Genomic DNA, 555,255 nt, shown 5'->3' on the forward strand with positions numbered 1-555,255 from the left:
GCAGGACCCCCATAGGGGAAGAGAAAATACAATAACATATATGTATCTTTTACAGAAAAAAAATAGTAAATAAAGAATTCAACACAGAAAAATATAATCATTCAACAGGTAAAAATTACTGGGGAAAGACTCTTTTCCATATTTCTTTATTTCTTTCGATGTGCTATTATGCATTAATCAAGAGAATTTATGTAGGACCCTTACAGCCAGCAGAGGTCAGAAACCTTCCTCTCAATCACTATGGCCTGGATTTACACCCAAGAGATGAAAGGACAATGGGCCCGAAATTGGTCAATGCAGAAGGTCCGCCCATTTCTCGGCAGTATGCCAGCAGTGCATCATTTCAAACCGCTGGCACACCCCCGAGATCGAAGAGGACAAAATTGGTCGATTTTTTCGGCGTTATGTCAGCAGTCTGCAGTGGGAGATATGTAACCTAATGGTCGATCCCCCGGTTTTTTCACAGAAAAGTTTTACCCGTGATTTCGGGGGTCGGGGTCACCTGCGCATGCACAGTGAGTTGTGGAGGAGGGAGAGAGAGTGAGAAGGAGCAGCAAGCTAGTCGACGGGCAGTTACTTTAAAAACACATTGCAGAGTTAAAGAATATTCATCACTACTAATAATTCGACAGTTTGAAGAGTAAGATGACATATTTTACAAAGCAAAAATCATAATATAAATATTATGGAAATGTTAAAAAAAATTTCGAAGCGCAGGAACATTGAAAAGGGCAGGTGGTTGAGAGCACCCGCCTTCGACGAGACGGAGTTACCTGCCCTTCTCGAGAATATTCCAGAGAGGTACACTGAGTTAATCAAGGGTGGTCATGGAAAGTCCCCCCCAAAGGAGTACAACAGGATATGGGACGAGATCGGGGAGGTGTGTCCTCCAAAAGTACCATGGTATGCACCAGGGAAAGATGCCATAAGAGTGGAATGACCTGGTGAGGATAGCAAGAATAAGTAATGATTTGATTTATGTACCTCCCATGTGCCATGTACCATTTAAATGTAGGTTCCGTGTCACACTGATGATGTTATTTATCTTAGGGTTACGGCGAAGTATTCGTGGTTTCAGGCAATGACAAGAGGATCAACGCAGTGTTTTTTAGTGTGTGTGTGTGTGTATGTGGTGTTAAATGAATTGAAGATTTTTACTTGCATTTACTTTCATTTCTGCAGAAGATGACATCTGCAATAGCATAAGAACATAAGAATTAGGAACAGGAGTAGGCCATCTAGCCCCTTGAGCCTGTTCCGCCATTCAAAAAGATCATGGCTGATCTGGCCGTGGACTCAGCTCCACTTACCCGCCCGCTCCCCATAACCCTTAATTCCCTTATTGGTTAAAAATCTGTCTATCTGTGATTTGAATACATTCAATGAGCTAGCCTCAACTGCTTCTTTGGGCAGAGAATTCCACAGATTCACAACCCTCTGGGAGAAGAAATTCCTTCTCAGCTCGGTTTTAAATTGTCTCCCCCGTATTTTGAGGCTGTGCCCCCTAGTTCTAGTCTCCCCGACCAGTGGAAACAACCTCTCTGCGTCTATCTAATGTTTCTATAAGATCACCCCTCATCCTTCTGAACTCCAATGAGTAAAGACCCAGTCTACTCAATCTATCATCATAAGGTAACCCCTAATCTCCAGAATCAGCCTAGTGAATCGTCTCTGTACCCCCTCCAAGGCTAGTATATCCTTCCTTAAGTAAGGTGACCAAAACTGCACGCAGTACTCCAGGTGCGGCCTCACCAATACCCTGTACAGTTGCAGCAGGACCTCCCTGCTTTTGTACTCCATCCCTCTCGCAATGAAGGCCAACATTCCATTCGTCTTCCTGATTACCTGCTGCACCTGCAAACTAACTTTTTGGGATTCATGCACCAGGACCCCCCAGGTCCCTCTGCACCGCAGCATGATGTAATTTCTCCCCATTCAAATAATATTCTCTTTTACTGTTTTTTTTTCCAAGGTGGATGACCTCACATTTTCCAACATTGTATTCCATCTGCCAAACCTTAGCCCATTCGCTTAACCTATCTAAATCCCTTTGCAGCCTCTCTGTGTCCTCTACACAACTCGCTTTCCCACTAATCTTTGTGTCATTTGCAAATTATGTTACACTACACTCTGTCCCCTCTTCCAGGTCATCTATGTCTATTGTAAACAGTTGTGGTCCCAGCACCGATCCCTGTGGCACACCACTAACCACCGATTTCCAACCCGAAAAGGACCCATTTATCCCGACTCTCTGCTTTCTGTTAGCCAGCCAATTATCGATCCATGCCAATACATTTCCTCTGACTCCGCATACTTCTGCAGTAACCTTTTGTGTGGCACCTTATCGAATGCCTTTTGGAAATCTAAATACACCACATGCATCGGTACATCTTTATCCACCATCCTCAAAGAATTCCAGTAAATTAGTTAAACATGATTTCCCCTTCATGAATCCATGTTGCGTCTGCTTGATTGCACTATTCCTATCTAGATGTCCCGCTATTTCTTCCTTAATGATAGCTTCAAGCATTTTCCCCACTACAGATGTTAAACTAACCAGCCTATAGTTACCTGCCTTTTGTCTGCCCCCTTTTTTAAACAGAGGTGTTACATTAGCTGCTTTCCAATCCGCTGGTACCTCCCCAGAGTCCACAGAATTTTGGTAGATTATAACGAATGCATCTGCTATAACTTCCGCCATCTCTTTTAATACCCTGGGATGCATTTCATCAGGACCAGGGGACTTGTCTACCTTGAGTCCCATTAGCCTGTCCAGCACTACCTCCCTAATGATAGTGATTGTCTCAAGGTCCTCCCTTCCCACATTCCCGTGACCAGCAATTTTTGGCATGGTTTTTGTGTCTTCCACTGTGAAGACCGAAGCAAAATAATTGTTTAAGGTCTCAGCCATTTCCACATTTCCCATTATTAAATCCCCCTTCTCATCTTCTAAGGGACCAACATTTACTTTAGTCACTCTTTTCCATTTTGTATATCGGTAAAAGCTTTTACTGTCTGTTTTAATGTTTTGCGCAAGTTTACTTTCATAATCTATCTTTCCTTTCTTTATTGCTTTCTTAGTCATTCTTTGCTGTCGTTTAAAATGTTCCCAATCTTCTAGTTTCCCACTAACCTTGGCCACCTTATACACATTGGTTTTTAATTTGATACTCTCCTTTATTTCCTTGGTTATCCACGGCTGGTTATCCCTTCTCTTACCGCCCTTCTTTTTCACTGGAATATATTTTTGTTGAGCACTATGAAAGAGCTCCTTAAAAGTCCTCCACTGTTCCTCAATTGTGCCACTGTTTAGTCTGTGTTCTGAGTCTACTTTAGCCAACTCTGCCCTCATCCCACTGTAGTCCCCTGTGTTTAAGCATAGTATGCTCGTTTGAGACACTACTTCCTCACCGTCAATCTGTATTACAAATTCAATCATACTGTGATCACTCATTCCGAGAGGATCTTTTACGAGGAGATCGTTTATTATTCCTGTCTCATTACACAGGACTAGATCTAAGATGGCTTGCTCCCTTGTAGGTTCTGTAACATACTGTTCTAAGAAACAATCTCGTATGCATTCTATGAATTCTTCCTCCAGGCTATCCCGTGCGATTTGATTTGACCAATCGATATGTAGGTTAAAATCCCCCATGATTAATGCCATTCCTTTTTCACATGCCTCCATTATTCCGTTGATTATTGTCCACCCCACCGTGAAGTTATTATTTCGGGGCCTATAAACTACGCCCACCAGTGACTTTTTCCCCTTATTATCTATAATCTCTGTCATGTATCTTACATTATTATATATAACTGAATCCTAACATGCTATACATGACTGTAATAAGATATGACCTGTAACCACCAGCATACCTTACCACCAGGGGTGCACTTGCAAGAGGCAGGTATATAAGGACAGGTCTCAGGCAAGTGCAGCATTCCAGAGCTGTGAAATAAAGGTGCAGGTCCAGAGTGACCTTGACTTCACTACATGCCTCGTGTGAATCTGTACTGAGGGGACAGGACTTTACAATCTCCACCCACATTTTGTTCATTAGAGCCAATATCATCTCACAACTGCCTTGATATCATCCTTTATTAACAGAGCTACCCTTTCCCTTCTTGTCTATCCTTCTGAATTGTCAGATACCCCTGTATGTTTACTTCCCAGTCTTGGCCACCCTGCAACCACGTTTCTGTAATGGCCACCAAATCATACCCATTTGTAATGATTTGTGCCGTCAACTCATTTACTTTATTTCGAATGCTGCGTGCGTTTAGATAGAGTGTTTTAATATAGTTTTTAAACCATGATTTTTAGTTTTGACCCCTCCTGCAGCACCTTTATATTCATACATATTGTCCCTTCCTATCACCTTGTGGTTTACACTTACCCCAGTGCTACTCTGCTCTGTTGCCTCCTGCCTTTTGCATTCTTTCTTGGGGTCCTGTTCATCTGCGCTCTCACCCACTCTAACTAGCTGAGAGCCCTCTCCTGGGTTCCGAATACTCCTCGCATTGAGGCACCGAGCTTTCAGACTTGCCTTTTTATTACACTTTGACCCTTTAGAATTTTGCTGTACAGTGGCCCTTTTTTTTTGCCTTGGCTTTCTCTGCCCTCCACTTTTACTCATCTCCTTTCTGTCTTTTGCTTCTGTCTCCATTTTGTTTCCTTCTGTCTCCCTGTATTGGTTCCCATCCCCCTGCCATATTAGTTTAACTCCTCCCCAACAGCACTAGCAAACACTCCCCCTAGGACATTGGTTCCGGTCCTGCCTAGGTGCAGACCATCCGGTTTGTACTGGTCCCACCTCCCCCAGAACCGGTTCAGCAGCCGGTCAGCAGCGTACAAGTGGAGGACCCACAACCCAAGAGCCTCTGACTGACATCGAGATCCGTGCCCTGTCTCTGATTGGGGATAGCAACCATGCCACCATCGACATTGAAGCTGACCCACTCACACAGAATGGTAAGTTGAATACAATCCAGTCTGTGTTGCGGCCCTCTCATATCATGTAATGTGACTGTAACTATAATGTTGACCTGATGTAATGTAATATAAGTTTATGGCACTGTAATGTTGGCCTCATGTGATGTACTGCAATGTTGGGGGCATGTAATGCAATGCATATATGTATTGTCTGTCTGCGATATGTAATGTAGTACTGCAGCAGTGGTGGACATTTAAGCGATACGTCACTGTACCGGGGTCAAGCAGTGCTGCGTCATCGCCCCAACCCTCTTCTCAATCTTCCTCACTGCCATGCTCCACCACACAGTTGATAAGCTCCCCGCTGGAGAGGAGCTAAACTACAGAACCAGTGGGAAGCTGTTCAACCATCGCCGTCTCCAGGCCAGGTCCAAGACCACTCCAACCTCTGTCGTCGAGCTATAGTACACAGACGCGCCAGCGTCTCTGCACTCACAGAGGCTGAACTCCAGGAAATAGTCGACGTATTTACCGAGGTGTATGAAAGCATGGGCCTTACGCTAAACATTAGTAAGACAAAGGTCCTCCACCAGCCTGTCCTCGCCGCACAGCACTGCCTCCGAAACATCAAGATCCACGGCGTGGCCCTGGACAATGTGGACCACTTCCCCTATCTTGGGAGCCTACTATCAACAAGAGCAGGCATTGATGATGAGATCCAACACTGTCTCCAGTGCGACAGTGCAGCCTTCGGCTGCCTGAGGAAAAGAGTGTTTGAAGATCAGTCCCTCAAAACTGTCACCAAGATCATGGTCTACAGGGCCGTAGTAATACCCGCCCTCCTGTATAGCTCAGAGACGTGGACCATGTACAGTAGACACCTCAAGTTGCTGGAAAAATACCACCAGCGATATCGCCGCAAGATCCTGCAAATCCCCTGGGAGGACAGACGCACAAACATTAGTGTCCTCATCCAGGCCAACATCCCCAGCATTGAAGCACTGACCACACTTGATCAGCTCCGCTGGGCAGGCCACATAGTTCGCATGCCAGACACGAGACTCCCAAAGCAAGCGCTCTACTCGGAACTCGTCCACGGCAAATGAGCCAAAGGCGGGCAGAGGAAACGTTACTAGGACACCCTCAAAGCCTCCCTGATAAAGTGCAACATCCCCACTGACACCTGGGAGTCCTTGGCCATAGACCGCCCTAAGTGGAGGAAGTGTATTCGAGAGGGCGCTGAGCTCCTCGAGTATCGTCACCGAGAGCATGCAGAAATCAAGCGCAGGCAGCGGAAAGAGCGTGCGGCAAATCAGGCTCCCTGCCCACCCTTTCCCTCAACGACTATCTGCCTCACCTGTGATAGAAACTGTGGTTCTCGTATTGGACTGTACAGCCACCTAAGAACTCATGCTAAGAGTGGAAGCAAGTCTTCCTCGATCCCGAGGGACTGCCTATGATGATGATGTGCTCATGTAACCCTGACCCCTCCCCTGGTGCCAAGTATTTTTAAATGTTATTTTGTACTTCCAGACTTGGACGATTCAGACCATACCGACACAGAGACCAGACGACAGACCCATTGCCTCCACTTCTGGTGTCACCCAGCCCTCTCCCGACTTCACCACTGCCAGAGATGATGAAGAGGAAGAGGAAGAGCCGCTGATCCTAGAGCCAGTGGAGGTGGGGTGGGGGTTGAGACGGAGGAGGATACACCAGCTCCATGTGGGACAGCTGGAACATCGTCCACCACTGAGTCTGTATTCAGGGGATTCCCCCATGGCTCCTCTGATTCTGTGGGATCAAGTGGTGCACAGTAATGCACCCCCAATGTTGCAGCTCCTTTGCCGCAGCGACGGAGGTTGGTGCAGCAAAGTTCGTTGCTGTAGGCGTGTACCAGGACATGATGCGTCTGTCACAGGCCAGTGTCGATATAGATCGAGAGCTGCTCAAGGCCATGACTATGATAGCCACAAACATCGCAGCTCTATCAGAGCGTCAGTTGGAGGATGTTGTGTATGATCACCGCAATGGAGCAAACCGCCGACGCCGTCAAAGCCATGCGGCAATCGACGGGATCGGGACATGGCGCAGATCCCCACCCCCCCCCCCCCCCCCCCATGCCATAATAGTCAGGCCAACAGCACCTGAGGGTGGGGAGATGACAACATCTTCCAGCCCTGAAGCCGTGCCTTCCACATCACGAACTTCTCCTGAGGCCCCATTTATTGCGCCTGCAATGTCTGAACCCCAACAACAGCAACAGCACTCAGGGTGCAGTGCTGCACACCAGCTTGATACCACCACGGGGAGATCCGGGCCGAGGGGCAGTGAGAAAGGGCAGGGCGGGGTTAAGAAAGGGGGGAATAGTCCCAACGGTGGTGGAGCACACGGTCGAGGTCGTGGTCGAGGAGAGTAAAGGGTCTTTTGTTGTACTTGTTCATTGAATAATTGAAGTTTGATTTGTAAAAGTTTATTAAAGTTTTGTTAAAGTTTTGTTGAAGTTATTATTAAAGTTATTATTAAAAAGTTGTTATTAAAGTTGTTATTAAAGTTGTTAGTTGTTTTATAAAGTTTTTAAATTGTTGTATATTTTTGAGATTTTTACATAAACGTTTGAATTGAATTTAAGCACTCTTGTACAGTGTCAAACTTTTGGGGTAACAGTCATCAGGGTCCCAAAACGCAGCTCTCCACATTCAAGCAAAGCATTCATTTATAAATCTTCTCACATCTGGTTCCTCCAATAGACAGGTAGTCAGCAATACAGGCTGAGATAGTACAGGCCCCATTCTTTTTAAATCTCCACAATATTTTTCAATGAAAAAAATATAACTAAAATGCCTTCTATCTTAATAAGTTACTCAATAACAATAAAAAATACCTTTTCCACTAAATTGCACTGTAAAATCACTGTTCACTTCAGAAATACAGAGGTGCTGCTTTAGCTGACAGTTCCCGATTTCCAAAATGACTGCTCCGAGCCCTCCGCCCATTCCCGCCCACTTAACATTGTGTAAAACCACCTTTTCCAGGACGGTATGCAGCTCCGGTGATATGTCGGCGGTATGCGATGAAAATCGGACTTTTTGGGCGGTATGCGGACAATCCTGCACGGCAGGTGGTATGCATACCGCTCAGCGGTATGTCAATGATGAATATTACACCGAGCGGTATGTTGGCGGTATGTAGGTGTTTTTCCACCAAAATCACATTTTTGGGCGGTACGCAGGTGGTATGTCGATGAATTTTGCCATTATGCCATTATGGTGTGATTTTTTTTTAAAAAGCTTTTTTTTGTATCTCACTTATAATAGATCTTCATCTCTATTTTGATAGGTTTGCAATAGAACTTTCATAAAATCTACCAGTTAATAATGATTCCTTCAAGGAAATTAGAATTGGAATGCATGGTCAACATACATCTGTTGTCATTTAGTTTTACTGCAGTTGGATTGAATCCTCAGTGAAACTTTTTCACATTGATTCCCTTTAATATTAGTTTACGCAAGCTGTAGCTTTTCAATGTTGTTTCTGTAACAAATTGACTTTAACAAACATTTTAAAAAATGATAACGCATTCCAAGAATGCTGGATTCTTACTTTGTTCTTTACTGATGAGTTGTGCCGGGCAATGCATATCAGCTTCTTTCCAAAGGCAACAACTGAAGCCATCTTGGTCATGCCGTTCTTTGAGGCTGGTGTTATTTGAACGCGATGTGTTTGCATTTCTCACATACTCATTAAGCCAAGAGTGGTGACTGCTTGAATTCCTACGTGCCTGGGGCTGCCAGCTTCTGTTTTCTTCACCCTCTGCCTGCTTGTGCAGTGGGCACAGCATTGTAAAATTCCATGGAGGAATCTCAAAGGTTGTTTCTGGATCCTGTGCAAAAACTGAAACAGAAATCCCTGCAAGTGAAGAAAAAGGGAAGTCAGAGTAAAGGACCGAAGTTTTAATTATTAATTGTGCATCATATACAGTCAATTACAAAACATAAAGCCAACCTCTCTCCGCACCCCACCCCATTACAACCTTTCTGGACTGACAATTTTATCGATACAATTATGCCCTTCTGAAGTTTCTTCTTTTACTCCTCCTAAGTTCTTTAATAAAATAACGGTTCTCTGGCCGCAGACATGACTCCAGGGTGGTATGTTGCTTCCCTGGTGCCAGGGTCAAGGATGTCACTGAACGGCTGCAGGGCATTCTGAGGGGGGAGGGTGAACAGCCAGAGGTCATGGTCCATATCGGTATCAACGACCTAGGTAGAAAGAGGTATGAGGTATTACAGGCAGATTTTAGGGAGCGAGGAAAGAGATTAAAAAGAGGACCTCAAAGGTAGTATTTTACGGATTAATCCCAGTGTCAAGAGCTAGTGAGTACAGAAATAGGATAGAGCTGATGAATGCGTGGCTGGAGAGATGGTGCAGGAGGGAGGGCTTCAGATTCCTGGGGCATTGGGACCGGTTCTGGGGAGGTGGGACCTGTACAGGCCGGATGGGTTGTACCTCAACAGAGCTGGGACCAATATCCTCATGGGGTCGGGGGGTGTGGGGGGGAGGGGGTACAGGAGTTGCCAGTGCTGTTGAGGAGTGTTTACACTAATTTGGCAGGGGAGTGGTTACCAGGATGTAGCATTAAAAAAGGAGAAACAAGATGCACAAAGGGTTTGGAGAGACAGATAGCACTAGAGTAAGAAATAGTGCATTATTAGGTAGCGTCAGACGAAGAAAGAATACAAATCTAAGATAGGTTTAAAGTGCATGTGTATAAATGACAAAGCATGGTAAATAAGGTTGGTGAACTGCAGGTGCAAATAGACACATGGGAATATGATGTGGCGTTTTCGGAGACCTGGCTCAAAAAGGGCAGGGTTGGGTATAAATATTCCTGGATACAAGGTGGGAGAAATTTAGGAGTTCCCCCTTTTGGGGTGCTAACTTTTAAAAGTTTCAAAAATTAGCGGCAGGCGCTAATATTTTCAAACTTTTAAAAAATAGGTATTTGCGCTCCAGGAAGGAAGTGGAGCGCTAAATCAGGCAGCAGGCGAGGCGTTGCGTGGAGCAGTGCTACACACTGGGCCATGCAGCACTGCTGCATTGAAAAGCTTCTCCCTCCTTTAAAGGGAAGGGCCATCGCTGCACACTCTGCAAAGAAAAATAAACTTACCTTCTCCATGCTGGCAGCCGCGATCCCGTCCGATCAGCCCGGCACTCAAGCAGAGTGCCGGGCTGATCGATTGCGGGCAGGAACCCGCAATAAACCCTCAAGAGTGAAGGCAATTTATTAAAAAACTTACCATGGCCACCTCGCCTTTCGGTATCGTCCTCCGATGTGCCCGGCCTCCCGATGGACCCTTCCTGCAGCTGCCGGTGTTTCGGTCCAGCAATGCTGCAGGGGTGCTTGCTAAGTTCAGGTCTGGGGCGTTACCGGGGCACTGCACACGGCGATGGCGTCACGTTCTCCAGGTGATGGAGATCGGGGCACAATGCTCTATTGCTGCCACAAAACTCCCGTCAAATATGGCGGGAGTCGATGTTATCGCCACGCCCAGTCGCAAGCCAGTTAGCACCCCATTATCGCCCCTCTGAGGCGATATTGTGAGGCACTAATGAGGCCAATTTCTAGGTCAAGATGCTCAGGGAAGCTAGGGAAAGAAGGAAAGGAGCTGGGGTGGCATTATTGATTATGGATAATATTATAGTGTTGGAGAGAGAGGATGGCCTGGAGGGGTCAAAAACAGAATCTATTTGGTTAGAGTTAAGATACAATAGAGGTGCCATTACACTACTAGGTGTATTCTATTGGCCACCAACTAGTGGGAAGGATATAGAGAAGCAAATTTGCAGCAAAATTACAGAGCGGTGCAAGAACTATGGAGTAGTGATAATGGGGGGGCTTCAATTATCCTAATATAGACTGGGATAGTAATAGTGTAAAGGGCAGAGATGAGGAAGAATTTCTGAAGTGTGCTCAGGAGAACTTTCTTGATCAGTACATTTCTGGCCCAGCGAGGATTTGGTTCTGATGAATGAGATGGGTCAAGTGGAGCAAGTGTCAGTAGGGGAACATTTCGGGAACAATGATCACAGTATTATAAGGTTTAGGTTAGCTATGGAAAAGGACAAAGAGCAATCTAGAGTAAAAATACTTAATTGGAGGAGGGCCAATTTCAGTGGGTTTAGAAGGACCTGGCCCGGGTAAACTGGAATTAAAGATTGGCTAACAAAACTGTAATCGAACAATGAGCTGGCTTTAAAGAGGAAATGGTTTGGGCACAGTTGAGGTACATTCCCATGAGGAAAGGAAGGTCAACCAAAGTCAGGGTTCCCTGGATGACAAAAGGGATAGAGTAAGATTGGGTATATGACAGATGTCAGGTTGAGAATACAAGTGAGAATCAGGCTGAATATAGAAAGTTCAGAGGGGAAGCGAAAAATGAAATAAGAGGGGCAAAAAGAGAGTATGAGAATAGACTGGCAGCTAACATAAAAGGGAATCCAAAAGTTTTCTATAGGCATATAAATAATAAATGGGTAGTAAGAAGAGGGGTGGGGCCAATTAGGGACCAGAATGGAGACCTACACATGGAGACAGAGGGCATGGCTGAGGTACTAAATGACTACTTTGCATCTGCCTTTACCAAGGAAGAAGATGCTGCCAAAGTCATAATGAAAGAGGAAGTAGTTGAGATACTGGATGGGATAATAATTGTTAAAGAGGTACTGGAAAAGCTGGCTGTCCTTAAAGTAGATACATCATCAGGACCAGATGGGATGCATCCTGGATGCTGAGGGAGGCAAGGGAGGAAATTGCGCAGGTACTGACCATAATCTTCCAATCCGCCTCAGATACAGGGGTGGTGCCAGAGGACTGGAGAAGTGCGATTTTTACACCCTTGTTCAAAAAAGGGTCTCAGGATAAACCCAGCAACTGCAGACCAGTCAGTTTAACCTTGGTAGTCGGGAAGCTTTTAGAAATGATAATCAGGGACAAAATTAACAGTCACTTGGACAAGAGTTGATTAATTAAGGAAAGCCAGCACGGATTTGTTAAAGGCAAATCATATTTAACTAATTTGACTGAGTTTTTTGATGAGGTAACAGAAAGGGTTGATGAGGGCAATCTAGTTGATGTGGTGTACATGGGCTTCCAAAAGATGTTCAACAAAGTGCCACATAATAGGCTTGCCAGCAGAGTTTAAGCCCATGGAATAAAAGGGACAGTGGCAGCATGGATACCAAATTGGCTAAGTGAGAGGAAACGGAGAGTAATGGTGAACGGTTGTTTTTAGGACAGGAGGAAGGTACACAGTGGTGTTCCCCAGGGGTCGGTACGAGGACTACTGCTTTTCTTGATATATATTAATGACTTAGACTTGCGTGTACAGGGCACAATTCCAAAATTTACTGATAACACAAAACTTGGAAGTATAGTGAACAGTGAGGAGGATAGTGCTAGACATCAAAAGAACATGGACAGGCTGGCAGAGTGGGAGGACATGTGGTAAATTAAATTTAATGCAGAAAAGTGTGAAGTGATACATTTTGGTAGGAAGAATGAGGAGAGGCAATACAAACTAAAGAACATAAGAACATAAGAATTAGGAACAGGAGAAGGCCATCTAGCCCCTCGAGCCTGCTCCGCCATTCAAAAAGATCATGGCTGATCTGGCCATGGACTCAGCTCCACTTACCTGCCCGCTCCCCATAACCCTTAATTCCCTTATTGGTTAAAAAATCTATCTATCTGTGATTTGAATACATTCAATGAGCTAGCCTCAACTGCTTCCTTGGGCAGAGAATTCCATAGATTCACAACCCTCTGGGAGAAGAAATTCCTTCTCAACTCGGTTTTAAATTGGCTCCCCTGCATTTTGAGGCTGTGCCCTCTAGTTCTAGTCTCCCCGACCAGTGGAAACAACCTCTCTGCCTCTATCTTGTCTATCCCTTTCATTATTTTAAATGTTTATATAAGATCACCCCTCATCCTTCTGAACTCCAAAGAGTAAAGACCCAGTCTACTCAATCTATCATCATAAGGTAACCCCCTCATCTCCGGAATCAGCCTAGTGAATCGTCTCTGTACCCCCTCCAAGGCTAGTATATCCTTCCTTAAGTAAGGTGACAAAACTGCACGCAGTACTCCAGGTGCGGCCTCACCAATACCCTGTACAGTTGCAGCAGGACCTCCCTGCTTTTGTACTCCATCCCTCTCGCAATGAAGGCCAACATTCCATTCGCCTTCCTGATTACCTGCTGCACCTGCAAACTAACTTTTTGGGATTCATGCACAAGGACCCCCAGGTCCCTCTGCACCGCAGCATGTTTTAATTTCTCCCCATTCAAATAATATTCCCTTTGACTGTTTTTTCTTCCAAGGTGGATGACCTCATATTTTTCGACATTGTATTCCATCTGCCAAACCTTAGCCCATTCGCTTAGCCTATCTAAATCTCTTTGCAGCCTCTCTGTGTCCTCTACACAACCCGCTTTCCCACTAATCTTTGTGTCATCTGCAAATTTTGTTACACTACCCTCTGTCCCCTCTTCCAGGTCATCTATGTATATTGTAAACAGTTGTGGTCCCAGCACCGATCCCTGTGGCACACCACTAACCACCGATTTCCAACCCGAAAAGGACCCATTTATCCCGACTCTCTGCTTTCTGTTAGCCAGCCAATTCTCTATCCATGCTAATACATTTCCTCTGACTCCACCTACCTTTATCTTCTGCAGTAACCTTTTGTGTGGCACCTTATCGAATGCCTTTTGGAAATCTAAATACACCACATCCATCGGTACACCTTTATCCACCATGCTCGTTATATCCTCAAAGAATTCCAGTAAATTAGTTAAACATGATTTCCCCTTCATGAATCCATGTTGCATCTGCTTGATTGCACTATTCCTATCTAGATGTCCCGCTATTTTTTCCTTAATGATAGCTTCAAGCATTTTCCCCACTACAGATGTTAAACTAACCGACCTATAGTTACCTGCCTTTTGTCTGCCCCCTTTTTTAAACAGAGGCGTTACATTAGTTGCTTTCCAATCCGATGGTACCTCCCCAGAGTCCAGAGAATTTTGGTAGATTATAACGAATGCATCTGCTATAACTTCCGCCATCTCTTTTAATACCCTGCGATGCATTTCACCAGGACCAGGGGACTTGTCTACCTTGAGATCCATTAGCCTGTCCAGCAGTACCCCCCTAGTGATAGTGATTGTCTCAAGGTCCTCCCTTCCCACATTCCCGTGACCAGCAATTTTTGGTTTGGTTTTTTGTGTCTTCCACTGCGAAGACTGAAGCAAAATAATTGTTTAAGGTCTCAGCCATTTCCACATTTCCCATTATTAAATCCCCCTTCTCATCTTCTAAGGGGTACAGTACAATTCTAAAGGGGGTGCAGGAATAAAGAGACTTAGGGGTATATGTGCACAAATCATTGAAGGTGCCAGGGCAGTTTGAGAAAATGTTTACAAAAGCAGATTGGATCCTAGGCTTCATAAATAACAACTTTTATTTATATTCGCCTTTAATGTAGTAAAACGTCCCAAGGTGCTTCACAGCAGTGTTATAAGACAAAACAGATTAATTTGACACAGAGGCATAGTACACAAAAGTAAGATAGTTATGATGCATCATTATAAAACACTGGCTCGGCCTCAACTGGAGCATCGTGTCCAATTTTGGGCACTTTAGGAAGGATGTGAAAGCTTTAGAGAGGGTACAGAAAAGATTTACAAGAGTGGTTTCAGGAATGAGGGATTTCAGTTATGTGGATAGACTGGAGAACCTGGGGTTCTTTTCCTCGTAGCCGAGAAGGTTGAGAGGAGATTTGATAGGGGTGTTCACAATCATGATGGTTCTAGACAGAGTAGAGATAGAGAGAAACTGTTCCCATTGGCAGAAGGGTCGAGAACCAGAGGACACAGATTTAAGGTGATTGGCAGAAGAACCAAAGATAACAAGAGGAAAAAAAATGTATGCAGCGAGTGGTTATGATCTGGAATGCACTGCCTGAAAGGGTGGTGGAGGCAGATTCAATCGTGGCTTTCAAAAGGGAATTGGATAAGTACCTGAAGGAAAAAAATGTGCAGGGCTATGGGGAAAGGGTGGGGGAGTGGGACTAGCTGAAGTGCTCTTGCAGAGAGCCAGCATGGGCTTGACAAATGATCTCCTTCTGTGCTGTAATCATTCTCATACAGTTGATGTTGTGTATACGGACTTTCAGAAGGCATTAGAGGCCCCTTCCTGCCAGCTTGCCTGATCCCTGGAGCAAGATCCCTGATTTATGCTGAACTAGCTGATCTGAAGCAAGGCAACAATAGGGGTGCTACAATTAAGCACAACAACCCAGGACAGAAAGGGGAAAAATCAGCTAGAACCTATACTTGATCACGGTCCATTCACTCCTGATTAAAAGTGTACATGTGTGGGTGAAGGCAGTATCAGGCTCAGCTGCAATGTCCTTTATTGCCAAACAACCTGTCAATTTACATATGAAGAATGCCACTTGGTTGAGCTATGTGAACGCTGCCAGTGTGGACCCATTCATCAGCATGAATCATTGCCTTCAGAAAAGGAGGAGGGAAAAGTGGATTAGAATTGCAAAGGGATAAAAGAAAATTAATGGGAGTTTGGCCTCTCAATTTCAACATGGTGGTAAGTATTCGTATACAACAAAATGATTTTGCTAAGGCACTATTGTGAACTAAAGTTGTAACTGTGCCATTGCACCAAACTAAATACATGGGTCGAATAAAACGTCATCAACTATTTAAGAAATAAAGCAGAAGGTTCCAATAAACTATTTAATCTTTACTGGGTCAAACACATAACTTCTGAATTTTTTCTCAGCGCTTTTATTTGTATAAAGTGAATTAAATTCACAGGTACTTGAAATCTGATGATTTTTATAATATAATTAATCATTAAGTAAGATTAATGAATAAGCTTCATTTAAATATCTTCAAATAAAGTTTTCTCCATTCGCAAGCGTTAGCAGAAGTCACATAAGTATAAAGTGAGAAACTCATTTCATGCTTGTGCCAAACTTTTACAGAGGAAGTTATATATTTTGTGCTCTACATCTTATATTACAGTGGTAATCATAGTCAAGCCCAGGTTCTATGGAAGCTCACTTCTCCATTATAACTGGCATTGAGAAGGTAAAAAATTTGACATCAAGCAAATAAGGAGAAATTAGGGCAGAGCTTGGTCAAAGAGGTAGGTTTTAAGGAGCGTCTTAAAGGAGGAAAGCGAGATAGAGTGGCAGAGAGGTTTAGGCAGGGAATTCCAGAGCTTAGGGCCTAGGCAACAGAAGGCACGGCCACCAATGGTTGAGCGATTATAATCAGGGATGCTCAAGAGGGTAGAATTAGAATAGGGAAATGTCTCAGAGGGGTTGTGGGGCAGGAGGAGATTACAGAAATAAGGAGGGGTGAGGCCATGGAGGGATTTGAAAACAAGGGTGAGAATTTTGAAATTGAGACGTTGCTCTGCCGGGAGCCAATATAGGTCAGCGAGTACAGGGTGATGGGTGAGCGGGACTTGGTGCAAGTTAGGACACAGGCAGCCAAGTTTTGGATAGCCTTAAGTTTACATAGGGTAGAACGTGGGAGGCTAGCCAGGAGTGTGTTGGTAAGTCAAGTCTAGAGGTAACAAAGGCATGGATGAGCAAAGAGTGATTAATACCTGGAATGGTAGTGGAGGCAAAAGATGTAGAATCACACAAGAGGTAGTTAGATGCTGTATTGGGGGATTGGTGGTGGTGGGGGGGGCTAAATTTCTATGGCAGGAAGAGCTGGAAGACTGAATGGTCTCCCTCATCTGTACTTAATTTTGCAATTATCTTATCTATATGTCCTGCACTGCAATGCTTTGTGCTACGTATGCAATTTAAAAGATTTGTGCTTGATGTGGAGAGTACGGTGTGTATTCAAACAACCTTCCAAGCAGGGTTTCAGTTCTGGGTCATTTATGCTACAGAGCTGCCTTTCAATAAGATTGCTTCTGACAGCAAGCACATTTAGGTAAAAGGGATATTAGTCTCATTTACTGCACTGGCTCATGTCAATGATATTAATAAATACAGCACTGAGCTGCATCATTAAGTCTGACACACAGAAGTGCCGCACTATGACACCATCAAACTAATCCAAGTGTTTATGAATTTTATTTTCCTAATTGGCATATTTACAGACAATGGGGTGAATTTTAACATGGGTGAGCGCATGGGATTGGGTGTGAGTGCGGGATTAAATGGGGTAAGAAAGTTCTGAGCGCATCGTAAAGCTGGCTCGAACCCGGCAACTTCCGGGTTTCCCTGCAACCCGCCCCAGTAAATATCTGCGCCAATATTTCTAAAAACATGAATTATTCATGTGCTTGGCCTTTACTGAAACACAGAATGATTGAAGTTATTGACACAATGCAGGTATGTTGTAACTGCTTGTCTGTATAACTCTTCACTATTTATCTATTGCCACATCAGCTTCTGGAGGAAAAAAAGCTCAACATTTTTGGCCAATCACTGCAGGCCATACAACAAATTTGGTAACTTTAAGTATTTTGGGCTCAATTTTCCCCAATGCTGTTTTTTGGCGTATTTGAAGAGTTACGCCTATTTTTTTGGGGCCCGACTACACCAAAAAAAAGTTGAAAGTTTCCCCGTTTTAATGTGAATGTGGCCAAGCGCACATTTTCCTTACGCTCTGTGGGTGGAGCCTAAGATGAACACCAAAAAGATCAGGTGCCAGGGTAACGAGGGACACACTGTGGGCTGAGGCAGCAAAGTGAAACGTACAAGTCATTCTGGCCAGCTCACAGCAACCTGCACAAGCACCTTGCATATTGCAGCTATTTAAAGCAGCAGCTTACCAACATGAAAATATTAAAGAGTCTTTGTGCCAACAGTCTATCCTGTAAACTGAATTGGGAAGACACCCCCCGCTACCCCCTGCTGGTGCCCAGAGCCGCTCCTAGCCCAGGCCAAAAGGCCTCTCTCCCCCAGGAGCCAGTGCCCGGTGCCGCTCCTAGCCCTGACCAAATGCCCCCCCACACCCCCCCTCTCCCTCTCTGCCACTGCTGTCCCGACCGTGGAACTGGATCCTCTGCGCGGATTCTCTTACCTGCGCTGATTTTGTTCACTGCCCAGAAGGTTTTTCAGAGCAGTCACATACGTCGCATTAAAAAAAATCGTAGTTGGCCAAACTTGCTTAAATGGCCAGAATTGCGGCAGTAGCAGGTTATGTCCCCAATGAGGTAAAAAAAAATCGTAGCCTAAAAAATCATACCCAAGTGAATTACACTGGTGCAGAAACTTTTGGGGAAACTTTACCCTCCCAAAAAAAAGTGCACGCCAGAAAAACAGCACGGATAATTGGGGAAATTTGAGCCCATAGTCAGGTACAAGATTTCTCTTTCTCTCTCCCCACCAGCCCACTGAAAGGAATGGACATTGGGATCTAGAAAACAAAAAATGGGCACAACAGAGAAAAATACTTCAAACTAGTTCAAATATAGAACCAATTCCAAAAACTGTTATAAATAAAATTGGAGTATTTATGTAGAATTCACAAAATTCTGAGACCCCCCTACTGTGTCTGGAATTTAAAAGGGAACTGTGGTAGGCTTTTGGAGGAGACATGTAGACAGAAATATCTTACTCTTAGGTGCCTTTGGACTAAACTAGGGCCTTTCAGATTGAGTTTGGACATTTTAAATTGTATGTTGGGTCTGCATAGGGCTGCTAACCCACCTGGGAGGCAGGAACCAGGGAGACATTAGCAGTCTAACAAAAGCCCACTTACCAGGGACCCAGATACAAACATATTTTAATAGTTCTTAAAACGGCTATACAGAAAAACCCTGGCATCAGCAAAACACACAATGGACAGTATCAACACCTGATTTTATTCCAACAGCACCATTCGAAATCCCCATCAATACCTATGGGAATCTTGTATCATGCTAATGCTCAATCAGCCCACCAAAATTCTCACAAAGGGAAAAGTTATGGAAAGTTGCTGATAGTTTAAACTTCTGAAGCTCTGGATCATTTATAAAGGAATTAGGTTTATTTTCTTTGGAAAATGAAACTTTGAGACAATTCAATTGAAGATTTCAAGATTATAGCAGTGAAGTTTAAATTGCTGGTTTCTTTTACATAAAGACAGATTAGGTCTTTGATCACAGACCAAAACGATTTGTTTCCTTGATTTAAATAGCAACACTGTTCCATTTGTCTGAAAAGAACCAAATTGTTCCAATGTGAAGTATGGAGGTTTGACAACATATACTTTATATTTCCCATAACAAGCCCTTAATATCCGTCATTTATTTGTGATATTGTTTACTTTGGTTAATCCATGTTTTGTGAGTGTTCCAGCAGAATAATCTACAGAAAAAGAAATGCAAACACCCCATTTTATACAGTAGTTCAAACAACTCGGGTAGATATTCCATGGGGTTTCTGCCAAGCTCCTGCCGTAACTTCGGCAGGAAATTTTCAGAAAGGCTGGAGAAACCGCATAAACGGCTATTTATGCCATTTCTCCAGGGCTTTCTGCGATTTTACGATGGAAGATGGGTCAGGAGATCGCACATGGAAATTTTACCCATGTCTTTAACATTGATGATTGACAGCTCTGACTTCAAATGCTTTTAGATCGTTTTTAAACTGGGTAGCTCTCTCGCCTCTGAGTCAGAAGGTTGTGGGTTCAAGTCCCACTCCAGAGACTTGAGCGCAAAAATCTAGGCTGACACACCAATGCAGTACTGAAGGAGTGCTGCGCTATCAGAGGTGCCGTCTTTTAGATGTGATGTTAAACTGAGGTCTCGTCTGCCCTCTCATGTAAAATATTCCATGGCATTATTTTGAAGAAGAGCAAGAGAGTTATTGGTGTCCTGGCCAATATTTATCCCTCAATCAACATAACAAAAACAGATTATCTGGTCATTATCACATTGCTGTTTGTGGGAGCTTGCTGTGCGCAAATTGGCTGCCGCGTTTCCTACATTTCAACAGTGACAACACTTCAAAAACGTCTTCATTGGCTGTAAAATGCTTTGGAACGTCCGGTGGTTGTGAAAGGCGCCATGCAACTGAAAGTACTTCTTTCTTTTACAGTACTGAGGACATTTCTCATTGATTTAGTGCTATCTGAAGTTTGGAATGCCGTGGATGAATCAAGATTTGCATCATCCATGTACAACCTCATTTTATAATGTAAGTCAAAGATTGCCTCAACCAAAACTTCTGTTGCTTATCCAATAACGTAAGAAATGGATTCTAAAGAAGTAATTTAACCACTGATAGACTGATTGCAACTTAATTATTCTTGAGAATGTAGGAGCAGGAATAGGCCATTCAGCCTCTCGATCCTGTTCCGCCATTCAATTAGATAATGGCTAATCTTTATCTTAACTCCATCTACCCACCTTAGCTACATAGGGCCCAAGTTTCCCCAGGAGTTGCTCCTTTTTTGTTGGAGCAACTTGAATTTTCTGGACTATCTTTTTAGTTGCAATTCTGGCCATTTAATTTGCGCCAGTGTAAATGAGTTAGTTAGGTTTTTTTTTAGTTCAGTTTGTTTTTCAAAAGGGGGCGTTCCCAGCCACTTACCCCTGTTTTAGGCATTTGGCAGCAAATAGTTGCTCCAAACTAACTTAGGCCAGCATATGTTGCCACTTCTGTCCTCACAGAAAAACCTTACCTAGAGTTAAGGAATCGGCGCAAGTAACTACATTTAAAGCACCACCAAGCACCAAACAAAGCACAAAAAGTAATAAGCAATTAATTAACAAATAAAATAGAAGGAACCCTGCACTTAAAGCACCAAGACCAAAGTAATAAGCAATCAATAAATAACAAATAAAAAAATAGAAGGAACCCTGCACCTAAAGCACCAAAATCAATCAGTAAATAACAAATAAAAAATAGAAGTCCTACCTTAGGGAACGCAACGGGCTGCCGTTGAGGGAGCCCATTTGGCCAGGGCTAGGGACGGCGTGCTTCGGGCTCCTCCCACACAACCTGCAGCGCGTACTCAAAGATTCGGCCTGCCAAGAGCTACTGCACATGTGCACAGACTCTAGTGTGCATGTGCAGAGGTCCAGGCACTGTTTTCAGCGCCGGGACCTGCCTCCACCCCCAATCCATTGGGCCACACTGCGCCTACGACCGAAGAGAGGCTGGGGAGCAGCCAGAATACCGATGTCTTTTTTCGGCGCGCTTGGAGGCGGACAAAAGCGGCGCATCTCGGGTGGGTGCACCAGAAAAACAGATTAGGGAAATTCTAGCCCATAATCCTTAATAGCCTTGCCTAACAAAAATCTATCAATCTCAGTTTTGAAATTTTCAATTGATCCAGCCTCAATAGCTTTTTAGGGAGAGTTCCAGATTTCCACTACCCTTTGTCTGAAGAAATGCTTTCTAACATTACCTCTAAACAGCTTAGCTCTAATTTTAATATATCCTTTTTGAGGTGTGGTGCCCACAACTGAATGCAGTTCTCCAGATGGGTTCTAAGCAGAGCTCTGCACAGCTGTAACAAAGCTTCCACCCCTTTGTGTTCCAGCCCTCCTGAGCTAAAGGCCAACATTCCTTTAATCGTTTAAATATTTTTTTGTACCTGCCCATTAGCTTTTACTGATTTCTGTATCTGGACACTTAAATATCTCTGTTCATCCACAGTTCCTAGCTTCTTCCCATTTAGAAAATACTCTGATCAATCTTCCTTAGGTCCAAAGTGAATGACCTCACACTTTCCCACATTGAACTCCATCTGCCACAGTTTTGCCCACTCATTCAATCTATAAATGTCCCTTTGCAACTTTCAACTCCCATCTACACTATTTAATGTGCCACCTAACGTAGTGTCATCAGCAAACTTACATATACGGTTCTTTATTCCTTCATCTAAGTCATTTATCAATAGAGTAAAAAGCTGAGGCCCCAGTATAGATCCCTGGGGAACACCACTAGTCACATCCTGTCAATTGGAATACATACCCATGATCCCTATTCTCTGTCTCCTACCTCCTAATGAATTCCCTATCCAAGCCTCCAATTTCATACGTTCTCATTTTTGTTCACAGTCTCTTATGTGGAAACTTGTCGAATGCCTTCTGGAATTCCATATAAATAACATCTATAGACAGTCCCTTATCTACCATGAGTATTGTTCTGATTCAGTATCTTGCTGTGTTATTAATCTTCTGTGCATTATTTACTCCATAAATGGATCTAATCAAGTAGTTTATTACCCTATATGCATTGGTCTCACATTGTGGATTTTTCACCTTTTGGGAAATTAGGGATAATTTTGGGCGGTATGCAATAATGCAATTAGGGGACAATGTTATTCCTAAGCATCCTATCCTACACATGGCACATCTAAGAGTGTCGAATTTGGATTCAGTCTTCGTTTTTACCATGAACACAAGACAAAAATGTTGGGGAGAACCCAAAACTCTAACAACAGCCTCCCACCAAAGCCTCTCACTTTCCTCACAGCAAGAGTCAGAGAATGCTGACTGATGAGATAGTAGGGCTATCACAATACTACTGTTTTTAGGGTATGGGACCCTCCACGGCTCAGCTTCACATGTGAAAGTCCATTTACTAACTGAGCCATGGGGGAAGTAGTGTATTACATCTTCCTGTCTTTGTTCCTATGTAACATTGGCTGTGCCGACGAATGGTCAAATTTTCATTTAGATAACTTTACATAAAATTAGAGAAGACCTGTTTGACCATGGGCTGTCACAATCTATAGGAAATGTTTGACTCAACATCATCACTGTAACTTTTTCCTAACAAACTTTTCTGAACAGTTCCTCTCTCCAGCATTTACATAAAACTTTGTGTCCCTTACAGCTTTACAAAGCTGCAGCAGGAATTGTGCTTTAGCACATTATTCAAAACACTTAGGGGAAGGAAACTTCCCCCTTCTTTAATGCCCGTTACCGCCTCAAATGGGGCAGTAGTCCTTTCCGCCTGGGGGCAGGCAGTGGGGCCAACCCATCCAGAATTGCCCCCGAGACGGGGACAGCAGGAACGGGCATGCACTGTGCCCAGTCATTCCGCCCTGACCAGCACGGCGACCCCTTATCACCCCGCGGGATAAATTTCCCCATAGGAACATGGCCACCACTGATTGGTGCCCCCAGCAACTTCACAAGGCAGGAAGCTGGCAGTGGCTGGGCGGTGTGGCCGCCCTTAAAGGGAAGGGCGCATTGCCATGGCCGCCATTTTGTTTTAATTGTCGGCCGACTCAGCGGTCGGCCCGACAATAGTGGCCGCTGGTTAGGCCAGGCCGCCAATAGGCAGCCCGGCACCTCGGCTGAACCCCTCCCTGGTGGCCCAGTGGGTTCCACGTCAGCCTTGTAGCATCCCTCCGCTTTAAGTGAAGGGGAGGTACATTGCAACGTGGCAGCTCTACGCAGTACGTCCGTGTCGCGCTGATGTCATCACCGCACGGCAGTGATAGACACCGCCCTGTTCCCTCACAAACCCGCCCCCTACATCTCCTCAAAGAGTGCTGCGAGGCAGTGCCAGAGTTAAAGAGCTGAATTTTCCAGCTCTTCCCTCTGACTCCTGCCGGGTGGTAAATTTCCAGTTAATTCAAAGTGTCCTCCCCAATTTCCCGCTGAGGGCAATTTTGGCCCCTTAATACTTCAATAGGTATGTGATTCCAACATAAGAACATAAGAAATAGGAGCAGGAGTAGGCCATACGGCCCCTCGAGCCTACTCCGCCTTTCAATAAGATTATGACTGATCTGATCTTGGCCTCAACTCCACTTTTCTGTCTACTCCCCATAACCCTTGACTCCTCTGAAGTAAAATAATTTTTCTATCTGAGTCTTGAATATATATATAGGGCCCAAATTTCCCCAAGAGTTGCCCCGTTTTTTTTGAAGTAAGTAGCTTTTTTTGGAGTAACTTAAAAATCACAAATTTCCCCTTGCTTCAATGTAAGTCAGTTCGTTAGGTTTTTTTCTAGTTTAGTTTGTTCTCTCCAAAAGGGGGCATGACAAGCCACTTATGCCTCTTCTGGCCATAGAAGCAAATTTGGCCAGCTGAAAGTTACTCCAAACTAAGTTAGGCCAGTGTATGTGGCCACTTTTGTCGGCACAGAAAAACCTTACCAAATTTAAGAAATCAGCGCAGGTAGCCAGAGATGGGGGGTGGGGGCGGGGGGAGGTGAGTTAGAGGATTCTAAAGCACTAAAGACCTTCACAACATCAGTGCAACATTACAACATTTTCAGCAAACAGCTGTACAACGTCATCAAAAATAAATGAAAGATAAATCAGCTACTGAAAATAGAGCAGTCCTACCTTGCCGACAGCAGAACGCACCGGCTAGCCCTCCCGCCAGGGCTCGGGGCGGCAGACACGCATGACTGAAGGGGTGAGGGATTTTTACTTTTTACAGTTGGCACTAAATGTTTCGTGGTCCTAATGGAGCATGATTCAGTTTTGATGCAACATATCTTTTATTGGAAATTTTACAGTGCACTTCAACAACAACAACAACAACAACAACAGCAAAGAAAGGCTGCACCCATCCCTCACCCACATCTCGGGGAAAGTGCACTTCCTCATAGGATTGGTGATGGTGGTGGGGGGGGGTGGTAGGGGGCCCGGCTTGGGTCAGACCGGTGGCTGTTGCGTGGATTGAAGTGGGAGTGGCATTTGAGTCTCCGGCCTTTGTGCCCTTATTGCAGAAGCCAGCTCCCTCATGGCATCTGCCATCGTCTGCACACCCTCTGAAATGCCCGCCCTCACTTCCCATCTTAGTGCAGAGATTTCACCTGACAGTGTCGCGACCTCATCACGCACCCCACTAACGGCTGCCACGAGTGATCTTGTAAGGGCATTGGTCTCCTCACCCAATGAAACAACCTGATTAACCTCTGCTGTGGGCTGCCTCTCAGGAGAGACTGGTCAGCTTCTCCTTCCCCTCGCCATGGGTCTGCCTAGTGGCACCCCTCCAGTGCGAGGCGCAGGCTGGGACGGTGGGGGACTGGGTGTCCCAAGATGCAGTTTCCGACCGCACTGGGACCCGTGATGTTGCCGAGGCGCTCATGGAGGTTTCTGGCAGTGTGATGCCCTGTGCTATGTCCTGATCCATATCGCGGTCAGCATTCTCCCGAGCACACATTTCCATAGACCCCTCCTCCCCCAACCCGCCTTGGTCTGGACCGCACGCATCTGGATCCTCTGGTGGATCTTCAGGATCTTGAGGAGTGTCGTCTTCTTCTGCAAAATACAACAGAACAGTCAAATGGTTAGCAGCACAGGAGGGTGGCATGAGTAATCTGATGCATAGCAGGCCAGTCAGCAGGTTGATTTGAAGGGCGACTGTGCATTTTAATGACTCACCCTCACTCTCGTGTGTGGGTCCAGCTTGTGCAGAGCTGATTCTTTTTCTGCCAGTGCGAGTCAGCAAGTCAGCAACCCTCTGTTCCAGGGGTGTCAGTTGGTGCAGATTTGGCGGACCACCTCCTGTTCTAGTTCTCTCCCTTTTGTTGTGGGCCAATTTCTTCTGCAAAGATGAAAATGTTAATTTTCAGACATACAGATGGTCACATTTTCCACTGCAATTCAATTTAAAGATGAAGATATTACTTACACTCACTACTTGACCAACGTCCTGCCATTTCTTCTTGCACTGGCTTCCAGATCTTGTGGTGTTGACCCCAGCGGAGAATTCTTCTGCAACGAGGTTCCATCTTTTTCTCATTTCCTTGGGTGAAATTTTTGACGGACCACTCTTGCTGATATCCAGCTCCAGCCATTTCTCTTCAATTACAGTCACTAATTTCTCCACTTCCTCATGGAGGAAATTCTTGGTTCGTCTTGCAAGCTCTTGTGCCATTCGTCTATTGGACTCACACGCAGGTAATGTTCAAAAATCACACTTCACACCTCTCTTACACCTATCCAGCACTCCTTTCCACTCCCTCAGCCACACAAAAATCAATATTCAAAGCTCACCTTTATATATGCCCCATTACCAATGATTCTGAGGACGCTCTCCCTTTAATTGGCCGATTGCCAAGCTTCCTGTTGCACTGCGCATGCGCGCAAGCTGAACTGCCCATTGCGCATGCACTCAAACGGTCATGCGTCCCCCTGCCGGCACTCCACAAACCGCTGGGTTGAAGCCCTGCCCCCATGCTGGCCGTGCTGAGGAAGCGTGGCCGATGCTCCGCCCCCCCCCGCCCCACCCAAGGCTCTTCAGCGCCACGCCGATGGATCCGGACAATGAGAGAGCTGCCAAATTGAGAGGTACATTTTTGGCACTTTTATTCCCCCACGAAGTCGGCACACCACATCTAACTACGCCGCTCTAAGCGACTGAGGAAATTTGGGGTCAATGTCTGGGGTAGAGAATTCCAAAAATTCACCACCCTCCTCATCTCTGTCTTAAATAAGTGACCCCTATTCTGAAACTATGCCCCCTAGTTCTAGACTCCCCCACAAGGTGAAACATCCACTCAGCATCTACCCTGTCCAGCCCCCTCAGAATCTTATATGATTCCATAAGATCACCTCTCATTCTTCTAAACTCCAATGAGTACAGGCCCAACCTGCTCAACCTTTCCTCATAAGACAATCCCTTAATCCCAGGAAACAACCTAGTGAACCTTCTCTGAACTGCCTCCAATGCAAATATATCCTTCCTTAAATAAGGAAACCAAAACTATACGCAGTACTCTAGGTGTGGTCTCACTAACCTAGCAAGACTTTCCTACTTTTATACTCTATTCCCCTTGTAACATTCCATTTGCCTTCCTAATTATTTGCTGTATCTGCATGCTAACTTTTTGTGTTTCATGTACGAGGACACCCAGATCCCTCTGTACCTCAGCATTCTGCAGTCTCTCTCCATTTAAATAATAATTTGCTTTTCTATTCTTCCTACCAAAATGAATAACCTCACATTTTCCCACATTATACTCCATCTGCCAAATTTTTGCCCACTCACTTAACCTATCTATATCCCTTTGCAGACTCTTTGTGTCCTCCTCACAACTTGCTTTCCCACCTATCTTTGTATCATCAGCATATTTGTCTACAATACACTCGGTCCCTTCATCCAAGTCATTAATATAGATTGTAAATAGTTGCGGCCCCAACACTGATCCCTGTGGCACCCCACTAGTTGCAGTTTGCCAACCTGAAAATGACACATTTATTCCCCCCGCCTCTGTTTTCTGTTAGTTAGCCAATCCTCTATCCATGCTAATAGATTACCCCCAACACCTTGAGCTCTTATCTTGTGTAGTAACATTTTATGTGGCACCTTATTGAATGCCTTTTGAAAATCCAAATATACGACATCTACTGGTTCCCCTTTATCCACCCTGCTCGTTACATTCTCAAAGACCTCTAATAAATTTGTCGAACATGATTTCCCTTTCATAAAACCATGTTGACTCTGCCTGATTGTATTATGATTTTCTAAGTGTCCTGTAATTCTGTCCAGCAGTTTCCCAATGACAGATATTGGGCTAACTGGCCTGTAGTTTCCTGCTTTCTGTCTCCCTCTTTTCTTGAATAGGGGCATTACATTTGTGGTTTTCCTGTCCACTGGGATCTTTCCAGAATCTAGGGAATTTTGGAAGATTACATCCATTGCATCCACTATCTCTGCAGTCATTTATTTTAAGACCCTAGGATGCAGGCCATCAGGTCCAGGGGACTGGTCATCCTTTAGTCCCATTAGTTTGCCACTTTTTCTCTAGTGATAATGATTGTTTTAATTTTCTCCCTCCCTTTTGCCCCTGATTTTCTACTATTATTGGGATGCTTTTAGTGTCTTCTACCGTGAAGACAGATACAATATATTTGTTCAAAATCTCTGCCATTTCCTTGTTTCCCATTATTAATTCCCCAGTCTCATCCTCTAAGGGACCAACATTTACTTTAGCTACTCTCTTCCTTGTTATATACTTGTAGAACCTCTTAGTGTCTGTTTTTATATTTCTTGCTAATTTACTCTCATAATCTATTTTTTCCCTCTTTATTATTTTTTTAGTCATCCTATGCTGGTTTCTAAAAATTTCCCAATCTTCTGGCCTACCACTAATCTTCGCAACATTGTATGCCTTTTCTTTCAATTTGATACCATTCTTAACTTCTTTAGTTAGCCACAGATGGTTCATCCTTCTCATAGGGTCTATCTTAATGAAATATATTTGTTGAGAATTATGAAATATCTCCTTAAATGTCTGCCACTGCTCATCTACCGCCTTACTTTTTAATCTATTTTCCCAGTCCAGTTTAGCCAACTCTGTCTTCATACTCTCTGATTTACAGACCCTATGCCTTATATAGGTTTAAGACACTAGTTTCAGACCTAACTTTCTCACCCTCAAACTGAATGTGAAATTCTATCATGTTATGATCACTCTTTCCCAGAGGATCCTTTATTATGAGATCATTAATTAATCCTGTCTCATAACACATTCCCAGATCTAAAATTGCCTATTCCCTGGTTGGTTCCACAATGTATTGTTCTAAGAAACTGTCCCAAATACACTCTATGAACTCATCCTCAAGGCTACTATTGCCAATTTGATTTGTCCAATCTATATGAAAATGATTATTTCAGTACCTCTCTTACAAGCCCCCATTATTTCTTGATTTATACTCTGTCCTACAGTGTAGCTACTATTAGGTGCCTATAAACTATTCCCACCAGTGACTTCTTTCCCTTGCTATTTCTTATCTCCACCCAAACTGATTCTACATCTTGATCTTCCGAGCCAAGATCATTTCTCACTACTATACTGATCTCATCCTTTATTAACAGAGCTACCTCACCTCCTTTTCCTTTCTGCCTATCCTCCAGAAATGCCAAGTCCCCATGAATATTCGGTTCCCAGCCTTGGTCACCTTGCAACCATGTCTCTTCAATGGCTCTCAGATCAGACCCATTTATTTCTATTTGTGCCATCAATTCATCTATCTTGTTATGAATGCTGTGTGTATTCAGATAACGAGCCTTTAATTTTGTCTTTTTGCCATTCTTCACTACTCAGACCCTATTTGCTGGTGCATTCTTATGTTTATATGCTCTGTCCCTTCCTATCACACCCTGGTTATCATTACCCATATCGCTACCCTGCACTATTGCCTTGTCCTTTCTCTTTAACTTTCTAAATTTCCTCTCACTTGAAACCACTCCACCCCGCTATTTAGTATAAAGCCTGTATCCACAGCCCTAGTTATTTGATTCGCCAAGACACTGGTCCCAGCATGGTTCAAGTGAAGCCTGTCCCAATGGAACAGCTCCCTCTTTCCCCAGTATTGGTGCCAGTGCCCCATGAATTGAAACCCATTTCTCCCACACCAATCTTTGAGCCACGCATTCAATTTTCTGATCTTATTGATCCTATGCAAATTTGCTCGTGGCTCAGGTCATAAACCTTTGTTGTTTTGCTTTTTAATTTAGCTCCTAGCTGCTCATACTCCCTCAGCAGAATTTCCTTCTTAGTCCTATCTATGTCGTTGGTACCTACGTGGACCATGACCGCTGGATCTTTCCCCTCCCACTCCAAGTTCGTCTCCAGCCCTGAGGAGATCTCCTGAGGAGAGCTGGCCATCCTAGACTGGGTGATGTGTAATGAGAAGGGACTAATTAGCAATCTTGTTGTGCGAGGCCACTTGGGGAAGAGTGACCATAATATGGTAGAATTCTTTATTAAGATGGAGAGTGACAAAGTTAATTCGAAAACTAGGGTCCTGAACTTAAGGAAAGGTAACTGCGACGGTATGAGGCATGAAGTGGCTAGAAAGGTGGCTCAACCATGGCTAACAAGAGAAATTAAGGATAGTAAAGCCAAGAAAGAGGCTTATAAATTGGCTAGGAAAAGCAACAAACCTGAGGACTGGGAGAAATTTAGAATTCAGCAGAGGAGGACTAAGGGTTTAATTAAGAGGGGGAAAATAGAGTACGATAAGAAGCTTGACGGGAACATAAAAACTGACTGCAAAAGCTTCTACAAATATGTGAAGAGAAAAAGATTAGTGAAGACAACTGTAGGAACCTTGCAGTCGGATTCAGGTGAATTTATAATGGGGAACAAAGAAATGGCAGACCAATTGAACCAATACTTCGGTTCTGTCTTCACGAAGGAAGACATAAATAATCTTCCGAATGTACTAGGGGACAGTGGGTCTAGTGAGAAGGAGGAACTGAAGGATATCCTTATTAGGCGGGAAATTGTGTTCGGGAAATTGATGGGATAGAAAGCAAATAAATCCCCGGGGCCTGATAATCTGCATCCCAGAGTACTTAAGGAAGTGGCCCTAGAAATTGTGGATGCATTGGTGATCATTTTTCTACAGTCTATCGACTCTGGATCAGTTCCTATGGACTGGAGGGTAGCTAATGTAACACCACTTTTTAAAAAAGGAGGGAGAGAGAAAACAGGTAATTATAGATCGGTTAGCCTGACATCAGTAGTGGGGAAAATGTTGGAATCAATCATTAAGGATGAAATAGCAGCGCATTTGGAAATCAGTGACAGGATCGGACCAAGTCAGCATGGATTTATGAAAGGGAAATCATGCTTGACGAACTTTCTGGAATTTTTTGAGGATGTAACTAGAGTGGACAAGGGAGAACCAGTGGATTTGGTGTACATGGGCTTTTAAAAGGCTTTTGAAAAGATCCTGCACAAGAGATTGGTGTGCAAAATCAAAGCGCATGGTATTGGGGGTAATGTCCTGACATGGATAGAGAACTGGTTGGCAGACAGGAAGCAGAGAGTCGGGATAAACGGGTCCTTTTCAGAATGGCAGGCAGTGACTAGTGGAGTGCCGCAGGGCTCAGTGCTGGGACCCCAGCTCTTTACAATATACATTAATGATTTAGATGAAGGAATTGAGTGTAATATCTCCAAGTTTGCGGATGACATTGAACTGGGTGGCGGTGTGAGCTGTGAGGAGGCGCTAAGAGGCTGCAGGGTGACTTGGACAGGTTAGGTGAGTGGGCAAATGTATGGCAGATGCAGTATAATGTGGATAAATGCAAGGTTATCCATTTTGGGGGCAAAAACACTAAGGCAGAATATTATCTGAATGGCGGCAGATTAGGAAAAGGGAAGGTGCAACGAGACCTGGGTGTCATGGTTCATCAGTCACTGAAAGTGGGCATGTAGGTACAGCAGGCGGTGAAGAAGACAAATGGTATGTTGGCCTTCATAGCTAGGGGATTTGAGTTTAGAAGCAGGGAGATGTTATTGCAGTTGTACAGGGCCTTGGTGAGGCCTCACCTGGAATATTGTGTTCAGTTTTGGTCTCCTAATCTGAGGAAGGACGTTCTTGCTATTGAGAGAGTGCAGCGAAGGTTCACCAGACTGATTCCAGGGATGGCTGGACTGTCATATGACGAGAGACTGGATCAACTGGGCCTTTATTCACTGGAGTTTAGAAGGATGAGAGGGGATCTCATAGAAACGTATAAGATTCTGACCGGACTGGACAGGTTAGATGCGGGGAGAATGTTCCCGATGTTGGGGAAGTCCAGAACCAAGGGACATAGTCTTAGGATAAGGGATAGGCCATTTAGGACTGAGATAAGGAGAAACTTCTTCACTCAGAGAGTTGTTAACCTATGGAATTCCCTGCCGCAGAGAGTTGTTAATGCCAGTTTATTGGATATATTCAAGAGGGAGTTAGATATGGCCCTTATGGCTAAGGGGATCAAGGGATATGGAGAGAAAGCAGGAAAGGGGTACTGAGTGAATGATTAGCCGTGATCTTATTGAATGGCGGTGCAGGCTCGAAGGGCCGAATGGCCTACTCCTGCATCTATTTTCTATGTTTCTATGTTTCTATGTTTAACCCTGGCAGGCAACACAGTCTTTGGGACTCATGCTCTAGGCTGCAGAGAACAGAATCTATCCCCTACCACTACATTCCTTTTTACTCCCCCAACTTGAATGGCTCTCTGTACAATTGTGCTGTGGTCAGTTTGCTCATTCTCCCTGCAGTCCCTGCTCTCATCTACACAGGCTGCAAGAACCTCATACCTATTGGACAAGTGCAAGGGCTGAGGCTCCTCCAATGCTACCTTCTGGATCCCCATACCTGCCTCACTCGTAGTCACACCCTCCTGTCCCTGACCACAGACCAAATCTGAAGTACTTAACCTAAGGGGTGTGACTGCCTCCTGGAACAAAGTGTCCAGGTAACAAACAAATGGGAGAAGTATTTGTGAATTAAAAGATACAATACGGAACACAGGTTCATTTTTTTTTAAACTTAAGAATGGCCAGAATCCCAGGGCAAGGCTTATACATGCAATCAAACGTTTTAAATTGAGAGAGAGAGAGAGAGAGAGAGAGAAAGAGAAAGGGAAGAAGAAAAAGAAAAAGAGAAAGAAAAGAATATATCAACTCCCAGAATCACTGAAGTCAAACTTCCAACTGTGTCAATAACATTCAGTCTACGAAAGTTACAACACAAGATAGTTTTTCATACCAGGCTTTGTAACAGGAAAGTGTTTTAAAGTCAACAACATATTTCTTGTCCTGCTTGGACAGAATGCAAGTTTGTGGTTTGCTATGGCACAGATGTCTAAATATGTCAATTGCTAAGTCAAAAGTGACAAACCACATGTCAAGAGCCTCATATAAAGAGACTTGAGAGACCAGAGATTACAGTAAACTACAGAAGCTAGCACTTCCCTGCCATTATTTTATCAAAGCACAATCATCTGATTATTTCCTTCTACACAACATACACAATATATTTTGCAAACCTACACTTTAATTAAGTTTGTTTCATATAATAACATTGAGGGTACATTTATAACAGCAATATTAAGCAAATATTTTACAACAACTTAAAGAAATATTTTTTTTCTTACTTGATCATTAAAATTCAATCTACTTTAAAGGAAAAATACTTTGAGTTCAATATATATTACTATATCCAAACCTAGTACATTTTTTCTTCTGGTTTTCTCCCTATTAAGGTACATTGATTAGTATCAACAAAGTGAATTTGGAGGAAAAAACTGGAAAAACTAGGGTTTTTTTTTCACCTCAAAACAGGGTGATTGAGGGGAAAATATAGTTATACCAGATATTAAATGCCATTGATAAGGTTAATCCAGACATGATTGACTCTTCCAGGAGATTACATAGCTGCTGGGGAAGTGGGAAGTGTTTAGTCATGATGCTCCAGTCACCATGAAGGAGTGGGGCAGGCTTCATGGACCAGCTGATCTTTCCCTGCCCTTTAATTTCATATGTTCATACAACTTTATAGTATGCCGAGATACGATTGCTGTAAATGTTTGACAGATGTCAGAAGAACTTGATTACTCTTGGAATGACCTTGCAGGTAAGGTACTGGAGGTAAAAACCTTAGCCTCATTGAAAAGTCAGTCAAATGACTTGATGGGGAATGCAAATCTTTTATCAGGACAGATGAGCTAAGAGATGCTGAAAAGACTCCCTGATCTGTGTATATCTTGCAACCCATACAGGATAGTTTCTGAATTCAACCGTGCAATCAGAGGGAGTCGCTATACAAATGTTTTCCTGCCGGATGAAAGAGAGAAAAAAAGCGAGTCATCTTGGGCCACACTCACATGCCTCATGACAGCTGGATCAAGAGTGTCATTAGCAGAGGCCTAGGGGCAGGTCAGCTGGGAAACTATCCACTGGCTCAGGAAGTCTCAAAAGTGGATGGGAGAAATAAATTAACAAAAACCTTTTTCTTTGAATGAAGGAACAACTGAACAATTTTAACAACCTGCTTATGAAAGATTACCAAGAAATAGATGCAATTCTAAATGTAGCAGTGAATCATTTAAACAACAGACTGGTGTGGATATCAACACAAGCAAACCTGTAGTTCCACGCTGTCATATTTGTTGATTTTGTTTTAGTAGGAGCCAAGGATAGAAATATTTGGAGAGTATGTAATCTCCCATATGTTCAAAGTTTCAGTGCAAGAAGCTTATTAACCTTTGACTTACCCAGACACAAGGTTGCAATGATTAGCCCCAGTAACATCATTTCTTAGATGGAGGGAACCTGAAAAGAAAAAAGGTAATCGAATGTGCTTATTGTTAATAATGTAAAATTTAATTTAAAAATGTAACATATTCTGCAAAAGTAAAGTATGTAATAATCTAACAGAGTAATAAACAATATACACAAATAGAAAGAAAAATGCTGGAAAGCTGAAAAAAAATGTTAAATGTAAAACACCGGCAATCACAACGTCTGAAACAGAAAAATTGGTTGCTTTGGATGGATTGATTCACCCAAAACATTAATCTATCTTTCTCTTTCAGTCACTGGCCAACCTGCTGCATAGTTTCAGTTTGAGCTTATGGAAAATATAAATCTGTATAATATTAAAATCCTCATGGTTTATGTTGAGTTTGTTTTAATCGTGACACATGATATATTGAAATCAATGGGCAAAGCTTTAACACTCCCATTGAAATGAATCAGTATAACTCCAACTCCAAATGCTATTCGTACTTGCTCCAGAGAGACCACTGTTACCTCTAAAATAAATAACAATGGGGCATTTTCCTTGTTATTACATATTATATTGTCTGGGCATAAAGTATAGAGGAAAATTAGGCCAGGGTATTGTCCAGAGATTTTCTGTCCATTGATTTAAAAAAGATTAAAAAATTGCAGAATATCCAGTATTAGCATACAATCCTTCCTGCCCTATTTTCATCGAGGTGAGGAGAATCTGCCCCAATATTACAAGAATGCCTGTTATTCCCACTTTCTCCAGAGGTGCAACTTCAGTCTGTGACAACAAGCATAACTAAATGATATACCATTTCCTCTGATTTACCGTGAGCAATTGTATAAGAGATTGTCATAAATCAATCATAGTTAATATATTTTTGTGTGTTTTGCAAGTGCAAATTAAAGCACAAAGTAATTAAGGACGAGGTCTGTTAGCTATTATAAAGAGATCATAAGCTTGGACTGGCTGCCTACACCAGCCCAGTAAGCTGCAATGCCAGATTGGAATCCAGACAAATTCAGTAGGCTGAGTTTCAATTAATGGGCCATCCAGGCAAAGAAGAATTCTTCCCAATAGGAGCGCTTTTCTGATTTTTGGCACTGTTTTCAAATTATGGCATAACCATCTATGTTACATTGCACTTGGGAGTAATGTGGCCCATGTTTTTAAGCAAAGGGAGGGCTGTCAAATGGTTTTCCATGAAGACCTTTAAAATGCTTTGAAGTTGGTATTACAGAAAGATTCATGCTATAAAATGTATTTATCATGGAGACATTTGCAAATGGTAATGCTTGAACAACAACTCAAAATGGCATTTGCCTGATTTTATAACCCATTTCTTGTTTTTTCTATATTACACTACATGCCCCATTAGTTTAAAGTAGGATTAGAGAGTGCTAATAATCTCAAAATATATTTAGACATGCAAACTCTAAAAAAAGAATGTCCCTATTCAACATATTCAAAATAAACAGTCCTGGTGTCAGTCTGTCAAACTAACTTTGGCCTGACAATTCCGAGACAAACATTCTAGTCTTGTATTACACTACTCAGAATGATCACCTAAAATAAACTACACAGTTGCTCCATTTGAGTCCCTGGTAAACTGGCTTCACATACAATATTTAATGCTGCAAACACATTATTTGAATCACACATTATTTAGCTATTAAATCAATCTTAAATCATCCAGTTGTCAAAGTGGTTGCTTTAAGGTAGTCTCTTGCCAGATACGTTCTAAATTCTGTGATCTTCCAAGTGTTCACCCAGCAGGCACTCAAGAGCAAAAAAAACTCCTGCTCTTAGATTAAATTTTTCAGAATAGTTATCTGAAAGAAGCTCCACGGTAAAGCTTTACATGAGAGTGCGGCAATATATCACTGAAGAATCTGTGGCATGTGTTTGCTTAACCTCTGGGGGGTCAGTGACTGATCCTAGTCTCTCGTTTACTGTCTTCCGACAGAGAAATACACACATAGATCACCCTGTAGCTCGCAAGTTGGAGAAGCAGTAGGGGGGTGGAACTATGGAACACTAAGCGCCTTGTCATATCTAAAGACCAGATAGAATCCATAATCTTCAGTACAATCAGCATGACTCACTGGCATTCTGTTACAATTCATTTTTATAAAAATCTTGTTAAAGCTGCCAATCTTCACTAAATACTATTTCTTAATTTATGTTCAAAGGTAATCAAGATTAAAACCAACAAGTATCTATTTCTCCTGCAATATAAAAGATACAATCATGGGCAGCATCATAGCAGAGTCCAATCCTGATCTACTTGGGTGGTGATTTACCTACTATATCATTGGGAAGTATTCATTCAAAGTTTGGCATTAAACAGTCCACATTATTCAATATTGTTAATGCTGAAATCATTGGAACTTCATTATTTGCTTTCATTTTTCAATAACTTGGATTTTGAAGCATATAAAATGCATGTCTCTGCACACTTCTTAAACCAATCCTGTTTTCAGGGTCTTGACCCTTGGTCACTAAATATATAGCAATGAATGATACTACGTTATTAGTTTTCAGGCTTTTTCAATAGTGGCTTCCAATTCATTCTAAATTCAACTAAAAAATATCCATTCATGAAATAGCCAAAGTTCCACTCACTATATCTCATTCTACAAGGTGACCCGACAATAGCAGCCCAATTGGTTTCAAAACAGTCAGGCATATTAATGAGGGAACACAGCAAGAGTGACTCTGTAAAACTTCAGTTGGAAAAAGTATACAGACCTTTTTTAAAATTGGGAAATATATGGCCCATAGTGCAGACTATCACCAAGGTTCAAAATGCAATAGAAAATTAGGCAAATCAAGAACTAATGGTTAGGTGATGCCAAACTCAGGTTTTTAAAGCCTGCAGATCGAAGGACGAAGAAAAGACTGGGAGAGGGAAGAAGTCCTGACTACAGTTAGCAATGGATGGAAACAAAAGCAAAATACTGCGGAAGCTGGAAATCAGAAATAAATACAGAAAATGCTGGAAATACTCAGCAGGTCAGGCAACATATGTGGAAAGAGCAACAGAGTTAACATTTCTGTAAACTCAGTTTCTCTCAAGTAATGAATGGAGTTGCTTACAACAGGAGCAGACTCGAGGGGCCATGTGGCCTGCTCCTGTTGCTATTTCTTATGTTCTTATGTTCTTATGTAGGACTGGCACAGGGCATGGGAGGGCAGAGGACATGGGAGGGCAGAGGTCATGGGAGGGCAGAGGGCAGAAAGCTGGGGTTGACTGAGGAGATAGGAAGAAGAGTGCCAGCTGAAACTGAGGACGGTGGAGGGGGAAAAGAGTCCCAATTTGATCGGGGAGGGGGGCAAAACATGTCTGCTTGAACACCTAGGGTGGCAGAAGAATGCAAAGTTGAATTCAGGAGAGGGGGTGGGCATGAAGGAGAGGAGTGCCAGTGTGAGAACTGGGCTGCAAGGGGAGGGCTGCTAGTTTCAACTGAGAGGTAGAGGGGGAAGAGAAGCAGCATAAACTGGGAGGGTTGTAAGAGGAAAGTGTACCTGCCAATTAGGTGGAGAAAGTAGGGTGTCTCTGGGAAGGAGAAAGTGTTGGAGGAAGGCCTGGGCCAACAGCAGCCACAGTATTTTTGTGGAGCCAGGTGGAGCACAGGAACAAAAGTAGAAAATTACTTACTTTTTTTGGGGCGGACTGCACTAGTCCCTTTAAGTATCGCTGGTCAGGTCTTTGTAGACCCGGAATAACTGAGCAAAGCAAGCGGTGCATGATCCACCCAGTCAATGTCGAATTTAGAGCAGGGTCACAAACAAGCATTAGGACCATGATTGCCATGATGCCCAGCACCTTTGTCAGGTGGGGCCCTGGGCATTTGCAAGCCATCAGCTTTCCAATTGGACATCCGATTTTGCTGATGCTAATACCAATCCCAAAGCTAACCTTTCTCCCCCAAAACTCAGCAGTGTTGAGGAGCAATGTCTCCACGTTGGATAGACCTAAAGCTCAAGTTACACGCCCCCTCCCCCCACCCCACCCCTATTAGACATTCAGTATAATTACTGCTTTATATTCAGAGATGTTCGAGTTGTCAGCATTATGGAAGCAGTTGGTCATCTTTGCCTAGTTTTCGAGATTGGCATGTACGTGCCATCTTCATGAACATTCCTAATCAAGTGTTTTCGTTCCCTTGGAGGATCCGATTTGCACTCAGTGATCAATTACTACTGATGAGAATCTGTTCCCTAAAACATGCAGCAAATGAAAACCACATGCCAGATGCCCTACACTTTGTGTTGATTCACAAGTTAATTTCGTTAAATGTTCCAATTTAAAGGGGGCGCAATCTTTCGGCAGCCCTTTTATTTGCAAACACACCGTGTCCCGGTAACGAGTGTGGAAAGAGCTCATTGACACAGTGCCGCTCACCGGCCAACAGTGGTGCGTAACTGCTTTGGCTCTTCATCCCGAAAACAAATTAATAAAAAAAGGTTTGCCACATCCATTCCATGAAAGCAGCGTTCCTTGAAACGTGAAATTTTCCACCAAAGCACGATACTTTCTGCAGTCTCTGTACAATTCTTTACTGTGTAATGCACCGATCGGACAGAAAGTAGAACAGATTTTTTGCAATAACAGACCGTACATTCTTCAAACTAAATGACCGCAACTTTAATCCACACTGGTTTTTAGAATAAATAAACTTTAAAACCCCACCGTTCCCTCAAACGCTGGGTGTCCCTGAAATAGTATTTGACACATTGGAGCACAGATTGCCCCCACTCTCTCCCTGCCAATAACTTACTCTCCCAAACTTAAACCACCAGTCCGAAACAATCAGTGAAACTCACATTTAGTGCCCGATGCCGAAGCCCAAATCCCAAATCCTGTCAAAGATTAAAAAGCTGTTTCCTTGCAAGAATCACTTTAGAAACATCTTGATGTCTGGGATCCCTCGTCTTCCAGCCCAGTAAGCAAAGCCCAGGACCCGGTAACAGACCTGGTATTGTGAGAAAGCACCGAGCTGACCGAGGGACCAAACTTGCTCTAACCTCACGCAGTAGATCGGCCACGCAGAGCCCGTGAGGAGCTGCCCGGAGCCCGGCTGCTTACTCTCTGACGTTTGTTCACACGTGGCTGCTGCTCCTTACGGAGAACCTCATTCCAGGCACTGGCAGGGACAGGAGAGCGGGCAGTAGCAGCCCCGCATTGACGAAGATCATCAGACGTGTGCTGAGTAATAGAGGGAGGCGGAGGGTGCTGACAGCGTCAGGCACATGGTCTGAAGGGGCAAAGATGGGCAGTTGCATGAGTCAAACATCTCTGGGAAGGAAGGTGGGCACAGACAGAAGCAGACATGTAGCTAGGATCGGGTGTGGGACATGGCCATTGACAGGGCAGGAATCGAAGCTGAGTCACCAACAGGCAGAAAGAAAAGGATGAGTAATTGAAGAAAGACGGTATTGACATGACCCAGGAGGTGGATCGGGGCAGATAGGCTCTCACAGGGGCAGGAATGAGATGAGAGAAGTAGACAGGAGGTGCACATCGGAAAGTTGGCATTGTCATGGCTCGGAGTTGACAAAGGAAGTGTTGCATAGCCATCAGTCGGGCATTAGAACCAAAGTTATACAAGTATGAATTCCACACAACAGTTTATTGGGCTTACAATTTGTAACAGACTTTTAAGGAGGTCTGAAATTATGCAAGAAAGTGAAATACAAAAAAGGAAGGTGTGTATGGAGAAAAAGTCAAACTGAACACTGTGAGCTCAAAGTAAAGTGTGACCATAGTCTTTTATTGCAGGTCTCCAGAGTGCCTCTCCAACTTGTGAAGCCTCCTTAAATACCTGTGCTCCCAAGGGATTATGGGATCCCTTGGGACTCTGGGGAATGAGCCCTCTGGTGACTGTACAGAGTAAATACAAGTCCACATATATAACAACATCCCCCCCCAAAGTCAATAGTGTAACTATTTACAATATGAGTCGATCTGGGGCCCTTCTTGCCCTGGTTGATTGTCTCAGTGTGAAAGCTGGTATTGTTGAATCATTTGTTGGGCCCTCACTGGGCTGCTGTGCAGCTGGCCTTGCTGGACTGCCTGGTGTGTTGGGCCCTGCAGGGCTACTGTGGATGATGGGTTCTGCTTCGTGGTCAACCGTGGTGTCGGTTGCCACTGGTGTGTGTGTTGGGGGATCAAAAAAGGTAAGGTCCAAGGTGGGTTGCTCAGAGTAGTCCGTGAATCTGACTTTGATTTGGTCCAAGTGTTTCCGGTGAATAAGTCCATTTGAAAGTTTGACCCGAAACACCCTGCTCCCCTCTTTGGCCATGACAGTGCCAGGAAGCCACTTGGGACCTTGTCCATAATTTAATACAAATACAGGATCATTGACTTCAATCTCACGTGACATATTTGCGCTATCAGCGTATGCATTTTGTTCAAGCCGCCTGCTAGCCGACATTATTTCACATTCAATCCACTTGGCGTACGCGTCTACAACCACAAGGAACATTTTACCCAAGAACGGACCTGCACAGTCGACGTGTACCCTAGACCACGGTTTGGAGGGCCAAGACCATAAACTTAGCAGCGCCTTCCTAGGTACGTTGCTTAAATGCGAGCATGTATTACATCTGTGAATGCAGGACTCTAAGTCCGCATCGATACCGGGCCACCACACGTGGGATCTGGCTATCACTTTCATCATTACGATGCCTGGGTGGATACTGCGGAGGTCATTGATGAAGGTGTCTCTGCCCTTCTTGGGGACCACTACTCAATTGCCCCACAGAAGGCAGTCTGCCTGTATAGACATTTCACCTTTGTGCTGCTAGAACGGCTTTATCTCTTCCTGCATTTCCACTGGGACACTGGACCAGCTACCATGAAGCACACAGCTTTTGACTCGAAATAACAAGGGGTCCTGGCTTGTCCAGGTTTTGATTTGCTGGGTAGTGACGGGTGATTGCTCACTCTCAAATGCTTCCATAACCATGGCTAGATCTGCGGGCTGCGCCATTTCCACCCCCGTGGTGGGCAATGGCAGCCTACTGAGAGCATCGGCGCAGTTTTCTGTGCCTGGCCTGTGGTGGATGGCATAGTTGTATGCGGACAGCGTGAGTGCCCATTTCTGAATGCGGGCCGATGCATTGGTATTTATCCCTTTACTCTCGGAAAACAGGGATATAAGTGACTTACGGTCAGTTTCCAATTCGAATTTTAGCCCAAACAGGTATTGATGCATTTGCTTTACCCCATAGACACACGCTAACGCTTCTTTTTCAAACATGCTATAGGCTCTCAGCCTTAGACAGACTCCTAAATGCATAAACAACCAGTTGCAGTTTCCCGAAATCATTAGCTTGTTGCAATAAGAAGTTACCAAAGTAGTTCAGGAGTCTCAGAAATGACCGCAGCTCCGTCACCTTCTGTGGCCTCGGTGCGTTCTCGATTGCCTGATGTCATGTATGTAACCTCTATGTAACACCACTGCAATACTGTATATACTTAAGCAATGCACACCTTGACCACAGGGGGTGAACTTGTGGGAGACACTCCTTACCTGGTCATCCAGGTATATAAAGGGAGATCCCACGCAGGGTCATCACTTCTTGGTTCTGTGAATAAAGGTTCAGGTCATAGAGTCACCTTCTCCATAGAATGTGCCTCGTGTGGGTTTTGTGCTATTGAGTAAGGACTTTACAGTGGCGACGGGAAACGGGAATCAACGACCCATGAGAATGGCCACCAGTCGCACAGAGGAATGGTACTGTGTTGGTGAGGACTGGGACGATTTCATTGAGAGGCTCCAGCAAAGCTTTGTCATGAAAGAATGGCTGGGAGATGCGGCAGTCAACAAGCGAAGGGCGCATCTGCTGACCAGCTGCGGACCTAAGACTTATGCGCTCATGAAGGACCTACTAGCACCTGAAAAGCCGGCGGACGAAACCTTTGAAGAGCTCAGCAAACTAATTGGTGAGCACCTCAAACCGGCAAGCAGCATACACATGGTCCGACACAGATTCTATACCCACCGACGTCGTGATGGACAGAGCATACTGGACCTCCGGCATTTGGCCAGCCTCTGTAAGTTCACAGATGCCTGCAGGGGGGAGATGTTAAGGGACTTCTTTATTGAGGGCATCGGTCATGCGGGGATTTTCTGAAAGTTAATTGAGACCAAGGACTTGACTTTGGAAGCGGCGGCGTTGATGGCTCAGACTTTCATGACAGGGGAGGAGGAAACCAAAATAATATACGCGCGCAATTCTTTCTCCAACGCGGTGGGGGATCAGGGAGTCAATATCATAAATGCAACTCAGAGCCCCGCAGGCAGGCAAGGGCAGTTCAACACACCCCAGGCAGCAATAGACCCCTGAGTGGGTTTTCAACAGAGACAATGACAGGCTGAACAGACATTTACGCCATCACAGTGGACAATACGGTCCGGGATGGGGCCATTGACACCCGCTAACAGGGTACTCAAGGGCAGTCAAAGGGACAATCAGCGAGGAATATCGGGTCATAGATCCTTTGTTCACAACAATGGGAATCTCAGCTCAGGCTGGAGGTGTGGGGGCAAACACTCTGCCAGGACTTGCAGGTCTCAACAATTTGTTTGCAGAAATTGCAACCTCAGTGGCCATTTAGCTCGAATGTACAGGAAGCCTGTAATCAGGCTAATTTACGAGGCGGATGGACCAGAAGAAGGGTCTGTGAGGCAGGATGACTCTTGGGGCAAATCAATGGACGCTTAAGTTCAACAGGTTCATGTGGCAAACATTCACAGCTCATATACCAAAATGCCACCCATGATGATAAAGGTTTTATTAAACAGCATCCCTGTACGCATGGAGCTGGACACAGGAGCCAGCCAGTCATCATGAGCGTTCAACAATTCGAAAAGCTATGGCCACTCAAAGCCAGTAGACCCAATCTAGAACGCATTGAGACACAACTACGGATGTATACCAAAGAAATCATTCCAGTACTAGGCAGTGCAATGTTGGCGGTCACACACAATGGATCAGTGAACCGGCTGCCGCTCTGGATTGTCCCGGGCAATGGTCCCGCACTGTTGGGGAGGAGCTGGTTAGCTGAGATGAACTGGAAGTGGGGGGATGTGCATGCAATGTCATCTGTGGAGCGAAGTTCGTGCTCACAAGTCCTACAACAATTTGAGTCACTATTCCAACCTGGCGTCGGGACGTTCAAAGGTACCAAAGTAGTGATACGCATCACCCCAGATGCCAGACCAGTACACCACAAAGCCAGAGCAGTGCCGTATGTGATGCAGGAGAAATATGAGAGCGAATTGGACCGTTTGCTGAGAGAGGGCATCATCTCATCCGTCGAATTCAGCAACTGGGCGAGCCCCATCATTCCCGTCCTAAAAGTGGATGGTTCTTTCAGAATCTGTGGCGACTACAAGACCAATACCCGCTCCCAAGAGTGGAGGATCTTTTCGCCACGCTGGCAGGCGGCAAGCTGTTTACCAAGTTGGATCTCACTTCAGCCTACATGACCCAAGAACTGGCCAACGAATCTAAACTACTGACCACCATCACTACGCACAAGGGACTGTTCGTTTACAACAGGTGCCCTTTTGGCATTCGATCAGCGGCCATAATTTTTCAAAGAAACATGGAAAGCCTGCTTAAATCCATTCCTGGAACAATCGTATTTCAGGACGACATCCTCAACATGGGTCGTGACACCGAGGAACACCTCCACAACCTGGAGGAGGTGCTACGCCAACTGGACTGGGTAGGCCTGCGACTCAAGAAGTCTAAATGTGTGTTTTTGCCTCTTGAGGTTGAGTTTCTGGGGAGGAGGGTTGCTACAGATGGGATTCGGTCCACCAAATCCAAAACAGGCAATTCGACGAGCGCCCAGGCCCGGCAACACATCGGAGTTGCATTCATTTCTGGGACTCTTGAACTATTTCGGGAACTTTCTGCCGAACTTAAGCACGTTGTTGGAGCTGCTTTACGTGCTTCTGCATAAGGGTTGCGATTGGTTTTGGGGGGACTGTCAAGAACGGGCTTTCAATCGGGCGAGGAACCTACTTTGTTCAAATAAGTTATTGACCCTGTACGACCCCTGTAAGAAATTGGCTCTGACATGTGATGCATCGTCCTATGGGGTTGGGTGCGTGTTGCAGCAGAGTAATGCTGAGGGCCAACTACAATCTGTGGCTTATGCTTCCAGGCCGCTCTCTCAAGCCAACGGAGATATGGGATGGTTGAGAAGGAGGCACTCGCATGTGTCTGTGGTGTAAAAAAAATGCATCAGTACCTTTTTGGCAGGAGGTTCGAATTAGAAACGGACCACAAGCTGTTAACATCCCTGTTGTCAGACAACAAGGCTGTCAATGCCAACGCGTCAGCCTGCATACAGCGATGGGCTCTCACACTGGCTGCTTATGACTACTCCATCCGGCACCGGCCTGGCACCGAAAATTGCGTTGACGCGCTCAGCAGGCTTCCACTGGCCACCACTGAGGGGGCAGCGGAACAAAGCGCTGAGATGGTCATGGCCATTGATGCCTTTGACAGCGCAGGCTCCCCATCACAGCTCGCCAGATCAAAATCTGGACAAACAGAGATCCCCTCCTATCTCTGATTAAGAAATGTGTCCTGACTAGGGATTGGGTGCCTGCACATGGAGCATGCCCTGAGGAAGTCAAACCGTTTCACAGGCAGATGGATGAGCTCTCCATCCAAGCTGACTGCCTACTATGGGGCAGCCAGGTAGTCATGCCCCAGAGGGGCAGGGAGGCATTCATCAGGGAACTCCACAGCGAGCATCCAGGCATCGTGCTGATGAAGGCCATTGCCCGATCACATGTTTGGTGGCCGGGAATTGATTCAGATCTGGAACACTGTGTTCGCAGGTGCACGACGTGTGTCCAGCTGGGTAATGCCCCCAGGGAGGCCCCGCTCAGCCTGTGGCCCTGGCCCACCAGGCCATGGTCATGTATTCATGTAGATTACATGGGCCCATTCATGGGAAAAATGTTTCTCATTGTGGTAGATGCGTAATCGGAATGGATCGAGTGCATCTTTTTGAATTCGTGCACGACATCCACCACCATGGAGAGTCTGCGCGCGGTCCTTGCAACCCACGGCTTGCCGGACATCCTTGTTAGCGATAATGGCCCATGTTTCACGAGCTACAAATTCCGGGAGTTCATGTCGGGCAATGGCATCAACCATGTCAGGACAGCACCGTTCAAGCCGACCTCCAATGGCCAGGCGGAACGTGCGGTCCAAATCATTAAACAAGGCATGCTCAGGATTCAAGGACTCTCCCTTCAATGCCGCCTATCGCGCCTCCTGCTGGCCTATAGGTCCCGACCGCACTCGCTCACGGGGGTCCCGCCCGCTGAGCTACGAATGAAACGAACACTCAAAACTCGGTTGTCCCTCATTCACCCAGTCCTGACCGACATAGTTGAGGGCAAGCGCCAATCCCAAAACGAGTACCATGACCGAAATTCAAGGGGGAGATGTATAGAAATAAATGACCCCGTATTTGTCCTCAATCACGCCGTGGGGCCCAAATGGCTTGAGGGTACTGTAATAGACAAAGAGGGGTACAGGGTCATCGTGGTTAAACTTAACAATGGGCAGATATGCCGCAAGCATCTGGACCAAGTAAAACAAAGGTTCAGCATGGACATTGAGGAACCTGAGGAAGATCATGAGATGGTGCTCACACCACCGCCAGTGAATGAGCAACAAGAACATTCAGCAGCATGCACAGTCCCGGCAGTCAGCCAGGACAGGCCAAAATCACCACAGGTGATAGACACTCGCGCCAAGGCTCAACAACCAGAGCCCCAACTGCGGCGCTCCACGTGGGAACGCAGACCACCCGAAAGACTTAACGTATGATCCCAATAAGACTTTGGAGGGGAGGTGATGTCATGTATGTAACCTCTATGTAACACCACTGCAATACTGTATATACTTAAGCAATGCACACCTTGACCACAGGGGGTGAACTTGTGGGGGACACTCCTTACCTAGTCATCCAGGTATATAAATGGAGGTCCCACGCAGGGTCATCACTTCATGGTCCTGTGAATAAAGGTTCAGGTCATAGAGTGACCTTGTCCATAGAATGTGCCTCGTGTGGGTTTTGTGCTATTGAGTAAGGACATTACACCTTCGTCTTCGCATTGGTGGGCCTGATGCCGTCTGCCTCAATCCTCCTTCCCAGGAACTCCACTTCAGGTGCCAGGAAAACGCACTTCGAGCATTTTAATCTGAGCCCCATGAGGTTGAGTCGACTAAGAACCTCCTCCAAGTTCTGCAGGTGCTCGACTGTGTTCCGACCTGTGACCAAGATGTCGTCCTGGAGACTACGGTGTGTCGGACCGACTTCAGTAAACTTTCCATGTTTCTCTGGAATATTGCCGCTGCTGATCGGATTCCAAACGGGCATCTGTTATAAACAAAAAGATCTTTGTGCATGTTGATGCAGGAGAGGGCCTTCAATGATTCCTCCAGTTCCTGCGTCATGTAGGCTGAAGTCAGATCCAGCTTCGTGAACGTCTTTCCTCCCTCCAGCTTTGCAAAGAGATCGTCGGCTTTTGGTAGTGGGTATTCATCCTGCAGGGAGAAGCGATTGATAGTTATTTTGTAATCGCCACGGATTCTGATGGTGCCATCTCCCTTGAGGACTGGGACAATAGGATTGGCCCACTTGCTGAACTCGATCGGTGAAATGATGCCCTCTCGTTGCAGCCGGTCTAGCTCGATCTCTACCCTTTCTCTCATCATGTACGGTACTGCTCTCGCCTTGTGATGGATGGGTCCCACCCCCGGAATTAGATGGATCTGCACTTTTGCTCCTTGGAATTTCCTGATGCCTGGTTCGAACAGCGCAGGAAATTTGTTTAACACCTGGGTACACGAAGTGTCATCAGCGGGCGATAGCGCTCAGACGTCGTCCCAGTTCCAGCGTATCTTTCCCAGCCAGCTCCTGCCGAGCAGCGTGGGACCATCACCTGGTACCACCCAGAGTGATAGCTTGTGCACCGCTCCATCGTAGGAGACCTTTATGGTAGCACTGCCGATTACAGGAATCAGTTCTTTAGTGTAAGTTCTTAGTCTCGTGCGAACTGGAGTTAAGACTGGCCTTGAGGCCTTGTTGCACCACAACCTTTTTGCCCATGATGGACTGGCTCGCGCCCGTGTCCAGCTCTATTGACACCGGGAGTCCATTTAGTTCAATACTCAGTATTATCAGGGGACAAGTTGAATGTGTGCACCCCATGTACCTCTGACTCCTCTATCTGAGGCTCTGGTTTATAGTAATCCTCTGTGGATCTGTCCTCCTCTGCAACGCGGTGGTTTCAGGTTTAACAGGCTTAGCAGCTCGCCTGCACACTCGTTGGAATTGTCCCATTGTTCCACAGCCCTTGCAAACGTATCTTTTGAATCAGCATGAATGGAAACGATGATCACCCCCGCAGCGCCAACAAGGTGTTAATGGCCTTGCATTCATCACCCTTGATGGTGGACTCTGAGATATTTGCGGACGTGTAGCTGCAGGTATGTGTGACCTGCCCTGTACATTACGATTCGAAAACAACATCATTTTGTTCACAGTACTTGTAGCAGCACTTGTGTGCTGAGAGATTTGCTTAGTATTGTCACTGGTAGCAATGAACACCTGAGCTATCGCTATGGCCTCACTCGAGGTTGGGGTCCCTCCAGTCAAAATCTTGCAAAGTATGGTTTCATGGCCAATGCTCCAAATGTGCTCCAAATGTCCTTCAAATTCGCAATGTCCTGTAGGCGTCTCAGCTCGGCGACATAACTCGCCACTTCCTGGCCTTCAGACTTTTGTAGGTGTAGAACCGGTACCTCGCCATCAGAACGCTTTCCTTCAGGTTCAAATGCTCTCGGACCAGTGTGCACAAATCGTCGTACAATTTCTCCGTGGGTTTCGCTGGAGTGAGCAGATTCTTCATGAGGCCATATGTTGGTGACCCACAGATGGTGAGGAGGATCGCTCTACGTTTGGCTGCGCTCTCTTCCCCATCTAGCTCGTTGACCACGAAGTATTGGTCGAGTCGCTCCGCAAAAGTTTCCCGGTCATCTCCCTCTGAAAAATTCTCCAGGGTGCCCACTGTTCTCTGCATCTTTGGGTTCGCTATCTGTATCTCAACGCCAGGTGTTGTGTATGGAGAAAGAGTCAGACTGAACACTGTGAGCTCAAAGTAAAGTGTGACCTTAGTCTTTTATTGCAGGTCTCCAGAGTGCCTCTCCAACCTGTGAAGCCTCCTTAAATACCTGTGCTCCCAAGGAATTATGGGATCCCTTGGGATTCTGGGGAATGAGTCCTCTGGTGGCTGTACAGAGTAAATACAAGTCCACATATATAACAGAAGGAGTGTGAAACAAACACACAGATTTAGAATCAAAACAAGTAACAGCGGGTGAATGAATTTGTTAATATACTAATAGAGGCAGTTCAATTGGTAGCGAGTAGAAAAGACAATATGAAAACATTTATAGCTTAGGTTGGGAACAATCCTCCTTAATTAAATATCTGTTCATAAGATTATCACATAAATCTTACATAGAAACTTTGAGAATTTTCTAAAAAAAAAGATAATTTTTGTGCAGATTTCAAACCATATTATTTTTGCATCAAAAAGCAGGCCATTTGGTCCAAGATGCCTGTGCCAGCTCTCTAAGTCCAATTAGTCCAATTCTCCTGCTCTTTCCCCAAAACATTTCAAATATTTGTCCACTTCCCTTTTAAAAGCTATTATGGAGTGCGTTTCCAGAACTGTTTCTGATAGGGCATTCCATGTTCTAATAACCTTGGGAATTTAAAAAAATTCTCCAATTGTTTTAAGTTTTGAATTTTTTTTACCCTATGCCCTTATTAATAATTAATGCAACATAGATTGGAGTTTGATAAATATAATTTATAGGGTACAAAAGGAGGTAGATTTGAGACTATCCATGTTATACAGAGACAGATCGGATTTCAATTCCTATCCACTTTCTTCCAATCTATTTTGTAACTTTTCACTTTTTCACATTGATAAGCTTTCCCAACAGATACGAACAATCAAGCAAGTTGTTGTAGATAGCAGTCATTCTGATAAAGCCATTCTTCACTGCCACAATTTTGAATCTATGTGATTCTGTTGTACACAGTTCCAATGGTCCCTGTATTCTTATTTGTATGCGGTCCCTTTAACTTGCAGTGTGGCCCATTCGCGGGATGGCTGGACTGACATATGAGGAGAGACTGGATGATCTGGGCCTTTATACACTGGAGTTTAGAAGGATGAGAGGGGATCTCATAGAAACATACAAGATTCTGACGGGACGGGACAGGTTAGATGCGGGTAGACTGTTCCCGATGTTGGGGAAGTCCAGAACCAGGGGACACAGTCTTAGGATAAGGGGTAGGCCATTTAGAACTGAGATGAGGAGAAACTTCTTCACTCAGAGAGTTGTTAACCTGTGGAATTCCCTGCCGCAGAGAGTTATTGATGCCAGTTCATTGGATATATTCAAGAGGGAGTTAGTTATGGCCCTTACGGCTAAGGGGATCAAAGGGTATGGAGAGAAAGCAGGAAAGGAGTACTGAGGGAATGATCAGCCACGATCTTATTGAATGGTGGTGCAGGTTTAAAGGGCCGAATGGCCTACTCCTGCACCTATTTTCTATGTTTCTATGTTTCTATTCATATTTTCATTTATACATAGTTTCTTACCTTGAAAAGCCAGTGAACGGCCTACATGGGACCTCCTGGCTACTGCACGGCTGCACAGCTTAGCGGGATCGTTGCACAGCACATTGCAAGGGCAGCAGCAATGGCATGCTTCAGAAATATAAACAAATACACACTTTCAATCGCCTTTAAAAGGGAAAGGGTTATAAGGGAATTTTAGTCGTTATAAAAAGGAAAAAAATGCCTTCCTCAGTTGGTACAGAATCATAGAATGATACAGCACAGAAGGAGACCATTGGACACATTGTGCCTGTGCCAGCTCTTTGGTAGAGCTATCCAATTAATCCCATTCCCCTGGCCTTTCCCCATAGCCCAGCAATTTTTTCCCTTCAAGTATTTATCCAATACTCTTTTGAATGTTACTATTGAATCTGCTTCCACCATCCTTTCAGGCAGTGCATTCCAGATCACAACCACTTGCTGTGTAAAACAAATGTTTCCTTATGTTGCCTCTGGTTCTTGTGCCAATCACCCTAAATCTGTGTCCTCTGGTTAATGACCCTTCTGCCAGTGGAAACAGTTTCTCCTTATTTACTCTATCAAAACCCTTCATGATTTTCAACACCTCTGTCAAATTACCTCTAAACCTTCTCTACTCTAAGGAGAACAACCGTAGTTTCTCCAGTCTCTGCACATAACTGAAGTTCCTAACCCTTGTACCAGTCTAGTAAATCTCTTCTGCACCCTTTCCAAGGACTTGACATCCTTCCTAAAGTGTGGTGCCTAGATTTGAACACAATACTGCAACTGAGGCCTAATGAGTGTTTTATAAAGGTTTGGCATAACTTCCTACCTTTCCCACTCTATTCTTCTATTAATAAAGCCAAGAATCACACATGCTTTTTAACAGCCTTCTCAACTGGTTCTGCCATCTTCAAAGATTTGTGTACATAAACTTCCAGCTCTCTGTTCCTGCATAGGATTGTACCATTTAGTTCACATTGTTTCTCCTCATTCTTCTTACCAAAATGTATCACTTCACATTTCTCTGCGTTAAATTTCATCCGTCACATGTCTGCTCATTCCACCAGTTAATCTATGTCCTCCTGAAGTCTGTCCTCGTCTGCAAGCTTTGAAATCATACCCATCTAGGTCATTAATATATCAAAAAGAGCAGTGGTCCTAATACCGACGCCTGGGGAACACCACTGTATGCCTCCCTCCAGTCTGAAAAACAACCGTTGACCACTCTGCTTTCTGTCCCTTAACCAATTTTGTATCCATGCTGCCATTGTCACTTTCATCCCTTGGGTTTTAATTTTTCTAACAAGCCTACTTTGTCAAACACCTTTTGAAAGTCCATATACACAACATCAACTGCAGTATCCTCATCATTCCTCTCCGTTACTTCATCGAAGAACTCGATCAAGTTAGTCAAACAAGATTAGCCTTCAACAAATCCATGCTGACTAATTTATTAGTCCATACTTTTCCAAATGCTAATTAATTTTGTCACAGATTATTGTCTCTAAAAGTTTTCCCACCACTGATGATAGGCTGACTGACCTGTAGCAGTTGGGTTTATCTCCCCTTTTTTGACAGGGGTGTAACATTTGCAAGCATCCAGTCTTCTAGTACTACCATATCCAAGGAGAATTAGAAGATTATGGCCACCCTTACTTCCCTCAGTAACCTAGGATGTATCCCATCCAGACCGGGGACTTTTCTACTTTTCTACTTTTAAGTACCTCCCCTTTATCTATTTTTATCCTATCTAATATTGCTACTGTATCCTCCTTTACTGATATATTGGCAGCATCCTCTTCTCTAGTGAAGGATAGTTGCAAAGTATTCATTTAGTACCTCAGCCATGCCCTCTGCCTCCATAGGAATATCTCCTATTTGGTCCTAAATTAGCCCCACCCTTGCTTTGACTACTGTTTTACTATTTATGTGTTTATAAAAGACTTTTGAGTTCCCTTTTATGTTAGCTGCTAATCTATTTTCATATTCTCTTTGGCCCTTTTATTCCTTTTTTTTAGATCTCCTCTGTACTTCCTAAATTCAGCTTGGTTCTCTACTGTATTATGAACCTTAAAATTATCATAAGCCTCCTTTTTCTGTCTTAGTTTAATCTCTATATATTTAGTCATCCAGGGAGCTCTAGCTTTGGATGCTGTTTCTTTCCCCCTCATGGGAATGTGTCTACTATGTACCTGAACCATCTCCCCTTTGAAGGCCTCTCATTGCTCAATTACTGTTTTGCCTACTAACTTTTGATTCCCGTCGACCTGTGCTCAATCCCCTTTCAATTCACTGAAGTTAGCCCTCCTCCAGTTAAGTACTTTTACACTTGATTGTACCTTGTCCTTTTCCATAACTATGCTAAGCCTGAAAATATTATGATCACTGTTCCCAAAATGCTCTCCAACTGAAACATGCTCTACTTGCCCCACTTCATTCCCCAGAACTAGAGCCAGCACTACTTAATTCCTCGTTGAGCTGGAAACATACTGATCAAGAAAGTTCTCTTGTATACATTTCAGGAATTCCTCTCCCTTTTTGCCATTTACACTGTTACTATCCCAGTCTGTATTAGGAGAATTGAAGTCCTCCATCAGCACAACTCTGTAATTCTCGTATCTTTCTGTAATTTGCTTGCAAATTTGTTCCTCTATCTCCTTCCCACTATTTGGTGGCCTATAGTATACATCCAGTAGCATAATAATGACTATTATCTGGAACATCCCTTCTATTGCAGCATGCAATAAAGATGCAGCAGTTATCATGGGTGACTTTAATATGCACATAGATTGGGCTAACCAAACTGGAAGCAATACGGTGGAGGAGGATTTCCTGGAGTGCATAAGGGATGGTTTTCGAGAATAATATGTCGAGGAACCAACTAGGAGGAGAGGCCATCTTAGACTGGGTGTTGTGTAATGAGAGAGGATTAATTAGCAATCTGATTGTGCGAGGCCCCTTGGGGAAGAGTGACCATAATATGGTGGAATTCTACATTAGGATGGAGAATGAAACAGTTAATTCAGAGACCATGGTCCAGAACTTAAAGAAGGGTAACTTTGAAGGTATGAGGCGTGAATTGGCTAGGATAGATTGGTGAATGATACTTAAGGGGTTGACTGTGGATGGACAATGGCAGACATTTAGAGACCGCATGGGTGAACTACAATAATTGTACATCCCTGTCTGGCGTAAAAATAAAAAAGGGAAGGTGGCTCAACCGTGGCTATCAAGGGAAATCAGGGATAGTATTAAAGCCAAGGAAGTGGCATACAAATTGGCCAGAAATAGCAGCGAACCCGGGGACTGGGAGAAATTTAGAACTCAGCAGAGGAGGACAAAGGGTTTGATTAGGTCAGGGAAAATAGAGTACGAGAGGAAGCTTGCAGGGAACATTAAGACGGACTGCAAAAGCTTCAATAGATATGTAAAGAGAAAAAGGTTAGTAAAGACAAACGTAAGTCCCCTGCAGTCAGAAGTCATAACGGGGAACAAAGAAATGGCAGACCAATTGAACAAGTACTTTGGTTCGGTATTCACTAAAGAGGACACAAACAAACTTCCAGATATAAAAGGGGTCAGAGTAAGAAGGAGGAACTGAGGGAAATCCTTATTAGTCGGAAAATTGTGTTGGGGAAATTGATGGGATTGAAGGCCAATAAATCCCCAGGGCCTGATGGACTGCATCCCAGAGTACTTAAGGAGATGGCCTTGTAAATAGTGGATGCATTGACAGTCATTTTCCAACATTCCATAGACTCTGGATCAGTTCCTATGGAGTGGAGGGTAGCCAATGTAACCCCACTTTTTAAAAAAGGAGGGAGAGAGAAAACAGGGAATTATAGACCGGTCAGCCTGACATCGATAGTGGGTAAAATGCTGGAATCAATTATTAAGGATGTCATAGCAGCGCATTTGGAAAGAGGTGACATGATAGGTCCAAGTCAGCATGGATTTGTGAAAGGGAAATCATGCTTGACAAATCTTCTGGAATTTTTTGAGGATGTTACCAGTGGAGTGGACAAGGGAGAACCAGTTGATGTGGTGTATTTGGACTTTCAGAAGGCTTTCGACAAGGTCCCACACAAGAGATTAATTTGCAAAGTTAAAGCACATGTGATTGGGGGTAGTGTGCTGACATGGATTGAGAACTGGTTGGCAGACAGGAAGAAAAGATTAGGAGTAAATGGGTACTTTTCAGAATGGCAGGCAGTGACTAGTGGGGTACCGCAAGGTTCTGTGCTGTGGCCCCAGCTGTTTACATTGTACATTTATGATTTAGACGAGGGGATTAAATGTAGTATCTCCAAATTTACGGATGACACTAAGTTGGGTGGCAGTGTGAGCTGCGAGGAGGATGCTATGAGGCTACAGAGTGACTTGGATAGATTAGGTGAGTGGGCAAATGCATGGCAGATGAAGTATAATGTGGCTAAATGTGAGGTTATCCACTTTGATGGTAAAAACAGAGAGACAGACTATTATCTGAATGGTGACAGATTAGGAAAAGGGCAGGTGCAACGAGACCTGGGTGTCATGGTACATCAGTCATTGAAGGTTGGCATGCAGGTACAGCAGGCGGTTAAGAAAGCAAATGGCATGTTGGCCTTCATAGCAAGGGAATTTGAGTACAGGGGCAGGGAGGTGTTACTACAGTTGTACAGGGCCTTGGTGAGGCCACACCTGGAGTATTGTGTACAGTTTTGGTCTCCTAACTTGAGGAAGGACATTCTTGCTATTGAGGGAGTGCAGCGAAGGTTCACCAGACTGATTCCCGGGATGGCGGGTCTGACATATCAAGAAAGATTGGATCAACTGGACTTGTATTCACTGGAGTTCAGAAAAATGAGAGGGGATCTCATAGAAACTTTTAAAATTCTGACGGGTTTAGACAGGTTAGATGCAGGAAGAATGTTCCCAATGTTGGGGAAGTCCAGAACCAGGGGTCACAGTCTAAGGATAAGGGGTAAGCCATTTAGGACCGAGATGAGGAGAAACTTCTTCACCCAGAGAGTGGTGAACCTGTGGAATTCTCTACCACAGAAAGTTGTTGAGGCCAATTCACTAAATATATTCAAAAAGGAGTCAGATATAGTCCTTACTACTAGGGGGATCAAGGGGCATGGCGAGAAAGCAGGAATGGGGTACTGAAGTTGCATGTTCAGCCATGAACTCATTGAATGGCGGTGCAGGCTCGAAGGGCCGAATGGCCTACTCCTGCACCTATTTTCTATGTTTCTATGTTTCCATTTCTGAACTATTCTTTATTCTAGTGCCATTTGTCTTTTCCAGTCCTCTGTGCACCTTGTTTCTTCTCTCTAAAATTTCATCTTGGTGCCTATCCCCCTGCCAAATTAATTTAAAGACTCCCCACAATATAGGTACCATTCAATATGAAATTGAACCATATGGACAATTCTAGGAAGATCAGAGTTTCAATTCCTGATCTGTGGTGATTTAGCTGATGTTACGTGGGGTGGCAGTAGTTGAGGTGCCTTTGCGATGTAATGGGAAGAAAAAATTGAATTTAGAAACTTAAAATCAACGACCCTATTTATAAAGAGCCTTTATTCAGACCTTTCCTTTGGGAAATTAAGTAAGTGGATGATAGAGTAAATAGTACAAAACCCGTAGAAGAAAAGAAAGAACTTGCATTTATTATTTCATCATTTATGACCTTAGAACGTCCCAAAGCACTTCACAACTGATGAATTATTTCTAAAGTGTAGTTACTGTTGTAATGTAGGAAAATATAGCAGCCAATTTGCACACAGCAAGATCCCACGGATAGCAATGAAATAAATGACCAGATTAAGATAATCTGTTTCAGTGATGTTGGTTGAGGGATAACTGTTGGCCAGGACACCAAAATGGCTTAAATGGCCAAATGGAATTATCTGCTTCCATGTTTTCTTACATTCTAATGTAAACTAAATGCAGTAGTAACTTATGGAGCCCAAGTACTGAAAATGCAAAAATAAATTAAAGAAACTTCAGAACAATGGTTTAATTTCATAATTTATTTATTTACTTATTTAGGTGCTAGCCGTAGCTCAGTGGTAGCACCCTCGCCTCTGAGTTAAAGGGTTTGGATCCAGTCCCACTCCAGAGACTTGAGTACAAGATCTAAACTGATACTTCAGTGCAGTACCGAGGAAATGTTGCACTTTCAGAGCTGTCAGGGCCGAAATTCAGGGTCCCGATAAGGCCGGTTACTGCGGGTTTGCGGCAGCCACACAGTGGAATTGAGTGGCCGCCGCGTTCCAGTCGATTGGCCCCAGCGACCCATTTTCAGTGCGGCAGTTTTCTGCGTGGTGTTTTCCGCCCCAAATTGCTGATGTCCGCTGCTATGGGGCTTGCAGCCATGATGACATCATTAGCATGCACACCGTTGCTACGCAGCCGTGCCACCTATATTCGGTATAAAAATGGCAGCGTTTTTCTTGACAGCGCCCCCGCCAGCTTTTTCGGTCGATGCACTTTGCCGGGCTGCTCTGAACCACCAGAGGAGGAGAACGAAGGTTTTGTGCGATCGGGTATTTTTTGTGCAAACTTTTTCAGATTTTGCAGTGGGGATTTGCTACACCTGCAGCGGACTTTTCAGAACTTTGTGAGTTCAGAAAACTTTTTCACTCTCACTTAGTAGTGGAGGCCTGTGGGCCTCATTCTCGGCTCAACAGAGGCCTGCTTGTGAGGTTCCAGCCTTCATACAGAATGGGTTCAGTGTTGGCAGGGGAACGCCTTGTGCACCTTCTGAGAGGCAGGGCGGCAAGCAGGAGAAGGCGGCGCCGTTAGCAACGAGTACAGAAGCAGCGAGCAAGGGAGGCAGCAGCCATGGCTGCCCAACAGGGAGAAGGACCTGCAGAAGATCGCAGACCTCAACATGGAGAGTGTGACCAGGAAGATGGCGTAAGGAGGAGGGTCAGGTACGCTGAGCCCCCCGCACCAGAAACCGGGCCAGGAGCCTTGCCAGCAGCAGCCTGCAGAGGCTCCAGAAAATCAGCAGGAACAGGGAGGTGGTGATCAGCCAGCTGCCATCGGAGGTGGCCAGCACAGACCTTGGGGGAAGGAGGTCCTACCATCAAAGGGTGTATCAACGCCAGTTTTCATTCCTGGAGCTCCGTGATGAGCAATATTTGCAAAGGCTGCAATTTAGAAAGAACAAACTGAGGGAGCTGTGTAATGTCCTGTGGCAAGATCTGCAGCCTCACACAAGGCTCAGGACAACTCTCACCATTGAGACCAAGGTCACCATAGCTCTGAACTTTTACACAACGGGTTCGTTCCAGTCTGCCACTGCAGACATGTCGAACATCTTCCAATTCTCTACCCATCGCTCCATCCAGCAGGTGAGCAGTGCAGTGTGTAGAAAAGTCGAATATATCTCCTTCTCCATGACCAGGGAGAAGCAGGTGGAGTGGCAGGCCGGATTTGTCAGGATTGCAGTGTTCCCCAGAGTGCAGGCTGCCATCGACTGCACACACGTTGGGCTGAGGGTGCTACTGAAGCATGCCGAACTCTTTATGAACAGAAAGGGATTTCACTCCCTGAATGTACAGCTGGTGTGCGACCACCAGCGTAGGATCCTGGCAGTTGGTGCCAGGTATCCAGGCAGCGGCCACGATTCCTTCATCCTGCGCCAAACCAGTGTGCCCACCATCTTCACCGGTCCAAATCAGGATTGGGGATGGCTGCTTAGCGACAAGGGATATCCCCTGTTTACTTGGCTGCTAACTACTACGGAACCCCAGGACAGCAGCTGAGCATGCCTACAACAACGCTCATTCTGGCACCAGGTGCATCATCGAGCATTGCATGGGATCCCCAAACATAGGTTCCGTTGCCTAGACCGGTCTGGTGGCGCCTTGCAGTACTCTCCTGAACGGGTCTCCATATTTGTGGTGGTCTGTTGCATGCTGCACAACCTGGCCCTCATGAGGGGCCAGCCGTTGGAGGTTGAGCCAGCAGTGCCACCTGATGAGGAGGAGGTGCAGGAGGAGGAGGCGTAGGAGGAGGAGGAGGATCCCTGTCGCCACCCAGCCAGGAGTCGTCATCGTCATCGCAACCCTGCAAGGGAGGTACAGACACGTCTGATTGCTGCTCGATTCTGTTATATATTAATGCTTGGGGGTCACCAGACACCAGAGGGTGCCGTGGTCGGAGGTCATGGGGCTGTACGCATGTGGCATGTGTTCTTGGTCACCTGTATATCAGCTGGGTGTCTTTGTCACGAAGGCACTCTCGGGCTGGAATAAAGATGGATCAGGTTGCACCTGAGTGAGTTTACAGTAACTAGACTCTTGAGTCATTACAATTGGCAACGAGGTAATTTAAGAACCTTCGCATGCACAATGGGCACGGTTGGAATCCTGGAGAGATTTGTGGAGGGCAAGGATTGGGTGGATTTTGTCGACCACTTGGATCAGTATTTTGTGGTCAATGGCATGGAGGCAGCAGCCTAAGCAGTTAAGCGCAGGGCAGTTCTCCTCAGCATTTGTGGTCCAAAAATTTACGGCCTCTTGAAGAATCTTTTCTCGCCTGTACGTCCGACGGAAAAATGTTACGAGGAATTGTGTACATTGGTGGATAACCATTTGAAGCCACAAGAGGCAATCATCATATCACGCTACCATTTCTACACGCATGTTCATCCTGAGGGCCAGGCCATGTCGGGATTTGTCACCGACCTGCGATGTCTTGCTGAGCCGTGTAAGTTCGGGAACATGCTGGAAGACATGCTGCGTGATGTCTTTGTGCTCGGCATCAGCCATGATGCGATCCTCAGGAAGCTGTTGGCTGCAGACGCTGGATTTGAAAAAGGCTATCGCGACTGCCCAGGCATGCATGACAACAGATGATAATTTGAGGCAGATATCATCGATGAGTCGGAGTTCCACGGCAAGTACTGTAAACAAGATGGCGTCGTTTTCGGGCAGAGCTGCTTACGCGAAACCTGCCGCTGCTCAGAGCCCGCCAACTGGTTCGAACCAGATTTCACCCTGTGGCATTGTGGGGGCAATCATCGGCCTCATCAGTGTTCGTTTAGACAATACTCATGCAATGGATGTTCGAAAGTGGGGCACCTTCACAGGATGTGTCCACAATGGAGCAAGCGTGGTGCGGCTCACCACATAGTTGATGAGGACCAGTTCAGTGATGGCCCGGATACGCAACCAGAGGAAGAAGTGCATGGACTACATTCGTTCCTGAGCAAGAGCCAGCCGATAGTCGTTAATGTCAAGCTGAATGGCATGCCTGTATCAATGGAGCGGGACACGGATGCGAGCCAGTCGATAATGAGCCAAAGGACATTTGACAAACTGTGGGACACTAAGGCTGCAAAACCGAAGCTGAGTCCAGTCAATGCCAGGTTGTGTATTTGCACTAAGGAACTCATACCGGTGCTCGGCAGTGCAGCAATCAAGGTATCATATGACGATGTGGTTCACGAGCTACCATTATGGATCGTCCCAGGTAATGGTCCAATGTTGCTCGGCAGGAATTGGCTCAAGAAAATCAAGCTGAACTGGAATGATGTCAAGATGTTGTCCTCGGTGGATGATAATTTGTGTGCTCAAGTATTGAAAAAGTTTCCTTCTTTTTTGAACCGAGCATTGGTAATTTTACGGGAGCCAAGGTGCAGATTCACCTGGACTCCAATGCAAGGCCTGTCCATCATAAAGCTCGGTCTGTTCCGTACATGATAAGGGAGAAGGTTGAAATTGAGCTTGACAGACTCCAACGTGAAGTGATCATATCACCGGGCGAGTTTATCAAGTGGGCCAGTCCAATTGTTCCTGTGTTGAAGAGTGATGGCACTGTCAGGATTTGTGGAGACTACAAGGTTACAATTAACCGATTTTTGAAACAGGATCAATATCCGTTACCGAGGGATGATGACCTGTTCACCATGCTAGCTGGTGGAAAGTCGTTTACGAAACTGGATCTTACATCTGCCTATATGACCCAGGAACTTGTTGATACTTCGAAGAAACTCACCTGCATCAACTACCAGAAAGGACAGTTCGTCTACAACAGGTGTCCTTTTGGGATTCGTTCGGCTGTAGCCATATTTCAGAGGAATATGGAGAGTTTACTGAAATCCGTTCCTAGAACTGTCGTGTTTCAAGATGACATTTTGGTCACAGGTCGCGACACTGCTGAACAATCTTGAAGAAGTCCTACAGCGTCTGGACAAAGTGGGACTCAGGCTGAAATGCTCGAAGTGTGTATTTATGGCACCTGAAGTCGAATTCCTCGGGAGGAAGATTGCTACTGATGGCATCAGGCCCACTGATTCGAAAACCCAGGCCATCAAAAATACACCCAGGCCTCAGAATGTGACGGAACTGCGTTCATTCCTTGGGCTACTCAATTACTTTGGTAATTTCTTACCCAGATTGAGCACTTTACTAGAGCCTCTGCATGTCTTACTAAGAAATGGTGACAACTGGGTCTGTGGTGCATCTCAAGATAGAGACTTTGAGAAAGCCAAGAATCTGCTATGTTCAAACAAGTTGCTTGTTCATTATGATCCGTGTAAGCGTCTTGTATTGGCCTGTGATGCTTCATCATATGGGGTTGGCTGCATACTCCAACAAGCAAATGAATTGGGCAAGCTACAACCTGTTGCATATGCTTCGAGAAGTCTGTTTAAAGCGGAAAGAGCTTACAGTATGATAGAGAAAGAAGCTTTGGCCTGTGTGTATGGGGTAAAAAAATGCACCGGTACCTGTTTGGTCTTCGTTTTGAACTAGAAATGGATCACAAGCCACTCATTTCATTATTTGCGGAAAACAAAGGTATTAATACCAATGCATCGTCCCGCATTCAAAGGTGAGCTCTGACATTGTCTGCCTATAATTACATCATCCGTCATAGACCTGGTACTGAGGATTGTGCCGATGCACTGAATTGTCTGACCTTACCCACAACTGAGATGGAGACGCCTCAACCTGCAGATCTACTGTTAGTAATGGATACTTTTGAGAGTGAAGGAACCCCTGTCACTGCTCAACAAGTTAGGATTTGGACCAGCCATGACTCTATTTTATCAGTTGTGAAATGGTGTGTACTCAGTGGTGATTGGTCTGCCATACCCACAGAGAGGCGGGAGGAGACCAAACCTTACAACCGTCACAAGGATGAGCTGTCCATTCAGTCAGACTGTTTACCATGGGGCAATCGTGTAATCATGCCTAAGAAAGGTCGAGAAAAATTTGTACGTGAACTTCATAGCACTCATCCTGGTATTGTCATGATGAAGTCTATTGCTAGGTCTCATGTATGGTGGCCTGTAATTGATTCTGATCTGGAATTATGCATACATTAGTGCAATACTTGCATGCAGCTAAGTAAAGTACCAGCGGAATCTCCACTGAGTCTTTGGTCGTGGCCATCCAAACCATGGTCGAGGATCCACATTGATTTTGCGGGCCCGTTCCTGGGAAAGATGTTTCTTGTTGTAGTAGATGCATATTCTAAGGATTATTATGTCATCTAGCACATCTACAGCTACCATTGAGAGCCTTCGTATCATGTTTGCTACTCATGGTTTGCCTGACATTGTTGTGAGCGACAACGGATCTTGCTTCACAAGTCTTGAGTTCCAGGAGATCAGCTCCATTCAAGCCTGCTTCTAATGGTCAAGCAGAGCATGCCATTCAAACAATCAAGCAAAGTATGAAAAGTGTAACTCAGGGCTCACTACAGAGACGGTTGTCATGTATATTTCTCAGTTACAGGTCAAGACCTCATATGCTTACTGGGGTTCCTCCTGCTGAACTACTGATGAAGAGAAATCGCAAGACCAGCTTTCTCTTGTTCATCCTGATTTGAATGATCGTGTTGAAAACAGACGTCAAAGTCAGCAATGGTGTCATGATCGTGTTGCCGTGTCACGTGACATCTCGGTCAACGATCCGGTTTATGTATTGAACTATGGTCAAGGTCCAAAGTGGATCACCGGCACTGTTACAGCCAAGGACGGTAACAGAGTGTTTATTGTCGTGCTCAAGAACGGGCAAACATGCATGAAACACCTTGACCAGGTTAAACTGCGGCACACGGATGAACTGGAACCGAGTGAGTGACCAACCAACCATTGTTCACTCATCAGAGGACTCTGCTGACAATACTGACTCTGAACCTTCAGTCTCTGATCTGGTCATGACCACTCCCATCAGATCGGCTACTCAGTCCTCAGTCTCAACGGACTCAGAACGCTCGCCCAGAGCCAAAGTTGAACTGAGACAATCAACTCGTGAGAGGAAAGTCCCAGACCGTCTTAATTTGTAAAAAGACTCTTGTTAAGATTTTAAAAGGGGGATGCAATTATGTATTACTGCTTGGGGGTCACCAGACACCAGAGGGCACCGCAGTCAGAGTTCATCGGGCTGTCGCATGTGGCATGTGTGCTTGGTCACCTGTATATAAGCTGGGTGTCTTTGTCACGCAGGCACTCTCGGGCAGGAATAAAGATGGATCAGTTTGCACTTGAGTGAGTTTACAGTAACCAGACTCTTGAGTCATGGCGAATGATACTTAAGGGGTTGACTGTGGATGGGCAATGGCAGACATTTAGAGACCACATGGATGAACTACAACAATTGTACATCCCTGTCTGGCGTAAAAATAAAAAAGGGAAGGTGGCTCAACCTTGGCTATCAAGGGAAATCAAGGATAGTATTAAAGCCAAGGAAGTGACATACAAATTGGCAAGAAATAGCAGCGAACCCGGGGACTGGGAGAAATTGAGAACTCAGCAGAGGAGGACAAAGGGTTTGATTAGGGCAGGGAAAATGGAGTACGAGAAGAAGCTTGCAGGGAACATTAAGACGGATTGCAAAAGTTTCATTCGATATGTAAAGAGAAAAAGGTTAGTAAAGACAAACGTAGGTCCCCTGCAGCCAGAATCAGGGGAAGTCATAACGGGGAACAAAGAAATGGCAGACCAATTGAACAAGTACTTTGGTTCGGTATTCACTAAGGAGGACACAAACAACCTTCCGGATATAAAAGGGGTCAGAGCGTCTAGTCAGGAGGAGGAACTGAGGGAAATCCTTATTAGTCGGGAAATTGTGTTGGGGAAATTGATGGGATTGAAGGCCAATAAATCCCCAGGGCCTGATGGACTGCATCCCAGAGTACTTAAGGAGGTGGCCTTGGAAATATTGGATGCATTGACAGTCATTTTCCAACATTCAATAGACTCTGGATCAGTTCCTATCAAGTGGAGGGTAGCCAATGTAACCCCACTTTTTAAAAAAGGAGGGTGAGAGAAAACAGGGAATTATAGACCGGACAGCTTGAGCTCAGTAGTGGGTAAAATGATGGAATCAATTATTAAGGATGTCATAGCAGCGCATTTGGAAAGAGGTGACATGATAGGTCTAAGTCAGCATGGATTTGTGAAAAGGAAATCATGCTTGACAAATCTTCTGGAATTCTTTGAGGATGTTTCCAGTAGAGTGGACAAGGGAGAACCAGTTGATGTGGTATATTTGGACTTTCATAAGGCTTTCGAAAGGTCCCACACAAGAGATTGATGTGCAAAGTTAGAGCACATGGGATTGGAGGTAGTGCGCTGACATGGATTGAGAACTGGTTGTCAGACAGGAAGAAAAGAGTAGGAATAAATGGGTACTTTTCAGAATGGCAGGCAGTGACTAGTGGGGTACCGCAAGGTTCTGTGCTGGGGCCCCAGCTGTTTACATTGTACATTAATGATTTAGACGAGGGGATTAAATGTAGTATCTCCAAATTTGCAGATGACACTAAGTTGGGTGGCAGTGTGAGCTGCGAGGAGGATGCTATGAGGCTGCAGGGTGACTTGGATAGATTAGGTGAGTGGGCAAATGCATGGCAGATGAAGTATAATGTGGATAAATGTGAGGTTATCCACTTTGGTGGTAAAAACAGAGAGACAGACTCTTATCTGAATGGTGACAGATTAGGAAAAGGGGAGGTGCAACGAGACCTGGGTGTCATGGTACATCAGTCATTGAAGGTTGGCATGCAGGTACAGCAGGCGGTTAAGAAAGCAAATGGCATGTTGGCCTTCATAGCAAGGGGATTTGAGTACAGGGGCAGGGAGGTGTTGCTACAGTTGTACAGGGCCTTGGTGAGTATTGTGTACAGTTTTGGTCTCCTAACTTGAGGAAGGACATTCTTGCTATTGAGGGAGTGCAGCGAAGGTTCACCAGACTGATTCCCGGGATGGCGAGACTGACCTATCAAGAAAGACTGGATGAAATGGACTTGTATTCACTGGAGTTCAAAAGAATGAGAGGGGACCTCATAGAAATGTTTAAAATTCTGATGGGTTCAGACAGGTTAGATGCAGGAAGAATGTTCCCAATGTTGGGGAAGTCCATAACCAGGGGTCACAGTCTAAGGATAAGGGGTAAGCTATTTAGGACCGAGATGAGGAGAAACTTCTTCACCCAGAGAGTGGTGAACCTGTGGAATTCTCTACCACAGAAAGTTGTTGAGGCCAATTCACTAAATATATTCAAAAAGGAGTTCGATGTAGTCCTTACTACTAGGGGAATCAAGGGGTATGGTGAGAAAGCAGGAATGGGGTACTGAAGTTGCATGTTCAGCCATGAACTCATTGAATGGCAGTGCAGGCTGGAAGGGCCGAATAGCCTACTCCTGCACCTATGTTTCTCTGTTTCTATGTTTCTACACGAATAACCTCCCCAAAATACTCGGGGACCGAGGGTCGAGCAAGAAGGTGGAACTGAAGGAAATCCTTATTCGTCAGGAAATTGAGTTCGGGAAATTGATGGGATTGAAGGCCGATAAATTCCCAGGGCCTGATAGTCTGCATCCCAGAGTACTTAAGGAAGTGGCCCTAGGAATAGTGGTTGCATTGGTGGTCATTTTCCAACATTCTATAGACTCTGGATCAGTTCCTATGGATTGGAGGGTAGCTCATGTAACCCCATTTTTTAAAAAAGGAGGGAGAGAAAACAAGGAATTATAGACCGGTTAGCCTGACATCAGTAGTGGAGAAAATGTTGGAACCAATTATTAAAGGTGTAATAGCAGCGCATTTGGAAAACAGTGACAGGATCGGTCCAACTCAGCATGGATTTATGAAAGGGAAATCATGCTTGACAAATCTTCTAGAATTTTTTGAGGATGTAACTCGTAGAGTGGACAAGAGAGAACCAGTGGATGAGGTGTATTTGGACTTTCAAAAAGCTTTTGACAAAGTCCCACACAAGAGATTGGTGTGAAAAATTAAAGCACATGGTATTGGGGGTAATGTATTGACGTGGATAGAGAACTGGTTGGCAGACAGGAAGCAAAGAGTAGGAATAAACGGGTCCTTTTCAGAATGGCAGGTAGTGACTCGCGGGGTACCACAAGGTTCAGTGCTGGGACCCCAGCTCTTTACAATATACATTAATGATTTAGACGAAGAAATTGAATGTAATATCTCCAAGTTTGCAGATGACACTAAGCTGGTGGCAGTGTGAGCTGTGAGGAGGATGATAAGTGGCTGCAGGGTGACTTGGACAGGTTAGGTGAGTGGGCAATTGCATGGCAGATGCAGTATAATGTAGATAACTTTGAGGTTATCCACTATGGTGGCAAATAATAGGAAGGCAGAATATTATCTGAATGGTGACAGATTAGGAAAAGGGGAGGTGCATCGAGACCTGGGCGTCATGGTACATCAGTCATTGAAAGTTGGCATGCAGGTACAGCAGGCGGTGAAGGCAGCAAATGGCATGTTGGCCTTCATAGCGAGAGGATTTGAGTATAGGAGCAGGGAGGTCTTACTGCAGTTGTACAGGGCTTTGGTGAGGCCACACCTTGAATATTGTGTACAGTTTTGGTCTCCTAATCTGAGGAAGGACATTCTTGCTATTGAGGGAGTGCAGCGAAGGTTCACCAGACTGATTCCCAGATTGGCAGGACTAACATATGAAGAAAGACTGGATCGACTAGGCTTATATTCACTGGAATTTAGAAGAATGAGAGAGGATCTCATAGAAACATATAAAATTCTGACGGGATTGGACAGGTTAGATACAGGAAGAATGTTCCCGATGTTGGGGAAGTCCAGAACCAGGGGTCACAGTCGAAGGATAAGGGATAAGCCATTTAGGACCAAGATGAGGAGAAACTTCTTCACTCAGAGAATTGTGAACCTGTGGAATTCTCTACCACAGAAAGTTGTTGGGGCCAGTTCATTAGATATGTTCAAAAGGGAGCTAGATGTGGCACTTACGGCTAAAGGGATCAAGGGGTTATGGAGAGAAAGCAGGAATGGGGTACGGAAATTGCATGATGAGCCATGATCATATTGAATGGTGGTGCAGGCTCAAAGGGCCGAATAGCCTACTCCTGCACCTATTTTCTATGTTTCTATTTCTATTGCGGCTGTCGCAGCATTTGTAAAAAGGCAGGTTAAGGTTTGGGATGTTGATTCTTCATCAGAACTGCAGTGCCCAGCCGACCCAGAGACGATCACGGCACACCACCGACGGAGGCAATGCAGCCGCCGATGGTCGAGCCCACGTGGGACGCGATCCCAACAGAGGAGAACCGCCAAGTTTGTCGCCACCGACCAAGCCGCCGAGTTGAATCCTCAGGGCAGACTGCATGGACCCCATCTGTTTACCTCTTAAGAGCCCTCAATGTAATGACAATGTGCTCTCTGCACTGTAAAAGAGGTGATTCATTTCAGACCCGATTGAATTACAGCACAACAGTGACGACACTTCAAAAAGTACTTAATTGGCTGAAAAGCGCTTGAGCACAACCTGTGGTTGTGAAAGGTGCTATATAAATGTAATATGTGCATCCCCATCCCCAGCATTGGAGCACTGACCACACTTGATCAGCTCCGCTGGGCAGGCCACATTGTCCGCATGCCTGACACGAGACTCCCAAAGCAAGCGCTCTACTCGGAACGAGCCAAAGGTGGGCAGAGGAAACGTTACAAGGACACCTCAAAGCCTCCCTAATAAAGTGTAACATCCCCACTGACACCTGGGAGTCCCTGGCCAAAGACCGCCCTAAGTGCAGGAAGTGCATCCGGGAGGGCGCTGAGTGCCTCAAGTCTCATCGCAGAGAACGTGCAGAAGACACGCGCAGGCAGCGGGAAGAACGTGCGACAAACCTGTCCCACCTTCTCTTACCCTCAACGACTGTCTATCCCACTTGTAGCAGGGACTGTGGCTCTCGTATTGGACTGTTTAGCCACCTAAGGACTCATTCTAAGAGTGGAAGCAAGTCTTCCTCAATTTCGAGGGACTGCCTATGATGATGATGATAAATGTAAGTCTTTCTTTATACAAGCTTTATGTTTATTTTTTTTATTTTTCTCCCTTCATCTCTTGAAGGCATAGACTCAAGGCAGTATTCCAAGGGCACATTGCCCCAGTTGTCATTTTTTATGTATAATCTAGATGGCAAGTGTAGGCACCTTTTTCAGTCATGGACCATCCTGTCCTCATCTAATATTTCTACATATGGATTTTCCAGCAAGAGTCACTGAATAGTAATCAGGAGGTGACTTCCCGCCCCCTCCTCCAGCCTAGAGATAATGAGGCCAATTATAGCACCCCACTGGCACCGCAGCTGAGAGCAAACAACTCAGCAACAAACAGGGATTGAACTAGAGCCTTCCTAGTCGATCTGGCTCAGTTTAACATCGTGGGATCCTATGAACTTAAATATCTGTAGAGCAGCTGACTCTTCGTCAGCCCAGAAATTCTAGCCTCCCTAGATCCGTATGGAGTGTCTACGGACCCGGGAAGGCATTGCAAAAGCCGGTTTTCAGCACACAATGCGCATGCGCTGAAAACCGGCTTTTCCGATCTGTCAAGCTCCAGCTTGACGGATCATTCGCATATCGGGAGCGAGGACATTTGCAAGGGCAAGATTGCGAGATTTACCCATATCTTGCCCAGCAAATGTCCTCAAAACTCCTAATCGCCTACTTTTACAGGCATAAGAGTCTTAAAACACACTTAAAACATAAAAAATAAAATAAAAATATGCATTTTATTTTTTAATACCCTGCCCACTACATTAAATTTATTTTAAACCATAATTTAATTTTTTTTTTTTAAACTCGGAAAAAATGTTTTCTCTAAGATATTTATTAACTTTAATTTCAATTAATTTTAATTATGTGAGGTGTGTTTTTTATTTTTTATTTGGTGTTATTTTTTTTTCAATTAATAGCAATGACAACTCATAGATACGGAGTTCTCATTGCTATTAATGAAAAAGCTGAGGAATACTGTATCTGATTGGCTGAGCAGTCACATGTGACTGCACCTTCTGCGTGGGAACCTCGAGGATGGGAGCGCGCTTCGCAGCGCGGGAAGAGACGGCCTCCCCACTGGGATCACAGGCTCCTCCCGGACCACCAGGTAAATTCGTAGAAATGTTTCAGGTCGGAATGCCCGTGGGAAGCTTCCAACCGGAATTTCAGCCCCATCATAACTAGGTTTACAAATCACAATATGGTTAAAAGAATCTTAAAGCACAAGATACTTCCTCCCAGTAAACTATCACAGGTTGAGCTGCCTTCCTCAAACAACTTTAATGCATCAATTCATAATTCTATATAAAAAAATGATGATCTTTCATAAATTTCAGTTACTAAATTCACTTTTGGAATATGTCTATCCCGACAATGGGACTCAGCTCCAACTTCTGAACTCGCACTTTCTGCTGTTATTATCTTTATTTTTGACATCAACCACCTGTAGCCATTCTCTCATTAAAATATCAATTCAGTGGCAGTTTTGTACTATGGGCCCATGCCCACTGGAGACTGTATTAGATGCTCCAAATTCAGCTTTACAAACAGAGGAATTTTTCATCCCATCAGTTTAGAATATATTGAAAACGGGGTCTCAAAAATGACTGTCGAAACCATTGAAGCACACAATGCAAGTTGCTTTTGAATTTCTAGAGGCAATGCGTATAATGCATTAGTTCAGTGACTCGACTACCCATTAAGATACAGAGAAATATTTTCCTTATTTGTATCTCCAGATACCTCTTTATATCTTCAGTCCCAATTAAATGGAACCATCCCTGCCTAACACAAAGCTAATTTAGTTGGCATTCTTTATACATGAAAAAACAAATTTGAATCATTCTTTGTCTTTTGAGGGCTTCAATTTGCTGCTGTCCCATCCTGTTGCATCCATTACACTATTTTAAAGCTTGCTGTGGGAGCTTTAAATATTTGAAATCATAATATGGCTTAGCATTTGTTTTGCCAGATGTATCCAATAGAAATGTAATTCATGAGAGTGCTCATTCCTCCCCAAACACTTGTGCAATTGATGCTGTGGTCAGACTGATACTATTTTCCACAGGGCAGGCATTAATGCTAACTTCAGTCGAATGCTATGAATTAAATATGCTTTGAAAATTGTGTGTAAGGGGGCGGGGTGGATGGGGTGGGGTGTATGGGATACAAGCCCGTTACACTGTGTGGAGGGACATGGTTTTGTATCTGTAACCCTTAACATGCCAAATTCACAATTTCAGCTGTGTTGTCATAGAGAGGTACCAACCATATGCCGGACATCCATCAGGAAAGAAACATAAAAAATATCAAAGGGAAAGTTACCATAGTCTCGCAAGAAAGAATGAAAGAAAAACAAAGTCATCTGAAATAGTAAATGGCACAGAGAAACCCAAAAAAGAGGGTCAGGGGAAACATCTTTATAACGTAGTCTCAGCTTTAGGAACTAAAAATAGTGCCTTACTCCATTGAATGTTTACTCCACTTAAATTATTCCACAAAGTTAATCATTCCCAACACAAACATTGGTTTAAATTGCAGTTTTTCCATTTTTCTGTCCTCCCCTAGTTAAGGCAGGGATTCACACTGAGGTAGAATTCCACAGGTGCTGTTCAAGAAAAAAATAGAGCTTGCATTTATATAACACCATTCACGACCCAAAGTGCTTTTTAGTCAATGAAATATCTTTGAAGTGTAGGCACTGTTGTAATGTAGGAAATAGAGACAGCCATCTAAATTTTCCATTCAGGCAAAATCCCAACCACACTGGCCACACTGCAGCATCTGCAATCAGCCTAATTTAAATAATGAGGGTTCAGAGTTATGGATGACAATCAATGGGAGCAGTGCTCTGCTGTGATATTTAAAGCAGAGTGGCTATTTGTACTAGTTTTCTGTGTGTCCCTCTGCGCATGCGCGCATTGGACCCCGCCCCCTTTTTGAGCATGGGCCCTCAATTCGTTCGCGCATGCTACATATGAGGAAGCTGGAAATCGGAAGTGGGGGGCCATACAACGAACTCCCATGGGGCTCATCGCAACTGAAACTGGGGGGATGGGGAAGAGAGAGCCGGGGGGGCAGGCAGGGAGGAGAGAGCTGAGGGGGGGGGGGGCCGTGAAGAGAGCCCAGGGGGCGTGGGGGAAGAGAGAGGGGGAGCGGCAGAGTTGCAGGCGGGGGGAGAGGGAAGAGAGAGATGGGGGGAGAGATGGGGGGGGGAAGAGAGAGAGAGAGCCAGGAGTGGGGAGGTGGGGGAAGAAAGAGCCGGAGGGCGGGGGGGAAAGAGAGAGAGAGCTGGGGAAGATGAAAAGATAGAGCACGGCAGGTTGGAGGAGGGGGGAGCAGAAAGAGAAAGCCGGGGGGTGGGGAAGAAGGAAAAAGAACCGGGTTATGGGGGGGGGAGAGAGAGATGGGGGGGAGGAGAGAGAGAGAGAGAGAGCCAGAAGGGGGAGATAAGGGGAAGCAGGAGAGGGGATTGGAGGGGAGACAGATCAAGTTATTCCAACCCCCCTTACACCCACATCCGATTTCTTAAAGCTCGGTGCGTGTGTGACAAGGGACATCATTGGAGTGGATGAAATCCAGAAGTCACGACACTGTCACTATTCACTTCATACCCAATAACCCTGTTAACAATCCGTGACCCACACAACTTGGGCTGAGGGTGTCAGGAATTTTGGGGAAGGCATGAATGTGGGCTGGGGGAGGTAAGGTCAGGAACTTGGTCTGGGATGGACTCAGGAACTTGGGCTGGGATGGGGTCAGGCACTCGGGCTGAGGGTGTCAGGAACTTGTGCAGATTTGAGGAGCTCTATCCTCTCTGGGGGCTGAAATCAGAATGGCTCAAATTACACTTTGCAAAATCACTCAGAACTTGGGCTGGGCGGTTCCAACTGCACATTCCAGAGAAACTTCTGGGTGTGGCTTATCCTCCAAATCAGCAATCAGGTCATGTGATAATGGAGAGCCAATCAGAGCATTTTACTCGTGCAAGCAGGTCTGTCCTATTTAAAGGCCTACAGCAGCTTAACGAGGTGATGGCAGGAAAAGCATTTTTGGAAACAAAACAAAAATATCAGGTCTGTAAAGGTTACAGGAGGTCTATAGTCTTCAGCTTCACTGATAACATGTAAAAGTCCTTCTCTGTAAAGTTAAGCAGAGGAAGGGGGCAGACCCACAACATGTCATATGGTGTCCAGGGCAGTCATTGCCCACCTCAACCATCCCCTGCACAGTAACTCTGCATTGGAAATAATTAAATGGCTTTACCAGAGCAGACAAGGTAAGAGGAGCCAACCACACTGTCCCATTCAGGAATTTTGATGTTTTTTCTTCACCAAAATGGTTGTGCCATTCAACTGTGTTTAAGGATTGTATTTTTAAAGCAAATTGAATTTGCATGAGTTTAAAAGCAAGGCTATAGACTGCAGGTATTAAATTATGTTTATTGAAGCAAAATGAGCCATTACTGGCAAATCACTACGTGGGGAAAGTCAATATCTTGTTCCTGGCTGGAATGGGACAAATGAGGAGTCAACCAACTAGGTTTGGGGAGGTATAAGAACATAAGAAATAGTAGCAGGAGTAGGCCATATGGGCCTTCGCGCCTGCTCCGCCATTTAATACGATCATGGCTGATCCGATCATGGACTCAGATCCACTTCCCTGTCCACTCCCCATAACCCCTTTTCCCCTTATCGTTTAAGAAACTGTCTATTTCTGTCTGAAATTTATTCAATGTCCCAGCTTCCACAGCTCTCCGAGGCAGCGAATTCCACAGATTTACAACCCTCAGAGAAGAAATTTCTCCTCATCTCAGTTTTAAATGGGTGGCCCCTTATTCTAAGATTATGCCCTCTAGTTCTAGCCTCCCCCATCAGTGGAAACATCCTCTCTGCATCCACCTTGTCAAGCCCCCTCATAATTTTACACGTTTCGATAAGATCACCTCTCATTCTTCTGAATTCCAATGAGTAGAGGCCCAACCTACTCAACCTTTCCTCATAAGTCAACCCTCTCATCTCGAGAATCAACCTAGTGAACCTTCTCTGAACTGCCTCCAAAGCAAGTATATCCTTTTGTAAATATGGAAACCAAAACTGCAAGCAGTATTCCAGGTGTGGCCTCACCAATACTCTGTATAACTGTAACAGGACTTTCCTGCTTTTATACTCCATCCCCTTTGCAATAAAGGCCAAGATTCCATTGGCCTTCCTGATCACTTGCTATACCTGCATACTATCCTTTTGTGTTGCATGCACAAGTACCTCCAGGTCCCGCTGCACTGCAGCACTTTGCAATCTTTCTCCATTTAAATAATAACTTGCTCTTTGATTTTTTTTTGCCAAAGTGCATGACCTCACACTATACAACATTATACTCCATCTGCCAAATTTTTGCCCAATCACTTAGCCTGTCTATGTCGTTTTGCAGATTTTGTGTGTCCTCACACATTGCTTTTCCTCCCATCTTTGTATCATCAGCAAACTTGGTTACATTATACTCGGTCCCTTCTTCCAAGTTGTTAATATAGATTGTAAATAGTTGGGTTCCCAGCACTGAACCTTGCAGCACCCCACTAGTTATTGATCGCCAACCAGAGAATGAACCATTTATCCCGACTCTCTGTTTTCTGTTAGTTAACCAATCCTCTATCCATGCTAATATATTACCCCCAACCCTATGAGGGAAATTTCATTTATTCACCCACCCCTTCCCTCAACGACTGTCTGTCACACCTGTGACAGAGTCTGTGGCTCTCGTATTGGACTATTCAGCCACCAAAGAACTCAACTCATTTCAGGAATGGAAGCAAGTCTTCCTCGATTCCGAGGGACTGCCTATGATGATGATCTCAAGCCCAGAGCCAGTCAAGTTCAGAAGGCTGACCAGGAAACAGTTATGTCAACCTGCTAGTAGAGATAACATGGCATTTAAAAAGTATATATATTTCTTAATTCTTGAGGAGGGTTCTATAGTTAGTAGAGTCAAGGTGAGATTTAATAACTACTTACTACTGTTACTCTGAACATTAACGTTCTGCAGGTGAAATAGAGCAACTTAATGATTCATACACGTTCTTGGTTCATCAAGGGTTTCAGTCTGCCTTTGAAAAGATTGATATCCAGTTTAGATCACAAAAGGCTTCATTGTTACCCCCGCCCAGGTTATGCTATTGCATAATTAGATATTGGGCAGCACCAGATCACTCTTAAGTGCAGTCGGCCAGACCTTTTACAAGAGTGACGAGCACCACTGTACCCAAGAACAAATCTTAAAGGCAGAACTGAAATTTGTAAGACATAAGTTCCAAGAATGCACCTTATGAAGCATGTCTTCCATTTACAATGGCCTTCCCCTCACATTGCTTTGAAGTGCGATGAATTTGTTACCATCAATTCCCCGGAGACTGTGCAAAGTCCTCTACAACCACAGCGTTCACCTGGAGGTGTTATTTCACTGAATGCCTTACAAGCAATGCTCCTACTCAAAGTATTACACCAATGTAATTACTTGCTGTGTACCTGTCAGCACTCCACTATGGTCTGCATCTGGGAACTTGAGTTTTACTGGGTCATTAGTACCATTTAGTCTGCTTTCTTGAAGATCGATAGCTAATGTCCAGTACTAGTCACATGGCATAAATGTGACACATAAAGCTACTCTCAGGATGATCCTCCCACCAGTCCCTTCCGATGCCTATACATGTGGCAGAAAGGACGCAGGGCCAGGTAACCTGTGTAGCAACACAGGTGTTGGAGCCTATCCCAGGTCTATTCCAGGTCTATCCCTAGCCACTGTGAGACAAGGTGCCAGTTGTCTACGGGAAAGCAGATGAAATTGTTAGCTCGACAGAATAATGCACCCTGGACTTGCTTGATGTATCTGTTTGGCTTATGTTTCAGATGTCCTCAGCTACAGCCTGGAATTACTCTATGGCATAGGTGAATGTAACAGTCACTGGCAGAACAGTGCAAATGATGGAGATGGACTGTAAATATGCTTGCAGCACATGGCATTATTCTACGATGACTTCACTTAAAGTAAAGTCTCCACAGACAGTGTTCAGTCAAATCCAGGTGGGAGCACCTTCAGCCTGTAAATTCTAATGTGTGGCTATTGATGATGGACAGAATGTGCTCTAAGAAGGAAAGATAGGGGAATTCCCAATGGGAAACTAATTGTAATCCATCTGAGAGAGGCAGGGCATGAGGAAGAGGGATGGCACCCCTCAGTAAATGATACAAAGGCAGATAGTAAAGTAGTTGGCAGATGCAAAAAAAGGGGAACAGAAATCAATGGAGAAGTAAGGATTTTGAAAATGTTTGAAATGTTTGTCTCTTTTTAAAATTACCTTCACCTTTTACTTGCAATTATTTTTCCAGCAAACCGTATAATAGCCATTTTATATGGTGAGTATAAATAAGTATGACAGAAAATGGCACTCCATCTTGGACGCCGAACTGCTGGGCCGGTCGCACACTGCCCTGGTGGCCCAGTGGAGGCCATCAGTGTAGAGTCCTGTCCCCTCAGTACAGATTCACACGAGGCATGTAGTGAAGTCAAGGTCACTCTGGACCTGCACCTTTATTTCACAGCTCTCGAATGCTGCACTTACATACATAGAAATATAGAAAATAGGTGCAGGAGTAGGCCATTCAGCCCTTCTAGCCTGCACCGCCATTCAATGAGTTCATGGCTGAACACGCAACTTCAGTACCCCATTCCTGCTTTCTCGCCATACCCCTTGATCCCCCTAGTTGCAAGGACTTCATCTAACTCCCTTTTGAATATATTTAGTGAATTGGCCTCAACAACTTTCTGTGGTAGAGAATTCCACAGGTTCACCACTCTCTGGCTGAAGAAGTTTCTCCTCATCTCGGTCCTAAATGGCTTACCCCTTATCCTTAGACTGTGACCCCTGGTTCTGGACTTCCCCAACATTGGGAACATTCTTCCTGCATCGAACCTGTCTTAACCCGTCAGAATTTTAAACGTTTCTATGAGGTCCCCTCTCATTCTTCTGAACTCCAGTGAATACAAGCCCAGTTGATCCAGTCTTTCTTGATAGGTCAGTCCCACCATCCCGGGAATCAGTCTGCTGAATCTTCGCTGCACTCTCTCAATAGCAAGAATGTCCTTCCTCAGGTTAGGAGACCAAAACTGTACACAATACTCCAGGTGTGGCCTCACCAAGGCCCTGTACAACTGTAGCAACACCTCCCTGCCCCTGTACTCAAATCCACTCGCTATGAAGGCCAACATGCCATTTGCTTTCTTAACCGCCTGCTGTACATGCATGCCAACCTTCAATGACTGATGTACCATGACACCCAGGTCTCGTTGCACCTCCCCTTTTCCTAATCGGTCACCATTCAGATAATAGTCTGTCTCTCTGTTTTTACCACCAAAGTGGATAACCTCACATTTATCCACATTATACTTTATCTGCCATGCATTTGCCCACTCACCTAACCTATCCAAGTCACTCTGCAGCCTCATAGCATCCTCCTTGCAGCTCACACTGCCACCCAACTTAGGGTCATCCGCAAATTTGGAGATACTACATTTAATCCCCTCGTCTAAATCATTAATGTACAATGTAAACAGCTGGGGCCCCAGCACAGAACCTTGCGGTACCCCACTAGTCACTGTCTGCCATTCTGAAAAGTACCCATTTACTCCTACTCTTTGCTTCCTGTCTGACAACCAGTTCTCAATCCACGTCAGCACACTACGCCCAATCCCATGTGCTTTAACTTTGCACATTAATCTCTTGTGTGGGACCTTGTCGAAAGCCTTCTGAAAGTCCAAATATACCACATCAACTGGTTCTCCCTTGTCCACTTTACTGGAAACATCCTCAAAAAATTCCAGAAGATTTGTCAAGCATGATTTCCATTTCACAAATCCATGCTGACTTGGACCTATCATGTCACCTTTTTCCAAATGCGCTGCTATGACATCCTTAATAATTGATTCCATCATTTTACCCACTACTGAGGTCAGGCTGACCGGTCTATAATTCCCTGTTTTCTCTCTCCCTCCTTTTTTAAAAAGTGGGGTTACATTGGCTACCCTCCACTCGATAGGAACTGATCCAGAGTCAATGGAATGTTGGAAAATGACTGTCAATGCATCCACTATTTCCAAGGCCACCTCCTTAAGTACTCTGGGATGCAGTCCATCAGGCCCTGGGGATTTATCGGCCTTCAATCCCATCAATTTCCCCAACACAATTTCCCGACTAATAAGGATTTCCCTCAGTTCCTCCTCCTTACTAGACCCTCTGACCCCTTTTATATCCGTAATGTTGTTTGTGTCCTCCTTAGTGAATACCGAACTAAAGTACTTGTTCAATTGGTCTGTCATTTCTTTGTTCCCCGTTATGACTTCCCCTGATTCTGACTGCAGGGGACCTACGTTTGCCTTTACTAACCTTTTTCTCTTTACATATCTATAAAAACTTTTGCAATCCGCCTTAATGTTCCCTGCAAACTTCTTCTCGTACTCCATTTTCCCTGCCCTAATCAAACCACTTGCCTGAGATCTGTCCTTATATACCTGTCTCTTGCAAGTGCACCCCTGGTGGTAAGATATGCTGGTGGTTACAGGTCATACCTTATTACAGTCATGTATAGCATGTTGGGATACAGTTACATATAATAATGTAAGATACATGACATCACCCTCCCCCAAGGTCTTATTGTCTTTATAAGTTCAGTCTCTCAGGTGGTCTACGGTCTCGCATGGAGCGTCTGAGTTGTGGTTCAGTTGTTTGCCTTGGTGTCTGTTTTTCTTTGGGTGTGGTTGCTGGTATCTCGCCTGGGCTGTCTGTTTCGATTGGTGTGATTGTTGTTGACTCGCCTGGGCTGTCTGTTGGGATTGCCCTTTCCTCAGGTTGTTCCCTCTGTCTGTCCACCAGGTGCGAATTCCACATTGTAGTCTGCCTCTGGTTCCACAGTGTTGTTGGTAAATCTGCTTTTGACTTGGTCTACATGCCTCCGGCAGGTTTTGCCATTGTCCATTTGTACTACCAGTAGTTGTTTCCTTCCTTGCCCGTTACTGTCCCTGCAAGCCATTTGGGACCCCTGCCATAGTTTAGTACAAACACTTTGTCCCCTAACTCATTCCATCTCCCCGTCGAATTTCTGTCATGGTACTCAGTCAGCTTACGGCGCTTTGCCTCAACGATTTCGTGCATGTCTGGGAGGATTAATGAGAGCCTTGTTTTTAAAGTCCTTTTCATAAACAGTTGCACGGGGGGGATCCCAGTCAGTGAGTGCGGACGAGATCTGTATGCCAACAGCAGTCGCGACAGGCGACCCTGCGGCGTGGGACCTTGGATTTTAAGCATGCCTTGTTTAATGATTTGCACTGCTCTCTCTGCCTGGCCATTGGAGGCCGGCTTGAACGGTGCCGTCTTGACGTGATTTATGCCGTGGTCAATTATAAAGTCTTGGAATTCTGCGCTGGTGAAGCACGGACCATTGTCACTGACCAACAAGTCAGCGATTCCGTGCATTGCAAACATGGTTGCGAGGCTCTCCACAGTGGTGGAGGCTGTGCTCAAGTTTAAAATGGTGCATTCGATCCACTTTGAAAATGCATCTACAACTACGAGGAACATTTTGCCCATGAATGGGCCCGCATAGTCTTCGTGCACCCGCGACCACGGTTTGGTAGGCCAGGGCCAGGGGCTATGGGGGGCCTCCCTGGGGGCATTGCTGAGTTGGGCACAAATGGTGCACCTTCGGACGCAGAGCTCCAAGTCCGCGTCAATACCAGGCCACCAGGATCTAGCTATGGCCTTCATGAGAATGATCCCTGGGTGCTCACAGTGGAGCTCCCGGACAAATGCCTCTCTGCATCGCAGAGGCATGACTACTCGGCTGCCCCACATCAGGAAGTCTGCTTGTAGTGATAGCTCATGCATGCACCTGTGAAAGGGTTTTAATTCCTCGGGGCAGGCATCGCGAGCCTCTGCCTAGTCACCGGTTAGGACACATCTTTTTACTAAGGATAACGTGGGGTCGCTGGCTGTCCAGACTCTGATTTGGCGAGCCATCGTGGGCGAACCTGTGGACTCAAAGGCATTGATTGCCATGACTATCTCACAGTCCTGTTCATCAAACCCTTCCGTGGTCGCCAGGGGTAGCCTGCTGAGCGTGTCGGCACAGTTGTCTGTGCCTGGTCTGTGCTTTATGGTATAGTCGTAGGACGCCAGCATGAGTGCCCACCGTTGAATCCGCGCCGAGGCGTTGGCGTTTATTGCCTTGCTCTCGGATAGGAGGGATGTGAGGGGCTTGTGGTCGGTTTCTAATGCGAACTTGGCCCCGAAAAGGTATTGATGCATCTTTTTGACACCATACACGCACGCGAGCGCCTCCTTCTCTACCATTCCGTATCCGCACTCCACCCGCGAAAGTGACCTGGAGGCATATAATTTGCCCTATTGACATGTTGCAAAACGCACCCGACCCCATACGCTGATGCATCGCATGTAAGAACTAGCTTTTTACCTGGGTCAAAGAAAGTCAAAACACTGTTGGAACACAGAAGGTTGCGTGCCTTATTGAAGGCGCGTTCCTGGGCGTCCCCCCAAAACCAATCACACCCCTTCCTGAGTAGCACGTGGAGAGGCTCCAGCAGCATGCTTAAGTTCTGCATAAAGTTCCCAAAGTAATTGAGTCGCCCGAGAAAGGCGCGCAGTTCTGAGACATTCCGGGGCCTGGGTGCCAGGCAAATTGCTTCTGTTTTGGACTGTTGGGCGGATTCCATCAGCGGCAATCCTTCTGCCCAAAAATTCAACCTTGGGTGCGAGAAACAGGCACTTGGATTTCTTGACTCGTGGCCTACCCGATCCAACCGCTTTAGTACTTCCTCCAAATTACGGAGATGGGAGTCGGTGTCCCTGCCTGTGATAAGTATGTCGTCTTGAAATACAACCGTCCCCGGGATGGACTTGAGCAGACTCTCCATGTTGCGCTGGAATATGGCAGCTGCCGACCTGATGCCGAATGGGCATCGATTGTACATGAAAAGGCCTCGATGTGTGTTGATGGTGGTGAGTAGCTTGGATTCCTCGGTCAATTCTTGCGTCATGGGCAGCAGGTATTGGTCCTGTAGGGAGACTCTGTTTATGGTAGATTTGTAGTCCCCACAGATTCATACGGATCCATCAGGCTTCATGACTGGGACGATGGGTCTTGCCCAGTCACTAAATTCCACAGGTGATATAATGCCTTCCCGCAGAAGCCTGTCTAGTTCATGTTCAATCTTTACCTCATCACATAGGGTACAGCTCTGGCCATGTGATGGACCGGTCTAGCATCCTATGTGATGTAGATTTTGACTTTGGCCCCTTTGAAAGTGCCCACACCTGGCTGAAAGAGATGTTCAAATCGTTTTATAACTGTTGAGCAGGAGGTCCGTTCCTCTAATGACATGGCATGGACATCATCCCATTTACAGTTTAGTTTTGCCAGCCAGCTTCTCCCCAGCAGTGCTGGGGGGTCTCCTGAGACAATCCACAGGGGAAGTCGGTTCACTGTCCCTTTGTGAGTGACAGATAGCATGGCGCTGCCGAGGACTGGTACGATTTCTTTGGTATAGGTCCTTAGTTTGGTGTCGACCCTTGTGAGTTTTGGTCTGTCTCTTTTATGCGGCCACAGTTGTTCAAATTGTTGAGCGCCCATGAGAGATTGACTCGCTCCTGTATCCAGCTCCATGTTGACAGATATCCCGTTGAGTAGGACCCTCATCATTATAGGAGGCATCCTGTCGTAGGAGCAGCGGCCATTGATCGTGTTGACCCGCTGTACATCGCTGTCCCGGGTACTGTCCCCACCGTCTTCTGGTCTGCTTTCCGACCCATCCGATTCGTATACCAGCCGAGCTGCCATTTTTTTGCACATGCGGGCCAAATGCCCTGTATATTCACAGTTCCTGCAAACAGCCTGCTGAAATCGGCTTTCCCTTGACGAGTGCCCACCCCCACACCTCCAGCACAGACTGCTTGCAAAGAATGAGCTGCGTCTGGCTGATCTCTCTTGAGCTTCTCTCAGTTTGTAGTTGATTGCTCGCATTGTGGGTTGATGAGGTGTGAACGGCCATTCCTGTGGCCCTTGATGGCTTCTGTTGCCACTGCTTGCTGTCGAAAGCCTGTTCTGCCAGTTTTGTCTGTGTGTGGGGGTAGCAGCTTTTCTAATGCTGTGAACTCCTTGATCGATTATTTCGTTAGTTGTCGTATCTGCATTGTAAATCAACCTCGTTTCTTCTTCCCCTACCAAGAATGTCTGTGCAACCAGTGCTGCTGCCTCTAAGGTCAGGTTCTTGGTCTCCATGAGCTTTCAGAATATGCCTGCGTGGCCTATTCCTTCAATGAAAAAGTCTCTCAGCATTTCTCTCCTCTGTTCATCGGAGAACTCACATAAACTAGCCAACCTCCGAAGTTCTGCCACGAAGTCGGGTATGCTCTGGCCCACGCACATCTGTAGTTGTAGAACCTGTGTCTGGCCATGTGTAGGCTGTTCGCTGGCTTCAGGTGGTCTCTTACCAGTGTGCTCAATTCTTCAAACGACTTGCTTGCTGGTTTCTCAGGTGCCAACAGATCCTTCATTAAAGCCTATGTTTTCGAGCTACAGCTGGTCAAGAGATAGGCTCTTCTCTTGTCTGCCGTATCGTCGCCTAACCAGTCTTTGGTTACAAAGCTTTGCTGGAGCCTTTCTATAAAGTCCTCCCAATTGTCTCCCGCATTGTACTTTTCATCTGATCCGTTGTTCGCCATTCTGTGGATTCTGTAATCCTGTAACTCGTCGCCACTGTAAAGTCCTGTCCCCTCAGTACAGATTCACACGAGGCATGTAGTGAAGTCAAGGTCACTCTGGACCTGCACCTTTATTTCACAGCTCTCGAATGCTGCACTTGCCTGAGACCTGTCCTTATATACCTGTCTCTTGCAAGTGCACCCCTGGTGGTAAGGTATGCTGGTGGTTACAGGTCATATCTTATTGCAGTCATGTATAGCATGTTGGGATACAGTTATATATAATAATGTAAGATACATGCCAATCAGAGGCCATGCAGAGTGTGCAGCTGCCCTCCCCTTTAAGTGAAGGGCAGGGGCGTTGAAGCGTGTCAGTGCTATGCAGAGCGGGAAGGGCAATTCCGTGGCGAAGGAGGGACTTCCACGCCAAACGCTAAAAGTCCCGACCCCAGGAAATTACTGCCCCCAATCAGGGCGCAGGGCAATTTGCGTCCCCAACCCCACCTCCCCTCACCCCCACCCCAGGCTCTTATCTCTATGGGCAGCTGAATCCTCTGCATGGCATTTGTCATGTATCTCACATTACTGTACATAACTGTATCTTAACATGCTATACATGACTGTAACCAGATATGACCTGTAACCACAAGCTTACCTTACCACCAGGGGTGCACTTGCAGGAGACACTGGATACCTGTCCCAGACAGGTATATAAAGACAGATCTCAGGCAAGTGTGCCATTCGAGAGCTGTGAAATAAAGGTGCAGGTCTTGAGTGACCTTGACTTCAGCATGTGCCTCATGTGAGTCTGTAATGCAGGGACAGGACTTTACAGTGGCAACGAGTTACGGGATTACAGAATTCATAGAATGGCGACCAATGGCTCAGATGAAAAATACAATGCGGGAGATAATTGGGAGGACTTTATAGAAAGGCTCCAGCAAAGCTTTGTAACCAAAGATTGGTTTGGCGACGACAAGGCAGACAAGAGAAGAGCCCATCTCTTGACCAGCTGCTGCTCGAAAACATACGCTTTAATGAAGGATCTTCTGACACCCGAGAAACCAGCAAGCAAGTCGTTTGAAGAGTTGAGCACACTGGCAAGAGACCATCTGAAGCCAGTGAGCAGCCTACACATGGTCAGACACAGATTCTACAACTACAGACGCTGTGTGGGCCAGAGCATATCCGACCGTGGCGGAACTTCGGAGGTTGGCTAGTTTATATGAGTTCTCCGATGAACTAAGGAGAGAAGTACTGAGAGACTTTTTTATTGAAGGAATAGGCCACGCAGGCATATTCCGAAAGCTTATAGAGACCAAGAACTTGACCCTAGAGGCAGCAGCACTGGTTGCACAGACATTCTTGGCAGGAGAAGAAGAAACGAGGTTGATCTATACTGCGGGTACGACAACTAACGAAACATCGGCACAAGGAGTTCACAGTGTGAAACAAGCTGCTACCCCCACACACAGACAAAGGCAGGAGAGCAGGCCCTCAACAGCAGGCAGTGGCGCCAGAAGCCATCAAGGGCCACATGAACGGCCGTTCACACTTCATCAACCCACAATGCGAGCAATCAACTACAGACTGAGAGAAGTTCAAGAGAGATCAGCCAGACGCAGCTCATCCTTTGGAAACAATGGGAACGGTCTGTGCTGGAGATGTGGGGGAAGGCACTCATCAAGGGGGTGTCGATTTCAGCATGCTGTTTGCAGAAACTGCAACTATACAGGACATCTGGCCCGCATGTGCAGAAAAACGGCAGCTCGGCTGGTATACGAATCGGAGGGGTCGGAAAGCGGACCAGAAGATGGTGGGGACAGTACCCGAGACACCGAGGTACAGCGGGTCAACACGATCAATGGCCACTGCTCTTACAACAAGATGCCTCCAATAATGATGAAGGTCCTACTCAATGGGATACCCGTCAACATGGAGCTGGATACGGGAGCGAGTCAATCTTTCATGAGCGCTCAACAATTTGAACAGCTGTGGCCGCACAAAAGAGACAGACCAAAACTCACAAGGGTCGACACTAAAGAAATCGTCCCAGTCCTTGGCAGCGCCATGCTCGCAGTCACACACAAAGGGACAGTGAACCGACTTGCCCTGTAGATTGTCCCCGGAGATCTCCCAGCATTGCTGGGGAGAAGCTGGCTGACAAAACTAAACTGGAAATGGGATGATGTTCACGCCATGTCGTCAGAGGAACGGACCTCCTGCTCATAAGTTCTAAGTCAATTTGAACATCTCTTTCAGCCAGGTGTGGGCACCTTCAAAGGGACAAAAGTCAAAATCTACATCACACAGGATGCTAGACCGGTCCATCACAATGCTAGAGCTGTGCCCTTTGTGATGAGGGAAAAGATTGAACATGAACTGGACAGGCTTCTGCGGGAAGGCATTATCTCACCCGTGGAATTTAGCGACTGGGCAAGTCCCATCGTCCCAGTCATGAAGCCTGATGGATCCGTACGAATCTGTGGGGATTACAAATCTACCATAAACAGAGTCTCCCTACAGGACCAATACCTGCTGCCCAGAGCGGAGGACCTATTTGTCACATTGGCTGGAGAAAAACTTTTCTCAAAACTAGATCTCACATCTGCGTATACGACGCAAGAACTGACCGAAGAGTCTAAGATACTCACCACCATCAACACACATCGAGGCCTTTTCATGTACAATCGATGCCCATTCGGCATCAGGTCGGCAGCTGCTATATTCCAGCGCAACATGGAGAGTCTGCTCAAGTCCATCCCGAGGATGGTTGTATTTCAAGACAACATACTTATCACGGGCAGGGACACTGACTCCCATCTCCGTAATTTGGAGGAAGTATTAAAGCGGTTGGATCGGGTCGGCCTCAGAGTTAAGAAATCCAAGTGCCTGTTTCTCGCACCCGAGATTGAATTTTTGGGCAGAAGGATTGCAGATGGAATCCGCCCAACAGAGTCCAAAACCGAAGCAATTCGCCTAGCACCCAGGCCCCAAAATGTCTCGGAACTGCGCGCCTTTCTCGGGCTACTCAATTACTTTGGGAACTTTATGCAGAACTTAAGCACACTGCTGGAGCTTCTCCATGTGCTACTCAGAAAGGGGTGCGATTGATTTGGGGGGACGCCCAGGAACGCGCCTTCAATAAGGTACGCAACCTTCTGTGTTCCAACAGTGTTTTGGCTTTCTTTGATCCAGGTATCAAGCTAGTTCTTACATGTGATGCGTCAGCGTACGGGGTCGGGTGCGTTTTACAAATGGTGCGGGTAAATTACAACCCATAGCTTATGCCTCCAGGTTTCGCGGGCGGAGCGCGGGTACGGAGTGGCGGAGAAGGAGGCGCTCGCGTGCATATATGGTGTCAAAAAGATGCACCAATACCTTTTCGGGGCCAAGTTCGCGTTAGAAACTGACCACAAGCCCCTCACGTCCCTACTATCCAAGAGCAAGGCAATAAACACCAATGCCTCGCATTCAGCGGTGGGCACTCATGCTAGTGTCTTACGCTTACACCATAAGGCACAGACCAGGCACAGACAACCGTGCCGACGTGCTTAGCAGGCTACCCCTGGCGACCACAGAAGGGTCTGATGAACAGGACTGTGAGATAGTCATGGCAATCAATGCCTTTGAGTCCACAGGTCGCTCATGATGGCTCGTCAAGTCAGAGCATGGACGACCAGCGACCCCACGTTATCCTTAGTTAAAAAGATGTGACTTAACCGGTGACTGGGCAGAGGCTCGCGATGCCTGCCCCGAGGAGATCAAACCTTTCCATCGGCGCATGCATGAGCTGTCCCTACAAGCAGACAAGCGAGGCAGAGAGGCATTTGTCCGGGAGCTCCACCGCGAGCACCGGGGGATCGTTCTCATGAAGGCCATAGCCAGATCCCACGTCTGGTGGCCTGGCATTGATGCGGACTTGGAGCTCTGCGTCCGACGGTGCACCATTTGTGCCCAACTCAGTAATGCCCCCAGGGAGGCCCCCCTGAGCCCCTTGCCCACCAAACCGTGGTCGCGGGTGCACGTAGACTATGTGGGCCCATTCATGGACAAAATGTTCCTCGTAGTTGTAGATGCATTTTCAAAGTGGATCGAATGCACCATTTTAAACTCGAGCACCACCTCCACCACCGTGGAGAGCCTTGGAACTATGTTTGCAACGCACGGAATTCCTGACATATTGGTCAGGGATAATGGTCCGTGCTTCACCAGTGCAGAATTCCAAGATTTCATAAGTGACCACGGCATAAACCACATTAAGACGGCACCATTCAAGCCGGTCTCCAATGGCCAGGCGGAGAGAGTAGTGCAAATCATTAAACAAGGCATGCTCAAAATCCAAGGTCCCACGCTGCAGGGCCGCCTGTCGCGACTGCTGTTGGCATACAGATCTCGTCCTCATTCATTGACTGGAGTTCCCCCGCGCACCTCTTGATGAAACGGACCTTAAAGACAAGGCTCTCATTAATCCTCCCAGACACGCACAAAATCGTTGAGGCAAAGCGCCGTAAGCTAAATGAGTACCATGACCGAAATTCAAGGAGTAGGTGGAATGAGATAGGGGACAAAGTGTTTGTGCTAAACTATGGCAGGGGTCCCAAATGGCTTGCAGGGACAGTAACAGGCAAGGAAGGAAACAGGCTACTGGTGGTACAAATGGACAATGGCCAAACCTGCCGGAGGCATGTAGACCAAGTCAAAAGTAGATTTACCAACAACACTGCTGAACCAGAGGCAGACTACAATGTGGAACTCACACCACATCTGGTGGACAGACAGAGGGAACAGCCTGAGGAAAGGGCAATCCCAACAGACAGCCCAGGCGAGACACCAACAATCATACTGAATGAAACAGACAGCCCAGGGGAGATACCAGCAATCACACCGAAATAAAAACAGGCACCAAGGCAAACAACTGAACCACAACTAAGATGCTCCACGCGAGAGCGTAGACCACCTGAGAGACTGAACCTATAAAGACAATAAGACCTTGGAGGAGGGTGATGTCATGTATCTCACACTACTGTACATAACTGTATCTTACCATGCTATACATGACTGTAACCAGATATGACCTGTAACCACAAGCTTACCTTACCATCAGGGGTGCACTTGCAGGAGACACTGGATACCTGTTCTACACAGGTATATAAAGACAGGTCTCAGGCAAGTGTGCCATTCGAGAGCTGTGTAATAACGGTGCAGGTCCTGAGTGACCTTGACTTCAGCATGTGCCTCGTGTGAGTCTGTACTGCAGGGACAGGACTTTACAGCATTGATCTTCATTTGAGCTCCCAGCTTTCATTTGCATCTATAGATGCAGGCGAGTGGCTGTCAGTTTGTGTGCCGAACCATGTGAAAGCTCTTTTCATCAGCAAGAGCAATCAACTTTGCAAGTCCAACATCAAGTAGGCCTTGTGTCAGTGCTTGGGACAATGACGCAGATGTTTTAGGCTTCACTTGCAAGAAAAGAAATGCCCAGTATTCAAAAGCAAAATACTGCAGATGCTGGAATCTGGAAAAAAAAACAGCAGATGCTGGAAATCTCAGTGGGTCAGGCAGCATCTGTGGAGAGAAAGCAGAGTTAACATTTCAGGTCAATGACCCTTCGTCAGAACTGGAGAGTGTTCAAAAGAACAGATTCTTAACAAGCACTGAAAGGGGGAGGGGAAGATCAAACAAAAGGGAAGGTCTGTGATAGGTTGGAAGGCTGGAGAGATTGGAGAGACAAAAGGGATGATGGTCCAAATTCAAATGGTAATGCCAGGAGTTAGAAAAACATTAGTCTTCGAGATTTTCATGTTACTAGCTTGATGCATGTATGAACGCAAGACTGGTCTAGTTCAACATTGCACTTAATTGTCCTTTAACAAGCAAAAATATGTTTTCCTAATTTCTGTGAACACATTTTAGAATAGCAGGACTTGGAATAGTGCGACAAATAGCCCCATCAGACCTCCACCGCTGTTGACAAACATATTTCCCCATCAGAATTAACATACAGCTTTAAATATGGCTGTATGGTCTTAGCTTCACAAATAATAATTTTGTCACTTTTCTCTATTAACAAATAGTTGGCCTCCAGAACGATGGGGAAAAAAACTATCTTTTCAAAAGTAACAGCTGGTCAAAATAAAAGCTGTAAATGGCAACAAGTGTTGGTTGTATTTGTTTAAGGATTTGTTGCTTGGTGCTTCAGACAAGGACAGCTAAGCATGATTCACAGTTGATTAAAGACATTGATCTATCCGCAGACTCAATGTAACCTCCTGGGCAAAAATCGCTCTGATAAATATTAGCGATTTAGCTAACCCAATAAAGTCCGAAGTGAATGGAATAAATACGTTGACTAATTAAAATCTAAAATCGCATTCTAAAACATGGAGGCGAATAAATATTCATTACAACAACGTCACAAGGTTAAGTGGCCACATATATAAGTAGCCATTCAATTACTGTTAATTAAATATATCCATGAAGTCGCATTTACTAGTTTAATTGAGCAAATCTAATATCAAATGAGATAAAAATGCATTCCTTAAACACCCGAAACAAAGCCTCAGAGTAGCGCTCTGTAAAGTATTGACCTAACAAAGATTAGAAGCTGGAAAACCAGGTTCTGAAATTAAATTCAATCGGTCTGAATGCAATCGCCTCTTACACAGTCCAGAGAGCACCTCGTCATTACACTGAGCATCATCCTTCCAATTAACCCAGCCCGCCCACTTACAAACCTCATCTGTCACAGAACAACAATCGATTTTTTTTTATATTAAGACACATATGCTTACCTCAGTGGCTAAGGGCAACTAACACAGCAAATCAAATGTGTAAATAGAAACCCCAGGACAACAGACCCTTTATTGTTTGGAGAAAGTGCAGACAAAGATGCAGCAAGAATGCGAGATGTGCATGGCATCAACAGCAACCCAAATAATTTATACTATATTGCAAATACAATTTGTAACATACATTTGGTTTTATATAATGCCTTTAAAAATTACACATTCATAGCCACTTTACAGATCCATTAATACAAGTTTGTAACATATTAAAAATAACTTTAATGCAATTTGAAGATTATACAAAGTAACAGGGAAATATCAACTGATTGCATTGCTGCTTTACAGTCATTTGGCCAGTCATTACTTAAGGGTAACGTCATGTTTCGAGGCAATCCTTTTGTTGGCTACTGTAATCTCTCACTACATATGCTGTGTACAAATGTGTTCATTTTAAAGTAGAAGTAAATCCCATTGATGTTACATGAAATGGCAGAAATTACAACGTTGTTTCAAGGGTATGGGTGGAGAAAACAATAACTTTGGGTCTCAAAAGCTGGTCCTAGCCTGTTTTGGATTGATAATAATAGACCCAGGTTTGGGATTTGGATGAATGTTAAATAAAAGACAAGACAAATGAAATAAAGATAAAACACCGTTTACTGAGAGAAAAGAAACATAATAATATAGTTTACGAAGAAAAGAGAAGTATGATAAGAAGCAACAAAGCTCACGGTCTTCAGCCCGTCGGGAACTCCGTAACGACGGCTGGTCAGGAGCCTTGGGGGTCCCGGCACTGCTCGCGAATCACAGTCCAAGGTGAAGTTCAAAGAGCTACTGGACAGTCCATTCCTTTATACTATTGAACAAACATGGGTGCATGTGGCTTATGGCCAACTCCTAATCTTAAGGCCCCAGCTGTTCTTCCACAAAGCATGAGATCTCGAGGCGCCGATCGTCCCATAAATAAGATGGTGTGCGTATCAAGGTCTCTCTCTCTCTTTCTCTCTGCATCAACAACATTCCACGAGGCATGAAGCAGAAACACACTGTAAATGTCGAAATATCATAATTAACCCTATGTGATTAACCCTATACAATACAATCCACCCTTGATATTTAGACATATAATCGAGTTGAAGGCGTAATGCATCAGTTACACGTTGAGCATGCGCAAGCAACGCCCGCAATCTACACCAAAGAATACATACAAGCAGTAATATCAGTAATAACGCGACGAGTAAAACAGCGATAGGATGTATTAACAGCTTCAAAGCGGCGGATCAGTGTTAGCTAACTGCCACCCTATACGGCCATCCCATGCTGTGTTTGAGGATGGAAGTAGCACAGTCACAGATAACGAGACACAGAGACTTGCCAGCACGAGTTGGTAAGTTATCATTTTGGGCAGAATTCCTGTGGGAGGAAGCATAAATATATTAATTCAGCCCCGTTTAGTCAATTTACCCTTGTCAACACAGAGAGGAATATCTTGACCAGTCAGGAGCACCCAATAAGTGTTTCCTTCTCCTTTCGCTAAGATTTCCCCTGCTTGTAAGGGTTTCTGGGGGTACTGCACCCACACTTTTCCTCCTTCACAAACTGTGTCCTGAGTCTGATTTCATTTTTCAATAGTAGGGACACTAACTTTGCCTAACATGTGGCTTATGGGAGTTCACCCCCACAATGGTCGGTGATTCAGATTGCGCACTGCTTGTGGTAAGACTAAGACCTTTAACCACCCTTGCAATGTGTTAGTGGGAGTTAATATTTTAATCTGTTGCTTAAGTAGTCCATTCATGCGTTCTATTAACCCTGTAGCTTGCGGATAGTAAGGTATGTGAAACATCCAATAGATCCCGCTGTCTACCGCCCACTGTTGCACTGTTTGACCTGTGAAGTGCGACCCATTATCGGACTGTACTTCTGCTGACTCATCGTAGTATGGATTAAATTCTCCAGTCCTTTAATCATACTTTGTTTATTCGCTTTAGTCACTGGATAAGCTATCAAAAGTCTAGAATAGGTATCAACAGCAGTGAGCAAATATTGGAAGCATTGTTGCAATGGTAAAAGTCCTACATAATCAACTTGCCATATTTGTGCTGGTTGAGTCCCTCTCTTAATATGGGCACTGGGTTGTCGTTGTAGGGGAAAATGCTTCACCTTTTGACAAATTTCACAGGTGTTTATGATCTGTTTAACACCGTCCGTAGTCAAATGTAACCCCCTATTTCGTGCCCATTGTATCGTACCCTGAATGCTCAAATGTCCAGATTTGTGGTGGGCCCACTTGCCTATGCCATATTCTTCCTCTTCCGCCTTTTTGACAGCCCATACCTGGGCTATATTATCAACAGTGCTATTATGTTCAGAGGTCTTTGAAGTGTTTTTCATGTGAGCGTCCACATGATATACAGTTATTTTCATCTTCTGGGCTTTGGACCATATTTGTTCCCATAGGTGCTTTCCCCACAAGTCTTTACCAGTTATTTGCCAGTTATGTTCATGCCAGTTTCGCATCCAGCTCGCCATGCCATTGGCTACTGCCCATGAGTCAGTATATATGTGTACTTGTTGCTGTTCCTCTTCTAATGCAAAGACTACAGCTGCTAGTTCTGCTAGCTGGCTGGAGCCTCCCACGACCACATCATGCACAATTGTCTGGGTTTTTAGATTGAAGGCAGCGGCTCGCCATTGCCGAAGGCCGTTTCGCCAGACCGCTGAGCCATCTGTGAACCAGGCATGGCTATGCTCTTCAGGTGTTAACTGTTCAAAAGACACGCCCCAGGAGATCGGTGACTCTTTGGTTAAACTAACAGACGACTGCGTAAGTTCACTCTCAGCTGTTTGTGGGTATTCAGCCACATGCTCATGTAGTCGGGTGATTCCTTCTTTTCCTTTACTTGCTCTGTCTGCGATATACCATTTCCAGCGCATTATGGAGCTTTGCTGCGCTCGCCCGACCTTGTGTGTCTCATTTTCTGAGAACCCAGGATAATATGGGTAGGTCTGGTCTTAAACTGACTTTGTCGTCCCCTGTCTGTCCTTCTGTTTCTGTTAGGGCCCAATAACATGCTAATAATTGTTTCTCAAATGGAGTGTAACGAGTAGCAACATCTGTCCATTTTCTAGACCAGAACCCTAACAGTATACGAGTGCCATGTTGAACCTGCCACAAACTCCATACTGCAGTATCATTGGTAATGGATACCTGTAGCTCAAAAGGCTGCCCCGGCACTCGCGGGGCTAGGGGTAAAGCTTGAGCTACGGCTTCTTTGGCTGCATCAAAAGCCACCTGCTGTCCCTTTCCCCACTCGAAGTGGGCCTTTTTTCGTGTTATGGCATACAGCGGTTTTAATAACATCGTGAGGTGAGATATGTGTCTCCTCCAGTAACCCAGTAGTCCCACAAACCGTTTTGTCTCAGTTTTATTTGTGGGGGGGGGGGCCATTTCTTGAATTTTATTCTTCAAAGGCTCGGGTATGATGCGCTCACCCCGAGACCATTGGATCCCCAGAAACATGGACAGTCTGGCTAGGGCCCTGCACCTTCTTTGGATTTATCTCCCAGCCCCTGTCTCGCATGTGTTGGACTAAAGTAGCTAAGGCTTCTGACACCACTGCCTCGGTGGGACCCCTTATTAGTACATCATCGATGTAGTGTGCCAGTGAGACATTAGGAGCCAATGTGCACATGTCCAGGTCCCGGGCCACTAATCCTTGGCATAGGGTAGGGCTATGTAGGTAACCTTGATGTAGGCGTTTAAACGTGTATTGCCTCCTTTCCCAAGTGAATGCAAACTGGTCCTAGGATTCTTCCGCTATTGGAATGGAGAAAAAGGCATTGGGCAGGTCGATTACCACATACCACTCCACATCTTCTCCAGACAGCCGCTCTGTTATAATTACTACATCTGGGACAGCGGTTGCCAGGGGAGGGGCAAATTTGTTCAATTGTCGGTAGTCCACAGTCATCCTCCAAATTTTGTCGGGTTTCTGCACAGGCCAAACAGGGCTATTGTAGGGGGACACCGCATGTCTAATGGTACCTGCCTCCAAGAGCCCTTGTATGGTTTCCCCTATTTCTTTGTGTCCCCCAGGTATTCGGTACTGTTTCATAGTCACTATACGCGATGGCCATGGTATTACCATTGGTTCCCACTTTACTTCCCCTGCAATCATAGTGATCGCCCGTATCCCGAATGAGAATCGCCTGAATGAGGTGTTGTGTGTGGTTCCCTTTAAAAGGTCCATCCCAATAATATGTTCCTTTACTGCCGATATTAAGACCGTTACCCAGCGTGGAGGCCCATTTCCCAATGCCATTCTGATAGTTGTTCGGACAGCGGGCCTTTCTGCCCCTCCGAACCCATTAATCATCATACGGGTCCCTGTGTGTTTCCTAGGATTTCCATGGACGATAGTAACTTCTGACCCTGTGTCTAGTAAAGCAACACCTCTTTGTATATTCCCCCCCCCCCCCCCCCCCCCCGGCCCCCTGCCAATGTATCGTAATCGGAATGTGTGGCCTCAGATCCCCGGGAGCTTGGGTTGATGTGGTTCTAACGGGGAGCACTCCCGGATTCTGGCCACACCCCTAGTTGAGGGGATTACTAGCCTTCCACAGCTCTTCTACGTTGGGGTATAGGCTAGCGGGAGGTGGTTTCTCCACATCCGCAGACTTATCGCTACCCGACTTAGTCTCCCTTACCTCCCTCCTTTCACCCTTCCCTGTTCCCGGGGCGCAGTGTTGCTTCCACATAGAATACATCGCTCCTGTTGGGATTCCATCAATTATTTTCCTTGGGGACCCCTGCCTTCAGTAAAGCCGCGAACATGTCCCTCCGCGTAATTCTTTTTTTTGTATTTCCTGACCCTGTACCTTTCCCAGAGGTCGAACCTTGTCACTGGTCCCGATCCCCCTCTACATTAGCCGTTCTCGACTCTCGCACACTATCTTCTACATCCTCTAACTGTCCTAACAATAGGCAAGTGTGCCCCACCCGCTGCCCTTGGGCTGGTTCCAATAATGCGAGTAGCGCAGCCCTCATCATAGGAGGGCCACTCTTCAGCCTGCTCCACATTCCTGCCGTAAAGAGCTCCTGATCTGGCCCCCCCATATGGTTGGTGATAGAATCCTCCCTGTGTTGCCACGTTGCGCAACTGTATCGCACCCTCCGCCATAGTATTCCAAAGTTTTACCTCCCCTTCCCAATCAACGGCAGAGGGATATTTTTGCCGGACCCCTATAGTAACCATGTCCCATAGCGAACCTGTGCCCTGGACATTCCGTAGCACTGCTGTGATATGTTGGTCCGTAGTCATAGGCCCCATTTTTGTTATCTCTTTGGGGTTAAGTATTACGTCTGAAGAAACCTGTTCCCAAATCCGGGTTAGCCATTCTGACAATGATTCCCGGGTTTTTGGCGAAATCGAGACCCTATTTCTTGTAACTCACTAGTGGTGAAGTCACGCACCCCTCTAGTGATTGCCGGCTGTTCCCCATCTTGCTGTTTCGTCTTATTTGTCATAAGGGGTCTAGCTTCCGTGCTCGGAGTGTATGGGGGAGGGTTTTTAGTTTCCTCCCGTTTCCCCCCCCCCTCTCCATCTGTCCACTCATATTCTGAGTCAGAGGAGTACCAGATGTCTCCGTCCCATGATCCCAAGTGGGTCCAGCTACCAATGCACGTACCTTTGACCGATCTATCTGTAATTTCCGTCGTCTGGCTTTTAAAAAATTTTGTACTGTCGCCAGACGGCATATTAAAGTTTCTGATTGTTCATTGACTTTATCCGCCCGTTCTTGTGCAGTGCGGACCGCTTCAGTCAGGGTCGAGTTTTGACTTTCCAAAACCTTAACAGCTGTTTTTAACTGTAGGTTTTCTGCCTCACTTTCCTTAAGTTGTTTACACATCGCCCTTAATGCTGTCAACAAAATCCATCCCATTTGTGGGAGACTACTTTTCTCCTGTGGGAAGCCTGCTTCCTCCAGGAGAGACAGTACCGCGTGGGGTACGGTTCTATATTTGCTCTGTTCCAATAACTGCGTATCCCAATGTTGCGGGGGTCCAAACCGTGCTAGCATATTGGCAAGAGAGCCAAAACCCTCATCCCTCGTGCTCCACCCTGGTACTCTATACTTCTCTCCCACAGGAGGAGATTTCTTCTTGTCTTTTCTCTTAAATATTTTACCAGATCCTGTTCGTGACGCCAAAATGTTTTGGATCGATAATAATAGACCCAGGTTCGGAATCTGGATGAATGTTAAATAAAAGACAAGGCAAATGAAGTAAAGATAAAACACCGTTTACTGAGAGAAAAGAAACATAATAATACAGTTTACGATGAAAAGAGAAGTATAATAAAATGCAACAAAGCTCACGGCCTTGGGGGTCCCGGCACCGCTCGCGAATCACGGTCCAAGATGAAGTTCAAAGAGCTACTGGACAGTCCGTTCCTTTATACTATTGAACAAACATGGGTACATGTGGCTTATGACCAACTCCTAATCTGTAAGGCCCCAGCTGTTCTTCCACAAAGCATGAGGTCTCGAGGCACTGACCGTCCCATAAACAAGCTGGTGTGCTCCTCAAGGTCATTTGGAAAGCAGTGATAGAACTGGTCCAAGTCAGCATGGATTTATGAAGGGGAAATCATGCTTGACAAATCTTCTGGTATTTTTTGAAGTGTAACTAGTAGAGTGGACAGGGGAGAACCAGTGGATGTGGTGTATTTGGACTTTCAAAAGGCATTTGACAAGGTCCCACACAAGAGATTGGTGTGCAAAATCAAAGCACATGGTATTGGGGGTAATGTATTGACGTGGATAGAGAACTGGGTGGCAGACAGGAAGCAGAGAGTTGGGATAAACAGGTCTTTTTCAGAATGGCAGGCAGTGACTAGTGAGGTGCCGGAGGGCTCAGTGCTGGGACCCCAGCTCTTTACAATATATATTAATGATTTGGATGATGGAATTGAGTGTAATATCTTCAAGTTTGCAGATGACACTAAACTGGGTGGCAATGTGAGCGGTGAGGAGGACGCTAAGAGGCTGCAGGGTGATTTGGACAGGTTAGGTGAGTGGGCAAATACATGGCAGATGCAGTATAATGTGGATAAATGTGAGGTTATCCACTTTGGTGGCAAAAACACGAAGGCAGAATATTATCTGAATGGCGGCAGATTAGGAAAAGGGGAGGTGCAGCGAGATCTGGGTGTCATGATTCATCAGTCATTGAAGGTTGGCATGCAGGTACAGCAGGCGGTGAAGAAGGCAAGTGGTATGTTGGCCTTCATAGCAAGGGGATTTGAGTATAGGAGCAGGGAAGTCTTACTGCAGTTGTACAGGGCCTTGGTGAGGCCCCACCTAGAATAGTGTTTTCAGTTTTGGTCTCCTAATCTGAGGAAGGATGTTCTTGCTATTGAGGGATTGCAGCGAAGGTTCACCAGACTGATTCCTGGGATGGCAGGACTGACATATGAGGAGAGACTGGATCGACTGGGCCTGTATTCACTGGAGTTTAGAAGGATGAGAGGGGATCTCATAGAAACATATGAAATTCTGACAGGACTGGACAGGTTAGATGCAGGAAGAATGTTCCTAATTTTGGGAAAGTCCAGAACCAGGGGACACAGTCTAAGGATAAGCGGTCAGCCATTTAGGACTGAGATGAGGAGAAACTTCTTCACTCAGAGAGTTGTTAACCTGTGGAATTCCCTACTGCAGAAAGTCGTTGATGCCAGTTCATTGGATATATTCAAGAGGGAGTTAGATATGGTCCTTACGGCTTAAGGGATCAAGGGGTATGGAGAGAAAGCAGGAAGGGGTACTGAGGTGAATGATCAGCCATGATCTTGTTGAATGGTGGTGCAGGCTCGAAGGGCGAATGGCCTACTCCTGCACCTATTTTCTATGTTTCTATGCTGACAGTAATATTATTACAATTTCGGTTCCACCAACAACCTGACATTTGTTTCACATTTGCATTGAATTTTGTGCTCATGGAGGGTTATATCTTTTAGCAAATAGATCAACCTTTTCATTTTAGGCACCCTGAAATGTACACTGGTCTGGCACAGCACAGTTAGATGGAGAATAAATCCTCTTCCATCTGCCTGAACAATGTGACTTAGTTTCAAATCAGAACTGCAGCCCACACAAGTAGTGCAGCAAAAACATTAATTTTGTGCACCAGCTTGCCCTTCTCTTGCTTCTCCCCCTTTAAAAGATTATGGATTCAAAACTTTGTATGGGGGCTGTATATTGCACATTGTTAACATTGAACACCCTTTACACAGCTAAACTAATTCATAATTGTATATAAAGCTTTACTTGAGGATGGAGGGTATTCGTGGTCATGAATTCACTTGAATTGTGGGGGCAGAATTTTCTGTCAAAGTAACAGTGATTCCCCATTATTTATGCATAAATGGTACAGCAACTTCAGGAGAGGGGCAGATGCAGAGTTAAATGCTAGTACCCAAAGGTTGCTATGAGTTGTGCTGCTCTGCTGTTAGTTTTATGAAAACGGCATCTCACAGTCTGCCTTGCCATTGAAATGCATGGAATGGTGCGAAGTTGTGATATTTGCGCGGCAGGTAAGAGCTAAGCTCGCCACGGAAAGTTAAGTCTTGGTCATTTCAAGGGTAAGTACCCTTTTAATGACATGCTAATTGTTAATTACTGCCAATCAACATCTCTGCCATTCCAAATTAATTATTACAAGTGTGGAGTCTCAGTCCTTCAGGCATTATTGTTGAAGATTTTTAAAATATCAAATTTTTTTTACTTTTCCTTTCTGTCTCTTTTTTTCTTAATCTAATCTTTCTTTCCCTCTCTTTCTGTTATCATCAAAGGCAGTCTCTCAAAATCGAGGAAGACTTGCTTCCACTCTAAAAGTGAGTTCTCAGGTGACTGAACAATCCAATGTGGGAATTACAGTCTCTGTCACAGGTGGGGCAGACAGTGGTTGAAGGAAAGGGTGAGTGGGGAGCCTGGTTTGCCGCACGCTACTTCTGCTGCCTGCGCTTGTTTTCTACTTTCTGTACCTGTTTGACATTGTATTCAGGCACACTCATTTATCTTTCCTTCTCCGTCCTTCCTCTGTTTATTTCTCAGTCCTTCAATCTGATTGGTTAAGAAGATACACAGTTGCTTGCTCTGTTCACTTAAGTCCCAGATGTTCGGTTTCCATCGATGTCCTGTTTGTTATCAGCTCACACTTTGAGCAATTTGTCATGCAAAAATTGTAAAAACCTAAACATCCAAGGGTAAGTTTAACCAATGCCCTGCTGCAGCAAAATCTGGCCATGGAGTTATCCAAGACACACCCACAAGTTCCATTTATGCTAATATTTCATAATGTTTGCTAATATTTGAGTTCTGCTCTTCAAATAGTCTCTGCATCATGCTAGATTTTGCGCTAATAATAGAGGTTAAGAACTATAATGTTATAATGGAGTAAATTGGACAGCAACATCTGGCGTCTCCCATCCACCCCCGCACAGTTAAATGCAGAAATCAGGAACTTGCTGTAAGAGATACCCCGCTCCTCCACAGGGTGTGCTGTGAGATACCTCACTCCTCCCCAGGGTGTGCTGTTAGATACCCCACTCCCCCAGGGTGTGCTGTTAGATACCCCACTCCTCCACATGGTGTGCTGTTAGATACCCCACTCCCCCAGGGTGTGCTGTTAGATACCCCACTCCTCCACAGGGTGTGCTGGCAGAGATACCCCACTCCCCCAGGGTGTGCTGTTAGATACCACACTCCTCCACAGGGTGTGCTGGCAGAGATATCCTGCTCCCCCAGGGTGTGCTGTTAGATACCCCACTCCTCCACAGGGTGTGCTGTTAGATACCCCACTCCTCCACAGGGTGTGCTGTTCCAGTCCTCGCTGATTGAAATGCAACAGTGTGAACCTGGGGTACTTGCCAACGAGTTTTGCACTAAACACGGCAGAAAATTTAAAGTTGATTTATTCAGGAGTAAGTGAATTTTAACAGCATGGTAAGTGATAATTACTGCCTAACAACCTCACTGGCCCCAGAAGATTAATTGTTTAAGTGTGGAGTCTCATTCCCTCAGAAGCTGGTTCCATTTTTTTTACTTTTTCAGTCCGTCTCTTGTCACTCTGTTCATCCCATCTGTATTTCCCCATCTTTATTTTGCTTTCTGTACATCATTTAAATCTAATTTATATTTCCTGCTTCATACTTACTGGTGTAGACTATGTGGCCAGAATTTTCCCATAAAAAAACAAATGGGGTTTGGAGCGTGGGGGCAGTTAAATTGTTAAAAATGTGAACCCTGACCTAATCCTGCCTCCCGGTTTTCCCGGAGGTGGGACGGGGGCAGGCGACCAACCCGCTTCCAGGGGGTGTTACCTTAATTTAAATATTGTAATGAGGCTGAAAGCCTCAATTTTCCACATCATTTTGAATTTAACAGTCTGTGGACGCGTTTTGCATAATTCGTGAATCCTGGCAGTTAAACAGAGGTGGGTACTGCTGCATCCAGGAGGTAAGTGGCTTTATATTTACCCCCTGGATCCCGGGCGCCAACCTAACTCACCCGCCGCGATTGGAGACCCACCCCCACAAGGCCTCCGATCGTATTCTCAGGCCTCCCCCCCCCTCCCCCCAATGAAGAGGATGATGATGAGGCCAGCCATGATCCTCTGGCACCCCTGCCGATCTGCTGCCCCACTCCAATCCCTGGCTGACACCCCCATGATCCCCAATTTCCTCCCCCCCACCCATCGCCTGACAATCCTCAATCCCCCGCTGATCCTCTCTTTCCCCCTCCCGATCCTTGACCATCCCTCGCGCAGATTTCCAACCCCACCCCCCCCCCCCGGACTCTTCACAACTGAGGCCTCCCCACCCACAGCCAGCCAGCCTCTCAAGCTGGCTGGCTGCGGGTGGGAAATCCAAGGCCTCACATTCAAATTAGGCCCTGCCAGTAAAGTCAGAAGGACCCCCCCGCCCCGCATCCCCCGAAGAAAATTCCGGCCTGTATCTCTGAGGATTGTTCAATCTGATTGGTTGAAGAGCCTCGCTGTTCCTTGACCTCACACAGTTGCCCTGTAGAATAAGCAGCACTGGAACAGGCGCCGGATTAAAGCAAGTCTCTGCTCTAAAGCCCGCAAAAGGTTTTGTGGGTAACTGTCAGCGAGGTGAACGGCAAGCGATGTTCCTTCGCCTTCGTAAAATCCGGGCCATAGTGTTTCGGCTGTCTCCTTTGTACTCTTAAAGGTCTATTTAAATTTTAATATTTAAAAACGTATTCTGCTTGCCAGGTTATCAAAATCTCTCCTATTTTCTCTTCTCTTGTCCTCGGCTTCATTTTCACTTTTCTTGTAGCTAATCTAACCTAATCTATCCTATCGCCTAATCTTTTTTCCCTAAAATTTGATTTTAAATCATTTATTACTTTATTTCTTCTTCCCTTTGGGAATTTGGAATTGCGAGCAAGTTTTTCTTAAAGAGCTTTTAATTCGTTAAAAACTAGCTTTAAACTTGGCCAACAACAGTTAGACGAATAAAGGCAGCCAAGGCGCTGGAAAAATTAAATTAATTCCACGTAACAAAATCAAAGTGATTTATTTTTTATTTTTCCAGGATTGTGCAGACTTATTGTTGTGGAACTGATGCCAAGAAATATCCAGACCAGAGAATCCAAACATGGTAACTGGATCGTTCCACTCAGCTCAAATATAACTCTTCAGTGTTAGAGGAGGAAGATGTCTTCAGTTCATTGTGTAACAAAATCATAAACCCATTTATAAAGAATAGGTTTTGCAATTGTATCATGTATAGTCAGAGGAAATCTTTCTCATCAGTACTCTGAATAGGGACCAAAAAGGAGATCATCTTGTGCAGGCTGAGGGCATGGCTGAGGTAATAAATAAGTACTTTGCCATCTGTCTTCATTGGAGAAGTGGATGCTGCCAATATAGTAAAGGCAGTCGCGATATTGTATAGGGTAAAATTAGATCAAGAGGACGTACAGGTTGGCAGTTCTCAAAGTAGAAAAATCACTGGTCCAGATGGAATGCATCCTAGGTTACTGAGAGAAGGGTGAAATAGTGGCCACAATCTTCCAATCCTGCTTGGATATCGGGGTGGTGCCCTGTTCAAAAAAGGGGAGAGGGATTGACTCGGCAACTGCAGGCCAGTCAGCCTAACTTTGGGGAAACTTTTAGAGAATAATAATCTGGGACAAAATTAATTGGCATTTGGGTTAATAAATGAAAGTTAGCTCAGATTTGTTAAAGGCAAATTATGTTTGACTAACTTGATCGAGTTCTTTAATGAAGTAATGGAGAGGGTTGATGAGGGTACTGTGGTTGATGTGGCCTATATTGACTTTCAAAAGGCACTTGACAAAGTACCACATAATAGACCCGTTAGTAAAATTAAAGCTCATGGGCTGGATTTTCAGTTGCCTAACATCAGAGGGGGCGTTAATGGGAGCATAAGAGGTTATCGATCAGGTGTGCAGCTTTCAGCATCCCGACGGGAAATTCATTAGAGGCTCACCGGGGGCCACAAACCAATAGCGCCTGGCCGCTGACGATCGCTGCGATCCAACATCAGTCCTGGTACAACACCCACGCTTGCAACCCAGTTGGTAAATTAGATGCGGCCGCCCCATTTAGCGACTGCCAAGAACAACGTCTGGAAAAACAGTCGGTACAGGCTTGCAGTCGTTAACTGGTGGCAACTTAAAGGGATGAGGAAGCGCTTACAGTCAGTGCAAAGTTTATACACAGCACAGTGGTGAGTATCCGAGTTTGCAGCAGCAGACAGACATATCAGTTGAGATTGAGAGAAAGTAATTTGTAAAACAAGTTTGCCAGCATCACATTCTACATGTTCTAGCAAAGTGTCATGAAGAGAGAAGGGCCATTGGCCATTGGCCATGGCGGCAGCCAAAGGAGGAGAGCCCCTAGTCTTCGGGGCAGGAGGCCTTACCCTACGACTTTATTGGCGGCAATGCTGATACCTGGATCTGTCCACGGAGTAGTGCGTCAGAAGGCTTCTGAAAGGAGGTAGCTACAGAGATATGCCATCTCCTGCAGGCAGACCTGCAGCCTCACATCGGCACCAGGACTGTGCTGCCCGTCGCAGTGAAGCTCACAGTGGTACTCACCTTCTATGCCTCCAGTTCCTTCCAGGCTGCATCAGGGGACATATGCAGTGTTCCACAATTAGCAGCACATCGCTGCAATCGCAACGTCACACAGGCTCTCTACACACACAGAATAGACTTAATTACCTTCCCGAAGAAGCAGGGAGAAACAACATGAGCACACATGTGGGTTTGCCAGGATAGCGGCCTTCCCGAGGGTGCAAGGAGCAATTGATTGCACGCACGTGGCCTTGCAAGCACCATTCGAGAATGCAGAGGTATTCAGAAACAGAAACGGATCCCACTCCCTAAATGTGCAGCTGGTGTGCGTCCACATGCAGCACATCCTCGCACTCAATGCTCGCTTTCCTGGAAGTGCACATGATGCGTTTATCCTCCGGAAGAGCACTATGCCACGACTGTTTCAGCCACCACAGGGAGGCCGAGGCTGGCTGCCCGGGGACAAAGGATACGGCCTGGCCACCTGGCTAATGACCCCCCTCTGCAACCCCACCACAGCCCAGAGAAACACTACAATGAGAGCCATTCTGCCACCCGCAACATCATAGAGCAGATAATAGCTGAAGCAACGATTCCGATGCCTGGACCGCTCTGGAGGCAGCCTTCAATACTCCCCTCAACAGGTCTCATTGGTGTGCTGCATGCTGCACAACTTGGCCATCATGAGGAGCCAGGCCTTGCCAGTTGGGATTGCAGGCCCACCTCAGGAGGGTGAGGGGGAGGAGGAGGACGACGAAGAGGACCAGGAGTCTGCCGATGCCCCGATTGAACAGCAACACGGCGAGGACCAGCAGCACCCACAGAAGAGGTAGCGTGCCAATGTTGGCAACAGGCAGGGCTATTCAACGGCTGTCCATAAGGAAACACTTCACTTAAATGGAGTGAGCTGAGGGATGCAGCTAATAATGAGCGCGTATGAGCAAGATAATGTCAACTCTCCGTTACAAATCAACAGTCATACAATAGAGGCTGAAAGAAACGCTCAACGTTACATTCTATTGGAAACATATCGCTCAAACAACCACAAAAACCCCACCTCCCTCAAAGAAAATACAATGGGGCACCCGCCCCTTCAAATAATACAACAGATGAATAACATGTACACCTTTCTACATAGGACCCATGGGCACACCTTTCATCAATGGGTCTTAAGTAGGCATTTCCGACCCCTCTGCCTCACCCCCCTCCCTCGCCTACTGCTCTTCCTCAATGGGATCAGCTCTGGGCCTGGAAGGCCTGGCTGCTGACAGCCCCATTTGAGAATGGGTGGCGGCAGTATCGAATGGCTGGGGTGCAGATAGCGGCAGGTGTAAAGGCGGAATGGCAGTGTTGGGTGACTGAATGATGTGAGAGGGCATCATGTTCCATTTCAACCGACGGCCTGCCATTCCCCTGGGGCAGAGCGTCAGTATCTGGAGCAATGGGGCCTCAGACACGATGACAGCAGTCAGTGCTTGCGTGCCATCAATTTGACCCTGCATCAGAGCAGACAGCGCATTGATGCCTGCACACACTGACGACATGGCAGAATGCAGGTGTTGCATGGTCTCAGCCTACCGCTCAATGGCTACTGCCACGTCAGCCATGGCCCGTGCCATCATGTCACTTGTGGCCTCCATCATCTATTGTAATCTACCAAGGATGGGCTCGATGGGCCCCCGAAATGCAAATGCCAAGGTTGAGGTGGCCTCCGCCACATTCAACACGTGCATCCAAGCTCTGCGAGATCCTCGCCAAAGCACCCATGAGCTCGCGGTGCATCTGCATTGATTCCCTGGACATAGCCTCCAAGTCCAGGTCCTCATCTGCCTGTCTGTGAACAGGACTCATGGGTCGACTTACCCTCCAGAGAGCTGGCCCCTGAGCTTCCGCTCACGCTGGGTGTTGCTGCAGGCCACTGGAGCCAGGATCCTCCGGTTCAGCCAACCCCAGGAAGATTGCTTCTTCCACCGAGGTGCTCTCTCTCCCCATTCGATGCAAATGTGGACATCTCACCCGGTCCCGGCACACTGCTCTCCACCTCCTCCTCCTCCCCATCGTCTGAAGACGTCGGCTGACGGGCAGGCTGGCGCTCTTCTGGCTCATCATCTCTCAGCACAAAGCAACAGAAGTGCGGTTATCAGCTGGGGAGGGGCAGGAAGGCAAGAAGGAGGGGGGGGGCATCGTTATTTTGGTTGCGACATATTTTAAGGCGTGTGGCCTCAAGGCTAAAGGGACTCACACAAAATGGCCATCTCATTCACATATCGTCACTGTCGAGCAGGGGCTCTGTCTCACCGCCCTCCACTGCCACGACTGCAGCACCCATGAGGGCGGACACTCACTCCTCCACCTCGCTGAGGTCCTGGAGGTAGGGCTGGCCCTCTCCCTGATGAAGCAGCTCGCGAGTTTGACCTGCAATGACAAAAACAAAGACAAAAACAGTTGTTAGTGGCTGTGTAGCTGCTGGTGTACCACATGTGTCTGTAGTAGGGTGCTCGCGACTAATACGAGCAAGTGTGCATATCTGCATTTCATCCTGCGTGGCATTGCACAGTGGATATGTGAACGGTGGGTCTGGGGCACTAGCAACTACCAGTAAGTATGAGGCTCAGGCTGAGTAAGAGACTAGAAGGTGAGAGAGGCTTGGATGGACAAAGGGCATGTCAGATGAGGCGATGGAGAGGTCTCAGACTGGCTTCAGCAAGGAGGAGTAGGGCCTGGTAGACATAAAGAAGGGGTAAGCACTGCAAAGTCTTTATATTGTGTGAAACAGTGAGGGTCACATGAAGGCATTGGAAGATGAATGGAAAGGGTACTCACGCTGATGACAGTAGTAAGGCCGTTGATTTGGGCACCACGTTGTGGGCTGTAACATGCTCAGCCATCTCCAACCAGAGCCTTGTCAAATCCCGAGGTGCTGGCATTCGTCCCCCTCCAGATTGGAGGGCACTCCAGCGAGTCTCCACTGCCTCCAGCAAGGCATCAAGGGCGGTGGTTGAGAAGCGGGTAGATAGCTGGCATCCCTCCTTGCTCCTCTGCTTTCGCGCTCTGAAGACACTGTGGAGCTGGAACTGCGCATGCGCAAACTTGAGTTGCCACGTCTTTAAGACTTGGCCGTTCCCGGCATCTGTCTGGAAGTTCTGCACATGCGCAATGGATTCGCCAAATTTACCGAGCAAACTTTTGTTATCAGCCCAGGAACAGGATACAAAAGCAAGGAAGTTATGATAAACCTTTATAAAACACTGGTTAGGCCTCAGTTGGAGTACTTGGTTCAAATCAGGGCACTACACTTTCGAAGGATGTCAAGGCCTTGGAGAGGATGCAGAAGATATTTACTAGAATGATACAAGGGATGAGGGACTGCAATTATGTGGAGAGACTGGAGAAGCTGGGGTTGTTCTCCTTAGAGCAGAGAAGGTTAAGTGGAAATTTGATAGATGTTCAAAATCAGGAATGGTTTAGATTGAATAAATAGGCGGAAACTGTTTTCAGTGGCAGAAGGGTTGCCAACCAGAGTACACAGATTTAAGGTCATTGGCAAAAGAATCGGAGGCAACATGAGGAATCTTTTTTTTTTACACAGCAAGTTTTTGTGATCTGGGATGCACTGCATGAAAAGGTGGTGTGTTAAGTCTTGAATAAGGAGTCAGATCAGATACTGCAAGCTCAAAGTAAGGTGTGACCGTAGTCCTTTATTGCAGATCTCAGAGTGCCTCTCCAGCCTGTGAGGCCTCCTTATATACAGGTGCTCCCAAGGGATTGTGGGATCCCTTGTGACTGCAGGGAATAAGCCCCCTGGTGGCTAGACATGGTATTTACAGGTTTACATACATAACAACACTCTCCCCCAAAGTCATATAGTGTAACTATTTACAATGTGAGTCGATCTGGGGCCTTCCTTTCCCTGGTTGATCGTCTCGGTGCAAATGTTGGTTTTGGTGAGTCGTTTGCTGGGCCCTCGCTGGGCTGCTGCACAGCTGGCCTTGCAGGGCTGCTGGGGATGGTGAGTCCTGCTGGGCTGCTGCGGGTGATGGGTTCTGCTTCGTGGTCAACCGATGGGTCGGTTGTCCCTTGTGTGTGTGTTGGAGGGTCGAAAAAGGTGGAGTCTATTGTGGGTTGTTCTGGATAGTCCATAAATCTGAGTTTGGTTTGGTCCAAGTGTTTCCTGCAGGTGAGTCCATTTGAGAATTTGACCACAAACACCCTACTCCCCTCTTTGGCCAAAACAGTGCCAGGAAGCCACTTGGGACCTTGATCATGGTTCAACACAAATACAGGATCATTTATCTCAATTTCGCGTGACACATTTGCGCGATCATATGTATTCTGTTGAAGCCGCCTGCTCTCTACCTGTTCGTGTAGATCAGGGTTGATTAACGAGAGCCTTGTCTTAAGTGCCCTTTTCTTGAGCAGTTCAGCGGGAGGGATCCCGGTGAGCGAGTGGGGTCGTGTGTGGTAACTAAGCAGGACTCGGGATAAGCGAGTCTGCAGTGAGCCTTCAGTTACCCTTTTCAAGCTCTGCTTGATTGTTTGAACTGTTTGTTCTGCCTGACCGTTGGACGCTGGTTTAAACAGGGCAGATGTGACATGTTTGATCCCATTGCGGGTCATGAACTCCTTGAACTCGGCACTGGTAAAGCACGGCCCATTGTCACTTACTAGGACATCAGGCAGGCCGTGCGTGGCAAACATGGCCCGCAGGCTTTCAATGGTGGCAGCAGACGTGCTTGCTGACATTATCACACATTTAATCCATTAGGAGTACGCATCTACAATCACTAAGAAGATTTTTCCCAAGAATGGGTCTGCATAGTCAACATGGACCCTGGACTACGGTTTGGCGGGCCAGGACCATAAACTTAGTGGCGCATCCCTGGTGCATTGCTTAACTGTGAACATGTATTACATTTGTGCACGCAGGACACTAAGTCTGCATCGATACCGGGCCACCACACGTGGGATCTGGCTATCACTTTCATCATTACGATGCCTGGGTGGGTGCTGTGGAGATCACTGATGAAAGTGCCTCTGCCATTTTTTGGCACCACTACCCGATTACCCCATAGGAGGCAGTCTGCCTGTATAGACATTTCATCTTTGCGCCGCTGGTATGCTTTATTTCTTTCTGCATCTCTAAAAGGACACGAGACCAACTCTCGTGGAGCACACAGTTTTTTACTAAGGACAGTATGGGGTCCTGGCTCGTCCAGGTTCTAATCTGCTGGGCAGTAACAGGTGATTGCTCACTCTCGAATGCTTCCATTATCATGACTAAATCTGCAGGCTGTGCCATCTCCACCCCTGTGGTGGGCAATGACAGCCTACTGAGAGCATCAGCACAGTTTTCTGTGCCTGGCCTGTGGCGGATGGCGTAGTTGTATGCGGACAACGTGAGCACCCATCTCTGGATGCGGGCCGATGCATTCGTATTTATCCCCTTACTTTCAGAAAAGAGGGATATAAGCGGCTTATGGTTGGTTTCCAATTCAAATTTGAGCCCGAACAGATATTGATGCATTTTCTTTACTCCGTAAACACATGCTAACGCTTTTTTTTCGATCATACTGTAGGCCCTCTCGGCCTTAGACAGACTTCTGGATGCATAAGCAACCAGTTGCAATTTCTCAAATTCATTAGCTTGTTGCAATACACACCCGACCCCGTACGATGACGCATCATGTGCTAGTACCAAACGTTTACATGGATCGTACAAAACAAGCAATTTGTTTGAACGTAACAGCTTCCTAGCTTTCTCAAAGGCATTTTCTTGGCTTTTACCCCATACCCATTTATTTCCTTTACGCAGTAAAGAGTGCAGGGGTTCTACCAATGTGCTAAGACCCGGTAAGAAGTTCCCAAAATAGTTCAGGAGTTCTAGAAACGTCACGTTCTGTGATCTCGGTGCATTCTTGATTGCCTCCATCTTCGAATCGGTGGACCTGATGCCGTCCGCCACGATTCTTCTCCCCAGGAACTCCAATTCAGGCGCCAGGAAAACGCACTTCGAGTGTTTTAGCCTGAGCCCTACATGATTAAACCGACTAAGAACTTCCTCCAGGTTCTGCAGGTGCTCGACGATATCCCGACCTGTAACCAAAATGTCATCCTGGAAGACCACGGTGCACGGACCGACTTCAGCAAGCTTTCCATGTTCCTCTGGAATATCGCCGTGGCCGATCGAATCCTAAACGGGCATCTGTTGTAAATGAAGAGACCTTTGTGCGTGTTGATGCAGGTGAGGCTTTTCGATGATTCCTCCAGCTCCTGCGTCATGTAGGCTGAGGTCAAGTCCAGCTTATTGAACGTATTCCCTCCCGCCAGCATTGCAAAGAGGTCGTCTGCCTTCGGTAGTGGGTATTGATTCTGCAGTGAGAAACGATTGATAGTTACTTTGTAGTCACCAGAGATTCTGACGGTGCCGTCTTCCTTGAGGACTGGAACAATCGGATTGGCCCACTCATTGAATTCGATCGGCGAAATGATGCCTTCTTGTTGCAGCCTGTCCAGTTCGATCTCCACCCTCTCTCTCATCATGTAAGGTACCGCTCTCACCTTGTGATGGATGGATCGTGCCCCCGAAATCAAATGGATCTGCACTTTTGCTCCTTGGAACTTCCTGATGCCTGGTTCGAACAGCGAGGGGAAATTATTTAGGACCTGGGCACATGAGGTGTCATCGACGGACGAAAGCGCTCGGATGTCGTCCCAGTTCCAGCGTATCTTTCCCAGCCAGCTCCTGCCGAACAGCGTGGGGCCGCTCCATCGCAGGAGACCTTTACGGTAGCACTGCCAATTACGGGAATCAGTTCCTTTGAGTATGTTCTCAGTTTAGTATGAATGGGGGTCAGGACTGGCCTTGAGGCCTTGCTGCACCACAATTTATCAAAAGTCTTTTTGCTCATTATGGACTGGCTTGCGCCCGTGTCCAGCTCCATGGACACCGGGAGTCCATTTAATTCAACCTTCAGCTTTATCGGGAGACGCCTTGTGGTAAATGTGAGCATCCCATATACCTCTGTCTCCTCAGTCTGAGGATCTGGTTCGTCGTGATCCACCGTGGATCTCTCCTCCTCTGCAACATGGTGGTTTGCAGGATTAGTAAGGTTTGCAGCTCACCTGCACATACGTTGGAGGTGTCCCATTGTTCCACAGCCCTTGCAAACTGATCCTTTGAAGCAGCATGAATGGAAACAATGATCACCCCCACAGCGCCAACAAGGTGTTAATGGCCTTGTATTCACCACCCTTGATGGTGGACTCTGAGTCATCTGCGGACGTGCAGCTGCAGGCTTGTGTCCTGCCCTGTACATTTCGATTCGAAAACAACGTTACTTTGTTCACAGTATTTGCAGCAGCACTCGTGTGCTGAGAAATTTGTTTGGTATTGTCACTGGTGGCGATAAACGCCTGGGCTATTGCTCTAGCTTTACTCAAGGTTGGGGTCTCTACAGTCAAAAGTTTATGAAGTATTACTTCATGGCCAATGCCAAGTACAAAGAAGTCCCTGAGAATGTGCTCCAAGTGTCCTTCAAATTCACAATGTCCTGCAAGGCGCCTTAGCTCGGCGACGTAGCTCGCCACTTCCTGGCCTTCAGACCTCTTGTACGTGTAGAACAGATATCTCGCCATCAGAACGCTTTCCTTCGGGTTTAGATGCTCCCGGACCAGTGTGCACAATTCATCGTATGACTTGTCTGTGGGTTTTGCTGGAGCGAGTAGATTTTTCATGAGGCCATACGTTGGTGCCCCGCAAACGGTGAGGAGGATCGGCCTTCGTTTGGCAGTATTCGCTTCTTCTTCCAGCTCATTGGCCACGAAGTATTGGTCGAGTCGCTCCACGAAGGTTTCCCAATCATCTCCCTCCGAAAATTTCTCCAGAATGCCCACGGTTCTCTGCATTGTTGCGGTGGGGTTCGTCATTTATATCTCGTCGGCAGTTGTTAAGTCTTGAATAAAGAGTCAAACCAGATACTGCAAGCTCAAAGTAAGGTGTGACCATAGTCCTTTATTGCAGATCTCAGAGTGCCTTTCCAGCCTGTGAGGCCTCCTTATATACAGGTGCTCCAAAGGGATTGTGGGATCCCTTGGGACTCTAGGGGATAAACCCTCTGATGAATAGACATGATATTTACAGGTCTACATTCATAACATAGTGGAAGCCGATTCAATAGTAACATTCAAAAGAGATTTGGATAAATATTTGAAGTGAAAAAAATTACAGGGCTACAGGGAAAGAGTAGGCGAGTGGGATTAATTGGATAGCTCTACCAAACGGTCAGCATAGGCATGATGGGCCAAATTGCCTCCTTCTGTGCTCTATCATTCTATGATTCCACCTGGAGTGTCAGCTGTGGCTCAGTGGGTAGCACCCTCGCCTCTGAGTCAGAAGGTTGTAGGTTCAAGTCTCACTCCAGGAACTTGAGCACATAAATCTAGGATGACACTCCAGTGCAGTGCTGAGGGAGTGCTAAGCTGTCAGGGGTGCTGTCTTTCGGATGAGATTTTAAACTGCACTCTCAGGTGGACGTAAAAGATCCCATGGCACTATTTCAAAGAAGAGCAGGGAGTTATCCCTGGTGTCCTGGCTAATATTTATCCCTCAATCAACATAACAAAAACAAATTATCTGGTCATTATCACATTGCTGTTTGTGGGAGCTTGCTGTGCACAAGTTGGCTGCTGCGTTTCCCAATTACAACAGTGACTGCACTCAAAAAGTACTTCATTGGCTGTAAAGCGCTTTGAGATGTCCGGTGGTCATGAAAGACGCTATATAAATGCAAGTCTTTCTTAGAGTGACCCTGCCAACCAGAGGTTAAGCATTAGTGTTAAAGTTCGAAGTGGAGCGCTTTGCATTGGTTGCTGAAGACTTGCAATCCTGAAGAATTCTTGCCAGTATAGATATGCATGAAAAGTTAATATAGTCATTTGCCACTCAATTAGAATAAATAGGGTGACTTATTTTAACTGCAGCTTTATCTTAATAGTGAGAGTGAATAGAAACTTCAACTTTAGTATGATTCTAATGATAATGATTTGTAGAAACATACAGATTAATACAAATTGAAAGAGGGAGTAAATTAACCAAGGTCCTGGAGCAGTTTTCAAACTGCACAAGAGCTATATCTTAACATAAACATGTGAATGGACCCATGCCAAGAAACTATGTAATCCATACATTGCGCATGTTTAATTGCAATTGTTTATTATTGTAATTTTATATTTATAATTTTCCAACTCTGACCTGAGTTACTTCATTTTCGGACAGCAATTCAAGACACACCTGAAAACAGGAAAATCATTAAAAGGGATCTTGCTTTGATCCTTTAGAAAAATGTGTCATCTAAATTGCCACAACTGTTTAAACCTTACATCATACCAAATCTTTGCTAAAGATTGCAATCTGCTCTCAGCCATAGTTTAATCTCTGTGTCTTTCTGTTCGTGTTACTGTTGCTTATAAAGTAATGAATATACTAGAAGTTTTTTCTTCTGCATAGCAGTGGTTTTGAAACCATACATGTCTCTTCCATCCACCCCACCCCCCCCCACCCCCCACTATGCCCAAACCACCAACACTGCAAACATTGGGCTCAATTTTCCCCAAGCCCGTTTTCTGCCAGAGTTACGCTGGGTTTTCTAGGCCAGAAATGCGCCATAAATATTTTTCCAAAGTTTCCCTGATCCACAAATCGAATTTGGAGCCGCGCAGCATGTCCAGTCGCCTCGGGGAGGTGTAGGGCCCGCTGTCTGTGGCAAAAAATGAAGCTGCGCCTTCTGTGCATGCGCAGGGGAAAAAGTAACGTTTTTGATGTCGTTCCAATGGACGCACATGCTCAGTACAGCTCGGATTTGGCAATCGGCCATTTTTAAAGAGCAAAGTTAAGTACATTGTAAACTTTTGAATAAAATATATTTTACATTAAAACTGAATCATGTTCCATTAACAAAACAACATTACGGAAGTGACCTCTCTCTCCCTCCCTCTCCCTGGGCACCAAGCCTTCTGATCGGCTATCTCTCCCTCCTCTACTCTCTCTCTCTCCTCTCTCCCCCCACCCCACGGCTTGTTTTGTAGCCGCACCCCAAATTCTTAGCCCGTCCCGAGCCCCTTGCCTGTGCTTGTCCAGCCCCAACTCCCTCACGCCCCCCAGCCCAAACTGCCTTACTGGTCCCGATCCCCCGCCCCTAGCCCAGGCCGAAGGGCTTGCCGATCCGCTCCCCCGTCCGACCCTGGCCCCAAGTCCAAGTGGCCTCCCAGTCCTGCTCCCTGCTCCAAGCCCAGGCCGAAGGGCTTGCCAGTCCGATCCACGCCCCTATCCCAGGCCAAATGGCCTGCTCCAGCACCTATTTTCTTTGTTTCTAACTAACCCGAAAGGCTTCTCCCCACCCCCTCTCACCCCCTCTCACCCCTCACATCCTCATTAACATCTGGGGACTTGTGCCTAAATTGGTAGAGCTGTCACACAGACCAGTCAAACAACAGCCTGATATAGTCACACTCTTAGAATCATACCTTTTAGCCAATGCTCCAGATTCCTCCATCACCATCCCTGTGGGACAGGACATTCCCACCAGACGTGGCGGCACAGTGGTATACAGTTGGGAGGGAGTGGCCTTGGGAGTCCTCAACATTGACTCCAGACCCCATGAAGTCTCAAGCATGGACAAGGAAACCTCCTAATGATTACCACCTACCGCCCTCCCTCAGCTGATGAATCAGTACTCGTCCATGTTGAACACCACTCTGTAGAAGCACTGAGGATATACCAACAGCGCAGAAGGTACTTTGGTTGGGCCCATCACCAAGATTGGCTCAGTAGCACCACTACTGACCAAATCCTGAAGGACATAGCTGCCAGTCTGGGCCTGCAGCAGGTGGTGAGAGAACCAACATGAGGGAAAAAAACTACTTGACCTCGTCCTCACCAATCTACCTATCGCAGATGCATCTTTCCATGACAGCATTGGTAACAGTGACCACTGCACAGTCCTTGTGGAGACAAAATCCCATCTTCACACAGAGGATAACCTCCATTGTGTTATGTGGCACTATACCATGCTAAATGAGATAAATTCAGAACAGATCTAGCAATTCAAAACTGGACATCCATAAGATGCTATGGGCCATCAGCAGCAGCAGAATTTTATTCCACCACCATCTGTAACCTCATGGTCCAGCATATCCCTCACTCTACCATTACAATCAAGTGAGAGGACCTACCCTGGTTCAATGACATGTGCAGAGGAGCATTCCAGGAGCCAATCTGGGGAAACTGCAGCACAGGACTACATGCATGCTAAAGAGCAGAAGCAGCATGCTACAGACAGAGCTAAGTGATGTAACAATCAACGGATCAAATCAAACCTTTGCAGTCCTGCCACATCCAGTCATGAATGGTGGTGAACAATTAAACAACTGATGGGAGGAGGAGGCTCCATGAATAACCCCATCCTCAATGATGGCAGAGCCCAGCACGCAAGTGCAAAAGACAAGACTGAAGCATTTGCAAACATTTTCAGCCAGAAGTACCAAGGGGTCCAAATCGACCTCCTCCTGAGGTCCCCAACATCAGAGAAGCCAGTCTTCAGCCAATTTGATTCACTCCCCGTGATATTAAGAAGCGGATGAGCGCACTGGATACAGCAAAATCTTGGGCCCTGACAGCATCCCGGCTGTCGTGCTGAAGACTTGTGCCAATAAACTAGCCGTCTCTAGCCAAGCTGTTCCAATACAACTACAACACTGGCATCTACCCAACAATGTAGAAAACTGCCCAGGTATGTCCTGTCCACAAAAAGCAAGACCAATCCAATCCAGCCAATTACCGCCCCATCAGTCTACTCTCAATCATCAGCAAAGTGATGGAGGGTGTCAATGACACCTTCCATTAAGTGGCACTTACTCACCAATAACCTGCTCACTGATGCCCAGCTTGGGTTCCACCAAGACCACTTGGCTCCAGACCTCATTACAGCCTTGTTCCAAACGTGGCCAAAAGAGCTGAATTCCAGAGGTGAGGTGAGAGTGACTGCCCTTGACATCGATGCAGCATTTGACCAAATGTGGCATCAAGGAGCCCCAGTAAAATTGAAATCAACGGGAATCGGGGAAAACTCTCCACTGGCTGAAGTCATACCTAGCACAAAGGAAGATATTTGCGGTTGTTGGAGGACAATCATCACAGCTCCAGGACATCACTGCAGGCGATCCTCTGGGCCTAGGACACTGCCCTATCAGCTTCAACTGTTCCATCAATGGCCTTCCCTCCATAATGTCAAAAGGGTGTATGTTCATTGATGATTGCACAGTGTTCAGTTCCATTCACAACTCCTCAGATAATGAAGCAGTCCATGCCCAGATGTAACAAGACCTGGATGACATTCAGGTTTGGGCTGATAAGTGGCAAGTAACATTCACACCACGCAAGTGCCAGGCAATGACCATCTCCAACAAGCGAGAGTCTAACCACCTCCCCATGATATTCAATGGCATTACCATCACCGAATCCCCCACCATCAACATCCTGGGGTCACCATTGACTAGAAACGTAACTGGACCAGCCACATAAATACTGTGGTTACAAGAGCAGGTCAGAGGCTGGGTATTCTGTGGCGAGTGTCGCACCTCCTGACTCCACAAAGCCTTTCCACCATCTACAAGGCACAAGTCAGGAATGTTATGGAATATTCTCTCTTTGTCTGGATCAGTGCAACACTCAATAAGCTCTGTACTATCCAGGACAAAGCAGCCCACTTGATTGGCACCCCATCCACCATCTCAAACATTCACTCCCTGCACCACTGGCGGACCTTGACTGCAGTGTTTGCCATCTACAAGATGGACTGCAGCAACTTGCCACTGCTTCTTCGACAGCACCTCCCAAGCTCGCCACCTCTACCACCTAGAAGACCACCTAGAAGGACAAGGGCAGCAGGCGCATGGGAACATCACCACCTGCAAGTTCCCCTCCAAGTTACACACCATCCTGACTTCGACAATGAAGGAATGGCGATATATTTCTATGAGTCAAAACCCTGTAACTCCCTCTCCAACAGCACTTTGGGAGTGCCTTCACCACACGGACTGCAGCGGTTCAAGAAAGAGGCTCACCACCACCTTCTCAAGGGAAATTAGGGATGGGCAATAAATGCTGGCGTTGCCAGCGATCCCAACATCCCAGGAATGATTTTTTTTTTTAACTCATTTTAAGAATCAGCATAAAAACTTCATATCATCAGTTAAGTAGTTCATTACTAAGTGCTGACATCTCAAACTTTGATGAATACAAACAAATGTGCATTTTGTTTCAAATAATGTGATTTCATTGCTATTTGGAGCACAAAGCAACAACTGGCAAGAGATAAACAGATCTTTCCTACAAAGACCCTCTTGGGCTCCACTTACTGCCTGATGATGGTTAAAGACATTGGCATGATATTCAGCCAAACAGATCAGAAGTCTAAACTTTGACCTGTGGTTTATGTTGAGTTTCTTATCCTCAACTGGTCAGCAGTAGGATCAGTAAAAATTGCCTCAGCAACTCATCCAGCCCTTTTCTTTTTAAAAGGACCCTCTCCTGATTACTTATCCAGAGATTACTGCTGGACATCAGGTAAGATCAGGATCAGACATAGCTGTGATGACCGTAACGCTTACTTCTAAGCTTACACATGAGTGGCCACATAGACAGCTGATGCATCCATCAAAGTGTTTTGCTTACAAAAGTCAACATTTTCTTTAAAGGAAAGAAAATTGGAAAGTAAGAGAGATCCTTCTGGTAGCATTATTTTACTAATGGATGCCACTGTGAGTTGGACTGCCTTCTCCCCAATAAAGCAGGATGTACAGAGATACCAGTCATAGTCATAAACTGGGGGAAATTATCAATAAAATACAAACATTTATAATGAAATCATCCATCTTTAGCCTTTTGGCACCAATTAACATGGAAAATCGGAAAATTAAGCAGTGAAGAAAGACAACATTATATAAATATTTAATGTAACAAATCCTCCTAAATATGTTAGATAATGAACAGCTTTGCATTAAACATTTATTTTAATTTGGTTGAAGTTATTACTTATGGATAACTGGCATCTTTGAAATATGTATTAAGCTACCCGAGTACAAATATTGTTTTACTTTTTACTCAATTATCTTTGGCTTCAATGCTCTAAGGGAGTTGTTATACCAGAGATATTGGTTTGAGACACTCTAGCCAAAGAAAATGGAATTCTACATATGTACTTAATGGAAACCGAGAGAACCAGAGGAGTTAGCCCTGCACTAATGTTAAAATAAATAAACCTTGTTTTGCACATCTCCTTATGGTGGTATTGCACCCATTACGTAAATTTGATTCAAACAACTTCACATTTGAATTGCACTACCCAGTTTGTGTCACCAATAAAAGTGCAGATGAGGAAAGTTATTCAGACCATCCTTCATCCTATAGAAACCCACCATCTCCCCATCGCAGTAACTGTCTTTCCAGAGCTGTTATTTTCACTACCTACCTGGAACATCATTCCAGATATTAATGTTCATCTTTTGTGAAGTGCTTCCTGGTACAATCCTGAATTTGCCTTTCACCAATTTGTATTTATGTTCTCTTATCCTGCTGTCACAATCAAACTTGAAATAGGATGAACTATTTCTTGTCCATTTAGAATCGTATATCTCTGTAAAGCTTATTCTCATTCATTTTCTTTCAATACAAGGAATCTGTCAATGTGAAACCAAAACCACTTCATATTGTTGGAAAATATGTAGTATAGCTGGTTTTAACTTGCTAATCCCTTCTAATGAAATATAACAAGACCAAGAGAAATTTGCAAACATAAACAAGAATAGCTGGAAATACTGAACAGCTTTGTATTAAACTTTTATTTTAATCTGTGACGTGTGTGTGAATCTTTGGCACTGGTGTTCACCCTCCAGCGTTAAAGCATTACTCTGACTCCTTATTGAAGCTTGATGAGTCTGCTTATCTTTCTGCACCAGCTGTACAATTAGTTACCAATTTGAAACTATTCACATTGACTGTAAATTTAAGGTCAAGTTCTCTTAAGATTAATACAAGCGCAAAATACTGCGGATGCTGGAAATCTGGAATCTAAACAGAAAATGCTGGGAATACTCAGCGGGTCAGGCAGCATCTGTGGAGAAAGAAACAGAGTTAACGTTTCAGGTAGATGACCTTTCGCCAGATGCTGCCTGACCTGCTGAACATTTCCAGCATTTTCTGTTTTTATCTTTTAAGATTAAACTCCCTTGTGCATAGAAAAGGAGATATTTGCCACAAGCAAAATTATTTGTAAATGGACTATAGTCCGAATAGATCTCACTATGGTAGTGCAATAAAAATGGAAATAGAGTTGTACAGGAATTTTTCTCCACATAATTTTCTCTCCTCTCCTCTCGAAGGCTATGACCCTTATTTGGAATTTGGTTCCAGCATTGGCAGAAGCCTTCCTGTGACTTGCCCAAGCATACATTCTTCATTTCTAAGCCTAGACAGTGAAAGGAGAACTTTCCTCTCAATTGGTTTTCCTGTGTAACTCTGGTGGGTGGGGGTAGAAAAATGAAGAGGGACCCATCCCACTGGATCTCTGCGGATTTCTGCCCTCACAACAATCTTCCAGCTTTAGTTCTGCCTGACCATGGGACTATCCATCCATAAATAGGTATACATAATCAAATATGCTGCAATGATCAAGTGACAGCCTATGTCACCTTTTCTGTCCTCACTGGCAATAGCAACACCGGATATAAGGAACACTGTATACAATGGGCACTAAGCATTACTAAGGCCAGTGGAAACATTAAACAACTGAGGGCACAAACAGGGATGTGGTCAGGAGGACCTGGGTGCAGTGCCGCAAATGTTTCAGTGATCTCAGTAGATCGGGAAACATTAGTACAAAGCCACACTTAACCTCATCCTGCTGTCCCTCTCATCACATCCCCATCACTCTGCCTTCCCTATCCTACTCCTGCACATCCTTACTCACACCAACTTATCTTGCACCTTCATCCCTCTCTTTCTCTCTCTGTCTGCATTATCACATCCCCATCTCACTAGCCACCCCTTACACTCACCCATCATCCGAGTGCAATCATCCCAACTAACAACACACAGGCATAGGCACTTAGGTGTTTTATGCAATGTTCATGTAAAGTTTCTGACAAACATTGAAACCTTTATTTTCAACACTGCTTTCTTGCACAGAGTTAGGTGCGCCTTTGGAAGTGGCTTAGTGCATTGCAGTGAATGGTGAGACATAACAATGGTAATGAGTGTGAAGGGAATGGCTTGATCATTTTAGGGATGCTTTATAGTGGTGGTGTGGGGTGATGCCAACCTGGCACATCATGTGGCAGCCAGGATGTACAGCACCAAGTGAAGTAAATTTGTCCATGATGAGGTCATCCCTGACCTCCCGGGCAGCAATGTAGTCGGGTGCTGATGCTCTGTGTCCTGTGCAACATCAGTTGATTGCGGAGAAGTTGGTGTTATTGTTGGTGCTGCTGGTGTGCCTGGTGATGCTAGTGTTGGGACTGATCGTGGTGAGATTCTGAGGACCAAGGTGAAAGAGTTTCAAGGGCACCTATGCTAATGGAATAGGTGGCAGCTAAAGTAGAGATGACAGAAGTGAGCTCTCAATGGTGGGAGAGGTAATGAGGTCAGACTGGATGGAGGCTTGTGTAAAGACTTGCAGCATTTTGAATCTGTAGTGGAAATGCAGTTTAGAGAAGCTACTGGTTAAAGGAACATTTCTCAATCAGCTGGGAGCTTTGACTTGACATTTGAAGCTATCAATTCATCAGCTGATTCAATGGCCACTGAGATCCTGCCTCAGCTTCACAGACGAGATCTAGGCAGAGCGGGAAATCAGTGGGTGACCTGTCAAATCCAAAAAGCTGGGAAAAATACATTGATAAGTGGCTGTAAACAAGCTACTAATGATTTTAATTGTCTCCCCCCGCCACTGCCTATCGGGCCTGCTCAGTGTTGACAGACCTGACAGTTGGTAAAGACGCATGATAGTGGGTTCACAACAGAGTCCCAACCTGCTGGGGGGAAAAAAAAACACGTTCCCACCCGACCTGCCACTGATCACAGCCACTGACCCCCCGACCCCCCACCCCCCGCAAAATCCAGCCCTATGATACAGATTTTAGGATAGGAATTGTTTACGAAATGTGTGGCGAAATGGACTGTTGATGTGTCAGGGATATTAATAGTAGTCAGTAGGCTATCTAAAGATCAAGTATACATCCAAATGTTTATAGCTCGAGCACGTGATTTCTTTTTTATTGTGAAACCTAGGTGAATGGCCAAAGCCTCTAATATAGTGGAACATAATCAACATTGAAAAGAATAGGAGAGAAATGAGCAAACAAAGAAGTTGTGGTTTGATGATGCAACACTTGACTTTTAAAAACCTGTAATTGTCAGAGGAAAGAAAAACTGGGGGAGATAAGGCATTCCACAGAATGAGATCCAGAGGATGAAAAAGAATGAGTCAGAATGTGGAATGATGTAATAAGTCTTCATTTCAACATAATGAGGATATATGGAGGCTGAGCATGTAGGGCAGCATAGCTGCAGCTTAGGAAAAATGGGAGAGGAAAGTATGGAAGACCCGATGCCCATAAGGGCATTGGGATGCACACACCATTTTAACTGTGGGCTGAACTAAGGCCCACACAGTCTCAAACCGCCAGTGAAAACTAGCGGCAGCCAGAATCCAGGCCACAGGAGGTCCAGCTAAGCGAGATTTTTTTAAATTAATTTTAAGCGTCTTTACATAAGTGTTCCTCTGCGCCCCTCAAGGATAGCTTGATCTTCCCTTATCCCGGACTTCCCTTCCCCAATAGCAGACTTTCCGATTGTCCACCACGTACCTTGCCAGGAACCGTTTCTGTGGGTCCCCAGTGGCAGCCATGTATTTTTACTCTCGCCTGCTGGCAGTGATGTCATTCCCACCAGCTTCCAGCGGGAGTCACATTCAGAGAAGCAAATGAGGCATGGGAGTTAAAACCTCGTGGGCCTCGTGTTCCAGAGAGGGTTGCCCATTTTGGCTTCAGAACCCCCAATTCCTGTGCCATTAAAGTCAGGGCTAGTCGCACTCTGTCAAAATGGAATGCAGGTCTCAGTACATCAAAGCAAAAGCAGATGAAATGAAATGAAATGAAAAGCGTTTTCAGAAGCCAATAATTAAATTCAAAGCTCTAGATCATGTAGCTGGGGAGCTGCTGCGCCTCCTTTATCCGAGTGCGTTGCTCAGAATGCCATACGGGCACAAAAACAGAACGCTCACATCAGCAGTGCCTTTGGAACATAGGAACAGGAGTAGGCCATTTAGCCCCTTGAGCCTGTTCTGCTATTCAATGAGATCATGGCTGGTGTGACCTAACTCCATATACTCACCTTTGCACCATATTCCTCAATACCTTTTATCAATTTCAGATTTCAAATTAACAATTGATCTCGCAGCAACTGCCATTTGTGGAAGAGTGTTCCAAACTTCTACCACTCTTTGCATGTAGAAATGTTTCTAACTTCATTCCTGAAAGGTCTGGCTTTAATTTTTAGGCTATGCCCTCTAATCCTAGACTCTCCAAGCAGCGGAAATCATTTCTCTCTATCTACCCTATCAGTTCCCCTTGATATCTTGAAAACTTTGATCAAATTACCCCTTAACCTTAAATTCCCGGGAATACAACCCTAATTTGTGTAATCTCTCCTTGTAATTTAACCTTTGAAGTCTGGGTATCATTCTGGTAAACCCCCACTCTCTCTGAGGCCAATATATCCTTCCTAAGGCATGGTGCCCAGAACTGCTCAGAGTATTCCAGATATGGATCAACTAGGGTTTTATGTAGCTGCAGCATAACTTCTATCCCCTTGTATTCTAGTCCTCTAGATATAAAGGCCAGCATCCCATTAGCCTTTTTGATTATTTTGCTGTATCTGTCCATGATATTTTAATGATCTATGTACATGGACCCCCAAGTCTCTTTGGACCTCCACTGTTTCGAGCTTTACACCATTTAGAAAGCACCCTGTTCTAATATTTTTAGATCCAAAGTGGATGGCCTCACCCTTCCTTCTATTGAAATCAATTTTCCACAGTTTTGCCTATTCACTTAGTCTATTAATATCTCTCTGTAATTTTATGCTTTTATCTACTCATTACAATGCTGCTACCTTTGTGTCATCAGCAAACTGGCTGCCAGGCATTTGTACACAGGGGCTCAGCATGCAAATCATGCAAAGTTAAAAAACTCAAGGAAATATAGGGGACATTATTTAAAGGTGCACAAGCAGTGGAAATCGCTTCTGATGAGCTTCCTCATCTTGGAGTGAAAAGGTTCCATCTGACTACCTCTTCTTACTCCCCATCTTACAATAAATTTCCAATTTTTACCTTGTGTTCTCTGGTATTTTGAAAGCTTTGCCAGAGTGAATCATTTACTTGTGCCAGTTTTGTCAATTCCCTTCAGAATCTTAAAAATGTCTATTATATCAATGTTAAGCTCTCTCTTTTCCAAAGAAGCTTTGTTCTGGGGAGTCATACTGTTGTGTGTATCTGTAAAGCATGCAGTCCCATGTTCCGCCACCAGGGAGCGCATCCCCTGAAGTCCCAAGGGATCCCAGCATCCCTTGGGAGCACTGTATATAAGCCGGCCCCTAAGGCCTGTTCCTCACTCTGGAGTGTCTTAATAAAGACTGAGGTCACTGCTCGAACTGCCCGACTCCCGCTGGCCTTTATAGGCCTCTCGCCGACCCCGGACTCGCGCTGCTCCGAGCTCCCACCTCCTCGACTGACTGCTCGAACTGCCCGCGGGCCCGAACTGCTCGAAAGGCCAGCGGGAGTCGAGCAGTTCGAGCAGTCAGTCGAGGAGGTGGGAGCTCGGAGCAGCGCGAGTCCGGGGTCGGCGAGAGGCCTATAAAGGCCAGCGGGAGTCGGGCAGTTCGAGCAGTCAGTCGAGGAGGTGGGAGCTCGGAGCAGCGCGAGTCCGGGGTCGGCGAGAGGCCTATAAAGGCCAGCGGGAGTCGGGCAGTTCGAGCAGTCAGTCGAGGAGGTGGGAGCTCAGAGCAGCGCGGGTCCGGGGTCGGCGAGAGGCCTATAAAGGCCAGCGGGAGTCGGGCAGTTCGAGCAGTCAGTCGAGGAGGTGGGAGCTCGGAGCAGCGCGAGTCCGGGGTCGGCGAGAGGCCTATAAAGGCCAGCGGGAGTCGAGCAGTCAGTCGAGGAGGTGGGAGCTCGGAGCAGCACGAGTCCGGGGTCGGCGAGAGGCCTATAAAGGCCAGCGGGAGTCGAGCAGTCAGTCGAGGAGGTGGGAGCTCGGAGCAGCGCGAGTCCGGGGTCGGCGAGAGGCCTATAAAGGCCAGCGGGAGTCGAGCAGTCAGTCGAGGAGGTTGGAGCTCGGAGCAGCGCGAGTCCGGGGTCGGCGAGAGGCCTATAAAGGCCAGCGGGAGTCGAGCAGTCAGTCGAGGAGGTGGGAGCTCGGAGCAGCGCGAGTCCGGGGTCGGCGAGAGGCCTATAAAGGCCAGCGGGAGTCGAGCAGTCAGTCGAGGAGGTGGGAGCTCGGAGCAGCGCGAGTCCGGGGTCGGCGAGAGGCGTACCGGTGCAGCTGCAGGGAGAAGGCAAAAAAACAAAGGTGACGTCACAGCCTAGGGGGTAAGTGATTGGCTGGTGATTGGTGAGTAGTTTTTCTTTTTCTTCTTATATTGGTCAGTAACTTTTAACATTGTTATTACCAGTTTAAGTGTATCTAAGGGTTAAGACATGGCAGGAGAGCTCGGTCGGGTGTTATGCTCCTCCTGTACCATGTGGGAACTCAGGGACGCTTCCGGTGTCCCTGACGACTATGTGTGCGGGAAGTGTATCCGCCTCCAGCTCCTGACGGTCCGCGTTACGGAATTGGAGCTGAGGGTGGATTTACTCTGGAGCATCCACGATGCTGAGAATGACGTGAGTATCACGTGTAGTGAGTTGGTCTTACCGCAGGGAAAGGGTCCACAGCCAGATAGGGAATGGAAGACCAGCAGGAAGAGTAGAGCAAGGAAGGTAGTGCAGGGGTCCCCTGCGGTCATCCCCCTGCAAAACAGATACACCGCTTTGGGTACTGTTGAGGGGAATGACTCATCAGGGGAGGGCAGCAGCAGCCAAGTTCATGGCACCGTGGCTGGCTCTGCTGCACAGGAGGGCAAGAAAAAGAGTGGGAGAGCGATAGTGATAGGGGATTCAATTGTGAGGGGAATAGATAGGCGTTTCTGCGGCCGCAACCGAGACTCCAGGATGGTATGTTGCCTCCCTGGTGCAAGGGTCAAGGATGTCTCGGAGCGGGTGCAGGACATTCTGAAATGGGAGGGAGAACAGCCAGTTGTCGTGGTGCACATTGGTACCAACGACATAGGCAAAAAAAGGGATGAGGTCCTACGAAACGAATTTAAGGAGCTAGGAGCTAAATTAAAAAGTAGGACCTCAAAAGTAGTAATCTCGGGATTGCTACCAGTGCCACGTGATAGTCAGAGTAGGAATCGCAGGATAGCGCAGATGAATACGTGGCTTGAGCAGTGGTGCAGCAGGGAGGGATTCAAATTCCTGGGGCATTGGGACCGGTTCTGGGGGAGGTGGGACGAGTACAAACCGGACGGTCTGCACCTGGGCAGGACTGGAACCAATGTCCTAGGGGGAGTGTTTGCTAGTGCTGTTGGGGAGGATTTAAACTAATATGGCAGGGGGATGGGAACCAATGCAGGGAGACAGAGGGAAACAAAAAGGAGCCAAAAGCAAAAGACAGAAAGGAGATGAGGAAAAGTGGAGGGCAGAGAAACCCAAGGCAAAGAACAAAAAGGGCCACTGTACAGCAAAATTCTAAAAGGACAAAGGGTGTTAATAAAACAAGCCTGAAGGCTTTGTGTCTTAATGCAAGGAGTATCCGCAATAAGGTGGATGAATTAATTGTGCAAATAGATGTTAACAAATATGATGTGATTGGGATTACGGAGACGTGGCTCCAGGATGATCAGGGCTGGGAACTCAACATTCAGGGGTATTCAACATTCAGGAAGGATAGAATAAAAGGAAAAGGAGGTGGGGTAGCATTGCTGGTTAAAGAGGAGATTAATGCAATAGTTAGGAAAGACATTAGCTTGGATGATGTGGAATCTATATGGGTAGAGCTGCAGAACACCAAAGGGCAAAAAACGTTAGTAGGAGTTGTGTACAGACCTCCAAACAGTAATAGGGATGTTGGGGAGGGCATCAAACAGGAAATTAGGGGTGCATGCAATAAAGGTGCAGCAGTTATAATGGGTGACTTTAATATGCACATAGATTGGGCTAGCCAAACTGGGGGCAATACGGTGGAGGAGGATTTCCTGGAGTGCATAAGGGATGGTTTTCTAGACCAATATGTTGAGGAACCAACTAGGGGGGAGGCCATCTTAGACTGGGTGTTGTGTAATGAGAGAGGATTAATTAGCAATCTCATTGTGCGAGGCCCCTTGGGGAAGAGTGACCATAATATGGTGGAATTCTGCATTAGGATGGAGAATGAAACAGTAATTTCAGAGACCATGGTCCAGAACTTAAAGAAGGGTAACTTTGAAGGTATGAGGCGTGAATTGGCTAGGATAGATTGGCGAATGATACTTAGGGGGTTGACTGTGGATGGGCAATGGCAGACATTTAGAGACCGCATGGATGAAGTACAACAATTGTACATTCCTGTCTGGCGTAAAAATAAAAAGGGGAAGGTGGCTCAACCGTGGCTATCTAGGGAAATCAGGGATAGTATTAAAGCCAAGGAAGTGGCATACAAATTGGCCAGAAATAGCAGCGAACCTGGGGACTGGGAGAAATTTAGAACTCAGCAGAGGAGGACAAAGGGTTTGATTAGGACAGGGAAAATGGAGTACGAGAAGAAGCTTGCAGGGAACATTAAGGCGGATTGCAAAAGTTTCTATAGGTATGTAAAGAGAAAAAGGTTGGTGAAGACAAACGTAGGTCCCCTGCAGTCAGAATCAGGGGAAGTCATAACGGGGAGCAAAGAAATGGCGGATCAATTGAACAAGTACTTTGGTTCGGTATTCACTAAGGAGGATACAAACAACCTTCCGGATATAAAAGGGGTCAGAGGGTCTAGTAAGGAAGAGGAACTGAGGGAAATCTTTATTAGTCGGGAAATTGTGTTGGGGAAATTGATGGGATTGAAGGCCAATAAATCCCCAGGGCCTGATGGACTGCATCCTAGAGTACTTAAGGAGGTGGCCTTGGAAATAGCGGATGCATTGACAGTCATTTTCCAACATTCCATTGACTCTGGATCAGTTCCTATGGAGTGGAGGGTAGCCAATGTAACCCCACTTTTTAAAAAAGGAGGGAGAGAGAAAACAGGGAATTATAGACCGGTCAGCCTGACCTCAGTAGTGGGTAAAGTGATGGAATCAATTATTAAGGATGTCATAGCAGTGCATCTGGAAAATGGTGACATGATAGGTCCAAGTCAGCATGGATTTGTGAAAGGGAAATCATGCTTGACAAATCTTCTGGAATTTTTTGAGGATGTTTCCAGTAAAGTGGACAAGGGAGAACCAGTTGATGTGGTATATTTGGACTTTCAGAAGGCTTTCGACAAGGTCCCACACAAGAGATTAATGTGCAAAGTTAAAGCACATGGGATTGGGGGTAGTGTGCTGACGTGGATTGAGAACTGGTTGTCAGACAGGAAGCAAAGAGTAGGAGTAAACGGGTACTTTTCAGAATGGCAGGCAGTGACTAGTGGAGTGCCGCAAGGTTCTGTGCTGGGGCCCCAGCTGTTTACATTTTACATTAATGATTTAGACGAGGGGATTAAATGCAGTATCTCCAAATTTGCGGATGATACTAAGTTGGGTGGCAGTGTGAGCTGCGAGGAGGATGCTATTAGGCTGCAGAGTGACTTGGATAGGTTAGGTGAGTGGGCAAATGCATGGCAGATGAAGTATAATGTGGATAAATGTGAGGTTATCCACTTTGGTGGTAAAAACAGAGAGACAGACTATTATCTGAATGGTGACAGATTAGGAAAAGGGAAGGTGCAACGAGACCTGGGTGTCATGGTACATCAGTCATTGAAGGTTGGCATGCAGGTACAGCAGGCGGTTAAGAAAGCAAATGGCATGTTGGCCTTCATAGCGAGGGGATTTGAATACAGGGGCAGGGAGGTGTTGCTACAGTTGTACAGGGCCTTGGTGAGGCCACACCTGGAGTATTGTGTACAGTTTTGGTCTCCTAACTTGAGGAAGGACATTCTTGCTATTGAGGGAGTGCAGCGAAGGTTCACCAGACTGATTCCCGGGATGGCGGGACTGACCTATCAAGAAAGATTGGATCAATTGGGATTGTATTCACTGGAGTTCAGAAGAATGAGAGGGGACCTCATAGAAACGTTTAAAATTCTGACGGGTTTAGACAGGTTAGATGCAGAAAGAATGTTCCCAATGTTGGGGAAGTCCAGAACCAGGGGTCACAGTCTGAGGATAAGGGGTAAGCCATTTAGGACCGAGATGAGGAGAAACTTCTTCACCCAGAGAGTGGTGAACCTGTGGAATTCTCTACCACAGAAAGTAGTTGAGGCCAATTCACTAAATATATTCAAAAGGGAGTTAGATGAAGTCCTTACTACTCGGGGGATCAAGGGTTATGGCGAGAAAGCAGGAAGGGGGTACTGAAGTTTCATGTTCAGCCATGAACTCATTGAATGGCGGTGCAGGCTAGAAGGGCTGAATGGCCTGCTCCTGCACCTATTTTCTATGTTTCTATGTTACCTTAAACTCCCTGTGTGCAGTCTCATCTGTGTTAGGAACACAATAACTGGCGACGAGTATACGAATCCAACGCAAAGCTGAAGGACAGGCCACACGGCACCTAAGTCAACAATTCAAACATTGGATCATTTTTTTTTTGGCGCAGTTGGGCCTCCCAAAAATGGGCATAATTCTTCAAGTACGCCAAAAAATGGCATTGGGGAAAATTGAGCCCATTCTAAGTGAAATTATCCTTGAGATAGTCTTGGCCCCCTATCTAAAAGGTATGTATTGTGTTCCTAACATAGATGAGACTGCACACAGGGAGGTTAAAGTAACAGTGACCTCAGTCTTTATTAAGACACTCCAAAGTGAGGAACAGACCTTAGGGGCCAGCTTATATACAGTGCTCCCAAGGGATGCTGGGATCCCTTGGGACTTCAGGGGATGCGCTCCCTGGTGGCGGAACATGGGAGTGCATGCTTTATAGATACACAACATCACTCTCCCTCCCAAAGTCAAAGTGAAAACCATTTACAAGGTGAGGCGGTCAGGAGCCTTTCTTTCCCTGGTGGACAGCCTCGGTACAAATATCTGTTCTGGTGTGCTGGCTGTGCCCTCGCTGGGCTGGCGTGTTGTTGGCCCTGCAGGGCTGCTGGGTGAGCCTGGCCTTGCTGGGCTGTTGGGTGTGATGGGTTCCATTTCCTGGTCCGGGGTGGTGTCGTTGATCCTTTGGGTGTGTGTTGTGGGCTCGAAAAAGGTGGTGTCTGCTGTGGGTTGTTCAGGGCAGTCTGTGAACCGCAGCCTCGTTTGGTCCAGGTGCTTTCTGAAAATTTGTCCATTGTCTAGTTTGTTTCACCGTGCCCGTGATCCACTTGGGACCATGTCCGTAGTTTAGCACATACACGGGGTCATTCAGATCAATTTCCCGTGACACAGTGGCACGACCATCGTTTACATTTTGTTGCTGCCGCCTGCCCTCTACCTGATCATGCAGGTTGGGGCAAACCAGCGAGAGTCTGGTTTTAAGTGTCCTTTTCATGAGTAGCTCAGCCAGGGGCACCCCTGTGAGCGAGTGGGGTCTCGTGCGGTAGCTGATCAGTACTCGGGACAGGCAGGTTTGGAGTGAGCCTTCTGTGACTCGTTTAAGGCTCTGTTTGATAGTTTGTACTGCCCACTCTGCCTGCCCACTGGAGGCTGGTTTAAGTGGGGCTGAGGTGATATGTTTGATCCCATTGTGGGTCATGAATTCTTTAAATTCGGCACTGGTGAAACATGGCCCGTTGTCACTGACCAATATGTCAGGCAGGCCGTGGGTGGCAAACATGGCCCTCAGGCTTTCAATGGTGGCGGTGGCGGTGCTTCCCAACATTATTTCACATTCAAACCATTTTGAAAAAGCTTCCACCACCACCAGGAACATTTTACCAAGAAACGGGCCCGCATAGTCGACATGGATCCTCGACCATGGTCTGGAGAGCCAGGACCACAAACTTAGTGCTGTCTCTGGGCACGTTGCTCAACTGAGCGTACACACGTGGCATTGCCGTACACAGGACTCTAAGTCAGAGTCGATACCGGGCCACCACATGTGGGATCTGGCTATCGCTTTCATCATTACTATACCCGGGTGTGTGCTGTGGAGATCCGAGATGAACGTCTCCCTGCCCTTTTTGGGTAGCACTACGTAGTTACCCCACAACAGGCAGTCTGCCTGAATGGACAGCTCATCCTTTCGCCGCTAGAACGGCTTGATTAGCTCTTGCATTTCAACGGGGATGCTGGCCCAGCTCCCATGCAGTACAGTGTTTTACTAGTGACAGCAGAGGATCCTGGCTGGTCCAAGTCCTAATCTGGTGGGCCGTGACAGGTGATTTATCATTTTCAAATGCTTCCATGACCATCAACAAGTCTGCGGGCTGCGCCACCATCAACAAGTTTGCATGCTGCGCCATTTCCACCCCCGTAGTGGGCAATGGTAGCCGACTGAGAGCATCTGCACAGTTCTCGGTGCCTGGCCTGTGGCGGATGGTATAGTTATATGCTGATAGCGCAAGTGCCCACCTTTGTATGCGGGCTGAGGCATCAGTATTTATCCCCTTGTTTTCAGCGAACAGGGATATGAGGGGCTTGTGATCGGTTTCCAGCTCAAATTTGAGGCCAAACAGGTACTGATGCATTTTCTTTACCCCGAACACACACGCTAATGCCTCTTTCTCAATCATGCTGTTGGCCCTCTCGGCCTTAGACAAGCTCCTGGAGGCATAGACGACAGGTTGCAACTTCCCCGCAACGTTAGCTTGTTGTAATACACACCAGATTCTGTACGACGATGCATCACATGCTAGCACAAGTCTTTTACATGGGTTATACAATACAGGCAACTTGTTGGAGCATAAACTGTTTCTGGCTTTCTCAAAAGCAATTACTTGTTTTTTTCCCCATACCCAGTTCTCACCTTTACGCAATAACACATGTAGGGGCTCTTAGAGGGTGCTTAACTGCGGTAGGAAGTTACCAAAATAGTTGAGGAGTTCCAGGAACGACCGCAGCTCCACGACGTTTTGTGGCCTGGGCGTGTTCCTGATAGCCTCTGCCTTGGCATCTGTGGGCCGAATGCCGCCCGCCGCGACCTTTCTCCCCAAAAACTCCACTTCTGTTGCCATGAAGACGCAGTTAAACCTCTTCAGCCGCAGCCCTACGCGATCCAGTCGCTGGAGGACCTCCTCCAAGTTTTGTAGGTGCTCGACGGTGTCCCGACCCATGACCAATATGTCGTCCTGAAAAACCACCGTGCGTGGTACCGACTTGAGTAGGCTCTCCATGTTTCTCTGGAAGATCGCTGCAGCCGACTGAATTCCAAACGGGCATCTGTTGTAGATGAATAGTCACTTGTGTGTGTTGATGCAGGTGAGGCCCTTCAAAGACTCCTCCAGCTCCTGCGTCATGTAGGCCGAAGTCAGGTCGAGCTTGGTGAATGTCTTGCTTCCTGCCAGTGTCGCAAATAGGTCGTCTGCCTTAGGTAGCGGGTATTGGTCCTGTAGCGAGAAACGATTAATAATTACTTTAGAATTGCCGCAAATCCTGACTATGCCATCACTTTTGAGTCCTGGAACAATCGGGCTGGCCCACTCGCTGAATTCCACTGGGGAGATGATGCCCTCACGTTGCAGCCTGTCCAGCTCGATTTCCACTCTCTCCCTCATCACGTGAGGTACCGCTCGTGCCTTGTGATGAATGGGTCGTGCCTCTGGGACCAAGTGGATCCGCAAAGTTTCCAATGCCTGGCTCAAAAAGGGAAGGAAATTTGTTCAGAACCTGGGTACATGAGGCCTCATCGACATGTGATAGCGCTCGGATGTCATCCCATGATGTCATCACAAAACCAAACAAATCTCTCAGCACACAAGTGCTAGCAATGTTCATAAATTAACTGGAACTGTGTTTGCCAGCAGAAATGTACAGGGCAGAAACCACGAGTCTGCAACTGCCAGCAGGCCTCAGGTGACCCAGATGATTCAGAGGCCACAACAAAGGATGAATGCAAGGCAATTCACACCTTGTTGGTGTTGTGGAGGCTTCCATTTAGCCTAGTCATGCTGCTTCAAAGGGTATGTTTGCAAGAGCTGTGGAACAATGGGGCACCTCCAACGAGCTTGCAGATGAGCTGCAAGCTCTGCAAAACCTGCTAACCACCCCGTGGCAGAGGAAGATTGGTCCATGGTGGATCACTTGTGTGCCAATGGATTTTGCCCAGCCAGCTCCTTTCAAGCAGTGTGGGGCCATCGCCCGGGACAATCCAGAGTGGCAGTTCATGCACCGTGCCCTCGTAGGTGACCTTGACCATGGCGCTACCCAGGACAGTGATGAGCTCATTGGTGTTTTTTCTCAGTTTCGTATGGATGGGGCTCAGGGCTGGTCTGAGTGCCTTGTTGCACCACAGTCTCTCAACATCTTTTTACTCATGATGGATTGGCTAGCGCCAGTGTCCAGTTCCATGGCTATGGATAAGCCATTCAATTTTACATTTAGCATTATAGGTGGACATTTCATCGAAAATGTGTGCATCCCATGTACTTCAGCATCTGCCTCCTCTCATTGAGGCTCAAAATTGCTTTGATCCACCATGGACCGATCTTCCTCTGCCACGGGCTGGTTAGCAGGTTTTGCAGAGCCTGCAGCTCATCTGCAAGCTCGTTGGAGGTGCCCCATTGTTCCACAGCTCTTGCAAACATACCCTTTGAAGCAGCATGACTAGGCTAAATGGAAGCCTCCACAACACCAACAAGGTGTGAATTGCCTTGCATTCATCCTTTGTTGTGGCCTCTGAGTCATCTGGGTCACCTGAGGCCTGCTGGCAGTTGCAGACTCGTGGTTTCTGCCCTGTACATTTCTGCTGGCAAACACAGTTCCAGTTAATTTATGAACATTGCTAGCACTTGTGTGCTGAGAGATTTGTTTGGTGTTATCATTGGTGGACATAAACGCCGGTGCAATCGCAATGGTCTTACTGAGGGTCGGTGTCTCTACATCAAAAGTTTTCATAGGATGGTCTCGTGGCCAATGCCCAGTACAAAAAAGTCTCGGAGCATCTGCTCCAGGTAGCCATCAAACTCACATTGTCCTGCAAGTCGCCCTAGCTCGGCGACATAGCTCATCACTACCTGACCTTCAGATCGCTGGCACGTGTAGAACCGATACCTCGCCTTCAGCACGCTCTTCCTCGAGTTAAAATGCTCCCGAACCACTGTACACAGCTCTTCATACGACTTAGCTGTAGGTTTCACCAGAGCCAGAAGGTTCTTCATGAAGCTGTAGGTCGGTGCCCCGCAGAACGTGAGGAGGACCGCTCTCCTTTTTGCAGCGCTTCCTTCTCTGTCCAGCTCATTGGCTACAAAGTACTGGTCTAGCCGTTCGACATAGGTTTCCCAGTCCTCACCTGCCGAGAACTTCTCCAGGATGCTCACAGTTTGCTGCATCTTTGCATTGGATTCGTATACTCGTCGGCAGTTATTGTGTTCCTAACACAGATGAGACTGCACACAGGGAGGTTAAGGTAACAGTGACCTCAGTCTTTATTAAGATGCTCCAGAGTGAGGAACAGGCCTAAGGGGCCAGCTTATATACAGTGCTCCCAAGGGATACTGGGATCCCTTGGGACTTCAGGGGATGCGCTCCCTGGTGGCGGAACATGGGAGTGCATGCTTTACAGATACACAACAGTATGACTCCCCAGAACAAAGCTTCTTTGGAAAAGAGAGAACTTAATGTTGATATAATAGAAATTTTTAAGGTTCTGAAGGGAATTGACAAAATCGGCACAAGTAAATGATTCACTCTGGCAAAGCTTTCAAAATACCAGAGAACACAAGGTAAAAATGGAAATTTATTGTAAGATGGGGAGTAAGAAGAGGTAGTCAGATGGAACTTTTTCACTCCGAGATGAGGAAGCTCATCAGAAGCGATTTCCACTGCTTGTGCATCTTTAAGTTAGTGTTTAAACTAATATGGCAGGGGGATGGGAACCTATGCAGTGAGACAGGGCAAAGTAATATGGAGTCAGAAACAGATGGCAGAAAGGTAAAAAGCAATAGTGGAAGGCCGAGTAAACAAAGGCAAGAAACAAAAAGGGCCACGCTACATCATAATTCTAAAAGGACAAAGGGTGTTAAAAAAACAAGCCTGAAGGCTTTGTGTCTTAATGCAAGGAGTATCCGTAATAAGGTGGATGAATTAATTGTGCAAATAGATGTTAACAGATATGATGTGATTGGGATTACAGAGACGTGGCTCCAGGATTATCAGGGCTGGGAACTCAACATCCAAGCGTATTCAACATTCAGGAAGGATAGAATAAAAGGAAAAGGAGGTGGGGTAGCATTGCTGGTTAAAGAGGAGATTAATGCAATAGTTAGGAAGGACATTAGCTTGGATGATGTGGAATCGGTATAGGTAGAGCTGCAGAACACCAAAGGGCAAAAAACGTTAGTGGGAGTTGTGTACAGACCTCCAAACAGTAGTAGTGATGTTGGGGAGGGCATCAAACAAGAAATTAGGGGTGCATGCAATAAAGATGCAGCAGTTATCATGGGTGACTTTAATATGCACATAGATTGGGCGAACCAAACTGGAAGCAATACGGTGGAGGAGGATTTCCTGGAGTGCATAAGGGATGGTTTTCTAGACCAATATGTCGAGGAGCCAACTAGGGGGGAGGCCATCTTAGACTGGGTGTTGTGTAATGAGAGAGGATTAATTAGCAATCTCGTTGTGGGAGGCCCCTTGGGGAAGAGTGACCATAATATGGTGGAATTCTACATTAGGATGGAGAATGAAACAGTTAATTCAGAGACCGTGGTCCAGAACTTAAAGAAGGGTAACTTTGAAGGTATGAGGCGTGAATTGGCTAGGATAGATTGGCGAATGATACTTAAGGGGTTGACAGTGGATGGGCAATGGCAGACATTTAGAGACCGCATGGATGAATTACAACAATTGTACATCCCTGTCTGGCGTAAAAATAAAAAAAGGAAGGTGGCTCAACCGTGGCTATCAAGGGAAATCAGGGATAGTATTAAAGCCAAGGAAGTGGCATACAATTTGGCCAGAAATAGCAGCGAATCCGGGGACTGGGACAAATATAGAACTCAGCAGAGGAGGACAAAGGGTTTGATTAGGACAGGGAAAATAGAGTACGAGAGGAAGCTTGCAGAGAACATTAAAACAGACTGCAAAAGCTTCTATCGATATGTAAAGAGAAAAAGGTTAGTAAAGACAAACGTAGATCCCCTGCAGTCAGAATCAGGGGAAGTCTTAATGAGGAACAAAGAAATGGCAGACCAATTGAACAAGTACTTTGGTTCAGTATTCACTGAGGAGGACACAAACAACCTTCCGGATATAAAAGGGGTCAGAGGGTCTAGTAAGAAGGAGGAACTGAGGGAAATGCTTATTAATCGGAAATTGTGTTGGGGAAATTGATGGGATTGAAGACCTATAAATCCCCAGGGCCTGATGGTCTGCATCCCAGAGTACTTAAGGAGGTGGCCTTGGAAATAGCAGATGCATTGACAATCATTTTCCAACATTCCATAGACTCTGGATCAGTTCCTATGGAGTGGAGGGTAGCCAATGTAACCCCACTTTTTTAAAAAGGAGGGAGAGAGAAAACAGGGAATTATAGACCAGTCAGCCTGACATCGGTAGTGGGTAAAATGATGGAATCAATTATTAAGGATGTCATAGCAGCGCATTTGGAAAGAGGTGACATGATAGGTCCAAGGATTTGTGAAAGGGAAATCATGCTTGACAAATCTGGAATTTTTTGAGGATGTTTCCAGTAAAGTGGACAAGGGAGAACCAGTTGATGTGGTGTATTTGGACTTTCAGAAGGCTTTCACAACAAGGTCCCACACAGGAGATTAATGTGCAAAGTTAAAGCACTTGGGATTGGGGGTAGTGTGCTGACGTGGATTGAGAACTGGTTGTCAGACAGGAAGCAAAGAGTAGGAGTAAATGGGTACTTTTCAGAATGGCAGGCAGTGACTAGTGGGGTACCGCAAGGTTCTGTGCTGGGGCCCCAGCTGTTTGCATTGTACATTAATGATTTAGACGAGGGGATTAAATGTAGTATCTCCAAATTTGCAGATGACACTAAGTTGAGTGGCAGTATGAGCTGCGAGGAGGATGCTATGAGGCTGCAGAGTGACTTGGATAGGTTAGGTGAGTGGGTAAATGCATGGCAGATGAAGTATAATGTGGATAAATGTGAGGATATCCACTTCGGTGGTAAAAACAGAGAGACAGACTATTATTTGAATGCTGACAGATTAGGAAAAGGGGAGGTGCAACGAGACCTGGGTGTCAAGGTACATCAGTCATTGAAGGTTGGCATGCAGGTACAGCAGGCGGTTAAGAAAGCAAATGGCATGTTGGCCTTCATAGCGAGGGGATTTGAGTACAGGGGCAGGGAGGTGTTACTACAGTTGTACAGGGCCTTGGTGAGGCCACACCTGGAGTATTGTGTACAGTTTTGGTCTCCTAACTTGAGGAAGGACATTCTTGCTATTGAGGCAGTGCAGTGAAGGTTCACCAGACTGATTCCCGGGATGGCGGGACTGACATATCAAGAAAGACTGGATCAACTGGGCTTGTATTCACTGGAGTTCAGAAGAATGAGAGGGAATCTCATCGAAACGTTTAAAATTCTGACGGGTTTAGACAGGTTAGATGCAGGAAGAATGTTCCCAATGTTGGGGAAGTCCAGAACCAGGGGTCACAGTCTAAGGATAAGGGGTAAGCCATTTAGGACCAAGATGAGGAGAAACTTCTTCACCCAGAGAGTGGTGAACCTGTGGAATTCTCTACCACAGAAAGTTGTTGAGGCCAATTCACTAAATATATTCAAAAAGGAGTTAGATGTAGTCCTTACTACTAGGGGGATCAAGGGGTATGGTGAGAAAGCAGGAATGGGGTACTGAAGTTGCATGTTCAGCCATGAACTCATTGAATGGAGGTGCAGGATTGAATGGAGGTGCAGGATCGAAGGGAGGTGCAGGATCGAAGGGCCGAATGGCCTACTCCTGCACCTATTTTCTATGTTTCTATGTTTTCTAACCCTGGCCGAAAGGCCTCCGGGTGCCACTCCTAACCTTGGCTGAAAGACCTCCCTCCCCTGTCGGTGCCGAGTGCCACTCCTAACCTTGGCCGAAAGGCCTCCCCCCCAGCCGCCCCTTACCGCCCCTGTCTCCTTTACCCACCCTCTCTCTCTGCCCCCCCCCCTCTTCTCTCTCTCTCTCTGCTGTACTGTCCAGGCCGTGGAATTGCATCTGTTGTGCTGATTCTCTTACCTGCGCCAATTATGTTAACTGCCCAGAAGGTTTTTCCAGAGTGGTCACATACGCCGTCCTAAGAAAAATTGGAGTAAATCGAAGCTGGCCAAACTTGCTTAAATGGCCAGAATTGGCGCTCGTGCCAGGTTACGCCCCCAGTGAGGTAAAAAAAATCGTAGCCTAAAAAAATCATACCTAAGTGAATTATGCAAGCAAAGAAAATTTGGGGAAACTTGGAGATTTTAATTTACTTCAAAAAAAACGGTGCACACCAAAAAAACAGCATAGATAATTGAGCTCAAAATGTTTCTACTCTATATAGAAAGGAAACTTTCCCCCCATCAGTCTGATCTGGATTCAAACTCAGTTCCCAAACTCTAAAGGACATGGGGCCTATTTTCCTTGAAACCTATAAATGTAGTCTACAATTAATGATTAAATGTACTATTTTTTAAATCCAAAATTTTTGGCCCAGAATTTATGGGACCTATGATCGTGTACGCACAACGCCGTAAGTGTTGTGAATGGCCCCACAAGTTCCAGGTTTCTGCCTGCGATACGCATGTGCAAAAACCTGGAACTTGCGATCTGTCAAGTTTCTCCTTGACAGAGTGTTTGCATCCGCTGTAAATTCACTTTCGCTGGCGCAGAGTTGCACTATTTGCCCAACTACTGCCCAGTAAAAACCCACCAAACCAGCGTAAGGATTAAAATAAATGTTTTTAAATTATTTAAACATTCACTTACATTTAAAATTAATGTAGGTTATTTTTGTCCTGTTTAAAATTTCTTACATTTATTTTTTGAAAAATGTAGTTATTTTAAATGTTTAATTAAAGGATATTTTATTTTTATTTCAGTGTTGTGAAACTGTGTTTTTAGGTGATTTCTATTATGGGGATTCTGTATGTAAATAGATCTCCATAAGCATAATAGGAATCCCTTTTGTCATTGGTTGGCATAGCCTATACGATTCCAGGGACGCTTGCGAAGTTATTCACATATACTTTCATTCCATTGAGCTTTTAGCCACACAGATTTGAGATTATCGTGTTAAACTTATTTGTCTACAACCCTTAATATCACATTTATGGCCTAACAAAAGCTAAATGTACTAACTTACATAAGTAACATAGGAACTGCTGGATGAAAAAAAGACCAAGATCCATCTCGTTTGACGTCTTCCATCCTGATACAATGATAATGAAGTCATTGACCAATCAATCTCTATCAATTAGTCTACAGAAATGGCACCAGAAAAACCCTAGTGGTGGAGAGTTTTGGGAACTATAGATCCAAAGTCACCATTACCTCACAAACATGCTACACTTATCACATGGCATGTCTCATATACTGTAAGAAAGACTTGGATTTATATAACATTTTTCACGATCACTGGACGTCTCAAAGCGCTTTACAGTCAGTGAAGTACTTTTGGAGTGTAGTCACTGTTGTAATGTAGGAAACACGGCAGCCAGTTTGAGGACAGCTAGCTCCCACAACCAGCAATATGATAACGACCAGATAATCTGTTTTTTGAGGGATAAATATTGGCCAGGACACCAAGGATAACTCCCATGCTCTTCTTCGATATAGTGCTATGGGATCGTTTACGTCCACTTGAGAGCAGACGGGACGTCAGTTTAATGTGTTATCCGAAAGATGGCACTTTCAACAGTGCAGCGCTTCCTCAGCACTGCACTAGAGTGTCAGCCTAGATTTTTTATGCTCAAGTCCCTGGAGTGGGACTTGAACCCATAACCTCTGACTCAGAGGAGAGTGTGCTATCCACTGAGCCACAACTGACACAGAAATGTATACCAAAATGTTATTTTCTGAAAGACATCCATCTAATTTGCACTTGAATGAATCTATAATAACTGCTTACACCATTTCCCCAGGGAATCACTCACTCAATGAAATATTGGGCCGGATTTTGCTGTAAATATAACGGTGGGGCTAACAGCGCTCACCGTTATTAATGTGTAAATTGGACAGAAACTTCCAGTGACCGCACATGTGCAGCTAAACATGGAAATCGGGAAGTTGCTCTCCGAGATGTTCTTGCTCCTCCAAAAGCTTCTCGAAAACGGCATCTCACTCACCTGTCTGAATGGCTGAAGTTGCTGACAACCTGGGTGTCATGGTACATCAGTCATTGAAGGTTGGCATGCAGGTACAGCAAGCGATTAAGAAAGCAAATGGCATGTTGGCCTTTATAGCGAGGGGATTTGAGTACAGGGGCAGGGAGGTGTTGCTACAGTTGTACAGGGCCTTGGTGAGGCCACACCTGGAGTATTGTGTACAGTTTTGGTCTCCTAACTTGAGGAAGGACATTTTTGCTATTGAGGGAGTGCAGCGAAGATTCACCAGACTGATTCCCGGGATGGTGGGACTGACCTATCAAGAAAGACTGGATCAACTGGGCTTGTATTCACTGGAGTTCAGAAGAATGAGAGGGGACCTCATAGAAACGTTTAAAATTCTGACGGGTTTAGACAGGTTAGATGCAGGAAGAATGTTCCCAATGTTGGGGAAGTCCAGAACCAGGGGTCACAGTCTAAGGATAAGGGGTAAGCCATTTAGGACCGAGATGAGGAGAAACTTCTTCACCCAGAGAGTGGTGAACCTGTGGAATTCTCTACCACAGAAAGTAGTTGAGGCCAATTCACTAAATATATTCAAAAGGGAGTTAGATGAAGTCCTTACTACTAGGGGGATCAAGGGGTACTGAAGTTGCATGTTCAGCCATGAACTCATTGAATGGTGGTGCAGGCTAGAAGGACTGATTGGCCTACTCCTGCACCTATTTTCTATGTTTCTATGTTTCTACCTCATAGATCCAGACTAAAATTGCCAGAAAAAAATAGGACTTGCATGTACCCTTTTAACAGTGTGACAAGTTTTAATTACTGCTAAACAACCTCTCTGGCACTGTAAATTAACTTTTACAAGTGGGGAGTCTCATTCCTTCAGATCTTAATTATTGTTGGAGATTTAAAAAAATGTTTTCGATTAAATTTTGAAGAGGATTAACAAAGCTATTCCAGGCAAACTGTTCATTGTGCTGAAGGTGGAACTGTTGCATCAAACAAGTAATAGAGTTTGTCAATAAACAACTGAGGCAACCCAATACAGATGTGTAAATCAGTTTAAGAGACAACTGGATGTGTTTCTGCAAAAAGAGATTCAGAGATATGGTGAGAAGCTCAGTAGATGGGATTGGTCTGTTTCTAAGAACTCTTATGCACAAGGGTATCACAGTTCCTTTTTGCACAATAAGATATATCCAAATATTCACTATCTGAAGTCAATGAAAAAAGGTTTTCCATCAACCACCCAAAATAATTTTGTGACGTTTTTAGTGACCTTGTCAATGTAAAATAACAACAATATACAAGGTTCCCATAGTTCAACATCATAGCCATGTATTTAAGAAACAGGCAAAAATTGGATTTTGCTGGGCTATGATGCAGGTGAATCTGCTCAGGGCAGGATGTGGTCAATCTTCCAATGGGAGGCCCTTCCTTAATTTGAATAAACTGCTGGCATAGGAAAAGCTTGCCTGGACCACTTGACCTGTAGCACACTTGGTGGACAAGCATAAATTCTAGCACAACTCTTAAAAGGCTGCGGCTCACCATGAAAGGGGAATTACGGTGGTGAGAGTAAAATAGTTTCATTGTGCACCATGGTACAGCAGAGAATTGTGAGCAACCCTACTACTTTGATGCCACAGAATTCAAGATGCTGGTCCAGGGAGTGCATTAAAAAGAGAGTAGCCATACCCTCCAGTGTAGCACAGGTACCAGTTTCATGGAAGGTGGCCAGTGCAGTCACCTATGTCCCTTGTAGCTGACTGCAAAGAAGTTTGCTGGGCACAAGGTGCTCCTACTTTTGCACACATTGCTTGTGAGGCCTATCAACTCTGGAGGGTCCTAATTTGGGAACGGTCACATCATCTGGGGAGTACCATTTGAATAATTGTGCACAACCATTGCCTCTTTCATCGTGGCTAAGCTGCACAGAACACTGCTCTTTAAGGGGGAGATGGCAGTCGGGGAATATCAAGTAGATGCCGAAGCAGTTGGGAGGTTTCTCAATGGGGTCAGTAGCCACAGGCTCAGAAGATAGTCTTCTCCCCTAAGAGCCATCCACCCAGTGTCTCTTCTCCTTCCAAGTATGCAGACACTGTGGAATGCCACACAACGGAGGCATTTTAAAGTTTCTTTTAAGGTAGCCACTGATGTTTGCTTCTGTGTTCAGATTAGACCTGAAGAGTAATTAAATGCAAACCCTTACTGGTCATGAAGGCTATGTGGTTGATGTGAATACCCACATGAATGATTTGCAACATTTTGTATTCAATGGAACCCTGGTACCGAGTGAATGTTTTCAGCTCTTTCCAGCTAATGCCTCCTTTCCACAGGAAAAGTGATGAAGGTGTTGCCCCTTGCAAAGTTAGTGCTCATCACTTGCTTAAGCTTTGTCACATGTGTACACTGCACACTCCCAGCGGTGGCATATATCTCCTGGGGTGGCTTGGTCGGATCTAGTAGCATGAAAACATCATGCTGTGGTAACCTTCACTTGTACAGCAGGAGTCCCCTCTGATTTAGATGTTGTCTGCACATCACTGCATAGCAGATGGTACAATTCAGTGGCAGCCTACCTTGTGAAGTAGAGGTAACAATGACGGATACTTCTCTGACATGCCCAGGTATATGAGATGGGGATCTATTAACACAGATCCCAGGATAGTGATGGGTGTGGCCAAAATGTGTCAGAGGTCATTGCACCTGTATTTGTCGGCCTCTCATGAACTCACTTTCCTTATAATTTCTGCAACACTTTCGGAACCCCCAAAGGAATACTCATCATCACTTCTTTGTAATGGTGTGATTTAAATATCAGCAACAAACAAGAATAATGAAGTGCCAAGTGCCACGCACGTGTGAGTGGAAATAGGAGGATAGTGCAGGTTAATGCGTGGCTAGAGGCATGGTGCAGGAGAGAGGGCTTCAGATACTTGGGATATTGGGACTAGTTCTGTGGCAGGAGAGTCCCGTTCAAGATAGATGAGTTGCACCTGGACAGAGCTGGGACCAATATCATCACGGGCAGGTTAGCTAATGCTGTGGGGTTTGGGAACCAAGATATTGTATTAGAAAGGAGAAACAAGGTGCACCGAAGACTGGGAGAGACAGTTAGAGTTAGAAATAATACAGAATTAGGGGGGATCATAGGAAATAGGTCAAAGTTAGGTTTTAAGTGCATGTGTGTCAGTGCACAAAGTGTGGTTAATAAGGTTGGTGAGCTGCAGGCACAAATAGCCATGTGGGAATATGATTTGGAGAATCACCCGCCCCCGCAGCGTTACCTCTGGTGTCCCCCAAGGATCTTTCCTTGGCCCCCTCTTATTTCTCATCTACATGATGCTTCTTGGCAATATCACCCAGAAATAAAGCCTCAGTTTCCACATGTATGCTGATGACACCCAGCTCTATCTCACTACCACTTTTCTCGACCCCACCACGGTCTCTAAATTGGCAGACTGCTTATCCGATATCCAGTTCTGGATGAGCAGAAATTTTCTCCAATTGAATATTGGGAAGACCAATGCCTTTGTTTTCGGTCCCCGTCTCAAACTCCGTTCTTTAGACACTGACTCAATCCCTCTCCCCAACTCCTGTCTGAAGCTGAACCAGACTGTTCGCAACCTTGATATCATATTTGACCCTGAAATGAGCGTTCGACCACATATCCGCAGAATAACTAAGACCACCTATTTCTACCTCCATAGCATCACCCATCTCCGCTCTTGCCTCAGCTCATCCGCTGCTGAAGCCCTCATCCATGCTTTTGATTTGACTATTCCAGCGCACTCCTGGCTGGCCTCCCACATTCTACCCTATGTAAACTAGAGGTGATCCAAAACTCAGCTGCCTGTGTCCTAACTCACACCAAGTCCCGCTCACCCATCACCCCTGTGCTCGCTGACCTACATTGGCTTCTGGTGAAGCAATGCCTCAATTTCAAAATTCTCCTCCTTATTTTCAAATCCCTCCATGACCTCGCCTCCACTCTATCTCTGTAATCTCTTCCAGCATCACAACACCCCGAAATGTCTGCGCTCCTCTAATTTTGCTCTCCTGAGCTTCCCTGATTGTAATCACTCAATCATTGGTGGCTGTGCCTTCTGTTGCCTAGGCCCCAAGCTCTGGAACTCCCTGCCTAAACCTCTCTGCATTTCTACCTCTCTTTCCTCCTTCAAGATGCTCCTTAAAACATAACTCTTTGACCAACCTGCGCTAATTTCTACTTAGGCGGCTCGGTGTCAAAATTTATCGAATAATACTCCAGTGAAGCACCTTGGGATGTTTCACTACGTTAAAGGTGCTATATAAATACAAGTTGTCATTGATAAAAAAGGAAAGGATTAGATGCTGAATATTCCCGGGTACAAGGTATTCAGGAAAGATAGGGAAGGAAAAAATAGAGCAGGAGTAGCAGTTTTTATTAAGAAGAATATTACAGTGCTAGAGAGAATGGGCTGTAAATTGCGGCCTCTCCAGGTGCGTAAGATATGTGCCGCACCCGAAGAGGCCGCGCAAGTTCCGGTTCTCGGCGCGCAATGTGCATGCTCCAAGAACTGGCATTTGTGACCCTGGGGAAAGGACATTCACAGGCAGAGATTTGGGCTATTTGCCCAACTCATGTCCTTCAAACTCATATGCCTGGTAAGAGCAGGCATATAGCCTACTTTTGCCAGCATAAGAATGTTAAAACATAGAAAAATTAAATTTTATCAATAATTTTTATATTAAACACCCTGTCCATTAAGTTTATTTTTAACCCTACTAAAACTGTTGGGTATGGAGAAAGAGTCAGACGGAATACTGTGAGCTCAAAGTAAAGTGTGACCGTAGTCTTTTATTGCAGGTCTTCAGAGTACCTCTCCAACCTGTAAAGCCTCCTTAAATACCTGTGCTCTCAAGGGATTAAGGGATCCATTGGGACTCCAGGGGATGAGCCCTCTGGTGGTCGTACAGAGTAAATAGAAATATAGAAACATAGACAATAGGTGCAGGAGTAGGCCATTTGGCCCTTCGAGCCTGCACTACCATTCAATAAGATCATGGCTGATCATCCACCTCAGTACCCCTTTCCTGCTTTCTCTCCATACCCCTTGATCCCTTTAGCCGTAAGGGCCATATCTAACTCCCTCTTGAATATATCCAATGAACTGGCATCAACAACTCTCTGCGGCAGGAAATTCCACAGGTTAACAACTCTCTGAGTGAAGAAGTTTCTCCTCATCTCAGTCCTGAATGGCCTACCCCTAATCCTAAGATTGTGTCCCCTGGTTCTGGACTTCCCCAAAATCGGGAACATTCTTCCCGCATCTAACCTGTCCAGTCCCGTCAGAATCTTATACGTTTCTATGAGATCCCCTCTCATCCTTTTAAACTCCAGTGAATAAAGGCCCAGTTGATCCAGTCTCTCCTCATATGACAGTCCAGTCATCCCTGGAATCAGTCTGGTGAACCTTCGCTGCACTCCCTCAATAGCAAGAACTTCCTTCCTCAGATTATGAGACCAAAACTGAACACAATATTCCAGGTGACGCCTCACTAAGGCCCTGTACAATTGCAGTAAGACCTCCCTGCTCCTATACTCAAATCCCCTAGCTATGAAAGCCAACATATATTTGCCTTCTTCACCATCTGCTGTACCTGCATGCCAACTTTCAATGACTGATGAACCACGACACCCAGGTCTCGTTGCACCTCTCCTTTTCCTAATCTGCCGCCATTCAGATAATATTCTGCCTTCGTGTTTTTGCCCCCAAAATGAATAACCTCACATTTATCCACATTATACTGCACCTGCCATGCATTTGCCCACTCACCTAACCTGTCGAAGTCACCCTGCAGCCTCTTAGTATCCTCCTCACAGCTCACACCGCCACCCAGTTTAGTGTCATCTGCAAACTTGGAGATATTACACTCAATTCCTTCATCTAAATCGTTAATGTATATTGTATATAGCTGGGGTCCCAGCACTGAGCCCTGCGGCACTCCACTAGTCACTGCCTGCCATTCTGAAAAGGATCCGTTTATCCTGACTCTCTGCTTCCTGTCTGCCAACCAGTTCTCTATCCACTTCAGTACATTGCCCCCAATACTATGCGCTTTGATTTTGCACACCAATCTCTTGTGCATGACCTTGTCAAAAGCTTTTTGAAAGTCTAAATACACCACATCCACTGGTTCTCCCTTGTCCACTCTGCTAGTTACATCCTCAAAAAATTCCAGAAGATTCGTCAAGCATGATTTCCCTTTCATAAATCCATGCTGACTTGGTCCGATCCTGTCACTGCTTTCTAAATGCGCAGTTATTTCATCCTTAATGATTGATTCCAACATTTTCCCCACTACTGATGTTAGGCAAACCGGTCTATAATTACCCACTTTCTCTCTCCCTCCTTTTTTAAAAAGTGGTGTTACATTAGCTACCCTCCAGTCCATAGGAACTGATCCAGAGTCAATAGACTTGGAAAATGATCACCAATGCACCACTATTTCTAGGGCCACTTCCTTAAGTACTCTGGGATGCAGACTATCAGGCCCCAGGGATTTATCGGCCTTCAATCCCATCAATTTCCCTCCTAATCAGGATATCCTTCAGTTCCTCCTTCTCACGAGACCCACTGTCCCCTAGTACGTTCAGAAGGTTATTTGTGTATTCCTTCGTGAAGACAGAACCGAAGTATTGGTTCAATTGGTCTGCCATTTCTTTGTTCCCCATTATAAATTCACCTGAATCTGACTGCAAGGGACCCACGTTTGTCTTCACTAATCTTTTTCTCTTCACATATTTATAGAAGCTTTTGCAGTCAGATTTTATGTTCCCTGCAAACTTCCTCTCGTACTCTATTTTCCCCCTCTTAATTAAACACTTAGTCCTCCTCTGTTGAGTTCTAAATTTCTCTCAGTTCTCAGGTTTGTTGCTTTTTCTAGCCAATTTATATGCCTCTTCCTTGGTTTTAACACTATCCTTAGTTTCCCTTGTTAGCCACGGTTGAGCCACCTTTCCTATTTTATTTTTACTTCAGACAGGGATGTACAATTGCTGAAGTTCATCCATGTGATCTTTAAACGTTTGCCATTGCTTATCCACCGTCAACCCTTTAAGTATCCTTTGGCAGTCTGTTCTAGCCAATTCACGTCTCATACCGGTGAAGTTACCTTTCCTTAAGATCAGGACCCTAGTTTCCGAATTAACTGGGTCACTCTCCATCTTAATAAAGAATTCTACCATATTATGGTCACTCTTCCCCAAGGGGCCTCGCAGAACAAGATTGCTAATTAGTCCCTTCTCATTACACATCACCCAGTCTAGGATGGCCAGCTCTCTAGTTGGTTCCTCGACATACTGGTCTAGAAAACCATCTCGAATACACTCCAGGAAATCCTCCTGCTACCAGTTTGGTTTGCCCAATCAGTATGTAGATTAAAGTCACCCATGATAACTGCTGTACCTTTATTGCACACATCCCTTATTTCTTGTTTGATTCTGTCCCCAACCTCACTACTACTGTTTGGTGGTCTGTACACAACCCCACTAGCGTTTTCTGCCCTTTGGTATTCCACAGCATAACCCATACCGATTCCACATCATCCAGTCTAATGACCCTCCTTACTATTGCATTAATTTCCTCTTTAACCAGCAATACCACCCCACCTCCTTTTCCCCTCTGCCTATCCTTCCTAAATGTTAAATATCCCTGGATGCTGAGTTCCCAGCCTTGGTCACCCTGGAACCATATCTCCGTGATGCCAATTACATCATATCCGTTAACTGCTGTCTGCGCAATTAATTCGTCCACCTTATTCCGAATACTCCTCGCATTGAGGCACAGAGCCTTCAGGCTTGTCTTTTTAACACACTTTGCCCCTTTAGAATTTTGTGGTAATGTGGCCCTTTTTGTTTTTTGCCTTGGGTTTCTCTGCCCTCCACTTTTACTATTCTCCTTTCTATCTTTTGCTTCTGCCTCCATTTTATTTCCCTCTGTCTCCCTGCATAGGTTCCCATCCCCCTGCCATGTTAGTTTAACTCTTCCCCAACAGCACTAGCAAACACTCACCCGAGGACATTGATTCCGGTCCTGCCCAGGTGCAGACCGTCCGGTTTGTACTGGTCCCACCTCCCCCAGAACCGGTTCCAATGTCCCAGGAATTTGAATCCCTCCCTTTTGCACCACTCCTCAAGCCACGTATTCATCTGAGCTATCCTGCGATTCCTACTCTGACTAGCACGTGGCACTGGTAGCAATCTAGAGATTACTACTTTTGAGGTCCTACTTTTAAATTTTGCTCCTAGCTCCCTAAATTCATCTTGTAGGACCTCATCCCGTTTTTTTACCTATATCGTTGGTACCTATATGCACCACGACAACTGGCTGTTCACCCTCCCTTTTCAGAATATCCTGCACCCGCTCCGAGATATACTTGACCCTTGCACCAGGGAGGCAACATACCATCCTGGAGTCTCGGTTGCAGCCGCAGAAACGCCTATCTATTCCTCTTACAATTGAATCCCCTATCAATATAGCTCTCCCACTCTTTTTCCTGCCCTCCTGTGCAGCAGAGCTACCCACAGTGCCATGAACTTGGCTGCTGCTGCTCCCCACTGATGAGTCATCCCCCTCAACAGTACCCAAAGCGGTGTATCTGTTTTGCAGGGGGATGACCGCAGGGGACCCCTGCACTACCTTCCTTGCACTGCTCTTCCTGTTGGTCTTCCATTCCCTATCTGGCTGTGTACCCTTTACCTGTGGTAAGACCAACTCGCTAAACGTGCTATTCTCATCATTCTCAGCATCGCGGATGCTCCAGAGTGAATCCACCCATAGCTCCAGGACTGCAATGCACTTCCAGCACACATAGACGTCAGGGACACCGGAAGCATCCCTGAGTTCCCACATAGTACAGGAGTAGCATAACACGTGTCCGAGCTGTCCTGCCATGACTTAACCCCGAGATAAACTTAATTTGGCAACAACAATGCTAAATGTTACTTACTGATAAAGAAAAGAATAAAGAAAAGCTACTTACCAATCAACAGCCAATCACTTACCCCCTTAGCTGTGACATCACCTTTCAATTTCTTTCTACTGTTTTGCCTCTCTGCTGCAGCTGCACCAGCTGGCCATTATAGGCCTCTCTGGAATCAGTCTGGTGAACCTTCGCTGCACTCCCTCAACAGCAAGAATGTCCTTCCTCAGATTAGGAGACCAAAACTGAACACAATATTCCAGGTGAGGTCTCACCAAGGCCCTGTACAACTGCAGTAAGACTTCCCTGCTCCTATACTCAAATCCCCTAGCTATGAAGGCCAACATACCATTTGCCTTCTTCACCGCCTGCTGTACCTGCATGACAACTTTCAATGACTGATGAACCATGGCACCCAGGTCTCGTTGCACCTCTCCTTTTCCTAATCTGCCACCATTCAGATAATATTCTGCCTTCGTGTTCTTGCCCCCAAAGTGGATAACCTCATATTTATCTACATTATACTGCATCTGCCATGCATTTGCCCACTCACCTAACCTGTCCAAGTCACCCTGCAGCCTCTTAGCATCCTCCTCACAGCTCACACCGCCACCCAGTTTAGTGTCATCCGCAAACTTCGAGATATTACACTCAATTCCTTCATCTAAATCGTTAATGTATATTGTAAAGAGCTGGGGTCCCAGCACTGAGCCCTGCGGCACTCCACTAGTCACTGCCTGCCATTCGGAAAAGGACCTGTTTATCCTGAATCTCTGCCTCCTATCTGCCAACCAGTTCTCTATCCACATCAGTACATTACCCACAATACCATGCGCTTTAATTTTGCACACCAATCTCTTGTGTGGGAGCTTGTCAAATGCCTTTTGAAAGTCCAAATACACCACATCCACTGGTTCTCCCTTGTCCACTCTACTAGTTACATCCTCAAAAAACTCCGGAGGATTTGTCAAGCATGATTTCCCTTTCATAAATCCATGCTAACTTGGACCAATCCTGTCACCGCTTTCCAAATGCGCTGTTATTTCATCTTTAATAATTGATTCCGACATTTTCCCCACTACTGATGTCAGGCTAACCGGTCTATAATTACCCGTTTTCTCTCTCCATCCTTTTTCCAATACAAGTCCACATATATAACACTCCCTCCAAAGTAATAGTGTAACTATTTACAATATGAGTCGATCTGGGGTCCTTCTTGCCCTGGTTGATCGTCTCGGTGTGAAAGCTGGTGTTGAATCATTTGTTGGGCTCTCGCTGGGCTGCTGTGCAGCTGGCCTTGCTGGACTGCCTGGTGTGTTGGGCCTTGCAGGGCTGCTGTGGATGATGGGTTCTGCTTCGTGGTCAACCGTGGTGCCGGTTGCCACTGGTGTGTATGTTGGGGGATCAAAAAAAGTAGGGTCCAAGTTGGGTTGCTCAGGATAGTCCATGAATCTGAGTTTGATTTGGTCCAAGTGTTTCCGGTGAATGAGTCTATTTGAAAGTTTGACCCAAAACACCCTGCTCCCCTCTTTGGCCACAACAGTGTCGGGAAGCCACTTGGGACCTTGTCCATAATTTAATACAAATACAGGATCATTGATTTCAATCTCGCGTGACACATTTGCACTATCATGGTATGCACTTTGTTGAAGCCGCCTGCTCTCGACCTGTTCATTTAGATCAGGGTGAACTAACGAGAGCCTTGTCTTAAGTGCTCTTTTCATGAGCAGTTCAGCAGGTGGGATCCCAGTGAGTGAGTGGGGTCTCGTGCAGCAGCTAAGCAGGGCTTGGGATAGGCAAGTCTGCAGTGAGCCTTCAGTTATCCTCTTCAAGCCTTGCTTGATGGTTTGCACTGCTCTCTCTGCCTGACCATTGGACGTTGGTTTAAACAGGGCAGATGTGACATGTTTGATCCCGTTACAGGTCATGAATTCTTTGAACTCTGCACTGGTAAAACATGGCCCGTTGTCGCTCACCAGGACATCAGGTAAGCCGTGAGTGGCAAACATGGCCCGCGGGCTTTCAGTAGTGGCAGCGGACGTGCTAGCCGACATTATCTCACATTCAATCCACTTGGAGTACGCGTCTGCAACCAGAAGGAACGTACCCTAGACCATGGTGCGGAGGGCCAAGACCATAAACTTAGCGGCTCCTCCCTAGGTACATTGCTTAACTGCGAGCATTTATTACATCTGTGAACGCAGGACTCTAAGTTCGCATCGATACCGGGCCACCACACGTGGGATCTGGCTATCACTTTCATCATTACGATGCCTGGGTGGATATTGTGGAGGTCATTGATGAAGGTGTCTCTGCCCTTCTTGGGGACCACTACTCAATTGCCCCACAGAAGGCAGTCTGCCTGTATAGATATTTCATCTTTGCGTCGCTGGAACGACTTTATCTCTTCCTGCATTTCCACTGGGACACTGGACCAACTCCCGTGAAGCACACAGCTTTTGACTCGAGATAATAAGGGGTCCTGGCTTGTCCAGGTTTTGATCTGCCAGGCAGTAACGGGTGATTGCTCACTCTCAAATGCTTCCATAACCATGGCTAGATCTGCGGGCTGCGCCATTTCCACGCCCGTGGTGGGCAATGGCAGCCTACTGAGAGCATCAGCGCAGTTTTATGAACCTGGCCTGTGGTGGATGGCGTAGTTGTATGCAGACAACGTGAGCGCCCATCTCTGGATGCGGTCCGATGCGTTGGTATTTATCCCTTTACTCTCGGAAAACAAGGACATAAGTGGCTTGTGGTCAGTTTCCAATTCAAATTTTAGCCCAAACAGGTATTGATGCATTTTCTTTACCCCATAGACACACACAAACGCTTCTTTTTCAATCATGCTGTAGGCTCTCTCGGCCTTAGACAGACTCCTGGATGCATAAGCAACCAGTTGCAGTTTCCCAAAATCATTAGCTTGTTGCAATACACACCCGAGGCCATATGACGATGCATCACATGCTAGTACCAAACGCTGACATGGATCGTACAACACAAGCAATTTGTTTGAGCATAACAATTTTCTCACTTTTATAAAGGCATTTTCTTAGCTTTTACCCCAAACTCATTCGTCCCCTTTTCATATTAAGACATGTAGTGGTTCTAGCAGTGTGCTGAGACCCGGTAAGAAGTTACCAAAGTAGTTCAGGAGTCCCAGAAACGACCACAGCTCCGTCACGTTCTGTGGCCTCAGTGCATTCTCGATTGCCTCCGTCTTCATGTCGGTGGGCCTGATGCCGTCCGCCGCAATCCTCCTTCCCAACAACTCCACTTCAGGTGCCCGGAAAATGCACTTCAAGCGCTTTAACCTGAGTCCCACACGGTTGAGTCGACTCAGAACCTCCTCCGGGTTCTGCAGGTGCTCGACTTTGTTGCGACCTGTGACCAAAATGTCATCCTAGAAGACCACAATGTGCGGGACCGACTTCAGTAAATTTTCCATGTTTCTCTGGAATATCGCCGCCACTGATCGAACTCCAAACGGGCATCTGTTGTAAACAAAAAGACCTTTGTGCATGTTGATGCAGGTGAGTGCCTTCGATGATTCCTCCAGTTCCTGCGTCGTGTAGGCTGAAATCAGATCAAGCTTCATGAACGTCTTTCCTCCCACCAGCGTTGCAAAGAGGTCGTCGGCCTTTGGTAGTGGGTATTGGTCCTGCAGGGAGAAACGATTGATATTTACTTTGTAATCGCCACAGATTCTAATGGTGCCATCTCCCTTGAGGACTGGGAAAATAGGACTGGCCCACTCGCTGAACTCGATCGGTGAGATGATGCCCTCTCTTTTCAGCTGGTCTAGCTCGATCTCTACCCTTACTCATGTACGGTACTGCTCTCGCCTTGTGGTGGATGGGTCGTGCCCACAGAATTAGGTGGATCTGCACTTTTGCTCCTTGGAACAGCGAAAGAAATTTGTTTAAGACCTGGCACACAAAGTGTCGTCAGCGGGCGATAGCGCTCGGATGTCGTCCCAGTTCCAGCGTATCTTTCCCAGCCAGCTCCTGCCAAGCAGCGTGGGACCATTGCCTGGTACCACCCAGAGTGGTAGCTTGTGCACCGCTCCATCGTAGGGGACCTTTACAGTAGCACTGCCGATTACAGGAATCAGTTCTTTAGTATAAGTTCTTAGTTTCGTGTGAACTGGAGTTAATACTGGCCTTGAGGCCTTGTTGCACCACAACCTTTCGAAAGTCTTTTTGCCCATGTTGGACTGGCTCGCACCCGTGTCCAGCTCCATTGACACCGAGAGTCCATTTAGTTCAACATTCAGCATTATCGGGGGACAATTTGTGGTGAATATATGCACCCAATGAACCTCTGCCTCCTCTATCTGAGGCTCTGGTTCATCGTGATCTTCTGTGGATCTGTCCTTCTCTGCAACATGATGGTTTGCAGGTTTAACAGGCTTTGCAGCTCGCCTGCACACTCGTTGGAGGTGTCCCATTGTTCCACAGCCCTTGCAAAGGTACTCTTTGAATCGGCATGAATGGAAACGATGATCGCCCCCGCAGCGCCAACAAGGTGTTAATGGCCTAGAATTCATCACCCTTGATGGTGGACTCTGAGTCATCTGCGGATGTGCAGCTGCAGGTATGTGTGACCTGCCCTGTACGTTACGATTCGAAAACACTTTGTTCACAATACTTGTAGCAGCACTTGTGTGCTGAGAGATTTTCTTTGTATTGTCACTGGTGGCAATGAATGCCTGGGCAATCGCTATGGCCTTACTCAAGGTTGGGAAGTATCGTGGCCAATGCCAAGTACGAAAAAGTCTCTGAGCATGTGCTCCAAATATCCTTCAAATTCGCAATGTCCTGTAAGGCATCTTAGCTCGGCGACATAACTCACCATTTCCTGGCCTTCAGACCTTCTGTAAGTGTAGAACCGGTACCTCGCCATCAGAACGCTTTCCTTCGGGTTCAAATGCTCTCAGACCAGTGTGCACAAATTGGTGTACGATATCTCCGTGGGTTTCGCTGGAGTGAGCAGATTCTTCATGAGGCCATACCTTGGTACCCCACAGACGGTGAGGAGGATCGGCCTTCGTTTGGCAGCGCTCTCTTCCCCATCTAGCTCATTGGCCATGAAGTATTGGTCGAGTCGCTCCACAAAAGTTTCCCAATCATCTCCCTCTGAAAATTTCTCCAGGATGCCCATTGTTCTCTGCATTTTTGGGTTCGCTATCTGTATCTCGTCGTCAGTTGTTGTGTATGGAGAAAGAGTCAGACTGAACACTGTGAGCTCAAAGTGAAGTGTGACCTTAGTCTTTTATTGCAGATCTCCAGAGTGCCTCTCGAACCTGTGAAGCCTCCTTAAATACCTGTGCTCTCAAGGGATTATGGGATCCCTTGGGACTCCAGGGGATGAGCCTTCTGGTGGCTGTACAGCGTAAATACAAGTCCACATATATAACAAGAACAACTTCAAAAAAAATTTTTTTCCTAAAACATTCAATTTCAATCAATTTTAAAGGTGTTTTTTTTATTGTTTTGTGTTTCTGCATTTTGGGGGGGGTATTCTCATTTCTAGTTAAGGAAGCTCGTGCAAACAGAGCTCCCATTATTGTCAATGAGAATACTCCATGTTCATTGGTGGTCCAGGCCCACGTCATCCCAGGTAACGCTTATCCCAGGTACTCTCGGAAAATAAAATTTGGTCGGAGGTGTCTGCCCACAGGAAGCCTCCAACTACAATTTTTGGGCCAATGTTCTTGAGAGGTCAAAGACAGAATCTTTTTGGTTGGAGTTAAGAAATAATGAAGGAGCTACGGTGTATTTTATAGGCCAATAAATAGTGGAAAGGAGTTGGTGGAGGAGCAGATTTGCAGGGAAGTTACTGAGATGTGCATGAATTATAGAGTAGTGATAATGGGAGATTTTAACTACCCCAATATTGAGTGGGGCAGTGATTGTGTTCAGGGCAGAGAGGAGGATTAATTTCTGAAACGTGTTCAGGAGAAATTTCTTGATCAACGAGGAAGGAGACATTGCTGGGTCTGGTCCTGGGAATGAAGAATATCAAGTGGATAAAGTCACAGTTGGGGAGCATCTCGGGAATAGTGATCATAGTATCATAAGGTTTAGATTATTAGATTAGTTATGGAAAAGGACAAGAGCAATCTAGAATAGAAATATTTAACTGGAGAAGAGCTCATTTCAGTTAAATGATGAGGGATCTTGCCCAGGTAACTTGGAATCAAAGACTGGCAGGCAGAAATGTAATGGAGCAATTGACGCCTTTAAAGAGGAGATGGTTTAGATACATTCTAGGTACATTCCCATAAGGGAGACCGGGAGGACAACCAAATCCAGATCTCCTTGAATGACGAAGGAGTTAGAGTAGGATGAAGCAGAAAAAAGGGTGCTTGATAATACAAGGGAGAATCAGGCTGAATATAAAAAAGTACAGAGGAGAAGTGAAAAAGGAAATAAGAGGGGCAAAAAGATAGTACGAGAATACATTGATGGCTGGCATAAAAGGGAATCGAACCATTTTCTGTAGTAAACAGTAAAAGGGTTGTCAGAGGAACGGTGGGTCAGATTAGAGACCAAAATAGAAATCTATTGGTGGCGGCAGAAGGCATGACTGAGGTACATAATGGACAGACACATGGCAGATGAAATTCAATGCAGAAAAGTATGAGGTGATACATTTTGGTGGGAACAATGAGGAGAGACAATACAAGCTAGATATTACAATTTTAAAGGGGTTGCAAGGACAGAGAGACCTGGGGTGTTTATGCACAAATCTTTGAAGTTGCTGCTGACTCGATGGGCTGAAAGGTCTCCTTCTTGTAAGAACATAAGAAATAGGAGCAGGAGTAGGCCTCGCGAGCCTCCTCCGCCACTTAATATGATCATGGCTGATCTGATCATGGACTCAGGTCCACTTCCCTGTCCACTCCCCATAACCCCTTATCCCCCTATCGTTCTAAGAAACTGTCTATTTCGATGCCCTCTAGTTCTAGTCTCCCCTATCAGTTGAAACATCCTCTCTGCATCCACCTTGTCAAGTCCCCTCATAATCTTATACATTTCGATAAGATCACCTCTCATTCTTCTGAATTCCAATGAGTAGAGGCCCAACCTACTCAACCTTTCCTCATAAGTCAACCCCCTCATCCCCGGAATCAACCGAATGAACTTTCTCTGAACTGCCTCCAAAGCAAGTATATCCTTTTGTAAATATGGAAACCAAAACTGCACGCAGTATTCCAAGTGTGGCCTCACCAATACCCTATATAGCTGTAGCAAGACTTCCCTGCTTTTATACTCCATCCCCTTTGCAAAAAAGGCCAAGATTCCATTGGCCTTCCTGATCACTGCTGTACCTACATACTAACCTTTTGTGTTTCATATCCAAGTACCCCCAGGTTCCGCTGTATTGCAGCACTTTGCCATCTTTCTCCATTTAAATAATAACTTGCTCTTTGATTTTTTTTCTGCCAAAGTGCATGACCTCACACTTTCCAACATTATATTCCATCTGCCAAATTTTTGCCCACGCACTTAGCCTGTCTATGTCCTTTTGCAGATTTTGCGTGTCCTCCTCACACATTGCTTTTCCTCTCAACTTTGTATCGTTAGTAAACTTGGATACGTTACACTCAGTCCCTTCTTCCAAATCATTAATATAGATTGTAAATAGTTGGGGTCTCAGCACTGATCCCAGCGGCACTCCACTGGTTACTGGTTGCCAACCAGAGAATGAACCATTTATCCCAACTCTCTGTTTTCTGTAAGTTGGCCAATCCTCTATCCATGCTAATACATTACCCCCAACCCCGTGAACTTTTATCTTGTGCAGTAACCTTTTATGTGGCACCTTGTCAAATGCCTTCTGGAAGTCCAAATACATCACATCCATTGGTTCCCCTTTATCCACCCTGTTCGTTACATCCTCAAAGAATTCCAGCAAATTTGTCAAACATAACTTCCCACATCATAAATCCATGCTGACTCTGCCTGACCGAATTTTGCTTTTCCAAATGTCTTGCTAATGCTTTTTTAATAATGGATTCCAACATTTTCTCAACCACAGATGTTAGGCTAACTGGTCTATAGTTTCCTGCTTTTTGTCTGCCTCCTTTTTTAAATAGGAGCGTTACATCTGCAGTTTTCCAATCTGCTGGGACCTACCCAGAATCCAGGGAATTTTGGTAAATTACACCCAATGCATCCACAATACCTGCCGCTACTTCTCTTAAGACCCTAGGATGCAAGCCATCAGGTCCAGGGGATTTATCTGCCTTTAGTCCCATTATCTTACTGAGTACCACCTCCTTAGTGATTGTGATTGTGTTACGTTCCTCCTCCCCCCCCCCATAGCCCCTTGACTATCCACTGTCAGAATATTGCTAGTGTCCTCTACCGTAAAGACTAATACAAAATATTTGTTCAGAGTTTCTGCCAACTCCATGTTCCCCATTTACCAAGACCTAGCTCTGTCAAGCCTGTGTGGTGGCTGGTGTGCAACAGTCACCACACGTTAAAAAAAAATTCACGCACAGGCATCTTCCACCCTTCAACATGTAGTTCGGGACCTGGAATATTTGGTCCTTTATTGAAACACCTGTGAACTCATCCTTTTTAGGCATGGAAGCAAGTCATCCTCGATACGAGGGACCGCCGATGATGATGATTACTAATTCCCCAGTCTCGTCCTCTAAGGGACCAACATTTACTTTAGCCACTCTTTTCCTTTTTATATACCTATAGAAACTCTTGCTATCTATTTTTATATTTCATGCTAGTTTAATTTCATAGTCTATCTTTCCTTTCTTAATCATTTTTTTAGTCATTCTATGCTGGCTTTTAAAAGCTTCCCAATCTTCTGCCCTCCCACTAGTTTTGGCCACTTTGTATGCCCTTGTTTTTAATTGGATACTGTCCTTTATTTATTTAGTTAGCCACGGATGGCTATCTTTTCTCTTACACCCTTTCCTCCTCACTGGAATATATTTTTCTTGAGAGCTATGAAATATCTGCTTAAATGTACACCACTGTTCATCAACCGTCCTACACTTTAATCTATTTTCCCAGTCCATTTTAGCCAACTCTGCCCTCATACCTTCATAGTCTTCTTTATTTAAGTTTAGTACGCTGGTTTGAGATACAACTTTCTCACCCTCCACCTGAATTTCAAATTCATGCTATAACAAGGGGATTCTTTACTAGGAGATTGTTTATTAATCCTGTCTCATTACACAGGATCAGATCTAAGATAGCCTGCCTTCTGGTTGGTTCCGTTACATACTGCTCCAGGAACCCGTCCCTTATGCACTCTATGAACTCTTCCTCAAGGCTACCCTGACCAATTTGATTTTTCCAATCAATATGGAGGTTAAAATCACCCATGGTTATCGCTGTTCCCTTTTTACAAGCCCCCATTATTTCCTGGTTTATGCTTTGACCAACAGAGTTACTACTGTTAGGGGGTCTATAGACTACGCCCACCAGTGACTTTTTCCACTTATTATTCTTCATCTATACCCAAATTGTTTCTACATCCTGATTATTTGAGCCAATATCATTTCTCACTATTGCAGTGATTCCATCCTTTATCAATAGAGCTACCCCACCTTCTTTTCCTTTCTGTCTATCCTTCTGGATTGTCAGATACCTCTGTATATTTAATTCCCAGTCCTGGTCACCTTGCAACTATGTCTCTGTAATGGCTATCTGATCATACCCATTTGTCTCAATTTGTGCCGTCAACTCATCTATTTTGTTACGAATGCTACGTGCATTTAGACAAAGTGCCTTTAAATTTGTTTGTTTTTTTACCCTTTTTTCCTGCTTGTTTCCTCTCTCCTTCAAACTCATTTTCTTTATTTTTGCTTTCTAATTCCAGCTTTACTCCCCTCCCTACTGAATCTATTTTCAGGTTCCCATCCCCCTGCCAAGCTAGTTTAAACCCTCCCCAACAGCACTAGCAAACCCGCCCGCGAGGCTATTGGTCCCAGCTCTGTTGAGGTGCAATCCGTCTGGCTTGTACCGGTCTCACCTCCCCCAGAAGCGGTCCCAATGCATCAGGAAACTAAAGCCCTCCCACCTGCACCATCTCTCCAGCCACGTATTCATCTGCTCCATTCTCCTATTTTTGTACTCACAAGCTCGTGGCACTGGGAGTAATCTGGAGATTACTACCTTTTGAGGTCCTGCTTTTTAATCTCTCTCCTAGCTCTCTAAACTCTGCCCGCAGGACCTCATCTCTCTTCCTACCTATGTCATTGGTACCGATGTGGACCACAACCTCTGGCTGTTCACCCTCTCCACCCAGAATATGCCCTTCAGCCGCTCAGTGACATCCTTGACCCTGGCACCGGGGAGGCAACATACCATCCTGGAGTCACTTCTGCGGCAGCAGAAACGCCTGTCTGCTCCCCTGACTATTGAATCCCCTACCACTATAGCTCTTCCATTCTTCTTCCTCCCCCCCACCCCCCATCCCCCACCCCCCTGTGCAGCTGAGCCACCCGTGGTGCTGTGGACTTGGCTCTGGCTACACTCCAGAGAGCCACCATCACCATCACCGGTACTCAGAACAGAGTACCAGTTGGAAATTGAGATGGTATCAGGGGTCTCCTGCACTATCTGCCTAGTCCTCCTCTTCTGTCCAGGGGTCACCCAATCCCCATTTGCCTGCACACTCTTAAGTTGTGGGGTAACCGGCTCTAGAAACGCGCTATCCATGTAGCTCTCAGTCTCGCAGATGCACCACAGTGACTCCAGCCGCCGCTCAAGCTCCAAAACTCGGAGCTCGAGTTGTTGCAGCTGGAGACACCTCCCGCACATGTGGTGGTCCTGGCTGCGCGAAGTATCCAGGATTTCCCACATACCACAGGATGTGCAATCCACGGGACTGAGCTGCCCTGCCATCCCTCTAGTTACACTCGCAACTATCAAGTAGAACTTAACTCTAAACCTTAGCAAAACACACCCAGCCGCTACTCAGCAAACAGCTGATTTAATTAACTGGTTCTCCTTAGATAATAAAGATCACATACATTTACTTGCAGTTCCTAACTTACAACAATGCCAAAGGTTTCTTAAAGAAAAGAAAAATACTCAGCAATCCAGCAGTCAGTCACTTACCTGCATGGCTGTGACGTCACACTTAGATTTCAATTCTTTATTACTTTTTGTCCCTGCTGCAGCTGGTTCGTCCCGACTCTTGCGCCCTTTTATCTGGGCCTCGACTAAACTATGATTCTATGAGAAAAGTATTGGCAAGGAAACAACTCAAATGTGAAAAAAGACCACCCAAAGACTAATGCATGGAGCAAAATGCAGAAAGAGGTAAATGAAATGCAAAACAAAAACACTGAATGATCTATCTGCCTTTAAGAGACTTACTTGAGCAGGTCAGGTCCCGAGATGCATGCATTTTTGTTTGTGGGTGAGGCACACAATGCGGATGAAGCGTATCGGGAAAGTCAACATGGGCCCTTCTCTAAGATAAACATGTTAAAATGAGACCATGAATTCTGGAAGTCTGCCCTCCTTACTTGTCTGCAAATCACCCATCAGAAAATTGGACACATAATAGGTCATGTGAAGATAGACATACAATTCTCTGAACTATATCCACTGCCTGCTAAGACTTGCAATATCAAAGCTTATTTTTTTTTATCTTTCTCACTCAATTTTAAATTGAGTAAAGGCACGGCACATCTGGAAAACATCTGCAGGAAATGTGTGCCAATTTTCCACACTTGGTATAAGCAAGAAAATATGGGTGATTTTAACCCCGCCAGAAACTGGGCTGGGGGTAGTTAGTTAAAATTGCTTGTGCTATTCACCCATCGCTGTCCCACCCTGATCCCACAGGTTACGATTTTGATCTGCTCTTCTGAGCAAATGAGAGGGAAACCGCATACAAACGGTGGGGTCCGTCTTTAAATACTGCTATTTTAACTATGGGCCTGAGCAGAACAATGACCTGAAATGTTAACTCTGTTTCTCTCTCCACAGATGCTGCCTGACCTGCTGAGTATTTCCAGTATTTTCTGGTTTTATTCATGAGCTAAAATGCCGGTTTAGCCTGCAAAGTAAATGAGTTGAAGCTAGCACTAGCAATGGCTGCCCAGAGGATCATTAAGGGGCTGATTGTCATTTAACTTGCCTGCTCGTGCTAATTAACGAGGCTACATTTTGGAGGATAGCACTTGGGACTGGGAGGAGAATGAGGCCAGGCAGAGCAGCACCAGCTGTTGCAGGAGAGAGGGACAGGAGAGGCAAGAAGGTGAGATGGACTGCTTCCCCTCTACGTGTACAGAACATCCCTCCTCCACTAGACCTCCAGAGCCGTGTCCGAGAACCTGTCACTCTCTCACTTGATCCCTAAGCCATCCTGAAACCTGCCATCATCATCATAGGCAGTCCCTCGGAATCGAGGAAGACTTGCTTCCACTCCCAAAGTGAGTTCTTTGATGGCTGAACAGTCCGATACGAGGGCCACAGACCCTGTTACGGGTGGGACAGACATTTGTCGAGGTAAGGGGTCGGTGGGGCTGGTTTGTCGCGCACTCCTTCCCTGCCTGCGCTTGGCCTCTTCATGCTCTTTGCGTTGGGACTCGAAGAGCTCGACGCCCTCTCGGATGTACTTTCTCCACCTCGGGCGGTCTTCGGCCAGGTGTCAGTGGTGATGTGGCATTTTACCAGGGAGGCTTTGAGGGTGTCCTTATAACATTTCCGCTGTCCTCCTTTGGCTCCACATAAAGCATTTGCTTAGGGAGTCTCGTATCTGGCATGCGAACTATGTGGCCTGTCGATTGTGTGACTGGGGATGTTAGCCTGGTCGAGGGCACTGATGTTGGTGCGCCTGTCCTCCCAGGAGATTTGCAGGATCTTGCGGAGACATCGTTGGTGATATATCTCCAGAGACTTCAGGTGCTTTCTATACATCGTCCTGCCACTGTGTGTTAGGCAGCCCACTCCACACCTTCAGTGAACGTGGGTGAGTGGAGCCCACATACACTGTGTCACGAAAATTGTGTCTAATTAGCGCTTGAGTGCTAAGCCTGCAGGTGTCTGTTTTAGCACCTCCAAGCAAGTTCAAATTACAATAATCAGCAATTAGAACCAAAATTGCTGGCAAAAAAACAGACTTTCAAGCAGGTGTGTTTTATTAGAACCTTTGACCAAAATAATCCCTACAGGCTTGAAAGGTGAATCTGTCCTGTGTTGTAACTTTGGCACTTGCAGTAGGGAGATGGAGAACACTCTCACTTGGTTCATTTCATTTGGGGAAGTCATGTTTTGGCTGGCAATTTACCTATAGCAATGTGGCTGAGACTTTCAGCTGAGCAGGTTGGGGATATCGTGGATGCAAATCCACCCCAAGCATTCCACAGCTCAGTCCCTGGTGCTTAGGGTGTTGTGCAATCATGCAGTTTACCTCTTGCCTTTGTATTGTTATTTTGCATCAACATACGAATATACGAAAAAGACAGAGAAAATGCTGGACCATTAAGTTTTCTATTCGGTCGTGTTGCAACTAGGCAACGTGACCCTCAATGCTCCCCACCCACCAACAGCCATGGAAGAAGCAAAAGAACAGATAAAAAGACCTAGGCTAATTTAAGAAAAAACTATTCTGGGAAATTGTTCCCCCAAAGTTGATTAAAAGCGAGTTCCAGGATATAAAAGTACATCATCCAACATTCCAGCTACCTTTTGTATACAGTGATATCAGCCTCCTCCAGGAACTCGTCCAGCTCCCTTCTGAGCATTTGCAGCAAATCTACACTCTCTGCATAAGCCAGCAATTTGTTCCAAAGGTCAATGACCCGCTATGAAACAAAAAACCTGCTGACATCTAACCAAGTACTATGCTTACGTAACTTATATGCATGTCTACTCATTCCCCCTAACTTAGCTAATTAAAATAATCTGTTCACATGGAATAAATCTAGTAACTCATCATTTTAAATATTTCCATCAAGCCACCCTGAAGTCTACGCTTTTCTCAAGTAAAAAGACCCAACTCCCTGAGCCTATCCTAATAACTAATGGTTTTAATCTAGTGGCGGCCCTCCTTCAAACCTTTTCCAAGACCTCCTTGAGGGGAGACCGGAACTGAGCACAGTATTCTGGTTGAGGCCTGATCTAGATCTTGAATAAGGAGATTATAATGCTTTTTGTTTGATATTAGATTATCCTAGCTATACATCCTAATATTCTATTGGCTTTTTCTATAGTCTCTCGGTACTCGTCGTGAATCTTTAGAGATTCATGCACGATAACACTGAGGTCCCTTTCCTTACCAACAGACTTTAATTTAGAATCCAGCATGATATGTACATGCTTGGCATGAGCACTACCCACATATCTAACACGACATTTATCAACATTGAATGTCATCTGCCAGATGCAGAGCCATTCCCCCATCTAGATCAGAATTGTAACCTTTTTACTTCTCAAGAGTTCCAACACAAATCTTTGTGGTAGTATGATGAGATGATATTATATGGTAAGACTACAGAAGCCGGGCTTGTTTTCTTTGGAAAAGAGATTTCAAAGTGACCTAATTGAAATTTTCAAGATTATGAAGGAGATTAATGTAGCTAATCCAAGCAATTTGTTCACAAATTAGGAAGAAGGCAGAACTAAAATGCTAATAAAGCATAATAAGATGGGCAATAATTTCCCAGGGACAGTCACTGAAGCAGCAATATAAATGGGTAGAAGAGGCAACTGGATATATTTCTGGAGAGAGAAGTGATTGAGGCATATGGTGAAAATTGGATTATAAAAGATAAACTTGTTTGGTTAAATTTTCCTTTTCTGCTCCTGAGACTTCTTATGTGCACAGACCACTTGTGCACAATTGAATAATCATTACTTGAAATCAAATACACAATAATTTCTACAATTAACAAATATCAAGGTCATCAGACATTGACCCATATATCACATTGTAACAATTTAGAAAATGCTGCCTCTGTTTGATTTATTTGATTTTGAAATACCATAATATTCTATCTACGCACTTGTGAAGAGCAGCAACAACATACAGGATTTCCATAATTCAATATTTTAATTTGACATTTTTATAAATTAAAAAAAAGGCATGCAGAATCTAGCAAACGTCTGCAGGAATCTGCGCCAATTATGTACTATTTTTTCTACACTTGGTATAATGCAGATAGCATGCTTTGTATCAAACCTCATAGCTGATGCGTAGATGAGGCTATTACCATCATCATCATCATATGCAGTCCCTCGAAATCGAGGAAGACTTGCTTCCACTCTAAAAGTGAGTTCTCAGGTGGCTGAACATTCCAATACGAGAATTATAGTCTCCGCCACAGAAGGGGCAAACAGTGGTTGAAGGAAAGGGTGGATGGGGAGCCTGGTTTGCTGCACTGTCTGTGCTTGACTTCCACTGTCTGTGCTTGATTTCCGCATGTTCTTGGCAATGAGACTCGAAGTGCTCAGTGCCCTCCTGGTTGCTCTTCCTCCACTTTGGGTGGTCTTGGGCCAGGGATTTCCAGGTGCCGGTGGGGATGTTGCACTTTATCAAGGAGGCTTTGAGGGTGTCCTTGAAATGTTTCCCCTGCCCACCTGGGACTCGCTTGCCATGTCAGAGCTCCGAGTAGAGCGCTTGCTTAGGGAGTCTCATGTCGGGCATGCAGACAATGTGGCCTGGCCAACGGAGCTGGTCGAGTGTGTTCAGTACTCCAATGCTGGGGATGTTGGCCTGAACAACAACACAGACATTGATGCATCTATCCTCCCAGTGGATTTGCAGGAGCTTGCAAAGGCAGCGTTGGTGGCTATTACCAAGTATGTTTCTCAGCCAAGGTATTTATTTGTACTAAACAAGTTGCAGATTGTATTAGATCTACAGAACAGTGCAGTTTCTGATAGTTTTACTACAGTATTTGGGGAAAAAGGCTCCCTATAATACTACCCTCCACTCTGGTGTTAGAACATTGGTGTGGGGATTTTTATCTGAAAGAATGTGAGGATAGTTGAATGTTTTGGAGTTTTACTTGATGATAACATTTGGGCACCATGGAATATGGATGGAGTTTAAATAAGTAGGCAGGCTCTGTCTGTCCTATGGGAAAACTGTACCTGTTTTGTGGAAGAACATTATGTGAGATAAAATCAGAGAATAGAATTATAGAATCGTACAGAAGGAGGCCATTCAGCCCATCATATTGGATGATGATATGCCAACTCCATCGTTCTCAGGCATCTTTGTGCACTAGCCACAAAGGCCTTGGAACAGGTCATCTACCTGTACTGTCAGGAGAGCATGAATGTGGAATCATAGAATCTTACAGCACAGAAGGAGTCCATTCAGCCTATTGTGCCTGTACCGGCTTGTTGAAAGAGCTATCCAATTAGTCTCATTCCCCTGCTCTATCCCATAGCCCTGCAAAATTTATTTTTCAAGTATATATCTAATTCCCTTTTGAAAGTTACAACTTGAATCTGTTTCCACCATCCTTTCAGATAGTGCATTCCAGATCATAACAACACACTGTGTAAAACAAATTCTCATCTCCCTGCTGGTTCTTTTGCCAATTATCTTTAATATGTGTCCTTTGGTTACCGACTGATCTTATTTACTCTATCAAAACCCCTCTTAATTTTGAACATCTCTATTAAATCTGCCCATAACCTTCTCTGCTCTGAGGATAACAATCACAGCTTCTCTAGTCATTCCACATAATTGAATTCCCTTATAGGTTACAATTTTCATAGGCAAGGCCCAGTTTGTTTAGAATGTATTATAATTTGTATTCATTTTAGTTCAGAACATTATATTTCATGCCTCTAAACATGCAAGAATCAGATAAATTATTTTAAGGCACCAGTTGACACAGTGCGTCAAAACCAAGAGCAGTATTCAGGCGAAGCAAAGTTAGAAAGTGGGGGATAACTGGGAAGGGGGAGGTTAATCTGAGGTGGAAAAGGTAGGGGAGGCAAATAAATAGATGGAGAGAGGAAGAGTGGGCAGGGAAAAGGTAGGAGAGATGGAGAGAGGAAGAGGACACAGGGAGGTGAATGGATGTAAAAGGATTGGAGAGGTGGATGGAAAGATGAAAGATCATAGAGAGGAGCAGAGGGATCAGCAGGGAGGAGAGGAGGTGAATGGGTGAAAGAGATGGAGAAAGGAATGGTGAGGGGGAGGGTGTGGAGGATGGGGAATTGTGGAGCTGGAGGATGAGGAGGAGTATAGGATATTTGGATGATTAGTGTGGATGAAGGTAAAGCTGAAGTTCTACTTATGGTTGGGTGGAGAGGGGATTCAAGAAACAAAATATTGCACTGTAGGAGGAGCGGGGAGCCTGTAATGATTCTCAGTGAGGGGAGTGACTTGAGATATCAGGAACAGTTGGTAGCCAGAGGACTGATCAATGATGGTGGTGGGAGGAGAACAGGGGCTCTACAGATGTAAGGGTCAATTTCATAGAAAATAAAAACTATAATAAAAATAGCAACACAAGCACTTCAAGAGGAATGTACTTCATGCTTATGATTAGTAGAACTACCATCTACTTTATATTGTAGTGTAAAGTGTATTATATCTTAAGAAATTATCCAGCCATTGTATATTTATGTTTCTACAACATAGTGCAATATATATATTTCAACAGGAAAATCATGAATGTCTACTCATCTTGTGCTAATATTATTGGTCCAAAGGAGATCTGTAATCATCTTATTTATCACATAATCATAAATGTTATAAAGGGAGATATATGTGCAGCTGTTGGTGTTTTTCGGTACTCTCTTGTTGCACTCTCTTAAGCCTTCGAACTGCTGCACAGCGTCACCCTAGCAACAGTCAATTTATGTAGAGTTCTCCCTCTAGTCACATGAATGATGTGCTGCCATTCTCCACTGTTCCCCATTCATGATTTAACTGAAATGGTACTTCATGATGTCAATGACTAGACAAGTGCAAAAAATGTTGGCCAGAGGTTCCAAGCTCCAAAGGATAGGGTAAAATGAATATTCAAAAAAACAAAATTACCCAACTCGTTACTTGAGATTTCTACTTTGATATTAATCTCACTCTTAACCATCTTTAAGTGTCTGAATTTTCACTACAGAAAACTTTGATATGCATTGGAGGTTCGGGGCCTTGCAAAATCGATCCTCAAAACTAAAGAGGGATTAATGATCTTAAAGCAAAATGTAATCACTCGGTTATGGAGAGTCAAGCATCATTCCCATCACTGCGCACCATGACATTGTGTGCAAGTGAAGCAATAGAATGTTGGTTGCATATAGTGACATCACTATTCTAGGCCAGAATGGAGATGATTAGGTAATTCCCCTGTCAAATCATGTACTGCTGTAAATGACTAGAATTGATTTTACGCACATAATTTGTGATCTGTAATTATCCTCCAGTTGCTGTTTTTTGCTGGAGAAATCACCCTGCTTTTACCAGAAGTTGTTGTAGTTTCGGTCCTGAGTTCTGTCTGCTGCAATTCGTAGAAATCATTTTTAAATAGACTCTGTAAATAAACTTTGTTTGCTTTGCTGTTTGCTGAGTAAATAAACTTTCTTTGCTGCAAAATAGGCTGTTTGCTGTTAGTCCTGCCATTATTCTCGCCCTGCCTCCAACTCATTGGCAGGCACAGTGGTATCAATGTTGGGATTGCCATGTCAACATTTATGATGTATTTTTATAAACAGCCTTTTAAAGCTATGTTTAGAACTTTAGAGAACACCTCTATTTAAAAAAAAATTCTCTCCATTTCTCTTCTAAAGGCATTGACTCATGGTGGGTACAACTCCATAGGAACCATTCACCTTCCAGTATCATGCTCAAGTGGTTGCTCAAAGATAGAGAAATATGGAAGAAAGTGAAAAGTAGAGGAAGAGAGTCATGCAAATATGAAAGTGAGAGAGGAACAAACGCGAACAAAAACTGAGAGTGCGAAATGAAAGAAAAATACAGAAGGAAAGAGAGAGAGAAAAGTGCAGGGGAGGGGAAGAGAGAGAGAGAAAAGTGAAGGAGAGAAACAGCAGAAAAGGAGATGGAAATTGTCATGTATGCAACCTTCATACAACTGTACCTTCATGTAACTGTAACCTTCATGCAACCACATTGTACACTGTATATATGTCCTGGAAATGCACATCTGGACCACAGGGGTGAACTTGTGGGAGACACTCCTCACCTGGGCACTCACATATTTAAAGGGAGGTCCCACGCAGGGTCATCACTTCTTGGTCCTGGGAATAAAGGAAGGTCACGCAGTGACCGTGTCTGCAGTACATGCCTCGTGTGATTCAGTAGCAAGGTGCAGGGACGCCACATTTGGCGACGAGAAACGGGAATCACCGAACCACGAGGATGGCCACCGGTAGCACAGAGGAACGTTACTGTATGGGTGAGGACTGGGATGACTTCGTTGAGAGACTCCAGCAGAGTTTCGTCACGAAGGACTGGCTGGGAGCGTCAGCGGCTGACAAGCGGAGAGCGCATCTACTGACCAGCTGTGGACCAAAGATGTATGCGCTGATGAAAGACCTGCTCGCACCCGAGAAGCCGGCAGACAAGTCCTTCGAAGAGCTCAGCCAGCTGATCAGTGAGCAGCTCAAACCGGCGAGTAGCGTACACATGGCCCGGCACCGGTTCTACACACACCGGCGTCAGGAGGGACAAAACATCTCGGACTTCGTTGCGGACCTGCGGTGCTTGGCCAGCCTCTGTAAGTTCACAGACGTCTGCGGGGGGGAGATGTTAAGGGATTTCTTCATTGATGGCATTAGTCATGCTGGGATTTTCAAGAAACTCAGAGACCAAGGACTTGACTTTAGAAGGGGCGGCGTTGATAGCAGGGGAAGAGGAGACCAAGAAAATTTACGCGCGCAGCTCTGGTTCCAACGTGGCGATGGACCAGGGAGTTAATATTGTGAACGCGGCTCAGGATCCCGCAGATAGGCAAGGGCATTTTGAAACCGGCCAGGCAGCAACAGACGCTAAGGTGGACCCGCAACAGGGATAATGGAAAGGGGATCGGCAATTCATGCCATCTTGAGGAACAATGCGTCCCGTGATGGGACCATTGACACCCACCATCAGAGCGCTTAGAAATAACCAAAGGGACAATCAGAGAGGAATGCCTGGTAACAGCCCTTTTGTTAACAACCTCAGCTCATCCTGGAGATGTGTGGGGTAGACATACTGCGAAAAGCTGCATGTTACAGCAATTTATCTGTAGGAATTGCAACATCAGTGGACACTTGGCCAGAATGTGCAGGAAGGCTGTAGCGAGGCTAATCTATGAGACAGAGGAACCAGACGAGGGGTCTGCAATGCAGGATGATGCTTGGGGCAAGCCATGGATGCTGAAGTTCAGCGGGTTCATGTGGCTGACGTCCACAGCTCATATACCAAAACGCCACCCATGATGATGAAAGTTTTATTGAATGGCATCCCGGTGCGCATGGAGCTGGACACAGGAGCCAGCCAGTCCCTTACGAGTGCCCAACAATTTGAGAGACTATGGCCACACAGAGCTAGCAGGCCAAAACTGGAACGCATTGACACGTAGCTACAGACGTACACCACTCCAAGTGCTAGGCAGTGCAAACTTGGTGGTAACACATAATGGGTCAGAGAACCAGCTGCCACTCTGGGTTGTCCCGGGAAATGGCCCTGCACTTTTGGGGAGGAGCTGGCTAGCCGAGATGAACTGGAAATGGGGGGATGTGCATGCCATTTCATCTGTGGAGCGAAGCTCATGCTCACAGATCCTACAGAGATTCAGGGCACTGTTTCAACCAGGTGTCGGGACTTTCAAGGGCACCAAAGTAGTGATACACATCACCCCGGACGCCAGACCAGTGCACCACAAAGCCAGAGCGGTGCTGTATGTGATGCGTGAGAAAATTGAAAGTGAATTGGACACGTTGCTCAGAGAGGGCATAATCTTGGCAGTTGAATTCAGTGACTGGGCAAGCCCCATCGTTCCTGTTCTCAAAGCGGATGGCTCGGTCAGGGTTTGTGGCGACTACAAGGCCACCATCAACCGAGTGACACTGCAGGACCAATACCCGCTTCCGAGAGCGGAGGACCTCTTTGCCATGCTGGCAGGTGGCAAGCTGTTCACCAAGTTGGACCTCACTTCGGCCTACATGACTCGGGAACTGGCTGAAGAAGCCAAGCTTCTGACCACCATCATGACACACAAGGGGCTATTTATCTACAACAGGTGTCCGTTTGGCATTCGTTCGGCAGTCGCTATCTTTCAGAGGAACATGGAAAGCTTGTTTAAATCCATTCCAAGACGACATCCTAATAACGGGTCGAGACACCGAGGAACACCTCCAAAACCTGGGGGAGGTGCTACGCCGACTGGACCGGGTAGGCTTGCGGTTGAAAAAGCCCAAGTATGTGTTTTTGGCCCCAGAGGTCGAGTTTTTGGGCAGGAGAGTTGCCGCAGACGGGATTCGGCCCACCGAAGCTAAAACGGAGGCGATCCGCTGGGCGCCCAGGCTCGGCAACACATCGGAGTTGCGATCATTCCTGGGACTTTTGAACTATTTTGGGAATTTTCTGCCTAACTTAAGCACATTGTTGGAGCCGTTACACGTGCTCTTGCGTAAAGGTTGTGAATGGTTTTGGGGGGATGGTAAAGAACGGACTTTCAATAGAGCGCGGAACCTCCTTTGTTCTAACAAGCTGTTGACCTTGTACAACCCCTGTAAAAAAACTGGTTTTAACGTGTGATGCATCATCATATGGGGTTGGGAGCGTGTTGCAGCAGAGTAATGATGAGGGCCGACTCCAACCGGTGGCTTATGCCTCCAGGTCGCTCTCCCAGGCAGAGCGTGGATACGGCATGGTCGAAAAGGAAGCACTTGCTTGTGTTTACAGTGTGAAAAGGATGCACCAGTACCTTTTCGGTAGGCGGTTCGAGCTAGTAACAGATCACAAGCCGTTAACATCCCTGTTGTCAGACAGCAAGACTATCAATGCCAATGCGTCAGCTCGCATACAGCGTATGACTACACCATACGGCACTGGCCAGGCACCGAAAATTGCACTGACGCGCTCAGCGGGCTCCCACTGGTCACCACTGAGGGGGCAGCGGAGCAAAGCGCTAAGATGGTCATGGCCGTTGAGGCTTTTGACACCGCAGGCTCCCCTATCACAGCCCGCCAGATCAAAATCTGGACCAACAGAGACCCCTCCTGTCCATGATAAAGAAATGTGTTCTGACTGGGGATTGGGCGCCCGCACATGGGGCATGCCCCGAGGAGGTCAGACCGTTTCACAGACGGATGGATGAGCTCTCCATCCAAGCCGACTGCCTACTATGGGGCAGCCGGGTAGTCATGCCCCAGAAAGGAAGTGAAGCATTCATCAGGGAACTCCACAGCAAGCACCCTGGCATCGTGCTAATGAAGGCCATTGCCCGGTCACATGTACGGTGGCCGGGAATTGATCCAGACCTGGACCACTGGGTTTGCAGGTGCACGACGTGTGCCCAGCTGGGCAATGCCCCCAGCGAGGGTCCCCTCAGTCCGTGGCCCTGGCCCACCCGGCCATGGTTATGCGTTCATGTAGACTATGCGGGCCCGTTCATGGGAAAAATGTTCCTGATCGTTGTCGATGCATACTCGAAATGGATCGAGTGCATCATATTAAACTCGTGCACGACATCCATCACAGTGGAGAGTCTGCGCACGGTTTTCGCGACCCACGGCTTGCCGGACATTCTGGTCAGCGACAATGACCCGTGCTTCACCAGCCATAAATTCCAGGAGTTTATGTCGGGTAATGGCATCAAACACGTCCGGACAGCGCCGTTCAAGCCGGCTTCCAATGGCCAGGCGGAACGTACGGTCCAAGTCATAAAACAGGGCATGCTCCATATCCAAGGACCCTCCCTTCAGCACCACCTATCGCGCTTCCTGCTGGCCTCCAGGTCCCACCCGCATTCACTCACGGGAGTCCCGCCAGCGGAACTACTCATGAAACGCACGCTTAAAATGTGGCTGTCCCTCATTCATCCAGCCCTGGCAGACATTGTTGAGGGCAAGCGCCAGTCCCAAACTGAGTGCCATGATCGAAACGCAAGGGGGAGGTGTATAGAAATTGATGACCCGGTATTTGGTCTTAACCATGCTTTGGGACCCAAGTGGCTTGAGGGCACTGTAATTGGCAAAGAGGGGAATAGGGTCATAGTGGTCAGACTCATCAATGGGCAGATATGCCGAAAACACTTCGACCAAGTAAAGAAAAGGTTCAGCATAGACACTGAGGAACCTGAAGAAGAGCATGAGATATTACCTATATCACTGCCAGTGGACGAGCAACAGGGACATTCACCAACATGCACAGTCCCTGCGGCCAGCCCAGACAGGCCGGAATCACCTCAGGTGACAGAGATGCATGCCAAGGCTCAGCCACCAGAGCCCCAGCTGCGGCGCTCCACGAGAGAGCGTCGACCACCTGAAAGACTTAACCTTTGACACAAAAAGACATGAGGGGGGAGGTGATGTCATGTATGCAACCTTCATACAACTGTAACCTTCATGTAACTGTAACCTTCATGCAACCACACTGTACACTGTATATATGTCCTGGAAATGCACACCTTGACCACAGGGGGTGAACTTGTGAGAGACACTCCTCACCTGGGCACTCTGGTGTTTAAAGAGAGATCCCACGCAGGGTCATCACTTCTTGGTCCTGGGAATAAAGGAAGGTCAAGCAGTGAACGTGTCTGCAGTACATGCCTCGTGTGATTCAGTAGCAAGGTGCAGGGACACCACAGAAATAGCAAGGTTCAAGGACTCCAAGAAATGCAGGTTTAATCAGCATTGCCCAACTCAGAAGTGATAGAATCATACATGGCCTACTCACTAGTTTGACACATGAATCCATCCACTGCTGTAAAAGACTGTGCACCTGGGTTCTAGTTTATAATAGGTTGTATTTTAATTGTTATAATATTTCACTAATTAAAAATTTGACCCCAGCTGAGAATCCTTGTACAGTAAAATCAAACTCACCACAAAAATTGCTTTTCAACTATCTCAATAGTTTAGTGACTATAGTCTAGTACAGTATTTTCTGACCCCCCCGACCTGTGTGGGAGCAGCTGAGCAGCAGCGGAGCATAAAAGAGCGAGCCGCTAGAAACAGCACCGACCCCCCGACATGTGAAGGAACCACACCGGCATAAGTGGGGATAAAAGTGCAAGCAGCCACTGCAGGGAGCAGTGCGAGCTGATAAGAAGGGGCGGCAAAGGAGAACAGGGCGACTACATTTGACGTCACAGGAAGGCAGGGGAGTGATTGGTTGGTGAGTTTTTCTCTCCTTTCTTGCTTTAAATTAAGGGCCTTAAATTAGGGGCCGGGATTAATTACTAAAAACTAAATCTAATTAATTAAATAGATTAGAGATGGCAGGACAGACAATGTGTCACTGCTGCAACATGTGGGAGCTGGTTGACCCCATTGAGGTCCACAGCGACCACACCTGCAGCAAGTGTCTGCAGCTCAAGGAACTTCGGCTCCGTGTTGATGAACTGGAGTCTGAGCTGCAGACACTACGACACATCAGGGAGGGGGAGAGTTACCTGGACACCGCAATCCAGGAGCTAGTCACACCAATTAGAATAATTAATTCAAAATTGATCTGTGGTCAGGGGACAGGAGGGTGTGACTATGAGTGAGGCTGGAATAGCAAGGTTCAAGGACTACGACTCAGGATGGAATGATGGAGGAGTCTCGGCCCTTGCTCTTGTCCAACAGATTCGAGGCTCTTTCTCCCTGTGTAGACAAGAGCAGGGAGGATAGTCAAACTGACCACAGCACCATGTTACAAGGGGCCATTCAAGTGGGGGAGGAGGGGGGGAAGAGTAAAAAAAAAACATTGTAGTGGTAGGGGACAGTATCATTAGGGGGATAAATAAGGTTCTCTGCAGCTGAGAGCATGAGTCCTGAAGGCTGTGTTGCCTGCCCGGTGCCAAGGTTAAGGACATCACCTCTGGGCTGGAGAGGAACTTGGAATGGGAAGGGGAAGATCCAGTTGCCGTGGTCCACGTGGGTACCAATGACATAGATAGGACAAAGAAAGAGGTTCTGCTGAGGGAATATGAGCAGCTAGGTGCCAAATTAAAAAGCAGAACCACAACGGTAATACTACCTGAGCCACGAGCAAATTTACATAGGGCAAATAAGATCAGAGAGTTAAACCCGTGGCTCAAAGACTGGTGGGGGAGAAATGGGTTTTGGTGTGTGGAACACTGGCACCAATACTGGGGTAAGAGGGAGCTGTTCTATTCGGACAGGCTCATAAGAACATAAGAAATAGGAACAGGAGTAGGCCTTACGGCCCCTCGAACCTGCTCCGCCATTCAATAAGATTGTTATATATGTAAACCTGTAAATACCTTGTGTAGCCACCAGAGGGTTCATCCCCTGGAGTACCAAGGGATCCCACAATCCCTTGGGAGCACCTGGTACTTAAGGAGGCCTCACAGGCTGGAGAGACACTCTGGAGACCTGCAATAAAAGATTAAGGTCACACTTTACTTTGAGCTCACAGTATCTAGTCAGACTCTTTATTCATACATAACAAAGATCATGGCTGATCTGCTCATAGACTCAGGTCCACTTCCCCACCCGCTCCCCATAACCCCTTATCGTTTAAGAAACTGTCTATTTCTGTCTTAAATTTATTCATTGTCCCAGCTTCCACAGCTCTCTGAAGCGGCGAATTCCACAGATTTACAACCCTCTGAGAGAAGAAATTTCTCCTCATCTCTGTTTTAAATGGGCGGCCCCTTATTCTAAAATCGTGCCCTCTAGTTCTAGTCTCCCCCATCAGCGGAAACATCCTCTCTGCATCCATCTTGTCAAGCCCCCTCATAATCATATGTTTCAATAAGATCACCTCTCATTCTTCTGAACCCCAGTGAGGTAGAGGCCCAACCTACTCAACCTTTCCTCATAAGTCAACCCTCTCATCCCCGGAATCAATCTAGTGAACCTTCTCTGAACTGCCTCCAAAGCAAGTATATCCTTCCGTAAATATGGAAGCCAAAACTGTAAGCAGTATTCCAGGTGTGGCCTCACCAATACCTTATATAGCTGTAGTAAGACGTCTCTGCATTTATACTCCATCCCCTTTGAAATAAAGGTCAAGATACCATTGGCCTTCCTGATCACTTGCTGCACTTAGACCATGCTGGGACCAGGGTCCTGGCGAATCAAATAACTAGAGCTGGCGAGAGGGTTTTAAACTAATTAATGGGGGGGAGCAAAAATAAAATGGGGAAGATGGCTCAACCGTGGCTAACAAGGGAAATTAAGGATAGTGTTAAATCCAAGGAAGAGGCATATAAATTGGCCAGAAAATGCAGCAAACCTGAGGACTAGAAGAAATTTAGAATTCAGCAGAGGAGGACAAAGGGTTTAATTAGGAGGGGGAAAATAGAGTATGAGAGGAAGCTTGCTAGGTACATAAAAACTGACTGCAAAAGCTTCTATAGATATGTGAAGAGAAAAAGATAAGTGAAGACAAACGTAGGTCCCTTGCAGTCAGACTCAGGTGAACTTATAATGGAGAACAAAGAAATGGTAGACCAGTTGAACAAATACTTTGGTTCTGTCTTCACGAAGGGAGACACAAATAACCTTCCGGAAATACTAGGGAACCAAGGGTCTAGTGAGAAGGAGAAACTGAAGGAAATCCTTATTAGGCGGGAAATTGTGTTCGGGAAATTGATGGAATTGAAGGCCGATAAATCCCCGGGGCCTGATAGTCTGCATCCCAGAGTACTTTAGGAAGTGGCCCTAGAAATAGTGGATGCATTGGTGATCATTTTGCAACAGTCTATTGACTCTGGATCAGTTCCTATGGACTGGAGGATAGCTAATGTAAGACCACTGTTTAAAAAAGGAGGGAGCGAGAGAAAACGGGTAATTAAAGACCAATTAGCCTGATATCAGTAGTGGGGAAAATGGTGGAATCAATTATTAAAGATAAAATAGCAGCGCATTTGGAAAGCAGTGACAGGATCGGTCCAAGTCAGCATGGATTTATGAAAAGGAAATCATGTTTGACAAATCTTCTAGAATGTTTTGAGGATGTAACTAGTAGAGTGGACAAGGGAGAACCAGTGGATGTGGTGTATTTAGACTTTCAAAAGGCTTTTGACAAGGTCCCACACAAGAGATTGGTGTGAAAAATTAAAGCACATGGTATTGGGGGTAATGTACTGATGTGGATAGAGCACTGGTTGGCAGACAGCAAGCAGAGAGTCAGGATAAACGGGTCCTTTTCAGAATGGTAGGCAGTGACTAGTGGAGTGCCGCAGGGCTCAGTGCTGGGACCCCAGCTATTTACAATATACATTAGTGATTTAGATGAAGGAATTGAGTGTAATATCTCCAAGTTTGCAGATGACACTAAGCTGGGTGGCGGTGTGAGCTATGAGGAGGACACTAAGAGGCTGCAGGGTGATTTGGACAGGTTAGGTGAGTGGGCAAATGCAAGGCAGATGCAGTGTAACGTAGATAAATGTGAGATTATCCACTTTGGGGGCAAAAATATTAAACGAAGGCAGAATATTATCTGAATGGTGGCAGATTAGGAAAAGGGGAGGTGCAATGAGACCTGGGTGTCATGGTACATCAGTCATTGAAAGTTGGCATGCAGGTACAGCAGGCGGTGAAGAAGGCAAATGGTATGTTGGCCTTAATAGCAAGAGATTTGAGTATAAGAGCAGGGAGGTCTTACTGCAGTTGTATAGGGCCTTGGTGAGGCCTCACCTGGAATATTGTGTTCAGTTTTGGTCTCCTAATCTGAGGAAGAATGTTCTTGCTATTGAGGGGGTGCAGCGAAGGTTCACCAGACTGATTCCCTGGATGACAAGACTGACATATGAGGAGAGACTGGATCAACTGGGCCTGTATTCACTGGAGTTTAGAAGGATGAGAGGGGATCTCATAGAAACATATAAAATTCTGACGGGACTGGACAGGCTAGATGCAGGAAGAATGTTCCCGATGTTGGGGAAGTCCAGAACCAGAGGACACAGTCTAAGGCTAAGGGGTAAGCTATTTAGAACTGAGATGAGGAGAAACTTCTTCACTCGGAGAGTTATTAACCTGTGGAATTCCCTGCCGCAGAGAGTTGTTGATGCCAGTTCATTGGATATATTCAAGAGGGAGTTAGATATGGCCCTTACGGCTAAAGGGATCAAGGGGTATGGAGAGAAAGCAGGAAAGGGTACTGAAGTGAATGATCAGCCATGATTTTATTGAATGGTGGTGCAGGCTCGAAGAGCCGAATGGCCTACTCCTGCACCTATTTTCTATGTTTCTATGTTTCTATTCAGGTGAGCGAAAATTTTAAAAGTCAAAGAATAAGGAGAAGGCAATAGAGCAGGGTAGCACTGGGGGAAATGAAAACCAAAGCTTGCCAAGAAAGGATAGAATGTATAATCATAAAGGTGATTCAGAAAGTGGGGTCAAAGCAGGAAAAAAAGATTTTAAAAATGAATTTAAAAGCTCTTTATCTGAATGCACGTAGCATTTGTAACCAAATAGATGAGTTAACGGCACAAATAGATACAAATGGGTATGATCTGATAGCCATTACAGAGACGTGGTTGCAAGGTGACTAGGACTGGAAACTAAATATTATGGGGTATTTGACAATTTGGAAGGACAGACAGAAAGGAAAAGGAGGTGGGGTAGCACTGTTAAGAAAGGATGAGATCAGTGCATTAGTGAGAAACGATATTGGCTCAGAAGATCAAGATGTTGAATCACTTTGGGTGGAGATAAAGAATAATAAGGGAAAAACATTGCTGGTGGGCTTAGTCTATAGGCCCCCTAACAGTAGCTGTACTGTTGGACGGAGTATAAATCAAGAAATAATGGAGGCTTATAAAAAAGGAACAGCAATAATCATGGGCGATTTTGACCTTCATATTGATTGGACAAAGCAAATTAGTCAGGGTAGCCTTGAGGAAGAGTTCATAGAATGTATCTGGGATAGTTTCCTTGAACAGTACATTGCTGAACCAACCAGGGAGCAGGCTATCTTAGATCTGGTACTGTGTAATGAGACAGGATTAATAAATGATGATCTAGTAAAGGATCATCTATGAATGAATGACCATAACATGGTTGAATTTCAAATTCAGTTGGAGGGTGAGAAAGTTGGATCGCAACCCAGTGTCCTAAGCTTAAATAAAGGAAAGTACAAAGGTATGAGGGCAGAGTTGGCTAAAGTGGACAGGGAAAATAGATTAAAAGTATGGGATGGTTGATGAGCAGTGGCAGACATTTAAGGAGATATTTCATAACTCGCACCAAAAATATATACCAATGAAAAGGAAAGACTGTAAGAGAAGGGATAGCCATCTGTGGCTAACTAAGGAAATAAGAGATGGTACCAAATTGAAAACAAGGGCATACAATGTGGCCAAGACTAGTGGGAGGCCAGAGGATTGGGAAACTTTTAAAAGCCAGCAAAGAACGATTAAAAAAATGATAAAGAGAGGGAAGATAGATTATGAAAGTAAACTAGCATGAAATATAAAAACAGTAAGAGGTACGTAAAAAGGAAAAGAGTGGCTAAAGTAAATGTTGGTCCCCTAGAGAATGAGACTGGGGAATTAATGATGGAGAACAGGGAAATGGCAGAGACGTTGAACAAATATTTTGTATCGGTCTTCACAGTAGAAGACATTAAAAACATCCAAATAGTGGATAATCAAGGGGCTATAGGGAGGGAGGAACTTAATACAATCACTAATGAAGTAGTACTCAGTAAAATAATGGGTGTAAAGGTGGACAAGTCCCCTGGACCTGATGGCTTACATCCTAGGATCTTAAAAGAAGTGGCTGCAAAGATAGTGGATGCATTGGTTGTAATCCACCAAAATTCCCTGGATTTTGGGGCGGTCCCAGCAGATTGGAAAACCGCAAATGTAACACCCCTAATTAAAAAAGGAGACAGACAAAAAGCAGGAAACTATAGACCTGTTAGCCTAACATTTGTCGTTGCGAAAATGCTGGAGTCCATAATTAAGAAAGCAGTAGCGGGACATTTGGAAAATCAAGCAGAGTCAGCATGGTTTTATGAAAGGGAAATCATGTTTGACAAATTTGCTGGAGTTCTTTGAGGATGTAATGAGCAGGGTGGATAAGGGGGAACCAGTGGATGTGGTGTATTTGGATTTTCAGAAGGCATTCGATAAGGGGCCACATAAAAGGTTATTGCACAAGATAAAAGTTCATGGGAGTGGAGGTAATATATTATGGATAGAGGATTGGCTAACTAACAGAAAAGAGAGAGTCGGGATAAATTGGTCATTTTCCAGTTGGCACACAGTAACTAGTGGGGTGACGCAGGGATCGGTGCTGGGTCCTCAACTATTTACAATCTATATTAATGATTTGGATGAAGGGACCGAGTGCAAAGTAGCCAAGTTTGCTGATGATACAAAGATGGTTGGGAAAGCAAATTGTGAGGAGGACACATAAAATCTGCAAAGGGATATAGACAGACTAAGTGAGTGGGCAAAAATTTGACAGATGGAGTATCATGTGGGAAAATGTGAAGTTATCCACTTTGGCAGAAAAAATAGAAAAGCAAATTATAATTTAAATGGAGAAAAATTGCAAAGTGCTTCAGTATAGAGGGACCTGGCAGTCCTTGTGCATGATACACAAAAAGTTAGTATGCAGGTACAGCAAGTAATCAGGAAGATAAATGGAATGTTGGCCTTCATTGCAAGGGGAATAGAGTATAAAAGCAGAGAAGTCCTGCTACAACTGTACAGTGTATTGGTGAGGCCACACCTTGAGTACTGCTTACAGTTTTGGTCTCCATATTTAAGAAAGGATATACTTGCATTGGAGGCTGTTCAGAGAAGGTTCACTAGGTTGATTCCGGAGATGAGGGGGTTGACTTGTGAAGATAGGTTGAGTAGGTTGAGAGGTGATCTTATCAAAACATATAAGATAATGAGGGGGCTTGACAAGGTGGATGCAGAGATGATACTTCCACTCATAGGGGAAATTAAAACTAGGGGACATAATCTCAGAATAAGGGGCTGCCCATTTAAAACTGAGATGAGGAGGAATTTCTTCTCAGAGGGTTGTAAATCTATGGAATTCTCTGCCCCAGAGAGCTGTGGAGGCTGGGTCATTGAATATATTTAAGGTGGAGATAGACAGATTTTTGAGCAATAAGGGAATAAAGGAGTTTGGAAGGAGTGGGCAGGGAAGTGGAGCTGAGTCTATGATCAGATCAGCCATGATTTTATTAAATGGCGGAGCAGGCTCGGGAACCAAATGGCCTACTCCTGCTCCTATTTCTTATTTTCTTATGTTCTTTGGCTTTATAGCACCTATTAGAACAGTAAATGGCCTGTTCGTCATCAATCAGAGTACATTACATTACCATCGTAATAAAGGTCACAGTTACACTCTCAGTAGCTCAAAAAGTCATTTGCTGGAAACGGTGCATGTTTCATTCTCAAAATTCAATATCTTAATTATTTATTGTTACCCTCATTTTACTGAGTGAAAAATATTGTGATTATATGGTCATTACTATATTGGAGCAAAATCCAAACAAAAGCTGTTGATGATGTGTCGATTTAACTTTCAAAAAAGAGCTGAATGGTTATTTATTAAGGAACAGGAATAAAGATTATATAGAATCGTAAAATCATAGAAATTTACAGCACACAGAAGGCCATTTCGGCCCATCGTGTCCTTGACCGCTGACAAAGAGCTATCCAGCCTAATCCTACTTTGGTCCGTAGCCTTGCAGGTTATGGTACTTCAAGTGCATATCCAAGTACTTTTTAAATGTGGTGTTTCTGCCCCTACCACCCTTTCAGGCAGTGAGTTCCAGACCCCCACCTCCCTCTGGGTGAAAACATTTCCCCTCACATCCCCTCTAAACCTCCCCCAATTACTTTAAATCTATGCCCCCTGGTCGTTAACCCCTCTGCCAAGGGAAATAGGTCCTTCCTCTCCACTCTCGGCCCCTCATAATTTTATACACCTCTAAGATATTAAGCTAAAGTGTTTTCTGCCAGTTCCAGTGGTATAGTGGACGTTAAAGATCCTATATTATTCATATAGCAGGGAGTTCTCCAGTATCCCAACCATTATTCCTCCCTCAACTCATGCAACAAAAAAACTTGATTAACTGATCATTCATCTGGCTTGTTTTTGGAAGGTAGCTGGCACAGACTAGCTGCCGCCTGTGCTTCTGTACTTGAAAATATTTCCTTGTGGAGAAGTGCTTCAGATAAATGTAAGCATTTACATTTTCCATGCTTTATCTTTTACTGTGATACTATGTGTATATTAACAGAATAAGTTGAATCTTTTTGAAACTTGTGTACATATACATATATGGGTAAGTAAAGAGGATGAGATGAAAAATATTTTATGAGACCATGGAAATGTCATACCATGGAAAGCAAGCATCAAAAGATAAATCATAGAAAACATAGAAACATAGAAAATAGGTGCAGGAGTAGGCCATTCGGCCCTTCTAGCCTGCACCGCCATTCAATGAGTTCATGGCTGAACATGCAACTTCAGTACCCCATTCCTGCTTTCTCACCATACCCCTTGATTCCTCTAGTAGTAAGGACTTCATATAACTCCTTTTTGAATATATTTAGTGAATTGGCCTCAATAACTTTCTGTGGTAGAGAATTCCACAGGTTCACCACTCTCTGGGTGAAGAAATTTCTCCTCATCTCGGTCCTAAATGGCTTCCCCCTTATCCTTAGACTGTGTCCCCTGGTTCTGGACTTCCCCAACATTGGGAACATTCTTCCTGCATCTAACCTGTCTAACCCCGTCAGAATTTTAAACATTTCTATGAGGTCCCCTCTCATTCTTCTGAACTCCAGTGAATACAAGCCCAGTTGATCCAGTCTTTCTTGATAGGTCAGTCCCGCCATCCCGGGAATCAGTCTGGTGAACCTTCGCTGCACTCCCTCAATAGCAAGAATGTTCTTCCTCAGGTTAGGAGACCAAAACTGTACACAATACTCCAGGTGTGGCCTCACCAAGGCCCTGTACAATTGTAGCAACACCTCCCTGCCCCTGTACTCAAATCCCCTCGCTATGAAGGCTAACATGCCATTTGCTTTCTTAACTGCCTGCTGTACCTGCATGCCAACCTTCAATGACTGATGTACCATGACACCCAGGTCTCTTTGCACCTCCCCTTTTCCTAATCTGTCACCATTCAGATAATAGTCTGTCTCTCTGTTTTTACCACCAAAGTGGATAACCTCACATTTATCCACATTATACTTCATCTGCCATGCATTTGCCCACTCACCTAACCTATCCAAGTCGCTCTGCAGCCTCACAGCATCCTCCTCGCAGCTCACACTGCCACCCAACTTAGTGTCATCCGCAAATTTGGAGATACTACATTTAATCCCCTCGTCTAAATCATTAATGTACAGTGTAAACAGCTGCGGCCCCAGCCCAGAACCTTGCGGTACCGCACTAGTCACTGCCTGCCATTCTGAAAAGTCCCCATTTACTCCTACTCTTTGCTTCCTGTCTGACAACCAGTTCTCAATCCATGTCAGCACACTACCCCCAATCCCATGTGCTTTAACTTTGCACATTAATCTCTTGTGTGGGACCTTGTCGAAAGCCTTCTGAAAGTCCAAATATACCACATCAACTGGTTCTCCCTTGTCCACTCTACTGGAAACATCCTCAAAAAATTCCAGAAGATTTGTCAAGCATGATTTCCCTTTCACAAATCCATGCTGACTTGGACCTATCATATCACCTCTTTCCAAATGCATTGCTATGACATCCTTAATAATTGATTCCATCATTTTACCCACTACCGATGTCAGGCTGACCGGTCTATAATTCCCTATTTTCTCTCTCCCTCCTTTTTTAAAAAGTGGGGTTACATTGGCTACTCCCTCCACTCCATAGGTACTGATCCAGAGTCAATGGAATGTTGGAAAATGACTGTCAATGCATCCACTATTTCCAAGGCCACTTCCTTAAGTACTCTGGGATGCAGTCCATCAGGCCCTGGGGATTTATTGGCCTTCAATCCCATCAATTTCCCCAACACAATTTCCCGACTAATAAGGATTTCCCTCAGTTCCTCCTCCTTACTAGACCCTCCGACCCCTTTTATATCCGGAAGGTTGTTTGTGTCCTCCTCAGTGAATACCGAACCAAAGTACTTGTTCAATTGGTCTGCCATTTCTTTGTTCCCCGTTATGACTTCCCCTGATTCTGACTGCAGGGGACCTACGTTTGTCTTTACTAACCTTTTTCTCTTTACATATCTATAGAAACTTTTGCAATCCGTCTTAATGTTCCCTGCAAGCTTCTTCTCGTACTCCATTTTCCCTGCCCTAATCAAACCCTTTGTCCTCCTCTGCTGAGTTCTAAATTTCTCGCAGTCCCCGGGTTCGCTGCTATTTCTGGCCAATTTGTATGCCACTTCCTTGGCTTTAATACTATCCCTGATTTCCCTTGATAGCCACGGTTGAGCCACTTTCCCTTTTTTATTTTTACGCCAGACAGGAATGTACAATTGTTATAGTTCATCCATGCGGTCTCTAAATGTCTGCCATTGCCCATCCACAGTCAACCCCTTCAGTATCATTCGCCAATCTATCCTAGCCAATTCACGCCTCATACCTTCAAAGTTACCCTTCTTTAAGTTCTGGACCATGGTCTCTGAATTAACTGTTTCATTCTCCATCCTAATGCAGAATTCCACCATATTATGGTCACTCTTCCCCAAGGGGCCTCGCACAACGAGATTGCTAATTAATCCTCTCTCATTACACAACACCCAGTCTAAGATGGCCTCCCCCCTAGTTGGTTCCTCGACATATTGGTCTAAAAAACCATCCCTTATGCACTCCAGGAAATCCTCCTCCACCGTATTGCTTCCAGTTTGGTTAACCCAATCTATGTGCATATTAAAGTCACCCATTATAACTGCTGCACCTTTATTGCACGCACCCCTAATTTCATGTTTGATGCCCTCCCCAACATCACTACTACTGTTTGGAGGTCTGTACACAACTCCCACTAACGTTTTTTGCCCTTTGGTATTCTGCAGCTCTACCCATATAGATTCCACATCATCCAAGCTAATGTCCTTCCGAACTATTGCCTTAATTTGCTCCTTAACCAGCAATGCTACCCCACCTCCTTTTCCTTTTATTCTATCTTTCCTGAATGTTGAATACCCCTGGATGTTGAGTTCCCAGCCCTGATCATCCTGGAGCCACGTCTCCGTAATCCCAATCACATCATATTTGTTAACATCTATTTGCACAGTTAATTCATCCACCTTATTGCGGATACTCCTTGCATTAAGACACAAAGCCTTCAGGCTTGTTTTTTTAACACCCTTTGTCCTTTTAGAATTTTGCTGTACAGTGGCCCTTTTTGTTCTTTGCCTTGGGTTTCTCTGCCCTCCACTTTTCTTCATCTCCTTTCTGTCTTTTTGCTTTTGCCTCCTTTTTGTTTCCCTCTGTCTCCCTGCATTGGTTCCCATCCCCCTGCCATATCAGTTTAAATCCTCCCCAACAGCACTAGCAAACACTCCCCCGAGGACATTGGTTCCGGTCCTGCCCAGGTGCAGACCCACCTCTCCCAGAACCGGTTCCAATGCCCCAGGAATTTGAATCCCTCCCTGCTGCACCACTGCTCAAGCCACGTATTCATCTGCGCTATCCTGCGATTCCTACTCTGACTATCACGTGGCACTGGTAGCAATCCCGAGATTACTACTTTTGAGGTCCTACTTTTTAATTTAGCTCCTAGCTCCTTAAATTCGTTTCGTAGGACCTCATCCCTTTTTTTACCTATGTCGTTGGTACCAATGTGCACCACGACAACTGGCTGATCTCCCTCCCTTGCAACGTTAAGATAGATAATCTCAGTTTTTGATTTACTTTTGAAGTTAAATTACAATATCCTTCCTCGGGAGATCAATTGGTTGAGTGGAATCTATAACTGAGTAGATCAAATATAGTTTGTCAGAAGATGAACTTTATTACAAATTTTAGGTCTGCATAGATAATCTCTCAGCTTCAATGTCATCAGTCATTCCCCATAAGTAGATCTCGCAACCCCTATAAACTGGAGAGTATTTTTACTCTCCAATATCGAATTAAACAACCTAGGGGTCATAACAGTAAAATTCAATGATTGTGGATACTGGAGTCCATGATCTCGCACAATCCACCAGGTGCTTTCTCCTATCTTCTCAAAAGGTGGACTGAAAAGCAGTCAAGTGAGGCAAGGCCAATCGTGAAACAACAAAAGAGTTTATTTTTAATTAAATATATAAATGACAGAATATAGCTATTTAATGAAATATATTTATGTTAGCCGTGGCTCAGTTGGTAGCACTCTTGCCTCTGAGTTAGAAGGTTGTGGATTCAAGTCCCACTCCAGAGATTTGAGCACAAATTTCAAGGCTGACACTCCACTGCAGTACTGAGGGAGTGCTGCACTGTCGGAGGTGCCATCTTTTGGATAAGACGTTAAGCCGAGGCCCCATCTGCTTTCTCAGGTGGATGTAAAATAACCCATGGCACTATTTCGAAGAAGAACAGGGGAATTATCCTAGCCAATGTTTGTCCTTGATTAAAATCACTGAAGCAGATTATCTGATCATTATCACATTGCTGTTTGTGGGACCTTGCTGTGCGCAAATTGGATGCTGCATTTCCTATAGTGACTACACTTTAGTACTTCATTGGCTGTAAAGTGCTTTGGGATGTCCAGTGATCATGAAAGACACTATATATACATACAAGCCTTTCTTACTGCTCCTTGCAACAGTAAAATAACAAGCCATTCAACCAGACGGTGCTTTTGGTGAAACTTATAATTTAATCATCCCTATACTAATTGGCACTAGCCTAAGAAAGCAAGATCCCTCTGCCTCAAACTGCCAACTGATTTGTCCAGAGAGAGATGGGCAGACAAAGGCCGACCACTGGCCCCGACCTCAGCTCTCTATGTCAAGGATTGGCTTACTGAGCTGCTAATCAAACTTACCATCTTAAATGAGATACTCACCCTCTTGGTGCGGAAGCTATGGTGACTATATTGTTTGTTTAGCTAAGCCCCCCTCCCTCCATTGGATATATTTGAATTAAAATAATTCCAACATAAAAGGTGCGAACAGCTCTGGTATGTGCCGGAATGTCTGAAAACTCATGTGGTTTGGTGGGATCACTTACCTCAAAGAGAGCTGATTTATCTTGTATTACAACTAATGTTCCTCAATCAACATTCGAGATAGATTGTGTCTCTCTGGGAGTTAACCCCTTGTAAACTGAATCTAATGTCATACCATTATCATAATATAAATTTAACCCGAATGCCTTCTAGGGCAAATAGGTATAAAGATGTTAGAACTAAATGTCTTTCTTGTTCCATGCTTTCATAACTCTCATTATGCCACCTTAAAATTGAGAAGGCCACCTGCAGAATCATCCTTTTAACATTCATATGGACGAGAAATGTTGATATTTGAACCAATTTGGAGGTGGCAAAGTGTATTTGAGCTCCAAGTTTCTATTTCTGCCTAAAAAAAACCCTGCATTTATATATTTATGGCCATAACTCATGATACTGTCGAATTATCCAATTTAGATGTGGGGGCCAAAATTCAGGGTCTGCCTGTTTGCAGCGACAATTCCTAAAAATTGAATAGTCGCCGCTTTGGGGTCAACAGGCCATCCCAATCAAAATTCAGGTCAGGGATTTTTCGGTCTGGACCCTGTCCCGCCCAAGTAGATGCACCATCCAATTAAATTAAATAAATACTTACCTATCCATTTTCAGCTTGATCCAGCGATCCCCCACCACGCGGTGCCTCTGGCAGGTTTTTCTGCCGGTGCACCCTCTGCAGACTGTATGTGGCCGGCAGTGTGGCCACCCTTAAAGGGGGGGGGCCACTACTGCGGCCTCAATGGAAGAATTTTTGCCGGCTGACTTGCCGATTGGCCAGCAAAATACTGCCCCCGGGTTCGGCCGGGCCGCCAATGGGCAGCCTGACACTCCCTCTGGGGCGAGTTCCAGCAGTGAGTACCAGGTAAAAAATCATAGGTCCGCCAGCTTTCTGGTGCACCTGAATTTCAGCCCCATGTTGTCTGGGCTTGTCTGTTTTTGTGGATTCCCAAAACATCTCCAGTCACTCTGGAGTTCCATTGGCCCAATGATCTCTCCCTGATCCAGGCCAATTTTCTGTGATCATTTTAATTTAAGTCAGTCAGTCATAGGCGGTCCCTCAAAACAAGAATAACGCCAAAAAAGGATGAGTTCACAAGTGTTTCAATGAAGGACCTGTACTACATCCTCAAGGGTGGAAGATGCCTGTGCATGGATTTTTTTAATGTGTGGTGGCTGGTGTGCAACGGCCACCACACGGGCTTGACAGAGCTAGGTCTTGACAGTGGCAAGGATTACCCAAGACGAATGGAGACCAGCTCTGCTGCATGGACCTAGTGTGCACAAATATCGCAGTCTGGGCTGACCCATGCTGCCCCTGGATCCCTGGCCCCAAACTCACGCCTCCCCTGGGCCCCGCACATCCTTCCACAGTCTCTCGCCGCTCCTGCTGTATCTGTCCACGCTCCAATCACCGACCTGGACCTTGATGACGTCACTCTTCGCAGCCGTCACCCTCCTGCACCAACTCACGCTGCTCCCTGGAGTAGTATGTCTCCACGCTGCTCCTGGGCCGCCACACCTCCGCTCCTTTTATGGCCCCAACCTGCGTGAGGTTGAGGCCTCCACGCCGCTCCCGAGGCCTCCACGCCGCTCCTTTTATGGCCCCGACCTGCCGCTGGTGTTCTCACGCAGGTTGGGGCCTCCATGCCGCTCCCTGAGGACTCCACGCCGCTCCTTTTATGGTCCCAACCTTCCGCTGGGGGCCTCCACATCTTAATGCTAGTGGTCTCACATAGAATCATAGAATGACACAGCACAGAAGGAGGCTATTCATGCTTCTGCCAGCTGTTTGGTAGAGCTATCCAACTCGTCCCACTCGCCCACTCTTTCCCCATCACCAGTTTCCTAAAAAAGAAATGTTGTGCTCAACCACTTTATCTAGCTGTGCGGCCCATTCAAGGTTTCACGCAAGCGCGGTTTCTTCCCTGCATGGGACCTACAGATCACTGTGTGCCCATTTGGCCGTGCAGCTAAGTGGGAAAGTTGTCCATCCTGCAAATATTTTCCCTTCAAGTATTTATCCGATTTCCTTTTTAATGTTACTATTGAATCTGCTTCCACCACCTTTTCAGGTAGTGCATTCCAGATCACAACAACTTACTGTGTAAATAATGTTTCCTTATGTCGCCTCTAGTTCTTTTGCCAATCACCATAAATCTGGTCATTTGGTTACTGACCCAACTGCCAGTGGGAACTATTTCTCCTTATTTATTATATTAAAATCATTCATGACTTTGAACACCACTATCACATTTCCTCTTAACATTCTCTGCTCTGAGAACAACCCCAGCTTATCCAGTCTCTCCACATAACTGCAGTCTCTCATCCCTGGTACCATTCCAGTAAATCTCTTCTGCATATTCTAAACGCCTTAACATCCTTCCTAAAGTGCGGTGTCCAGAATTGAAAACAAAATTCCAGCTGAGACTAAACACTGTTTTATAAAGGTTTAGCATAACGTGCTTGTATTTGTACTTTATGTCTCTATTAATAAAGCCAAAGATCCCATGTGCTTTTTGAACATCTTTCTCAACTTGTCTTGTCACCTTCGAAGATTTGTGTACATACTCCCCCAGGTCTCTCTGTTCCTACAATTTTAAAGGAGGTGTATCATTTTGTTTATATTGCTTCTTCTCATTCTTCCTACCAAAATCTTAATTTCTCTTCACTTCACTTCATACTTAAAGAACATAAGAAATAGGAGCAGGAGTAAGCCATACGTCACCTCGAGCCTGCTCTGCCATTTATTACTATGATCATGGTTCATCCATCATGGACTCAGGTCCACTTCCCTGCCAGCTCCCATAACTCCTTAATCCCTTATCGGTTAAGAAGCTGTCTGTCATGTATTCAACCAGCATTGTAACCCATGTATAAACTGACAAGTTGTACACTGTGAGAACAATAACCACTAGGTGGTGAACTTTTGGGAGACACTCCTAACCTGGACCTTCAGGTATAAAAGGGGAAGCTCCACCCACCTTCATCACTTGAGTGCTATGGAATAAAGGACAGGTCACAGACTGACCTTCTCTCAAGCATGGGCCTCGTGTACATTTACACTGTATAGTAAGGACGTATCACTATCTATCTCTGTCTTAAATTTATTCAATGTCCCAGCTTCCACAGCTCTCTGAGGCAGCGTGTTCCACAGATTTATAACCCTCTGAAAAGAAAAAATTCCTCCTTATCTCAGTTTTAAATGGGTGGCACCTTATTCTAAGATTATGCCCCCTAGTTCTAGTCTCCCCTATCAGTGGAAACAACCACTCTGCATCCACCTTGTCAAGCCCCCTCAAAATCTTATACGTTTCGTTAAGATCACCTCTCATTCTTCTGAATTCCAATGATTAGAGCCTCAACCTCCTCATCCTTTCTTCATAATCAACCCCCTCATCTCTGGAATCAACCTTGTGAACCTTCTCTTAACTGCCTCCAAAGCAAGTACATCCTTTCGTAAATATGGAAACCAAAACTGCACGCCACAGGCCAGGCACAGAAAACTGTGCTGATGCTCTCAATAGCCTGCCATTGCCCACCACGGGGGTGGAAATGGCGCAGCCCGCAGATTTAGTCATGGTTATGGAAGCATTCGAGAGTGAGCAATCACCCGTCATAGCCCAACAGATTAGAACCTGGATGAGCCAGGACCCCTTACTATCCCTAGTGAAAAATTGTGTGCTTCATGGGACCTGGTCCAGTGTCCCAGTGGAAATGCTGGAAAAGATAAAGCCGTACCAGCGGCACAAAGATGAAATGTCTATACAGGCAGACTGCTTTCTGTGGGTCAATCGGGTAGTGGTCCCCGAGAAGGGCAGAGAAACTTTCATCAGTGACCTTTATAGTACCCACCCAGACATCGTAATGATGAAAGCGATAGCCAGATCCCACGTGTGGTGGCCCGGTATCGATGCGGACTTAGAGTCCTGTGTTCACAGATGTAATACATGCTCGCAGTTAAGCAATGCATCCGGGGAGGCACCACGAAGTCTATGGTCTTGGCCCTCCGTGGTCCAGGGTCCATGTCGACTATGCAGGCCCGTTTTTGGGTAAAATGTTCCTTGTGGTTGTAGACGCGTACGCCAAGTGGATTGAATGTAAGATAATGTCGGCAAGCACGTCCGCTGCCATCACTGAAAGCCTGCGGGCCATGTTTGCCACGCACGGACTACCTGATGTCCTTGTGAGCGACAACGGGCCATGTTTTATCAATGCCGAGTTCAAAGAGTTCATGACCCTTAACGGGATCAAACATGTTACATCTGCCCCGTTCAAACCAGCATCCAATGGTCAGGCAGAGAGAGCAGTGCAAACTATCAAGCAGGGCTTGAAGAAGGTAACTGAAGGCTCACTGCAGACTCGCCTATCCCGAGTCCTGCTTAGCTACCGCAAGAGACCTCACTCACTCACTGGGATTCCACCCGCTGAACTGCTCATGAAAAGGGCACTTAAGACAATGCTCTCGTTAGTTCACCCTGATCTGCATGAATAGGTAGAGAGCAGGTGGCTTCAACAAAGTACATATCATGATAGCGCAAATGTGTCACGCGAAATTGAAATCAATGATCCTGTATTTGTATTGAATTATGGACAAGGTCCCAAATGGCTTCCCAGCACTTTTGTGGCCAAAGTGGGGAGCAGGGTGTTTCGGGTCACACTTTCTAATGGACTCATTCACCGGAAACACTTGGACCAAATCAAACTCAGATTCACGGACTATCCTGAGCAACCCACTTTGGACCCTACCTTTTTTGACCCTCCAACATACACACCAGTGGCAACGACACCGCGGTTGGCCATGAAGCAGAACCCATCACCTGCAGCAGCCCAGCAGGACTCATCACACCAGGCAGCCCAGCAATGCTAGCTGCAGAGCAGCCCAGCGAGGACCCAACAAATGATTCACCAAAACCAGCATTTGCACTGAGACGATCAACCAGAGAAAGAAAGGCCCCAGACCGACTCACCTTGTAAATAGTTACACTGTTGACTTTGGGGGGAGTGGGGCGGGGGGAGCGTTGTTATATATGTAAGCTTGTATATACCTTGTACAGCCACCAGAGGGCTCATCCCCTGGAGTCCCAAGGGATCCCTTGGGAGCACAGGTACTTAAGGAGGTCTCACAGGCTGGAAAGACACTCTGGAAACCTGCAATAAAAGACTAAGGTCACACTTTACTTTGAGCTCACAGTATCCAGTCAAACTCTTTATTCATACACAACACAAAGCATTCTTTCAGCCATGCCCTCTACCTCCACAGGAATATCTCCCTTATGGTCCCTAATCAGCCCCACCCTTCCTTTGACTACCCTTTTACTACTTATACGTTTATAAAAGACTTTTGGGTTCCCTTTTAGGTTGGCCGCTAATCTTTTCTCATATGTGCATTTATGCACATGCACTCGAAAGCCATCTTAGACTGCCTCGTATTTTCCCCGTCTGATCCCTCCTATTTCTGAACTAGTCTTTACTCTCGTGCTATTTGTCTTTGTCAGTCCTCAGTGCACCCCATGTTTCTCCTCTCTCTAATGTTTCATCCTGATGCCCACCCACTATCTAATGAGTGTAAACGCTCCTCCACAGCACTAGTTAACCTCCCGCGAGAACATTGGTCCCAGCTCTGACGAGATGCAACCTGTGGTGTATGGAGAAAGAGTCAGACTGAACACTGTGAGCTCAAAGTAAAGTGTGACCATAGTCTTTTATTGCAGGTCTCCAGAGTGCCTCTCCAACCTGTGAAGTCTCTTTATATACCTGTGCTCCCAAGGGATTATGTTTACATATATAACAACACTTTCCCCCCCCCCCCGCCCCCCCAAAGTCAATAGTGTAACTATTTACAATGTGAGTCGATCCGGAGCCCTTCTTGCCCTGGTTGATCGTCTCGGTGTGAAAGCTGGTGTTGTTGAATCATTTGTTGGGCCCTCGCAGGGCTGCTGTGCAGCTGGCCTTGCTGGGCTGCCTGGTGTGTTGGGCCCTGCAGGGCTGCTGTGGATGATGTGTTCTGTTTCGTGGTCAATCGTGGTGCCAGTTGCCACTGGTGTGTGTGTTGGGGGATCAAAAAAGGTAGGGTCCAAGGTGGGTTGCTCAGGATAGTCCGTGAATCTGAGTTTGATTTGGTCCAAGTGTTTCCGGTGAATGAGTCCATTTGAAAGTTTGACCCGAAACACCCTGCTTCCTTCTTTGGCCACGACAGTGCCGGGAAGCCACTTGGGACCTTGTCCATAATTTAAAACAAATACAGGATCATTGATTTCAATCTCGCATGACACATTTGTGCTATCATGGTATGCACTTTGTTGAAGCCGCCTGCTCTCTATCTGTTCATGTAGATCAGGGTGAACTAACGAGAGCCTTGTCTTAAGTGCTCTTTTCATGAGCAGTTCAGCAGGTAGGATCCCAGTGAGTAAGTGGGCTCTCGTGCGTTAGCTAAGCAGGACTCGGGATAGGTGAGTCTGCAGTGAGCCTTCGGTTACCCTCTTCAAGCCTTGCTTGATTGTTTGCACTACTCTCTCTGCCTGACTATTGGACGCTGGTTTAAACGGGGCAGATGTGACATGTTTGATCCTGTTACGGGTCATGAATTCTTTGAACTCAGCACTGGTGAAACATGGCCCGTTGTCACTCACCAGGACATCAGGTAAGCCATGTGTGGCAAACATGGCCCGCAGGCTTTCAGTGATGGCAGCGGATGTGCTAGCCGACATTATCTCACATTCAATCCACTTGGACTACGCGTCTACAACCACAAGGAACATTTTACCCAAAAACGGGCCTGCATAGTCAACGTGTACCCTAGACCACGGTTTGGAGAGCCAAGACCATAAACTTAGCGGCGCCTCCCTGGGTACATTGCTTAACTGCGAGCATGTATTACATCTGTGAACGCAGGACTCTAAGTCCGCATCAATACCGGGCCACCACACATGGGATCTGGCTTTTCTCCCGCCAGTATTGCAAAGAGGTCGTCGGCTTTTGGTAACAGGTATTGGTCCTGCAGGGAGAAATGATTGATAGTTACTTTGTAATTATGGGATCCCTTGGGACTCCAGGGGATGAGCCCTCTGGTGGCTGTACAGAGTAAATGCAAGTATACATATATAACACAACCCGTCCACCTTGAACAGGTCCCTTCTGTCCCAGAACTGGTCCTAATGTACCAGGATTATTATGTCCTCCCATCTGCACCATTTCTCCAGCCACGCGTTAAGTTGTCTAATCCTACTATTCCTATACTATTCTCACAAGAAGATTCCCATCTAAATCAAGGAACCCACTAATGGAAGAGGGGAACAATCATAACAGCAAGCCTCAGGCACCAGCTGCAACATAATGGGGCTCCAGGTGCAGTTGAAAAGGACTGCAAAAGTTCACGGTACTGTCAGTTGTCCTTAAATGTATCTTCCTGTTGGGGCTTTTAAAATTTAAATCTGCTTTCTGCATGCCATAGCAACACCAGATGCCAGGAACACATCAACATTCCCAGTGCCTAGTTTGCTAGGGTGCAAGTGATGGGAAATACATTGAATGATGATACTGCCACTTACAACATTCTCAGGTATCTTTGTGCACTGGTCACAAAGTGACAAGGCCAGAGGCCTTGGAGCAGGTCATCCACCTGTGCTGTCAGGACACCAGGAATGTAGAATCATAGAATCTTACAGCTCAGAAGGAGACTATTCAGCCCATCATGCCTGTCTTTGAAAGAGCTATCTGATTAGTCCTAATCCCCTGCTCTTTCCCCATAGCCCTGCAATATTTTTTTTCATGTATTTTGCTTTTTGAAAGTATTAAATCTGCTTTCACTGACCTTTCATAACAACTCACTGTGTAAAAAAAGGAAATAAGGGAATCATTTAGGCAACTGGGGCAAGTTTGTTCAACAGCACTTCAGTCAATCAGGTGACATCCTTTAAAGACTGAGCGGCAGACTAAGAACATACCCAGGATTAGCAAGCACAGACTAAACAAATGTGAACTCAGATAGATTAACAAATTAATTGTAAACAAAATAAGGAAGACAAATTATCTCTAGAAATCTGGGATGAATATAAAACCATACAGAAACATGCTAAAATGGTGGTCAGAGAGGCATAAAGAGACCAGGAAAAAAGCATAGCGGCAGGTGAAAAAGATAGCAGTAAGATTTATTCCAGTACTATAACATTAAGAGTGACGTCAGAGAAAGGGTGAAAACCTTAAAAGATGCTGATGGACTGAAATCGAGAGCGAGCACAATAAAACTAATAAATTAAATTACTTCCTCCAAGTATTGACTGGGGAAGAATAAGCAACATCTTAAACCTAAACAGGAATAACCCAAATAGAAATAAATTCAAAATAAATGACATGAAATTCCTAAACAGGCTAAAAGAGGAAGGATGGTACTTACCTCAAGTACAAAGAGAGATAAGGGTTGAGATTTGAGAGACAATGATGGTTATGAGGCAGTCAATGAACACTGGATAGTTCCTGGTAGATGTGAAACCTAACACGGTGGCCATTTTCAAAAAAGGGTGACAAAACAGACTTAGGCAATTTCAGTCCCATTTATCAGATGTAATTAATGGCCTGGAAATCCCGGCCTCCTTGGGTCCGTATGGATCCGGAAAGGCATTGCAAAAGTCGGTTTTCAGTGCACAATGCGCATGCGCTGAAAATCGGCTTTTCCGATCTTTTCCGTATCTCAAGAGCGAGGACATTTGCAAGGCCAAGATTGCGGGATTTACCCATAGCTTGCCCAGCAAATATCTTCAAAACTCTTGTGCCTGATTGCAAAACTGCAGGTGCATAGCCTACTTTTACAGGCGTAAGAGTTTTAAAACATACAAAAACTGAATTAAAAAAACACATTTTATTGTTAAAAATCCTGCCCGCTAAGGTAAGTTTATTTTTAACTCTAATTACAAAACTTTTTGAAAAATCGTAAAAATATATATTTTTTCTAAGACATTTATTAACTTTAATTTCAATTAATCTTAATTATGTGAGGTGTGTTTTTTATTTTTTATTATGGTGTTTAGTGTGTTTGTTTTTTTTCTCATTAATAGCAATGAGAACTCGTAGATACGGAGTTCCCATTGCTATTAATGAGAAAGCTGCGGAATACTGCACCTGATTGGTTGAGCAGTTACATGTGACTGCACTGTCTGTGTCCGAACCTCAAGCATGGGAAGAGAAGGCCTCCCCACCGGAATCCCATGTTCCTCCAGGACCACCAGGTAAATTCATTAAAATTCTCCGGTCGGAGGCATTCGTCCAGAAGAAGCCTCCGACCGGAATTTCAGGGCCAATGTTACTGGAATCAATTAGGATTAAATTTGAGGATTATCTGTACAATAAATTTTAGTAAACAAAAATACAGATTCAGAAAGGGAAGATCCTATCTGACCAACCTCTGACTTCTTTGAGAAAGTGACATCCAAATGGACATAAAAGCATCTTACAAAGTTCTGCACAAAAGGCTGCTGGTCAAGTCAAAGCAGTGGGGATTCACAGTAAAATTGCGATTTGGACAATAAATTGGTTGAAATTTAGTTAGACGATTTATGTCTGGATGGCAAATGCTGAGTGGAGTGTCACAGGTATCGGTGTTGGCATCCCCTTTGTCTTTAATTTATGTTAATGATTAGGGCTGAGATTTTCCTTACCGCGGTGGGTCCAGGGCAGGCGACATCAGTGGCGGGTCCTGGCCTCATTGCTGGCTCTATAAAATTATTTTATGTTGATAGTATCATGTATGTAACCTTCATAACAACACTGAATACTGTATACACCTAAGAAATGCACACTTTGACCACAGGGGGTGAACTTATGGGAGACACTCCTCACCTGGTCATCCAGGTATATAAAGGGAGGTCCCACGCAGGGTCATCACTTCTTGGTCCTGTGAATAAAGGTTCAGGTCACAGAGTGACCTTGTCTGCAGAATGTGCCTCGTGTGAATTTATAGTAGTATATAAGGACATTACATTTGGCGACGAGAAACGGGAATCAACGACTCATGAGAATGGTCACCGGTCGCACAGAGGAACGGTACTGTGTTGGTGAGGACTGGGACAATTTCGTTGAGAGGCTCCAGCAGAGCTTTCTCACGAAGGACTGGCTGGGAGATGCAGCAGCTGGCAAGCGAAGGATGCATCTACTGACCAGCTGTGGACCTAAGACGTACACGCTGATGAAAGATCTGCTCGCACCCGAGAAGCCGGCAGACAAAACCTTTGAAGAGCTCAGCAAACTGATCAGCGAGCACCTCAAACCGGTGAGCAGTATACACATGGCCCGACACCGATTCTATACACATTGACGTCGGGAAGGACAGAGCATACCGGACTTAGTTGCGGACCTTCGGCGCTTGGCCAGCCTCTGTAAATTCACAGACGCCTGCAGGGGGGAGATGTTAAGGGATTTCTTTATTGAGGGCATTGGTCATGCCGGGATTTTTAGAAAGCTAATTGAGACCAAGGACTTGACCTTGGAAGTGGTGGCATTGATGGCTCAGACCTTCATGGCGGGGGAGGAGGAAACCAAGATAATATACGCGCGCAACTCTGCTTCCAACGTGGCGATGGATCAGGGAGTTAACATTGTAAACGCGACTCAGAACCCCGCAGACAGGCAAGGGCAATTTGACACCACCCAGGCAGCAACAGACTCTAGAGTGGGTCCTCAACAGAGACAATGGCAGGTTGAACGGACATTTACACCATCACGGTGGACAATGTGTCCCGGGATGGGGCCATTGACACCCATTAACAGAGTGCTCAAGAGTAATCAAAGAGACAATCAGAGAGGAATGCTTGGTAACAGCCCTTTTGTTCACAACGATCTCAGCTCATGCTGGAGGTGCGGGGGCAGACATGCTGCAAAAACCTGTAGGTTTCAACAATTTATCTGTAGAAATTGTAACTTCAGTGGACATTTAGATAGAATGTGCAGGATGCCCGCAGCGAGGCTAATTTACGAGGCAGATGAACCAGAAGAGGGGTCTGCAAGGCAGGTTGATGCTTGGGATAAAGCAATGGATGCTGAAGTTCAGCGGGTTCATGTGGCAAACATCCACAGCTCATATACCAAAACGCCACCTATGATGATGAAAGTCCTATTAAACGGCATCCTGGTATGCATGGAGCTGGGCACAGGGGCCAGCCAGTCACTTATGAGTGTCCAACAATTTGAGAAACTATGGCCACTCAGAGCTAGCAAACCCAAACTAGAATGCATTGACACACAACTACAGGCGTACACCAAAGAGATCATCCCAGTGCTAGGTAGTGCAATGTTGGTGGTCACACATAATGGATCAGAGAACCGACTGCCACTCTGGATTGTCCCGGGAAATGGTCCCGCGCTTTTGGGGAGGAGCTGGCTAGCCGAGATGAACTGGAAATGGGGGGATGTGCATGCCATTTCATCTATGAAGCGAAGTTCATGCTTACAGGTCCTACAGAAATTTGAGTCATTATTTCAACCTGGTGTCGGGACTTTCAAAGATACCAAAGTGGTGATACGCATCACCCCGGACGCCAGACCAGTGCACCACAAAGCCAGAGCTGTGCCGTATGTGATGCGGGAGAAAATTGAGAGTGAGTTGGACAGGTTGCTAAGAGAAGGCAAATTTCGGCCATTGAATTCAGTGATTGGGCAAGCCCCATTGTCCCTGTCCTAAAAACGGAGAGTCTGCGTGCGGTCTTTGCGACCCACGGCTTGCCGGACATCCTGGTTAGCGACAACGGCCCGTGTTTCACTAGCTATGAATTCCGGGAGTTCATGTCGGGTAATGGCATCAAACATGTCAGGACGGCACCGTTCAAGCCGGCTTCCAATGGCCAGGCGGAACGTGCGGTCCAAATCATAAAACAGGGCATGCTCCGGATTCAAGGACCCTCCCTTCAATGCCGCCTATCGCGCCTCCTGCTGGCCTATAGGTCCCGACTGCACTCGCTCACGGGAGTCCCACCCGCGGAACTACTCATGAAACGTACACTTAAAACTCGGCTGTCCCTCATTCATCCTGTCCTGTCAGACGTTGTTGAGGGCAAGCACCAGTCCCAAAATGAGTGCCATGACCGTAACTCAAAGGGGAGATGTATAGAAATCGATGACCCTGTATTTGTTCTTAATCACGCTTTGGGCCCAAGTGGCTTGAGGGTACTGTAATTGGCAAAGAGGGGAATAGGGTCATAGTGGTCAGACTTAACAATGGACAGATATGCCGCAAGCATCTGGACCAAGTAAAAAAAAAGGTTCAGCATGGACACTGAGGAACCTGAGGAAGATCATGAGATGTTGCCCACACCACCGCTAGTGAACGAGCAACAAGAACATTCAGCAGCATGCGCAGTCCCTGCGGTCAGCCCGGACGAGCCGGAATCACCACAGGTGACAGAGACGTATGCCAAGGCTCAACAACCAGAGCCCCAACTGCGGCACTCCACGAGAGAGCATCGATCGCCTGAAAGACTTAATCTTTGACCCCATAAGACTTTGCGGGGGGGGGGGGGGGGCTGATGTCATGTATGTAACTGTAACCGTAACCTTCATAACAACACTGCATATTATATACACCTAAGAAATGCACACCTTGACCACAGGGGGTGAACTTGTGGGAGACACTCCTCACCTGGTCATCCAGGTATATAAAGGGAGGTCCCACGCAGGGTCATCACTTCTTGGTCCTGTGAATAAAGGTTCAGGTCATAGTATGACCTTGTCTGAAGAATGTGCCTCGTGTGAATTTATAGTAGTGTGTAAGGGCATTACAGATAGGGTTTGCAATGTGCTCGGGTGCTGATACCCTCTGTCCTGTCCAGCATCAGGTGATTGCGGAGAAGGTTGGTGTTATTGTTGGGGAGGATCGTGGTTGGATTCTGAGGACCAAGGTGACACAGTATAAAGGGCACCCATGTTGATGGAATAGATGGCAGGTGAAGTAGAGATGACAAAAGCATTCTGTCAATAGTGGAAGAGTTCTTCCAATGAGGTTAGAGTGAATGGAGAGTGGAAAGTGGAAAGCCTGCAGAATCTGTGCTGGAAATGGACTGAGATACAGGTTGTGGCTGAGGAAAGTGGGAGCTTTTACTGCAAATTTGAGGCTGTCAAGTAATCAGCAGGAGCAATGGCGACTGAACTGCCATGGTCCCCAAACAGTGTGGTTCCCGTGGCCATGAAGTTAAAGTGAAAAGTAAGTTATAAAAGCCTGTTAATGATCTGTCAAGTAGATGGCAATAAGTTTCATTGGGTCGCCATTCGCTGCCAGTCAGGTCTGCTCAGCGCCGACAGACCTGACATTGGGAAAGCGCGTTATATGGTGGGTTGACAGCGGTGTCCCAACCCACTGTCAAAAAAATCTAATTTCCCACCAGACCCGCCCGCTGACCCTGCCCGCTGACCCCTTCCCCCCCCCCCCCCAGAAACTTCTGGCCTCGGATTCAGAAGCTTCATGTAAAATGGTCAAATTGTAAATAATACACAAAATGAGTCAGAAAAATATCTAAGTGAGCAAATGAATAGCTGATGATAGTTTCTAGTTAAGACTGTCACTGATCTCATCACTGGAGAACTTCCCTCTACAGCCGCCAACCTCATCGTCTCCCAACCCCGCACAGCCCGCTTCTATCTTCTTCCCAAGATCCACAAACAGGACTGCCCTGGTGGACCCATCATTTCAGCCTGTACATGCCCCACGGAACTGATTTTCTTTTCTACCTTGGCTCTATTTTTTCTCCTCTTGTCCAGTCCCTTCTCACCTACATCCGTAACTCTTCCAACACCCTCCGCCACTTTAACAGTTTCTAGGCCCCAACCGTCTTTTTACTATGGACGTCCAAACCCTCTACATCTCCATTCCCCCACCAGGATGACTTAGGGCGCTCCACTTCTTCCTTGAACAAAGGCCCAAGCAGTCCCATCCACCACCACCCTCCTCTCACATTGAACAACAACTCCTTTGACTCCACTCACTTCCTCCAAATTAAAGGTGTTGCTAAGGGAAACCGCATGGGTCCCAGCTATATCTGCCTTTTTATGGGATATGTGGAACATTCTTTGTTCCAGTCTGACTCAGGTCCCCTCCCTCACCTCTTTTTCCAGTACATTGATGACTGTATTGGTGCAGTTTCATGCTCTCAACCTGAATTGGAAAATTTCATTCACCTTGCTTCCAATTTCTACCCTTCCCTCACCTTCACATGATCCATCTCCAACTCTTCCCTTCACTTCTCTGTTTCCATTTCTGGGGATAGGCTATCGACAAACATCCACTGTAAGCCCACTGATTCCCACAGCAACCGGGACTACACTTCCTCCCACCCAGTTTCTCCGTCGCAGCTGCTCTGATGATGCCACCTTTCACACTAGTGCCTCTGACATGTCTTCCTTTTTCCTCAACCGAGGATTCCCCTCGACCGTGTCCGTTCCATTTCCCACACTTTTTCCCTTCCCTCCCAGAACCATGATAGGGTGCCCCTTGTCTTCACCTTCCACCCCATCCTCTGTGTGATCCCAGCATCAAACACATCTTCCCCTCACCTCCCCTTTCAGCATTCCAAAGGGACCACTCCCTCCGCGACACCCTGGCCCACTCCTCAATCATCCCCAACACACACTCCCCCTTCCCCAGTACCTTCCCATGCAAGCGCAGGAGATGAAACACCTGCCCTTTTACCTCCTCCCTTCCCACTGTCCAAAGCCCCAAACACTTCTTCCAGGTGAAACAGTGATTTACTTGTACTTCTTGCATTTTAGTATACTGTATTCGTTGCTCACTATGTGGTGTCCTCTACATTGGGGAGACCAAACGCAGATTGGGTGACCGCTTTATGGAACATCTCTGTTAAGTCTGCAATCGTGACCCTGAGCTTCCAGTCGCCTGTTACTTTTATTTTCCGCTCCACTGCCATTCTGACCTCTCTATCCTTGGCCTCTTACACAGTTCCAACCTAAGCTCGAGGAACAGCACCTCATCTTTCGATTAGGCACTTTACAGCCTTCTAGACTCAACATCGAGTTCAACAGTTTCATAACCTCTGCCCATATTTTTTCAGATGGCAGCTATTGATGATTCTGCTATTCACATTTATACCTCTTCTAGACCCATCTTTTGTTGCTTTATTTGTCCCAATATCATCTCCATCCTATCACAGACCTTCTCTCTTTTGTTCTTTCCTCCCCTCTTTCCCTGCCCTTGCTTAAAATCTGTTACATCTCTACCTTTTACCAGTTCTTTTTTTTTTCGTTCCAGGATGTGGGTGTTGCTGGTAAGGCCAGCATTTATTGTCCAAATTGCCGTTGAGAAGGTGGTGGTGAGATGTTTTCTTGAACTGCTGCAGTCCTTGTGGTGAAGGAACTCTCACAGTGCTGTTAGTGAGGGAGTTCCAGGATTTTGACCCAACGACAATGAAGGAACGGCGATATATTTCCAAGTCAGGATGGTGTATAACTTGGAGGGGAACTCGCAGGTGATGGTGCTCCCATGTACCTGCTGCCTTTGTCATTCTAGGTGGTAGAGGTCGCAGGTTTGGGCGGCGCTGCCGAAGAAGCCTTGGCAAGTTGTTGCGTGCATCTTGTAGATGGTATACACTACAGCCATGGTGCGCCTGTGGTGGAGGGAATGAATATTTAAAGTGATGGATGGGGTGCCAATCAAGTGGGCTGCTTTGTCCTCGATGGTATCGAGCTTAGTCAGTGTTGTTGGAACTGTACTCATTCAGGCAAGTAGAGAGTATTCCATCGCAGTCCTGCCTTGTACCTTGTAGATGGGGAGTCAGGAGGTGAGACACTTGCCACAGAATACCTACAATCTAACCTGCTCTTGTTGCCACAGTATTTGTGTGGCTGGTCCAGTTACGTTTCTGGTCAATGGTGACCTCCAGGATGTTGATGGTGGGGGATTCGGAGATGGTAATGCCGTTGAATATCAAGGGGAGGTGGTGAGACTCTCGCTTGTTGGAAATAGTCAATGCCTGGCACTTGTGTGGCGCGAATGTTACTTGCCACTTATCAGCCCAATTCTGAATGTCGTCCAGGTCTTTCTGCATGCGGGCATGGACTGCTTCATTTTCTGAAGAGTTGCGAATGGAACTGAACACTGCAATCTTCAGCGAACATCCTCACTTTTGACCTTATGATGGGGGAAAGGTCATTGATGAAGCAGCTGAAGATGATTGGGCCGAGGATACTGACCTGAAGAACTCCTACAGCAATGTCCTGGGGCTGGGATGATTGACCTCCAACAACCACAACCACAACAATCACCTCACCTCTGGAATTCAGCTCTTTTGTCCATGTTTGGACCAAGGCTGTAATGAGGTCTGTAGCTGAGTGGCAGAACCTATACTGAGCAGTGGTGAGCGGGTTATTGGTGCTTGATGGCACTGTCGACGACAGCATCATTCACCTTGCTGATGATTGAGAAGACTGATCAGGCGGTAATTGGCTGGATTGGATTTTGTGCCTTTTTGTAGACCAGACATACCTGGGCAGTTTTCCACATTGTCAGGTAGATGCCAATGTTCTAGCTATAATGGACAGCTTGGCTAGAGGTCCGGCCAATTCTGGAGCACAAGTCTTCAGCACGACAGTCGGAATGTTGTCGGGGCCCATAAACATAAGAAATAGGAGCAGGAGTAGGTCATTTGGCCACTCGAGCCTGCTCCGCCATTCAATAAGATCATGGCTGATCTGATCCTGGCCTCAACTCCACTTCTCCACCCGCTCCCCATAACCCTTAACTCCATTATCATTCAAAAATCTGTATCTCCACCTTAAATATATTCAATGATCCAGCCTCCACAGCTCTCTCGGGTAGAGAGTTCCAAAGATTCTCGACCCTCAGAGAAGAAATTCCTCCTTATTTCCAGTTTAAATAGGTAACCCCTTGTTCTGAAACTATGCCCCCTAGTTCTAGATTCCCCCACGAGAGGAAACATCCTCTCTGCATCTACCGTCAAGCCCCCTCAGAATCTTATACATTTCAATAGGATCACCTTTCAGTCTTCTAAACTCCAATGAGTATAAGCCCAGCTTTTCTTCATATGACAACCCCTTCATCTCAGGAATCAACCTCGTGAACCTTCTTGAACTGCCTCCAATGCAAGTATATCCTTTTTTAAATAAGGAGACCAAACTGCACACAGTACTCCAGGTGTGATCTTACCAATGCCCTGTACAGTTGTAGCAGGACATCCCTACTCTTATACTTTATCCCTCTTGCAATAAAAGCCAACATTCTGTTTGCCTTCCTGATTAGTTGCTGTACCTGCATGCAAACTTTCTGTGTTTCATGCACAAGAATCCCCAGATCCCTCCATACCGCAGCATTTTATAATCTCTCTCAATTTAAATAATATGCATTTTTTTTTCCTATCAAAGTGGATAACCTCACATTTTCCCACATTATACTCCATCTGCCAAATTTTTGCTCACTCACTTAACCTATCTATATCCCTTTGTAGATTCTTTGCATCCTCCTCACTTGCTTTCCCACTTATCTTTGTATCATCAGCAAATTTGGCTACATTACACTCGGTCCCTTCATCCAAGTCATTTGTATAAATTTTAAATAGCTGAGGCCCCAGCACTGATCCCTGTGGCACCCCAATAGTTACAGTTTGCCGATCTGAAAATGACCCATTTATCCCAACTCTTCGTTTTTGCTGTATCCAGTGCACTCAGCCGCTTCTTGATATCATGTGGATTGAATAAAATTGACTGAAGACTGGCTTCTGTGACGATGGGGACCTCAACAGGAGACCGGTATGGATTATCCAGTCAGCACTTCTGACTGAAGATGGTTGCAAACGCTTCAGCCTTGTCTTGTGCACTTGCGTGCTGGGCTCCGCCATCATTGAGGATGCGGATATTCATGGACCCTCCTCCTCCTGTTAGTTGTTTAATTGTCCATCATGACTTGATGTGGCAGGACTGCAGAGCTTTGATCTGATCTGCTTTCTAAGCTGGAGAAAAGTATAAAGTGGTGTCCCCCAGGTGCTGGTATTGGCAGGGCCATAAAAGGAGCGGTGAGCGGCGGCCTGGGAGCAGCGTGGCGGGCCCGATCTGCTTGGGAACATCAGCGACAGGTTGGGGCCATAAAAAGAGCGGCGAGCGGCGGCCATACCACTAGAGGGTACAGCGCAAGCTGGTGCAGGAGGACGACTTCTGTGAAGAGGGCGACTGCATTGGATATCACCATAACCCAGATCAGTGATTGGAGCATGGGCAGGTACAGTAGAAGCGGTGAGGTCGGGGCGAAGGAGCAGCGAGAGATTGCAGAGCGATGTGATCGGGGCCCAGGAGAAGCATGGGCCCAGGGGCAGCACGGGCCAGCCCACACTGCGAGATGGTGTGCGCACTAGGTCCATGCTGCAGAGCTGGTCTCCAGTCACCTTGGTTAACCCTTGCCACTGGATCAAGACCAAGCTCTCTCAAGCCCGTGAGGTGGCTGGTGTGAAACGGCCACCACACTTAAAACAATTCCACGCACAGGCATCTTCCACCGTTCAACATGTAGTTCGGGACCTGGAATATTAGGTCTTTCATTGAAACACCTATGAACTCATCCCTTTTTGGCATGGAAGCAAGTCATCCCTGATTCGAGGGACAGCCAAAGAAGAAGGTATTAGGACCACTGCTCTTTTTGATATATATTAATGACCTGGACTTGGGTATACAGGGCATAATTTCAAAGCCTACAGATAATACGAAACTCGGAATTGTAGTTAACAGTGAGAAGGATAGCAACAGACTTCAGGTGGACATAGCTTCTTTTCTGCTATTATTCTTGTAACAAATTTAAAAATCTTGGCATCTCTAATTTCCTACGATACATCAGTACCATTCAGTCAACTGCATTGATGGAATATTCTATCAGATTCTGCTCAAGTTTTTTTCTTAATTATTTGAAATAAAGGACAAACAACAAAATCTTCATTTAGGTAAAATTTATATTCAGTGCTTTTTTAAAAACCGAAAAGCTTTGTGAGAGAGAGGGAACAGGCTAATAATGACATACCCATTGTTGATTTCCTCGTTGAATTTGGGTTCAGCCTCACCTAATTATGCTTGGTTATTTTAACAGGATTAAAATGTAAACATTATAATTACTAATAGTTGCCAGACACAGTGGTAGAGAATTCAAGCAGGCTGCAAAGTTGAGAAAACACAGACCACATTGCATTGAGCTATAACTCACGCTTGGCATTTCAGGACTTTGGGCAGGGAGCCAATTAGGGGTTAACAACATATCAATTGAGCCAATAAGGTCAAAGGGGGTGAGCTCACAATTGTAAATTGATCCGGGTATAAGAACAGTCATTTTTTTGCCATGTGTTGCAGTGTAACAAAGAAATAAAGCTCAGCAAGAACTCTGTTGCTATAGCTGGAATAAAGTTATTTTAAATCTACAACCGGATTTCGAATCTCATTGAGAATTAAGAGATCTAACAATTTTGGCGTCACGAACAGGATCGCTGAGGGAAGAAATTGAATTTTGGACATCGAACCTACATACTGAGGTAAGGACTCCTCTTTATAAAAGTCCTCGGTCAATTGTCTAAATTCACCTCCCCTTCTACGCGATTCCGAAAGCCTCCGGTAATCGGCTCGAGGTCCCATAGATATCTAAACTTCAGCGGTGTGTTAGTTAATTCATCACTGATCCACTGATCGACTCGAGACCACAATAAAGAAACTAGTACTATGGCAGCAGAAGATAAGAGCAAAGAATTGCCTACAACTGTTAAAGGCTGGCGGGCACCACCTGAGGTTTCGATAGATGAAATCCTCAGGCAGTTGAAAGAATACATAGAGCAACAATTTGACTTATCTAAAACCTGTATTAAGATCGAACGAAAGTACGGTACCTCCAAAGGACAATGGTTCTTGGACGAGATCAAAAGGGTCAGGGGAAAAATGACCCGTATGAAAAATAATGAACTAGATGGTCCCTAGCCGTTATGGGACAGATCCGACAGCAGAATGAGATTATGACGCTGTCCCAACATGATAGGGACCTGACCAGTGCAAAGGACCAATTGCAAGCAGTTTGTGAACAACTGAGACAGAAAAAACTTGAACTTGAAAAGTTGGAAGTGGAAGTTAAAGATCTTAAAGGTGAAATTAAAGAATGGAAAAAATCATTAGGTCAAGAGACAGTAGTGGGAAAAGGAAAATGTATCTGTCAATTCTCAGGGTACCCATGTTTGGATAAATTAAAAGTGCAAACCCGAAGACACGACCAAGTAATAGATACGGATTCTGAGTCCTCCGACAATACAGTGTCGGAGGATGAAGAATTAGGGGTGAGCTTTGCCCCATTTAAAAAAAGACAAGTTGTAGTCAAATCAGAAGAGACTGTGGATGAGGGCGGAACCAAAAAAACGAAGAAAAGGCTGTATAAAAAATACTTTGTTCATGATTCGGCAGACCCAGAGAAAATTGATAAATGGTCTATGGAATTGCCCAATCCAAAGAAAGGGGGAGTGAAAACGTGGGACCAATTGGACCGCTTAAGAAATATATATCAACTTCATCCCTGGGACGGAGTGCAAATTTTGACCATAATGGTGCCAAAAACACAGGGAAGAAAATTGTACGACAAGGTAGAAGAAGCTCTGGGGCAGGATGAGCAAGAATTAGACGCAGGATGGGAGGCGATTAAACACTGGCTGCAAGCCTTCAGTCCAGATAAGACAGACTGGGGAAAAATTGCAGCCTGCCAACAGAAAGGAACAGAGGAAGTCCTGAAGTATGACAAGCGGTTTAGATGCACATGGCTAGAACATTCTAGCCTATGAATCATACGGATGAGGAAATGGATGGACAAGAGTTTGGACCCCAGAAAGCAGCTTTTGTGGCCGGTCTAAAGCCAGAACTGTCCAAAATGCTTAAAGTAGTGTTAACGGACTGGAAAGGTAGAGGAACTACCTTTGCAGCATTGGTGGATCGATGTAACCAATTAGACAGGAATATGGGAGCTAAAGTCCGAGCTGTGCAGGCTATGGGATGGAAATCCCAGGATTCCGATAAACAGTCATTCGGAAAATTACCCGGAAAATGTCATAATTGTGGGAAAGAAGGTCACTGGGCCAAGACGTGCAGGGCGAAACAGCAAGGTCATGGCCGGGGAAGAGGACGCAGCCCGGGATACAATTCAGCCAACAAACCAGGCTTGTCACAAGATAACGACCTCATAGAAGCATTTAAGCGACTGACAATACAACAACAGAAAGAGTTACTTGGGATAGAAAAAGCTATTAGAGCCCGCCCTGGCGCCCCCTCCTCGCACTAATACAACAGAGGGGAGATGGGCTATATATAACTGAGGGTGGGCGATAAGGATGTGGACTGTCTTTTAGACACAGGGGCGGAATTAACATGCTTACCCCTACAATATGGAGACTCTTTGCCGTTGGATGGTAGGGCACATACAACCTATGGAGTTGGGGGCCATAAAATGGAAATTAAAAGGACAACACCGGTACTTATAGGGCTGGGTCCACATGAACTAACCACGCCGGTCTGGATAGGCCCAGTAGATCAACTCCTTTTGGGAATGGACGTTCTAATCCAAATAGATTCATCATTGCATTTCGAGGATGGTCAGGTGACATGGTCAAATAGAACTTTGAAGAAAGAAGAATTGAAGGAACACCCGATATGGGCTAAAGATAAGAACGATTGTGGCCTACTCCAGATGGAGCCGGCATCATTTACCGGGACCAAGCCTCCATGCACTAAACAGTATCCCATCAGTCCAACTGCCATCGCGGGAATCTTACCGGTTATTCAGCAATTGGAGAAACAAGGGGTGCTTATTAAAATGCATAGCTCCTCCAATAGCTCCATGTGGCCAGTACAGAAATCTAATGAGACTTGGCGTTTGACCGTCAATTATAGGAAAGCTAACCAGTGTATTGATCAAAAAGCTCCTTTGGTCGCAGATCCTTCCACCATTTTTAATGCCCTCAAACCGGAACATAAATATTTCTCGGTTATAGATACGGCCAACGGATTTTGGTCGGTGCCTCTGGCACCAGAGGTTCAACAGTGGTTTGCTTTCACTGTCCAAGGACAACAGTATACTTGGACCCGGTTACCGCAGAGTTTCCACAACAGCCCTACGGTATTCCACATGGCTTTACAAAGCCATTTGTGAGAATTGCCTCCCCGTCATCCACAGTCATCCAATATGTAGACGATATCCTGCTAGCTTCAAACACGGAAGAACAGCATGAACAAGATTTATGAGCTTTGCTGGACCACCTTTGGCTGAAAGGACATAAACCCAGCATCGACAAAGCACAAATATCCCAAGAAGAGGTTGTATACCTGGGACAAAAGATTTCGCAAGGAAAGAGAGAACTTACCCAGGATAGAACTGCAGCCATTCGGGCTGCTAAAAAACCCACTACTATTCAGAAACTAAGATCCTTTTTGGGATTGTGTAACTTTAACAGAAATTGGATTGACTCCTTCACACAGCTTGCTCAGCCATTGAATGATATCTTAAAGGGAAAACGTGCCTCTAAAGAAGCTATCACCCTCACGAACAGCAAGAGGCCTTCCTGAGTTTGAAAAAGGCCTTGTGTTCGGCACCAGCTCTGGGAATCCCCAACAGTGGTAAGCCATTTACCCTGTTTGTCCATGAGAAAGAAGGATACATGACAGCTATACTGACACAAGAACATGAGGATCGGCAAACACCTATTGGCTATTATTCGGCAAAACTGGATGCGGTAGCCCTCGGATGGGGAAGTTGCCTAAGGGTCATGGAAGCTAAATGTCGAGCGGTAATGATCACTGAGGGTCTAGTCATAGAACCATATAAACATAGAAACATAGAAAATAGGTGCAGGAGTAGGCCATTAGGCCCTTCGAGCCTGCATCGCCATTCAATGAGTTCATGGCTGAACATGCAACTTCAGTACCTCATTCCTGCTTTCTCGCCATACCCCTTGATACCCCTAGTAGTAAGGACTACATCTAACTCCTTTTTGAATATATTTAGTGAATTTGCCTCAACAACTTTCTGTGGTAGAGAATTCCACAGGTTCACCACTCTCTGGGTGAAGAAGTTTCTCCTCATCTCGGTCCTAAATGGCTTACCCCTTATCCTTAGACTGTGACCCCTGGTTCTGGACTTCCCCAACATTGGGAACATTCTTCTTGCATCTAACCTGTCTAAACCCATCAGAATTTTAAACGTTTCTATGAGATCCCCTCTAATTCTTCTGAACTCCAGTGAATACAAGCCCAGCTGATCCAGTCTTTCTTGATATGTCAGTCCCTCCATCCCGGGAATCAGTCTGGTGAACCTTCATTGCACTCCCTCAATAGCACGAATGTCCTTCCTCAAGTTAGGAGACCAAAACTGTACACAATACTCCAGATGTGGCCTCACCAAGGCCCTGTACAATTGTAGTAACACCTCCCTGCCCCTGTACTCAAATCCCCTCGCTATGAAGACCAACATGCCATTTGCTTTCTTAACTGCCTGCCGTACCTGCATGCCAACCTTCAATGGCTGATGTACTATGTACTAGGTCTCGTTGCATCTCCCCTTTTCCTAATCTGTCACCATTCTATTAATAGTCTGTCTGTTTTTACCACCAAAGTGGATAACCTCACATTTATCCACATTATACTTCATCTGCCATGCATTTGCCCACTCACGTAACCTATCCAAGTCACTCTGCAGCCCCATAGCATCCTCCTCGCAGCTCACACTGCATCCGCTATTTCCAAGGCCACCTCCTTAAGTATTCTGGGATGCAGACCATCAGGCCCTGGGGATTTATTGGCCTTCAATCCCATCAATTTCCCCAACACAATTTCCCGGCTAATAAGGATTTCCCTCATTTCCTCCTTCTTACTAGACCCTCTGACCCCTTTTATATCCGGAAGGTTGTTTGTATCCTCCCTAGTGAATACCAAACCAAAGTACTTGTTCAATTGGTCCGCCATTTCTTTGTTCCCCGTTATGACTTCCCCTGATTCTGACTGCAGGGGACCTACGTTTGTCTTTACTAACCTTTTTCTCTTTACATATCTATAGAAGCTTTTGCAGTCTGTTTTAATGTTCCCTGTAAGTTTCCTCTTGTACTCTATTTTCCCTGCCCTAATCAAACCCTTTGTCCTCCTCTGCTGAGTTCTAAATTTCTCCCAGTCCCCGGGTTCGCTGCTATTTCTGGCCAATTTGTATGCCACTTCCTTGGCTTTAATACTATCCCTGGTTTCCCTTGATAGCCACCTTCCCTTTTATATTTTTACGCCAGACAGGGATGTACAATTGTTGTAGTTCATCCATGCGGTCTCTAAATGTCTGCCATTGCCCATCCACTTTCAACCCTTTAAGTATCATTCGCCAATCTATCCTAGCCAATTCACGCCTCATACCTTCAAAGTTACCCTTCTTTAATTTCTGGACCATGGTCTCTGAATTAACTGTTTCATTCTCCATCCTAATGTAGAATTCCACCATATTATGGTCACTCTTCCCCAAGGGGCCTCGCACAATGAGATTGCTAATTAATCCTCTCTCATTACACAACACTCAGTCTAAGATGGCCTCCCCCCTAGTTGGTTCCTCAACGTATTGGTCTAGAAAACCATCCCTTATGTACTCCAGGAAATCTTCCTCCACCGTATTGCTTCCAGTTTGGTTAGCCCAATCTATATGCATATTAAAGTCACCCATGTTAACTGCTGCACCTTTATTGCATGCACGCCTAATTTCCTGTTTGATGCCCTCCCCAACATCACTACTACTGTTTGGAGGTCTGTACACAACTCCCACTAGCGTTTTCTGCCCTTTGGTATTCCGTAGCTCCACCCATACCGATTCCACATCATCCAAGCTAATGTCTTTCCTTACAATTGCATTAATTTCCTCTTTAACCAGCAACGCCACCCCGCCTCCTTTTCCTTTCTATCTATTCTTCCTAAATGTTGAATACCGTTGGATGTTGAGTTCCCAGCCTTGGTCACCCTGGAGCCATGTCTCCGTGATGCCAACCACATCGTATCCGTTAACTGCTATCTGCACGGTTAATTAGTCCACCTTATTCCGAATACTCCTCGCATTGAGGCACAGAGCCTTCAGGCTTGCCTTTTTAACACACTTTGAACCTTTAGAATTTTGCTGTAAAGTGGCCCTTTTTGTTTTTGCCTTGGGTTTCTCTGCCCTCCACTTTTACTCTTCTCCTTTCTGTCTTTTGCTTCTGTCTTCTTTTTGTTTCCCTCTGTCTCCCTCGACCAAAAGCTGATTGTCAAGTGTCCCCACACTGTACACACTTTGCTGCCTATGAATAGAATGTCTCAGGTGACGGCAGCAAGATGGACCCGCTGGACAGCAGTTTTGGAAGCTCCTAATCTCCATATTGTCCGGGCCAGCCCGGTTAATCCCGCAACTATGCTCCCGATATTAGAATCGAGGGAGTAAGAGGGGGGAGAATGTGAAGAGCATGACTGCGTGGAGATTTTAAAAAGAAACAGAAGAGGCAGCCTTAGCAGCAGAGGAGCCTCTGCACAACCCAGATCTCATCCTGTTTACAGATGATTCCTCCTTTGTTGACAATGGTATCAGAAAAGCAGGATGGGCAGTTACAACCTTATATGAGGTAGTGGCAAAAGGATGTTTACCCTCAGGAACGTCACACAACAGACCGAGTTACGGGCCCTGTCAGAAGCATGTCGAATAACAGAAGGACAGACAGCTAATGCCTACACAGATTCGCGTTCTGCTTTTGGAGTCGCTCACGACTTTGGTCTGTTATGGCAGAAAAGAGGATTCCTCACTGCTGCTGGTACACCTATCCGAAATGAAAAAGAAGTCCGAGACTTACTAGAGGCCATACAATTACCTCAGGAAGTATCCATCCTGAAGTGTAAGGCCCATACCAAGGAAAATATCACGGAAGCACAGGGAAATGCCCTAGCCGACCAGGCAGCTAAAGATGCCTCCTCGCAGGGCGCTCTCCCAGAAGAACCAACACAGATGTGCAGATTGAAAGCACTCAGGACTCTGACACGAGACCTTCAAACAATGCAAGGCAAATGCTCCTGAGAGGAAAAATGGACATGGATTGAGGCAGGAATGAAGCTATGCGAAGATGGTGTCTGGAGACAAAGAGTTACTGACAAGCCAGTCGTGCCACAAGCGCTTATGCCTTTCTTAGGCCAATAGATCCACTCGTGGGGACACTTGGCCTCACAACAGTTGACGGCACGGTTCCAGAAAAGCTGGTGGGGTCGGGGATTTAAAAAACATGCCCAGCTGGTAGCAGACCGCTGTGTGGTCTGCCAGAAAAATAATTCTGGACCCATCACGGTAATGCCCCAACTGAGGCCCCCTGCCACTGTCGGACCATTCCAGCATCTGCAGGTTGATTATAATCTCTTCCTTCATGCCAAGGATACATTAACATTCTTGTCATGGTCGACAGATTCTCTAGATGGGTAGAAGCTGTCCCAACTAAGAGCCACAGCCAATCACACTGCAAAGGTCTTGTGTAAGGATTACATTCCCTGATGGGGAGTCCCAAGTAGCATTGACTCAGATCAGGGAACACACTTCACAGGTGCTGACTACCAAGAAGTTTGTAGGTTACTGAACATTACGTGGGATTTACACTGTCCTTATCATCCACAATCATCAGGACAAGTAGAGCGAATTAATCGAACTCAAACAACGGCTTGCCAAATATCACCAAAAAGAAACACCATGGCCCCAGGCACTACCAATAGTGCTATGTAGCATTAGGGCAACCCCAAATAGAACTACAGGTCTAAGCCCATTTGAAATTAAAGCAGGAAGACCCATGTCGCTGCCAGGAACTATTGATTTACGGAAAGCTGATGTTCACTTAATGAGTGACACTTTGTTATCATACTGTCAGAACCTAACCAATGCTATTAGTTCTGTTTCCCGACAGGTATTGGCAGCTTGGGGTAATCCACCCGAAGGAGGACATGACATCATCCCGGGAGTCTGGGTGTATGTGAAAAAGTTGCATAAAGAACCTTTGGGTGCCAAGTGGGAGGGACCTTACCAAGTGTTATTGACCACCCAGGCAGCTGTTAAAGTCCAAGGAAAGAAAGCCTGGATCCACGCTTCACACGTTAAACGAGCACCAGTAACTGAAGCTGAAATCCTATAAGGACAATTACTTTTTGCCAAAATGTATAAATTTACTGTACTACTGACTATAGGTATTCTAGGCATTTGCCTACTTCCTACTAGCCGACCCTCTGCACCAAAGAGAAATAGTACAGTACCCAGGGAATTACATGTAAATACCTTTTTATATATGTCATACATTTATGCCAAACAAGGTAATATTTCCAGTTGTTGGGTGTGTGGTCACAAGGCCTACCCTTGGCTGCCCCAGAATTGGACGGGATCCTGCTAGTTAGCCTATATTGTGCCATATATGTATCATATAAAGTCATTGTCGGAACATCTACACCGTCCTAAGAGAGCTATCACAGAAACAGAGAGGTTCTTTGCCATTCTGATCCTCAGGTATGGGACCGCCAAACTGGCAAGGGAATCTATTAACATGGCATCTGTTGTGGAACGGGTAGCCAATGATACCTCAAAGGCCCTAGTTAAAATCAATGCCGAAATGGTAGCAATCTGCACAGTAGACTGGCCCTTGACTACATCCTGGCTGAAAAGGGAGGTACTTGTGCCCTACTCGGAATTGAGTGTTGCACATATATCCCAGATAGCTCCAAAGAAATTACCCACTTAGTGGAGCATATCCAAAAGGAGGAACCCCCATCATATCCTTAAGCAACTCCCATCATTCATTTTGTGGAGCGGGGCCACTGAATGGCTAGGTTCAATAGGAACTTCATTGGTGGAAGGTTTAATTCTATTCGTTGTAATTATTTTACTTTTATATTGTTTGTTTCTGTTGATTAAATGTTGTTGCAACCAGGCGGCTGTAGCTGCTGTCCTGCAGGTGAGACACCTTGCAGGTCCCAGCAAACCGTCTGTACTTGGCACAGGGGGTATGTTATGCTTAAGGGAAGGTTGTTTACTGGTTGAATTAAGATATTGATTTGGATTAAATTGGAATTAGGTTAATTAACCTACAAAAACTAGACTTCCATTGTGGTCATGATGGAATTCGGATTGGTGTAAATTTGTGTGGAAGCTACTCGTCCGGACATGTGGCATAACACATCAACAAATTTTAGAAGGAAACTCTATTAACATGCATGAAATTATTTTGTAGAATGTTTAGCCAATGATACCTGATGTTTTATGATTCAGTTTGTGAAAGAATCAAAGGGGGGATTGATAGAGAATTCAAGCAGGCTACAAAGTTGAGAAAACACAGACCCCAGTCACAGACCCCTGACTATGTGAGAGCTAGCACATTGCATTGAGCTATAACTCACACTTGACATTTCAGGACTTTGGGCAGGGAGCCAATTAGGGGTTAACAACATATCAACTGAGCCAATAAGGTCAAAGGGGGCGAGCTCAAAATTGGAAATTGATCCGGGTATAAGTACAGCCATTTTTTTGCCATATGTTGCAGTGTAACAAAGAAATAAAGCTCAACAAGAACTCTGTTGCTACAGCTGGAATAAAGATATTTTAAATCTATAACCGGATTTTGAATCTCATTGAGAATTAAGAGATCTAACACACAGAGACAAAGAGACACGGTATGCCTTTCCAATAATAAAAAATATGGAAAGCTCCAATTATCACCTCATAGAACTATAGAATCATAGAATGGTTACAGCATGAATCGTGGCGAGCATGGAGGCCCCGACCTGCGAGGAAACATCTGCGGCAGGTCGAGCCTTAAAAGGAGCGGCGAGCGGCCTGGAAGCAACATAAAGGCATACCACTCCGGGGAGCATAGAACATAGAAAATAGGTGCAGGAGTAGGCCATTCGGCCCTTCGAGCCTGCACCACCATTCAATAAGATCATGGCTGATCATTCACCTCAGTACCCCTTTCCTGCTTTCTCTCCATACCCCTTGATCCCTTTAGCCATAAGGGCCATATCTAACTCCCTCTTGAATATATCCAATGAACTGGCATCAACAACTCTCTGCGGCAGGGAATTCCACAGGTTAACAACTCTCTGAGTGAATAAGTTTCTCCTCATCTCAGTCCTAAATGGCTTATCACTTATCATTAGACTGTGTCCCCTGGTTCTGGACTTCCCCAACATCAGGAACATTCTTCCTGCATCTGACGTGTCCAGTTCCGTCAGAATTTTATATGTTTCTACGAGATCCCCTCTCATCCTTCTAAACTCCAGTGAATACAGGCCCAGTCAATCCAGTCTCTCCTCATTTGTCAGTCCTGCCATCCCGAGAATCAGTCTGGTGAACCTTCGCTGCATTCCCTCAATAGCAAGAACATCCTTCCTCAGATTAGGAGATCAAAACTGAACACAATATTCCAGGTGAGGCCTCACCAAGGCCCTATACAACTACAGTAAGACCTCCCTGCTCCTATACACAAATCCCTTAGCTATGAAGGCCAACATACCATTTGCCTTCTTCACCACCTGCTGTACCTGCATGCCAACTTTCAATGACTGATGTACCATGATACCCAGGTCTCGTTGCACCTCCCCTTTTCCTAATCTGCCGCCATTCAGATAATATTCTGCCTTCGTGATCTTGCCCCCAAAGTGGATAACCTCACATTTATCCACATTATACTGCATCTGCCATGCGTTTGCCCACTCGCCTAACCTATCCAAGTCACCCTGCAGCCTCTTAGTGTCCTCCTCACAGCTCACATCGCCACCCAGCTTAGTGTCATCTGCAAACTTGGAGATATTAAATTCAATTCCTTCATCTAAATCATTAATGTATATTGTAAATAGCTGGGGTCCCAGCACTGAGCCCTGCGGCACTCCACTAGTCACTGCCTGCCATTCTGAAAAGGTCCCGTTTATCCCGTCTCTCTGCTTCCTGTCTGCCAACCAGTTCTCTATCCATGTCAGTACATTACCCCCAATACCATGTGCTTTGATTTTGCACACCAATCTCGTGTGGGATCTTGTCAAAAGCCTTTTGAAAGTCCAAATACACCACATCCACTGGTTCTCCCTTGTCCACTCTACTAGTTACATCCTCAAAAAATTCCAGAAGATTAGTCAAGCATGATTTACCTTTCATAAATCCATGCTGACTTGGACCGATCCTGTCACTGCTTTCCAAATGCGTTGCTATTTCATCTTTAATAATTGATTCCAACATTTTCCCCACTACTGATGTCAGGCTAATCGGTCTATAATTACCCGTTTTCTCTCTCCCTCATTTTTTAAAAAGTGGTGTTACATTAGCTACTCTCCAGTCCATAGGAACTGATCCAGAGTCGATAGGCTGTTGGAAAATGATCACCAATGCATCCACTATTTCTAGGGCCACTTCCTTAAGTAATCCGGGGTGCAGACTATCAGGCCCCGGGGATTTAGCGGCCTTCAATCCCATCAATTTCCCTAACACAATTTCCCACCTAATAAAGATTTCCTTCAGTTCCTCCTTCTCACTAGACCCTCGGTCCCCTAGTATTTCCGGAAGGTTATTTGTGTCTTCCTTCGTGAAGACAGAACCAAAGTGTTTGTTCAATTGGTCTGCCATTTCTTTGTTCCCCATTATAAATTCACCTGAATCTGACTGCAAGGGACCTACGTTTGTCATCACTAATCTTTTTCTCTTCACATATCTATCGAAGCTTTTGCAGTCAGTTTTTATGTTCCTGGCAAGCTTCCTCTCATACTCTATTTTTCCCCTCCTAATTAAACCCTTTGTCCTCCTCTGCTGAATTCTAAATTTCTCCCAGTCCTCAGGTTTGCTGCTTTTTCTTGCCAATTTATATGCCTCTTCCTTGGATTTAACTATCCTTAATTTCCCATGTGAACTACAGTTGAGCCACCTTCCCCGTTTTATTTTTACTCCAGACAGAGATGTATAATTGTTGAAGTTCATCCATGTGATCTTTAAATGTTTGCCATTGCCTATCCACCGTCAACCCTTTAAGTATTATGAGCTGCGCGTGAGCTGGTGCAGGAAAGCGATGGCAGTGAAGAGGACGACTGGATTGATGTCACCATAATCCAGGTTGGTGATTGGAGCATGAGCAGGTACAGCAGGAGTGGTGAGGTCGGTGCGAAGGAGTGGCGTGAGATTGCAGAGCAACGTGTCTGGGGCCCAGGAGAGGCATGGCCCAGGGGCAGTACAGGCCAGCCCACACTGTGTTATGTGTGCACACTAGGTCCGTTCAGCAGAACTGGTCTTAGTTAATCCTTGCCACTGGAACAAGACCGAGCTCTGTCAAGCCCGTGTGGTGGCTGGTGTGCAACGGCCACCACACATTAAAAAAATCCACGCACAGGCATCTTACACCCTTCAATATGTAGTTCGGGACCTGGAATATTAGGTCCTTCATTGAAATACCTGTGAACTCATTGAACTCATCCCGATTTGAGGGACTGCCTAAGAAGAAAGAAAAGAAAGACAGCATGGAAGAAGGCCATTCAGCCCATGCCAGCTCTTTGCAAGAGCACCTCACCTAGTCCCACTCCTATGGATTTGTTAATAGCAATTAAAATGTATACATTTTCTTATAGCTGAGAGAAACCAAGACAGACAGAAAGAAAATACACATCCAGGAATCAATCACAAGGCATCAAATTCAATATTTACACAGATCCCTTGAGAAGTCGCTAACCAGTGCTGTGAATATGTGATCCCCATTCCCTCCTCTGATCATTGCTGACAGACAGAAATACACCAGTGAGCCAAACCTCACATTCAATCCCCAGTCCTGCCAAACTCCAGGTTCCCCCTCTCTCGTGATACCAGATCAAAGGAACCTCCATCACCCCACCCACTCTCTCACCATCCCCCCAGAACTGCACCCTCCCCCAATTGAGGCACTGCTGCACCTTCCAATGGTACGAGGATGCAATTACAGTGAGGCAAGTTTCCATAGGCAGTTTCCATTATAAATGTGGATATAGGAATTTATAATGTCAATATAAAAATAAGGACAGAATGTGTGACTTTAAAGCAAAGGTTGAATTGCATTGGTGTGCCATGATCCAACTATTTCCTACCTTCTAAGCACACTTCACCTGAAGATTTGGTTTTGACTCTACATGTGCAATGCCATGGGAGATCAACTAGTATATTAAAAGTGTTGTGTCTATATTCCTCATGGGTCCTTACTGACCATGTGACACCATGGAGCAGTCAGATCTTCACTACATAAAGCAATCATTATTTTCTACTTTCAATTTGAATGTTCTATTTACTGTTAGCATTCTTCCCTATTTTTGTCATTTTCTTTTTCTCACACATACCCAGACATACTCACCCCTCTGCTCTGCCTGAACCTTCCTCTGAATGCAGCTACATGCTGAAGTTTCAGCCCCTACAGTCTCAATCTTTGGCCCACCCACTTTACCCAGAACAACCTGATCTACCTTCTCTGTTCACTTGGACACCGACCTGGCCTGGCATCTTTCCAGTCATGCATTCCCTGTTGGTATGCAACATCATTTTTCCTCTGATCCAAAAAATCCTTTACCACCGGCCCACTTGCTAATGCAGGTCATTTTTACACTGAAATTATGGACTGAAAAATTCAAATTTACCAAAATTCCTTACTAATGATGCATCTTTTTTCTCTTTAATTTGAGAAAGTTCTGTCATGCTTTATAAAATAGGCAAAACCCAACTGGTAAATATACGCTTTCTCAGTATGGCTTTATAAAATTCTCATTTTAAACAAACTAGCATAGTTATGTCTTTCCTTTTTATTCTACCTTCCACCTTTAAGAGACTCAGCACTATTCAATAAATCTAGTGCTGTAGTATGATGGAGCCAGGGATATATACCAATCATAACAATCTGGCCATTTTACTGGCAGTAATATTACGGCCACAACAGGGGTTCTGTTACTTTGGGCAGTACCAAAAATGCCTCTGTACTGCACTGCTTAAGGCTACTACATGCAAAAAAACACATTGAAACAGTTTACGGTTTAAATTAGCTGGAACATTTTGGTGCTGATCAAGTCCTTTTCAGATCGTTAACAACGAAATGCTCACTGTTATCATCCTGAAACAATGAAGCCATTGACAGACTATTGCTCCTGCTCTCTCTTCCTCTCCTCCAATTATATGAAACATCTCAAAACTTCATTCCATGTAATTTTCAGTTAAAAATAACCCTGAAGCACGTTCCATAACATGCTTGAAATACTTTCTCTCTTTTTTATTGTATTTATGTAGAAGCACGTTGTTTGATGTCTGATTGAATTATTAATTACACTTTAAAAATATGGAGTTAGGAAAAGCATAGCAAAACACTATTTCCTGTTTAAATCGTGCAAATTCCTATTAAAGTTATGCTTGGAAACAGTGTGTGATTCTCTACCTTTTCAAAATCTTCCAGCAACAGATGTTTTAAATTATTCTTTCCCTTTGCATATACTATGCCACAGTAGTAGGGCGCCATTTGATGCCCTTATTTTCAAGATACCAGTTAATATGTCCAGTACTAAATGGCTAAGCTTCCCTGCAGGGAAGGGAGAAAACTGTCAAGTCATTCATCCTCAGCATCTTTTCTCCACTACCAAATATCTCCTTAAACCCCTCTCCCCTGCCCCCTCCAAACTTACCTCTGACAAAAAGTGCATGGAGCTCTTTGTCACTAACGCAGAGACCAGCCTTTGCTGCTTTCCACCCTTCCCATTCCTCACTAAGCCAAACCTCACCTCAGGCTCCCTCCTGCATCTCTCTGTTGTTTCTCTCCCATCTCTCCTCATGCGCGCGCGCCAAGTTTCTCTCATCTATGAGGCACACATCCTACTCCCTTGACACCATTCCCACTAAGCTGCTGACCACCCAACTTCCCTGTCTGTCCCCTATGTTAGCTGACATTGTAACTGGCTCCCCTTTCCTCAGGTACCATCCCCCTCCCTTTCAAACTGCTATTATTCCCCCTCTTCCTTTGGCTTGATATCCTTCCCTTGTGTCTCTGTGAAACATCTTGGGAAGTTTTGCTCTGTTAAACATGTTATATAAATGTAAGTTGTTGTAGCTGCACCTATCGAGGCAGTGGTGAGCAACGTTTCCTATAACCTTCGCGGAAGTACAGCTGTTTGCCGATCCCGCGCAGCCTGGGACTGACTTTTTCAATCTTACGTTTCAGGTATGCACAAAACTGTGAATGGGTAGCACAGCCCCTTAAAGGGGCTGCACACCCCAAAATAAATTAGGGGAGCATTGGTGGTGAGTATTCCATCGTACACCTGACTTGAGCCTTGTAGATGATGGAGAGATTTGAGGGGTCAGGCTCGATAGTGCTTTCAAGTTACCTTCTGCAAAGAGAGAACACACGTCGCGGTATGTGTGCAACATTTCAGTCGGCAGTATACAGAGTAAGGTTCCTTTATTGCAATCTGCAGGCTATGCTACCATTTAATTCGATATTGATCAGTAAAAGATGGAATCCAGTTCATAGTGGACATGAAGTCTCCTAAATGGGTTGACCATTGACATTGAACTTGAGAGAACACCTAATATAAAAACTCAAACATTGTGACAGAGAACAAGACCAAAAAAATTGCTTCAGTCGAAGATCACATTCAATCCAGTTCATGCAGACAGACCAAAAAAAACAATGTAGAATACTCATGCAAGTACAATATCTGAAAATAGATTCAGTAGGGAGGGAAGTAAAGCTGGAATTAGAAAGCAAAAATAAAGAAAGTGAATTTGAAGGAGAGGGGAAACAAGCAGGAAAAAAGGGTAAAAATACAAGTGAAAGGCACTTTGTCAAAATGCACGTAGCATTTGTAACAAAATAGATGAGTTGACGGTACAAATTGAGACAAATGAGTATGATCTGATAGCCATTACAGAGACGTCGTTGCAAGGTGACCAGGACTGAGAATTAAATATTTTGAGGTACTTGACAATCCGGTAGGACAGACAGAAAGGAAAAGGAAGTGGGGTAGCTCTATTGATAAAGGATGGAATCACTGCAATAGTAAAAAACAATATTGGCTCAAATGGTAATGGTGTTGAAACAGTTTGGGTGGAGATAAGGACCAATAAGGGGAAAAAGTCACTGGTGGGCGTAGTCTATAGGCCCCCTAACAGTATCAACTCTGTTGGTCGGAGCATAAACCAGGAAATAGTGGAACAGCAATAATCATGGGTGATTTTAACCTCCATATTGATTAGACAAATCAAATTGTTCAGGGTAGCCTTGAGGAGGAGTTAATAGAGTGCATAAGGGATGGGTTCCTTGAGCAGTATGTAATGGAACCTACCAGGGGGCAGGCTATCTTAGATCTGGTCCTGTGTAATGAGACAGGATTAATAAACAATCTCCTAGCAAAGGATTCCCTCGGAATGAGTGATCATAGCATGATTGAATTTCAAATTTAGATGGAGGGTGAGAAAGTTGGATCTCTAACCAGCGTACTAAGCTTAAATAAAGGAGACTATGAAGGTATGAGGGCAGAGTTGGATAAAGTGGACAGGCTAAGTGAGTGGGCAAAAATTTGGCAGATTAAGTATAATGTTGGAAAGTGTGAGTTCATGCACTTCGGCAGAAAAAAAATCAAACAGCAAGTTATTATTTAAATGGAGAAAGATTGCAAAGTGCTGCAGTACAGCAGGACCTGGGGGTACTTGTGCATGAAACACAAAAGAACAGTATGCAGGTACAGCAAGTGATCAGGAAGGCCAATGGTAGCTTGGCCTTTATTGCAAAGGGGATGGAGTATAAAAGCAGGTAAGTCTTGCTACATCTATATAAGGTATTGGTGAGGCCACACCTAGAATACTGCGTGCAGTTTTGGTTTCCATATTTACGAAAGGATATACTTGCTTTGGGGGCAGTTCAGAGAAGGTTCAATCGGTTGATTCTGGGGATGAGGGGGTTGACTTGAGAAAAGGTTGAGTAGGTTGGGCCTCTACTCATTGGAATTCAGAAGAATGAGAAGAGATCTTATCAAGACGTATAAGAATATGAGGGGGCTTGACAAGGTGGATACAGTGACGATGGTTCCACTGATGGGGGAGACTAGAACTAGAGGGCATAATCTTAGAATAAGGGGCCGCCCATTTAAAACTGAGATGAGGAGAAATTTCTTCTCTCAGAGGGTTGTAAATCTGTGGAATCCGTTGCCACAGAGAGCTGTGGAAGCTGGGAAATTGAATAAATTTAAGACAGAAATAGACAGTTTCTTAAACGATAAGGGGATAAGGGGTTATGGGGAGCGAGCGAGGAAGTGGAGCTGAGTCCATGATCAGATCAGCCATGATCTTATTGAATGGCGGAGCAGGCTCGAGGGGCCGTATGGCCTACTCCTGTTCCTATTTCTTATGTCCTTATGTTCTTAATCATAGTGTGGCTTCATAAAATATATATCGGAATATAAATTATTAAAAATTTAATATGAAAAAAAATGAAGACAATTCTAGACCTGAAGATAACATTGTACACTTCATGTATTACCTGAAATTTCTAAAGGCAAGCTCCAGATTACTTGATGGTTTTTCCTGTTTCTATCCTCTTTTCTTCAGTGAGAACATTGTCTTCAGACAATACTTTAAAAGGAACATTGTGTCTATAATCAGCACAGCAGTTTCCCTGTGCTGTATAAGCAATGGATAAGGATAGGATGTATTCAGCCACATGGAGTGATGTAACTAAAAGCTATACTTAACAGTCATTATCCTGAACAGCAATTACATTATCCAGCTTATTGAAACTGAATATAATTGACAAAAAAAGCATAAAATTACTAATTACATTCATTTTAACATCCCTGGGTATTAAAGGCAATGGGTTGGGTGTCTTTGCCTATTAATGTAGTAATTGTTCCGAAGGGACAGAAATGTTCAATTTACTTTCCACAAATTATGCCAATTATGCCACTTTAATAGGGTGTCATGCCCTCTCGATTTTCACTGCGGCTCACTGGCCGTCCACATCATGAACTTGGAGAGATCAGAGCTCTATTCATGCATATTCCAAAGTATACAATGGGTGCTGCTCACCAGCCTGACTGAACAGGGCTCTTTTCCTTCATTAAAATATGAGTGGGGTTATATCAATTTACACAAGTGTGTTTTCACTATCAGAAAGTCACCTTTTTGGCAGAGCTTTGCTTGGATATTGCAGTCAGTGAACAACGTTACCAGTGCAAGACCTCCTCATCCAAGAGATTTTGCTATCAACTCACGGAGGTGAAATTGCCTATTTTTTGTCTCCATCTCTGGCACTGTTCAATGCCCAGGAGAGTGCCACACTGATGAACAGTGTAGCATTATGCAACAAGATTAAAGAGCACAGAAGTAATTTTGTAACTATACTATATTCAGTTGACATTTCGTCATCAGAAACTCTCAATCAAACATTCAAGTTTATGTATACATAATGTTTGGGAGACGAAAAGACATGGTGGATTAAGTACACTGGCCCTGAAATTGTGGTCTCGCTGACAAGAGTACGCCGTCGTAGTCCATTTGCAAGGCCTCGCAACTTCCGGGTTTCTGCACACGTAAAATTCAAAATTTGCGGTCTGTCAGGGTATGCCTTGACAGATCATCCAAACCGCTTGGAAACTCAGTATTGCTGGTGCAAAGTTGGGTTATTTGCCCAACTGCTTTAATCAGTGTAAGGGTATATATAAGCCTTAAACATTTGAAAATCAAAAATTATGCATATACATGTTAAATGAGTTTATGCAAATATTGGCCTGGATTTAAATGTTTAAAATTATTTATCAAAAAATTTAATTTATATTGAGATTGATGCAATTAATGGAATTATGAATTAAATTGCAAATCAGTACATTTATAATCATTAGAATTCTGTAAATTGTATAATTATTTGGGGATTCCATTGCATATCATTAGAGGATTCCCTTCATAAATGATTGCAATGGAATCCTCCTTTGTCATTGGAGGACCAGTCCCACGTGATCCCAAGCACGCTTCCGAATTTCTTGCGTCCCTGGGATCTGTGGGGCTTTACACAGCCCGGAAATCTGGAGGTAGGTTCATAAAGGTTTCGCAGGTACTCCGGAGGTAAGACTGGACCCGCAATTTCTAGCCCAATAGTTTTTGAGCCATTGCACTAGTGATTCTAACTCAGACTGATGGTATCAAAGTCTCTGCTGTTGGTTGATACATCTTGCATCACATAACTGGACCCATAACGCAAATCGTCCTTAAACTGGCAATTTCACTCTGCAAGACCACAGAATGGCTAGTGTGGGAAACTGAAGTGTCACACCGAAGAGAATGCTTCTCTGGCTGGGGCTGCAACAGAAATCCATCTGCCCAAGACAGAGCTCTGCATCTGTGTGTTTACATGTAGGCACAGAGCTCCCCTACTTGTATTTAAAATGAATATTTAAGCTGTGGGCAGGAGCTTCTGCACGCTCAGAACACTTAATGCCCGGCAGATGTAAAATGTGCTCACGATGTTCAAAGGATTCCTTCAATGCTTTTTAAAGCAGGCTTAACACTGCACTGGAGTTATACTCCATGCAGTGTCCATCTGTCTCCTGCAGGAGGTCTCACAATGCTGGACTCTGGAATTCGGTCAGGGCAGAGTTACAGAGCAACTTTGGTGTTGCTGCAAAGTAGAAGCTGCTTTGCAGCGATACTAAAGTTTGAGGGTGCTTCATTGGCTGTAAATCACTTTGAGATGTCCGGTGGTCGTGAAAGGCGCTATATAAATGCAAGTCTTTCTTTCTTTACTCCTGTAATTATTATTTTACACTTATTCACACTGAACTGCATCTGTTATCTGATATTTAAAAGTTCTAAATTCTTCTGAATCTGGTTGCATGGTTATTCATCGTTTTCCAAGCCACCAATTTTCCACCATCTGCAAACCTGGTAACTTTACATTTGATATCCCATCCAAATGGTTAGTACACATTAAAAACAGTTTAGAACTTCTCTCTGGCCTGAATTTTCTATTCACAGTTACCCTTTGTTGTCTGTTTCTGAGTCAACTTCTATGCAGTTCCATACCTTATCTCCTATGGCCTGACGCTTTAGCCATTAATCACCAACATGGATCCATTTCAAAAGCTTTTAGAAAGCCAAAGTACATCAACTGTATTTCAACATCCACTACCTCAGTATTATCTTTGGAAAACACCAGTGTAGTTACATATGATTTTCCTTTCCTATATTCCATGCTGAGTATTCCCGAACAATTTATTTTCTAAAATTCACCCACTAGATCTTTCAGCATCCGTGAGTCGTCGGGAATTCATGGTGAGTCGGCGAGAGGTTCGGGAGGTGCATGGAGAGGCCTATAAAAAGGCCCAGCGTCCCTGAGTCGTCGGGAGTTCGTGGTTAATCGGCGAGAGGCTCGGGAGGTGTGTGGAGAGGCCTATAAAAAGGCCCAGCGTCCCTGAGTCGTCGGGAGTTCATGGTGAGTCGGCGAGAGGCTCGGGAGGTGCGTGGAGAGGCACCCTTGTGCAGCTACAGGGAGACAAAAAAGTAGAAAGAAATCGAAAGGTGACGTCACAGCCAAGGGGGTAAGTGACTGGTAAGTAGTTTTTCTTTTTCTTTCTTTATCAGTAAGTAACCTTTTAACATTGTTGTTGCCCAATTAAGTTAATTCAGGGGTTAAGTCATGGCAGGAGAGCTCAGACACGTGTTATGCTCCTCCTGTACTATGTGGGAACTCAGCGTCACGCTACCGGGGTCCCTGATGACTACGTGTTTGGGAAGTGCATCCATCTGCAGATCCTGACAGACCGTATTGTGGCACTGGAGCTGCGGGTGGATGAATTCTGGAGCATCCACGATGCTGAGAATGACGTGAATAGCACGTTTAGCGAGTTGGTCATGCCGCAGGTAAAGGGTACACAGCCAGATAGGGAACGGGTGACCAATAGGAAGAGCAGAGCAGTGCAAGGAAGGTAGTGCAGGGGTCCCCTGCGGTCATCCCCCTGCAAAACAGATACACCGCATCGGGTACTGTTGAGGGGGATGACTCATCAGGGGAAAGCAGCAGCAGCCAAGTTCATGGCACCGTGGATGGCTCTGCTGCACAGGAGAGCAGGAAAAAGAGTGGGAGAGCGATAGTGATAGGGGATTCAATTGTAAGGGGAATAGATAGGCGTTTCTGCGGCCGCAACCGAGACTCCAGGATGGTATGTTTCCTCCCTGGTGCAAGGGTCAAGGATGTCTCGGAGCGGGTGCAGCACACTCTGAAAAGGGAGGGTGAACAGCCAGTTGTCATGGTGCATATAGGTACCAACGATATAGGTAAAAAAACGGGATGAGGTCCTACGAGGCGAATTTAGGGAGCTAGGAGCTAAATTAAAAAGTAGGACCTCAAAAGTAGTAATCTCAGGATTGCTACCAGTGCCACGTGCTAGTCAGAGTAGGAATCACAGGATAGCTCAGATGAATACGTGGCTTGAGGAGTGGTGCAGAAGGGAGGGATTCAAATTCCTGGGGCATTGGAACCGGTTCTGGGGGAGGTGGGACCAGTACAAACCGGACGGTCTGCACCTGGGCAGGACCGGAACCAATGTCCTAGGGGGAGTGTTTGCTACTGCTGTTGGGGAGGAGTTAAACTAACATGGCAGGGGGATGGAAACCTATGCCGGGAGACAGAGGGAAATAAAAGGGTGACAGAGGCAAAAGATAGCAAGGAGCATAGTAAAAATGGAGGGCAGAGAAACCCAAGGCAAAAAACAAAAAGGGCCACATTACAGCAAAATTCTAAAGGGGCAAAGTGTGTTAAAAAGACAAGCCTGAAGGCTCTGTGCCTCAATGCGAGGAGTATTCGGAATAAGGTGGACGAATTAACTGCGCAGATAGCAGTTAATGGATATGATGTAATTGGCATCACAGAGACATGGCTCCAGGGTGACCAATGCTGGGAACTCAACATTCAGGGGTATTCAACATTTAGGAAGGATAGACAGAAAGGAAAAGGAGGCGGGGTGATATTGCTGGTTAAAGAGGAAATTAATGCAATAGTAAGGAGGGACATTAGCCTGGATGATGTGGAATCGGTATGGGTGGAGCTACGGAATACCAAAGGGCAGAAAACGCTGGTGGGAGTTGTGTACAGGCCACCAAACAGTAGTAGTGAAGTTGGGGAAAGCATCAAACAAGAAATAAGGGATGTGTGCAATAAAGGTACAGCAGTTATCATGGACAACTTTAATTTACATATAGATTGGGCTAACCAAACTGGTAGCAATGCGGTGGAGGAGAATTTCCTGGAGTGTATTAGGGATGGTTTTCTTGACCAATATGTCGAGGAACCAACTAGAGAGCTGGCCATCCTCGACTGGGTGATGTGTAATGAGTAGGGACTAATTAGCAATCTTGTTGTGCGAGGCCCCTTGGGGAAGAGTGACCATAATATGGTAGAATTCTTTATTAAGATGGAGAGTGACACAGTTAGTTCAGAAACAAGTTCCTGAACTTAAGGAAAGCTAACTTCGACGGCATGAGGTGTGAATTGGCTAGAATAGACTGGCAAATGATACTTAAAGGGTTGATGGTGGATCGGCAATGGCAAACATTTATAGATCACATGGATGAACTTCAACAGTTGTACATCCCTGTCTGGAGTAAAAATAAAACAGGGAAGGTGGCTCAACCGTGGTTAACAAGGGAAATTAAGGATAGTGTTAGATCCAAGGAAGAGGCATATAAATTGTCCAGAAAAAGCAGCAAACCTGAGGACTGGGAGAAATTTCGAATTCAGCAGAGGAGGACAAAGGGTTTAATTAGGAGGGGGAAAGTAGAGTACGAGAGGAAGCTTGCCGGGAACATAAAAACTGACTGCAAAAGCTTCTATAGATATATGAAGAGAAAAAGATTAGTGAAGACAAACGTAGGTCCCTTGCAGTCAGACTCAGGTAAATTTATAATGGGGAACAAAGAAATGGCAGACCAATTGAAGAAATACTTTGGTTCTGTCTTCACAAAGGAAGACACAAATAACCTTCCGGATGTACTAGGGGACCGAGGGTCTAGTGAGAAGGAGGAACTGAAGGATATCCTTATTAGGCGGGAAATTGTGTTGGGCAAATTGATGGGATTGAAGGCCAATAAATTCCCGGGCCTGATAGTCTGCATCCCAGAGTACTTAAGGAAGTAGCCCTAGAAATAGTTGATGCATTGGTGATCATTTTCCAACAGTCTATCGATTCTGGATCAGTTCCTATGGACTGGAGGGTAGCTAATGTAACACCACTTTTTAAAAAAGGAGGGAGAGAGAAAACGGGTAATTATAGACCGGTTAGCCTGACATCAGTAGTGGGGAAAATGTTGGAATCAATTATTAAGGATGAAATAGCAGCGCATTTGGAAAGCAGTGACAGGATCGGTCCAAGTCAGCATGGATTTATGAAAGGGAAATCATGCTTGACAAATCTTCTGGAATTTTTTGAGGATGTAACTGGTAGGGTGGACAAGGGAGAACCAGTGGATGTGGTGTATTTGGACTTTCAAAAGGCCCTTGACAAGGTCCCACATGAGAGATTGGTGTGCAAAATCAAAGCACATAGTATTGGGGGTAATTTACACGTGTGGATAGAGAATTGGTTGGCAGACCGGAAGCAGAGAGTCAGGATAAACGGGTCCTTTTCAGAATGGGAGCCAGTGACTAGTGGAGTGCTGGAGGGCTCAGTGCTGGGACCCCAGCTCGTTACAATATACGTTAATGATTTGGATGAAGGAATTGAGTGTAATATCTCCAAGTTTGCAGTTGACACTAAACTGGGTGGCAGTGTGAGCTGTGAGGAGGATGCTAAGAGGCTGCAGGGTGATTTGGACAGGTTAGGTGAGTGGGCAAATGCATGGCAGATGCAGTATAATGTGGATAAATGTGAGGTTATCCACTTTGGTGGCAAAAACACAAAGGTTGAATATTATTTGAATGGTGGCAGATTAGGAAAAGTGGAGGTACATCAGTCATTGAAAGTTGGCATGCAGGTACAGCAGGCGGTGAAGAAGGCAAATAGCATGTTGGCCTTCATAGCTAGGGGATTTGAGTATAGGAGCGGGGAGATCTTACTGCAATTGTACAGGGCCTTGGTGAGGCCTCACCTGGAATATTGTGTTCAGTTTTGGTCTCCTAATCTGAGGAAGGATGTTCTTGCTATTGAGGGAGTGCAGTGAAGGTTCACCAGACTGATTCCAGGGATGGACTGACATATCAAGAGAGACTGGATCAACTGGGAATTTATACATTGGAATTTAAAAGGATGAGAGGGGATCTCATAGAAACGTATAAGATTCTGACGGGACGGGACAGGTTAGATGCGGGAAGAATGTTCCCGATGTTGGGGAAGTCCAGAACCAGGGGACACTGTTTTAGGATATGGGGTAGGCCATTTAGGACTGAGATGAGGAGAAACTTCTTCACTCAGAGAGTTGTTAACCTGTGGAATTCCCTGCCACAGAGAGTTGTTGATGCCAGTTCATTGGATATATTGAAGAGGGAGTTAGATATGGCCCTTACGGCTAAAGGGATCAAGGGGTATGGAGAGAAAGCAGGAAAGGGGTACTGAGGTGAATGATCAGCCATGATCTTATTGAATGGTGGTGCAGGCTCGAAGGGCTGAATGGCCTACTCCTGCACCTATTTTCTATTTTTCTATGTTTCTAAAATGTCAAAGACTTCCCATACAACGGATGTTAAATCTATTAGTCAGAAAATATTGGAAATATACAGCAGGTTCACAGTATCTGTCTACAGAAAAAATGGGTTTCAGGTACATAAAGGTCTCTACTCAAAACTGACAAAAGAATCTCTATTCAAAACATGAACTTTTCTTTTAATTTTTCAGATGCTGTTGTACCAGTATTTTTTTTCGTTCAGATATGTGCCATTTTAACTTTTTATCCTAAAATTAATGGTTTCCAAGTATGTCTTTTGCTACTTTTTAAATAAAAGAACATTTTTATAGCCAATTTCCAATCTCAAGAATTGCTCCCAAATTTAGTAAATTTACAAAACTGTCAGTTAAAGCTTTATTGATTTTAGTGTCCATTTCCTTTAATACTCTTGGATTGAAGTTGTCTGGACCAATATTGTGTCTATTTTAACACCTAACCTTTTTTTATAACCAGACATATCCATCATTATTTGCATGCTCTCCAGTTCCTCCACTACCATTCCTGGAAACTTACACATGACTTAGGTGACTTTTCCTTCTCTTTTTCGATAAGGATAGGTGTGAATTAACTGTTTAATTATTTATGTCTCTCCGGATCTAGTACCCTCCATAATTGTTAAGTAGACCAGTACTTTCCTTCAGCTTGTATGCGTATTTGAAACCCTTTTATGAGCACTTGAAATGTTCAACAATCTTGGCTTTAATGTTCCTCTTGTTTGTTTCCCATCTGCTTTTGCTTGTCTTCATAATTTACCCAATATTCTTACCTATTAGAGTCCTTGTACATTCTGAAAGCATGTTGCTTATCCTTTCATACTTACTTAACTACAGTGGCTCTTCAATCAGTTTTGTTTTGGCCAGTACAAGTTTTGATTGCAGCTTCAGCAACAGTTTCTTAAATACTTTTCTAATAAGATCGACTGTTCAAATTCCAACTTTAAAAAAATTACAATCCTTTGGTGTTTGCCATTGAAAATTCTAATATTTCTGTTTGACTGTCTTGTTCACATACCTTCATAAGGATTAATGGTATTAAGATCTCTGAATCCTAGATGTTCCTTTACCCCTATGAATCATAGCCTCTGGCCACGTTGGTTGCTCAACAAGTTGAGTGAGAAAGCAATCTGCACCACTTCCAAAAACATGAAGTGCTCTTTACAGTCTTTATTTAATGTTTCTCCAGTCAGTATTTGACTAATTTCACATGATTAACATGATGGTCTATTTATAGGCCTTAAGCCTATAATTATGTTTACAATTTCAACAGACCTTTATCTAATGCTTTGGGTATAGCACAAGAAACAACCGCTCTTTGATGATTCGTTTGGAAAAGTGCATTGCCTAGGGTGGGACTGAGCCAAATAGATCAGTATTGACCCAGGTTCCATCCCAGTCTGTGCTGAGTTAACAGTTTATCTCAGTCAAGGCAAGGCAGCAGTGAGGGTGCTTATAATTGGCCTCAGTGCCCATGTACTAAAGCAGGCAATTGATGAGCCAGTCTGAATTTCTGCACCTCATCATCATAGGCAGTCCCTCGAAATTGAGGAAGACTTGCTTCCACTCTAAAAGTGAGTTCTCAGGTGACTGAACAGTCCAATACAGGAATTACAGTCTCTGTCACAGGTGGGACAGATAGTGGTTGAAGGAAAGGGTGGATGGGGAGTCTGATTTGCCGCACGCTCCTTCCGTTGTCTGCGCTTGGTTTCTGTATGCTCTCGGCGATGAGACTAGAGTTGCTCAGCCCCCTCCCGGATGCTCTTCCCCCACTTAGGACGGTCTTGGGCCAGGGACACCCAGGTGCCGGTGGGGATGTTGTACTTTATCAAGGAGGCTTTGAGGGTGTCCTTGAAACATTTCCTCTGCCCACCTTGGGCTCGCTTGCCGTGTAGGAGTTCCGAATAGAGCGCCTGCTTTAGGATTCTCGTGTCGGGCATGCGGATGATGTGGCCTGCCCAATGGAGCTGGTTGAGTGTGGTCAGTGCTTCGATACTGGGGATGTTAGCCTGAGTGAGAACACTGATGTTGGTGTGTCTATCCTCCCAGTGGAATTGCAGGATCTTGCGGAGGCAGTGGTGATGGTACTTCTCCAGCGCTTTGAGATGTCTACTGTATATGGTCCATGTCTCCGAGTCATATAGGAGGGCAGATATCACTACTGCCTTGTAGACCATAAGCTACAGGGCTTCAAATACTCTCTTCCTCAGGCGACCGAAGGCTGCACTGGCACACTGGAGGCGGTGTTGTACTTCGTCATTGATGGCTGCCCTTGCTGATTGTAGGCTCCCGAAGTATGGAAAATGGTCCATGTTGTCCATGGCCACACCGAGGATTTTGATGATCACCTAATCACCAGCTAGTGTCCCTTACCAGAAAGTATCCATGTATGTACATCAGGGAATTACAACTTTGGACTTGCTGTCCTGCCCTCCATAGTTGAATAGTCCATGAACACTTGCTACCAAGCTCACATTACCTTTGCAGAAATGAAAGAGGCCAGAAACCTTCTGTATTTGATTGATTGTAAAATTTCAAGGGATAGGAACTGTGTAAGTATGTAAAATACAAGAGTTCAGTGCACTGTTAGTTACAAGGTTTAGGGGATTTTTAGTCCAAGTTATCCCTTTAAATACAGACATTATTTAACAGAATTGTTTGGAAAGCATCACACGATTTCTCTCGCTCTCTTGCCATAACTTGATGGAAGATTAACGGAATGACAATTTACACCATTTCACCAGGGTTCCCACCAATATTCTGCTAAAGTTATGGTTATTAGGAGAATCCCTGCAGAAATTCCAGGCACATGTATGTCCAGATAAATATTACTCGCCATGTAAAATCATCTTATTCTTTGAAGAAGGTATTCTCCACGCATCACTGATGTCTCTGGCACCAGGTGACATTAACCTGGAATTAAAATCACATGGAGGAGGAGAAACTGGGTGGTGCAGTGAGTTAGACACTTTCATCGGAGACCTTGGTTCAAGTTCAGACCAGACTGAGCTGTAAAGTTCTGATGCAGAAGTTTGGCAAGGTAAGTGGATATAGGCCTACAGCACCAAACATCCCCTAATACAGCACTAATTAGAAATTTTCACAGGATGATTATGAAAAATGAAAAGAAATGTGCCATTTATGTGGTAGAGGGTGCTCTTCTGAGTTTGGGGCTGAGGCAAATTGTTGGGCAGAGTGGAGGTAGCTTTGCTATACCAGACCTGGGAATGAAATGGAAAGTGTTACTTTCAGCACAAGTGAGCACAAAAATAACTCATACCTTGAGCAGAAAAAGAACATTTGGAAAAAAAATCATAAGAGCTGAGTTATGACAACCATGTTATGAAACTGTGGTTTGAGCAAATATTCAGTGGCACACAGTATGTGCAGCTGTGTTATTTGAAAAATGATGATTGTACAAGGTAGGTAACCTCTCTTCTTCATTCAGCATCCTCCACACATCACTGGAGACTGCCCAAATAATACTGGAGGTTGAAGAGAAGAGATACTTTTCAACGCAACTGAGGCTTTAGCTGCCAACACAGATCTGCCAGTCATTAATGCTAACTATAAATAGAAACATTTGATGAACACCGTTACATAAATTGACACTGGGAGACATTGCAGGGATGCTCACAAAACGGGTAGAATAATCTTCATACACCCAAGTTTCAGAGAGGTGGTAACAATGGAGAATGTATTCCATGTCTCGCAGTGTGACAAGCTTATTAACATCCTCCGGGCCATCAAATTGTCAGCTTTTTGAAGAAGCCATAGTTTGAGGGCAACATGGTATCCAGAGAATCTCTTACAGGCCGAGATGCCAATCTCTGTACCACAAATCGTGAATTTCACCCTCTAAAAATGATAACATCTGGTCTTCCTGCTCAGTTAAAGCACAACCAAGAACACATCATGTAAGGAATCATCATCCACGGCACAGGCAAAGTGACACATTGAACTGTGTCCCTCCAAATGTATTCCCCCTGATATTTTGTATCAGTCTTTACAGTAGAGGACACTAACAACATTCCCACAGTGGTTAGTCAAGGGGCTATGGGGGGGAGGAACTTAACACAATCGCAATCACGAAGGAGGTGGTACTCAGTAAGATAATGGGACTAAAAGCAGATAAATCCCCTGGACCTGATGGCTTGCATCCTAGGGTCTTAAGAGAAGTAGCGGCAGGGATTGTGGATGCATTGGATGTAATTTACCAAAAGTCCCGGATTCTGGGGAGGTCCCAGCAGATTGAAAAACTGCAAATGTAACGCCCCTATTATAAAAAAAGGAGGCAGACAAAAAGCAGGAAACTATAGACCAGTTAGCATAACATCGGTCATTGGGAAAATGTTGGCGTCCATTATTAAAGAAGCAGTTGCAGAACATTTGGAAAAGCAAAATTCGGTCAGAGTCAGCATGGATTTATGAAGGGGAAGTCATGTTTGACAAATTTGCTGGAATTCTTTGAGGATGTAATGAACAGGGTGGATAAAGGGGAACCAATAGATGTGGTGTATTTGGACTTCCAGAAGGCATTTGACAAGGTGCCACATAAAAAGTTACTGCACAAGATAAAAGTTCACGGGGTTGGGGGTAATATATTAGCATAGATAGAGGATTGGCTAACGAACAGAAAACAGAGAGTTGGGCTAAATGGTTCATTCTCTGGTTGGCAACTAACTAGTGGGGTGCCGCAGAGATCAGTGCTGGGACCCCAACTATTTACAATCTATATTAACAACTTGGAAGAAGGGACTGAATGTTATGTAGCCATGGTTTTTTTACGATATAAAGATGGGAGGAAAAGCAATGTATGAAGAGGACACAAAAAATCTGCAAAAGGACATAGACAGGTTAAGTGAGTGGGCAAAAATTTGGCAGCTGAAGTATAATGTTGGAAAATGTGAGGTCATGCACTTTGGCAGAAAAAAAAATCAAAGAGCAAGTTATTATTTAAATGGAGAAAGATTGCAAAGTGCTGCAGTACAGCAGGACCTGGGGGTATTTGTGCATGAAACACAAAAGGATAGTATGCAGGTGCAGCATTGATCACGAAGGCCACTAGAATCTTGGCCTTCCTGATCACTTGCTGCACCTGTATACTGATGAGGCCACACCTGGAATACTGCACGCAGTTTTGCTTTCCATATTTACGAAAGGATATACTTGCTTTGGAGGCAGTTCAGAGAAGGTTCACTAGGTTGATTCCAGGGATGAGGGGGTTGACTTATGAGGAAAGGTTGAGTAGGTTGGGCCTCTACTCATTGGAGTTCAGAAGAATGAGAGGTGATCTTATCGAAACGTATAAGATTATGAGGGGGCTTGACAAGGTGGATGCAGAGAGGATGTTTCCACTGATGGGGGAAGACTAGAACTAGAGGGCATGATCTTAGAATAAGGGACCACCCATTTAAAACTGAAGTGGAGAAATTTCTTCTCTCAGAGGGTTGTAAATCTGTGGAATTCGCTGCCTGAGAGAGCTGTGGAAGCTGGGACATTGAATAAATTTAAGACAGAAATAGAGTTTCTTAAACGATAGGGGGATAAGCGGTTATGGGGAGTGGGCAGGGAAGTGGAGCTGAGTCCATGATCAGATCAGCCATGATCTTATTGAAAGGTGGAACAGGTTCGAGGGGCCATATGGCCTACTCCTGTTCCTATTTCTTGTTTCTCCTGAAAACACCGACTCATGCTGAGGTAAAGTTTCACAGGTGTAGGCAGTCCTCCAGTACCTCATCCAAGTGACTATGCTGCTTGGGTGTTGTCCAGAAGTATCTCAACTGACTTCAATTCAGCATTCAACTAATCAAATATATGCAACTTGTCAGCAGAGTTCAGTGATCAGTGACCAAGAGCAGAATCTTTGGATGACGTTCCTTTTCATAGTTCAGGAACATTGAGACCAATTGTAGCACCTTTGCCATCATCTCAGTTGAGATCAGCTACCTCAGTAGAGACTAGGTATCAAACCTAGGATCTTCCTGACCTGTATGGCTCAGCTGCACATTGGGTGGTGCACTTAACAAATGAACCAACTGGACACCTCAAAGGTTTTATTTATTTAGTCCTATTCAGACATTTGATCACCTCACCCTAACATTCCAAGAAAATTAAGAATGGGAATTCTCCAAATTCTCTTACATTTTTCTCTACTTTTCATACCAGCCAACATTGACGGATTTAACAACTCTGGAATCTTCTGCTACCCAATTACGTGGCGTCACAATTTCCTTTTCCAAGACATTTTCATATATGCTTCTGCTCTTTACATTTTAACAAAGAAAGATGAGAGTATATGAGAATGAGTTAATTTATAGTAAATTGCGTGTATTAGGTATAAGTGTAAGGGCCTAAGCAGTTATTACCTGCAAATTACCATAGGTTAACTTCATCTGTAGCGCTGTTAACTTGTGGAAAACTGTCTCCTAGTGCTGCAGATACAGGCTCAACTAAAGTATTTGAAAGTGCCTTGGAAAGCTTTTCTACATTAAAATGTTGTTAGAAGAACAGATTCCCGATTTTGTAGCGAGTAAAAGAATGCAGATTAAGAATTGGATGTCATGCCGAATGGGACATGGAAAATGGAGTGAAATGGATGGTGGGGAAGGCCTTTTCTCATGCATCTTTTATGTATTATTTGATAAACAGCAAGATATCAGAACAGTGAAACTATTTAATGTTGCTAAAGATTGTCAGCAATAGACTCACTCTGATCCAAGTAAAAGTTTGCTATACAAGTGACCTTTTTCATCCTCAAAATTCTCTCCATAGCATTATTTGTCTTTCTTTTTCTATTGGTACTATTGTACGGCTCAATTTTGGCCGAGCCCGTTTTTTTTAGCATACTTACCAGAGTTGCGCCGCTTAAGTACGTCCAGAGAAAAATGTTCCAACTTTGGCCGCTTCACTGCAGCCATGTAATGTGGCCAGTCGCCTTGGGGGGGGGGGGGGGGGGGGGGTGGAGCCTGCGTTCTGTGCTGGAAAATGTGCCGGGACGTCTGCACATGCGCAGTGGAGACTAATGATGGCTGCGCATGCGCAGTAGCGCTGCGAATTGGCAATCGGCTATTTGCAAGTTGTTGCTATTGTAAACGGGGTTTCCACTGCACTTTCGGTGAAGTTACAGGTGCGAAGCAGGAGCAGCTCCAAGGTCACTCCTGCTTTACAGCTCTTTATAAAAGTATTTTTCTTGAAGTTTCTTGAAATGTTTGTTACTTAAGGCTCAAGTTCATCAATGTCAAAAGAGAAATACCACAATTTGTGTCTTAAAACATCTTGCAATATTCTTTGCCATGTTTATGGGAATGAAGCACTGTACAATGTCAAAATGCGATCTCTCAGTTCTCCTGCCTGCCAGTGTGTTCTGTGAGTTCTCCTCCTGCCTGCCGGTGAGTTCTCCCGCCCCTAGCCCTGGCCGAGTAGACTCCCGGTGCGATCTCGGAGTTCTCCTGTCTCCGGTGAGTTCTCCCGCCCCTAGCCCTGGCCGAGTAGACTCCCGGCGCGATCTCGGAGTTCTCCAGTCTGCCGGTGAGTTCTCCCGCCCCTAGCCCTGGCCGAGTAGACTCCCGGTGCAATCTCGGGAGTTCTCCTGTCTGCCGGTGAGTTCTCCCGCCCCTAGCCCTGGCCGAGTAGACTCCCGGTGCGATCTCGGAGTTCTCCTGTCTCCGGTGAGTTCTCCCGCCCCTAGCCCTGGCCGAGTAGACTCCCGGCGCGATCTCGGAGTTCTCCAGTCTGCCGGTGAGTTCTCCCGCCCCTAGCCCTGGCCGAGTAGATTCCCGGTGCGACCTCGGAGTTCTCCTGCCTGCCGGTGAGTTCTCCTGCTTGCGTTCTGAGAGTCCCGGGCCAAATGCAGAAAGGTGAATTGCAGTTTGATGCTGAAAGTAGGGCTTTAATTTTTTATTTTAATTGTGCGAAGGAAGGATGGTTTTGCAAGTCTGTTCCCTAGGGCTTGGTTGGTTCAGGTCCAGGTCCTCTCCGCTTCCCACTCCTATCCCAGGCCGAATCGATTTCTTTAACTCTCCGCAAGGGTTTTCTCAAGTGGCTACATACACTGGCCTAAGTAGAAATGGAGTAACTATTCCTGGCCAAAGTTTCCTAAATGGCCAGAACTTGCGTAGGTGGCTGGTAACGCCCCCTTTTGAGAAAAAAAAATGAACCTAAAAAAAACTTAACTAAGTGAGTTACGCTGTTGCAAATTGATTGGGGAAACTGGGGATTTTTAAGTTAGGCCAGAAAAAGCAGCCTACTCCAAAAAAAAACGGAGCAACTCCTGGCCAAAATTGAGCCCCATAGTTATTATTCCTCTGAACATTAACCTCGTTTCGCTTTAGCTCAGACTTACAGTCCTACCCACTGTTCCTTTTGCCCGATGGATCATGGATGTTTAAACTGGGCTAGCAAACCTCTAGGATCTGAGTTTAAATACAATCCAGACTGATGTGATGAAAATCTTGTCTCTGTTGTTATAAAGGGCCTAAGTAAAATGTCAGTGTTAATCCAGCTCCTAGTGAACAAGAGTCCACAGCTTGGAAATGGCAATAAATTGACAAGAGTAAATGATGTGGGAAATAGAAATGTCACACTGGTTTGTGTAATGGGGTGATTGAGGTTAAGGCACATTGTTAGAACAGAATAAATGGAGATTTAATCTGCATCCAACATATACCTGATGTTGGAGTACTTGATATCGACACGGAGTGTTAAAATGGGAAGCTGTTCCATTTCTCGGCATTAACATCCCTTAGATGTACAAACAATTCACCAAATAACAAAAAAAAAATCTATGTTTTCATTTTATTTCACATACATTTAAATTCAAACACAAAACTATATAGGAATCAACTAGAGACATCAACCTAGTTCATAGTTTTACAATTAGTTTGTTAATTTACATTGTAAAATACAGTGAAAAAGTATTGAAAATTTATTGACAGTAACATTCAGTAAACAGTTCACATACAAAAGTTTAAAAGTAGTTTGTGATGTTTGAAGCTTACAATGTTCCTACATAATCATCATAAACTTCAACCAAAGGAACCCTATTTAACAAAAAAATCCTCCCTCCAAAAAAGTTTTCAATTTAAAAAAAAAACATTGAATTTATCAAATAAGCTATGAATTTGAAAAGATCAATAATTAATATGTCATTCTTGAATGCTTTATTTATATCAACTGCACAATGGGAAAAGTTAATAAAACAGGTTTGTTTCCAACTTAATGCAATATTTAGTTACAACAATCTGAAGGTAAAGAACTGATCAGAGATCTGTGCTCTGTCAGTATACAAATTAATAGTGCCAATTAGTTTGCACAGTATATTGTAGGTTTAGTTTTTATATGAGCAATGACTGAAGACCATTATTTAAGAGAGCATAATCTTCATTCCCAAATGTACTATACAGTGACATTAATATGATAAAAGTTCAGCTTATAATTCAACTATCCTAGAAAAAAGTACTATGATTTAAGACATTAAATAGACAAAGTAGTAACATAATAGAAAAGATAACTCACTTCAGAATGTTTTACCCCAATTAGTTTTTGGTTGTATTTTATATGACGAGGCCAGAAATTACTGTTGCCAATATTAATACATGAACACAAAGTGTGTATTTGGATCACAATCTTCTGCGTTATTTTAATGGAGACATTAATTTATTTTAAAATCGGTAATGCCTACATTAAAATGGCAGACATATTAGGCATTCATCTACTAATATTACCAAACTCTAACATTTAATAATTTCATTAGACATGTTATACTGTATTATGCAACTGTGTAGTCGAAGCTTCCTCTTTAAAAAAAATGTCACGTGGCCTTGGCTATAAGTTACCAAGTTGCTCGGAAGTTGAGAAAGCAAATGCAGAAATTGTAAGGTGCCCACATGATTTAAATTTAATGTACTTTTTTTCTTTTGTTCCATTTTAAAAAGCAAAATTGAAAACAAATACCAAATGTTATTCCATTTACACCAATTAGTAGCAATGCCGAGAGTGAATATACGATACTACAAGCATGGCATTCAAAGTCGTATTTATACGTAGTTCTTTGGGTTTGGCTTAATGTTGAAATTAAACCTTTTGTCAAGAGTATACAGTAACCAAACTCGAGGCAACTATTACCCACAATTCATTGGCAAATTATCACTGTTTGCAAGCATTACATAATGCAATCTGTGTCCATTTCCATAATCCCTTCATATACATTTCAGATGCTTAAATTAAGTACGCCTGTATGAGCTGGACACAGCACATTCCTAGTGGAAAGATTCCCCTCACAATGTCAATACACGGATGAAATTATAAATGTCTACTTAAGTCAAATAATCCCCTCTTCAAAATATGAGATAGCCGGTATCAGAATGGGTAGAACATTGTTAATACAATACCAAAAGTGTCCAGAATTTTTTTTGGAGTAGTGCTTCCATTGCTTAGCATTTCAAACCCTTTGACTAGCGTGCAACCGCTGAACAAAAACAACCTGGGGATCTTAGATGCACTGCATTTCAATTAATACCTGTAATACAATCTGGTTCTTAAAGCATTATGAATCTTTACATAAGCATCTCAAAATGGCAGAGACTGAAGCATCTAAAAGGAGTGAACGTTAGCATTCAATTCATTTGAAAGGATGTATATGGTTGCATAAGATGCATTGAAAATGTTTTGACATCAGGATACATGTAAAGGTTAAAAGGCATATCTGTGCAAAGTGCGTTACCAGGTCAACTATTCAATCTATGCTCTTTTTCCAAAATAGAGGCAGCACAAATAACGCCGATAGGATTTATATCTCCATCTACCTCCAGAGTGGGCCAATCTAATGAATTGAAAATCAATTACAATCAGCATGAGTATGATACAGATCACACATCACGACTCCTCGTCATCAGGTTTTTTATTTATACAATGTATACAATTAAAACTTTGATGTAAATTTTAATTTTAAAAAGGGAATTGAAATGATGCAAAGTTTTCAAAGTGGCTCTGGGGACCATTTCCCCCTCTCAATTGTGACATTATCTCCACAAAATACAAAAAAAATGTCATGGAGTTGATGGCATCATGCACCATACAAGTCATTTTGTTCACTGGTCTATACAAGCAACTATTTGTATATTCCCATTTTTAGTTCAAGTAAAATTGCCATTTTGGAGATGTGACAGCTTAGTAAAGGCCCAGATAATGAAATCACTAAAATACAGTAATGAATGTGGGACATAATGCTTACAGTTAACTGCAAATGCAACATTGAAAAATAGTGTTGTATACTGCACTTTCTAAGGTTGGAGTTTTAGTAATACAATTCAGTCTCAACACCAATCAAAGGGTCATCATATCCATGTTCCATCACAAAACTACCACTGTTCCCAGCTAAAGTCATCACCTCTACCAAATACCAGGAAAAAGCCCAAAATGGTTAGAAAGATTACTGCGTTGCCTGCCAGCACTAGTCCACAAGCTCCCCACTGGATCTGAAACATAAAGCACAGGATAGAAATCTTAACATTGTATTGTTTTAAAAATTAGAACATTCTTTGTGCCCTTGTACAATGCGCAGAGTCAAATATTCTAGCACAAAGTAATTGGTTTTATTTGCTGCCCACAAAGCTGTCGATATATGCTGGTTGGGGTCTGACCCACTCACACTCACAAGATCATAAAAAATAAGAGCAGGGGTAGACCATTCCTTGAGCCTGTTCCGTCATTTAATAAGGTCATGGCCAATCTTCTACCTTAACTCCACCTTCCTGTATGGCTTTCCGTAATGAAGGATACAATTCCAATGAAGCAGCATTAAAACTATTAATAGATTATATAAACTGTAATTTTTTAAGGCAATCTGAAAGGGCTGCCCAGATGGTAACCCATGGATGCAGAGAAAGGAAGAACATTGTAGGATAGTTACAATTTGCGTTATAGTACAACATATAAATGACAGTACATAGCAGTCCAAACAACTGGTTATGTACATTTAATTTTTCTTCTTAATCCAGGGTTTGAGGGTTTCAATCCTTCATTTTTTATTCTTGTGTCTTTTGCAAGTAATGTTCATGAAACTTTAGCCCAATTTTATATTTACAAAGTGGAGCTTTACAAGACAATGGGCAAAAGGGGTAAAGGGGCTGCACAATTTGTGAAACATAGGGTTGTGTATTTAATCACCCACTCTTCGGAGTTCACAATTTTTATCCATGCTGCCATAGGGATGGTACATGTGGAGGGCATGATGGAAGAATAAAACAAGTAGAATTCTCTCAGTTTTATCACCCATCACCCCTGTGCTCACTGACCTACATTGAGTCTGAAAATGATTCAATTTTAAAATTCTCATCCTTGTTTTCAAATCCCTCCCTTGTCCCTCCCTTTTTCTGTAACCTCATCCAGCCCTACAACCCTCCAATATATCTGCGCTCCTCTAATTGTGGCTTCTTGCGCAACCCGATTTTAATCACTCCACCGCCTTCAGCTGCCGAGGATCTAAGTTCTGGAATTCCCTCGTTTAAGATGCTCCTTAAAACCTACATCTGCCCTAATATTTTCTTATGTGGGTCGTTGTCAAATTTGATAAAGCTCCTGTGAAGCGCCTTGGGACATTGCGATGTTAAAGGTGCTATATAAATGCAAGCTGTTGTTGTAAGTTTGATATTTAAATGGGTAAAAGGAGAATTATGAATGATGCAGATCTGAAATAAAATCAACAGAAAATTCTGGAAATGCACAAGTTTAGTGAGAATATTAAAGGAAAAGATAGGTTGGGGGGGATGACTCATCAGGGGAGGGCAGCAGCAGCCAAGTTCATGGCACCGTGGCTGGCTCTGCTGCACAGGAGGGCAGGAAAAAGATTGAGAGCGCGATAGTGATAGGGGATTCGATGGTGAGGGGAATAGATAGGCGTTTCTGCGGCCGCAACCGAGACTCCAGGATGGTATGTTACCTCCCTGGTGCAAGGGTCAAGGATGTCTCGGAGCAGGTGCAGGACATTCTGAAATGGGAGGGAGAACAGCCAGTTGTCGTGGTGCACATTGGTACCAACGACATAGGTAAAAAAAGGGATGAGGTCCTACGAAAAGAATTTAAGGAGCTAGGAGCTAAATTAAAAAGTAGGACCTCAAAAGTAGTAATCTCGGGATTGCTACCAGTGCCACGTGCTAGTCAGAGTAGGAATCGCAGGATAGCGCAGATGAATACGTGGCTTGAGCAGTGGTGCAGCAGGGAGGGATTCAAATTCCTGGGGCATTGGAACCGGTTCTGGGGGAGGTGGGACCAGTACAAACCGGACGGTCTGCACCTGGGCAGGACCGGAACCAATGTCCTAGGGGGAGTGTTTGCTAGTGCTGTTGGGGAGGAGTTAAACTAATATTGCAGGGGGATGGGAACTTATGCAGGGAGACAGAGGGAGACAAAAATGAGGCAAAAGCAAAAGACAGAAAGGAGATGAGGAAAAGTGGAGGGCAGAGAAACCCAAGGCAAAGAACAAAAAGGGCCACTGTACAGCAAAATTCTAAAAGGACAAAGGGTGTTAAAAAAGCAAGCCTGAAGGCTTTGTGTCTTAATGCAAGGAGTATCCGCAATAAGGTGGATGAATTAACTGTGCAAATAGATGTTAACAAATATGATGTGATTGGGATTACAGAGACGTGGCTCCAGGATGATCAGGGCTGGGAACTCAACATCCAGGGGTATTCAACATTCAGGAAGGATAGAATAAAAGGAAAAGGAGGTGGGGTAGCATTGCTGGTTAAAGAGGAGATTAATGCAATAGTTAGGAAAGACATTAGCTTGGATGATGTGGAATCTATATGGGTAGAGCTGCAGAACACTAAAGGGCAAAAAACGTTAGTGGGAGTTGTGTACAGACCTCCAAACAGTAGTAGTGATGTTGGGGAGGGCATCAAACAGGAAATTAGGAGTGCATGCAATAAAGGTGCAGCAGTTATAATGGGTGACTTTAATATGCACATAGATTGGGCTAGCCAAACTGGAAGCAATACGGTGGAGGAGGATTTCCTGGAGTGCATAAGGGATGGTTTTCTAGACCAATATGTCGAGGAACCAACTAGGGGGGAGGCCATCTTAGACTGGGTGTTGTGTAATGAGAGAGGATTAATTAACAATCTCATTGTGCGAGGCCCCTTGGGGGAAGAGTGACCATAATATGGTGGAATTCTGCATTAGGATGGAGAATGAAACAGTTAATTCAGAGACCATGGTCCAGAACTTAAAAAAGGGTAACTTTGAAGGTATGAGGCGTGAATTGACTAAGATAGAATGGCGAATGATACTTAAGGGGTTGACTGTGGATGGGCAATGGCAGACATTTAGAGACCGCATGGATGAATTACAACAATTGTACATTCCTGTCTGGCGTAAAAATAAAAAAGGGAAGGTGGCTCAACCGTGGCTATCTGGGGAAATCAAGGATAGTATTAAAGCCAAGGAAGTGGCATACAAATTGGCCAGAAATAGCAGCGAACCTGGGGACTGGGAGAAATTTAGAACTCAGCAGAGGAGGACAAAGGGTTTGATTAGGGCAGGGAAAATGGAGTAAGAGAAGAAGCTTGCGGGGAACATTAAGGCGGATTGCAAAAGTTTCTATAGGTATGTAAAGAGAAAAAGGTTAGTAAAGACAAACGTAGGTCCCCTGCAGTCAGAATCAGGGGAAGTCATAACGGGGAAGAAAGAAATGGCAGACCAATTGAACAAGTACTTTGGTTCGTATTCACTAAGGAGGACACAAACAACCTTCCGGATATAAAAGGGGTCAGAGGGTCTAGTAAGGAGGAGGAATTGAGGGAAATCTTTATTAGTCGGGAAATTGTGTTGGGGAAATTGATGGGATTGAAGGCCGATAAATCCCCAAGGCCTGATGGACTGTATCCCAGAGTACTTAAGGAGATGGCCTTGGAAATAGCGGATGCATTGACAGTCATTTTCCAACATTCCATTGACTCTGGATCAGTTCCTATCGAGTGGCGGGTAGCCAAATGTAACCCCACTTTTTAAAAAAGGAGGGAGAGAGAAAGCAGGGAATTATAGACCGGTCAGCCTGACCTCGGTAGTGGGTAAAATGATGGAATCAATTATTAAGGATGTCATAGCAGCGCATTTGGAAAATGGTGACATGATAGGTCCAAGTCAGCATGGATTTGTGAAAGGGAAATCATGCTTGACAAATCTTCTGGAATTTTTTGAGGATGTTTTCAGTAAAGTGGACAAAGGAGAACCAGTTGATGTGGTATATTTGGACTTTCAGAAGGCTTTCGACAAGGTCCCACACAGGAGATTAATGTGCAAAGTTAAAGCACATGGGATTGGGGGTAGTGTGCTGACGTGGATTGAGAACTGGTTGTCAGACAGGAAGCAAAGAGTAGGAGTAAATGGGTACTTTTCAGAATGGCAGGCAGTGACTAGTGGGGTACCGCAAGGTTCTGTGCTGGGGCCCCAGCTGTTTACATTGTACATTAATGATTTAGACGAGGGGATTAAATGTAGTATCTCCAAATTTGCGGATGACACTAAGTTGGGTGGCAGTGTGAGCTGCGAGGAGGATGCTATGAGGCTGCAGAGTGACTTGGATAGGTTAGGCGAGTGGGCAAATGCGTGGCAGATGAAGTATAATGTGGATAAATGTGAGGTTATCCACTTTGGTGGTAAAAACAGAGAGACAGACTATTATCTGAATGGTGACAGATTAGGAAAAGGGAAGGTGCAACGAGACCTGGGTGTCATGGTACATCAGTCATTGAAGGTTGGCATGCAGGTACAGCAGGCGATTAAGAAAGCAAATGGCATGTTGGCCTTCATAGCGAGGGGATTTGAGTACAGGGGCAGGGAGGTGCTGCTACAGTTGTACAGGGCCTTGGTGAGGCCACACCTGGAGTATTGTGTACAGTTTTGGTCTCCTAACTTGAGGAAGGACATTCTTGCTATTGAGGGAGTGTAGCGAAGATTCACCAGACTGATTCCCGGGATGGTGGGACTGACCTATCAAGAAAGACTGGATCAACTGGGCTTGTATTCACTGGAGTTCAGAAGAATGAGAGGGGACCTCATAGAAACGTTTAAAATTCTGACGGGTTTGGACAGGTTGGATGCAGGAAGAATGTTCCCAATGTTGGGGAAGTCCAGAACCAGGGGTCACAGTCTAAGGATAAGGGGTAAGCCATTTAGGACCGAGATGAGGAGAAACTTCTTCACCCAGAGAGTGGTGAACCTGTGGAATTCTCTACCACAGAAAGTAGTTGAGGCCAATTCACTAAATATATTTAAAAGGGAATTAGATGAAGTCCTTACTACTCGGGGAATCAAGGGGTATGGCGTGAAAGCAGGAAGGGGGTACTGAAGTTTCATGTTCAGCCATGAACTCATTGAATGGCGGTGCAGGCTAGAAGGGCTGAATGGCCTACTCCTGCACCTATTTTCTATGTTTCTATGTTAACGTTTTGGGTGCATCCTTATGAAGCATACCACTGCAAAGGTTAATCCAGCTTTCTCTTTCAATGGCTAAAAGGCGAACAAACTTGCATATCTAGCACCTTTCAATATCTCAGGATGTCCCAAAGTACTTTACAGCCAATGAAGTGCAGGCACTGTTACATAAGAACATAAGAAATAGGAACAGGAGTAGGTCATACGGCCCCTCGAGCCTGCTCCGCCATTCAATAAGATCATGGCCGACCTGATCATGGACTCAGCTCCACTTCTCCGCCAGCTCCCCATAACCCCTTATTGTTTAAGAAACTGTCTATTTCTGTCTTAAATTTATTCAATGTCCCAGCTTACACAGCTCTCCAAGGCAGCAAACTCCACAGATTTATAACCCTCAGAGAAGAAATTCCTCCTCATCTTTGTTTTAAATGGGCGGCCCCTTATTCTAAGATTATGCCCTCTAGTTCTAGTCTCCCCCATCAGTGGAAACATCCTCCCAGCATCCACCTTGTCAAGTCCCCTCATAATCGTTTCGATAAGATCACTTCTCATTCTTCTGAATTCCAATGAGTAGAGGCACAACCTACTCAACCTTTCCTCATAAGTCAACCCCCTCATCCCTGGAATCAACCTAGTGAACGTTCTCTGAACTGCCTCCAAAGCAAGTATATCCTTTCGTAAATATGGAAACCAAAACTGCACGCAGTATTCCAAGTGTGGCCTCACCAATACCTTGTATAGCTGTAGCAAGACTTCCCTGCTTTTATACTCCATCCCCTTTGCAATAAAGGCCACAATTTCATTGGCCTTCCTGATCACTTGCTGTACTTGCATACTATCCTTTTGTGTTTCATGCACAAGTACCCCAGGTCCTGCTGTACTGCGGCACTTTGCAATCTTTCTCCATTTAAATAATAACTTGCTCTTTGATTTTTTTCTGCCAAAGTGCATGACCTCACACTTTCCAACATTATACTCCATCTGCCAAATTTTTGCCCACTCACTTAGCCTGTCTATGTCCTTTTGCAGATTTTTTGTGTCCTCCTCACACATTGCTTTTCCTCCCATCTTTGTATCGTCAGCAAACTTGGCTACGTTACACTCGGTCCCTTCTTCCAAGTCGTTAATATAGATTGTAAATAGTTGGGGTCCCAGCACTGATCCCTGTGGCATCCCACTAGTTGCCAACCAGAGAATGAACCATTTATCCTGACTCGCTGTTTTCTGTTAGTTAACCAATCCACTATCCATGCTAATATATTACCCCCAACCCCATGGACTTTTATCTTGTGCAGTAACCTTTTATGTGGCACCTTGTCAAACGCCTTCTGGAAGTCCAAATACATCACATCCACTGGTTCCCCTTTATCCCCCCTGTTTGTTACATCCTCAAAGAACTCCAGCAAATTTGTCAAACATGACTTCCCCTTCATAAATCCATGCTGACTCTGCCTGACCGTTGTAACGTAGGGATACACTGATGAATATGCTGTGCATTTCCAACATTTTCTGATTGTTCTTTAGGTTTGTGTTCAGACACTTTACGGATTTATATTGGACAAATTAAAAATTCTGTAAACCATCAAACTCCGAGGATCACGTTATGTAAAGCTATATTGACAGAGGAAATGAATCATGCAATGGAATTAGCCAAAATTCAGAACTTAAAAAGCTTTACAGAAATTAATTAAAACCAAGAAAATATAGTTGACCAAATCGTCACCGCAATACAAATCCACAAAAAGTGGCCTTCCTCCAATATCGTGACCATGTGGCCATTTTTCAAGCGCAAGAATTGGGCTAACCAAACTGGCAGCAATGCAGTGGAGGAGGATTTCCTGGAGTGTATTAGGGATGGTTTTCTAGACCAATATGTCGAGGAACCAACTAGGGAGCTGGCCATCCTAGACTGGGTGATGTCTAATGAGAAGGGACTAATTAGCAATCTTGTTGTGAGAGACCCCTTGGGGAAGAGTGACCATAACATGGTAGAATTCTTTATTTAGATGGAGAGTGACACAGTTAATTCAGAAACTAGGGTCCTGAACTTAAGGAAAGGTAACTTCAATGGTTTGAGGCGTGAATTGGCTAGGATCGACTGGCAAATGATACTTAAAGGGTTGACGGTGGATAGGCAATGGCAAACATTTAAAGATCACATGGATGAACTTCAGCAATTGTACATCCCTGTCTAGAGTAAAAATAAAACTGAGAAGGTGGCTCAACCATGGCTAACAAGGGAAATTAAGGATAGTGTTAAATCCAAGGAAGCGGCATATAAATTGGCCAGAAAAACATAGAAACATAGAAAATAGGTGCAGGAGTAGGCCATTCGGCCCTTCGAGCCTGCACCACCATTCAATGAGTTCATGGCTGATCACCCACCCCAGCACCACCCCCCCACGCCCCAGCCGCAAGGACCACATCCAACTCCCCCCTAATGATCCCGTCGCAGAATTGGCCTTACCACCCCTCAATGGAAGCGGAGTGCAATTTCCCACACTCCACTTCCTTTGGGGGCAGTTACCGGAGCACGACTGGATGCTCCTGTGACAGTTTGAACTGGTGCTCTCCACTCTCCCGTCTTGTGACAGTTTGAACTGGTGCTCTCCACTCTCCCCTCCCGTGACAGTTTGAACCGTTTAAAGCAGCAAACCTGAGGACTGGGAGAAATTTAGAATTCAGCGGAAGAAGACAAAGGGTTTAATTAAGGGGGGGAAAATAGAATTCAAGAAGCAGCTTGCCGGGAATATAAAAACGGACTGCAAAAGCTTCTATAGATATGTGAAGAGAAAAAGATTAGTGAAGACAAACGTCGGTCCCTTGCAGTCGGATTCAGGTGAATTTATAATGGGGAACAAAGAAATGGCAGACCAATTGAACAAATATTTTGGTTCTGTCTTCACGAAGGAAGACACAAATAACCTTCCGGAAGTACTAGAGGACCGAGGGTCTAGTGAGAAGGAGGAACTGAAGGATATCCTTATTAGGCGGGAAATTGTGTTAGGGAAATTGATGGGATTGAAGGCCGATAAATCCCCGGGGCCTGATAATCTGCATCCCAGAGTACTTAAGGAAGTGGCCCTAGAAATAGTAGAGGCATAGGTGATCACTTTCCAACAGTCTATTGACTCTGGATCAGTTCCTAAGGACTGGAGGGTAGCTAATGCAACACCACTTTTAAAAAAAAGGGAGGGAGAGAGAAAGCGGGTAATTATAGACCGGTTAGCCTGACATCAGTAGTGGGGAAAATGTTGGAATCAATTATTAAGGATGAAATAGCAGCGCATTTGGAAAGCAGTGACAGGATCGGTCCAAGTCAGCATGGATTTATGAAGGGGAAATCAAGCTGGACAAACCTTATGGAATTTTTTTGAGGATGTAACTAGTAGAGTGGACAAGGGAGAACCAGTGGATGTGGTGTATTTGGACTTTCAAAAGGTTTTTGACAAAGTCCCACACAAGAAATTGGTGTGCAAAATCAAAGCATAGCGTATTGGGGGCAATATACTGACGTGGATAGAGAATTGCTTGGCAGACAGGAAGCAGAGAGTCGGGATAAATGGGTCCTTTTCAGAATGGCAGGCAGTGACTAGTGGAGTGCCGCATGGCTTAGTACTGGGACCCCAGCTCTTTACAATATACATCAATGATATAGATGAAGGAATTGAATGTAATATCTCCAAGTTTGCAGATGACACTAAACTGGGTGGCGGTGTGAGCTGTGAGGGGGACGCTAAGAGGCTGCAGGGTGACTTGGACAGGTTAGGTGAGTGGGCAAATGCATGGGCAGATGCAGTATAATGTGGATAAATGTGACGTTATCCACTTTGGGGGCAAAAACGCGAAGACAGAATATTATCTGAGTGGCAGCAGATTAGGAAAAGGGGAAGTGCAACGAGACCTGGATGTCGTGGTTCATCAGTCATTGAAAGTTGGCATACAGGTACAGCAGGCGGTGAAGAAGGCAAATGGTATGTTGGCCTTCATAGCTAGGGGATTTGAGTATAGGAGCAGGGAGGCCTTACTGCAGTTGTACAGGGCCTTGTTGAGGCCTCACCTGGAATATTGTGTTCAGTTTTGGTCTCCTAATCTGAGGAAGGACGTTCTTGCTATTGAGGGAGTGCAGCGAAGGTTCACCAGACTGATTCCCGGGAGACTGGAACAACTGGGCCTTTATACACTGGAGTTTAGAAGGATGAGAGGGAATCTCATAGAAACATACAAGATTCTGACGAGACGAGACAGGTTAGATGCAGGTAGAATGTTCCCGATGTTGGGGAAGTCCAGAACCAGGGGACACAGTCTTAGGATAAGGGGTAGGCCATTTAGAACTGAGATGAGGAGAAACTTCTTCACTCAGAGAGTTGTTGACCTGTGGAATTCCCTGCCGCAGAGAGTTGTTGATGCCAGTTCATTGGATACATTCAAGAGGGAGTTAGATATGGCCCTTATGGCTAAGGGGATCAAGGGATATGGAGAGAAAGCAGGAAAGGGGTACTGAGGGAACGATCAGCCATGATCTTATTGAATGGTGGTGCAAGCTCGAAGGGCCGAATGGCCTACTCCTGCACCTATTTTCTATGTTTCTAAGCTTAGACAATAAATGTAAACTTGTGACCATGCAGATCACATGTCAATTTGCCAATCTCAAATGAAAATCAGAATCTATCCCAAAGGGAAGCAAAACAGAAAACAAAACCACTGCAACCCCCAAAGATGGCAGGCAAGTTAAACCAGGGTGCTCATGAATTTGCAAAGACCTATGATTTTTCTCAGCTGGCGAAATGGTTCACCTTTTGGGATACAAGGATGAAATAGGTAGGATTTTGGACAACTAGTTACTGGAGGAGTATCCTCCAGATTTTATTATTTCACATCAATTAATCTTTTAATTTTCTCTGGTATTGCTGAAAGAAATTCAAGCATTTACAAACTCATTCCTAGTTCTAAATAATTTTTTTAAATTATGTAACACCCCAAGTACCCTACTTTTGACAGGGAAAGTCACGAGCAGGTGATAAAACTGAACGACAAGGCATTTGTTGGTCGGTGTTTGGAGTAAAACTTACCACTGTAACTCGAGCAAGAATTATCGGGAGCCCAAAGGCGGAAACAACGATCCCTGTGGTGAAGAAATATGCAAGTTCACGACAGGCGCTGCTCGCTGCATCAGTGTCGTCCCCCAATCTTCGTGCAATAAAGCTCGGGATAGGTGACAGGAAGTAAAATATCAGCACAAACAATGGCCAGTATACACTGTGGTGGGATTAAAAATGAAAGAGAAAAATAATTAAAATGGTAAGATGATTGTTGAAGGCTTGTAATAAACTCTACTGGAACAAACACTTGTATTTGCCTCTGATGAAAGCAGGATTTGATGTTACCCAACTGCTGTGTCATAAAACTGTTAATTTAACAAACATTCAAGCCTTTTAACAGAGAAACCCAAGTTAATAGCTATAATGTAACTATAGTTGAAAAGTGCCAAATAAAAAAGGCACTTAGACAACAAGCTTGGGATTTAAAACCTGTAGACTGTCGGAAAAAGACGTCAGTGAGGAATCTGGAATACTGAAATAAATGTTCATTTTGTGAGGAAGCAAAAATGTGTCCGCAAGAAATTCTGGGAATGATTAATATTGCACTTTTTAACTGGTGGTTTCCAAACATCTGTTTATTTAATCATAATTTCCTCTCCATCCCTTTGGAATGCCAATTCTTTGACAGCAGAGATCGCTTGTGTAATGTGACTTCTAACACACAGACAACCTCTGATTATTTTTTGTTTAGACTTGAGAGAGTCATATTATAAACTCTCAGACATATGGAAGGGGACATGTGACAGGGCAATGGAGAGGACGCAGGAATGAGAACTCAGAAATTAGCATGATCAAAAGGGAGCGCAAACCAAAGGGAGCGAGAGAGAGCACAACAGGAGTTGACTAACAATAGGGAAAGCAGTGAGATATGCAATAGGAGCTGTGGGACTGGTCATGGAAGAGTTTGATCGGTAGGAAGGTGCTGAGAGGGTGGTACTTTGGGTTCCATTCTCCTCGACCCCCCCTCTCAAGACTGCTAGCCCTTGACCCCCACCCCACGTACTGCCAACTCCCAGTAAACAGTCAATACTGCCAGACTCCATCCCCTCCAATCCCAACCCTCCTTCCCAGTTCTGTTGGACCCCTGGAATTGTCCCCCCAAAACTCCCAGGCGCCAGAGCATTCTCAGTGTTCTCTGATCCAAGGACTGCCTGCAATGCTCCTAGACCCTGGGATTCTGTGATTGCCCTTCCCAATGCCACAGGTCTAAGATCCCTCTCACATTGTCCCAGCAACTATCCTGTTCCCAGAAATCCCCCCTTCTGGACTCTCAGACCATGGAACTTCCCTCAAAGTATTGCTAGCTCCTAAAAAGCTATCTCAGTACGACCAGGATCCAGGCCCTATTTCCAGTGCTCCCATATCCCAGGACCGCCGCCAGTGCTGATAAATCAGTGTCCCAAATACTACTACTTAACATGCTACCTGTTGTATAAAACCTTCAACTAATCACGAGCAATGACACAGGCTATCTGGTGGTATATAATAAAGCTTGGTGTTGGTCATATTTCACATGTTACACTTCAAAATATCAGAAGTTTTTTTTAATAAAACAGAAAGATGGTTTCTTCTGATCTGAAGCCAGGAATTACTAGCACCTGCCAATGCAAACTTCGCTCTCCCATTCCAATTAACTTCAAATTGACCTCAGACTTTGGGTGTTAAACAAGAGAAGCCACGATAAAGATACTCACATTACGTCAGTACACTGGACTAAATGGTATTATGCTCCTATGGTTATAAAACACAAGCGAATCACCCAATCTTGAGCAAAGAAACTCCACTAGTAATATTCTTCAGTTTTGGACTTCATTTTTACCCCTAATTCTGTCCCTTAAAAGAAAGCATCAACTTATGTTGGAGTACAATTCCACCAGTACTGGCTGCTCTACAACACTTCACCCATGTAGCAATTCTTCACTTATGGACCTAGATAGTTAGCAGGTTATCTGACCGATGCAGCCGAGCATGATCCTGATCCCAGCCAACTACCACACAAGTGCACTTTTGCAAGAAGAATCACTGAATAGTGATCAGGACACCTGGCTGGTTTGTCTCTTCCCCAACCTCTGGGTGCTGAAGCTACGAATACGAACAATGACAGACAGGAAAAGACCATCTCGTCCATCGAGCCTGCCCCACGCAAGTGCAATACCTTGTGTAGCACAACATATACACTCCACCCCACCTGAAACCATGTGATCGCCTGGGAGAGGCAAGAAAACAGATTAAAAATTTGGGGGAAAAAAAATATAGGAAATTCCTCTCTGACCCATCTAGGCGATCGAAACTAGTCCAGGAGATCCACCTCAGCCAGAAATAAATCCAGCTTTTGCTTGAAGGAATTCAGTGAATCCACATCCACCACATGAAACGGCAGCTTGTTCCAGAAGTCTACTATTCTCTGGGAAAACTTAAATTTGTGATCCCTGGTCCCGCCTAACCTATTTAATTGCAATAAACTGTCAGCTGGAACACCGTCTATTCCCTTCATTATCTTATAAACCTCAATCAGGTCCCCCTAAGTCTACCTACTCCAAGTTGAAGAGTCCCAACTCTTTTAGCCTATCTTGATAACTAAGATGCTTTAGACTTGGAATTAGTCCAGTGGCCCTCTTCTGCCTCCTTTCCAGAGCCTCAATATCGCCCACCATGTGAGGAGACCAAAACTGGACACAGTATTCCAAGTGCGGTCAGACTAATGTCTTGTACAAGGACAGAACAGTACGCCTCGTCTTAAACTCAATTGTCCTACGGATACACCCCAACACCCTAACACCCTATTTGCTCTATCTTTCGCTGAACGGCACTACTCATGTAACTTTAAGGATGTATGCACTAGAATGAATGTTGGACATTTGCCCTGCCCACATGCATAACACTGCACTTATCTAAGTTATACCTCATTTTTCAATCTTCAGCCCAATCTCCCAACACATTGACCTCAAAATGCGGGCCAGAGGCTTCCTGTGGGCTGATGTCTCCAACCTGCAAAAAATCTACAAACTTGCCTGGTGGTTCGGCAACTTGCAATCCTGGGCCTCTACGCGTAGGCCTGCATAGAGGCCCACGTATCTCAGGAGCCTAAATGCTTTGCAAGCGCCCCTGGGATCACGTGGGCTAGCCCAACCAATGAAAGTAGGGGGATCCCCATTCATACCTATGGTGATTTCTGTTTCTAAGAAGCTGCCATAAGTATGAATGGGATACCCCCAAAAACACACAAACATATTAAATAAATTTAAAAGCCACATTACATATTTAAAATGAATTAAAACGCAATTTAATTAAATATTTTATACAAAAAAAATGTTTTTATATGTTTTAACAGGGCTAAAAAATAAACTTACCTTAATGGACAGGGGTTTTTAATATATAAATGAGTGATAACATTTTATTTTTCTTTTTAAAACTCTTACGCTGGTAAAAGCAGGCCTTAGGCTTGTTTTTACCAGCGTGAGAATTTCAAGTGCATTCGCTGGGCAGAAGTTGGGCAAATAGTCTAATTCTCCGCCCGCGGAGGCTCTTTTCCTTGGGATGCGTGCGATCTACACCTCGTGCGCTCCCGTAGGGGCCGCAAATTCAGCCCCATTAAGATCTGCCTGAAGCAGACGAGCATCTTCTACAGTTTTAACACTCGCACCTCATCTGCAAATTGTGCTTCCAACCCCTAAATCAAAATAGTAAAAAGCAACATTCCCAACACTGATCCCTGAGGATAACTAATCAAGGATAGTCAGGGGAATGAGCCATGGATCTTCAGCACCACACGGATAGACTTGGAAAACGGCACTTGTTATTTCTGAGGTTTTAAAAAAAAATGTTTAGACAATAAACATTAAGCTTATGAGGATTTCATCGTCAGGGTGATTTGTTTGGCCTGTTTTTCCCTGAAAATTTGCAGGCAGAAGAGCAACAGCAGTAGAGTGACAACTGATCAAGCAGTATTCTTTATAACTGTTTAGAAATAATCCTGTAAAAGGAGCATTGAACTATTCTCATAGAAAAACCCAATCAATGCATTAAAGAGATATTTCCTTGCACAAACTGAGGTTTTTGATCAGCGGAAAAGTGAAAGCCAGAATCTTACCCATATTGTTCGAGGGCACATCCCAACATGAGGAAGGTCAGACCTATGGCACCACTGAAAGATAAGCCAACCAGAGCTGCAATAAAAATGAGGAAAGAACAAATGATATAGTGATGTACCTAGTACAGTATTTACATGAGAAAATACTTACATAATAATGGGGATGCTCTGCTATCTTGTTCCTTGCACTCAACAGGATGCAAAAAGTTATTTGCTGTCTGATGGTTGATTCCTCTCTCAATCACAACTTCTGTCATCTCTTTTTATTTTAATAGCACAATTGTTTGCATTGTGCACGACTTTCCTTCCTTTTCTGCTCCTCCTGCGCACACTTCCTCCTCCCTGTATTGAAAGAGGCTAATTTATCATCTCCTGTTCTAACTAATTTTCTCAGTTTCTTAAAACTGTGGAATTCCATACCTTACAAAGAGTTTCTTGCACACTACAATCTGCAGACTAGCATCAAATAACCTTTTATTTCTCTCCTTGTTTCTCCTATCCTTTTAAACCTTGCTAGGGACTTACACTATGAGCTTTGATCTTTCACCAAGGTTCATTGTATGTTGCTATGCTATTTAGCACTTTTCAGAATATTGTGGTTCTACTTAATGAAACAGTTTGCTCCTATGTTAACTGTATTAGCAATATTCCAGAGTCCCAGTATTAAAAATGCATGGTTGTGAAGCAGTGTTACTTTCTGGTTGGTACACAGGAAACATATTACCCACCCTTCCATTCACTGATGCATGGAAACCGCATGCTAACTCTTTCATCAATCAGACTGTTCCATGGGAACCACGCAAGCCCTCAGTGTGGGACCCACCTTATTTATTTTACAGTAACAGCTGCTCCTCTTCTTTGCCACATCAACCTCACTGGCCTGAAGAGACCAGGTCTCTGCGTCCCACTGGTCCAACTCTCCCTGGCCTCTTTGCCTCTCACTCTGAGCTCCTCAATACAACTCTCATCTCCAGCCATCTACTGCAAGTTGCAAAAGGACCTGAATTCAATCAATCTCTGCTGTCCCTTCCCTAAGCCCGAGATATCAAGATCAACTGTAGCACCCCTCTCACATTAGCTAATTCAGCACTGAAATCTAAGTTTGGTTCAGTGGTAGCACTCATGCTTGAATCAGAAGCTTGTGGGTCCAAGCACTCTCTAGAACTTGAGCATATGATCCAAGTGAATAATTCAGTATAGTACTGAGGAAAAGCTGCAGTGTTGGAAGTACGAACGCAAGAAAAATAATAGGCCAATCAGCCCCTCAATATTTTAGATGGTGTCTGACCAAGACTGTACAACTGAAGCATAAGAACATAAGAAATAGGAACAGGAGTAGGCCATACGGCCCCTCGAGCCTGCTCTGCCATTTAATACGATCATGGCTGATACGATCATGGACTCAGGTCCACTTCCCTACTCGCTCCCCATAACGCCTTATTCCTTTAACGTTTAAGAAACTGTCTATTTCTGTCTTAAATTTATTCAATGTCTCAGCTTCCTCAGCTCTCTGAGGCAGCGAATTCCACAGATTTATAACCCTCAGAAGAAATTTCTCCTCATCTCAGTATTAAATGGACAGCCCCTTATTCTAAGATTATGCCCTCCAGTTCTAGTCTCCTCTATCAGTGGAAACATCCTCTCTGCATCCACCTTGTCAAGCCCCCTCATAATCTTACACGTTTCGATAATATCACCTCTCGTTCTTCTGAATTCCAATGAATAGAGGCCCAACCTACTCAACCTTTCCTCATAAGTCAACCCCATCATCTCCAGAATCAACCTAGTGAACCTTCTTTGAACTGCCTCAAAAGCAAGTATATCCTTTCGTAAATATGGAAACCAAAACTGCACGCAGTATTCCAGGTGTGGCCTCACCAATACCCTGTATAACTGTAGCAAGACTTCCCTGCTTTTATACTCCATCCCCTTTGCAATAAAGGCCAAGATCCCATTAGCCTTCCTGATCACTTGCTGTACCTGCATACTATCCTTTTGTGTTTCATGCACAATTACCCCCAGGTCCCACTGTACTGCAGCACGTTGCAATCTTTCTCCATTTAAATAATAACTTGCTCTTTGATTTTTTTCTGCCAAAGTGCATGACCTCACACTTTCCAACATTATACTCCATCTGCCAAATTTTTGCCCACTCACTTAGCCTGTTTATGTCCTTTTGCAGATTTTGTGTGTCCTCCTCACACATTGCTTTTCTTTCCATCTTCGTATCATTAGCAAACTTGGCTACGTTACACTCAGTTCCTTCTTCCAAGTCGTTAATATAGATTGTAAATAGTTGGGGTCCCAGCACTGATCCCTGTGGCACCCCACTAGTTACTGGTTACCAACCCAAGAATGAACCATTTATCCCAACTCTCTGTTCTCTGTTAGTTAGCCAATCCTCTATCCATGCTAATATATTACCCCCAACCCTGTGAACTTTTATCTTGTGCAGTAACCTTTTATGTGGCACCTTGTCAAATGCCTTCTGGAAGTCCAAATACACCACATCCACTGGTTCCTCTTTATCCACCCTGTTCGTTACTTCCTCAAAGAACTCCAGTAAATTTGTCAAATATGATTTCCCTTTCATAAATCCATACTGACTCTGCCTGACCGAATTTTGCTTTTCCAAATGTCCTGCTACTTCTTCTTTAATAATGGACTCCAACATTTTCCCAACCACAGATGTTAGGCTAACTGGTCTATAGTTTCCTGCTTTTTGTCTGTCTCCTTTTTTTAAATAGGGGCGTTACATTTGCAGTTTTCCAATTTGCTGGGACCTCCCCAGAATCCAGGGAATTTTGGTAAATTACAACCAATGCATCCACAATCCCTGCTGCTACTTTTCTTAAGACCCTAAGATGCAAGCCATCAGGTCCAAGGGATTTATCTGCCTTTTGTCCCATTATCTTACTGAGTACCACCTCCTTAGTGATTGTGTTAAGTTCGTCCCTCCACCGACCCCCCACCCCATAGCTCGACTATCCACTGTTGGGATATTTTTAGTGTCTTCTACCGTAAAGACGGATACAAAGTATTTGTTCAGAGTTTCTGCCATCTCCATGTTCCCCATTACTAGTTCCCCGGTCTCGTCTTCTGAAGGGCCAACATTTACTTTAGCCACTCTTTTCCTTTTTATATACCTATAGAAACTCTTACTATGTTTTTATATTTCGTGCTACTTTACTTTCATAGTCTATCTTCCCTTTCTTAATTATTTTTTAGTCACCCTTTGCTGGCTTTTAAAAGCTTCACAATCTTCTGTCCTCCCACTAGTTTGGCCACTTTGTATGCCCTTGTTTTTAATTGGATATCGTCCTTTATTTCTTTAGTTTGCCACTGATGGCTATCTTTTCTCTTACACCCTTTCCTCCTCACTGGAATATATTTTTCTTGAGAGTTGTGAAATATCTTCTTAAATGTCCACAACGGTTCATCAACCGTCCTAAACTTTAATCTATTTTCCCAATCCACTTTACCCAACTCTGCCCTCATACCTTCATAGTCTCCTTAGTACGTTGGTTAGGGATCCAACTTTCTCACCCTCCATCTGAATTTGAAATTCAATCATGCTATGAGCACTCATTTCAAGGGGATCCTTTACTCCCCTTTTTATTTCAGCCAACGAAGTAAAGGCCAACATTCTATTAGCCTTTTTGAAACATTAGCTTTTAGTCATTTGTGTACCTCGGCATCTAAATCCTTTTGCTCCACTGCAGTTTCTAGTTGCCTGCCATTAAGAAAATATTCCGATGTTCTTTCTTAGATCCAAAGTCGATTAGCTCACACTACCCCACATCAAACTCCAGCTGCCACAGTTGTGCCCACTCACTTTCAGATGAAACATTAAACTGAGGCTGTACCTTCCTGTTCAGGTGGATGCAAAGGATCATATGACAGTTTGCGGATAAGAAAGAATTATTTAAACGCAAGCTTTTTTTTAAAAAAGCTTATAGATACCAGTCCAGTTGTACCTTTCCAGTCCGGCACGCTTGGGACCTGACCGGTGCCGGACCAGAGAATTTTCCGGACCACGGGAGGTCATGCCGACCGTAGCATTGTCAGCAGTACCTTAAACTTACCGTGTACTGCTGACAACTCTGCTGACAATGACCTGGCCACGTTCTGTGCAGAAGCCTACTTAGCAGCATTTCTCAGGACCAGCTTCGGCGCCTCGGTCAGCCGCCACGCTTCTCGCTCCCTTTCCACGCTGACCTGACCAAGAAGGGAACACCAGAGGCAGCAGGGAGAAGAGGAGCAGCCAGCCCCAGGACACAGCGAGGATCATGACCCCCCCCCCACCCCGGGAATGCTGCCGGACAAGGGATGTTGCTGGACCAAAGAGTTCCGCACTGGAGAGGTACAATCTGTATGTAGGAACTCCTTATAATCCACACCACTTTGTTCTGTACTGGGCTGTGCACTTTCCAACTGAACAATTGATAGAATGCAGGGAAGCATAACCCCAAAATTAAATTGCTGTCCAGTGGCCTATGCTAAAGTATGCACGTGTGGACATCAAATAAGAATAGGATCTAGCGGGGACAACTGTACTGCCTCATCACAACTAAATAGACTGCTGGGGTAGAGTTTCCGCTTTGGGCGCGATCGGTGATCCAGATGCAAATTGCGCCAGTTTTGAGAAGTGTTTTTGTTCCCCCCTTCAAGTTTCTGCTCAAACTCATTTGCATATAAAATCTTCCATGAACCAGTGCAATCGGGCCGCATTTTAGAGCGATTTTAAAATTTATTTTACTTTTAAGAAATACTCCTTCATATATTTAAGTGGTAAATTGGTGCAGTTTGATTAATACAGCTGAAAATGGGCTTATCGCAAAAAATAAGCATTTTAATCAGAGTGTCTAGTCTACCACCTGTGAGTAACCCAATTTTATATAACTAAAAATGACTTTTCTTGTTATATTGGGGTACAGTAGTCAGTTTCTTAGTAAATTATATTAAAATGCTTTTAAAAAGTGCCCATTACTGTCCGAGCGCCCAAAAGATCCAGCTTACTTTTTGGAGCCTCCTTGAACACCTGGAAACAAGCACAATTAGCAGAAACTCCCAATGGTGATTACAAATTTAAATCATAAAGGCTAATAGAATGCTAGCTAGCCTTTATATCTAGAGGACTAGAATACAAAGGTGTAGAAGTTATGCGCAGCTATACAATGCCCTGGTTAGACCACACCTGGAATACTGAGAGCAGTTCTGGCCACATCTCAGGAAGGATATATTGGCCCTGGAGGGAGTGCAGCGTAGGTTTACCAGAAAAGATACCTGGACTCCAAGGGTTAAATTATGAGGAGAGATTACACATGTCAGGATTGTATTCCCTAGAACTTTAAAGGTTATGGGGTGATTTGATCTAAGTTTAAGATATTGGCCTGGATTTTGCGACATCGATGACAGCATTTTGCACACGTCATCCTTGTAAGCCTTGTAAAAGGGCCCGCAAGTTCCGGGTTTCTGTCTGCATCTGTGTGAAAATCCGGAGCTTGCGATCTGTCGAGGTTTGCCTTGACCCCCAAGAGAAAGAAAAATCACTTTCGCTGCTGAAGAGTTGGGCTATTTGCCCAACTATTGCCTGGCAAAAACCCACAAAATCCTTATGCCTGGTAAAAGCCAGAATAGGGCCTTCCTTCTCTAGCTTAAGGATGAATATAAATATTAAATTTTAAAAATTTAAATAATAAATTGTCCAGAAACATTTAAAATTAGTTGATCAATTTTGGCCCAGATTAAAATATTTAAAATTATTTTTCAAAAAATTAAATTTTTATTGTAAATGCTTCATTAAAGGGACTTTTAATTAAATGTGAAAATGGGAATATTTATTTTTATTAGAATCGTGTAAATTATTTAATTATTTGGGGTTCCATTCCTTGTCATTAGGGAATTCCGTGTGGAAATGACAGCAATGGAAGCCTTCTTTCTGATGGGAGTACCGGACCCACGTGATCCCAGGGACGCTTCCGAATCCCCAGCCTCCCTGGGAACCATGGGCCTTTACACAGGTGTACGTCTGCAGGCCCAGGACCCGTAGCCCGGGAGCCGGCAGGTAGGTTTATATTTTTTTCAGGTCGGAGGCGTACACTGGAGGTTCGCCTCCGACCGCAAATTCCGGTTCAATAAAAAGAACAGATCGGGTAGATAGAGAGAAACTATTTCCGCTGGCTGGGGAGTCTAGGACTAGGGGGCATAGTCTAAAAAATTAGAGCCAGGCCTTTCAGGAGTGAAATTAGGAAACACTTCTACACACCAAGGGTGGTAGAAGTTTGGAACTCTCTTCTATAAATGACAATTGATGCTAGAGCAATTGTTAATTTTAAATCTGAGATTGATAGATTGTTAGCCAAAGGTTTAAAGGATATGGGCTAAAGGCGGGTATATGGAGTTAAGTCGCAGATCAGCCATGATCGCATTGAATGGCAGAACTGGCTCGAGGGACTAAATGGCCTACCCCTGTTCCTATGTACCGTGCCAGCGGCTCACAAATACACAGAATAACCATTGGAGAAAAAAAACAGTAATTAAGAGTTAAATGCAAAACTAGACAAGAAACAGATAGCAGTTGAACTGAGCCCCACAGAGAGAACTTGCCTCAGCGTTCCTTGGAGTGCTTCTTTAATAGAAGCAACATTCATGGAACCAAGCAGGAAGAACTGTATGTTCAAGAGAGAAAATGTCAAAAAGATCTGTCCTACAGTACCATCTAGTGCCCAACTGACATAATCAAGAGTCTGCCAAGCATTCCCCCCAATGGGAACAAAGAGCAGTGCAGCACAAATGTTCGCAAAGCAAGGCCCAAGCCTTTCCAAACTTCGAGTGCTTAAGTATTTTATATTATTTTACTAATCCCATTTAAATTTGCAAGTCAATTTTTTAAAAATAAAGTTTAAATAAATACTGGGGAAAGATTCCTTGAATTGTTTGAAAAGTACACTTTATTAGTAACTAATTTTAATGAAATAAATATTGGGAATGGTAACATGTAGCTTTGTGGGGAAGATAAAGGGTTGCGCCAAGTCTTCGCAATGGAATGTCATCTTTGTGCCCAAGCCTCCGAACCACTGAAGAGATGGTGGTCCCAAACTAACTGCTGAACATATATTTATGGCCGATGTGGCAGCAATAAACAAGAGTGCTGGAACATCCAGCCCAATGGTCCACATACCTTTTATTTAATGTTCTTGGTACTTTTACTTTGTTTTTAAACTCAGAATGCAGCTTTCCACTTGATTACATCTGTTAGCTAGATTGATTACATTTTCAGTCAACAAAATGCAGGTGATGGTGGCTTTCTAACTAGCTTTCAAAATTCAACTGATTTGTTTCTTTTTCAATAAAAGGCACACTCCTCTTCAGCTTAATGCACTTTCTGAAGTTTACAGAACAAAACCTACAAGTTTGCAATCAGTAGTTATTTTTTTCTCTCACATTCACATAAAAGAAATGTATTAAAAGACAAAAGATAATTTAATGCATAAATTTAGTCATATGTACTTTGTTAAATGTAATATTTTTTGTTTAAACCCTTATTTTGCATTTTAGAAATTCAGTTCGAGAAGAAATAGCAGACAAAGTGTCTTTCACAACCCAGGGAGTCCCAAAGAGATTACAGCCAATGAAGTACTTCTTGAAGTGCAGACGCTGTTGTAATGTAGGAAAGGCAGCAGCCAACTTGTGCACATGGGCCCACAAACAACTATTAAATAAATGGCCAGATCGTCTGTTTTTAGGTGTTATTTGAGGGATATGTGCGGACATAGAAATTTATAATGGAAAAAGCTGACAAATGGACAACATAAAAAAAGTAACAGGAATGAAAGTTTTGTAGAGAGGAAGTACACACAGACATATTTCAACTTAAACTATAAGACGACCCAAAAGTATAACCAAACATTTTATTCGTGCAAACTTCACATTAACATGGGTAACATTATGGTAAATACCAAGGGGGCGAAATTGCCCCTTTGTATAGCTCCATTAGCACCTCCGGGGGGCGCTAACTAAGCGCAATGGCATTTTCGTCTGGTGGAGGGGAGCGCTTGCGCCTCTGGGGAAATTGCCCCGGAGTTTTGGGCCATGCTGTCCTGGCAGCACTGTGCCCCATGATTAGTGCCCTATGCGTCCGAACCCTCACCGCCCCACGCTGACCCCTTTGCGCCCTGCGGGGGCCAGACGATGGCAGCCCTCGCGCTGTCCAGGCTGCCATTGTGCAGACCGGCATTCCATTTCGGGTGCTGGGCTGTTGGCCTGGCTGATCGCATCCGTGGTGGCCCAGCGGTGGCCACCAAAGGCCTGCAGAGTGCGCAGCGGCCCTCCCCTTTAATTGAAGGGGAGGGACGTTGTAGCACGTCAGCACTTCGTTTCCTTTGAGGCCTAATTTTGCGTCGGGGTTGGGACTTCTGGGCCGGGCGCAAGAAGTCCCGGCCCCGGAAGGTTACCGCCCCCAATCGGGACTAAGGGCAATTTCCCTAGTCTTTACAGGTCTGTTGTGGAAAGTAGTGGAAACAATCCGAGTTGCTGAATTAAGAGTCTCAAACACTAAAGTATAATGGCATATGCAACCAAAGTTTGGAAGGATAAAATCTGAAATTGTATCGTTGCATTTTTGCAGTTCAAATGAATATATACAATATGAAAATGTTACAAGCCCACCATTACACTTCACTGAAATCCTGGTGACATTAAACGTACCTGAAGGCATGGTTTTGAATGTATTAGGGTTGTTTGTTACCATCACTTACCAAAATGTAGGTTAAAACAGATAATCATAGAAATTAAAGCAAAGGAAACAATTAGGCCCATCTTGTTTATGTCAGTGTTAGCTCTTAACTGGAGATAGATGTGTAAATGCAGAATTGGGGATAAATTAGAAGAGGTGGAGGTACGGGAGAACAGCAAAAATAGTGCCTTTATTTAAAAAGTAATCGGGGAGTGGGGGGGGATCGGGACTCAGCTATCTATAAGCCAATTAGTCTGACATCAGGACCAAGGAGAACTCTAGTATCATTCAAGGATAAGGTAGCAAAGCTCTTGGAGATGTAAAGCAATTGGTAAGAGTCAGTATGGATATACAGAAGGGAAGTCATGTCAGAATAATTTAATGGAATGTTTTAGTGGAGTAAAAGATGCAAATAAGGGAGATATTGTAATCCATTCTTAGATTTTAGTAAAGCTTTCGCTAAGAAATTTCAGAAAATCAGTTCTGAAAATTAGCATGCATGTTACGAACAGCTGAGATGGACTGAATTATGACTGGGCGATAGGATGTGTGTGAATTTGAAGTATTCTGGATAGAAGGTGTGGTGAATAAAGTCTTGTAGGTCTTGGTTTTGAGACCATAATGATCTGGAGGAAGGTACCTGTAGCCTCATTTTACAGTTTGCAGATATCCCAAAGGAGTAGTTAATATGGTGGAGGATGGCACTATGCTACCAAAGGAATTAGACTGGGGAAGTGGGTAGACAAATGGCAGATGCAACTTTATGTAAACTTAAATATAAAGTCATGCCTTTAAGAATATAGTAGGCAGACGGATTACAGGAGTAAAAGGGAAAACAACTCACCAAGATACATCAAGCTGGCAGATGGAAGGGTGTCAGTGGGAGAGTATTTTGGTGGTAGAGATCACAATTCAGTTAGATTTAGCATAGTTATGGAAAAGGGCAAAGACAGATCAGGAGTAAACCTTCTCGATTGGGGAAGGCCCAATTTTACTAAGCTGAGATGTGATTTAGCAAAAGTGGACTGGAAACAAATACTTCAAGTTCAATCAGTGTCAGAGCAATGGGAGGCATTCAAGGAGGAGATAGTGAGGGTTCAAAGCAAATATGTTCCCACAAATAAAAGAGTGAGACTCCCAAATCTAGAACCCCCTGGATCTCAAGGGGCAGACAGGGTAGGATAAGGCAGACAGGGTAGGATAAGGCAGACAGGGTAGGATAAGGCAGACAGGGTAGGATAAAGCAGACAGGGTAGGATAAGGCAGACAGGGAAGCTTATGTCTGATACTGAGAGCTCAATACTGCAGAAAGCACAGAGGAGTACAGAAAGTGCAGGGGTGAAATTAAAAAGGAAATTAGAAAAGCAAAAAGAGGGCATGAAAAAATATTGGCAAGTAGAATCGAAAAGATGTATAATAAATACATAAAGAGCAAGAGGATAAGTAAGGAAAGGGTAGTGCCTATTAGAAGCCAAAAGGGAAGCTTGTGTGGAGGTGGAAGATGTGGGTATGGTTCTGAATGAATACTTTGTTTCTGTCTTCACAAACGAGAGGGCGGAGTGAGAGATATTAGACAAGACATAGTAAGAAAGGAAGTATTGAGGGGTTTAGGATCTTTGAAAGTCGATAAATCGCCAGGCCCAGATTAAATGTATCCCAGGCTGTTAATCAAAGGAAGGGGGGAAATAGCAGAGGCTCTGAGCATCATTTTGTAATCCTCCCTAAATACAGGTGTGGTGCTGGAGGACTGCTAACATTGTACAGTTGTTTAAAAAGGGAGAAAGGGATAGATCAAGAAATTACAGCTCAGTCAGCCTAACCTCAGAGGTGGGCAAATTATTGGAAAAAATTCTGAGGGACAGGATAAATCATCACTTAGTAAGGCACAGATTAATCAAGGATAGTTAGCATGGATTTGATAAGGGAAGGTCGTGTCTGACTGACGTGATTTAATTTTTTTGAGGAGGTAACAAGGAGGGTCGATGAGGGTAGCATGTTTGATGGAGTCTACATGGATTTTAGCAAGGCATTTGACAAGGTTCCAAGGTCAGAAAAGTAAAAGCCCATGGGATCCAAGGAAAATTGGCTCAGTGGCAGGAAGCAAAGGGTAATAGACGACAAATGTTTTGTGACTGGAAAGCTGTTTCCAGTGCGGTTTCACAGGGCTCGGTACTAGGTCCCTTGCTTTTTGTAGTATACACAATATCAATGATTTAGACTTCAATATAGGGGGCATGATGAGAAGTTTGCAGATGATGCAAAAATTGGACATAGTAAGGAAGAAAGCTGTAGACTGCAGGAAGATATCAATGGACTGGTCAGGTGGGCAGAAAAGCAGCAAATTGAATTGAATCCAGAGCAGAGAGAGCTGATGCATTTTGGGGATGGTTAACAATGCAAGGGAATGCACAATAAATGGTAGGATATTGAGAAATGTAGAACAGAAGGACCTTGGAGTGCATGACCACAGATTTCTGAAGGTAGCAGGACGGGTAGATTAGGTGGTTAACAAAGCATACGGGATACTTTCCTTTATTAGTCGAGGCATAGAATATAAGAGCAGGAAGGTTATGGTTAAACTGTATAAAACACTAGTTAGTCCACACCTAGAGTACTATGTACCGTTCTGGTCACCACATTATAGGAAAGATGTGATTGAACTGGAGGGGGTACAGAGGAAATTTATGAGGATGTTGACTGGAGAATTTTAGCTACGAGGACAGATTGGATAGGCTGGCGTTGTTTTCTTTGGAACAGAGGAGGCTGAGGGAAGACTTGATTGAGGTGTACAAAATTATGAGGGTCCTAGATAGAGTGGATAGGAAGAACTTATCTCCCTTATCTGAGAGGTCAATAACTAGGGGGCATAGATTTAAACTAACTGGTGGAAAGATTAGAGGAGAGTTGAGGTCAACATTTTTTACCCAGAGGGTGGTGAGGGTCTGGAAGGGTGGTAGAGGCAGAAATGCTCATCACATTTAAAAAGTACCTGGAAATGCACTTGAAGTGCCGTAACCTACAAGAGTCCAGACCAAGAGCTCGAAAGCTCTTTTTCAGCCGACACAGACACAATGGGTCGAATGGCCTCTTTCTGTGCCATAAATGTCTATGAATCGATGAAAAAGACCCGGGAATCATGGCGTATAGATCCCCTCAAGACAATGCTGCACAATTGTCAAAAAGCTAATGCAATATTAGGTTGCATAAATATGAATGGAGTGTCGATCAAATGCAGTAAGCTTGCCATTTTAGAGCACTGGTCAGACCTCGGCTAGAGTATTGTGTGTAGTTCTGGAATCCACATGACAGAAAGGATGTAGTCTGTGCTGAAAAAGATTCAGAGAAGAGCTAAAAAAAAAACCTAAGATCAGAAAATAAAACAAGAGGATAAGCTCAAAGAGCTGGAATTCTTCTCATTGGAGAAAATTCTGAGAGGGGATATTATTGAGGTGTTTAAATTAAGACTTCAGAATATAGAGGATCAGTCAGGACTATTTCAATTAGCATGAGACATCTGAACAATGGGACCCGAGTATATCCTGAGAACACGAAGATTCAGGCAGAGTGTAAGGAGGTGGAGTCGATGGTGAGTGTACAGAATTTGTGGCGGGAGCCAAAGACAATGGCTTCGGTTATTCCGATGTTTAGCTGGAGAAAACTGCGGTTTATCCAAGACTGGAGTTTAGATGAGCAGTCTGACAACATAGAGGCAGTGGTCAAGGGAGGTGGTGGAGATGCGTCATCAGCGTACATGTGGAAGCATGTATGTGGATGATGACGACAATAGGCAGCGTGTATACGAGGAAGCGAGCAAGGATGAATTCTGGAGGATTCCTGAGGTGACAGTGCAAGGTGGGAAAAGAAGCCATTGGTAGAGGTGCATTGGCTATAATTGAACAAGTAACAGTGAAACCAGGCAAGGGCAGTCCAATTGAGACATTGAAAGAGGATAGTGTGGTCAACCAGGTCTATGCTTGCAGAAAGGATGAGGTGGATAATTACACCACAGTAACAGAATGTCAGTGAGCATAGGGGCTAAAGGGAAGTCGGGTGTTCATAGTTGAGTGTGAATAGGGTTAAAGGAACAGGAAGTGGATCTCGTGGAACGGATGATTTCAGAAAGAGTATTGGAATGGGAGAGAAATTAGAGGCAGACAGAGATTCAGGACAATGATAGGGACCTGGTTTTTTTTTTGGGGGGGGATTCGTATTGCTGGACAAGGAAAGATGGCTAGGGGGAGAAACAGATAGTGCAGCTGAATGGATAGTCTCTATCTTGGTGACAAAGTAATCCATTAGCCTCTCCCACTTGCTGCAGGAGTGGGTGGTAGGAAACAGCAGTGGATGCTGGGTCTCTTTGCTCCCCAGGATGATCCAAGGGTGCTTTGATAAGAAGAGTGAGGCCCAGTAAGGATTGGTATGGCCCAGCCAGATCTGGTGATGATGGCCAAATCAGTGGACAGATATACTTAAGTCTGTGCCCCTTGAACTTGAGGGAGCAAGATAGTGGCTGTACCAGGGGAATGACTGATAGGAGACAGTGAAGGTTTACTTGAGGATATCATCATCAAGGTTGGAGGTTGGAGGTCAGATTGTCATTGAGCAAATCAGCTGTCGAGGTAATATAGAGAATGGAAGGCCCAGAGTTAGGCCATTGGGAGATGCAGTTTTAAGTGACTGACAAAGATTTTTCCAGGTGTGGTACAGAAGGACATCGGGGGGGTGTGGGTGATGAGGGATGCAGGAAGTGGTTGGAAATAGCCTCTTCAGTAATCGAGGCCACAGGAGATGACCAAGTGTAATATATCCAGATTTGCTGTTGATACAAAGCTAGGTAGACATATAAGTTGTGAGGAGAGACTTCAAGGGGATATAGACAGGCTGTAAGTGAGCAAGAACATGGCAAATGGAATATAATGTGGAGAAATGTGAAGTTATCCACTTTGGTAGGAAAAGTGGAAAAGCAGAGTATTTTTTAAATGGTGAAAAATTGGGAAACATTGGCATTCAGAGGGACCTGGGTGTCCTTGTACACGAATCACTGAAAGTTCACATGCAGGTACAGCAATTAAGAAAGCAAATGGTATGTTGGCCTTCATTACAAGAGGGTTTGAGTACAAGAGTAAAGACATCTTGCTGCAATTACATAGGGCCCTGGTGAGAGCACACCTGGAGTATTGTGTACAGTTTTGGTCTCCTTACCCAAGCAAGGAAAAATCTGCCATTGAGGGAGTGCAACAAAGGTTCACCTGACTGATTCCTGGGATGGGAGGGGAGGGAGGGGGGGGGAGAATTGTCCTGTGAGTAGACTAGGCCTATATTCTCCAGAGTTTAGAAGAATGAGAGGTGATCTCACTGAAACACACAAAATTCTTACAGGGCTTGACAGGGTAGATGCAGGGAGGATGTTTCCCCTGGTTGAGAAGTCGAGAACCAGGGGTCACACTCTCAGAATAAGGGGTTCAGCCATTTAGGACTGAGATAAGGAGAAATTTCTTCACTCAGGGGGTGGTGAATCTTTGAAATTCTCTACCTCAGAGGGCTGTGGAGATTCAGTCATTGAGTATATTTAAGACAGAGATCGATAGATTTTTGGATATTAAGGGAATCAAGGAAAATGGGGAGAGTGCAGGAAAGTGGAGTTGAGGTAGAAGATCAGCTATGATCTTATTAAATGGCGGATCAGGCTTGAGGGGCCGAATGGCCTACTCCTGCTCCTAATTCTTATGTTCTTAAGTACTGTCTGTGTTGCACATCTTTCCATTTAAAAAGAGAAGTTCTGATATCAAAAAAGATACAAGTCAATATCAATTTTCTGCACCTTGAAAAAATATTAGAAAGGCATTAAAAATTGAAATTGTAATACTGTGACTCTCCAAAAGAATTATTTTGAATGTTAATTGTTCCCTTCACATAAACTGCTTGCTGGTACAACAGTTTTTAATTTTAAGTTAGTTATTTGTTACATTCATTGCTCATATTATGGCATTAACTCTCAACAAATAAACTGAACAGTTGATCAATGTATCAGCCTAAAGATAAAATGAGCTCAGGATTTTTGAAACCCATGCTCAGGTTTTATTTTAAACTAAAAAGGCAGATGCAGATTTCAACAGTTCATAATTAAACTGCAGAAATGAAAACTCAAAAGGAAAATCTGCAAATGCTGGAAATCTGAAATAACAGAAAGTGGTGGAACTACATAGGTGGAAGCTGGGATTGTTCTCCGTAGAGCAGAAACATAGGAAATAGGAGCAGTAGGCAGCCATTCGGCCCTTCGAGTCTGCACCGCCATTCAATATGATCATGGCTGATCCTCTATCTCAACACTATATTCCCACTTTTTCCCCATACCCCTTGATGCCTTTTGTTTCTAGAAATCTATCTATCTACTTCATAAATATATTCAGTGCTTTGGCCTCCACAGCCTTCTGTGGTAGAGAATTCCACAGGCTCACCACCCTCTGAGTGAAAAAATGTCTCCTCATCTCGGTCCTAAATTTCCTACCCCATATCCTGAGACTGTGACCCCTTGTTCTAGACTTCCCAGCCAGGGGAAACATCCTCCCCGCATCCAGTCTATCCAACACAGTCAGAATTTTATATGTTTCAATGAGATCCCCTCTCATTCTTCTAAACTCTAGTGAATACAGGCCTAGTCGACCCAATCTCTCCTCATACGACAGTCCTGCCATCCCAGGAATCAGTCTGGTGAACTTTTGCTGCACTCCCTCTAATAGCAAGTATATCCTTTCTTAGGTAAGGAGACCAAAACTGCACACAATACTCCAGGTGCAGTCTCACCAAGGCCCTGTATAACTGTAGTAAGACATCCTTGCTCCTGTACTCAAATCCTCTTGCAATGAAGGCCAGCATACCATTTGCCTTCCTAACTGCTTGCTGCACCTGCATGTTTGCTTTCAATGACTGGTGTACAAGGATACCCAGGTCCCTCTGTACATTGACACTTCCCAAACCATCACCATTTAAATAATATTGTCCTCATGTTTTTCCTACCAAAGTGGATAACTTCACATTTATCCAAGTTATACTGCATCTGCCATGTGTTTGCCCACTCACTCAACCTATCTAAATTGCCTTGCAGCATCTTTGCATCTTCCTCACAACTCACAATCCCACCTAGTTTTGTGTCATCAGCAAACTTGGAAATATTGCATTTGGTTCCCTCATCCAAATCATTTAGATATATTGTGAATAGCTGGGGCCCAAGCACTGATCCCTGTGGTACCCCACTAGTCACTGCCCGCCACCCTGAAAAAGACCCGTTTATTCCTACTCTGTTTCCTGTCAGTTAACCAATTTTCAATCCATGCTAATACATTACCCCAGGTTAAGGGGAGATTTAATAGAGCTGTTCAAAATTTTGAGGGGTTTTAACAGTAAATAAAGAAAAACTGTTTCCAGTGATAGGAGGGTCAATAACCATAGGACACAGATTTGAGATAATTGGCAAAAAACTAGAGGGGTGATAGAATCATAGAAACTTACAACACAAGAGGCCATTCAGCCCATCATACCTATGCTGGCTCTTTGAAAGAGCAGCTGTGCTTAGTCCCACATCCTAGCCTTTTGTCTGTAACCCTGTAAGTTCCTCATCCTCCAGTAACTGCCAAACTCAGTTTTTAAATTATTTATGGAATCAGGTTCCACTTCTTTCCTGATAGTGTTCCAGATCCCGACAACTCTGGAAACATATCTCCTCATCTCCCCTCTAGATCTTTTGCTAATAATTTTGAATCTATGACCTCTGGTTATTGATGCAGAGGGAATAATTTTTCTCTATCCACCCAATCAAAACCTCGCATCATCTTGATTACCTCTATTAGGTCACCTCTTAAACATTTTCTGTTCCAAGGAAAACAGTCCTAAATTTTCCACCGCTCCTCCTAATTGAAATCCCTCATCCCCGGTAACATCCTGGGAAGCCTCCTTTGTACTCTTTCTAAGGTCTTTCTTGAAGTGTGGTACCCAGAATTGTGCCCAATATTCCCAGCTGAGGCCTAACCAGCAATTTATAAAGTTCTGGCATGATCTCTTTGCTTTCATATTCTACACCTCTATTAAAAATCCCAAATAACCCGTATTATTTTTTTTAACTACCTTGTTAACCTGCCCTGCCACCTTTAAGAATGTGCATAGATGGACACCAAGGTGTCTCTGCTCATCTACACTCAAAATCGTGCCATTTATAGTATACTGTCTTTCCATAATAGTCCTCCCAAAGTCCATCACTTCACACTTTTCTGCATTGAACTCCATCTGCCATGCTTCTGCCCATTTCACCGTCCTGTCTATATCAGCCTGAAGCCTATAACTATCCTCATCATGATCTACTACTTATCATCTGCAAACTATATAATACTGCTCCCTACACCTCAGTCTAGGTTGCTTATAAAAAAACGATGAGTAATGGACCCAAAACTTGAGCCTTGGGGAACACCGTTGCAAACCACCTTCCATTCTGAAAAACATCCATCCACCATCACCTTTTGCTTCCTGTTACTGAACCAATTTTATATCCATACCACCACTTACCCATTAATTCCATGGGCTTCCATCTGCTTAATAAGTCTCCTGTGTGGTACTTTGTTGACTGCCTTCCGAAAGTCCATATGTACAGCTACTGCACTACCTTGATAAACCTTTGCTGTTACCTTATCAAAGAATTCCATCAAGTTCATCAGACACAATTTACCTTTAACAAATCCATATTGGCTCTCCTTGGTTAACCCCTGCCTTTCCAAATGAAAGTTTATTTTGTCCCCGATAATAGCTTCCAATAATTTCCCCACCACTGACATTAGACTGACTAGCCAGTAGTTTCCTGGTTGAACCTTCTCCCTTTCTTGAATATGGGCATAACATTAGCAACCTTCCAGTCCTCTGGCACTATTCCTGTATCCAATAAGGATTGGGGTTGAAATATGTCTCTGCTGCTTCTACCTTTGCTTCTTTCAGCAACCTAGGATGAATTCCATCTGCACCAGGTGTTTTCCCAATCTTTTCAATGCATCTTTCCATATCTGTCCATAACTTCCCTCTCCTCTTTTAGTGTGACCTTCACACCGTCCACTTCCTTTGTGAAGACATGCTAGGTACTCAGTTAATACGTTAGCCATGTCCTGTGACTCTACATGAACATTTTCCTTTGGATCCTTAATAAGTCCAACTATTTCCCTATTGCTAATCTTCTCATAACCACTCTTTGCATTCCGTATTTACTTTTTCAATTCCCTCCTGTACTTTCCATAATCTTTCTGGTTATTGAAGTTGGAGAATAAAAAAAAAATATATTGACAATGAGTTATGATGATCTGGAATGCACTATCTGAAATGGTGGTGGAAGCAGATTCTAGTTACTTTCAAAGGGGAATTGTATATTTGAAAATGAAAAGTCTGTAGGGTATGGGGAAAGAGCAGGGGAGTAGGATTAATTGTAAAGCTTGTTTAAGGAGCCAGCACAGGCACGTTGGGCTGAATGGCCTCCTTTTGTGCTGCAAGATTCTTTGGTCTGCTGTCCAGCTGGGTAGAACTGCCCTCACCTCATTCCATCCCTATCTATCTCGTCATAGCCAGAGAATCATCTGCACTTACTTCACTTCGTGCTCTGTTACCTCTGGAGTCCCCCAAGGATCTATCTATCCTTGGCCCCCACCCATTTCTCATCTACATGCTGCCCCCTCAGCGACATCATCTGAAAACACAACGTGAGGTTCCACATGTACATTGACGACATCCAGCTCTGCCTCGCTAACACCTTGCTCAACTCCTCCCCACTTTCTTTGATTTGTCACGGGGCTTGTTCAAAATCCAGTACTGGATGAGCAGCAATTTCCTTCAACTAAATATTGAGAAGACCAAAGCCATTGTTATCATTCCCCACCTCAAACTCTGTTCCCTAGCCACCAACTCTATCCCTCTGCCTGGCATCTATCTGAGGCTCAATCAGACAGTTCGCAACTTTGGCATCCCATTTGACCCCATGCACATATCCGCTCCATCACCAAGATTGCCTATTTATCTGCTGCCTTTGTTACCTCCAGGCTTGATTATTCCAACGCACTCCTGGCTGGCCTCCCATCTTACACCCACCAGAAACTTGAGCTCATCCAAAACTCTGCTGCTCATATCCTAACTCGCACCAAATCCCGTTCGCCTATCACCCCGTGACTGCTCATCTACGTTAGCAACCAGTCCTGCAGCAACTCCATTTAAAAATTCTCATCCTTGTTTTCAAATTCCTCCAATGCCTTGCCCCTCCCTACCTCTGTAGCCTCCTGCAGCCTTACACTCTCCCAGCCCCCTCCCGAGATCTCCATGCTCCTTCAATTCTGGCCTCTTGCACATCCCTGATTTTAATTGTTCCACCTCTGGCAGCCTTCAGCTACCTAGGCCCTAAACTCTGGGATTCCCTCCCTAAACTTTTCCACTTCCTTCAAGACACTCCTTAAAACCTACCTCATTGACCAAGCTTTTGGTAACCTGTTTGTCTTCTTATGTGGCTCGGTGTCCAATGTCACTCCTGTGAAGTCCCATGGGACATTTAGCTATGTTAAAGGCACTATATAACTGCATGTTATTCTTGTTAGCATCTGAAAAGATCAGAGAAAGGAACCTCACCCAAAACGTAACCTGCCCTTTCTCAGATACTGAGACTTATTTATTTCAAACATTTCCTGCTTCTATTTTCTCACAGTAATGGATAGCACACATGCAATAGCTTTATTGGGAATAAACTGTAAAGTGAGTTAGTGTCTCCAATGTCCGAGTGGTCAAGACACTTACATTAAACAGGCAGGAAGACCATAAAAGAGAATTATGCGGAGCTCCTTCACGGCATACGAGCCACAGATGGGCAGCGGAAACGTTACAAGGAGGATTTGTTTGACCAGAATTCATTCTATAACTTCTGCCTCCCTCAGTGCAAGGATGTGTAACTGTTGGATGTCACTAGAGCATGAGTTAACCGTCGAGCTAAGTGTCGCGGCTGTCGGCTTCTGTGCCGCGATGTACAGAGTAATTTATGAAAAGTGGATGGTATGAAGCTTCTATTAAATTAATCTGAGTCAAACAAGAAAGAAAAAAAAAGGACACACTCAAAGCCTCCCTGATAAAGTGCGACATCCCCACTGACTCTTGGGAGTCCCTGGCCAAAGACCGGCCTAAGTGGAGAAAGTGCATCCGGGAGGGCGCTGAGCACTTCGAGTCTTGTCGCCAAGAGCGTGCAGAAATCAAGCGCAGGTAGCGGAAGGAGCGTGCGGCAAACCAGTCCCATCCACTCCTTCCCTCAACGACTGTCTGCCCCACCTGTGACAGGGTCTGTGGCTCGTATCGGACTGTTCAGCCACCAAAGAACTCACTTCAGAAGTGGAAGCAAGTCTTCCTCGATTCCGAGGGACTGCCTATGATGCTTGACATCTGCCTTAAAAAAAATCACCCGGTGTGGTACTGAGTTATACAGACCAGGAGGGTCTCTTATTCAATCCCAGGCCTGCACTGATAACTGGAACAGTAAGGATTAAAAAAAACTACTGACATCAACGCCCCTGGACCAGAGAAGGGGGAATCCGCCCGAGTTCCCACTTGCGAGACCGAGAGGACAAATATCAGGGAAGGGCAGGATCCATCCCGGCGATGCCCCTCAGGCTCGACACTCACTGTGAAAGCTCACGAGTGGAGAATGGCCAGTGAGGAGATGCTCCCGAGGGGCTGCAGGATCGGCCGTCTGAGGAGAGAGGAGCGGAGCAGGGAGGAGCTTCACTGTCAATCTGATGACAAGCTGAGGTGACTCCCGAGGGCACTCGCCGAGCCCCGCAGTCTCACACAGAGGAAGCCTGGCCCAGGCCTCGCCGCACAATACTCAAGCCCACAGTGAGGCTGTTCCCGGCCCCGGTACAGCAGCACTGCGGAGCCGCGTCCTACCTTTAATGCCCGCCATCTTCCTGCTGCTCCGACACTGCGCTCACCCTTCCGCTACCCACTGAGAGTCACCCAATCAGCGGCTCCGCCACAGGCAGCCAACCAGCGCACAGCGCCCGTGCTCGCTCACAACCAGTGAAAACAACCCGCCAGACATCCAACCAATGGGTATAGACATCCTGCTCGTAAATGATCCAATCATTACTGCCGTAACGGACAACACGCCAATCGTTCCTGCTCGGTAGCCAATCATGTGCAAGATCAGCCTGCCAGTTAATCCAATCATCAGGACTATTCTGACCAATTGGCGGAACCGTTGTGACCTGCGTAGAGGCTGGATTTATCCAAATGAGATTCCCAGCCACTGCCCTTCATTCCCAGAATGAAGGAATTGTGATCCAAGCGTATGCTTGGCCAAAGCAAATAATTTGGAAGCAAATGTATTATTAAATAAATATTCCAGACTTAGAAAGTGTACAACCGGCTTCCCTATTTAAACAAATAAATATTGCATAGTGGAAAGAGTTTAAGATACAAAAATAAATTTTGCATTGGAGGGAAGTAATGAAAGTGAAAATTAAGGTGTTATGGTAGTGTGGTGTAATAGTTATGTTACTGGGCTGGTCGAATAATCCAGAGAATGCAAGTTCAAATTCCATCATGGCAGTTCAAGAATTTGAATTTGGATTTAAAAAGCTGGAAATAAAAAGCTAGTATCAGTAAAAGCGACCATGAAGCTGTCGGATTGTTGTAAAAACCAAACTGGTTCACTGATGTCCTTGAGGAAACCTGTCATCCTTACTTGGTCTAGCCTCTATACAACTCCAGTTCCACACCAATGTGGTTGACTCTAAACTGCCCTCTGAAAAGGCCTAGCAAGCCACTCCATTGAATCATAGACAAACAGACAGCAACAGTTGAAGATGGAACACCACCACTGTCGGAGAAACTGGAGATGAGCGATAAATGCTCGACTTGCCAGTAATGCCCACATATACATACATACATCTAGGCTCACGCTCAAGTACAAGACTGAGGGAGTATTTCACTATCGGAGGTGCTTTCTTTCAGATAAGATGTGAAACCAAGGCCCGGTTTGACGCCTCAAGTGAACGTAAAATATCCCATGGCTTTATTCGCAGAAGAGTAGGGGAGTTTTCAAAGACAGATGCAAAGTACTCATTTTGTACCTCAGTTATGCCCTCTGCTTACACATATTTAATAATTCATTACAAAAAGGTAAGAGTGCCAGAGGACTGGCAGATAGCTAACCTAATACCTATATTTAAGAACCGGGATGGAACATGTCCAGGGAATTATAGACCAGTCAGCTTAACATCGCTGGTCGGAATAATAACGGAATCCCTACTAAAAAGAGAAAATAGAATATCTAGAAACCAAAAATATAATAATGAATAGTCAGCATGGATTTCAAAAGGGAAAGTCTTGCTTGACCAAACTCGTTGAATTTTTTTGAAGAGGTAACAGAGTAGACAATGGTAATGCAGTAGATGTCATTTATCGGGTAGGAAAAATAGGGAGGTCACTTACTTGGAGGGTGAGTATAGGAACAAAGGGATCTCGGAGTACAAATACACAAATCACTAAAAGTTCCGACAATGGTCAACAAGGCCATCAAAAAAAGCAAACCAAGCACTAGGATTTATTTCTGGAGATATACAATGGAAAGTAGGGACGTAACGCTAAAACTGTATCGAACTTTGGATAGATCACACTTCAGTACTGCGTACAGTTCAGGTCACCATATTATAAAAAGGATAGAGGCACTGGAGAAGGTGCAGAGTAGATTTACAAAGATGATACCGGAAATACGAGAGTGTACATATCAGGAAAGATTGAACAGGCTGGGTCTCTTTTTTTTTCTTGGGGGAAAAAAAAAGGCTGAGGAAGTGACCAAATAGAAGTCTTTAAAATCAGGAAAGCTTTTGGATAGAGTGGTCAGAGAGAGAATGTTTCCACTTCAGAACATAAGAAATAGGAGGAGTAGGCCATACAGCCCCTCGAGCCTACTCCGCCATTCAATAAGATCATGGACTCAGCTCCACTTCCCTGCCCGCTCCCCATAACCCCTTATCGTTTAAGAAACTGTCTATTTCTGTCTTAAATTTATTCAATGTCCCAGCTTCCACAGCTCTCTGAGGCAGCGAATTCCACAGATTTACAACCCTCGAGAAATTTCTCCTCATCTCAGTTTCAAATGGGCGCCCCCTTATTCTAAGATCATGCCCTCTAGCTCTAATCTTCCCCCATCCAAAATCGACCTGGGCTCTGGGGGGTGTGGATGAGGAGAATCCTGAAAGGGAGAAAGAGGGAGAGGGAGAAAGGGAGAGAGAGAGAGAGAGAGAGAGAGAGAGAGAGAGAGAGAGAAGTTCGAAAGTGCCCGGAAGAATAAGTGGAGAAACTGGGGAGAGATTTTGAGTCAAGTGCTATGCTAGAATGGTACAAGAAACAAGCCAGTGACCAACATCATGCTGGTAAGTTTTTTGTTGCATTTTTCTTTCCTCCTCTCCTGCAGCTGTTGATTCATGCTGCAGTATGGTTGTACAGGGCACCTCCCCCATGTTGCCTTTCTTCATGTGGGAGTTTAGACAGCAAGTTTCAGTCAGATGAATGTGGAAATGTCAGTGAACCCCAATCCTTTCTTCATGTAATATATCTCACACATGTGCTTTCCAGGACAGGTGACTGAACAATCAGAATTGGGAATCGGGGCTGTTTTTGTTTCTCTCTTATTAGTCCCAAGACCAATTACACAGCTCATATAACCACCCCCCAGCTGATTCAGCACAGACTGGAGGAATCTGTGAATTTGGATACCTCAGGAAAGGAGCTCTCTGTATTGGTTAGCATGCTGATTATATTCAAGTACTCAAAGGAAAGGGTCAGTAACACATTTTGGACATTGAGAGTTTAAACTGCAAAGATATGCAGATATCCCTTGGGGAAGAGTGACCATAATATGGTGGAATTCTGCATTGGGATGGAGAATGAAACAGTTAACTCAGAGACCATGGTCCAGAACTTAAAGAAGGCTAACTTTGAAGGTATGAGGCGTGAATTGGCTGGGATGGATTGGCGAATGATACTTAAGGGGTTGACTGTGGATGGGCAATGGCAGACATTTAGAGACCGCATGGATGAACTACAACAATTGTACATTCCTGTCTGGCATAAAAATAAAAAAGGGAAGGTGGCTCAACCGTGGCTATCAAGGGAAATCAGGGATAGTATTAAAGCCAAGGAAGTGGCATACAAATTGGCCAGAAATAGCAGTGAACCTGGGGACTGGGAGAAATTTAGAACTCAGCAGAGGAGGACAAAGGGTTTGATTAGGGCAGGGAAAATGGAGTATGAAAAGAAGCTTGCAGGGAACATTAAGACGGATTGCAAAAGTTTCTATAGATATGTAAAGAGATAAAGGTTAGTAAAGACAAACGTAGGTTCCCTGCAGTCAGAATCAGGGGAAGTCATAACGGGGAACAAAGAAATGGCGGACCAATTGAACAAGTACTTTGGTTCGGTATTCACGAAGGAGGACACGAACAACCTTCCAGTTATAAAAGGGGTCGGGGGGTCTAGTAAGGAAGAGGAACTGAGGGAAATCCTTATTAGCCGGGAAATTGTGTTGGGGAAATTGATGGGATTGAAGGCCGATAAATCCCCAGGGCCTGATGGACTGCATCCCAGAGTACTTAAGGAGGTGGCCTTGGAAATAGCGGATGCGTTGACAGTCATTTTCCAACATTCCATTGACTCTGGATCAGTTCCTATGGAGTGGAGGGTAGCCAATGTAACCCCACGTTTTAAAAAAGGAGGGAGAGAGAAAACAGGGAATTATAGACCGGTCAGCCTGACATCGGTAGTGGGTAAAATGATGGAATCAATTATTAAGGATGTCATAGCAGTGCATTTGGAAAGAGGTGACATGATAGGTCCAAGTCAGCATGGATTTGTGAAAGGGAAATCATGCTTGACAAATCTTCTGGAATTTTTTTGAGGATGTTTCCAGTAGAGTGGACAAGGGAGAACCAGTTGATGTGGTATATTTGGACTTTCAGAAGGCGTTCGACAAGGTCCCACACAAGAGATTGATGTGCAAAGTCAAAGCACATGGGATTGGGGGTAGTGTACTGACATGGATTGAGAACTGGTTGTCAGACAGGAAGCAAAGAGTAGGAGTAAATGGGTACTTTTCAGAATGGCAGGCAGTGACTAGTGGGGTACCGCAAGGTTCTGTGCTGGGGCCCCAGCTGTTTACACTGTACATTAATGATTTAGATGAGGGGATTAAATGTAGTATCTCCAAATTTGCGGATGACACTAAGTTGGGTGGCAGTGTGAGCTGCGAGGAGGATGCTGAGAGGCTGCAGAGCGACTTGGATAGGTTAGGTGAGTGGGCAAATGTATAATGTGGATAAATGTGAGGTTATCCACTTTGGTGGTAAAAACAGAGAGACAGACTATTATCTGAATGGTGACAGATTAGGAAAAGGGGAGGTGCAAAGAGACCTGGGTGTCATGGTACATCAGCCATTGAAGGTTGGCATGCAGGTGCAGCAGGCGGTTAAGAAAGCAAATGGCATGTTGGCCTTCATAGCAAGGGGATTTGAGTACAGGGGCAGGGAGGTGTTGCTGCAGTTGTACAGGGCATTGGTGAGGCCACACCTGGAGTATTGTGTACAGTTTTGGTCTCCTAACCTGAGGAAGGACATTCTTGCTATTGAGGGAGTGCAGCGAAGGTTCACCAGACTGATTCCTGGGATGGCGAGACTGACCTATCAAGAAAGACTGGATCAACTGGGCTTGTATTCACTGGCGTTCAGAAGAATGAGAGGGGACCTCATAGAAACATTTAAAATTCTGACGGGGTTAGACAGGTTAGATGCAGGAAGAATGTTCCCAATGTTGGGGAAGTCCAGAACCAGAGGTCACAGTCTAAGGATAAGGGGTAAGCCATTTAGGACCGAGATGCGGAGGAACTTCTTCACCCAGAGAGTGGTGAACCTGTGGAATTCTCTACCACAGAAAGTTGTTGAGGCCAATTCACTAAATATATTCAAAAAGGAGTTAGATGAGGTCCTTACTACTAGGGGGATCAAGGGGTATGGCGAGAAAGCAGGAATGGGGTACTGAAGTTGAATGTTCAGCCATGAACTCATTGAATGGCAGTGCAGGCTAGAAGGGCCGAATGGCCTACTCCTGCACCTATTTTCTATGTTTCTATGTTAATAAGCTTCAATAAGTTTCTGGCTTTCAAAAAACAACAGACAATGAAGAAAGGAGCCAAACTTCACAGGACTGAAACTATACAAAGTGATCAAAGACTGCTAAGGCAGTTAGGATTATTAAGAAAAGGCAGGACACATCTGAGATACAAGGCCGAGAGGGTTTGCACACAGAGAAGGGAGGCCTACACATTCCAATCATCTAGGAAAACAAGTGAGATAATGGCACCTGGTTTAACAGCTAGGGAAGTTGAATGACACACAACAAATAGTCAACCATCCATCATTGGAGCTTAGCAATAGTGGGTGAGTGGCCAAAATGGGACTTGCATTAACTTTCACTCCATCCCAACTACAAGGCCATATAAAAATGGGACCTTGTGGCAGGTCTGGCACTGCAGTCGAAGGGAGCGTAATGACCTTCCACCTAGAGGAAATCCCACCAGAAAAGGATTCAAGTGCCATGCTCGAACTGATCACTGCTGCCTCAACATTGATTCCTTATTTTAAAGGTCATATGTATTACTTGATGTCGTTATGTTTGTGTAAATGGTTTTAATGCTGTGTGCAGTGTTAAATCAGAAAAGGTAACTTTAATTAATTAACGGAGAGTCATGTGACTTTAAGGCTGGCTACTGTCCAGGTCCACAAATCACTGGAATGTCTGTATCCCTTCAAATATGTAAATTAAAAGATTTTGTTCAAAAAGTGTTCTTTTGCACAGACATTTCCTCAAGTGTCATGGTTTGAGGAAAAAGTAGAAATCAAATGCCTATTTGATCTGCACTATAAATACAAAAAAGTCAACTTTCAGCAATACACATTTATGTTTATTTCATGTCAATTACAGGCAGTATTATATACAAGCTGGAATAAAGACTATAATCTAGAAATTAGACATTTTCTTAATAGCCACATTTCAAATAATGACATCAGATGTAGCAAACACGGACTGCATCATAAACTCAACATTCTCTCAGACTACCCCTCACCTACGTCCCCACCCACCCCACCCCACAAGAACACACAAGTAATAGATCAAGGTTAACGTGACATTCCCTGGACTGTATATGCAGGCATAAAGATTAAATTGTAAAGCTCTTGTACTCTAATAGTAATGATCTACATGATTCACACACAGTCCTTTGTGAATAGACAATAAATCGTTGAACTGTTCTGCAATATCAGACTGCAGAATAATAAAGCATCTTAAAAATGGAATATTCAAACAAATCATGTATAGTACATATACACAAAATGGTATACACTTTAAATAAAACATTTGGAATAATGCTCTAGAGTTAAGTTCTGAATTTCCCATTAAAGTAGATACAAGAAACAATCTGAAAAATGGTTTTGTATCTGTACAAACAGTGCTCATTGTACAGCCTAGGGCCAATTTGCAGCCACTCTTCAAGACTTTCTGTTCTGTGTCTCTTGGCCTTCATTCACAGCCTGCCTGGGTTGATCTTCCAGAGAATTAATGCTATTCTCTTTTTCTTCACTTCAGCAAAATATTATTGTTTTTTTCAGCTTCTGTACAGATGAAAAGATTCCAGGTGAAATACGTTTTAAGAACTATTGGTCCTATCGGTTTTTTTTTTCTCATGTTTCTGTGAGGCTGCACATGTCCTCCACTTGGCAACTGCTCACAATGGCATTATTGATATCTGGAGCTCAATCTGTGGGGAATCACAGCCACAGATCCACACCATCTTATTTCACAATGCAGCATATTGCAACAATCCCGAGTGGCCCTCAAGACACTGACGGAGATTGCTAGTGAGTAATACTGATCAATATTATTAGAAGTTGAAAATGCAGGGAAAGATGATTCCAGACATGATATTGTAAAGCTCGTCATTTTACCTACAGAATCTAGTGATCAATTTTTTTTTTTTTTAAATACAGACCCGGCGATGTTACATTGTCCAGCAATTAGTAACAGTCTCAACTAAGCTATTATACCAATTTCAAATGAGGAAAAAAAACATACACAGCTGTAATGTGACAAGTTTGAAATCACATGCAATATATTTCAGAGCAGAGAGAAAAGGTGTGTAGAGATGGGATTTAGGCAGTATGTTACATATTATATTGCATTGCAAACAAAACTAAAAATCACAAAAGAAAAGGGGCCAAATCTCTCCTTTATCTCAAAAAAATATTCCTATGTTTGCTTTTCAGTTTTCAATATACTCTTAACAAAAACTCATGTAAAAGAATAAGCTGGTCATTAAAACAAGAATTCATCAGTTGAGAGTGACATCTGAACACTTAATGCAGTAAATGGGTGCCTGTATACAGATTTACCAAAGGAAAGCAATGTGCATCAACATTAAAGCAAAAAAACCCACGTTCAGCACAGGTACAGTCAACTGTAAACAAGTAGTTTGCATTAAATTAGTACAGAGGCTTTTGACCTTGACTTTCAAATTCTGACCAGGCATCATTCAGTTCCATGAATATCATCTTGGCATATTGTTCATATGGCTGACCAGTGGCCTGTGGATAAAGTGAAATGCATATATCCATTAGTGTAGAACAGGATAGAGAAACAAACTGTAACTAGCTAAGTACTACACAGCATTTGGTTGATGCTTTTTGCTACCAATTCAATCTAGAACACAAGATGAACAACTTGAGCAGATGGCTAAATAACAAAGATTTGGCAAGTGATTTTATACATTCTTCACAAGAAAAATATGGCGCGAGAAAAGGGCATTAGAGCCCAATCAAGCCAAGTCCTTTCATTTACAATCTATCCTACCATGACTTCTATTCAACTGCAGTCTATTTAAGCTCCTGAGGAATAGTCCTTCAACATATTGATCTCCAGCCTCACCCCCACAGTATAACGTCACAATATTCATTTACACTTGCACTACCATTATTTTAATAGTGCTGCATTATAATTAATCGTTTATAAAGTACTTTGAGAAATGTGAGAAGTGAAGAGGTGCTATGATAAATACATGTCTTTCAATCCAAACCTGTTATTTTCCCCACATGTAACTCTTCACGATAAAGGAAGCATTGTGCTGCACGATGTATTTAATCATGTCTGTCCATACTTATCCTAATATCCTTCAATCCCATTCATGACTAGACATTTATCCAGCTCTTTTGTAAAACCATAAACATTTAAGAATTTGCAGTGTCACTGAAGGAAAGAGACTGAAGATAAAACTAAATGATGGCAAATGTTCACCACACAGATGAGGAATAATACAAGCAAAAATATTTTTTAAATATTAAAAATTAACACAGGTAACTAATGCAAAACTATGACAATGAAGCTGAATTTGTAATGTTAATCCAAACTTTGTACTATGTCTTCGTAGTCGTTGGGTCAAAATCCAAAAACTCCCTACCTAACATCGCTATGGGAGTGCCTTTACCACATGGACTGCAGCGGTTCAAGGCAGCGGCTCACCACCACCTTTATAAAGCAACTAGGGATCGGCAATAAATGCTAGCCTTGGTAGTGACACCCATATTCCCAGAATGAATTTTTAATTTTTTAATTTTAGGGATCAGCTCTCGACAAATCTTGAAAACACCAGTGGTTTTCCAATATTCAAACTGCAGTCCAAATGTGAGACAGCATAGAGTGTCAGCCGTGGCTCAGTTGATAATACGCTCATCTGAGTCAGGAGGTTGGCGTTCAGGTCCCATTCCATGATTTGTGCACATAAATCAGGCTGACAACTCAGTGCAGTACTGAGGCAGCAGCAGTGTGCTGTCAGAGTTGCCATCTTTCAGATGACCCCTTCAGTTAAACCTCAGTCCCATCTATCCTCTCAGGTGGATATAAAATATATCATGATTCGAAGAGCAGGGGAATTCCTCCCAGTATCCTGGCCAATATTCATCTCTCAACCAGCACTAAAGCAGATTATCTGGTCATTTGAATCATTGAGTATATTCAAGACAGAGATCGATAGATGTTTGAACTCTAGGGAAATCAAAGGATATGGGGATAGGACAGGAAAGTGGAGTTGAGGTCGAAGACCAGCCATGATCTTATTGAATGGCAGAGCAGGCTCGAAGGGTCTTTGGGCTACTCCTGCTTCTAATGCTTATGTTCTCATACTATGGTAGACAGAGAAAGCAAATCTATTTGTGGAAGGAGGAATTTATTTGTGGATTTCAAGAATTGTTTCATGCATGATTTTCTACATTACAATTGGATTCAAACCAGAACAGGGTAAATGGCAGCTAAAACAAGTACTGGTTCGATGACAATAGTCTGTTTACATCTACACTCACAGCTCAGAATTTTAAAGACCTGCATCATGTCTGCCTCAAACTTCTGCAAGTCTCTCCTCCTAGATTAGAGCCCCAAGTCCAAATATCTCCTGGTTATTCTTCTGAGACCTTTCCAATACATCAATGCTCTTTTAGAGATAGCGACCCTGTCCTGAAACTCTGGGGGTGGGGGTGGGGGGGGTGACAACCAGTCCACTGGTGGAAGAGTGGTGAAGCAGAACCTCCTTCCCACCACAAGCTTGGGCTCTAGCCCTATCCCAAATTGTGAGAATGAGGCCATTTGCATGGTTGGGGAGCGGGGGGCTGCCAGTATCTGCAAGGGCACATCAGCAGTATCTGCCATGTTACGGCCTTGTAAGGCAGAGCAGCCCAGTTATTTTGGTCAGGAGATAATTAACTTCACAATACCTTCACTCCAAAAAGGAATCATTTTGCCTCAAACATGTGGTAATCAAAACTCTCCCAATACCATTTGCCTCAACAGAAAATAACCCATAAAGTCCCCCTTGACATGAGCGCAGGCAGAATATCTGGCCACTTCACCCCATGCCCCAGAAAATGGCTACAGCTAAAAAAAGTATAGGGTGGAATTCAGGTGTAAACTGGTTCCATCTCATTTTCCAGTCCTTTGACCAGAGATCCACCCTAGTTGCACTTTGGCCCAAGCCAGAATTTCAGGCCCAGAGTGCCTAAATTGTTGGAACTTTTAAAATCTACATCACTTAAGATTAATTAGCATCCACAACATCTCCAGCAGTACTAGAACCAATCCACAAAGAAATGTTATCTTTATTTCCTGTTTAAATAACTAAATTCCTTATCAAATTAATTATACTTGCATTACAAACAGGATACATTCCAAAGTCTCAGATTATCCTTCGCTCCCAAATCATAATGCTGATCATAACTCATAACTGATAAAAGGTCATATGCTTGAGTGGGAATAGACTTGGGTGTCCTAAATGTTAGCTCTGGATCCCATGGAGTCTCATTGCTTCAGATTCTTTGTGCGTCAGCCAGTGGCTCAGTTGATAGCATTCTTGCCCGAGTCAGAAGGTTGTGGGTTCAAGACCCACTCCAGAGACTTGAGCACAAAAATCTGAGCCGACACTCCAGTGCAGTACTGAGGGAGTGCTGCACTGTTGGAGGTACTGTCTTTCGGAGGAAACGCTAAACCGAGGCCCCGTCTGCTCTCAGGTGGATGTAAAAGAACCCATGGCACTATTTCGATGAAGAGCAAAGGAGTTATCTCCGATGTCCTGGCCAATATTTATCCCTCAATCAACATAACAAAAACATGTTGGTTATTACATTGCTGTTTGCCAAGCACAAATTGGCTGCTGCGTTTCCTACATTACAACAGTAACTACATAGGCTGTACAGCACAGAAACAGGCCATTCGTCCATGCCAGCACTTATGCATCACTCAAGCCTCCTCCCGTCTTTCCTCATCTAAATCTATCAGCATAACCCTCTATTTCCTTCTCCCGCATATGCTTATCCAGCCTCCCCTTAAATGCATCTATACTATTCACTTCAACCACTCCCTGTGGTTCCACATTCTCACCACTCTTTGGGTAAAGAAATTTCTTCTGAATTCCCTAATGGATTTTTTTAGTGATTATCCTATATTGATAGCCTCTAGTTATGCTCTTCCCCACAAGTGGAAATATTCTCTCTGCATACACTCTATCAAAACCTTTCATAATTTTAAAGACCTCGATTAAGTCACCCCTCAGCCTCCCCCCACCCCAAGAGAAAAGAGACCTGCTCATCCTTTCCCAATATGCATACCCTCGTATTTCTCATAACATCCTTGCAAATCTTCCCAGCATCCTCTCCAGTGCCTCTATATCCTTTTTATAATATGGTGACCAGAAATGTACACAGTACTCCAAGCGTGATCTAACCAAGGCTTCATATAATTTTAGCACAAATTCCCTACTTTTCAATTCTATACCTATAGAAATAAACCCTAGTGCTGGGTTTGATTTTTATGGCCTTATTAACCTGTGTTGCAACTTTTGTGTATTTGTACTCCGAGATCCCTTTGTTCCTCTACAAACCTAGGCTCGCACCCTCCAAGTAATAAGTGACCTCCCTATTCTTCCTACCAAAACGTAATACCTCACATTTATCTGTGTTGAACTTCATTTGCCAATTATATGCCCATTCGGCAAGTTTATTAATGTCCTCCTGTAATTTGTTGCAGTCTACCTCAGTATTGACTATTTCCCATTCACCGCCCACCACCCCCCCACCCCAATTTGATGTCATCCACAAATCTAGAAATTGTGTTTTTGATTCCAAAGTCTAAATCGTTAATATAAATTGTGAACAGCAGTGGTCCCAGCACTGATCCTGGTGGAACACCACTATCCATCTTCTGCCTCTCTGAATAGCTCCCTTTACTCCTATTCTCTGCTTTCTGTCTTGAAGCCAGCATGAAAGGAGCTATATAAATCTAAGTCTTTCTTTTCAGATCAAATAATTTCAAGGAAACCTCCTGCTGATCACCCATCACACCCCCCACCTCACCCTGGTCAATCAGTACATCTCCATGTTGAACATCACTTGGAAAAAGCAAGGGCATAGAATGTACTATTGGTGGGTGACTTCAATGTCCGCCACCAATAGTGGCTCAGCAGTACTACCACTGACCGAGTACTGAAAGACATAGATGCCAGGTTGAGCTTGTATCAGATAGTAAGAAAACCTACTTGACTTTGTCGTCGCCAACTTACCTATCACAGATCTGCCTACCAGGATAGCACTGGCAGGTATGATCACTGCACTTCCTCATGAAGATAAAGTCTCAAATTCTTAGTGAGCACCCCCTCCATCGAGTTGTGTGGCACTACCATCAAGTTATATGGGGTAGACTAAGGACAGGCCCAAAACCAGGCATCCACATGATCTTATGGGTCATCAGTATGTGTGGAAGATGAATTCATGGAATGTATACAATATGCTTTTCTAAATCAGTATGTTAAGGAACCAAATAGGGAACAGGCTATTTTAGATCTAGTATTGTGCAATGAGAAAGGGTTAATTAGTAACCTTGTAAGCAAAGGGGCCTTTAGGGAAGAGTGACCATAATATGATAGACTTTTATATTGAGTTTGAAAGTGATTTAGTTAAATCCAAAACTAGGGTCTCAAATCTAAACAAAGCAAAATACATAGGTATGAGGGGCGAGTTGGCTAAGGTAGATTGGGAAACTACATTAAAAAGTTATGACTGTAGACAAGCAATGGCTAGCATTTAAAGAATTAATACATAATTTACAACAAACATAAAATCCTTTAAGGCACAAAAACCCTCCAGGAAAAGTGATTCAACCATGGCTAACGAGAAGTTAAAGATAGTATTAGATCAAAGGAAGAGGAGCAAGCCTGAGGATCGGGAGGATTTTAGAATTCAGCAAACGAGAGACATAAAACAAACTGTAAAAGCTTCTATAAAAATGTAAAACGAAAAGATTAGCGAAAGTAAATGTAGGTCCCTTACAGACAGACAGGAGAAATTATAATGGGGAATAAGGAAATGGCAGAGAAATTAAACAAATACTGTGTGTCTGTCTTCACAGAAGAAGTGGCAAAAAAACTCCTGGAAATAGGAGAGAGTCCAAGGGTCTAGCAAGAATGAGGAACTGAAAAAAATTAGTATTGGTAAAAAAAAATGGTACTGGAGAAATGAATGGAACTGTAAACTGATAAATCCCCTGGACCTGATGGCCTACATCCTAGGGTTTTGAAAGAGGTGGCTATAGAGATAGTGGATGCATTGATTGTCATCTTTCAAAATTCCATTGATTCTAGAATGGTTCTTGTGGATTGGAAGGTAGCAATTTAACACCGCTATTTAAGAAAGGAGGGAGAGGGAAAACGGGGAACTACAGACCAGTTCGCCTGACAACAGTAGTAAGGAATCTATTATTAAGGACATGGTAACAGAGCATAAAGAAAAATAATAGGATTGGGCCGAGTCAACACGGATTTATGAAAGGGAAATCATGTTTGACAAATCTGTTAAGAGCTTTTTGAGGTTGTAGCTAGAAAAATCGATAAGGGTGAACCAGTGGATGTAATGTATTTGGATTTTCAGAAGGCATTCGATAAGGTGCCACACAAGAAGTTATTGAACAAAATTCGGGCTCATGGGATTGGGGATAATATACTAGCATGGATTGAGGATTGGTTAACGACAGAAAACAGAGAATAGGAATAAACGGGTCATTTTCGGGTTGACAGGCTATAACTAGAGTACAGCAAGGATCGGTGCTTAGGCCCCAGCTGTCCACAATCTATAATCAATGATTTGGATGAGGGGACCAAATATAATATATCCAAGTTTGCTGATGATACAAAGCTCGGTGGGATTGAAAGTTGTGAGGAGGATGTAAAGAGGTTTCAAGGGGTTATAGACAAGCTAAGTGAGTGAGCAAGAACATGACAAATGAAATATGAGAGAAATGTGAAGTTATCCACTTTAGTAGGAAAAATAGAAAGAGTATTTTTTTTTTTTTTAAAAACAGTGAGAAATTGGGAAATATTAGTGTTCAGAAGGACCTGGGTTGTCCTTGTACATGAATCACAAAGTTAACATGCAGTTACAGCAAGCAATTAAGAAAGCAAATGGTATGTTGGCCTTTATTATAAGAGGATTTGAGTACAAAAGTAAAGTCGTCTTACTGCAAGTATATAGGGCCCTGGTGAGACTGCACTAGGAGTAATGTGCGCAGTTTTGGTCTCCTTACCTCAGGAAGGATACACTTGCCATCGAGGGAGTGCAACAAAGGTTCACCAGACTGATTTCTGGGATGGGGGGGGGGGGGGGGGTGGAATTGTACTACGAGGAGAGTAACTAGGCCTATATTCTCAGAGTTTAGAAGAATGAGAAGTGATCTCATTCAAACGTACACAATTCTTACAGGGCTTGACAGGGTAGAAGCAGAGAGGATGTTTCAGCTGGATGGGGAATCTAGAACCAGGGGGTCACAGTCTCAGAATAAGGGGTCAGCCATTTAGGACTGAGATGAGGAGAAATTTCTCAGAGGGTGGTGAATCTTTGGAATTCTCTACCCCAGAGAGCTGTGGAGATTCAGTCGTTGAGTATATTCAAGACAGAGATCGATAGATTTTTGAATATTAAGGGTATCGAGGAATATCGGGATAGTGCAGGAAAGTGTTGAGGTATTAGATTAGCCATGATCTTATTGAATGGCAGAGCAGGCTCGAGGGGCCAAATGACGTTTTCCTGCTCCTATTTCTTATGTTATCAGCAGTAGAACTGAGCACCACCATAATCTGTAATCTCATGGCACAGCACATCCTTCCTCCTTAATCATCATCAAGCCAGGAAACCAACCCTGGCGCAATGGGAATGCACAAGGGTTATGCCAGGACCCGTTCCAGGTGTCCCTTACAATTAGGAACCAACTTAGAGCAGCAACAGCAGTAGGTTATAGACAAAGATAAGCTGTCTTACAATTAATGGAAGATCAGAGCAAAGCTCTCAAACCCTAGCACATCTGGTTGAGAATAGTAGTGGATAAACATAACAGGAAGAGGAGGCTCCATTAAAATCCCAACCCTCAACCATGGTGGAGCCCAGCAAGTGGGTACAAGAGACAAGGCTGAAGTGTCAGGAGTGTTCAGCCAAAATCAATCCGAGGACAATCCTATTTGGCCTCCTTCCCAGAGCCCCCTCCATCATAGATGCCACTGTCCAAGTACATTCAGTTGTCTATATGGCATTGAGAAGTGGCTGAATGCACTAGATACAGCAAAGGCTATGGCCCCTGATAACTTCCTGGCTGTTATAAGAACATAAGAAATAGGAGGAGTAGGCCATACGGCCCCTCGAGCCTGCTCCGCCATTTAATACCGTCATGGCTAATCCGATCATGGACTCGGGTCCACCTCCCTGCCCGCTCCCCATAACCCCTTATCATCATTTAAGAAACTGTTTATTGCTGTCTTAAATTTATTCAATGTCCCAGTTTCCACAGTTCTCTGAGGCAGCAAATTCCACAGATTTACAACCAGAAGAAATTTCTCCTCATCTCAGTTTTAAATAGGCAGCCCCTTATTCTAAGATCATGCCCTCTAGTTCTAGTCTCCTCTATCAGTGAAAACATCCTCTCTGCATCCACCTTGTCAAGCCCCCTCATAATCTTACATGTTTCGATAAGATCACCTCTCATTCTTCTGAATTCCAATGAGTAGAGGTTCAACGTACTCAACCTTTCCTCATAAGACAACCTCCTCATCTCCGGAATCAACCTTATGAACCTTCTCGGAACTGACTCCAAAGCAAGTATATCCTTTCATAAATATGGAAACCAAAATTGGTGTGGCCTCACCAATACCCTGTACAACTGTAGCAAGACTTCCCTACTTTTATACTCCATCCCCTTTGCGATATAGGCCAAGATTCCATTGGCCTTTCTGATCACTTGCTGTACCTGCATACTAAGCTTTTATGTATCTTGCACAAGTACCCCCAGGTCCCGCTATACAGCAGCACTTTGCAATCTCTCTCCACTTAAATAATAACCTGCTCTTTTGATTTTTTCTGCCAAAGTGCATGACCTCTCACTTTCCAACGTTATGTTCCATTTGCCAATTTATGTTGCACTTGAGCTACTGCTCCCTTTGCCAAGCTGTTCCATTACAGCTGTGACACTGGCATCTATTGGACAATATTGAAATTGCCCAGGTGTGTCCTATTCACAAAAACAGGATATTTCTAACCAAGCCAATTACCACCCCAGTCACCTTCCAATCATCAGTAAAGTGCATCAAGCAACACTCACCGATAACCTGCTCACCAACATGCAGTTCAGGTTCTGCCAGAACCACTGAGCTCCAGATCTCATCACAGCCTTGATCAAGACATGGATGCAAAGCTCAATCCTAGAAGATTGGTGATAGTAGCTGCTTTTGACATCAAAGCAGTATTCGACCAAGTATGGTACCATGGAGCCCCAGAACCCCAGAGTTCAAAGCAAAAACCTTCCAGCGATGGGAGCTTTACAGGATGCACAGAAGATGGTAGCAGTTGAGAGGAGGCAACTTTTTCATCCCCAGGGCAATATTGCAGGACAATTTGATCATCATTCAGTCTTGGGCTGACAAAAGCAAGTAATATTTACACCATATTAATTGCTAGCCAATGATCATCTCGAACAAGAAAAATCCCAACCACCTTCTTTCTAACTTTCAATCACCACAGACCAGAAGCTTAACTGGACCAGTCATTTGAGCACCATGACTACAAGAGCAGGTACTCGAGTGACTCCCCTCCTAACCCTACAAAACCTTACCTCTGTTTACAAAGCTCACGTCAGGAACGTGGTAAATACACACCACTTACCTGGATGGGTGCAGCCACAACAACTCGAGGGTCAACACTCTGCAGAATATAGCAGTTCACTTGGTCATTGTCCCTGCCACTAGAATCAAAATCCATCATTGGTAACTATGGCTGCAATATGTGCTATCTGCATAATGCACTGCAGCAACTCAAAGTTACTTTGACAGCACCTTGCTCCCCACAATCTCTACCACCAAGGAGGACACAAGCAGGAATGTTGTGGGAACGCTATTATATCTAAGTTCCCCTCCGAGTCAGGCATCATCCTGACCTGGATATATATCGCCATTCCTTCATAGTCGCTGGGTCGGTATCCTGGAATTCATTACATATTATCATAGGAGCACCATCACAAAGATCACAATGGTTCAAGAATGTTGTCCAACACCACACACTCAAGTAACTAAGGATAGGCAATAATTGTGCTCTTGCCAGTTTTGCCTTCAAATATAATTTTTTTTAAAACCTGTGTAACTGCACCAGAATGTCATTTCCATGTTTTACACCAGTCAATTTATGATCTGAGATTACCAATTTAGCATGGGAGAGTTTTGTGCAGGCTCATGTTTGTATCTCTATGTAATATGTGTACACAACATAGCATGTCAGGTAGGGTATTAATTGGGTGGGGATAGATTGTCTAACACAAGATGATGCATTTCAACGTTCATGATCCATCCAATTGAGGTGAAAGGCCAGTATCTAAATCTAGTACACCCAGTCCCCCAAATGATAATGTTTCTATGAGACAGGGAAGAGACCACAAGCACAAGTATACTTATATTGAAAAAGAAACTTACTTTATCAGGATGAACAACAAGTACTGCCTTCCGATAGACCTTTTTCACCTGTTCAGGGGTTACCAGATCTGCCATGCCAACAGGCTTCCATTTGGTCTCCCCTTCCCACAAAACAGTATGCATTGTTGACAGCAATGCACGTATATTTCTTTCTTTTCCTTCAATCCAATCCAATAACTGAAATGAACAAAAAATAATAATTTTAGCTCTATGAGTGGTATATAACAAAGAGAACAATAGGATAGATGAAGAATTTTAATTCTGGGCACAAGATGTTGCGGTGAGAACCTTTCAGAAGTGATATTTATTTACATAAGTTATTTTGGTCACAATATATTCCAGAATATGTTTCCATCAGCCTTACCCTCAAGAAAGTCAAAAAATAAATCATTTGTGAATTTTTATGCACAAGGTGAGACATATTTGTACTGGGGATTAGAACAATTTTCATCTTTATTACACAGTAGCGACATTTCATATGCCCTGTTTAGTTACAGCAGGCGTAAGATGAAGAATAAAGCTGCTTTTACTTTGCCCCAACAGAGTGCCTTAAGCTCCGCCTCAGATAAGCATCCAATAAATAGTATAACATCTTCCACTTCTCAAACAACTTCTTTGAGTGAAAGTGTCAATTTGTAAACCGTTTTCTGCCATGGACTTGCTAGGAAATGGCTGGAGATTCCCCAAACACATTTTACACAAGGACCCACACCCCACCCCCCAGCCAGTAAAGACAGAAGACCTTCTTGGATACATTGAGGTAATACAGATTATGTATCTCAGTCCCTTTCTAAAAATATGCTGTAAATCAGCTGGCTCTTAATTGAATCATCATCTTGATGCATTTCCGACATAGGATATCTCTTTGCTTAGTCTTGGCTTGGAATTAAAAGTAATGGAAGTATACAAAGCCTGTTTGCTTAGCCGAGATTGCAGTCTCCTTTTGTGCTGGTATATTCTTTTTTCCAACATAATGCCAAAGGCCAAATGCAGAATGCAAATGAGAAAGCCCTAATGTCACTTTATTCTTTAGTTAAGGTATCTAAGAAATGAGGAACGATTAAACAAATGGAGCTTTTTCATTGAAAAAGACTTAAGTTGACTTAATTGAAGTTTCAACACTCTGAAGTTGATCCAGGAAAATTGCTCATCAGAATGTTGGCAGAGTGAAATTGATCAATGAAAAAGGGATGGACTGATTTGCATGAAGCCCTTTCCTATTCCTAAAACCTAGAAACATAGAAAATAGGTGCAGGAGTAGGCCATTCGGCCCTTCGAGCCTGCACCGCCATTCAACAAGATCATGGCTGATCATTCCCTCAGTACCCCTTTCCTGCTTTCTCTCCATACCCCTTGATCCTCTTAACCGTAAGAGCCATATCTAACTCCCTCTTGAATATATCCAATGAACTGGCATCAACAACTCTCTGCGGCATGGAATTCCACAGGTTAACAACTCTCAGTGAAGAAGTTTCTCCTCATCTCAGTCCTAAATGGCCTACCCCTTATCCGAAGACTATGTCCCCTGGTTCCCCAATATCAGGAACATTCTTCCCGCATCTAACCTGTCCAGTCCCGTCAGAATCTTACACGTTTCTATGAGATCCTCTCTCATCCTTCTAAACTCCAGTGAATAAAGGCCCAGTTGATCCAGTCTCTCCTCATATGACAGTCCAGCTATCCCTGGAATCAGTCTGGTGAACCTTCGCTGCAATCCCTCAATAGCAAGAACATCCTTCCTCAGATTGGGAGACCAAAATTGAACACAATATTCCAGGTGAGGCCTCACCAAGGCCTTGTACAACTGCAGTAAGACCTCTCTGCTCCTATACTCAAATCCCCTAGCTATGAAGGCCAACATACCATATGCCTTCTTCACCGCCTGCTGTACCTGCATGCCAACTTTCAATGACTGATGAACCATGACACCCAGATCTCGTTGCACCTCCCCTTTTCCTAATCTGCCGCCATTCAGATAATATTCTGCCTTAGTGTTTTTGCTCCCAAAATGGATAACCTCACATTTATCCACATGCATTTGCCCACTCACCTAACCTGTCCAAGTCATTCTGCAGCCTCTTAGCGTCCTCCTCACAGCTCACACCGCCACCCAGTTTAGTGTTATCTGCAAACTTGGAGATATTATACTCAATTCCTTCAACTAAATCGTTAATGTATATTGTAAAGAGCTGGGATCCCAGCACTGAACCCTGCGGCACTCCACTAGTCACTGCCTGCCATTCTGAAAAGGACCCGTTTATCCAGACTCTCTGCTTCCTGTCTGCCAACCAGTTCTCTATCCACGTCAATACATTACCCCCAATACCATGTGCTTTGATTTTGCACACCAATCTCTTGTGCGGGACCTTGTCAAAAGCCTTTTGAAAGTCCAAATACACCACATCCACAGGTTCTCCCTTGTCCACTCTGCTAGTTACATCCTCAAAAAATTCCAGAAGATTCAAGCAAGATTTCCCCTTCATAAATCCATGCTGACTTGGACTGATCCTGTCACTGCTTTCCAAATGCGCTGCTATTTCATCCTTAATGATTGATTCCAACATTTTCCCCACTACTGATGGCAAGCTAACCGGTCTATAATTACCTGTTTTCTCTCTCCCTCATTTTTTAAAAAGTGGTGTTACATTAGCTACCCTCCAGTCCATTGGAATTGATCCAGAGTCAATAGACTGTTGGAAAATGATCACCAATGCATCCACTATTTCTAGGGCCACTTCCTTAATAATCTGGGATGCAGACCATCAGGCCCCGGGGATTTATCGGCCTTCAATCCCATCAATTTCCCTAACACAATTTCCCACCTAAGAATATCCTTCAGTTCCTCCTCCTCACTAGACCCACTGTCCCCTAGTACATAGGAAGGTTATTTGTGTCTTCCTTCGTGAAGACAAAACCGAAGTATTTGTTCAATTGGTCTGCCATTTCTTTGTTCCCCATTATAAATTCACCCGAATCCGACTGCAAGGGACCTACGCTTGTCTTCACTAATCTTTTTCTCTTCATATATTTATAGAAGCTTTTGCAGTCAGTTTTTATGTTCCCTGCAAGCTTCCTCTCGTACTCCATTTCGCCCCTCTTAATTAAACCCTTAGTCCTCCTTTGTTGAATTCTAAATTTCTCCCAGTCCTCAGGTTTGTTGCATTTTCTAGCCAATTTATATGCCGTTTCCTTGGTTTTAACATTATCCTTAATTTCCCTTGTTAGCCATGGCTGAGCCACCTTCCCAGTTTTATTTTTACTCCAGACAGGGATGTACAATTGCTGAAGTTCATCCACGTGATCTTTAAATGTTTGCCATTGCTTAACCACCGTCAACCCTTTAAGTATCCTTTGCCAGTCTATTCTAGCTAATTCATGCCTCATACCATTGAAGTTACCTTTCCTTAAGTTCAGGACCTTAGTTTCCAAATTAACTGTGTCACTTTCCATCTTCATAAAGAATTCTACCATATTATGGTCACTCTTCCCCAAGGGGCCTTGCACAACAAGATTGCTAATTAGTCCCTTCTCATTACACATCACCCAGTCTAGGATGGTCAGCTCTCTAGTTGGTTCCTCGACCTATTGGGCTAGAAGACCATCCCTAATACACTCCAGGAAATCCTCCTCCACCGCATTGCTACCAGTTTGGTTAGCCTAATCAATATGTAGATTAAAGTCGCCCATGATAACTGCTGTACTTTATTGCACACATCCCTTATTTCTTGTTTGATGCTGTCACCAACCTCACTACTACTGTTTGTTGGTCTGTACACAACTCCCACTAGTGTTTTCTGCCCTTTGCTATTCCGCAGCTCCACACATACCAATTCTACATCAAGGCTAATGTCCCTCCTTACTATTGCATTAATTTCCTCTTTAACCAGCAATGCCACCCCGTCGCCTTTTCCTTTCTGCCTGTCCTTCCTAAATGTTGAATACCCGTGGATGTTGAGTTCCCAGCCTTGATCACCCTGGAGCCATGTCTCCGTGATGCCAATAACATCATATCCGTTAACTGCGCAGACAGCAGTTAATTCGTCCACCTTATTCCGAATACTCCTCGCATTGAGGCACAGAGCTTTCAGGCTTGTCTTTCTAACACACTTTGCCCCTTTAGAATTTTGCTGTAATATGGCCCTTTTTGTTTTTTGCCTTGGATTTCTCTGCCCTCCATTTTTACTATTCTCCTTTCTATCTTTTGCTTCTGCCTCCATTTTATTTCCCTCGGTCTCCCTGCATAGGTTTCCATCCCCCTGCCATGTTAGTTTAACTCCTCCCCAACAGCACTAGCAAACACTCCCCCCTAGGACATTGGTTCCGGTCCTGCCCAGGTGCATGCCCAGAAACAACATTCCCATGTCCAATTAAAAATTTTGAAAAGGAGAGAATTCTTTTTGATGTCATTTTCTTCATTTTGACTTTGAAGACATGTTGGAATACCACGGTGAACTGACTACTCAAATATGCACAAGAGTAAGCGACATGGTTCACTGAGCTTCTCAAAAACTAATTCCTTCTACACAGGTATATAAAAAGGGAAAGAGTGGCTAAAGTAAATGTTGGTCCCTTAGAGGAAGAGACTAGGGAATTAGTGATGGGGAACATGGAGATGGCAGAAACTCTGAACAAATATTTTGTATCAGTCTTTACGGTAGAGGACACTAAAAATATCCCAAGAGTGGATAGTCAAGGGGCTCTGGGGGCTGGGGGGGGTGAGTTTAACACAATCACAATTACTAAGGAGGTGATACTCAATAAGATAATGGGACTAAAGGCAGATAAATCCCCAGGACCTGATGGTTTTAAAAGTAGTCGCTGCAGGGATAGTGGATGCATTGGGCGTAATTTATCAAAATTCCCTAGATTCTGGGGAGGTCCCAGCAGATTGGAAAACTGCAAATGTAACGCCCCTATTTAAAAAAGGAGGCAGACAAAAAGCAGGAAACTATCGACCGGTTAGCCTAACATCTGTGGTTGGGAAATGTTTATTAAAGAAGCAGGAGGACATTTGGAAAAGCATAATTTAGTCAGGCAGAGTCAGCGTGGGTTTATGAAGGGGAAGTCATGTTTGACAAATTTGCTGGAATTCTTTGAGGATGTAATGAACAGGGTGGATAAAGGGGAACCAGTGGATGTGGTGTATTTGGACTTCCAGAAGGCATTTGACAAGGTGCAACATAAAAGGTTACTGCACAAGATAAAAGTTCATGGGGTTGGGGGCAATATATTAGCATGGATAGAAGATTGGCTAACTAACAGAAAACAGAGTCGGGATAAATGGTTCATTCTTAGGTTGGTAATCAGTAACTAGTGGGATGCCGCAGGGATCAATGCTGGGACCCCAACTATTTACAATCTATATTAATGACTTGGATGAGACGACCTAATGTAGCCAAGTTTGCTGATGATACAAAGATGGGAGGAAAGGCAATGTGTGAGGAGGACACCAAAAACCTGCAAAAGGACATAGATAGCCTAAGTGAGTGGGCAAAAATTTGGCAGATGGAGTAATGTTGGAAAGTGTGAGGTTATGCACTTTGGCAGAAAGAAATCGAAGAGCAAGTTATTATTTAAATGGAGAAAAATTGCAAAGTGCTGCAGTACAGCAGGACCTGGGGGTCCTGGTGCATGAAACACAAAAGGTTAGTATGCAGGTACAGCAAGTGATCAGTAAGGCCAATGGTATCTTGGCCTTTATTGCAAAGGGGATGTAGTATAAAAGCAGGGAAGTCTTGCTACCGTCATACAGGGTATTGTTGAGGCCACACCTAGAATACTGCGCACAGTTTTGGATTCCATATTTAAGAAAGGATATACTTGCTTTGGAGGCAGTTCAGAGAAGGTTCAAGAGGTTGATTCTGGAGATGAGGGGGTTGATGAGGAAAGGTTGAGTAGGTTGGGCATCTACTCATTGGAATTCAGATGAGAGGTGATCTTATCGAAAGGTATACGATTGAGGGGGCTCGATAAAGTGGATGCAGAGAGGATGTTTCCACTGATGGGGGAGATTAGAATTAAGGGGTATGATCTTAGAATAAGGGGCCTCAACTGAGATGAGGAGAAATTTCTTCTGAGGGTCATAAATTTGTGGAATTTGCTGCCTCAGAGAGAGCTGTGGAAGCTTGGTCATTGAATAAATTTGACAAATAGACAGTTTCTTAACCGATAAAGGAATAAGGGGTTATGGGGAGTGGACAGGGAAGTGAACCAGAGTCCATGATCGGATCAGCCATGATCATATTTAATGGTGGAGCAGGCTCGAGGGGCTGTATGGCCTACTCCTGCTCCTATTTCATGTGTTCTTATTAACTAATTCTCCACTGTAATACTGCTGAGATTGGCAGCTCAGTAGAAGTTTTTGTGTATGCATCCCATCACTCTGTGGCACTAACTCAGGGCCAGCTGTTATTCAGCTTCTAGTGGTTAGTTTCAGAACTCTATTGACAGAGGCCTGGGAGCAGCCTGCCCTGGGAATGTGCAGAACCCCAGAAGATACAAGAAAGACAGCACAGAAAATCTATTTGGAAAATTGTCTTATCCACATGAGGGAAGAATATACTTAATAACTGAAAACAGTTATACAGAATATTTGCCCAATTTCATTTTCTGCATGGAAAAAACCTTCAGTTTCTCCGGATCCATGTCTTTAGCCATCTCCTCCTTTCTCATTTCAGATATTGTCTTTGGACCTCTCTTATCCTTCTGGGAAGCAAACCCTTGGCTGGACAGAAGATCCTCAAAGTTACTGTCTGCAACCTTTGGTCGAGTTCCTAAAGTAAATCCAAAATAATTACTATAAATTACAAGGTGCTTGGGTTAGCTGAATAGGAATCATAGAATCAGAATGGTTACACCACAGGAGGCGGCTATTTTGCCCGTCGAGCATATGCCAGCTCTCTGCAAGAGCACTTCAGCTAGTCCCACTCTCTCACCCTTTCCCCATAGCCCTGCAAAATTGTTTTCTTCAGATACTTATCCAATTTCCTTTTGAAAGCCATGATTGATTCTGCCTCCATCACCCTTTCAAGCAGTGCATTGCAGATCATAACCACTCGTTGCATAAAAAAATATTCTCCCATGTTGCCTTTGGTTCATCTGCCAATCACCTTAAATCTGTGTCCTCTGGTTCTTGACCCTTCTGCCAATGGGAACAGTTTCTCCCTATCTACTGTCTAGATTCCTCATGATTTTGAACACCTCTATCAACTCTCCTCTCAATCTTATCTGCTCTAAGGAGAACAACCCCAGCTTCTCCAGTCTATCCACGTAACTGAAGTCCTTCATCCCTGAAACCATTCTTGTTAAATCTTTTCTGCATCCTCCCTAAAGCCTTCATATCCTTCCTAAAGTGCGGTGCCCAGATTAGACACAATACTCCAGTTGAGGCCGAACCAGTGTTTTATAAAAGTTCATCATAACTTCCTTTAATAGTGAGATAAATTAGTCAATTGAGGGAGAGCATTTGGGCTGGAAGACTTTCTTGCAATTTACAGGAACTGCCAATACTTGAATAAGCTACATAGCAAGTACCTTTTAAATTCACAATGAACGCCAGATTTAAATAACTAATTGCTAGAGGAATACTATCCTAACAAAAATCTTGCTTAAGGGCCACTCTTTGGAGTAATGTAACATGCTGATGGGATACAGGTCCATAGTGGACTCGATTTAAACCAAGCAACTGTGGACAGTTCCCCAGAGGAAGAATAAAAATAGCTCATATTCAATCAATCTATTTAACTGGCCTGCTTCACTAGCCGCATTGAAGCTAAAAGAATTGTTCCAACATACCTTTGCATTCTTTTTTTGAAAGCAAACAATGAATCCCAACTACATTACCATCCTGCAGCACAATAGACTTTAAACGAAAGCTCAGATGCACAATGGACAGCAAGTCTTACTCTAGTGTATGGAGACAGATGAAGCAATTTATTTGTTGTGCAACACAAGTTGTGTTTAAGGGATTCAGATGTGCAATAAATCTTTGGGTGAAATTTACTGCTTTCCTCCAGTTTTCTTGCATCCTCTACTGATGGCACAGACTCTTGCTGGGATATAGGTACATAAGTATTGGCTGACCTCCGCTACATTAGCACCGCAGCCCCCTCTATTCTTCACATGCAAGCCTAAACGGTGAAGACTGCAGCCGATTTGACTGTGGGGTATCACAACTGATCCCAACTTCAAGCTACATGCACATACAAGTACTTTCCAGGAGGGGTCACTGGACAGCAACATGAAACAAAAGTTGTAGTTGATTTTTCCCCTCCCCATCTTAAGGGCATTGAGCCCATTTGCAGCAACCCTGCCAATATCCCTACCAAAATCACCTAACTTGTTGGATGCTGTGTTACTCTAAATTCCTTCCCAAACACCTTGACCTTTTCTTGTCTTCCCGAGTCACATTTCTTGGAGTCGAGGGCAGGTAAGTGACCTGTTCTCCGCCAATGCTTCTCTTGAACAATCCACAGGAAAGTACATAAGAGCAATCCAGGACAACTCTTACTTTTCCAAAAGGTCCCTCCTGTCGGGGTGGCATTTTATGGCTCCAAAATTAATGCGCCTGAAATCAGTAACTTGATGGAATGAAGAAAAGGAAAACTGCATGCCACTAGTCCGCAGTGAAGGGAAACAATAGAATGGATGGGGACACGCCTTAATCAATAAACATCTGCAACTGAAATCTTGAAGACCAGTGCAGCAGTGCAACATGTTGTAGTCGTAATAAATTACACCAATTGGACACCACTTTATCCAAAAAGCTTCATATTTCAGCCATGCCATTGTGGGAAGGCGGCCATTCCCAAAGGGAGGGGGGGGGAAAAGTGTCATCCTTAGACTACACTTGCAGTCAGGTACCTGCCAGTTCACTTGTTTGGATAGGAAGACACAAGAAAAGAAAAAGGGAAGAGAAAAGATAATTCCATGCTTACCATACGCAGGTCCTCGTGGCCCACGTTCCTCTCGAGTACCAATCACACTTGTAAAGCTCACATTATAGTTGGGTCTATTCTGTGGAGATGAATGGGGTATTGGTTGCTGGGGCTTTGTCTGTTGTGGTTTAGTTTGCGGCTGTTGCCAGGCAGATGAACCTTGTTGCCAACCAAATCCCGCGTTCTGCTGCCAAGAGCTTCCTCCCACTGGTTGAGGGGATTGTTTCTGCGGAGAGCCCATTGGCTGAAAAGATCCTGCTGGTGCTCCAGTGGGTGTGGTGGGTTTGCTTGAAAATGCTGAACCACCTATTTGTGGACCACATACAACATTTAAATCTTGTGAAAATAGTTTCCAACACAAATGATTCCTCCTTCATTATTCACGACAAAATTCTGGGGCAAATATCGGATTGCGTTTATTCTTTCTATGAAGATATGTGAATATCTGACTAACCAATATGCCGCTTCTTTGATAGGATCTTAATGATAACATATCATGCTTTAGAAAGAAAGGAACCTGTATTTATATTGTGCCTTTCACGACCTCGGGACATCCCAATTCACATTCAGATTTAAGAACAGACATCCTAAATGCCAGGACACTGGAAAATTGCATGCAGGATACACCCACTGCCAAATGAATACTTAAATAATCGATCACCTATCTGGCAACCACCAAGGGAAACTACCTGTACATGGTTCAACTCAAGGGAACCAGTTGCAGAGCTGTACCAGCTAGTGCAAGACACTTGCAACTACCATGCAGCATCGGGCTGGCACATCCAATGACTGTAGCAGTCAGCTATAGCCTGAAACTTGGTTTCATCACCTTGCGGGCATGCTGCAATACTGACCTATGGGGATGGTGCTGTGAAAGGGCACAGTGGCCCCACCCTCCTCACAACCACCTTATGCATCATCACCTCCACTTCAGCAACCATGAATAAAAGCATCCAGGTGCCGAGTTGTTCAGTCACGTACTTGTAGACATGTGCCTGTACTTTGGGTTTCCTTTCTTTTTTTTTGCTGGTCACTTCTGAATAACAGTTACATTTTTGGATCTTTCTACCCTGGATTATTGTGCGTCTTATGTCTTAGATCATTATTTAGCGAATTGCAACTCTCCATATTTTCCCCCCCAAAGTGCCTTTTGTAGTCTTTTGAGATGCAAGACAAACTTTCATTAATTTGCCTGGAACAATAAGCAACAAACCTTGGGTGCAATTTTAATACTACCCGCCCATTAAAACAGCTCGTGTTACTTGCCCACCCTGGAGCCAAGAAGATCACACCATCTGCATTTTTAACCTGCTCTCCTAAGCAGGTGGCAGGAACACCTGTCCAAAGCTGGCGGAGTCCTTCTTTACATATACATGTCGGGTCCCAATGATGTCATCGGGATCCGTTTGCAATTTTAACTCAGGTTCTTCTGTCCAGTTTTCAATGCTGGCATGCTCAAAACCCAAGGACGGTTCTAGAATTTGAAATTTGTCTTTTAAAAAAAAAAATCTCAATACTCCAGTGAAGCGCCTTGGCTCGATTCACTACATTAAAGATGCTATACAAATACAAACTGTTATTGTTGTTATTCCCAAATCACATTACATTTTCTTATCGGTTTGATGGTGTGGCCACAGTACATCATTAGATTTGCTCAATTTTATATTAGCTTCTTGTAAACTGACTGACATAGCATTAAATCTAGTTTAAAATAAAATATTTTGTTCATCTTGAGGTCAATTGTCCATTCAAAATGATTTTGTGTAAATCATATCCATAAAAAAAATTATTTTGCACTGTCAAGCTGTTCTTTTATCCCGTAAACTTCCTTTCGCTTTGTTTTTCTGACGAGGATGGTTTAAGTTTGGCTTTCTGCACTTTAACAAAAGGCATAAACACAAGCGTACACTTTTGGCCATAGAATAGATAATTTTTCCTCGTGATTCACCATAGTACTTACAATGCATGATTTGTTGTTGACCAGCTAGATCCAATTTATGTTTCATTGCACTAAGTGGGATCTTTACTCCACTCATTATTTATAACTCTGCTGGTATTGCAAAAGTGCTCTTGCTGCATTTTTTGGTTTCTGTTGCTCTGCAAATATAAACTGTTTTCTGCAGATCTAGATTCTTTTGTATTGGTAGTTGGCTCTGACTTGATCATGTATTATACGACCATTGTCTATTTACATGGAATTTGTTTTGTAAATCTATTACGTATTGATCAATGCTTTCTCCTTGAACTTGAAGTGGTATTAATACATGTATTATATACACAATATTTTTATATAGTATGAAATATTCCTTGAACTTGTACATTGATAACTTCAAGCTCCATTTATACGCTCCCTCACCATACATCAACACATTTTATAACTCTTCTGCTTCCTCACTTATTATATACTGGCCTTTACTGTTTTCTTTTCCCCCTCCAAGGCCCATTTCAGTTACAAACAAATCAAGATCTTTTTCCCATTTCTCTACATTTCTGCAAGATTTTTTCTGTGCTTCTTCAAATCTTCCACTTTGATTCCAGCTCTGACACCATGTAAAGGCTTACCGACTATTTGAACACCACCTTTCAAGGGATTGTCTGCAGCATGTCACAAGCTTTACCCAAGACAGTTTTCTTCTCTGGGCTTCTGAGGGTAAAATTACCTGTGGGGTGTAATCGGAAATTTACATCTATTCTTGGGCCCAATTTGCCAATGTCTATTTACACCCAAATTTCCTACCAATTTCATCAGTAAACACCTGGATGTAAACAAGCAAAAATCAATGCCCAAGGAAAGCATGGAAATCACACCATATATTCTTTCTTGTATGAAAATTAAAGTTTCAAGCCATCTCACCATTATTCATGCACATTAAGCACAGCATGTTTAAGAACACATAATTGTGGAAGCTTTTCAATTTTGAATGTGACTTATAATGATGCCATTAAAATGCATTCAAAGCAACAGAAAATATAGTGCAAGTCTCAACAAGGGGGAAAAAAAAACGCTCAAAAAAAATTGCGATGACACACCAGACAGCTGCTCCTAAAATTCTAGGCTTAAATTTACACCCATTCTGAAACAGCGTAATTGCAGGAAATGCATGTATGCAGCTCTTTAGCCTGGGGCGGACCCATTATAATTTCTGAGATGCATTTGGGCACAGGTATAGAGCATAAAAGGAGCAAGGAAATTCGGGCAGTGTAATTACGTGTGTAAAACACTTGCCCCCAAGTTTCCTCGATCTTTTACACTGGGTGTTTGCTTCACGCCACAATTACGAGTGTCTGAGTGCAAATACACAGGAAATTCCACCAGATGGCTTTTACATATCAGTTCCATCTTTGATCACTAAGCAGACAGCTGACCTTCCTAATGCCTGCTCCCCAACCAAGCCTCGGGCCACCTACCATTAAGGGCACTACTTAGCGCAGAGCTTGCGGCCAACATCTCGCCGTAGGCAATTAGGCTCATATAGCAGTGCCTGGTCGGCAGTCGTCTTTGACCCCATTGCCACTGGATCAAGACCTTGTTCAGCTAAGCCCGTGTGGTTGCCGGTGTGCAGCGGCCACCCCGCGTTAAAAGAACTCACGCACAGTCATCTTCCACTTCGGTTACATGAAGTTTGGGACCTGGAACGTCAGGACCATCATGGACAACTCCACAGCAACAGGCCGGAATGCCGCACTGCCATAGTTGCCCGGGAACTTGGATGCTTTGACATCAACATAGCTGCCCTAAGCGAGCAGGCGGGCAGGGGAAGACCAGCTCAAGGAACAAGGTGGAGGTTACATCTTTTTGTGGAAAGGAAAACCAGAGGAAGAACGCCGCCTTCATGGAGTCGGCCTCGCCATCAAAAATGAGCTGGTCGACCGCCTCAAAGATTCCCCCTGCGGGGTTAACGAACACCTCATGACTCTTCGTCTCACACTATCCCGGAACCAATGCGCCACAGTCATCAGTGCGTACGCCCCAACACTCGATGCAATGGATGAGACTAAAAAGAGGGTTTTTATTCCAACCTCGAGACATCCCGGTCCCAAGTCCCCACGGGCGACAAATTGATCCTCCTCGGTGACCTCAACGCCAGGGTCAGCAAAGACACAGCCCTCTGGGGAAGTGTGATTCGCAGAGAGGGGTAGGGAACGCCAACTCCAGCAGTACCCTACTCCTGACAAAATGTCTAGAACATGAACTCCTCATCACCAACACGTTGTTCCGCCAGAGGAACAAATACAAGGCATCGTGGCAACAACCTCGCTCCAAACACTGGCACCTGCTCGACTATGTCATCGTACGAGCCAGGGATCGCAAGGATGTGCGCATCACCCGCGCCATGACAGGAGCTGATGACTGCTGGACGGACCACTGCCTAATCCGATCCATCATCGACATTAACATAGTCCCAAAGCAGAGGGGGCAGCAGAAGCAGTGCTGCAAGAGAGTCAATGCCGGGGCACTTAAAGACCCAGCTAAGAGAGCCCTATACAACCAGTACCTCACAGCTAACCTGGTGTGCCTTGATGACCCTGAGATACTGAATGCCCACAGCGCTTAGTCTGCCCTCCAGGCCTCCCCATAACCAGTTCCTGTGAAGAGACACTTGGTCACTCAACCAGAAAACACCAGGACTGGTTTGATAAAAATGTTCAGGAGATCCAAGAACTAATAGATCGCAAGCGCCGAGCATTTCTGAGCCTCAAGAAACAACCCAACTCGGGAGCAACAAAGCAACATTACAGATGGCTCAAGGCGGAGGTCCAACAAAAAGCCCGGGACCTAAAGAACAAGTGGTGAATGGAGAAAGCACAGGAGATATGACAGCCATGATATGCGAGGGTTCTTCATCGCAGTCAAGACCACCTATGGTCCAAACTTCCAAGGCCCCACCCCACTGCTGGCCAAGAATGGGGAAACACTCAAGGACACAGAGGCCGTCACGACCCGCTGGAAGGAGCGCTTCGAAGATCCCCTCATGATTTTGAACCCCTCTATCAAATCTTCTCAATCTTCTCTGCCCCAAGGAGAACAACCCTGGCTTCTTCAGGCTATCAACATAACTGAAGTCCCTCATTCCTGGAATCATTTTCGAAAATCTTTTCTGTACCTTCTCTCCGGCCTTCCTAAAGTGTGGTGCCCAGAATTGGATGCAGTACTCCAGTTGAGGCCGAACCATTGTTTTATACAGGATCATCATAATTTCCACAATTTTTTTTTTTTTTTTTACTCGATGTACACCTCTATTTATGAAGCCTAGGATCCCAGAAGCCTTTGTAACTGCTGTCTCAATCTGCCCTGCCACCTTAACGATTTGTGCACACATATACCCCTGGATCTCTGCTTGTGCAGCCACTTCAGGATTGTACCCTTTCGTTTATGTCCCCTCCTCATTCTTTCTACCAAAATGTATCATTTCACACTTTTCTGCGATAAATTTAATCTGCCACATGTCCGCCCATTTCATCAGCCTGTCTATGTCTTCCTGAAGTCTGTCGCTCTCCCCCTCACTATACTTCAGAGTTTTGTGTCATCTGCAAATTTTGAAATTGTGCCCTGTACACACATGTCCAAGTCATTAATGTACATTAAGAAAAGCAGTGGTCCTAGAACACTTTAATCTGTTGGTTTTAAATCAGTTTAGCCCTTCGCAACAAGAACCCTTTCTGTAAATAGATGGACAGTATAAGTGGTTTCTCCATACACATATTTATTTACATCAATTTGGAAAGTGAGGGGAACAAACTTATTTATCATCTACTTGTAATGGGCTAGGATTCCTTGAAAATGAAAGTTACTTCCACTGACTCTAGTAACACCTCTTACAAATGTCTTTCTAAATTCAACAGTATAACCCTTGGCTGAACATAAAGAATATCAAGGTAAATTGGCCAATGTTCAAAAATCTTGCTTTTGGTATGCATTTTGTCTTTTCATATTCCACTTTAGATATCATGCCTATATATATTATATATGCAAATTTATTGTAGCCAATTGGGTTACTAGTTCAAAGTTTTGCCTTTTTAAATCATCACCAAATCCAAACTAGAGAGCTCGGCAATGTACAAATCAGAAGGATAAACATCGTCTGGTCCTGGGAATTTATCGGTTTTAAACCCTTTCAACATGTCTATGGTTTCCATCTCATTTATATTGAAGTCATGAATTTTGCCTTAGTTCTCTTTTGTTAGGACCATGACTCGAGACTTCAGTCAACAGGAGAATAATTTAGGATAAGTTTTGTGTAATTACGTGTTATTGTGGATAACTGCAACTTACTGATGGTCATTCATCTCTCATGACTCTCTGAACCTCTCAATGCACAGCATCATAATTTAACCTTTACAGCCGTTTTGGATTGTTCCAAAGAGGCGTTCAAGTACCACTTCAAAAGCATAAACTTGGTGAATAATGACTGTGCTGGAGAAGATAAATTAGCATTTTCTCTCTCCTGACTCGTGAAATAATTTGTGATGTTAATGTATCTTACCATTTTCCTCCATCCCTTCCCAGGCTTTATAAATAAAGGCATTGAGTGCAAAAGCCAGCAAGTTACGCTAAACCTGTTACTAAATATATTCAAAAAGGAGTTAGATGTAGTCCTTACTACTAGGAGGATCAAGGGGTATGGCGAGAAAGCAGGAATGGGGTACTGAAGTTGCATGTTCAGCCATGAACTCATTGAATGGTGATGCAGGCTAGAAGGGCCGAATGACCTACTCCTGCACCTATTTTCTATGTCTATGTCTATATTACTTTATTCCAACAGCTTTCCTTAGTGGATGACTGAATACTAGGCTATTGCACCAGTTCAATTATAGCTTTGGCTGCAGAAACAAAAACAATTTCAACATCATCCATTGTTGAGTCCATTCGATCAGCGATCATACAGCCAGGCTGATTCCCTCGGCACAATTAATCATAAGCCAACCCGGCCGTTGTGAGGCCAGCATCTAACCTAAAGCACCCAAGAACTGACCAAAGGAAAGGATGACAGTGATCTACAGTTTCCCCATTGAAATAAAAGGATATAGCTTACACAACTACACAATCAATTGCTGTACTGCTCTGACCCACACACCAATTTCAATTGAACCTCAGGACTGTTCCAGGATTTGCACGACCTTTGAAGCTCCGGCCCAGGCATATTCCAATCCCTGATGGAAAGTCAGGAAATCATTTTGCTATGTCATCCAGTGGCCTAAGGATCCTTCAGTGCTCAGCATTATGCCGAGAAATATTTACCATATCTTTGGATCGTGAACCGAGCATGCTCCGACTAGTAGACCCTCATCAATAATTAGCGTCACAGCCTGCACCTAATTTCTAGCTCATCTATAGCCCGTTGAACTTCTTGGTAAACTTGGAATCTTCACCAGGAGTGTCTAAACTTTTAATCTTGGTTTGCCTCTTATTTGCATACCATGAAGCCACATTCAAAGGTCGATTCAACCTCCCTTTGCGGCTCTATTGGTGACCGTGCCTTCAGCCACCTAGGCCCCACAATCAAATTCTGTCCCTAAATCCCTTCACTTCTCTCCATCTTTCAGACCCTCCTTAACACCCACCTATTTGACGAAGCTTTTGGTCATTACTTGCCACACCCCCCCCACCCCCCCTAATATTTTTCCTCTTTGGTTCAGCATCCATTTTTTTCCTGATGCTTCTGTAAACTGTCATGGATCATTTTTCTAAATTAAGGGCTACATTAAATTCTACATTATATAGATACAAGTTATTGTGCCTTTGCTGTTATTACAAGGCATTCTTATTCTTCTTTTTCATCATCTCCACTAGAAAAAAATAAGTTAGTAAATTTTACAGATCGAACCTGCTAAATTAGCACCAAGAGCACCCAAGTCAGCAAAGGGATCAAGTGTTTGTGGCTTGGGCTGGCGAGTAGGAGTGCTGTGTACGGAGCTGGTAGGACTTGTATTTGCGGATCTGCTAGCACCTCGAACCCCACCTGTTTTTAAAAAAAAAAACAGGAAAATTTCACCATTTGAAAGTCTAATCATTAAATATATGAAATCTAGCAAATTCCCCAAATTTCTTTCATAGACAACAAGATGACAATCTGTTCTCAGGTCTATGCCAAAGTCACTTGAGCAAACTACAAGGTGGTGAACTAGAACAGCCACTGAAATATAATTTTAGCCTCCTTCCTTGTGGGAAAAGATCCTAGCTCTCCAATGTTCCAAAACTCCCTAGATGAAGAATTGAGAATAGTCACACCTCACTGCAACCTCACTGCAAAGTAGCAATTTAATCAAATATTTTAGGTGACTCCTTGTGCTCAAGGGAACAGACCAAATATGTCTACTTTTAAAGCACCCAACATTAACATTAAACTCTCCTAGGATAAGTACAGTGTGGGTTAGATACAGATAAAAGCTCTCCCTATCCTGCCCAATGTGCCTTAAACACCACCTTGTAAAAAGCACTCCCTGATGCAGGTTTCTATTGTTGTGCTGTGGATACCTGCCTATAGGCAACTATGTTCAGGCACCCCAAAGTCATTTGACATTAAACACTTGCAACCAGAGTAAAAAGACTTTCAGGCTACCATGCAGGTGTATCCTAAAGCTGAAAGGAAGCCAGTGTAAAAGTAATCCATTTAACCATTTTCTCTCACCCCCACCCCACCAGTCATAAATGCACTTTGGAATCTGGAAATAAAAATCTGGTATTAGTAAAAGTGACCATGAAGCTGCCAGATTGTTGTAAAAACCAAACTGGTGTACTAATGTTGTTTAGGGAAGGAAACCGACTGTCCTACCCACTCTGGCCCACACCAAAGCAGTTGATTCTTAACTGCCCTCTGAAGTGAGCTGGAAAGCCACTCATTTGCATCAAACTGCTCAGTACCTTTATCACACACTGACTGCAGCAGTTCAAGAAGGCAACCCACAGTTCAAAAAAGATGCGCACACCAGAAAACATCAACCTTGCCTGAAGAGCCTCTGGACTGGATAAGAGAAGGGAAAAGGAAAACTCTTCCATGGCATATTCTTAATGGTCACACTGAATCCTTAATCTCAGCTAATTTGAGGAGATAGAGCAAGAGATGGCACTTCACCACAAAAAGGGAATTGAAAATGAAGTCAAGTGAATCCAATTTGTTCTAGTGTGTTTTCCAAACTTTTTCTGTGTGTTATGAAGTGAGTTGGCTGCTGGGAACAGATTATCAAACACACTTGTGAGCACAAATGTAATTTTTTTTTTTTACCTGAGTGAGCCGTTTTGTTAGCCCAGGCTGCTGAACCACCAGGTACATTTGAAGATCCCATGCCCCATCCTCCCATTAAATCTGGTTGAACAGAGACCGTTGGAGCACATGGCGGACCAGGGGAGACTCTACCTAAGTAAATTAAAGTTAGCATTTTACAGTGTATCACGCAATGTTTTCACAGGAGGTTCTAAAAGAAATCTAAAGTATTAATGCAACATATTCCCATGGGAGTCAGTTAAAATGCTGGAAAAAAAGATTAGACATGTACACACCACTGGGATTAGGCCTCAAAGGGCACAAGTTACTTCATCCTTCATTTACTGAATAAGTCAGGGCTAGTGTAAAACAGGTTTCCCTGCTTCATGCTCACACTTACTTTGTCACTTAACATGTGAACCAAGGAAATTATTGTCCCAAAATATGTTTGGGTATTGTTAGAAGTCATTAGTGTCTTGGGTATTGTTATGTCTCAAATAAAGCAATGTGACGGAGTACTGTAGACTTGAGTAAGTGTGACCTTGGTCTCTTTATTCTGACTCCAGAGTGCTGGCACAGGATGGGAGGCCTGCTTTATATGCAGTGCTCCCAAGGGATGCTGGGATCCCTTGGGACTCCAACAGATGCGCTCTCTGGTGGTGGTAGAATGCTGGTTACAAGGTGTTGCATACATAACAGGTATCTACTGCTTTAGAGAAAAGTAAACTTAAAACCCGAGTTGAACCAAGTGGACATAAAAGGAAGAAAAAAAAACACTAATGTAGGAAATGTGAAATAAAATAGCAAATGTTGGAAAATGCATTGTATGTAAATCAGTATCTGAAAGAGAAAGGCAGGTTAATATTTCTGGTGGGGCCCTCACGAAACAGCATGTTGGTTTATGTCTGAAAATGATTTAATTTTTCCCACAGCACGTCTTCACTTGCTACTTTTTGTGCTCTTCAATATTACCGATGCCTAATTGAACACTTTTCCACTTCAAAAGCCCAGTGTCTCGTTAGGTACATTACAAATCAAATGTAAAGCTCCCTCTGTAGTGCTCCAAGATGTCTCAATCAATATCTCAGAAGCCACATTTCCATTTTCCAACCCATCAATTGAGAATGAGATTCCCAACTCAATGTCAATTATAGCAAATTAGGTGCAAGTACACAGCACAAAACCTATTAAAATGGCCCAAATTGATTTACAGAGGCCAGAGAACAAACATTCATCCCAGCTGTCGAGACCGATTTCAAACACACATGTCCTACAGGAGAAAGAATTTGCTTTCCAAATCCATTATTCCAACCAGGAGCCTCTCGCTTTGTAGTATGACTGCACAGCAATTGACACCTGATGAAAAATGAAGACGACCAAAATGCCACACCAAAGAGCTCTCAATGCCAACCCAAAAGGATTATCCAGCTAACTATACCAATAACATAATTCTTAGTTACAAAAATAAAACTTCAAATTGGTCTATAATCAGTTTCTGAACTCTGGTCAGATGGATAAAATTATAGACAGACATAGAATCTAGACAAATTTAGAAACTTTTTCATTTCCATTATCCAAAGATTCCCTAACGGCTCAGTTTAGTAAATGTGCTCGTCATTATGGAATGGATCCCATATTCAAATTGTGGTCTGTGTTTGGTTAGCTAATCTTAGCTGTGGTGAAGATAGGGCACTACAATTTTCCTTGGTATTCCCAAGCTAGGAAGGGTGAAAAAATAAGCCAGGGTTCTTGCTCCTGATTGTCATCCAATAATTCCTTCAGGATGGAGACTGCGAGGCAAAGATGGAATTAGGTTCAGCTGCTCAGCCGAAGAGCCTGCCAACACTATCAGTGTTCACACATGATGAATGGTTACTGGTGTAAGGTACTAGAGAACAAACAACTGCAGAATACTACCTCAACAAGAATCAGTACCTTACAACAGATTTGTATTTTGGGGGGGAAATGGGGCTGGAGGGAAAAGAAACAAAACAAAAAACTAAAAAGTATATTTACATAAAAGAATATATGAACATAAATAGGAGCATGAGTAGGCCATACAATCCCTTGAGCTTGCTCAGCTATTCAATAAAATCATGGCCGATATGACCTCAACTTCACTTTTCTGCCTGTTCCCCATAACCCTCGACTCCCCTATTGTTCAAAAATCTGTCTATCTCAGCCTTGAATATATTCAATGACTCAGCCTCCACAGCTCTCTGGGGTAAAGAATACAAAAGATTCACGATCCTCACAAAATAAATTCGTCCTCATCTCCGTCTTAAATGGGCGACCCTTTATTCTGAAACTATGCCCCCTAGTTCTAGATTCCCCCATGAAGGATATCCTATTGCAAGATATTTATCTTGTTTCAATTTAAAAATACCCAATCTTAATTTCATCAAGGAGTTACATTACATTACATATTGGAACTGTAGATAGATTGGTTGTACTATACCTCTTAAAAGGCAGAAGCAGTGCCCAGATAACTGTTCACTATCAACAACGCTTAAACACTATGGCCCCAAGTTTCCACATGATTTGCTCCTGATTTTTAGGAACAACTGGTGTAAAACGGAGTATCTTAGAAATCGGAATTCTCGACATTTAGTTTGCTCCAGTTCTAGTCAGTTAGAACAGTTTCACTTTGGAACAGAATTTTTTTTTCAAAAGGGGGCATGTCCGGCCACTTCCGCCTGATTTCAAAGTTTCGTGAGTGAAAACTTACTCCAAACTAACTTAGAATGGAGTAAGTGAAGATTTTTGTACGCTCGAAAAAACCTCGTCTACACTTTAGAAAATCAGGCGCAGGTTACAAATTAGGCGTCGGGAACGAGGTGGGGGGGGGGTGGGGGGAGGGGGGGGAAGGGAAGTCATTAAATTCTACAATCAATCCTTAGTTATACTTATACAAATATTATACAAATAAATCCAACCTGAATAAAAATTTATAAGCAAAGAAAAGATTAAATAAACCATGTTCCTACCTGTGAGAAAGTGCTTCAGGCAGGCCTTTCATGTTGGAAGACAGGCAGCGGTGTGGCGTCAGTGTCTCGACGGCAGAGGCAGCAAGCTTCGAGCTGAGCTGCAGTGCTTGAGGCAGGCCTTCATTCTCTTCGTGGCTGGCCGCGAAGCAGCAGCACCGGACAGACCCGAAGCCATTCGGCCATGAGACATCAGCGGCGTCAGTGGCTGGCCGGCAGCCGAAGAATCAACACCTGACACACGCAGCTCTTTATGGTGCTTGAGGCCATTCGGCCACGCTTTAGGGGTGGCATCAGTGGCTCGACGGCAGCCGAAGATACAGCAGCAGCCTTCGAGCTGTGAGGGGGACTGAGGCCATTTGGACAGGGAGAGGCAGCCACATAGACAGTTTTATATTTAAATTTGCAGAATGGGTGCTGCATTGTCAACACCACGTATTATGCAATGGTTTGCCATCTTTGTGCTTGGTGGACGTTGATCCATTGCAAAGTTGAATTGGCACTCATTTCTCCAAACACACAGTCCTTAATTTGCATGCACCAATGCAGCACCAGTTCTGCAAGTTTAGCAGTGAAAAGCTAAACTCACTGATTTCAGCAGGTGATTTATTCAGCAGTGCTGCTAAAAGCACTCCCTCACACACAGAAATATCAGAAAAAAATTAAATTACAAGCCTTTGCAGGGGTCCAAGAAACAAATCTTCACTTTTTCTGCAGTATTTAAAAAAATGGCCGAGTGCCAATGTTTGTGTGAGACTGCGCGTGCGCGCACGCTCCAACGCGCATGCGCAGGGTTGCCGGCACTACGAAGGCTAATTTAAATTGTACCCGCCCCCTGCTACTTAGAAAATCGGCGTGAGTGTTAGGCTCTGCCCCCTGCTGTGAAGAGCGCGCCGCGCCAAGCAGACATCAAGCTCCTGAATATCGGACTTTTTTTTTTTTTAAAAAAGGTGCAGTTTTCGGCGCGAAAAACAGGCGCCCAGCTCGGAGGTGCGCCGTTTTCGCCGCGGGACGAAACTTGGGGCCTAATGGAGTAGAAGTTAAATAGGAGTCACAATAAACTGAAAGAACAGGGAGTATTTATTTTCACTTAAAAGTCATACACTGAAACTCTTACCCATGCTGAAAGGATCACCAGCAGTGCTATGTGGAGTTGGAGATGGTGTCCTGGCTGTTTGCAGGAATGGGTCAGCCTGCCCAACTGGAGAACCTGCACCACTCCGGTTGAGAAAAACACCAAGCAAATCCTGATTGTGTTGCTTGGCCTGGGAATCAAATGGATCAAATGCTGTTCCTAAGATTTAAAAAAAAAGAGACACAAAATGGTTAATTGGAGAGCGTAACATTTAAAATTGTTAACTTTTCAGGAATCCAATTCATTTTTTTTAAAAACACTACCCAATTGAATATTTAACTTCCAACCTCAGGCATTCATGTGACGATACTTTGTTTTTAAATCCACTATCAATTCATTTATGTTTAAACTCAAAGTTTAAATTAAATCTAGACATAATCTAGTCTTTTCTATGGTTGGAAGGCAATCGTTAATGATATTCAGATATAAAAGGATTTGCACCCTTTGGCTGCTAGCTTGGGACATTCCTGTCTCCCCAAGCTGACCAGTTTTGTACGTTTTCAGCTCATGCACGACAATGTTGAAAATCAAACTTGCTTTAATAAAGCTACAAATGTCAAGAATTGCTTTGTTATAGCAACATGAACCCAAAGCTTTAAACAAAAAATATTTTAATTGTGTTTTTCCTATCCCTTTATTCTTCCTATTCTCTGTTCTTTATTTTAATTTTACATTTCCTAATATATTCTACCCATTTTAACTTTACAACTCACTGGTCTCTTGGTTTTCTTGTTCCATTATCCAATTTGTGGGTAGAAGTAACTTTGAAAAGATTGCCATTAAAAATCTAAATCTAAAGGCTACTTTTCCAACCAATCTGATGGCAAAGATCTGAGGAGTAACATGGTCATAGGTTCAACCAGGTGAGACTCTGATATCTTTAAAAATGGAAGAGCTACAGGTCAATGAATATGCTCGCGGTGGCTTCCAGGAGCATGATCAAACAGGTGGGTTCATCTGTACCAAGCCAATGTTTTAAGTTTGTTTCCTTTACATGCACATTAGCAGTACGAATACGTGTATGGGGAGTGGGCAGTGAAGGGGAGTTGAGGCCAAGATCAGAACAGTCATGATCTTATTGAATGGCGGAGCAGGCTCAGGGGTCAAATGGCCTACGCCTGCTCTTATTTCTTATGTTCTATGTTCTTATGTTGCAGCTCTAGAATCTTTGGATACCCTCATATATGGATATAGTAGGAGTTAATGATAATCTATTGCACGTCTAAAATTTTCAACATCCAGTTTCTTCACCCGGTTAATCTTATTCAGGAATTTAATTGTCCACTTTTATCAAGGAGTTACATTACATTATTGAAACTGTGGGCAGACTGGTTGTACTTGTGCAAACAGGTGGTGCAATAGTTATATGTGCTGTTTACTAACAGTTCTGCTTAGTTTGAATGGATAAAAGTTTCCTTTATCCTCGCTGAACCGGTCCAATAATGAAAAAAGTTATGCATTCCCAATTGTTGAAAAGTCACAATCTTGATGAATTTTCAGGCCCCAAATTTTCCCAAATGTCAGGAGAAAATGTGGAGGAGTCCGCAATACTAAAAGTGCATTGATGATTTGCTCATGCTCACGGCCGGGGGTGGGGGGGGGGGGGGGAAGCTGACGACCGCACCCAGTACCACCAGACTGGCATTTAGGTTTTCCATTGATGTTACTGCACCTTTAGCAGTGCAAGAAATAATCTCATGAGGTGGATCTCCATGTCTCTGAAGGCATAATGTGCTGGATTGCCTCCTGGGAAAGAGGATGAAGTGAGGGAAAACAGCACTAGATAGGTAAAATAAAAGTTTCACCTTCATAAAAACAAAGAAGTGAGAAAGAGAACAGTTGGCAAGCAAGCTTCTAACAATGAATGAGATCAGCTATCCTGTAACACAGCACTGCATATCGAAGTATTAGAGTGAAACAACATTGCATCTCACCAAACTAAACACAAGTTTTCCGCATCTTAGAAAAACTCAGAAAATTGCCCATAAAACACAGGATACGATGCCCAATGTAAAAGATAGTTTGATCAGGATTTGTGATAATGTTTAATTGATGGATATTTTTTGTATTAGCTGATTAAAGTATTGAGTTACAAATGTACAGTCTTATGATTCAGCACAAGGATACCCATCTAATAGTAATCCTCAAACGTGCCTGCTCTGAGAACAAAGCAGCCAAGTCTATTGACTACAAATGTTTTATAAATTGGAGGTTGGTGGATGAGGTAAGTTATGAATCCAAGTTGGTATTCAAATGACAAAGTCAGGCTCGACTTACACATTCAATTAAAAGAATCTTTCAAACCATCACACGGAATTTTTGATTGGATTCAGTAAGTTTAAAAAGAAAAGCTACCCACTTTTTCCAAATACGAGTCTTTACAGTAATTGGAGGTAGGCTGATTTTTTTTAATGGGGATATTACAACCAAGTCCAATCCTACCACCACCAAAAGCCTATGCACTTTTCCCAGTAAGGATTCACTGAACAGTGATCAGAAACCAGAATCCTGCTGAATTTCTTTCCTCCCTTGCCCAAATGATATTTCAGGCAAATTGATCGCAGCCTGAGCTGAAATCAGTTAACTCAGCATAGATAGAAGATTGAAGCTGGGATCCACATAATACCTTACAGTGATCTGGCCAAGACTAAGAACACAACTTCCAATGTGTTGCACCACAATACCCAAGAAATTGGACAATCTATACATTGAATAAGTACTGGAATTCTGAATTGCAGAGATAGATTTAAGTAGTGTTTTAACAGACTTAAGCCACATTTTCACTTTAATTTAGATATTGAAATTTAAACTCTATAGCAGTTACTTTTGAGGATGACGGTCAGATGGTTCCCTCGGTACAGAATCACACACTCTACATTTGTAACTCAGAATTTGAGAGTTCTTTTCCATCAGTGGGGAAAACTGGTTAAACATCATTGTAAGAAAACATCTGAAGTCCTGGTCAGAGATGACAGAATTATCCTTACAGATCCTGTTCTAGTAGCCAGTTCTGATGAAGAGTTCCACCTGAAACAATGAAGTATCATTCTCTTTAAGATTATGACTCATCTATTGCGCTTTTGTAGTACTTTAAGTTGTCAAACTCAACCAATAGTCGGTATTTAAATAACTGAACTGTTTGAATATTGTACTTATTCTCTCTAATCCAGAGACTAGAGCCAATATAAATGCAAGCTATTGTTATTGTAAGCTGATGTTGAAATTTGTGGGTTCAAGCCCCACTCCATGTCTTGAGTACTTAATCTAGGCTGACACTTCAGTGCGATGCTAAGAGAGTACGGCATTGCTAGAAGTGCAGTTCTTCAGATGAAATGTTAAACCAAGGCTCCACTGTGTCTGTTTTGCTGGGTCAGCTGGACTCTCAAGATCCTGTGGTCCTAATCAAAAAACAAGGGATTCTTAAGATGCATGGACCAACATTCTTCTCTCAACCAACACCATCTAAAATAGATTAACTGGTCATTCATCGCTTTGCTGTTTGTAGGACCTTGCTGTATATAAAATGTTTACCTATACAACCAAGACCACAATTCAAAAGTAATTAATCGTGAACCATTTCAGGTTCTTGCTGAAATATATAAATGAAGCATCTTTCTTTCCATCTAATCGGTCTGAAATTAACTCAGAACTGAAATCATTCAGTTGAAAATAAGGCTTATTTCCAAAGATTGCAATGCTCAATCGTACAGCTACAATACCTTCACTAATCCTCGGTGATGGTGATAAAGAGGGAGAGCCTGCAGATCTGCGAGGGGTAGAATGTGCTGAACCTGGAGCACCACTACTCCCCTGTGCCGATGGGATGGAGGAGGTGCTACCAAACAAGTCATTGAGCAAGTCAGAGTTAGTTGGCAGAGGTTTGGCTTGAGCAGTACCAGGAACAGTATGGCCTGTAGCACTCCCATTGAGGCCAAGAAGATCCACACTTTCAGGAACGGAGGATCGAGAAGGCGTCTGCTTTTTGCCACTTTTTGGTGTCCCGTGCTGTTTTTCCGTGCTCGCTGTACTGTGCTGGCTTGAGAGGGACAGAAGTTCATCATCCGATGGCTCGCTGTCCTCATTCACAAGAGCTGCTCGGTCTTCCGATGATGGATTAGCACAATTCTTATCACCTTTTGCTTCTAGAAAAACATTTTGAAAGATAGTTACATTTTAAATAAAAAAGACCTCATTGGGTAGTTGTAGTATATTTTGCTAACAAAGGAATTGTCATTTGATCAAAAAATGGAGGGGCGAAAACAAACTCTTCCCTGAAGAGGTGTATAACATTTGCAGGAGTCAGAAAGCAACTGACAAAAATGATTCATTGAAGTTACCAGGCAGGTCTGTGAACTTGTTAAACTTGCCTTTGCACCATACGGTCATTCCACTGCAGCTGGTGCGAAAATCAAATGGTAGAAGATTACCTCATAGAAGTGGTGCCATACCCCTTTCTTTTAGTGCGATCCGTAATCAGCTCTTTGACCCGACTCCCAAATTACACTGATTTTACATCATGCAGACATGCAAAACGGGGGGTAATTTTAACTTCTAGCAATGGTGTGAAACAGGCAATATCAGATTGGCTGCCCATTATACACACTGCCTGATTTTCATTTCATTGAAGTCAATGGAAGTGAAAATCGGGAGAAGGGTGTAACAGGAGGCTGCCCGATATAGCCCATTTTACATCATTGCTAATAAGCTGAAAATGATCCCTAATGTAACCGGTTCATGAAGTCCAAAAACTTTTTGTAGCCCTCTGCCAAAGTTAATTCACACTTCTAAAACAAAGAAATTTGTATTAGAGATACACTGTAAAAGATGGACTGAGGTGTGGTAGAACTGTGCAGCAGTGCTTAGATACCTTGCCGGGCCAGGGATGGAAAAAATGTGCTTTGTCCTGTGCTCTTTATATTATCTGATGAGGTTTCCACTTCAATCACAGTATCCGAAGCAGCTTTACCTGCAACAAGCAAAGTCAATTATTTTACTGGAGAATCAATGTTTCAATATCGTTCTTCACATTTCAATTCTCGTTAGGAGGAACTATTTAGCCTTGCATAAGTACCATTTATAAAATGAAAGGAACTCCATACCCAAAGGTGAATAATGTAGGATTTCCACAATGCCTGGACTAGATCAGATACAACTCCATGAAGTACCCACACACTTTTATTTTAACAGGACACCAAAAATTATTACACTGCTGACAATTCTTTGCATACCGCTGCTTTTTTCAAGAAAATTCACCCAACCAGAACACGTGTGCAATTTTCTGCCCTGAAAACTGGCTCTCTATTCTCCTAAGCTCCAAAGATAAATTTCCACATGCTCATCCTCCTCTCAGTTGGTAGCACTTTCGCTTGAGTCAGAAGGTTGTGGGTTTAAGTCCCACTCCAGGACTTGAGCACAAAATCTAGGCTGACCCTCCAGTGCAGTGCTGAGAGAATGTAGCACTGTCTGATTTTGGATGAGAAGTTAAACTGAGGCCCCACCTGCTCTCTCAGGCAGACATAAAGGATCCCACAGCACTATTTTGTAGAAGGAATTTTCCCCTGGTGCCCTGGCCAATCTTTATTCCTCAACCAACATCACTAAAACAGATATCTGGTCATCATCCCATTGCTGTTTGTGCGATTATGCGGTGAGAAAATTGCCTGCCGTGTTTTCTACATTAATACACTTCAAAATACTTAATTGATTGTAAAGCAATTTGGGACATCTGAAGTCATAAAAGATCCAATAAAAATGAAAGTCTTTCTTTTCCTGGCATTGTCACCGTGTTAAAATCAAGTTTTATCCCAGTCTATTATAATCAGTAGCTCAACACTGGAACTCCATACCTCTGCCTTCACTTCCCACGACAATCTACAGATATTTAAAACCAATGCTTGAACCTCTACTTCTCAATTTATCTCAACATCTCTTCTTCTTGCTGTCCTGCACTATGAGGTAACTGTTATAATTTACTACAGCCAATGCAAAGCTTCATGTAATGGGAATGCACATCAGGAATTCAAATGTGGAGGTGACCTATGCATCTGAATTCTCAATATGCACTCTATTATCTATGTAAGCACTCTGTTAATGACTCCACAAGGCAGGGATATGGCACTTGAACTGTACAGACTGTCGAGCTTTATTGCAGCTCCTAGAGTGAGGACACCAAGAGTTGAGCTCCTTTTTATACTTGGTTACCTGCAGTGTACAGGTGACCCTTAGCACCCTCTGGTGTACAGGTATGGTATATACAGGGTGAAGGTACATTCAGGTCTAGTGTTACAGTACATCATTGGCATGCATATATAACACTCCCCCCCTAAGCCTTTCCCAAGTCCTTATTGCCATGACATGGGGAGGTGATCAATAGTGGGCTGTAGGAGATTGTGGTGAGGGTTGTATGGGTGCTAGGTTTGATCCCTATGCTTGTAGCTGCCCTCATCCATTCTCCCAGCCCCCTCATACACAGACCATGTGGATATCACTGTTGGAAGATTCCTCAGTGGTGGAGCCAGTGCAATGGGTAAGGTACATACACTGTAGAATGGGTAAGTGGTAGCATTTGGTGGTGGGCAGGGCCACAGGGCTGTGTGGATTCCTTGTCCTCCATTGGTGGTGGAAGTCTGGTATTCCCAGGGTCCGCCGGGAAAGCTGGAGGGTACTGGTCTCTCGCTCCCGGTGCTGGCCAGGGGGTGTAGGGCCGATCTGGGCAGGTTGCCAGTGATGGTGGCTGTGCTGCCCATTGACCGCTGTCCCTGCAGTGGGTCTGCTCCCACTGGGTGTATGTGAGCCCTTCCTTGGGCATCACATTTGTCCCAAAAGTCTAGGCTACATGGTCAGGTAGCCTACTGGACCTGGGGGGTCTCCCACGGGGGTTTCCTCTGGCATTGACATTATACCTGTAGAACCCAGTGTCCTTTAACAGTCTACTTTTTACATGCATGACACATTGGCTCCAATCGCAACTAGTTGACTCTACACTGTTATCTCTCTTCACATTATCACATTTTGCACTTACAACATTTTGTGTATCGGTGTCGCCACACAGGGTTATATTTATCATATGAGCATTTCTGGCAGCATTATTTAACAGCACAAACTTGTTACTTACATCGTTTTTAAAAAGTATTCATTACATTTTCTCCATTAGTTTTTCCGGCACCACTATTTAACCTTACATTTGCAAACCTGAATTCGCTTACTGCACTTTTAATTTTAATGTCCTTGGCATCGCTGTGCCTAGAGTGGAACTGTCCCTTTAATTGCCTTGGTTTGCTGGTCTCCTTTAAGAGGGCCTTCCAATCCGATTCGCCACTCGGTGCCACGTATTGTGCCTCCAACGCTGCCCCTCGTGGTCTGGTCGCGGCCATTTTGATTCCAGGTTCTTCGTCTTGTGGTGCGGCCGCCATCTTCTCGCTCTCCGAGGTAGGCTGTGGTGATCCTTTTCTCCCCAGGTTCGGCCACAGACACCAGGAATCCATCTTTTTCACTGATCTTCTTCCCTCCGAGTCCTGCCATGGCCCAGGTGGTGCGGTCTGGACGTTCGGGTTGGATGATCTCGCCACGGTGTTGTGCAGTCTGTGTCGTCGCCACGCAGTCGAGCTGGACAGTAGGATTTCTTGGTGCTACGATGGATCTAAGTTTGGGGCCGCGTAGGATGTCGATCGCTGGGGCCCGGAGGCCATCGTCACTCTGACCAACTTGTACCTGCGTCATCCAACTTCTTCCCAGCAGCATTGGACCATTGCCGGCAACGATTCACAAGGGGAGCTTGTACATCGCTCCGCCATGGGACACCTGGACCGCCATACTGCCAACGACTGGAATGGTGCCTTTTGTATAGGTGAGCAGCTTTGCCTGGATTGGGGACAGTTTTGGTCGTTCGGCAAGATTGTTCCAGAGTTTTTCAAAGGCCATCTGAATTAATGACTGGCTCGCCCATGTCAATCTCCATCGAAACTGGAACCCCGTTGATGTCCACTTCCATTTTCCACTGGGATCTCTCGGTGGACCAGGTATATATTTTGTACTCATCTTCCAGGGGCTTAACAGCTTCGTCTTCATCAGTATCGGAGCCCAGGTGAACAGCCAACTCTTCAGCGACGCGGAGTGTAAAACTTTTGAGACACATTCGCTGAAGGTGACCTTTCCCGTTGCAGCCTTTATAGGTGTACTCTTTGTATCGGCACTGGTGGGCCCTGTGGTTTGCTCCACAGCGCCAGCACGGGGCTAGTCGGTTGTCCATACGTGGCGGACTCAGGGTTGCGGGACTCGGGGCAGCATTCATAGAAACATAGAAAATTGGTGCAGGAGTAGGCCATTCGGCCCTTCGAGCCTGCACCACCATTCAATAAGATCATGGCTGATCATTCCCTCAGTACCCCTTTCCTGCTTTCTCTCCATACCCCTTGATCCCTTTAGCCGTAAGGGCCATATCTAACTCTATCCTGAATATATCCAATGAACTGGCATCAACAACTCTGTTAGGGAATGCCACAGGTTAACAACTCTCCGAGTGAAGAAGTTTCTCCTCATCTCAGTCCTAAATGGCCTACCCCTTATCCTAAGACTGTGTCCCCTGGTTCTGGACTTCCCCATCATCGGGAACATAACACAAGAATTAGGAACAGGAGTAGGCCATCTAGCCCCTCGAGCCTGCTCCGCCATTTAACAAGATCATGGCTGATCTGGCTGTGGACTCAGCTCCACTTACCCGCCCGCTCCCCGTAACCCTTAATTCCCTTATTGGTTAAAAATCTATCTATCTGTGACTTGAATACATTCAATGAGCTAGCCTCAACTGCTTCCTTGGGCAGAGAATTCCACAGATTCACAACCCTCTGGGAGAAGAAATTCCTTCTCAACTCGGTTTTAAATTGGCTCCCCCGTATTTTGAGGCTGTGCCCCTTAGTTCTAGTCTCCCCGACCAGTGGAAACAACCTCTCTGCCTCTATCTTGTCTATCCCTTTCATTATTTTAAATGTTTCTATAAGATCACCCCTCATCCTTCTGAACTCCAACAAGTAAAGACCCAGTCTACTCAATCTATCATAAGGTAACCCCCTCATCTCCGGAATCAGCCTAGTGAATCGTCTCTGTAACCCCTCCAAAGCTAGTATATTCTTCCTTAAGTAAGGTGACCAAAACTGCACACAGTACTCCAGGTGCGGCCTCACCAATACCCTATACAGTTGCAGAAGGACCTCCCTGCTTTTGTACTCCATCCCTCTCGCAATGAAGGCCAACATTCCATTCGCCTTCCTAATTACCTGCTGCACCTGCAAACTAACTTTTTGGGATTCGGACCCCAGGTCCCTCTGCACCGCAGCATGTTGTAATTTCTCCCCATTCAAATAATATTCCCTTTTACTGTTTTTTTTCCCCCAAGGTGGATGACCTCACACTTTCCGACATTGTATTCCATCTGCCAAACCTTAGCCCATTCGCTTAACCTATCCAAATCTCTGCAGCCTCTGTGTCCTCTACACAACCCGCTTTCCCACTAATCTTTGTGTCATCTGTAAATTTTGTTACACTACACTCTGTCCCCTCTTCCAGGTCATCTATGTATATTGTAAACAGTTGTGGTCCCAGCACCGATCCCTGTGACACACCACTAACCACCGATTTCCAACCCGAAAAGGACCCATTTATCCCGACTCTCTGCTTTCTGTTCACCAGCCAATTCTCTATCCATGCTAAGACATTTCCTGCATCTAACCTGTCCAGTCCCGTCAGAATCTTAAGTTTCTATGAGATCCCCTCTCATCCTTCTAAACTCCAGTGTATAAAGGCCCAGTTGATCCAATCTCTCCTCATATGTTAGTCCCGCCATCGTGGGAATCAATCTGGTGAACCTTCGCTGCATTCCCTCAATAGCAAGAATTTCCTTCTTCAGATTAGGAGACCAAAACTGAAGACAGATGAGGCCTCACCAAGGCCCTGCACAACTGCAATAAGACCTCCTTGCTCCTATACTCAAATCCCCTAGCTATGAAGGCCAACATACCATTTGCCTTCACCACCTGCTGTACCTGAATGCCAATTTTAAATGACTGATGTACCATGACACCCAGGTCTCGCTGCACCTCCCCCTTTCCTAATCTGCCACCATTCAGATAATAGTCTGCCTTCGTGTTTTTGCCCCCAAAGTGGATAACCTCACATTTATCCACATTATACTGCATCTGCCATGCATTTGCCCACTCACCTAACCTGTCCAAGTCACCCTGCAGCCTTTTAGCGCCCTCCTCACAGCTCACACCGTCACCCAGTTTAGTGTCATCTGCAAACTTGGAAATATTACACTCAATTCCTTCAGCTAAATCATTAATGTATATTGTAAAGAGCTGGGGTCCCAGCACTGAACCCTGCGGCACTCCACTAGTCACTGCCTGCTATTCTGAAAAGGACCCGTTTATCCCGACTCTCTGCTTTCTGTCTGCCAACCAGTTCTCTATCCACGTCAGTACATTACCCCAATACCATGTGCTTTGATTTTGCACACCAATCTCTTGTGTGGGACCTTGTCAAAAGCCTTTTGAAAGTCCAAATACACCACATCCACTGGTTCTCCCTTGTCCACTCCGCTAGTTACATCCTCAAAAAATTCCAGAAGATTTGTCAAGCATGATTTCCCTTTCATAAATCCATGCTGACTTGGACCGATCCTGTCACTGCTTTCTAAATGCGCTATTATTTCATCTTTAATAATTGCTTCCAACATTTTCCCCACTATTGATGCCAGGCTAACCGGTCTATAATTACCTGTTCTCTCTCTCTCCTTCCTTTTTTAAACGGTGGTGTTATATTAGCTACCCTCCAGTCCATAGGAACTGATCCAGAGTCGATAGACTGCTGGAAAATGACCACCAATGCATTCACTATTTCTATGGCCACTTCCTTAAGTACTCTACGATGCAGACCATCAGGCCCCGGGGATTTATTGGCCTTCAATCCCATCAATTTCCCGCTTTATAAGGATATCCTTCAGTTCCTCCTTCTCATTAGACCCTCGGACCCCTAAGTATTTCTGGAAGGTTATTTGTGTTTTCCTTCATGAAAACAGAACCAAAGTATTTGTTTAACTGGTCCGCCATTTCTTTGTTCGCTATTATAGATTCACCTGAATCTGACTGCAAGGGACCTACGTTTGTTTTCACTAATCTTTTTCTCTTCACATATCTATAGAAGCTTTTGCAGTCAGTTTTTATGTTCCCAGCAAGCTTCCTCTCGTACTCTATTTTCCCCTCCTAATTAAACCCTTTGTCCTCCTCTGCTGTATTACAAAATTCTCCCAGTCCTCAGGTTTGCTGCTTTTTCTGGCCAATTTATATGCCTCTTCCTTGGATTTAACACTATCCTTAATTTCCCTTGTTAGCCACGGTTGAGCCACCTTCCCCGTTTTATTTTTACTCCAGACAGGGATGTACAATTGTTGAAGTTCATCCATGTGATCTTGAAATGTTTACCATTGGCTATCTACCGTCAACCCTTTAAGTATCACTCGCCAGTCTATTCTAGCCAATTCACTTCTCATACCATCGAAGTTACCTTTACTCAAGTTCAGGACCCTTGTCTCTGAATTAATTGTGTCACTCTCCATCTTAATAAAGAATTCTACCATATTATGGTCGCTCTTCCCCAAGGGGCCTCGCACAACAAGATTGCTAATTAGTCCTTTCTCATTACACATCACCCAGTCTAGGATGGCCAGCCCTCTATTGGTTCCTCGGCATGTTGGTCAAGAAAACCAAATTCTTGCCTTTGAAAGTCGGCATTCTGTTCACTGCACTCGTCAGTTTAGATTCGTGGGTGAGGCTCATCATTCCTTTGGAGTCGCAGACCGAAATCATGAAAGCCTGGCTCACTTTGATTGCCTTCGGTCAGGGTGATCAGAGTGTCCGCAGAGAGCAGTTTGTGGAGGAGGCCTAGTGGCCGATTCCAATAACGAAAATGTCCCTTAGTGCTTCGGTGAGGTGGTCGCCAAAATCACATGGTGCAGCCAACCTTCTTAGATCTGCAGTATACTTAGCAATTTCTTGGCCTTCCGGCCGCCGTCGAGTATAGAACCGGTACCTGGCTGTGAGGATGCACTCTTTGGGTTTCAGTTGCTCTTGTATTAAAGTTACAAGCTCGACAAAACTCTTGGTTGTTGTCTTCACTGCGGCTAGCAGGTCCCCGACAAGGCCATGGATAGTGGATGCTGAGCAGGATGGCCCTGCGCTTGTTCGCCAGCGTGGCCGTGAGTCCCCAGCCAGGTCGTTCGTGACGAAGAAGTGTTCGAACCTTTCCACGAAGGTGTCCCAATCTTCCCCATCAGTAAATTGTTGGAAGTTGCTGAGATTAGACATGTTGTGCGTGGAATTCGTAACCTCGTCTCCAGTTATTATATATGTAAGCACTCTGTTAATGACTCCACGAGGCAGGGGTATGGCACTTGAACTGTACAGACTGTAGTCCTTAATTGTGTCCTCACTCTAGGAGCTGCAAAGAGGCGAGCTCCCTTTTATACTTGGTTACCTGCAGTGTACAGGTGACTCTTAGGTCTCCAGCAGCAGCACCTCTGGTGTACAGGTATGGTATATACAGGGTGAAGGTACATTCAGGTCTAATGTTACAGTACATCATTGACATGCATACATAACACACCAAGTAAAGTTCTGCACTGGGAGTGCTACATCATAAAATGTACTGCTATTTACAAATGGAGAAAGGTTGGTTATTTAAATCTAGGAGAGCCTTGCTCCTTCACCCATATTTCTCTCAGCAGTTTCCCCCATTTGTAAATGATGTGGTTCGACGATTTGTTGGGTAAATCCAAAAAGTAGCCACTGCATCTCTTCTCACTTAAATACATTTCTAAAATAAAAATTAGAGAATTGCCCAACAGGTGACTCTGGAATACTTAGTGTCAGAACAGTGGGAGGCATTCAAGGAGATCTGGAGGACTCTGGCCAAACATGTGCCCTTAAAGAAAAAGGGTGGGAACAACAATTCTAGAGCCCCCGGGATATCTGGGGACTTATAGGGGAGGATAAAAAAAAGGGACGCTTATGTCATATACCGACAGCTAAATACTGTAGAATCTCTGAATAATGTAGAAAGTTCACAGGTAAAACTAAAAAGGATATTAGGAATGCTGAGAGCGCATGAAAAATTCTTGACAAGTAAAATCAAGGAAAACCCAAAGATGTTCTATAAAATATATTAAGAGCAAGAGAATAACTAAAGAAAGGGTAGGGCCTATTTGAGTCCATGAGGGTAATCTTTGTGTGGAGGCGGAATATGTTGGTATGGTTCTTAATGAATACTTTGCGTCTGTTTTCACAAAGGAAAGGGGCAATGCAGATACTGCTATCGAGAAGCAGTGTGAAATTCTGGATTAAATAAACATGGAGAGGGAGGATGTATCAAGGGGTTTAGCAGCTTTAAAAGTAGACAAGTCCCCAGGCCTGGATGAAATGCATCCCAGGCTGTTGAGCAAAGTAAGAGGAAATAGCAGAGGCCTTCACCATTTTCCAGTCCTCTTTGGATTTGGGCATGATGCTGGAGGACTGGTGGACTGCTAATGTCGTCATCATCATCATCATAGGCAGTCCCTCGGAATCGAGGAAGACTTGCTTCCACTCAAAATGAGTCTTTAGGTGGCTGAACAGTCCAATACGAGAACCACAGGTGGGACAGATAGTCGTTGAAGGAAAGGGTGGGCGGGGAGTCTGGTTTGCCACACGCTCTTTCCGTTGCCTCCGCTTGATTTCTGCATCCTCTCGACGATGAGACGCGAGGTGCTCAGCGCCCTACCGGATGCACTTCCTTCACTTAAGGCGGTCTTTGGCTAGGGACTCCCAGGTGTCAGTGGGGATGTTGCACTTTATCAGGGAGGCTTTGAGGGTGTCCTTATAATGTTTCCTCTGCCCACCTTTGGCTCGTTTGCCGTGGACGAGTTCCGAGTAGAGCGCTTGCTTTGGGAGACTCGTGTCTGGCAGGCGAACAATGTGGCCTGCCCAGTAGAGCTGATCAAGTGTGGTCAGTGCTTCAATGCTGGGGACGTTAGCCTGGGAGAGGATGCTAATGTTGGTGCGTCTGTCCTCCCAGGGGATTTGTAGGATCTTGCGGAGACATCGTTGGTGGTATTTCTCCAGCAACTTGAGGTGTCTACTGTACATGGTCCATGTCTCAGCCATACAGGAGGGCGGGTATTACTACAGCCCTGTAGACCATGAGCTTGGTGGCAGATTTAAGGGCCTGGTCTTCAAACACACTTTTCCTCAGGTGGCCGAAGGCTGCACTGGCACACTGGAGACTGTGTTGAATCTCGTCGTCAATGTCTGCTCTTGTTGATAAGAGGCTCCCCGAGATATGGGAAATGGTCCACGTTGCACTGCACGAGGTAGAAAAAGCCGTAAAACAGCTTAAAAACAAGGCTACTGGAGCAGATGGAATCCCCGCTGAGGCACTGAAGTATGGTGGAGAGGCACTGTTGGCGCGAATACATGACCTCATCTCTCTCCTCTGGAGGGAGGAGAGCATGCCGGGAGATCTCAGAGATGCAGTGATTGTGACTATCTTTAAAGAAGGGACAAGTCCGACTGCAAAAGAGGAATCTCTGTTATCAGCCACTGGGAAAGTCATCGCTAGAATCTGCCGCAACCGTCTTCTCCCTGCTAATGTGGTACCCTTGTTTAAGAAGGGAGAAAGGGATAGGCTGAGTAATTACAGGCCTGTCAGCCTAACCTCAGTGGTGGGGAAATTATTGGAAAAATTCCTGAAAGGCAGGATAAATCTACATTTAGAAGGGAGAGGATTAATTCGGGACAGTCAGCATGGGATTTGTTAAGGGAAGATAGTGTTTGACTAACCGGATTGAATTTTTTGAAGTGGTAACCAGGAGGGTGGGTAGTGCGTACGGTGTAGTGTATATGGATTTTAGCAAAGCTTTTGATAAGGTCCCACATGGTAGATTGGTCACGAAAGTTAAAGCCCATGGGATCCAGGGCAAAGTGGCTAGTTGGATCCAAAATTGGCTTAGAGGAAGGAAGCAAAGGGTAATGGTTGATGGATGTTTGTGTGACTGGGAGGATATTTCCAGTGGGATTCTGCAGGGCTCAGTACTGGGTCCTTTGCTTTTTGTGGTATACATCAATGATCTAGATTTGAATATAGGGAGTATGATTAAGAAGTTTGCAGATGACACAAAAATTAGCTGTGTGGTTGACAATAAAGAGGAAAGTCATGGACTGCAGGAGGATATCAATCTACTGGTCAGGTGGGCAGAACAGTGGCAAATGGAATTTAATTTGGAGAAGTGTGGGGCAATGCACTTGGGGAGGGCTAATAAGGAAAGGGTATACACATTAAATGGTAGGCCACTTAGAAATGTAGATGAACAAAGGAACTTTGGAGTGCTTGTTCATAGATCCCTGAAAGTAGGACAGGTGGCTAAGGTAGTTAAGAAGGCATACGGAATGCTTGCTTTTATTGGCCGAGGCATAGAATACAAGAGCAGGGAGGTTATGCTTAAATTGTATAATACTTTGCTTAGGTTGCAGCTGGAGTACTGTGTGCAGTTCTGGTCACGATTGCACTAGAGAGGGTGCAGAGGAGATTTATTAGGATGCTGCCTGGAATGGAGGATCTTAGGTATGAGGACAGATTGGATAGGCTGGGTTTGTTCCCATTGGAACAGAGGAGGCCAAGAGGAGACCTCATTGAGGTGTATAAAATTGTGAGGGGCCTGGATATAGTGGATAGCAAGGGAGTATTTTCCTTGGTGGAGGGGTCAATTACAAGGGGGAATAGTTTTAAGGTGGTTAGTGGAAGGTTTGGAGGGGATTTGAGACAAGGCTGTGGAACTCACTGCCTGGAAAGGTGGTGGATGCAGAAACCCTCACCACATTTAAAAAGGTGCTTGGATGGGCACTTAAGGTGCCATAACTTGTAGGGTTACGGACTTAAGAGCTGGTAAGTGGGATCAGACTGGATAACCTCTAGTTTGCTAGCACAGATACGATGGTAAGAACTGCAGGGAATCGAATACGGTCAGGGTGATCTCCTGGACTAGTTTTGATCGCCTGGACGGGTCGGAGAGGAATTTTCCCAGATTTTTTTTCCCCCAATTGGCCTGGGTTTTTAAAATCTGTTTTGTTGCCTCTCCCAGGAGATCACATGGCTCCGGTTGGGTTGAATGTAGAATGTTGCGGTGCAAGGGGTATCGCAGTTGTGTGGGGCGGACTGGTTGGGCCAGGTGCTCTTTACCTTTCCTCCATTGTTCATAGGTTTATATGTAACCTTCAGGGCTGCTGACTGAGCGCCGTGTGGCTCAGTCGGCCGGCGCGGACACGATGGGCCAAAATGGCCTCCTTCTGTGCTGTAGATTTCTATGTTTCTATTATTCCAGGAAGGACCAGATCCTAGCTTTCAGATAATTTAGCCACCGATTATGAATTCCATTTATACAAAAGTTTTAAAAATATTGAACATTTTCCATCATTATGAAAGTTATCTAACAACTGCTTCAAAACAATGGTATCTGCTCACTATGTTTGACATTCCAACCCAAAAAATTAGGTTAAAAATGTGGTTATTGTCAATCATAGTTTCTTATTGGAGTTACTCTTTTTGGGCTGGAAGAAACAAACATATCCTTTTTAAAGAACAGTCAAACTACCTCCACCTATGCAATTGAGCATCACCACATAGCAGTGTGGTTGGAGTGGCAACAGTGGTGTAGCAGATTGCAGGCATGAACACATGTCCCACCATTACGTGCTACTAAACACTGCAGCGGCAATGAGCTGTCCTAGTGTCAGTTAGTCAAGCTGCAAAAATCAATTAGGTCCAATTTTCTGAAAGTACAAATATTTAAAAAGTATCATTCCAACAGCAAGTTTCAGCATGAACACAAAGTCAAATGAGTAAAAATCGATCCACAAGTTAAACACACTCTCCATAGACAGTGCATAATCTACTTTATTCATTGCTTCTACCTTACTCATTTAATATCCTGAAGGAAAAGTTCGACATAAATATTCCCCGATACCATAACTCCAGAACCGCTATCTACCACATTTCTACTATTCAACAATAACCTGGTCCCAGGAACACAGGAACCATTGCGTTCAATGACATATTTTCTGGTTTCAGTCTATACTCACCTCAATAATCTTCAACACCGTACCCAACAAATTAGTTATCTGACAAGCACAGAAGATGCAAGTACTGTACCAAATGTGAATGGTGCAATATTCGCTTCATTCCATGTATGGGCAAGTATCAATTTGTGCAACATATATGACAGGATTATACTAATACCTGCTGCTAAAGTTTCCTGATGTTCTTGGTGGCTTGAAAAGAGGGTGTTGGGAGTAAGATCTTTCGTGTTCAAATGCTCCCAGGGAGGTGTCAGGTCAAATCGTTTATCAGAAGATTCAACCTCTACTTCCAGTATCACATGAAACAATGGTGGATATTTCTCTGGAGAATCACAGGCATCCAACTCAGGTCTAAGGGTCAGATAGAGAAACAGTTGTGTCAAGATAGATATTTCTTGCCAATTTTAAAATTATTTTGATTGCTGTCAAATCTGATATTCCTTCCAAGATAAGCAGATATTCCCAAATTTTAAGTTATTTCACAATTGGATGTTATATTTATTTCTCCAACAGCCCATTTCAGCTATTTAATTGGCCCTATTTGAACAACTTTGGTTAATAAACAGAAGAATTTGAATTTATATTCTTTTACATACGAAAGATCATAGAAGAGTTTATTTGGGAAATGGTGCAAGAAGCATCCCCTAACATTTCACTGGGGCATTTTGGATTAATACGGAATGTTGAACTGTCGCTGCCCTCGATATAAACATGAAGGGTTGGTTAAGTAACTTGTAATGCTGCTGCAATCATGGTTATGTGGATGCTTCTGAGGGGGCTTGACAGGGTGGATGCAGACAGAATGTTTCCACTGATGGAGGAGACTTGAACTAGAGGGCACAATCTTCGAATAAGGGGCCGCCCATTTAAAACAGAGATGAGGAGCAATTTCTTCTCTGAGTTGTGAATCTGTGGAATTCGCTGCCTCAGAGCTGTGGAAGTTGGGACAGTGAATAAATTTAAGACAGAAATAACCGGTTTCTTAATCGATAAGGGGATAAGGGGTTGTGGGGAACGGGCAGGGAAGTGGAGCTGAGTCCATGATCAGATCAGCCATGCTCTTATTGAATGGTGGGCCATATGACCTACTCCTGTTCCTATTTCTTATGTTCTTATGCTCGACATCTCAGACATGCAAAGGTGGACTCCTCCATGATGGACACTCATCTAGTCTAACTATTTGCATGACCTTCAAACTGTCCCATGAGATATCCAAAAAGCATCTCCTGTAGCATTGCTCACAGTAGGTTAGATGATAGTTTAAGACAGGAATGTTACACCATGCAATGCACAATCTATTATCCTGCTCCTTTAAAGTCACAGGTTAAATTGTTAAGTAAACAAAGCCTCAGGTCATTCAGAGTTTAGTTGTTGTTTGGTCAAAGAATTTTGCAAATTGAATTATACTCCGGCTCCACCTTAAAAATATATAGCAATTGAAGATGCTAATCTTACATAAATAATCTAATAACCTGGTTAACTCATTGTACTGATGAAATGAACAGGGAAACCGAGTTAAAGGGCAATTAATTAACTGTATAATCTGTCTACTGGCATAGAAACCTGGCTTTGTGCAGTGAAACAAGTATCTACTTGTTCCAAGATTAATTTACATTCATGAGCATATTTATTCCACCCTTCTCGGGCAAGTGGCTTGAAAATAAATTAGCAGATGACATTTTCGTATCTTGTGCAACCATGCACACCTAAAGCCAAAGGGTAATGGGCAACTTGCTCCCAGACCTTGTTAATGTTGCTCTGAATCAAGCACAAGCAGCATACAAGAGTAACCAGGGAAACAATGCTCAGCCAATATTCCCTCCTTCCATATGGAATGGAGCCTCTGCTCTGCACAGTACCTACCCACTGAGGCGCAACTGAGATCAGGAACTCCATGGCGTCTCATAGCACATTGACATTCTAATACATACCACTGCACTGCAATCTGGACAACTGTAACATTAAGAGAATAAACAATCTCACTAAACACAAGGTTGTTGCATACTAAAAGATGTGCTGACATATAATTATACAGCATGAGCATTTTCACATGATTCCTGTATTTCACTCCACCGAAAGAAAAAAAATGAGGACAGGTAATTGAGATGGTGAGGTGCAAAGAGACAAGAAAAGTTCAAACATTTTGATAAAAAGAACCTGCAACACTGACATGTGACAAAGTATCTTAAAAATGATATCACAAATACATGTACACAGTAAAGACAAACTGTATCCACGATCATACTTGGTACAAACTGCCGGTTACTTTTGCAGAATTATTGGGCATAGAAACAAATGAGGAATGAGGATCATCTATTGGAGAGGTAGCAACCAGAGTGCCTGATCCAATTGTATCATCATTACTACCTGACTCAGATCAAGAAAGAAAGGTAAGCAAGAACAAGTCCATCACTAATTGAAATTACCAGAGTAAGATCTAATTGCCACTTACACATCCAGAAGGACATGTTAAAAATCTAAAGCTTCTAAACACAACTGCGTATAGATTATTAGCTGACATACGTACAAGGCTAACTACCATGGATACAAATGAAAAACAGGTGGGATGTAATGATTATAATGGAGCACAAAACTATCATGTATCTTACACCACTGTATATAACTATCTTACCATGCTATACATGACTAACTAGATATGACCTGTAACCACAAGCATACTTTACCACCAGGGGTGCACTTGCAGGAGACACTGGATACCTGTCCCACACAGGTACATCAGGACAGGTCTCAGGCAAGTGAGGCATTCCAGAGCTGTGTAATAAAGGTGCAGGTCCTGAGTGACCTTGACTTCAGCATGTGCCTCGTGTAAGTCTGTACTGCAGGGTCAGGACTTTACAAAAACATGTTCCAAGAAAGAAATGACAAGATTGTATGAACACTTACTTCAGCACTTGCCAATGTTTAATGATACTAATGAGTATGTAATGTAGAACCATTTCCTTCATGGTGTCTGATAACGTACAAATTAGGCACACAGTTTAATCCAGATAATTTATTCTATTTATTCATGCACGGGATATGGGTTTCACTGGCAAGAACAGCTTTTGTTGAAGTGGGACTTTCTAGCTCTGCTATAATTAAAGAGTTAAGAATGGATCTCGGGACTAAAAAGGCCTTTTGAAGTGGTCAACTGTACAAGCTGTGTAACCCGAGGACAATTACAAATAACCAAACTGTTGAACCACAGGAGGCCCAGAGGAGCAGTTAAACAGGGCAAGGGGTCAAAAGTAACACATTGGAGAAACTCCATCTGGTATGAGCCATAGGCAAATGATTGACTAATTCTCTTTTGCGTCACACAAATCAACAATTGTGCACACGGCCTTTTGGTCCAATTAAACGGCATAGGTAGGCTGTGCTCGAGGCTGACATGTATCATTAAGTGCATAAAAGGTTGCTTAGAACTTTGTATCATTGGAAAGGCCTGGCCACAGACAGAGAGCAGGCAGGCTCCCCACCGGTGCAAAATAAAGACTACTTGAATCTTCTAACCCAGACCTGGTGTTGAGTGTTTATTTTAAATACTCCACTACAATTGACATAGTCGGCAGGATCTCAAACACACAGCAGTCACCAGCAGATGGAAGCCACGTCAAAGGCGTGTATATGTTTTAATTACCACGCACAGTTGGGACAAGTGCAGAAATCTGTCTGGTGTCAGCTGAGAGATCCGAATCTGCAGGTCTGGCTGAGACTTTTAGTCAGCGGAAGATCCCAGGTGAAACAATTACGATCGGTTATATAGAAGTGTGTCTGTGTAACGTTGCGATTGATAATTGGTATAGGTTGCAAGTAACAGTCTCACTCGTGAGGAGTAAGTGAGGGACGTATCGCTGACAACCAATAGCCATGGGAAGTGAGAAACTAGAGTGGGGACCAGTGGTGTCTCTGACGCGGTATCTAGCAGACAAAAATCAAAAACTAATTGAAATATAATTAAACAAAATTGGAAATCAGACGACCCACCCGCTGAACAAAGAAAATGGTGGGAGTCGAAAAAGCAGCAAAAGGAGGAGAAAGCCCTCATTTCAGTCACTCGCACGTATTATGAATTAAGTAGACGGACTAGACTATTGACTAAAAAGCGACAAAATAGCAATAAACCAACAGCAAGTGTGATGGTGACAGCACCCGTCAGAGTACACGAAAAGGACAATGATAAAACAGGAGAAAAGGGAAGATCATGTTTCTTTCTTACTAATCTGGTGTTTTGCTTTGGTGCTTAAAGTTTTGGGGAAAGCATATTCCTTTGTGTGGCTGTGGCTCCTCCCCCTTTTCCAAGTGGCATTGGAAAGTTTAAGATTGGAATTACTGAGGTTAATTAAAACTATTAAAAATCAGACTTTTATTATGGCCATGATAAAATTCTGGTTGGTGTAAATTGTGTGGAGAGCCTTTAGTTCCAGACACAAGACATTTCACATCAATAATTGGTAAGGTTTAAAAAGAGAAATCTGACCAATGTGTAGCTGGGGAGGAAAGGATGAAATGCTATTGTGTGTCACATTGTTTTTCTGAATGTTTATTTTAACGGTAAAAGCAGAGACTTTACAAAAGAGATTTTTAAACTGGAAAGTTTAAATTGAAAAGGCTGCAGGCTGTGGGACTGAAGTCGACACTGATTGATCATGTCTGTGCTGGTCAGCTTTTGAAACAAAGGAAGTTAACTCTTTCACAGGCAGTTGTGAACTCTGTTTTAATTCAGTGGGCAAAACCTTTTGAATATTGGAAATGTTCTTAATTTGAAGAGAACCACCAGAGATTCTCGGTTTCTTTTGTTTTAAGTAGGTGGCCATCGGGAAGAGGCGATGTTGTTTAAAGGAGTTAGGGGATTGTGCCTGAGGGATCAGGAAGGCACACCATCGTAAGCGACTACATCTGGCCTGAGTAAATCTCAGGAGTGGGAGTAGGGGGGCCAGATAATGGAACAAAACTATGCCAGGGTGGAAATTTTCAACTCCGGTACAAGGGACCGTATAATATCGTTGATGAAGCTAGTCCCATGGTAAATGCAGCCCAGTTACCTAGGAGAATTAAATGGTTTTATATTAACCAGATTAATTTTTTTTCAGTTCACCAGCAGGTACCGAGACAAGAGGAAATGGTTATGAACTTAGGGAGCTGGATTCGTCCTCTCCGGGGGTGGGGGGGGGGAGGGGGAGATGAGGAAGAATGGGTGCTTAATGGGATACCCCCACCTAATCAGCTACAGTATGATCCAAAGGGAAGTGGATAGAACATGGGAGCTGGAAGAATCTCCTCAGGTCCCAGATCTGGAACCACATCTTGTCCACAGACATGCCTCACAAACCCCACCAATCTCACAAAGTAGTAAGAGACATATCGTGAATGGTAGAAGTAGGGACAGCCGAGGATATAGGATAGGGGTACATTTAAAGTGGCATGGTAATCATAGCACTGTAACCATCCATTAGATCAAGGGGTGCAAGGACGGGAGCGCAATTGTACAAGCACTAGAGTTCAAAAAGGACTCATCCAAAGGCTCTTTCTCCAATGAATAAACAGATTTGTGGGAAAAGTGAATTACTGGTCATAAACACATCCTAGGGCCAACAAATGGGTTCATCGTAATCCCAACTCAGATGATATTATACCATGATGTGCATCATGAAATGGTACCTGTAATATTGAATCTGACCAAAGTGGGACGACCTGGGTGGTGCAAGCCGAAAACAACTCAGCTACATGGGAGCATCATCAAGGGATTTTGGCAGAGGGCCAGTACAACCTGCACTGAATTCAGAGAGAGTGATGGGCTTGATCTGACCTTGACAAGAATGGTGCCGAAACCATTGGGGAGAATCGTAACAGAAGGCAGTGAGGCCTGGTTAATATGTTGCAACTGGTTTAATGCTAAAAAGGGGGCAAACCAGATTATAGAAGGGGAACAAATCGCCTTCAACAAAATGGCTCAAAGTAATGGGCCCAAGTTTCCACATGATTTGCGCCTGATTTTTAGGAGCAACTGGTGGAGAACGGACTATCTTAGAAATCGCAATTCTCCACATTTTTTTTTCTGCAGTTCTAGTCAGGTAGAACAGTTCTAGTTTAGAACAGAATTTTTTCTTCAAAAGGGGGCGTGTCCGGCCACTGACGCCTGATTTGAAAGTTTCCACAGTGAAAACGTACTCCAAACTAAAGTAGAATGGAGCCAGTGAAGATTTTTGTAGAACTGAAAAAACCTGTTCTACACATTAAAAAATCAGGCGCAGGTTATAAATTAGGCGTCCAGAACGAGGTGGGGGGGGGGGGGGAGGGGGGGAGGGGGGGAGGGGGGGAACAGCCGCTTCGTTCCCACGGAGGGGGGGGAGGGGGGGAACAGCCGCTTCGTTCCCACGGAGGGGGGGGGAGGGGGGGAGGAGGGGAGGAGGGGAACAGCCGCTTCGTTCCCACGGAGGGGGGGGGAGGGGGGGAGGAGGGGAGGAGGGGAACAGCCGCTTCGTTCCCACGGAGGGGGGGGGAGGGGGGGAACAGCCGCTTCGTTCCCACGGAGGGGGGGAGGGGGGGAGGAGGGGAACAGCCGCTTCGTTCCCACGGAGGGGGGGGAGGGGGGGAACAGCCGCTTCGTTCCCACGGAGGGGGGGGAGGGGGGGAGGGGGGGAGGAGGGGAACAGCCGCTTCGTTCCCGCGGAGGGGGGGGAGGGGGGGAACAGCCGCTTCGTTCCCACGGAGGGGGGGGGAGGGGGGGAGGAGGGGAACAGCCGCTTCGTTCCCACGGAGGGGGGGGGAGGGGGGGAACAGCCGCTTCGTTCCCACGGAGGGGGGGGGAGGGGGGAGGAACAGCCGCTTCGTTCCCGCGGAGGGGGGGGAGGGGGGGAGGAGGGGAACAGCCGCTTCGTTCCCACGGAGGGGGGGGAGGGGGGGAACAGCCGCTTCGTTCCCACGGAGGGGGGGGAGGGGGGGAACAGCCGCTTCGTTCCCACGGAGGGGGGGGAGGGGGGGAACAGCCGCTTCGTTCCCACGGAGGGGGGGGAGGGGGGGAACAGCCGCTTCGTTCCCGCGGAGGGGGGGGAGGGGAGGAACAGCCGCTTCGTTCCCGCGGAGGGGGGGGAGGGGGGGAGGGGGGGAACAGCCGCTTCGTTCCCGCGGAGGGGGGGGGAGGGGAGGAACAGCCGCTTCGTTCCCGCGGAGGGGGGGGGAGGGGGGAGGGGGGGAACAGCCGCTTCGTTCCCGCGGAGGGGGGGGAGGGGGGGAGGGGGGGAACAGCCGCTTCGTTCCCGCGGAGGGGGGGGGAGGGGGGGAGGGGGGGGAACAGCCGCTTCGTTCCCGCGGAGGGGGGGGGAGGGGGGAGGGGGGGAACAGCCGCTTCGTTCCCGCGGAGGGGGGGGGAGGGGGGGAGGGGGGGAACAGCCGCTTCGTTCCCACGGAGGGGGGGGGGGGGGGGAGGAACAGCCGCTTCGTTCCCACGGAGGGGGGGGGGGGGGGTAGGAACAGCCGCTTCGTTCCCACGGAGGGGGGGGGAGGGGGGGAACAGCCGCTTCGTTCCCACGGAGGGGGGGGGGGGGGGAGGAACAGCCGCTTCGTTCCCACGGAGGGGGGGGGAGGGGGGGAGGGGGGGAACAGCCGCTTCGTTCCCGCGGAGGGGGGGGGAGGGGGGGAACAGCCGCTTCGTTCCCACGGAGGGGAGGGGGGGGGGGAGGAACAGCCGCTTCGTTCCCGCGGAGGGGGGGGGGAGGGGGGGAGGGGGGGAACAGCCGCTTCGTTCCCGCGGAGGGGGGGGGAGGGGGGGAACAGCCGCTTCGTTCCCACGGAGGGGGGGGGGGGGGGGGGAGGAACAGCCGCTTCGTTCCCGCGGAGGGGGGGGGGGGGGGAGGAACAGCCGCTTCGTTCCCACGGAGGGGGGGGAGGGGGGGAGGGGGGAACAGCCGCTTCGTTCCCGCGGAGGGGGGGGGGAGGGGGGGAGGGGGGGAACAGCCGCTTCGTTCCCGCGGAGGGGGGGGGGGGGGGGGGGGAACAGTGAGAAGGCTGCAAGTGCTAATGTGCTTTTATTAAAAAAATGTTCAAAAATTAAACAGCTACAAAGAACTACAAAAATGGCCAAGTGCCAATGTTCTTTTCACACTGAGCGTTGCCAGCAGGAAAAAAACTAATTTAAATAGTACCCGCCCCCTCCCACTTACAAAATCGGCGCGAGTGTAGGCAGACAAGGAGCTGCAGAACTGCATGTTTTTTTAGGCGCCGTTTTAGGCGCGAAAAACGGGCGCCCAGCTCAGAGGGGCGCCCGTTTTTTATCCTGTGGAAACTTGGGCCCAATGTATGTATCTTTGTTAGTGGAACAAGCCTAAGGAAACCTGTAGCAGATTGCAAAGAGAAAGCTCTCTTTCTGGGTAGCTGATCGAGACCCAGGGCAATGTCCACTTATCAACTTAAAAGTAAGAAGGTTGGTACCCGGTGGCACAAGTGGCACTAGAGATAGTAGGATATTACCCAATTATTTAGTAGGATACAATGAACACTGGAAATGTAACCTGGGTGCATGGGATAACATGAAGGTAATTGCGGGACAGCATTGTCTCATACGTTCTGTATAAAGAGGGAAGGGTGAATATTATGTCAGCAGCATACACCGGGAATACCAGTACAGTACCAACCTGACTTGTCCCATTGCATTGCGACAGGTACTTTTTGTATTAACCCAGTCCAAACAGAGAGTTGGGGTGTGGGTTTCATTAAGTATTTATTTGCGTAGGCAAGTAAATATCACTAAGAAAGGAGTTAAAAGTGTAACTTACAAAGGGAAGATATAATGAATTTGGATAGTTAATTGGGCCAATTGAGGACCAAGTACAATGGGCATTAAGTGAAATGGGGAACGGAGGGTCACAACGGCTAGATGCTGAAGTGATACTTATGGTACATATGATCGAGATAGTCCGACAATGAACCACAAGACGGTGTGTGGTTTTTATGTTATCTATTGTCTAACAACAACCGACACACACTATCGGTATGCGGCAGGGGTGGCAACTGTTAACACATTTGACATAGCCAGTATAGACCAAGTTTAAGACTTAGCCCAATGTTTGAGAACCCTTTTACTAAAGGGAAACGATCAGACATCGCATGGTCAGAAATAGGGGACGAGTTGATCAGACAAATGCTGCAAGTTGAGGAAATCTGAAAGCCTCATGCCCAAACTATCAATAAGTTAAGTGTGTGACTAAATGATCTAACCCAAGAAACATAAACAACTTGTATGTGCAATGTACGGCACATGGTTACTAGGAAACATCCAATACAATGTAAACCAGATGAAACTGAAAAATACCCGATTGGATAAGTAATGAGCAGTTGTCCAAATGGACAGAGAATGGTATTACCCTCTGTGATGTTCGTAAGACAAGTAATTGTGTTACCAATGAATTGAAAGAGATAAGTATGGTTCTAGCTATCCCACAGATATAGAGGGTATGGATGCCAAACCTCTGGGCAATACTGAACAGAGGCAAAATGCAAGGCCAATCCTGGGTTCAGTTCCACGATATGCCCCCTTATGTGGTAAAACTCAGTGGCATATATCGATGGTTGCACTCAATGTTTGGATGTGGTAGTTTGCACACGCCCCATGGAAGGAGGACAATGTGCGGGTTCACTCAGACGGTTAATTGCATGTTGGAGGTCAGTCCCCTTAGTCATGGAGGGACTGAGGTGGCAGCCAGTGATGACGGGACATACTGCATAGCCACCAAAGAAACTAAGTACAAATATGGTAGTGCTGAATGTGCGACCCCACAACCTAATTTCTGTTTTATGCCTAAAGCTGTGGTCAAAATCGGCAATCGATACCTATTCCCACAAAGAGGAATATGCCGAGGACATTATCCCCTCTTGGGTTGATTAAAGTAATGAAATGGAACACAGATATCAAGTTAACAAGACATTCCGCGTCTCAAAAGAACATTTGACGCAATTGAAAACGGACATTTAGAAAAGCAAACTGGAAGATTCCATACAGCATTCAAAAGGACATTGAAGAAAGCCTGAAGGACTCTCAATGGTGGGAACATGTACGGAATTGGGGAATGAATGTGAATATCCATCCATGGATTCGAATAGCCTCTCACGTATTGATGGTGATATAGTTAAGGCAGCTGTCGGATAGGGAACTGGGTTGTGCATGGCATGCAGAAAGAGGTAATGGAGAAGGAAAGCAAAAGCTTTAATTATGGAACAGCGAAAGTTGTTAGCAGAGTACCCTAAAACACTTTGAGACGTAGGTCACGTCCCGAATCCCCCAAACCACGTGGCTGATCACCACAGAATAGAGTAGGGGACACAAGATGAAGTAGAACTAGGTTGGTAATCTTGGGCTGGATAGCCAAGTACCAAAAAGGGGAGACTGAATTGGGGCTTTCGAGCTCTGCTATAATTAAAGGGTTAAGAATGGATCTCGGAACTAAAAAGGGCTTTTGTAATGGTCAATTTTACAAGCAGTGTAACCCGAGGACAATTACAAATAGTCAAACTGTTGAACCACAGGAGGTCCAGAGGAGCAGTTACACAGGACAAGGGGCCAAAAGTGACACGTTGGAGAAACTCCATCTGGTATGAGACATAGGCGAATGATTGTGTGACGCGAAAGGGAATTAGTCAATCAACAATTGTGCACGCGGGTTTTGGGCCAATTAAACGGCATAGGGGGGCCGTGCACAAAGCTGACATGCATTATTAAGTGTATAAAAGGTTGCTTGGAACTTTGTATCATTGGAGAAGCCTGGCTATAGACAAACCAGCAGGCAGGCTCCCCACCGGTGGAACATAAAGACTACTTGAATCTTCAAACCCAGACCTGGTGTTGTGTGTTTATTTTAAATACTCCACTACAATTGCCCATCTCAATTGCCCGAGAAGGTGGTGGGGAGCTGCCCTCGAACTGCTGGCAGTCCATGTGGTGAAGGTACTCCCAAAGTGATGTTAGGGAGGGAGTTCCAGGATTCTGACCCAGCAACAATGAAGCAATGGCAATATAATTTCCAAGTCAGAATGGTGTTTGACTTTGAGGAGATGGCGTTCTAATACACCTGCTGTCCTTTTTCTTCCGAGATGATAGGGGTTGCAAGTTGCGAGATGCTGTCGAAGAAGCCTTTTCGAGTTGCTCCAGTGCATCTTGTACCTGGTACACACTGCAGCCATGGTGCGCTGGTGGTGGAGAGAGTGAATGTTTAAGGTGGTGGATAGGGTGCCAATCAAGCAGGCTGCTTTGTCCTATATGGTATTGAGCTTCCAGTGTTGTTGGAGCTGCACTCATCCAGGCAAGTGGAGAATAGTCCATCACACTCCTAACTTGTGCTTTGTAGATGGTGGAACGACTTTGGGGAGTCAGGAGTGTGAGACACTCGCCACAGAATATCCATAACCACAATGTGTGTATGGCTGGTTCAGTTAAGTTTCTGGTCAAAGGTGACTCCTGGGATGTTGATAGTGGGGGATTATGGTAATGTCATTGAATGTCAAAGGGAGGTGGTCAGACTCTTATTGGAGATGGTCATTGCCTGACACTTGTTTGGAGCAAATGTTACTTGCCACTCATCAGCCTAAGCGTGGATGTTGTCCAATTTTGCTGCATGCGAGCATAGGCTGCTTCATTATCGGAGGAGTTGCAAATGGCACTGAACTCTGCAGTCATCAACGAACATCCCCACTTCTGACCTTATGACTGAGGAAAGGTCATTGATAAAGCAGCTGAAGATGGTTGGGCCTAGGACACTGCCCTAAGGAACTCCTGCAGTGATGCCCTGAGGCTGAGCTGATTGTGATTGTTGGAGGACAATCATCTACCTTTGTGCTAAGTATGACTCCAGCCAGTGGAGAGTTTTCCTCTGATTCCTATTGACTTGAATTTTACCAGAGCTCCTTGATGTCACACTCAATTAAATGCTGCCTTGATGTCAAGGGCAGTCACTCTCACATCACCTCTGGAATTCAGATCTTTTGTCCATGTTTGGACCAAGGCTGTAATGAGGTCTGGAGTCGAGTACACTGGCGAAACCCAAACTGAGAATCGGTGAGCAGGTTATTGGTGAGTAATTGTTGCTTGATAGCACTGTCGACGACACCTTCTGTCACTTTGCTGATGATTGAGAATAGGCTGATGGGGTGCGAATTGGCTGGATTGGATTTGTCCTGCTTTTTGAGGACTTGACATACCCAGGCAATTTTCCACTTGGTCAGGTAGATGCCAGTGTTGTAGCTGTACTGAAACAGTTTGGCTAGAGGAGCGGCTATTTCTGGAGCACAGGTCTTCAGCACTAAAGCCAAGATGTTGTCAGGGCCCATAGCCTTTGCTGTATCCAGTGTGTTCAGCCGTTTCATGATATCACGTAAAGTGAATCGGATTGGCTGAAGACTGGCTTCTGTGACGGTGGGGACCTCAGAAGGCAGAGATGGGATCATCCACTCGGCACTTCTGGCTGAAGATGGTTGCAAACGCTTCAGCCTCGTCTTTTGCATTCACGTACTGTGCTCTGCCATCATTGAGGATGGGGATGTTCATGGAGCCACCTCCTTCCATTAGTTGTTTAATTGTCCGCCACCATTCACGACTGGATGTGGCAGGACTGTTTGTTATGGGATCATTAGCATGCTGCTTAGCATGCACGTAATGTAGTTTTGTAGCTGTCCCAGGTTGGCCTGGTGCTGCTCCTGGCATGCTCTTCAACACTCCTCATTGAACCAGCGTTGGTCCTTTGGATTGATGGTAATGGTAGAGTGAGGGATATGCTGGGCCATGAGGTTACAGATTGTGGTGGAATACAGTTCTGCTGCTGCTGATAGCCTACAGCGCCTCATGGATGCCCAGTTTTGAGTGGTTGAACTGTTCTGAATCTATTCCATTTAGCACAGTGGTAGTGCCACACAATACGACAGAGGGTGTCCTCAGTGTGAAGATGGGACTTCGTCTCCACAAGGACTGTGCAGTTCTCACTCCTACCAATACTTTCATGGCAGATGCATCTGCGATAGAACAATTGGTGAGGACGAGGTCAAGTAGAACTTCCCCTCGTGTTGGTGTTCTCACCACCTGACAGAAGCCTAGTCTGGCAGCTATGTTCTACAGGACTTGGCCAGCTTACTCTGTAATGGTGCTACAGAGTCACTCGGTGATGGACATTGAAGTCCCCCACCCAGAGTATATTCTGTGCACTTGCAATACTTCTTTCAAGTGGTGCCCAGCATGGAGGAGTACAGATTCATCAGCTGAGAGAGGGCAGTAGAAGGATTCCTTACCCATGTTTGACCTGATGCCATGAGGCATCATGCAGTCTGGAGTCAATGTTGAGGACTCCCAAGGCCACTCTTTCCTGATTGTGTACCACTGTGCCACCAACTCTGGTGGGTCTGTCCTGCCGGTGGGACAGGACATACCCAGGGATCGTGAAGGAGGAGGCTGGGACGTTGGCCAATAGTCATATTCGCAGAATCAAACCTGTGTCAGGTTCTCCCAATTTTGGTACAAGTTCCCAGATGTTAGTGAGGAGGACTTTGCAGGGTCGAATGGGTTGGGTCCACCCTTGCTGTGTCCAAATCCAATGCCTAGGTTAAAGCAGAGTGGTCCATCCTGCTTTATTCTTTAACATTTTTGAAGTGGTTTGATACAACTGAGTGGCTTGTTAGGCCTTTCAGAGGGCAGATAAGATTCAACCACATTGCTGTGGGTCTGGAGTCATATATAGGCCAGACTGGGTAAAGATGGCAGGTTTCCTTCCCCAAAAGACATGAATGCACCAGTTGTTTTTAATAACATTCTGATAGCATCATGGTCACCATTGTTGATGACAGCTTTTAAATCCCGATTTCTTTAACTAACTGAATTCAAATTCATAAACATGCTAGGATTTGAACTCACGTCTCCGGATTATTCGTTCGGACCTCTGGATTACTCAACCAGTAACATGACCACTATGCCACCGTATCCATTAATCGAGCAAGAGGTTGAAGATGGATCTTTATAAGCAGATGCCAGACTCATGAATCTTGATGTGTAGAATTTTACTTTAAAACTTTTGAATAAAATATCTTTTCACTTCAACATTGGATTACAAATAACTGTAAAACAAGTTCAAATAACTTGTCAGAGAGTTCAAATAAACACTTCACTGCTGGGTTTGGAATGTCTTGAAATGGCTTTACATGTGCTGCATTATATTTGCATTTAGTATAATTCTTTTCCCCCCCCCCCCACAAAGAAAGGTGAATTTAAATGTGTTCACAGATACTTTTAAGTCACAAATACAAAATTGCCAGCAAATAATCTTGTTACTGTACACTGGAGTTTGTAAAATGAGATATTGCAGGACTGAATCATACACTTTTGTTGCCATTGCATTCCGTTAGTGGATAATGGCCTGGAAATCCCGGCCTCCCCAGGTCCGTACAGAGTTTCCACGGACCCTGGAAGGCATTGGAAAAGCCGGTTTTCAGCGCAAAGCAGAGAGGCTTGACAGATCTCGCACATATCAGGAACGAGGGCAAGATTGTGGGATTTATGCATATCTTGCCCAGCAAATGTCCTCAAAACTCTTGCGCCTGATAAAAGCAGGCGCATATCCTACTTTTACAGGCGTAGTGTTTTAAAACACACAAACATTGTAAAATAAAATTTTTAAAACACACATTATTGTTAAAAACCCTCGCCACTACAATAAGTTTATTTTAAACCATAATTTTAAAAACTTTAAAAAGCAGAAATATAAATATTTTTAAAATACATAAATAACTAATTTAAATAAAAATATGCTGTGCCTTTTAAAAAAATATTTTATTGGTTATTAGTGTTTGTGGGGGGGGGGGGGGGGCAGGGGTTCTCATTCATAATAGGAACTCCAACTTAGAGTTCCCATTATTATGAATGAGAATATACTACACCTGATATGGCTGCCCAGAGCCATATGACTCCAGCTCCAGGCCTGTGCACATCCTGACATGCACGTGCTGCGATGCACAGTCAGGAGAGGCCTCAGGACCGGGATCTCGCATGGCCGCAGCAGCTTCAGGTAGGTTGGCATCTTTTTTCTAAAATCCATTCGAATGGCCGCAGGAAGGAGAAACTGGGATTTTGCGCCATTGTGGCTCCAATTTTGGACTAACTGCTGGGTCGATCTATTAACTAGTACCAAGAATTTATACAAAAACTAGTTGTTTGGGACATTGATAGATAAGTCCATTACTTCTGCCTTGCTTCATAAGATATCCATAAATAGGGATCGGTAAAGGCATTTGATACAAAAACAAAGATCCATATCTGCACTCAATATGTTAATTTTCCAGCCATTTGCTTCAATAGATGGAAAATTACAAGCTGGTGAACGCAGAAGTGTAAAACTCTGGCCAAGCTGTCCACAACTCTAGCTGTAGTATTTACATATACAGGTACAGCATTGAAAATCAGGAGTTCCGGACTCCGTACTGTTCCGGAATCTGGGCACCGGGATGGTCAGTGGCAGGGTCGTCCGGAATCATCCGGACCCCCGCCTCAGGCCACCGCCGACCTCTCCCCAGCCGAATCCCTAGGCCCCGCCTCCCACCCGCTGGACTCTTCAGGCCCCGCCGCTCCTTACCTCGCCCTTCCCTCTCCCCCCCCTTACCTGGGCCCAGGCATTTCTGGACTCAGGACATCGGAAAGACGTTCCTAATCCAGAAATACACGAACCTGGGCTCGGCGCTTCCTGATTCGGGACATCAGAAAGATGTTCCGAAGTCCGGAAATGCCCAGAATGTGAAATGGCCTCGGTCCCGACACTCCCGGATTTTCAAAGCTGTACTTATATTACCAATATATTGGTAAGAAGTTTTTTATGAAAATAGTAGGGGACTTTCACAACCCATCCATAGCAGTAAGAGAATATTAATTACTTGAACAAAGACTCTGCAAATAGTAATTTAACCAATAACATTAATAACCCAAAATGGAAAATGCTGGAAAAAAAACATCAGATAGCATCTGAAAACTTGTAATGGAACAATGGGCTGCCTTTAAATAGTTTGGGTACAGTCGAGGTACGTTTCTACTCGGGGGGGGGGCGGGCGGCGGGAGAAGGTAGGGCAACTAACGTCAGATCTCCCTGGATGACGAAACAGATAGAAAGTAAGACGAAGCAGAAAAAGAGCATGTATGACAGATGTCAGATCAAGAACACATCTGAGAATCAGGCTAAATATAGAAAGTTTAGAGGAAAAGTGAAAAAGAAAAGAAGAAGGGCAAAGAGAGGGCATGAGAATAGAATGTCAGCTAACATAAAAGGTAATCCTAAAGTCTTCTATAGACATATAAATAGTAACCGGGTATTAAGAGGACGGGTGGGGCCAATTAGGGACCAAAAAGGACAGCTATGCATGGAGGCAGAGGGTATGGCTGAGGTACGAAATGAGAACTTTGCATCGGTCTTCACCAAGGAAGATGATGCTGCCATAGACATAGTGAAACATGGAAAATAGGTGCAGGATTAGGCCATTTGGCCCTTCGAGCCTGCACCGCCATTCAATAAGATCATGGCTGATCATTCCTTCAGTACCCCTTTCCTGCTTTCTCTCCATACCCCTTGATTCCCTTAACCGTAAGGACCATATCTAACTCCCTCTTGAATATATCCAGTGAACTGGCATCAACAACTCACTGCGGCAGGGAATTCCACAGCTCTGAGTGAAGAAGTTTCTCCTCATCTCAGTCCTAAATGGCCAACCCCTTATCCTAAGACTATGTCCCCTGGTTCTGGACTTCCCAACATCAAGAACATTCTTCCCGCATCTAACATGTCCCGTCCCGTCAGAATCTTAGATGTTTCTACGAGATCCCCTCTTATCCTTCTAAACGCCAGTGAATAAAGGCCCAGTTGATCCAGTCTGTCCTCATGACAGCCCAGCCATCCCTGGAATCAGTCTGGTGAACCTTTGCTGCACTCCCTCAATAGCAAGAACATCCTTCTTCAGACTAGGAGACCAAAACTAACAATATTCCAGGTGAGGCCTCACTAAGGCCCTGTACAACTGCAGTAAGACCTCCCTGCTCCTATATTCAAACCCCTAGCTATGAAGGCCAACATACCATTTGCCTTCTTTACCGCCTGCTGTACCTGCGTGCCCACTTCCAGTGACTGATAAACCATGACACCCAGGTCTCGATGCACCTCCCCTTTTTCTAGTCTGCCGCCATTCAAATAATATTCTGCCTTTGTGTTTTTGCCCCCAAAATGGATAACCTCTCATTTATCCACACTATACTGCATCTGCCCACTCACCTAACCTGTCCAAGTCACCCTGCAGCCTCTTAGCATCCTCCTCACAGCTCACACCGCCACCCAGTTTAGTTTCATCCGCAAACTTGGAGATATTACACTCAATTCCTTCATCTAAATCGTTAATGTATTTTGTAAAGAGCTGGGGTTCCAGCACTGAGCCCTGCGGCACCCCACTAGTAACTGCCTGCCATTCTGAAAAGGATCCGTTTATCCCTACTCTGCTTCCTGTCTGCCAACCAGTTCTCTATCCATTTCAGTACATTACCCCCAATACCATGCGCTTTGATTTTGTACACCAATCTCTTGTGCGGGACCTTGTCAAAAGCCTTTTGAAAGTCCAAATACACCACATCCACTGGTTCCCCCTTGTCCACTCTACTAGTTACATCCTCAAAGAATTCCAGAAGATTCGTCAAGCATGATTTCCCTTTCATAAATCCATGCTGACTCGGTCCGATCCTGTCACTGCTTTCCAAATGGGCTGCTATTTAAGAACATAAGAATTAGGAACAGGAGTAGGCCATCTAGCCCCTCGAGCCTGCTCCGCCATTCAATAAGATCATGGCTGATCTGGCCGTGGACTCAGCTCCACTTACCCACCCGCTCCCCGTAACCCTTAATTCCCTTATTGGTTAAAAATCTATCTATCTTTGACTTGAATACATTCAATGAGCTAGCCTCAACTGCTTCCTTGGGCAGAGAATTCCACAGATTCACAACCCTCTGGGAGAAGAAATTCCTTCTCAACTCAGTTTTAAATTGGCTCCCCCGTATTTTGAGGCTGTGCCCCCTAGTTCTAGTCTCCCCGACCAGTGGAAACAACCTCTCCGCCTCAATCTTGTCTCTCCCTTTCATTATTTTAAATGTTTCTATAAGATCACCCCTCATCCTTCTGAATTCCAACGAGTAAAGACCCAGTCTACTCAATCTATCATCATAAGGTAACCCCCTCATCTCCAGAATCAGCCTAGTGAATCATCTCTGTACCCCCTCCAAAGCCAGTATATCCTTCCTTAAGTAAGGTGACCAAAACTGCACGCAGTACTCCAGGTGCAGCCTTACCAATACCCTTTACAGTTGCAGCAGGACCTCCCTGCTTTTGTACTCCATCCCTCTCGCAATGAAGGCCAACATTCCATTCGCCTTCCTGATTACCTGCTGCACCTGCAAACTAACTTTTTTTTGGGGATTCATGCACAAGGAACCCTGCAGAGATACCTTTACGTCGAGCCCCCTCCTAGGTGGTGTGCTCTGGCGAGGTATTTCTTCCGCCAGCAGCTCGACCTCAATTATGACACGCAGCTCCTGTTTGTGAACTTGGGGGGTGCCAGGACCGCCCTCCGGGAGCTGCCTGTCTTTTACAGGGAACTCATCAGGGTCTGGAACAAAGTCTCCACCAAGCGCAGCTCTCCGCCGGCTGGAATGGCGGCCGTCCTGCAGGAACCGCTGCTCGGGAATCCGTACCTCCACGGCCGAGGCTTTATGTGGCGGTCGGAAGAGAGGGCTGTGGCTGGTGAGGTGACCAGGGTCAGGGACCTGCTCGATGGCGGAGGAGCGGGCTGGATGGCGCCAGACACGCTGGCGCGGCGCCTAAATTCTGCCAACGTCCGCCACGCGGCCGATGCCATCGAGTCGCTAAAAACAGCTCTGGGCCCTGACTCCGTTAGGTGCATCGAGGAGGCTCAAGCACGTGGGGAGATCCCGTCTGAACTGACCCCCGTCCGGACGGAATTCCTCATCGGCGCCAAACCCCGGAACCTCCCTCGGGGGCCGGCGCCTCACAACTTGAGCCGCCTCGGGGAAATCCCCTCCGTGCCTTTCAGTTCCGCGCGGAGGGGTTTCCTGTACGGGCTGCTCCTGCACACCCTCAACTTTGCCATCCTCGCCGGCCGTCCGGACACGCCATGGCGTACCATCTTGCCGTCCGGAGGAGGCGGGGGTCCCCGATGGAGGGCACTCTACGCAGGGGTCCTCCCACTATTCATCGGGGACTTGGCCTGGAGGGTGGTGCACGGAGCAGTGCCGTGCAATAAATTTTTAAGCCGGTTCACGGACTCCCAGGCCGCCTGCAATTTCTGCGGTCTGGAGGAGTCCGTGTTCCATGTTTTTATTGAGTGCACGAGGTTGCAGCCCCTGTTCCATTATTTGAAGGGGCTGCTCCTGAAATTCTGGCTGCACTTCAGTCCCACTCTCCTGATCTTTGGGCACCCTGTGAGGAGGGGAGCAGGTAGGTCCGAAGGCCTCCTCGTAGGACTGCTCCTGGGCACGGCCAAGGGTGCCATCAGCCGGTCCAGGCAGCGGGCGGTCGAGGGGGTCGTTCAACCTGACTGCCTGCCTCTCTTCCGCTCTTACATCCGGTCCAGGGTGTCCTTGGAGATGGAGCACGCGGTGTCCACCGGTACGCTCGCGGCCTCCCGCGAGAGGTGGGCACCGGAGGGACTGGAGTGCATCATCACGCCCGGCAACCAAATTTTAATTTGATTTTACGTTTTAAAGTTTAATTTGTTTTAATTGCCGGTGCTTTTAGTGTCCCCCTTCCCTTTTATAGGGGGCACTGGGGAAAATTGTGATTTTAGTGCCCAAAAAAAAAAAAAAAAAAAGGGCCTTGTAAATGTCTGGAGTGTCACCCAGGTCGGGTGGCACCGTTTAATGTTTTATGTTTTCGCAGGTAAACTCAAAAGAGTTTCATGCACAAGGACCCCCAGGTCCCTCTGCACCTCAGCATGTTGTAATTTCTCTCCATTCAAATAATATTCCCTTTTACTGTTTTTTTTCCCCCCCAAGGTGGATGACCTCACACTTTCCGACATTGTATTCCATCTGCCAAACCTTAGCCCATTCACTTAATCTATCCAAATCTCTTTGCAGCCTCTGTGTCCTCTACACAACCCGCTTTCCCACTAATCTTTGTCTCATCTGCAAATTTTGTTACACTACACTCTATCCCCTCTTCCAGGTCATCTATGTATATTGTAAACAGTTGTGGTCCCAGCACCGATCCCTGTGGCACACCATTAACCACCCATTTCCAACCCGAAAAGGACCCATTTATCCCGACTCTGCTTTCTGTTCGCCAGCCAATTCTCTATCCATGCTAATACATTTCCTCTGACTCCGCATACCTCTATCTTCTGCAGTAACCTTTTGTGTGGCACCTTATCGAATGCCTTTTGGAAATCTAAATACACCATATCCATCGGTACACCTCTATCCACCATGCTCGTTATATCCTCAAAGAATTCCAGTAAATTAGTTAAACATGATTTCCCCTTCATGAATCCATGCTGCGTCTGCTTGATAAGAATTTATCGGCCTGAAATCCTAATGATTGATTCCAACATTTTCCCCACTACTGTCGTCAGGCTAACTGGTCTATAATTACCCACTTTCTCTCTTCCTCCTTTTTTAAAAAGCGGCGTTACATTAGCTACCCTCTAGTCCATAGGAACTGATCCAGAGTCAATAGATAGTTGGAAAATGATCACCAATGCATCTACTATTTCTAGGGCCACTTCCTTAAGTACTCTGGGATGCAGACCATCAGGACCCGGGGATTTATCGGCCTTCAATCCCTTCAATTTCCCCAACACAATTTCCCACCTAATAAGGATATCTTTCAGTTCCTCATTCTCACTAGACCCACTGTCCCCTAGTACATTCGGAAGGTTATTTGTATCTTCCTTTGTGAAGACAGAACCGAAGTATTGGTTCAATTGGTTTGCCATTTCTTTGTTCCCCATTATAAATTCACCTGAATCCGACTACAAGGGACCTACGCTTGTCTTCACTAATCTTTTTCTCTTCACATATTTATAGAAGCTTATGCAGTCAGTTTTTATGTTCCCTGCAAGCTTCCTCTCATACTCTATTTTCCCCTTCTTAATTAAACCTTTAGTCCTCCTCTGTTGAATTCTAAATTTCTCCCAGTCCTCAGGTTTGTTGCTTTATCTAGCCAATTTATATACCTCTTCCTTGGTTTTAACACTATCTTTAATTTCCCTTGTTAGCCATGGTTGAGCCACCTTCCCAGTTTTATTTTTTACTCCAGACAGGGATGTACAATTGCTGAAGTTCATCAATGTGATCTTTAAATGTTTGCCATTGCTGATCCACCATCAACCCTTTAAGTATCCTTTGCCAGTATATTCTAGCCAATTCACACCTCATACCGTCAAAGTTACCTTTCCTTAAGTTCAGGACCCTAGTTTCCAAATTAACTTTGTCACTCCATCTTAATAAGGAATTCTACCATATTATGGTCACTTTTCCCCAAAGGGCCTCGCACAACAAGATTGCTAATTAATCCCTTCTCATTACACATCACCCAGTCTAGGATGGCCAGCTCCCTGGTTGGTTCCTCGACATATCAGTCTAGAAAACCATCCCTAATACACTCCAGGAAATCCTCCTCCACTGCATTGCTACCAGTTAGGTTAGCCCAATCTATATGTAGATTAAAGTCGCCCATGATTACTGCTGTACCTTTATTGCACATATCCCTTATTTCTTGTTTGATGCTGTCCCCAACCTCACTACTACTATTTGGTGGTCTGTACACAACTCCCACTAACGTTTTCTGCCCTTTGGAAGTCCGCAGCTCCACCCATACCAATTCCACATCATCCAGTCTAATGTCCTTCCTTATTGATTTCATCTTTAACCACCCCGCCTCCTTTTCCTTTCTGTCTATCCTTCCTAAATGTTGAATACCCCTGGATGTTGAGTTCCCAGCCTTGGTCACCTTGGAGCCATATCTCTGTGATGCCGTTATCCGTTAACTGCTATCTGCACAGTTAATTCATCCACCTTATTCCGAATACGCCTCGCCTTCAGGCTTGTCTTTTTAACACACTTTGCCCCTTTTGAATCTTGCTGTAATGTGGCCCTTTTTGCCTTGGGTTTCTCTGCCCTCCACTTTTACTATTCTCCTTTCTATCTTTTGCTTCTGCCCACCCCCCCTCCCCCCCCACTCACCACCCCTTCTATTTCCCTCTGTTTCCCTGCATAGGTTCCCATCCCCCTGCCATATTAGTTTAACTGATCCCCAACAGCACTAGCAAACACTCTCCCTAGGACATACATGAAGGGAGGAGGTAGAGGAGATACTGTATGGAATAAAAGTTGATTAAAAAAAAAAAAAGGAGGTAATAGAAGGTTGGCTACAACTGTAAAGGCCATTGGCGAGTCCATAAGGAGTACTGCGTACAGTTTTAGACTCCTTATTTGAGGGATATACTTGCATTGGAGACAGTTCAGAGAAGGTTCACGAGGTTGATTCCTGAGATGAAGGGGTTGTCTTGAAGGTTGTCTTGTGCAGGTTGGGCCTATACTCATTGGATTTTAGAAAACTGAGAGGTGATCTTATTGAGACATACATGATTGAGGGCATTTGACAGGGTAAATGCAAAGTAGCTGTTTTTCCCTTGTAGAGGAATCTAGAACTAGGGAGCATAGTTTCAGAATGAGGAGTTGTCCATTTAAAACGGAGATGGAGGAGGAATTTCTTCTTTCAGATGATTGTGAATCTGTGGGTTTCTCTATCCCAGAGAGCTGTGGAGGCTGGGTCATTGATTATATTTAAGGTGGAGATAGACAGATTTTTGAATGATAAAGGGAGTCCAGGGTTATGGGGAACAGGCAAGGAAGTGGAGTTGAGACTAGAATCAGATCAGCCATGATCTTATTGAATGGCAGAGCAGGCTTGAGGGGTCAAATGGCCTACTCCTGCTCATATTTCTTATGTTCTTATGTAAGTCAAGAGGGTGTTCGACAAAGTGCCACATAAAACACTTGGCAGCCAAGTTGAAGCTCATGGAATAAAAGGGAGTGGGAGCATGGAAACAAAATTGGCTAAGTGACAGAAAACAGAGTAGTGGTGAACGGTTGTTTTTCAGACTGGAGGAAGGTTTACAGTGGTGTTCCCTCGGGATCGGTTCGAGGACCACTGCTTTTTTTGATATATATTAATGACTTGGGTGTGGATGTACAGGGCACAATTTCAAAATTTGCAGATGACAAAACCGGGAAGTGAACAGTGAGGAGTAGTGTGAAAGACTTCATGAGGACATCAACAGGCTGGTGGAATGGGCGGACACGTGGCAGATGAAATTTAACGCAGAAAAGTGCAAAGTTATACATTTTGGTAGAAAGAATGAGGAGAGGAAATATAATGCAAAAGGTTCAATCCTAAAGAGGGTGCATGCAGAGAGAGACCTAGGGGTATATGTGCATAAATCGTTGAAGGTGGCAGGGCAGGTTGAGAAAGCGGTTAAACAAGCTTACAGGATCCAGAGATTCATGAATAGAGGTGTAGAGTACAAAAGCGTAGAACTTATGAGCCTGTATAAAACATTGTTTCGGCCTCAACTGGAGTAGTGTGTCCAATATTGAGCGGTGCACTTTAGGAAGGATGTGAAGGCCTGAGAGAGGGTGCAGAAAAGATTTATGAGAATGATTCTAGGGATGAGTTAAGTGGATAGAGTGGAGAAGCTGCGGTCATAGTACTTAGAGCAGAGCAAGAGAGAGAGAGAGCGAGAGAGAGCGAGAGAGAACGGAAATTTGATAGTGACGTTCAAAATCATGAGTATGGACAGAGTAGTTAGAAATAAACTGTTCCCATTCGCAGAAGGGTCGCGAACCAAAGGACACAGATTTAAGGTGATTGGCAAAAGAACCAAAGGCAACATGAGAGAAATCTTTTTTTTGAAAAAAAGAGCGAGTGGTTAGGATCTGGAATGTACTGCCTGAAAGGGTAATGGAGGCAGACTCGATCATGGCTTTCAAAAGGGAGTTGGATAAGTAGCTGAATGAAAAAAAATTGCAGGGCGAAAGGGAAAGGTCAGGGGAGTGGGACTAGCTGAAGCACTCTTGCAGAGAACCGGCACAGGCTCGATGGGCCGAATGGCCATCTATCTATCCATGTAACTATCTATGATTCTATAAAAAGTAAGACATTTTGGTGGCGCCATTCATCACATTGCACGAAACACAGCCTTATCTTTCTCTTTCCCTTTCCCTTTCCGGATGCTGACCAAGCTGCTGTGTATTTCCCACATTGTCTATTTTTCAATTCAGATTTCTTATTTGAAGTCTCCCTTGGTCTTTAACAGTAACCAACTTACATTTTTCAGTAAACATCGGAGTAAAATGTTAAGTGGTGAAAAGCTATCTGTAATTCTGAAATGACTAACTACGAGAGATAAATGGACAAAATTAATTCTGTGAAACATATTTTCAAACGTAAATCCCAAAATACACAGATTGCAGCAAGTATTAAAAGCTCATGAACAGTTGACAAATATTATCCTTAGGACACAAAATGGTGTCTGTTGAAACAAAGTGTCTATAAATGTATTTCCATTGAATAAAAACACATTAAACAAGTTATTACTCACTTTGTAAACTTTAATATAGAGGTTCCAGGAGCAATGAATCCAGTATGGACTTGGATCTGGAATATTTGTGTGTTTGTTAACTAAAGCGGGGAGGAGAAAAATTTTTAAATTTTAATAATACAAGAGGCACTCAAGCCGCAGTATGTACAGAACAAGCATTCCAATTCACAAAATTACAATGAATACAGTTTACTGTATTGGAAAGTAAATACTAGTCAGTTTCAACCAACGTACCATGTTTTTCAAATTATGCGGATTGCATCGCCAGTTAGAGATCTTGAAGCCACAGAATTTTATTAACATGCAAATTTATGAAGCTTGAACAGCAGAATGTGCAAGCAGTTTTAACAAGTAAATGGAAGAGAGTGCTATAGGTTTTCATGGAAGAATAAGCTATCTGTGAAAAGATCGAGGACAGGGGGACTGACCGATACAAAACCACATACACACCAAGATCCGAATTCTAGAGAAAGGAAAACAAATCCACAGCAACAGTTCAACAAAATTAGCTTTTTTTATTTGGGAGAGAGGAGACTTTGGCCAAATTTTCTATGGAATGGACAAAGTGGATCCAGGCGAATTGCTCACTGTGGCGAAGGGTTCAAACAACAAAAAGGAGCATAGCTTCAAAAATCAAGAAATTAGGAGAACACTTTCATCCAGAGAGTTAAACAAGTTGTGCAATAAGTTACTAGGGAAGGTTGTTGAAGCAGATAAAGTGAGAGGGCGCGGAGGGGCGAGCGCGAGAGCGGGCGAACAAGAGGGGAGCGGAAAAAGACTTGCATTTATATAGCGCCTTTCAGGACCACTAGACATCTCAAAGCACGTTACAGCCAATGAAATACTTTTGGAGTGCAGTCACTGTTGTAATGTGGGAATGTTATAAATGGGTTCAAAGGGTTAACATAAGGTGTTCCTGGAGCGAAGAGAGATTGAGGCATGGAATAAGCTACCAGGTAAATGGGGTTGATTTATCTAAACAACAACAACTTTTATTTATATAGCACCTTTAACTTAGTAAAACGTCCCAAGGCGCTTCACAACAGTGTTACAGACACAGATAAATTTGACACCGAGCCACAGAAGAAATTAAGGTAGATGATCAAAAGCTTGTTTAAAAAGGTAGGTCTTAACAAGCGTCTTAAAGGAGGAAAGAGAGGTAGAGAGATGTAAAGAGGTGTGTAGAGGTTTAGGAAGGGAGTTCCAGAACTTAGGGACGAGGCAGCTGAAGACACGTCCACCAATGGTTGAGCAGTTATAATGAGGAATTTGAGGAGCGCAGACTTCTTGTGGGATTGTGAGGCTGAAAAAATATTACAGATAGGGAGGGGCAAGGCCATGAAGTGATTTGTAAACGAGGAGCCAATGTAGGTCAGAAAGCACAGGGGTGATGGGTGATCTTGACTTGGTGCGGGTTAGTACACGGGCTGCTGAGTTTTGGACGACTTCAAGTTTACATTATGTGGCATGTGGAAGGCTGGCCAGGAGTGAATTGGAGTAGTCAAGTCTAGAGGTAACAACAGCATGAATGAGGGTTTCAGCAGAAGAGCTGAGGCAGGGGCTGAGGCGAGCGATGTTACGGAGGTGGAAAAAGGCGGTTTTAGTTATGCCACTGATATATGGCTGGAAACTCATTTGAGAGTCAAATATGACGCCTAGGTTGCGAACAGTCTGGTTCACCCTCAGATAGATGCTAGGGAGAAGGATGGAGTCAGTGGTTGGGGAACGCAGTTCGAGCAGGGACAAAAGTAATGGCTTCGGTCTTCCCAATATGGAGAAAATTTCTGCTCATCCAGTACGGGATGTCAGACAAGCAATCTGACAATTTAGATTCCAAGCAGGGGGGGTCAACAGAAGTGGTGGAGGGGTAGAACTGGGTATTGTCTGCGTACATGTGGAAACTGACTCCGTGTTTTTGGATGATATCGCCAAGGGGCAATATATAGATGAGAAATAAGAGGGAACCAAGGACAGATCCTTTGGGGACACCAGAGGTAACGATGTGGGGGCAGAAAGATAAGCCATTGCTGGAGATTTTCAGGCTATGATTAGATAGATAAGGATGGAACCAGGCGAGTGCAGTCCCACCCAGCTGGACGATGGTGGAGAGACGTTGGAGGAGGATGGAGTGCTCAACTGTGTCAAAGGCTACAGACAGGTCCAGAAGGACGAGGAGGGATAGTTTACTTTTGTCACAGTTACAAAGGATGTCATTTGTGACTTAGATGTGACAGGGGCGAAAGCCAGATTGAAGGGATTCAAAGATTGCATTCATGGAAAGACGATCACTGATTTGGGAAGCAACACATTCAAGTACTTCGGACAGGAAAGGGAGGTTGGAGATGGGGCGATAGCTAGCAAGCAAAGTGGGGTCAAGGGTTGGTTTTTTGAGGGATGATGACAGCAGATTTGAAGGAGAGGGGAACAGTACCTAAGGACAGAAAACCGTTAACAATGTCGGCTAACATGGGAGCCAGAAAAGGAAGTTGGGTGGTTAGCAATTTAGTGGGAATAGGGTCAAGAGAACAGGAAGTGAGTCTCATGGATAAGATGAGTTTGAGAGATTATGAGGGGAGGTCAAAGAGAAACTAGAAAAAGATATGAGTTTAGGACTAGGGCAGGTGGGAGCGCCAGATGAAGTTTGGCTCTGTGGGCTAGGTGAAGGAAGGGAACTCGCAGAGTAAGCTGATCGGATGGTCTGAGTCTTTGAGACAAAGAAGTCCATGAGCTCCTCACACTTGTTGGAGGCGAGTGTGGTGGAGACAGGGGAGAGGGGTTTACGGAGACAGTTAGCAGTAGAGAATAATAATATTATAATAATCTTTAAAGTGTTGAAGCTTGTTGTGCCTCAGAGGCTCTCGTTTTTTAAAAAATATTTTTGATGTCCTTGTCCCCAGTCAACCTTGACTTCTATCCTCATGCTCATTCCCCCTGTATGGCCCCAATCTTCATTCCCTCAAGGCCAAAAGGCACATACTGGAGTCTGCATGGGGCATAACTGGGTTAGCCATCCATGACCAAATCTGGCTGGACTACATCAAGCCCAACAGGGCCTCACTCTCCTCTACCAAAGCCACCTATTCTGGAATGATCCTGTAAAGCAAAGATAACCTTCAGCTTCTATTCTCCACTACCTACCATCTCCTCAACTCCCTACCCCTTGCCTCCAAGTGTGAGGATTTCATGGACTTATGTCACTTAGATGGGGACCATTTCTACTGCTACTTCACCTAGCATCCCCCCCCACCCCCCACCCTTTGCCCAAGCCAAATTGCCCTCCTCCCCCAGCTGATCCCACCCTCACCCTGAACACACATTTTTTTCTCCCATCTCTTTGAGCTTATGCTCCTGCTGTTCCTTTGACCCTGTTTTCCACTAAATTGCTAATAACCCAACTTCCAATCGCCATGTTCAAATTTCCTTAGGTACTGTCCCCTACCTGTAGAGGTTGTGGAATAGCAATGGGGGACTCCAAATGATTTTCCATCCTTCCAAACTTGGGGATGGAGGGAGCATGCGCTTCTCCATCGCTCCAGTGATGGGGAAGTCTTATGCATTCCAGAACAACTCCATTTTATTTTATTAGTGGCTTCAACTTCAGAAGCTGGAAAATATGCACTACTTTGAGCTTTCCTATCTCTTGAACTAAAGTTAGTGGAATTCACATATCCCCATTTAATGAATATTATTTAAGTTAATTGTTGATGCTACATCGACCAACCTTTGCTTGAAGTCTTCCACCAATTGTTGATCGCATGTGAAAGGCAGCAACTATGACATCACCGTGGGCACTAACACCCAAAGAAGCAAATACTTTTCCCTCCTGGATTCGGTGTTCTCTTTGGGAATTAAGAAATTTAAAAATTGTTAATTCTATTTAACAAAAGTCTTTTTGAAAAAAAATTTAAAAGTCTTAATTGGCCTCATTTTGTCCACAGCTATTATAAGCCATTTTGAAGAAGGGCGGAGGAAAACAGACCTATAGCACACGAGACGGCAATGAGATTTTTACATTTAAGTTATCACTAATGAGGTGTGGCCTCAAGAACAGCAGAATATCCATTTCAGATAACTCATTAGGAGGTGTAATGACCAGACACCACACTGTTCCCTCTTCTCCATTCAATTTCGACATATATGGATAATTTTTGAATGTTTTAAGTTAACATCTAGTGCATGCCCGTTATATCAACATTGTAGGTCACACACAAAAAAAATCACAATAACTTAAATTTCACATTACTAAAGTGATTTGTCCCTGTGAAATTTGAACCAAATTTACTTTATACTCTCTTCATTGCCTCTGAGCATATCTCAAAAAATTTAGTCAAATATTTAAATCAAGTTTGTTTAACACCACTTCTATTATAAAATGCACTCTATTATGTACTACTGAAGTTAAATGTATGAAAACAATTACAAATCCAGCCTAAGGTTTTACACCCATTCTACTTCAAACCATTTCCTGTCAACATAGTTGCTGAGTTCAGGCACAAACGTTGCATCTTTGTACAGTGAAGCAAATCAGTAAGCAGGTAGGTTTGCTGTTGCTTTATACATACTTTTAAAAAAAAATGCAAACACAATTACTCGCTTACTGTACAACAAACCAACACTTGGATTGCAATGTGATACTATAAACATACTTAGAACTTTGTCACATGTTGTGGTTGGGCCTACAAATCGTTTCTTTCACTGTCTCATTAACCCCTCATCGCCTGAAGGTGCTAATACTGGAGTACAGTGCCAGAAGACACGAGTCGAAAACTGTTCTCAGAGTGGAAGGTGGTCAGTAAAGTTCCGATTTTTAAAAAGGTGCATCAGGCAGAACCAGGTAACTAATCCCATTAGTTTGGCATCAGCAATAGGGAAGATACTCAAGGGAGCCTTTAGGGATGCAGCATATGTCCACACAGATAGAGAAGGCAATATCGGGAACAATCAACAAAGCTTCCGGAAAAGGTAATGTCTTACCAATCTGATTACATTTTTGGAGGAGGTCACCAGGTTAACGGATGAGGGTAACTCAGTAGACACTGTCTACCTGGACTTTCAGGTTTTTGATAAGGTATCACATAAGAAACTTCTCTCCAAAACTGAATCATGTGGAATTAGTGACAATCTGCTGTACTGGATTGAAATCTGGCTGAAATGGCAGTAGGCAGAAACTGATTGTAAATGGATTTGCTTGGAGACCAGTTACCAGTAGTGTCAGGCAGGGATTGATGTTAGGACCTTTGCTATTTACTATTTTCATCAATGAACTAGATGCAGGAGTTGGGGAAATGATCCACAAGTTTGCGGACTATACCAAGATATGTCAGAGTTAGTCTTGTAGAGGATGCTCGATTACTACAACCAGATCTAGATGTGCTGGGGAATTGGGACCATGTTTGGAAAAATTATGTTTAACTTAGAAAAGTGTAGTGTCATGCACATGGGCAGGTCAAATGCTAAATATACATACAAGCTACAAGGAAAACTAAAACCAGTGGTGAAAGAAAGAGATCGGAGTGTATTAATGCATCAGTCTCTAAAGGTTTATGACCAATACCGTGAAGCTATAGCCGAAGATCTTGCTTCGCCTTGGTTAGGATATTGTGTCCAGTTTTGGACTCGAGGGGTTTGGAGAGTTTGGGAAGGGTATGGAGGAGGGCCACAATATAAATTCCCAGTTTAAAAACACCGTAATTTCCCAGATAGGCTCAATGAGCTGGGTACCATATTTTAAGAGAAGCATAGACTATGGGGTGAGTTGATTTAATCGTGAAGGGACTAGATTGTTTATGGAGACCAGTGCAGCTGTATTTTCGGGTCTTTTCCGCGCCGGAGCGGCAGCAGTGAGGTGTTTTGGCCGGGCAATCAGTCTCCAGAGCCCTGCAGTGATCCTTAGGTCCAGTTTTGTGGTGGCGCGTAAAAGCACTGCCCAGAAGAGGTGCGCCAGTGTGCAACACTGGCTCAAGTTTTGACTACTGCCCGACCAGTCTGCCGGAAAGCGCGCCTCGCACTAACCATCCTGGCGAAGAGGTGAGTAATAGACACTCAAGATAAGTGTGATTATCTCTCAACTATTTTTGCGATTTTTGTTGTGGTGGAGTGGGCAATGTTTTGGGAATGTTTTTGTGGTATTTTTTTTTTCTTTAATTCTCTTCCTTCCCCGCCCCCAAGATGTCTATTGGAGTGCTCCCAGCTCAGGAGTTTCCCATGCTATTGCCCAAGAGAGGTGTACAACACCTCCCTTAGCGCTGCACCCCCTGACGCAGGGCCCAGCTGCCCAAACTTAATTATTGTGGCGCAAACTATTCCCGGGCACTAAAATTCCCACCCCGCCACCATTATCGCCCCAAAAACATCAAAGCTGAAAATCCTTCCCCAATTATTTAAACTGGAATAGGTCCGGGAGGACCATAGGTCACACTTACAAGTTATGCATGGGCAGAACCAGGTTGGATGTTGAGCGATTCTTTTTGTCTCCCCACCCACTGAGAACAGTGGACCTGTGGAACAGTTCGCCGGCTCGTGCGGTGAAGACTGATTCACTGTATTTCTTCAACCAAGAGCTGGATCGGTTTCTAGCTGGGGTGGGGATTACCTCATACAAGAGGTAGGAATCCGGTTATGTAAATCAAGGCCAATCAGATCTCCTGGAAATGCAGGGTCAGACAGGAATTTTCTAGTTCCCACCCCACCACCCTTAATTAGCATTTAAATCATTTTTTTGCCTCTCCCAGGAGATTGCATGGCTGCGGGTAGGATGGAGAATATATCTATTGTGATGCATAAAACTTCCAAACTGTGTGGGACAGGCTGGATGGTCCAGTAGGTCTGTCATTTTTATATCTTCACAAGTTTACCCACCCTCTGACTCCTTGCCCAAGTGACAGCCTAGAAAGAGTATTGGCAAGCTATTTAACTATGGAGGGAATAACACAAGTAAGCTTGATTCTGCCCTCATCTAAAGCCAAAACTAGAGTCGTTCATCAGCGCTACCTCCGCTGAGATTAGCGAACTCAACCTACAACCGAGAACAAAGCTTAGACTTTTATGGTTTATATGACTCACATCTCCACTGGCCAATGCACTCATCACTGAGTCATTAGGAGAGCTACCATTAGCTGTTTAAGTGCTGTGTTGTACTAAGGATCCACATGAATTCTCTACACAGCCAACTGATAACCAAGGCTAGAAATTATTGTTCGCAATATTTGCAAACACTTACATTCATGTGACACTCCTCGATTTAATATTTTAGCAAAGTTATTATGCAGTTCCTTTTATATGCATTAATTCTGTTAAAATAACAGACAGGTGTCATAGATACATGTTAAGCATCTGCACAATAACGTTGCCAACAGTAATTTCTAAGCTCTGATATTTTAAACAGTAGCGCTGACTTTTTTGGTAGGAGTCATGTCACCCACTGATCAAATGCACAGAATAATGCCCGGGAAATTATCCAATACCTCGAAGGTCAACAGGTACGTACCTCATTTTATCATAATCTTGTGCAGTTGTAAAAATCTTTGTTTCTCCAATAAAAACCTCGAAGAAAGGTCGGCAGCCATTCCTCTGTTTATTGAAGCATGGGACTGGGCTCACAGTGACAGTTTTAATGATGAGCGGCTTGCAGTGTGGGAGTGTGGGTTTATCAGAAACCATTTCACAGATATATCCTACATACCTGAAATGAAAAAAAGAGAGAAGGCAGTAACTTTCTGTACTTGCCTAGATGAACAGTTATTATCTTCAAAATGTTCTATAAATCAGTCTTTGAAACTCAAAAGATTAAGAGTAAACAGAAGTTAATGGAGGCAATTCCCATATTAATACATTTTGTCACAATCTATCAACTCAAACTGTATTTAGATCTTTTGAGAGGAGTTTTTCCCCAACAGAGGATGGGCCTGAAAGAGAATGAAAGAGGAGACAGAAGAGGCTGGGTAAAATAGATAATTTCACATTAACCAGTATGTTGACATTAGGAAGCTTTACTTAGACCAACTATAGTACAATCGTTGCTGTAGTGCATTGAAAGGATAGACTCCAATTATTTCTTAGCCATTTGTTCTAGATTTATGGTTGCAATCTAGCCAACAGGAATGTTTTCCCTCTGTAATGTATTTTCATTGCAATATCAATACATTAGTAAAATATTAGGCAGTCCCTTGTATCAAGAATGATCCGTTTCCACACAAAAACAGATGAGTTCACAAGTGTTTCGATGAGGGACCTGGCAATCTAGGTCCCGAACTACATACTAAAGGGTGGAAGATGCCTATGCATGGATTCTTTTAACGTGGGGTGGCCGTTGCACACCAGCCACTACACAGGCTTGACAGAGCTAGGTCTTGATCTAGTGGCAAGGGTTAAACCAAGTCGACTGAAGACCAAGCTTTGCTGCAACGACCTTGTGCGCACACATGCTCCTGCTATCCATAGATCGCAGTGTGGGCTGGCCCATGCTGCCTTTGGGCTCTCAACTCTTCTGGGCCCCAAACCCGCGCCGCTCCTGGGCCCCGATCTCTCTCTGCTCCTCCGCCCCGATCAAAAATGGAAGTCAGAAACAGGGCATCAATTAGTCTCCTCTTATCTTGGAGACGTCAAATATCAACACTTATTTGAAATATCAAAATATTAACCCTTCAACTAGGCAGGAGTTTATCAGCAGAAACAAACGCCAACTAACAGAATGAACACAATTCAGTAAGATGTGAATAACAGCAGCAATAATAGCAGAATCCAAACCCTGCAGTCACTTGTGAACTCGCTGGTGTCTCAGCAGGCTGGAATAGTGAGTGAATCCCTTCCCACACTCAGAGCAGGTGAATGGCCTCTCCCCAGTGTGAACTCGCTAGAGTGCCAGCAGGTTGGATGAGGTAGTGAATCCCTCCACTCCCCCAGCCCTGCCCGTGACCACCATTCACAGTGAGTGGAAGAAGATGGTTTAAACAGCCGGGAATGGAGACACCACGGCCCCGGGGCAAGGAATTGGAAGGAACTGGAACAAATGTGAAGTTTCCACCACCTGAGACATATGGAACAGTGCAAGCATCTCCTTCTCACACACAGTAGAGTAGAGTTATTAGCCAAGTTTGCATCGAGAAAATTGTGATCTCACCAGTAACAGCAGTTTCCCGACGGTTATCCACGAGGCTGCTTCTGACATTTTCTTCTGCGTAAATGTTAACCACCGGTATTAGAAGGGCAGGATTGGCAGATGGGAAACTCAAACCAAACATCATGTCAAGATCGGACGGTATCACTCGATTCCATTAGACCTGAATATCATTGGCCTTTGAATAATGTGGAAGGAGACATGTTTGTCTGTTCTGTTTATGGGAACAGATTTCAAACATCAGTGTGACTGGAAAAGCACCGAGACACACACACCCGAGTGAGAGTGTTCCAGTGCACTGATTGTGGAAAGAGTTTTAACCAGTTACACAGCCTGAAAAAACATTGCACCATTCACAGCGGGGAGAAACCGTACACATGTGTGCGTGGATGAGGCTTCAACTGATCGTCCAACCTTGAGAGTCACAAGGACACCCGCACCACGGAGAAATCGTGGAAATGCGGGAACTGTGGGAAGAGATTCAATTATCCATCAAGGCTGGAAATTCATCAGCACAGTCACACTGGAGAGAGATCGTTCACCTGCTGCATGTGTGGGAAGTGATATGTCCTTACTATAAAGTATAAATGCACAAGAGGTCCAGACTTGAGAAGGTCACTCTGTGACCAGTTACCTTTATTACCAAGACCTCAAGTGATGAAGGTGGGTGGAGCTTCTCCTTTTATACCTGAAAGTCCAGGTTAGGAGTGTCTCCCACAAGTTCAACCCCTTGTGGTCAATGTTCTCAAGGTGTACAACTTAGGTCAGCTTATACATGGGTTACAATGATAGCTGAATAGATGACATCACCCCCCCCCCCCCAAAGTTTTATTGGGATCACAGGTTAAGTCTCTCTGGTGGTTTACACTCCCTTGTAGAGCGCCCGAGTTGGGGCTCCGGTTGTTGGGCGCTGGCCTGAGTGTCTGCTGTTTGCGGTGCCTCAGGCCTGTCCGGACTGCCCACAGTGACTGGGCTCTCCTCCACTTGGTTCTGGTGTTCGGTCACCTGTGGTGGAGTAAACTCTACGTCGTGTTCTTCCTCTGCTTCTTCAATGGGGTTGCTGAACCTCCTTTTAGTTTGATCCACGTGTTTGCAGCAGATTTGTCCATTGGTAAGTTTAACTACCAAAACCCTATTACCCTCTTTGGCAATCACAGTGCCTGCAAGCCATTTGGGCCCTGCAGCGTAATTAAGGACAAAAACAGGGTCATTGACATCAATACATCGCACCCTCACATTCCTGTCATGGTTGTCACAGTGACTGACCCCTGCTCTCAACAATTTATTTCATAGTAGGGTGTATAAGGGATAACCTGGTTTTGAGCGTCCTTTTCAGTAGCAGCTCTGCGGGTGGAACCCCTGTGAGCGAGTGTGGTCAGGATCTGTAGGCCAACAGGAGGCATGATAAGCGGCTTTGTAGGGAACCCCCTTGGATTCTGAGCATCCCGTTTGATTATCTGCACTGCTCGTTCCGCCTGGCCGTTTGAGGTCGATTTGAACGGTGCCGTTCTGACATGGTTGATTCCATTGCCTGCCATGAAGTCCTGGAATTCAGTGCTTGTGAAGCACGGGCCAGTCGCTGACTAAGACGTTCGGTAGACCATGGGCGGCGAACATTGCCCGTACTTTCTACCGTGGCAGAGGATGTGCTTGAATTTAAAATGGCACACTCAATCAATTTGGAGTAGACGTCTACTACAACCAATAACATTTTTCCCATGAAAGGACCTGCGTAGTCCGCATGGATGCGTGACCATGGCTTGGCGGGACAGGACCAGGGGCTAAGGGGGGCTTCCCTGGGTGCGTTGCCCAGCTGAGCACACGTGTTGCACCTGCGAACACAAAGTTCCAGGTCTGCATCTATCCCTGGCCATCAAATATGTGACCTGGCAATTGCCTTAATCATGACAATGCCTGGGTGCTCATTGTGAAGTTCTCTGATAAACACCTCTGCCCATCTGGGACACGACTGCTCGGTTTCCCTACAGTAGGCAATCAGCCTGAATCGAGAGTTCATCCTTGCGCCTATGAAACGGTTTAAATTCCTCAGGGCGTGCCCCATACATGGCTGCCCAGTCCCCATTCAGGACACATTTCTTAACTAAAGACAGTAGCTGGACTTTATTTGTCCAGACTTTAATCTGACGGGCTGTCACAGGTGAGCCTTCGCGTTCGAAAGCTTCAACAGCCATGACCATCTCCACATTATGCTCAGTTGCCCTCTCAGTGGCGACTAGTGGGAGCCTGCTGAGTACATCGGCGCAGTTTTCAGTGCCCGGTCTGTGCCAAATAGTGTAGTCATAGGCAGCTAGCGTGAGTGCCCACCTCTGTATGCGGGCCGATGCATTCGCATTTATGGCCTTGTTGTCGGCCAAAAGGGACGTTAGGGGTTTGTGATCTGTCTCCAGCTCAAATTTCCTGCCAAACAGGTACTGGTGCATTTTGTTTTACTGCTAGTACCTCCTTTTCTACCATCCCGTAGCCCCTTTCTGCCTGGGACAGACTTATGGAGGCATAAGCTACCGGCTGTAACTGACCATTGGCATTCACATGCTGCAACACACACCCGACCCCATAGGACGACGCATCGCACGTTAAAACAAGTTTCTTACATGGGTCATATAGTGTTAACAGTTTGTTGGAGCATAACAAATTGCGTGCTCTATCAAAAGCCCTTACCTGGCTGTCCCACCAGACCCAATCGTGACCTCTGCGTAGGAGCACATGTATCGGCTCTAACAGCGTGCTCAATTTGGGAAGAAAGTTACCAAAATAGTTCAGGAGCCCCAGGAACGAACGCAGCTCCGTCATGTTACAGGGTCTGGGTGCTCTCTGGATCGCTTCCGTTTTGGACGCAGTAGGTCTGATCCCGTCTGCTGCCTAACCCTAACCCTCCCCAGGAATTCTACCTCTGAAGCCAAGAAAACGCACTTCGCCTTTTTCAGTCGCAGCCCTACCCGGTCCAGTCTGCGTAGCACCTCCTCCAGATTGTGGAGGTGTTCTTCAGTATCGCGACCCGTGATGGGGATGTCTTGAAAAACCACAGTCCTTGGAATCAACTTGAGGCGGCTTTCCATATTTCGCTGAAAGATCGCGGCGGCCAAACGAATCCCGAACGGACATCTGTTATGCTCAAACAACCCCGTGTGTGTCGTAATGGTGGTCAGTTTCTTCGACTCACTCGCCAGCTCCTGGGTCATGTAAGCTGAGGTCAGGTCCAATTTTGAAAAATGTTTGCCACCGGATAGCGTCGCAAAGAGGTCCTCCGCTTTCGGTAGCAGGTACTGATCTTGTAGTGACACCCGATTGATGGTGGCCTTGTAATCGCCACATATCCTGACCGACCCATCCGCCTTGATCACCGGCACGATCGGGCTTGCCCAGTTACTGAATTCGACTGGCGAGATGATGCCTTCCCTCAGCAGGCGGTCCAATTTGCATTCTATCTTTTCCCTCATCACGTACGGTACCGCTCTGGCCTTGTGGTGAACTGGCCTGGCGTCCGAGTTTGTGTGAATCACTATCTTGGTCCCCAAGAAAGTGCCGATGCCGGGTTGAAATTATGGGCCCAAGTTTCCACAAGAAAAAAAAACGGGCGCCCCTCCGAGCTGGACGCCCGTTTTTCGCGCCTAAAAAAAATTCTCGATATTCTCCACCTACTTGCAGGTCCTCTGGCCCTCGGCGCAGCCAGCACGAGCTGTGGGGGGAGGCGGAGCCAGGTCCCGGCGCTGAAAACAGTGCCGGGACCTCTGCACATGCGCGCTACAGTCGGCACGCAAGTGCAGTAGCTCCAGGCGCCGAACTGTGTGGGAGGGGCCCGAAGCACGCAGCCCCTAGCCCTGGCTGAATGGCCTCACTGGGGCTGCGTGAATAAGGCTCCTCCCACTGCCAGCTCCTGCTCCCGCCCGACCAGATCCGTCTCTCTCTCTCTCTCTCTCTCTCTCTCTCTCTCTCTGTGCAGAATTCTCCCTGGCTGAAGCACTTTCACAGGTAGGAAGATGGTTTATTTAATCTTTTCTTGGCTTATAAATGTTTATTCAGGTTGGATTTATTTGTAGAAGTATAAATAAGGATTTATTGTCGAATTTAATGAGTTCCCTTTCCCCCCCCCCCACCTCGTTCTGGACGCCTAATTTGTAACCTGCACCTGATTTTTTAATGTGTAGAACAGGTTTTTTCAGTTCTACAAAAATCTTCACTGGCTCCATTCTACTTTAGTTTGGAGTACGTTTTCACTGTGGAAACTTTCAAATCAGGCGTCAGTGGCCGGACACGCCCCCTTTTGAAGAAAAAATTCTGTTCTAAACTAGAACTGTTCTACCTGACTAGAACTGCAGAAAAAAAAAATGTGGAGAATTGCAATTTCTAAAATAGTCCGTTCTCCACCAGTTGCTCCTAAAAATCAGGCACGAATCATGTGGAAACTTGGGCCCAATGAGTCAAATTTGTCCAGGACCTGTAAGCATGATACTCGCTCCACAGAAGAAATTGCATTGACATCGCCCCATTTCAAGTTCATGACAGCAAGCCAACTCCTCCCCAGTAGTGCGGGATCGTCCCCCGGGACAATCCAGAGTGGCAACCTGTTCTCCGAATCTTTGTGGGTCACGACTACCGTGGCGCTGCCTAGCACCGGAATGATCTCCTTCGTATATGTCCGTAGCTGTGCGTCAATCGGCAATAATTTTGGCCTCCTGGCCTTGGACACCCACAACCTTTCGAACTGTTTGATACTCATCAGGGACTGGCTGGCCCGTGTGTCTAGCTCCATTAATACTGGGATGCCATTGAGGAGCACTTTCATTATCGGTGGCATCCTGGTATATGTGCTCCACATAAACTTGCTGAACTTCAGCTTCCAGCAATTTCCCCCAGTATTCATTTGACCTCGTAGGGCTTACATCAGGCCCGTCCTCCTCGTACATCAACCTGGCTGCACATACGTGCCAAGTGACCGCTGACGTTGCAGTTTCTGCAGGTATATTGCTGATACCTGCAAGCTCTGGCTGAGTGTTTGCCTCCACACCTCCAGCATGAGCCGTTGTTGGAAATAAAAGGTCCATTACCAGTCGATCGTCTCTGACGGTCTCTGTAACTGTCCTTAAGCGCACCATTAACAGGTGTTGATGGCCCCATTACTGGCCGCATTGTCCATTGCGATGGCATGAATCACCGTTCAGCTAGACATTGTCTCTGCTGAATTCCCCCTTTGGGTTCGACTACATACTGGGGCATGTCCGATTGCCCTTGTCTGCCAAGAGAACTGTGTTGACTCCCTGGTCGTTTGCTGCATTTGAGCCAAGATATTTGTCATACATCATTCTGGTCTCTTCCTCCCCTGAGATAAATGTCTGGGCTATCAGAACCGCCGCTTCCAAGGTCAAGTCTTTGGTCTCAGTGAAAACCCCAGCATGCCCGATGCCCTCAATAAAAAAGTCTCGCAGCATCTCCGCTCTGCATGCATCTGGGAACTTACATAGGCTCGCCAGTCGCCGGAGGTCTGCCACGAAGTCTGGAACGCTTTGCCTTTCTCACCGCCAGTGCGTGTAAAACCGGTGTCTCACCATGTGCATATGCTGCTCGCCGGTTTAAGGTATTCCCCGATCAACTATCTGAGCTCTTCAAACGTCTTGTCCGCCGGCTTCTCTGGCGCTAGAAGCTCCTTCATCAGGGAGTACGTTCTGGATCCACAAACCGTCAGATGAGCCCTGCGTTTGTTGGCCGAATCCTGTCCCAACAATTCCTTAGTGACAAAACTTTGCTGTAGTCTCTCAATAAAGTTGTTCCAATCATCACCAACACAGTACCTCTCTTCGGTGCTGCTAGTGGCCATGCTCGCGTGGTTTAAATCCCAGTTTCTCGTCGCCAATGATATGTCCTTACGATACAGTATAAATGCACAAGAGGCCCATACTTGAGAGAAGGTCACTCTGTGACCAGTTATCTTTATTACCAAGACCTCAAGTGAAGAAGGTGGGTGGAGCTTCCCCTTTTATACCTGAAAGTCCAGTTAGGAGTGTCTCCCACAAGTTCACCCCCTTGTGGTCAATGTTCTCAAGGTGTACAACTTAGGTCAGTTTATACATGGGTTACAATGATAGTTGAATACATGACAGGAAGGGATTCACTCATTCATCCCACCTGCTGAGACACCAGCAAGTTCACACTGGGGAGAGACCGTTCACCTGCTTGGAGTGTGGGAAGGGATTCACCAATACATTACATCACATCGGCTGCATTTTTTCATTTTTTCTCATAAGGTCGCTAATTCATGCCGGGATACAATTCCACAACTGCCAGTATCTCACCTATTTAGTTATTCTTCATGAGACAACAAATATCAACTGGCTATTGGACCATAGGGACATCACAGCCAAGCACCGGCAAGGCCAGCATTTATTGCCCATCCCTAATTGTCCTTGAGAAGGTGGTGGTCAGCTGCCTTCTTGAATAAGTGACTTGCTAGGCCATTTCAGAGGGCTGTTAAGAGTCTACCACATTGCTGTGGATCTGGAGTCACATATTGGCCAGACCAGACAAGATTAGTGAACCAGTTGGATTTTCACAACAATCCGGTAGTTTCATGGTCACCAATACTGGCACAAGCTTTTTAATTCCAGATTTATTTAACTAACTGAATTTAAATTCCCCAGCTGCAGTGATAGGATTTGAACTTGCGTCTCTGGATCGTTAGTCCAGGCCCCTGGATTACTAGTCCAGTAACAACCACTATGATACCGTTCCTCTGATGTTCTCAGTTGATAGTAATCATAGAAACATACAGCGTAGGAAGAGGCTATTTCAGCCCATCGTGTCCGGGCCGGCTGACAAAGAGCCACACGGCCCTCGGTCAGCTGTCCTGAATGTTACATATAAACCTATGAACAATGAACAACAGATGAAAGGTATAGAGCTCCCAGCCCAACCAGTCCGCCCCACACAACTGCGACAATCTGGGAAAATTCCTCTCCGACCCATCCAAGCGATCGAAACAAGTCCAGATCATCACCTTGGCCGTATTCAATTCCCTGTAATACTTACGATCGTATCTGCGCCAGACAAGAGAACATCCAGTCTAATCCCACTTACCAGCTCGAGGTCACTGCCCATCCAAGCACCTTTTAAATGTGGTCAGGGTTTCTGCATACTTCCAGGCAGTAAGTTCCAGACCCCCACACCCCTCTGCGTGAAGAAGCGTCCCCTCAAATCCCCTCTGAACCTTCTACCAACAACCTTAAAAGTATGTCCCCTCGTAATTGACCCCTCCGCCAAGGGAAATAGGCCCTTACTATCCACTATATCCGGGCCCCTTACAATTTTGTACACCACAATGAGGTCTCCTCTCAACCTCCTCTGTTCCAATGAGAGCAAACCCAACGTATCCAATCTATCCTCATAGCCAAGATTCTCCATTCCAGGCAGCACCCAAGTAAATCTCCTCTGCACCCTCTCTAGTGCAATCACATCCTTCCTCTAATATGACGACCAGAACTGCACGCAGTATTCCAGCTGTGGCCGAACCAGTGGATTATACAATTTAAGCAAAACTTCCCTGCTCTTGCAATCTATGCCTTGGCCAATAAAGGCAAGCATTCCGTATGCCTTCTTAACCACCTGGCTTGTTGCTTTCAGGGATCTGTGGAAAAGCACTCCAAGGTCCCTTTGTTCATCTACACTATTAATTACCCTACCGCTTAATGTGTATACCCTTTCCTTATTAGCCCTCCCAAAGTGTATAACCTCACATTTCTCCGAATTAAATTCCATTTGCCACTGCACTGCCCATCTGACCAGTAGATTGATATCCTCCTGCAGTCCATGACTTTCCTCTTCATTATTAACCACACAGCCAATTTTAGTTTCAACTGCAAACTTCTTAATCATACTCCCTCTCTTCAAATCTAGATCATTGATATATACCACAAAAAGCAAGGGACCCAGTACTGAGCCTTGCAGAACCCCACTGGAAACATCCTTCCAGTCACAAAAACATCCATCAATCATTACCCTTTGCTTCCTACCTCTAAGCCAATTTTGGATCCAACTTGACACTTTGCCCTGGATCTCATGGGCTTTAACCTTCGTGACCAGTCTACCATGTGGGACCTTATCAAAAGCTTTGCTAAAGTCCATATACACTACCCTCATCGTATGCACTACCCTCAGCGATCCTCCTGGTTACCTCCTCAAAAAATCTAATCAGGTAGTCAAACACGATCTTCCCTTAACAAATCCGTGCTGCATGTCCCCAATTAATCCTTGCCTTTCTAAATGTAGATTTATCCTGTCTTTCAGGATTTTTTCCAATAATTTTCCCACCAGTGACGTTAGGCCTGTAATTACTCGGCCTATCCCTTTTTCCCTTCTTAAACAAGGGTACCACATTAGCAGTCCTTCAGTCCTCCGGCACCATGCCCAAATCCAAAGAGGACTGGAAAATGATGGTCAAGGCCTTTGCGATTTCCTCCTTTACTTCGCTCAACAGCCCGAGATACATTTCATCCGGGCCTGTGGACTTATCTACTTTCAAAACTGCTAAACCCCTTAATACCTCCTCTCACTATATTTATCTCAACCAGAATTTCACACTCCTCCTTGATAAAAATCTCTGCATTGCCCCATTCCTTTGTGAAAACAGACGCAAAGTATTCATTAAAATCCATACCAACATCTTCCGCCTCCATAAAGATTACCCTCATGGTCTCTAATAGGCCCTACCATTTCTTTAGTTACCCTCTTCCCCTTAATATATTTTCCTTAATTTTACTCGCCAAGAATTTTTCATGCTATCTCTTAGCATTCCTAAAAAACTTTAGTTTTACCTCTTAACTTTCTATATTCCTCCAAAGATTCTAGAGTATTTAATAGTTGCTTTATGACATAATCTTCCCTTTTTTTCTTTATCCTCCCCTGTAAGACCCAAGTCATCCAGGGCGCTCTAGAATTGTTATTTCCACCCTTTTTCTTTAAGAGCACATGTTTGGCCTGAGCCCTCTGGATCTCCTCCTTGAATGCCTCCAACAATTCTGACACTGATTTACCCACAAGTAGCTGTTCCCAGTCCACTGTGGCCAAATCAGTCTTCAACTTAGCAAAGTTAGCTTTTCCCCAATTTGGGACTTTTATTCCTGGTCTATCCTCATCCTTATCCATAACTAACTTGAATCTGACTGAATTATGGTCACTGACACCCAAGTGCTCTCCCACTAATACCCCTTCCACCTGCCCAGCTTCATTCCCCAAAACTAAATCCAAGACCGCCCCCTCTCGTGTTGGGCTTGTCACATACTGACTAAAAAAAGTTCTCTTGAATGCATTTTAAGAATTCTGCACCCTCTATACCCTTCACACTATATTTGTCCCAATCAATATTACGATAGTTGAAATCCCCTACTATAACTACCCTATGGTTTTTGGACTTCACAGCAATTTGCCTACATATTTGCTCCTCTATCTCCCTCCCACTGTTTGGGGGTCTGTAATACACGCCCAGCAGTGTGATTGCCCCTTTTCTATTTTTCAGTTCGACCCATATGGCCTCATTTGATGATCCCTCTAACATATCATCCCTCCTCACAGCTGTAATAGTTTCTTTAATCAATACCACCGCACCCCACCCCCCCACACAACCTGTCTTGTCTAAAAATCCTGCAACCAGGAATATTGATCAGCCAAACCTGCTCCTCTTTCAGCCATGTCTTTGTAATGGCAACAATGTCATACTCCCAAGTGTCTACCTGTGCTCTTAGCTTATCCGCCTTATTTGCTATACTCCTGCATTGAAGTATATACCATTTAGCACAGGAAGACCTCCTTGATTACTACTTATTAACCCTCATTTCCTCTGTCTTACAGATTTTCTTTCTAAATTCTTGCTCTCCAATTTCTGCTTTACTTCCTTCCCTGTTGAATTTGTTCTCAGATTCCCATTCCCCTGCCAAGCTAGTTTAAACTCTCCCCAACAGTACTAGCAAAACTCCCCATGAGGATACAGGTCCCGGCGTTTCTGAGGTGCAACCCGTCCGGTTTGTACAGGTCCCAATGCCTCAGGAATTTAAAGCACGCCCGCCTGCACCAACTCTCCAGCCACATATTCATCCTCTCTATCCTTCTATTCTTGTACTCAATAGCACATGGCACCAGTAGTAACCCAGAGATTACTACCTTTGATCAGGAGTGGGAACTCTGGCTGATTTTCCTTTGCTATACTGAGTGAAATATCATGCTTTTACTTTCATTGTAGAGTCAAAGGATTGACCCTGGCACCTTTATGATTTGTATAGCTCATCAGAACACCAGGCATTTACTCATCGAGCTAGGAAGACATACAGGTTCGCAGAATGGGTCGACAGGTTACAAACGCAACTAGATATGGACAAGTGTGAAGCAATACATTTTTGGAGGAAACAACAAGGAATTGGAGTATACACTTAGTGGAAAGACACTGAGTGTGAAAGAAGAGAGGGACCAAGGGCTTCAAATACGTAATTCCCTAAAAAAAGTACTTGCAAGTGGACAATGCCATAAACCTTAAAAAATGCTAAATGTGCCCTCATCCAGAAATGCTGACACTGGACAGTATTTTTAAGGCAGCGGGTAACGTGGCGTGCGAGCATCCCACCTTGAAGAGTTGGGACACTTCAGTAATATATTTAAATTAGGCTCCACACTGCAAATGGGAGTCCGATGTAAAATTCTCTACTGTTGCCCAGATTTCCCAGGGCTCGGGACACCTGGTTTAGGCAGGAACTGCCAGCCCCATAAGTTAAGTGCCTTTTTCAGCACTCCCTGTGGACCAAATGGCCTACTTCACTGCCACAAAAAAATGGTGGTTATATTTTATAGTTATTAGGAAGGCAACTTGGCATAGCTTATGTACCCACCACCCACCCCGCCCCCCCAAAAAATGTCCGAGTCTCCATGTTCACCATTTATCCCCTCACAGAAAGTGCTGAAGGAAGAGTAAAGGCCCAATATTACCCTACCTTGCCTGGCAGGAACAGGTCAGATGCCATTTTTACACCGCAGTGTGAAGTGCAAAATAGGGCAAGTTGTAAAATGGGCATCCAACCCAAACCCACCCTGGTCCTACCAGGCAGGTGAGGTTAAAAATCAAGTCTTTTCTTCCTTCTGTATTCCACCCAAAGTTTCGAGTTGATCCTCACATGTTCCTTTTATTGATGACCTTTATTGAAACCTAGGGTATGCAACAAGATGTACTGAGTCGGAGATGTGAACCAGGATCTAGTAGGGACACGCTGTCTGGGAACTGGTAAAGGGAGACACCGGCAATTGAAGCGGAGGCTGGGAGGAAGTGGTGGGGGATGCTGTGGGAAAAGGTAGCATGAGGCTAGGAGGTGGTGGTGGGCTGGCTTGTTGGCAGGAGTTGGGGATGATGGGGCTGGGGCTTCAGCTGCAGCCTTGCAACACTCGGGTGGTGAGCAGAGACAGGAGAAGATCAGGGGTGGGGCCACTAGAGGCCATTTGAATCAGTGAGTATGTTTTGCACCTATGGGTACAATAGGCACTTTCTTTAACCCTATAAACAGGCTTGATTCCAATCTTAGTAGATGGTCACTACTCTATACCTCATTGCAATGGTTGGATTCCAAGGATCACATCATAAAAAAGAGAATGCATTGCAAAAAAGAGACATAGAAAAAGACCATGTCTCGATGGGTACATTGCTTCCAAAGACCAGGTAGAATTCGCCTTTTGATCTCTAGCCAATTTAATTTCCCCAAAGGATACAGCATTTCCAAGAAGATGAAGCTTTTGGAATTTTTCTCTAACACCGGAGATAATTAAGCAGACTGCTATCCAGTGTTATACTATTTAATCCAATGCAGATGTCTTGACCAGAGAACACACTTGTGGTCCCGACGCCACAGTAATCATGATGATGCAAAGAACATCTGACAGGACCAAAACAATTCCAAAGATTTAGGGAGATTAGGACATGAAAAGGTTATTTCCAATAGTTAATTTCTGAAATTGCTTACCTCCTGTGTGAAGGCCAAAGTGCTGGCCCTGGTTTTTTTATATTAAACAACTGGATGGCCGGAACTGGACAAGAGAAGAGATGGCAGAAGCAAAACATTCCACAGACTAAAATAGCAGAGGCAGGACAGCCATCCTGGAATTGTAAAAAAAAAATTCAAATCCATGAGCAGGTTACATAATGGAGCAGAAATCCCAGCCTCCCCAGGTCCGTACGGAGTGTGTACGAACCCAGGAATGCATCGCAAAAGCCAGTTTTCGGCGTGCAATGCGCATGCGCCGAAAACCAGCTTTTCCGATCTGTCAAGCTCTGGCTTGATAGATCTTCCATATCCCCATAGCCAGAACATTTGCATGGGCCAGATTGCAATATTTACCCATCTCTTGCCCAGCAAATGTCCTGAAAACTCTTGCGCCTGGTAAAAGCATGTGCATCGCCTACTTTTACCAGCGTAAGAATTCTAAAAACATACCATACAAAAATAAAATTTAAACACACATTTTAATGTTAAAAACCCAGACCACTAAGGTAAGTTTATTTTAAACCATAATTCGGAAAGATATTTTTTTTTCCTAAGACACTTATTAACTTTAATTTAAGTTAATCTTAAATATGTGACGTATTTTTTCTATTTTTTTTAAATTTGTGTTTGGGTGTTTACAGGAGGTGGGGGGCGGGGGGGGTTGTTTCTCAATCATAATAATGAGAACTCCGACTTAAGCGTTGCCATTATTATGAATGAGAAAACACTTTACCTGGATTGGCTGCCTAGTGCCAGCTCCAGCACACATGCATCCAGACGTACATGTACTCCGATGTGCAGGGAGAGGAGGCCTCAGGATTGGGATCGCTGGTAGGCACAGCAGGAAAGGACAGGCGCGGATCATTTTAACCATTTTCTGTCGAGCGCCCGTGGGAAGCAGAGGAGCAGGATTTCTAGGTCAATACATTTCATGAACTTTTTAAACTAAAAAAAGCTTTAAAAATCCTGAGGGGTAAAACAAAGCTTCAAACTGGTTTCTGATGGGGTGGACCCCCCTTCCACATGCACCCCAGAGTCTCGGCCAGGTGGTCTTTCTGCTCCTGACAGAATGAAAATGCTACTTTATTGTACTTATTCCATCGGGTGTGTACAACATAGAACCGATAATGACAACTATGTACACTTGTAAGCATGCTCTAATTGGCAGCAGTGCATTAGAATATAAATAATGCTGGGGCCAGAGGCCCAGAGAACAACCTCAAGAGGCAATAGTGTCACCTGTGGCAAATGGAAATGGTGAACACATCCCACCATTTATTTCTGATGACGACAGACTGAATGTTCAGCTGTCCTGTTCAGATTTTCACATCTGGCCAAGATGAACCAACTACTGTGAGAGGCCCAGTAATCACAAATGCTTGTGTATGCACAGCATTGGGAACTCCAGTGCATTACAGAATCTTTCCACATCAGGATTATTATAATATTTAGTTACACTAAACAAGTAATCAGTGAATATTCAATTGAAATTAGTGTATCTACCACAAACAGAAAATAAATCTTGCTGTTGAATTAACATTTAAAAAAAATAAAAGGCAAATACTACTGGTGATTGGAGTTCTTGAGCATAAATAACATACTTAAATTGATACTCCCACCCCACCCTCATTTTCTCCTCTCTACAAGTACCAGCTCTTCATGGTGCACTGTTCCATGGACAGCTGCAGCTCCCTTATACCTTGAAGTATCTATTCTTCATATGTGAGCCAGGTCACGTGTCAACCAGCTATTCCATCATCTAGGACATGACAGCAAAACTCAGCTGATATCTACGTGCATGTATTTTCCAACAGGAGACAGTGGATTGTGGTTGATCCCTCCCCCATTCCAGAAATATCAAATTATAGCATCCCCAATGCTTCCCTGGTTAAATCAACTAACTCAGCGCAAACTAGGGATTTAATCGGATACTTCACACCATGTGGTAAAATTTACCCAATAATATTTTTAATTTCCCACAATTTTTCTGCATCTTACCACACAGTGAATAGCACAGACATTTTTGGGGTTTTGCTGCAGCCAGTGATGCATGTTCTTACACACTGCATACAAGTTGTGTAAACTGGGGGCTTGTCGAGCTGGCCAGCTACATTCTGATATCTATTTAAGAGAGAGAGAGAAAGAAAGAGAGAGTGTGTGACAAGAGGCCAAACAGAAACAAAAAGAATTCAGTGCATACAGCATCAAATTCAGATCAACAAAAAGGTATGGAGCTTGGAGATAGGATAGTGTATCGAGAGTAGCACTGCATCATGTTCAAATGCAAGCAACACTGAGATTGCGATGGAAATTACGAGATTGCAATAAGTTATCAAAAGGTAACAATGCCACCTTAATAAAACAAAAGACAAATTCAAAGTTTTCTGAAATTGCTCAAAAGCTGAAAGACAGTGTGAAAATAACATTTTAAAATCTTTAATTGGGTATTTAATGATGACAACAATGAAACCAAATTTGAGTAGTTAGAAGTCAAATTTACTAAACAACTGGCTAAAAGGAAATAGTTCCCAAGCTTCCCCCATCACTTTAGCGGAGTACCATCTGAATGCTCGGGACAAGGAGGGGTGCAGAGGGGAAAACCAGTCAACATTTCAGGTCTTGATCATCATCCAGTGACACTCCCAGGCAAGTGCACGTGTGGACTTTAGAATCAGACTTGGTTGCGATGTATCCCCTGGTCGAATAGTCTGACAATAATCACAGTCTAGACTCTCACAACACATGACCAGTTGAGGTCCCAGGTGCAACCACTCATGCAACCGAACCGCAGTGTGAATCAGTTCCTTCGAGAGATGGGCAGAAAAACTTCTGAAAGAAATAAAATCTGGCAAGTATTTTTTTTACATTCCAACAAAATCACGCAAAACTATTTTGTTTTAATAATCAAATGACAATTCCAGTTTCGATCAATTATAATAAAATAATTTTCATTTACAGAGCCCTTTATCACGTCTATGGACATCCAAAGTGCTTCTTTATCATTACGTGCATAAACATGGCAGCCAATTTATGCATAGCAAACAGGAAGAGAAAAATCATGTGTGTTTTTTTTAATAATGTTGGTTGAGGAAGTATTATTGGCCTGGACACCGAGAGAATTCACCGTTCTTTTTTGAATAGTGCATTGGGATCTTTAATGTTCTCAGGCAGACAAGACATGCCCGTTATAAAGGATCAATTATGGAGCCGAACGCAACATCAATATGGCAAAATCAACACAAGGGTGACCAGGAGCATGGGACAGAATGCAATAATGTTGCAATGACTTGTCAATTTTTGTCTGATTACACCTCTGAAATGCCTTGGGACATTTTAAACTTTAAAGGCAAGTTGTTGAATGACATCATACTTTTACAGATCAGGTGACTGTTTGCAAACATAGAAGAGAGTCTGCCAAACATTTATTTTAAAAAAAATATTTTAACTAGAACTATACAAACAAAGCACAAAATACTAATATCATGCTCGAAAAAAAGTAGATAAAATGCATTCTTGTAACCTATGAAGCTGACTACGAATACATACTCTATTGTGAAACTTGGCACTTCTGTAAGATTTCTGAGATAAGTTGAAGATCGTATAATGATCCAGGTGCCGTGCATCCAAGAATGATCGGACATCGTCAATTTGATTCTTGAAACTCAACTCCACTCCTTCAGCAGGATAGGATATCACTGACAAATAGTGGAAACCAGTGTCAGATAGATATATTAATCTCCTAAACACATTTAATTAAAACATTTCTGCTTCACATACTTTAAATTATAGTGCCATTTCCAAAACCATTTGCAACAGAAAACATGAAGTCTGCAAAGTCCTTTGGCTCCAACTACACATTTTGGCCCATCATAGACTCTACCCAACTTAGTTAATTTACTGAAGGAAGACAGGAGTACATTTCTAAGAAGATACCGTTGCTTTATTTACTAGTTCTCTTATTTTCTTCTTTCTCTTCACTTTCCTTCCAATCTCTAAAGAGCTGACAGCCCAGGGATGCATGTTCCATTAACACATCACATCTGGGTCAAGAAATTTAAAAGAGAACATACACGAGATGGACAATTCAGAATAAACCAGAATGAAACTGTGACTGGCTATAAAGATGCACTTTTAGCCATCTGGGCCAGGTAATTCGAGCCTTCCCCTGCAAAATGGTACAGCACCATTCAATTGATAAGTACACCATATACTGACAAGGCAGGAAGAAGCAGAGATTGTTTAGGCCAGGCACTTTGGGCAACCCTCAAATATGCAACTCTAAGCTCTACAAGAGATCAGCTTTAATAATAATAAACCAGTTGTATTGAATCACCCAAAAACCTGCATTGGTCAGACAACTGCCTTTGCAAACGCTTCCCCAATAAAATATCCCAACTCCCTCTCAGTGCAAATCACAAATATTCAAAAACTTAGAATTAAGCCAAATCACTCCACGTATCAACGCATGTGAACAAAAGGTACAACGCAATGTACTTTGAAAAACAAAGTGCATGATTATGAAAACAGTTGGGAAGGCTTCATCCTGCCACTGGAGAGAATCCTGGGAGTCTTCAAAAGATGGCAGGATGCAGGCTACAAGATATAGGAGTTGTGTGGATTGGGAAGTAAAAAAATCCACAGAGTGTCTACTTTACAAAAATATCCATAAGCTAAAAATTACAATAAGCTTAAACATTTAAATTGCAAAAATGAAAGCATGTACTGTACCTATTATCCGTGTTGTAATATAAGAAATATTAAGTTCTCCCTTGGCATAACTAAACCAAAAACAAAAATATTAAAGCAAGCCATTATTTAACAAGAATTCTGAAAAGTCTGACAATAATTTGAATAAACATCTACCTAAAGGAAGAACGTTAAAAATATTATTTTATCCCTTAGTAAATTTTGTATAAAGATTTTAGCAATGGGAAAGGAAATCCAACCCATTGCCTTTCCAAGGAAAGGCATCCAATGTCAACATCAAGCACTCCCCAACTAAAAGCTGAGTAACATCGCTCTACTCTGCCACGATAAGTGTCTCGGGTTCAACTTAAGAGTGCCTCCAACTGCAGAGAATCTTTCCACCTCTTGCAGAAATTGTTCTAATGGTCTACATGTGTGAGTGTACCAATTGGCACAAATTAGAGGCAGCTTTGCAATGGGTTCATGCCCACCAGAACAGAGTTGAGATTGGCCAAACTCATTTTATTGTACCAATATTTTAAGAATATTTTTTAAAAAGAACACTTTTCACTCCCAGAAGGAATCCACTGCTCTACACTGGAAGCAGCTATTTTTGAGTAATTAGAATATTAATGATATTTACTGAGCTAGGATTAGAGTCTTTCTACACATTGGAAGTCAGTAGTCAGACCAATCTGCTAGGGATGCTGGGAAATAAACCAGCTCTATATAATTTAACTTTCATTTTTCTTTCAGTCACACAATAGGAGGCATAATGCTGGTTAGGGGAATATATTCATTCTGGCAGTCATTAAAGCAATCAGGAAAATATACCTTGGCTGTTTTATCCTTTAGTGCCTGTACTGTTGGCTGAGCACTAACCAGAAATAAATATGGAGAAGTTCCTAATCTCTCTGGCCCAGTATCACTGCAGTCAGTGCCATTACTTTCAAGCCATTAGGAGAGCTGGAATTTTTTTTTTTTTTTATTAATTTAATTGTGTTGCAGATGTCAGTTGATTCATTCTGTTTTAATTATTTTTCTTGTACTAAATCTAAATAGTAATTATTTCAAATTGGAAGAGTAGAATCTCCATGGCTGAGATTTTTTTTCTCATTCTAAAATTTTTTATGGTCTTCTATTTTCTGGTTCTCATTCTTAGCACTCCCATCCACAATTATTTGTATTTCAATAATGGAAAGGAAGTCTTCAGAAATCAGGAATTCTCAATTATTGTCATTTAGAAATATTTCTCAATATCATTGGCGGTCACCCGAACGAAGTCGACTTGCTTCCACAGGAGTTCAGATATTTTAATTAAGGACCCGATGTTCCATTCCTTAACTCCAAGTGAGGGGCCAGTGCGTGGATTTTTTTTTTTTTTTAAAACATGTGGTGACTGTTGCATGTCAGCCACCACACGGGCTCAACAGAGCTAGGCCTTTATCCAGTGGCAAGGGTTGAACCAGGATGATTGGAGACCTGCTCTGCTGCACGGACATATCGCAGTGTGGGCTGGCCCCGTACCCTCATGCACCACACCTTTCCCACGATGACGTTCCAGGGCTTGGCGCTCCAGCTCTATTTATAGCCCCGACCTGCGGTGATGTTCTCACAGGTCGGGGCGGCCCACGACTTTCTCAATAAGTCAAGCTCTGACAGCCCAGGTTACCAGGCGAGTGAGCAACAAATGCTCTAACCAGCTTGCCACACCTTTTGGATCGGCGTTAATATTCTTTTGGGTACAGCAGTGCTGGTTACTTCTGTAGCAATCCAAACATCTTGTATTCAGGAGTGTGTCTGTACTGCCTAGTAACTAATGATACGATAGCTCTTGGTCGGCCGGCATGGACACGATGGGCCAAAATGGCTTCCTTCCGTGCTGTAAGTTTCTATGGGTGTAGCATCAGAACCCTTGAGATCTGAGCTGAATATATCTCTTGCATGTACCACACGTGCATTACTCCAATCTTTCCAAAGATTTAATATGAAACATTTTAGTAAGACATGGACAGATGTAAATTGTTAAACTGCTTTATTTTACAGACAGCAAGTGCATGTATAGAGGAACAGGTGTAATCAAATCTCACCTTAAGTCAACAAACCCTCCTCAAAATAAGAAAAATAATAGAAATATACCATCAGATTCCTATTAGCAGTCTCCCTTAAGCTTTCTTGGCCAATCTTTTGATCATGACCCGCTCTAGGTTTGAGGTGACTGAGTTTCTGCTCACTGGGCCAGGATTCCTCCCCAGACCTAGCTGACTGATTGAATAACTGATCACCCTTGTAGCTACTTTGTCCTGATTTTTCCTGTATTCACAGCAAGCAAGAGGGCAGTTCCTCTGACCTGACCAGTAGGGCAGTCAATAAAACCAGCTAACTCTCCTTGAAATATTGGTCTCCTGCTATTCTCAATATAAAGGTGACCATTATGTCTTAAAGAGCCATGGATGAGTCAACTGATTCTCACTGTCTCTGTTTGAAAGAGACTGTGGGCAATTACATTCCACCAAGTGGCTAGTCTAGCTTTAATACACATCCTCAAATGCCTGCAGTTTGCGACTTTAAAAAAAAATCTATTTGTTTGAAAACACAGCACTTAAAACATAATTCATTCCTAGAATCCTTTCCGAAGAAAAATAATAAATCAAAGTTCCTGAAATGTGATATCACCGTTTAAGAAACAACCAAGAAACTTGTAGAGCCAGGGCAACAATTGACCAGGCAACCCACAACCCACCGAGCAAGAGCTAGTTAAAGCTAGGCAGGGTTCCCATTCCTAATCTCTATCCAGTGAGCCTTGTTCAGAAATATACATATGGATGTCAAGTGAGAACAGGATTGTTTTGGCCAATATACCCACATGATTGTACAGCATACCAACTCATAGTCTAGCATCAGTCATGAAGAACAACCACTTCCTCAATGTACCAGAGGAGTGCTGGTACCTGTAGAAAAGTGTGCCTCAGGAATAGCAGAGAGCATTAACAAAGGAAAAGCACAGTAAAAAATAAAATAAAATGAAGAGCCATGAAGAATACAACAAAAGGTATGTATGGTTTCACTATTGAATTAATCTCCCTTTCTAAACATCAAATATGAAAATAATTTTATAGATAAACTAGTAATAACTCCTGTAGTATTGCTTATTGACACCGAGGCACAGGCAGGGGAGGAGCAGTGGATGGTGTAAAGAAACATCTACTGATATATTAGTGTGATTTGTGCATTGTTTCATAATCTTTATTTAATCTGCATTGCGGTTCCGTACTGTCATCAGAAACACTAATTGATCCTATAGCAGCAAATGACTCACCAACTAGTCCCTCATTTTCATAAACATTTCAATTTTTCCACATAACTGACACCCCAAATATTTGAGAAACATAATACTGCCATTTTTTTTTCTTTTCAGCACATGGTTAATACTAAATAGGAAAATAGTTCTATTTAGTGTTATAATCCCCAGACACTCTTTTACAGCTTAAGCTTAGAAGTAGGTGCGCTTTCAATAATCTGATGAACATTTATTAGCGAACAATGGATCTCCTATAGCTAGGTGTTCTGCATGCAAAGGCGGCGGGGAAACTAGTAATCACACACGTGCAGAAGATGGGAAACATTGTGATTGAGGCGCAAAGAGCAAGGGCCTTTCCCACTCAGATTGCGCGATGCAGAGACAAGAAACACATCAGGACAAAGCATAGCTCAAAGTTACTTGACTGGAACAGAAGGCAATCTCAAGGTCCAGAGACGGGATAGCTATGCAAGGGAAGATTGCTGGAGGTTGTGACAAACACTTACGTTATGTCTGTGTAGAACTTTTAACTTGGATTTTGAATTTCTAGAAACAGATTGCAAGGGGTTAACACTCAAAGCAACAAAGTATTTCTCAACAGAAGTGCCATCACTTCAGATTTCTAAAGCCAGAACAATGGGCTGCCCAAGTTGTTAATTATTTAATTAATTAGAGCCATTATATTCAATCACAAAATTCTTCACCATTGTCAAAGGTTGGTTATCCATTGAACATCAATGGTTGTATCATGATCTAATATAATTATGAGAGATGCAGTCAGATATTGCCTTATGTTCCTACATAACTTCAAAAAAGGGGTTTGCTAATATGTCTGTGGTAAGTTTGCCTGAGAAAGGAGTAGGCAGTCAGTGTCAGTTCTTCAACCAACCAGAGAATTTGGTGTTTAATGTTTCGTGCAAGGCAGAAAAGTTAAAATTGTTTCCAAACAGTAGCCTATTTCACGTCAGAAGAAGTGAATTTCTAATTTAAAGTCAATGCATAGAGAAAATGAATAGAATCTTTAGTATTTATAAGTCAAGGAGAGTAGAGAAATTCATAGTTCAGAAACTACAAAGAGGTTGGAATCTTTCCTCACACCCTGTAGGCAAGTGGGTCACAAGCATAACCAGATTTTAATTACACATACACACTTTGGGGGCGCCAACGACCTGAATTTCGAGGCTTTGTAGTTTACATAAGGCTACAATCATATAGGTCATCAATACTTCACCTTCAACTCATTTGCTGTCTGATAGATTAGCAAAACCCATCCCCAGGAATTGTAGTGTAGCCCATGCTGCAAAAGAGGCTGCATGCATTTCTATGCAGTTTTTCTCCCAACAGCTTACCTGGCTACAGACTGTATCACCTTTGAGGAGGTGTCTTTCAGGTTGTCCTTTAAGTTGCTGAAGAGTCGCCCAGCTCCTCCTTTTACCATATCCAGCAGCCCTCCCCCAAAGGTGGGTTCCATATCTGGAGAGGAGGTACCTAGTAAAGCAGCAAATGATTACAATAGTATTGCAAGTTAATAATACAATTTTGGCAGGTAAATTCCATGTTATTACAAGGAAGTTAAAATCATTTCTTTATACAGAAGACAGTTAGAATTTGGAATATCTTGCCACAAAATGGTGTTGAAGCAGAATCCACAAATTCCTTTAAAAGGGGAATTAAACAGTTGTTTGGCAAAGTGGGAAACAAGCAGGAGAATGAGATTAGTCTAGACGGCTGATGTGAAGAGAAACACAGGCCTGTTTTTGTGTGTTGTAATGTTGTATGATGAATGACAGAAGTAAAAGAAATCAAAAGAAAAATGATATAGAATCAGTGAAAATGTTGAGAGAAAAATAAAAAGTACTTTTTTTTTAAAAAAGACACATTTAGGGAACCTTAACTATCGGGAACAGTCTCAAAGGTTTCTATTTTATTTTTTAAATATCTCCACACTTATCAAAGCCGTCAACAATAGCATTTATTTTTAATTAAAAATTATTGGGATCAATAATTTATCAAGCTATATATGCTCTTCAGCTGCAAATGAGCTACCACTCCAAAGGTATAAAGCATTACCCTATTTATGCAACAATTTAACATAAGCTCGAAGCTATGGATTTTCTTTGAATATTTCAGAGCATCCACATAGCCTATTAATTATTGCATACACTTAAGGCTGAGTGTTCTATACAAAAATCTGTGGGGGTACTGGATGGTGCAATGGATTAGTCATGTCCTTTCACCTCTGGATTAGTTACGTCCTTTCACCTCTCCAACCGGTGATCAAATACATTCCAACTGATAGGATAAAGGATTCCCCCTGCAGGCTGGCAGGGTTCGAAGTGAAATAAGTTTGACAATCTGAAACTAGTGCATGGTGGGTCATCAATTTTACAGTGCACAACTGCATGTAATCAAGACCACGGATTCTCATAGAAAAATAAAGGGAATCATGGAATTTGAGCCCAAAAATCAGCATACAAATCCCATAATCTAATGCAATTAAAAAGAATTAGACTGATTCAGTCACTATAAACTAAATGAACAATTATAAATGGGCAATATTGCAGAATATGATCACAGAATCCAATGTAACAACTGAATTTGATTTATTGTTACTGTAAATCAATGGCCCTTGCAGAAGTCGTATAATTTTATTGAAAATTTTTTTTTTTTTTAAAAAGAGAAAATTAAATATTCAGTGCTCCATCCACTTGTGTGAAAGTGCTATCCTGACCAGTTATCAAAAGGTGCTAATTGTAGATGACATGACAATGCAATAGTACGAGCATGCATAATAGTCCCGAAAATCACGACTTTAAATCAATAAGAGTTCACAGCACCATAAAAAACATTCTTATCCTACTACCCACGCAACATCTTTACTTTTGGTGGGAATGACAGACACTTACACAAATGGCACATCACCAGACTTTCTACACAATTAGCTACCAGCCCCAAATTTCAAATACAAGCACATCATATAATCAGAGAAACTAGCAGCACAGAAGGAAGCCATTCAGCCCGTCATACCTGTGCTGGCTTGAGCAGTTGTGCTTAGTCTCAAACCCCTGCTCTTTGTCCATACCCTGCAAGTTCCTCATCCTCAAGTATCTGTCCAATTCCACTCTAAAATTATTTATGGAATCAGCTTCCAACACTTTTCCAGATCCCAACAACTCTGAATGGAAACCTCTCTCGCCAGCTCCGCTCCAATTCTTTTGACGATTATTTTAAAATCAATAACCTCTGGTTATTGACCCACTCACCAGATGGAATTTCTCAGTCTACTCTATCAAAACCTCTCATCTTGAAAACTTCTATTTGATCACCTCTTCTTAACTCTGCTCCAAGGAGAATAGACCTAACTTTTCCAACCGCTCATCCCAACTTAAGTCCCTCATCCCAAGAATATCCTGGTAAACCTCTTCTGAACCCTTTCTAAGGCCTTTACATCGTTCCTGGTGTGGTGCCCAGAACTGTCCACAATACACCAGCTGAGGACTAATCAGTGATTGATACATTTCTAACATGATCTCTTTGCTCTTGTATTCTATGCTCCTATTTATCAAAGTAACCCATATGCTTTAATTACCACCTTTTCAACTTGCCCTGACAACTTTAAGGATGTGCATATATGGACACTAAGCTGTCTCTGCTCATTGACACTTTTCATAATCGTGTCATTTATAGTATACGGTCTTTCCATATTAGTCCTCCCAAAGTGCATCCTCTGCAATGAACTCCATCTGCTATGCTTCTGACCATTTCACCATTCTGCTTATATGATCCTGAAGCCTCATCACTATCTATTACGTTACCAAGTTTCATATCATCTGCAAATTTTATAATGCTGCTCCCTACACCAGAGTTAAGGTCATTCCTAATTGAAAAGAGTAAGGGACCCAAAACGAACCCTTGGGGAACATTGCTGCAAACCACCACCTAGTCTGAAAAACATCCATCTAACACCACCCTCTGCTTCCTGTCACTGAGCCAATTCTGTTTCCATACCTCCACTTTCCCCTCAATTCCATGGGCTTCCATCTTCTTAAGCCTCCTGTGTGGTACTTTGTCAAATGCCTTCCAAAAGTCCAACATCTACTGCACTACCTTGATCAACCTTCTCGATTACCTTAAATAATTCAATCAAATTAGTCAGACACAATTTGCCTTTAACAAATCCATGCTGACTCTCCTTGATTAACCCATGCCTTTCCAAATGAAAGTTTATTTTGCCCCTGATAATGGTTTCCAATAACTTTCCCACCATCAATGTTCGGCTGACTGCCCTGTAGTGTCCTGGTTTATCTCTTTCCTCTTTCTTGAATAGTGGTATAACATTAGCAACCCACCAGACCTCCTGCACTATTCCTATATCCAATGATGAAAAATTTCCAAATTAAGTACCATATGCAAACTAAGAAATTTGCAACTAAAATCATCAAATATTCTGTATAGATTAGGAAGGGGATTGGAAGCTTTTCAGATAAATATGGATAGAGGAGGGAAGATAATCCACAAACACTATTATGTCTGTGCTGCTGGGATTGTAGAAAATATCTGTGGAAAGCAGCTGTTTAGAGTCAGAATTTGCAAGTTCACAAAGAAAGCAAGCCAAAGCTTGCTTTTTAAGCACCTTTCACAACCTCAGGACACCCCCAAAGCACTTTACAACCAATTAAGTATTTTAAAGCATAGACATTGTTGTAATATAGGAAAAATGGCAGCCAATGTGCACAAAGCAAGGTCCCACACACAGCAATATGATAATTACCAGGTAACCTATCCTTTTGTGGTCAAGGGATAAATACTGGCCAGGACACTGGGGAGAACTTCCTACTCTTTAAAATAGTGCCATGCGATCTTTTAAGTCCACCTGAGAGAGCAGAGCCTTGGTTTAAAGTCTCATCCGAATGATATGCAGTACTGAGGGAGCGCTGCACTAAGAACATAATAGGAGCAGGAGTACGCCATTTGGCCCCTCGAGCCTGCTCCACCATTCAATAAGATCATGGACTCAGCTCCACTTCCCTGCCCGCTCCCCATAACCCTTTAGTCCCTTATCGCTTAAAAATCTGTCTATCTCCGCCTTAAATTATTCAATGACCCAGCTTCCACAGCTCTCTGGGGCAGAGAATTCCATAGATTTACAACCCTCAGAAGAAATTTCTCCTCATCTCAGTCTTAGAATAAGGAGCCGCCCATTTAAAACTATGTCCCCTGGTTTTAGTTTCCCCTAGGAGTGGAAATATCCTCTCTGCATCCACCCTGTCGAGCCCCCTCATTATCTTGTATGGTTTGACATGATCACCTCTCATTCTTCTGAACGCCAATAAGTATAGGCTCAACCTACCTTTATAAGTCAACCCCCTCATCTCCGGAATCAACCTAGTGAACAGCCTCCAATGCAAGTATATCCTTCCTTAAATACGGAGACCAAAACTGTACGCAGTACTCCAGGTGTGGCCTCACCTATACCCTGTACAGTTGTAGCAGGATTTCTCTGCTTTTATACTCTATCCTCCTTGCAATAAAGGCCAATATTCTATTTGCCTTCCTGATTACTTGCTGTACCTGCATACTATCCTTTGGGTGTTTCATGCACAAGGACCCCCAGGTCTCTCTGTACTGCGGCACTTGGCAATTTTTTTCCATTTAAATTATAATTTGCTTTTCTATTATTTCTGCCAAAGTAGATAACCTCACATTTTCACACATTATATTCCATCTGCCAAATTTTTGCCCATTCACTTAGCCGGTCTCGATCCCTTTGCAGATTGTGTGTGTCCTCCTCACAATTTGCTTTCCCACCCATCTTTGTATCAGCAGCAAACTTGGCTACATTACACTGTCCCTTCATCTATTGTAAATAGTTGAGGCCCCAGCACTGATCCCTGCGGCACCCCACTAGTCACTTTGCCAACCAGAAAATGACCCATTTATCCTGACACTGTTTTCTGTTAGTTAGCCAATCCTCTATCCATGCTAATATATTACCCCCAAACCCGTGAGTTTTTATTTTGTGCAGTAACCTTTTATGTGGCACCTTATCGAATGCCTTCTGGAAATCTAAATACAACACATCCATTGGTTTCCCCTTGTCCACCCTGCTCGTTACATCCTCAAAGAACTCCAGCAAATTTGTCAAACATGATTTCCCTTTCATAAAACCATGCTGACTCTGCTTGATTGAATCATGCTTTTCCAAATGTCCTGCTACTGCTTCCTTCATAATGGACTCCACCATTTTGCCAACGACAGATGTTAGGCTAACTGGTCTATAGTTTCCTGCTTTTTGTCTGCCTCCTTTTTTTTTTTAAATAAATGTAGGGGTGTTATATTTGCGGTTTTCCAATCTACTGGGACCGCCCCAGAATCCAAGGAATTTTGGTAGATTACAACTGTGGAAGAAAGAATGTATGAATCTATGGCTTATGGAAAAGGGAAGGGTTAAATTCTGTTTTTGCTATGCTTAAAGAAATAATAGGACTAGAAAAATAGCTACGCTTTTTAGCCTTGAAACTTAAGAGATGCAATTAAATGACCATCTGGTATTAAAAGGGAGTCTCCTGATATCAGACTGTGAACAGGGAGAAACTATGCAAGGACAGATAGAGTGTGTACCTCCCGAGACGACCTTTGGACTCGCGGGACTAATGAATAAGATTCCTTTGATATTTCTGTATTCAATTTCTGTATAAAGATAGGGACAATTTGCTTGTACAGGAGAGTTTTCTGCCTTGGTACGGTCCAAGCAGGCTCTCCGAGATATCTCGCTTTTTAAAATACAATTCTCTCGAAGTGCAATTCTGAAAGTCTCCGCCCGAGTTAATTTAAGCTAAATATTTCCTCGACAGATTCTGGCGTAGTCCGGCAGGATCTCTAAAAAAACGAGATCCAAAAGAACTAAATTTAACTTTTAAAGAGAAGAGAGGAATTTTAAGGACCTTCCTAGCTGAAAGAAGGAAGGTGCCTAGGCCGTCCTAGCAAAAAGGGGGACGGGCCGCCGAGATCCGCTAGTGGGTGAGGCATAAGGTAGCTACCGCAGAGAAGCTAATATAACAAAAAGGCAAAAGGAGACCCCGAGCTGAGCAGGAGAGAGAACACCGGTGAGCGCTTTGTAAATTATTGTATATTTTGTAGGATTGTCCCAACTCCCATTTCAGAAAAGATCGCGAGACGTTGCACCCGGCAGAATGGGAAACGGCTTTAGTCGAGCAGGGCGCTCGCGCCCAGCTCCTAGAAAAGGAAAGAAGGACGACCTCTCAACTGAAAGAATGAAAGTACATCCTAAGACTGAGAAAAGAATCAGTAAGGTAGTAAAGCAACGAGAGAAGGTAGGAGATCCCATTGTGCCGCCCGGCTCGCCGGCGGACACTGTAATTAAAGAAACAGGAGACGATAGATACGCGGTAACGTTTAGTAGCGATTTGTACGGTTGGTCTGATGGGGATTGGCCATATGGAGGAAGTTTTAAATTGTCCTTAATTGAGGAATGGAGACAGACCACCAAAAATGGGACAGGGGACCCCACTTGGGATAAAGATTATATGGAGAATTGTTTTAAAAAATGGACAGAGGTGGCAAAGAGGCACCAGCCCCCTAAAAATAAAAAGAAAGAGGAGGAGGGTAAGGAGAAGCCCCCTCCCTCTTACAGCCCCCAGAGTGCCCCGGTTATGACCGCTTCCCCTGTCGGCTTATACCCCCGTCTTCCAACCACCAAGCCGGATGATTGGCAGGAGATTATAGAAATAGTGGCCGCTCAGCTGGATCAGGCCTCTAGGCGACGAGAAAATCCACAAAACCCACTAGAAAATGAAAACGGGGAAGGAGGGGCAAGTGGAGGAGCCGAAGGCGAAAACCCCAACCCTGACCCTGGAATGAATACCAGGAATACCATAAGACAGGCCAATTCCACCACTACCCCCACGACACAAGCCCCCCGTGTAATGATCGGAACAACGGCTGTCCTAAAGCCCTGGACACCGGGAGAAGCTCGGGATATGATATCAGCCGCCCCTAATCCTGTTAAGAAGCCAGTAGCCTTTCACAACTGGCTTGAGCAAACCTGTACCATTTATAACCCCCTCCCCGGAGATGTGAAATTATTACTGCAGGCAGCATATGGGTCCTCTTGGCAAGGGGTAAAAGATATGTTCCCTATACCCGCCGGCGAAAACGGAGATTGGCGGGAAAATAATGACATAGAAGGAAATGAGTCCCGGGAACATTGGTTGCAGCACCGGGGCAAGGATGCCATATTAAAGGGAGCTAAAAAGCATGCAGGAATACCAATGGATCAAAATGAACCTTTGACAGTGCAAACCTTGTTAAATTGTATGTTGCCACAACAAGCAAGAACATACAAAATAAAGGTTTTGGACTGGCAAGGAAAAAGTTGGAAAGAGACAGTTACAGTACTGGCTAACATGGATAGAGAGGGACTATTTACCTATAAGGAAAATAAGGCTAAAACAGGTCAGTACTATCAGCAAAAGGGACGAGGACAGGCACAGAATAATAGAGGGGGGTTTGGGGGCGAGGACGAGGAAGAGGGAGAGGACAGTGGCCCCAACGAGACCGCTCTCAAGAAGAGTGTAGAAATTGCGGAAGAAAAGGGCATTGGGCTCGCGATTGCAGATGCCCCCCGAAACAGGGTGGAGAGTTACAAGGGGATTTCCCCGAACCTCCACCTTCATTGGCCCATCAGTTTTCGTTCTCTAACCCCAACCCGCACCAATCAGCATAGGGATGCCCCGGAGGCTTAGTGGTACAGGCGGCAGCCCTCCGCTTATCGGCAGACATAGAAGAAAACCCTCTGGCAGTAGTAAAAGTAGGAGACACTTGTGAAATTCCTGGTGGATACCGGTGCTACTATGTCTTCTGCACCATCCTCTGTGGGATTACCTGTAAGCAACACCACCGTCTTAAGTATGGGTGTGGCCAGTATCCCCATGAAAGAATTTTTATCTGAACCTACCAAATTGATAATTGAAGGACAATCAGTTAATGATGAGACTTTGATAGTCTCTAAAACAACACCTCTCCCTTTATTGGGAAGACAGACTTTGTGCAAACTAGGAGCCACAATTTATTGCACAAAGGAAGGAATGTTCATGGAGCTCCCTCCAAATAAAATCCATCAGTTCTTTAATGGGATAAAAGAGAAAAGGGAGGATAACAAAGAAAAGGCTGCCCTCTATTGTTGGCAATTGAATGGCAACTTCTATTCCCCCTTGATACATGAAGTTATACAAAACTTAAAAGCTAAATTTGACTCTAATACTGAAGAATTGATGTATATAATTTTGACAAGCTTTGAGGCAGTTCAGCTTCACTGTACAGCCTGGTACACTCCACAAAAAGCTGAAACTTACCAGTGTCTGGTACAATCCTTTTTAAATAGAGAAGAAATAGTAGAAGCTACGCCCCGCATTTATTTTGGACCAGAAGGATTGGGGGTAGCCATCGATTTGACACCCTTACAGCAACAGCGGTTTAGAGAAGCGAACTCGACACCCCATCTGACATTGGCTGTAAAACCGCCAGCGAAACCTAAAGATATGAGTCTGATGATTGTAGGAATAGAAAAAGAAAAACAGCAACGAGGCTATCAACCTTGGGCAGTAATAAAATTGCAAAATGTTCAGATAGACTTTATCACCCACAACAGGGGGATTCTCCAGTGGAAAGGTAAAAATCATGACTCCACTTTTGAAAAACAACAACCCCCGGAACAACCAAGCCCTAAGCTGCCAATGGCATTGAATCAAGTATCTCCTGAACTTTGGGCAAAGCATAAGAATCATGTTGGGCAAGTACATTCTGCAGTACCCCATCGGGTACAATTGATAAAGAATGCCGTGTTACCAAGCATTAGGCAGTACAGACTGCCTCCAGAGGCAGAAAATGGGATAGAACCAGTCATTTCTGCATTGTTGGAACAAGGAGTTTTAGAAAAGACACAGAGCCCGTGCAACACTCCGATACTGCCCATACCAAAGGTTAATAGGCCGAATGAATGGAGATTTGTGCAAGATCTGAGAGCTATTAATAAGATAGTAGTCCCCATCACCCCTGTGGTACCGGACACCAACATTATACTATCTGCTATACCACCAACAGCAACTGTCTTTACTGTAATAGACCTGTGTTCAGCTTTTTTCTCCATCCCGTTAAATCAAGAAAGTCAGTATCTGTTTGCTTTCACCCACAAGAAGCAGCAGTACACATGGACCAGGTTGCCCAAGGATACACCGAAAGCCCCGCAGTATATGCAGCAGCAGTAAAAAGAGACCTCGAAGACTGTTCATTATCAGACCAGTCTGTACTGCTGCAGTATGCGGACGATTTGCTTGTGGCTTCTAGCCACGGATACAGGCGCATGCAAGATTCCCTGAAACTGTTACAGCACCTATGTGAAAGAGGGCACCGAGTGTCGTTACAAAAGTTACAATTTTGTCAGACTCAAGTCCAGTACCTGGGTTTTCACATATCTAAAGGGCAGAGGCAGCTAGGACCAGAAAGAATTCAGACAATTCAAAGGGCCACCATACCAAAGACAAAGAAGGAAATCTTGTCATTTTTGGGGACGGTTGGGTACTGTAGACAATGGATCCCCGATTATCGAGAATGGGATGCGGTCCTAAGATCAGCTGTCCTAAATGATGCCCCACCCAAGGTGGAGTGGACCCCAGAGAGAGAGGAGGCATTTAAACAGTTAAAAGAAAGCCATTACTAATGCTCCGGCGTTGGGACTTCCGAATGATGGTAAACCTTTTCAGATGTATGTGAATGAGAAAGAAGGATTTGCAACAGCAGTACTAACCCAAGAACATGGTGGGGGAAATAGACCAGTTGCTTATTATTCGGTTTTGCTGCCTCCAGTAGTAAGGGGAATGCCAGCATGTCTACGTGCTGTAGCTGCTACTGCGGTCATGGTGGAAAAGTCGGTACCTATTGTTTTGGATCATCCATGTACTGTCATTACAGCCCATGCTGTGTTATTACTTTTGAATTTAGCTGCCACACAACACTTTACAGCGTCTCGAAGAACAGGTTATGAAGTATTACTGCTGTCACACCCTAACTATACCTTTCGACGTGCACCGGTAGTGAACCCAGCCACCTTTCTTCCTACTAAAGAAGTAGAGGATCCAGACCAGCATGATTGTCTGTTAACGGTGGAAGTAGCCACCTTACCAAGACCAGATTTGCTCACAGAGCCCATGGACAATCCTGATCTTATTCTCTATACGGATGGATCATCACATAGGCCGTCGGATGATTTGTTTTTGGCAGGCTATGCTATTGTAAATCCCCACGAAACTGTTGAAGCATTCGTCCTGCCTCCCGGAACCTCGGCTCAGGTTGCTGAATTGTTTGCCCTCACTAGAGCTTGTATAATAGCTAAAGATCATACTGCTAATATCTATACTGATTCTAAATATGCATTCGGTGTGGTCCATGATTTTGGACAACTGTGGAAAAACAGAGGCTTTATCACCTCTGGTAGAAAGCATATTAAGCACTCTCAACTGGTGCTTAATCTATTAGACGCCATTCAGTTGCCAAGTAAGGTAGCCGTTATCAAATGTGCAGCTCACACAACCGGTGAGGATGAAGTATCAGTAGGAAATAGGAGGGCTGACGAAACAGCCAAACAGGCCGCTTCGGCACAGGCAGACTGTCTTCAAGCAGTCTCAGTTTCCCCTCCACAGGTACTTGACATCCAACAACTTAAAACAGCCCAACAAGTTACCATGCAGGAAGGAAGAACTTGGGAAAACCAGGGTTGTTTTCTAAAAAACGACATTTGGTATCACCCTGATGGGCGAACTGTTTGCCCTAGATCTCTATTTTTGCCCCTGTCTCGCCGAGCACACGGTCAGGCTCACATGGGCAAAGGAGGGATGATACATGCTATTAATGCACAGTGGTATGCACCAGGAATAACAGTAGTAATTGAGAAAGTTGCTCGAACATGCCAAATTTGTCAACAAAATAACAGAGGTAAAACACCTGCTGGATATGATCATCTACCCCAACCAAGTATGCCCTTTGAAAATTTGCAAATTGACTTTGTCCACATGCCTCCAGTATCAGGTCTGAAGTATCTATTAGTCATAGTAGATATGTTCACAAGGTGGGTAGAAGCGTACGCCACTAGGAAAGACGATGCCCGAACAGTAGTAAAAATTCTATTTAAAGAAATAGTACCAAGATATGGGATACCTATGGGAATCAACAGTGACAGGGGAACCCACTTCACCAGAAAAAGAGTGCAAAACCTTGCAGAAGCGTTATGGTATATGTAACTTCCACTGGAACCCTATCAGCCACAGTCCTCGGGAATGGTAGAAAGAGTAAATGGGATAATAAAATCTACCCTTACCAAGGTATGTCAGGAGACTGGACTGAAGTGGCCAGAAGCCTTACCATTAGTATTGTATACAATGAGAAACCAGAAAAACCGAAACACTGATTTAACACCACATGAAGCCTTATTGGGAAGACCAATGCCTACTGGCGTAAAACCACCACTGGCAGATGAAAAAATAGCATTAATTTGGAATGATGAAAAATCACTAAAGTATGCTCAGGCCATGTGTGAAATAGCAAGAAGTCTGCATGAACAAATAAAGCAGAAACAGGTGCCCCCGTCGGAAGAAAATATGCACCCTTTCAGACCTGGAGATCAAGTGTTAGTAAAAACATTAAATAAAGAATCCTTTTCTCCTAGGTGGAAAGGACCGTATCAGATAATTCTCACAACACGAACCGCTTTGAAGTTGGAAAAGCACCCGAACTGGGTACATGCAACCCGCTGTAAATATTATTTCCCCGACGAATTACAGCCGAAGGAAAAGGCATTGAACCAGGACGTACTACGGTCGCCCGACTAAGAAAACAGCCATCTTCTCGCTGAAGAACTGTACCTGTTCTTGTACTAAATATTTGGACTTGAAAATATTGCCCAAAATTCACGGACGGATGTCAGAGCTCATTTGTGTGCCAGTTTGGGCCTTTATTATTTGGGTCACTGTTACAATAACAACACGTCCACACGATAATTCAAGAGTGGTATAGAAACAAACAAGGTAAGATGGGAAGGGACTCTTGGAAAAATTATAAATGGACGTTAGGTATACTGATCATTTTAGCGACAGGGAACTCCCGGCAGGAGGAAGAAGTCCTAAAAGAAGGAAGAGTATGGAAGGGAAATATGGTATGGGAAAGAAGTAATAGTATGAGGCAGCAAGGCAATTTTATATGCCCAGTAGGCCAAAGTTGTAAGGTAGGGAATTTTACGGCACGATGTGAGGCATGTGGAATGAAGGAAGAAAGAGGGGAGTTCCAGTTTATATTGGGGAAAGGGTATCAGTTGTTCATAGAATATCAGGCCGATGTGTGGATGAAGTGTACCCGGAGCACAGGGAAAAACAAGAGATGGGGGTACATAGGAGGGTCGGACGAGAGAAAAGACTTCCTCCGTTATTCATATACAAGTATGGTAGAAGGGCAGCGGATGTTGTGCATGAATAACACCCCGGTGAATGGAGGAGACCCATTTGTGGTAAAATGGTCAGTAAAAGAATCCGGCCACCCAGAAGACCGGGATCCGGGACATCTAAAAAGGATACTGACCACTTGCATCCCAGTGGTAAGATCCCCAGGTGTATTAAATCTAACAATACGAATTAAATATCCCCCAAAGAAAGAAGATGGTTGCCACACAACCAGTGTTAAGGTATCTTTTGAAAAAGAAAGACCCCAAAGAAAGAAACGGGATGTATTAGAGACTGTGTTAGGTGGAGTGGGAGCAGGAATAGGAGCATTGAACTCCATGGATATCGAGACCCTACAAAATAAAATCCAGGCCATCGGAGGACTGGTATGGGAAGATATAAAAATCAGAAATGCCTGGGATGAAGGATTACAGCAATTACAGATATCAGGTTACGTCATAAACGAAATGACCTGGCAACAGAATGAAGGGATAGAGAAGGAAATAGAGAACCTAATGAAAGAACAACAGGGAGTAAACAAGTACACCCATTGCCTGTTTAAAGAAATGATCAGACAGCTATTAAGAGCAGAGTTAGAAAGGAAAATATTATCCTTCCATGCTAACACATGGGAAAGGTTGCTGGAAATTAACAAAAGAGATAAGCTTCTTAATTTAACCATTAGCCCTCAAAAAAGATATACCAGTTGTAATTCAAAAGGATGTAATGTTACTGGAGAGATAGCAAGTATGACACGAAAATAAATTTGGTGTCAGTTCCAAGTAATGCCCCAGCTGTTTGGACAGAACTTCTGGTACCCAGAATTTAAAGGAGATTGGGTCGATGAGAAGAATATGACATCACCAGAGGGGATGTGCTAGGTGGCCATTCGGAATGGTATGTCCCTATCAGACCGCCATACACGAACCATGCTCACTGCAGCACTCCATTGGAATATGTAAATGGAAATTAAAGCTAACAAATGACACTGATATAACGGAAATAGGACAGAATGAGATCTGTGTGACAGGAAATAAACCTGTCTATCTGGATGGAATTTTGTATAAACCCCCCATTAATAAATGCGTGAGAAGAGTCTACACCCTGTATGACCATGAAGTAAAAAGAACTTATACCTTTGGGCAGTGGCAAAATGTAGAAAAATATCTGTCTATGCACAAGATTGAACCCTTACCCCCTGTAATTAATTTGACCAGACTGCACAATTTGATACGGAATGACAAGAAAATTGAGGAAGCTCTGTCAAAGCAAGGCAGAGACATCCATCAATTTAGAGTCGAAATGAGTTACAGAAGGGGCAGCTAGTGAGAATCGCAGATGAAGTCACCTCTTTGACAGTACACCACTGGTGGGATGTGTTTACCGGATGGTCCCCAAAAGCTACAGCAGTACTGAAGCTTGCTATACACCCCATAGTAATCGTAGGCGTGGTTATGCTTGTATTATTAATAATCCTTTGCGGAATGTGGATAAAATTAAAAAATGTAATTAGTCATTTAATGGGCCTGCTCTCCGAAATAGAAAAAAAAAGGTGTATGCATGAAAGGAAGGTTAAGTCGCTTACAGGAAAAGGTTGATGAAGACGAATATCTCCAAATGTGACCCTATCCTGAAGGGTATAAACCCCCTTTTGTTCAAGAAGAGAATATTGTGTTGATCTAAAAATAAAAAGAACAAGGAGGGAATTGTGGAAGAAAGAATGTATGAATCTATGGCTTATGGAAAAGGGAAGGGTTAAATTCTGTTTTTGCTATGCTTAAAGAAATAATAGGACTAGAAAAATAGCTACGCTTTTTAGCCTTGAAACTTAGAGATGCAATTAAATGACCATCTGGTATTAAAAGGGAGTCTCCTGATATCAGACTGTGAACAGGGAGAAACTAGGCAAGGACAGATAGAGTGTGTACCTCCCGAGACGACCTTTGGACTCGCGGGACTAATGAATAAGATTCCTTTGATATTTCTGTATTCAATTTCTGTATAAAGATAGAGACAATTTGCTTGTACAGGAGAGTTTTCTGCCTTGGTACGGTCCAAGCAGGCTCTCCGAGATATCTCGCTTTTTAAAATACAATTCTCTCGAAGTGCAATTCTGAAAGTCTCCGCCCGAGTTAATTTAAGCTAAATATTTCCTCGACAACAACTAATGCATCCACTATTTCTGCAGCCACTTCTCAAGACCCTAGGATGGAAGGCATCAAGTCCAGGGGACTTGTCCGTCTTTAGTCCCATTATTTTACTGAGTACCACTACATTAGTGGTAGAAATTGTATTAAGTTCTTCCCTCCCTACAGCCCCTTGATTATCCACTATTGGGATGTGTTTAGCGTCTTCTACCGTGAAGACGGATACAAAATATTTGTTCAACGTTTCTGCCATTTCCGTGTTTTCCATTATTAATTCCCCAGTCTCATCCTCCAGGGGACCAACATTTACTTTAGCCACTCATTTGCTTGCATGTCAGCCTAGATTATGTACTCAAGTCTCTGGAGTAGTATTTGAACCCACAACCTTCTGGCTCCGAGGAAAGAGTGATACCACTGAGACACAGCCAAGTTCAGCTAAATAACGTATTACATAGAATTTACAGCTCAAATCGGTTATTTGGCTCAACTGGTCGATGCCGGTGTTCATGCTCCACACGCACCTCCTCCCACCATTCTTCACCTAACCTCATTAACATATCATGCTATTCCTTTCTCCTTCATGTGTTTATCTAGCTTCCCCTTAAATGCATCTATGCTATTTGCCTCAACTACTCCTTGTGGTAGTGAGCTCTGCATCCTAACCATTCTCTGCATAAAGTAGTTTCTCCGGAATTCCCTATATATTATTAGGTGACTATCTTATATTGATGGCCCCTAGTTCTGGTTTCGCCTGCAAGTGGAATCATCTCTATATCTACCTACCAAACCCTTTCATAATCTGAAAGACCTCTGTCTTTTTTTTAGTGAAAAGACCATCAGTGCCTTTATTCTTTTTATAATATGGAGACCAGAACTGTGCACAGTATGCCAAGTGTGGTCCAAACAAACTATATCAGGTGTTTAACATAACTTCTTTACTTTTCAATTCTCTCTCTCTCTAGAGATGAACCCCAGTGCTTGGTTTACTTTTTTGTAGCTTTATTAACCTGCGTTGCCAGTTTTAGTGCTTTGTGTATCTATATCCCCAGAACCCTCTGCTCCTCTACCCCATTTAGGTTGCGATTTCCCCCCTCTCGGCAGGTCTGGTGCAGTCAGGGTTGATGGCAGGTCCCGACCCCACTACTGGCTCCAGCGCGCTCTGTGAAATAATTTTACGTTGATTGAGCTTGTTAAACCCACCCAGGGCGTTTTCCAGCAAATTGAAGGAAGTGGGTCTGAAGAAGTCATTTTATGATGCATTAGCAGCTGGTTTCCTTAAAAGGGACCAAACGCAAATTTAGTTTCACACCTGTGCTCTCAACGTTCTACAGCATTGAGGTGCTGCAAACACTGACAATTACTACACAAATGTCCACGACTCCCTCCATATGCTTTTGGAGGAAGTCTTAGCACGCGGGGAGGTTCATGTCCCTTCCAATGGGCAGAAGAGACCTGCTCAGGACATCAACGCAGCCTGGTTAGATATTGCACAGGAGGGCACAAGCAGGGATATCAGGAGGACTAGGCTGCAGTGGTGCAAAGCTTTCAATGATCTCAGTGGATCACAAAACATTACTGCAAAGCCACACTCAACCGCCTCCTGCTGTGCCACTCATCACATCTGTATCACTCTGCCTTCCCTACTCCTACACATCCTTACACCAACTTACCTTGCACCTCCACCCGTCCCTCTCCAACTACATTACCACATCCCCATCTCACTAGCCACCCCTCATACTCACCCCCATTCTAGTCCAATCATACCAACTCATCATCATAGGTAGTCCCTCGGAATCGAGGAAGACTTGCTTCCACTCTTGACACGAGTTCTTAGGTGGCTGTACAATCCAATACGAGAACCAGAATCTCTGTCACAGGTGGGACAGACAGTGGTTGAAGGAAAGGGTGGGCAGGAAGTCTGGTTTGCCGCACGCTCCTTGCGCTTGATTTCTGTATGCTCTCGGCGATGAGACTCGAGGAGCTCAGGGCCCTCCCGGATGCACTTCCTCCACTTAGGGCGGTCTTTGGCCAGGTGTCAGTGGGAATGTCGCACTTGATCAGGGAGGCTTTGAGGGTGTCCTTGTAACGTTCCCACTGCCCACCTTTGGCTCGTTTGCCGTGAATGAGTTCAGAGTAGAATGCTTGCTTTGGGAGTCTCGTGTCTGGCATGTGAAATACGTGGCCTGCCCGGGGGAGCTGATCAAGTATGGTCAATGCTTCAATGCTGGGGATGTTGGCCTGGACAAGGACGCCAACGTTGGTGCTTCTGTCCTCCCAAGGGATTTGTAGGATCTTGCGGAGGCATCGTTGGTGGTATTTCTCCAGTGACTTGGTGTCTACTGTACATGGTCCATGTCTCTGAGCCATACAGGAGGGCGGGTATTACTATGGCCCTGTAGACCATGAGCTTGGTGACAGTTTTGAGGGCCTGGTCTTCAAACACTTTTCCTCAGGGGCGGCCGAAGGCTGCACTGGCACACTGGAGGCGGTGTTGGATCTCGTCGTCAATGCCTGCTCTTGTTGATAGGAGGCTCCCAAGATAAGGGAAGTGGTCCACGTTGTCCAGGGCCGCGCCGTGGATCTTGATGACAGGGGGGCAGTGCTGTGTGGCAAGGACAGGCTGGTGGAGGACCTTTGGGCCCAATTTTGGTCATGATTTGCATCAATTTTTTTGAAGTTGTTTTTTCTGGCGTAAGATAGAAAATGCCATTTTCCCCAAAAAATTTGCTCCAGAGTAAGTCAGGTACGATATTTTTTAGGTCAGTTTTTTTCCCAAAAGGGGGCGTTCCCAGACACTTACGTCAGTTTTGGCCAGCAAAAAAGTACTCCAGATCCACTTAGATCAGCGTACGTGGCCAGCTCTGAAAAACCTTGCGGGCATTTAAGAAAAAGCAGCGCACATTCAGCAGACATTAGGGCAGGGATAGGGGAAGTAAGGGAACTGGAGAGGACCTCAACATACAAGCAGCAAACATTAAGGAAAAGCTCAAACCAATAAAATACAATTTAAAAAAAAAAGTCGTAAATCCTACCTTATCTTTAAAGTCTGCCCGGGAAAGGCAGCAGGCCAGCCTGTGTGAGGGGCCATTCGGACTGGGATAGGGGAGGGAAGACGCACAGAAGTTGCAGCTGCTGCGCGTTTAATTGTGGGGTTGGGGAGGGGGGGGGGGGGGGGGTTGGGGGGTGGAGAAGAGAGCCCGCCCGCCAAGCCACCCGAGAAGCTGCTGGAGTTGCATTTAATGTGGGGGGGGGGGGGGGGGGGGGGAAGAGCCCAGCGAGCCACCCGAGAAGGTCTGCCTGGGAAAGGCTGCAATCCTGCCTGTGTGTGAGGCCATTTGGCCTGGGATAGGGGAGGGAAGTTGCAGCTGCTGGAGCCAAGTTTTCTTTCTATCTCTGTCTAGCGCGCATGTCGGGGCCGGCATCACTGCGCATGCGCGAAGGTGCCGACAGTGTTTTCAGCGCGGGCGTTTGGCTCCGCCCCCCCCACTTCAACATCGACGCCACGCCAGGACTCCGGGCACTGCACGCAGCGGCCAGGATGGGGCGGGTTTTTGCCAGCGCCATTTCCTGCGCACAAAGTCAGTGCACTGACAAAACTTGTTGGGGAAAATCTAGCCCTCTGTCTTACTGATGTTTAGCGCAAGACCCATGCTTTAGTACGCCTCGGTAACTATGTCGACTATGTCCTGGAGTTCAGTCTCTGCGTGCATAGACATAGGTGTCGTCCGCATACTGTAGCTCAACGTCAGACGTTGGGTTGGTCTTGGACTTGGCCTGGAGACGGTGAAGGTTGAAGTTTCCCACTGGTTCTGTAGTTTAGTTCCACTCCAGCGGGGAGCTTATTGACTGAGGTGGAGCATGGCAGGCGAGGAAGATTGAGAAGAGGGTTGGGTCGATGACACAGCCCTGTTTGACCCCGGTCAGGACATGGATTGGGTCTGCGATAGATCCCTTGGTAAGGATCACGGCCTGCATGTTGTCGTGGAACAGGTGGAGGATGGCGACATACTTTTGGGGGCATCCTAAATGGAGGAGGATGCTCCATAGACCCTCGCGGTTGACAGTGTCAAAGGCCTTTATAAGGTCGAAGGCAGCCATGTATAAAAAAGCTGGTGCTGTTCCCTGCATTTTTCCTGCAGCTGTTGCGCTGTAAAAATCATATCAGTTGTGCCCTGGAGGAGACGAAATCCGCACTGTGACTCCAGGGAGAGCTCCTCAGCCACGGGGAGAAGATGGTTGGGGAGTACTCTAGCGACGACTTTCCCAGTGGCTGATAACAGGGAGATTCCTCTGTAGTTGACGCAGTCGGACACGTCTCTTTTTTTAAAAAGATGATCACGATCACTGCATCTCCAAGATCTCCCGGCATGCTCTCCTCCCTCCAGATGAGAGAGATAAGGTCAGGTATTCGCGCCAGCAGTGCCTCTCCATCATACTTCAGTGCCTCAACAGGGATTCCATGTGCTCCCGTAGCCTTGTTATTTTTTAAGCTATCTTATGGGTAGCAATTTGTGTGTTTTATCCAATGTTCATGTAAAGTTTCTGTTAATGTAGCATCAAACATTGAAATCTTTATTTTCAACACTGCATTCTTGGACAGATTTGTGTGCATCTTTAGAAGTGGCTTCGCGAGTTGCAGTGAATGGTGAGATGTACCCCCCCCGCCAATGGTGATGTGTGTGAAAGGAATGGCTTGGGCATTGTAGGGATATTTTATGGAGTTTGTGTGGGATGGTGCATCATATGGCAGTCAAGATATACAGCGTCAAGTGAAGTAAATCTGGTCATAGTGAGCCCATCCCTGGCAGCAATGTGGTCGGGTGCTGATGCCCTGTGTAGCATCAGATGATTGCAGAGAAGGTTGGTGGTGTTGTTGGTGCTGATGGTGTGCCCAGTGATATTAGTGTTGGGGCAGATCGTGTGGGATTCTGAGGACCAAGATGAGATAGTTTCAAGGGCACGGACACTAATTTTGGAATGGTAATTTCTCATTCTTCTTTACATACTTATGAAACATGAAGTATAGAATGAGAAAAGTGTGCTTGTAATATATCTGTATATGCTAAATGAGCACAAGTTGAGCTTTGACAAGTTTACTGCAGACTTCATGTGTAGTATCCAGTCATTCTTTTTCCAGGAATATCAAGAAAACCAATATTTATGTTGAGAATATACATCAGACAGACATCATAATTAGTCTGCTTTTTGCCCTCTTAAGAGGATAGCAATGTTGTACAATGGCAGTGAGGATATTCAGGTTCAATTCCCCCATGCGGCAGAGGTCCTGATTTTACTGCAGTGAGAAGGTATCAAGTAGAGCGTGGGAAATAGTCTCAGGACACTGTCACTCACCTCTTAAATGACTAATAACTTACACTTATATAATGCCTTTAACATAGAAAAAGTGTCCCGGTTCAAAAGTAGCATTGGTAGAGATGGGGATGTTGTTGCCTACCTTTCGCCAATGGATATCAAGGTCTAGATTTGAGACAGGTTTTTCGGCTAGGTGAAGTGCAAAAACTACGTTTTTTGGCACTAAACGAGTCGCATAACATTTTGCACCCGGGCAGAAATTTCGGCAGTGGTTTTGGGGCGGCGCTAAAATTTAGCCCACCCAATGTGTTCACAGTTTGGATGATGTCAATCAGCATGCAATGCTGCGCTATCGCCCCGGGCAGAAAATTCAGCGATATCGCCCGATTTACCGTCCACCTGGGAAGCCGCCAGAAAAAAAAAAATCAGTCGGACCCAGGGCGCACCTGGCGCTAACGGCACCATTTTGAAAGTGGAGCAGAAGTTCAGTGCAAAAAAGGATTTGAAGGCTGCGTTTTACATAGTAAAATTTTGAGTGTATATAGTCATTTTAAAGGATATTTAAGGACATTTAAAAAATGGGAGCCATCATCTGCCATTATTCCTGGCTGCTTTTTCTATGCAGCGTCGAGCTGGAAGGTGGCTTATTGATGAGCATTTTGAGCGTAATCGGTCACAGACATATGGGGAGGAGGCCTTACCACCCACGAGTCTACAGGTAACAGCACTCATACCTGCAGCTCTCTGAGGCACAGTGCATTAGAAGGCTGCGCTTCCAAAAAGAGGTGGTCACAGCGATATGTCAGCTCATAAAGGCAGACCTACAGCCTACCAGCGGCAACAGGACTGCACTGCCCGTCGAGTTGAAGGTGATTGTGACATTTGGCTTCTATGCCTCCAGCTCCTTTCAGGCATCAGCAGGGGGACTTGCTCCATCTCACAGCACACTACACATTGCTGCACTGGTGACTACTGTACTGTACACATGCAGGATGGACTTCTTAAACTTCCCAATGTGGCACAGAATGAGAGGGCTGTAAGTTTTGGATGAATTGCTGGCTTCCCCAAGGTTCAGGGTGCCATTGACTATACACACATCACCCTGCGAGCACCTTTACTCAATCCAGAGATTTACAGAAACTGAAAGAGATTCCACTTCATGAACGTACAGATTGTCTGCAACCATACTCAGCACATCATGGCAGTCAATTCCCAATATCCAGGGAGCATCCATCCATGATGCTTTCACCTTACGTGAGAGCAGTGTCTCATGCATGTTTGAGTGTCAACCACAAGGCCAGAGCTGGGTGCTCGGGGACAAAAGTTACGGCCTCGCCACCTGGCTCATGACTCCACCCATCCGGAACCCTCAAACAGAAGCCGAGCATCGCTATAACGAGAGCCCTACAGCCAAACGCAACATTGTCGAACAGACAATTGGAGTGCTCAAGCAGCGCTTCCGATGCCTGGACCACTCTGGCGGCTGCCTGCAATACTCCCAACAGGTCTCAGAGTTCATTGTGTGTGCTGCATGCTACACAACTTAGCCACCATGAGGGGATGGGATTTGCCAATGGGGACTGCAGGACCACCTCAGGAGAGAGGAGAGGAGGAGGAGGAGGAGGAGGAGGAGGAGGAGGAGGAGGAGGAGGAGGAGAAGGACGACCCTGGCGAGGAGCCCGTGCCACCACCACCACAGGGGAGGCCTCATGTAGCTTTTGCCACTGCAAAAGCCTTATGTCAGCAGCTCATAATTCAACGCTTTGCTTGAAGAATGAACAGGTCACTATCCCATCATGTTGACTTTTCCCACTCTTATTCTGCAAATGAGACACTACACAGGAATGGTTACTGTAAAGTCCTTACACAATACCACAAATCCACACGAGGCACATTCATGGACAAGGTCACTCTGTGACCTGCACCTTTATTCACAGGACCAAGAAGTGATGAGCCTGTGTGGGACCTCCCTTTTTATATACCTGGATAACCAGGTGAGGAGTGTCTCCCACAAGTTCACCCCCTGTGGTCAAGGTGTGCATTTCTCAAGTATATACAGTGTTACATGAAGGTTACATACATGACAGTTACGGTGAACAAAATAATTTAATAAACATTGTAAATTTTGAAACTTAAATAAAATTTGAACTTGGAACAGAATTTGTAAACTTTTATAAAAAATAACCACCCCTGCACCAAACGTCTTTTCCCTCCGGCTCTTTCCCTCCACCCGCCCTCACCCTATCCCCCTCCCTCGCATCATGACCCTACTCAAGTTGGCACCAAGAGTTCATGCAGCACAGCGGCCAGAGACCTGCTGTATTTGGGGGGGGGGGGGGGGGGGGGAGGGGGGGGGAGAAAAAGAGATGGGGGGGGGGGGGGAAGAGAAAAAAAAGAGAAAGACAATGGAGACGCCATGTGTAGATCCACTGGAGAAGCTCAGGGTTTGGAAGACCCGGCTTGTGAGTGGCGAGCCTCTTGCTCTGCATCGCCACTCACAGGTGACGTGGGTCTGGGTGTGACACTGCAGTGCCGCAGATGGAGGCCATCAATTGCGCGTGGGTATCAACAGCCTTGCTCGGACAATCTGCGACTCAACCTCAGTCATGTTCGCAGATAATGTCGTGATGCTTGCGGGAATCCTACCCAATACCTCGAGGAGCCGTCGGGTGAGCTGGACGCTCTCCCTGGACAGTCCCACCAAGTCTAGTTGTGCGTCCGCCTGTCTATCAGCAGACCGGCTTTGCCGACTCAGCCCCCGGAGAGATGGCATATGGGATTCAACCCCAGGAGCATTCGGGACCTTGGATGGATGAAAGCCTGAGAATGTTTCATCCTCGGATGAGGTGCTGCCCGGAGGAAAAACAGGTGTCAAGTGCATCTGCCCTTCCCCCCCCCCCATTCCCACCAGAGTAGGCCGCTCTGTCTGCTCCTCTCCTTCAAGTTCCTCGTCCTCATCCTCACCTTCCTCCTGCCCCCCCCCCCCCCCCACATGATGGCCTGAGGTGGAGGCTTCCATTGAAAGATTTGGCGCATGCGACTCCTCATCTGCAAATAGAAAACAAGACAAGTGGTTAGCAGCAGGGGAGGGGGCAGGGTGACATGAGTCAGGTCACATAGCACAGGCTCACTTGAAGGACCGCCGCTACTCTATTATATGTAGTCCAGAGAAACTGCATGACAATGCCCCAACCCTAGTCCACAGATACTACATCACATTACCCCAACCCTGCCCAGGGAGTGTGCAGGACTTACCCTCACTATTGAACAGGGGGTCAGCACCCCTACGGCAGTTGCCCTCCGAGGCATTGATCAGATCAGCCACTCTTTCCTCGATGCCCGTCAGAGGCATGCTTCGGGGTGGACCGCTGCCTGTCCGCCAGTGCTCCTGATGGTTGTGGGATATCTTTCCCTGCAAAGATGACAATGGAAATGGTTAACAGAGGACCCACCTGCTCTTGTGGCACACGCAGATAGCCACCAAAGCACTTATACCATACTGTGTGCATTTAATAAAGTCCTCTGTTTAATGGCCCTGGAAGTTGCAAGTGGTTCATGAGGAAGACATCGAAGTGCAGAAATATCTTAAGATCTCAGAAAGCAATCTTCTTAATGTGTAAAGATCATTCATGGGAAATAAGGTGCAACATAAGCCTACCTATACCAACAGCACGAGAACAAATAGCATGTCAGATTTACAATTTATGTAATGAAGGAGTGCATCAATAAAAATCTTACTTACTCCAATGACCCTGCAAAGATTAAACCTCTTGCAGCACTGTATGTGGGTCCTTCAGATGGCATCGATATAGGAGACCTCCTCAGATATGCTGCTCCAGATGCTACAAAAAAAAAACGCTGGGAGGGGTTTACTTGCACCCCTCCTGTTTAATTCTGCCCAGCTCCTTTCCACAGCCGTGACAAGGGCCTCGTTTGCCTCACTGCTGAACTTTCTAGCTCTCTGTCTGCTCCCATCTCCTTCCACCGTGAATTAAAATTGAAAAATGATTGATTCAGCCCTGGGTGTACTGCGCATGCACACGTGATCCCTGACAGCTCACCAGAAGCGTGGGAAGAAGAACTAAAATTTCCCCCAAAATTTTACAAATTTGCACATGTGCAGAAGGTACAATTTTTTTTTTCCCGCTTGCAAATTTCAGCTCCACAAATTCAGTTGTGCAAAGCCGGATTTATCACTATTGCTAATGGTCTTGACTGTTTGTCGAATTTTGCGAGCTCTGGCGGTAATGGTAACCCAGCGGTAAAAAAAATGTTGGCTCGATTATTGCCCGAAAATGGGCGAAATCACTAAAAGCCGAAATTCAGCCCGAATAGTCCACTAAGATCAAAGCATCAGTGCAGAAATGGAGGACTCACAAATTAATAAAAACACCCATCTTTAATACTGAAATTAGTCACTATAAGCATTATTTAATTAAAATGTTTAATTAGTTTCTCTTCATCGAATTAAACATTTTCTTTGACATGTATCCTACATGGCGACTGTTGGTACTATCACAAGGTGTGCCACCAGAGGGCACAGCAGTGGGAGGCTTGTAGGTTACTGTTCAGGTGTGCCTGGTCTAGTATAAAAGGCCACTCTGGAGCTAACAAATAAAAGGACTAAAGTCACTACAGTTCAAGTATAACACATTGCCTCGTGGAGTCATTATTCAAGCATCCAGGGACACAACATTCTTGACTGTTAAAATATGTATGAAAAGTTGCAGCTGAAGATCAGTTATCTTGTTCGAAAAAGTATTGTAACCATTTTGAAAGATGGAACTTTCTCCTCTTCCCTCACCACTGCAATAACCCAAACGTAATGTGGGAACTGCAAGTAATCCTGTCTGTTTGTACTGGCACAACAGAACATGTGCACACACAAATTTAGACTACAACTACCAAAGTAATCTGTATAAACATGTTGAAAATGGTCCTCTTCACCATGGACAGCTAATCCCTCTATACCTCCAACTCCACCAGGACAGCATGAGGGGCCCCGCTTCTTTCTTGAACAGAGACCCAACCTATCACAACCCTCCTCCAGCTGGCTGAAATTGTTCTCAAGTTGATCAACTTTTGTTGACTTCACTCACTTCCTCCAAATAAAAGGGGTTGCTGTGGGAACCCATATGGGTCCTAACTATGCCTGCCTTTTCATGGAATATGTGGAACATTCTTTGTTCCAGTCCTACTCAAGTGCTTTCCCTCATGTTTTTACAGTACATTGATGACTATCGGTGCCGTTTCCTGCTCTCGTCCCAAACGGGAAAATGTCAATAACTTTGCTTTCAATTTCCACCGTTTCCTCACTTTCACATGGTCCATTTCTAATTCTTCTCTTCCTCGACTTCTCCAATTCCATTTCTGCGGATAGGCGGTCAACCAATATCTACTATAAACCCACCAACTCCCACAGCTACCTTGCTCCAACCCCGCTTCCTGTAAAAGGACCCTATTCTATTCTCCGTTTCTCCATCACCTCTGTTCAGATGATGCCAACCTCCATACAAGTGCTTCAAATATCTTTTCCTTAACTGAGGACTCCCATCGATGACAGGGTCCTCAATCATGTCTGTCCCATTTCTCACTTCTGCTCTCAACCCTTCCCCTCCCTTCCAGAACCACAACAGGGTTCCCCCTTGTCCTCACCTTCCACTCCAGTAACCTCCACCTTCAACGGATCATCCTCCATTTCTGCCACCTCCAGCGTGATGCCACCACCAAACACATCTTCCCCTCCCAGCATTCCAAGGGGACCATTCCCTCCACAACAGCCTGGTTCACTCTTCAATCAACCTCCCCTTCCCATGCAACACCTGTCATTTTATCCCCTCCCTTCCCAATGTCCACAGCCTCAAACACTCCTTCCTGGTGCAACAGGGAATTGTACTTCTTTCAATTTAGTATATTGTATTCGCTGCTCACTGTGCAGTCTCCTCTACATAGGGGAGACCAAACAGATTGGGTGATCACTTTGCGGAACGCCTCCGTTCAGTCCGCAAGCTTCTGGTCATGTGTCATTTTAATTCTCTGTCCCACTCGGACTTCTGTCCTTGGCCTTCTACACTGTTCTAATGAAGTTCAACGCAAGCTCGAGGAATAGCATCTCATCTTTCGATTAGACTCAACATTGATTTCAACAATTTCAGATCATAACCACTGCTCCCATTTTTTTGGATAGCAGCTATTGGGGTCATGATTCTGCTATTGCCATTTCATCATCATCATATGCAGTCCCTTGAAATCGAAGACTCGCTTCCACTCAAAGTGAGTTCTCAGGTGACTGTACAGTCCAATACAGGAATTACAATCTGTCACAAGTGGGACAGTCGTTGAAGGAAAGGGTGGGTGGAGTCTGGTTTGCCGCACGCTCCTTCCGCTGTCTGCACTTGGTTTCTGCGACGGGTCTCGAGGTGCTAAGCGCCCTTCCGGATGCACTTCCTGCAGTTAGGGCGGTCTTGGGCCAGGGATTCCCAGATGCCGGTGGGGATGTTGCACTTTTATCGAGGCGGCTTTGAGGGTGTCCTTGAAACATTTCCTCTGCCCACCTAGGGCTCTCTTGCCGTATTGCCATTTACACCTCCTCTAAACCCATCTTTTCTTCCTTTTTTAAAATTAGTTCATGGGATGTGGGTGTCATTGGCAAGGCCAGCATTTATTGCCCATTCCTAATTGCATTCGAGAAGGTGGTGGTGAGCCGCCCTCTTGAACCGTTACAATCCTTGTGGTGAAGGTACTCCCAGTGCTGTTAGGGAGGGAGTTCCAGGATTTTGACCCAGCGGCGATATACTTTTGAGTCAGGATGGAGAGAGACTTGGAGGGGAACTTGCAGGTGATGGTGCTCCCATGCGCCTGCTGCCCTTGTGCTTCTAGATGGTAGAAGTTGTGGGTTTGGAGGTACAGCTGAAGAAGCCTTGGAGAGTTGCTGCAGTGCATCTTATAGATGGTACACACTGCAGCCACGGTATGCCAGTGTTGAAGCGAATGAATGGCTAAGTTGGTGGATGGGGTGTCAATCAAGCAGGCTGCTTTGTCCTGGATGATGTCGAGTTGAATGTTGTTGGAGCTGCACTCATCCAGGCAAGTAGACAGCATTCCATCACACTCCTGACTTGTGCCTTGTAGATGGTGGAAAGGCTTTGGGGAGTCAGGATGTGAGGCACTTGCTGCAGAATACCCAGCCTCTGACCTGCTCTTGTTGCCACAGTAAGTGTGTGGCTGGTCCAGTTAAGTTACTGGTCAACGGTAACCTCCAGAATGTTGATGGTGGGGGATTCAGCGAGGGTAATGCCGTTGAATGTCAAGGCGCGATGGTTAGACTCTCGGTTGTTGGAGATAGTAATTGCCTGGCACTTGTGTGGCACAAATGTTACTTGCCACTTATCAGCCCAAGTCTGAATGTCGTCCAGATCTTGCTGTATGAGAGCATGGACTGCTTCATTAGGAGAGGAGTTGCGAATGGCACTGAACACTGCGAACATCCCCACCTCTGACCCTTTGATGGAGGGAAGATCATTGATGAAGCAGATAGAGATGGTTGGACCTAGGTCACTGCCCTGAGGAACTCCTGCAGCAATGTCCTGGGGCTGTGATGATTGACCTCCAATCACCACAACCATCTTCCTTTGTGCTAGGTATGACTCCAGCCAGTGGAGTTCTCTCCCCCGGATTACCACTGACTTCAGTTTTACTAGGGTTCCTTGATGCCACACTTGGTCAAATGCTGCCTTGATGGCAGTCACTCTCACCTCACCTCTGGAATTCAGCTCTTTTGTCCATGTTTGGGCCAAGGCTGTAATGAGGTCTGGAGCTGAGTGGTCCTGGTGGAACCCAACGTGGGCATCTGGGAGCAGGTTATTGGTGAATAAGTACGTCAATGACACTGTCCATCACTTTACTGATGATTGAGAGTAGACTGATGGGGTGGTAATTGGCCATATTGTTCTGCTTTTTGTAGACAGAGCATACCTGGGCAGTTTTCCACATTTTCGGAACAGCTTGGCTAGAGGCGTGGCTAGTTCTGGAGCACAAGTCTTCAGCATGACAGCCAGAATGTTGGTCGGGACCCATTGCCTTTTCTTGATATCACGTGATGTGAATCGAAATGGCTGAAGACTGGCTTCTGTGATGGTGGGGACCTCAGGAGGAGGCCAAAATGGATCATCCACTCAGCACTTCTGGCTGAAGATGGTTGCAAATGCTTCAGCCTTGTCTTTTGCACTCATGTGCTGGACTTTACCATCATTGAGGATGGGGATATTCATGGAGCCTCCTCCTCCTCTCGTTAGTTGTTTAATGGTCCACCACCATTCATGACTGGATGTGGCATGACTGCAGAACTTTGATCTGATCTGTTGATTGCGGGATCACTTAGCTTTGTCTGTAGCATGCTGCTTAGCATGAATGTGTTGCAGCTTCACCAATTTGGTACCTCAGGTCCTGCTCCTGGCATGCTCTTCTGCACTCGTCATTGAATCAGGGTTGGACCCTGGCTTGAAGGCAATGGTAAAGTGAGGGATGTGCTGGGCCATAGGTTTCAGATTGTGGTGGAATACAACCCTACTGCTGCTGATGGCCTACAGCACCTTGAGGCCCAGTTTTGAGCTGCTAGATCTCTTCTCAATCTATCCCATTTGCCATACAACACAATGGAAGGTGTCCTCAGTGTGAAGATGGGACTTCATCTCCAATGACTGTGCGGTGGTCACTGCTACCAATGCGATCATGAACAGATGCATCTGTGACAGGTAAATTGGCGATGACGAGATCAAGTAGAATTTTCCCACGTGTTGGTTCTCTCACCACCTGTCGCAGGCCCAATCTGGCAGCTATGTCATGCAGGACTCAGCCAGCTTGGTCAGTAGTGGTGCTACCGAGTCACTCTTGGTAATGGACATTGAAATCCCCTGCCTAGAGTATATTCTGTGCCCTTTCTACTCAGTGCTTCTTCCAAGCGGTGTTCTACATGAAGGAGTACTAATTCATCTGTTGAGGGAGGGCAGTAGGTGGTAATCAGCAAGGGATTTCCTTGCCCATGCATCACCTGAAGCCATGAGACTTCATGGAGTCCGGAGTCAATGTTGAGGACTCCCAGTGCTACTCCCTCCCAACTGTATACCACTGAGCTGCCACCTCTGGTGGACCTGTCCAGCCGGTGGAACAGTACATATCCAGGGATGGTGATGGAGGAGTTTGGGATATTGGCTGAAAGGTATGATTCTATGAGTATGACTGTGTGAGGCTGTTGCTTGACTTGTCTGTAGGACAGCTCTCCCAATATTAACACAAATCCCCAGATATTGCTGAAGAAGACTGGGTGTGCTGGTGTCGTGTCCGTAGCTGGTGCCGAGGTCGATGCTGCGTGATCCATCCGGTTTTATTCTTACTATTGTTTCTTGTAAAAAAACAACTGAGTGACTTGCTCAGCCATTTCAGAGGGCAGTTAAGAGTCAACTACATTGCTGTGGGTCTGGAATCACATTTTGGCCAGACCAGGTAAGGATGGGAGATTTTCTTCCCTGAAGGACATTAGTGAACCAGATGGGTTTTTAAGAAAATGCTAGTTTTATGGTCAGCATTACCACAAGCTTTTTATTCCAGATTTTTATTTAATTAACAGAATTTAAATTCCACTGCTGCCGCGGTGGATTCACATCTCTGGATCATGTCCAGCCCTCTGGATTACTAGTCCCCTATCTTAACCACCGTGCTACCGTTCGCCTTGCAGTATCATCCCTGTTGTCATTTAATCTCTTGTGGAAATAAGCTAATCAATTGAATGTTATCACAGTGCCAGGTGGTGTGTTTCAAGGGCTAAAGCCTGCGAATGTCTAAACAACACGTTCTTGTAAAAGAGACATGAGAGAGGAACACCAAACCCTAATGTGCTGATTCCGAGCATTCAGAGACTGTTGACACAAACCAGACCTATGAAAGGAAGGTGAGAACCGCTGTAAGACAGAGATAAATTAGGCACGAAGGCCGTAAAACATAAGGCTATAGGGGAAATAGATAGATTGTGTGAGCTCCTGCATGTAGGCACCAGAATTATGGGGTTTAAAGATAGGAGCCCCATAGACAGGGTTAACGGAGACCGAGGACCAACATCCGACAAAGGGACCTCGGGCTAAGAGTTCGAAGCTAGCAACCGGAGCGGAATCTGATCAACTCCTGGGACCGGGTAATATAATACTCAGTAGAAATACAGCTTTTGCATTACGTGTGTAACCTTAAGGTAGTGATGATAAACTAGTTTGCCTTAAATTAGTCATTTGTGTCTTTGTTCTGACCAATCCGTGAACCTTATAAAAGTTAGTTGCAAACCTACTTGTTCGACCCAGTCGAACATTTAGCAAAATAGCCTGCCTGAAATTTGGAATAGGTGCTTTATTATGAAACACTAATTTTAATCACTTATTTGCAAACATAATGATATAAATATAGTGAACATAATCACATAATTTGCATGCAATTAGATGACTTAAATAAAGTGCATGCTTCTTTTCCAAAGAAAAAGGCAACAGCTCTTTAAACTAACATGACCTAATTGGCCACTGCCTATGGGGTCACAGAAATGTTTGAAAGCAAATTACCCCTTAATTTGGCTTAATTGGTAACTCTCTCTTTAGGAGATTGTGGGTTTAAACCTCATGCCAGAGTTTCAATTTATAATCTAGGCTCACACTATTTGGTGGGCACTGCATTATTGAATGCACTGTCCTTCAGACAAGGCACAGACCCACTTTCCCTCACACTGCAGTATTCTTTCGAGTAGTCTTCAAGCAAGGTACAGTTTGGGCACATCATCCAACTAGGATGCTGTGTGTGAAAATATTAGGCAACTTGAATCAACAAGCAAATGAAAAACAAGACATTGTCTTAAAATGCTAGAAGCTACATTACAGGGAGCTATGTACATGTAGTCTCAAGATATGACAAATTATTGTTTATACACATCACTTACATACAACAAATCCCACTAAACCTAAAAAGCCACATTTAAAATTAGCTACACAGAACGTTTTATTCTCTTTGTGAAAGCTATACTGCATAAAGCATGAAATTCTACAACCAAAAAAGCTTTCTCCAGAATAATTTAAATAGTTTCTCAAGAGCACTAAATAAAAGCTCTACTCTTAACCTTTTTGTATTTTTATATGATTGGTTATCAAGTCCAGTCATGAGAATGTTTAGCAAGGAGACTAAAAGGCAGTGTGTGTGCAAAGGTTATGCACTTGTCCATCAGTCGGATTCAAAAAGTATTGAATAGTTAAATCCAATTCATTTAAATATATACATGTATAAATATAGATTAGTGATCCAAAACTTGCAGCACTCTGAGGCAGTCAACAGTTAGAACATAAGAACATAAGAACTAGGAACAGGAGTAGGCCATACGGCCCCTCGAGCCTGCTCCGCCATTCAATAAGATCATGGCTGATCTGATCATGGACTCAGCTCCACTTCTCCACCCACTCCTCATAACCGCTTATCGTTTATGAAACTGTCTATTTCTGTCTTAAATTTATTCAATGTCCCAGCTTCCACAGCTCTGAGGCAGCAAATTCCACAGATTTACAACCCTCAGAAGAAATTTCTCTTGATCTGTTTTAAATGGGCAGCCCCTTATTCTAAGATCATGCCCTCTAGTTCGAGTCTCCCCCATCAGTGGAAACATCCTCTCTGCATCCACCTGGTCAAGCCCCCTCATAATCTTATACATTTCGATAAGATCACCTCTCATTCTTCTGAATTACAATGAGTAGAGGCCCAACCTACTCAACCTTTCCTCAAAAGTCAACCCCCTCAGCGCCAGAATCAACCTAGTGAACCTTCTCTGAACTGCAAGTATATCCTTTCGTAAATATGGAAACCAAAACTGCACGCAGTATTCCAGGGGTGGCCTCACCAATATCTTGTATAGCTGTAGCAAAACTTCCCTGCTTTTATACTCAATCACTTTGCAATAAAGACCAAGATACCATTGGCCTTCCTGATCACTTGCTGTACCTGCATACTATCCTTTTGCGTTTCATACACAAAGTACCCCCAGGTCCCGCTGTACTTCGCAATCTTTCTCCATTTAAATAATAACTTGCTGATTTTTTCTGCCAAAGTACATGACCTCACACTTTCCAACATTATACTCCATCTGCCAAATTTTTGTCCACTCAATTAGCCCGTCTATGTCCTTTTGTGTCTCCTCCTCACACATTGCTTTTCCTCCCATCTTTGTATCGTCAGCAAACTTGGCTACGTTCCACTCAGTCCCCTTCTTCCAAGTCATTAATATAGATTGTAAATAGTTGGGGTCCCAGCACTGATCCTGAAGCATTCCACTAGTTACTGGTTGCCAACAAGAGAATGAACCATTTATCCCGACTCTCTGTTCTCTATTAGTTAGCCAATGCTTTATCCATGCTAATATATTACCCCCAACCCCGTGAACTTTTATCTTGTGCAGTAACCTTTTATGTGGCACCTGGTCAAATGCCTTCTGGAAGTCCAAATACACCACATCCACTAGTTCCCCTTTATCCACCCTGTTCGTTACTTCCTCAAAGAACTCCAGCAAATTTGTCAAACGTGACTTCCCCTTCATAAATCCATGCCGACTTTGCCTGACCGAATTTTGCTTATCCAAATGTCCTGCGACTGCTTCTTTAATAATGGACTCCAACATTTTCCCAACCACAGATGTTCGGCTAACTGGTCCATAGTTTCCTGCTTTGTCTGCCTCCTCCTTTTTTTTTTTTTTAAAATCGGGGCATTACATTTGCAGTTTTCCAATCTGCTGGGACTGCCCCAGAATCCAGGAAATGTTGGTAAATTAGAACCAATGCATCCACAATCCCTGCCGCTACTTCTAAGACCCTAGGATGCAAGCCATCAGGTCCAAGGGATTTATCTGCCTTTAGTCCCATTATCTTACTGAGTACCACCTCCTTATTGATTGTGTTTCCTTCCACCCCCCCCAAATTTGGTTGTAATTTACCAAAATTCCCTGGATTCTGGGGCAGTCCCAGCAGATTGGAAAACTGCAAATGTAATGCCCCTATTTAAAAAAGGAGGCAATATTTCCGGCGTGGATGCTAAAAAGGTTTTCAGATCGTCGGCTTCTCGCCCATTCTCAAAGCACCTAGTCCCCATTTTTGAAAATGGGTGTTACCGCGAGCGATATGAAATGGGCGTTAGCATTAAATTGTTTTGACCTTCTGCTGTAAAGTGTCGCTGTCCTTAGCAATGGCATGGCAACACTCGATTCTTGTGATTCAGGAGGTCAAGGGTCATCATGACATGTGCAAGGTGGGGGGGAAAAAGAGAGAGCGAGCGACCTCAGAGGCACTGAAAGTGTGTGTGGCTGTGGTGTGTGCTTGTCTGGCTGTTGTGCGAGGCACGAGGGAGATTCAACAGCAGAAAAAGCCTACTAAACACCAAGACGTAGTTGGCACTGAGTTTTTGTCCAAAAAAGATATAACTTGGAAGAGATGGAGGTGGCCCTGGAGCTGGTAACCAGGAACACTGGTGGGAGAGGGATCCCAGTGGTCCCGGAGCACGGCACTACACCCCCATTGCCAACCAGAGCCAACAGCAACATCTTGCTTCTGGCTCGGAGCACGTTCCCACCTTGGGACCGTCCTCTCCTACATCCATCCAAGCAGCAGTTCAGCCACCCCACCCAATGAAGCATCGCCTGAGGAGCTCCTCGGCCAGGCGGATTGGAGTCAGGAGGGGAAGGGGTAGGGATAGAGGTGGGAAAGAGAAGCAGGGGTGGTTTGTACAGAAATACTGATGATTTCAGACTAATGTTCAGTTTAAATGTTTATTTAACAAAACCTTGTGCACCATAACACGATGGTGATTACTTTTCAAAGGGTATAATTACAGTTAACGTCAACCAACTTCAACTGTCACCAAGGTGCTGCCCATCATTGATGTACGACCTACACACCCAGCAGTGTGTCAGCCTTGTAAATAACACTAACGTCCTTTCAGGCAAAGTGATCATTGATAAGCTCCTAACGTAAGGCTCTTGCAGCTATCATGCCACCACAGGCCCTTTCATGCAGTCTACAGGGGGGTGGGGGCATGGCTTCAGCACCAGCCTGATTGTCTGGGCCAATGTCAGCGTCCGCCTCCTCGTCCTCCTCTTCCTCTCTCTCTGGTGAGGTGGACTGTCAAGACTCATCAGTCAATTCTTGTCCCCTCCTGACCGTCAAGTTGTGTATCACGGAGCACACCACCACAAATTGAGCTACCTGCTCAAGGTGGTATTGGATCTCATCTCCCAAGTGGTCCAGGCATCTAAAGTTCTGCTTCAGCACTCCAATGGTTTTCTCCACGATATTGCGAGTTGCTCTGTGGCTCTCATTATGTCGCCTCTCAGCTTCAGTGTGGTGTCATGCAGGGGGGTCATCAGCCAGGTGGTAAGGCCATACCCTTTGCCACCAAGCATCCAGCATTGACCTTGTGGCTCATGGCTAACCAAGTCAGATACAATGCTCTCATGCAGGATGGTGAGCATCACAGATGCTGCCCGGAAATTGAGCATTCACTGCCAGTATAATTTGCTGGTGGTCGACAACCAGTTGGACATTCAGGGAATGGAATCCCTTGCGATTCCTGAAAACTTCAGGATCCTGAAAAGGTGCCCGCATCGCAATGAGCGAACAGTCTATTGCTCCCTGCACCTTGGGGAAGTTTGCAATTCTGGAGAAACCTAGAGCCCTCTTCACTCTGTGCCTCACTGGTCATAGGGAAGTTGATCAAGTCCCTCCTGCATGAGTACAGGGCTTCAGTGACCTGTCTAATGCAGCGACGTGTGGCATGCTGAGACAGACTGCAAATATCTCCAGCTGTGGCCTGAAAAGAACCCGAGGCGTAGAATGACAGTGCCGCGGTGACTTTGACCTCAACGGACAGTGCAGTTCTGATGGTGCTGGCAGGCTGCAGATCTGCCCTCATCAGCTGGCATACCTCAATGATAACCTCTTTGTGGAAGCGCAGTCTCCGAAAGCAGGTGGTGTCAGGCAAGTCGAGGCAAGAATGCTTCGCCTTGTACTTGCAGGGGGGACGGAGTGTAACATCTGGTCCTCATCAGTCTGTCATGTCTTACATTGGGCACATAATGCAGTAGAGCATACCTTCGGCGATCTGGAGTCTGCTGCATTTAATTGGTCATCAAGCGAGAGAGAGTAAGGACAGGCCCCATTGCAGTAACTGTTTTCCACCGACTGGTCACAAACAAGGAATGTCCCAACGAAGATACTTATTCAATTCCAATTGGTCACAGTATGGTCAAGATGTTTATAGAGATGTTCACATCAACTTCAACGACCTGCAGAGTACATCCGAACTCCGCCCAGGTTGAAGCACAGCAGCCTTTTAAAGGATGCGATATGTGATCTAGAACATGGCGTCCATAACACTGATTCGTTCCACTTTTTCTGGGCGGATTTTTGGGCGAGCGATATTGTGGGCCATGTGCGCGCGCGAGGTGGTGAAAGTGACGCTGGGCGATCTCATGGCCGCTAGTTTCAGTAAATATGTTCTTTACGACAAAAAAAAGTGGGCGGGATGTATTATTGAATCTCGGCGTTAAATCAATCAGTGCGGAAAGTAACGCTGGCCGATATTGCTGCCGTTGATTTCACCCATTCTGATGATTCCGCCCAAAAGAAGTGGGCAGGCAGTAATATTTTTTCCTGCCGTTAAGCACATGGGGAAAGTAACGCTCGGCGATAAGTTTCCTAAAAATGCTCATCAGTTTCCATTTTGTGCCAAAATGGGCGATATACATCATTTCAATGGTAAAATGGGTGTAAAGTGGGCATTAAGCATGCAAAGTGGAGGTTCTAGCCCATTGAGTTTAACGAAGCAATAGATTGGTGAATATATTTGAAGGTGATGCCGCTTTAAAACTCAGTTTGGCCTAAATATTCTGCTGACGATCAGAGTTTACACTGTAGGACAAAACTCAGCCATGCCAACACTCTTCACTGAAATATTTATACAAGAGCAGCATTTGACTAGCATATGAAATGCTTTCAACCAACCAAAATAGTCAATTTTCCCTCTTCATACACAAAGTTATATTTAAAATGTATTTTCACAGTAAAGGATGATGCAGTGGGTTCGCAGTCACCTTTCATTAAACCTGGTTTTCATTATAGACTAACAAACTGAACCCTCTCTCCTGACGACAAGGGCCTCACATGAGATGAGATTGGATAGCCTCAACCTACAACCTAATGAGCTTGACCCACAGCACAAACAGGCCCTAATTTGTCAATCTCATTTTGAAATGAATACAAGCATGCCTGGGGTGGCACAGATATCCACACAGGTGCAGTTCTAAAGTTGGGACTAAGGCAATTTGTCAGAGCAAAAGGGGGCAAACCTTTTACATTGAAGCTAATTATGGTACACTTTAACTTGGAAGGTGTGTTGTCGATACTGAATGTTAACATCTCTTGCCTTCACGATGAAAAATTCACAAAAATAAATGCGCAAGTAAATGTTTGAGCAGATTTCTGCCCAAATCACAATGAAAAAACTTCTTCAATCAGGAAATTGCAACAACTGAAAAGACCAACTTGCAAGAACAATGGCATTACTGCAAACCAATGTGATTCTCTAGATTGCTCTTACTTTATCATCCCACCCCAGGTTTGTGTTGAAATATTCACCAAGTACTTCATACCAGAGTTAACACTTCAACCCCCATTATTAAATACAGACCCTACTGAATACCAACTATTAATTATAAAGTTGCAATTTAGTAAAGGGGATCAGAACACATCATAAAGTAGTTGGAGACATGTCATCTAATAAATTTCCTCTTCCAAAGTACACGTTGGCGCAGAATCTGCGGTAGAAATAACAGCAAGGCTCTCAACGCTGACCGTTAAGGCGTAAATCGGACAGCAACTTCCAGCATCCGCACATGCACGGTTAAACACGGAGGTCAGGAAGTTGCTGTCCGAGTTGCCCTGCTCCTCTACAAGCTTCACTGCAACAGTGCCTCACCAAGATACTCGGCCATTCACATACAGGGGAAGGGAGTGATCTTGTGGTACTTGTGTGATAGATATTCACTAAACACGCCAGAAAACGGTAGGGCTTCTCCAATCAAGTGTAAATGAATTTTTAAACACTCTAATATGACTTGCTTAATGACAAACAATCTCTCTGGCACTGAAAATTTACTTTTAAAAGTGTGAAGTTTCATTCCTTCATATATTAATTAATTTTTGGAGATTTAAAAATCTCTCTCCCCATTTTGCTTTCTGTACATTATTTGCCATTGAATGAACACTTTCTGGTTTAAACTGCAAGTCTCAGTGAGGATTCTTCAATCTGATTGGTTAAGGAGACACACCACCATTGCTTACCCTGTTCACACTGGTCCAAGATCCCCTACAGAGGGTGCTACGCTGTTTTGGCTCTCCAATAATCGCAAGTTGAAGTGCAAAAGCCCACAAAGTCTGTGGGCAAAAGTAAGTGTAATGAACAGCTCGTGCCGTTCGTTCGATGCCGACACAAAATCCAGCCCAATATAATACAGGCAACTCTCGATTATCCGCACATGGATGCAACGGGAAACTGTTGTAACGGCATTTAAAATTCCGTGTGCGTGCGCACTGCTGCAGCCGATGTCTCTCGCAGCCACACTGACGTCGGAGTCCTTTCGGCCCGAGAAGGCATTGGGCCGCTGACCTCAGAGTCCTTTTGGTCCGGGAAGCCAGTGCACTCTGGAACCCCAGAGCTAGACAATGTCCTCCTCGAGGCCATCTGCATGCATGCTGGTAATGTCCATACTTAACTGCCTTGTTACTGTTTGTAGCTGATTGCACAGTATTTATTCATTGAAGTTTTAACTTTGTCAACTCGCTCTAATGGAGAAATCATTTACCTGGCATAGCCCAATCCCCGAGGGACCCAGATAATCAAGAGTTGCCTGTACATTGAAAACATGATAGTCTTATAAACAACCAAAAACTGAATAAAACTGTCAGTGGGTTCGCAGTACAGACGCCAATAGTGCATGGACCTTGTAATGACATTTTCCATTACTCTGCAGTAATGCTATCACCGTCTTGCAGGAAGATTTTTGAATTACAGCCTTTTTCTGCAGCTCTGAAGTGGACAATCACCTTTCATTTCAATACTATGTAATTGACCTTGCATGGCTAACCTTCACTTAAGCAACAATCAGCTGCCAAAATGAGAATGTCATAAGGGAGATCCATAATCAAAATTAGCGAGGCAATCTGCAAAACCCTCTTGAAGTATGGAGCGGTGTTTACTTTAAGCATGATGGGCATCAAAATAAATCACATTGTTTAATTAAATGCATGAACACCATTCCTAATGACAGCACTTTGGTAACTTAACAGATAGTTACCATATCTACCAGTTTGTCATCCATTCATCTTAACCAATCTACTGATACACAAGCTCCCCAATAGGCCCACAATGGTTTATCATGTGGTCCAAAATATTTTTATTGATCATATGATCATGGTTGCATTTAAAGCAAACTACATGATGCTGATATTATGGCCAAACCCAAAAAACATAAATGGAGGTTTAGAAATTGTGCAGTATTTAAAATCATCTTGAGACAATGTTACTGGTTTCTACTGTCCCAAAATGTGAGAATGCACAAACACAGAATTATTCAATTTATCTTTTTTAAAAAAGAACTTAAGAGTTCTAAATCTCATTCTAGTCTTTCAGATGTGCAGAAAATCACCTGTGCAGTGGTGCTATGATTAGAGCCAGGTCCAGTAGATGAAGCTAAGAATGCAAGAAAATATGGAACTTGGCAAAGCCAGTCAGCCCATCAAACCCTCTCCTTCTACAGACCATGTACAATCTATATTGAAATCTACCAAACACATTTAAAATCGGAGGAAAATTTTAAAATGTCTGTCAATTCACTCATCTCCTTCCACTTCCCCATTTCCCCCCCACCCACAAACCATAGATAATCAAATGAAACTTCAACATATTTAAACTTAATCCTGCATTATTAATTTCAGAGCAGTGCCTTCCAGTGTGAGGATGCTTCTACGATCTAACAGCTCTGGAACGGTATTGCTCAGATTTATCATGGGATTACTTTTAACTGTATCGATGGTCTGCTACGCTTCTGTTCACCATCTCCTACAACTCAACAGAATTGGGAATTTGGAATAGGTGAAATCAAATCTGGATCCCATGGACCATTTGGTCATCTCAGTCTATGTTTATCTTTGTAACCTTAAATTTCATTGTCAGATATTTACCCTGCTGCTTTGTGAAGAAATTAACCAAAACAGCATCAGTGCATGTGTCAGCAAGTTTATTTGCATATCCATTACATGGCAGCAAAAAAGAAAACAACTTATTTTCTGATCTCAATTTTGGACCCATGCCCAATACAGTTGCACTTAGTCAAGTATCTTGTTTCCATCAATATCATTGAAGCCTCAGCATTTTTTTTTAAGTTTGGAGGTGAAATTCCCTATAATAATTTTTTCATGAACTATCAGCGACAGTACAATATAGGATTTTGTACTCACATGGAGATTTTGATTTTGACAGGAAGAATTTGATTTCCAAAACCTTGTGTTACTAGGCTTACTTAGCACATTTGTAGCAATACGGCATGGGAAAAAGTATTACACACCATCCTGACTTGCAAATATATCTCCATTCCTTCATAATCGCTAAGTCAAAATCCTGGAACTACATCCCGAACAGCACTGTGGGAGTACCTTCACCACACAGACTGCAGCAGTTCAGACTTGGAAATGTAGTAAACAATGACGACGATAGTAAAAGACTTCAGGGAAGACAGACAGACTGGTGAAATGGGCAGGCACATGGTAAATTAAATTTAACACAGAACTGTGAAGTGATACATTTTGGTTGGAAGAATGAGAGGCAATATGTACTAAATGGTACAATTTTAAAGGAATGCAAGAACAGAGACCTGGGGGTGTACAGACACAAATCTTTAAAGGTGGTAGGACAAATTGAGAAGGCTCTTAAAAGTATATTAGATCCTTGGCTTTATTAATAGAGGCAGAGTACACAAAAGCAAGGATGTTATGCTAAACCTTTATTAAACACTGGTTAGGCCTCAGCTGGAGTATTATGTTCAATTCTGGGCACCACATTTTAGGAAGGATGTCAAGACCTTAGAGATGGTGCAGAAGAGATTTATTAGAATGGTACCAGTGATGAGGGACTCAAGATTGATGGAGAGACTGCAAAAACTGGGGTTGTTCTCCTAAGAGCAGAAGCGCTTAAAAAGAGATTTGATAGAGGCGCACAAAACCATGAATGGTTTTGAAAGAGGAGAAATTGTTTTCAGTGGCAGGAGGGTCAGTAACCAGAGGACATGATTTAAGGTGTTTGGGAAAAGAACCAGAGACGACAAAGAAACTTTTTTTTAAAAAAATGTACTGCCTGAAAGGGTTGTGGAAGCAGATTCAATAATAATGTTCAAAAAAGAATTGGATAAATATTGAAGGGAAAAACAATTACAGGGCTATGGGGAAAGAGCAGGGAGTGGGATTAACTGGATAGCTCTAATCAGAGCTGGCACGGGCACGATAGGTTGAGTGGCCTCCTTCTGCACTGTATCATTCTATGATTCTACGTATGGTTTCCTTGATGCATTCAGTACCATTTAAATGCAATCACAGTTTATAGTAATTATGTAACAATGTGTACAATAAATTACACAAAGTTTGCATGTTCTACAAAGGGTGAGTGGATTGATCACTATTGTGAAAGGATCAAATGTCCAAGGATACAAATTCAGAATAAGGAAGTCAGACAGAACATTTTAAAAATGGTTTGTAAAGGAAGTTACCAGAGAAAGTCACTGAACTGGAGAGAATTTGTTGGTTTTCTGAAGAGAAGGCATTGAGGGATATGGTGCAACGGTGGGGTTGATCTATGAAAATCTATGTACTTCTTGCGCCAAATAGCCTTCACCTGTTCCTAAAAATTCTCGAACAGGTTGCCTCACTAAACAAGTTTTCTTCTGACAAAAGTGTCTAATTTCCCCACAACTATGCTGCATCCAGCAATGAAAGGAAACCATCTATTTCATCTTTAGTTTGTACTATTAATCATCCATACTTCCAAAATAATTAAGCCTTCAGAAGTCTAAATACATTGACCTTATGACACAAAAGAGCATTTAGTCTGCGACGTATTTTTGTTCCGTCTTTGCTTTATGGTAATTTCAGGGCTGAATATAGGGTCACTTACCCAGTTTGACAGCTGCGCATTTCATAATGCTAGCACATCACTCCCAGACACAAATGAACTGGGAATAAGCCAAGTCTGTTTTAATGCGTTCATACCCGTTACTGGAGAAGGCATTTGGGTTGATCTCACCAGAAGCACTTCAGTTAACGATTTGTTTTGCTCTGCAAGTCCTCAATCAAGGCAAATGAGGTTTGCAGCAAGGTGACAAAGGTATTGGCCCGGAATTTGTACATAAGAATATTAGAAATAGAAGCAAGAGTAGGCCATCTGGCCACTCGAGCCTGCTCCACCATTTAATAAGATCATGGCTGATCGGATCTTGGGCTCAGCTCCACTTCCCTGCCTGCTCCCCATAACCTTTCACTCCCTTATTGCTCAAAAATCTGTCTATCTCCACTTTAAATATATTCAATGACCGAGCCTCCAGAGCTCTCTGGGGCAGAGAATTCCACAATCTATGACCCTTGGAGATGAAATTCCTCCTCATCTCAGTTCTAAATGGGCGACCCCTTATTCTTAAACTCCGAGTTCTAGATTTCTTCACAAGGGGAAACATCCTCTCTGCATTTACCTGGTCGAGCCCTCTCAGAATCTTATACATTTCAATAAGATCACCTCTCATTCTTCTAAACTCCCATGAGTATAGGCCCAAAATTTCTTCATGTCAACCCTTTTGTTGTGTTCATAATAAAGCAATGTAATTGATTACTGTAGACGTGAGTAAGTGCGACCTTAGCTCCTTTATTCTAACTCGAGTGCCCGTACAGCATGGGAGGCCTGCTTATATACAGTGCTCCCAAGGGATGCTGGGATCACTTGGGACTCCCAACAGGTATGCCCTCTGGTGGAGGTATAATACTGGTTACATAGAGTTGCATACATAACACCTTTCAACTCAGGAATCAACCTAGTGAACCTTCTCTGAACTACCTCCAATGCAAGTATAACCCTCCTTAAATGAGACCAAAACTATTCGCAGTACTCCAGGTGTGGCCTCACCAATACCCTGTACAGTTGTAGCAGGATTTCCCTGTTTTAATACTCCATCCCTTTTGGAATAAAGGCCAACATTCCATTTGCCTTCCTGATTACTTGCTATACCTGCATGCTAACTGTGTGTTCCATGCACAAGGACCCCTAGGTCACTCTGTACTGCAGCATTTTGTAATTTCTCTCCATTTAAATAATAATTTGCTTTTTTATTCTTCCTGCCAAAGTGTATAACCTCACACTTTTCCACATTATACTCCATCTGCCAAATGTTTGCTCACTCACTTAGCCTGTCTATATCACTTTACAGATTTGTGTGTGTCCTCCTCACAACTTGCTTTCCCATCTATCTTTGTATCAGCAAACTTGGCTACATTACACGCAGTCCCTTCATCCAAGTCATTAATATATATTGTAAATGCTTGAGGCCCCAGCACCAATCACCTTTTGCCAATTACCCATTTATCCCAATTCTCTGTTAGTTAAACAATCTGCTATCCATGCTAATATATTGTGTAGTAACCTTTTATGTGGCACCTTATCAAATGCCTTCTGGAAATCCAAACACACCATTTCCACTGGTTCCCCCTTATCCACCCGACTCGTCTATCAATTCGGAATCAGTTCCTATGGACTGGAGGATAGCTAATGTACCACCACTTTTTTAAAAAAAGGAGAGAGAAAACGGGTAATTATAGACCGGTTAGCCTGACATCAGTAGTGGGGAAAATGTTGGAATCAATTATTAAAGATGAAATAACAGCGCATTTGGAAAGCAGTGACAGGATCGGTTCAAGTCAGCATGGATTTATGAAAGGGAAATCATGCTTGACAAATCTTCTAGAATTTGTGTGAGGATGTAACTAGTAGAGTGGACAAGGGAGAACCAGTGGATGTGGTGTATTTGGACTTTCAAAAGGCTTTTGACAAGGTCCCACACAAGAGATTGGTGTGCAAAATTAAAGCACATGGTATTGGGGGTAATGTACTGACGTGGATAGAGAACTGGTTGGCAGACAGGAAGCAGAGAGTTGGGATAAATGGGTCCTTTTCAGAATGGCAGGCAGTGATTAGTGGGGTACCACAGGGCTCAGTGTTGGGACCCCAGCTATTTACAATATACATCAATGATTTAGATGAAGGAATTGAGTGTAATATCTCCAAGTTTGCAGGTGACACTAAGCTGGGTGACAGTGTGAGCTGTGAGGAGGATGCTAAGAGGCTGCAGGGTGACTTGGACAGGTTAGGTGAGTGGGCAAATGCATGGCAGATGCAGTACAATGTGGATAAATGTGAGGTTATCCACTTTGGTGGCAAAACCAGGAATGCAGAATATCTGAATGGCAGCAGTTTAGGAAAAGGGGAGGTGCAACGAGACCTGGGTGTCATGGAACATCAGTCATTGAAAATTGGCATGCAGGTACAGCAGGCAGTGAAGGCGGCAAATGGCATGTTGGCCTTCATAGCTACAGGGTTTGAATATAGGAGCAGGGCGGTCTTGCTGCAGTTGTACAGGGCCTTGGTGAGGCCTCACCTGGAATATTGTGTTCAGTTTTGGTCTCCTAATCTGAGGAAGGACGTTCTTGCTATTGAGGGAATGCAGCGAAGGTTCACCAGACTGATTCCCGGGATGTCAGGACTGACACATGAGGAAAGACTGGATCAACTGGGCCTGTATTTACTGGAGTTTAGAAGAATAAGAGGGGATCTCATAGAAACATATAAAATTCTGACAGGACTGGACAGGTTAGATGCAGGAAGAATGTTCCCGATGTTGGGGAAGTCCAGAACCAGGGGTCACAGTCTAAGGATAAGGGGTAAGCCATTTAGGACCAAGATGAGGAGAAACTTCCTCACTCAGAGTTATTAACCTGTGGAATTCCCTACCGCAGAGAGTTGTTGATGCCAGTTCGTTAGATATATTCAAGAGGGAGTTAGATATGGCCCTGATGACTAAAGGGATCAAGGGGTATGGAGAGAAAGCAGGAAAGGGGTACTGAGGTGAATGATCAGCCATGATCCTATTGAATGGTGGTGCAGGCTCAAAGGGCCGAATGGCCTACTCCTGCACCTATTTTCTATGTTTCTATGTTACATCCTCAAAGAACTCCAGCAAATTTGGCAAACATGATTTCCCTTTCATGCTGACTCTGCTTGACTATCTTATGCTTTTCTGAGGAAGTGTGTTTGAAGACAGGCCCTCAAAACTGCCACCAAGCTCATGGTCTACAGGGCTGTAGTAATACCCACCCTCCTGTATGGCTCAGAAACATGGACTATGTAGAGTAGACACCTCAATTCGCTGGAGAAATACCACCAGGGATGTCTCCGCAAGACCCTATAAATCCCCTGGGAGGACAGACGCACCAACATTAGCGTCCTCAACCAGGCCAACATCCCCAGCATCAAAGCATTGTCCACACTTGATCAGTTCGCATGCCAGATACGGGACTCCCAAAGCAAGCGCTCTACTCGGAAATCCTTCATGGCAAACAAGCCAAAGGTGGGCAGCGGAAACATTACAAGGACACCCTCAAAGCCTCCCTGATAAAGTGCAACATCCCCACTGATACCTGGGAGACCCTGGTCAAAGACCACCCTAAGTGGAGGAAGCGTATCCGGGAGGGCCGTGAACACCTCGGGTGTCGTGCAGAAATCAAACACGGGCAGCGGAAAGAGCGTGCAGCAATCCAGTCCCAACCACCCCTTCCCTCAACGACTATCTGCCCCACCTGTGACAGAGACTGTGGTTCTCGTATTGGACTGTACAGCCACCTAAGAACTCATGTTAAAAGAGTGGAAACAAGACTTCCTCAATTCCGAGTGACTGCCGATGAGGTATTAAGCTTTTCCAAATGTCCTGCTACTGTTTCCTTAATAATGGACTCCAGCACTTTCCCAACAGCAGATGTTACGCTAACTGCTCTATAGGTTCCTGCTTTCTGTCTGCCTCTTTTAAAAAAAAAGGGGGCATTACATTTGCAGTTTTCCAATCCGCTGGGACCTCTCTAGAATCCAGGGAATTTTGGTAGATTACAACCAATGCATAGGTTATATATGTAAACGTGTATTTACACTGTACAGCCACCAGAGGGCTCATCTTCTGGAGTCCCAAGGGATCCCATAATCCCTTGGGAGCACAGGTATTTAAGGAGGCCTCACAGGTTGGGGAGGCACTCTGGGGACCTGCAAAAAAAGACTACAGTCACACTTTGAGCTCAGTGTTCAGTCTGACTCTTTCTCCATACATAACAGCATCCCACCTAGGACCCCAGGATGCAAGCCATCAGAAATAGTGGGGGCTTGTAAAAAGGGAACAGCAATAATCATGGGTGATTTTAACCTCCATATTGATTGGAAAAATTAAATTGGTCCGGGTAGCCTTGAGGAGGAGTTCATAGAGTGCGTAAGGGACGGGTTCCTTGAGCTGTATGCAACGGAACCAACCAGGGGGCAAGCTATCTTAGATCTGGTCCTGTTAAATGAGTCAGGGTGAATACACAATCTCCTAGTAAAGGATGCCCTTGGAATGAGTGATCATAGCATGATTGAATTTCAAATTCAGATGAAGGGTGAGAAAATTGGATCTCTATCCAGTGTACTAAGCTTAAATAAAAGGAGACTATGAAGGTATGAGGGCTGAGTTGGCCAAACTGGACTGGGAAAATAGATTAAAGTGTGGGACAGTTGATGAACAGTGGTGTACATTTCAGGAGATATTTCACAACTCTCAAGAAAAATATATTCCAGTGAGGAGGAAAGGGTGTGAAAGAAAAGACAGCCATCCATGGCTAACTAAAGAAATAAAGAACGGTATCCAATTAAAAACAAGGGCATACAATGTGGCCAAAACTAGTCGGAGGACAGAAGATTGGGAAGCGTTTAAAAGCCAACAAAGAATGGCTAAAAAAAATGATTAAGAAAGGGAAGATAGACTATGAAGGTGGACGAGCACGACATATAAAAACAGATAGCAAGAATTTCTACAGGTATATAAAAAGGAGAGTAAATGTTGGTTCCTTAGAGGACGAGACTGGGAAATTAGTAATGGGGAACATGGAGATGGCAGAAACTCTGAACAAATATTTTGTGTCAGTCTTTATGGTCGAGGACTCTAACAATATTCCAACAGTGGATAGTCAAGGGATTGTGGTGGGGGGCGGGGAGGAACTTAACACAATCACAATCACTAAGGAGGTGGTACTCAATAAGATAATGGGACTAAAGGCAGATAAATCCCCTGGACATGATGATGGTTTGCATCCTAGGGTCTTGAGAAGTAGCGGCAGGGATTGTGGATGCATTGGTTGTAATTTACCAAAATTCCCTGGATTCTGGTGAGATCCCAGCAGATTGGAAAAGTGCAAATGTAACACCCCTATTTAAAAAAAGGAGGCAGACAAAAAGCAGGAAACTATAGACCAGTTAGATGTTTGAGTCCATTGTTAAAGAAGCAGTAGCAGGACATTTGGAAAAGCAAAATTGAGTCAGGCAGAATCAGCATGGATTTATGAAGGGGCAGTCATGTCTGACAAACGTGCTAAAATTCTTTGAGGATGTAACGAACAGGATGGATAAGGGGGAACCAGTGGATGTGGTGTATTTGGACTTCCAGAAGGCATTTGACAAGGTGCCACATATAGGGCCCAAGTTTCCACATGATTTGCACCTGATTTTTAGGAGCAACTGGTGGAGAACGGACGATCTTAGAAATCACAATTCTCCACATTTTTTTTTCTGCAGTTCTCGTCAGGTCGAACAGTTCTACTTTGGAACAGAATTTTTTCTTCAAAAGGGGCCGTGTCCGGCCACTGAGGCCTGATTTCAAAGTTTCCACAGTGAAAACGTACTCCAAACTAACTTAGAATGGAGCAAGTGAAGATTTTTGTAGAACTGAAAAAACCTTGTCTACACATTAAAAAAAATCAGGCGCAGGTTACAAATTAGGCGTCCAGAACGAGGTGGGGGGGGGAGGGGGGAAAGTCATTAAATTCTACAATAAATCCTTATTTATACTTCTACAAATATTATACAAATAAATCCAACCTGAATAAACATTTATAAGCAAAGAAAAGATTAAATAAAGCATCTTCCTACCTGTGTGAAAGTGCTTCAGCCAGCCTCACAAGTTCGTTCGTTCATTCCCGACGGCGGGGGGGGGGGGGGAAGGAAGCCATTCCCGACAGCGGGCGGGAGGGAGTGCGGGACTGACCGACTGCCCGACTGCAGCAGGGGGGTGGGGGGGGGGAAGGAAGCCGTTCCAGATGGCGGGCTGGAAGGAGACAGCGAGAAGGCTGCAGGAAGCCTCAGGAGGTTGAGCAGCCATTCCCGACGGCAGCTGCTCAACTTCTGAGGCTTCCTGCAGCCTTCTCAGTGCTGATGTGCTGATGGCAATGTGCTTTTATTAAAAAATGTTCAAAAATTAAACAGCTACAAAGAACTACAAAAATGGCCGAGTGCCAATGTTTCCTTCACACTGCGCGTGCGCGAACGCTCCGACACGCAGGGTTGCCGGCAGGAAAAAAAACTAATTTAAATGGTACCCGCCCCCTCCCACTTACAAAATCGGCACGAGTGGTAGGCTCCGCCCCCTGCACGCCGCGCCAGGCAGACATGGAGCTGCAAGGTGCTCGAGAATAGCGCGTTTTTTTTAAGGCGCGAAAAACGGGCGCCCAGCTCGGAGGGGTGCCCGTTTTTTATCGTGTGGAAACTTGGGCCCAAAAGGTTACTGCACAAGTTAAAAGTTCACGGGGTTGAGGGTAATATATTAGCATGGATAGAGGATTGGCTAACTAACAGAAAACAGAGGTTTTACTGCAGTTGTACAGGGCCTTGGTGAGGCCACACCTTGAATATTGTGTACAGTTTTGGTCTCCTAATCTGAGGAAGGACATTCTTCTATTGAGGGAGTACAGCAAAGGTTCACCAGACTGATTTCCGGGATGGCAGGACTGACATATGAAGAAAGAATGGATCAAATATGCTTATAATCACTGGAATTTACATGAATGAGAGGGGATCTCATAGAAACATAAAATTCTGACGGGATTGGACAGGTTAGATGCAGGAAGAGTTTTCCCAATGTTGGGGAAGTCCAGAACCAGGGGTCACAGTCTAAGGATAAGGGGTAAGCCATTTAGGACTGAGATGAGGAGAAACTTCTTCACTCAGAGTTGTTAACCTGTGGAATTCCCTGCCACAGAGAGTCGTTGATGCCAGTTCATTGGATATATTCAAGAGGGAGTTAGATATGGCCCTTACGGCTAAAGGGATCAAGGGGTATGGAGAGAAAGCAGGAATGGGGTACTGAAGTTGCATGATCAGCCATGATCATATTGTATGGTGGTGCAGGCTCGAAAGGCCAAATGGCCTACTCCTGTACTGTACCTATTTTCTATGGATAAATGGTTCATTCTCGGGTTGGCAATCAGTAACCAGTGGAGTGCCGCAGAGATCAGTGCTTGGATCCCAACTATTTACAATCTATATTAACGACTTGGAGGAAGGGACTGAGCGTAACGTAGCCAAGTTTGCTGACGATACAAAGGTGGGAGGAAAAGCAATGTGTGAGGAGGATGCTAAAAATCTGCTAAAGGACATCGGCAGGCTAAGTAAGTGGGTAACAATTTGGCAGATGGGAATATAATGTTGGAAAATGTGAGGTCATGCACTTTGGCAGAAAAAAAATCAAATAGCAAGTTATTATTTAAATGGAGAAAGATTGCAAAATGCTGCAGTACAGCAGGACCTGGGGGTACTTGTGCATGAAACACAAAAGGTTAGTATGCAGGTACAGCAAGTGATGAGGAAGGCCAATGGAATCTTGGCCTTTATTGTAAAGGGGATGGAGTATAAAAACAGGGAAGTTTTGCTACAGCTATACAAGGTTTTGGCGAGGACACACCTGGAATACTGCATGCAGTTTTGGTTTCCATATTTATGAAAGGGTATACCGTATATACTCGCGTATCCTGCGATCTCGTGTATCCTGCGACCCCTAAATTTTCGTCCCCAAAACATGATTTTACCATATATCTCATGTATCATGCGAGTCACTTTTTTGAGATCGAATACAGACCTTAACATGAAGCATCGAGTGGATTCTGCTCGCTCTCCGTGCTCTCCCCCCCCCCCCCCCTCCTCTCTCTCTTCCCCCCCCCTCTCTCTCTCTCTCTCCCCCTCTCCCTCTCCCTCTTCCCCCCCCCCCCCCCCCGACCTCCGCGACTCTCTCTCCCCATGGAGAAGAATTTCAGCATAGAAACATAGAAACATAGAAAATAGGTGCAGGAGTAGGCCATTCGGCCCTTCTAGCCTGCACCGCCATTCAATGAGTTCATGGCTGAACATTCAACTTCAGTACCCCATTCCTGCTTTCTCGCCATACCCCTTGATCCCCCTAGCAGTAAGGACCTCATCTAACTCCTTTTTGAATATATTTAGTGAATTGGCCTCAACAACTTTCTGTGGTAGAGAATTCCACAGGTTCACCACTCTCTGGGTGAAGAAGTTCCTCCGCATCTCGGTCCTAAATGGCTTACCCCTTATCCTTAGACTGTGACCCCTGGTTCTGGACTTCCCCAACATTGGGAACATTCTTCCTGCATCTAACCTGTCTAACCCTGTCAGAATTTTATATGTGTCTATGAGGTCCCCTCTCATTCTTCTGAACTCCAGTGAATACAAGCCCAGTTGATCCAGTCTTTCTTGATAGGTCACTCCACTGGTTACTGATTGCCAACCCGAGAATGAACCATTTATCCATAGATTTTTTTTTGCATTGGGAGGATGTAGTTAGTGGTGCGCTGCAGGAACTTGGCTTGTTTTCCACATAAACTAATGATTTGGTCATGAGTATCGAGGAACTAATATCAACCAGGGATATTCGATTTACAACCATCATGGAGAGCGAGAGGAGAAACCAAGAGAAATGTCTTTACATAGAGGATTGTTGGAGCATGCCGAGATTCAGCGTGGATACGGTCTGCTTAACAGCCTAACAGCCTAATCTTGGCCAGCACTTCACACCCGCAAATTTTGTATCTCGCGTATCATGCGACCCCCCAAATTTAGGTTACAATTTAGGTCTTCAAAAGTCGCATGATACGCGAGTATATACGGTACATGCTTTGGAGGCAGTTCAGAGAAGTTCACAAGGTTGATTCTGAAGATGAGGGGGTTGGCTTTTGAGGAAAGGTTGAGCAGGTTGGGCCTCTACTCATTGGAATTCAGAAGAATGAGAGGTGATCTTATCGAAACATAAAAGATTATATGAGGGGGCTTGACAAGGTGGATGCAGAGAGGAGGTTTCCACTGATAAGGGAGACTAGAACTAGAGGGCACAATCTTGGAATAAGGGGCCACCCATTTAAAACAAATGAGGAGAAATTTCTTCCGAGTTGTAAATCTGTGGAATTCACTGCCTCAGAGAGCTGTGGAAGCTGGGACATTGAATAAATTTAAGACAGAAAGAGACAGTTTCTTAAACGATAAGGGGATAAGAGGTTATGGGGAGCGGGCAGGGAAGTGGAGCTGAGTCCATGATCAGATCAGCTATGGCGGAGCAGGCTCGAGGAGCCGTATGGCCTACTCCTTTTCCTATTTATGTTCTTTGATAGAGAATTCAAACAGGCTGTATTTAGACAGGCTGTGAAAATTCACAGACAAGAAGTCAGAGCTGCTACGTGAATGGTAGCATGTTGCATTAAGCCATCAGTCAACTTGACATTTTAGGACCCTTGGGTAGTGAGCCAATAAGGTCAAAGAAGGCGAGTTCTTTTCTGTAAATTGATCCAGGTACAAGTACAGCCATTTTGACCATGTGGTTTCAGTAAGACAAAGGAACTGGCAATCAGCTAGCTGCTTGTTGCTCTCTGCCAAGATTAAAAAGTTAAAACTACCATCGGAGTTCGTATTTCATTGGAAATTAAGAGATCTAACATTCTTATCTATCCTGTGAACCTCTAAGGATTTTTTTTTAACGTTTCAATTAGATCATCTCTCTTCTAAACTCCCGAGAATATAGGCCCATTATACTCAAAATCTTTCCTCAAAGGGCAACCCTCTCATCCCAGGAATCAATCATGCATATAATGAATATCAGAGATAAATGATCAACTATACAATAGGTTCTAAGCTCAGTGCTAAAGTGCTGCACTGTTGGCGGTGCCCTTTTTCAGATGAGACATTAAACCAACATCCCATCCCCCCTGGTGGATGTAATTCGAAGAGCAAGGGAGTTCACCCAGAGTCCTGGCCAATATTTATCCTCCAACCAACATCAACAAAACCGATTCTCTGGTCACGTATCAAATTGCTGTTCCTGGGACCTCGCTGTGTGCAAATTGGATGTCACGCTTCCCTACATTACAACAGTGACTACACTTCAAAAAGTACATTACTGGCAGTAAAATGCTTTGGGACATCCCGAGGTCATGAATTGCAAGTTCTTTTGTTTCCCTTTCCTTTTGATGACAATCAGCTATCAGAATTGACCATGGCACCAGATGTTAAATAGAAAGCTTAGTGGCTCAGCCATACACCAGTATTTGCATCAATATTTTAGGTTTCCATGTTGCATCAACACAAGCGAGAGAGTCCAACCTCCGAGTATGGTCACCACATTTGCATTTTTGCAGCTGGCGCAAGACCATCTTAAAGAAGTAGTTTGATGCCATTTCATGTCAACTGTGTTGCAATTTTTTCTTATATATTGAAAAAGTTGGACTTTCCATTTTTAAATATTTTAGTGTAATCAAAAAGTCTTATTGGCTCTTCATTAATATTCAAAATGTTGGTGCCAGCAAAGAGGGCTCTGCTCATCTACATAAGCTTGACACACAGTTCTGCTTTCCCTGACTGGTGAATGATGTGGAGATGACTGTATAACTTGGTGCTGACAGCATTACATTACTCCAAGCAAGAACGGATCTCAAGCCAGTACCTGCAATATAGCAGAATCATTACACTCCACTCACTGAACAACATTTTCAGAATAAAGTGCGCCTGCCTGACAATCTTTCAGGTTTGTGAAATTTTCAGTAAATAAAAAAAAGAGGAAATGCAATTGAGACAGCCTGGTCAAAAAACAGAGCATTGAGACATTGAAGTATTTTCATCACTGACTCTCATATGGCAATCTTCTTTCCTCAAAGATTCTGCAGGCAATTAAATTTATTTTTCTCGTTCCTCTTCTTGAAATACTACGCTGCTCTCAATTCTAAACCCAAAATACTACCCTGTTCACAATTCTATACCTGAAATAGTGAAACCTGTAAATTAGAGACAACCAAGGGACTTGCATCAGGTGTCCTTGTCTTCAAAATGGTCATTGCATGTACAGTAAACTGGATGAGGCAAATATCAGGGATTGGCTGTATCTTCTGCAGTGTTCCATTTTTTTTTCTCACCCTCACCTGGGATCATGCCTAATTCTGGAAGCCTGCCACGGAATGTGATTTCAGTTCATTGGGTTTCCAGTTCATTACCATCCCAGGGTTATTTTCCACCACGGGTTGGATGTCCTGATCCTGCAATCTACTAAGTTGACAAGCAGCACAGTGCAAGGTGGTTGCTTTAGGATCGGAGTGCCTGGCAGATTCAAGCCAAAATGGGGGTAGGACTAACGTCCTGCAGACATCTGTCCAGCAGACCCGCCATCTGAGTTCTGCAGCTGCTAATGTTTGATGTGCTGGGAGTGGATAGAGGGCTGTTAGAAGCTTATACTGATGGAGTGAAATGTCTAGGGTTGCAAACTCTGGCTGGAGGTATTTCTGGATGTTTGATCAAATAATGTCCTGACCCCATTCCTTCTCTCTTTCCCCCCCACCACCAAGCTCCCATTCCCCAGTCTCCTTCTCTTCCCACCCCTCCATTCCCCAGTCCCTCAAGTTTTTTTTGAGCTCCCATTCTCCAACTCTCCCTAGCTCCATCTCTCCTCAGCCACCATTCCACGTCTCCATGAATCCTGATACTAGAGGTCCCCCGATTTGCAGACTCCAGAGATTTCCCACCCCCCCCCCGACCACTCCGAAGACAACTCAATTGCCAATTGCCGAGGCCTCCTGATTCCCAACCCTCCATTGTTCAGACATCTGTGCTGGTGTAGCTCACTGGTCCCCAGAGTCTCGAAAGCCGGTCGTCCAGGCTTTCTGCAGCAGTGGAGATGGCGTCACCGGGCCTGAGGTGGGAAATTACAGTGGAGCCCAGTGCAACGGGCACCTGAATGCAAACTGAAGACGCGATAGAATGGGAGGTTGTTTATCCAGCATCCAAAGCAGCAGAGAAACCAGTCTATCCCTGGGATAGAGCCGTGCAAGTATTTAATCCCAGAGATAGACTGGTTCCTCGGCCACCGCATTCCACAAAAGCAGTGTCTTTCACCCAGCCACATCACACTTACCTCGGGGGTCCCGTGTTTTAAGGTGTAAAGGGACTTGGTGCATTGAAGGCTGTCTGCAGTTTGTAATTTGCAAGTTTCTGTCATTTCAAGGTGCAGCTTGCAACTACTATAATGCAAGTTATTTGGGCCTGTCAATAAGTGTCTGTTTTTGCTGCTGTCCTTTTGTACAGGTTTTACTGTACTATATGGTTCATAATTCTATATCCAAAATACTATACTGTTCACAAAACTACTGTTACCCATTTCAGAAAAAGAAAAACAAACTAGACTTTGCGCCGCTACCACCCGTATCTTGGCAGTAATCGGGCGGTATGAAGAAATGGATTTATCGCCGAGATGTAATGCCTTAATTTTCACCATAATCTATCCCGGTGTTGGCGGGCGTTCATAGTCCTCGTGTAAGGCCGGCTTGATTCAAACCGGCCTTACTGCGCATGCGCAAATTTTTTTCCCCCCTCTTTGTGCACATGCGCGATTTCCCTCCCCCCAGCCCACATGTGCGATTTTTTTTTGTGCATGTGCAATTTATTTTTCCCCCCGCGTTTCGGGGGGGGGGGGGGGGCGGGGGGTCAGGAGTCATCCCACGCATGCACGTGTACGCTTGACAAGTATTCTAACTAAAACTAAAAGGGCAGAAGATTTAACGGTTGCGATGGAAGTTGAGCCCAAGGCCAGCGTGGGAGGGAGGAAAAAGGGCAAAACATTTCTCGATGGAACCCCAAGCTGCGCTAGTCCACGAGGTGGAAGCGCGCTGGGACCGATTGACCCGAGATGGTCATGGCAAGCCCAGCCCGCAAGTATATCAACGAATATGCTGAGGTGGTGTCCTTGTTCGCCCAGATCCGTCAGGGGCCAGTCCAGTGCAGAAAGCGCTGGAACGACATTGTTTCATTCGCAAGAATAAGTAAAAACTTTAATAAAATTTAATCATGCAATGATTCCTTAATTAAAATGTGAAAGTGCCATACTGTTCATTTCTTAATATCGCTAAATTTGGAGTTGCTCTAAACGATATTATATTGTTTTGCTGTAATTAATAAGATGTGGTCATCATGCATAACTTGGAAGGTGACGATGCATTAATGGGACAGTGTTGAACAGCATTGGGTGTGCTTACTAGTACTTGTGCAATTATATTAAACCCTGGTTATGTCATATTTTCAGGAAAAAAAACAATTGCTTTCAACCGAAGCGAACATCACCTCCCTGGGGGAGGGCCAGCAGAGCTGCAGGAACTAAGCGATCTGGGAGGAGCGGGCCGCAGCCCTCACTGTGGCACATGATTGCTTGGCCACTCATGGTGGTGCTGGTGCTAGTGCTACGTGAGTAACGCATGATCCCCGGGATGTGCATAATGCATACATTATACTGTACAGCTAGTACCATTATGAAATATAATGAGAATGCCACGCACTCAGTAAATTATGTACATGTTAGTTTCATGTCGTGTAGCTCGGTGAAATATAATGCAGCAATGTTGCGCCTCCTCATATTCATGCACAATGTAAGCTATAAAACGTAACCTTCACTCTCCCTCCCTCCCTCCCTTCTGCTTACCTATTGCGTCTTGTTTTGAAGAGGAGCACGTAGTGTTTACAGAGGAGCAGGAGGATGAACTTGATCAAGTGCAACCTGATCAAGACCCGCCGCACGAAGTCGAATTTGAGGAGGTACTGCAGTCCATGGAAGGGTCCCTCATGTCTGCAACCATCTCGTCCTCAGCAGAATCCATTTTTCATGGTTTCGGCTCCGAGGATGTGGCCAGACCAAGCATTGTGCAGCAGTGCAGAGTGTAGTAGTCCCCATGCGTAATCAGAGGAGGCTGCTGCAGAATGAGATCCGTGCTGCAAGAAAGGCAGGCGCAGAGATGGACATGGTTGCGCTGATTACGGAGAGTGTTGACATAGGTCGACAGATCCTTGAGGCAATTGACGCACTGTGATCGCAGTGCAATCAGCACGCCATTCACCCGAGGAAAAAGAGTGTGCGCGAAGATCAGGCCCTCAAATCTGCAACCAAGCTCCTTGTCTACAGGGCTGTAGTGATACCCTCCCTCCTGTATGGCTTAGACATAGACCAAATACAGTAGATACCTCAAATCGCTGGAGAAATACCACCAACGATGTCTCCGCAAGATCCTGCAAATCGCCTAGGAGGTCAGATGCACCAAAGTTAGTGTCCTCGAACAGGCCAACATCCCCAGCATCGAAGCGCTGACCACACTCGACCAGCTCCGTTGGGCAGGCCACAATGCGCGCATGCCTGACACAAGACTCCCAAAGCAAATGCACTACTCGGAACTCCTACACGGCAAGCGAGCCCAAGGTGGGCAGAGGAAACATTTCAAGGACACCATCAAAGACTCCTTGATAAAGTGCAACTGACATCTAGGAGTCCCTGGCCAAAGACCGCCATAAGTGGAGGAAGTGCATCCGGGAGCGCACTGAGCATCGAGTTTCGTCGCCGAGAGCATGCAGAAAACAAGCGCAAGCAGCGGAAGGAGCATGTGGCAAACCAGTCCCACCCACCCTTTCCTTCAACGACAATCTGTGTCACAGGTGGGACAGACAAATTCCCATATTGGACTGTTCAGTCACCCGAGAACTCACTTTTAGAGGGACTGCCGATGATGATGATTCGAAGGAGACAGCGACTCGGATTGCTGTGATGCAGCAAATCGCTGATTCCGTGGATGTTCTGGTCAATGATTGCGGGGGATGGTGGGTGGGCGTTGTTGTTTATTGTTAATATAAAAATGTATTCGGTTTTGTTAACTGTTAGTGGGTGGTTGTTTATTTATGATGAAAAATTGTTTATTGTTTGGGGTGTTGTGTTTAAAGTGCATTGTTTACTTATTTAAATCTTGTTAATTTTTAAATTTTATGTATTTATTAATTTACTTTACACTCAGCCTTTCAAAATTTAAATAACTTTTATTGAAAACATTTTTTGTGCTATGTCGCACTCACTTTTGCTAAATAAGAGGTCAACAATCAATGCAAGGGTTACAAACAATGGACATTTTAACTGAATTCGTAACCATTCAAGCAAAGCATTCATTTATGAGCTGCTGACATAACAGTCTTGCTGCTGCGCAAGTGCCACAGGTCTTCTCCAGCGGTGTTGGGGTGGCTGGTATCATGGTTTCATCGCCAGACTCCTCCTCGACCTCCTGCTCCTCACCTTCCTCTTCCACTTCTCTATCTGGCTCGTCCACTATGCCCTGAGGTGGACCTGCAGTCCCGTAGCATTTCCTGCCCCCTTCTGACAGACAACATGCAACACCACAATGAACTCCGCGACCTGCTCAGGGTGGTATTGTAAGTTGCCTCCAAAGTGGTCCAAGCATCTGAAGCACTGCTTCAGCACTCCAATTGTCTTTGACGATATTCCGTGTGGCTATATGGCTTTGATTGTAGCGATGCTCGGCTCCTGTCTGAGGCTTACGGAGGGGGGTCAAGAGCCAGGTGTCGAGACCATATCTTTTATCACCAAGCATCCAGCATTGACCTTCTGGCTGACTTTTAAAGAGGTCGGAGACAGTGCTCTCACACAAGATTTGCACATCATGAATGCTCCCTGAAAAATTGTCATTTATTGCCATGATTATTTGATTGTGGTTGACAACGAGCTGCACGTTCAGGGAGTGGAATCCCTTTCGGTTACGAAACACCTCTGCATCCTCGAAGGATGTTCGCAGGGCGATATGCGTACAGTCTGTTGCACCCTGTACCTTAGGGAAGTTTGCTATTCTTGAGAATCCCACAACCCTTTCACTCTGTGCCTCCCTGGTCATTGGGAAGTTTATAAAGTCAAACCTTTGTGCTTAAAGCACTTCGGTCACCTGTCGAATGCAGCAATGTGTGGCGTGTTGAGAGATACAGCATATGTCGCCAGCTGATGCCTGAAATGAGCCGTATACATAGAATGAAAGTGCTGCAGTTTTCTTAACCTCAATGGACAGAGCGGTCCTGATGGTGCTGGTAGGCCTCCCTTAAAATGAGCTGACATATCTCATTGACAACCTCCTTTCGGAAGCCTTCTAACACGTGTTCTTGGAAAACTCCAGGTATGATCGCTTATCCTGTAAATGCGTTGTGGGTAAGGTCTCCTCCTCCTCAGCAGTCTGCCACTTCTTTGATTGAAGAGCATTATGTGCCCAATAAACCTTCCAGCTGAACTCGAGCATGTAATTAGTAGCCAGCATTGGTTGAGATATTACAGGCTACCTTTTTAAATTTACTGTAAATTGTTCAAAAATCAAATTTCATTAATCTCTCCTCAAATTAAAGCAGATATTTTTATAAACCCCTGAAATTAAAAAGTATTCCTGTAAAACAACAATAAAATGCACTAAAAAACGATAAGTTTAACCTGCAATTTAATCCAGTTTTAGCTCCGGTTACAAAATGGTATCCACATCGCTGAGTTCAAGGGCAATTAAGTGCACCCTTTTCATAGCGATATTGATAGCGGGCGGTATTCTGGACGATTTTTTTTAAATCTGAAAATAGCATCGGGTGGTCTTGTGGGCGGTAAAAGGGTGATGCACAACATCCAGGAGGGAAAATAGATGGCATCTACTGGGGTGGGCAGCTGGATTTACTGCCGGCGATCATTTGACTCCGAAAATACCGCCGGTGGTAATCAGGCGATGTACGGACGCAAGTTCTCACGTCGATCTAAAATCGGGCGCTAAAGCAATGAAAACGTTAAAACGGGCACTAAATCGGGCGGTAATTGGACGATAAGAATGCGAAAGTCTAGCCCAGAGAATCATCTGGACCACACTGAATGGGTCAGCATCTGATTACATAGCAGAACTGGGAATATGAGCCACCCTACCCTCAAGCCTAAGAGCATTTGGTTTTTGGAGAGCTAATAAAGTTATGAAAATGCCATTTACATTGAAGATGACTTGGTGAAAGGAAATTCCCAATTTCAGTTGATTGTTTGTTTCTTTTTAAAGTTTTAATTCTTGAAAGTAACTTTTTTTGCTCTTTTCCTGGAATGGTGACGTTACGTTGGCCAATTGATGTCACCACGCCGCCACTTTTTCTCCAGGGCACTGCCAGTTACCAGCAATGGAAAGCAAGGGAGGAAAATGGCCGCAGCTGCGGGACCCGGCACCAGCACCAGCTGGCGAAAGAGAGGCAGTAGCCATTTTATGGCGCTATGGAGTGGCGGTAAGTAGATGAATTTCTCGCCCATATTGATTAAAGTACATTCATAAAGCAAACTGGACATCAATTAAGCCATCTTCAACAAAGGAATAGGGTCTGCCATAAAAGTTGGCACTAAAGCCTGCCAACCCAAGTACAAAATGCATCAATGAATAAAATCTAGAGATCAGCAGCTCAAACCCTAGGCACCTGCCCAGCTAGTCCATAAGTTCAGGAGTAACCACCACCGCCGCCCCCCCCAAAAAAAACAGTTCTTCAATTCAATGCTCCTCATCCCATAAAAGAGCCAATATGCCAGGAATGGGAGCATAAAAGAAAACAATGGATTAGTGAAAAAAAATTTTTTTTTTTTTTTTTTTTTTTTAAAAAGGCTGGTTTATAGAAAATTTAAAAAGTAGATGTCCCAGTGTCTAAACTGTGGCTCAAACCAGAAGTGTGGGAGGCATTACTAGCAACAATTTATGCAATTTTATTCGCTTCCCTTCTCAATGTGCTGAATCATGTAGGAGGATCAATTCATCAAGTGTCAAGAAGCCCTCTGGTATCTGACCAGAATTCATTACACTGAAACCCAATCTTGTTCTCACCAGACATTCACATGCAGACTTTGCAGTATCAGTCACTAAACAGCAGTCAGGAAGGAGAACTCTGGGGGGAGGGGGGGTTCCTCTCCTTGGGGGCTCAATTTTCCCCAGTATTTGCACTGGATTTTTTTGGAGTAGGCTGCTTTTTCTGGATTAACTTAAAAATCCCCAATTTCCTCAAACAATTTGCACCAGCGTAACTGACTTAGTTACGTCTTTTATAGGTAAGTTTTTTTTCTCAAAAGGGGGCATTACCAGCCATCTACGCCAATTCTGACCATTTAGGCAACGTTGGCCAGCTAATAGTTACTCCAGTATATGTGGCCACTCGAGAAAACCCTTGCGGACAGGTAAGAAAATTGGCACAGGTAAGGAAATTGGCGCAGGCAAGTGCAGCAGATGCCTGGACAGCAGCAGCAGGAAAGGTAAGAGAGGTGGGGGAAGCCTTTGACCGGGAGGGAGGAGACCACTCGGCCTGGGCTAGTGGCAGGAGAACGCACTGGCAAGCCCTTCGGCCAGGGCTAGGAGCAGGGGAGCAGACTAGGAGGCTGAAGACAGAAGGTTACAACATAACTACAAAAAGAACAAGATTGAACAGTCCACCACATAAAGGGAAACCATGGGATTATACATCAAGCAAAATGTGTAGGGAAAAACATATGTAGCTTAACAAGAGACCACTCAAAAGGTTGGGATTCCAGTGCAACCGAGACATCGGAGCCCAGTTGGGGAAAAAAAAGGAACTCAAACTATGTAACACTCTACAAACTAAACCAACATGTATTATATAAACCAACCAGGAAGGGTACTCACCGCAGCAGACCAGGAAGGCAGCACTACTGCGCATGCACAGCCACTTCAGAGACATCAGGAACATCACTTTTTTCCAACTGCGCATGCGCAGACATCCCAGCACAATTTTCCAGCGCAGACAGTAGGCTTCACACTGAGGCGACTGGCCACGCGGTTGCAGCCTAGAGGCCAAACAGCGGCGAAAGTACGAAGTTTTTTTCTGGAGCATCTCCTGATGTAACGAAGTGGCGCAACTCGGGCTAGGGGAAAATTGAGCCCCTTGGACTGAGGGTTCTGAGGCCAGTTGCAGCACCACAACTGCTGTCCCATTTGAGATCACCTAACTGAGCATAGTTTGGGAATCAAACCTGGAATCTTAAGATCTCTATGGCTTTGTTCTACACTGGGCTATTGGGAGTGTGAATAAACTTGCGCTATTACTGGCGTCGAAATTAAGATTCGTTGAGGAGAGTTTATTGAAAGTGATTTCGACAGTCAAATTTCAACTGAAACAAGCTAACAAAGATTATCTAAACTGTTTCAAAAACTTGTCAATTATTGTAAACACCATCTATTTAAATTATTTCACAGCCAATGCAAGAATATTTTTACAAAGGTGTGGAGCATTTTTGGAAAAAAAAAATACATTTGAAAAGGATCAATAGCCAGTCATTCCAGTAACAAATGGAGATTAGACATTTCTTGGTATGGCCGTCAACCCTTTTTAGAAAACTTTATAAATGGAGTAAATGTTACTCTTGGCTCAATTTTTAAAGTTTTTTTTCTCACTTTCACTGTTTCTTTAACCATTTCTTACCATTTGTATTTTTTTTTTTAAACCCTGTTCTCCTTCAGCAGTCTGCCACCTGTTTGGGCACATAATGCTCTTCAATAAACCTTCTCCCATCTCTAGTCTGCAGCATGCGAGTAGTCATCAATACTGGCTGAGAAATTACAGGCCCCATTACTATAAATGTCCTATTATGTCTTCAAAATTATTAAATTGTCCTCTACAAAACGCAATAGAAACTCAAAATTCACCACAATGGTTGTCAAGAGATTTTAAAACGACCTCAAAAGCTCTCACAAATTACTTCAATGTTACCATCAACTTGAAGCAGCCTTTTATGAAAAGTCCTCCAAATTACAAAATGGCATCCATACCATTGGGTTAAGGTCAGGTGAGTGCAGCTTTTCGGGTGAGCGATTATTTGGGCGGTATATGGGCGAGATGCCGAAAGTAGTACTCGGCGATAATCTGGGCAGTATTTGGGTGTTAATTTCCATTATAAAAACAGTCTTCTGGGCGGTGCATGAGTGATGACGTCAGATTTTATTTTTTAAAATGGGCAGGTGGTTCAGCTAATTCTCAGCGTTAATTGCATGCTGAAAGTTACGCCGGCGATAAATGGGTGATAATTGGGCATTAGTTTCCATTTATAATCAAATATGGGCATTAAACTCAAACTCAGCGGTTAAGTGGACAATCCCAATGGAAATTCTTGCCTTTAGTGCCAGTGATAGTCTCTCACACAGATGTGAACTCTAAAAAAGGAGAAACCCGAACTACTTGCAGCTTTGAAATAGCTCACCATTCGCACAATCGGCAATTGGTCCTATTCGTGAACAGCATGTGAAGTTATGCTTTGCAATAATACTAATCACTGGCCACCAAGTTGGAAAAAATCTCTAAATGAGATTTGAAATCCAAAACAAGGCAAATTTAATGGATTTGGATTAATTCACAAATATCTATAACTTGGCCATTTGAACTATTTAGATGCAGCTGCATCTAGCCCATACCAATGTTAAAGACAGCACATGGAAAATAGGATAAATTGCTTATTGTTTTTTCTGTGCATCCTCGATTATGTTTAGTTGCTTTCAGCCATGTTTTGTGCACCTTTTAGTTGTTCGTGGTTGCAGGAAACAGAGAGTCAGGTCGGAAGATTGTCTTTTTTGCTTTCAATTGGCATTGTCAGTCTATTTTTTCTGGATATGGTTTGTTGCTATGTATCTATACTGTCTACTTTTGTGGTGGTATCCACTTCTGGTAGTCTAGGGAACTGCACATGGCATTGTACTCCCCCATTATTTAATACAGGGGTGTCTAACATTTTATCTTCATGGGCTGCAAAGGGGCAAACTAAGGAAACGGGGGAAGATATAGAAAATTTAAATCATATTCCCATTATTTTGCAACTATCTGAAACTTCAGATACAAACAGATCAGTATTATCCATCAAAGAGGCAAACAGCCCTTTCCTAATCAGCAGGCTCATAAAATTTAAATGGGCCTCACAAATCAAATCAGAAATACAAGCACAAGTAAGATGGAGTTGACCATGCTGCAAGAGTTGGCTTTCCAGGGCACAGGAGTCACATGTGGCCGTAGGAGCACCGTTTGGACAGCCCTGATCAAGTAAGCATGTCTTTCAGATTTACCACATTTGTATTCCTTGGTAAGTTTCCCTCCATTACAATATTTCAAGAGTACTTCATTGACTGTAAAGCACTGTGGGGTGACCCGAGATCGTGAAAGGCACTGTATAAATGCAAGTTCTTTCTATCTCTCTTTGGGTAGCTTGATCCCACGTGTACACTGACACTGCAAAAAAAAATCAGATAACTCACATGATTGAATGTTGAACCCTACCAACTAAAACACACTTATAAGCAAGGTTTTGTCAGCTGTACTTTGCAGTCTTGATTTTTTTTCAAAAATCAGAAATACAGGTGAAGGGCCATAGCCAAGAGGAGATTGAAAATAGTACAAGAGATGAAATAAAACAAGCAGTGGTTAGGTGATAGCAAGACTGGGTTTTAAAGCCTCTGTTAACCGTGAGGATGTACAGAGAAGGACGAGTATATACCACAGCATATTTGATGTTTAGGAATAAGAAAGGAAAGTTAAAAGATGCAACAAAATGGAACTTAAATGTTTTATTAAATGCATAAAAATTAAACCAATCAGCGATTAAGGTTGTAGTTTCAAAAATCATATTGGATCATTTAAGAAATCGGAAGCAGTAAATCGTAGACAGAAAATAAAACACTGAAGCTCACACCAAGATAGGAACCAATTAAATTTCAATTTGAGACGGTTCAATATGCAAATAACGTTCTATCAATTACGGTTATGCACTGTTAGCAGACCTCTTGAACAGCAGTGGTAGAGATGTTGCAATTGGTTGGTGTCTGGACTCGAGTTAAAAAAAAGTCAGGCGGTATCAGTTGACAATAATCACATGCTATTCCCAGCAGTCACCGTGTAAAGCATATGTATATTGCACATCAACTGGACCAGAATGTGCTTTCAACTGGGACAAAGGATTGTTGCAAATTATTTCTACCGTGTAGATTTTGCTCCTCAAAACCGTTTTACGACACTAACTCTCAATCAGTTCATAATGATGGTCAAGTTCATTAATGCAAGTATTGAAATGCCTTTGAATGTACTGTACAGATTTTTTTTATGAATAAAATATATTTTGGAAAAAAAAATTAATGCAAGATTTCACAGTGACCATTAAAAAAAAATCACCTCCACAGCTACAAGTAAAACAGCATGCTACACGAGAACCCGAAACAGACCATGCAGGAAAGTATGGATCTAACGGTGATCATCATTTGTAACAGAAGGACGCCATACTGCCGAATGCACCGAATTCACTTGTCAATATATTGCAGTGCCCCTCCTCCAAACGTTTTCTGTAAGAATTTGGTGATCATATTCTGGTCGGAATTTAAAGACTGAAAAAAGCACGAGCCATATATTTATCGACCATTTTAACTAAACTATCGCTTTTGTTACAAATATAGGACACTAAATCGATGCACGAATGTAGCAGAATCTATAGAAAGATATATTAAACACAAAATACTTTCAAATTACTTCTATTCTGCTCCAAACACACAAATGCAAGGCAACTAAAAATACCGTTGGCATTTCAGCGAGTCGCGATTGTAGAATATTACAGGGCGACATTGTATCCGTGCAGGAGCTAAAGAAAAGCACGGTTGACTGCATTCATTTTAAGAAATGCACGAGAAACAGATTAAGTGGATATGTGGCACGTTACAAAGGGGCTTTCAAAGCATAAGGGTTCAAATGGGTGCATTTCCTGACACTGGGAAATTATATTCACATGCATTACAAAATGGCACATGGCCTGGAGTAGTGACAGCCATTTACCTGACCTGTCCATGGTGCTGCAGCGGGCTGGCTGCGGAACCGGGCCGCTCGCTGCTGGAGTTGTTGCTGGGGCCGGGGCCGGGGCCGGGGCTGGGCTCACCGCCTGCACGGCACCGCCTGCTCGCAGCCTGCTGTCCAAATCCCCGGCCACCAGATGCAAAGATTCGTAACCGTCATAATTGGTCTTCTTGCGATAGTTTCCAAGAAGGCTCATGGGGCACCAAAAAAGGTCACCAAAAAACTCATTTACAGACACAGGGGGGAAGAGCTAGTCATGACCTTGTGCAAAGAACTCTTTAAAAAAAAAGAGGGACTAGGTTGTGTTTCTTGTAAAAGGGAGAGGGAAAAGGGCGGACGTAATATGAGACCGAAGTCTCCCGGCCCCAACACTAGACTTGCACAGCTCCACAGCGCTCCGCCGCTCGCTGCTTTAACAGGTCCTTCTCTGGGCTTCCGCCTGGCTCCTCGCCAGCTGACTGACGGAGACGGTCAGCTGCCTGCAGCTTGCCTGCAAACCTGGGCGCCTTCGAAAATATGAATGCTGCAAGCATCTACAATAATTAAATGGCACGTTTTTCCACCGATATAAGAATTTAAAAAGCACCAACGCGGATTTGTCAAGTCTCATTTTCTTTCCATTGATCGTGATTATTGTTTTTATACAATGTTGTCCCTGAAAACACTGGCTATTTCTGGGGAACGATTCCCGAGGTGCCCAGCCCTCACCATTCTTGATATGTGAGGCTATTCACAGGGGCACTCGAGCCCAATCTTGTCGACGCTCAATAGACTGGATGTTCCGCTCCATTGCACTTCTGGTAGCGCCCCGGAGGACCCAGTAATGGATGTCTTTAGGCGTAATAGTGGGCATCCAGCTTTTACCACCTGGTCGGCACATTTGGCTCAGAGTTTGCGGCAGCACAAAAACTTACCATCCCGCCCCCTAGTTTCAGTGAGATCATGACGTCAGTCGTAGTGCAACGCTCCACTAGTGCTTCGGATGCAAAACTAGGCCTTAACGCTTAATTATACGGGTGCCCCAGGAATGCCTGAAAAACCAGACGATCCCACGGTCTAGTAGGTGGTATTTGCAACATTTGTAATTTGAGGGAGGAGGCTCCTACATCGCAGGCCACATTGACCGCAATGTTTGCACACAGCACACTGCGTGAAGCACTGTCTTGAAAGTGGTACTTTTATCTGTCATTACAGTGTCCTTACATTTTCACTGAAAGAATTTAATGGAGGCATTACTAGTTCGCCAGCATTTCATCCTCCATGCTATTGGTAGGCGGCGTTAGGATACAACAAGGGCTCTTTGCGATGTCAGGCCACGGATGAGGAGAGGCCGAAGATGTCTGGGAGAAGGGCTTACCCCAACGGGATTACAGGCACCAATGCTGATATCTCCAGCTCTCTGAGGAGCAGTGTATGAGAAGGCTTTTCTTCCATAAGGAACTATTGACAGAGATATGCTATCTCCTATAGGCAGACCAATGCCTGGACTGCTCTGGAGGCAGCCTTCAATACTCTCCTCAACAGGTATCTGAAGTCATTGTGGTGTGCTGCAAGTTGCACAACTTGGCCATCATGAGGGGCCAGACATTGCCAGTGGGGATTGCAGGCCCACCTCAGGAGGAGGACGACGACAAAGAGGAGCCTGGCGAGGCCCCCATTGAATAGCCACACCATCCACGGTGGAGGCAGCATGGAGATGCTGCTGGAGTCGCACGTCGCCACCTCATAATGGACCGGATCTCCTAAATGGAGGAAACTGAGGGATGGAGCTAATACTGGACATGCTATGTGCCCTCAGAAAGGCACATCTCCGGTGAACGTTGGAACGATGCACAAGATACCAATGGCAAAGGATGAATCATAACTTTTACTGCAACAAAGTAACAAAAACTCCCCCCACCTAAAGAAAACCATACAATATACAACATTGTGTTGCAGGGCACTGAATAACAATGAGGCAACAAAACTATTTACAAGGGAAAGGAACAAAAACCAGGGCATCTGCACAACTGTGCCCATTATTCTGACTTACATAGAAACATAGAAAATAGGTGCAGGAATAGGCCAATCGGCTCTTCAACCCTGCACAACCATTCGATAAGATCATGGCTGATCATTCACCTCAGTACCCCTTTCCTGCTTTCTCTCCATACCCCTCGATCCCTTTAACCGTAAGAGCCATATCTAACTCCCTCTTGAATATATCCAATGAACTGGCATTAACAACTCTCTGCGGCAGGGAATTCCACAGGTTAACAACTCTCTGAGTGAAGAAGCTTCTCCTCATCTCAGTCCTAAATGGCTTACCCCTTATCCTTAGACTGTGTCCCCTGATTCTGGACTTCCCCAACATTGGGAACAATCTACCCGCATCTAACCTGTCCCATCCCGTCAGAACCTTGTATGTTTCTATGGGATCCCCTCTCATCCTTCTAAACTCCAATAGAAAAAGGCCCAGTTGATCCAGTCTCTCCTCATATGCCAGTCCGGCTATCCCGGGAATCAGTCTGGTGAACCTTCTCTGCACTCCCTCAATAGCAAGAACGTCCTTCCTCAGATTAGGAGACCAACACGGAACACAATATTCCAGGTGAGGCCTCACCAAGGCTCTGTACAACTGCAGTAAGACCTCCCTACTCCTATACTCAAATCCCCTAGCTATGAAGGCCAACATACCATTTGCCTTCTTTACTGCCTGCTGCACCTGTATGCCAACTTTCAATGACTAATGAACCATGACACCCAGGTCTTGTTGCACCTCCCCTTTTCCTAATCTGCCACCATTCAGATAATATACTGTTTTCACGTTTTTTCCCCCAAAGTGGATAACCTCACATTTATCCACATTATACTGCATCTACCATGCATTTGCCCACTCACCTAACCTGTCTAAGTTCACCCTGCAGCTTCTTAGCGTTCCCCTCACAGCTCACACCGCCACCCAGTTTAGTGTCATCTGCAAACTTAGAGATATTACATTCAATTCCTTCATCCAAATCATTGATGTATATTGTAAAGAGCTGGGGTCCCAGCACTGAGCCCTGCGGCACTCCACTAGTCACTGCCTGCCGTTCTGAAAAGGACCCGTTTATCCCTACTCTCTGCTTCCTGTCTGCCAACCAGTTCTCTATTCACATCAGTATATTACCCCCAATACCATGTGCTTTGATTTTGCACACCAATCTCTTGTATGGGAACTTGTCAAAACCCTTTTGAATGTCTAAATACACCACATCCACTGGTTCTCCCTTGTCCACTCTACTAGTTACATCCTCAAAACATTCCAGAAGATTTGTCAAGCATGATTTCCCCTTCATAAATCCATGCTGAATTGGACCGATCCTGTCACTGCTTTCCAAATGCTCTGCTATTTCATCCTTAATAATTGATTCCAACATTTTCCCCACCACTGATGTCAGGCTAACCGGTCTATGATTACCCGCTTTCTCTCTCCCTCCTTTTTAAAAAAGTGGTGTTACATTAGCTACTCTCCAGTCCATAGGAACTGATCCAGAATCGATAGACTGTTGGAAATTGATCACCAATGCATCCACTATTTCTAGGGCCACTTCCTTAAGTACTCTGGGATGCAGACTATCAGGCCCTGGGGATTTATCGGCCTTCAATTCCATCAATTTCCCTAACACAATTTCCCGCCTAATAAGGATATCCTTCAATTCCTCCTTCTAACTAGACCCTCGGTCCCCTAATACTTTCGGAAGGTTATTTGTGTCTTCCTTCGTGAAGACAGAACCAAAGTATTTGTTCAATTGGTCTGCCATTTCTTTGTTCCCCATTATAAATTCACCTGAATCCGACTGCAAGGGACCTTCACTAATCTTTTTCTCTTCACATATCTATAGAAGCTTTTGCAGTCAATTTTTATGTTCCCTTCAAGCTTCTTCTCGTACTCTATTTTCCCCTTCTTAATTAAACCTTTTGTCCTCCTCTGCTGAATTCTAAATTTCTCCCAGTCCTCAGGTTTGCTGCTTTTTCTGGCCAATTTATATGCCTCTTACTTGGATTTAACACTATCCTTAATTTCCCTTGTTAGCCACAGTTGAGTCACCTTCCCTGTTTTATTTTTACTCCAGACAGGGATGTACAATTGCTGAAGTTCATCCATGTGATCTTTAAATGTTTGCCATTGCCTATCCACCGTCATCCCTTTAAGTATCATTTGCCAGTCTACTCGAGCCAATTCACGCCTCAAACCATCGAAGTTATCTTTCCTTAAGTTCAGGACCCTAGTTTCTGAATTACGGTAACTGTGTCACTCTCCATCCTAATAAAGAATTCTATCATGTTATGGTCACTCTTCCCCAAGGGGTCTCGCACAACAAGATTGCTAATTAGTCCTTTCTCATTACACATCACCCAGTCTAGGATGGCCAGCTCCCTGGTTGGTTCCTCGACATATTAGTCGAGAAAACCATCCCTAATACACTCCAGGAAATCCTCCTTCACCGTATTGCTACCAATTTGGTTAGCCCAATCAATATGCAGATTAAAGTAACCCATGTTAACTGCTGAACCTTTATTGCATGCATCCCTTATTTCTTGTTTGATGCTGTCCCCAACCTTACTACTACTGTTTGGTGGACTGTACACAACTCCCACTAGCGTTTTCTGCCCCTTGGTATTCCGCAGCTCCACCCATACCGATTCCACATCATCCAAGCTAATGTACTTTCTTACTATTGCATTAATTTCCTTTTTAACCAGCAATGCCACCCAACCTCCTTTTCCTTTTTGTCTATCCTTCCTAAATGTTAAATACCCCTGGATGTTGAGTTCCCAGCCTTGGTCACCCTGGAGCCATGTCTTCGTGATGCCAATTACATCATACCCGTTAACTGCTATCTGCACAGTTAATTCGTCCACCTTATTCCGAATACTCCTCACATTGAGGCACAGAGCCTTCAGGCTTGTCTTTCTAACACACTTTGCCCCTTTAGAATTTTGCTGTAATGTGGCCTTTTCTGCTTTTTGCCTTAGGTTTCTCTGCCCACCACTTTTACTTTTCTTCTTTCTATCTTTTGCTTCTGTCCCCATTCTACTTCCCTCTGTCTCCCTGCATAGGTTTCCATCCCCCTACCATATTAGTTTAACTCTTCCCCAACAGCAGTAGCAAACACTCCCCCTAGGACATTGGTTCCGGTCCTGCCCAGGTGCAGACCGTCCGATTTGTACTGGTCCCACCTCCCCCAGAGCCGGTTCCAATGTCCCAGGAATTTGAGTCCCTCCCTGCTGCACCACTCCTCAAGCCACGTATTCATCTGAGCTATCCTGCAATTCCTACTCTGACTAGCACGTGGCACTGGTAGCAATCCTGAGATTACTACTTTTGAGGTCCCACTTTTTAATTTAGCTCCTAGCTCTATAAATTCGTCTTGTAGGACCTCATCCCTTTTTTTACCTATATCGTTGGTACCTATTGAACAAGTACTTTGGTTCGGTATTCACTGAGGAGGACACAAACAACCTTCCGGATATAAAAGGGGTCGGAGGGTCTAGTAAGGAGGAGGAACTGAAGGAAATCCTTATTAGTCGGGAAATTGTGTTGGGGAAATTGATGGGATTGAAGGCCGATAAATCCCCAGGGCCTGATGGACTGCATCCCAGCGTACTTAAGGAGGTGGCCTTGGAAATAGTGGATGCATTGACAGTCATTTTCCAACATTCCATTGACTCTGGATCAGTTCCTATGAAGTGGAGGGTAGCCAATGTAACCCCACTTTTTAAAAAAGGAGGGAGAGAGAAAACAGGGAATTATAGACCGGTCAGCCTGACATTGGTAGTGGGTAAAATGATGGAATCAATTATTAAGGATGTCATAGCAGTTCATTTGGAAAGAGGTGATATGATAGGTCCAAGTCAGCATGGATTTGTGAAAGGGAAATCATGCTTGACAAATCTTCTGGAATTTTTTGAGGATGTTTCCAGTAGAATGGACAAGGGAAAACCAGTTGATGTGGTATATTTGGACTTTCAGAAGGCTTTCGACAAGGTCCCACACAAGAGATTAATGTGCAAAGTTAAAGCACATGGGATTGTGGGTAGTGTGCTGACATGGATTGAGAACTGGTTGTCAGACAGGAAGCAAAGAGTAGGAGTAAATGGAGACTTTTCAGAATGGCAGGCAGTGACTAGTGGGGTACCGCAAGGTTCTGTGCTGGGGCCCCAGCTGTTTACACTGTACATTAATGATTTAGACGAGGGGATTAAATGTAGTATCTCCAAATTTGCGGATGACACTAAGTTGGGTGGCAGTGTGAGCTGCGAGGAGGATGCTATGAGGCTGCAGAGCGACTTGGATAGGTTAGGTGAGTGGGCAAATGCATGGCAGATGAAGTATAATGTGGATAAATGTGAGGTTATCCACTTTGGTGGTAAAAACAGAGAGACAGACTATTATCTGAATGGTGACAGATTAGGAAAAGGGGAGGTGCAAAGAGACCTGGGTGTCATGGTACATCAGTCATTGAAGGTTGGCATGCAGGTACAGCAGGCGGTTAGGAAAGCAAATGGCATGTTGGCCTTCATAGCGAGGGGATTTGAGTACAGGGGCAGGGAGGTGTTGCTACAATTGTACAGGGCCTTGGTGAGGCCACACCTGGAGTATTGTGTACAGTTTTGGTCTCCTAACCTGAGGAAGGACATTCTTGCTATTGAGGGAGTGCAGCGAAGGTTCACCAGACTGATTCCCGGGATGGCGGGATTGACCTATCAAGAAAGACTGGATCAACTGGGCTTGTATTCACTGGAATTCAGAAGAATGAGAGGGGACCTCATAGAAACGTTTAAAATTCTGACGGGGTTAGACAGGTTAGATGCAGGAAGAATGTTCCCAATGTTGGGGAAGTCCAGAACTAGGGGATACAGTCTAAGGATAAGGGGGAAGCCATTTAGGACCAAGATGAGGAGGAATTTCTTCACCCAGAGAGTGGTGAACCTGTGGAATTCTCTACCACAGAAAGTTGTTGAGGCCAATTCACTAAATATATTCAAAAAGGAGTTAGATGAAGTCCTTACTACTAGGGGAATCAAGGGGTATGGTGAGAAAGCAGGAATGGGGTACTGAAGTTGCATGTTCAGCCATGAACTCATTGAATGGCGGTGCAGGCTAGAAGGGCCGAATGGCCTACTCCTGCACCTATTTTCTATGTTTCTATGTTTCTATGTTCTATATGCACCATGACAACTGGCTGTTCACCCTCCCTTTTCAGAATGCCCTGCACCCGCTCGGAGACATCCTTAACCCTTGCACCAGGGAGGCAACATACCATCCTGGAGTCTCGGTTGCAGCCGCAGAAACGTATATCTATTCCCCTTACAATTGAATCCCCTATCACTATAACTCTCCCACTCTTTTTCCTGCCCTCCAATGCAGCAGAGCCACCCACAGTGCCATGAACTTGGCTGCTGCTGCCCTCCCCTGATGAGTCATCCCCCTCAACAGTACCCAAAGCGGTGTATCTGTTTTGCAGGGAGATGACCGCAGGGGACCCCTGCACTTCCTTCCTTCATTGCTCTTCCTGCTGCTCATCCATTCCCTATCTGCCTGAGTAACCTTTTCCTGCGGTAAAACCAACTCACTAAACGTGCTATTCACGTCATTCTCAGCATCGCACATGCTCCAGAGTGAATCCACCCCCAGCTCCAGTGCCGCAATGCAGTCCGTCAGGAGCTGCAGCCGGATAAACTTCCCGCACACGTAGTCATCAGGGACACCGGAAGCGTTCCTGACTTCCCGCATAGTACAGGAGGAGCATAACACGTCTCCGAGCTGTCCTGCCATGACTTAACCCCTAGATGAACTTAAAATTGGCTACAACAATGCTAAAGGTTACTTACTGATATAGAAAAGAAAAAGAAAAACTACTCATCAATCACCAGCCAATCACTTACCCCTTGGCTGTGACGTCACCTTTCGATTTCTTTCTACTTCTTTTTGCCATCTCACCCTGCTGCAGCTGCACTGGCTGGTCTTTATAGGCCTCACCCGCGCTGCTGCTCCGCCTCTCCGACTGCCGCCGATCCCCGAACTCTCGCTGGGCCTTTTATAAGCCTCACGCACGCTGTTGCTCCGCCTCTCCGACTGCCGCCAATCCCGGGACTCCTGCTGGGCCTTTTTTGGGCCTCACCCACGCTGCTGCGCTTGTCCTGCGCTTTTCCATCCCTACCCTTTAACCCCCCCTCCTACGCCTGCTGTTCCTCCTCGAAGAGGCCTCAGTGTCTACAGCAAGGCTGCTTGAGGGCTGCTGTATAAGAGAGCAGATAGTGCAGATGGCCTAGGAGGATGCCCTGGACCAGCTCTGGGCTTGGAAGGCCTGGCTGCGGACAGCTGCGCTTCAGCATCGGTGGCAGCTGTCTCTGATGGCATGGGTGTGAACCGCATTAAGTGCAAGGTCAGAGAATCAGTGCTGGGAGCCGGAATGCTGTCATCTTAAGGAAGTACAGCACCTTCCATTTCCTGGGAACCAATGACACTCACACGGGGCTGGGCCTCAGCATTCGGAGCACAATGTGTCACCAAAACTTGCTGGTCTGCTTCGGCACCGTCACTTCCCCGTTGCACAGTGGGGAACTTTCCTCTTTTGGGCGGTCCCTCGTATCGAGGATGACTTGCTTCCACGCTAAAAAGGGATGCGTTCACAGGTGTTTCAATGAAGGACCTAATATTCCAGGGCCCGAACTACATGTTAAAGGGTGGAAGATGCCTGTGCATGGCAAGGATTTATTAAGATGACTGGAGACCAGCTCTGCTGCACGGAACTAATGCACACACATATTGCAGTGTGAGCTGGCCCTTGCTGCCCCTTGCCGCCTCTTCTGGGCCCTGACCTCGCCACTCCTGCGCCCGACCTCGTCACTCTTGCGCCCGACCTCGTCACTCCTGCTGTCCCTGCCCACGCTCCAATCACCAACGTGGATTATGATGACGTCCAATCCAGTGGGGAACACAGAGAGGATGGCAGCAATCAGTGATCACATGACATCTCCAAGCTGGAGCATAGCTTGTGCCTGCGATGCAATCGCTGCTGCAACGTCATCCATGGCACGCGCCACACTCTGGAATGCCACTGTCGCTGCTGGAGCCCATCTGTCTCTGTGAGCGGGCAAGGATGGGCTCGCTGGAGTCCTCAGATGCACGTGCAATGCATGAGGCACCACACACAGCAAGTGCGTCTATGCTCTGGGGGACCCTACCCAATGCACCCATGAGCTCGCGGTGCATTTCTGTGTTCTCCCTGGACATTGCTATCAAATCCAGGACCACTTCTGACTCTCAGCAGGACTAGTGTGCTGACTCACCCTCTGGGGAGCTGGCCTCCGAGCTTCCCCTCTTGCTGGGCGTTGCTGTAGGCCACTGGTGACAGCAGCCTCAGATTCCTCAAACCTCTGGAAGTCACTGTCCTCTCCGGATGTTGTGTCCCCACACGGTGGGACTGATGGGGTCTGACGCTCAGGCAACAGACTGTCCTCCCCTCCCTCATCATCTCCCCAGTGGTCAGATGTTGATGGCTCATGGGAAGGCTGGTGTGCTTCTGGCTGGTCATCTGTAAGCACAAAACAACAGACATGTGGTTAGCAGCAGGGGAGGGGTCAGGGTGATAACAGGAAGGTGGCATTGGACATGTACATGTAAAGGAGCTAGGCCACTTGATATTAGGAGGTCAAGGAAGTCATATCAATCACAAATGCCATTCACATACCGTCAATACCCGAAGTGGGCTCGGCCTCACCCCTGGCCACCACGTGAACAGGGGAGCCCATGCGGTCTGACACTCGCTGCTCAACCTCTGTCAGCTCCAGCAGTTCAGGCTGTCTGTCTCCAGTGCGATGTTGCTGCCTCCTATTATGGGAAATCTTGGCCTGCAATAAGAGCAAGAAGAAGGGTTGAGTAAGTGTCCACCTCCTCTTGTGCCACATGTGCCTTCCATAGTTCAATAGCTGCCACTGTGTGAAAGTGCAAATGTGTTCAGTTCAAGCTGTGTGGCTGGAGACTGAGGTTTTTCAAAGACTGGGAGGAGGTGAGAGGCAGATAACATAGCGGCTCAGGGTGATGTTTGGACAATGCATATCAACAGTGGGAGTGGAGTGCAAGAAGGGTTTACAATGATTAGGAGACAAGAGGGTACATGCATCCTGAATGCAGAGGGCATGGCTGGAGAACTGAGCCTCCAGCTTTCAGTTGGCTTCAACAAGCCACAACATGGCCTGTAACACATAGAGAAGGGCCAGCTCCATCAAAGACATTGTGCGAGACAGTGATCTTGCAAGCATGGCAGGCTTACATAAATGTGAAGGGTACTCACCCTGATGACCCTTGTGAGGTCATTGAACAGCTTGCGGTATTGTGTGCCAGTTCTGGCCACCGTATCTGCTGCTGACACTTCCTGGGCAATCACCCTCCTTATTCTTTTGAAGATACTGGGCACAGGCCTCCTTCCACCCATTAGATGCAGTACAGGCCACCTCCTCTCAATGGCCTACACTAACGCCTCAGCAGCCACTGATGAGAATCGCGTGCACGCTGCCTGCCCTCTTGCTGTGCCATCTCTCCTGCTGTGTTGGAAGTGGGCCAGGTCATCTGCGCATGTGCAAAGAAAATCGGCGTGCCCTAAAGTACTGCTTGCGCCCGGTAAAATTGAAACGCCTTTGCGCATGCAAAATGTCGAACATTTTTAACGGCGCGATTTTCATCTGGGGCGCAAAAACTTCCTTGTGTAACGCTTGATTTTGCGCCCCAATCATGGAACCTCTTTTTTTGCTGAATTTTGCAGACGAGGGCGCAAACTTTTTCCAGGCGGTATCAGGGCCGGCCTGCCACCATTACCGCCCCGGAATCACAAAAGACGAAAATCCAACCCAATATGCATTTCCTGCAGGAGTCACTGGATAGTAGTGATGAGATACCCTGCCCTTCATAGCCTGATGCATCAAAGTCAATCAATCATACAGCCCAACACCCCTTGGCTGACACGTTAAAAAATGTACTTTCCTTTTTTGTGCTTCATTTTAAGATTTAAAGAATAGTTCTATTTATGTCAGGGATTTTGTCATTTCTTTCTCAAAAATAGCATTATTTACTATAGACTTACTGTGACATTGCAGCAAATAAGTTAGCTAGTCCAACTTATTTATTAAATCATAAAAAAACAGACTAAATTACAAGAAACAGGTAAATACTTAATTTCCTTGTCACCAGTTCTTAACTGGATGTCTACAGTTCCACACAAAGCTTAAGTATGAAAAAACTGCAATGTGGCCCACTTCATTGGATCACCTCCCCACACACACCACAGTTAAAATAAACACTTACAAAATGGGTGATATAAAACTCACAACTGCTGGAAATCTAAAATAAAAATAGAAAATACAGGAAATCCCCAGCAGATCAATCAACATCTATAACAGATAAACTTGTCACTGACCTCATCTCCTCTGGGGATCTTTCCTCCACGGCCGCCAACCTCACAGTTCCCCAAAAACGCACAGTCCGCTTCTACCTCCTTCGCAAGATCCACAAACAGGACTGCCCTGGTAGACCCATTGTTTTAGCCTGGTCTTGCCCCACGGAACTGATTTCTTCCTACCTCAACTTTATTTTTTTCTCCCTTTGTCCGGTCTCTTCCCACCTACGGGGAAAGGGCGGGGGAGTGGGACGCTGAGAGTTGGCATGGGCTCGATGGGCCGAAAGGCCTCCTTCTGTGCTGTAACCATTCTATGATTCTATGATTCTGCTCTCACCCCTTCCCCTCACTCCCAGAACCATGATAGGGTTCCGCTTGTCCTCGCCTTTCACCCCATCTGCCTTCACATTCAACGGATCATCCTCCAACATTTCCGCCACCTCTAGCATGATCCCACCATCAAACACATCTTCCCCTCCTTTCTCCTTTCAACATCCTGAAGGGACTGCTCCCTCCATGACACCCTGGTCCACTCTTCAATCACCCCCAACACCCCCTCCCCTTCCCCTTCCCATGGCACCTTTCCGTGCAAGCGCAGGAGATGCAACACTTGCACTTTTACCTCCTCCCTTCCCACTGTTCTAGGCTGACACTGACACTGAGGAAGCGCTGCACTGTCGGAGGTGCTGTCTTTTGAATGAGACGTTAAACCGAGGCCCCATCTGCTCTCTCAGGTAGATGTAACAAATCCCACGGCACTATTTCGAAGAAGAGCAAGGGAGTTATCCCTGGTGTCCTGGCCAATATTTATCCCTCAATCAACATAACAGGAACAGATCATTTGGTTATTATGACATCACTGTTTGCGGGAGTTGGCTGTGAGCATGTTGGCTACTGCATTTCCAACATTATAACAGTGGCTACACTCCAAAAGTACTTCATTGGCTGTAAAGTGCTTTGAGATGTTTGGTGGTCGTGAAAGTCACTATATAAATGCAAGTCTGTCTTTCTTTTGTCCAGGGCCCCAAACAGTCCTTCCAGGTGAAACAGCGATTTACTTGTACTTCTTGCAATTTAGTATACTGTATTCGCTGCTCACGATGCAGTCTCCTCTACAGTGGGGAGACCAAACGCAGATTGGGTGACCGCTTTGTGGAACACCTCCATTCAGTCCATAAATGTGATCCCGAGCTTCCTGTCGGCTGTCACTTTGATTCTCTGCTCCACTGCCACTCTGACCTCTCCGTCCACAGCCTATTACACTGTTCCAACAAAGCTCAATGTAAGCTCCAGGAACAGAATATCATCTTTCATTTCGGCACTCAACAGTCTTCTGGATTCAACATCGAGTTCAACAATTTCAGATTAGAACCTCTGCCCCTATTTTTTCACAAGGCAGCTGTTGATGGTTCTGCTATTCTCATTGACATGTCTTCGAGATTCATCTTTTGTTTCTTTACTCCCTTTTGCCTTGCACCATCATCCCTTTTGTCTTTTAATCTCTCCTGCCATCCACCCTCCCTATCACAGACCTTCCCTTTTGTTCTTTCCTCCCTTCTCCCCTATCCCAGCCTTTGTACTTGCGTAAAATCTGTTACATCTCTAACTTTTTCCAGTTCTGATGAAAGGTCATCGGCCTGAAACGTTAACTCTGTTTCTCTCTCCACAGATGTTGCCTGATCTGCTGAGTATTTTCAGTACTTTCAGTTTTTATTTCAGATTTCCAACATCCGCAGCATTTTGCTTTTCTATAAGAGAAAGGTCGGTTAACATTTCAGATATGATACTCTCTCAGGGCCAGGTCTTCTGGAGACTTTCACTAGAAATGTAAATTTTTCTTTCACTTTCAGATGCTGATTGGCCTGTTGTGCTTTTTCTGTTTTTATTTAGAAAATAGCTGAATCCCTCTTGAAAATATAGTGGTGGAGTTTGGTATTTGCAGCAAAATCATAAATACATTTTTACACATACATGTAGAATTTCATCACGAATCACGAACGGGGAAAAACCTTTCCCCGCTGCCCTTATACCTCGAGAGAAGAATGCCAGAATGGCTGCATGTCATTTTTGTCACGTCATATGCAATGAGGACAATGATGATTTCACAACACAATTATATATCCAAATATGGGAAAAATAAAGTTGGCAAATACATTTGGCTCAAGACTGTGCCTCTTTTTTCTACTCCTTTCCTGAAGATGCTGATGCATGTTAGATTATGGCTTTGCAGGTACCAATCACCCTGCGATCGATCACCCTGTAAATACAAGTTGTTGTTGTAGTTACTTCACCAAGGAGGAAAATTCTGCATGTTGCAATTATTTTTAATAGCAGATCACTGCTACAAAGGTCAATTGGGGTGGAGATTACACTTTCCAAATTCTGCTTCCAACACTGGAAATAGGTTGGTGGATCATCTGAACATTATTTGAGTTCAAACATTTTCTGCTCATGTAGGCCATGGGTTGCTCGAAGAAGCCCAGTTTCCTATGGTGATGGTGTCGTTGCTGCTTTGCACTAGAGGGAACATTGTCACCCAGTGAAAGCTCAGCATTTTGTACAACTTTCCACAAGGAAATTTATGAAGATGTTGCCTCTTGCAAACACACCATTTGCCACTTGCTTGATACGTGTGTCCACTGAAGGCAGCTTGATGGGACCGGTGTTCTCTGTGGAGGCTTGGAAGAATCTGGTAGCTTTATACTGTGGTAAGCTTCTCTTCCACAGGAAGCGATGTCCCTATCAGCAGGTCATCGTGCAGCAGATAGTACAGTTCTGTAGCAGCCTATCTTGTACACCTAAGGCAACTGGCACATCTCCTCTGACATGATCAGGTACATTTAGAGGGGTCCATAAATGCAATTCCTGGTGTAATGATGGATGTGGACAAAATGCCTCAGGTATCATTGCACCTGCATTTTTGACCCTTCGTAAGCTTCTCTTCCTCATCATAAGCATGAAGAATTATGGAAAGCCCCAAATGAAATCCTGTCCTCATCACTTTGTACAATGAAATATAAAGCAAAAATAATAAAAGGAAAAACAAAAAGTGCAAAATGGCAGACCATGGAGTAAAATCAATTAATGCATGGAGCAAAATGCAGCAAAATGTATTAGCAAATGTAAAAAAAGACTTTTAAGAGTAACTTAAAGAATAGACTCACTTTAAGAAGGCTGCTTGAGCGTGACTCCCAAGATGCCTTTCTTTCAAGGGTGAGGTGTGCAATGTGTGTGAGCCTTGCCTGAGGTCAGGGAATTCATTTAAATAAATGTAAATACATTTTCAATTCAAATGAGGATTGTACATGGCCAAAGTGTAACCTCCTTTGCTCGCTCCAAAATCACACCTTCGGGGGGAAAAAAGGTGCTCTGCGAATCGGTTGCACAAGTTTGGAGGCCTTGTTGTCAAACCAGAGCCTGCCAGTACCTGCTGGCACAGCCTTAGAATTCAGGACTCACATATCTGCCTGTTGTAATTACTTAGGCCGTCTGGTTTTTTGTTTTTGTCAAGTTCCATAGCCAGAAAATGTAAGTCACAATTGTGATGACTATAGAGCCTGCACATGCCTATCATCCACTATAGAACAAATAGCTAACGGCGAAAGTGAAAGGGATCTCTGGGTAATAATGGATAGCCACATAGGGCTGAATTTGCAGCTTTTTGTGATTTTTGCCATTTTCTGGACGCAATTCGCGGCAGAGTCAAAAATTTAGCGGCGAGTTAGCATTAGCGCCAGAGCTTACAACTTTCTCCGAATAAATGTTCACGAGGAGCATTAGTGCTAACTCTGGCATTGCACCACACACTGTGCGCCAGAGCTGAAGTTCCAGAGCTAAAAATAAATTGGCCATTCTGCGCATGCGCAATTTTTTTTTTCTTCCCGCACTTCTGGTCTGATTTCCAGTCGCTGCGCACATGTGCAGTACACCCAGGGCTGAATCAACCATTTTACATTTGGATTTTGATGATGGAGGACGACTGCCATGTATGTAATCTTCATTTAACTGTAACCTTCATAACAAAACTGCATGTTGTCTATACCTAAGAAATGCACACCTTGACCACAGGGGTGAACTTATGGGAGGCACTCCTCACCTGGTTATCCAGGTATATAAAGGGAGGTCCCACACAGGGTCATCACTTCTTGGTCCTGTGAATAAAGGTTCAGGTCACAGAGTGACCTTGTCTGCAGAATGTGCTTCATGTGAATTTATAGTAGTGTGTAAGGACATTACATTTGGCGACGAGAAACGGGAATCAATGACTCACGAGAATGGTCACCAGTAGCACAGAGGAACGGTACTGTGTTGGTGAGGACTGGGACGATTTCATTGAGAGGCTCCAGCAGAGCTTTCTCACGAAGGACTGGCTGGGAGACACAGCGGCTGACAAGCGAAGGGCGCATCTACTGACCAGCTGTGGACCTAAGATGTACACGCTGATGAAAGATCTGTTCGCACCCAAGAAGCCGGCGGACAAAACCTTTGAAGAGCTCAGCAAACTGATCGGTGAGCACCTCAAACCGGCGAGCAGTATACACATGGCCCGACACCGATTCTATACACACCGACGTCAGGAAGGGCAGAGCATACCGTACTTCATTGCGGACCTTCGGCGCTTGGCCAGCCTCTGTAAGTTCACAGACGCCTACAGGGGGGAGATGTTAAGGGATTTCTTTATTGAGGGCATTGGTCATGCCGGGATTTTCAGAAAGCTAATTGAGACCAAGGACTTGATGGCGTTGATGGCTCAGACCTTCATGGCGGGGGAGGAGGAAACCAAGATAATATACGCGCGCAACTCTGCTTCCAACGTGGCGATGGATCAGGGAGTTAACATTGTAAACGCGACTCAGAACCCCGCAGGCAGGCAAGGGCAATTCAACACCACCCAGGCAGCAACAGACTCTAGAGTGGGTCCTCAACAGAGATAATGGCAGGGTGAACGGACATTTACGCCATCACGGTGGACAATGCGTCCCAGGATGGGGCCATTGACACCCATTAACAGAGTGCTCAAGGTTAATCAAAGAGACAATCAGAGAGGAATGCCTGGTAACAGCTCTTTTGTACACAACGATCTCAGCTCATGCTGAAGGTGTGGGGGCAGACATGCTGCAAAAACCTGTAGGTTTCAACAATTTATCTGTAGAAATTGTAACTTCAGTGGACATTTAGCCAGAATGTGCAGGAAGCCTGCAGCGAGGCTAATTTATGAGGCAGATGAACCAGAAGAGGGGTCTGCAAGGCAGGTTGATGCTTGGGTCAAAGCAATGGACACTGAAGTTCAGTGGGTTCATGTGGCAAACATCCACAGCTCATGTACCAAAATGCCACCTATGATGATGAAAGTCCTATTAAACGGCATCCCGGTATGCATGGAGCTGGACACAGGGGCCAGCCAGTCACTTATGAGTGTCCAACAATTCGAGAAACTATGGCCACTCAGAGCTAGCAGACCCAAACTAGAATGCATTGACACGCAACTACGGACGTACACCAAAGAGATCATCCCAGTGCTAGGCAGTGCAATGTTGGTGGTCACACATAATGGATCAGAGAACCGGCTGCCACTCTGGATTGTCCCAGGAAATGGTCCCGCGCTTTTGGGGAGGAGCTGGCTAGCCGAGATGAACTGGAAATGGGGGGATGTGCACGCCATTTCATCTGTGGAGCGAAGTTCATGCTCACAGGTCCTACAGAAATTTGAGTCACTATTTCACCCTGGTGTTGGGACGTTCAAAGGTACCAAAGTAGTGATACGCATCACCCCGGACGCCAGACCAGTGCACCACAAAGCCAGAGCTGTGCCGTATGTGATGCGGGAGAAAATTGAGAGTGAGTTGGACAGGTTGCTAAGAGAGGGCATAATTTCCCCAGAGGTCGAGTTTTTGGGCAGGAGGGTTGCCGCAGATGGGATCCGGCCTATCGAATCCAAAACAGAGGCGATTTGTCGTGCGCCCAGGCCCGGCAACACATCAGAGTTGCGTTCATTTCTGGGACTCTTGAACTATTTCGGGAACTTTCTGCCGAACTTAAGCACATTGTTGGAGCCGCTACACGTGCTCCTGCGTAAGGGTTGCAGTTGGTTTTAGGGGGACTGCTTTGTTTTAATAAGCTGTTGACTCTGTACAACCCCTGTAAGAAATTGGTTTTGATATGTGATGCATTATCCTATGGGGTTGGGTGTGTGTTGCAGCAGAGTAATGATGAGGGCCAACTCCAACCTGTGGCTTATGCCTCCATGTCACTCTCCCAAGCAGAATGGGGATATGGGATGGTTGAAAAGGAAACACTCGCATGTGACTACGGGGTGAAAAAGATGCACCAGTAGCTTTTTGGCAGAAGGTTCGAGTTAGAAACTGACCACAAGCCGTTAACATCCCTGTTGTCAGACAGCAAAGCTGTCAATGCCAACGCGTCAGCTCGCATATGAGTGATGGGCTCTCATGCTGGCTGCGTATGACTACACCATACGGCATCGGCTAGGCATCGAAAATTGCGCTGACGTGCTCAGCAGGCTTCCACTGGCTACCACTGAGGGGGCAGCGGAGCAAAGCACTGAGATGGTCATGACCGTTGAAGCCTTTGACAGTGCAGGCTCCCCCATCACAGCCCGCCAGATCAAAATCTGGACCAACAGAGATCCCCTCCTATCCTTGATTAAGAAATGTGTCCTGACTGGGGATTGGACGCCCGCACACAGAGCATGCCCCGAGGAGGTCAGACCATTTCACAGACGGATGGATGAGCTCTCCATCCAAGCCGACTGCCTACTATGGGGCAGCTGGGTAATCATGCCCCAGCGGGGTAGGGAAGCATTCATCAGGGAACTCCACAGTAAGCACCCAGGCATCGTGCTAATGAAGGCTATTGCCCGGTCACATGTATGGTGGCCGGGAATTGACTCAGACCTGGAACACTGTGTTCGCAGGTGCTTGACGTGTGTCCAGCTGGGCAATGACCCCAGGGAGGCCCCACTCAGTTCGTGGCCCTGGCCCACTAGGCCATGGTCACGTATTCATGAAGACTACGCGGGCCTGTTCATGGGAAAAATGTTCCTCATTGTTGTTGATGCGTACTCGAAATGGATCGAGTGCATCAGTTTGAATTTGTGCACGACATCCACCACTGTGGAGAGTCTGCGTTGCGGTCTTTGCGACCCACGGCTTGCCGGACATCCTGGTTAGCGACAACAGCCCGTGTTTCACTTGCTATGAATTCCGGGAGTTCATGTTGCGTAATGGCATCAAACATGTCAGGACAGCACCGTTCAAGCTGGCTTCCAATGGCCAGGCGGAACGTGCGGTTCAAATCATAACACGGGGCATGCTCCGGATTCAAGGACCCTCCCTACTATGCCGCCTATCACGCCTCCTGCTGGCCTATAGGTCCCAACCGCATTCGCTCTCGGAAGTCCCGCCCGTGGAACTACTCATGAAATGTACACTTAAAACTCAGCTGTCCCTCATTCATCCTGTCCTGACAGACATTGTTGAGGGCAAGCGCCAGTCCCAAAATGAGTGCCATGACCGTAACTCAAGGGGAGATGTATAGAAATCGATGACCCTGTATTTGTTCTTAATCACGCTTTGGGGCCCAAGTGGCTTGAGGGTATTGTAATTGGCAAAGAGGGGAATAGGGTCATAGTGGTCAGACTTAACAATGGACAGATATGCCGCAAGCATCTGGACCAAGTAAAAAAAAAGGTTCAGCATGGACACTGAGGAAACTGAAAAAGATCATGAGATGTTGCCCATACCACCGCCAGTGAACGAGCAACAAGAACATTCAGCAGCATGCACAGTCCCTGCGGCCAACCTGGACAAGCCGGAATCAACACAGGTGACAGAGACGCATGCTAAGGCTCAACAACCAGAGCCCCAACTGCGGCGCTCCACGAGTGTCGGCCGCCTGAAAAACTTAATCTTTGACCCCATAAGACATTGGGGGGGGAGGTGATGTCATGTATGTAACCTTCATGTAACTGTAACCTTCATAACAACACTGCATACTGTGTACACCTAAGAAATGCACACCTTGACCACAGGGGGTGAACTTGTGGGAGACACTCCTCACCTGGTCTTCCAGGTATATAAAGGGAGGTCCCACGCAGGGTCATCACTTCTTGGTCCTGTGAATAAAGGTACAGGTCACAGAGTGACCTTGTCTGCAGAAAGTGCCTTGTGTGAATTTATAGTAGTGTGTAAGGACATTACAACGACGATTCTCGACAGCATGCCAGGCGATTCAGTCACGAGGCTAATGAAGCTCTAGTGGGGGCTGTGGCAAGAAGATGGCAGGAGTTGTATGTTATGGGTGAATCTAAACCACTGTAATCCATATTTAAAAGGATCTGGAGGCAAATTGCTGAGGAGGTCTCTGCCTCAGACACTGTGGTGAGGACTGGCACACAGTGCCAAAAGAAATTTAATGATCTGACATGGAAGGTCAGAGTGAGTACAATTTTAATTCATGCACTCCTTCACTACTTGAATTATAAATTTGACACACTATTTCTTCTCATGCTGTTGGTGCCTCTCAGCACTCTGTGGGTTGCCTCCTAAAATGCATAACACATAGGTAGGCTTAGTTCGGCACCTTATTTGCCATGAATGAGACACTGCTCTCACGCAAGATGAAAGCATCATGGATGCTCCCTGGATATTGGGCATTGACTGCCATGATGCACTGAGTATGGTCGCAGATAATCTGTACGTTCATGGAATGGAATCCTTTTCGGTTTCGGAAAGCCTCTGGATTCTCTAAAGGTGCTCGCGGAGCGATGTACGTTCAGTCAAGGGCACCCTGAACCTTGGAGAAGCCAGCAAATCATCCAAAACCTACAGCCCTCTCATTTTGGGTCTCCCTGGTCATTGGGAAGTTTATGAAGTCCATCCTGCATGCGTACAGTGCATTAGTCACCTGGCGAATGCAGCAATGTGTAGCGTGCTGCGAGATGGAGCATATGTCCTCCGCTGATGCCTGAGGAGCTGGAGGCATAGAAGGCAAGTGTCACAGTCACCTTCACCTCGACAGGCAGTGCAGTCCTGGTGCTGCTGGTAGGCTGTAGGTCTGCCTGTAGGAGCTGGCATATTTCTCTGACCACCTCTTTTCGGAAGCGCAGCCTTCTAACGCACTGTGCCTCAGAGAGCTGGAGGTTGAGAGGAGGCCTCATTGAGGTGTAAAAAATTTTGAGGGACCTGGATATAACGGATAGCAAGGGCCTATTTCCATTGGTGGAGGGGTCGATTACGAGGGGTTGGTGGAAGGTTCAGAGGGGATTTGAGGGGGAGCTTCTTCACGCAGAGGGTTATTGGGGTCTGGAACTCACTGCCTGGAAGGGTGGTGGATGCAGAAACCCTCACCACATTTAAAAGGTGCTTGGATGGGCACTTAAAATGTCGTAACCTGCAAGGTTATAGACCGAGAGCTGGTAATTGGGATTAGACTGAATAACCTCTTGTTGGCTGGCGCAGATACGATGGTAAGTACTGCAGGGAATCGAATACGGCCAGGGTGATCTCCTGGACTAGTTTTGATCAACTGGTTGGGTCGGAGAGGAAATTTCCAAGATCTTTTTCCCCCAATTGGCCTGGGTTTTTATCTGGTTTTTGCCTCTCCCAGGAGATCACATGGCTCCGGTTGAGGTGGAATATAGAATGTTTTAGTGTCAGGGGTGTCGCAGTTGTATGGGACGGACTGGTTGGGCTGGGTGCTCTTTACCTTTCCGCCATTGTTCATTGTTCATAGGTTTATCTGTAACCTTCAGGGCTGCTGACCGAGGGCTGTGCGGCTCTTTGTCGGCCGGCGCGGACACGATGGGCCAAAATGGCCTCGTTCTGCGTTATAAATTTCTAGGTTTCTATGTTTCTATGTATGAGCGATGTTCCCTGTAAACTCGTGGGGGCTAAGGCCTCCTCCCCATACATCTGCGACCTCCTCGATTACGTTGCAAATGATCAACAAGACGCCTTCTTCCAGCTCGAAGCCATATGAATATAGCAGCCAGGATTACTGGCTCCCAAAATAACATGCCCCCCATATCTTTTAAAATGTCCTTAAATGTCCTTTAAAATAAACTAGAAACTCACATAAAACTTCACAATCAAAAGTGTGCAGTAATGCAGCCTTCTTCTCCCAATCCTTTTAATCACTCACAACTCTGACTTTCTCCTCTGTTTTCAACATGGTGCCCTTTGCACCTGGTGCGCCCTGGGCCGGACTGTTTTTTCTGGGCTGGTTCTCGGGCGGACGCTAAATCGGGTGAAATGCTCGAAAGTTGCGCCCGGGGCACTAGCACAGCGATTTATGTCATCAAAACAGTCAAAACAGCGGCGGGGAGCTAAGTTTTAGCGCCGCCGCAAATCCATTGGCGAAAGTTCCGTTTGGGCACAAAATGTGGTGCGCCTTGTTTTGTGCCCCAAAAAAATCATTTTTGTGCCCCACCGAGGCGCTAAATGGGGCGCAAATCAGCCATAAATCCAGCCCAATATCTGGTAATAAGGAATCATCCACACAATGTACTGAGACAAATACCACGGCACTGGTAGCCCCAGCTTCAAGTACAAGCGATTCCGCATTGCACAGCAGGCATTTGTATCTTAACTGTTTGCAAATTGTAGCTACTACAACAAATGCTAGTTAATTAGCAGAATCATTTATCTTTCAAGATTTAAAGTAATATATTCACCATTCTAGGCATTAAACAATAAAATATATCACAAACCTGATTGAAATACGTATTATACACATCAAACGATAACTATATGTAGGAGCAAGAGCTAGTTTGTTTTTAAATATATTTTTCTCCCTGCTTGCTTTCACATCTCCTGTTCAGTGACATCTGACAGGGTGGGTGGGTGACTTTAGTGCTGAAGGGAGGTGCCAATACATTTATTGGTATCTGACATTCTTTTCTTTCTGCCTCGTATGCTTTCAAACTACTATTTAGAGACAGCCTAGCAGCAGCCATTTTGTGTAGAATCTACTTTTCATTAACAAAGAGACCCGCTTTAGTATATTTAGGAATTTACAGATTTCAGAACTAAAAGAGTGATTTGAAAATTGAAAGAAAAAAAATGGTATAAAATTAGTTTTTTTCCAGTTCCTTGGTTAGCTTTACTGGAAAATGCACTCCCTATGTGGTACATAGCCATAAAGAGCAGGTTCAAAATAAGGATCGTGCTGATCTTGGGGTGAACATCAACGCATTACAATTTCAGAGCCTTTTGACAAGGATGGCAAAAGAAATTCAATCTGGCTTCCTACTCTTGTGTCACCCTTGGATCAGTGATAGCACACGCGCCTTTGAGCTCAAGGCCCAATCCAGGACTTGAGTACATAATCTAGGCTGACACTTCAGTGCAGTACTGAGTGGGTGCTACACTGTTGAAGATGCCTTCATTAATAAGACGTTAAATCGAGGTCCTATTTTCTCTCTCAGAGGAAGTAAAAAATCCCTTGGCACTATTTGATGAAGAACAGAGGGTTCTGCCCAGTGTAATGGCCAATATTTATCTCTAATCTGTCAATACTCACTGTCTAAACTCACACATAAATAGCAATGAAGCGCACAAAGGCTGATATCATAGGAACAGGAGTAGGCCTTTTAGCCCCTCAAGCCTGTTCTGCCATTCAATGAGATCATGACCAACCTGTACCTCAAATCCATTACCCACTTTTGATCCATATCCCTTGATACCTTTGCCCAGTAAAAATCTATTAATCTCAGTCTTGAAAATTTCAATTGGCGTAACATCCACAGCCTTTTGGGGGAGTGAGTTCCAGATTTCCACTAGTCTTTGAGTGAAAAAGTGCTTTCTGATTTCACTCCTAAATGACCTAGCTCTAATTTTAAGATTGCGCCCCCTTGTCTGGATTTTCCCACCAGAGAAAATAGTTTCTATGTATCTACCCTATTAAATCCCTTTATTATTTTAAACAATTTGATTAAGAACATAAGAAATAGGAGTAGGAGTAGGCCATTTGGCCCCTCGAGCCTGCTCCCCCATTCAGTAAGATCATAACTGATCTTCTACCTCAACTCCACTTTCCTGCACTGTCCCCATATCCCTTGATTCCCTTAATATCCAAAAATCTATTGATCTCTGTCTTAAATATACTCTACCATTGAGCCTCCACAGCCCTCTGGGATAGAGAGTTCCAAAGATTCACCACCCTCTGAATGAAGAAATTTCTCCTCATCTCAGTCCTAAATGGCTCTCCCCTTATTCTGAGACTGTGACCCCTGGTTCTAGACTCCACAGCCAGAGGAAACATCCTCTCTGCATCTACCCTCTCAAGCCCTGTAAGAATTTTCTATGTTTCAATGAGATCACCTCTCATTCTTCTAAACGCTTAGGAAATATAGGCCTAATCTACTCAATCTCTCCTGATAGGACAATCCCCCTATTCCAGGAATCAGTCTAGTTGCACTCCCTCTATGGCAAGTATATCCTTCTTTATGTACGGAGACCAAAACTGTACGCAATATTCCAGATGCGGTCTCACCAGGACCCTATATAATTGCAGTAAGATGTCTTTACTCTTATATTCAAATCCTCTTGTAATAAAGGCCAACATACCATTTGCTTTCCAAATTGCTTGTTGCACCTGCATGTTAACTTTCAGTGATTCGTGTACAAGGTCACCCAGGTCCCTCTGAACACCAACATTTCCCAATCTCTCACCATTTAAAAAATACTTTGCTTTTCTATTTTTCCTACCAAAGTGGATAACTTCACATTTCTCCACATTATATTCTATTTGCCAAGTTCTTGCCCACTCACCTAGTCTATCTATATCGCCTTGAAGCCTCTTTGCATCCTTCTCACAACTTACATTCCTATCTAGCTTTGTATCTTCAGAAAACTTGGTTATAGTACATTTGGTCCCCTCACCCAAATCATTGATTTGATCATCCCTCAACCTTTTAAACTTAAAGAAATATAACCCAAGTTTATGCAACCTGTCCTCATAATTTAACCCTGCATGCCCTGTTATCATTCTGGTGAATCTGTGCTGTACCCCTTCTAGTACCCCAGCTTGAGTTAACACTTCAGGAAAGGAGGAAAGAAAAAGGGAGAAAATTGAAAAAAAAAGTAGTGGATCAATTCTAACTCTTCCTGCCCAGTGGAAACCGGGTGAGTGGGCAATTAAAAACATGCAGGTTACTTACTCTTTTTGAGCCATTTCAAACTGCAGGTGGGGGTCCTCACGAATTTATGTAAATCGAGGTCTTCTTATGTCAATGGGATCCCAATTGCATTTTAAAGAGGGCCTGAGTTGGGATGTTGCCACGGTCTCCACCCCACCCCTCCCCCAGGCTGAAGAAGCTCAGCAGATAGAGGAGGCAAGCTGCAAACTTCCATTGTGGGGCTAGGAAGAGTAACAGTGCTCCTTCGGTGCCACAAAAAAAAACAGCCTCTCCTGCCCTGTGCTCTCCTCCCCCCACGAAAGCATTGCAAAACATCCTCCCTGCCAATTAACTTCAAGCTGTCAGGCAGCCCTGGACTCTTTGGAGGAGTCTTGAGGGTGCCTTAAGTTACCATATGATTCTCAGCACGTCATATTATATTTATGACCTTGCACGCTGAACTGAACACAATTATAGGAGAAGCAAAGTAACCTGTCACACAGTGTCAGCCTGCAACATCCACATGCCATGGAGGCACAATCCCAAATATTACAACATCAAAATATGTTGTTGTGAACAATTTACGACTCTGCACCGAGATAAAATAAAGGCCCTTAATTTATTTTATATATATCATGCTCATTTATAATAATTTCCTTTGTAATTCCTAACAACTCACATCCATTAGCCATCTCGTAACGCCAGATCAGCCAGCATCTGTGAAGAGAAAGACAGGTTCGAAAGCTCTATGTGTGTAACCTTCATGAAAGCTGTTCTAATGAAGGGTATACATCCAAAATGTCATAACCTGTCTTTTCTCTGACTGACCTTCTGGGTACTTCCAACATTTTCTTCCCTAATTTCATATTTCCAGTATTTACTGAATTTTGAAAATTAAAATTGGACCATTAGGTGAGCGAAACACAGTACATGCTTGCACACATATGAAGAGCTCCTTTTTCACTGGGCAGAGTGAGACATAGAGTATAACTTGAGCCTGAAGAATGTGCATTGGTCTGACACCTGTCCCTGTTGCTGGAATGAATTATTAAGCAATTGGTAACTGGGCACTTAGAAAATCATAACATGATTAGGCAGAGTCTTATGGTTTTATGAAAGGGTAATCATGCTTAACAAATTTATTAGAATTTTTGAAGATGTAATGAGCAGGGTAGATAAAAGAGAGCCAGTGGATGTAGCATATTTGGATTTCCAAAAGAGATTCAATAAGGGGCCATATAAAAGGTTACTATGCAAGATAAGGGCTCATGGAGTTGGGGATAATATATTAGCATGGATAGAGGATTGGTTAATGGACAGAAAATAGAGAGTAGGGATAAATAGGTCATTTTCGGGTTGTAACTAGTGGGGTGCCGGAAGGATCGGTGTTGCGGCCTCAGCTATTTACAATCTATATTAATGACCTAGATGAAGGGACCAAGTGTAATGTATCCAAGTTTACTGATGATACAAAGCTAGGTGGGACAGTAAGCTGTGAGGAGAACACAAAGCATCTGCAAAGGGATATAGATAGATTGAGTGGGCAGTAATGTGGCAGTTGGAGTATAATGGAGGGAAATGAGAGGTTATTCACTTTGATAGGAAGAATAGAAAAACAGAAACATTTTTAAATTGTGAGAAACTTTTAAATGTTGGTGTTCAGAGAGATCCTTGTACAAGAAACACAGAAAGCTAGCATGCAGGTACAGCAAGCAATAAGGAAGGCAAATGGCACGTTGGCCTTTATTGCAAGGGGTTTGGAGTATAAGAGTAAAGAAGTCTTACTACAATTGTACAGGGCCTTGGTGAGACCACACCTGAAGTACTGTTCACAGTGTTGGTTTCCTTATCTAAGGAAGGATACATTTGCCTTGGAGGCAGTGCAACGGAGGTTCACTAGATTGTTTCCTGGGATGAGAGGGTTGTGCTACGATGTGAGATTGTGTAGAATGGGCCTATACTCTCTGGAGTTTAGAAGAATGAGAGGTGATCTAATAGAAACATACAAGATTCTGAAGGGGATTGACAGGATAGATGCTGAGAGGTTGCTTCCCCTGGCTAGAGTGTCTCAAACAAGGGGGCACAGTCTCAGGATAAGAGGTAGGCCATTTAAGACAGAGATGAGGAGGAATTTCTTCACTCAGAGGGTTGTGAATCTTTGGAATTCTCTGCCCAGAGAGTTGTGGATGCTCAGTCTCTGAATATATTCAAGGCTGAGATAGATAGATTTTTGGACTCTAGGGGATTCAAGGGATATGGAGATCGGGTGGGAAAGTAGGGTTGAGGCCGATGATCAGCCATGATATTGAATGGTGGAACAGGCTCAAGGGGTCTATGACCTACTCCTGCTCCTATTTCTTATGTTCTTACATTCTTAAAGATGTGATTAAGAGCGAGAGATAAAAGAGACAGAATGAAAAAGTAAAAACAATTATTAAAATGTTTTTATTTTTCTAAATCCCCAACAATAATTAAAATCTGAAGGAATAAGATTCCATACTTCTAAAAGTTAGTTTTCAGTGCCAGACAGGTTGTTTGGCAGTAATTAAGACTTATCACACAGTTAAAAAGTTACTTACACTAGAATTGGCAAGCCATAACTTTTTCTGGTGAGTTTAGTGGGTATATAGTGGGTAAGTACAGCAACTTCACGCATTCCATGTATTTCACTGGCGAGTCTGTATAGCAAAGCTTGTGGAGGAGCAGGGCAAATTGGACAGCAAGTTCCTGATTTTCATGTTTAACTGCGTACGTGCAGTCGCTGGAATTTGCTATCCAAATTGCTCTTTAATAACAGTGAGCGCTGATCGATAATGGTGAGGCTATCATAAAATCCGGACCAATATAAATGTGATTCCACAGGCGGTAATCCACTGAAGTCAAATTACGATTTGGGGTGCCGCAAGGATCAGTCCTTGAACTTCAGCTATTTACAATCTATATTTAATGACTTAGATGAAGGGACCGAGTGTTATGTATCCATGTTTGCTGACAATACAAAGCTAGGTGGGAAAGTAAGCTGTGAGGAGGACACAAAGAGCTGCAAAGGGATATAGACAGGTTAGATGAGTGGGCAATAAGCTGGCAAATGAAGTATAGAGTGGAGAAATGTGAGGTTATTCACTTTGGTAGGAAGAATAGAAAAACGGAATAATTTTAAATGATGAGAAACTATTAAATGAGAGATTTAGGTGTCCTCATACAGGAAATACAGAAAGTTAGAATGCAGGTACAGCAAGCAATTAGGAAGGCAAATGCGATGTTGGCCTTTATTGCAAGGGGGTTGGAGTGCAAGAGTAAGGAAATCTTACTACAATTTTACAGGGCCTGAGAGATTGTGTAGATTAAGCCTATACTCTCTCGAGTTTAGAAAAATGAGAGGTGATCACATTGAAACATATAAGAGTCTGAGGGGGATTGACAGGATAGATGCAAGAGATTGTTTGCCCTGGCTGGAGAGTCTCAAACTGGAGGGCATAGTCTCAGGATAGGCGGTCGGCCATTTAAGACTGAGATAAGGAGGAATTTCTTCACTCAAAGGGTTGTGAATCTCTGGAATTCTCTGCCCCAAAGGGCTGTGGCTGCTCAGTCATTGAGTATATTCAAGACTGAGATGGATTTTTGGACTCGAGAGGAAATAGAGTTCCTAATATGGCTCATGGACCCATTGGAGGTAACACACTTTGTTGCGTAGTGTGCTCCCCAGTGATGCCCATTCTTATTTTTTTGACTGAGCAGGCTCGACGGACCGTATGGTCAACTCCTGCTCCTATTTCTTATGTATCTATGTAGAAACCTAAGTGAAGGGATAAAGCAAAGTTGAAAAGAATTCGTGATGAAAAGCCTTCTAAAATGAAAGAGTTGCTTCGACTGAGATAAGAGATTTTCCAAGACCTGAAATCCAAAGTGAAGCATAAAATGTGTGGGTGACATATATTCTGAAATATGATGGATCTACATGGATTACTTTTCATCTACTCTCTTTTTACTTTGTATAGACAGAATTTTTAACTACTTGACCTGATTTGGTATGTCTTTGAAGTTCTCATGCATCTGAAATGATTCACTACTTCCGTGTAACTAAAGCATAAGGGGCCAGACTGAATTTGACTTCTTTGCATGTGCCTTCAATACATATAATTGTGTTTAATTAAGATGAACTTCAAAAACATCAAGCAGCTCAAAATTAAGAAAGATTCAGTGCTGGGAACGGTAAGGCAGGGGTATGTGCTTATCAGCTGACAACATGGGAAAGAGATGGGAAACTTGGAGAGAGATTTGTCACCAACATGCTCTTGGCAGCACCTAGTACATGCCTTGAGAATGATGTAGACAGTGGCCCGGGAGTATAATAAGAAATAAAATGACAGCACAATGCCCATTCTGTAATGCACATCTGGGAATTTGAATAAACCTTGGGCTGATCTCACACACCTGTAAAATATTCAATGTCATTTAACATGGTTTGTTGCAAATCATGCTTAAGAAACTTTCATCTGATCTCCACTATTTGATACGCTGTACTGCTTTAAAAAGAGTAATACATGAATGTGTCTACTATCCTTCAAAAGCTTACTGTTACATTAGGTTTATAGTTATTTTTATTGATAAATTCCTTCATAAATAGCAGGAAACTAGCTGATTAGGAATTGGATTGAAAATTATAAGGATAAGTATCGACAAAGATGTAGCCTTCGCCTGCCATTTAAAAGGGCAGAAACAGCATCAATATAGGGCCAGAGGCCTTACTGATCTGTTGACGTGATGCATCAAGGATAACCCACTTCACCACCCACATTCCCTATTAACACATGCTCAATGCAGCCTATAGCCAGGTATCTAAAGATCCCACCTGTTTCAGGCGATAGGCGCCTTTTAATATAGAAATCTAGTCCTATGACGTAAATAGGATCCCATTGACATTTTAGGTCAGAACTGGTTGGAGCTTACGCCATGCATACTCCGAACAGTTCCATAGGCAATGGAACCAAAGAAGCAAACCAAAGCAAAGTGTTGTGTTACTTTTGTGGGCAGAAGTGCTCCTCCGGGCCTCACAAAAATAATCTGGGCTGCTGCCAGCCTGGGACACCCAAACTCCATGATCCCAAACACCACACACCACTGCCCTGCCCACCTCCCGCAAGTTAACTTGCTGGTGACTGCCCTGGCCCGATCTTGAAGCCTCAGTCCATCTAGCTGCATTGGGGCATCTGATTGACACCCCGCAGCTCGCCTACCAGATTAAAATGAGGCTAGGGCCTCAAAATTGCAGAAGCTGACCTGCACGCTCCCCCAGTCAGTCACCCAAAATGCAAAATCAACCCCAGTTTCTTCTGTGCTACTGGGATCATGGACGTAGTATCTGTGCAAACAACTGGTCAGGCTTGAATGATGAAGCTGCATGTATAAGTATAGGTGGATGTTGTGGAGTTTTGTTGGACTCTTGCAGTCAGAGAGAAATTTTGCAGAACGTTCCCTCACAGATTTCTAATGGTTCAAAATTCTTCTGTGCATTATTTTAAATAAATTGTTTAATTGTTAGGGCAAAATTTCCCCGTTCTTTATTTGAACAAAGTTGTTCACCCTGCCATTTCCTAAAGGTTCTTCTTTATAAATTTAACTTTATATTAACATTGAGAACATTTAAGCTGTAAGCCTTCTGAATCCTATCCAAATTTATAAACCACTAACCCAACACATCAGTTAGCACTGACAGAAGCTAAGAGCAACTTGATAGTCCAAAGGGTTAACACATTGCCATTTCAGCTCTGAGGCCTGGGCATGGAAACTGTTAAGTATGGAAGAACTCCACAAGACTGAGTACTGTGAGCCAAAACTGAATTGACCTGAGTCTCTTTAATACAACTCCAGAGTGCCTAAGCAGCATGGCAGACAACCTTTTTTATACTCCCTTGCACGAGGTGTGCAGGTAAGCCTTGGGCCTCCAACTGTTGTGCCTTCTGGTGGCAAGTCTTACGCAATTACAATGTTTATATACATAACATCACTCCCCTGCAAAGTCTTTGATATAAATTATTTATAAGTTATGACAATCCGGGGCCCTACACTCCCTGGTTGATCATCTGAGTTCAAACTCTGGCATGGGTGAGTTGGTCAGGCCATTGCTGCACTACGGCGCGGCTGGTCTGACAGGACTGTTGGGAATGGTGAGTTCATCTTCTTGATTGACAGCGAGGTCGATTGCTGGTTGGGTGTGTGTTGGTGGATCGATGATGGTAATGTCCTCTTCAGGTTATTCCTGGTTGTCGGTGAACCGCAGTTTGGTCTGATCCAAATGCTTTCTGCACGTTTGTCCATTCAATAGTTTGACTATAAACACTCTATTCCCCTCCTTGGCCAAGACAGTGCCAGCGACCCATTTAGGACCATGACCATAATTCAGGACAAACACAGGGTCGTTAACATCAATGTCACGCAATACAGCCGCGCGATCGTGGTACATGTTTTGCCGGTGACGCCGGGTTTCCACATGATCATTTAGATCCGGGTGGACTAGGGAGAGCCTGGTTTTGAGTGCTCTCTTCATTAACAATTCTGCAGGGGAACCCCAGTGAGCGAGTGAGGTCGCGTCCAGTAGCTGAGTAGAACCAGAGATAAGCGGGTCTGCAAGGAGCCTTCCGTCACGTGTTTCAAGCACTGCTTGATAGTTTGGACTGCCCGTTCCGCTTGACCGTTGGATGCGGGCTTAAATGGGGCAGACCTGACATGCTTGATGCCATTGCGGATCATAAACTCGTTGAATTCCGAGCTGGTGAAACACGGTCCATTGTCACTGACAAGGACGTCGGGCAAGCCATGGGTGACGAACATAGTCCGGAGGCTTTCAATGGTGGCAGTGGATGTGCTGGATGACATGATTATGCATTCAATCCATTTAGAGTAAGCGTCCACTACAACTAAAAACATCTTTCCGAGAAAGGGGCCAGCAAAATCTATGTGGATCCTGGACCACGGTTTGGAGGGCCATGACCACAGACTCAATGGAGCCTTTCTTGGTGCATTGCTCAATTGTGAGCACGTGTTGCACTGGTGTATGCATGACGCTAAGTCCGAGTCAATGCCGGGCCACCAAACATGCGACCTGGGTATAGCCGTCATCATGACTATGCCTGGGTGGGTATTGTGTAGGTCCCATATAAACGTTTCCCTGCCTTTTTTTGGCAAAACCACACAATTACCCCATAAGAGACAATCCGACTGGATGGACATTTCATCTTTGCGTCGGTGAAACGGCTTAATTTCATCTTGCATTTCCCGGGAACGGCCGACCAGCTCCCAGTGAGGACGCAACTTTTTACAAGTGATAGCACAGGGTCCTGGCTAGTCCAGGTCCTGATCTGATGAGTAGTGATGGGTGACCCCTCGCTCACAAAAGCATCCATGACCAGAAGCAAGTCTGCAGGCTGCGCCATTTCCACCCCGGTAGTGGGCAATGGTAGCCGACTAAGGACATCAGCACAGTTCTCCATGCCTGGTCTGTGGCGGATAACATAGTCATACGCGGACAATGTTAGTGCCCATCTTTGGATGCGGGATGAAGCATTGGTGTCTATACCTTTGCTTTCTGAAAACAGCAAAATGAGCAGTTTGTGGTCGGTTTCAAGCTCAAAACGAAGTCCAAATAGGTATTGGTGCATTTTCTTAATCCCATATACACATGCTAACGCCTCTTTTTCTGTAGGCTCTTTCAGCCTTAGACAGACTTCTAGATGCATATGCAACCGGTTGAAGTTTGCCCGATACATTGGTTTGCTGTGACACACAGCTGACCCCGTACAAAGATGCATCACAAGCTGGCACAAATCATTTACATGGGTCATCCAGTACAAGTAACTTATTAGAACAAAGTAGGTTTCTGGCCTTCTCAAAGGCTGTCTCTTGAGATTTACCCCAAACCCAGTTGTCACCCTTATGTAGCAACATGTGCAATGGTTCCAGCAAAGTGCTTAACCTGGGTAGAAAGTTCCCAAAATATTTGAGGAGTCCCAGGAACGAACGCAGCTCCATCACATTCTGTGGTCTGGGTGCATTCTTGATGGCCTCTGTCTTTGAGTCCGTGGGTCTGATGCCGTCTGCCGCAATCTTTCTTCCCAAAAATTCGACCTCTGGTGTGAGGAAAACACACTTGGAGCATTTCAGCCTGAGTCCCACTCTGTCTAGTCGACTTAGAACCTCTTCCAGGTTGTGCAGGTGTTCGATGATGTCACGACCGGTGATCAGGATGTCGACTTGAAACACTACGGTGCGCGGAACCAATTTCAGCAGACTCTCCATCTTCCTCTGGAAGATGGCAGCAGCCGAGCGAATCCCAAAAGGGCACCTGTGGTATATAAACAGTCCTTTTTGTGTGTTGATGCACGTCAATCTTTTCGAAGATTCAGCCAGCTCTTGTGTCATGTAGGCGGAGGTTACTTGGTGAATGACTTCCCCCTGCTAACGTTGCGAACAGGTCATCCGCCTTGGGTAGCGGGTACTGGTCCTGTAACGAGACTCTGTTAATCGTTACCTTGTAGTTGCCGCAGATTCTGACTGTGCCATCGCTTTTCAACACCGGAACCATTGGACTGACCCACTCGTTGAACTGATATGATTCCCTCTCGTTGGAGTCTGTCCTGTTCAATCTCAATTTTCTCCCTCATCTTATATGGAACCACTCGAGCCTTATGATGAACGGGCCTTGCATCAGGGACTAGATGGATCTGCATCTTGGCGCCAGATGCCTGGTTCAAATAGCGACGGAAACTTGCTCAGCAATTGGGCGCACGAGGCATCATCCACTGAAGATAGTGCTTTTCATGTCATTCCAGTTCTATCGAATCTTTCCCAGCCAGCTTCTACCGAATAGCATTGGGCCATCACCTGGTACAATCCACAGTGATAAATCATGCAGTGATAAATCAGCTCCATCGTACGATACCTTAACTGCCGCACTGCCAATGACTGGTATGCGCTCTTTGATGTAGGTGCGCAGCTTTGTCTGAATTGGGCTCAGTTTGGGCCTTTGTGCCTTGTTGCCCCACAGTTTCTCAAAAGCCTTCTGGCTCATAATTGACTGACTCGCCCCTGTATCCAACTCCATTGATATTGGAATACCGTTCAATTTGACTTTCAGCATGATAGGAGGACTCTTGGTGGTGAAGGTGTGTACCCCATACACTTCTTCCTCGGGTTGAGTTCCCTCTCTTGTTTGTTCTGCATGATCCGCACCGGATCGATCATCCTCTGCCGACTCTGCCACGTGGTGAGTCGCAGCACTCTTGCACATTCGCTGGAGGTGCCCCATTGTTTCGCAGCCTTTGCACATGTAGTGCTTGAATCGACACTGATGGGCTCGATGATTACCCCCGCAGTGCCAACATGGTGCTAATAGATTTGCATTCACGCCCGATGGCGGACTCTGAGTCATCCAAGGTCTTGCAGCTGCAGACGTGTAGGCCCTACCATATGCAGTTCTGCCTGCTAGCGACGTTATTTTATGCACAGTACTTGCCAGTGAGCTTCAATGCTGAGAAGGTATCTGTCTGGTATTATCATGCGTGGACATGAATGCCTGGGCTATCGTGATGGCCTTGCTCAGGTCTAGGGATTCGACGGACAGCAGCTTGCGAAAACTAACATCATGACCGATGCCAAGCACAAAAAAGTCCCGCAGCATTTTCCCCAAAAATCCAGCAAATTCGCAAGGCGCCTCAGGTCGTCACACCCTGGCCCTCGGAGCAGTGGTGCGTGTAGAGTGCCATTAAGACACTCTCCTTCAACTTGAGGTGGTTCCGAACCAGCGTACACAACTCTGTATATGTTTTCTCCGTTGGTTTCTCTGGTGCTAGCAGATTCGTGATGAGGCCGTATATTGTGGACCCACACACGGTGAGGAGAATTGCCCTGCGCTTGATCGCTTTATCGTCCCCATCCAGCTCATTGGCCATGAAGTACTGGTCGAGATGCTCAACGAAGGCTTCCCAATCATCACCATCTACAAATCTCTCTAAAATACCAACGGCAGCCATGACCGTGTGAAAGTTCGTAATCTGTTACTCGTCGCCAATTGTTAAGTATGGAAGAACTCGACAAGACTGAGTACTGTGAGCTAAAACTGATGTGACCTTAGTCTCTTTAATACAACTCCAGAGTGCCAAAGCAGAATGGCAGATAACCTTTTATACTCCCTTGCACAAGGTGTGCAGGTAACCCTTGGGCCTCCAACAGTTGTGCCCTCTGGTGGCAAGTCTTACACAGTTACAGTGTTTACATACATAACAGAAACCATCTCTTTCAATATTTCGTCATGAAAATTTTATCTAATATTTATCTATCAGCATCTTTGTTATAGATTGATTTAGCTCACAAAAATGAGGTCATAGCCTTGAGCTGACATTTGGAAACAATTTTTTTTTGGTTTAACCAGGTATGACTTGATGATATAAAATGATCTTGCAACCTCCCAATGGGTCTTTTGGAAAATACACTATGTCACTCAGCCATTGAAAATAGATACGATTTAAAAATAGATACGATTTTACATTTTCTATATTACAACAGTGACGATACTCTAAAAGTACTTCATTGGCTGTAAAGCGCTTTGAGACATCCGGTGGTCGTGAAAGGCGCTATATAAATCCAAGTCTTTCTTTCTTTAAATCGAAAAGCTTACAAATAATTTTCTCAATTAGTTTATAAGTTTTTCTTCTCAATAATAGAATACAATTAGAAAAGGCCATTAGACCCAACAAATCAGTCATATATTTGATAAACCAACCCCACTGCCAACCACCTTCTCACTATTGCTATCAATCCCTTCTCTCTCCAGAAATAAATCCAATTGCTTCTTGCATCTATTTATACTGGATACTTCAATGGTATTCGCCACCGTTTATGTCACAAATCTATTACATTTTGATGAAAGCATTCTGCCTGACTTCTCTTTTTACTTATAACTTGCTCATTTTTAAATTGTGTTCCCTGATATTTGAAATTGCAACCCCTTTTTCCAATAAAACACTTCAAGCCAGGTATGGTTCACATCTATGTGCTCATCAAGGCAAAGGATGTCAGTGCTGGGAAATAGAAAACTGTTCCATATATTGCATCCAGCATCTGCGTAAAACATTCCCTGGTTACGTTTAGTATGTGTTAGAGGCAGAGGAAAGCTTCTTCCACACTGTCCTACCAAGTACTGCTTCTTTAAGTATAGTACAAATGAGGCTCAGGATACAGCTCCCTCTACATCTTCCTATATGCTCTCCCAGGTCAGGTATACAAGGACGAGATGCAGGGCAAAGTTTCTTCACGCTACTTCAGAAAAGTGCTCTCTAGTACACAGTGTGACGTTTCTATTTCCCATCCTGACTATTCTCAAAGCCTCTCTGAATAAATTTGACAATTAAGTGCTGAATTGACTGTGGCTTTGTGCTGTGCACTTATCTCCATTTTGAATCTTGCTTGAGACTGCCCTAAACTCCTTTAACTTAGCATCATTTCAATTAGCTATCATCCCATCAGTCTATGATGAAACCCAGGTCCCAGAGATGAAAAGATAACCCACTGCGCCACCCACATTCCCTGTTAACACATGCTCAATGCTATTGAGAGGATGAAATGCTCTGTGTGCAGATTTATTGATGAGTCAAGGACTTCTACACTGAACAAGAAAAACACTCATACAGATAATTAGCTATTTTTACAACCTATTTGTATTGAAGACATGGTCCCACATACCCTTTCCTTTAAACAGTTTAACTAATCTACAGTTTTGAGTAGAACATTGGAGGCACTTGAGATATTTATGACCTTTGCGGTTACTGCAGGTAGAAGGCACTAACAAAATGTAAAACATTAAACAATTCCGACAAATTCTTCAGAGCAACTATGTACTCTAACTACCATAGAAAAGGTAAGATCGGCAGTCTTAAATATTAATTCCATATCTTAAGCAAACTATTTATTATGATTCACATTCAAGAAGGACATTTGGCATTTTCCCCATAACTTAGCTGTCTAAACCTTTAACATTCAAACATAAACTGAAGAAGATTCATGAAAAAAAATCAACCCTGAATGTTATGATAAGATGCTTTATCCCAGTATATTTATGCATTATGTTGGAAAATGATTTCTGGTTACAATCTTCAATTATTTTAAATCCTTTCACAGCAGAAGCTGAACATTCTCTGCAATTGTGTTGATGAAAGAATTAAGAAAATGAGATCAGAATCTTTTCTTGAATATTCTAAAATAAATAGCAGGGCAGACCAGCAATGATCAAATACAAGCAATTGATGAAAGAAAATAGAGAGCAGTAAAGTCGTCAGCTCCAGAATAATTTTTCCTAATTTTGTATCAGTTCAAAATTACACATAAACATTGTTTCTGTCGTACTATAATAGTTAAAAAGAAGATTTTTGAGAGTCTAGATTCTCAGTAACATATAATGGTCTATAAAATGTTTATACAATTAGTATAATAATGGTAATCTACAATGCTTGGTCTGTTTCGAGAACATTATGGACATTTGTTTTTGTAATTGTACAATTTGAAATTCACTTACATTCTAATTTTGCATTCTCCTGGTTCCACATTTGTCTCTGGTAGGTTTCAGGCCTGCTTCAGCTGTCTGCAGCTAGATTTAAATCTTCATCAGCCTGTCAGGCAGATGCAGAAGAAAAAAACACAGCAAGTGGAAAGGGATTATGACTGTTAGCATGGAAAGCGCTGAGTTAGTACTGGTATCGGCACAAGAGAAAATGCAGATCAGGAGCAAAATACGGTTCCTGTTTAACATACTCTGTTCCCCACTATCCCTCGCTATAGAGGCACTCTGTATGGTATGACTGTGACTCCCAAAAGCTTGCAAACAGTATGCAGTAAGTGGATATTTATTAACTTGTACATAAAATATAAGAAATGCACACAAATTCTCTCCAACTGTCTTATGAATCCACCATTAGATTATCATGCAATCACCTTAAAAAAAGATGATCCAGAATCTTATTGAATTCTTATTGAATACGAATGACTCAATTGTTTGAAAGGACACATAAAACATATTTATGTTTAAAAATATATACATTTTGTAAAATCACTGCTATGAAATAATGTTGGATATGAACATTCTGAAATGAAACTCTTAACAATGCTGTGCTGATCCAAAGGATTTTAAAAGCTTTCGTTTGGTTAATCATTTGGTACAGAAGTTTAAAAATAGCATTCTCTTCTTCTCGATACCAGAATGCAAGCTTTAGGTTTTTTTGTATTTTGTAACATTATATTTAAATGCTTGTTTTGTTTAGAAATTCTTCTGAAATCTTAAGGTTTATTTCTTTGGCATCTTATCTTTGGTGCCATGAACTAAAAAGTAGTCTTTCTCCCTACCTTTAGTTGCAGTCTTTGCTAAATCTCTTCTTCTACATGCCCAGTGTCAGCTGCAGAAAAGTGCAGGAAGCCAAGCTGGATTTCTAAAGTGCTGACCTTTGATTTGTCATTCGCACTCAGTCAAAGGTCACTCAAATTGCATCCAATAATCCAAGGCTGCTGATGCACAGCAATGTTACGTGATTGTGTCCTGTGCTGGTAGGCAGGACCATACAGCAGCACAGGAAGAAAACAGCTACAGGCACGACCCAGACAGATGGTGTGAAAAACATTGCTGGAACTGCAGTTGCTTGACATCTAAACAACAATGCTGTACTGATTCAATTAAAGTCAACGTGCATCATTTATCAAGAAGATACATTACATTTGTAATTCAGTAACTGTATGCTGTCATTTCTTTTATCGTGCTATTAAAATTAGTTTATATTATTGTTTTAATGTAATATATTTTTTTTTAATTTATGTCCTCCAATTTTGTTCACTTCTCCTGAAGGCACTGACTCATGCTGTGTATAGTAGTTATGGATGATGGAAAGTGATCATTCTTTGTGTGTGAGCCCAAACCAGTGAGTGTTGGCAGGCTATGTGAAAACCCTGCCTAGCACCACATGATACTGCCCTCAAACAATATCTTTGCGCTTTCTAGCAGTAATCAGTAATAAAAGTTATAGCTGAATTATTCACCTCCCTGGCTTAGGACTGCCAAGACCAATGTTAGTACCTTTGTTGACAGCGCAGCTGAAATCAAAACAAACCAGGGATCAAACCAGTGGCCGCCTTAGTTCCGCGTTCGTGATGCATTTACACACTAAGCCATTGGGGAGTCCAATTTTGGCTTTTGGATAGCAGATTGTACCATTTAATTTCACCGGTGACAGAATGCATAATTAACAATTGGCTAATTTTCAACCTCTTTTATTTACAGGAAATTCTATTTTCTTCTTTTTATCATAATTTTTTTCAGGCATTTTCTACCATCGATCTGAAATCTGGTATCATATGGCCAATTATAGCAACTCTACTGCTGCCCAGCTTGGATTAGTTGCCTCAGCACAAATCATGAATCAAACCTGGAAGCCTTCCTGTTCTGAATGACTCAGTACATACCACATTACCAACTAACCAATTGGGAAGTTCTGCTTTTGATTTTTTCAGGAATGTGTGCATAACCATTTTGCCCCCTTGATACATTTCCCCTTCAACACTCTAATGCCCTCCCTAAATCCATGCTTTCTCCTGAAGTTGGAATGGATCTGGGTCACATGTTTTATTATACATCCTTGTCAAGCATGATTGACAATCAGTCATTAGAAGAAAACATGTTTGAGGCCACCAGTGTTCAGCAAGGTTGGCAATATCCATTAATATTGCCAACAAAGTGTTGCTGCTTCCAGAGGCAAAAATGATCTCTGTAGGCAAGTCTGAAGCCAGCCACACTAGGTCACCACACTATTGCCAAAGTCAACATCAGTGTCAGTTGGAGTGCTGGAAGGTAAATGCCCTATTAGGCTAGTAGTGGAAGAGGAAAACAAAGGTACGAAGGAGGACACATATTAAAGTCCAGAGAGATCCTTTAAAAGATAATTTAGGAAAATTAGGAAATGTTAAATGAAGTTATTACATCCAAGATTTTCTGATTGTAATGCTCATGTTATCTTTCTTTTATTACCTTTAGTGTCACAATCAGATAATCTTGACCCCATTGTCAAATCCAGTAAATTGGTTTTGCATCTATAAAATATATAGAAATCAATTGCCCATATGCTGTAAAGAAACTTAAAGAATTGATGCCTACAAGATGCTTGGACCATATAGGATGCAATACACAATCCTCAAAAAACACTATACAGGTAGATCATCATCATCACAGGCGGTCCCTCGAACGAGGATGACTTGCTTCCACAAGAGATCACAGATGTTGCAATGAAGGACCCGATGTTCCAGTCCTGAACTCCAATTGAAGGGGTGGAAGATGCCTGTGCGTGGATCTTTTTAAATGTGGTGACCGTTGCACATCAGCCACCATAAGGGCTCGACAGAGCTCGACCTTTATCCAGTGGCAAGGGTTGAACCAGGACGACTGGAGACCTGCTCTGCTGCACGGACCCAGTGCGCACACAACTCACAGTGTGGGCTGGTCCGTGCTGCCCCAACATAGATATTGTACCTGAGGAATACAGAATGACTCTGAAATCCCATCATTTAAAAAAGGAATAAGATAGCTGTGCTATTCACTCAGCAAGTTTATCCAATGAATCGGTTGGCCAGGAAGGTCCCAGATTTGGTAACCAGTTTCTGTTGAATTAATTGATTTTAGCCAGGAGAGGGAGGATTGTGGAAATCCAACAGTTGGCTTCTAGATTCAGGCAATTGGCCACCATCTGTTGTAAGAACCCATCTGGTTCACTGATGTCCTTTAGGGATGGGAATCTGCTGCTCTTACCCGGTCTATCCTATATGTGACTCCAGACCTACAGCAATGTGATTGACTCTCAACAGCCACTCAGTTGTATCAAACAGCTAGGAAAAACTGCAACGGTTCAAGAAGGCAGATCACCACCATTTTCTCAAGGGCAATTATAGATGGTCAGTAAATGCCAGCCTTGCTAGCGACGCCCACATCCAAGAATGAATTTAAAAAATCTTGCTCCTGATCAACACCCCTGCTGGAAGTGCACGTGTATAGATGTCAGGTGAAGACATAACTAGTTTCAGCTGTGATTACTACCCCATCTCCATGATGACACTCACTGTCGAGGAATATAGGCTAGATACCACAGCGCAACTGGTACCTGTGGAACTGTACCTCAAGAAGAGTTGGGGATCAGAGAAGTTGATGATAAAAGAGAAAAAAAGGAATGCTGCATAGATCAGTGAATTATACAACACATGAGTGGTGTGGTGCATTAGAACACCAACTCACTGCACCAAGTGCTGATTACCCAATCCCAGTCATGCCACCATGATGACGCACCTGATTGAAGCGAGATGCTTTCCACCTAGAAAGGAGGAGAGAATTGGCAGGTTTGAAAAAAAAGTAGTTACAAAAATGCTCAAAGGTATTTTACAAGACGCTATCACCAATTCATCTCGTGGGCATAAAGGACACCAAAGGGAAAGCATGCATTGGCTTACAAGCAATAGATCACGCCTCACAAATCTACTGGAATTCTTTGAGAAGTAACTGAGTCAATGGATGAATGTGAATATCTCATAACTAGAATATAAATTAGATTTTCAGAAAGCATTTGATTTTTGTGCTGCATCTGAACCTTTCAAAGAAGGTTACGGTTGTATGGATTTAATGGCAAATTGGCAAGCTGTTTTGAAAATTGGCTTCTTTTCGAAGACAGCTAGCCAAACATGTGGAATACTGCACATTTGTTTTTAAGCTTTATCTAGGCTTGATGGGCCTAATAGTTTTTTCTTATTCATAACAATTCTTATATCCACCGTTAGGCTACTCATGATTCTGGGTGTCAGGAATTTATGTTGTGACAAAAGTTTAAGTACTTCTTTTCCTCTGGAAAAAAAAAAGGAAATTTCAAGATGGCCTATCTGAAATCTTCAAGATTATGAAATTAATTGATGAAATTGATCCAGAAAATTGGAGGAGGGGGAGGAATCCCATTCAGATTTACACAATTATTGGTTATTCAATTTAAGCACCACAAAGATTATGTTTTTTCAGTTCCATCACTGAATATATGCATGGGCCTTGTACCACTGTTATTTTATATATATATATAAATATATTTTAAGTATGTATGAAGTTGTAAAAAAAATCCTCCCCTAAAGGATAAAATTATTAAAACAGTCAGCTGTTTTCAGGTATTCAGGTATGGAACAGTGCTAAAGAACCAAACTACTTGTTGGTGCTTTGTGAATGTACAAGTACATAAACTCATAGACCAGGCTGTCCATGTTGAATGCTGCTATGTAGTAATGCATTGGTTCTGGGTTTTTCTTTCAGGTTTGTATTTCGCATTACAACAGCACATGGTCAAACAATGGCAACATAGCATCACAAATAATAAAATTAACTCTTCTGAATTAATTCTAGCAATTGAAAATTTCAATTTTTCTTTCTTTCTCTTCTGAACTGTTAGGTACTGTATCACCAGCACTAGGAGCCTTCTAATACCTTACCCAAATAGCTATCCTTCATATATGAGCAGAGATAACAAGTGTCAGCAGGCTATTTAACTATGGGAAGCATCACAATCAGGTTTTCACCTGATGTTCGCACTCCAGATGGCATCACTGCACAATGATCAGCAGCAGGAACTCAGGCTGACTTATCCTCCTCCACAGCCAAGGGATACTGAAATCAACTGTAGCACTATCACTGACACTGGCTGAGGTCAGCTAAGTCAGGATAAACTGGGGGAGGAGGTTGAACCTGCGCATGGTCCAGAACTAACTGAGTGGGAAAAGATGCCATTGCTGGAATGCTCTGGCTACAATTGGATAGGTAGAAGTGGAACTAAGCAAAGCCAGTCCCACTCAGCTGGACAAGGGGGGAGAGGATGGTGCTTGATGCGTTCCAATCAGATCTGCATTGGATGGCTAAATTAGTTGTGCCAGATATGTTCAATCTGTGCACCTTGGATGTGAGGGAGTGGAGATGGTGGTCATACCTAGGGAATGACTAGTGTGGGAAAGAGTAAGGGGGCGAAATTGGGGGCATAACCTTCCGGGGCTGGGACTTTTATCGCCTGGCCAGGAAGTCCCGCCCGACATGAAATTGGGCCTTACGCCCCTCAAAGGAAATGGAGCGCTGTCTCCACTTCCTTTGAGGGATGTTCCCGGGGCAGTAGCGGGCCGCTAAGTCCAGCGCCACGCAGATGATCCACATAGCGCATTCTGTAAGCCCTTTGGTGGCTGCCGCTGGGCCACCAGGTGCGCATGAGAGCAGGCCAGCAGGCTGGCACCTAAGACGGAATGCCAGGCTCCACAATAGCGACCTGGTCCACACTGGGGCTGCCATGGTCGGGCCGACCCAAAAGTCGGCCGTCCAACAAAGATAGGGCCCAGACCTCCCCTTTAAACAGTGCCCTGGGAGCAGATGTCCACCAGCTTCGTGACACGCAAAGCTCACGTTAACATCCGCCTGTGCCAGCCTTGCAGCCCGCAGGGCATTTTCTCCCATGGGGCATTAAGGGGTCAGTGCAGGGCACTGAGGGGTCGCCGCAGCCTGGGACTCCAACCATAGGGCGCACCGCTGCCAGGACAGCACCTCCCAAACCACCGGGGCAATTTCCCAGGAGGAGGATACGGCCCCCTCCTCCGGGTAAAAACTGTGTTGCGCCCCATTGGTGCACCTGGAGACACTAATGTGGCTATAAAAGGGGGCAATTTTGTCCCCTAAGCGTTTTACTTTTAAGTTCTATTTAAGTTTTACTTCAGATAAATGCATAAAAGATGGAAAAATCTTGTGACAAATGGAAGAGCAAAGGCAGTTGGGAGTTTGAGAGTGCATTTGTAAATGACTCGGAGAGTTTTTTCCGGAGCGGTTGCAAAAGGAAGTGGGGTTAGAAGTGGATAGGGGGATGTGAGTGGTGAGGAATAAAAGGAAGTGTTCAGAGATGGCAAGATTAGCCCCCAGTTGTCATGCTCGGAAGAAGGTCAGCGAGATGGCAGGACTGACCTATGAAGAAAGACTGGATCGGCTAGGAATATATTCACTGGAATTTAGAAGAATGAGAGGGTATCTCATAGATACATATAAAATTCTGACAGGATTAGACAGGTTAGATGCAGGAAGAAAGTTCCCGATGTTGGGGAAGTTCAGAACCAGGGGTCACAGTCTAAGGGTAAGGGGTAAGCCATTTAGGACCGAGATGAGGAGAAACTTCTTCACCTGGAGAATTGTAAACCTGTGGAATGCTCTACCACAGAAAGTTGTTAAAGCCAGTTCGTTAGATATATTCAAAAGGGAGTTAGATATGGCCCTTACGGCTAAAGGGATCAAGGGGTATGGAGAGAAAGCAGGAAAGGGGTACTGAGGTGAATGATCAGCCATGATCATATTGAATGGTGGTGCAGGCTCGAAGGGCCGAATGGCCTACTCCTGCACCTATTTTCTATGTGAGAGGAGAAAGGTGCAGTTGGGGTTGCTGCTCATGAGGAGGCAGTGATTGGTGCCTCCATGGGTTCCTCGGAGAATGCCAAGCGAGGTACAGAAGGTAGATGTGTGCTTATCTAAGGGGAAGTCAAGCAGGGATAGCAGCAAGAGAGTAGAAAGGCAGAGGATTAGTAAAGGGTTGGGATAGGGATTGGTGGGAGAAATGAAAAATGGTATGACTGGGTGAAAGGGGAGGAGACAGGAGAGAAGTGCCCAAGAGAGGTCAAAATAGATTTGGGAATCTAAGATTATGGGCTCGGATCCAGCGCAATAGCCAAAAAATGGGAATTCAGGTTACATAAGCATGGCAAAGATTAGGATAAGTATGCCCTGGTTGTGAACAGGGAGGAGATGATATGAGAGAGCCCAAAGTTAAAGTAGAAGGTTCTGTCGTGTGATGAAGTTGATTTGCAGACAAGGTGAAGTCCACTTGGAATATTTTTGTGCCAGCTTTGGCTCAGTGGTAATAGTCTCGCCTCAGAAGGTCATGAGCTACAGGCTGCACCTCCGCATGGGGTCTGGCCACATCCAGGCAATCCAAAATACCATACTCATTTCATTAAACGTTCAACATTCAATTAAGGCCAATGGAGCCAGCCGTGGTTGCTGTCCAATGAGATGATGCTGCAAACCAGAATATATAGAATTAGATTAAATTAAATTAAGAACTGCTTTCAAACTGTGACCAAAAGATGCTTCTGGAGTCCGTGGTGTTACATTCTGACTTGATGGTCAATCATTGGAAAAACATTCAATCTTTCTGTAACTAAAAAAAAATCCTATGTAAAGCATTTCACAAGATCGTTGTGATTTAATGTATATTTTTACACCAAAGGATCATACGTATGTGGATTTAACACCAGATTAAGTAGGTAGTATTTAACATTATTGTTTAGTAAAATGTAGGGACCCCAAACTGAACCTTTGGCCCCCAGCAAGGCAAGGCAAACTCCATCCTAACTCAGTGTCCACTCACCATCAGAGGCTTTGTAAAGTAGTGTGAGAACATTCTTCTGTGTGTTATTGTAATGTATGCGCCTGTAAGGATGCTCACAGGTTTGTAGGGTTAGTTGTAGAGCTGTTGCTACATTCGTGCCAGGGTGTCCCTGGAGATCGTGCACACGGTGTCTACTGGTATGCCCGTGGTCTTCCGCGAAAGGTGGGCACCGGAGAGACTGGGGTGCATCATCACCCCCGGAAACCAAATTTTAATTTGAACTAAGTTTCCTTTAAAGTTTTATTTGGAAATTTGTGGGTTCTAGTGCCCTTACCAAAAGGGCCACTTGATTTAAAGTTATGCTCAAAATAGTTGTAGAGCTGTTGCATTGTGAGTGACTTAGCCAGTCACATGATGTTCACAAGACTCAATAAAACCCAAGTCAGTTAGGTCGAGGTCATCCACGATGAGGAATGCAGTTGTGAGCCTAGTGGATGAACTGGTAATGTGTAATGTGATTGTTAAATCTTTGCTATTCAGAACTAGTTGGTTTATTAACAATATGTTGCTATGAATTCTTAAGCAAAGAACCCATGAAGCAAATTCATTACAGTGAAGAATACTTTCGATCTATAAGGTGTTGTTCTAGGTGACGGAATGAGGCCTTTCACCACCCTGAGGTAAATCTGATTCCAAACAATATTATAATAGACCTCGATTGTCAGGAAGTATTATAGTCAACAGACGGATTGTGAGTAGAGATTTGAATGTCTACTTGTGCAGGATTAACAGTGTAGAACAGCAATTTTGGAGCTCAGAAGGACCAAGAGAACAACATTTAAATGACAATAGTAACATCAATAAAATAAAAAATGTTGAAATGTTGCAACAAAAAGAGGATGTGGGTCAGAGGTGAGAAACCTATCCGAGAACAAGCATTTACTCAGATCCTGCCCAGCTGTGTGAGAGGGGAGCTCAAAAAACCTTCTCAAATAGGGAAGCAGTATTCTAGTCTCCGTGGACTTGGACTTTACAAAGTGCTGGAGGCCTTCTGCTGACCAGGGAACCAAACCCCCGTATAAGTCAGCACCTTCATGAAGAAAAGAACGGAGAAAACAAGGGGAAATTCGCTTTTTTCTTGTTTACTTTATTAGCATCTCAACATCCCACTGTCGGATAATATCACCTCTTAGTTAAGAGATGAGCAAAATATTCAGATTTTCCCTTTAATTATTTTGGCCAAGTTCTATTTTACTTTAAAGCAAAAAAGGGTAAATGCATTCTTCCAACGTGCTGCATGATCCTAAATGGTATAAAGGGGACACCAATGCACGAATCATTGTCTCCCTCCCCTTGTTACCATACTATAGGAGTGTCCAAGCTTTTGGTCTTCGTGCGCTCCATGGTTGTGTACGATGAAGCCTCAGGAGCAACAGAAAAGGCTTAAATCCATGTTGCCATTAAACTGCATATGCTGCAAGTAACTGATACAAACAGATCTTAGTGTTTTGGTTTAGGGTTTATCCACCAATGAGCAACAGTGCCAAAAAACAGCTTTCCAAATTTTCAGATCCACAAAATCCAAACAGAACAAACCAGTAAATGAGAATTAGAAGTGCATACAAGACTAAGTAACCTGGGTTTTATGGACCAGATTGCCAAGGCTTGGGACTGCATGCAGTTTCAAAATCCCTGCTGTAATTAATGCTTTAAAATTAATCATTAGAAGCAACCAGAGAGAAGATATTTCCATAAAGTTTTCCCAAATTGGTTGTGAGGAGCACAATTAATTCTATCTTTAATAATTAAGATTAAATATACGTTAATCAGTGGAATAAGGAATTTCCGCATTGTCAGAGAAAGACTTAACCAATAAGCTATACACACACCTCCCTCAGAGGGTCATTCAATTATGGCAGGGGGGAAAGCATCATGTCTTACCCAACATCCACATGTGGCATTTTGCAGTGGATAATGGCCAGGAATAGGGACCCTGGATAATTTTCCATCCCTTTTGCATAGGGAAACTCCGGCCAATTATAATGCTCCAAATGCTCCTCCAGCTGAGATCAGCTTGCTCAACACAGACCATGGAATCTCCCTACATAGCTCAGTACCACGAGCCCAAGTTTCCACATGATTTGCGCCTGATTTTTAGGAGCAACTGGTGGAGAACGGACTATCTTAGAAATCGCAATTCTCCACATTTTTTTTGCTGCAGTTCTAGTCAGGTAGAACAGTTCTACTTTGGAACAGAATTTTTTCTTCAAAAGGGGGCATGTCCGGCCACTGACGCCTGATTTGAAAGTTTCCACAGTGAAAACGTACTCCAAACTAAAGTAGAATGGAGCAAGTGAAGATTTTTGTAGAACTGAAAAAACCTGTTCTACACATTAAAAAATCAGGCGCAGGTTACAAATTAGGCGTCCAGAACGAGGTGGGGGGGGGGGGAAGGGAAGTCATTAAATTCTATAATAAATCCTTATTTATACTTCTACAAATATTATACAAATAAATCCAACCTGAATAAACATTTATAAGCAAAGAAAAGATTAAATAAACCATCTTCCTACCTGTGTGAAAGTGCTTCAGGCAGGCCTTTCGGGACCGAAGGCTGAACGGGCCGGCCTGAGACTTCAGGCAGGGCCCGTCCCCAGCACCAGATTTACAGGTAGGTGGCGTTGGGTTGGGTCGGGTCGGGGAGGTTCGGTTCGGTTCGGTTCGGGTCGGGGGGGGGGGGGGGGGGGAGAGAGAGAGGGAGAGAGAGAGAGAGAGAGGGAGGGGGGGGAGAGGGAGAGAGAGAGAGAGAGAGAGGGAGGGAGAGAGAGGGGGGAGGGAGAGAGAGGGGGGAGAGAGAGAGGGGGGGAGGGAGAGAGAGGGGGGAGGGAGAGAGGGAGAGGGGGGGAGGGAGAGAGAGAGAGAGGGGGGGAGGGAGAGAGAGAGGGGGGGAGGGAGAGAGAGAGAGAGGGGGAGAGGTCAGGTCGGATCCAGTCCAGGAGCGGGAGTCGGGTCGGGTCCAGTGGGGGGGCGGTCGGGTCGGGGGGCGGGAGCGCGGGTCAGGTTGGGTCCAGTCGGGGGGGCGGGGAGCGGGAACAGGAGCGCGGGTCGGGTCGGGTCGAGTCGGGGCGGGGAGCGGGAACAGGAGCGCGGGTCGGTCGGGTCAGTCGGGGCGGGGGGGGCGCGGGTGTCGGGTCTGGTCCGGAGGCGGGGGGGGGGGGGGGGGCGGGGAGCGGGTGTCGGGTCTGGTCGGGGGGGGAAGCAGGAGCTGGCCGTGGGAGGAGCCTTATTCACGCAGCCCCAGTGAGGCCATTCAGCCAGGGCTAGGGGCTGCGTGCTTCGGGCCCCTCCCACACAGTTCGGCGCCTGGAGCTACTGCACTTGCGTGCCGACTGTAGCGTGCATGTGCAGAGGTCCCGGCACTGTTTTCAGCGCAGGGACCTGGCTCCGCCCCCCCCCCCACAGCTCGTGCTGGCTGCGCCGAGGGCCAGAGGACCTGCAAGTAGGTGGAGAATACCGAGGATTTTTTTAGGCGCACTTTGTGGCGCGAAAAACGGGCGCCCAGCTCGGAGGGGCGTCCGTTTTATTTCTTGTGGAAACTTGGGCCCCATAGTGGGCAGTATATTTATCTACTGTGCTATCAGGGCAGCTATTTTTCACTTTATTTGTAACAAAACTCATGACTGTACTGATAACAGCAAATACAGGCAATCAAATATTTTCCTCATTCTGTATCACATTAACAACAAATTAAAAAATCTAATATTTTATACTCTGCAAAGTGCATATGAAGTACACATTGCAAAGTGATTAACATCGTTCCACCAAAATACAATCTCTAACAAATCAATTATTTATTTTTACAGGATTTAGCAGATGGAAAATTACACATAAAAAAATTGACATGCAGGTCAGTTATAACTGCACCAGAGCATATGGCTTTGTTTTTATAAACATATATATTTTATTTGAAAAGAAGCTGTAGGTTTTAGTTATGGTCTAAATTGAGGCTTTTTAAAAAATGGCAGGCATTGCTATAATAATTGTCAATTGCAGATACACCGAGTTGGTGCTCCTACATCAATTTTCCTGCCCAAAAGAGATCCGCTATTTCAGGTCCCTCTTCCTCCAGAGCCAATCCAGTGACATTGCTAATGGGACAGAGCCACTTGCTTCCTGGAATGGTTCCATTCATTTTAATGGCGTGGCAACTTCAAACCTGTCTGGGAACCAATCTAGATCTGCTTGATTGGTAGGAAATATGCTACCAGCTGGGTACATTTGCAGCTTGTCTTACTTGGGTTGGGCAGGTCTGGGTCACTCCCAATCTGGACCAAAATTGTTACTTTCTTTTGTTTTTATTCATTCACTGGCAAGGCCAACATTTATTGCCCATCCCTAATTGTCCTTGAGAAAATGGTGGTGAGTCGCCTTCTGGAACCGCTGCAGTCCGTGTGGTGAAGGTACTCCCACAGTGCTGTTAGGTAGGATGTTCCAGGATTTTGACCCAGCGACAATGAAGGAACGGTGATTATATTTCCAAGTCAGGATGGTGTGACTTGAAGGGGAACTTTTAGGTGGTGTTCTCATGCACTTGCTGCCCTTGTCCTTCTAGGTGGTAGAGGTCGCAGGTTTGGGAGGTGCTGTCGAAGAAGCCTTGGCGAATTGCTGCAGTGCACCTTGTACATGGTACACACTGCAGAAACAGTGCACTGGTGGGGAGGGAGTGAATGTTTAAGGTAGTGGATGATCAGCATGTTTTGGGCCCAATGAGGAAGGAGGCATTGCTGGATCTGATTCTGGGGAATGAGGTGGGTCAAGTGGAGCAAGTGCCAGTAGGGAAATATTTATGGAACATAGTATCATAAGGTTTAGATTAGCTATGGAAAAGGACAAGGAGAAATCTATAGTAAAAATACTGAATTGGTGGAAGGCCAATTTCAGTGGGCTGAGAATGAATCTGGCCCGGGTAAATTGGAATCAAAGATTGGCAGGCAAAACTGTAATCGAGCAATGGGCTGCCTTTAAAGAGATGGTTCAGGTACTGTTGAGGTACATTTCCATGAGGAAAGGTAGGGCAACCAAAGTCAGAGCTCCCTGAATGACGAAAGAAAGTAAGATGAAGCAAAAAAAGGGGATGTATGACAGATGTCAAGTTTAGAATACAAGTGAGAACCAGGCTGAATATAGAAAGTTCAGAGGGGAAGTGAAAAGGGAATTAAGAGGGGCAAATAGAAGGTATGAGAATAGATTGGCAGTTAACATAAAAGTGAACTTAAAAGTCTTCCATAGGCATATAAATATTAAACGGGTAGTAAGTGGAGGGGTGGGGCCAATTAGGGACCAGAATGGAGACCTACACATGGAGACAGAGGGCATGGCTGAGGTACTAAGTGAGTATTTTGCATCTGTCTTTACCAAGGAAAAAGATGCTGCCAGTCATAGTGAAAGAGGAGGTAGTTGAGATACTGGATGGGATAAAAATTGATAAAGAGATACGAGAAAGGCTGGATGTACTTAAAGTAGATAGGTCACCAGAACCGGATGGGATACATCCTAGGATGCTGAGGGAAGTAAAAGTGGAAATTGCAGAGACTGGTCATAATCTTCCAATCCTCCTTGGATTTGTGGGGTGGTGCCAGAGGACTAGAGAATTGCAAATGTTACACCTTTGTTCAAAAAAGGGTGTAAGGATAAACTCAACAACTACAGGCCAGTCAGTTTAACCTCGGTAGTGAGGAAGGTTTTAGAAAATATAATCCAGGACAAAATTAACAGTCACTTGGACAAGTGTTGATTAATTAAGGAAAGCCAGCACAGATTTGTTAAAGGCAAATCATGTTTAACTAACTTGATTGAGTTTTTGATGAGGTAACAGAGAGGATGATGAGGGCAATGCGGTTGATGTGGTGTACACAGACTTCCAAAAGGCGTTTGATAAAGTGCCACATAATAGGCTTGCCAGCAAAGTTGAAGTCCATAGAATAAAATGGACAGTGACAGCATGGCTATGAAATTGGTGACTGGAAGTGGCGAGTAGTGGCGAATGGTTGTTTTTTGGACATGAGGTAGGCACACAATGGTGTTCCCTAGGGGTCAGAACTAAGACCACTGCTTTTCTTGATATATATTAATGACTTGGACTTGGATGTACAGGGCACAATTTCAAAATTTGCAGATGACAGAAAACTTGGAAGTATAGTGAACAGTGAGGAGGATAGTGATAGACTTCCAAGAAGACATAGACAGGCTGGTGAAATAGGTGGACATGTGGCAGCTAAATTTAATGTAGAAAAGCACAAAGTATATTTTGGTATGAAAAATGAAGAGAGGCAATATAAACTAAAGGATACAATTCTAAAGGGGATGCATGAACAGAGAAACCTGTGGGTATATGTGCACAAATCGTTGAAGGTGGCAGGGCAGGTTGAGATAGCAGTTAAAAAAGCATACGGGATCCTGGGCTTCATAAATAGAGACATAGAGTACAAATGCAAGGAAGTTATGATAATTCTTTATAAAACACTGGTCTGATCTCAACTGGAATATTGTATCCAATTCTGGACACCTCACTTTAAGAAGGATGTGAAGGCCTTAGAAAGGGTGCAGAAAAGATTTACATGAATCGTTCCAGGGATGAGGGACCTCAGTTACATGGATAGACTGGAGAAGCTAAGGTTGTTTTCCTTAGAGCAGAGAAGGTTGAGAGATTTGATAGAGGTGTTCAAAATCATGAAGGACCTAGACAGATAGAGAGAAATTGTTCCGATTGATGGAAGGTTCAAGAACCAGAGGACACAGATTTAAGGTGATTGGCAAAAGAACCAAAGGCGACATGAGGGATACATTTTTACGCAGCAAGTGGTTAGGATCTGGAAGGCACTGAAAGAGGGTGGTGGAGGCAGATTCAATCGTAGTTTTCAAAAGGGAATTGGCTAAGTACCTGAAGGATAAAAATTGCAGGTCTACAGGGAAAAGGCGGGGAATGGGACCAGCAGAATTGCTGTTGCAGATAGCTGGCACGGGCTTGATGGGCCAAATGGCCTCCTTCTGTTCTGTAACCATTCTATGATTTTATGTGGAGTCAATCAAGCGGGCTGCTTTATCCTGGATGGTGTTGAGCTTCTTGAGTGTTGTTGGAGCTGCACTCATCCAGGCAAGTATGAGTATTCCATCATACTCCTGACTCGTGCCTTATAGATGGTGGAAAGGCTTTTGGGAGTCATGAAATGAGTCACTTGCTGCAGAATACCCAGCCTCTGACCTGCTCTTGTAGCCATAGTATTTATGTGGCTGGTTCAGTTAAGTTTCTGGTCAATGGTGTCCCCCAGGAAGTTGATGATGGGGGAATTCAATGATGGTAATGCCACTGAGTGTCAAGGCGATAGTTACTTGGAACTTATCAGCCCAACCCTGAATGTTGTCCAGGTCTTGCTGCATGCAAGCATGGACTGCTTCATTATCTGAGGAGATGCAAATGTTATTGAACACTGTGCAGTCATCAGCAAACATCCCCATTTCTGACCTTTACGATGCAGGGAAGGTCATTGATGAAGCAGCTGAAGATGGTTGGGCCGAGAACACTGCCCTGAGGAACACCTGCAGCGATGTCCTGGGACTAAGATGATCGATCTCCAACAACCACAAACATTTTCCTTTGTGTCAAGGAGTCACTCTTACCTCACCTCTGGAATTCAGCTATTTTGTTCATATTTGGACCAAGGTTGTAATGAGGTCTGGAGCGGAGTGGTCCTGGCAAAACCCAAACTGAGCATTGGTGAGCAGGTTATTGGTCAATAAGTGCTGCTTGATAGCACTTTCGATGACACCGTCTATATCTTTGCTGATGATTGAGAGTAAATTGATGGGGCAGTGATTGGCCGGATTGGATTTGTCCTGCTTTTTGAGTACAGGACATAACTGAGTGTACCTCATTACAAAGAATGAATCCATGTCTTAAAGCAGGAGCAGCTCTCTGCCGGTGATGACACCTGAGTGACTCTGAAGTGAAGGAGGCCAAAAAGGGCATTTTTTTATTGAAGGGAGAACTGAGATGTATTTTTAAAGGCAAACATTTAGATTAACAGGTTATAGACCCAGAGTATTTTAAATTACTCAATCTGGAGTTTCCCTTTCAGTTTTTTTCTTATTAATTACACTCAAATTGCAATGAGATTTTGCTTTTTAAAAAATAAAAACGTGCATAGGAGGTAAACCTGAACATGAAGTAGTTTTACACAGGTAAGCAGTTGGCAAGAGCCATGGTCAGTTTCTCACATCGTTGTGGAGGGAATTGGTCCCCGTTTTGCCTGTTAATTGGGTGCAAAATGCACGTTGGGGGAACCAATTTTTGGATGTTATCTCCCACACCCGATCCCCTGTTGGAAGTTTGCCAGCTGCCAAATTGGCAACCGGCAACTTCCTGGTGCCCAGGGCATAGGCCTAAAACAAGCATTGGACTCCTTGAATATCAAGGGCCTAATGCCTGCTTTACGATCCCACTGCCGAATTTGGTAGAAACTGGAGCATGTGCTGCGATTGCACCACTTAATTTTTCCTGGTCTAACGCGGCCTAACCAGAGGTTCTTAAAGCGACAGTCCAGTAAGATCCCAAATTCAATCGCCAGTCAATACAGGTGCTAGCTCATCTTAGACAGGAAAGAAATAGGGGCACCGCAATTGTTCGCAAGTTTAGACGGGGAAAGAAAAGCTACCCAGTGTTTCTGATCCTCGCCTTCCAAAACGTGCATGCCTGCAGATGTTGGATGAGGAGAAGATCAAACCTGGCAGTGGAACCCATTATGATAGAATAACTTGTCGAAATTCATTGTCTTGGCACACAAAAGAAAAATGGTAACTTGGGCAAAGTACTGGATGGTCTTTAGTCCCTGTAAAACTGTCATGTATGTATGATTGGGTTTACTAGCCACCAGGTGGCGCTACTGTCGGAGATCATTGGGCTGTGCATACGTGTGTGCAGCCCAGGTATAAAAGGCCAGATCTTGTAACGTAATCACTTTGGGTCCTAATAAAGTAGAGCCAGGTTTGTACCTGTTCGGAGTTTACAGTATTCAGTCTATTGAGCTATTGCATACACAACAGAAACCTTACCTCAAAAAGGTGCCAAAGCTTTCATGCCAAAATGGAGGGGGAAAAATTGATGAGAAAATTGACGAGTAAAGAAAAAGGCAAAAGTTTATTGACTATAATGACCTGTTCTTGCTCATCTCTATCCTGCAGGAGCTAGGTCAATCTGTAGGTCAACTGGCAGGATAAACAATTAAATCACACAATGTTCCTGATCTTAATCCTTATTCAATGCGGGCAAAGGTTTCTGTGCCGCTATCAGCTGCGGACCAAAGTTAATCTAGCTGTGCCACCTCCTATCTGCATTCACCGTCTAGACTTGCCAATGGAAGCTGTATTGTGTGTTGAGCACAGAGAAATGTATCTGAGATACCAGAGGGTAGTCTGTCAACCTGTACACCATGAGTCAGCATCTTCAGGTGAAGAGGATTTTTATTTTGTAAAAAACTGAAGAAATCTAAAGAAAACAAATACAAAGCTTGTCCTCAGATCAGTTACTGTATTTCACTTCCAGTTAGTTGAATTGTGTCTTTAGTGAATGGAGGATGATGTGGACTGACAGCAAATAGACTCTGCAATTGAAATATACATTTTAGGTCATACTGCCTTTGTACAAAGAAGAACCAGACATAAAATCTGGGCCAGACTGAGGGCTGAAGATCTCGTCTCTGCTGACTGCAAGGATCCAAATGAAATGAATTATGCTTAGTCTTACCCAGCTCCTCGTTCAGCACAAATCTGCCTCTATTTTAGCTTTAAACTGATAATGCCATTCAGAGAGACTGCCGAATAGTTGCTGTGGAGAATAGAAAATGTTTAAAATGGTGCAGTAGGTTTCTTTTCTGAGGTTGGAGTTGACCCACATTGTTGGGGAAGAACAGAGGGAGTTTTACTTTGCACCTATCTGGCCTTGGAGTGCTGAAATGGGAAAGTGGTCCATTTCCCAGCTTTAACAGCCGTTGCCTTGGTAGAACACAACATTTATTTTATCTCTGGGTGAAAGGGGTACAACACCACATAATAGCCCAGGTGGACCTGCCACAGTTCGAGTACTGCACTAGCTTATCCAACACTAAGCAGCAGTCCTTCCTTCTTGGCACATATTCCAATTAATGGCCCGTTTAAATAATATAAAAGAAAGTCATTCCTGGTATAGCAGGATGTTCCATGATGTGGAATTTTTCAGAGTACATTTATATAGGGCAAGGGACACCTCACATGAAAAATATTAATAAAACCCTATCTGGAATGATTTTTGCAAGCAGTCTAGTGTCTATATTTTTGCTTAAATAATGTAAGAATGCAAACTCTTTTCAAAGGCTTATAAAGATTAGAATGCCTCACCAAAACAAGCACAGCTATAACTCGCTTATGCTTAGGAGATAATGTATATCCAGAATCAAGCTGAACGCAGAAGGTGCAAGGAAAATCCACTGTGATTTCCTTTCAATATCACAGTGCCAAGAAATCTTTTGCTTGGAATGGCTCAGTTTTCTCCAACTGGTGCCTCAACGTTAAGGGGTGGAATCCTGGCACTCATCAGTGAATAGACGGAGGGCCAAATTTTGTCTGTTTCTGTCCCGGAAAATGTGTGCAAGATTCCCATGGTCCTGAAAGAAAAAGAAAAATCAGACAAAAAAATGATTATACACAAATCGGCTTCCTACAGCCCAATCTGCATTGCTCAGTCCCATGCTAGGTGCAGCATTGAGTAGCATGAGATTGATTTAAAATCTCAATTTTGTAGATCAAGGGCCCGAAATTCAGCACCGCTGGAAAGCTGGTGCTCCGCCCACCTTTTTGGGGCCATTAGCGCCAAAATTGTTTAGTGGCTGGGCCACCCCATATTCAGCTCCAAAAGTGAACAAATGGGTTCCAGCTAATGAACCCTTCCAAAATGGGCTTTTCAGCGGTGTGGCTGTCTTAATGTGAGCGTTATCACCATTGAGAAATTGAGCATGCAGGTAAGGGTTTCTAATGAGCCAGCTGCTCCCTGGCCTTTTTAAAGGGCAGAGTTTGCAGCAAGGCCCTGAGGGGGGAAGGAGGTTGGAAGGATGGCTGGTGTAAGAGGTGCAAGGAGAGCCAACAGGTTCACTGATATGGAGCTGGAGACACTGATAGAGGGTGTGGAGGACAGAAGAAGAATACTGTTTCCTGACATGGGGAGACCTGGCAGACCGCCAGTACATAATGCATAGAAGGAGATTGCAGGGAAGGTGTCAGGCACCTCCATATATGTGAGGACGCACCTTCCGAGGAGGGTGCTGGCCAGTCTGCGCCCGGCCCTTCCAGGGTGATAATGGGTCGACACCTCCTAGCTCTGAGGCGATGGGGATCCTCCTCCTCCTCCTCCTCCTCCTCATCATCATCAGGTGGTACTACTGGCTCGACCTCCAGCAGCTGTCCCCTCATGATGGCCAGGTTGTGCAGCATGCAGCAGACCACAATGATGATGGAGACCCGTTGAGGAGAGTAATGCAAGGTGCCACCAGAACAGTCCAGATACCGGAACCTCTGCTTAAGGATGCCTACGCACTGCTCGATGATGCACCTGGTGGCACAATGAGCATCATTGTATGCATGCTCTAGCACTGTCCTGGGGCTCCGCAGTGTAGTGAGCAGCCAAGTGGACAGGGGATATCCCTTGTCCCCAAGCAGCCAATCGCAATCCTGATTCGGGCCGGTGAAGACGGCGGGCACACTGTCTGGCGCAGAATGAACAAATCATGGTTGCTGCCTCCCTTGCCCGCTGCCTGTCTGCACTGTGCTGACGGCGACCGCTTCTCCTGTGTGCCGCCCTGCTTCTGACCAGGTGTACCAGGTATCGCCCTCCCAACACTCCTCCCATCTTCAGGGTGAACCCTGCCAAGCAGGTCTTTGCAGCCCTCAGGACTCCACAAAGTAGTCAGACCTGAAAGTTGTACAAAAGTATGTGCAAACCTCTGAGCAGCACTCAGCAGGTTGAATGGAGCCAAAACAATTAATAAAACTATTAAAAGATAAATACAGTGGATGCTGTAATCTTAAATAAAAGTACTAAAATTAATAAAACTATTTCCCTACCAAAGGGCCCCGATTGCAGCAACATTCCAGCGGTGTCCCGTCCGAGCACCGACTCGAATACCTCGCCGGGGTCACCACTGGGAAAAGGCTTACCTTTTGCAGCTGAAAATCCCTGTCCGTGCTGCTTCCCAGCGGCCCGCACGCTGCACAGCTCACCGCTGGAAAGTTATTTTGACAGTGGTTTCACCACGCCGTTTCCAGCGGACGTGCACATCGCTCAAATCCCCCCCGAGCTGAATATGGCTCGGGGAGGGAAAATCATTCGACCGCGGCAGCCGATCGATTTTTTCGGTCGACCGCCCAAATTCCGCAGTAGCCGTCCCTTCGAGGACGGTGAATTTCGGCCCCCAAAGTATCTATGGGACATATGCCAGTTAGAGCTTATGGGGCCTAAATTCAGATCCGCCAGAAAGTTGGCGCACCTCTCAATTTTTTCGACCTATTACCACCAAAATTATTGCGCCGGGCCCCCGACCCAAATTCAGCAAAAGAAAAATGGTGTCCTGCGCTAATTGAGTGGCTGTAAACGGCAGTTTACAGCGGTGTGGGTGTCTTGATTGCAACGAGATCACCTCAGAGAAATTCAGCATGGAGCTAATGTGGAGATACTGAGCCAGCTGCTCCATGGCCTGCTCAGCTAGGCCCCGAGGAGGGAAGGAGTTGGGTTGCAGGATGGCTGGTGCTCGTGGACCAAGGAGGGCAAGCCGCTTTACTGACGCCAAGCTGGAAATCCTCATGCAAAGTGTCGAGGGCAGGAGGATACTCATTTATCCCAACATGGGGAGACCAACTCGTGAGGTGTTAACCAATGCATGGAGGGAGATTGTTGGGGCGGTTTCAGGCACCTCCATTCATAACAGGACTCAGACTTAGTGCAGAATACATTTGAATGATATCATCCATCTTATAAAAGTGAGTACCTGTTCCACCAACTGCTGAACTTGCATCTGTGAGCCTCTCTTTCAACATTCTCTTTTTTCCCATTCTCACTATTTAGTCACTGGAGCAGTATTTAATTGTTGACAACTCATATATATATATGTGTGTTTTTGTGTATGTGTGTGTGTGTGTGTTCTCGCAATGGAGGCTCCCTTTCATCTCACACTTACAACTGTATGTCAGGGACAAACACGTATCCATTTCTGATGCATCATCACAGTGGTACACACCAACCATTCTTCGCAGGCCAAACTGGCTCACATTAGAGTCAAGCAAAGGAGGCGCTCGTGAGTGGTCATGGTGCCTTTCCTGTGGGCCAGGGTACTGCTGATGCCGATGTGGGTAAGTGAAGGGCCACCTTTAATGCGCTCTCTCCCTGAATGCGCCAGCGCCTACTGTGCCTTTCCTTCTGGAAGTCTGCTAGTTGCAGCCTCCATGCGTCAATTCCCCACCTTCCCCTGACGGCAGTCCTTCTCCCATTTATGCTTGCAGATGTGACACCCCCTGTGGCCTGCGGTACTGGCGATGCCAATGTGGGCACCATGGGTAAGTGAGGCCGTGCTTTAATGCGCTCTCTACCTGAATGCGCCAGCGCCTACTGTGCCTTTCCTTCCAAAGGTATGCTAGTTCCAGCCTCCATGCGTCAATCCCCCACCTCCCCCTCCCCCTCGTGGCAACCCTTCTACCATTCTTGCTTGCAGATAGAGACTGAATGGCAGCACAGGCAGCACATTGGTGACTGAGAAGAGACCTCACAGACGAGCTGGAGCCAGTTAGACAACACCAGGACCGAGTGCGAGCACACCCAGCACAGTGGGGAGTGAGGAGAGACCTTGCAGACCAAGCTGGAGGCCTGGATCAGACCCTTCACAACATCACATCAGACATCTCAAGTCGCAGCAGTGAGGACCTTGAGGGGTCGAACACTGGTGACAGTCTGGAGAGTACTGCATCATTTGGGGATGCGACTGATGAGTAAGAGGAAGAGGAGGACACTGATGGCACCGAAGCGTCACTGCTTCCACCCACACGCACCAGCTCAGATACTGGGAGTCGCAGTCTGATATAGTTGACATGGTACAAGGGTCTGCACTGGGTGTTGCACCGGGGCCTAGCGGGCTGCAGCGTGGTGATGGGGTTAGGCAACTTCAGGTGCCATTTCTCCACCGGAGTTCTGCCGAGGAGGACTCAGACAATGACATTGATGTTGCGGCTTACGAAAGAAGGGTGGAGGCCATGCTTTCACAGATATTGGGGACACCGACAAGGGTACCAGAGAGGCTGTTGGAACTGGTGAGGAGTGTGGAGGAGTCCACCTCCCGCATAGTCGACAGCTCTGCGCACACCATGGAGCCAATCATTGCCAGTGTGCAGGCGATGGTGGACTCCCAGATTGTCCATGCGGTGATGTAGCAGCTGCCATTTCAGCACATCAGCACAGCGCGAGGGAGGGAGCCGTGGAAGCTCAGAATGCTCTTATGCACTCTGGGCAACAGACCACGGAGAGTCTTACTGCTGCCATGGAGCATCAAACTGCTGCCATCTCTGCTGGATTTGAGACTTTGGCTGCTCTCATGCAGTCTCAGCTCGATGCCACCCGACACCTCAAATGTTGCATTCGTAGCTGGGTCCAACACAGGCCATAGGGGACCTTCCGGTGTGGTGCCAGAGCACCAACCTGACCTCCCTCAGCTTGGTGGTGGTGGTGGTGGTAATGTGCCACCCTCGGTGAGTCCAAGCTCCTTGGACCAGGATCTTGATGATGTGCTCTCTCAGGGTCACAACATTCCTGGTCCCAGACCTGGCACTCTGCCAGTGCCTCCATGCATGGCCTCGCCCGAGCCAAGCCAGACTGAACCATCCCAGGAGGGTGCTGCCCAGTCTCCACCCGGCCCTTCCAGGCCCAATGGTGGTCGAGGGCGTCTGAGAAGGACATCTGCAGCTCCGACACAAGAATTACAGCAGTCTTCCCAGATGCAGCCACATGGGAGACACTTAGGTGCAGTAGTAGGATAGGCATGTGTAAAAAAGGTGGTATAAGGAGATGCACAAGGGTGGGAAATGCTGTTTCTGTATAAGTTTCTTGAACTGTTATTTGTTGTATTGTCTTTTTTCACTGACATGGATTATGTCATAAATGTTTATTTTTTGCACCTATATCTGAGCAGGTGGACAATTGACAATTCTGTGTGAAGGATGGACCCTGACAATCAGGCCTCTGTGGAGCACAGAACGAGGCCTACTCCACTAATCAGTGAAAGCTAAAAGGCTTCACAACTCTCCCAAAAGTGATGAACACGGCTCTACAGATGGGAGAAGGGTGGCAGGGGAGGGGCAGTGGGTGGTGGGAATTGAAGAGGGGATGGGATGAAGGAAGATGTGGAGGAACAATGATGGGGACAAAGGGGAGAGAAGGCGATGTACTGGGCGGTAGACTGAACCTCAGCCAGGCCTGGAACATTTTCTCAATGGGGCTGGAGGGAATTCTATGCCTTGGGCTCGACCCACGAAATCCTGCGGCAGCAGTTATAGAAGAGGTTGTGGAACAGCGACAGGATTGGCTCAGTGGCACAATCAGGTGGGCAGTGGTGTAAAAAAATGTAGGAGGATGGTTGCAGAGGAGGGATGCTCACATTTAAATGATTACAGACAGAACTGCAGTGGATCGTGGGGGTTGTTGGGAAGCAGGCAGGTTACAACTTTTCTGGAGAATCAAGAAAGGACAGACGGGGTGCTTTTGAAAGTAGCTAGGTTAACTCACTTTTCTCAACAACTACATTCGATTTTAGTCAATGTTTAAAGTTTAGACATTTGAAAAATGACAACTTTACCAAGGGGCAAAAGTAATGGGGTGAAGCCACACAGTTGTTTTGGGGTAGGACTGCATGTTTCCTCACAGTGCTACTACACAAAAGAAATGTTGTCACCCATTCTGTGCAATTTTTATATTGTGGCTCTTTTTGCTGCTTCCTTTTGCACTTTCGCCTGGCTTCAAGTGAAATTCCCTTTGACAGACACACAGTCGTGTATTCTGTCGCAACATTCCCCCGCCCTGGACTCTTTGAACATTGGGAAGCCACTCAGTGATTTGCTCTCTGGAAACCCCTTACACCATATTATTATTTGCCAGCCCTAACAGAGTGATCCACAGTGAGAGATTGTTTCCCTGGCTTTGCCCCATTACCCAATCACCTCACCAGCCCCTTGCACTCCTCTATCCTTCCCACCCCCCGCAGTTTTTTCCCCTCTCTTCTCCCTCTTCCTCCCTTTCCCATTTTGCCACCCTCCACCTTGGTCCATTTATATCCTACCCTCTAACACTGCTTGATCTTGTTCTCACCTCCCCTCAGGAAGTCGATTGGTTTATAATGTTCATCAACACTTCAAGATCTAATAGGTTAACAATGCAGAATTATGGAGGGACTGACTGATGGGTGATGAAGTGGTTCAGGCACAGCTCCTCCATTTGAGACCTGGATTCCATGCTGGTATAATGAAGGTCTCCTCTCTCTGCTGATTTGTAAATATTTGAATGTATTCAAATCACAGATAGATAGATTTTTAACCAATAAGGGAATTAAGGGTTATGGGGAGCAGGCGGGTAAGTGGAGCTGAGTCCACGGCCAGATCAGCCATGATCATTTTGAATGGCGGAGCAGGCTCGAGGGGCTAGATGGCCTACTCCTGTTCCTAATTCTTATGTTCTTATGTTCTAAAGGACCTACTTGAAATAAGTTCCCCAGTCCCAATTCATTTCCTGGTAGATGTGAGCCAACAGAACAAAAACTAGTTCTGTCAATATCAATCAAAGCTGCTACATAATGGCTGCTGTGCTGGTTTAGAATTCAGTAGCTTGAAAATCAGATTTCTGGCCACTGAAAGATGATTTTAAAAATCGAAAATCATTCAATCCTAAAAATAAATTTGAAATAGGAGAAAAAGAGAAAATGAAAAAACTGAAGTTGATTAAAAATTAAAATAACTCCGGGTAAAAATACATTTGCTTCATGGTATTTTTTAAACACACATAACTAAGTATCTGACTTAAAAGTACATCCTAACTGTTTATATACACATTAATTATTAAATGGATGCTCGGTGAAGTGCATCACTTTCCCTTCCATATCTGGCAGTTACTTTATCTCTCGTTACTCGCTGGATGTGTCAGAAGCTGCAGGCTAAGCACTTCTGGGTATGTTCTGTTCTGCTGTCACCCATTGATACTGGTGTTAAAAGGGGCCTCTCAACCAATTGCTGAGGTTGTAGGGGCAAGGGGCTAAGAGAGCACAGACAAAAATGAAGGGAAAGGAAACCCAAGGTGCATGTACAAGTCTGCAGGAAATGACAGAGTAGCCTAGCACCCAATCCCCAGTTTGATGGATGCTGAATTGGAAGCCATTCTGCATGTGGTGATCCCAAGGAGTGTGTCCCCTTGTACCACTTCACAGCCTAATTCCCATAGTTCAGCATTGCATCATGCCTGCTGTTGTGTATCTGTAAAGCATGCACTTCTATGTTCCGCCACCAGCGAGCACATCCCCTGCAGTCCCAAGGGATCCCAGCATCCCTTGGGAGCACTGTATATAAGCCGGCCCCTTAGGCCTGTTCCTCACTCTGGAGTGTCTTAATAAAGACTGAGGTCACTGTTACTTTAACCTCCCTGTGTGCAGTCTCATCTGTGTTAGGAACACAATAACTGGCGATGAGTATACGAATCCAACGCAAAGATGCAGCAAACTGTGGGCATCCTGGAGAAGTTCTCGGAGGGTGAGGACTGGGAAGCCTATGTCTAAAGGCTAGACCAGTACTTTGTAGCCAACGAGCTGGATGGAGAAAGAAGCGCTGCAAAAAGGAGAGCGGTCCTCCTCACGGTCTGCAAGGCACCGACCGACAGCCTCATGAAGAATCTTCTGGCTCCGGTGAAACCCACAGATAAGTCATATGAGGAGCTGTGTACACTGGTTCGGGAGCATCTTAACCTAAGGGAGAGCGTGCTGATGGCAAGGTATCGGTTCTACACGTGCCAGCGTTCTGAAGGGGCGAGCTACGTCGCTGAGCTAAGTCGACTTGCAGGACAATGTGAGTTTGATGGCTACCTGGAGCAAATGCTCAGACTTTTTTGTACTGGTCATTGGCCACGAGACCATCCTACAAAAACTTTTGACCGCAGAGACATCGACCCTCAGTAAGGCCATTGCGATAGCACAGGCGTTTATGTCCACCAGTGATAACATCAAACAAATCTCTCAGCACACAAGTGCTAGCAATGTTCATAAATTAACTGAAACTGTGTTTGCGAGCAAAAATGTACAGGGCAGAAACCATGAGTCTGCAACTGCTAGCAGGCCTCAGGTGACCCAGATGACTCAGAGTCTGCAACAAAGGATGAATGCAAGGCAAGTCACACCTTGTTGGCGTTGTGGAGGCTTCCATTCAGACTATTCATGCCGCTTCAAAGGGTATGTTTGCAAGAGCTGTGGAACAATGAGGCACCTCCAACGAGCTTGCAGACGAGTTGCAAGCTCTAAAAAACCTGCTAACCACCACGTGGCAGAGGAACATCGGTCCATGGTGGATCAAAGCAATTTCGAGCCTCAGAGAGAGGAGGCAGATGCTGAAGTACACGGGGTGCACACATTTTCGATGAAATGTCCATCTATAATGCTAAATGTAAAATTGAATGCCTTACCCGTAGCCATGGAACTAGACACTGGTGCTAGCCAATCCATCATGAGTAAAAAGATGTTTGAGAGAATGTGGTGCAACAAGGCACTCAGACCAGCCCTGAGCCCCATCCACACGAAACTGAGAACGTACACCAAAGAGCTCATCACTGTCCTGGGCAGCGCCATGATCAAGGTCACCTATGAGGGCACGGTGCACGAACTGCCACTTTGGATTGTCCCGGGCGATGGCCCCACACTGCTTGGAAGGAGCTAGCTGGGCAAGATCCGCTGGAACTGGGATGACATCCGAGCGCCATCACATGTCCATGAGGCCTCATGTACCCAGGTTCTTAACAAATTTCCTTCTCTTTTTGAGCCAGGCATTGGAAACTTTTCTGGGGCGAAGATGCGGATCCACTTGGTACCTAACATGATGAGGGAGAGAGTGGAAATCGAGCTGTACAGGCTGCAACGCGAGGGCATCATCTCCCCAGTGGAATTCAGCGAGTGGGCCAGCCCGATTGTTCCAGTACTCAAAAGTGATGGCACGGTCAGGATTTGCAGCGATTATAAAGTAACTATTAATCGTTTCTCGTTACAGGACCAATACCCGCTACCTAAGGCAGACGACCTATTTCCGACGTTGGCAGGAGGCAAGACGTTCACCAAGCTCGATCTGACTTCGGCCTACATGACGCAGGAGCTGGAGAAGTCTTTGAAGGGCCTCACCTGCATCAACACGCACAAGGGACTGTTCATCTACAACAGATGCCCGTTTGGAAATCGGTCGGCTGCAGCAACCTTCCAGATAAACATGGAGAGCCTACTCAAGTCGGTACCACGCACGGTGGTCTTTCAGGACGACATATTGGTCACGGGTCGGGACACTGTCGAGGACCTACAAAACCTGGAGGAGGTCCTCCAGCGATTCGATCACGTAGGGATGCGGCTGAAGAGGTCGAAATGCGTCTTCATGGCAACAGAAGTGGAGTTTTTGGGGAGAAAGATCGCGGCGGATGGCATTCGGCCCACAGACACCAAGACAGAGGCTATCAGGAATGCGCCCAGGCCACAGAAAGTTACAGAGCTGCGGTCGTTCCTGGGACTCCGCAACTATTTTGATAACTTCCTAACGCGGTTAAGCACCCTCTTAGAGTCACGACGTGTTATTGCGTAAAGGTGAGAACTGGGTATGGGGAAAAAACCCATAAAACTCAAAATTGCTTTTGAGAAAGCCAGAACTGTAAAGTCCTGTCCCCTCAGTACAGATTCACACGAGGCATGTAGTGAAGTCAAGGTCACTCTGGACCTGCACCTTTATTTCACAGCTCTGGAATGCTGCACTTGCCTGAGACCTGTCCTTATATACCTGTCTCTTGCAAGTGCACCCCTGGTGGTAAGGTATGCTGGTGGTTACAGGTCATATCTTATTACAGTCATGTATAGCGTGTTGGGATACAGTTATATAAAATAATGTAAGAAACATGACATCACCCTCCCCCAAGGTCTTATTGTCTTTATAGGTTCAGTCTCTCAGGTGGTCTACGCTCTCGCGTGGAGCGTCTGAGTTGTGGTTCAGTTGTTTGCCTTGGTGTCTGTTTTTCTTTGGGTGTGGTTGCTGGTATATCGCCTGGACTGTCTGTTTCGATTGGTGTGATTGCTGTTGACTCGCCTGGGCTGTCTGTTGGGATTGCCCTTTCCTCAGTTTGTTCCCTCTGTCTGTCCACCAGGTGTGGTGCGAGTTCCACATTGTAGTCTGCCTCTGGTTCCGCAGTGTTGTTGGTAAATCTGCTTTTGACTTGGTCTACATGCCTCCGGCAGGTTTTGCCATTGTCCATTTGTACTACCAGTAGCCTGTTTCCTTCCTTGCCCGTTACTGTCCCTGCAAGCCATTTGGGACCCCTGCCATAGTTTAGTACAAACACTTTGTCCCCTATCTCATTCCATCTCCCCCTCAAATTTCTGTCATGGTACTCAGTCAGTTTACGGCGCTTTGCCTCAACGATTTCGTGCATGTCTGGGAGGATTAATGAGAGCCTTGTTTTTGAAGTCCTTTTCATCAACAGTTGTGCGGGGGGGGGATCCCAGTCAATGAGTGCGGACGAGATCTGTATGCCAGCAGCAGTCGCGGCAGGCGACCCTGCAGCGTGGGACCTTGGATTTTAAGCATGCCTTGTTTAATGATCTGCACTGCTCTCTCCGCCTGGCCGTTGGAGGCCGGCTTGAACGGTACCGTCTTGAAGTGATTTATGCCGTGGTCAATTATAAAGTCTTGGAATTCTGCACTGGTGAAGCACAGATCATTGTCACTGACCAATATGTCAGGGATTCCGTGCGTTGCAAACATGGTTGCGAGGCTCTCCACAGTGGTGGAGGTTGTGCTCGAGTTTAAAATGGTGCATTCGATCCACTTTGAAAATGCATCTACAACTACGAGGAACATTTTGCCCATGAATGGGCCCGCATAGTCTACGTGCAACCGCGACCACGGTTTGATAGGCCAGGGCCAGGGGCTCAGGGGAGCCTCCCTGGGGGCATTGCCGAGTTGGGCACAAATGGTGCACCTTCGGACGCAGAGCTCCAAGTCCGCGTCAATACCAGGCCACCAGACGTGGGATTTGGCTATGGCCTTCATGAGAACGATCCCCGGGTGCTCGCGGTGGAGCTCCCGGACAAATGCCTCTCTGCCTCGCAGAGGCATGACTACTCGGCTGCCACACATCAGGCAATCTGCTTGTAGTGATTGCTCATGCATGCGCCTGTGAAAGGGTTTTAATTCCTCAGGGCAGGCATCGCGAGCCTCTGCCCAGTCACCGGTTAGGACATATCTTTTTACTAAGGATAACGTGGGGTCGCTGGCCGTCCAGGCTCTGATTTGGCGAGCCGTTATGGACGAACCTGTGGACTCAAAGGCATTGATTGCCATGACAATCTCACAGTCCTGTTCGTCAGACCCTTCCGCGGTCGCCAGGGGTAGCCTGCTGAGCCCGTCGGCACAATTGTCTGTGCCTGGTCTGTGCCTTATGGTATAGTCGTAGGACGCCAGCATGAGTGCCCACCGTTGAATTTGCGCCGAGGCATTGCCGTTTATTGCCTTGCTCTCGGATAGGAGGGACGTGAGGGGCTTGTGGTCAGTTTCTAAAGTGAACTTGGCCCCGAAAAGGTATTGGTGCATCTTTTTGATACCGTACACACACGCGAGCGTCTCCTTCTCTACCATTCCGTACCCGCGCTTCGCCTGCGAAAGTGACCTGGAGGCATAAGCTATGGGTTGTAACTTGCCCGCACTATTGACATGTTGCAAAACGCACCCGACCCCATACGCTGACGCATCACATGTGAGAACTAGCTTTTTACCTGGATCAAAGAAAGTCAAAACACTGTTGGAACACAGAAGGTTGCGTGCCTTATTGAAGGCGCATTCCTGGGCGTCCCCCCAAAACCAATCGCACCCCTTCCTGAGTAGCACGAGGAGAGGCTCCAGCAGCGTGCTTAAGTTCTGCATAAAGTTCCCAAAGTAATTGAGTAGCCTGAGAAAGGCGCGCAGTTCTGAGACATTCCGGGGCCTGGGTGCCAGGCGAATTGCTTCTGTTTTGGACTCTGTTGGGCGGATTCCATCAGCGGCAATCCTTCTGCCCAAAAATTCAACCTCGGGTGCGAGAAACAGGCACTTGGATTTCTTGACTCGTAGGCCTACCCGATCCAACCGCTTTAGTACTTCCTCCAAATTACGGAGATGGGAGTCGGTGTCCCTGCCCGTGATAATTATGTCGTCTTGAAATACAACTGTCCCCGGGATGGACTTGAGCAGACTCTCCATGTTGCGCTGGAATATGGCAGCTGCCGACCTGATGCCGAATGGGCATCGATTGTACATGAAAAGGCCTCGATGTGTGTTGATGGTGGTGAGTAGCTTGGATTCCTCGGTCAATTCTTGCGTCATATACGCAGATGTGAGGTCTAGTTTTGAGAAAAGTTTACCTCCAGCCAATGTGGCAAATAAGTCCTCCGCTCTGGGCAGCGGGTACTGGTCCTGTAGGGAGACTCTGTTTATGGTAGATTTGTATTCCCCACAGATTCATACGGATCCACCAGGCTTCATGACTGGGATGATGAGACTTGCCCAGTCGCTAAATTCCACAGGTGATATAATGCCTTCCCGCAGAAGCCTGTCTCGTTCGTGTTCAATCTTTTCCCTCATCACATAGGGTACAGCTCTGGCCTTGTGATGGACCGGTCTAGCATTCTGTGTGATGTAGATTTTAACTTTGGCCCCTTTGAAAGTGCCCACACCTGGCTGAAAGAGATGTTCAAATTGCTTTATAACTGTTGAGTAGGAGGTCCGTTCCTCTAATGACATGGCATGGACATCATCCCATTTACAGTTTAGTTTTGCCAGCCAGCTTCTCCCCAGCAGTGCTGGGGGGTCTCCGGGGACAATCCACAGGGGAAGTCGGTTCACTGTCCCTTTGTGTGTGACAGAGAGCATGGCGCTGCCGAGGACTGGTACGAATTGTTTGGTATAGGTCCTTAGTGTGGTGTCGACCCTTGTGAGTTTTGGTCTGTCTCTTTTATGCGGCCACAGTTGTTCAAATTGTTGAGCGCCCATGAGAGATTGACTCGCTCCCGTATCCAGCTCCATGTTGACAGATATCCCGTTGAGTAGGACCCTCATCATTATAGGAGGCATCCTGTTGTAGGAGCAGCGGCCATTGATCGTGTTGACCTGCTGTACATCGGTGTCCCGGGCACTGTCCCCACCATCTTCTAGTCCGCTTTCCGGCCCATCCGATTCATATACCAGCCGAGCTGCCGTTTTTTTGCACATTCAGGCCAAACGCCCTGTAGATTCACAATTTCTGCAAATAGCCTGCTGAAATCGACAACTTCTTGACGAGTGCCCACCCCCACACCTCCAGCACGACCTGTTCTATTGTTCAAAGTGTTCCCAAAGAATGAGCTGCGTCTGGCTGATTTCTCTTGATCTTCTCTCAGTTTGTAGTTGATTGCTCGCATTGTGGGTTGATGAGGTGTGAACGGCCGTTCCTGTGGCCCTTGATGGCTTCTGCCTGCTGTCGAGAGCCTGTTCTCCCGGTTTTGTCTGTGTGTGGGGTTAGCAGCTTGTTTAGTGCTGTGAACTTCTTGTTCCAATATTTCGTTAGTTGTAGTACCTGCATTGTAAATCAACCTCGTTTCTTCTTCCCCTACCAAGAATGTCTGTGCAACCAGTGCTGCTGTCTCTAAGGTCAGGTTCTTGGTCTCTATGAGCTTTCGGAATATGCCTGCATGGCCTATTCCTTCAATGAAAAAGTCTCTCAGCATTTCTCTCCTCAGTTCATCGGAGAACTCACATAAACTAGCCAACCTCCGAAGTTCCGCACGAAGTCGGGTATGCTCTGGCCCACACAGCGTCTGTAGTTGTAGAACCTGTGTCTGGCCATGTGTAGGCTGCTCGCTGGCTTCAGGTGGTCTCTTACCAGTGTGCTCAATTCTTCAAACGACTTGCTTGCTGGTTTCTCGGGTGCCAGCAGATCCTTCATTAAAGCGTATGTTTTCGAGCCACAGCTGGTCAAGAGATGGGCTCGTCTCTTGTCTGCCTTATCCTCGCCTAACCAGTCTTTGGTTACAAAGCTTTGCTGGAGCCTTTCTATAAAGTCCTCCCTGTTGTCTCTCGCATTGTACTTTTCATCTGATCCGTTGTTCGCCATTCTGTGGATTCTGTAATCCCATAACCCGTCGTCACTGTAAAGTCCTGTCCCCTCAGTACAGATTCACACGAGGCATGTAGTGAAGTCAAGGTCACTCTGGACCTGCACCTTTATTTCACAGCTCTGGAATGCTGCACTTGCCTGAGACCTGTCCTTATATACCTGTCTCTTGCAAGTGGCGGTAAGGAATGCTGGTGGTTACAGGTCATATCTTATTACAGTCATGTATAGCATGTTAGGATACAGTTATATATAATGTAAGATACATGACAAGAACCATTTTATGCTCCAACAAGCTGCTTGTATTGTATAACCCGTGTAAAAAAGACTTGTGCGAGCATGTGATGCGTCGTCGTACGGAGTCGGGTGTGTATTACAACCAGCTAACGTTGCAGGGAAGTTGCAACCTGTCGCCTATGTCATGTATGTAACCACAATGTAACACCACTGTATTACTGTATACACTCAACCTAGATGCACACCTTGATCACAAGGGGTGAACTTGTGGGAGACACTCCTTACCTGATCACACAGGTATAAAAAGGGAGGTCCCATGCAGGGTCATCGTCTTTGGAGTCCTGTGAATAAAGAGTTAAGGTCACAGAGTGACCTTGTTCCCAGAATGTGCCTCGTGTGGTTTCACACTGTAAGGTAAGGACTTTACATTGGCGACAAGAAACGGGAATTCACGACCCACGAGAATGGCCACCGGTAGCACAGAGGAACGGTACTGTGTTGGGGAAGACTGGGACGATTTTGTCGAGAGGCCTCAGCAAAGCTTCGTTACGAAAGAATGGCTGGGGGATGCAGCGGCCGACAAGCTCAGGGCTCATCTTTTGACCAGCTGCGGACCAAAGATGCGCTCATGAAGGACTTACTAGCACCCGAAAAGCCGGCGGACAAAACCTTTGTAGAACTTAGCAAATTGATCGGGGAGCACCTCAAACCGGCGAGTAGCATACACATAGCCTGACACAGATTCTACACCCACCGATGTCATGAAGGACAGAGCATACAGGACTTCGTAGCGGACCTTTGGCGTTTGGCCAGCCTCTGTAAGTTCACAGATGCCTGCAGGGGGGAGATGCTAAGGGACTTCTTTATCGAGGGCATCGGTCATGCAGGAATTTTCCGCAAATTAATTGAGACCAAGGATTTGACCTTGGAAGCAACGGCGTTGATGGCTCAAACTTTCATGGCGGGGGAGGAAGAGACAAAAATAATATACGTACGCAATTCTGCCTCTAACGCAGCGATGGATCAGGGAGTCAACATCATGAATGCGACTCAGAGCCCCGCAGGCAGGCAGGGGCAGTCCAAAGCAATAGACCCCAGAGCAGGACTTCAACACAGACAATTGTAGGCTGAACGGACATTCTCGCCATCACAGTTGACAATGCGGCCCGGGAGGGGGCCATTGACACCCACTAATAGGGTACTTAAGAGCAGTCAAAGGGACAGTCAGCGTGGAATGCGTGGCCATAGTCCCCTTGTTCCCAACAATGGAAACTTTAACTCATGCTGGAGGCGTGGGGGAAAACACTCAGCTCGATCTTGCAGATTTCAACAGTTTGTCTGCAGGATCTGCAATCTCAGTGGCCACTTAGCTCGAATGTGCAGGAAATCTGCAACCAGACTAATACATGAGGCGAATGGACCAGAAGAGGGTTCTTTGAGGCAGGATGACTTTTGGGGCAAATCGATTGACGCCGAGGTTCAGCGGGTCCATGTGGCGAATACTCAGTTCATACACCAGAACACCACCAATGATGATGAGGGTTTTATTAAACGGTATCCCTGTACGCATGAAGCTGGACACTGGGGCCAGCCAGTCACTCATAGGCGTTCAGCAATTTGAGAAGCTATGGCCACTTAAAGCCAGTAGACCCAAATTAGCACGTATTGAGACACAATTACAGACTTACACTAAAGAAATCATTCCGGTGCTGGGCAGTGCAATGTTGTCTGTCACACACAATGGGTCAGTGAATCGGCTGCCGCTCTGGATTGTCCCGGGCAATGGTTCCGCACTGTTGGGGGAGATGAACTGGAAATGGGGGGATGTTCACGCAATGTCATCTGTGGAGCGAAGGTCATGCTCACAAGTCCTACAACAATTCAATTCACTATTCCAACCTGGCGTCGGGACTTTCAAAGGCACTAAAGTAAGGATACACATCACCCCGGACGTCAGGCCAGTGCACCACAAAGCTAGAGCGGTGCCGTATGTGATGCGGGAAAAGATCGAAAGCGAATTGGACCGGCTATTGGGAGATGGCATCATCTCACCTGTCGAATTCAACGACTGGGCGAGCCCCATCGTTCCCGTCCTAAAAGCGGATGGCTGTCAGGATCTGTGGCGACTGCAAGGCCACCATCAATCGGTTGGCCTACAAGATCAATACCCGCTCCCGAGAGCAGAGGACCTCTTCGCCACGCTGGCAGGCAGCAAGCTGTTCACCAAGTTGGACCTCACTTCAGCCTATATGACCCAGGAACTGGCCGATGAATCTAAACTACTGACCACCATCACCACGCACAAGGTTTGGCATTCGATCAGCGGCCGCGATTTTTCAACGAAAGATGGAAAGCCTGCTCAAATCCATTCCTGGAATGATCGTATTCCAGGACGACATCCTCATCACTGGTCGAAACATCGAGGAACACCTCCACAACCTGGAGGAGGTGCTACGCCGACGGAACCGGGTAGGCCTGCGACTCAAGAAGTCTAAATGTGTGTTTTTAACTCCTGAAGTTGAGTTTCTGGGCAAGAGAGTTGCTGCAGATGGGATTCGGCCCACCGAATCCAAAACAGGCGATTCGACGAGCACCCAGCAACACACCAGAGTTGCGTTCATTCCTGGGACTGTTGAACTATTTTGGGAACTTTCTGCCGAACTTGAGCACGTTGTTGGAGCCGCTACACATGCTCCTGCGTAAGGGGTGTGATTGGTTTTGGGGGGACTGTCAGGAGTGGGCTTTTGATCGGGCGTGTAACCTACTTTGTTCAAACAAGTTGTTGAACCTGTACGACCCCTGTAAAAAATTGGTTCTGACATGTGACGCATCGTCCTATGGGGTTGGGTGCGTATTGCAGCAGAGTAATGCTGAGGGTCAACTACAACCTGTGGCTTATGCCTCCAGGTCGCTCTCTCAAGCAGAACGGGGATATGGGATGGTCGAGAAGGAAGCGCTTGTATGTGACTATGATGCAAAAAAAAATGCATCAGTACCTCTTTGGTAGGAAGTTTGAATTCGAGACGGATCACAAGCCATTAACATCCCTTTTGTCAGACAGCAAGGCTATCAATGCCAACGCATCAGCTCGCATACAGCGATGGGCTCTCACGCTGGCTGCTTATGACTACTCCTTCCGGCACCGGCCCGGCACTGAAAATTGCGCTGACGCGCTCAGCAGGCTTCCACTGGCCACCACTGAGGGGGCAGCAGAGCAAAGCGCTGAGATGGTCATGGCTGTTGATGCCTTTAACAGCGCAGGGTCCCCATCACAGCCCGCCAGATCAAAATCTGGACAGACAGAGATACCCTCCTATCCCTGATTAAGAAATGTGTCCTGACTGGGGATTGGGCGCCCGCACACGGAGCATGCCCTGAGGAGGTCAGACCGTTCTCCATCCAAGCCGACTGCCTACTATGGGGCAGCCGGGTAGTTATGCCCCAGAAGGGCAGGGAGGCACTCATCAGGGAACGCCACAGCGAGCACCCAGGCATTGTGCTGATGAAGGCCATTGCCCGGTCACATGTTTGGTGTCCTGGAATTGATTCAGACCTGGAACACTGTGTTCGCAGGTGCACAACGTGTGCCCAGCTGGGTAATGCCCCCAGGGAGGCCCTGCTCAGCCCATGACCCTGGCCCACCAGGCCATGGTCACGCATTCATGTTGACTACGCGGACCCGTTCATGGGTAAGATGTTCCTTATTGTGGTAGATGTGTACTCGAAATGGATCGGTGCATCATTCTAAATTCATGCACGTCATCCACCACCGTGGAAAGCCTACGTGCGATCTTTGCAACCCATGGCTTGCCGGACATCCTGGTTAGTGATAATGGCCCATGTTTCACAAACTACGAATTCCGAGAGTTTATGTCGGGCAATGGCATCAACCACGTCAGGACTGCGCCGTTCAAGCCGGCCTTCAATGGCCAGGCGGAATGTGCGGTCCAAATTAAGCAAGGTAAGCTCAGGATTCAAGGACCCTCCGTGCAATGCCGCCTATCGCGTCTCCTGCTGGCCTATAGATCCTGACCGCACTCATTCACGGGGGTCCCGCCCGCAGAGCTACTAATGAAACGGACACTCAAAACTCGGTTGTCCCTCATTCACCCAGTCCTGACCGACATAGTCGCAAGCGCAAGTCACAAAACGAGTACCATGACTGTAATGCGAGTGGGTGATGTATAGAAATAAATGATCCTGTATTCGTCCTCAATCACGCCATGGGGTCCAAATGGCTTGAGGGCACTGTAATTGACAAAGAGGGGGATAGGTTAAAACTCAACAATGGTCAGATATGCCGCAAACATCTGGACCAAGTAAAAAAAAGGTTCAGCATCGACACGGATGAACCTGAAGAAGACCATGAGATGGAGCTCACCACACCGCCAGTGAACGAGCAACAAGAGGAATCAGAAGAATGCACAATCCCTGCGGTCAGCCCGGACAGGCCGGAATCACCACAGGTGACAGACACTCACGTCAGTGTCCAACAACCAGAGCCCCAACTGCGGCGCTCCACGAGGGGGCGTAGACCACCTGAAAGACTAAACCTATGGTTCCAAATAAGACTTTGGGGGGGGAAGGTGATGTCATGTATGTAACCACAAAGTAACACCACTGTATTACTGTATACACTCAACCTAGATGCACACCTTGACCACAAGGGGTGAGCTTGTGGAAGACACTCCTTAGCTGATCACACAGGTATATAAAGGGAGGTCCCAGGGTCATCGTCTTTGGAGTCCTGTGAATAAAGAGTTAAGGTCACAGAGTGACCTTGTCCCCAGAATGTGCCTCGTGTGGTTTCATACCGTAGAATAAGGACTTTACAGCCTATACCTCCAGGAGCTTGTCTAAGATCGAGAGGGCCTACAGCATGATTGAGAAAGAGGCATTAGCGTGTGTGTTCGGGGTAAAGAAAGTGCATCAGTACCTGTTTGGCCTCAAATTTGAGCTGGAAACCGATCACAAGCCCCTCATATCCCTGTTCGCTGAAAACAAGGGGATAAATACTAATGCCTCAGCCCGCATACAAAGGTGGGCACTCGCGCTATCAGCATAGAACTATAGCATCCGCCACAGGCCAGGCACCGAGAACTGTGCGGATGCTCTCAGTCGGCTACCATTGCCCACCACGGGGGTGGAAATGGCACAGCCTGCAAACTTGTTGATGGTGGCGCAGCCCGCAGACTTGTTGATGGTCATGGAATCGTTTGAAAATGATAAATCACCTGTCACGGCCCGCCAGATTAGGACTTGGACCAGCCAAGATCCTCTGCTGTCCCTAGTAAAAAACTGTGTACTGCATGGGAGCTGGGCCAGCATCCCCATTGAAATGCAAAAGCTAATCAAGCCATTCCAGTGGCGAAAGGACGAGCTGTCCATTCAGGCAGACTGCCTGTTGTGAGGTAACCATGTAGCGCTACCCAAAAAGGGCAAGGAGACATTCATCTCGGATTTCCACAGCACACAGGTATAGTAATGATGAAAGTGATAGCCAGATGCCATGTGTGGTGGCCCGGTATCGATTTTGACTCAGAGTCGGGTGTACGGCAATGCAACGTGTGTGCTCAGTTGAGCAATGCGCCCAGAGAGGCACCACTAAGTTTGTGGTCCTGGCCCTCCAGACCATGGTCGAGGATCCATGTCGACTATGCGGGCCCGTTTCTCGGTAAAATGTTCCTGGTGGTGGTGGATGCTTTTTCAAAATGGATTGAATGTGAAATAATGTCGGGAAGTACAGCCACCGCCACCACTGAAAGCCTGAGGACCATGTTTGCCACCCATGGCCTGCCTGACATACTGGTCAGTGACAATGGGCCATGTCACCAGAGCTGAATTTAAAGAATTCATGACACACAATGGGATCAAACATGTCACCTCGGCCCTGTTTAAATGAGCCTCCAATGGGCAGGCAGAGCGGGCAGTACAAACAATTAAACAGAGCCTTAAACGAATCACAGAAGGCTCACTCCAAACCCACCTGTCCCGCACGAGACCCCACTCGCTCACAGGAGTGCCCCAGCTGAGCTACTCATAAAAAGGACACTTAAAACCAGACTCTCGCTGGTTCACCCCAACCTGCATGATCAGGTAGAGAGCAGGCGGCACCAACAAATTGTCAACGATGGTCGCGCCTATGTGTCACGGGAAATTGATCTGAATGACCCTGTTTATGCGCTAAACTATGGACATGGTCCCAAGTGGATCGCGGGCACGGTGATAGCTAAAGAAGGGAATAGGGTGTTTGTACTCAAACTAGACAATGGACAAATTTGCAGAAAGCACCTGGACAAAACAAGGCTGCGGTTCACAGACTGCCCTGAACAACCCACAGCAGACACCACCTTTTTCGAGCCCACAACACACACCCAAAGGATCAACGACACCACCCCGGACCAGTAAATCGAACCTATCACACCCAACAAGGCCAGGCTCACCCAGCAGCCCTGCAGGGTCAACAACACGCCAACCCAGCGATGGCACAGCCAACACACCAGAACAGACATTTGTACCGAGGCGGTCCACCAGGGAAAGAAAGGCACCCGACCGCCTCACCTTGTAAATAGTTTTCACTTTGACTTTGGGGAGGGGGGGGGCGTGATGTGTATCTGTAAAGCATGCACTCCCATGTTCCGCCACCAGGGAGCGCATCCCCTGCCGGCTCTTAAGGCCTGTTCCTCACTCTGGAGTGTCTTAATAAAGACTGAGGTCACTGTTACTTTAACCTCCCTGTGTACAGTCTCATCTGTGTTCGGAACACAATACCTGCAAAGAAGTGGAAGCCAGTTTCAGTCCATTTATTACGGGCTCAATTTTGTCGTAGCCTGATTTCTGGCATATTGCCAGAGTTATGCCCGTTTTTCAAGGCCAGAAATGCGCCAGAAATATTTTGCCAAAGTTTCCCCAATCTATAATTCGAAGTTGGTGCCGCGCAGCGTGTCCAGTTGCCTTGGGGGGGTGGAGTCTGCTGTCTGCACCGAAAAAACGATGCCGCACCTTCTGCGCATGCACGACAAAAATAAGTGACGTTTTGACGTCGTTGCAATGGACGCGCATGCTCAGTGCAGCTCCAAGTTGCCAATCAGCCTTTTTTAAAAAGCCAGTTGAGTGTGTGAGAAGGAGAGCTGTGTGAGAGCATTGGAAAAATCGGAGCTGCAGCAGTACAAGATGCAACACGGTGCAAGGACCAAAAATTTCTTGCAGGATGAAGTGGAGGCACTAGTTACTGTGATTGAAAACAGATGGCAGGAACTGGACACCAGCAGAGGTCACATAAAAGTTCCACCCAAAGAAATGAAGAAACGCTCGAACCAAGTTGCAGAAGATTATTGTGCAATGTCTGGAGATGTACCACGAGATCTGGAGGCCAGTGTAAGAAGAAGTGGCAGGACCTTGGTCAAGTAGTTAGTGTAAGTAAGATTTTCATTTATTCAATGCAACTGCAATTGTAAATGTGACCAGCCGTAAATGTCCCACTCAGCAGAAAGAAACCCGCTCTAAAAAGTTATGTTTTGATCTTTGCAGAGGAAAGTGGCACACAACAAACGAAAAAGAACCTGAACAGGAGGAGGCCCGGCAAATCTGTACCCATTGACACCCTTGGAAGAGAGGGTCGCTGTTTTGATGGGTCCTACCTGGAGAAAAGCAATCACCACTGCACAAGCTGGGCCCAAACTCGAGGGAGAGAGTAAATCCTGCAAATTCAGCAGTCTGGCTAAATGTTAAGTACTGCCCGGGCTAGCTATGCATCGGTTCATGGGGATGTCTCCATCAACTACACTTCGGTTGATGCAATGTGCTATCATTCATGGTGGTCCTTCAAATTAGCCTGCTGTCTGGCCTGCGCTGTGTGAGCCTACTCATACCACCTACCCTGCCCCCTCCTCTGCTGTTAACCATTTGTCTGTGTTCTGTTATATTTTGCTGAACTGAGGCCGACCCTGACGATGTAGAAGAAAATTCAGACAAGGACCAGCCTGAACAGGATAGAAACATAGAAAATAGAAGCAGTAGTAGGCCATTCGACCCTTAGAGTCTGCACCGCCATTCAATATGATCATGGTTGATCCTTTATCTCAACACCATATTCCCGCTTTTTCCCCATATCCCTTGATACCTTTTGTTTCCAGAAATCTGTCTATCTCCCTCTTAAATATATTCAGTGACTTGGCCTCCAAACCCTTCTTTGGTAGAGAATTCCACAGGTTCACCACCCTCTGAGTGAAAACATTTCTCCTCATCTTGGTCCTAAATTTCCTACCCCGTATCCTGAGACTGTGACCCCTTGTTCTAAACTTCCCAGCCTGGGGAAACATCCTCCCCGCATCCAGTCTATCCAACCCAGTCAGAATTTTATATGTTTCAATGAGATCCCCTCTCATTCTTCTAAACTCCAGTGAATACAGGCCTAGTCGACCTAATCTCTCCTCATACGGCAGTCCTGTCATCCCAGGAATGAGTCTGGTGAACCTTCGCTGCACTCCCTCTATGGCAAGTATATCCTTTCTTAGGTAAGGAGACCAAAACTGCACACAATACTCCAGGTGCGGTCTCACCAAGGCCCTGTATAACTGTAGTAAGACATCCTTGCTCTTGTACTCAAATCCTCTTGCAATGAAGGCCAACATACCATTTGCCTTCCTAACTGCTTGCTGCACCTGCATGTTTGCTTTCAATGACTGGTGTACAAGGACACCCAGGTCCCTCTGTACATCGACACTTCCCAAGCCATCACCATTTAAATAATACTTTCTGCCACCCTGAAAAAGACCCGTTTATTCCGACTCTCTGTTTCCTGTCAGTTAACCAATTTTCAATCCATACCAGTATATTACCCCCAATCCTATGTGCTTTAATTTTACACATTAACCTCTTACGTGGGACTTTATCAAAGGCCTTCTGAAAATCCAAATACACTACATCCATTGGTTCTCCCTTATCTAGTCTATCAGTTACATCCTCAAAAAACTCGAGTAGGTTTGTCAAACATGATTTTCCTTTCATAAATCCATGTTGACTTTGTTTAATCCTATTGATATTAACTAAGTGTGCCGTTATCACTTCCTTTATCATAGACTCTAGCATTTTCCCTACTACTGATGTCAGACTAACCGGTCTGTAGGTCTGCAGTTTTCACTCCTCCTTTTTTAAATAGTGGGGTTACATTTGCCACCCTCCAATCTGCAGGAACTGTTCCATAATCTATAGAATTTTGGAAGATGACAACCAATGCATCTACTATTTCCATAGCTACCTCTTTTAGTATTCTAGGATGCAGATCATCAGGCCCTGAAGATTTATCAGCCTTCAGTCCCATTAGTTTCTCCAGCACTATTTTCTTACTAATAATCATTTCCTTTAATTCCTCTTGCTCACGAGACCTTTGGTTCACTAGCATTTCTGGGACATTATTTGTGTCCTCTTCCGTGAAGACAGAACCAAAGTATTTATTTAATTGTTCTGCCATTTCCTTGTTCCCCATTACAAATTCTCCCGTTTCTGTCTGTAAAGGACCTACCATCTTCAAAAACAACCCTCCAGACCAAGAACATGGGGGTGAGGGGGAGTGAATGGAGCTGGATGAAGCCCCCACTGTTTTACTGACTTTGGAGGAGGTGCCGATCACTGCGGTGACAGCCCCTTCCGTGACTAGTGGTTTGAGTGCTGATGGGACATTCCATGGTTTTCGAATGTTTAAGGCTGTGGGTCCCAGTGGTGGGGTGCAGCAAGGCACACCCACGGCCCCACCTTCTGAGGCCGCAGGTCCCAGTGAGGGGTTGCAGCGAGACACACCTGTGGGGAGAAGGGGAAGGAGAGCTCGACCGTGCTCTCCTGAGGTGCAGGATCTAACAGATGTCCTTCAGATGATGGCAATGATTGCGGAGAGCATTGACCTTACGCGATCACTCCTGGACACCATCAGTGGGGTGGGTGATGAGGTAGCGGGACTGTTGGGAGAAGTAACAGCAATCTCACGAAAAATGGGAACACTGTCCGGGACCATGAGTGAGGGAATATCTCAGTCAGATGAAACCATGTCAGTGACAATGAGGGAGGGAATGTCACAGGAGCTGATGTGCTGTCAGTCAACATCAGGGAGGGAATGTCAGAGATGGTGCAAACATTATCACTGAACTTGAGGGAGGGAATGTCACAGGTAGTTGAGACAGTTTTGCTCAACGTGAGGGAGGGAATGTTGCAGGTCGTTGAGACATTGTCAGGGTGCATGAGGGACGGCATGTTGGAGTTAGCTGCTGCAATAAGGGAACACGCCCAGACCCTGCGCCCATTGACAGAATCAATTGCCACTCCTACTCCAATCCCCACACCAGCCTCTGAAAAGCCCCAAGCCGGGCCCTCCACATTGCCGCCTGCCCCCCACCCCCACCCCCATCAACAGGTGCGCATCACCGGAGATCTTAGAAAGAATAAGCTTGGTACCAACCCCAGAAACACTGCACCACCGCCTGCGGTCAGGGGTGATGGAGTCACAAGCGCAGTGGGCAGTCATAGAATAAGGTGGAGGCGAGATGGGTGCAGCCTTTCTTTGCTGCCGTTGTTGTTGATATTATTGTTACTGTTGTAACTGTTATTTTCAAATGAAACATTTTTTGTAAGTTATGTAAATTTACACGTTAATTAGTAAGTGATCTTAAAGTTTTTAAGTGATCTTAAAGTTTGTAACTGATCGTAACTGAAAACCTTAAAGTTTGGAACAAGAATAATTTTAATAAAGTTAACTTAAGTACAAACTGTTTGTTAAAATGTTGAATAAAACATATTTTACTTTAAAACTGAATCATTTCCATTATTTGTTCTGATATTAAAACTTCTCCTCTCTCTCCCCCCCTACCGCCCCCACCCTCCTCCTCCCCCAAACACATTGCAGTCTGCAGAAGCCTTCCAATCGGCATCTCGCTCCCCGGGCTCAGTGCAGAAGGCTTCCGATCGGTCAGCACCTCCCTCTCTCCCCCCGGGCTTGTTTTCCAGCTGAGCCCCGAGCCCCTGTGTCCAGGCACGGGGCCAATTCTGCCGGCCAAAGCTATGACCCTCCAGCCCTGCTTGAAGACGTTCGGTGGTGGCGTGTCAATAAGAAAAAAAATGGAAACTTCTGAAATCCAAAAAGCTTCCATTTACTATGTTGACAGGTGAAAAAAAGTTGAACTTCATTATTAATTTTTACAGTGTTCTTGACTCCCTCCAAAATCTTCGATTAAAAACAATGGCGTCTTTCAGCGCCGATTTGTCAATGTGCGCTGCTTTCTGCTAACTCACCAGAGGTTTTTCGGGAGTGGCTAGATACGCCGTCCTAGGAGAATTCTTTTTTGGCCAAACTGCGAAAAATTATGAAAACCGGTGCAGACATGAGGGAACTATTAGGTAAAAAAAAACTCACCTAGAAAAATCATAACTAACTCAGTTATGCCGGCGCAAATCACAGGGGGAAACTTTGAAATAAATATGCCAGAAAAAATGGCGCACGCCAAATAAACCGCGTAAATGACCCGGGAAAACTGAGCCCTAGCTGTAGATGTGCAAGCCCTATGCTGCTTGGTAGCAGCAGTTATCCTTCCACACTCTGCATCTGGTTCTCTACTGACCTAGATTCTGCGTAGACAGTCCCCTCTGGTTATTGCCAGCTAATAGTTCCAGGACCTGTAGATTGGCAAGTGCAACCTATCAGGGTACACTGGCTGTTCAGCATTCTAATATGCCTTATTCATGTAATGCCACTGACAGCATGACATACTGTGGTAGATGTGCTTCTGAGGAAGTACCCAACATTAGTTAGTCAGGCATTCACAGATCTTAAATGTTGCCATAGGGGGTCTGGTCTCCCAGCTTGCACACTCAATAAAATGGTGCTTGATGTCAAGGTAAGTCACTCTCACCTCACCTATGGAATTCAGGTCTACATTTGATCCAAGGCTGTAATGCTATCTGGTGACAAGTGTTCTTGGTGAAACCCAAACTGAGCATTGTTGAGCTGGTAATTGAGGAGTAGGTGCTGCCTGGTGATGATTCCTTCTATCATTTTGCTGATGATTGAAAGTTATTTGATAGGACTGTAATTGGCCAGGTTGGATTTGTCCTGCTTTCTGGGGCAGGACGTACTTGGGTAACTGTCCATGGGCTCTGCCATCATTGAGGATGGAGATGTTCAAAGAGCTTCCTTCCTCCTGTTAGTTACTTCATTGTCCACCACACTTCACAAGTAGATGTGGAAGAGTTGCAGAGCTTTGCCTGAGACCCTCCCTGGTGGCCTAATGGACCTAACTAAATGCCATGCATAGATCGCAGCAGCCCTCCCCTTTAACTAAAGGGGAGGGACGTTGTGACACGTCAGTGCGACGCCACATATCCGCGTCGTGCAGGTGTCATCAGCACGGCGCTGATGACTGAGAGGGGCGGCCGACCCGACCCGACCGAAGGCCACTTCTGCCCCACACCCGCCCGGAACACCGACCCGCTGGAAAAAACATTTCCTAAGACCTGAATTTCTGTCGGAACTCCGCCCCATGGATTGGAGAGAAGAAAACCTTTTAAAAAAAAACGGTGCGTGCGCTCCATTTGGGGCGGGGCTGAATTTCGGCCCCATAGAGTTTTAAAGTGTGGAAATGATGATGAACCTGTATAAAACACTGGTTCAGCCTCAATTGGAGTATTGTGTCCAATTCTGGGCACTGCACTTTAGGAAGGATGTGAAGGCCTTGAGAGGGTGCAGAAAAGATTTACGAGAATGATTCCAGGGATGAGCAACTTCAGTTACATGGATAGACTGGAGAAGCTGGGGTTGTTCTCCTTAGAACAGAGAGAATTGAGAGGAGATTTTATAGAGGTGTTCAAAATCATGAGGGGTCTGGACAGAGTAGATAGAGAGAAACTGTTTCCATTGGCAGAAGGGTCGAGAACCAGAGGACACAGATTTAAGATGCTTGGCAAAAGAACCAAAGGTGACATAAGAAAAAACTTTCTTACACAACGAGTGGTTAGGATCTGGAATGCACTGCCTGAAAGGGCTACGGGGAAAGGGTAGGATTATGAAACTTGCTGAAGTGTTCTTGCAGGGAGCCAGTGCGGGCTCGATGGGCTGAATGGCCTTCTTCCGTGCTGTCACCATTCTGTGATTCTATGATTCTAACTCTGCTGCACATATCCCATCCCACACTAAGTCCCACTCACCCACCATCTCTATCCTTGCTGACTTACACTCAGATTTAAAATCCTAATCCTCATTTTAAATCCCTCCTTGGTCTCGCCACACCATATCTCCACATCCTCTCCCCCAAATACACCATTCCTCCAACTCCTGCCTCTTGTGCACCCTTCCAGCCTCACCCCACCATGTGTGGCAGAACCATCAGCTGCATCGTTCCTATTCTCTAAAATTCCCTCCCTAAACCTCACTGCCTTTCTCCCAGGTTTTAAAAATGTCCTCAAAACTCATCTTTTTGATCAAGCTGTTGGTTACCCCGCCTAATCTCTTCTTTCTTGGCCTACATTAACCCCTAACATCTCCAATTTAAAATTCTCATCCTTCTGTTTAAATATGTCCAGAACTTCACGCCTCTCCATTATCCCTTACAACTACACTGCCCTGCCCCCCGTGCCCCACAAAACGACCAATCATTCATTCCTCAGATTCTGGCCTCTGCACCTTCAAGACTATTCCTAAAACCCACCTCTGACTAATATGTCCTTCTTTTGTTTGGCATCCATATTTTCCTTACATCTTTGAAGTGCCCTGAAACATTTTTCTCTGTAAATGGCACTGTATGAACTTGCTCGTGTTGGATTTAACATATACCAGTTAAGCACCTGCTACGTCACCTCTGATCATGTCAGTTTCACCTTGCCTGCCGTAGAATTGTTGGACCTGTCCGTGTACAAATAAAGATTCCAGTTTGAAATTGTGAAACTGGCATGATCAGAGATAAATTGAGATTGGTCAGATTTCTGAGGAAATGGACTGAAAATTGTGGGCAGCATGCCTGCAGTTTCTCACTGTGCACAGGATATGGGCAAGGTAGTGTGCATTCATAAAAATCGTCCCTCCGGTGTTTTACAGCAGAATAGTGGAAGATTGCTCCCAACAAAAAAATGTGGGATTTAACATGGAATACCACTGAAAATAGAGATTCTAACCCTCCAAGAACCAAAAAGGAGGAAAACATACTCAAGAAAATTGGTTTAGCTTCTCACCTCCAGATCTGGCTGAATCACATAAAGTACTATCGGGTCCTGCTCTCATCTGCCAAACCTGCTCACTATTCCAGGATCAACCTGGAATGCAAAGATAACTGCTGGTTTATTTTCTATCCTGCAAACCGTCTTCTTAAACCCCTTTCCCATCTCCTTCACCCTCACCTCCAACAACAAATAGAAAGATTAGAAGGAAGTTGAGGAGAACATTTTTTACCCAGAGAGCGGTGGGGGTCTGGAACTCACTGTCTGACAGGGTGATAGATGGGGAAACCCTCATCGCAGTTAAAAAGTACTTGGATGTGCACGTGAAGTTCCGTAACCTACAGGGCTACGGACCAAGAGTTGGAAAGTGAGATTAGGCCGGCACAGACATAATGGGCTGAATGGCCTCCTTCTGTGCCATAAATTTCTATGATTCTAAATGCGAGGAGTTCATGGACGACTTTGTCACTAAGACTGAGACCATCCAATCAACTGCCTCTGCTGCTTCCCTCCCTTCCCCTAGCCCACTGGGCCAAACTTCTTCGAAGGATCCCTCCCTGCCCTAGTCCTGAACTAGCATCTTTCTCTAGTTTCTCTCCTATTTTCTCTCATGCCCTCTCTAAGCTCATCTTATCAATGAGACCCACTTCCTGCTCCCTTGACTCTATTCCCACTAAACTGCTGATGACCCAACTTCCCTCCCTGGCTCCCATGTTAGCTGATATTGTTAATGGTTCTCTCATCTCAGGTCCTCTTCTCCCTCAAATCTGCAGTCATCATCTCTCTCTCCTCAAAAAAACAACCCTTTACCCCTCCGTCCTTGCAAACTATCGCCCCATCTCCAAACACCCTTTCCTTTCCAAATTCCTTGAACGTATTGTCGCCTCCCAAATCCATGTCCATCTTTCCAGGAACTCCATGTTTGAATCCCTCCATAAGGTTTCCGCTCCTGCCACCGTTCTGAAACGGGTCTCATCAAAGTCAAAAATGACATTCAATGTGACTGTGGCAAAGGTAAAGTATCCCTCCTCATCCATCTCGACCCGTCTCCTCTCTTTGACACAGTTGACTGCATCATTTTCTTCCAACGCCTCTTCACCATTGTCCAGCTGGGTGGGACTGCACTCGCCTGGTTCCATTCTTATCTATCTAACCGTAGCCAGAAAATTATCTGCAATGGCTTCTCTTCCCACTCCCACACCATTACCTCTGGTGGCCCCCTCCTACTTCTCATCTACATGTTGCCCCTCGGCGACATCAGACGAGAACACAACGCCAGTTTCTATATGTCCGCCAACGACACCCAGCACTACCTCACCACCACCCCAATAGACTCCTCCACTGTCTCTAAATTGTCAGACTACTTGTCTGACATCCAGTACTGGATGAGCAGAAATTTCCTCCAACAAAATATTTGGAAGACCGAAGCCATTGTCTTTGGTCCCCACCACGAACTCTGTTACCTAGCCACTGACTCCATCCCTCTCTCTGGCAACTGTCTGAGGTTGAACCACACAGTTCGCAACCTTGGTGTTGTATTTGACCCTGAGATGAGCTTCCGACCACATATCCGCAGTATCACTAAGATTGCTTATTTCCACCTCTGTAACATCGTCCGTCTCCGTCCCTGCCTCAGCTCATCCGCTGCTGAAACCCTCATCCATGCCTTTGTTACCTCTAGACTATTCCAACGCACTCTTGGCCGGCCTCCCTCGTTCCACCCTCCGTAAACTTGGTCGTCCAATACTCTGCTGCCCAAGTCCCGTTCACCCATCACCCCTGTGCTCACTGAGTTACACAATGCCTCGATTTAAAAATTCTCATCCTTGTTTTCAAATCCCTCCCTGGCTTCCCAATCTTTGTAATCTCCTGCAGCCCTAGAACCCTCTGCGACATCTGCACTCCTCTAATTGTGACCTCTAGAGCATCCTGATTTTAATCACTCCACCATTGGTGGCCATGCCTTCAGCTGCCAAGGCCCTAAAGCTCTGGAATTCATTCCCTAAACCTCCCTGCCTCTCGACTTTTCTTTCCTCCTTTTAAGGCACTCTTAAAACCTACCTTTTTGATCAGGCTTTTGGTCATCTGTCCTAATATTTCTTTATATGGCTCGATGTCAAATTTTGTTTTATTACCCTCCTGTGAAGCGCCTTGGGACATTTTATTACTTTAAAGGCGCTATATAAATATAAGTTGTTATTCAATACTTTTTATGTCAACATACAGCTGACAATCAAATTAAACCAGCATTTGAATGCCAATGAGTAGAGCATCATGCATGTATGTTAGGTTTGTATGCACTAAACTCTGTTGTCCATGGGCAGAAAGCAATGAGAGAGACAATGGTATAACTGATCTGAGACCTATACCCATTGTTTAACAATGTCCTTATTAAATACCGGTTATGTGGAAATATTAGAATTGCACCATCAAAATCCCTTTTAACAACAGTTACAAAAAATTATATTGATGAACATCTTATCCTTTTTATTCAATTTTAGCAGTATAAATACCAGGGACTAATTCACTGATGCTGGTCTCAGAATCCATCAAAAATGAATTTTGCAAACCATGCATTGTTTTACAAAACACACAATGTTCTTTTCTGTTGTTTGCTATGAAAGATGATAATTGTCTCCTTTTAGTTTTGCCTTTGTTGGTGAATTTTGCATTCCTCAAGGTGAGTGAAGAAAGTTGAGTGCTGGAGATTGGAGCATTTTTCTATTTCAAACATTAAAGGGCCGAAATTCATCGTCCCCAAAGGGATTTTAACGGCCGATCGAAAAAAATGGATCAGCCGCCACGATTGAGTGATTTTCCCTCCCTGAGCCATATTCAGCTCGGGAGGGATTTGAGCGGTGCGCGCTTCTGCCGGAAACGGCAGGGTGAAGCTGCAGTAAAGGAAGGTTTCCAGCGGTGAGGTCAGCAGCGTGCAGGCTGCTGAAAAGTAGCCAGGACAGTGAAATTCAATGATGAAAAGGTAGGATTTTTCCCGGCAGTGTCCCCACGAGGTTTTCCAGTCGGTGCAGGAACACGACACCGCTGGAGTTTTGGCATGATCAGGTCCGTTTGGTAAGGAAATACTTTTATTAATTTGAGTGTTTTTATTTCAGATACCAGTATCCGCAGTATTTAGCTTTTGATACAGTTTTATTAATTATTTTGGCTCCATTAAACCTGCTGAGTGCTGCTCAGAGGTTTGCACATACTTTTGTACAACTTTCAGGTCTGACTCTTTAGTGGAGGCCTGTGAGCTGCAGAGACCTGCTTGGCAGTGTTCACCCTGAGGATGGGAGGAGTGTTGGGAGGGCGATACCTGGTACACTTGCTCAGAAGCAGGGTGGCATGCAGGAGAAGGTGTCGCCGTCAGCACCGTGCAGACAGGCAGTGGGCAAGGGAGGCAGCAGCCATGATTTGTTCATTCTGCGCCAGGCCAGTGTGCCCGCCGTCTTCACCGGCCCGAATCAGGATTGCGATTAGTTGCTTGGGGACAAGGGATATTCCCTATCCACTTGGCTGCTCACTCCACTGCGGAACCCCAGGACAGCGCTAGACTTGCATACAATGATGCTCATTGTGCCACCAGGTGCATCATCGAGCAGTGCATGCATCCTTAAGCAGAGGTTCCAGTGTCTGGACCACTCTGGTGGCACCTTGCATTACTCTCCTCAACTGATCTCCATCATTGTTGTGGTCTGCTGCATGCTGCACAACCTGGCCATCATGAGGGGATAGCCACTGGAGGTTGAGCCAGTAGTACCACCTGATGATGATGATGATGAGGAGGAGGAGGAGGAGGAGGAGGAGGAGGAGGAGGAGGAGGAGGAGGAGGAGGAGGAGGAGGAGGAGGAGGAGGAGGAGGAGGAGGAGGAGGAGGAGGAGGAGGATCCCCATCGCTCCAGAGCTAGGAGGTGTCGACCCATTATCACCCTGGAAAGGCTGGGTGCAGACTGGCCAACACCCTCCTGGGAGGATACGTCCTCACATATATGGAGGTGCCTGACACCTCCCCTGCAATCTCCCTCCATGCATTATGTACCGGCAGTCTGCCAGGTCTCCCCATGTCAGGAAACAGTATTCTTCTTCTGTCCTCCACACCCTCTATCAGTGTCTCCAGCTCCATATCAGTGAACGTGTTGGCTCTCCTTGCACCTCTTACACCAGCTATCCTTCCAACCTCCTTCCCCCCTCAGGGCCTTGCTGCAAACCCTGCTCTTTAAAAAGGCCAGGGAACAGCTGGCTCGTTAGAAACCCTTACCTGCATGCTCAATTTCTCAATGGTGATAACGCTCACATTAAGACAGCCACACCGCTGAAAAATCCACTTTAGAAGGGTTCATTAGCTGGAACCCATTTGTTCACTTTTGGAGCTGAATATGGGGTGGCCCAGCCACAAAAAGATTTCGGCGCTAACGGCCACAAAAAGGTGGGCGGTGCACGAGCTTTCCAGCGGTACTGAATTTCGGGCCCTAAGTGTCAATATCAATCATTCTGAGCTCAAGTAAAGCATAGACACCAAGTAAAACTCCCTCTATTCTGAGCTAACAATAAACCTGGCCCCTAACTTCAGAACATTACCTAGTGTGGCATTGTGATATTTTTCCAATTCTCATACCAGCCATCTAGTGATTGCTTTGGAAGAGTTGCTCTAATCAGTGCGAGTAATTTCTTTGAATTTTTGAAAGCATTCATAATGTCGTTACACATAGCATCCAAAGAAATTCTTCCCCCACAAAGTAAGATTGGGAATTCACCCCAGCAACCATCTTCTATTGGAGTATTTAATCATCTGTGTCAATACATCCATTTATTCCTTCCTGCATTCCTCTTTGTTCAAATCAAATCTCATCACATTGTCTGAGATTCTAATTTGTTCTTTCCCAGGACTTTAAAACATGGAACTGTTCACCACTTTCAATACTATTTTCCTCCTGCAATCTACAGGCTTTTGAAACCTAAACTAAGCAAATAATGATGACTTTTGCCTAAACTTCTTTCCTACTCCTTTTAATCGTGGTGATATTCTGCTTTATGGATCTGGGTTTCACAATGATAATAAAACGTCTTCAATTCCATTCTTAACCAGATATGTATACAGTTCCTTATTAAGAAAGCTTATTACCTGCTTTTGATGGGAATATATACCACATATCTATTACTTTGTGGCTCAATGATAGTACTTTTGCCTCTGAGTCAGAAGATTGCTGGTTCAAACCCCAATCCAGAGACTTGAGCACATAATCTAGACTGACACTCCAGTACTGTACTGAGGGAGCGTTGCAATATTGGAGGTGCCATCCTTCACATTAGGTGTTAAACTAAAGCCCCGTCTGCCCTCTCAGATAGATGTAAGAGAGGGCAGGCGGGGCCTCTTTTCAAAGAAGAGCAGGGGAGTTCTCTACGGTGTCCTGACTATTATTTATCCCTCAACAAACATCACTAAAACAGATTATCTGGTTCTTAGCTTATTGTTGTTTGTGTGCAAATTGGCTGCTTTCTTTAATCTCTCGTGTCCTTTAGTCCCTGCCAATTTTATACTCATGGCGGTAGAAATCGATTTAGGTCCGTTTTTGTCCCAACTGGCAGGCTTGCCCAAGATTGAGCCTCGGACCCTATCTCAATAATTTGAAAAATCTGCCAACACTTGTTGAACCTCCAAAGGCAACTCACTCATTATCCAATAATCAATTTCGAGTCGCTTGTCTCAGCACCAGCAGCCCTAAGATGGGTCCAGAGAGGGGAGGAAAAAGAGAAAAGAGAAGAAAAACAGGAAGCGGACAGATTGCAGCCAGTTTGTGGTCTTTGAGAGTGGTGTGGAGCCAAGAGGAACACTCCTGCAATTCCTGGTCCCACATCAACATTCTGGTGGCAGCCCCTTGCTAGGCCACATCCACACCAGGAAAACCCAAGTAGAGTTGGTTCTGCTCAGGACAGCCCAATTTTGCAGGGGTCCTAAAACGGGTGTTAGACTCCTCATTAGCATATGGAGGGGACCTAATGCCTGTTTTAAACAACTGCCATGGATACCAGAAAATCGTCTGAGACCAGTATGGCGTCAAGACTTTATCAGGCGTCCTGAGGGCACAGAGAAATTGGTCACGTTTGCTCGCCCCTGTTTTCCATCGAGAAAATGGGTGCAATGAGGACCAATTCCTACCCATATTATGTGATTCTGGGTTCACAATTTTAGTTGCACCCAAGACAGTGCCCGACTACGAATCCTAAAGTAGAGAGATCTCTTGTGGAATATCACTGCAGCTGGAGTACATTACTTTACAATGGTGCTGCATTTATTCAGCACATTTTCTCTATCTGGATTGTGATGCAACTGAGAATCAGGGCCACACTTTGGATCAGTGAAGCGGTGCCAACAGTCGGCTGATATTGGAAGCCACAAAGACACTACAGTTTTTGTTTTGGACAGAGGCCAGTCCAATCTGTATCTTTGTTTGAGTTTTACTAATGTATTCTTTCCCAAAGATAACGATTTTTTTCAGAGGTACTTTGTTTCCCCCATTAAAGGACCATTGTCTTCGCAAGTGTTTGGAAAACCTTTTATATCTGTTAGCTGAATACTATGGTGCAGTGAGGCAAATTGCACCAAAACATATATTGCATTGTGCAAATGACTTTTCATTTAAATGATAGAAAGCTGTTCTCCTTCTCTGCAATGAAAGAGTTCAAATCAAGAAGTGGTCTGCTTACAAACTGGAGAGGTGACTATCAAGACTTTTGGTTCTCTGTTCTCCATTGGAAATTTCAATAAACTATTCTTGATCAGGACTCCTGGGCTTCCCAAAGGCTCAACAAGTTAACGTAACATGTGGTGTAGTTCTCAGCAATACAGATTGGTGAAGTTCTAGGTTTAATCCCAGATGTGGGCTAAAGTGGCTGACTTCAGACAGTGTAGCAGTGGGGGAATGCGACATTTGGCCTCAGTCTCCCCAAGCTAGACAGACCAAAAAAAACCTGAAGATCCTGTTTCTGATCATTAGCTGAACAATGAGCATATGTGGACTTTGAGTGAGGATGGGATTGGGATCACCTGTGATGCCCTCAGGGTGGAATAGTTTGCTGGTACTCACTGCCTGGGTTCACATATAAACAATTGTTAACTGGACAATGAAGCAGAGGGAATTGATGCCTGTGGACTGTATCCTAGCTGTGTCAGTGTCACTGTGGCAGTGGGTAGCACTCTCTAGGTGGGAGGGGCTAGGAGTGAGCAGGTACTGCTGATTACTGCAGGTGTTGGAGTGAGTTTGTAAAAAGTTGGTGGTGGGTTTTTGGGTTGTTTTTTTTTTTCAAATTTTAGGGCCTTTTTGGCCCATAAACATCAGCCAGGTGGCTGCTGAGGGGCCAGAGGACAATGCTCCCAGGATGAATTTAATCAGGGGAGAAAATGTTTTGAGAAGGGAGAATAAAAGGCCCAAAGATTTGAGCCGGGACCCCACGAAGTTTGGAAAAGAAAACATGGTTGTGGTTCACTGCCAGGATAAGGAGATGCGAGCTTGGAATATCATCCAGGCAGTACATGAGGAATTCGGTGAGGTAAGTTGCTTTGCTTGCAGACCAAAGCCGAATGTTGGATTTGAAGTGAAGGTCAGTGGCAGAAAGGAGGTGGAAAGACTTTTACTGAGCCTGAAGGTTGGTGAGAAGTACTTGGATATATCTCTGCTGTATTCTGAAGAGGTGTTGGTTTCATTCTTGGTTTATGTTGAGGACGATGTGCTGATAAAAAAGTTGGAGTCTTTGGACATTAAACTTTGCTCAGTAATAAAGAGGAGATACTATCCAGGAACGCGGGTTGCCGATGGAACCCGTTATGTAAATGTGCGGTTCCCAGAGGGGGCGAAGCATGAAATTCGAGACAATGAACGGAGTGCAGTACCTCCAGGTTCTGCATGATAACCAGGTGAAAGTTTGCTATTACTGTCTTGGACATGACCATCCAGTAAGAAGCTGTCCAGACCTGTACTGTCATAACTGTGGCGAGTCCGGACACATTGCTTGGAACTGCAAGGTAGAGAGCTGTGCAGTTTGTCACAAAGGCCCCACCCGCTGTGAGTGTGAGGCAGATGGAAGCCCCTTGAGTGACGAGAAGATGGGAGACGGAGCAGGAGGTGAGTGGAGTGGACAGAAGAGCGGAGCAGGCGGAGGACACAGCCACCGAATGGAATGAGGAAAGAGCGCAAGAGGCAGAAAATTGCGGCGCAAAAAACAGGATGGTGATGGTGGAAAATGCACCAAGTATGGTGGAAAAGTACAAAGTCAGCAGAGGACATCATGGGTCAAGGACAGAGTCGAGCTATAATATGGCTCGCCTCTCCCTAAAGAATCAGGTGTCCGTGGGGGAGTGGAGGCGGGAGTGGAGTTCAGGGTAAGTATAAGTACTCCAAAGAAAGACAGGGAGTCATACATGTCGGGGAGCAGGAGGGGGAAAAACAAGGAGAGGGTGCAAGAGGCAGAAGCATTAAAGGGGCAGCAGGACGGGAGCGGGGAGGCAAAGACGCGAAAAGGGAGCAAGATGGGTGGTGATGCGCCATTGTCCCAGAGAGAGAAGAAACAGGGAGCAAGAGTCAGCGGTGGAGGTGAGGCCGAAGGGAGTGGCACTGTTGGAGAAACCATGTTAGCAGGAGGACTTTCTAATGGAGATTATGTATCTGACGGGGAACAGGGACGGGAGATTACAGAAGAACTCGAGAGTGAGGAGTCAGAGGAGGTTGGAGACATAGAATTGGGGTTGGGGTGGCATCATGCGGAAAGGGAAAGGTTAATGAGGGGCAGAAGGAGGGAGAAGTGGCAGTTCCGCGGCCTTAATTTAACGTAAGAAAGAGGCTGAAACTGCAGGGAAAGTTCAAACAGGAGGTGAAAAAGACCCGGAGGCTGCAGGAGGAAGCAACAGCCGCCCAAAAAGTTGGGAAGGAGCATGAGAGAAGGGAAGGGCCAGAGATTAAATGATGGGGGATTTATCAGGCACACTTCTTTTATTAGGAGTAATGATTACATTGATATGGTCGGACTGAGGAAGGAGAAGAAATTGCAGCAGTTGTTGCAGTGTTTTAAAGGCACTGACCTGTTGTGTCTGCAGGAAATCTTTTGGGATGAGGATATCCTAAAAAAAGTTCAGAAGGTTTGCAAGTTGCGCAAATAATAACCGTAGAGGGGTGACTGTTTTAGTGAGTGCATCCATAAAAGAGAACATTGCCTTGGTGGAAAAGGACACTGGGGGGAGATTTTACAGCTAAAGGTACAAATGGAGGAATTGAATTGTGATCTGTTTAATATCTATGCGCCAAATGACCATTGCAAGCGGCGTTAGTTTTTTCGTGTTTTAAAAGTGTTATGCTCGTAAAAGTAAGCTATGTGCCTGCTTTTACCAGGTGTAAAAGTTTGAAGGACATTCGCTGGGCACATAGCCCAATCATCACGCCCCGGACATCAGGAGTCCAGGGTGCGATGGACTAAGTGCAGAATTTTATAAAGAATTTTTAAAGATTTTAAGTCCATTGGTCTTGATGGTTTTTAAGGAGATTAAAACTGAAGGAAGCCTGGCCCCATCTATGAGGAAAGTTATCATAAGCTTAGTTTTTAAAAATAAAGGGGATAGAAGAGATCAGAAGAATTGGAGGCCCATCACATGATTAAATGTGGATTATAAGATCTTGGCGATGGTTATTGTAAATCGTATGAAGGAGGTGATGCCGCAGATAGTTTCACCCTCTCAGTCCTATGGAGTCATAGGCCGGAACATCGCGAACTCTGTGGTCTCAAACCGAGATGCAATAGAGCTCATGGAAGAGAATGGGAGGGACGATTATGTGCTCAAGATAGATCGAGAGAAAACCTTTGATAAAGTCTCTCATGAGTTTTTATTGATGGTTTTGGAAGCATTTGGTTTTGAGAAAAATTTCATTGAGTGATAAGGATTTTTTATTCAAACATAATTAGCTGTGTTAAATGTAATGGTTTTTTATCCAAGTATGTTCCAATACAGAGGTCAGTGAGACAGGATTGTCCCCTGTCCCCATTGTTGTACACATTGATAGCAGAACCATTATGGTACATGATGCGAAAGGAACAAGGTGTAGTTGGGCTTGCAGTTCCCAGTTCCGGGCAGGTGTTGGTGATACACCAATATGCAGATAACACAACCTTAACGTTGACAGATGGGGAGTCAGTGAGGAAAGCTATGGGAGTAGTGGAGGAGTATGAGGACTGAGTTGGCTATGATAGATTGGGAAGATTCATTAAAAGGCATGACGGCGGGTAGGCAACGGTTAACATTTAAGGAACGAATGCATGAATTGCAACAGTTATACATTCTTTTCTGGCTTAAAAACACAAAAGTGGCCCAATCATGGCGAACAAAAGAAATTAAGGACAGTATTAGATTCAACGAGGAGTTATGCAAAGTTGCCAGAAAAAGTAGCAAGCCTGAGGATTGGGAGCTGTTTAGAATTCAGCAAAAAAGGACCAAGAGATTGATTAGGAGGGGAAAAATAGAGTATGACAGTTAATTTGCAAGGAACGTTAAAAACCGACTGCAAAAGTTTCTACAAGTACGTAAAAAGAAAAAGATTAGTGAAGACAAATGTAGGTCCTTTACAGACAGAAACAGGAGAATTTGTAATGGGGAACAAGGAAATGGCAGAACAATTAAATAAATACTTTGGTTCTGTCTTCACGGAAGACGACACAAATAACGTCGCAGTAATGCTAGGGAGCCAAGGGTCTAGTGAGCAAGAGGAATTAAAGGAAATGATTATCAGTAAGAAAATAGTGCTGGAGAAACTAATGGGACTGAAGGCCAATAAATCCCCAGGGTCTGATGATCTGCATCCCAGAGTACTAAAAGAGGTAGCCATGGAAATAGTAGATGCATTAGTTGTCATCTTCCAAAGGGTGGCAAATGTAACCCCACTATTTAAAAAAGGAGGAAGAGTGAAAACAGAGAACTACAGACCGGTTAGCCTGACATCAGTAGTAGGGAAAATACTAGAGTCTATTATAAAGGATGAGATAACAGCACACTTAGATAATATCAACGGGATTAGACAAAGTCAACATGGATTTATGAAAGGAAAATCGTGTTTGACAAACCTACTAGAGTTTTTTGAGGATGTAACTGATAGAATAGAATAGATGGGTACTGAGGTTGAATGATCAGCCATGATCATATTGAATGGCGGTGCAGGCTCGAAGGGCCAAATGGTCTGTTCCTGCACCTATTTTCTATGTTTCTATGTTTCTATAAGGAAGAACCAGTGGATGTAGTGTATTTGGATTTTCAAAAGGCCTTTGATAAAGTCCCACATAAGAGGTTAATGTGCAAAATTAAAGTACATAGGATTGGGGGTAATGTACTGGCATGGATTGAAAATTGGTTAACTGACAGGAAACAGAGAGTCGGAATAAACGGGTCTTTTTCGGGGTGGCGGGCAGTGACTAGTGGGGTACCACAGGGATCAGTGCTTGGGCCCCAGCTATTCACAATATATATAAATGATTTGGATGAGGGAACCAAATGTAATATTTCCAAGTTTGCTGACGATACAAAACTAGGTGGGATTGTGAGTTGTGAGGAAGATGCAAAGATGCTGCAAGGTGATTTAGATAGATTGAGTGAGCGGGGAAACACATGGCAGATAACATGGCACATGCAAAATAACGTGGATAAATGTGAAGCTGTCCACTTTGGTAGGAAAAACATGAGGACAAAGTATTATTTAAATTGTGATGGCTTAGGAAGTGTCGATGTACAGAGGGACTTGGGTGTCCTTGTACACCAGTCATTGAAAGCAAACATGCAGGTGCAGCAAGCATATAGGAAGGTAAATGGTTTGTTGGCCTTCATTGAGGACAGGAGCAAGGATGTCTTAATACAGTTATACAGGGCTTTGGTGAGACTGCACCTGGAGTATTATGTGCAGTTTTGGTCTCCTTACCTAAGAAAGCATATATTTGCCATAGAGGGAGTGCAGCGAAGGTTCACCAGACTGATTCCTGGGATGGCTGGACTGTCCTATGAGGAGAGATTGGGTCGACTAGGCCTGTATTCACTAAAGTTTAGAAGAATGAGAGGGGATCTCATTGAAACGTATAAAATTCTGACTGGGTTGGATAGACTGGATGCGGGGAGGATGTTTCCCCGGCTGGAAACAAGGGGTCACAGTCTCAGGATACGGGGTAGGAAATTTAGGACCGAGATGAGGAGAAATGTTTTCACTCAGAGGGTGGTGAACCTGTGGAATTCTCTACCACAGAAGGCTGTGGAGGCCAAGTCACTGAATATATTTAAGAGGGAGGGAGATAGATAGATTTCTAGAAACAAAAGGCATCAAGGGGTAGGGGGAAAAAGCGGGAATATGGGGCCCAAGTTTCCACATGATTTGCGCCTGATTTTTAGGAGCAACTGGTGGAGAACGGACTATCTTAGAAATCGCAATTCTCCACATTTTTTTTCCTGCAGTTCTAGTCAGGTAGAACAGTTCTACTTTGGAACAGAATTTTTTCTTCAAAAAGGGGCGTGTCCGGCCACTGACGCCTGATTTGAAAGTTTCCACAGTGAAAACGTACTCCAAACTAAAGTAGAATGGAGCAAGTGAAGATTTTTGTCGAACTGAAAAAACCTGTTCTACACATTAAAAAATCAGGTGCAGGTTACAAATTAGGCGTCCAGAACGAGGTGGGGGAAAGGGAAGTCATTAAATTCTATAATAAATCCTTATTTATACTTATACAAATAAATCCAACCTGAATAAACATTTATAAGCAAAGAAAAGATTAAATAAACCATCTTCCTACCTGTGTGAAAGTGCTTCAGGCAGGCCTTTCGGGACCGAAAGCTGAACGGGCCGGCCCGAAACTTCGGGCAGGGCCTGTCCCCAGCACCAGATTTACAGGTAGGTGGCGTTGGGTTGGGTCGGGGAGGTTCGGTTCGGGGGGCGAGGGAGAGAGAGGGAGAGGGGGGAGAGAGAGGGAGGGGGGGCGGGGGGAGAGGGAGAGAGGGAGAGGGGGGGGGAGAGAGGGAGAGGGGGGGGGAGAGAGGGAGGTCAGGTCGGATCCAGTCCAGGCGCAGGAGTCGGGTCGGGTCCAGTGGGGGGGGGGGTTCGGGTCGGGGGGCGGGAGCGCGGGTCGGGTCGGGTCGGGTCCAGTCGGGGGGGCGGGGAGTGGGAACAGGAGCGCGGGTCGGGTCGGGTCGGGTCGGGTCGGGTCCAGTCGGGGAGGCGGTGAGCGGGAACAGGAGCGCGGGTCGGGTCGGGTCCAGTCGGGGGGGCGGGGAGCGGGAACAGGAGCGTGGGTCGGGTCGGGTCCAGTCGGGGGGGGGCGGGGGAGCGGGTGTCGGGTCTGGTCCGGAGGCAGGGGGGGACGGGGAGCAGGTGTCGGGTCTGGTCTGGAGGCAGGGGGGGGCGGGGGAGCGGGTGTCGGGTCTGGTCCGGAGGCAAGGGGGGCGGGGAGCGGGTGTCGGGTCTGGTCCGGAGGCAGGGGGGGATATTGAATGGCGGTGCAGATTCTAAGGGCCGAATGACCTACTACTGCTCCTATTTTCTATATTTCTATGTATTGTAAAGCTTCAGGGTCCAGAGTGAATTATAGTAAGTCCCAATGCCTGGTTGTGGGAAGGAGTAGTTGCGGGGGGGCCGGGGGGGCGGTTGGAGGAAAGCCTTTTTAAGGTAGTGGAGGTTTTGGAAGTTCTGGGGGTGCATATAGGGTGCAAGAAGGATTGGGATGAAGTAGATTGATTAAATTGGGAACCAAAGGTTATGAAAATTAACAAGATTTTGGGAAGATGGGAAAGAAGGTGCTTGAAAGTGCAAGGAAGAGTAACAGTGGTGTCAGCTTTCCTGCTATCTAAACTATGGTACTTATTGACAGTTGAGTATAGTCCTGAGTGGGCGGAAATGTCCATCCGAGAGGCTTGTGTGAGGTTTTTATGGAAAGGTGAAGTGGGGATTTCGAGCTCTGCTATAATTATAGGGTTAAGAAGGGTTCGCGGGCTAATTAACGGGCTGTTTGCAGTGAATCTGCTTTTGGATCACTTAATCGGCAGTTGGGAATAACATGTTGACTTTGCAAGAACTAACTGATGTTGGAACCACCAGAGGCCTAGGTGGGTAGAAAAGCGAAACACTGGGGCAGACGTGAACCGTTAACAGGATACCATCTGGCTAGGGCAAGGGTCAAGGCAACGATAACAGATTGTGGCCACATCAGTCATGCACTTGCTTATTCGGCTGTGGAGGCGTACCTCGATGTTACGCGAGCTAGGCAGAAAACAGAGGCAAGTGACTTGGATCAATCAGTCACTGTGCACGTGGGCTTTAAACTAATCAAATTGTGCCAAAGGATAGTGCACGAGGTTGAGCATGTACATTTAAGTGTATAAAAAGCTGTTGGAAACTACGAATCAGTGGAACAGTGTCCTGGCTAGACCCAGAGCAGGACCTTTCCCCATCTGTGCCAAATAAAGACTACTTGAACTTTCGAACACAGACCTGGTGTCGACTGTTTGGATAGTGAAATCAGTGAGGACTCAATTTCCCAGAAAATAATTAGAAGAAAAAAGTCTTCAGAATTAAATAGGTGAAGAGATTTCTTCAGAAGTCAAATACAAGTTTTTATAAGAGTTGTTCCAAGCATTTTTTTTTTAATTAGGTGGGATGGGAGGACAGGGAATATTTTATATGGAATACAACAATATGTTTTTGGAAATCGATTAAACTTCTGTAGGTTTTATAAGGGGATTGAAGAGACTTGGGCCCAATGTTTCTTTTAAGTGTGCAGTTTATGCCCAAAGGTGCTGAGGAATTTTTAGAACAGCCCTTATTTTTGAACAGGTGGATCAACATTATTTAAGAGGTATTATTTAAATCAAGCTTTTATAAAAGCTGGTATTATATATGTGAAAGATGTATTATATGAGATAATTCCAGGTTGGTTGCCGGAAGCGGAAGTAATGGGCATGGTTTGGGAGGAGGATCAGGAGGTAGAGGAAAAAGCAATTATGATCATGGATGAGGAGATTGTGAGGGCAATGCCACAGGACTGGACAGAAGAAATAGATGCGCAAATCTCCAAAGGAGGTAAAATACGTCCCGCTTTTCCAAGCTTTCTGTTGGAAAAAAGGGAGGAGTTGGTCCAATTTTGATAACTGTAATACTCGAGATTTCTATGGGGTACTTAGAGAATGGAGATTCAAGACAAGGAGTTTTGGCAGAGTATATAACCACAGCTGGACTTCAACAGGATTTGGAAGGGAGTGTGGGCGAATTTTAAATGTCAAGAGTGGATTGAACTGGATTTCAAATTGGCTCATAACCGGATTTTTACCATGATAATCTTATGTAAGATTGGGCGAGTAGTGGTGGCAACTTGCCCAGTGTGTGAGATGCGGGATGAGACTCTGTCCCATTTACTGGTGTTATGTCCGCAGTTAAAGGATTTTAAGTACTATGTTCGACAATTGTATGAGGTTTTCTTGCTGGGTGAAGGCCAAATAGCAAGAATGGTAATCCCGTGGAATTCAATTTTCAGATGCGGGTTGCAGGAGAGTCTGCCCAAGTCTAGCGGAGCGGCAATTAATTTAATGTTCAGTTTGTCTAGATTTGTGATTATGCAAAGGAATGCTCTTTCTTTTAAGGGGAGGAGAATAAACCTAAAAGAGTATTTTGAATATAAACTAAAATACCATTATAAGGCTTTGTCGATGTTTTATTCAGAAAATAATTTAAAGATAGTATTTTTTGATCAATTTGTAAAGTACAATAGATTAATTTCTGTTGCAGGAGACAAATTAATCTTCAGGTTTTAATGTTAATGTTGGAGAAACGGCTGTGCAGAAGGACGGAATGGATTTGTACGATACAATGGAATGATCACAATGTTTCTAATGTTCAATAAATATAATTTTTTTTAAGTGGGTAGCATACTCGCCTCTGATTCAGAAGGTTGTGGATTCCAGTCCCATTCCAGGGACTTGAGCACACAAATCTAGGCTGACGCTCCAGTGCAGTGCTGAGGGAAGGCTGCACTGTTGGATGTGCTGTCTTTCGGATGAGACATTAAACCAAGGCCCCATCTGCTCTCTCAGGTGGACGTAAAAGATCCCATGGCATTATTTCTAAGAAGAGCAGGGGAGCTATCCATGGTATCCTGGCTAATATTTATCCCTCAATCAACATAACACAAACAGATTATCTGCTCATTGTCACATTGCTGGCTGTGTGCAAATTGGCTACCGTGTTTCCCACATTACAACAGCAACTACACTCCAAAAGTACTTAATTGGCTGTAAAATGCTTTGAGACTTCTGGTAGTCGTGAAAGGCATGAAATGCAAGTCTGTCTTTCTTTCTAGTAGAAGTCACTGCTTTCAAGAGAATAGTGTACGAGGTTGGAAGTAGAAACCTATCAGTAGCAAAGGGAAAAATAACCAAATAGCGATATGCATGTAGGGGTTAACTGGTAACAGATTTTGTACACCTGTTATCCCTCCCCTGCTTCCACCTATGGGATTATAGATTGACTACTTCTATAACAATCGTGTTGACCAATATTACACATTAACCAAATTAGAGAGCTCACCCACTCCATAATAGCGCGAAAGAGATTTCCAAACTAATCTGATTGAACAAGAACCATAAAAGTTTACATCTCAAAAGGAGGTCATTCTATCGATCGTGTTTATGTCGCCTCTTGATAACAGCAATCCAAAATTGCGCATACTGCCCTGCTCATCCCCATAGCCTTGTAAATGATATAAACATTTATCTACTTTTCTCTTAAGTGTACAGTAGCCTAGTGGTTACGGTACTGGACTAGCAACCCAGAGGCTAGCACCAGGAAAACAACCCACATAAGTTCCGGATTGGTTCACTAATGTCCTTTAGAGCAAGGAGCCCAAGTAAAACTGAAGTCAATGGGGATCAAACGAAAATTCTCCACTGGCTAGAATCATAGCGAGCACAAAGGAAAATGCTTGTAGTTGTTGGAGGCCAATCATCTCAGCCCCAGGAGTTCCTAAGGGCAGTGTCCTAGGCCCAACCATCTTCATTTGTGTCATGTATGTACCTTTGGTATCATTAGCCACTAGACGGCATCACTGTTGGAGGCCATTGGGCTGCATGCACATGTGTGCAGCCCAAGTATAAAAGGCCAGCTATTTTGTATATTAGTCACTTTGGGCCTTAATAAAGCAGAGCCAAGGTCATACCCTTTGGAGGTAAACAGTACTCAGTCGCACAGTTATTGCATACACAACATTTGGCGACAAGGCAACAAGAATCTTTGCATGCAAAAATGAGCACAATTGGATTGTTGGAGCGATTCGTGGAAGAAGAAGATTGGGCAGACTTTGTGAGCCATTTGAGCTAGTTCTTCGTGGCCAATAAAATGGAGGAGGTCAGCGACGCAGATCGGTGCCGGGTGGTGTTCCTCACGGTTTGCGGTCCAAAAATTTATGGTCTGATAAAGAATCTACTCCTGCCTGTGAGTCCAACAGAGAAGACGTATGAAGAATTGTGTACACTGGTACAGGACCACCTTAAGCCAGATGAAGGAATCATCATCTCGAGATACAGATTTTACACGCATGTTCGCTCAGAGGGCCAGAATGCGGCAGAATTCGTTGCCGACCTCAGACGTCTAGCGAGATTGTATAAGTTCGTGGCTGTGTTGGCAGACATGCTGCGGGATTTCTTTGTAATCGGCATCAACCATGAGGTGATCCTGTGTAAACTACTGGCGATGGAGACATTGGACTTGAACAGGGCCATCACGATCGCTCAGTCATGCATGACAACGGATAGAAGTCTAAAGCAGCTATCAGTGAAAAATCGAAACTCGGCAAGTACTGTAAATATGATTGATTCGGCGTTCGGCAGAACGGCATATGGCAGGGTCTACCCGACGGCGTATGCAAAACCTGTAGCTACCCAAAGTCCGCCAGCGGGAATGCATCCGATTTCTCTGTGTTGGCGTTGTGGGGGAAATCACTGGCACCAGCAGTGCTGATTTAAGCAATATAGTTGTAAAAGCTGTCTGAGAGTGGGGCATCTCCAGCGCAAGTGTCCGCAGATGAGCAAGCGTGCTGCGACACACCACGTGGAGGAAGGTGGTCAGACTAGCGCGGATCTGGATACGCAATCCGAGATACCAGAGGAGGAAGTGTATGGACTGTACTCGTTCCTAACTAAGAGCAAACCGATAATAATCAATGTGAAATTTAAGAGGGTGCCGGGATCAATGGAATTGGACACTGGGGCGAGTCAATCGATAATGAGCCAGAGGGCATTCGACAAGCTGTTGGATACTAAGGCTGTGAGGCCCAGGCTGAGTCCAGTCAATGCCAATTTGCGCACGCACACCAAATAACTCATAACGGTGATTGGCAGTGCCACAATTAAAATGTCGTATGACGGTGCGGTTCGCGAGTTACCGCTATGGATTGTCCCAGGCAATGGCCCAACGCTGTTCATAGAAAATAGGTGCAGGCGTAGGCCATTCGGCCCTTTGAGCCTGCACCACCATTCAATATGATCATGGCTGATCATGCAACTTTCGTACCCCATTCCTGCTTTCTGTCCATACCCCTTGATCCCTTTAGCCATAAGGACCACATCTAACTCCCTTTTGAATATATTTAACGAACTGGCCTCAACAACTTTCTGTAGTAGAGAATTCCACAGGTTCACAATTCTCTGAGTGAAGAAGTTTCTCCTCATCTCGGTCCTAAATTGCTTACCCCTTATCCTTAGACTGTGACCCCTGGTTCTGGACTTCCCCAACATCGGGAACATTCTTCCTGCTTCTAACCTGTCCAATCTCATCAGAATTTTATATGTTTCTCTGAGATCCCCTCTCAGTCTTCTAAATTCCAGTGAATATAAGCGTAGTCGATCCAGTCTTTCTTCGTATGTCAGTCCTGCCATCCCGGGAATCAGTCTGGTGAACATTCGCTGCACTCCCTCAATAGCAAGAATGTCCTTCCTTAGATTAGGAGACCAAAAGTGAACACAATATTCAAGGTGTGGCCTCACCAAGGCCCTGTATAACTGTAGTAAGATCTCCCTGCTCCTATACTCAATTCCTCTTGCTATGAAGGCCAACATGCCATTTGCCTTCTTCATCGCCTATTGTATCTGTATACCAACTTTCAGTGACTGATGTACCATGACAACCAGGTCTCGTTGCACCTCCCCTTTTCCTAATCTGTCACCATTCAGATAATATTCTGCCTTCCTGTTTTTGCCACCAAAATGGATAACCTCACATTTATCTACATTATACTGCATCTGCCATGCATTTGCCCACTCACCCAAGTCACCCTGCAGCCTCTTAGCATCTTCCTCACAGCTCACACTGCCACTCAGCTTCGAGTCATCTGCAAACTTGGAGATATTACATTAAATTCCTTCATCTAAATCATTGATGTATATTGTAAATAGCTGGGGTCCCAGCACCGAACCTTGCGGTACCCCACAATTCATTGCCTGCCATTCTGAAAAGGACCCGTTTATTCCTACTCTTTGCTTCCCGTCTGCCAACCAGTTCTCTATCCACGTCAATACATTACCACCAACACCATGTGCTTTAATTTTGCACACTATTCTCTTGTGTGGGACCTTGTCAAAAGCCTTTTGAAAGTCCAAATACACCACATACACTGGTTCTCCCTTGTCCACTCTACTAGTTACAACCTCAAACAATTCTAGAAGATTTGTCAAGCATGATTTCCCTGTCATAAATCCATGCTGACTTGGACCAATCCTGTCACTACTTTCTAAATTCGCTGCTATTACATCTTTAATAATTGATTCCAACATTTTCCCCACTACTGATGTCAGTTTAACCAGTCTATAATTCCCTGTTTTCTCTCTCCCTCCTTTTTTAAAAAGTGGTGTTACATTAGCTTTCCTCCAATACAGAGTCTATAAAATGTTGGAAAATGACCAACAATGCATCCACTATTTCTAGGGCCACTTCCTTAAGTACTTTGGGATGCAGACTATTAGGTCCTGGTGATATATCAGTCTTCAATCTCATCAATTACCCTAACACAATTTCCTGACTAATAAGGATTTCCTTCAGTTCCTCCTTCTCGCTAGACCCTCGGTCCCCTAGTTTTTCCGGAAGGTTATTTGTGTCTTCCTTAGTGAAGACAGAACAAAAGTATTTGTTCAATTGGTCTGTCACTTCTTTGTTCCCCATTATAAATTCACCTGATTCTGACTGCAAGGGACCTACGTTTGTCTTCACTAATCTTTTTCTCGTCACATATCTATAGAAGTTTTTGCAGTCAGTTGTTATGTTCCCTGCAAGCTTACTCTCATACTCTTATTTTCCCCCTCTTAGTTAAACCCTTTGTCCTCCTCTGCTGAATTCTAAATTTCTCCCAGTCCTCAGGTTTGCTGCTTTTTCTGGCCAATTTATATGCCTATTGCTTGGATTTAACACTATCCCTAACTTCCCTTGTTAGCCACAGTTGAGCCACCTTCCCCGTTTTATTTTTACGCCAGACAGGGATGTACAATTGTTGAAGTTCATCCATGTGATCTTTAAATGTCTGCCATTGCCTATCCACTTTTAACTCTTTAAGTATCATTCGCCAGTCTATCCTAGCCAATTCACGTCTCACACCATCGAAGTTACCTTTCCTTAAGTTCAGGACCCTAGTCTCTGAATTAACTGTGTCACTCTCCATCTTAATGAAGAATTCTACCATATTATGGTCACTCTTCCCCAAGGGGCCTCGCACAACAAGATTGCTAATTAATCCGCTCTCATTACACAACACCCAGTCTAAAATAATCAAAGGGATAGAAAAGATAGAGGCAGAGAGGTTGTTTCCACTGGTCGGGGAGACTAGAACTAGGGGGCACAGCCTCAAAATAAGGGGGAGACAATTTAAAACCGAGTTGAGAAGGAATTTCTTCTCCCAGAGGGTTGTGAATCTGTGGAATTCTCTGCCCAAGGAAGCAGTTGAGGCTAGCTCATTGAATGTATTCAAATCACAGATAGATAGATTTTTAACCAATAAGGAATTAAGGGTTATGGGCAGTGGGCGGGTAAGTGGAGCTGAGTCCATGGCCAGATCAGCCATGATCTTTTTGAATGGTGGAGCAGGCTCGAGGGGCTAGATGGCCTACTCCTGTTCCTAATTCTTGTATTCTTGTGTTCTTATGTTCTCTCTCTCTCTCTCTCTCTCTCGCACCCGCCCGCTCTCTCTCTCTCTCTCTCTCGCACACCCCCGCTCTCACTCTCTCTCTCGCGCCGCCCGCTCTCTCTCTCGCACCCCCCCGCCTCTCCCTCTCGCACCCCCCGCTTTCTCTCTCTTCGCACCCCCCTGCTCTCTCTCCCTCTCTCTCTTGCACCCCCCCGCTCTCTCCCCCCCCCCGCTCTCTCTCTCTCGCACCCCCCCGCTCTCTCTCTCTCTCTCTCTCTCTCACACACCCCCCCGCTCTCTCTCTCTCTCTTGCACCACCACCCGCTCGCTCTCTCTCTCTCTCTCTCTCGCGCCCCCCACTCGCTCTCTCTCCCTCGCACCCCCCCGCTTCTCTCTTCTCTCGCACCCCCCCGCTCTCTCTCTTGCACATTCCCGCTCTTTCTCTCTCTCTCTCTCGCGCCCCCCCACTCGCTCTCCTCTCTCTCTCTCTCTCTCCGCCCCCCCCCCGCCCCCGGCTCTCTCTCTCGCACCCCCCCAGTCTCTCTCTCGCCCCCCCCACCGCACTCTCTCTCGGACCCACCCGCTCTCTCTCTCTCTCTCTCTCGCGCCCCCTACTCGCTCTCTCTCTCTCGTCCCCCCCCCCCGGTCTCTCTCTCTCTCGCACCCTCCCCCTCTCTCCGCTCTCTCTCTCTCGCACCCACCCGCGCTCTCTCTCTCTCTCTCTTGCACCCCCCGCTCTCTCTCTCTCTCTTGCACCCCCCCGCTCTCTCTCTCGCACCCCCCCCGCTCTCTCTCTCTCTCTCTCTCTCTCGCGCCCCCCACTCGCTCTCTCGCACCCTCCCCCGCTCTCTCTCTCTCGCACCCCCTGCTCTCTCGCACCCACCCACTCTCTCTCTCGCTCTCTCTTGCACCCCCCGCTCTCTCTCTCTCTCTTGCACCCCCCCGCTCTCTCTCTCTCTCTCTCTCTCGCACCACCCCCCGCTCTCTCTTCTCTCGCAGCCCCCCGCTCTCTCTCTTGCACACTCCCGCTCTCTATCTCTCTCTCTCTCGCGCCCCCCACTCGCTCTCTCTCTCTGCCCCCCCCCCCCCCACCCGGCTCTCTTTCTCGCACCCCCCCGGTCTCTCTCTCGTCCCCCCCCCCACCGCTCTCTCCCTCGCACCCCCCCCGCTCTCCTCTCGCTCTCTCTCTTCTCGCACCCACCCGCGCTCTCTCTCTCTCGCACCACCCGCGCTCTCTCTCTCTCGCACCCCCCGCTCTCTCTCTCTCTCTC

General features: G+C 44.9%; 4 protein-coding genes across 7 annotated transcripts in view; all 4 read right to left on the reverse strand.

Moving 5' to 3' along the window:
• The window catches only part of lepr (leptin receptor), a 198,597-nt gene extending 188,485 nt beyond the window's left edge, over window positions 1-10,112 (reverse strand). The window contains exons 1-3 of the mRNA XM_070888241.1: window positions 10,104-10,112; window positions 9,123-9,195; window positions 8,537-8,842 (exon numbers count right to left, since the gene is read on the reverse strand). Of these exons, the coding sequence (XP_070744342.1) occupies window positions 8,537-8,842; window positions 9,123-9,195; window positions 10,104-10,112 (388 nt within the window). The remainder of the gene's footprint in view (window positions 1-8,536; window positions 8,843-9,122; window positions 9,196-10,103) is intronic.
• Window positions 10,113-235,084: 224,972 nt separating this feature from the next.
• LOC139268121 (leptin receptor gene-related protein) lies at window positions 235,085-272,678 on the reverse strand. The gene is made up of 4 exons (XM_070886142.1): window positions 272,614-272,678; window positions 251,934-252,009; window positions 247,814-248,000; window positions 235,085-237,784 (listed from the first exon to the last, which is right to left on the reverse strand). The coding sequence occupies exons 1-4, from the start codon at window positions 272,627-272,629 to the stop codon at window positions 237,668-237,670; spliced, it is 396 nt and encodes a 131-aa protein (XP_070742243.1). The 5' UTR covers window positions 272,630-272,678; the 3' UTR covers window positions 235,085-237,667.
• A 6,198-nt stretch (window positions 272,679-278,876) lies between these two features.
• On the reverse strand, window positions 278,877-486,572 carry dnajc6 (DnaJ (Hsp40) homolog, subfamily C, member 6). 4 transcript variants are annotated; one of them, XM_070887019.1, is made up of 19 exons: window positions 486,045-486,572; window positions 384,867-385,005; window positions 380,259-380,308; window positions 379,077-379,225; window positions 377,529-377,651; window positions 375,510-375,643; window positions 361,879-362,073; window positions 358,114-358,231; window positions 354,393-354,472; window positions 329,883-330,073; window positions 317,434-317,532; window positions 316,286-316,708; window positions 312,549-312,725; window positions 308,469-308,600; window positions 307,071-307,205; window positions 299,245-299,550; window positions 296,933-297,081; window positions 290,309-290,485; window positions 278,877-280,361 (listed from the first exon to the last, which is right to left on the reverse strand). In XM_070887019.1, the coding sequence occupies exons 1-19, from the start codon at window positions 486,073-486,075 to the stop codon at window positions 280,260-280,262; spliced, it is 2,910 nt and encodes a 969-aa protein (XP_070743120.1). In that variant the 5' UTR covers window positions 486,076-486,572; the 3' UTR covers window positions 278,877-280,259. The 4 variants fall into 4 exon arrangements, with proteins under 4 accessions (XP_070743120.1, XP_070743118.1, XP_070743121.1 ...); XM_070887017.1 differs by lacking the exon at window positions 486,045-486,572 and adding an exon at window positions 448,904-449,338; XM_070887020.1 differs by lacking the exon at window positions 486,045-486,572 and adding an exon at window positions 448,909-448,978.
• Window positions 486,573-503,430: 16,858 nt separating this feature from the next.
• The window catches only part of ak4 (adenylate kinase 4), an 81,471-nt gene continuing 29,646 nt past the window's right edge, over window positions 503,431-555,255 (reverse strand). The window contains exon 6 of the mRNA XM_070886143.1: window positions 503,431-504,626. Within this exon, the coding sequence (XP_070742244.1) occupies window positions 504,503-504,626 (124 nt within the window). The 3' untranslated portion in view covers window positions 503,431-504,502. The remainder of the gene's footprint in view (window positions 504,627-555,255) is intronic.

The sequence above is a fragment of the Pristiophorus japonicus genome, chromosome 8 (genome assembly GCF_044704955.1).
Source record: "Pristiophorus japonicus isolate sPriJap1 chromosome 8, sPriJap1.hap1, whole genome shotgun sequence".
Taxonomy (NCBI): Eukaryota; Metazoa; Chordata; class Chondrichthyes; family Pristiophoridae; genus Pristiophorus; species Pristiophorus japonicus.

Bases quoted from the DNA above. Each gene is read 5' to 3' on its own strand.
- dnajc6 (XM_070887017.1), bottom strand. From the start codon at position 449,117: ATGAGCCTTCTTGGAAACTATCGCAAGAAGACCAATTATGACGGTTAC. The intron at 375,644-377,528 runs GTAAGATGCAGA...TTACAATTCCAG, and splicing joins TCTGTGCTATTCACTGTGTG to GATGGCTGTCCTGCCTCTGC. The intron at 312,726-316,285 runs GTATTGTAGCTG...TTTAAATCTTAG, and splicing joins ATCACCGAGGATTAGTGAAG to GAACAGCATTTGATCCATTT.
- LOC139268121 (XM_070886142.1), bottom strand. The intron at 248,001-251,933 runs GTAAGATTCTGG...ATCCCACCACAG, and splicing joins TGTGCCCTCGAACAATATGG to TGTATACTGGCCATTGTTTG. The intron at 237,785-247,813 runs GTAAGTTTTACT...TTTATGTTTCAG, and splicing joins TTCTTGCTCGAGTTACAGTG to ATCCAGTGGGGAGCTTGTGG.